Here is a 576,716-nt window from a genome sequence, read left to right as displayed (position 1 = left end):
CCAACATTCCAAAGTGCCAACCATCCATTAACCACGGCAGGGGTATACCCGGATACCCCTGCCCCACCAGGTTCTGAGTCACCTCCAGGACTCGAAACCTCTCAACCACCGATGACCACAATCTGTTTATTCCACCTCACGTTCATCCAGGGGAGCCTATTTCCTCTCCTTCGGCTCCCCGTCCCGCCGCTGTGAAAGAAACGGGTTAAATAGACACATAACAAACAAAGGGAGGGTGGGTGGGACAAACTCAACCAGGTAGAAAGTTAGAATGACTCACCTAAAATGGCTGCTCATTTAAATAGCCAATCCTACTTACCCATAATCCAACCCTTGCTTACTTCCTCCTAAGCCCGCCTCCTAACCCCTGTCAAGGCCTTTTTCCGCTTAGCTGCGCTCTAGCTACATGGGGCTACATGACAGGTGTATAGTCGCCATTTGGGCAGTCGGAATCCAGGACAAACCACCCCCATAACCTAACCCAATAACACACGGACACTAAGTATTATGGGGAAATTTGTCCACAGCTTTATTAACCAATAATTATAATAATAATAATAATTATAATAATAATAATAATAACAATAATAAATTAACATATTAAACATGGGTCATTGCCCCCCATACTCCGCCCCCTCGCATCCTGTTCCTTCGGCTACCATACAAAAGGCAATGACCCCCATATAATAACACCTATACATATTTATAACATATTTATAACATACACCAACATTCCAAAGTGCCAACCATCCATTAACCACGGCAGGGGTATACCCGGATACCCCTGCCCCACCAGGTTCTGAGTCACCTCCAGGACTCGAAACCTCTCAACCACCGATGACCACAATCTGTTTATTCCACCTCACGTTCATCCAGGGGAGCCTATTTCCTCTCCTTCGGCTCCCCGTCCCGCCACAAGCTCAGACCTTGACCCCTTAAGCTGTCTGAGCTCCGCCACCCCGAAGAAACAGAGCCATCCTGATACCATCCTGCCAACCCAAGTTGAGCAGGTCCAAACCCACCTCCGAGAGGTGAACACCATCCGAGCGGTAGTATCCTGGCAACCCTTCCTCCAGCTCAAGGTGCCTTACCACCACACCTCCTACCTTCCGCACAAAGCTTGCCATCAAGCTATTCACCTTCTTCCTGCACCTATCCATAGCTAACGGATCCCGAGCGTGCCGCCACCGGCGCCTCGGGACAATCTCCGACCAAACCAACATGACCCCCGGAAGCAGGCCCCTCAACTTATTGATGTCCTGCTTCATCCACTTCTCCAGCCGGCGTTGCGGCGTAAGGCCCAGGTCATTACCCCCAATATGCAGGACCAGTAAGTCTGGCGTGTATCCCGCCGCCAGCATCCCAAACAGTTTACCACAAACATCCCCCCAGCAGAAACCCCGATACCCAAACCAGCGAACTGCCAACTGGCCTCTCGGAAAACCCAGCTGCTGGCCTTGCGCTCGAGCTGCGGCCCTCCTCTCGGCCCAGAAGACAAACGAATGGCCCACGATCCATGCCTCACGCCCTGGGGGGAAAAACAAATGATGAGGGAAGTCCGACAGAGACCGCCACCCCAGCCCAAATAACACAGTGAACCATTTTAGTACAGCCAGTTACCAGTCTCTTATTCCCAAAACACATTTTTTTTTTTTTTTTTTTGCATAAAACGGTCCCCAATCTCATTACTCCAACAGACCCAATCTGACATAGGAACGGAATCTTACCGATTCCCACCTCCAGATCCGTTTCACCACCTCGTCCCCCAATCCCAACCGAGCCGCCTCCGTGGCAGCCCCAATACGGAACGAGTGCGTTCCAAATCGTTCAGCCCGAAGCCCTAACTTGCCCAAGCCCAACCGAAAAACTTTCGTGAACTGAAACCGAGAGAGGGAGGATCCGTCGGCATGCACCAACAAGGAACCCCCCATCGCCGGCCTCCACGCCAGGTACTCTGCCGTAGCAGCCAACGGGCACAAAGCCGAGCCCGGCAAGGCCCCCAGTGCCACGTCCCGGCCCACGCCACGGACGTCCGTTTTGGATCTGCCGAGGTGCACCACCACCTTCCCATCCAAGACACGAGCCCCCGAAAATTGCAGGCCCCCTTGCACCCTCTTATTAGCGCTCACCAGTTCCCCAATTCGGAATGCCCCAAAAAACGCCAAAATAAACGCCACCTTGAACAGCGAAGCCTCGAACCCATCAAAACAGATTTCAGGCAACAAAGCCACCAAATCCCCCAGTAGTCGAACCGACACCGGGCGCCTGGTATCCGGCGACCTGCGTCCCTTGCGATAGCCCTTCAGGGCCTGCCTGATAATGAAAGTCTTAGTAAAGTCCTCCTTCCCATGCCATCTGAACCAAAACGCCATCGCCGCCATGGACCTGTCCACCATGGCAGGCGACGCCCCTTTTGCCAGCAACTGACAGGTGTACCACAGGAAAGCATCCCGCAGAGCCTCCCCGCTGTCCATGGCCAGCCCGTCCAGCGACCGCTCCCACAAGCCCCAAACCTTACTGTACGAGGCCCAAGTGGCCGGCGCCAGGGAAGCCTTCACAAGTCCTCCAAGCAGGATGTTCCCAGCTGCCAAATCTCGTCCGGGCAAGCCTGCCCGTCCTTCGAAGCCCCCGGCGCCACCAGCCAGAATCGGGACCACTGAAAACGAGACAGAGCATCAGCCACCTCATTCAAATAACCGGGAACATGCCGCGCGCGAAAAACAACATTCCGAGACATACACAGCAATACCAGTCGCCTAAGCAGCCTAACCACCGGCCTTGATGCCGCAGATTGACGATTCACCGCGTGAACCACCGCCATGTTATCCGAGAAAAAGACCACTTTCCGATCACGCAGCCTGTCGCCCCATAGTGCCATCGCAACCACTAACGGGAACAACTCAAGGAAAGCCAAGTTGCGCATAAGAGGGCTCGAACCCCAAGAGTCCGGCCACCTCTCCGCACACCAGCAGCCACCAAAATATGCCCCAAAACCTACACTGCCCGATGCATCCGTGAAAAGCTCAAGCTCGGCCGATGACTGGCCCTCCTGCCTGAACAACACCGTCCCATTAAAATCCCGCAAGAAGGCATCCCAAATGCCCAAGTCCGCTTTCATGGCCGCCGACACCCGGATGAAATGGTGCGGGGACCGAACCCCCGCAGTAGCGGCCGACAAGCTGCGACTGAAGACCCTTCCCATCGGAATGACCCGACACGCAAAATTGAGCAGCCCAATCAAAGACTGGAGCTGCCGCAGAGTAACCTTGCGCGCCCCCGCTACAACAGCCACCGCCCCTCGAAGCCTGTCCAGCTTATCTCGGGGCAGCCGACATTCGCCCAACCCAGAGTCAATCTCCAGACCCAGGAAACTCAGACACGTGGTCGGGCCTTCAGTTTTATCCGCCGCCAGCGGAACCCCGAAGTGGCCCGCCACCCACTCAACCGTCCGCAGCAGGCGCAGGCAATCCAAGGAATCAGCCGGCCCCACGCACAGAAAATCATCCAGATAATGCACAATAAAACGATTCCCCGCTTCCACCCGTACCACCCATTCGAGAAAAGTGCTAAATTTCTCAAAATAGGAGCACGAAATGGAACAACCCATGGGCAGGCACAAGTCCACGAAGTAGTTCCCTTCGAAGAAACACCCCAGCAGGTGATGACAGTCCCGGTGGACCGGCAGCAGCCGAAACGCGGCCTCAATGTCCACCTTCGCCATCAGAGCCCCACGCCCTGCCCGCCGGACCAGATCGACCGCCCGGTCGAAAGATGCATAAGACACCGAGCACAAGTCCTTATGAATACCGTCATTCACCGATTCCCCTTTCGGGTACGAGAGGGGGTGAATGAGTCTAAATTTACCCGGCTCCTTCTTGGGAACCACCCCAAGTGGAGAAATCCGCAGGCCTTCCAGCGGAGGCACTGCGAACGGGCCCGCCATGCGGCCCAGCCCGACTTCCTTGCCCAGCTTCTCCCTAACCACGTCCGGGAAGTCAGCCACAGACTTCAGGTTGCGCAGCCTCCCCGATCCCCCCTCCCGCTCCTGGAACGGAATGAAAAACCCCTTCGCAAAACCCGCCAGGAGCACAGCGGCATCCGCCTTGTTATCGTAGCGGCTTAGCCATGGCTCCATCGCGCTTAGCCTCACTGGGGTTAAGCCCAGGGGAAGCGGATGCACCCCCTCCCCCGGTCGCGACAGCAGCACCGGCGCCACCGGACTTCCCCTTCTTGAAGCAGCGGTTGAGCCCATGAGCGCCTCCACAGCCGGAGCACTCATGCTTGAAGCGACAGGTGGTCCCCCACTTGCATTGGCCCTCATTATAGAGCCAACATAAGCCCTTTGGTAAGGCGGCCGACGAGGCGGACTGCCCCCTAGCGCCGGCCGAGCTCTGAAAGGGCTGCGCCTTTTGCGCCATCATTAACTTCATCCAGAGCGGCAGGTCCATTTGGTCCCACCGCATCCCCGGGTTAGCCGCCAGCCGCTGCCTAAACTGCTCGTCATACCGCCACCACGCCAACCCCCCGTAAGTCCGGTACGCTTCCCAAATGCCATCCAAATAACAAAACAGAGAGGAGCATAACCCCGGCGATTTCTCGCCGAGCACGCTAGCCAGCACACAAAAAGCCCTCAGCCAATTCCCAAAGGATTTCGGAATCTTGCGATACCGCTTCCTCTTCTCCTCCTCCTCCTTCTTCTCGTCCTTCTTATCCTCCTCCTTGAGGTCTATAAAGTCCTCCAATGGGAGGAGGGAGAAGATCTCACAGAATTCCCCTTTCCATATCTTATCCTTCACTTCCTGCTTCAAATGAACCCCCAACGGGCCCGCAAACGACACATACGCGTGCTGTCTAGCCGCGTCGGGAATACCCCCGGTCAACTCAGCCCGCTCGCTCCCAGTCTCCCCTACGTCCTGCGGCACCACCATGTCCCCGCCCGAACTAGGCCCTGTGGAGTTCCCAACCCGAGAGCCCGTAGCCACAGCACCCGGAGCCCACACCTGACCAATGCCGCTAGTGACACCCCCCGCCCCCAATGAGTGGAGTAGTGCCTGAAGTGTGGTAATTAAAGCACTAGAGTGTATTGACCCACTGGACTCACCGGCCAAGCCCCCCGACACCGGGACGGTGGGGGCTGCAGTGCAGATCGCCCGACATCCAGGAAGAGGAACTTCCGCTGCTGTCTCGCCGACCGGGGAGCCCACCCGGTGCCCAGCCTGCGAGGAGGCGGAACGGCTCCGAGATCTAGGACAAGGAGAAGAAGTCCTGCGTAGGGTGTAACGGACATCAATACCCCTCCCGTCACGACCCCGGGAGCGCCTGCTCTGTACCGAAGCCTCCCGCTGACCTCTACCACCACGTGGCACCCTGGAACCCCTGGGGCTACGACTCCTCCCGTCTCTACTATTAGGCCGCCCCTGCCGACCATACCTAGGGGCTGCCGCACATTCCCCTGCCGAGCTGTCCGAGGGGGAGCAGTGCCTACCCGACCTCCCCCGCGCCTCCCGGGACCCCTGCGATCTAACGGGTGATGGACTGTCGCTACCACTCCCAGAATCCGGGCCCCCCCGCCGCCCGACCACTACCGAGGATCCCGGTCCCCGACCCCCCTTGGTCCTCCGACTGACTGCCTCCGGAACCCTTTTTCCCGCGCCTACCACCACCGCCCCTTTACCCCTACCCCCCTGCTGACTAGACCCCGACAGCCCAGACCTACCCACCACCCCTACGGGGGACCCGCTCTCTGACCTGGCCACATCCCGAGACCCCCCCCCGCCCCTGGAACTCACACCTTTCGATCCCCGTTTACGCTTAGGGGACCCAGAACCCTCCCCCCTTAGGACTATGGCCTGGGCACCCCCAACTGGCCTACTCCCGCCCCTCTCCGTGGCAGAGCTCCCCCTAACGACCTTCCCGCCAAGAGGGCCCCGGCCGGAGCCCCCTGCACTTGCCTGTTGCCTCCCAGGCCGGCCATGCGGTCTCCCGGATCCAGCCTCGTCATCCTCGTTACTCTCCGATGGGGGGGAAGCCCGCCCAGACCTCCCCTCCGTGGGTCCTGCAACACCAGGGGGCCGCCCGGCCACTTCCGACCCGAAAGCAGCAGCGCCCCCGTCCGCGACATCCTTCTGCCGCCGAGTGCTCGTCCGAGGCTCCGTCCGCACGCGGGGAGGCAAGGCCTCGACCACGCGGCTCCCGGGCCTGCTGCCGGTCGCAACCGAAACCCCACTGCTTCCGGGGACAACTTCACCGGGCCCCGCGCCCGGGCTTAGCCTCCTCGGGGGCCTCCGGGCCCTGACCGGTCTCCCGCCATCACCGTCCCGATCCGCCGCCTCCGCCAGGGCAGGGCCGAGCTGTGCCCGTAGCCAGTCGACACCCTGATGCCGTGCTGCCGACCTGATCCCCTCCAGCAAACGCTCCACGTCGTCCATGGCCCTGCAGAGGAGACAAAGGAAATCCAACCAAGCAAAGTCCGCGCACACCGAGGTGAACACAAACTCAACCAGGTAGAAAGTTATAACGACTCACCTAAAATGGCTGCTCATTTAAATAGCCAATCCTACTTACCCATAATCCAACCCTTGCTTACTTCCTCCTAAGCCCGCCTCCTAACCCCTGTCAAGGCCTTTTTCCGCTTAGCTGCGCTCTAGCTACATGGGGCTACATTTCGATCCTGCCACATAGAGCGGTGGCTACATCCATGCCAAACCCTGCTGCCACCCAAGCCAATGACGGGCTGCACAGGCGACTCAAGTACACAGAACACCAGCCGCCAAGCGAGACTCCACAACAAGAGAACGGGCACTGCACTCACGTACCAAACAGCCTGCAGAGAGCGGCAGACTCCCGCGGAAAACATCTGGTTCCTGACCATGGCGGACAACAGCCAGCAGTCGACCGAGAGCGGCAAGCCCAACAAATTAAAACGGCAACAGGGGAAGACCCAGCGAGGACTGCAGAACAACACAGGGACAAACTGTGTTCTGATGCCTGCTCTGGATGCTAGCCTTTTGCCACACAAACACAGCAGAGCAGGTGTCGGATAAGAGCGGGACTACCCCTTTCTGAGAGGCCCTAGGCCCACAATGGTGTCGACTCCTTCCTGCTGAGGCAGCTCGGACACTCCAATCCACCAGGGTGATAAAAGTTTGAATCCTGTCCCCCTGCACTACTCAATAGGCACGGCACTACTCAATAGAATACATACCTGATGTTTTACATGTGCGATTTACTATGCATGTCCCATAACAATCTAGCAACAAGATTTAGGAGTAGTGAGCAACTTTCCTGTCTGAATATATCTACCTGCCTATAATCTTAGAGCATACCTAATTCTTGGACATGCCAGTTTAACCTGCTCCATACACTATGTCATTAACCTGCGACCAACCTATAGGTTTAGAAAGTTTCGCAAATATTCTTATTACCATATAGTTAAATCTACTTACTCTAGACATGTGAACCCAGCCTGATTGTATTACAATATAAAAATGTGCCGACATTTCCATGCCATGAATGTACAAATACTGCTTTTATGTCTCTCAATAATGCTGTAATGCTGTTGTGGCATTGTCAATGCTTTGTTAACCGCTGCACAAAGAAAAATAAAGAATAAAAAAAAAAACAATAAAAGAAACAGCCCTCTTTGTGCAGGTGATTACCCTGCGCATTTTACACCATTATACATTTATACAGACCGTAGGATGGTTGGTGAAGTAGCTCATTTGGTTAATGCACTAACTCTAAAGAGTTATGTACAAAGCTACGGTGTGCAACCTGGGGAGGCACCTGAAAGGAGGGGTACTGCCAGGGGCACCTACCACTTCCCAGTAATTCTTAAAGTAGTACTGCACCAGGGAATGCTTTTCCACACAATCAGGAGGATGGAATTGCTGTGTGTCAGTGACAATGTGGCAGGATTGCGAGAACACCATGGCAGGATCACAATATGCCCTCTCTCCTCTTACGCATCGCCCAGAGAGAACTACAAGGGAAGGAAGACACAACACGGGAGATAGCAAAGATACAACATGGGGTATAGGAGAGATACAACGTGGTGGATGGGAGAGAGACACAACACGGGGATGGGAGAGAGACACAACATGGGGTATAGGAGAGATACAACGTGGTGGATGGGAGAGATACAACATGGGGATGGGAGAGATACAATGTGGTGGATGGGAGAGATACAACATGGGGAATGGGAGAGAGATCCAACACAGGGGATGGGAGAGATCCAACAGAGGGGATGGTAGAGATACAACATGGGGTATAGGAGAGATACAACATAGGGGATGTGAGAGAGATACAACACGGGGGATAGGAGGGAGATACAACATGGGGGATTGGAGAGATATACAACATGGGGGATTGGAGAGATATACAACATGGGGGATTGGAGAGATATACAACATGGGGGATTGGAGAGAGATACAACACGGGGATTGGAGAGAGATACAACACGGGGGATTGGAGAGAGAAACAACACGGGGGATTGGAGATATATACAACATGGGGGATTGGAGAGAGATACAACACGGGGGATTGGAGAGATATACAACATGGGGGATTGGAGAGAGATACAACACGGGGGATTGGAGAGAGAAACAACATGGGGATGGGAGAGAGATACAACACGGGGATAGGAGGGAGATACAACATGGGGGATTGGAGAGAGATACAACATGGGTGATTGGAGAGAGATACAACATGGGGGACGGGAGAGAGATACAACACAAGGGATAGGAGGTAGATACAACATGGGGGATTGGAGAGAGATACAACATGGGGGACGGGAGAGAGATACAACACAAGGGATAGGAGGTAGATACAACATGGGGGATGGGAGAGGCTGCCAATGGACAAACCCAACCTGGGCCTAGTGAATTCGCTAACTGTAAATACTAACTTCTATAACCTCGGGACAATGCTCCTATTACTCAGCATTATTGTTTCCAACATGGTACAGGTGGTTCATTGGATAATAATGATTGATATATCAAGATATGTTTGCAAAGAAGAGAAAAAACATATTCTTACTTGTAAACACTTTTAGGGCTATTCACCAATGTCCAAATCTAATCTGGTCAAAAAATCACTACTTTTATTAATCATGAAATCTAGCAAGACATCTTCTGAAAGGATATGATGTTCTCCAGATTACAGCACCTTTATAAAACCAAATAATGGAAATCTTTAACCAAATAATAGAACTCTGTAACCATAACAATGGAAATCTGTAACCAAATAATGGAACCCTGAAATATGTGTCCATCAAGTTAAGCCTTCCTCACATTTGTTTTTTGCTGTTGATCTAAAATAAGGCAAAAAAAAAAAAAAACCCAGTTTGGGTTTAAATTTGTTACCCTTTCTTCATAGCTGATATGTTCCATTCCTTTTATTAATTTTGTAGCCCATCTCTGCGCTTTTTCTAGTGCCATAATATCCTTCTTTAGAACAGGTGCCCAAAGTTGCACAGTATATTCAATATGTGGTCTTACCAGTGATTTATCAAGAGGCAAAACTATATTCTCATCCCGAGAATGAATGCCCTTTTTTATGAATGACAATATTTTACTGGCCTTGGCCATGGCTGATTGACATTGCACATTGTTGCATAATTTATTGTCTATAACAATTTCCACATCCTTCTCATGTGTTGTTATCCCTAATTCATTAACATTTAGGGTGTAAGTTGCTTGTGCATTCTTTATGCCGAAGTTAATACATTTGCATTTTTCTACATTAAATTTCATCTGCCATTTTAGTGGCCAGTCCCCCAGTCTATCTAAATCCCTCTGCAGCAAAGTTATATCTTGCTCACATTGTATTTTACCAGCCACAGATGTTAAATTCACAGGTCTATAATTTCCAGGCAAGGATTTTGAACCATTTTTAAATATAGGAACCACATCTGCCTTCCTTCAATCCTCTGGTTCAATTCCTAAAAGAAAAGAATCTTGGAAGATTAAAAACAGAGGTTCACTTATTTTCACACGTAGTCCCTTAAGTACTCATGGATAAATACAGTCAGGCCCTGGAGCTTTGTTTATATTAACTTACTTTAGTTGCTGCAACACCTTGTCTTGAGTCATCCAATTACAATTTTCTACAAGTTTTTTGCAGCAATAATTGCAGATTATGCTAGCTTTAATGTACCTATAATCTTAATTTTATTAATGACAGGAGGCGAGTATTTGCTTAAGTCTCTCTTTACTAGAACTCCACAACAGCACAGAAAAAACAACCAATCAGGAAAAAGTTAGGTACTATAAAACTCCCCTCCCCATGCATCATTTCCTCTTTTAAGCTGCGACAAAACAGAACAAAAGGCAGAAAATATAATGGAGAAGAAACGAAGTCCTAGATACAACGAATACAACAATGTCCACCATCCGAGAAGAACTGCCAAACCAGATAGCATGATGGACTGCACACTGAAACGAGAGAAAAAACTGAATTGAACTGGTTGGTTAGCCCATGAAATGTACACTGAACAAACATGTAGGTACCCAATGTAGCAACCAAAAATACCCTAATATGTAGATTCCAAACCTACTTATGAAAAAATAGACATAAGAACAGGTGATAGGTAGCAGAGACAACAAGCAGAGTTGCATACGTACCTGATGAACCCAAACTATTAAAATTAAACAAGGGAGGGATAAGAATGGGCGGGAAATACTCGCCTCCTGTCATTAATAAAATTAAGATTATAGGTACACTAAAGCTAGCATAATCTACAATTTTATAACATGACAGGAGGCTTTGCTGTTTTAACGCTCAGCCAACAAATCCAACGCTGTTTGTTTCGCTGGTACCTATTCCGGGAGATGACTAGAGTAATCCCCAATGGACCTTTCAACTGCGAGAATTAACAGTAGACGGATCAATGAAGATGCCAGCTGTCGATGTACCCCAAAATACGGGAAAAACTTAATCAGCTGTTAGATCCCCTGTACGTGGGGTTGCGACCTGTTCCCTAGCAGATGTCCATGAACTGCAAAGCTGACCTATTAGTCATTTTCCTGTAGGTGTAAAATACCGAAGGTCATCCGTGGATTTAGAATTGCGCGAAAAACTGCCACCAGGTCTCGACCTTTGATGTGGAAGGTGGTTTCTTCAATTGTGACAGAATCACCAGGTGATGTGGCCTTGTAGGCAATGCGTCTGAGTCTACCACCAATTCCGTAACCGAACCGAATAGGGCCTTATCGTTCCCTCATAACCTACCCGGTGAGTGGACTTGTCCGAGAATGAGTCTATTATGCAGGCAAGAGTTTTTCCAGTACCCCAAATGGACTGCGTAACCCGCAACTGTGGTAGAACAAGGTATTCCCAAGGGACGTCAAATCAGAGTCCCAACACTGAGCTTGTGTAGCGAAATGGTGATCGACTTCTCTGGGGACTGTGAATCCTGGATATCCCCCAAAGAGGGAAACAAAACTAGAGGTTGAGAGTTCCATCCAAATATATCCTCGTCGAGGAGTGATAAGTTGTCCAGATCAAGGGTAATAGGGTCCTGCATGGATAAAGAAGAGTCCTCACATACTGTATGTGGCGAAACCGACCTCGCCACGTGTCCTTGGAGGGGGCTGATTGCCCGCCTCTTGCCTTTGGACTATGGACCAGACTTTATGGGAATGTGATACCCCAGATAGCCATACCATGGAGCCTATTCATATAATGAAAGACTATGGGAAAGACTTTAGCTCCATGGCAATTGTACTGTGTGAGTAGGATCTGCGCGCTATTCGGTAGTTTTGTGCGTGCAGATCCCAGCTATCTGGGGATAGGTGAAATGTCTGTGTGTTATGTGTAAATGTGACTTTATGTATTTTTTTTATTTTTTTATTTTTTTTTTTGAATTCTTTATTTTTGTTGCGCAGGTGGTTACAGAAATATTGACGGACGCCACAACAGCGTATATGTATAAATCAACAAGTTAAAACAGTGGCAGCGCTACATGCGCAATTTAGATTTTTAGGTACAGGCTTATCTATACGCCATATATGCGTTCCTAGATGCGAATCCATGCTTAGTAATGGCGTGAGTGTATATATAATTTATAACATAACTGGTTAGAACTATATTAAGCATAAACATTCTATATGTCTAAATCAACGTCAGTTATACTTTAGCTGCTCGTCTAAAGATAAGGCATAGGGATTAGAAAAGAAAAATATATAATAAAAAATGCAGGCATAGAACGATAAACGATATATATGACAAAGACCTTATGAAGTGGTTGTTAGCCTCGAAACAAGGTCAATAGGCCTGATGAAGTTTCATGCGGCTTACACATTGTATATGCATTTCGTGTCGTTATTCTAGGAAGGTAGTACAATGCAAATCATGCTAGATTAAATGCTTGATGGGAAGCAGTGTGAGAGAAACCAGGGCTTAAACATATTAACACTTTTTATGGCATAAGCTGATGATAGAGTCCTTGTAAACCGTGCCTATCTGTAGGGGAGAAAGTCCTTGACAATCCAGGGTGAGGCACGACATCCGTGTGGGTAAAAGTTACTGGCATCCCGGTGGAGTGGAGAGGTATGCAGCAGGTTGGCAGAGGCCAATGGGCTGAGAGTTTGTGTTACCGCACATAGAACTTTCCCTGGTCTCAGACGTTATGGTGGCTTGTGGTCAACCGACGCCCGTTCTGTGGATCCAGTGGGGTCGTGTGAGTGTCGTTCGGGCTGGGAGGGGTGAGCCCATTGCGTATATAGTCCCGATGCCCATGTTGATTCTGGGTGCGCCCTTTGAGGAGTGAGTCCCTGGAGCCTCCCGGCTAGTGTGAGTGGTGTTGAGTTTGTTAGTTTCTTCTCGCCGGGTCTTTTCTGAGGCCCGCATAGGTTGTGCACCGTTCCTGTTGTTCACATCTCCGTGAGCGTGAGCTTGGGAGGAGGTGAGATCCGCCTGATGGACGGAGGTTTGGAGTGTCGCCGGGCGGTAAGCGGGTCGGGCTGGTTGGGCGATCTCCCTTTGATATGTGTGGGAGCGATGATTGGTGCCCGGGGGGTGTAGCAATGTTTTCCGCCATCTGGGTCTGCAGTATCGCCTCCGTCGGGGGGCCGCTCTGAAGGCTTTGGACGGGAGCCAGCATATTTGGCGCCGTGTTGTTGGGCGGATCCATGCCGCTGCTTTTTTCATCGCTGCTTTAAAGGTCCGGCCGTTGGCATGGAGGTTTGCCCAGAGGCTTGCCCCGAGTCGGGCAAAGAACTCTAAAGTATGTGTGGGTGGTTTGATGTGGGGTGTCTCAGTTGTGGGCTGCATCTGTGCCGCCATCTTGGTTGGGCCTTGGCACTTGTGCTTGGTCGCAGGCTTTGTCGCTTGTTTGGGGGTAATCGTCCCCAACGAGGACCGGGATAACCCCCGCCGGTCCAGAGGGGGGGGTAGCAGGGCAGTGTGTGGTTCCCGTTTGCGTGCGGGACCCATGCCGGGGGGTCGGCCGTCTCCCCCATGCTTCAGGCTCCGCTCCGCTTTAGGCCGCATGGCCGGTTCAGACTCTCGTGATGTGATTCGACGCAGGACTGGCATCGTTCTGTTCCATGCAAGGTTCTGTACCATATTCCATGCACCTTATTCTGCTGGCTTCTGTAGTTTAGGCAATATCAGTATTTTTGCTTCTGCTGGTGCTGGAGCTTTCAGAGAGCACGTCCAGCCATCTTGGCTGTCAGGCCCCGCCGTGACTTTATGTATTTTAAAGTGTTTTATGTTGTTTTGCAACCATGTGGTTAATGGAGTCTGCCTTTAGTCCTGGGTAATTGGATTACTTCTCCAATTAACTCCAGGGCAGAAGGGAGGAAACCAGGGTGCATTGTGGGGATGTTTTTCTGCCAGCCAGAAAGGAACAAAAGATACTTTTAGTAACTTTTGAACCCCTGGTCGGATTCATGCCATTTTTTAATATGTTGTTCCCCTGAATGGATTGATTGTGGATATGTATTTTTATGTGAATGTGATGTATGGTTTTAAAGTTATGAAAGTTGTGTAAAAGCATATTTTACACTGTATGCATAATGGGATTATGTGTCACACTAAGGGGAGGGGATGTGTGGGAGGTAACATCTATGTCATTGGTTCTTTTATGCCTCCCCCTGGGTGTGGCCTGTATGTGTGAGTTGGAAATAAAAGCCAGGCTGGATGAGCCAGTCGAGAGTTCCTGTTTTACCCTCAAAGTGATGTGTCGTCTCATTATTGGGGGAAGGATTTATTGCATGCTGTTCCAGTTGACTGCTAGGAGTACAAGCCTATTCGTATGGTTCCTATTCAATGGTCTACAGCATTCATACGCTTGGGAGAATTTAAAGGTTTCTCGGATTCGGTGATTGTGGTGTCTGCCAGAGTGCTTGGAGTCCTCAGGAAGCACTAGGAGCATCCATTAACGGAGGTACCCGGTCGGGGTGCCAGGCGATCCGTTACATTGGTGGCAAGCGGTGGGATGGCGTCCTAGTGCGAGGTAAAGCAGCTCAGAGACACTGTTTGGATTTACAAATTGAGGGCAACGCTAGCACTCGTGCAGCGCCCCTGGGAGCAGACTAGTATGGAAGGTTCTGGCTCTGGAGATGATTGGCTGGCCGAGGTGAGGCAGCGAGTGGCCGAGTATGGGGATGATATACCCATGGAGACACGCCGGGTGATCTGGAACCAGGTCATGGCCGAGCGAAACACAAGGCTGGACCGAGAATTCCGGTTGGCGAAAGAGAGGAAGTATGCTCAGCAGCAGGAGCATTACAGCAGCCGAGTAGAGGCTGCATCCGAGGAGGTTAGCCATCTTTCCCTGAGGCGGCGGGAGGAACCCGAAGTGGGGGTCCTCATAGACTGGTCCTGTGAGGAACCACAACAGGCAGGTAGAGATGGGACCAAGGTCTCTCCACCGGGATGCTGGGCAGCCGAACCAGATCCCCAGCAGCAGCCAGAGTTGCCAGGTGGGGAAGCAGGTGGCCCTTACTCACAAATGTTGACGGGCCTCACGGATTGGTCCTGGGAAGACCCACAGATGGCAGGTGGAGATGGGACTGCGGTCTCTCTACAGGGATGCTGGGCAGTCGGCCAAGATCCCCAGCGGCAGTGTGCGTTACAGGGAGCTGAAGGTGCCGTTCTTGCTCCCCAGCGGCAGTCTACGGTGCAGGGAGAGGAGCCTGTTATCCCCTCTCCCCAGCGGCTGAAGGTGTGTAAGGGAGAGGAGTTTGTTATTCCCTCTCCCCAGCGGCAGCGCAGCTCACCAAGGAGAGACAGTAAGCCCCTCCCCAGCGCAGATGGGACCGTGGTCTCTGCGCCCTGCCTACAGGGAGTACATAGGGTCAGCCCTGCTCCCCAGCGGCTGAAAGTGTGTAAGGGAGAGGAGTTGGTTACCCCCTCTCCCCAGCGGCAGCTTAGCACACCAAGGGGAGACAGTAAGCCCCACACCAGCGCAGATGGGACCGTGGTCTCTGCGCCCAAGTTACAGGGAGCTGAAGGAGCCGTCCTCCCTCCCCAGCGGCAGTGTGATTTGTTGGGAATTGGGAGCCCGGTCTCCATTCCCCAGCGGCAGAGTATCCAGCAGGGAATAGAGAGCCCAGCCCCCTTTCCCCCACAGCAGGACTCTGTGCTGGGAGGAGAGACAGTCGGTCTCCCTCCGCAGAGACGGGAAGTATGCATGGGAGAGGAGATTGTTACCACCTCTCCCCAGCGGCGGATCATTAATGTACAGGGAATAGAGAGCCCAGTCTCCATTCCCCAGCGGCAGAGTGTTCTAATGGGAGAGGAGCTGGTTACCACCTCTCCCCAGCGGCAGCTTAATGTACCAGGGGGAGACTGTAAGCCCCACACCTGTGCAGATGGGACCGTGGTCTCTGCACTTCCAGCACAGGGGGTAGGGACGGTCGGTCCTGCCCCCCCACAACAGGGCTGTTTAGCCAAAGGGGAGACAGTCTGTCTCCAGCAGCAGAGCTGTGTAACTAAAGGGGAGACAGTCGGTCTCCAGCAGCAGAGCTGTGTAACTCAAGGGGAGACAGTCGGTCTCCAGCAGCAGAGCGGTGTAACTCAAGGGGAGACAGTCGGTCTCCAGCAGCAGAGCAGTGTATTTAAAGGGGAGACAGTCGGTCTCCAGCAACCAGGCTCCAACCAGACTACTCCCGTGGTAGTGCTGGCAACAGGACAGAGTACCGCTGGTCTCTGCCCCCTCAGCAACCTACCAAGGCAGCCTACCAGTCCCCCACACAGCCGTGGTGAGGCACCTGAACCTGGACAAGATTCTCCCTCACCCAGGTGTAGTAACTGTTTATTGTGGGTGGGCTGCTCTGCTGTTTCTGTCTTGTGGGTGGGCTGCTGGACTAACAAGGGCACTGACCGGCAGGAGGTGAAGTACCCTGTTAGTCTGGGGGGTAAAGGGGAGAAGTGTGGCGAAACCGACCTCGCCACGTGTCCTTGGAGGGGGCTGATTGTGCGTGCAGATCCCAGCTATCTGGGGATAGGTGAAATGTCTGTGTGTTATGTGTAAATGTGACTTTATGTATTTTAAAGTGTTTTATGTTGTTTTGCAACCATGTGGTTAATGGAGTCTGCCTTTAGTCCTGGGTAATTGGATTACTTCTCCAATTAACTCCAGGGCAGAAGGGAGGAAACCAGGGTGCATTGTGGGGATGTTTTTCTGCCAGCCAGAAAGGAACAAAAGATACTTTTAGTAACTTTTGAACCCCTGGTCGGATTCATGCCATTTTTTAATATGTTGTTCCCCTGAATGGATTGATTGTGGATATGTATTTTTATGTGAATGTGATGTATGGTTTTAAAGTTATGAAAGTTGTGTAAAAGTATATTTTACACTGTATGCATAATGGGATTATGTGTCACACTAAGGGGAGGGGATGTGTGGGAGGTAACATCTATGTCATTGGTTCTTTTATGCCTCCCCCTGGGTGTGGCCTGTATGTGTGAGTTGGAAATAAAAGCCAGGCTGGATGAGCCAGTCGAGAGTTCCTGTTTTACCCTCAAAGTGATGTGTCATCTCATTATTGGGGGAAGGATTTATTGCATGCTGTTCCAGTTGACTGCTAGGAGTACAAGCCTATTCGTATGGTTCCTATTCAATGGTCTACAGCATTCATACGCTTGGGAGAATTTAAAGGTTTCTCGGATTCGGTGATTGTGGTGTCTGACTGAGTGCTTGGAGTCCTCAGGAAGCACTAGGAGCATCCATTAACGGAGGTACCCGGTCGGGGTGCCAGGCGATCCGTTACACTGTATTCGCGTAGTGGACCACAAATGCTTTGAAAGCAATTCAAAGTGTAGGCATGCTGGCAAACAAAAAATGAGTCGGTCCTGGTGAGCGGGTCCGGAGCAGGACATCCGTCCGTGAGACTGGCAACTGATTAGGGAGAGAGTGAATAATCGAATTAATCGTTTGTACGATCCTGTTCCATGCCCGGCCTGTCAAAATTCATGGAGGAACTCATGGTCTGCACGCCACATTCAAGATAGGGTATAATATAGTGAGGCCTTTAGGTCCCTGTATGCCTCACTGTCCGGGCATGCAAGAATAGACCCTAGGCCAAGGGACCCAGGAATGTGATAACCTCCCTTCTTAGCCTGGAGTCCCGCAAACTCATAGCATTCTCCAATATGCCGGTAAGACGTAAAGTCCCTTCACTAACGACAGATGACTCCAGAGAACAGACATAGCGAAAAAACTAGGGCCTAGGTTCAACCTACCGAAGCCGGGGCAGTCTAGTTTGAGAGCGTCGGCAGTCATATCCAAGCCTGCTACAGATCCTGAGCAGTACTCCAGCGGTAGGTTGTGTTCTGACTTTGTGACGACTGTGTGGAACTTGGGCTCTATGGGGGAACCCTGTGAGTCGCCAAGTATGTCTTCTTGACAGCAGTTGAATTGGCGGTCCAGCGGAAACCCAAAATCAAGACGGTTCCCGTGAGGAATAAGTGTACAGAAGGAGGGCCCCCCATATCCGAATCATGTTCCCCAGATATGTTCTCAGAGGAGTAGAGGTAAACCTGTCCTCTATCCCACGATTGTTAACGACCAGGGAACTCAAAACTGACCGAGGACTCTGGTCTTTCCATGCGAACCATGCGTACGGTGTACCTGCAGACCGGGTTGTGGGCCTTCCCCAGTCTTGTTACCCGGGAAAGGCAGTGCACGTTTGTTCTATGAAGGCCTCAGCATCTCATGTCCCTTGATCTGGGAAAAGACCATCTGAGTAGCTTGTTCGCAATGACCTGTATAACCTAAGCAGAGTGCAATTGCTTGTCAGATATAGAGCAGATTATGCCAAAACCTGTCTCTTATAATACCTGAAGCTCCTCCTTTAGTCGTACAAACTCCAAAGGTAAGTGAAATAGGAATGGTATAGGGTCACCACCAAGATAGTTAGTCCAAATAGCCCCTACATTGCCCCATAAGGCCTCAGGGGAATGTGTAAATCAGGTGGGGGATCTCCCCCAGTAATACCTCAGTGAGTCTCTCCAATGCGGGCTACAGCGGTACGGATCCAGTAGATCCATTATAGGGTATGAAATAGAGGAATCCAGTCTAAACGTGTATATGATGTACGATCAGGTAGCCCTCTATAACGAAACCAGTAGCACGGTCGTTATATCGAATGGAGGGTTTCTCTTCCCTTACCCAGTCATTATGAAGCATCATCTCCCATGCATACCGGTGAGGTACTATAACCCCTGTTACAAGAGTTGAAGCATCAGAGGTAAACCCGGAATGTGGTACGTACCTCCATATTTACTCATCGGTGTTCTGTACTGGCACAAGCCTGTGTGATGAAGAAGGGGGAGGCACAGTAGTGCGTTGAGAGAACCGCACTCTCTAATAAGTGTATGAGAGAACCGCACTCTCTAATAAAGTAATCGAACTCTGTGTGAGCATCAGGCTGATAGCATGAGCGGGCCGTACCTGTTAATAACAAAGGTAGCGTCTGAATCCGCGTCCGGCTCCTTCTATGAGAGTGGGCCAGACTCAGAACATGTCCTCTGCATCCCTATCAGCATCGGACTGAGGCTGAGGGAGGGTCGCGCCCTCCAATAACGAATCAGTGTCCGTTTCAATATATGAGAGGGGTTCGCTCTCTACTCGTGCAAATAATATCAGTCTCGGGCCGAGGCGATGGAGGGCCGCACCCTCTTACAATCCAAACTAGAGTCCATATCAGGCTCAGGCTGACTGAAAGCGGGGGTTCACCCCTTAATAATATCAGCGTAGGACTGAGGTCCTAAAGGAGGTCCCTCCCTGTCAGGGTACCTGAGGTCTCTACCTCTAAAAGAGGTAGAGACTTAGTAGTTTATCCGTCCAAACGAGCTGTTTCCTTCGTTCCTCGCGGTTCATCCAGTCACTTAAACACCGACCGCGAGGAATCCACGTCCTTTTCTAGCGGTACGCTCAATACGTGACGTCATGACGCTATCACGAGCGACCTGCCACTCAAGTGTCCGATATCCAATCGGTACTTGTCAGAGGCGTGTCTACCATCCGGAGCCAGGGTATTTAAGCTTACTTCTCACTTCAGCTCATTGCCCTGTCGTGGTTCTAGCTTGTCTAGTCACTCAGTGCTCTGGTATTCTAGTTTGCTCTATTGGTTTTGACTCGGCTTGTTGTACTACCCTGCTTATCTCTGTTATCCCTTGACCCGGCTTGTCTCTCGCTTATCTGTCTTCTCGTTCCCTCGACCTCGGCTTGTCTCTGACTATTCTCTATTACTCTCGGTACGTTAGTCCGGCCATTCTAAGGCCCGGTATACGTACCTTTCCACTCTTTGTACTCTGCGTGTTGGATCCCTGTCCCGATCCTGACATTACGACAGGGCCAATGGATCCTGCAGGTACAAACAGTCAGCTTGGTTCTTCTGATCCCAGGTTTGACGCCATGGAGCATAGGATGGATCAGATGGCTCTAGCACTACAGGCACTTTTGTCTCGTGCTAGTAACCCACCTGAGGAGACACGTACTCCTTCTATTTCTCCTGCAGTCTCAGGTCTAGAGGTAGCCACTGTAGGTGCTTCTTCCCGTATTACCCCACCAGTACGTTATGGCGGGTCACCGGAGAAGTGTCGTGGCTTTCTGAACCAGATTAGCATCCATTTCGAATTACAACCCCGCTCTTATCCTACAGATAGAGCGAAGGTGGGATTTGTTATTACTTTACTCATTGAGAAAGCTCTGAGATGGGCCAATCCTTTATGGGAGAATGATAATCCACTAGTCTATAATTATAATGCCTTTGTAGCTGCGTTTAGAAGAACTTTTGACCCTCCTGGTAGAAAGGTCAATGCAGCTAGATTACTGTTGCGCCTTAGACAGGACGATCGAACACTAGTGGATTATGCACTAGAGTTCAGGTCCTTGGCGGCAGAAGTTAAGTGGAACGAACAGGCTTATATAGATGTGTTTCTGAATGGGTTATCAGATGTAATTCTTGACGAGGTTGCTACTAGAGAACTCCCTGAGAATTTGGAGGATTTAATTTCCTTTATATCTCGTATTGATGAACGCCTAAGAGAGAGGCAGAACACTCGAGATAGGACCCGTAGACCCTCCTTTAAACTAGCGCCTACCTTTCAAAATTCTGAGTTCGAGGACTTACGTATTTCTGAACCTATGCAGATAGGCAGTACTCATCTCACAGAGAGGGAGAGACAGTACAGAAGAAGGGAGGGTTTATGTATGTATTGTGGAGTCAGAGGTCATTTACGCCTAAATTGTCCTAATCGTTCGGGAAACGCTCGCACCTAAGTTTCTCTAGAGGACAGGCCTTGGGTGTTTCTACTTTGTCCTCTATTCACAACTACAAAGAGTTCAGGCTTCTGTTACCCGTTTCTTTAAAATGGGAAAAGGGAGTAGTCAAGACTATGGCACTAATCGATTCTGGAGCTGCTGAGAGCTTTATAGATCAGGGTTTTGCTGCCAAGCATGCTATTCCATCCCAGTTAAAAGAGACACCACTGGCTGTTGAGGCCATCGATGGTAGACCGTTACTTGAGCCTGTCATTTTCCGTGAGACCATACCGATTAACTTAACTGCTGGCATCCTACATAGAGAGGACATATCCTTACTGCTCATTTCTTCTCCGTCTATTCCCATAGTCCTGGGGTACTCCTGGTTGAGGAGACATAACCCTATTATTAATTGGGAGTCAGGGGAGATAGTTTCATGGGGACAGAATTGTCAAGAGAAATGCTTGCGGAAGGTCTCACCTCTCTGCTTAACCAACACCTCGACTAACTCTGACAATCCTACAGAGACACAAATTCCGTCTCAGTATCTAGATTTAAAGGCAGTGTTTGACAAAAAGAAAGCCGATACCTTACCCCCACACAGGTCCTTTGATTGCAAAATTAACCTACTCCCTGGTACCATGCCGCCCAGAGGTCATGTATACCCGTTATCTACGAAAGAGAACTCAGTTCTAGAGGAGTATATTCACGAAAATTTAGACAAGGGATTCATTAGGAGGTCCTCCTCTCCTGCCGGGGCTGGATTTTTTTTTGTTAAAAAGAAGGATGGTTCTTTAAGACCTTGTATTGATTATCGAGGCCTAAATAAGATAACCATTAAAAATGCCTACCCGATTCCCTTGATCACCGAACTCTTCGATCGTTTGAAGGGCTCTACAATTTTCACCAAATTGGATCTCAGAGGGGCATATAACTTGGTGAGAATCCAGCAGGGACATGAGTGGATGACGGCATTCAATACTCGATATGGCCACTATGAATATACAGTCATGCCTTTTGGGTTATGCAATGCACCAGCTGTATTCCAGGATCTGATAAATGAGGTTCTTAGGGAATTTCAGCAAGATTGCGTCATTGTATACCTAGATGATATACTCATACATTCTAGTGAGATTGAGACTCATCACAAGCAAGTCAGGAGGGTTTTGCACAAGCTTCTTCAACATGGCTTGTACTGCAAGTTGGAGAAATGTAGCTTTGATCAAACCCAGGTAACCTTTCTCGGCTATGTGATCTCGGGGGAGGGATTTAAGATGGATCCGGATAAGCTCCAGTCCATTCTAGAGTGGCCTTTACCCAAAGGTCTTAAAGCCATACAGAGATTTATTGGTTTTTCTAATTATTATAGGCGCTTTATTAAGGGTTATTCTTCAATTATCGCACCTATCACCAATATGACCAAACAGGGGGCTGATACTAAGAATTGGACTACTGAAGCCCTTCTTGCGTTCAAAACTCTCAAGGAGCTTTTCGCTTCCGCTCCAATTTTAGTTCACCCCGACACTTCCCTGCCTTTTCTACTTGAGGTAGACGCATCAGAGACTGGTTTAGGTGCTGTCCTATCTCAAAGGTTGGGTGTTGATAAACCATTACATCCATGTGGATTTTTCTCTAAAAAATTGTCTGGTACAGAGAGCAGATATGACATTGGTGACAGAGAATTACTAGCGGTTATCAAGGCTTTGAAAGAGTGGAGACATTTATTGGAAGGTACATTACATCCTGTTACCATTCTAACGGACCACAAAAATTTGTCTTATATCGGAGAGGCCAAGCGTTTGTCCTCCAGGCAGGCTCGTTGGTCGTTATTTCTTACCCATTTCAATTACGTTCTGACTTACAGACCTGGGTCAAAAAATTCTAAAGCCGATGCGCTATCTCGCCAATATGAGCCGTCTGCTTCAGTTGAACCACTTTTGTCCTCCATTGTACCCAAAGGCAATATTATTGCTAATACCAGTCTCAAGATCCATTCTCCGCTACTTGACCAGATCTTGAAGTCACAACATCTGGCACCCGGAAACACTCCTGAGGGAAGAAACTTTGTCCCTCCTGAACTCCAACTGGAACTCTTACAATGTTTTCACGAAAGTAAAGTAGCTGGACATCCTGGTATTCGCAAGACATACTCTCTGATATCCAAAGATTTCTGGTGGCCTTCACTACGAAAAGATATTGAGGAGTTCGTCGCAGCTTGTGAGACTTGTGCCAAGACTAAGCAACCTCATACATCCCCTTGTGGCCTGTTACACCCCTTGGACATTCCTGAGAAACCTTGGTCCTGTTTGTCCATAGACTTTATCGTAGATTTACCTGCTTCCAAGAGACAGACTGTTATTCTCACGGTGGTGGATAGATTTACAAAGATGGCCCATTTCGTGCCATTACCTAAACTTCCGACTTCTCCTGAATTGGCAGAGATTTTTGCGAGAGAAGTTTTTCGCCTACATGGGATTCCTTCGGAGATTGTTTCTGATAGAGGTTCTCAATTTATCTCACGTTTCTGGAGATCCTTTTGTTCTCAAATGGGAATCAAATTGAACTTCTCCTCTGCCTATCACCCTCAGTCTAACGGAGCTGCTGAACGCACCAATCAAAAGATCGAGCAGTATCTACGTTGCTTTGTTTCCGAACACCAGGACGATTGGGTCGGTTTGATCCCTTGGGCGGAGTTCGCACACAATAACCTTGTTTGTGATTCAACTCGCTCTAGCCCTTTCTTCATGAACTATGGCTTTCATCCTTCAATTTTTCCTTCGGTTTCCTCTTCTCAGGGGATACTGTCGGTTGATGATCATGTCGCCAACCTGAAGAAATTATGGGATCAGACTCGGCAAATTCTGTTACATAATTCCTCGTTGTTCAAGAGACACGCTGACAAGCATAGAAGAGCGGCTCCGGTCTTCGTTCCTGGGGATAGGGTGTGGCTGAGCACTAAGAATATTCGCCTAAAAGTTCCATCTATGAAATTTGCTCCTCGCTACATAGGTCCTTACAGGGTTCTCACTCGTATCAACCCGGTTGCGTATCGCCTTGCTCTGCCACCTGCCTTACGCATTCCTAACTCTTTTCATGTCTCCTTGTTGAAACCTCTTATTTGCAACAAATTCTCCTCTAAGGTTTCCTCACCTCGTCCTGTTCAGGTGGAGGGTCGGGAGGAGTACGAGGTCAGCTCCATCATTGATTCCAGAATTTCAAGGGGAAAATTGCAATATCTGGTCAACTGGAGGGGATATGGTCCTGAGGAGAGGAGTTGGGTACCTCAAGAGGACGTTCATGCTTCTCGCCTTCGCAGAGCATTTCACCTCCGCTTTCCATCTCGTCCCGGTTCCTTCCGCCCGGTGGGCGTATCTGAGAGGGGGGGTACTGTCAGGGTACCTGAGGTCTCTACCTCTAAAAGAGGTAGAGACTTAGTAGTTTATCCGTCCAAACGAGCTGTTTCCTTCGTTCCTCGCGGTTCATCCAGTCACTTAAACACCGACCGCGAGGAATCCACGTCCTTTTCTAGCGGTACGCTCAATACGTGACATCATGACGCTATCACGAGCGACCTGCCACTCAAGTGTCCGATATCCAATCGGTACTTGTCAGAGGCGTGTCTACCATCCGGAGCCAGGGTATTTAAGCTTACTTCTCACTTCAGCTCATTGCCCTGTCGTGGTTCTAGCTTGTCTAGTCACTCAGTGCTCTGGTATTCTAGTTTGCTCTATTGGTTTTGACTCGGCTTGTTGTACTACCCTGCTTATCTCTGTTATCCCTTGACCCGGCTTGTCTCTCGCTTATCTGTCTTCTCGTTCCCTCGACCTCGGCTTGTCTCTGACTATTCTCTATTACTCTCGGTACGTTAGTCCGGCCATTCTAAGGCCCGGTATACGTACCTTTCCACTCTTTGTACTCTGCGTGTTGGATCCCTGTCCCGATCCTGACACTCCCTAACCACGAGATCTCTCTCTGAACCACTCACCTGAGAGGAGGATTCAAACTGGGAACAAACCAAACCGATGGTAGCCGGGGAGTCTTCAACCATGGGCAGTGCCCATCTTTTAATAAACAGAAAAAGTGGTAGAGAAAGGAAACTCTGGAAAAACTGATGAAATCTACCAACTGACCGCCCGGATCCCACGCGCGTGCGGGATCTGGGATGACCGTCGGTAGCCTGAAGAAAAGCTGGAGACGTTCTCCGCGATCCACAAGAGCCTGGGAGGTCGGAAGAGGTCAAGTCAGGCCTCTCGATGTCCCTGGCGGAAGGAAACGGAAGATATGAAAGAAAGAAAAGCGACAGAACTAAAGTAGCGTTCAGATAGAGTAAAAATATGTACCTCAGAAGGATGGAAATATAATAGACAGGAAAGGAAAATATAGGGAAAAACCAGTAGGAATAGCCAAGAACTAGCGTGACCTAGATAAAACCACCTAGATATAAGGACATAGGACTAGCAGTACGGGATTAGGAGTAAAATGGCAAGGAAATCCTGTCTTCTCACCTGGGTGTCTGAGCACTGGACACTGTATGTGTTTCCTCACGAAACTCACCCTGGAGATACGCCTCTGTCTGGCAGGTGAAACCGCGGCTGTCCGCTCTGGGCGTTTCGCGGGGTCTTTCCCTTCAGACACAAGGTTCAGGGCTTTCACCCTTCCCATAACACTAGGTGTACGTGTCTGGTCTCTTTCTGGCGAGTCAGTGCTTTCAGGACTTAGAATGCTCTGTTTAGTAAATAACCCCGACAGAGTAGGTTCCTGTGAAGGCAAGGGAAAACTTTGAAGAAACATTGTCATACATACCATTCAATTTTATCAACAATTCCTGTACATATTGTTCTTGTATTAGCTGTAAATCTCCAGACATTATAACAAGCGGTTCCCTGGCCCAGGGTGTGGGAAAAGGTCATCCCATCAAAATCTCAAATGGAGATAATTTAGTCACCTTGTGGGGATTCACTCTTATCTCAGCTAAAATAGCTGGTAAATATCTAGTCCAGTTTACCCATGTTCCTGGGTAAATTCTGGGCATTTCCTTAATAGTCCTATTCATCCTTTCAACTACCCCTGTACTCTGTGGTTGATAAGGTATATGAAACTTCCAGGTATCTTGCAAGAATTTAGCAAGTTCCTGGGCAACCCCACTGGCAAAAGCCAGGCCATTATCAGAGCCAATCTGCAGAGGGCAGCCATACCTGGGAATAATTTCAGTAACAATAATCTTCACTACAGTCCTAGCATCTTCCCTAGATGTCACAAAGGCCTCATGCCATCTACTAAACTGATCAACTATGACCAGTAAGTATTGCTGTTTCTTACCAATTTTGGATACATGAGTAAAATCAATCTGTAAGTGTGTAAAAGGAGCAGCTGGAGGGGGCAAATGTTCGTGCTGTGATTTGTGTGGAATATTAGGATGTGTTCTCATACATGGTTCACACTATCTTACAAAAGACTGTACATGCCGCCTGAGATTCCTAATATAAAATGAATTTTATAACAGGACAGGAGGCTTCATATATTGCATAATCTTTCTTTACTAAAACTCCAGCAGCACAGGTTTAACAATAAAGTTTAGTGAAAAAAACATTGCCATAGGGTATAAAAGGCCCTTCCTCTTGCATCATTTCCTCTTTCTTTGCTGCTCCAGTCAGACAGGTCAGAGTATTTTATTCTCTGCTATTGAATTTACATTTACTCTGTCAGAGCTTCTTTTCTCTGCTCATTCTTACTATGGAATTTACATTTACTCTGTCAGAGTGTCCTTTCTCTGCTCATTCTTACTATGGAATTTACATTTACACTGTCAGAGCTTCCTTTCTCTGCTCATTCTTACTATGGAATTTACATTTACACTGTCAGAGCTTCCTTTCTCTGCTCATTCTTACTATGGAATTTACATTTACACTGTCAGAGCTTCCTTTCTCTGCTTATTCTTACTATGGAACTTACATTTACTCTGTCAGAGTGTCCTTTCTTTGCTCATTCTTACTATGGAATTTACATTTACTGTCAGAGCTTCCTTTCTCTGCCCATTCTTACTATGGAATTTACATTTACTCTGTCAGAGTGTCCTTTCTTTGCTCATTCTTACTATGGAATTTACATTTACTGTCAGAGCTTCCTTTCTCTGCTCATTCTTACTATGGAATTTACATTTACTGTCAGAGCTTCCTTTCTCTGCTCATTCTTACTATGGAATTTACATTTACTGTCAGAGCTTCCTTTCTCTGCTCATTCTTACTATGGAATTTACATTTACTCTGTCAGAGCTTCTTTTCTCTGCTCATTCTTACTATGGAATTTACATTTACTGTCAGAGCTTCCTTTCTCTGCTCATTCTTACTATGGAATTTACATTTACTGTCAGAGCTTCCTTTCTCTGCTCATTCTTACTATGGAATTTACATTTACTGTCAGAGCTTCCTTTCTCTGCCCATTCTTACTATGGAATTTACATTTACTCTGTCAGAGCTTCTTTTCTCTGCTCATTCTTACTATGGAATTTACATTTACACTGTCAGAGTGTCCTTTCTCTGCTCATACTTACTATGGAATTTACATTTACTCTGTCAGAGTGTCCTTTCTCTGCTCATTCTTACTATGGAATTTACATTTACTCTGTCAGAGCTTCCTTTCTCTGCTCATTCTTACTATGGAATTTACATTTACACTGTCAGAGCTTCCTTTCTCTGCTCATTCTTACTATGGAATTTACATTTACACTGTCAGAGCTTCCTTTCTCTGCTCATACTTACTATGGAATTTACATTTACTCTGTCAGAGCTTCCTTTCTCTGCTCATTCTTACTATGGAATTTACATTTACACTGTCAGAGCTTCCTTTCTCTGCTCATACTTACTATGGAATTTACATTTACTCTGTCAGAGCTTCCTTTCTCTGCTCATTCTTACTATGGAATTTACATTTACACTGTCAGAGCTTCCTTTCTCTGCTCATACTTACTATGGAATTTACATTTACACTGTCAGAGCTTCCTTTCTCTGCTCATTCTTACTATGGAATTTACATTTACACTGTCAGAGCTTCCTTTCTCTGCTCATTCTTACTATGGAATTTACATTTACACTGTCAGAGCTTCCTTTCTCTGCTCATACTTACTATGGAATTTACATTTACTCTGTCAGAGCTTCCTTTCTCTGCTCATTCTTACTATGGAATTTACATTTACACTGTCAGAGCTTCCTTTCTCTGCTCATACTTACTATGGAATTTACATTTACACTGTCAGAGCTTCCTTTCTCTGCTCATTCTTACTATGGAATTTACATTTATTCTGTCAGAGCTTCCTTTCTCTGCTCATTCTTACTATTGAATTTATATTTATTCTGTCAGAGCTTCCTTTCTCTGCTCATTCTTACTATTGAATTTACATTTACTCTGTCAGAGTTTCCTTTCTCTGCCCATTCTTACTGTTGAATTTACATTTACTCTGTCAGAGCTTCCTTTCTCTGCTTATTCTTACTATGGAACTTACATTTACTCTGTCAGAGCTTCCTTTCTCTGCTCATACTTACTATGGAATTTACATTTACACTGTCAGAGCTTCCTTTCTCTGCTCATTCTTACTGTTGAATTTACATTTACTCTGTCAGAGCTTCCTTTCTCTGCTTATTCTTACTATGGAACTTACATTTACTCTGTCAGAGCTTCCTTTCTCTGCTCATACTTACTATGGAATTTACATTTACTCTGTCAGAGCTTCCTTTCTCTGCTTATTCTTACTATGGAACTTACATTTACTCTGTCAGAGCTTCCTTTCTCTGCTCATACTTACTATGGAATTTACATTTACTCTGTCAGGGCTTCCTTTCTCTGCTCATACTTACTATGGAATTTACATTTACTCTGTCAGAGCTTCCTTTCTCTGCCCATTCTTACTATGAAATTTACATTTACACTGTCAGAGCTTCCTTTCTCTGCTCATTCTTACTATGGAATTTACATTTACCCTGTCAGAGTTTCCTTTCTCTGCCCATTCTTACTATGGAATTTACATTTACTCTGTCAGAGCTTCCTTACTCTGCTCATTCTTACTATTGAATTTACATTTACACTGTCAGAGTGTCCTTTCTCTGCTCATTCTTACTATGGAATTTACATTTACACTGTCAGAGCTTCCTTTCTCTGCTCATTCTTACTATGGAATTTACATTTACTCTGTCAGAGCTTCCTTTCTCTGCCCATTCTTACTATGGAATTTACATTTACTCTGTCAGAGCTGCATTTCTCTGCTCATTCTTACTATGGAATTTACATTTACTCTGTCAGAGCTTCCTTTCTCTGCCCATTCTTACTATGGAATTTACATTTACACTGTCAGAGCTTCCTTTCTCTGCTCATTCTTACTATGGAATTTACATTTACTCTGTCAGAGCTTCCTTTCTCTGCTCATTCTTACTATGGAATTTACATTTACAGTCAGAGGTTCCTTTCTCTGCTCATACTTACTATTGAATTTACATTTACTGTCAGAGCTTCCTTACTCTGCTCATTCTTACTATTGAATTTACATTTACTCTGTCAGAGTGTCCTTTCTCTGCTCATTCTTACTATGGAATCTACATTTACACTGTCAGAGCTTCCTTTCTCTGCTCATTCTTACTATGGAATTTACATTTACACTGTCAGAGCTTCCTTTCTCTGCTCATTCTTACTATGGAATTTACATTTACACTGTCAGAGCTTCCTTTCTCTGCTCATTCTTACTATGGAATTTACATTTACTCTGTCAGAGCTTCCTTTCTCTGCTCATTCTTACTATGGAATTTACATTTACTGTCAGAGCTTCCTTTCTCTGCTCATACTTACTATTGAATTTACATTTACTCTGTCAGAGCTTCCTTTCTCTGCTCATTCTTACTATGGAATTTACATTTACACTGTCAGAGCTTCCTTTCTCTGCTCATACTTACTATTGAATTTACATTTACTCTGTCAGAGTGTCCTTTCTCTGCTCATTCTTACTATGGAATTTACATTTACTCTGTCAGAGTGTCCTTTCTCTGCTCATTCTTACTATGGAATTTACATTTACTCTGTCAGAGCTTCCTTTCTCTGCTCATTCTTACTATGGAATTTACATTTACTGTCAGAGCTTCCTTTCTCTGCTCATACTTACTATTGAATTTACATTTACTCTGTCAGAGCTTCCTTTCTCTGCTCATTCTTACTATGGAATTTACATTTACACTGTCAGAGCTTCCTTTCTCTGCTCATACTTACTATTGAATTTACATTTACTCTGTCAGAGCTTCCTTTCTCTGCTCATTCTTACTATGGAATTTACATTTACTGTCAGAATCTTGTATTCTCTGCCCATTCTTACTATGGTTTTACATTCACACTGTGTTTGCTGGATTGTCTCTGTATTTGATTATCACTATTTATTTTCTTAAATTTTTCCCTTTCTCCCCTATATCCCCACCTGTACTACCTTTGCTTCCCTCTCACTATCTCCCTGTCATTCATTTCGCGATCGCCGCAAGTTACCACGATTAGGGTCAGCGGGAGGGGGAGTGTGGGAATCCGCGTTACCGGCATTAAGATTTGCACGCGATCGGCGGCCATTTTGGGTATCGCAGACCGCGAGATCCAGGGCGGCCAGCCACCTTCCCAGACCGTGATTCACACGGTCTGGAATGCTCTCATTTCTCCTACAGGGTTTTTCAATGCCTGTCAGGAGCTGTGATATACATAGCACCATGTGTATATGTGTGTGTGTGTGTGTGTGTATATATATATATGTATGTATGTATGTATGTATATATATGTGTATGTATATGTATATGTATATGTGTGTGTATGTATGTATGTATATGTATATATATATGTGTGTGTATATATATGTGTGTGTGTATGTGTATATATAGATGTTTCACAATATATTTCATGCATTAGGTTAGCTCAATGGGCTAATACACTGTCCATATCTTATGGTTCACAGGTTCTATCCCCACTGAAGTAGATAAAATAGGAATCGCCTATTTGGGTAACCAGAGAATGTGTTCACGAATTTATATCTTGTGATCTATTAATTTCTGTGTATTTTTCGTATCCACGCTGGCGGGCCGCAACTGCTAGCCGCGCTGTCATTTTGGCGCGAACGGCGGCCATCTTAGATCTTGCACCTGCGAGACCCACGACTGCCATTTGCGCCCCTAGCGGTTATGACTCACACGTTGGATATGTATAGTTAAGTATTTCCATTAAACAATAATTTACTGTGGAACATTGCTGATAACAAACTGCACTGTACATTAACCATTACACTGCTGCAGAATGTCTATACAGAGGTGACCCCTCTCAGTTGGGGGTGAACCCCACTCACGCTCCTGCCAATACCATAACAGGAGTGACCCCCTATGCTGGGTGACCCCCAAGCGGAGCCATACAGCAATCGGTGCAGGATTTATTCAGGGGTGACCCCCCTTTCAGATGGGGTGACCCCCCACAGGCTCAAAGAGACACAGTGCACGCAGGTTCAACATCCTGCCATACACTAACAAGATTGTTACAAATCGCTATTTGTAACTGGCCCTTTAAATGAGAAATTGCCCTGCTTCCCTGGATTGTGGAGAAGCATGTTTGCCAGCCTCCTGCCTCATGACTATGGCCCCTGGAAGATTGTGCCCCTGAAAACTTATTAACATTTATTGGGTGTGTATGGCCCTTTAAGAACCGTCTGGGGACATATTGTGACTTTGCTGATCAATGCCCCTTTAAGACTATGTCCCCAGACCGGTAAAATAACTTGTTCCTGGCTTTCCCCCACTTGGTTCAGTAAATAGGGCTTACTGAACCAAGTACCACACAGGCGGACCACCCAGAAGTTTAAGTGTGCAGCAATTTACCTCCCAGGCTGTGAGGTTACTGCCGGTCAATTGCACGTGGCGGCGGCCATCTTGGTTTCCTCGAATGCGGTCAGCGGTGTATGCTAAAGATTCTGTGGAACTGAAATCGGCTACACATTTTGCCGAACACCGCTGACCCTTACCTTCTCCCATACGGAACTTGCAGCTCCAGAGACTAAGTCCCGTTCGAAATGGGACTTAGTCGTTTTTTCGCATGAAATTGACCGACCGCACAGCCCAAATCTATGGAACTGTTTTGGGCAGGAAATTGTGCTTGCGGTCGGTCATAAAGGACTTCCAGCTAACTTTTGATCCACTGGAGGGATTTGGCTGATTTTTGGAAGGGTGTATGTTTGATGTATGCTGAGTCTGAATATGTAACTTTTATTGAAATTGAATGTATGGTTTAAAAGTTAGTGTGTGTGTAGAAACTGTATTTTTATTGTATGTAATAATTGGTTTAACTGTTTATCTGAGGGGAGGGAATGTGTGGGCTGCACCAGATGTGTGATTGGTGATTTTATGCCTCCCCCTGGGAGTGTCCTATTTGCATGTAACCTCAATAAAAGCCAGGCTGGGTGTTCCAGACCTCAGACCTCTTCTGACCCTCAATACGTAGCCTTGTCTCGTTATTGGAGGGAACTGCTATATCACACTGGGGATTGCTATGCGCTGCATATTCCCTGAGCTCTTAATCACTTAGCTCTTTTAAGAGCTTGTTCCTGTTACGCTCTCCTGGAGAAGAGGTCTTCCCCACACGGTCCTGGAGGACAGAAGCCGATCCAGGGTGGAAGGAAGACGGCACGGCTCCAGTTAAGCTACGGCGGTTGTGGAGCCTGCGGTGGTTGTGGTGTCGTCTGCAGTGCTTGGAGTCCTCTGAGAGCGCTAGGAGCATCCATCAACGGAGAGTACTCGGTCGGAGTACACGGAGCTCCGTTACAGTGGTGGCAGCGGTGGGATGGCGTCCTAGTGCGAGGAGAAGCAGCTCAGAGACACAGGTATCGTATGAGAGTTATTGAGGGCAACGCTAGCCACTGCGCAGCATCCCTACCTACAGCAGCATGGAGCAAGCAAGACCCTGGAAAGCAGCCAGTGCATGGCAAATCCGCCTGGCACAGCACTGGGAGGGCGCTGATTTCATGAAGGTAGTAAAGAGGCGGCTGGCCTTGTATGGCCCAAACCCTTTAAATGAGTTGGTCCGTGACGTGATACGCCAGTTGAATGCGGAGAACCAAGCGGCACGGGATTTTGAGTACCAATTGTGGAGTTTGGGGGTATGGACACCCCGGCTCCAGCGAGAAAGTGAGTGTCAGGGAGCCGAAGGTGCCGTCCTTCCCCCCCAGCAGCAGTGTGTCCTACAGAGAGCAGAGACAGTTGGTCCCTCTCTACAGCAACAGGACAATGGTAAGGGAGTGGAGACAGGCGGTCTCCCTCTCCAGCGGCAGTGTGTACCCCAGGGGGCCGAAGGTGCCGTCCTTCCCCCCCAGCAGCAGTGTGTCCTACAGAGAGCAGAGACAGTTGGTCCCTCTCTACAGCAACAGGACAATGGTAAGGGAGTGGAGACAGGCGGCGGTCTCCCTCTCCAGCGGCAGTGTGTACCCCAGGGGGCCGAAGGTGCGGACCTTCCCCCCCAGCAGCAGTGTGTCCTACAGAGAGCAGAGACAGTTGGTCCCTCTCTACAGCAACAGGACAATGTTACGGGAGTGGAGACAGGCGGTCTCCCTCTCCAGCGGCAGCCTGTGTTTCCGGGAAAGGAGCACAGCACCCCCTCTCCCCAGCGGCAGCTTACCCTAACAAGGGGAGACACCAATCCCCCAGACGGCGCAGATGGGACCGTGGTCTCTGTGCCTGACCTACAGGGATGCTGGACAGCCTTTCCAGATCCCCAACTACCCTCACCGGGACACCCAGAGGAGGGGGTAAGTACAAATTCCCCTCCCCAGGTAACTCCTAGCGTGGCACCAGAGTTAACAGAGGCAATATTAACCCCTACTGACGTCCATGTTCCCTTGGCTACTGAGCCGGACTATGTCCCAAGCATCCCAGCAGACGAGCCGGCAGCTGGGCAGAGTGCAGTCGGCCTCTGCCCTACCTTTGTCCCTGGTCCAGAGCCGGATGTCCCGCAGGCTACCCCAGCCGAAGAGCTGGCAGCTGGGCAGAGTGCAGTCGGCCTCTGCCCTACCTTTGTCCCTGGTCCAGAGCCTGATGTCCTGCAGGCTACCCCAGCAGAAGAGCTGGCAGCTGGGCAGAGTGCAGTCGGCCTCTGCCCTACCTTTTTCCCTGGTCCAGAGCCTGATGTCCTGCAGGCTACCCCAGCAGAAGAGCTGGCAGCTGGGCAGAGTGCAGTCGGCCTCTGCCCTACCTTTGTCCCTGGTCCAGAGCCTGATGTCCTGCAGGCTACCCCAGCAGAAGAGCTGGCATCTGGGCAGAGTGCAGTTGGCCTCTGCCCTTCAAGTACCCTCGGCATGTGGCCTCATTACCACAGCCAAATACCCAGGTGCAGTGACTGTGTGTTGTGGGTGGGCTGTTCCTGTACTTTGATGTTGTGGGGGGGCTACTCGGACATCTGTTTATTGTGGGTTGGTGGATCGACTAACGGAGGCACTGACCGACAGAAGGTCAGGTGCCTGGTTAGTCTTCCCCCCAAAGGGGAGATGTGTTACAAATCGCTATTTGTAACTGGCCCTTTAAATGAGAAATTGCCCTGCTTCCCTGGATTGTGGAGAAGCATGTTTGCCAGCCTCCTGCCTCATGACTATGGCCCCTGGAAGATTGTGCCCCTGAAAACTTATTAACATTTATTGGGTGTGTATGGCCCTTTAAGAACCGTCTGGGGACATATTGTGACTTTGCTGAACAATGCCCCTTTAAGACTATGTCCCCAGACCGGTAAAATAACTTGTTCCTGGCTTTCCCCCACTTGGTTCAGTAAATAGGGCTTACTGAACCAAGTACCACACAGGCGGACCACCCAGAAGTTTAAGTGTGCAGGCAATTTACCTCCCAGGCTGTGAGGTTACTGCCGGTCAATTGCACGTGGCGGCGGCCATCTTGGTTTCCTCGAATGCGGTCAGCGGTGTATGCTAAAGATTCTGTGGAACTGAAATCGGCTACACATTTTGCCGAACACCGCTGACCCTTACCTTCTCCCATACGGAACTTGCAGCTCCAGAGACTAAGTCCCGTTCGAAATGGGACTTAGTCGTGATACCGGAGAAACTGACGGAAGCCAAGCACAGAGAGATGGACACAGGTTTCTTCAGGAAGGAAGAGATTCTTTATTGGATCACCGATCGGGACTCAGAGGGACTAACGTCACCAAAATACAGCAAGTTCTGAGCCCCGGACAATAGTGCAGGCTCCTTACATAGGCACATAACTCCTCCCATATTAAGCTCCACCCACACATTCTCTTAACCAATCAATACAAATAAGAATTAACTTCCTGTTTGACCGCATGGCTTGTCCAGCACAATGGAGGAGGGGGAATACTACATCCTGTATTCTTGCACATGCTCCGTACACTACTGATCGTATCTTGCCTCGTGCAACCAACTGATCGATACGTCAGCATATGCACGTACACATGCCACGTGGTAATCTCGGCCTACTAAATTTATTTTTACCGAGATTCCACCACATTCCCCCCTTTGATGCCTCTTGATATTTTACAATTACTTGAGGCATCACTTAACCTTGGTTTGCTTACACCGCAAGTTACCTTGAACCAGACCAGACTTATCTTATGATGTGAATCTTTTAACACTCATCTTCCTGCATTGGTTCTCCCTGATCTAAAGCCTTATACTTATAAATCGCCATTATCTGTGCAGCAGCCTTCCTCTCTGCTATATTTCCTATCAGGCTTTGCACAGACCTAACTACTAAGGGTATAAGACACGGCAGGACTAGACACAACATTAAAATCAGTAGGACTCCACCTACCACTGCCTTAAGCCCTCCAAACCACTCATACCAGCTACCAAACCAACTACTTGGATTATACCCTTTCCATACCTGAGTAGGCACATGCGCTAGTTTAACCATATGGCTAGTAAGCTCAGCTATTGCTTGCCCTTCGTCATCTATTTGAAGACAGCAATTGCTCAGGTTAAACTTCCCACATATACCTCCCTCTACTGCCAAAAGGTAATCCAAGGCTAATCTATTTTGGTAGACTGCTGTCCTCATCCTGGTGTTATGCTTCGCTAGAAGATTGAGCGCTTGTGATGTTTCGTTAGTGATAATCTCAACCACCGCCTGTAATCTTATAATTCGGTTGAGCATATAAATAGGGGTTCTGTAACCAAAGGTACCATCCTCAGCCCACGTGGCTGGCCCATAATAATCTATGATACGCTGGGGAGGCCATTCATTATCTTCCCAGGTGCCTATCTCTATGGGTCCCCTTTTCTTCCTATGATTCACATCATACACTTTAACCCCTTAAGGACAGAGCTTCAGAAGCTTGTCTTTCACTTAATGACAACGGCATTTTTTGCATTTTTTGCTATTAGCGTTCAACTGCAATTTGCATTTTACTAATTTATTGCACCGACACATATTATATAACGTTTTTTAAAGGACAGAAAGGGCTTTAATTTGATGTAACACATATATATATAAATGCTTATTTATTATAAAAAAAATACAGAAATATGCAAAAAAAATAATTTTTGTGTGTTTTTTTTACAGTTTTTGCAATAATAATGTGTACATAATTAGTGCAGGTTAAGGAAAGTAATTAAAAATAAATTCATTTAGTTGTTCTGAATTACAGAATATATAATGTGTCTGGGATTTTAAGTTTTTTTTGGTAGTTACAGGTCACAAAGCACAAGGAGTAAAATAAACTTTTTATGTGGAGCGATTTTAGAATTTGGTATGTTTGTCTTGTAAGCCTAATAGCCATAAAAGAAAACAAAATTGCCACACAAAAGTATATATTTATATAAAGTAGACACCACAGGCTATTTACCTAAGGTTGTTTTGACACTTTCTACGTAGCCATTTTACCGCCAACCTCTGCTAAGTATTGGAGTAAAATTGTGTTTTTTGGTGGTTTTCGCACACAAACTTATAACAAAGAACTTCTCATGTGTATTTTGTAAAGTTGGTGTGTGCTATTCCTGTACAAAGTTTTATTATGTGTTCATTTTCTTCTGCTGAGTACAACGGTACCCCCATTGTATGTCTTTGGCCCTATTTTGTGAAGCTACAGTGCCATACAGGAGACCTGTCCTTTTCAGTATTCACAGTAGAATTTTGAGAGACGGATTTAATGAGCCTATGCTTCCATTTGGGGTATTATAGTAGTTTGACTGTTCAAAAAAAACCCACAAAGGCCTACCATTTGTAAAAGTAGACACTCCAGGGTATCTCATAAGGTGCATATTGTGCCTTAACATGCCCCCATTTTTTTACCATTACATGCCAAAGTATGTGGTAAAAAATAATTTTGTGCATATTTTACATACGGATTGCATTTTTGCTGGGCATTTTGTATATTTCATGTGTGCCACTAAGTTCAAACCCCCCAAATTATGCTCAGCTAAGTCTTCCGAGTAAAAGGACACCCCCATTGTATGTCTATGGCACTATTTCGTGAAGCTACAGTGCCATACAGGAGACCTGTCCTTTTCAGTATTCACAGTAGAATTTTGAGAGACGGATTTAATGAGCCTATGCTTCCATTTGGGGTATTATAACAGTTTGACTGTTCAAAACACCCCACAAAGGCCTACCATTTGTAAAAGAAGACACTCCAGGGTATCTCATAAGGTGCATATTGTGCCTTAACATGCCCCCATTTTTTTACCATTACATGCCAAAGTATGTGGTAAAAAATAATTTTGTGCATTTTTTACATACGGATTGCATTTTTGCTGGGCATTTTGTATATTTCATGTGTGCCACTAAGTTCAAACCCCCCAAATTATGCTCAGCTAAGTCTTCTGAGTAAAAGGACACCCCCATTGTATGTCTATGGCACTATTTTGTGAAGCTACAGTGCCATATAGGAGACCAAGCCATATCAGTTTTGACCGAACTTTGAATTTTGACGCCGGGCCTATGTGCAATTTCCAAGCATCTTTGCAGGTTTTAAATTCAAACTACCCCACAAAGGCCTACCATTTCTTAAAGTAGACACCCCAGGGTATTTCAAAAGGCATATTTTGAACCTTAGCGTGGGATCATTTTTCCGCTAGCGTGTACAAGGTGTAGCGGTTATAAGCGTTTTTTTCTGCCTTTTTGACACACAAAGTGAGTTTGCACAGTATATTTTGCAAACCTTATGTGTACTACCACTGTATAATACTTCATATGTTGCTCAGCTATGTCTGCTGAGTACAAAAATACCCCCGTATGTACCTTTGCCAGGTATATGTGGACATCGGAGGGGCACATTTGGGACACAGCCATTCCATTTTTTTTCAAATTTTGAATTTTTACGCTGTGCCCATGTCCCATTTTAGAGTATTTTACCAGGCTATATAATCCAAATACCCCATAAAGCCATACCATTTCTTAAAGAAGACATCACAGGGTATTTCAAAAGGCATATTTTGAACCTTAGCGTGGGATCATTTTTCCGCTAGCTTGTACCAGGTGTAGTGGTAATAAGCGTTTTTTCTGCCTTTTTGGCACACAAAGTGAGTTTGCACAGTATATTTTGCAAACCTTATGTGTACTACCACTGTATAATACTTCATATGTTGCTCAGCTATGTCTGCTGAGTACAAAAATACCCCCGTATGTACCTTTGCCAGGTATATGTGGACATCGGAGGGGCACATTTGGGACACAGCCATTCCATTTTTTTTCAAATTTTGAATTTTTACGCTGTGCCCAAATCCCATTTTAGAGTATTTTACCAGGCTATATAAACCAAATACCCCATAAAGCCATACCATTTCTTAAAGAAGACATCCCAGGGTATTTCAAAAGGCATATTTTGAACCTTAGCGTGGGATCATTTTTCCGCTAGCTTGTACCAGGTGTAGTGGTAATGAGCGTTATTAAATGTCTTTTTTTACTTTTTAAACCTTTTTTTACTTTTTAAAACTATTTTTTAAACTTTTGTTTTGATTATTCATTTTTTTAAAGTTTCCTAAACTTTCGTAAAACTTTTTTTTACAGATTTAACATTTTTCTAAGCTTTTTTTTTTACGTTAACCCCTAACTAGCAGTAAGCAGCACTAACAGTAAATTCCCCATTTTCCCATAACTCCCACCCACCCCAGCTAGCAAAATATTTAATTATACAATATTTAAATTAGTTAATTAAATACATTTAACCCCTGAGGGTTAAAAAATAAATAAAAGTTAATCGTCAGGGGTTAAAAAAAAAAAATTAGAACAGTATAATACTGTGATCTGTATTTTGATCACTGTAGGCAGTGATCGACTGGCAGGGAAGGGGTTAATTTTTATTTGGACTGGGTAAAGGGTTTATTTTTTTAAATCTTTTCTCCAAATACTTTCCCGGTTCAGTCTTTAACCACTCCTCTTCTTGAGCTGTATAAACTGGAGTCCATTGGGACAGTGGAGTTGGTATAAGAGCAGCTATATGCCCCACATACTCCTGTCTTCCTGATTCAGCAGCACGCTTAGCTGCACTATCTGCCATCCGATTTCCCTTGGTTACATCACCATCTCCTCTCAGATGCGCTCGACAATGTATGATACCGACTTCTTTCGGCTCCCACACTGCTTCCAATAGTTGTAGGATTTCAGCTGCGTATTTGATTTCTTTGCCTTCTGAATTCAGTAGTCCTCTTTCTTTATACAAAGCTCCGTGGGCATGAGTGGTTAAAAACGCATACTTAGAGTCCGTATAGATATTCACTCTTAAACCTTCAGCCAATTGTAACGCTCGTGTTAGTGCTATTAATTCTGCCTTTTGTGCTGATGTTCCTTTCGCCAGTGGCCGAGCTTCTATCACCTTGTCTATTGTTGTTACTGCATATCCTGCATAGCGGATCCCTTCTTTCACGTAACTACTGCCGTCGGTATAATATTGAACATCAGGGTTCTGGATGGGAAAATCACGAAGATCTGGTCTACTTGAGAATACTTCATCCATTACTTCCAAACAATCATGTTGACTTTCAGTAGGTTGTGGCAAAAGGGTAGCTGGATTTAAGGTGTTTACAGTCTCTAAATGCACTCTTGGGTTTTCACACAACATTGCTTGATACTTAGTCATACGGCTGTTGCTAAACCAATGATTTCCTTTGTAATCCAACAACGTCTGTACTGCATGTGGGACTCGTACATAAAGTTCTTGACCCAGAGTGAGTTTATCGGCTTCAGCTACTAGCAGGGCGGCTGCAGCTACGGCTCTTAGACAAGGTGGAAGTCCGCTGGCCACTGCATCCAATTGCTTAGACATATAGGCAACAGGTCTTTGCCATGATCCCAAGTACTGTGTCAATACTCCCACAGCCATTCTTCTTTGCTCGTGTACATATAAGTAGAATGGTCGTGTGTGATCAGGTAGACCTAATGCTGGGGCACTCATCAAAGCCTTCTTCACATCTTCAAATGCCGTTTGCTGTTCTTGGGTCCATAAGAAGGGGTCGTGCTCTGTACCTTTGATAGCTGCGTACAGAGGTTTTGCCAGTATCGCATAGCTGGGAATCCATATCCTACAGAAGCCTGCTGCCCCCAAGAATTCTCGCACTTGTCTTCTATTCTTGGGTATTGGTATTTGGCAGACAGCTTCTTTTCTCTCTGGCCCCATAATTCTTTGACCTTCAGAGATATGGAATCCCAGATATTTGACAGTTGGCAAACACAACTGAGCCTTCTTTCTAGACACCTTGTATCCTGCCTTCCAGAGAATGTGTAGTAGATCGTGCGTTGCTTGCTGACAGATTTCTTTTGTAACTGCTGCTATCAACAAGTCATCTACATATTGTAACAATACACACTCTCCTGGGATGGACTCGAAATCCAGTAAATCTTGACTTAGGGCTGAACCAAATAGGGTAGGTGAATTTTTAAACCCTTGGGGCAGTCTTGTCCAAGTCATCTGGCGTTTTGAGCCGGTTACAGCGTTCTCCCATTGGAAAGCGAAAATACATTGACTTTCTGCGGCTATTCGGAGGCAAAAGAAGGCATCTTTGAGATCTAAGACTGTGAAGTAAGTAGCCCCGCCCGGAATTAAAGCAAGCAGGTTATATGGATTGGGTACAACTGGATGTATACTAACAACCGCATCATTGACTGCTCTCAAGTCCTGCACAGGTCGATACTCATCTGTACCGGGCTTTTGAACAGGCAGCAATGGGGTGTTCCAGGGGGAAGTACAGAATTTTAGGATACCATACCGTATGAACTTATCCAGATAGGATTGGATGTTCTTCTTAGCCTTCTGCGGGATGTGGTATTGTCTTAGGCTCACTGGATAAACCCCAAGTTTTAGTTCAATTTTTATAGGTGGAATATTGCGGGCCAGTCCTGGTGGGTTGTTCTCTGCCCAAACTCCTGGTATGTTAAATAATGTCTCATCACTCCTAGGGTTTTGGCTAGTCAACGCTGTATAAAGTCACCACTCTTCTTCCTTTGGTACGGATAATGTCATGATACCTGAAGGTCCATTAAACTTTAAAGATGTTGTTCCATTTGGTAGGAACGTAATCTGCGCTTGTAATTTTGATAGCATATCACGTCCCAGCAATTGGACTGGACATTCAGGCATATAAAGGAATTGATGTTTTATTACGTGGCCTCCCAATGTACAGAGTCGACTTTTAAGAACCGGTTTTTCAGCACTTCTTCCAGTTGCTCCTATCACAGTAATAGTCCTTCCAGATGGAGGAGCAACTAGATTAGTCACCACTGAATGTTCAGCACCAGTGTCGATCATGAACGCACTCCTTTTCCCCCCTATTGATACATCGACCATAGGCTCCGCTCGACCAAGGGGGATGGAGCCCGGTCGGTATCAATAGTCCTCCATGACCGTGTCAGCCAATCCTACGAAGTCCCTACCTTCTCTATCGCGGGACCTTTGCGCTGCTGGAATATACCTGTCTTCCCTAACACTTCCTCTGTTCCCATTACTCCCTCTATAACCATTACTCCCTCCGGGGCCTCCTCTACCTCTCGCTCTGCCTCTAAAGTTTCCGTAGCCTGCCCTGGGTAGGTCTTTCTCGTACTGCTCTCTTTGCGGACATTCGTTCCTCCAATGCCCTTCTTCCTTGCAATACGCGCACTGATTCCTACTCAAAGGCTCCCTACTCCATCTACTATCGCCTCTATCTGGGCCCCGTCTATCTACGCCTGCGATCGCTACCGCTAGCATATCAGCCTTTTTACGCATCTTGCGCTCTTCCTCCTTCTTGCTTTCTGTTTCCCTATTCATATAAACCTTATTCGCTACCTCCATTAGTTGGGTGATTGACATACCTGCAAACCCTTCTAACTTTTGTAGCTTGCGCTTAATATCTCCGTAAGCTTGGCTGACAAAGGCGGAGTTCACCATTCGGGAATTATCTGCGTCTTCCGGATTAAAGGGGGTATACAAGCGGTATGCCTCCAATAATCGGTCATAAAAGACACTGGGCGCTTCATCGCTTTTCTGAATCACCTCAACTATCTTCGACATGTTAATAGCTTTCTTTCCTCCGGCTTTCATGCCAGCAATTATAGCGTCTCTATAGGCTCTGAGTTGAACCATGTCAGCACCATTTACATTCCAATCGGGATCGGTGTTGGGATAATGTGTTGCGGCCCATGCTGATGGATTGGCTTGGTTTAAAGTACGGGCTTTATCCTCTAGTGCTTTAATGGCTGCTTGATTTATTCTTGTCCTTTCCTCATTGTTAAACAAAGTCATTAATAACTGCTGGCAATCAGCCCATGTCGGGTTATGTGTCTGTACTATTGAGGTGAACAGATCAGTCATAGCTTGTGGTTTCTCAGTATACGAGGAATTGTGGGTCTTCCAGTTTAAAAGATCGGTTGTCGTGAATGGGACGTATACAAAGACTGGGTCAGCATGTGCCATTTGGCCTGTGGCCTCAATATAGGCTGGCCCAGGATTCAGACGAAGAGGCATGTCTTAATTGTTGGACACCGGTCAACTGTCGGGTCTGTATGGGGCTACGTGGAGGGGCGTCAGTCATAGGTTCCAGTCGGGGAGAAATAGGGTATGGGGATGTGGGAGCTTGGTTTTGGGAAAAGGTTGTAAATAGAACACTTCGAGTCGAGCTAGATGAAGCTTGACCGGAAGTCTGAAGTGGCGCCAAATCAGGATATTCGTTTTTAATGGGGGTTGGTTCTGATTCCGGAAGGGGAGATTTAGTACGAGGGGGGGTGGATCCTGTACTGGAGGAGGAAGCGGAAGTGGATGGGGGTAATGAGGGGAGGGTTGCAGGACTTCCTGCGTTTGCGTCACTTCCTCTTAACGGAAAGTAAGGGGGCGGCAAAGGGATCTCGGACTCAGGGGGCGTGTCCAAAATGGGCCTAACACCAGTCCTAGTGGACGAACAAGTCCTAGCTACCATGAGGCGACACTGCTCCTCGTGGCATGTCCGGAGCCATTTTGGCGAGTCATTTACGGCCTGTCTCCAACAATCAACATAAGGAAACTGGCCGTAAAGTTCAGGCCTACCTGATACAGCCACGTGTAAGCGCTGTACCAGAGTTGGATCCAAACTGCCACGTGGCGGCCATGCCGCAACCAAAGTAGGCCACTCCCTAGTACACAAAGTGACCAAACGTACAGGAGACATTTTAACCCCAAAATCACAAGTTTTGAATCCCTTTTTAAAATTCTTCACCATACAACCTAAGGGATCCGGAATCGTTGACTGCGACGCACCCATACTTAACAATGGAACGTCGTCGACAACGAATACTATACACGCGTACTATTCAACAGTCACACCCGTTTCCTCTGGCAACAGCACCACGTGGTACGGTTACCAAGTGAAACGTACACAATAACAATAAACACTCAGGGAATTTTCCGTACACACACAGCTGCTACACCAGTCACTATATAATCAATATTATGCCCTTTGGCGTAACTATACAGTCACCCACGCTATAATTCTCTATATACGAATTACCCGTCTATAACACACCCCAGTAACATCGTCTTTTACAAATAGCGGTTACAGTACGGTTAGCATAGGTCAAAGCACAAGTTAAGGTCACAATACAATTATTAGTGGTTATGGTGTTAAACATGCAATAGACGACAATGATTAGTACTTATATACAGTGTCAGTAAATATACAGGGTTATGGTACCGTGCACTATAATACAGCAACACACTATTAACACTCTCGCTAGACGGCTGAGCTCGCGCTATCTAACAAGATATACACTTTACTAAACAATCGTTAACACATTTACAATTCCCAACTAAACTATTGGCCAGTACCTTGATGGACTACCTAAAACTATATACACCCGTTTTGGTTAGCCACACTGCCCAATCACCACATATAGCGAGCTAGAGAACCGAATTTACACAGGCGCCTCTTAGTCGCACTATCAAAAGTCTAGTGGGTTCCAAATTTACACGCCTTCCCACTTAGCCCAGATAGGTTGAGAGCTAGCGAACCGAATTTACACAGGCGCCGCTTAGTCTCCCGGTCCCTCCGACCTAGCGAACGTAATATACACCCTAGACAAGACACCGGTGTCCGGCTAGGGCTATTTACACCAGGACCCCGCCTGACTAACAAAATCAAACGGTCTGACTAAAGAGCGTTCGATCGAGCGGTGCGCCTTCGCTCCTTCCCTCCGACAGAGGGGGCAGATACACAGATTCAAAACCCCTTTGGGCCTACCGCACAATCGGTATACCCCTAGTGGGTCCTGCCGTCTAAAACAGCAGTTGTCTTACCTCCTCGTTCCTGAACCTGAGTTCACACTCATCGACGGGGACACCCCAGCACTTCTCACGTAGAGGCCGATGATCTCCTGGACAACAGACCAGTGGCGCCGAGACGAAGGGAGGTCCACGCAGAAGTTCAGGGGTGCAGCCGTAGAGAACGTGGGCAAAGATAGACCGTCTCACGCCTCTGCCTCTCAGCTACCGTTGAACGATGAGCTTCCCGGCCAATGCACCAAATGATACCGGAGAAACTGACGGAAGCCAAGCACAGAGAGATGGACACAGGTTTCTTCAGGAAGGAAGAGATTCTTTATTGGATCACCGATCGGGACTCAGAGGGACTAACGTCACCAAAATACAGCAAGTTCTGAGCCCCGGACAATAGTGCAGGCTCCTTATATAGGCACATAACTCCTCCCATATTAAGCTCCACCCGCACATTCTCTTAACCAATCAATACAAATAAGAATTAACTTCCTGTTTGACCGCATGGCTTGTCCAGCACAATGGAGGAGGGGGAATACTACATCCTGTATTCTTGCACATGCTCCGTACACTACTGATCGTATCTTGCCTCGTGCAACCAACTGATCGATACGTCAGCATATGCACGTACACATGCCACGTGGTAATCTCGGCCTACTAAATTTATTTTTACCGAGATTCCACCACAGTCGTTTTTTCGCATGAAATTGACCGACCGCACAGCCCAAATCTATGGAACTGTTTTGGGCAGGAAATTGTGCTTGCGGTCGGTCATAAAGGACTTCCAGCTAACTTTTGATCCACTGGAGGGATTTGGCTGATTTTTGGAAGGGTGTATGTTTGATGTATGCTGAGTCTGAATATGCAACTTTTTACTGAAATTGAATGTATGGTTTTAAAGTTACAGTGTGTGTGTAAAAACTGTATTTTTATTGTATGTAATAATTGGTTTAACTGTTTATCTGAGGGGAGGGAATGTGTGGGCTGCACCAGATGTGTGATTGGTGATTTTATGCCTCCCCCTGGGAGTGTCCTATTTGCATGTAACCTCAATAAAAGCCAGGCTGGGTGTTCCAGACCTCAGACCTCTTCTGACCCTCAATACGTAGCCTTGTCTCGTTATTGGAGGGAACTGCTATATCACACTGGGGATTGCTATGCGCTGCATATTCCCCTGAGCTCTTAATCACTTAGCTCTTTTAAGAGCTTGTTCCTGTTACGCTCTCCTGGAGAAGAAGTCTTCCCCACACGGTCCTGGAGGACAGAAGCCGATCCAGGGTGGAAGGAAGACGGCGCGGCTCCAGTTAAGCTACGGCGGTTGTGGAGCCTGCGGTGGTTGTGGTGTCGTCTGCAGTGCTTGGAGTCCTCTGAGAGCGCTAGGAGCATCCATCAACGGAGAGTACTCGGTCGGAGTACACGGAGCTCCGTTACAAAGATGACTCTATGCAGTGAATATCGGACACCCACACTACGACTGGGGTGATCCACGCACCTCCTTACCAAGGAGTGAGGAAATTGCAAATGTACAGGCTCCACAATTCATATATTGTTTGGTGAACCCCAAACCAAACATGCCCTCCACCCTTGACGGGTGCGGCCCACTTATACGACTGCTCATCCCGGTCGCACAGAGGGTGACCCCCTCTTCAGGCCACTCGACCCCTTGCGACCTGAGGGTCTCGGGTCAGATAACACTGGGTGACCCCCAGTCATTAGTGGAAGCCGACTGTACTACTACTCACGTACTTCAGTACCTGACATTCTCCTGTCTTTCACAGAGAGGAATACTCCACTACTTCATGTTGAGTGACTCACCACAATCACCACCATCTGACTTCCAGTCAATGATAAATTCGGCGGTGGCTGCCTCAGTGGAGAAGGCTATTGCCACTGGTGCAGACCCGAAAACAGACACCGACACCGCAACGGCCACTGAAACGGAAGACACTGACTTCCTTAGAGAAGTCCCCAGAATAAAACTATCCAAACTTTATTTTCTGTGCACTTTATTATTGGGGCGACCCCCCTTACTACTGGGGTGACCCCCACACTCAAAGGTGTGCATTCACCAATGGATTACTGTGCACTTTTTTATTGGGGTGACCCCTTTATAGGAGGCGACCCCCACGGGCTCAAGTGTCACAGTGCAAGCAGGCTCATCCCCTGCTATACAATTAAGAGTCACAGTACAAGCAGGCTCATCCCCTGCTATATCATTAAGAGTCACAGTGCAAGCAGGCTCATCCCCTGCTATATCATTAAGAGTCACAGTGCAAGCAGGCTCATCCCCTGCTATATCATAAAGAGTCACAGTGCAAGCAGGCTCATCCCCTGCTATATCATTAAGAGTCGCAGTGCACGCAGGCTCACCCCCTGCTATATCATATGTATATATGACTCTATGCATGGTACCCACAATACGACTAGGGTGATCCACATACTCCTCACTGAGGAAGGGGGAAAATTTTGCAGTAATCAGGCTCCAACACTCGTCTGCGGACTTCTGTGCACTTTATTATTGGGATGAACCCCTTTACTACTGGGGTTATTCCCCCACTCGCAGATGCGCATTCCACATGGAACTATGGCCGGAGGTGCTCTAGGTTTCCTAACACATTTACGCATGTACCTAGTCCATATATATAGATATATATACTCAATAGACGGAAAGGTCAACAGACCTCTCACTCAAGACTTTCAGCCTAGGTTAATTGCAGTGGCAACCTCAATGCAGATAACAATCCCCAATAGGCTGGGTCAGGGTCTTGCAGAGACTGTGAACCATGGTACCCCATATACAAAGGACAAGTGCAAGTATTCCATCACGGACAGTAAAAAACGGGTCGCAAGAGTATTCTGAGAACGGACAGCAGCTGAAATAGCCTGTCCTTCGGTGGGTCCCCGCTCAGAACTCAAGCTGGTTTTAGCTCATCTTGTGCCATTACAGAGAGAACATATCTGAAGCATATCAGACTGGTCCCACCCATACGGGCAGTCCAGATCCGAAATGCCAGCAAGTTCTCTCTGCACGAGAGATACAGCAACCCCAGACGATCGTTTCAGCCTTGTTAGGCATCATCAGTGAGGCATAGCTGATATCTCTCTAGGCACCGTGAGCAAGGGGTCCACGTCTGGATTACCCTTTAAACTTATGGAGAGTAAAAAACGGGTCGCAAGAGTATTCTGAGAACGGACAGCAGCTGAAATAGCCTGTCCTTCGGTGGGTCCCCGCTCAGAACTCAAGCTGGTTTTAGCTCATCTTGTGCCATTACAGAGAGAACATATCTGAAGCATATCAGACTGGTCCCACCCATACGGGCAGTCCAGATCCGAAATGCCAGCAAGTTCTCTCTGCACGAGAGATACAGCAACCCCAGACGATCGTTTCAGCCTTGTTAGGCATCATCAGTGAGGCATAGCTGATATCTCTCTAGGCACCGTGAGCAAGGGGTCCACGTCTGGATTACCCTTTAAACTTATGGAGAGTAAAAAACGGGTCGCAAGAGTATTCTGAGAATGGACAGCAGCTGAAATAGCCTGTCCTTCGGTGGGTCCCCGCTCAGAACTCAAGCTGGTTTTAGCTCATCTTGTGCCATTACAGAGAGAACATATCTGAAGCATATCAGACTGGTCCCACCCATACGGGCAGTCCAGATCCAAAATGCCAGCAAGTTCTCTCTGCACGAGAGATACAGCAACCCCAGACGATCGTTTCAGCCTTGTTAGGCATCATCAGTGAGGCATAGCTGATATCTCTCTAGGTACCGTGAGCAAGGGGTCCACGTCTGGATTACCCTTTAAACTTATGGAGAGTAAAAAACGGGTCGCAAGAGTATTCTGAGAACGGACAGCAGCTGAAATAGCCTGTCCTTCGGTGGGTCCCCGCTCAGAACTCAAGCTGGTTTTAGCTCATCTTGTGCCATTACAGAGAGAACATATCTGAAGCATATCAGACTGGTCCCACCCATCACGGACCCTCCAAATAATGACATCAAGCCTGGGAACAGAACCTCGATGTGCCGGAAAGTTATCCAAACAACATATTAAGGAAATCTCCGGAGACTCCACGGATTTGACCGCTGCACGGTCAGTCAACACACAGAGATCGATGAAATGGGGGTTGCCAGGCCTTCATCCACGATCCATACAATTGTAGCCACAAAACCGAGGACAAGGAGACTGTGTGTTCAACTCCGGGTCTCACGCCCTCAATCACTTCACCCCAACAACGGAATATTACTGAGAAACAGCTATACTCTTACATTTCTCCGGTTTCAACGCTCACATGGTGTAACCATGGGCAGCGGTCTACCTTGTTATGAAATAAGGAAGCTACCTCTACTCGAGTAGGGAGGCTAGATTACTCCGGATGGCCGAAGGATAGGACATAGGATTCCTCTATACTCCTGGGCTGAACGACCCAGTAGGGTAACTTAGCTCCATGAACTAATGCTTTATCTGGATACCTGGTCGACCATTGGGGGTCGAAGTCCACATCTTCCAGTACCACCCCTCTACGGGTACTGGAGGACCACAAATCTCACATATGAGGAAACTTACTTATTTCCAAGAAGCGCTGGGCATTCGCTCCAGACGTCACTGATTAACTCGGGGATAATTTTATGCTCACAGTAGTCGGGAGACTACCATTCTGGCACCATCCTACAGCTTCCCCACACCTAGGTGGGTTCAACCATTAGGATTGGACGGACACATACCCGTCCAGGATAGTCACACCAGGGACCCATTTGTCCATTTTGTTTTTTCATCGACGGGACCAAACAAATCAATTCACATGTCTATCATTAAGGTACGACCCATGGTACCCAAGAAACTTTTATAACCGGTCATGGCGCCCTTTGCCACAAGGGAATCCACTACCTCACCTATCTAGACTACAAGACGTTACTTACTACACACGTAATTGACAATCAGTCTCTAGGGCTGGAAGGCTCGCTGCACATACCCCTACCAGAGAACCATGATCTGGAGAAGAGACGGCCGGCGTCGAGATTACCGACAACCTACAGCTAGCCTGGGACAGATCCGATAGTTGTAGTCTCCTACATTTGGACAATATCTTGGCAACCGACTTCACAAAACACCTGGACGGAGTCTGGTATCGGACTCTAATAATATCGGAGGACATTTACCATTTCTAAATTACACGCAAGGTTACCCTATGACCAGGGTTCCCTCAGAAGATTACCTATATCATGAACTGGGTTTCGTGACAACAACTGACAACGGGACTCATTGGTCACCATCGCATTACGGAGATCTGGGTGACACGCACCTCGCCACTACAGCAGAATCGAAGGTGTTCCCGATCCTATTGACTCCATTCTGGACTATCCACTGCTCTTCCACTGTCTCCCATTTTACGGACAACCCACAAGATACCATCGGAGACTTTGGCGGCTCATGTTCCACGACAGGACTTTTCGTATGCTGCGAGGCGTCATACGCTCCAGAACCAGTATCGGAATACACTCGGTTATGGGTCTTAGTTGTGGTTCTCTCTATTCCTACGGGTTTGTCCTATGGATTTGGACACTCACTCCAACTAACCCTCGAGGAATCTCACAATCGAGACAGCCTCTCTCTCTCCCTTTGTATACTATACCTTTCACACCAGTTATGGCCACCACCTTACCGAGTGGGCACGTTAACCATTGCTCATATGGTTGCGGTGATCGATTGGTTATCGGTCATTCGGGTCATGGATGCGTCTTAGACATTCACGACACATCTTCCTTCGCCGATGTTCATTGGCCGGGTCACGAGAAGAGAATTTCAGGGTGTTCTACTTCCTCGGACTCTTCACACGTCCTGTGTTGTTCCATAGCGTTAAAAATGCTAAATATGAAGCCTCCTGTCCTGTTATAAAATTGTAGATTATGTTAGCGCAGTGTACCTATAATCTTAATTTTATTAAGGACAGGAGGCGAGTATTTTCCCACCCTGCTTTTTCCCTCCCTAATTATCATTCTTTGTGTTGTACTTCTATAAAAGATTTGAATTCAGGGGGTGTGGTTATCTCTTTATTACGTGGTTTATTTCATATCACATCTTGAAATTACGACTGCTATCTGTTATGATTTCCTAATACATACAATTTGACTATATTAATGTCTCTATCATAGCTACCTATTTCGGTTAAAATATTCTTGTCTCATCTGATAAATTCCTTTTACGTAAAGTGCTACGGAATAAACTGGCGTTTTATAAACAGTAATATTGATAATGCTAATAATAATAATAATAATGAGGACAAACAGTTCATTTCCAAATCCCTTTCACGTCTTTTGTTTCTTTTCAGTTTGATTCTTCTTCATGGATCAATACATGGGATCGTCTTCACACACTACGACAATCTTCCAGTCGGGATTTGGATCATTTACAGTCTGATTCTTCGTCGTTATCATTATTTATTGTAATAGCAGGATATGTTTATGATTATCTCGCACCAAAGAAAGAGGAAATGATGCAAGAGGAGGGGCCTTTTATACCCTATGGCAATGTTTTTTTCACTAAACTTTATTGTTAAACCTGTGCTGCTGGAGTTTTAGTAAAGAAAGATTATGCAAAATACTCGCCTCCTGTCCTTAATAAAATTAAGATTATAGGTACACTGCGCTAGCATAATCTACAATTCATGAGGAATTGGGTGGTGCTTGCTATGCTTTTGTGACCGGGACCATGTGTCTGACTAATGAAAATGAAGCAGCTGGCTTCAAGTATGCCTATTCTCCCCTCCACCTTGTTTAATCTAAAAGACAGATTCTGGGTATTAAGAAAAAGAATCTCATAACCACTTAAGCGCTAGGCTGTCATGTGTTGTGTGGTGAGATTTTTTATAAGCTGAGTGACCTGGTGACTGGTATGGAGTACTGTAGGATGCCCTAGTGTGATAGTAGTAGCAGTTTCAACAACCATTGCACATGCTATCAATGCTCTGAAACACGCCGGCATACCCTGTACCGGAGCTGGAACTACTTTGGAAAAGAATGCTATGTGACGCATACCGCCTCCGTGCTCTTGTGCACAGACCGCGGCCATGGTTTTACAATTGTCCCAAGCATACAAATGAAATGGTTTATGTAACGGAGCTCCGTGTACTCCGACTGAGTACCCTCCGTTGATGGATGCTCCTAGCGCTCTCAGAGGACTCCAAGCACTGCAGACGACACCACAACCACCGCACACTCCACAACCGCCGTAGCTTAACTGGAGCCGCACCGTCTTCCTTCCACCCTGGAATGAACCTCCAGCATTCAGGACCATGTGGGGAAGACCTCTCCTCCAGGAGAGCGTATCCGGAACAAGCTCTTAAAAGAGTTAAGTGATTAAGCTCAGGGGAATATCCAGAGCATAGCAATCCCCAGTGTGATACAGCAATTCCCTCCAATAACGAGACAAGGCTAAGTTTTGAAGGGTCAAGAAGAACTGAGGACTGGGACACCCAGCCTGCTTTTTATTACAAAAAGGTACACACAGGACACTCCCAGGGGGAGGTTGAAATTAACCAATCACATACATGGTACCACCCCCACGTCTCCTCCCCTCAGATAAACATATAACATAATTATAGCATACAGTAAAAAATTTCACACATACACTGTAGCTTTAAAACTATACATTCAATCTCCATAAAAATTACATCTTTGAACTCAGCACACTTCAAACATAAACACTTCCAAAAATCAGCCAAATCCCCCCAGTGGATCAAAAGTTAGCTGGAGGTCCCTTTATGACCGACCGCAAGCACAATTTCCTGCCCAAAACAGTTCCATAGATTTGGGCTGTGCGGTCGGTCAATTTCATGCCGAAAAACGACTAAGTCCCATTTCGAACGGAGTCTCTGGAGCTGAAAAACGAAGTGTAGGAGAAGGTAAGGGTCAGTGGTGTTCGGCAAAATGTGTAGCCGATTTCAGTTCCACAGAATCTTTAGCATACACCGCTGACCGCATTCGAATGAACAAAGATGGCCGCCGCCACTTGCAATTAACCTGCAGTAACCTCACAGCCTGGGAGGTAAATTGCCTGCACACTTTAACTTCTGGGTGGTCCGCCTGTGTGGTACTTGGTTCAGTAAGCCCTATTTACTGAACCAAGTGGGAGAGAGCCAGGGGCAAGTTATTTTACAGGTCTGGGGACATAGTCTTAAAGGGGTATTGTTCAGCAAAGTCACAATATGTCCCCAGACGGTTCTTAAAGGGCCATACACACCCAATAAAAGTTAATAAGTTTTCAGGGGCACAATCTTCCAGGGGCCATAGTCATGAGGGAGGAGGCTGGCAAATAGGCTTCTCCACAATCCAGGGAAGCAGGGCAATTTTCCATTTAAAGGGCCAGTTACAAATAGCGATTTGTAACAGTTTACAATACACAGGTAGTCCTAAAGCCGGGGCTTGCACAGTAACAACTTTAAGGGCAATATATATGCAGCTAGCATGTCTGGTGACCAGCAGACATTTTCAGGACTGTCAGAACGTACAGCCTCCCTTAGGATTGAGTCATAATGGGAGCATTCAGGGATCCACTGGCGGCAGTAATTAATCATGCCGAGGAAGGTGAGCAACTCCTTCCGAGTAGTGGGTGTAGGAATCCTCTGAATGACCTCAATACATTTTGGACTCAATTGTCTGGAGCCTGAAGCCAGAACAAAACCTAAGTAATCAACCTTTGATTTACACAATTGCATTTTGTGTTTAACAACCTTGTGACCCACAGTTGCTGACAGCATCCACAGTGCTTGCCTCATAGCTAGGGCTACATAACAACAAATCATCAACATTTTGCAAAAAGACGGAACCATGACCGGGGGTCCATGTGTTTTAGAGTATGTTGGAGTACCAACGAATAAACAGCTGGGGAATCCACATAGCCTTGGGTAAGCGTGTCCAGGTAAACTGACAGCCTTCAAAAGTAAAAACCATAAGTAGCTGTGTCTCTTGATCAATAGGTGTAACGGATCGCCTGGCACCCCGACTTGGTACCTCCGTTAATGGATGCTCCTAGTGCTTCCTGAGGACTCCAAGCACTCTGGCAGACACCACAATCACCGAATCCGAGAAACCTTTTAAATTCTCCCAAGCATATGAATGCTGTAGACCGTTGAATAGGAACCATACGAATAGGCTTGTACTCCTAGCAGTCAACTGGAACAGCATGCAATCAATCCATCCCCCAATAATGAGACGACACTTCACTTTGAGGGTAAAACAGGAACTCTGGACTGGCTCATCCAGCCTGGCTTTTATTACACTTGTACACTTACAGGCCACACCCAGGGGGAGGCATAAAATAACCAATCACATACATGGTACAACCCACACATCCCCTCCCCTCAGATAACCAGTTAACATAATTATACAGCCAGGAAAACTACAGTTTTTATACATGTGCTATAACTTTAAAACCATACATCTAATATTCATAACAATTACATATTTAGAATCAGCACACTTTACATAAACCCTTCCAAAAATCAGCCAAATCCCTCCAGTGGATCAAAAGTTAGCTGGAGGTCCCTTTATGACCGACCGCAAGCACATTTTCCTGCCCAAAACAGTTCCATAGATTTGGGCTGTGCGGTCGGTCAATTTCATGTCGAAAAACCATTTCGAACGGGACTTAGTCTCTGGAGCTGCAAGTTCAGTATGGAAGAAGGTAAGGGTCAGCGGTGTTCGGCAAAATGTGTAGCCGATTTCAGTTCCACAGAATCTTTAACATACACCGCTGACCGCGTTCGAATGAACAAAGATGGCCGCCGCCACGTGTAATTAACCTGCAGTAACCTCACAGCCTGGGAGGTAAATTGCCTGCACACTTTAGCTTCTGGGTGGTCCGCCTGTGTGGTACTTGGTTCAGTAAGCCCTATTTACTGAACCAAGTGGGAGAGAGCCAGGGGCAAGTTATTTTACCGGTCTGGGGACATAGTCTTAAAGGGACATTGTTCACCAAAGTTACAAGATGTCCCCAGATGGTTCTTAAAGGGCCATAGACACCAAATAAAAGTCCATACGTTTTCAGGGGCCATAGTCTTACAGGGTATTGTTACCCAAAGTCTCAATATGTCCCCAGACAGTTCTTAAAGGGCCAGCAGCAGTACAATAAAATACCATTCACTGTGCTTAAAGGGCCAGCAGTCGCACAATAGAATACAATATGCCCCAAATAATCCAGGGGCCATAGTCAGCAGGTAGGAGGCGGGCAAACAGGCTTCTCCAGGGCCCAGTGGCGAGGTTGGTTTCGCCACAATAGGTATAGACAAAAAAAAATGCATTACTTAAATCAATGACAGTGAAGCAAGTGGCATCATGTGGAATGGCTGTAATGAGGGATGTCACATCAGGGACAATGGGTGCAATGGGCACAATTACACTATTCAGGGCTATAAAGTCCTGAACTAAGCGATATACTGGCCAGTGGTGTTGGGAGTGGGCCTGGTGCTGTTCTTGTCTACCGGGCATATTTTGAGAATTGTGGGGTTGTTGGGGTGGCTGGGGTTTCCTGGGGTGTGGACACTCATTCCTCCAGTGGCCATGCTGGCCACAGTTGAAACAAGTGATCCTGTCTATTCCTCCTTGGTTACCCCTGCCACTATAACCCTGATTTCCCTGTCTCCATCCCCTTGCCCCTCTTTGACCACCCCTTCCACGGGCTCTATGTGCTCCATCCCATCCTCTCTCTCAGCCTGTGTAGGTGGACAGTGTTGCAATCCCTGAGCATAATAAGCAACCTTACTTCCTGTAACGGATCACCTGGTACCCCGACTGGGTACCTCCGTTAATGGATGCTCCTAGTGCTTCCTGAGGACTCCAAGCACACTGGCAGACACCACAATCACCGAATCCAAGAAACCTTTTAAATTCTCCCAAGCATATGAATGCTGTAGACCATTGAATAGGAACCATACGAATAGGCTTGTACTCCTAGCAGTCAACTGGAACAGCATGCAATAAATCCTTCCCCCCAATAATGAGACGACACATCACTTTGAGGGTAAAACAGGAACTCTGGACTGGCTCATCCAGCCTGGCTTTTATTTCCATCTCACACATACAGGCCACACCCAGGGGGAGGCATAAAATATCCAATAGCATAGATGTTACCTCCCACACATCTCCTCCCCTCAGATAACATTAAACCCAATTATCCGGTACACTTTTCCAGCCAAGTTCTGGATGTACCCCAAAAACAGGGGGTACACCTTTAAATCCAGCATCGCTGGATAGCCCTTATTCAGGGGGGAAACATATCCAAAATTCAAGTCATTCGGATGAACAGTTCGGCAGATATGGGTTTCCAAAGATTTGACCGACCGCATGGGTAAAGTATCCGAAAACAGTTCCATGCATTTTGGCCCTGCGGTCGGTCACAAACAAGGGAATGAAAACAGACGAATTGCCTGTGTTATAGAGCCTAGAGAGGGTTTGAATGAATTCGCTTGTTTGTGGGGTTCTTTCTACCGAACGGCGGGTCATTCGGTAGTTTCTATACGAATTCCTGGAAGTATGGAGGTCTCAGCGGTGTTTGCCTAGTCAAGTGTCCGATTTTAGTTCCAGACACTCGACGGCAAAACACCGCTGTTCGGTAGTTTAAGATGGTAGCCGCCACGTGTTTGTTTCCCGAATGGCGGCCACCCAGAGGACAAAGAATATATTACAATGATTGCCAATTACCCGTTTGCAACATTGTTGCAAACTGTAATTGGAGGCACACTTAGTCCTGAGTGGTCTGGTTGTTTGGTAGTTTCACTCAATATAATGAATGGAGTGATTCTACCGAACAATCAGATGAATGCTGCATACATATCACCCAGGTTAAACTTAACACATGAATACATATACAATATTACAGGCAGCACACTAGAATATGCTTCACAGTCTTAAAGGGACAGTAGTCCCAAAAGTCCCAATGTGTCCATAGATGCTGTTAAAAGGGCCAGTAGCAGCAATATACAGTACAATATGCCCAAATATAAATCTTTAACTGTACCAATTTTCCAGGGGCCATAGTCAGCAGGTAAGAGGCAGGCAGCCACGCCCCTCCAATGCCCAGTGGCGAGGTAGGTTCCGCCACATTTCTCCCCTTTCCCATTTAGACTATCCAGACTCCAGACCTCTAGTCGGTCTGGGGCTCTGATAGTCGGCTGGCCTTTCTCACAGGGGGTAGTTGTCCAGATGGCCCCCTGCCACTTGTGTCCAGTTGTAGGTCCAAGGCTTGGGGAAAAAGTACCCAGAGTGTCCTCTCCTCTGGTTGAACAAAGCTGTGGTTGGGGAAAAACGACTGTCTCCCCTTCCGATATTTTGTCTGGCTGTTGAGGACCAGGACCGACTGTCCCTATCCCCAGTGGTGTAGGTGCAGAGACTACGGTCCCATCTGCATGGTTGTGGGGCTTACTGTCTCCCCTTGGTGAGCTGTGCTGCCGCTGGGGAGAGGGAATGACAAACTCCTCTCCCTGAACTGTAGACTGCCGCTGGGGAGCAAGGACGGCTCCTTCAGCTCCCTGTAACTTGGGCACAGAGACCACGGTCCCATCTGTGCTGGTGAGGGGCTTACTGTCTCCCCTTGGTGAGCTGTGCTGCTGCTGGGGAGAGGAAACAACAAACCCCTCTCCCTGAACCGTAGACTGCCGCTGGGGAGCAAGGACATCTCCTTCAGCTCCCTGTAGCTTGGGCACAGAGACCACGGTCCCATCTGTGCTGGTGTGGGGCTTACTGTCTCCCCTTGGTGTGTTAGGCTGCCGCTGGGGAGCAAGGATGGCACCTTCAGCCCCCTGTAATACACACTGCCGCTGGGTATCTGGGCCAACTGCCCAGCCTCCCTGTAGGGCCGGCAGAGAGACCACGGTCCCATCTCCACCTGCCATCTGTGGGTCTTCCCAGGACCAGTCGATAAGGTCCCCCATTTCTGGGGCTGGTTGGGCAGTAGGAGGTACTAAATGCAGGTCTCCTACTGGCGGGCTTAGTTGTTGGGGAGGGGGAACAAAACTCACCGCTCCCAATGGTGTACAGTACAGAAGCCCCATCAGGTTAGAGACAGGCGGTGTCACTGGATCATATAAGTCCGCATAATTCTGTTCGATCTCCCACTGCTCTGGTGGTACTTGTGGGGTATATGGTAACTGACTGGCGCTGAACAGGTGTTGGTAATCCTGCTCCAGCTCCCATTCCTGGACAGCCAGTTCAGTCAAGTCTGGCCTTAGGTCCTCGGCCATAGGGAGATTCAGCACGGCTTCTCTGTAGTCAAATATGTCCCAAAGCCGTGACTCTGCCGCACTCCCAAATTCTGGTTCTGCAAATGTCCCCCATAATAAGCCAGGGCCATTATAATCCTCGCCCTCGGGTTTGCCAAATTTGGCCATTCCAGGCACCCGCTGAACCGCGTACCAACGTAGCGCTTGGTATGCGTCCTCGAGACCCAGTTCTCTCCATGCCAGTGAATCCAGTTGCATCACCCATTCCTCCTGAGCCTCTTCTCCCAGCATAGGTATCCGTAGGGCCACTCTACCTTGTAACCGCTGCTCCTTGCTGGGAAGACGCTCCCCTCGCCAACGCTGGACACCCTCTAGGGTTTCTTCCCACATCTCTTGTCGTGCGCTCTCACTGCAGTCCAACCTGGTTGCCTCTACTATTGGCTTTACCAGTGGTGCTAAGAGGTTCTGTAACCTCCGGTTAAACTCCTCTTCCACCTGGAGCACTGTCCAGGGACTTGCTGGTTCTATGCCACTCCATATTAATTCCTGTGTCTCCAGGGTGTTGTTCCTCTCACACCAGGACGCCATCCCACCGCTGCCACCAATGTAACTGATCACCTGGTACCCCGCCGTGGTACCTCCGTTAATCGATGCTTCTAGCGCTTCCTGAGGACTCCAAGCACTCTGGCAGACACCACAATCACCAAATCCAAGAAACCTTTTAAATTCTCCCAAGCATATGAATGCTGTAGACCATTGAATAGGAACCATACGAATAGGCTTGTACTCCTAGCAGTCAACTGGAACAGCATGCAATAAATCCTTCCCCCCAATAATGAGACGACACATCACTTTGAGGGTAAAACAGGAACTCTGGACTGGCTCATCCAGCCTGGCTTTTATTTCCATCTCACACATACAGGCCACACCCAGGGGGAGGCATAAAATATCCAATAGCATAGATGTTACCTCCCACACATCTCCTCCCCTCAGATAACATTAAACCCAATTATCCGGTACACTTTTCCAGCCAAGTTCTGGATGTACCCCAAAAACAGGGGGTACACCTTTAAATCCAGCATCGCTGGATAGCCCTTATTCAGGGGGGAAACATATCCAAAATTCAAGTCATTCGGATGAACAGTTCGGCAGATATGGGTTTCCAAAGATTTGACCGACCGCATGGGTAAAGTATCCGAAAACAGTTCCATGCATTTTGGCCCTGCGGTCGGTCACAAACAAGGGAATGAAAACAGACGAATTGCCTGTGTTATAGAGCCTAGAGAGGGTTTGAATGAATTCCCTTGTTTGTGGGGTTCTTTCTACCGAACGGCGGGTCATTCGGTAGTTTCTATACGAATTCCTGGAAGTATGGAGGTCTCAGCGGTGTTTGCCTAGTCAAGTGTCCGATTTTAGTTCCAGACACTCGACGGCAAAACACCGCTGTTCGGTAGTTTAAGATGGTAGCCGCCACGTGTTTGTTTCCCGAATGGCGGCCACCCAGAGGACAAAGAATATATTACAATGATTGCCAATTACCCGTTTGCAACATTGTTGCAAACTGTAATTGGAGGCACACTTATTCCTGGGTGGTCTGGTTGTTTGGTAGTTTCACTCAATATAATGAATGGAGTGATTCTACCGAACAATTAGATGAATGCTGCATACATATCACCCAGGTTAAACTTAACACATGAATACATATACAATATTACAGGCAGCACACTAGAACATGCTTTACAGTCTTAAAGGGACAGTAGTCCCAAAAGTCCCAATGTGTCCATAGATGCTGTTAAAAGGGCCAGTAGCAGCAATATACAGTACAATATGCCCAAATATAAATCTTTAACTGTACCAATTTTCCAGGGGCCATAGTCAGCAGGTAAGAGGCAGGCAGCCACACCCCTCCAATGCCCAGTGGCGAGGTAGGTTCCGCCACACTTCCTAAATCTTTTCTTAAGTCAAAACAACCTGCATTTTCCTTTTCTATAACCTTGGTAAGAAAATATTAGCCACCCAAATTGGCCCAGTCTGAAATCAATTGTTTCACAAGCAAAGAATACTGTGGCAACATATTACCAAGGCATGACTGTATTTTAAGGAGATCCGTATCATCTCCAGACATCAAACCTGTCTCATCCTTCAAACACTTGTAAAATCTCTTTACAAAAATCATATTACCAATCTCTTCCTTTGCACCTTGTTTATATGCCAAAGCAGTGAATATAGACTGCTTATTCTTCAATAATCTCAACATTTCAGCTTCCACCTTGTTCCACATTTTAGCACATCTTACTGAAGTACTAAGCTCATAAACACCAATTCATTTCAAACCATATAACTCATACTCAGAATCCAATGTAATATTGATACCGGAGAAACTGACGGAAGCCAAGCACAGAGAGATGGACACAGGTTTCTTCAGGAAGGAAGAGATTCTTTATTGGATCACCGATCGGGACTCAGAGGGACTAATGTCACCAAAATACAGCAAGTTCTGAGCCCCGGACAATAGTGCAGGCTCCTTATATAGGCACATAACTCCTCCCATATTAAGCTCCACCCGCACATTCTCTTGACCAATCAATACAAATAAGAATTAACTTCCTGCTTGACCGCATGGCTTGTCCAGCACAATGGAGGAGGGGAATACTACATCCTGTATTCTTGCACATGCTCCGTACACTACTGATCGTATCTTGCCTCGTGCAACCAACTGATCGATACGTCAGCATATGCACGTACACATGCCACGTGGTAATCTCGGCCTACTAAATTTATTTTTACCGAGATTCCACCACATTCCCCCCTTTGATGCCTCTTGATATTTCACAATTACTTGAGGCATCACTTAACCTTAGTTTGCATACACCGCAAGTTACCTTGAACCAGACCAGACTTATCTTATGATGTGAATCTTCAACACTCATCTTCCTGCATTGGTTCTCCCTGATCTAGAGCCTTATATTTATAAATTGCCATTATCTGTGCAGCAGCCTTCCTCTCTGCTATATTTTCTATCAGGCTTTGCACAGACCTAACTACTAAGGGTATAAGACACGGCAGGAGTAGACACAACATTAAAATCAGTAGGACTCCACCTACCATTGCCTTAAGCCCTCCAAACCACTCATACCAACTACCGAACCAACTGCTTGGATTATACCCTTTCCATACCTGAGTAGGCACATGCGCTAGTTTAACCATATGGCTAGTAAGCTCAGCTATTGCTTGCCCTTCGTCATCTATTTGAAGACAGCAATTGCTCAGGTTAAACTTCCCACATACACCTCCCTCTACTGCCAAAAGGTAATCCAGAGCTAATCTATTTTGGTATACTGCTGTCCTCATCCTGGTATTATGCTTCGCTAGAAGATTGAGCGCTTGTGATGTCTCGTTAGTAATAATCTCAACCACCGCCTGTAATCGTATAATACGGTTGAGCATATAAATAGGGGTTCTATAACCAAAGGTACCATCTTCTGCCCACGTGGCTGGCCCATAATAATCTATAATACGCTGAGGAGGCAATTCATTATCTTCCCAGGCGCCTATCTCTATGGGTCCCCTTTTCTTCCTATGATTCACATCATACACTTTAACACCTAAAGTCTCACCTGTTTCAATAGGTAACAAGAAGAAGGATGGTTTGAGCATACCCAACACACATGCCCCTTCCCAGTCCTGTGGCAACTCCGAATAGGCTTTCTTACCACAGATCCAGTACAAATTTGCTGGGGCTCTCCAGGTAGATGTGATGGATAGATCAAACCACACATCCTTTAAATTGGCGTATCTAGCAAACGGGTTAGATGGTTCTGAGACATTTGAAGCCGACCACCAAGTTGTATTCTTTGTATCATCATCATAAGCTTTTTGCCCTAGACAAGTTAATTCTCCTACAGAAGTATTATACATCATTCCTTTCCTTGCTATGCAAACATAACCTATGATGGAGGTCTTTAATCTCCACTCAGATTTACCTCTAACACTCATATGATAATCGGCTTGTGTAAATATTAATTGGTCAACTGCCTCAGAACCGGACTTTGCTTCCCAAGGCCATTGGTCTCCCATGTTAGTACCTCCACACACATAGCAGTTGGTAACATTAAGACTACCGGCAATACTTTCGGCTAAATCAATAAACAGGTTTTTAGCATTATGGGGGATCTTATTATCTATGCTCATCTCTTCATAAAAGGAATGGTATACTTGATGAGTCTGGGAGGATACCGTATCAGTCTCTATCCCTATAAACAATACTGTCCCAGGATCTAAACCCGTCCCATATATTTGAAACCCAAATAAATTACCATATTTATCTAAGAACTTGTCGGGGTTATTTATAAGTATATGGACTGGATTGCATTCCATAGACTTACAATATGGGCTGGTAGGCAACTTAGTCACAATCATGTCCTTGTCTACTGTCTGTCCCCAAGTTGCCCACCCCACACAAGACCAATATGGGCAAAAGTTATAATCTCTATTTGGGCATCTAGGACTCACATATTTATTTTTACTACTGGGACAAATATATTTATCGTTAGACCCATACGTCCTCTCCCATCTAAGATCCCCACATACATTCCACGGCTTTCTACCACTTGATATCGCCTTACACGCATCAAATAGCAGAACACCCGAAGAATGTACGGATTCTAACACCGTCTTATTAATTAGGGTCCCCTGAGGATCTCCATTCCTGAGAGTCAACCAAATTGTACGGGGTTGATACTCTGGACTGAAGCACTTAGGTTCTCCTACTCCTAAATGGCACACACTATAGTCTATATTTAAGTATCTACATCTTGATACATCTCCTTTACACTCATATTGCGAATGCCAAATTAGGGTCTGGGATATATGGTTACCTGTTCTTGTAGTCTTAATGCATACCTCACAGCTAGGAGTGTCGGTACCTCTACCTTCCTGAATATAAAAATACACATATAAAAACATTATCATAAACACATCTTTCGTCGTCATCCTCAGTCTTCGTCCGTGCGAAGGCACCTCAGCTTCCAGGATGTAAGGGCTGCAGGGAATGGAGTTCTGCTCGTCTTCACAGGGGTCCCTTCGAGACTTTTCCTGGCTTATATACTATACGTCGGTGAGCGGACAGGCTTTATTATGGCCCTCTCACTCACTTACCAAATCTCTGAAACAATAAAATTTGTAATCCACAAGGTTCCTCGTCACTCCGACTGAGTCGTGCGCTTTAACCGGATCTTGCAGGGATTCTCTGGATCTGCTGTAACTTGCCAAGAATCGACTGCTGCTGGTTTAACCCTGGAGTGATGTATCCACGGAGTCACTTCGGCTACTTTTATCGCTGTAGGGGTAGACAAAAGAACAACATAAGGACCTCTCCACTTGGGCCCTAACGGTACATTATTCCACTCTTTAATCCACACTTGGTCTCCTGGGTGGTAACTATGAACTGGGGGATAAATATTCACAGGTAATCTATCTTGTACCCATTTCTGTACCTCCTCCATAGTCTTACCCAACTCTACAACCTGCTGCCGGGTAATTCCTTCTCCCAACTGACTCAAATCCCCCCTTAAGTTACCAAGTACGGGAGGTGGTCGCCCATACATGATTTCAAAAGGAGAGAGGCCCATCCTTCTGGTAGGCGTACTGCGGATTCGCAATAGAGCTATGGGCAAGAGAACGTTCCACTTAAGTTGGGTTTCCTGACACATTTTAGCCAACTGATTCTTAATAGTTCTATTCATTCTCTCTACCTTACCAGAACTCTGGGGTCTATATGCCGTATGAAGCCTCCACTTTATACCAAGCATATGAGTCAGTTATTGTAGGCACTGATGAACAAAAGCTGGACCATTGTCTGATCCTATAGAGCAGGGTAGTCCATATCGGGGTATTATTTCTCGTAGCAGGAATCTCACAACTTCTTCTGCTTTCTCTGTACGAGTAGGACATGCTTCTACCCAGCCTGAATAGGTACACACAACCACCAGCAGGTAGCGATGTCCACCTGATTTAGGCATCACTGTATAGTCAATTTGTAAATCGGACATGGGGAGTCCCCCCATAAACTGGACTCCTGGTGGTTTTACTGGTCCTTGCCTTGCATTATTCTTAGCACACGTTACACATCTTCGTACAATGGCCTGAGTCAAGTTGGACAATCTTGGTATGTAGAAATGTTTTCTGAGAGATTCTTCTGTGCTGTCTCTCCCAGAATGTGTCCCGTTGTGATAGTTTTGGACAATTTCTACCGCTAGTGATGCTGGAATGACTATTCTTCCATCTTCTAACTGATACCATTTGTTCTCCAAATACTTTCCAGGTTCAGTCTTTAACCACTCCTCTTCTTGAGCTGTATAAACTGGAGTCCATTGAGACAGTGGAGTTGGTATAAGAGCAGCTATATGCCCCACATACTCCTGTCTTCCCGATTCAGCGGCACGCTTAGCTGCACTATCTGCCATCCGATTTCCTTTGGTTACATCACCATCTCCTCTCAGATGCGCTCGACAATGTATAATACCGACTTCTCTCGGCTCCCACACTGCTTCCAATAGTTGTAGGATTTCAGCTGCATACTTGATTTCTTTGCCTTCTGAATTCAATAGTCCTCTTTCTTTATACAAAGCTCCGTGGGCATGAGTGGTTAAAAAACGCATACTTGGAGTCCGTGTAGATGTTCACTCTTCAGCCAATTGTAACGCTCGTGTCAGTGCTATTAATTCTGCCTTTTGTGCTGATGTTCCTTTTGCCAGTGGCCGAGCTTCTATCACCTTGTCTATTGTTGTTACTGCATATCCTGCATAGCGGATCCCTTCTTTCACATAACTACTGCCGTCGGTGTAATATTGAACATCGGGGTTCTGGATGGGAAAATCACGAAGATCGGGTCTACTTGAAAATACTTCATCCATTACTTCCAAACAATCATGTTGACTTTCAGTAGGTTGTGGCAAAAGGGTAGCTGGATTTAAGGTGTTTACAGTCTCTAAATGCACTCTTGGGTTTTCACACAACATTGCTTGATACTTGGTCATACGGCTATTACTAAACCAATGATTTCCTTTGTAATCCAACAACGTCTGTACTGCATGTGGGACTCGTACATAAAGTTCTTGACCTAGAGTGAGTTTATCGGCTTCAGCTACTAGCAGGGCGGCTGCAGCTACGGCTCTTAGACAAGGTGGAAGTCCGCTGGCCACTGCATCCAGTTGCTTAGACATGTTGGCAACAGGTCTTTGCCATGATTCCAAGTACTGTGTCAATACTCCCACAGCCATTCTTCTTTGCTCATGTACATACAGGTAGAATGGTCGTGTGTGATCAGGTAGACCTAATGCTGGGGCACTCATCAAAGCCTTCTTCACATCTTCAAATGCCGTTTGCTGTTCTTGAGTCCATAAGAAGGGGTCGTGCTCTGTACCTTTGATAGCTGCATACAGAGGTTTTGCCAGTATCGCGTAGCTGGGAATCCATATCCTACAGAAGCCTGCTGCCCCCAAGAATTCTCGCACTTGTCTTCTATTCTTGGGTATCGGTATTTGGCACACAGCTTCTTTTCTCTCTGGCCCCATAATTCTTTGACCTTCAGAGATATGGAATCCCAGATATTTGACAGTTGGCAAACACAACTGAGCCTTCTTTCTAGACACCTTGTATCCTGCCTTCCAGAGAATGTGTAGTAGATCATGCGTTGCCTGCTGACATATTTCCTTTGTAACTGCTGCTATCAACAAGTCATCTACATATTGTAACAATGCACACTCTCCTGGGATGGACTCGAAATCCAATAAATCTTGACTTAGAGCTGAACCAAATAGGGTAGGTGAATTTTTAAACCCTTGGGGCAGTCTTGTCCAGGTCATTTGGCGTTTTGAGCCCGTTACAGCGTTTTCCCATTGGAAAGCGAAGATACATTGACTTTCTGCGGCAATTCGGAGAGAAAAGAAGGCATCTTTGAGGTCTAAGACTGTAAAGTAAGTAGCCCCGCCCGGAATTAAAGCAAGCAGGTTATATGGATTGGGTACAACTGGATGTATACTAACAACCGCATCATTGACTGCTCTCAAGTCCTGCACAGGTCGATACTCATCTGTACCGGGCTTTTGAACAGGCAGCAATGGGGTGTTCCAGGGGGAAGTACAGAATTTTAGGATACCATACCGTATGAACTTATCCAGATAAGATTGGATGTTCTTCTTAGCCTTCTGCGGGATGTGATATTGTCTTAGGCTCACTGGATAAACCCCAAGTTTTAGTTCGATTTTAATAGGTGGAATATTGCGGGCCAGTCCTGGTGGGTTGTTCTCTGCCCAAACTCCTGGTATGTTGAATAAGGACTCATCACTCCTAGGGTTTTGGCTAGTCAACGCTGTATAAAGTCGCCACTCTTCTTCCTTTGGTACGGATAATGTCATAATACCTGAAGGTCCATTAAACTTTAAGGATATTGTTCCATTTGGAACGTAATCTGCGCTTGTAACTTAGATAGCATATCACGTCCCAGCAATTGGACTGGACATTCAGGCATATAAAGGAATTGATGTTTTACTACGTGGCCTCCCAATGTACAGAGTCGACTTTTAAGAACCGGTTTTTCAGCACTTCTTCCAGTTGCTCCTATTACAGTAATAGTTCTTCCAGATGGAGGAGCAACTAGGTCAGTCACCACCGAATGTTCAGCACCAGTGTCGATCATGAACGCACTCCTTTTTCCCCCTATTGATACATCGACCATAGGCTCTGCTCGACCAAGGGGGATGGAGCCCGGTCGGTATCAATAGTCCTCCATAACCGTGTCAGCCAATCCTACAAAGTCCCTACCTTCTCTATCGCGGGACCTTTGCGCTGCTGGAAAATACCTATCTTCCCTAACACTTCCTCTGTTCCCATTGCTCCCTCTATTACCATTACTCCCTCCGGGGCCTCCTCTACCTCTCGCTCTGCCTCTAAAGTTTCCGTAACCTGCCCTGGATTGGTCTCTCTCGTACTGCTCTCTTTGCGGACACTCGTTCCTCCAATGCCCTTCTTCCTTGCAATACGCGCACTGATTCCTACTCAAAGGCTCCCTATTCCATCTACTATCGCCTCTATCTGGGCCGCGTCTATCTACGCCTGCGATCGCTACCGCTAGCATATCAGCCTTTTTACGCATCTTGCGCTCTTCCTCTTTCTTACTTTCTGTTTCCCTATTCATATACACTTTATTCGCTACCTCCATTAGTTGGGTGATAGACATACCTGCAAACCCTTCTAACTTCTGTAGCTTGCGCTTAATATCTCCGTAAGCTTGGCTGACAAAGGCGGAGTTCACCATTCGGGAATTATCTGCGTCTTCCGGATTAAAGGGGGTATACAAGCGGTATGCCTCCAATAATCGGTCATAAAAGACACTGGGCGCTTCATCACTTTTCTGAATCACCTCAACTGTCTTCGACATATTAATGGCTTTCTTCCCTCCGGCTTTCATGCCAGCAATTATAGCGTCTCTATAGGCTCTGAGTTGAACCATATCTGCGCCATTTACATTCCAGTCGGGATCGGTATTAGGGTAATGTGTTGCGGCCCATGCTGCTGGATTGGCTTGATTCAAAGCACGGGATCTATCCTCTAGCGCTTTAATGGCCGCTTGATTAATCCTTGTCCTTTCCTCATTATTAAACAAAGTCATTAATAACTGCTGGCAATCAGCCCATGTCGGATTATGTGTCTGAACTATCGAGGTGAACAGATCGGTCATAGCTTGTGGTTTCTCAGTGTACGAGGAATTGTGGGTCTTCCAATTCAAGAGATCGGTAGTCGTGAATGGGACATATACGAAGACTGGGTCAGCATGTGCCATTTGACCTGCGGCATCGATATAGGCTGACCCAGGATTCAGACGAAGAGGCATCTGATAATGTTTTAATTGTTGGGTACCGGTCAGTTGTCGGGTTAGTATGGGGCTACGTGGAGGGGCGTCAGTTAGAGGTTCCGGTCGGGGGGTAATAAAGCATGAGGATGTGGGAGCTTGGTTTTGGGAAAAGTTAGTAAATAGAACACTTCGAGCCGAGCTAGAAGAAGCTTGACCGGAAGTCTGAAGTGGCGCCAAATCAGGATATTCAGATCTAATGGGGGTTGGTTCTGGTTCCGGAAGGGGAGATTTAGTACGAGAGGGGGTGGATTCTGTACTGGAGGAGGAAGCGGAAGTGGATGGGGGCAATGGGGGAAGGGGTGCAGGACTTCCTGCATTCGCGTCACTTCCTCTTAAAGGAAAGTAAGGGGGCGGCAAAGGGATCTCGGACTCAGGGGGCGTGTCCAAAATGGGCCTAACACCAGTCCTAGTGGACAAACAAGTCCTAGCCACCATGAGGCGACATTGCTCCTCGTGGCATGTCTGAATCCATTTTGGCGAGTCATTTACGGCCTGTCTCCAACAATCAATATATGGAAACTGCCCGTAAAGTTCAGGCCTACCCGACACAGCCACGTGTACGCGCTGTATCAGGGTTGGATCCAAACTACCACGTGGCGGCCATGCCGCAACCAAAGTAGGCCACTCCCTTCCACTCCCTTTTACCCCATAGCTCCAGTACAGCCCCTATTCCCTTACTACAGTCCTTACCCCCACTACAGCCCCTCTCCCCCAAATTGCTGCCCATATCCCCCACACTACAGCCCCTGTTCCCACTTGCAGCCATCAACCTACTTCAGTCCCTAACCCCCTACTACAGCCCCAATTCCCCACTACATTTCCTAAGCCCCCAATTACAGCCCCTAACTCTCAACTACAGCCCCTGTCCCCCTACTACAGCCCTTAACTCCTTAATTAGAGCCCCTATTACCCCACTAAAACTCACTACCACCTCCCCCCCCCCCCCCCCTCCCACCCAAGATTAGGTTCTGGATCTGCCCCTGCTCTGTATACCTGTCTGCATGTCTCTGTATGACTGTCTGTCTGTGTCTGTATGTCTCTATATGACTGTGTCCGTGTGTTTCTGAATGTCCCTGTATGCCTGTATGTCGCTGTATGACTGTATCCATATGTCTCTGTATGCCTTGTTCTGTATATCTTTGTGTGAATGTCTGTGTATATATGTCTCTGTATGCATTGTTCGTTATGTCTCTGTATGCCTGCATCTTCATGTCTCTGTATGTCTGTGTTTGTATAACTGTGTTTTTATTTATCTATATGCCAGTGTCTGCATGTCTGTGTGTGTGTGTGTGTCTGTATGACTGTATGTCTGTGTACCTGTATGTGTTGATTGTATGACTGTGTGCCTGTATGGCTGTGTTTGTTTGATTGTGTGCCTGCATATTTCTGTGACTATGTGCCTGTATGTGTGTGTGTAGCTATATATCTATGTCTATATGGCTTGGGAGGGAAAAGTTACACAATGGAGCCTGAGGGGAAGAGGGACACACAAAAAACAGGCTGAGGGGAGAGACCCACAGAAAAGGTCTGTGGGAAAGAAAGACACACAAAGGGGCTGGGGGGGGGGAAAGGAGATACACATGGGGGTTGTAAGAGACATACAAGGGGGTGTAAGACACACTAAAGGGGGGTACAATACACTACATGGGGATTTCAAAAGGCTGGATATGAGACACCGCTAAAGATACATCTTATTTGTGTGTGGGGGGGCGGCAAAATTCATCTTCGCCTGTGTAGCCAAAAATCCTTGCACCGGCCCTGCATGACAGATATTTTAAGCCAACATACCTGGCCCTGGTTCAACTGGTATGGGAGACCAGTCAACACTGATATTCTATCAGGTTATGTAGGGAGACTCATTGTATTGGCTATGGTTTAGCCCCACTCCAGAGATAGACCATGGGTACAATACCCCTCAGGTGGTCTGATGATCTTTAATTATGAGGAGAATTCTCACAGATCTGTATGTACATGTGCATACCTTTGCACAGTTTAAGGAGGATGTCGGTCAGTATATCTTGATTTTATGGACACTATTACCACTGGAACAACTTCGGCTTATGTCCAATACAACTGGAATACCACTATTTGCCTGCTGGGCATTTGGGAACTGCCAGTCCCGGTGCAGGTTATTCACACGGCATTACGCTGTCTAAAAGGGTTGATGTCTGGGGACCCTAGGTCACAGGGTGCTCTGTGGATCTACAATTTTTTGGGGACCTCTGCCCAAGCTCAGAGGTCCCCATTACTGATTCAAGACCCATGGTAAAGCGCTGCGGAATTGGATGGCGCTATATATAAATAACATATATTCATATAATAATGATATGCAACCCAGGATTGGCCTGCTATGTCTGTGCCCCATTGATTGGTCTGCTATGTCTGTGCCCCATTGATTGGCCTGCTATGTCTGTGCCCATAAGAACGGCCTGCTATGTCTGTGCCCATAAGAACGGCCTGCTATGTCTGTGCCCATGAGAACGGCCTGCTATGTCTGTGCCCATGAGAACGGCCTGCTATGTCTGTGCCCATAAGAACGGCCTGCTATGTCTGTGCCCATAAGAACGGCCTGCTATGTCTGTGCCCATAAGAACGGCCTGCTATGTCTGTGCCCATAAGAACGGCCTGCTATGTCTGTGCCCATAAGAACGGCCTGCTATGTCTGTGCCCATAAGAACGGCCTGCTATGTCTGTGCCCATAAGAACGGCCTGCTATGTCTGTGCCCATAAGAACGGCCTGCTGTGTCTGTGCCCATAAGAACGGCCTGCTGTGTCTGTGCCCATAAGAACGGCCTGCTATGTCTGTGCCCATAAGAACGGCCTGCTGTGTCGGTGCCCCATTTATGGGCCTCCTATATCAGTGCCTATTTGTATGGCCTACTATGTCGGTGCCTATTTGCTTGGCCAACTATTCTGTGTCCATTAGTTTGGCCTGCTGAGCCTGCTCTATTGGTGCCGAACCCCTTTTGGCCGCAGGCCTGGGGGAATATCACTGAAGAGAAGCCAGTGCCCACCAGTGACATGGAAATAGGCAGGTGTCCGGACAAGCACCATTGCCATACTATCCAAGAGGACACCTGTATACGGCCATCTGGATATGGTAGGTAGGGTGAAGGCCCTAAACCTCAGACCTGAAGGGCAAGTTTTCTTATGAAGACCCCGGACACACATCCGCGGTTTGCGCCAGACCGGCGACGGCACATCTCCAAGGAGAACTTTGCACAGGCAAGGACCGGTACTCAGACACCTACAGGAGAACGCGGTGTTTTCCTTGTCTTTATCAACTAACTCCGTATCTGCCTCCCGGTATCCATATAGCTATCGGTAGTTATTCCTGCGTAAGGTTAGCTCCTGGCCCTGTTCAGTGGGGCTTACTTGTCTTGCCTTCCGGCCTGCTATTTGCCTTCTAGCTGAGATAGAATTTGCGTTTTTACTCGTATCTACGTTATTGTTGTCTTTTTCGTTTTCGTGACTTCCTTTTTCCTTTCGCTCGGGTCGTCGAGAGGCCTGACTTGACCTTCTCCGACCTCCCGGGTGCTCGTGGATTGCGGAGAACGTCTCCAGCCTTCCTCAGACTACCAACGGTCCGCCTGGACCCCGCGCGCGCGCACAGGATCCGGACGGTCAGTTGATAGTTTTTCCATCGTTTTCCCGTAGATTACCCTCAGCCTTATACTGTTACTCGTATTTGGTGTACCCTATAGTTGGTCACCCTGAGTCTCTAGGGACTCTAGCTTGGATCACAGGAGGGTGCGGCCCTCCATCACTTCGATCCGAGAATATTTTATCTTCTGGAACAGAGAGCGAACCCCTCTCAGATACGGAACCGGACACTGATTTGTTATTAGAGGGCGCAGCCCTCCCTCAACCTCAGCCAGAGACTGAGCTGGATACAGGGGTCATGTTTGGAGGAAACATTCTCATAGAGATGAACGGTCACGGATGCAGACTCTACTGTTTGGTTATTTACGGGTGCGGCCCGCTCAGGCTATCAGCCGGACGTTAGCACGATATTTGATCACATTAGTAGAGAGCGCGGCTCTCTCATACACTCGACGCTCTACGGTGCCATCCATTTGTTCATCACACAGACTTGTACCTGTGCAAGACATCGATGACTACATGGAGGGGCGTCCCTCCTGCATTCAAGTAGATCTGACGTCCGTGCTACTGATTTCGATATAGAGGACTGCCTGGTCATGCAAGATATCCATATTTAGACTGGATCCCTCTAGTCTATCTCCTGTAATGAAGGGATATTCTCACAGAGGTATACCGAGGGGTGACTCCCACTCATTCATACACATTCCTGGAGATGGTACGGCTATCGGATGGGACTCAGGTATTATGTGAGTGCAGGTTTGGGTATATTCTGCACCATAAAAAGCAGAGGATTGCTTTCTGTTTTTGGATATCCAGACCATTGTGAACAACTGCTCAGACAGTTTCTCCCATATTTAGGTGGCAGGAGATACGGGGACCTTCATGGAGCAAACGGGCTCTGCCTTGCTCGGGTAACAGGATTAAGGAGGGCCTATTACCCGCTCTGAAGGTAAAAACCGTACGTAGGGTTCACATGGTAAGACCGGAAACCCCGGTTTGTCTTGACCTCCCCGGTCATCAGATCTTGGGATAAGATGGCAGGACTGCCCCGTCTCCTCGAAACGCATACCTGGTGATCAGGGTTCGGAGATGGAGGACCCTCCGTCTATACTCTAGTTATTTCTCACGGGAGCCGTTTTTGTTGGATTCGCGCTACCCTACTTTTCAACTATCGTCGAGGGGACCTACGAGACCTTATGGTGGTACCTGGTATTCCCCGACTCCTACACAGACATCTTTCACTCTTGGACGGGGGCATTTCTGGATGGAAATCTGCGTTCCTGTTTGCACTTCCCATTCCTTTGAAGATTTCTGGGATTCCCTATTCCCAGAATAGTCGACCACCGTTCCTCCACTCAAGTTCAGTTCGGAACCCTGAATGGACGTCCTTTGGAGCCTTTTTTCTACGGCGTCCGAAGTTTACACAGTCCGTTTGGAATATTGGAATCACTTAGTATACGGCTGGTTTGGCCTGCATTATGAATTTATGCTTGGATGAGACATCCCACCGGGTAGGACAGGAAGGTACGAAAGATCCTCCTCGGTTTCTATTGCGATTTTGGTGGTGGTCTTCGGTGCATTCCTTGAGATTGGAGATCTCCCTGCAAGGCCGCATCGCCGAATGGCCCTGGCACGATCGGAGGAGCCGCCTTACGGGTCATGAGTTGAGACTTGGTGTCAGTTTTCTTCTCGCGACCCTAAGTCCTAGATCGGATTTCGAAGTTATACAACTACAGGAATGTGGCTAATAGGTCAGCTTACCAGCTCATGGACCGACTTCTAGGAAACAGGTTGCTACACCACGTACAATGGATTTACCGATGGAGGGTGCTTTTTTCCGTATTTGAGATACTTCGTCGGTTGGCATCTTCTTTGACCCGTCGGCTGTCATTTATCGTATTTGGAATGTCCAATTAGGATTACTCTGATATTTCCTGGAATAAATACCAGCGACACAAACAGCGTTGGATTGGTGAACTGAGCGTTGAAACAGCAAATACGAAGCCTCCTGTCATGTTATAAAATTGAAGATTATGCTAGCTTTAGTGTACCTATAATCTTAATTTTATTAATGACAGGAGGCGAGTATTTCCCACCCATTCTTGTCCCTCCCTTGTTTAATGTTATAGTTTAGATTATCAGGTACGTATGCAACTCTGTTTGTTGTCTCTGCTACCTGTCGCTTGTTCCTTATGTCTGTGTTTTTTTCCATAAGTAGGGTTGGGATATTTACATATTAGGTTAATTTGGTTGCTACATTGGGTACCTACATGTTTATTCAGAGTACATTTCATTGGATAATCAGCCTGTTCGATTCTGTTTTTCTCTCGTTTCAGTTTACAGTCCATCAACACTATCTAGTTTGACGATTACTCTTGGATGGTGGACATCGTTATATTCATCGTATCTAGGACTTTGTTTCTTCCCCATGATGTTCTCTGCCTTTTATTCTGTTTTGTCGCAGCTTGAAAGAGGAAATGATGCATGGGGAGGGGAGTTTTATAGTACCTAACTTTTTTCTGATTGGTTGTTTTCTGTGCTGCTGTGGAGTTCTAGTAAAGAGAGATTTAAGCAAATACTCGCCTCCTGTCATTAATAAAATTAAGATTATAGGTACACTAAAGCTAGCATAATCTACAATCACCATTTACACAGAATAAACAGTTAACAGCTGTATTCAGAACATATTATTGGAAGGTATACCAATTTTAGTTTAGATTTATTTTAGGGATTCTTATGTATACATTTTCTTAATTAACTTCATTACTTTACTCTACTATAGTATTGTATATAAAGAAAGGATCCATTTATATAGCGCGCTCATAACTCAACTATTTGTATAAAACTTCCATTAACTAATCTGAGATGCTTCTGCATCAACTTAAATCTTATAGAAATTGAACAAACATCTGGACCAGATTACACAGACATGGTTTCACCAGAATCTTTCAGAACTCTCAGAGACTTACATTTTTTTTTATTCTATACCATGTTTAAAAGGCATGGCAAACCTTAGACCGGTCAGTTTCCAAGAGCCTTAGTACAACAGGTAGAAACCTTTGTCCATGATCTCTGATTCAGGCTATATACCACAATTTAAAATAACACATAATGTGAGACATAGAAGACATAAAACCTATGCAGTAGTTATTACACTGGATCATTTAAAAGGAATCTGTTGCAATTAAAAGGTTAGTTTACAGCGCAAAATAAAGCATGTGTTGGACCGCTGAAAATGTAAATGTTGCTCTGTTATTTTCAAACATAAATCATGTTTACAGTATGGATCCTTTGCAACAAACACACAGGGCAGGGAAGATGTGCTGATTGGTGTTCTATACAATTAATCCCAAATGGGAATTAACTTTCAAATACTAATGAAGTGCCTTTGTTGTCTCAGTATAAAACTACTGAGCTCATCATTTAAACAATGTAACTCATTTACACTTATCCCACTCTCATAGAAAGTGTAGTGGGCTTATGGTATTTAAAGCAACAATCATACCAGGCACACAGATCCCATGTGAAATAACTTACAATAAAACAGAAAAAATAAAGCAAAAAGATTTAAGTAGGTCAAACAGGTACAACCTGTGAGTCAGTTCTTTTCTAATATACAGTACTGCTATCTTGCAGAAAGATAAGTCCTGCGCTCACTCCCATCACTACTGGGCGGCAGCAAGGACTACAGTACACATCGGCCCCAATATATAGTAAAAACCAAAGAAAAACAAGTTACCTGCGTTCTCTCCTTAATCCCTATGTATTTTTAAAACCTCCATTTGTTTAAAAGTACTGCTATCTTATACATACATATATACATATACACACACATATATACATACATACATATATACATACATGTACACATATTGGTCACTCAGGACCTGAACTCACATTTCCCATACTGCTGACTCAGAGTGGGGACACTACTAACTTACCAAAGTGTGTCCCCAATATAGAGAAACAGAGAACACTTAAGACAAACAAAGGTGACCGGGAGAAAGAGAAGTTTGGGTTATACTTATAGATCTATAAACCGTGCTCCTCAGAACACCTATAGTCTTAATAAACCGGAGACCTCTTATGGTCTCAAAAACCTGTATCTACCTGAGATACCCTGTATCTATCTTAGATACTAACCTGGGTTACCAAAACCCTATATATTTAGACCAAATGTCTAATAAACCGGAGACCTCTTATGGTCTCAAAACCTGTATCTACCTGAGATATCCTGTATCTTAGATACTGTGGCGAAACCGACCTCGCCACGTGTCCTTGGAGGGGGCTGATTGCCCGCCTCTTGCCTTTGGACTATGGACCAGACTTTATGGGAATGTGATACCCCAGATAGCCATACCATGGAGCCTATTCATATAATGAAAGACTATGGGAAAGACTTTGGCTCCATGGCAATTGTAATGTGTGAGTAGGATCTGCGCGCTATTGGGAAGTTTTGTGCGTGCAGATCCCAGCTATCTGGGGATAGGTGAAATGTCTGTGTGTTATGTGTAAATGTGACTTTATGTATTTTAAAGTGTTTTATGTCGTTTTGCGACCATGTGGTTAATGGAGTCTGCCTTTAGTCCTGGGTAATTGGATTACTTCTTCAATTAACTCCAGGGCAGAAGGGAGGAAACCAGGGTGCATTGTGGGGATGTTTTTCTGCCAGCCAGAAAGGAACAAAAGATACTTTTAGTAACTTTTGAACCCCTGGTCGGATTCATGCCATTTTTTAATATGTTGTTCCCCTGAATGGATTGATTGTGGATATGTATTTTTATGTGAATGTGATGTATGGTTTTAAAGTTATGAAAGTTGTGTAAAAGTATATTTTACACTGTATGCATAATGGGATTATGTGTCACACTAAGGGGAGGGGATGTGTGGGAGGTAACATCTATGTAATTGGTTCTTTTATGCCTCCCCCTGGGTGTGGCCTGTATGTGTGAGTTGGAAATAAAAGCCAGGCTGGATGAGCCAGTCCAGAGTTCCTGTTTTACCCTCAAAGTGATGTGTCGTCTCATTATTGGGGGAAGGATTTATTGCATGCTGTTCCAGTTGACTGCTAGGAGTACAAGCCTATTCGTATGGTTCCTATTCAATGGTCTACAGCATTCATATGCTTGGGAGAATTTAAAGGTTTCTCGGATTCGGTGATTGTGGTGTCTGCCAGAGTGCTTGGAGTCCTCAGGAAGCACTAGGAGCATCCATTAACGGAGGTACCAAGTCGGGGTGCCAGGCGATCCGTTACCTTGGTGGCAGCGGTGGGATGGCGTCCTAGTGTGAGGTAAAGCAGCTCAGAGACACTGTTTGGATTTACCAATTGAGGGCAACGCTAGCAGTCGTGCAGCGCCCCTGGGAGCAGACAAGTATGGAAGGTTCTGGCTCTGGAGATGATTGGCTGGCCGAGGTGAGGCAGCGAGTGGCCGAGTATGGGGATGATATACCCATGGAGACACGCCGGGTGATCTGGAACCAGGTCATGGCTGAGCGAAACACAAGGCTGGACCGAGAATTCCGGTTGGCAAAAGAGAGGAAGTATGCTCAGCAGCAGGAGCGGTACAGCAGCCGAGTAGAGGCTGCATCCGAGGAGGTTAGCCGTCTTTCCCTGAGGCGGCGGGAGGAACCCGAAGTGGAGGTCCTCATAGACTGGTCCTGTGAGGAACCACAACAGGCAGGTAGAGATGGGACCAAGGTCTCTCCACCGGGCCCTTACTCACAAATGTTGCGGGGCCTCACGGATTGGTCCTGGGAAGACCCACAGATGGCAGGTGGAGATGGGACTGCGGTCTCTCTACCGGCCCTACAGGGATGCTGGGCAGTCGGCCCAGATCCCCAGCGGCAGTGTGCGTTACAGGGAGCTGAAGGTGCCGTTCTTGCTCCCCAGCGGCAGTCTACGGTGCAGGGAGAGGTGCCTGTTATCCCCTCTCCCCAGCGGCTGAAGGCGAGTAAGGGAGAGGAGTTTGTTACCCCCTCTCCCCAGCGGCAGCTTAGCACACCAAGGGGAGACAGTAAGCCCCACACCAGCGCAGATGGGACCGTGGTATCTGCGCCCAAGTTACAGGGAGCTGAAGGGGCCGTCCTCCCTCCCCAGCGGCAGTGTGATTTGTTGGGGATTGGGAGCCCAGTCTCCATTCCCCAGCGGCAGAGTATCCAGCAGGGAATGGAGAGCCCAGACCCCTTTTCCACACAGCAGGACTCTGTGCTGGGAGGAGAGACAGTCGGTCTCCCTCCGCAGAGACGGGAAGTATGTATGGGAGAGGAGATTGTTACCACCTCTCCCCATCGGCGGATCATTAATGTACAGGGAATAGAGAGCCCAGTCTCCATTCCCCAGCGGCAGAGTGTTCTAATGGGAGAGGAGCTGGTTACCACCTCTCCCCAGCGGCAGCTTAATGTACCAGGGGGAGACTGTAAGCCCCACACCTGTGCAGATGGGACCGTGGTCTCTGCACTTCCAGCACAGGGGGTAGGGACGGTCGGTCCTGCCCCCCCACAACAGGGCTGTTTAGCCAAAGGGGAGACAGTCTGTCTCCAGCAGCAGAGCTGTGTAACTAAAGGAGAGACAGTCGGTCTCCAGCAGCAGAGCTGTGTAACTCAAGGGGAGACAGTCGGTCTCCAGCAGCAGAGCGGTGTATTTAAAGGGGAGACAGTCGGTCTCCAGCAACCAGGCTCCAACCAGACTACTCCCGTGGTAGTGCTGGCAACAGGACAGAGTACCGCTGGTCTCTGCCCCCTCCGCAACCTACCAATGCAGCTTACCAGTCCCCCACACAGCCGTGGTGAGGCACCTGAACCTGGACAAGATTCTCCCTCACCCAGGTGTAGTAACTGTTTATTGTGGGTGGGCTGCTCTGCTGTTTCTGTCTTGTGGGTGGGCTGCTGGACTAACAAGGGCACTGACCGGCAGGAGGTCAAGTACCCTGTTAGTCTGGGGGGTAAAGGGGAGAAGTGTGGCGAAACCGACCTCGCCACGTGTCCTTGGAGGGGGCTGATTGCCCGCCTCTTGCCTTTGGACTATGGACCAGACTTTATGGGAATGTGATACCCCAGATAGCCATACCATGGAGCCTATTCATATAATGAAAGACTATGGGAAAGACTTTAGCTCCATGGCAATTGTACTGTGTGAGTAGGATCTGCGCGCTATTCGGTAGTTTTGTGCGTGCAGATCCCAGCTATCTGGGGATAGGTGAAATGTCTGTGTGTTATGTGTAAATGTGACTTTATGTATTTTAAAGTGTTTTATGTCGTTTTGCAACCATGTGGTTAATGGAGTCTGCCTTTAGTCCTGGGTAATTGGATTACTTCTCCAATTAACTCCAGGGCAGAAGGGAGGAAACCAGGGTGCATTGTGGGGATGTTTTTCTGCCAGCCAGAAAGGAACAAAAGATACTTTTAGTAACTTTTGAACCCCTGGTCGGATTCATGCCATTTTTTAATATGTTGTTCCCCTGAATGGATTGATTGTGGATATGTATTTTTATGTGAATGTGATGTATGGTTTTAAAGTTATGAAAGTTGTGTAAAAGTATATTTTACACTGTATGCATAATGGGATTATGTGTCACACTAAGGGGAGGGGATGTGTGGGAGGTAACATCTATGTAATTGGTTCTTTTATGCCTCCCCCTGGGTGTGGCCTGTATGTGTGAGTTGGAAATAAAAGCCAGGCTGGATGAGCCAGTCCAGAGTTCCTGTTTTACCCTCAAAGTGATGTGTCGTCTCATTATTGGGGGAAGGATTTATTGCATGCTGTTCCAGTTGACTGCTAGGAGTACAAGCCTATTCGTATGGTTCCTATTCAATGGTCTACAGCATTCATATGCTTGGGAGAATTTAAAGGTTTCTCGGATTCGGTGATTGTGGTGTCTGCCAGAGTGCTTGGAGTCCTCAGGAAGCACTAGGAGCATCCATTAACGGAGGTACCAAGTCGGGGTGCCAGGCGATCCGTTACAGATACTAACCTGGGTTACCAAAACCCTATATATTTAGACCAAATGTCTAATAAACCAGAGACCTCTTATAGTCTCAATATAAACCGGAGACCTCTCATGTTCTCAATATAAACCAGAGACCTCTCATGGTCTCAATATAAACCGGAGACCTCTCATGGTCTCAATATAAACCGGAGACCTCTCATTGTCTCAATATAAACCGGAGACCTCTCATGGTCTCAATATAAACCGGAGACCTCTCATGGTCTCAATATAAACCGGAGACCTCTCATGGTCTCAATATAACTAGAGTCCTTACACCTTTCCTATCTACTGGATACAGGCTTACTGAACCAAAGGGGGGTCATAGACAATCAGCGTCAAATAAGACACAATAAGGGTACTCACCGCAATGGTTTTGCTGATCCATCCCACTTCTTGACACAAAGCTGAAAGGGTTAATGCTGTAATGGACTCAACTCCCCTCGGTTCTCGATCCCTCGGTCACCATATTCAACGTTGATGGAGAATCATTGTCAGCCTTAAAGACACGGACAACAGGATGTTTTTACAAGATTTCTCGAATGAGTATATTTCAGAGGTGACTTTTATACATTTTCTTACATAAGAGTGATTTATCGTTTCCTTGTAATTAATAGTACATACTAGTCTGACAATAGAAAGATAAGCATTTGAATAAAGTCTGGGCAAGAACATCCTGAAATCGGACTGGGCAAGACATCCTGAGATTGAGCAATGTTGCACATCCTCTAGAAGGAAGACCCTATTGTATAAGGCTGCCACAGTCAGCATAATTAGCAATGTCGTACATTATTTTAAAGCATACAAAGCAAAAAGAGTTTTAACTGTTTCATATCCTTTCAGTCAGCAATAATGATTATAAACCTTATCTAAGCATAAAATACATATGAACAAGAAAAGTTAACTATTTCATTTTCTTACAGTGAGTTTTATTGCTGTGGAGCTCTGTGATACTCTCATACACACTGCACATTGTACACAGTGAGTTTTATTGCTGTGGAGCTCTGTGATACATATAAATGCACAGTAAATTGCATACAATGTATCCTGTGACAATCCCGTTTGTTTTATCTGGAATTATCTCGTACCCACTGTGTTTGTGTGAAAGGAAATACTTTCATTAGTCCCTGGCATTATCTTATAGTTAGGATAGCCTTATGCCTATCCCACGCATGCTTAAACTCCTTTACTGTGTTAACCTCTACCACTTCAGCTGGAAGGCTATTCCATGCATCCACTACCCTCTCAGTAAAGTAATACTTCCTGATATTATTTTTAAACCTTTGTCCCTCTAATTTAAGACTGTCCTCTGGTTGTGGTAGTTTTTCTTCTTTTAAATATAGTCTCCTCCTTTACTGTGTTGATTCCCTTTATGTATTTAAATGTTTCTATCATATCCCCCCTGTCTCGTCTTTCCTCCAAGCTATACATGTTAAGCCTTTAACCTTTCCTGGTAAGTTTTATCCTGCAATCCATGAACCAGTTTAGTAGCCCTTCTTTGAACTCTCTCTAAGGTATCAATATCCTTCTGAAGATATGGTCTCCAGTACTGTGTACAATACTCCAAGTGAGGTCTCACCAGTGTTCTGTACAATGGCATGAGCACTTCCCTCTTTCTACTGCTAATACCTCTCCCTATACAGCCAAGCATTCTGCTAGCATTTCCTGCTGCTCTATTACATTGTCTGCCTACCTTTAAGTCCTCAGAAATAATCACCCCTAAATCCCTTTCCTCAGATGTTGAGGTTAGGACTCTATCAAATATTCTGTACTCTGCCCTTGGGTTTTTACGTCCAAGATGCATTATCTTGCACTTATCCACATTAAATGTCAGTTGCCACAACTCTGACCATTTTTCTAGTTTACCTAAATCATTTGCCATTTGGCTTATCCCTCCTGGAACATCAACCCTGTTACATATCTTAGTATCATCCGCAAAAAGACACACCTTACCATCAAGACCTTCTGCAATATCACTAATAAAAATATTAAAGAGAATGGGTCCAAGTACAGATCCCTGAGGTACCCCACTGGTGACAAGCCCAAGCTTCGAATATACTCCATTGACTACAACCCTCTGTTGCCTGTCACTCAGCCACTGCCTTACCCATTCAACAATATTGGAATCCAAACTCAAAGATTGCAGTTTATTGATAAGCCTTCTATGTGCAACAGTGTCAAAAGCCTTACTGAAATCTAGGTAAGCAATGTCTACTGCACCACCCTGATCTATAATTTTAGTTACCCAATCAAAAAAATCAATAAGATTAGTTTGGCATGATCTCCCTGAAGTAAATCCATGTTGTCTCTGATCTTGAAATCCATGTGTTTTTAGATGTTCAACAATCCTATCCTTTAACATGGTTTCCATCACTTTCCCCACTACTGAAGTAAGGCTTACTGGCCTATAGTTGCCCGACTCCTCCTTATTACCTTTCTTGTGAATGGGCACAACATTCGCTAACTTCCAATCTTCTGGGACTACTCCTGTTAACAATGATTGGTTAAATAAATCTGTTAATGGTTAATTTAATCTCAATGAAATGGTTATAGTGCCTGGAGTCTCCTGGCACTGACCCTCCGTTCAGTGTTAAACCATATTGAGGACCCTGGCTTCCCATAGCTCCGCCCCCACTGGTGGTGTGGCAAACCCAGAGGTTACACACTTCCTTTTAGCCATAGCAATTCATGCCAGCAATGGGCACTCTGATAGGCTTAAAACAGTCAGCTGGAACTCTCAGCCAATCACAGCTGCCAATCCTGCCATTGCTGTTCAGGCTAATTCTTCCCCATTAGTACAAGCAGTACAGCAGGGATGGGCTGGGGACTCTCATTTAGCATTAAAACATAAAAACAGTTTAACTCTGAATGGAAGGACAGTGCCAGGGGACACCAGACACTATAACCACTAGGTTCTGCACTGTCTATACTGAAATATGGAATAAATGCATGTTTCCCTTCATGATGTATTGGGAGTTTGCTGTCACTTATCTTTCCTCTTTATACCAAACGGAACCAGGTGTCAGACTGACGTGTAGTGTAAACCAGATGTTGATTGGGTTTTCTCGTTTCCACCATGTGAGATGTTAAAACGTAGCGTAGCCACTAATTAAGAGTCACTAACAGTAAAAGATTAATAGAAACAGCTGCCAGTAAGGAACGTTACACAAAGTCACGTTAAATCTGACAAACTCCAAACAAGCCCAGTATGCATTACTGGAGTAGATGCTATCAGGCTAATTCTGTGCTTATCGGAATTATCTGGATATCTCTGTCGCTATATACAGGATCTGAGCTACATTCAATGCTCCAGGTTTGGTCGGGAAATTCTCAGATATTTCAGCAGAAATTTCCTTCAAAGTAAATCACGTCAGAAGCTATTATGGATAATAGCGCAAATACTGACCTTATCCAGGCAGATAGCTAATGCGTCAATAATTCGGACACCTTTAATAAATAATATCAATGATTATTATTATTTCCTTATCATCAGTCCAAACCCAGAAACTATCTGTGAATTGTCTTTATGTTATTGCCTGTATTTGTGACTATTCGTGTGTTTTTCCTGCTCCCTGTTCTGGGAAGCTCACACGAACGGAACTCATTCGTCTCCTGAACGGAGACCACCCTAATATCTCATTTAGAATGTTGATTTAGAACGTTCACACCTCGACCTGCTGTCAAAACCACAAGGGAAGCCTTGGTGCGTGTTTATATCACTGGCTGCCATCCAGGGGGAGCATCTGTGAACTGCTTCCCTCCTTCTTCGTGTCCCGAACAGACCCTGTTTGTTTCCTGAATGAGCACCGCCCAGGGTCTATTTGAATGTTTACACCAATCAATTAGTACGTTCCCCAAGTTGCAACATATGTGCGAAACCGCAAGGGAATTAATTCATGAGTGCTTCCCCGGGTGGCCGCTGTTCGTATAAACGAGGGCCGACCAGTGGGAACATTCATATCCCGAAAGGAGACTGTAACGGACCGTTTTGCACACAAGAGGTTAAAAACCGTTTAGGCGATATTCCCCTTTTAGATGCACAGGCAGCTACTGCAAACTACACGAATCCTCCAACTCCCAAACAGGAAACACACGAACACTGGAAACAGCCGAACAGGAAAAGCATACAATCAGCTTACACTCCTGGCAAACAGCATACAATCCAATTCCCCCCAATAACGAGACGACACTTCGTTTTGAGGATCAGGCAGAATCTGATTTACTGAGGGTACCTGCCCAACTTTTATGCAGGTCTTCCACCTGGTGGACACTTCCCTAGGGGACCAGATGGAAGACTGGGAAACATATTGGACATTGACCAATCACAAGCTTACAATCCCACAATGCATCACAATCCCTCCTCTCTGTCCTGGAGATAATTGGGAAGTAATCCAATTATCGCCAAGGACAGTGGCAAAACTCCATTAACCACATGGCAGACAAAGGACAATAAAAAACATTAAAATATCCAATGTTACACTTACTACACAAAACATATACATTCCCCAGATAGTTTAGATCTGAGCGCACATCACTACCGAATGGCGCTCAGATAACATACATACAGTTCAATCGCCATGGAACCAAAGTATTTCCCATAGTCTTTCGTTACACGAATAGGCTCCATGGCATGGCTATCTGGGTCTGCTGTTCATATGGTTAAACTACCGAATGAACAGGCATTCGGTTACACTAACGAATGCAGAGGTAAGGAGGCTGGCGGCTCAGCGGTGTTCACGCAAATACGTGTCCATTTCCAGTTCCATAGTTTGGGCGCTGAACACTGCTGGCTGTTCGGCAGTTAAAATGGCCGCTGCCACATGTTCGGCAAACGAAGAAAGGCCACCCAGCGTTTGTCAATTAAGCTGCAGTTAACCGCAGCTTCTGGGCGGTCAATTGACGGCACACTCCAGTTCCCAGGTGATCGATAGTTCGGTACTTTGTTTGGTAGATTGAATCTACCAAACACCCCAGCAGAAAGGCACGAATAAGTCTTTCTGCAGGGAAAATAAAAGGTTTTAAATGCCGGGCCATAGACTAAAGGGAGCAGGCGAGCAACCAGGCTCCTCCAGTGGATAGTGGCGAGGCTGGTTCCGCCACATTTCTCCCCTTTACCAACCAGACTAACAGGGTATCTGACCTCCTGTCGGTCAGTGCCCTGGTTAGTCCAGCAACCCACCCACAAAACAGAATCTGCAGTATAACCCACCCACAAGAATTGGTTACTACACCTGGGGTAGTGGGTCGCTTGTGCATGTCCAGGAGCTCCACTTTGGCTCTGGGGGGTACTAGCACCAGTGGGTTGCTGAGTGGGCAGAGACCAGCGGTACTCTGCCCTGTTGCCAGTGCTACCACGGGAGTAGCCTGGTTGGAGCCCAGTTGAGGGGATGACGTAGTAGGCTGTGACTGTTAGTGTCTCAGTGACTGTTAGTGTGACTATTAGTGTGACTGTTAGTGTCTCAGTGAGTGTTAGTGTCCGAATCACTGTTAGTGAGTGACTGTTAGTGTCTCAGTGAGTGTTAGTGTCCGAGTGACTGTTAGTGAATGACTGTTAGTGTCTCAGTGAGTGTTAGTGTGTGACTGTTAGTGTCTCTGTGAGTGTTAGTGTCCGAATGACTTTTAGTGAGTGACTGTTAGTGTCTCTGTGAGTGTTGGTGTACGAGTGACTGTTAGTGTGTGACTGTTAGTGTCTCAGTGAGTGTTAGTGTCCGAGTGACTGTTAGTGTCTCAGTGAGTGTTAGTGTGTGACTATTAGTGTCTCAGTGAGTGTTAGTGTACGAGTGACTGTTAGTGTGTGACTGTTAGTGTCTCTGTGAGTGTTATTGAACGAGTGACTCTTAGTGTGTGACTGTTACTGTCTAAGTGAGTGTTGGTGTACGAGTGACTGTTAGTGAGTGACTGTTAGTGTCTTAGTGAGTGTTAGTGTGTGACTGTTAGTGTCTCAGTTAGTGTTAGTGTCTCAGTGACTGTTAGTGTGTGACTGTTAGTGTCTCAGTGAGTGTTAGTGTCCGAATCACTGTTAGTGAGTGACTGTTAGTGTCTCAGTGAGTGTTAGTGTCCGAGTGACTGTTAGTGAATGACTGTTAGTGTCTCAGTGAGTGTTAGTGTGTGACTGTTAGTGTCTCTGTGAGTGTTAGTGTCCGAATGACTGTTAGTGAGTGACTGTTAGTGTCTCTGTGAGTGTTGGTGTACGAGTGACTGTTAGTGTGTGACTGTTAGTGTCTCAGTGAGTGTTAGTGTCCGAGTGACTGTTAGTGTCTCAGTGAGTGTTAGTGTGTGACTATTAGTGTCTCAGTGAGTGTTAGTGTACGAGTGACTGTTAGTGTGAGACTGTTAGTGTCTCTGTGTGTTATTGAACAAGTGACTCTTAGTGTGTGACTGTTACTGTCTAAGTGAGTGTTGGTGTACGAGTGACTGTTAGTGAGTGACTGTTAGTGTCTTAGTGAGTGTTAGTGTGTGACTGTTAGTGTCTCAGTTAGTGTTAGTGTCTCAGTGACTGTTAGTGTGTGATTGTTAGTGTCTCTGTGAGTGTTAGTGTACGAGTGACTGCTAGTGTGTGACTGTTAGTGTCTTAGTGAGTGTTAGTGTGTGACTGTTAGTGTCTCAGTTAGTGTTAGTGTCTCAGTGACTGTTAGTGTGTGACTGTTAGTGTCTCAGTGAGTGTTAGTGTTCAAGTGACTATTGAAATCTGCACTTTTCGAAATACTTGAAAAAACAACAGCCTCCTGACACATGAAGCACTACAGTAAGCTGTATGTTCCTCTAAATAATTCACATACTTTGGTATGAATTATATGTTTTTGTATAAACTTTTAAAATGTTGAAAAATATATAAATAATTTAATAATTTGAATTGTTTTGATTATATATATATATATTTGATGTTTTAATATTCTGAACAAATTATTTTAAAAGTTTATCTAAAAATATAAAATCGAGGCATTCCTTCCAACGATCGCATTTTACCCGTAATATCTACATATTAGGCGGCCCAGCTGTCTCTTCTGGCCTTAATAAGACGTTAGTTTTGGGACATGAAAAGCTTGGATTTATTGACTAAACCCAGAATCATATTGAATGATAAATTAAATGGGAAGTTTAAGATGGCAGCTATTTTAACATTGCAGTTTGGTTTTAATTTCACTACAAGTTCTTGTATTTTGAAACCACCCTGAGATCTGCAGCTCCGTCTGAACTCAGACTGTAAACAGAGACATTTATGGTTGTGCGTAAATGGCAAATGCATTGCTGATAGCTTTGTGTGTCCGTGACAATAGATTCGGCTGTAGAAAGGGATTCGAGGAAGGTGTGAGATAGCGGTTAGTGTAGCACAAGGTTAGCCCAGGTGCACACACAGCTTTACATCGTACAAACAGCTTCCTGTCAATCAGTAACAGACATTCCTGGCCTGGAGCTGGCTCTGTGTGTGCCCTGCGCTATGCATGGCACAGACCTCCCGACAAAGAGGGACATTTTAAAGGAAAAACATGTACACACATGTATTCCAGTCACTATAGCTGTGAAAACACAGTTTGGGCCCCCGGCCCCCCTTTAACCAACATAAAAGGGGAGTTTACTCCGCTTTATTCCCGTGGCCATGCAAGTCTTCCGCGGCTAGCTCCACTCCTACTCTGTCTCATTGGCTGAGATCAACAAAATTGATTCCCATAGAAAATCCTTGGGAGGCAATTGAGCATGCGCAACAAAACGCTGTGCTGCGTCAGTCAGCATCTCCTCATAGAGATTAATTCAATCAATGTATCTCTATGAGGAAAGTTAAGTGTCTGCATGCAGAGGGAGGAGACACTGAATGTCAGTCACACTGTGCAGCACTGCCCCAGGAAGCACCTCTAGCAGCCATATAAGGAGTTTTCTCTGTAAATGCTGTAAGGGCCGCCATCAGGGGGTGACAACCATAATGGGGTCCATCGGGTGGCCCACGCACTTAGGGCCACCCGATGGGCCCTATATCCGCAGGGGCCCGGTCAACGCTGTGGCTGTGGTATAGCGCGACCGGGCCCCTTTAAAAAATAAATAAAAATGCAGCCGCAGCGCAAGTGCTGCTGGGAGGAAGTGGTCCCAGCTCACTCTGCACGGGAGGAGCGTGCGCCCGACAATGAAGAGGGAGAGCCAGCCGACTCCCAGTCCCATCAGCCCCAGCCACCCTCCTGCAAAGAAAAGGTAAGAAATAGGAGGGTGGCTGAAAAATGAGCTCTGTGTGTCTGTCTGTATGTCTGTCTGTATGCATGTCTGTATGTCTGTCAGTATGTATGTATGTCTGTCTGTATGCATGTCTGTATGTCTGTCAGTATGTATGTATGTCTGTCTGTATGCATGTCTGTATGTCTATGTGCATGTCTGTATGTCTGTCTGTATGTCTGTATGTCTGTCTGTATGTCTATGTATGTGTCTGTATGCATGTCTGTATGTCTATGTCTGTCTGTATGCATGTCTGTATGTATGTCTATGTCTGTCTGTATGTCTATGTCTGTCTGTATGTCTTTGTCTGTCTGTATGTCTTTGTCTGTCTGGCTGTATGTCTGTCTGTAGGTCTATGTCTGTCTGTATGCATGTCTGTCTGTCTATGTCTGTCTGTTTCTCTTTCTATGTATGTATGTCTGTCTGTATGTCTATGTATGTGTATGTATGTATATGTATGTCTGTATGTATGTCTATGTATGTATGCATGCATGTATGTCTGTATGCATGTCTGTCTGGATGTATGTATGCATGTATGAATGTATGTCTGTATGCATGTATGTCTGAATGTATGTATGTCATTATGTGTGTATGAATGTCAGTGTATGTATGTCTGCATGTCATTATGAATGTGTGTATGTATGGATGTCAGTGTCTGTATGAATGTATGCCAGTATGAATGTATGTCTGTATGTCATTATGAATGTATGTCTGTGTGTGTATGTATGTGTGTATAGATGTCAGTGTCTGTTATGCCAGTATGAATGTATGTCTGTCTGTCTGTATGTCATTATTAATGTGTCTGTGTCTGTACCATCACAATTACATGTACATTACAATTACATGTACATTACCAGTGACTGACTGCATGTACACCACCACCATCACAACCGCATGTATACTGCCAGCACCATGATTGCATTACCACTACTACCAGACTGACTGCACGTACACTACCATCAACACAACCACGTGTACAAGACCAACAATATGACCGTAACCTCACAAATTTCCCTGTTGCTCATCCGGCAGATAGAAATACTAAACACGGCTTAGGAAAGCCACATTAATAATAAGAAAGCAATTTCCTCTGCCCACCACATGGCCTCTAGCCTTGTGTTGTGTTTCTGGGATACTAACAGACCAGGTCATCCACTGCTGACTAATGCCTTCTACACAGGTCAAGTACTCATTGCCCCTGTGTAAAAATAGGTGTAAGTGATGAGCCCCCTCTAGTGGAAAACAGCAGAGTGACAGCCCACGTCCCTTGGTTTGCTTCAGACCCCGATGTCAGACACGGATTAATATTATTTAATTACAAGGGACAGGGCCCACACATCTTATAATTCCATTTCTCATAGTAATCGTTTGACTCCTGGGGATAGATTTATTACACGTTACAAAATATGGAATCAAATCCTTTCATGACCAATTCCGTATGGAATCGAGAGTCCCATCCCATGAGTACCTAAATGGAGGTCCTGATGGTCTTCTTTTTTAAATTTAACTTCTTTATTTGTTTTTCCATACAAAAGACATATCCAGGGCAGCTTCCCTACACTGAACACAATGAATACAACCCTACAACACTTACAACAACACCTTTGGGGAATGCTGGGGGGGTCTCCTACCATTGTTCTTCCTACCAACAATAGTTTTGATACGAAAATTTTGTTCAAGTATTACTCTCCATTATTTATATAATGCATCTTGGACGTAAAAACCCAAGGGCAGAGTACAGAATATTTGATAGAGTCCTAACCTCAACATCTGAGGAAAGGGATTTAGGGGTGATTATTTCTGATGACTTAAAGGTAGGCAGACAATGTAATAGAGCAGCAGGAAATGCTAGCAGAATGCTGGGTTGTATAGGGAGAGGTATTAGCAGTAGAAAGAGGGAAGTGCTCATGCCATTGTACAGAACACTGGTGAGACCTCACTTGGAGTACTGTACACAGTACTGGAGACCGTATCTTCAGAAGGATATTGATACCTTAGAGAGAGTTCAGAGAAGGGCTACTAAACTGGTTCATGGATTGCAGGATAAAACTTACCAGGAAAGGTTAAAGGATCTTAACATGTATAGCTTGGAGGAAAGACGAGACAGGGGGGATATGATAGAAACATTTAAATACATAAAGGGTATCAACACAGTAAAGGAGGAGACTATATTTAAAAGAAGAAAAACTACCACAACAAGAGGACAGTCTTAAATTAGAGGGACAAAGGTTTAAAAATAATATCAGGAAGTATTACTTTACTGAGAGGGTAGTGGATGCATGGAATAGCCTTCCAGCTGAAGTGGTAGAGGTTAACACAGTAAAGGAGTTTAACCCCTTAAGGACCAAACTTCTGGAATAAAAGGGAATCATGACATGTCACACATGTCATGTGTCCTTAAGGGGTTAAGCATGCGTGGGATAGGCATAAGGCTATCCTAACTATAAGATAAGGCCAGAGACTAATGAAAGTATTTAGAAAATTGGGCAGACAAGACGGGCCGAATGGTTCTTATCTGCCGTCACATTCTATGTTTCTATGTTTCTATTTCAAGCCAATGCTTGCCTAACTACTGATTTTTTTGATATGGCTTAGAAATTAGAGATTCCATCCTTAGTTAGTATAGGACTTGTATTTTAAAGGGTTCAAATATAAAATGCGCCGAGCTCTTCCAATTTCGTGCAACAATTAGTTTGGCTGCAGCCATATAATGTACATATATATATATATATTGTAACGGCACCCTGGGTATAGAAGGATGTTCCCTTCCCCAACACAAGATCAGCTACCGAACACTCCTAAGCGCCGAACAGGAAAACACATGAATAATCCCCCCCCCCAAGTACGAGACGAGGCTCTGTATTGAGGGTCAAGCAGGAATCTGTTTAATGTGGGCTACATGCCCAGCTTTTATGCAGGTCTTCCACCCAGGGACACTCCCATAGGGACCTGGTGGAAGACTGTGAAAATCTCTTAAAGTGACCAATCAGAATGAATGCATACATAAACACTCCCACATGAATATTACAGAACCCTCCTCTCCATCCTGGAGGTAATTGAGTTAAGTGCTAGAAGTAACTCAATTACCTCTTAGGATAGAACATAACCACCATTTTATAATGACAATAAAAACACATAAAAATATACAATTCCCAAACTACCAAACAGAATCCCCACATTCAACATATGCCCAGATAGCCTAGATCTGAGCGCACAAGATCACCGAATAGCGCTCAGATCCCATACACACAGTTCAATTGACATGGAGCTAAATTCTTTCACATAGTATATTCGTCATACGAATGGGCTCCAAGGGATGGCTACCTGGGGTGGCTCTGTTCATATAGTCAATGTACCGAACGGCACGGCGTTCGTATGAACGGATGAAAAGCGGTGTTCGTATGAAAATAGTGTCCGTTTTCAGTTCCATAGATTTGTCGACGAACACCGCTGGGCGTTCGCATGTCCAAGATGGCCGCCGCCACTTGTTCGTTCATACGAACGACGACCACCCAGCCGACCATTCGACAGTAGAGGTGTCTGCGGTTAACCACAACGTTCTAATGAGGCCAAGACGTTAACAAGCAGCACACTCCCTTGCTGGGTGGCCTGCCATTCGATAGTTTTTTCTTAAAAAATGGAATTAAGCATAGGGGCCGTACGGACAGGGCAATAACTGAACAAACAGATGAACCAAGGTGAAACAAAAGTAATCCGAAGACAGAGAGATCTGTCACACACATATATATATATATATACAACTCTTTAAACTGTAGATTTTGAATATTGAGCTGTAGTAATACGTTTTCTGTAGCTCTGGGGATTCGTTTCCCTATTAACCTTTCTAGCCCACAGAAAACCATTGACCACAGCTCTTTCACCAACTCACAATCCCAAGAGCCATAGTGTTTATTGCATCTCCAGCAGATCGGGGAACTGGAATGATACATTTTAACCATCTTAGATGGTACCATATACCACCTGTTCAGTACCTTGTATACTACTTCTCTGATATTTAAACAGTGTATATTTTTAATTGTTTAAGATAGCACCCGACACCACTCCTCACTTGAAATTTTGAGTTTAAGGTCTTTCTCCCATTTTTGGACTATCAGATTATTAGTAGGAGCTTCTATTTTAACAAACCTCTTCTGGCTTTAGAAGCTACTATTAATACCGCCTCATTATTTAGCATTGCACTTAAAATTTCTACGCTTTCTGAAGAGTTATAAAGAACATTTTGTTTTATAAAATTTTTAATCTTAAAGTAGTTGTATTATTATTTTGACGATAGTTGAAACCCTTGAGCAATTGTTTCGAATGGTTTAATGTTGCCATTTAAAAATAATTGGTTAATTTGCTTTATGCCCTTTCGAGTCCACTCTTCAATATGTAAATCCATCACAAATAATGGAATATTAGATCAGTTGAAGCTTCTCGGTACTTTATTTCCTAGCCCACTCATGCGTTTTCATTTTATCCCATTCGTACAACACTGAATCCAAACAGGCGTTAGAGGCGCCAGCTATTTTAATCATCCTTTTTCCCCAGCCACACCAAATGGCTCACATCTTCTACCCCACTCATTTCCGTTTCTAATAAATGCCATCCCTCTTCTTTAGTACTGTGTAGTTGTGTCCTATACAAATGGAAAACAATATTTAAAAGATGTGTAATATACATTAAGAAAGCCTATCCCACCATCACAACTTTTCTGCATCAACTGTTTTTTGTTAATTCTGGGCCTTTTCTTTTTCCAAATAAAATTAAATCTCTTTTTAAAAAATCATCCAGATCAGATCAGGGGTTCAGGAAATTTCTGGAAGTCTCTTGTTGGCCGACCGCACGCATGGTTTCATGCCCAAAATAGTTCCAGAGAATCAGGCTGTGCGGCCAGTCTATTTCCAATAGTCTAAATACTGTTTGAATAGCCGAACGTAGCCATTTGTGAAAGCAGTCAGTATATGTCCCTTGTTCGTGGACTTCGACTCACCGAACACTGTTCGACTCCCATTCAAATAGCCGAAGTACCATGGAAGAGGTTCAGCGGTGTTCGTGCCGTCACGTGTCTGATTTGAGTTCCATGAACTCGACGACCAAACACCACTCATGGTACTCGCTGCTTAAGATGGCCGCCGCCACGTGTTCGAATGTCAAATGGCGGCCACTTCAACTCACTTTGACTGTTCGTGAGTTTGAAGTGGTACTTTGAACCACTTCGGGAGTTTGAAGGGCTACTGTACCAGTCCAAAAGGGGCACAAACAGTATCTTTAACCCAAAGTTCACCACAGGGGCCATAGTCACAGGGCAGGAGGCTGGCAAACAGGCTCCTCCAAAAACCAGTGGTGAGGTCACTTTCGCCACAATTATGCCTAAGTATGGTAAGGTATTTCTAGTCCATTTGAATTTGTAACACTCTTCCAAATGGGATCTGCTGCTTCTATCTATATTGATGGTTGTGGCGGCCTCCCTGATGAGAAGAAGAGTTTCACGGAAAGAGTTGTTCTTCTCCCCCTTGTGGGAGGGATGCTGTAAAAGAGCTAGTGATTAGTGATTAAGCACTCCATGCAGAATAGAGAGAGAGTGCTTAATCTCCCACAAACATGAGACAAGGCTCTATACTGTGAGATGACTGAGTTTAATGGAGCCACACATGGCCTTTTATGGTAATCCCCATGAAAGGGGCACTCCCCGTTTGACCTGAGAGTAGACTACAGTAGAGACAATTATACAGTGGCATTGGCTCTCAGGTCCAGGACACTCCCATACACAAACAATGCAATCCCTCCTCTGTGCTTGGGAGATAATTGAATCAGGTATGGTATTCACATAATCCAATTATCTCTAAGCACAGAAAAAAAATATACTTTTACACAGTACCCTGAAAGTACCCCCAAAACCCATGGAAATCCCACTAAAGTTATATCTCCTGATAGCCCTGATCTAGGGGTTCAACATATCCAAAGATCATCCATCGGTTCAGGGGTTCAGGATTTCCATGGAAGTCACATTTTGACTGACCGCATATGTGGCTCCTGCTCAAAAGAGTTCCACAAAATCAGGCTGTGCGGTCGATCTATTTTGGAAACACAAAAAATAGTCAAAATACCGAACGTAGCGGTTTGTGATTAGGTTCAATTTATATACCTTGTTCGGGAGCTTGCTCCCACTGAACCCCGCCTTTCCCATACGAACGGGAACACAGACAATAGTCATCGTAATTGTTAATACTTGGTGGATGTATCTGGTTCAGGAGTTTATTTCTACCGAACGCTGTTTTTTTTCACAAATCCAGGCGAACGTAGGAAGGCATGGAAGTCCCAGTGGTTTTTGCGCCATCGAGTGTGCGATTATAGTTCCATGCACTCGACAACCTAACACTGCTGTATGTGTTCGCAACTAAAGATGGCCGCCGCCACATGTTTATATGTCGAACGGCGACCACCCAGCCGATCACCAATTAGGTTGTGGTTGCATGTGTATCAGGGAGGTTAATAGGCTGCACACTTCACTTGCGGGTGGTCGGACTGTTCGTTAGTTTGTTCAGTAGGTGAATAAAATACAGAATAAACGAAAGGGAAGGCAATGTCTCGAACTCAAAGGGGAATGAAATGAAGGGGTTTTCAGTCCAGGGACATGGTGATCTGTCACAGTGCTCCCCCCTCGTGGAACACTCCGGCAGATGCGGTTTGACCTTTTTCAGGTCAACTTAAAGATGTCCCGATCCAGGTTAGGTGCTGAGTTCCGTTTGCCGGGATAACCTGTTGGAGTTACCGTTCTGCTCCACTGTAGTAAGCGGCCATTGTCTCCTGCGACCCGGTTAAGGCACACCGACGTGTTGTTGTCTGTTATCAAGGTAAATTCCCGTCCGTACAGGTAAGGGGTGAGTTTTTTCAATGCCCACACCAAGGCTAAACATTCTTTTTCTACTGTCGCGTAGCTCACCTCCCGGGGTAACAGCTTTCGACTGAGGTACGCAACAGGGTTCTCTCCTTCATCTTCCTCTCGATCTGATTTAAGACTGCCCCCAGTCCAAACATCGAAGCATCTGTGTGTACAATATAGAGTTTGTTAGGAACTGGGGCAGCCAAGACAGGAGCATTACTTAGGGCTTGTTTTAGTGACTGAAAAGCGACCTCATATGCTGGAGACCACATGACCTGCCTAGGTACGTTTTTCTTTGTCAGGTCAGTCAAGGGCTTGGCAGTGGCACTGTAGTCGGGTATGAAATGTTTGTAATACCCAGCAGTTCCCAGAAAAGCCAATACCTGGGTCTTAGTACGGGGTGTTGGCCAGTGAGTGATGGCTTCAATTTTAGCGGGTTCTGGTCGCTGCTTTCCACACCCAACCTGGTGTCCCAAATACTGGACTTCGGCCATGCCAACATGGCACTTGTCTGGCTTCAAGGTCAGGCCAGCGGCCCGAATCTAATTCAGAACCGTCCCTACGTGTTCCAAGTGTTCTTCCCAGGACTCACTGTAGATAGCAATGTCATCCAGGTACGCACAGGCGAAGTCCTGGAAGCCATTGAGGAGTCTATCCACCATGCGCCTGAAGGTAGCCGGGCGTTCTTCATCCCGAATGGCATGACTTAAAACTGGTACAAGCCAAACAAGGTGATGAAGGCTGACTTGGGGATAGCTTACTCAGCCAGGGGTATCTGCCAGTAGCCTTTCCACAGGTCTATAGTGGCCAGATAGCTTCCCCTGGCGATGCGATCTTACAGTTCATCTGTTCTGGGTATCGGGTACAAGTCTGTAACAGTTCGATCGTTTAGTTGCCGGTAGTGCACGTAGAACCTGGTGGTCCCATCTTTCTTAGGTACGAGGACTACCGGGGAGGCCCATGGACTGTCAGAGGGTTCGATGATGCCTAATTGTCAAAAGCATGTATCTCCTTCCACATTCCTTTCTGGACTGCTTCAGGGATACGGTAGGGAGGTATGTCTATTGATTTTATTCCATTTATCCTTCATTGTCCACATGTTAATGCTATGGTCTGACCAGGAGTCATCCAGAATATTTATATCTTCTAAGTTTTCCAGAGAAGCAAGGTTGCACCAAATCATATCAATTCACGAGTATGACAAATGTACTCTAGAAATTTTTTTTAAAATCAGACATCACAGGATATGAAGTTCTCCACAAATCAAAATAATCAAACTTATCCATATTACTACTCAATGATTTGGCCAGTTTAACTAATCTATAATTTGCCGGTTCTTCCTTAGATAATGTTTTATTTATTTTTTGGTTCGACACACAGTTAAAGTCCCCTGCTATTAAACAGATCCCTGTTTTCAATAATTCCACCGGTTGCAGAATTTTTCCAGAAGACAGGAGAGTTGTTTGGTAGATAGATGTTAATCAGTGGGTATTTAATCTCATTAAGCTTACAAATAAGAATTAAAAATCTACCCTCCGGGTCTTTAGCTCGATATAATATGTCCACTTTTAATGATTGGTTAAATATTATAGCTACAACTCGTTTCTTTTTATCTTTAACTGAAGCTTGAAATAGGATGGGAAATCTAATGCCTCCCCAACTGACTTTATCAACTTCCCTCCAATGTGTTTCTGTAAGAAACCCACCTCCACTTTGTTTTTAAGCATATAATTAAATAATAGAGATTTCTTATGGGGAGAGTTTAGGCAATGAACATTCATCAACATCATTTTAACCATTATCCTCTATGAGATAAGCCCTCCACATCCCCAAAGGTGTGTACATAATTACTAACATAACGAATACATAACATGTAAAACATACAAAACTTGGCCGCCTGATCGAATCAACCATTTTGGCCTGGATCGACCTCACTCTCAGGGAGAAGGAGGAGCCACAGTATCCCAAAACAAAAAGAAACAAACTAAAATAAGTAATTTTTTTCGTCGTCCCCCCAATCCTACTTGGAGTGGGTGAACTTCCATCCTTTCCTCGTTTTTTGTACCTATAAATTAGACACTCGGAGAGGCATGAGGTAAGGTATTGTGAGACTCCAACTCCCCTTCCTATGATACAACAACATTTGATACTAGACCGCACAGCTTATCCTATTATTGCCTCTCGCAGAAAAAAAACGAAAACAAATATATATATTAGCGTTTTTGTTATAATTTCCCCATATCCTCTCACCCTATTCAATCTGTGCAGTTTTAGTTATTTCGTTATTTATTTGATTTTGTTTTAAATTGTTTCTTTATTTTACACCTCCTCCCTCATTTTACTGTGTGCTCCTTGCTCACGCCCTACCTGGGGCTTTTTTCTAACATGCTTCTACTTATACCAAATATCAAACAGCACTCTTAATAACAGAGAAAACCACCATCATTTCTACTATCTTCTTTATATGAATCCCGCCTGAGGTTATTAACTTGTTACCTCACTCCCCTTGCAATCTGTGCAAATTTCATTATATATGTGAATTATTTATATTATATTTAAATTTACAAAGTGTGTTATTACAGTCCTATCGAGTGCTATCAACGTATATACCTCTAGTTACATTTCTTAATTATCCAAATTCTTACTGCTTCCACAGCCTTTAGCTAAATACTTATGGAACATATCAGCTATGAAGAAAGGTTAACAAATTTAAACCTATTTAGTTTAGAAAAATGTAGCCTTAGAGGGGATATGATAACATTATACAAATATATTCGGGGTCAGTACAAACCATTGTGTGGAAACACGAGGTCGTGCGTTTAGACTGGAAGAAAGAAGATTTCGTCTAAGGCAAAGGAAAGTATTTTTTGCTGTAAGAACAATAAGGATGTGGAATTCTCTGCCTGAAGAAGTGGTTTTATCAGAGTCCATATAGATGTTCAAACAGCTACTAGATGCATACTTGCAAAAACAGAATATTCAAGGATATAATCTTTCAATGTAGGGTAATAACTGCTTGATCCAAGGATAAATCTGACTGCCATTCTGGGGTCAAGAAGGATTTTTTTCCTAGTTTGTTGCAAAATTGGAAGTGCTTCAAACTGGGTTTTTTGCCTTCTTTTGGATCAACAGCAAAAAACAAATGTGAGGAAGGCTGAACTTGATGGATGCAAGTTTCTTTTCAGCTATGTAACTATGTAACTTCTTGCTTACCCGCGTATTACGTGTACCCCTGTTATCTAACGTGTCCTTATTTATACCATCTGTCCAAAAAACAATATTATTTGACTTTACTTCTTATCATTTAACTCAAAAAATATATATTTTTAAAAAATTACAAAAAAGAAATAAATAGATATATATATATATATATACAATAAACAATACACAAGATCCAGCGCACTCTCCTATCCACTAAACAGCAACTTCAATGTTGACAGATTGAAGTTGCTGTTTAGTGGATAGGAGAGTGCGCTGGATCTTGTGTATTGTTTATTGTATAATATGGCCCCCAGCAGCACCCCATTTAAGCATGTTTAGGTGAGTGCAACCATCCCCCCATGTTTCCTATATATATATATATTTGTGTACGGGATTATGGAAGGGGCGCACATTAAACTGTGTGTAGTTTTTGAGGTGTGCCGAAACCGACGTGAGGTTAGGCCTGCAAAAGAGGGCCCACCCAGATATAATGATATATAAAGAGGGTGTGGTGGGAGGGAATTTCCGAAATCGTCGAAGACAGGTGAGTAAGGGGGTTTGCTGGGTTTAAATAGGCATAAAAATCCCTCCCACAACTTCAGGCATACGCCTTCTATTTGTGTACGGTATTATGGAAGGGGCGCACATTAAACTGTGTGTAGTTTTAATATATAAGAGTCGGTTGAGGTGTGCCGAAACCGACGTGAGGTTAGGCCTGCAAAAGAGGGCCAAAAAGTATGTGACATTTATTAAACATAACAAAACATTTAGACATATTATAGAAAGCGAGCCTGATTTCTTCTCTGCATTTGGAATGTACCGGTTGTATGCCGAGGACTTCCAGCGACCAGGGCTCGAGTCCTGCAGGAACGCGTGGGAACGGCGTTCCTGCACTTTTTTTTTACAGCGGGAACGCCGTTCCCGTTGCTCCTGCAGGAACCCCCGTGTTCCCCCTGTCCCTGGGGTCCAGTGGGGCTAAAGCCCGGCGGGCGGCTGTGGTGGCTGATACACGCGGCGAGGGAGCTGCTGGTCTGTCTCCTCTGCTCCCTCGCGCGCTGTCTACGGAAGCCGGAATATGACGTCATATTCCGGCTCCCGGCATTAATAGACAGCCCGCGAGGGAGCAGAGGAGACAGACCAGCAGCTCCCTCGCCGCGTGTATCAGCCACCACAGCCGCCCGCCGGGCTTTAGCCCCACTGGACCCCAGGGACAAGTCCATGCCAGCTCTCCAGGTAGGGAGGCTGGGTGGACATTTAAGCATTTTGTAAAAAATGTATGTTTGTGAGTGTGAGTCTGGGAGTGTATGTGTGTGTGTGTCTGGGAGTGTGAGTTTATGTGTGTGTGTCTGTCAGTGTGTTTGTTTGTCTGTGAGTGTGTGTGTGGAAGTGTGTGTGTGTGTGTGTGTCTAGAAGTGTGTGTGTGTGTGTGTGTTTGTCTGTGAGTGTCTGGAAGTGTGAGTGTGTGTATGTGTCTTTTTCTGTGAGTGTATGTATCTTTCTCTGGGAGTGTGTGTGTGTGTCTGTGAGTGTGAGCTTATGTGTGTGTGTGGCTGTTAGTGTGTTTGTCTGTGAGTGTGTGTCTGGAAGTGTGTGTGTTTGTGTGTGTGTGTGTGTCTGGGAGTGTGAGTTTATGTGTGTGTGTCTGTTAGTGTGTTTGTTTGTCAGTGAGTTTGTGTGTGTGTGTCTGTGAGTGTGTGTGTCTAGAAGTGTGTGTGTGTGTGTGTTTGTCTGTGAGTGTCTAAAAAAGTGTGAGTGTGTGTATGTGTCTGTCTGTGAGTGTATGTATCTTTCTCTGGGAGTGTGTGTGTCTGTGAGTGTGAGCTTATGTGTGCGTGTGGCTGTTAGAGTGTTTGTCTGTGAGTGTGTGTGTCTGGAAGTCTGTGTGTCTGTGAGTGTCTGGAAGTGTGTGTGTCTATAAGTGTGTGTGTGTGTTTGTCTGTGAGTGTCTGGAAGTGTGAGTGTGTGTATGTGTCTTTGTCTGTGAGTGTATGTATCTTTCTCTGGGAGTGTGTGTGTCTGTGAGTGTGAGCTTATGTGTGTGTGTGGCTGTTAGTGTGTTTGTCTGTGAGTGTGTGTGTGTGTCTGGAAGTGTGTGTGTTTGTGTGTGTGTGTCTGTTAGTGTGTTTGTTTGTCTGTTAGTGTGTTTGTCTTTGAGTGTGTGTGTCTAGAAGTGTGTGTGTTTGTCTGTGAGTGTCTAAAAAAGTGTGAGTGTGTGTATGTGTCTGTCTGTGAGTGTATGTATCTTTCTCTGGGAGTGTGTGTGTCTGTGAGTGTGAGCTTATGTGTGTGTTTGTCTGTGAGTGTGTGTGTCTGGAAGTGTGTGTGTCTGGAAGTGTTTGTCTGTGAGTGTCTGGAAGTGTGTGTGTGTCTGTGAGTGTGTGTATGTGTCTTTGTCTGTGAGTGTGTGTTTGTCTGTGTGTCTGTGAGTGTGTGTGTGTATTTGTCTGTGAGTGTATTTGTGTGTGAGCCTGTCAGAGTGTGTGCGCATGAATGTCATCAGTATGTGTGTGTGCGTGCGAGCGTGCGTGCGTTTATCCATACACGTGTATCTTTGGGGGGGGGGATCTCGGGTGAGTTCCCACACTTTTCCCCCCAGGACTTGACCCCTGCCAGCGACCCATCTTCTCTACAAGATGAGTTGGAACTTGACAACTTGAGGCTGCTGTGGCGGCCCTAATACGGAATGAATGTCCTGAGAAGGAATTTGGATTGAGGCCAAGACTAATAAACAAGGAGCGAATGCATGGCATGAATTGTTTGAGGGATGTGGCAAAAATTGTACGAGCAACCATTATAATCGGGACGCACTTATTATCTTGAACCACATACAATTCTTACACATATCGTAAGCTTCACAGAGTACGTTTGCTTAGCATTAGTAGACAAATCTTACCTGCGTAGACTCTAACTCCAGGCATGATCGATACCTTTTTTGACCTGCAGAGGAAAACCGGAGTGCGTGTTCTTTTATCTCAACCGTAACGTTTAAGCAAGGTCCGACTTCGGAAGTGGCTAGGGCGGAGGATACTGCAGGGGACTTGAGACGACAGGGTTAGCGTGTATCAAAGAAAGTACGTTACCTGGAGCTAGTTCTTGCAGCATGCTGTGAGGAGGAAAGAAACTTAATATGTTTAAATTATGCAAAACTCAGATGCCCATTGAAATTCTCGTGTAGTAGAGCTGCTTAGCGAATGGGTACCAATAGGCGAAGATAATGTCACGGTAATATACCCCAACACGCAGGAATAGTTCACAGTCAAGAGACAAGAAACAGTGTTCGTCTTACCGGACCTTAGAATGGCCGGACTAGGACGAGAGAAAGACAGAGTCAGAACAAGCCGAGGTCAAGGGAACTGAGAGACAGCGTAACGTAGAACAAGCCGAGGACTGGTACACAGAGGACAAAACAGCGGATAAGCAAGCAAGGATAAAGAGAGAGCGGAGTCAGGAACAAAGCCAAGGTCAAGCACAAAAAAACCAACTGAACGATACAAGCACTAAAGGGAACTGGACAGAAACCACGATAGGGCAAGGAGCAAGGGGAAACAGGTGAGTATAAAAACCCTAAGGTTCACTTTGATTGGCTCCTGTCATATCCACGCCCCCAAAACGTGAGTGAATGGGGAATGTGGCCTGACAGGGGCCAATGGGAGACTGATTCTAATTTAGTCTCCCACTGTCCCTTTAAGAGCGCGCCCGAGACGCGCGGCGCTCTCTTAGTGTCGGGCGGGACATGTGACCGCTTCTCGCGGTCACTGCCCGCCTGACTGATCCCATCGTTGGCTGAGCCGCGCGCGGCGAGAAGGGAGGACCCCGGCCGGCCCCTGGAGAGGGTAAGTACCGCTACAGTACCCCCCCTGAAGACACGCCCACCGGGCGGGGAGGAGCAGGCCTGGCAGGAAAACGAGCGTGGAAAGAACGCACAAGGCGAGGAGCGTGAACAGCGTCAGCGGAAATCCAACTGCGTTCTTCAGGCCCATAGCCCCTCCAATGTACCAGATATTGGAGGCGACCCCGAAGCAAGCGAGAGTCAATTACAGCCGCCACTTCAAACTCCTCATGGCCCTCCACCGAAACCGGAGGAGGAGGGGGAACATGCCGAGTAAAACGGTTGCACAGGAGGGGTTTTAACAAGGAGGTATGAAACACGTTAGGAATGCGTAGATTTTTTGGAAGATCCAATGCATACGAGACAGGATTAACCACATGCAAGATACGAAAAGGACCAATAAAACGAGGGGCCAACTTCATAGAAGGCACACGAAGACGAATATTGCGAGTAGAAAGCCAAACCCGGTCTCCCACCGCATAGGATGGAGCCGCCCTGCGATGCTTGTCAGCGTGAACCTTCTGGCGAGCAGCTGAGGCCACCAAAGAACACTGAACCTGCTCCCAAGTATTACGTAGACTAGCCAAATGTTCGTCCAGAGCTGGCATGCCCTGTAAGGAGAATGCAGCTGGAAGAACCACGGGATGCCGGCCATAAACAACGTAAAAAGGGCTGTTACCGGAGGATTCATGAGCAGCATTATTACGAGCAAACTCAGCCCAAGGAAGCAGGTCAGCCCAATTGTTCTGATGGTGGGACACGAAACAGCGAAGATACTGCTCCAGAGATTGGTTGGCACGTTCAGCAGCTCCATTGGACTGGGGGTGGTAGGCTGAAGAAAACGAGAGGGAGATACCCATCTCTGCACAAAACGCTCTCCAGAATCTGGAAATAAACTGGCTACCCCTATCGGACACGATCGAAGTGGGAATACCATGCAACCGAAACACCTCCCCGGCAAAGATAGAGGCAAGTTCCTTGGATGATGGCAATTTGACAAGAGACACAAAATGAGCCATTTTAGAAAAACGATCCACAATCATCAGGATGACCGTTTTACCATTAGAGGGAGGTAATTCAACAATAAAATCCATGGATATATTGGACCATGGCCTCTCGGGTATGGGCAACGGATGCAACAACCCACAAGGAACTCTGTGGGAGGACTTCATACTGGCACAAGTGCTACAGGCATTAACGTAATCGGTGACGTCCTTGCGCAAGGAAGCCCACCAGAAATATCTAGAAACTGCTGAGACTGTCTAGAAATACCAGGGTGTCCAGCAGTTCTAGTGTCATGATATAATGACAAGATGTCTCGTCTCTCTGGTATATCAACGAATAGCTTATCAGCAGGCCTCTCCTCAGGAGCCAAGTTTTGTTTAGCCTGAATAGTCTGTAAGAGAGAAGACGAGATAGAAAGAACAGTGGTCGCTATTATTCTGTCAGGCGGAATGACAGGGGTAACATCGACCTCGAGTTTGTCAGTAGTCTCGAATTGTCTGGACAGAGCGTCAGCTTTAGTATTACGATCACCCGGTCTGTAAGTGATTATGTAATTAAAACGAGACAAAAACAGAGACCACCTGGCCTGCCTAGAAGACAATCTTTTTGCTTCACTAAGGTATGAGAGGTTTTTGTGATCCGTTAAAATGAGGATAGGATCCCTGGTACCCTCTAGCAGATGTCTCCATTCCTTGAGCGCCAAAATGATAGCAAGGAGTTCACGATTGCCTACATCATAATTCCTCTCTGCTTTGGACATCTGTCTGGAAAAGAAGCCACAAGGGTGTAACGGCTTTTCAGGTGAATCTCTTTGAGACAAGATAGCACCTACCCCTATCTCAGAAGCATCAACCTCAAGAATAAAGGGCAGTGAAGGGACAGGATGCTGTAAAACAGGAGCAGAGGCAAATGTAGCTTTCAAGAATTCAAAGGCCTCGAGTGCTTCTGGTTTCCAGACATGAGTATTACCATCCTTCTTGGTCATTCTGGTTATAGGCGCTACAATGGCAGAAAACCCTTTAATAAAACGCCTATAATAATTAGAGAACCCCAGAAAACGCTGAATGGCTTTCAAACCCTGGGGCAGAGGCCATTCCATAATGGCAGACAGTTTCTTGGGATCCATACGAAACCCCTTGGCAGAGATTATATAACCCAAGAATTGGACTTCAGATTGATCAAATGAACATTTTTCGAGTTTGCAATAGAGACCGTTAACCAGAAGAGTTCTCAACACTAATTTAACATGCATGTGATGAGTCTGTAAATCATTAGAATAAATTAATATGTCGTCCAAGTATACTATAACGAATGTATGTATAAATTGACGTAGGACATCATTAATAAATTCTTGAAAAACTGCTGGGGCGTTACAAAGACCAAAGGGCATCACAGTGTACTCGTAGTGGCCACTCCTGGTATTGAAAGCAGTCTTCCACTCGTGATCCTTTTTGATACGTATGAGGTTGTAAGCACCCCTAAGGTCCAATTTAGTAAAAACTGTGGCCTGTTTAAGCCTATCAAAAAGTTCTGTGATCAAAGGTATGGGGTACGCATTTTTGACGGTGATTTTATTTAGGCCCCTATAGTCAATACAAGGCCTTAATTCGCCATCTTTCTTAGACACAAAGAAGAACCCAGCCCCTGCCGGGGAAGAGGATCTTCTTATAAATCCCTTCTCTAGAGATTCCTTGATATATTCCTCCATAACCAGATTCTCCTGAGGAGATAAAGGATATATTCTCCCTTTGGGAGGCATCGTACCAGGTAATAAATTAATTGCACAATCGTAAGGCCTGTGAGGTGGCAATCTTTCAGCCTCCCTTTTATCAAAAACAGATTTAAGAGACAGGTACTGAGAAGGTATGACCGTAGGCACGGGAGGAATATGAGTAGAATTCAAAGGGGTGACTTTAACAATACAAGACTCTTGGCAAGAATCACTCCAAGAAACTATTTGTCCTGACTCCCAATCAATGGTGGGATTATGAGTACGTAACCAAGGATACCCTAACACGAGGTGAGAGGAAGGAGAAGTAATGATCTGAAACCGAATGGTCTCAGAGTGTAACACCCCTGTAGACATATGTAGGGGAACAGTCTCATGTGTGATAATAGGAGAGCATAATGGTCTACCATCTATGGCCTCAACGGCCAAGGGTGTCTCCTTCTCTCTGGTGGGTATGTTATTCTCCTTGACAAAACTGGAATCAATAAAGTTTTCGGCCGCTCCGGAATCAACCAGGGCTAGTATATTCCCTGCTATGCAGTTACTATCAAGGTGCAGGGAAACAGGAAGAAGTAACTTATTAAGAGGCAATTGTGAGGACTGTGATGTCACACCCAAGGCCAGTCCTCTATACGGTCTTAGGTGCGATAGTTTCCCGGACGTACGGGACATTCTTGTCTCATATGACCCCTCCTACCACAATAAAGACAAAGTCCCTCCTTTCTCCTATAAAGCTTTTCAGCGTCGGTAAGTTTAGCAACCCCTAACTGCATAGGTTCCTCCTCAGAACCTTTAGATCCCTCGGGAGTCTCAGCTCTAGGGGAGTTAAAGGGAACAAAATGTCTATTTCTGGACCTGGTATATAACCTGTCACGGATCCTGTTATCTATATCGATAAGATAGTCAATCAGGTCCTCCAGGGGTACAGGGAGGTCCTTAGCTGCTACCTCATCTAAGATAGTATCAGACAGACCTTCCATAAAGGCAGTAGTAAGGCCATTATTAGTCCAATCTACCTGTGAGGCAAGGGTCCGGAACTGAATAGCATAATCGGCTACAGATTTAGATCCTTGCTTTATTCTCATTAATGCCCGGGCGGCATTTTTTGACCTTTTAGTCGTGTCAAATGTTCTACGGAACGCTGTGAGGAAGCTATTAAAGTCGTGTACCATAGGCCCATTAGCCTCCCAAATAGGATTTGCCCATTCTAGTGCCTTATCCGTAAGCTGGTGCATAAGAAAACCCACCTTAGATCTGTCAGTGGGAAATGAACGTGGGTACATTTCGAAGTGGAATTCCACTTGATTAAGGAATCCCCTACATGTCTTAGCGTCCCCTCCATACCTAGGTGGCGGGGTTAGATGTGCAGAAGCATTAGACATATTAGCTGTGTCCGGTATAGGGTTTACAGGAGGAGTAGGTACAGGTACCGGAACAGATCTGGATAACAGTGTCTGGATGGCTTGAGCCATTTGATCCATACGGTGATCCTGTTCTGCGAATCTAGCCTCATGAGTGGCCATCTGTTGACCTAAACCTGCGGGGTCCATGGCCCTATCGTAATGTCACGGTAATATACCCCAACACGCAGGAATAGTTCACAGTCAAGAGACAAGAAACAGTGTTCGTCTTACCGGACCTTAGAATGGCCGGACTAGGACGAGAGAAAGACAGAGTCAGAACAAGCCGAGGTCAAGGGAACTGAGAGACAGCGTAACGTAGAACAAGCCGAGGACTGGTACACAGAGGACAAAACAGCAAGCAAGGATAAAGAGAGAGCGGAGTCAGGAACAAAGCCAAGGTCAAGCACAAAAAAACCAACTGAACGGAACTAAAGGGAACTGGACAGAAACCACGATAGGGCAAGGAGCAAGGGGAAACAGGTGAGTATAAAAACCCTAAGGTTCACTTTGATTGGCTCCTGTCATATCCACGCCCCCAAAACGTGAGTGAATGGGGAATGTGGCCTGACAGGGGCCAATGGGAGACTGATTCTAATTTAGTCTCCCACTGTCCCTTTAAGAGCGCGCCCGAGACGCGCGGCGCTCTCTTAGTGTCGGGCGGGACATGTGACCGCTTCTCGCGGTCACTGCCCGCCTGACTGATCCCATCGTTGGCTGAGCCGCGCGCGGCGAGAAGGGAGGACCCCGGCCGGCCCCTGGAGAGGGTAAGTACCGCTACAGATAAGGACTATCCCGTAAGAGTTGAGGCCGTGCCATAAGCCCTGTGTTTGAGAGAGCCCTACCCATGACTTGGGCCATGTGGACTTGAACTAACTACGCGCAGCAGGGTGTTAATCCCTTGTGAACGAGCGGTTACCTGCCGTACACGTGTGATTACTTGTATTACAACACAGCGAAAAAGGACTGTAACAGGCACCTGATGAAACCAACTGTGGAGATGTGAACCGAAGAATAGAATGCAAAGCCGTGACTCACCGTAGGGAAATGTTTGCACGAGAGAGGAACCTGCAAAGAAGCTTTGACTAAATTTGAAGGCGATATGCGTTTGTATAGCAAGTACCCTATAGCAGTCACTTGGCAGGCATGAGATCGTAAAGAATGTACTATAGGATGCAGAAGATGTTACAACTTAAATCAAAACAACCAGCATGACCGTAAGTAACTCCTGATGGACTTCTTAAACTTACATGAAGTGAAACGTGAACAACGTCAAAATGCGTGACGAATGAATTGAATGTGCATGGAGGACCTTGTGAAAGTCAAGCGTGCAGACAAGTCCCAAATTCAGTAGATGAAGGATTTAAAAGGCATTCGTTTGGCCGAAAAGGAGGCAGAGTGATGCCTTTATGTTCGATATGAAAACCAGTGGGAGTTCTGTACACCCGGTCTAATCAGACTGCTAAAAGTTAACCTGCATTGCTTGTATAAGTGACGCTGACGTGAAAATGAAGTGATAGTATGAGTCGATAAACGGTAATTTAGAACTCAATGTGCGAAAATGCCCCCAAAAAGCTGCGAAGTAAATAAATAGTATATCCGTAATACATGAGTCCGGAAGCAGTCACTGTATGTACGTCAGTGTCTGGAGGACCTGACGATGGTCCAATACAAGGCCTAACCTGTATAACATGCAATGCGAAAGGCAACGTGAGACCCCACATACATACTTAGCTGAATATATGTAAGAAATGCCTGAAACAAGTTGATTGGAGGGACCGCCGGATTCTACTAGCTTGGCCTGGGCCTGTAGTGTACGCGGCATGTGAGGATCACCAGCGAGTGACAGGTCGGGGTAATATACAAATTGGTATCCTTGAACTGTTATGTCTCAGTAACCAGCAAACCCGCGGCCCGGAAGAGATTACGTATTGAAAGCACAGGATTAGTCTAGTATGATAGTCCTGACATACTGTTCGCACTATTCTAAGAGTATGTAACTCACAACAAAACCAAAGCGGGAAATAAAGTGCCAGGAATACCCGCGTCGGTTATAGGATCCAAAACATAATGATTACGCGTGACGGGTCTGTAGTGTGCCGTCCCCCCAGCGTACTAGGGGTGCGAGTGTGAGTGTGAGTGAGCGTGCTGGCTGACTAGCTATGCCGCGATGCGGCGAAACGATTACTCTAGGTTGGTGACAGGTGAGGCCCTGCTATTTGCCAAGCGGCTTGAGAGGCTCTATCTATGCATTGGTGCGAGGGGGCAGTGTGGCCACTGAACGGTGTGGCGGGGTGTCGGCCTCTCGGTGAAAGTTAAACATAAGATAGAATGGGAGTGACGGATGAGGCCCTCTCTATGCCACAATGCGAGGCGACTAGCTATGATTTGGCCCGAGGGGCGTAGTACCTCCAAGTATGAGGATGGGTGTTGGCCTCGCGGGACCACTAACCTAAGGCAAAGAAGCCAGGGGGAATAATAACTAGTGGACACCTAGGAACCTGACAGCCAGCCGTTGCTAACTAAGAGGGAAGGTTAGTTAGTGAGAGAGGACATACCATTGAACGAAACGTGGGTGGCAATGAGTTAGGATCGTACAGCTTGACCGAAACTGGAGCGCCCTGTGAGCGTGTCAGAGTCCAGACGGTCGGGACGTTTAAACTAGAATGCGTGTATGATTGTAGGTATGGCCCTCGGGGCTCGTGGTGCCATGTCGTGGCCTTGTTGTGCAATGTAATACGAGTTCATTCATCTATATATATATATATACCCATACTTTTTTTTTTTTTGCGGAGCTCGTTCATGGTACCGTTAAAACGCGTACCCGCCTGTGCTGAGGCTTGTTCACCAGAACTGCAGTACCAACCTAAATGCACTCGTCTAGTAACATATGTGCCCGCCTGCGCAGGTGTACAAGGCAAGGTAATCAGACAATGATAGGACTTAATGCAACGCTGAATATGTTAGGATCAATAAATAGGTAAGTAATGTGCGGCATAATTGACGAGTATGCCAAGCTGCGTGTCTACAAGTGCGTGCCGATGAATGTAAGGTGTGCATGACAGTCAGAGCATCTGCGATTATACTGAGGACGACCAATAACAATGACGACCTTGAGCTACCCATTTATTTTTAAGACATCTGACATACATACCTACTCAAATTCACTTTTATTATTCTCCAAACGTATTTGGACCTTGAGAGCATGGTGACTTATTCCCTATCTAAAATGTATAATGCTTGACAGGATTAATCATTTTCCAACTTCATTATAAATTATTTTAGAAATATTACCAGCACTGTAAGGGTTAATACATTTCCTGTGAAATGACAGTAAACGGGTTGATAAACTGAATTCGACAAATTACCTGCAGCCCTGTTGGCTAGGTAATGTGGTTTAATGACCTTGAAGGCTCATCCTACGCACCATCATAACTTTGCAACTTATTTTTCTTGAGGCCTCACATTCATTTCTGCTACCTGTACTGCTGACATTCTTTCCTGCAGCTGAGTTACAAATATTCTCCACCGTAAATCTAGAATTAGTGATGTGCTCAGAGTAACATTAGGCTGTTCTCGGGTCCGAAAGTGGATTAGAGCTGCTGTGAATTGTAAGAATCATATATATATATTTGTGATAACCAGAAATAAAACACATTTTCGTAAAAGCATCTTGACAGTAAGTGAACAGCTATAAAACTCTGCTAATTAGAAGAGCGCTGTATAACTGCTCAAGTTAAATGAATGCATTAACGTATCCTGCTGTTGGATAATTAAAACTTAATAGACGATGAATTGGGGGGGGGGGATCGAAAACAGTGAGAGAGAGAGAGACATTGAAGCAAAACGGGCAAGTGAATGACTGTCTTAAATTAAAAGAAACGGCCACCCCAAACCCTACACAAATACCCCTAGCAGCAAATTAACCGCAGGAGTGAAGTCGGAGCAGCAGTACACGCTCGGACATTCCCGCTAACAGCTGCAGGATTAGGTGAAATGAGTTGCATATGAAGTCGTGTCAGGGACCCAGACTAGGCAGCTCTCATACACAGGCTCCCCTGGGAGCCCAGTGATCCACACTCGTCTTCCGCTGCACTTGGGACACTGACTACTGACCCAAACGTGTATTCAGAGCAGCCTCTGGATCCGTTACCAGTAACTGTAACCAATGCCCAGCTCGTGTGATAAAATGTATACCGCTACAAACTTCAACGTGCATAGCTTGCTAGGTTACATGCAAAATACGGCCGGGAATTAATTAAAATGCGGCACAGAGAGTAGAACGTTCAACGTTCTCCAGGGAGTACGAATTTATTCGCAAAAAAAACGTCAACTAGCAGAGTTTAACCTGGAAACAGTTAGCAGCCGAGTCCGTGAGAACTGACGAATGATGAACTATTGCGAGAGGTATTTCCCCTATTATGGCAAATGAACCATACCGTCGAATGATGTGCAGAAAACGAATACTTACAGGTAGGACGAAAACTGACGGAAGGTTACCGTTTGAGTGAAAATACTCACGAAACCGGCGGGCAGTGTACAAGCGTCGCGGCAGACTGACGTCAGAGGTCTGCAAAGCGGAAATGAAGGCGGGAATTTCCGAAATCGTCGAAGACAGGTGAGTAAGGGGGTTTGCTGGGTTTAAATAGGCATAAAAATCCCTCCCACAACTTCAGGCATACGCCTTCTATATATATTATATAATTGACCAGTTAGATGGTTCTTCAACCGTTTAACCCTATCTTTTTTGATATTCCTTCCAGTTGGCAGGCGTCTCAGTAGTGTCAAACTTTTCCATCCTATCCATCCAGTATACTCTGAGTGAAGTGGGAAAACCCCAGATATATTTCATGTTTCTTTGTCTCAGAATGTTCAGATGCAAACTGAAGCTTTTTCGCCACGCTCTCGTATGAAATGATAGATCTGGGAATATAAGGACATTTTTAAATTTATCCTCCAATGCGGGTTTGCTTCTCAGTGAGGCCATAATTCTGAACTTAGTGTGGTGGGAATGGAATTTGACAATGACATCTCAAGGAAGAGAGTGCTGCCAAATCCATGGAACTGAAATCGGCTACACATTTCAACGAACAACGCTGACCCTTACCTTCTCCTCCACTCAGTTTTCAGCCTCAGCGTCTAAGTTCCTTTCGGCGATTTCAACACACAATGAGACTAAGCTATTTGCACGAACGGGGCTTAGTCATTTTTTCAGTATAAAATTGACCGACTGCACAACCCAAATCTATGGAACTGTTTTGGGCAGGAAAATGTGCTTGTGGTCGGTCACAAAGGACTAACTTTTTATCTACTGGAGGGATTTGTATGATTTTTGAGAGTGTTCATATTTGAAGTATTCTGAGTAAGAATGTGTGATTTATGGAGATTGGATGTATAGTTTTAAAGTTACAGTACATGTGTAAAAAGTATATTTTTCCTGCCTGTGATAATAGAAACAAAGAAACATAGAATGTGACGGCAGATAAGAACCATTCGGCCCATCTAGTCTGCCCAATTTTCTAAATACTTTCATTAGCCCCTGGCCTTATCTTATAGTTAGGATAGCCTTATGCCTATCCCACGCATGCTTAAACTCCTTTACTGTGTTAACCTCTACCACTTCAGCTGGAAGGCTATTCCATGCATCCACTACCCTCTCAGTAAAGTAATACTTCCTGATATTATTTTTAAACCTTTGTCCCTCTAATTTAAGACTATGTCCTCTTGTTACATTAACCTATTGTGTACAGTAATTATATCACAGGCAGAGGAGAGGATTTTGTGGGAATGAATGGGAGTGTTTAACTGTATGTTACGTGTTTTATAGGTTGTTTTACAAAACCCTGTGTGCCGTACTGTTTGTGTAAAACCTGCATAAAAGAGAGCCCTTTGTGGCTGATTAAAAGAGAACTACTTGACCCTCTAACTTGCAGCCTCGACTCATGTTTGTAGGGGACAGCTATAATCACTACAGGGATTGCTATGCTCTTCATACTCCCTTAGCTACTGAGCTCTTGTTCCAGATCCTGCTTCGCTCTACAGAACCTGGAACCTGGAGCCTGGTCATATCTCACTCCCTGTGTAATGGTCGGCCATCGTTCAATGTCTTTTGGATTCTGTATGCCTGCTCCCAGTTCCCTGTTACCATAACTTTCCCCGTCTTATTTCATCTCGTTATCTGTCCTGTATTCATACAATCTGCCCTTCTAGTATTGTATCCTAGTATTGCCCTTCTAGTATTGTATCCTTGCCCTACGTTTCGTCCTGTTATGGTGGCTGTATTGTAGCCTCATTGTCCATTGCGCAGGATGTCGTTGGCGATGTGAGGCGTGTGAGGCGACACAGTGTGAACCAACAGCTGATCAGACACATTGAGCGATGGTTAATTAAAGCCTATAGATCTGGTCTAACCTATACACAGCCCGCACTCTAATTAATAGGCAGTTTCTGTGGGTCATTGTAAGTTGAGCAGTTCCACAGAGATCCGGACGGTGTGAATCAGTCATTGTCTGCCTACAGTTGTACGTGTGAAATCTCATTCACCTTGTTGTACAGCCAGAGGATGTATGCCAGCAGGGCTCATTTACTAATCATTTTATCACTCGGCTAAGTTCTGAGGGAGGGGGAGATGAAATGGATTATTTCCATATTATCCAGGAAGCGCAGCCCAGCACACTCAGTGCATTTAATGTGAAATAAGCATTGTATAATAAGCTGTGGATATGAAATGGTAGTTATTACTCACTGACCTCGCTCTGTCACCTACACCTGGGACAGGTAAACACTCGGTTTAATAATCAGACCTTCCCTGGGGGATCTTCATCACTGACATTACTGACTGTAATGGGAACTGGTATTTCAATACGTTCTCTGAATGCAGGAAAAACTAATTATTTTCTCAATGAGAAATAAAATGTGTACGTTTTAAAGCTGGAAATGAGTACGGTAATTTATCTGATGGATCGGGTAATGAATCTGATGGATCGGTTAATGGATCTGATGGATCGGTTAATGGATCTGATGGATCGGTTAATGGATCTGATGGATCGGGTAATGGATCTGATGGATCGGGTAATGGATCTGATGGATCTGGTAGTGAATCTGATGGATCTAGTAAATTATCTGATGGATCTGTTAATGAATCTGATGGATCGGGTAATTAATCTGATGGATCTGATAATGATTCTGATGGATCTGGCAATTAATCTGATGGATCTGGTAATGATTCTGATAGATCCGGTAATGGATATGATGGATCTGGTAATGGATCTGATGGATCTGGTAATGGATCTGATGGATCTGGTAGTGAATCTGATGGATCTAGTAAATAATCTGATGCATCTGTTAATGAATCTGATGGATCGGGTAATGGATCTGATGGATCTGGTAGTGAATCTGATGGATCTAGTAAATAATCTGATGGATCGGGTAATGGATCTGATGGATCTGGTAGTGAATCTGATGGATCTAGTAAATTATCTGATGGATCTGTTAATGAATCTGATGGATCGGGTAATGAATCTGATGGATCTGATAATGATTCTGATGGATCTGGCAATTAATCTGATGGATCTGGTAATGATTCTGATAGATCCGGTAATGGATATGATGGATCTGGTAATGGATCTGATGGATCTGGTAATGGATCTGATGGATCTGGTAGTGAATCTGATGGATCTAGTAAATAATCTGATGGATCTGTTAATGAATCTGATGGATCGGGTAATGGATCTGATGGATCTGGTAGTGAATCTGATGGATCTAGTAAATAATCTGATGGATCGGGTAATGGATCTGATGGATCTGGTAGTGAATCTGATGGATCTAGTAAATTATCTGATGGATCTGTTAATGAATCTGATGGATCGGGTAATGAATCTGATGGATCTGATAATGATTCTGATGGATCTGGCAATTAATCTGATGGATCTGGTAATGATTCTGATAGATCCGGTAATGGATATGATGGATCTGGTAATGGATCTGGTAATGGATCTGATGGATCTGGTAGTGAATCTGATGGATCTAGTAAATAATCTGATGGATCTGTTAATGAATCTGATGGATCGGGTAATGGATCTGATGGATCTGGTAGTGAATCTGATGGATCTAGTAAATAATCTGATGGATCGGGTAATGAATCTGATGGATCTGATAATGATTCTGATGGATCTGGCAATTAATCTGATGGATCTGGTAATGATTCTGATAGATCCGGTAATGGATCTGATGGATCTGGCAATTAATCTGATGGATCTGGTAATTGATCTGATGGATCCGGTAATGAATCTGATTGAGCTGGTAATGGATCTGATGGATCTGGTAATGAATCTGATGGATCTGTTAATTCATCTGATGGATCCGGTAATGAATCTGATATTACATTTGATAATGGATCATACAATGAACTTGGTAATGAATACATTTGATCATAGATCAGGTAATAGATCTGGAAGTGGGAATAGTAAGAGATCTGGTGGAGCAGTAATGGATGAGGTAGTGGAGCAATAATAAACATGGTAGTAGAGCAATAATAGACATGGTAGTAGAGCAATAATAGATGAGGTAGCGGAACAGTAATATATGAGGTAGCGGAGCAGTAATGGGTGAGGTAGCGGAGCAGTAATAGACTTGGTAGTAGAGCAGTAATAGATGAGGTAGTGGAGCAGTAATGGATGAGGTAGTAGAGCAGTAATAGATGAGGTAGCAGAGCAGTAATGGATTAGGTAGTGGAGCAGTAATATATGAGGTAGCGGAGCAGTAATAGATGAGGTAGCGGAGCAGTAATGGATGAGGTAGTGGAGCAGTAATAGATGAGGTAGTGGAGCAGTAATAGATGAGGTAGCGGAGGAGTAATAGATGAGGTAGCAGAGCAGTAATGGATGAGGTAGTGGAGCAGTAATATATGAGGTAGCGGAGCAGTAATAGATGAGGTAGCGGAGCAGTAATGGATGAGGTAGTAGAGCAGTAATGGATGAGGTAGTGGATCAGTAGTAGATGAGGTAGCGGAGCAGTAATGGATGAGGTAGTGGAGCAGTAGTAGATGAGGTAGCGGAGCAGTAATGGATGAGGTAGTGGAGCAGTAATGGATGAGGTAGTAGAGCAGTAATAGATGAGGTAGTGGAGCAGTAATAGATGAGGTAGCGGAGGAGTAATAGATGAGGTAGCAGAGCAGTAATGGATGAGGTAGTGGAGCAGTAATATATGAGGTAGCGGAGCAGTAATGGATGAGGTAGTAGAGCAGTAATGGATGAGGTAGTGGAGCAGTAGTAGATGAGGTAGCGGAGCAGTAATGGATGAGGTAGTGGAGCAGTAGTAGATGAGGTAGCGGAGCAGTAATGGATGAGGTAGTGGAGCAGTAATGGATGAGGTAGTAGAGCAGTAATAGATGAGGTAGTGGAGCAGTAATAGATGAGGTAGCGGAGGAGTAATAGATGAGGTAGCGGAGCAGTAATGGATGAGGTAGTGGAGCAGTAATGGATGAGGTAGTGGAGCAGTAATATATGAGGTAGCGGAGCAGTAATAGATGAGGTAGCGGAGCAGTAATGGATGAGGTAGTGGAGCAGTAATGGATGAGGTAGTAGAGCAGTAATGGATGAGGTAGTGGAGCAGTAGTAGATGAGGTAGCGGAGCAGTAATAGATGAGGTAGTGGAGCAGTAGTAGATGAGGTAGCGGAGCAGTAATAGATGAGGTAGCAGAGCAGTAATGGATGAGGTAGTGGAGCAGTAATAGATGAGGTAGCGGAGCAGTAATGGTTGAGGTAGCAGAGCAGTAATGGATGAGGTAGTGGAGCAGTAATAGATGAGGTAGCGGAGGAGTAAAAGATGAGGTAGTGGAGCAGTAATAGATGAGGTAGCGGAGGTGTAAAAGATAAGGTAGTGGAGCAGTAATAGATGAGGTAGCGGAGCAGTAATGGTTGAGGTAGCAGAGCAGTAATGGATGAGGTAGTGGAGCAGTAATAGATGAGGTAGCGGAGGAGTAAAAGATGAGGTAGTGGAGCAGTAATAGATGAGGTAGCGGAGGAGTAAAAGATAAGGTAGTGGAGCAGTAATAGATGAGGTAGCGGAGCAGTAATGGTTGAGGTAGCAGAGCAGTAATGGATGAGGTAGTGGAGCAGTAATATATGAGGTAGTGGAGCAGCCACTGTAAGCACCAATCTCCCGAACTGCAAACTACACAAATCCTGGAAACAGCTGAACAGGAAAAACCATACGAAAGGTTTACACTCCTAGCAGTCAGCATACAATCCAATTCCCCCAATAACGAGACGACACTTCGTTTTGAGGGTTAAGCAGAATCTGACTGCCCTGGCACATGCAGTCTATTTTATTCCCAATCCACAACCACAGTACAGCCCACAGGGTATTACAGAACAACCAATCAATCCGTACAATACACACAGACACTCCCACACAAAATCCTCCCCTCTGCCTGTGATATGATTACTGAACACAATGGGTAATCTCATTATCACAGGCAGAGGAATACAGTTTTTACACAATATTTATAACTTCTAAAATATACATGTCACAAACATAAAACATACATTTTCATAAGCAGCATACTCCAAATACAAACATATGTCAAAATCATCCAAATTGGTCTATTGGTTCAAAATATAGATCGAAGTCCTTTGTGACCAAACGAAGCATGGCTTTTCTGCCCAAAACCAGTTCCACAGCGTCTTCTATCCTGGAGATAATTGGGAAGTAATTATAGTGATTATAGTAATTGTGATAATGGTGATGTAATACTGGTCACTATAGATGTGATAATTGTGATGTAATACTTGTCACTAGTGATTTGATACTGATGATGAGATACTGGCCAATAGTGATGTAATACTGGTGATGTGATACTGGTCACTAGTGATGTGATACTGGTCACTAGTGATGTGATACTGGTCATTAGTGATGTGATACTGGCGATGTGATACTTGTCACTAGGGATGTGATACTGGTGACGTGTTACTGGTCACTAGTGATGTGATAATGGTGATGTGATACTTGTCACTAGTGATTTGATATTGGTCACTAGTGATGTGATACTGGTAACTAATGATGTGATACTGGTCATTAGTGATGTGATACTTGTCACTAGGGCTGTGATACTGGTGACATGTTACTGGTCACTAGTGATGTGATAATGGTGATGTGATACTGATCACTAATGTGATAGTGATCACTAGTAATGTGGTACTGGTCACTAGTGATGTGAAAATAGTGATGTGATACTGGTCACTAGGGATGTGATACTGATCACTAATGATGTGATACTGGTCATTAGTGATGTGATACTGGTCACTGGTGATCTGATACTGGTGATGTGATACTGGTCACTAGGGATGTGATACTGATCACTAATGATGTGATACTGGTCATTAGTGATGTGATACTGGTCACTGGTGATGTGATACTTGTCACTTGGGATGTGATACTGGTGACGTGTTACTGGTCACTAGTGATGTGATAATGGTGATGTAATACTGGTCACTAGTGAGGTTAACTGGTGATGTGATACTGGTCACTAGTGATGTGATAATTGTGATTTGATACTTGTCACTAGTGATTTGATACTGATGATGAGATACTGGTGATGTGATACTAGTCACAAGTAATGTGATACTGGTCACTAATGATGTGATACTTGCCACTAGGGATGTGATACTGCTGACGTGTTACTGGTCACTAGTGATGTGATAATGGTGATGTGATACTTGTCACTAGTGATTTGATACTGGTCACTAGTGATGTGATACTGGTAACTAGTGATGATATAATAGTGATGTGATACTGTTCACTAGTGATGTGATACTGGTCATTAGTGATGTGATACTGGTGACGTGTTACTGGTCACTAGTGATGTGATAATGGTGATGTGATACTGATCTCTAATGATGTGATAATGGTCACTAGTGATGTGATACTGGTCACTAGTAATGTGGTACTGGTCACTGGTGATGTGAAAATAGTGATGTGATACTGGTCACTGGTGATGTGATACTGGTCACTATTGATGTGATAATAGTGATGTGATACTGGTCAATAGTGATATGATACTGGTCACTAGTAATGTGATACTGGTCACTAGTGATGTGATACTGGTCACTAGTAATGTGGTACTGGTCACTGGTGATGTGAAAATAGTGATGTGATACTGGTCACTGGTGATGTGATACTGGTCACTATTGATGTGATAATAGTGATGTGATACTGGTCACTAGTGATATGATACTGGTCACTAGTAATGTGATACTGGTCACTAGTGATATGATACTGGTCACTAGTAATGTGATACTGATCATTAGGGATGCGATACTAATCACTAGTGATGTGGTACTGGTCACTATGGATGTGATACTGGTCACTAGTGATGTGATACTGGTCACTAGGGCTGTGATACTGATCACTAATGATGTGATACTGGTCACTAGTGATGTGATACTGGTCACAAGTGATGTGGTACTGGTCACTAGTGATGTGATACTGGTCACAAGTGATGTGGTACTGGTCACAAGTGATGTGATACTGGTCACTAGTGATGTGATACTGGTCACAAGTGATGTGGTACTGGTCACTAGTGATGCAGGGTGGTCTTAAAGGGTGAGGTAAGTTGGTGAATTTGTGCACAGCTTTCCAGGTGGTCTGAAAGGTGGCCAATCAAGGTGTTCCACTGCACGACTGCTTGGCTGACCTTTGTGGGGGGTTTTCTCTGGATTCACATGAGCAATGCATCAAAGAAAAGAAATGGCTGGACATGGGTTCTAAATATAGACGTTTCCTTCATATCCAATTTGGATATTTACTAAAACATTTTGTGGGTAAATTGTGTGAATGTGTGAGTTCTGAAACTTCTGATTAAAAGGTTTATACGTACCGAATCTGCAATTTGTGGAGGCACAGCTGGACACATATGGATCAGGCATCCAGGGGTTGTGGGGTGAAGCCTCAATCAATGCTGATGGGATGTCTGTTGGTGCAGTACTGCAGGAATTGGTGGTACTCTAACCCTCTTCTAAGTACCTATTGTACAGCGCTATGGAATTTGCTGGCGCTATATAAATAATAAAATAATAATAATAATAAGTAAGAATGTAATGTCCTGCACGGCTCAGAGGAAGGGACTCAATGTGTAGTTTCAGTTGTCCACCAGTAGAGGGTGCTATGGGTCTAGTCCCCATACACACAGGCAGTGATTCATTATATTATTACACTAAAATACCACTCAAGGTCAAACATTGTATTTAAATCCCAGAAACCTCCTTAATAAGCATCAAACCCAGACCTGAGCTCAGACACGTACTGCGTTCTCCTCCCTGATCTGAGTGTAATGTGCAGAAGTAACTGAAACAATACGCCTTCCAGACAGCCCTGCAACAGGCATAGATCATAACCACCCTGTATTAACTCCCAGACAGCCCTGCAACAGGCATAGATCATAACCACCCTGTATTAACTCCCCAGACAGCCCTGCAACAGGCATAGATAATAACCACCCTGTATTAACTCCACAGACAGCCCTGCAACAGGCATAGATAATAACCACCCTGTATTAACTCCCCAGACAGCCCTGCAAACGGCATAGATCATAACCACCCTGTATTAACTCCCCAGACAGCCCTGCAAACGGCATAGATCATAACCACCCTGTATTAACTCCCCAGACAGCCCTGCAGTCTGCATAGATCATAACCACTCCTGTATTAACTCCCAGACAGCCCTGCGACCGGCATAGATCATAACCACTCCTGTATTAACTCCCAGACAGCCCTGCGACCGGCATAGATCATAACCACTCCTGTATTAACTCCCCAGACAGCCCTGCAACAGGCATAGATAATAACCACCCTGTATTAACTCCCCAGACAGCCCTGCAACAGGCATAGATAATAACCACTCCTGTATTAACTCCCCAGACAGCCCTGCAACAGGCATAGATAATAACCACCCTGTATTAACTCCCCAGACAGCCCTGCAACAGGCATAGATAATAACCACCCTATATTAACTCCCCAGACAGCCCTGCAACAGGCATAGATAATAACTACCCTGTATTAACTCCCAGACAGCCCTGCAACAGGCATAGATAATAACCACCCTGTATTAACTCCCCAGACAGCCCTGCAACAGGCATAGATAATAACCACTCTGTATTAACTCCCCAGACAGCCCGGGGACCGGCATAGATAATAACCACCCTGTATTAACTCACATACAGCCCTGCAACAGGCATAGATAATAACCACTCTGTATTAACTCCCCAGACAGCCCTAAAACAGGCATAGATAATAACCACCCTGTATTAACTCCCCAGACAGCCCTGCAACAGGCATAGATAATAACCACTCCTGTATTAACTCCAGGACAGCCCTGCAACATGCATAGATAATAACTACCCTGTATTAACTCCCAGACAGCCCTGCAACCGGCATAGATAATAACCACCCTGTATTAACTCCCAGACAGCCCTGCAACCGGCATAGATCATAGCCACTCCTGTATTAACTCCCCAGACAGCCCTGCAACAGGCATAGATAATAACCACCCTGTATTAACTCCACAGACAGCCCTGCAACAGGCATAGATAATAACCACCCTGTATTAACTCCACAGACAGCCCTGCAACAGGCATAGATAATAACCACTCTGTATTAACTCCACAGACAGCCCTGCAACCGGCATAGATAATAACCACTCCTGTATTAACTCCAGGACAGCCCTGCAACATGCATAGATAATAACTACCCTGTATTAACTCCACAGACAGCCCTGCAACAGGCATAGATTATAACCACCCTGTATTAACTCCACAGACAGCCCTGACAGCCCTGCAACCGGCATAGATAATAACCACCCTGTATTAACTCCCCAGACAGCCCTGCAACCGGAATAGATTATAACCACCCTGTATTAACTCCCCAGACAGCCCTGCAACAGGCATAGATAATAACCACTCCTGTATTAACTCCAGGACAGCCCTGCAACATGCATAGATAATAACTACCCTGTATTAACTCCACAGACAGCCCTGCAACAGGCATAGATTATAACCACCCTGTATTAACTCCCCAGACAGCCCTGCAACAGGCATAGATAATAACCACTCTGTATTAACTCCACAGACAGCCCTGCAACAGGCATAGATAATAACCACCCTGTATTAACTCCACAGACAGCCCTGCAACAGGCATAGATAATAACCACCCTGTATTAACTCCCCAGACAGCCCTGCAACAGGCATAGATAATAACCACTCTGTATTAACTCCACAGACAGCCCTGCAACCGGCATAGATAATAACCACCCTGTATTAACTCCCCCGACAGCCCTGCAACCGGCATAGATAATAACCACTCCTGTATTAACTCCCCAGACAGCCCTGCAACAGGCATAGATAATAACCACCCTGTATTAACTCCACAGACAGCCCTGCAACAGGCATAGATAATAACCACCCTGTATTAACTCCACAGACAGCCCTGCAACAGGCATAGATAATAACCACTCTGTATTAACTCCACAGACAGCCCTGCAACCGGCATAGATAATAACCACTCCTGTATTAACTCCAGGACAGCCCTGCAACATGCATAGATAATAACTACCCTGTATTAACTCCACAGACAGCCCTGCAACAGGCATAGATTATAACCACCCTGTATTAACTCCACAGACAGCCCTGACAGCCCTGCAACCGGCATAGATAATAACCACCCTGTATTAACTCCCCAGACAGCCCTGCAACCGGAATAGATTATAACCACCCTGTATTAACTCCCCAGACAGCCCTGCAACAGGCATAGATAATAACCACTCCTGTATTAACTCCAGGACAGCCCTGCAACATGCATAGATAATAACTACCCTGTATTAACTCCACAGACAGCCCTGCAACAGGCATAGATTATAACCACCCTGTATTAACTCCCCAGACAGCCCTGCAACAGGCATAGATAATAACCACTCTGTATTAACTCCACAGACAGCCCTGCAACAGGCATAGATAATAACCACCCTGTATTAACTCCACAGACAGCCCTGCAACAGGCATAGATAATAACCACCCTGTATTAACTCCCCAGACAGCCCTGCAACAGGCATAGATAATAACCACTCTGTATTAACTCCACAGACAGCCCTGCAACCGGCATAGATAATAACCACCCTGTATTAACTCCCCCGACAGCCCTGCAACCGGCATAGATAATAACCACTCCTGTATTAACTCCCCAGACAGCCCTGCAACAGGCATAAATAATAACCACCCTGTATTAACTCCCCAGACAGCCCTAAAACAGGCATAGATAATAACCACCCTGTATTAACTCCCCAGACAGCCCTGCAACAGGCATAGATAATAACCACTCCTGTATTAACTCCAGGACAGCCCTGCAACATGCATAGATAATAACTACCCTGTATTAACTCCCAGACAGCCCTGCAACCGGCATAGATCATAGCCACTCCTGTATTAACTCCCCAGACAGCCCTGCAACAGGCATAGATAATAACCACCCTGTATTAACTCCACAGACAGCCCTGCAACAGGCATAGATAATAACTACCCTGTATTAACTCCACAGACAGCCCTGCAACAGGCATAGATAATAACCACCCTGTATTAACTCCCCAGACAGCCCTCCAACAGGCACAGACAGCCCTGCAACAGGCATAGATTATAACCACCCTGTATTAACTCCCAGACAGCCCTGCAACCGGCATAGATCATAGCCACTCCTGTATTAACTCCCCAGACAGCCCTGCAACAGGCATAGATAATAACCACCCTGTATTAACTCCACAGACAGCCCTGCAACAGGCATAGATAATAACCACCCTGTATTAACTCCCCAGACAGCCCTAAAACAGGCATAGATAATAACCACCCTGTATTAACTCCCCAGACAGCCCTGCAACAGGCATAGATAATAACCACTCCTGTATTAACTCCAGGACAGCCCTGCAACATGCATAGATAATAACTACCCTGTATTAACTCCCAGACAGCCCTGCAACCGGCATAGATCATAGCCACTCTTGTATTAACTCCCCAGACAGCCCTGCAACAGGCATAGATAATAACCACCCTGTATTAACTCCACAGACAGCCCTGCAACAGGCATAGATAATAACCACCCTGTATTAACTCCCCAGACAGCCCTCCAACAGGCACAGACAGCCCTGCAACAGGCATAGATTATAACCACCCTGTATTAACTCCCAGACAGCCCTGCAACCGGCATAGATCATAGCCACTCCTGTATTAACTCCCCAGACAGCCCTGCAACAGGCATAGATAATAACCACCCTGTATTAACTCCACAGACAGCCCTGCAACAGGCATAGATAATAACCACCCTGTATTAACTCCCCAGACAGCCCTAAAACAGGCATAGATAATAACCACCCTGTATAAACTCCCCAGACAGCCCTGCAACAGGCATAGATAATAACCACTCCTGTATTAACTCCAGGACAGCCCTGCAACATGCATAGATAATAACTACCCTGTATTAACTCCCAGACAGCCCTGCAACCGGCATAGATCATAGCCACTCCTGTATTAACTCCCCAGACAGCCCTGCAACAGGCATAGATAATAACCACCCTGTATTAACTCCACAGACAGCCCTGCAACAGGCATAGATAATAACCACCCTGTATTAACTCCACAGACAGCCCTGCAACAGGCATAGATAATAACCACCCTGTATTAACTCCCCAGACAGCCCTCCAACAGGCACAGACAGCCCTGCAACAGGCATAGATTATAACCACCCTGTATTAACTCCCAGACAGCCCTGCAACCGGCATAGATCATAGCCACTCCTGTATTAACTCCCCAGACAGCCCTGCAACAGGCATAGATAATAACCACCCTGTATTAACTCCACAGACAGCCCTGCAACAGGCATAGATAATAACCACCCTGTATTAACTCCACAGACAGCCCTGCAACAGGCATAGATAATAACCACCCTGTATTAACTCCCCAGACAGCCCTGCAACAGGCATAGATAATAACCACTCTGTATTAACTCCACAGACAGCCCTGCAACCGGCATAGATAATAACCACTCCTGTATTAACTCCAGGACAGCCCTGCAACATGCATAGATAATAACTACCCTGTATTAACTCCACAGACAGCCCTGCAACAGGCATAGATTATAACCACCCTGTATTAACTCCACAGACAGCCCTGACAGCCCTGCAACCGGCATAGATAATAACCACCCTGTATTAACTCCCCAGACAGCCCTGCAACCGGAATAGATTATAACCACCCTGTATTAACTCCCCAGACAGCCCTGCAACAGGCATAGATAATAACCACTCCTGTATTAACTCCAGGACAGCCCTGCAACATGCATAGATAATAACTACCCTGTATTAACTCCACAGACAGCCCTGCAACAGGCATAGATTATAACCACCCTGTATTAACTCCCCAGACAGCCCTGCAACAGGCATAGATAATGACCACTCTGTATTAACTCCACAGACAGCCCTGCAACAGGCATAGATAATAACCACCCTGTATTAACTCCACAGACAGCCCTGCAACAGGCATAGATAATAACCACCCTGTATTAACTCCACAGACAGCCCTGCAACAGGCATAGATAATAACCACCCTGTATTAACTCCCCAGACAGCCCTGCAACAGGCATAGATTATAACCACCCTGTATTAACTCCACAGACAGCCCTGACAGCCCTGCAACCGGCATAGATAATAACCACCCTGTATTAACTCCCCAGACAGCCCTGCAACCGGAATAGATTATAACCACCCTGTATTAACTCCCCAGACAGCCCTGCAACAGGCATAGATAATAACCACTCCTGTATTAACTCCAGGACAGCCCTGCAACATGCATAGATAATAACTACCCTGTATTAACTCCACAGACAGCCCTGCAACAGGCATAGATTATAACCACCCTGTATTAACTCCCCAGACAGCCCTGCAACAGGCATAGATAATGACCACTCTGTATTAACTCCACAGACAGCCCTGCAACAGGCATAGATAATAACCACCCTGTATTAACTCCACAGACAGCCCTGCAACAGGCATAGATAATAACCACCCTGTATTAACTCCACAGACAGCCCTGCAACAGGCATAGATAATAACCACCCTGTATTAACTCCCCAGACAGCCCTGCAACAGGCATAGATAATAACCACTCTGTATTAACTCCACAGACAGCCCTGCAACCGGCATAGATAATAACCACCCTGTATTAACTCCCCCGACAGCCCTGCAACCGGCATAGATAATAACCACTCCTGTATTAACTCCCCAGACAGCCCTGCAACAGGCATAGATAATAACCACCCTGTATTAACTCCCCAGACAGCCCTGCAACAGGCATAGATAATAACCACTCTGTATTAACTCCCCAGACAGCCCGGGGACCGGCATAGATAATAACCACCCTGTATTAACTCCCCAGACAGCTCTGCAACAGGCATAGATAATAACCACCCTGTATTAACTCCACAGACAGCCCTGCAACAGGCATAGATTATAACCACCCTGTATTAACTCCCCAGACAGCCCTGCAACAGGCATAGATTATAACCACCCTGTATTAACTCCCAGACAGCCCTGCAACCGGCATAGATCATAGCCACTCCTGTATTAACTCCCCAGACAGCCCTGCAACAGGCATAGATAATAACCACTCCTGTATTAACTCCCCCGACAGCCCTGCAACCGGCATAGATAATAACCACTCCTGTATTAACTCCCCAGACAGCCCTGCAACAGGCATAGATAATAACCACCCTGTATTAACTCCCCAGACAGCCCTGCAACAGGCATAGATAATAACCACTCTGTATTAACTCCACAGACAGCCCTGCAACCGGCATAGATAATAACCACCCTGTATTAACTCCACAGACAGCCCTGCAACAGGCATAGATTATAACCACCCTGTATTAACTCCCCAGACAGCCCTGCAACAGGCATAGATTATAACCACCCTGTATTAACTCCCAGACAGCCCTGCAACCGGCATAGATCATAGCCACTCCTGTATTAACTCCCCAGACAGCCCTGCAACAGGCATAGATAATAACCACTCCTGTATTAACTCCCCCGACAGCCCTGCAACCGGCATAGATAATAACCACTCCTGTATTAACTCCCCAGACAGCCCTGCAACAGGCATAGATAATAACCACCCTGTATTAACTCCCCAGACAGCCCTGCAACAGGCATAGATAATAACCACTCTGTATTAACTCCCCAGACAGCCCGGGGACCGGCATAGATAATAACCACCCTGTATTAACTCCCCAGACAGCCCTGCAACAGGCATAGATAATAACCACCCTGTATTAACTCCCCAGACAGCCCTGCAACAGGCATAGATAATAACCACCCTATATTAACTCCCAGACAGCCCTGCAACCAGCATAGATCATAACCACTCCTGTATTAACTCCCCAGACAGCCCTGCAACAGGCATAGATTATAACCACCCTGTATTAACGCCCCAGACAGCCCTGCAACAGGCATAGATAATAACCACCCTGTATTAACTCCCCAGACAGCCCTGCAACCGGCATAGATAATAACCACTCCTGTATTAACTCCCCAGACAGCCCTGCAAACGGCATAGATAATAACCACCCTGTATTAACTCCCCAGACAGCCCTGCAACAGGCATAGATAATAACCACTCTGTATTAACTCCACAGACAGCCCTGCAACCGGCATAGATAATAACCACCCTGTATTAACTCCACAGACAGCCCTGCAACAGGCATAGATTATAACCACCCTGTATTAACTCCCCAGACAGCCCTGCAACAGGCATAGATTATAACCACCCTGTATTAACTCCCAGACAGCCCTGCAACCGGCATAGATCATAGCCACTCCTGTATTAACTCCCCAGACAGCCCTGCAACAGGCATAGATAATAACCACTCCTGTATTAACTCCCCCGACAGCCCTGCAACCGGCATAGATAATAACCACTCCTGTATTAACTCCCCAGACAGCCCTGCAACAGGCATAGATAATAACCACCCTGTATTAACTCCCCAGACAGCCCTGCAACAGGCATAGATAATAACCACTCTGTATTAACTCCCCAGACAGCCCGGGGACCGGCATAGATAATAACCACCCTGTATTAACTCCCCAGACAGCCCTGCAACAGGCATAGATAATAACCACCCTGTATTAACTCCCCAGACAGCCCTGCAACAGGCATAGATAATAACCACCCTATATTAACTCCCAGACAGCCCTGCAACCAGCATAGATCATAACCACTCCTGTATTAACTCCCCAGACAGCCCTGCAACAGGCATAGATTATAACCACCCTGTATTAACGCCCCAGACAGCCCTGCAACAGGCATAGATAATAACCACCCTGTATTAACTCCCCAGACAGCCCTGCAACCGGCATAGATAATAACCACTCCTGTATTAACTCCCCAGACAGCCCTGCAAACGGCATAGATAATAACCACCCTGTATTAACTCCCCAGACAGCCCTGCAACAGGCATAGATAATAACCACCCTGTATTAACGCCCCAGACAGCCCGGGGACCGGCATAGATAATAACCACCCTGTATTAACTCCCCAGACAGCCCGGGGACCGGCATAGATAATAACCACCCTGTATTAACTCCCCAGACAGCCCTGCAACAGGCATAGATAATAACCACTCTGTATTAACTCCACAGACAACCCTGCAACAGGCATAGATCATAACCACTCCTGTATTAACTCCCCAGACAGCCCTGCAACAGGCATAGATAATAACCACCTTGTATTAACTCCCCAGACAGCCCTGCAACAGGCATAGATTATAACCACCCTGTATTAACTCCCCAGACAGCCCTGCAACAGGCATAGATCATAACCACTCCTGTATTAACTCCCCAGACAGCCCTGCAACAGGCATAGATAATAACCACCCTGTATTAACTCCCCAGACAGCCCTACAACAGGCATAGATTATAACCACCCTGTATTTACTCCCCAGACAGCCCTGCAACAGGCATAGATAATAACCACCTGTATTAACTCCCCAGACAGCCCTGCAACCGGCATAGATCATAACCACCCTGTATTAACTCCCCAGACAGCCCTGCAACCGGCATAGCTTATAACCACCCTGTATTAACTCCCCAGACAGCCCTGCAACCGGCATAGCTTATAACCACCCTCTATTAACTCCCCAGGCAGCCCTGCAACAGGCATAGATAATAACCACCCTGTATTAACTCCCCAGACAGCCCTGCAACCGGAATAGATTATAACCACCCTGTATTATTATTATTATGAGGAATTTGTTACAAATCCCAACACCTGACTCATCACCGAGTTGGGGGAGAAAGGCAGGTGTTTCCTGAGAGCTGGTTTATATTCCCAGCCATTCACGGCTACTGTAACCCTGGAACTATCACAAAACATCCCACAGAAACACGTTCTACAATTAACAATTGGATCTGGGTGGGGATCCCAGACCGAGATCAATAGGGACATTGTTTATTTCCAAAATAGGGGAAGTAAATGGAATTTATCTCAAACCAAATCCGTGCAAGTGTGATCCTTAATAATAGCTGATTCACCCGCAGCATCAACTAGACCAGAGGAAACCTGTCGTAATCTGTACAATACTCACTACAAACAGGTCTATCGATGGAATAACGATATTAATCTGTACAATACTCACTACAAACAGGTCTATCGATGGAATAACGATATTAATCTGTACAATACTCGCTACAAACAGGTTTATCGATGGAGTAACGATATTAATCTGTACAATACTCACTACAAACAGGTCTATCGATAGAATAACGATATTAATCTGTACAATACTCACTACAAACAGGTCTATCGATGAAATAACGATATTGATCTGTACAATACTATCTTCAAACAGGTCTATCGATGGAATAACGATATTAATCTGTTCAATACTCACTACAAACAGGTCTATCGATGGAATAACGATATTAATCTGTACAATACTCGCTACAAACAGGTTTATCGATGGAATAACGATATTAATCTATACAATACTCACTACAAACAGGTCTATCGATGGAATAACGATATTAATCTGTACAATACTCGCTACAAACAGGTCTATCGATGGAATAACGATATTAATCTGTACAATACTCACTATCACTACAAACAGGTCTATCGATGGAATAACGATATTAATCTGTACAATACTCACTACAAACAGGTTTATCGATGGAATAACGATATTAATCTGTACAATACTCGCTACAAACAGGTTTATCGATGGAATAACGATATTAATCTATACAATACTCACTACAAACAGGTCTATCGATGGAATAACGATATTAATCTGTACAATACTCGCTACAAACAGGTTTATCGATGGAGTAACGATATTAATCTGTACAATACTCACTACAAACAGGTCTATCGATAGAATAACGATATTAATCTGTACAATACTCACTACAAACAGGTCTATCGATGAAATAACGATATTGATCTGTACAATACTATCTTCAAACAGGTCTATCGATGGAATAACGATATTAATCTGTTCAATACTCACTACAAACAGGTCTATCGATGGAATAACGATATTAATCTGTACAATACTCGCTACAAACAGGTTTATCGATGGAATAACGATATTAATCTATACAATACTCACTACAAACAGGTCTATCGATGGAATAACGATATTAATCTGTACAATACTCGCTACAAACAGGTCTATCGATGGAATAACGATATTAATCTGTACAATACTCACTATCACTACAAACAGGTCTATCGATGGAATAACGATATTAATCTGTACAATACTCACTACAAACAGGTTTATCGATGGAATAACGATATTAATCTGTACAATACTCGCTACAAACAGGTCTATCGATAGAATAACGATATATTAATCTGTACAATACTCACTACAAACAGGTCTATCGATGGAATAACGATATTAATCTGTACAATACTCGCTATAAACAGGTTTATCGATGGAATAACGATATTAATCTGTACAATACTCACTACAAACAGGTCTATCGATGGAATAACGATATTAATTTGTACAATACTCACTATCACTACAAACAGGTCTATCGATGGAATAACTATATTAATCTGTTCAATACTCACTACAAACAGGTCTATCGATGGAATAACGATATTAATCTGTACAATACTCACTACAAACAGGTCTATCGATGGAATAACGATATTAATCTGTACAATACTCACTATCACTACAAACAGGTCTTTCGATGGAATAACGATATTAATCTGTACAATACTCACTACAAAAAGGTCTATCGATAGAATAACGATATTAATCTGTACAATACTCGCTACAAACAGGTCTATCGATGGAATAACGATATTAATCTGTACAATACTCGCTACAAACAGGTCTATCGATAGAATAACGATATATTAATCTGTACAATACTCACTACAAACAGGTCTATCGATGGAATAACGATATTAATCTGTACAATACTCGCTATAAAAAGGTTTATCGATGGAATAACGATATTAATCTGTACAATACTCACTACAAACAGGTCTATCGATGGAATAACGATATTAATCTGTACAATACTCACTACAAACAGGTCTATCGATGGAATAACGATATTAATCTGTACAATACTCACTACAAACAGGTCTATCGATGGAATAACGATATTAATCTGTACAATAATCGCTACAAACAGGTTTATCGATGGAATAACGATATTAATCTGTACAATACTATCTACAAACAGGTCTATCGATGGAATAACGATATTAATCTGTACAATACTCACTACAAACAGGTCTATCGATAGAATAACGATATTAATCTGTACAATACTATCTACAAACAGGTCTATCGATGGAATAACGATATTAATCTGTACAATACTCGCTACAAACAGGTTTATCGATGGAATAACGATATTAATCTGTACAATACTCGCTACAAACAGGTCTATCGATGGAATAACGATATTAATCTGTACAATACTCGCTACAAACAGGTCTATCGATAGAATAACGATATTAATCTGTACAATACTCACTACAAACAGGTCTATCGATGGAATAACAATATTAATCTGTACAATACTCACTACAAACAGGTCTATCGATGGAATAACAATATTAATCTGTACAATACTCACTACAAAAAGGTTTATCGATAGAATAACGATATTAATCTGTACAATACTCACTACAAACAGGTCTATCGATGGAATAACGATATTAATCTGTACAATACTCACTACAAACAGGTCTATCGATGGAATAACGATATTAATCTGTACAATACTCGCTACAAACAGGTCTATCGATGGAATAACGATATTAATCTGTACAATACTCACTACAAACAGGTCTATCGATAGAATAACGATATTAATCTGTACTATACTCACTACAAACAGGATTATCGATGGAATAACGATATTAATCTGTACAATACTCGCTACAAACAGGTCTATCGATGGAATAACGATATTAATCTGTACAATACTCACTACAAACAGGTCTATCGATGGAATAACGATATTAATCTGTACAATACTCACTACAAACAGGTCTATCGATAGAATAACGATATTAATCTGTACTATACTCACTACAAACAGGATTATCGATGGAATAACGATATTAATCTGTACAATACTCGCTACAAACAGGTCTATCGATGGAATAACGATATTAATCTGTACAATACTTACTACAAACAGGTCTATCGATGGAATAACGATATCAATCTGTACAATACTCACTACAAACAGGTTTATCGATGGAATAACGATATTAATCTGTACAATACTCGCTACAAACAGGTCTATCGATGGAATAACGATATTAATCTGTACAATACTCACTACAAACAGGTCTATCGATGGAATAACGATATTAATCTGTACAATACTATCTACAAACAGGTCTATCGATGGAATAACGATATTAATCTGTACAATACTCACTACAAACAGGTCTATCGATGGAATAACGATATTAATCTATACAATACTCGCTACAAACAGGTCTATCGATGGAATAACAATATTAATCTGTACAATACTCGATATAAACAGGTTTATCGATAGAATAACTATATTAATCTGTACAATACTCGCTACAAACAGGTCTATCGATGGAATAACGATATTAATCTGTACAATACTATCTACAAACAGGTCTATCGATGGAATAACGATATTAATCTGTACAATACTCACTACAAACAGGTCTATCGATAGAATAACGATATTAATCTGTACAATACTCACTACAAACAGGTCTATCGATGGAATAACGATATTAATCTGTACAATACTCGCTACAAACAGGTCTATCGATGGAATAACGATATTAATCTGTACAATACTCGCTACAAACAGGTCTATCGATAGAATAACTATATTAATCTGTACAATACTCACTACAAACAGGTCTATCGATAGAATAACGATATTAATCTGTACAATACTCGCTACAAACAGGTTTATCGATGGAATATCGATATTAATCTGTACAATACTCGCTACAAATAGGTTTATCGATGGAATAACGATATTAATCTGTACAACACTCACTACAAACAGGTTTATCGATGGAATAACTATATTAATCTGTACAATACGCGCTACAAACAGGTCTATCGATGGAATAACGATATTAATCTGTACAATACTCACTACAAACAGGTTTATCGATGGAATAACGATATTAATCTGTACAATACTCACTACAAACAGGTCTATTGATGGAATAACGATATTAATCTGTACAATACTCGCTATGAACAGGTTTATCGATGGAATAACAATATTAATCTGTACAATACTCACTACAAACAGGTCTATCGATGGAATAACGATATTAATCTGTACAATACTCGCTACAAACAGGTCTATCGATAGAATAACTATATTAATCTGTACAATACGCGCTACAAACAGGTCTATCGATGGAATAACGATATTAATCTGTACAATACTCACTACAAACAGGTTTATCGATGGAATAACGATATTAATCTGTACAATACTCACTACAAACAGGTCTATCGATGGAATAACGATATTAATCTGTACAATACTCGCTACAAACAGGTTTATCGATGGAGTAACGATATTAATCTGTACAATACTCGCTACAAACAGGTCTATCGATAGAATAACAATATTAATCTGTACAATACTCACTACAAACAGGTCTATCGATGGAATAACGATATTAATCTGTACAATACTCACTACAAACAGGTCTATCGATGGAATAACAATATTAATCTGTACAATACTCGATTCAAACAGGTCTATCGATGGAATAACAATATTAATCTGTACAATACTCGCTACAAACAGGTTTATTGATGGAATAACAATATTAATCTGTACAATACTCACTACAAACAGGTCTATCGTTAGAATAACGATATTAATCCGTACAATACTCGCTACAAACAGGTTTATCGATGGAATAACGATATTAATCTGTACAATACTCGCTACAAATAGGTTTATCGATGGAATAACGATATTAATCTGTACAACACTCACTACAAACAAGTTTATCGATGGAATAACTATATTAATCTGTACAATACGCGCTACAAACAGGTCTATCGATGGAATAACTATATTAATCTGTACAATACTCACTACAAACAGGTTTATCGATGGAATAACGATATTAATCTGTACAATACTCACTACAAACAGGTCTATTGATGGAATAACGATATTAATCTGTACAATACTCGCTATGAACAGGTTTATCGATGGAATAACAATATTAATCTGTACAATACTCACTACAAACAGGTCTATCGATGGAATAACGATATTAATCTGTACAATACTCACTACAAACAGGTCTATCGATGGAATAACGATATTAATCTGTACAATACTCGCTACAAACAGGTTTATCGATGGAGTAACGATATTAATCTGTACAATACTCGCTACAAACAGGTCTATCGATAGAATAACTATATTAATTTGTACAATACGCGCTACAAACAGGTCTATCGATGGAATAACGATATTAATCTGTACAATACTCACTACAAACAGGTCTATCGATGGAATAACGATATTAATCTGTACAATACTCACTACAAACAGGTCTATCGATGGAATAACGATAATAATCTGTACAATACTCGCTACAAACAGGTTTATCGATGGAGTAACGATATTAATCTGTACAATACTCGCTACAAACAGGTCTATCGATAGAATAACAATATTAATCTGTACAATACTCACTACAAACAGGTCTATCGATGGAATAACGATATTAATCTGTACAATACTCACTACAAACAGGTCTATCGATGGAATAACAATATTAATCTGTACAATACTCGATTCAAACAGGTCTATCGATGGAATAACAATATTAATCTGTACAATACTCGCTACAAACAGGTTTATCGATGGAATAACAATATTAATCTGTACAATACTCACTACAAACAGGTCTATCGATAGAATAACGATATTAATCTGTACAATACTCGCTACAAACAGGTTTATCGATGGAATATCGATATTAATCTGTACAATACTCGCTACAAATAGGTTTATCGATGGAATAACGATATTAATCTGTACAACACTCACTACAAACAGGTTTATCGATGGAATAACTATATTAATCTGTACAATACGCGCTACAAACAGGTCTATCGATGGAATAACGATATTAATCTGTACAATACTCACTACAAACAGGTTTATCGATGGAATAACGATATTAATCTGTACAATACTCACTACAAACAGGTCTATTGATGGAATAACGATATTAATCTGTACAATACTCGCTATGAACAGGTTTATCGATGGAATAACAATATTAATCTGTACAATACTCACTACAAACAGGTCTATCGATGGAATAACGATATTAATCTGTACAATACTCCGTTTTCGGCATGAAAACTTTGCGGTTCCTGGTAGGTTCTCCAGCGGCACTTAGCTGTGATTCTATGGAACTTTTTCCGCTATGGGACCATGCCTGCGTTTGGTCAAATAAATTACTTTCAGGAAATTCCTGAACCCCTGAACTGATGTGGGGGAATTTTGGATATGTTGGTCACCCAGATCAGGGCTATCAGGGGATGTAACATGTGGGGTTTTGTGTATTCTTAGGGTACTTTTGGGGTGTTTTTTCTGTACTTACAGATAATTGGATTGGAATTAGTACAGTTACTGATTAAATTATCTCCCAGGCAGAGGGGAGGGATTGTGTGCTATGTATGGGAGTGTCGTGCCTTGTATCCTTATTGTTATTGGTCTGTGAAGTTGCAAATCAGTCCCCCAGAAGGTCCCTGTGGGCGTACCCCTTGCATGGGGATTGTCATATAAGGCCAAGTGTGGCTCCCATTAAGCTGAGATTCATTTACCCCTTCATGGAATCTTGGCTCATGTTTGGGGGATTGGAGAACTACATTCACTCTGGGGATTGCTATATCACAATACTCCCCTGAGTATAATCACTAGCTCTTTTAAGAGCTGTTCCTGCTAGGCTCTCTGGACTAGGAGAGGTCTACCCACTGGAAGCTGGATCCTGGTCTTGGGTCCAGGGTGGATGGAGGACAGCGTGATCCCAACCAAGCTGCGGCGGTTTGTGGGGTTTACGGTGGTTATGGTGTTCCTGTACGGTGCTTATGGTACTCGCAAGTACTAGGAAGCAGCGATTTATGGAGGTACTTGGTCGGGGTGCCAAGCAGTCCGTCAAAACAGGTCTATCGATGGAATAACGATATTAATCTGTACAATATGCACTACAAACAGGTTTATCGATGGAATAACGATATTAATCTGTACAATACTCGCTACAAACAGGTTTATCGATGGAATAACGATATTAATCTGTACAATACTCGCTACAAACAGGTTTATCAATAGAATAACGATATTAATCTGTACAATACTCACTACAAACAGGTCTATCGATGGAATAACGATATTAATATGTACAATACGCTCTACAAACAGGTTTATCGATGGAATAACGATATTAATCTGTACAATACGCGCTACAATCAGGTTTATCGATGGAATAACGATATTAATCTGTACAATACTCGCTACAAACAGGTTTATCAATAGAATAACGATATTAATCTGTACAATACTCACTACAAACAGGTCTATCGATGGAATAACGATATTAATATGTACAATACGCGCTACAAACAGGTTTATCGATGGAATAACGATATTAATCTGTACAATACAACTACAAACAGGTCTATCGATGGAATAACGATATTAATCTGTACAATACTCACTACAAACAGGTCTATCGATGGAATAACGATATTAATCTGTACAATACAACTACAAACAGGTCTATCGATGGAATAACGATATTAATCTGTACAAAACTCACTACAAACAGAGCGGCGGGTGGGGGCCCTATTAATAATGGGGGGGACCTATTGTCCTCCCCCCCCCGGCCCCCACCCCTGAGCAGCGGGTGGGGGCCCTAAATCAGAATAAGGGGGGGATCTAATGACCTCCCCCATGGCCCCCACCCCTGAGCGGTGGGTGGTGGCCCTAAATTATAATAAGGGGGGGACCTAATGTCCTCCCCCCTGGCCCACACCCCTGAGCAGCGGGTGGGGGCCCTAAAGTAAAATGATGGGGGGGGACACCTATTGTCCTCCCCCCCGTGGCCCCCACCCCAGAGCGGTGGTTGGGGGCCCTAAATACTAATAAGGGGGGTGGACCTAATGTAATGTAATGGGTGGGGGCCCTAAATAAAATAATTCCCTCCCCCCAGGTGACTAGGGGTTCTCAAACCCCTAGTCACCCCCCTCCTTAAAAAAACTAACCCCTACCTACCTCCCTCATCCTAAAAATAATGAGGGGGGGGAAACAAACTTACCATTTGATGTTTTCTTTTTTCTAAAATCTTCTTTTTTCAGCCCCAAAAAAGGCTAAATAAAAAGCCATAATAACCGGCGCACTTTAAAAAAAAAAAAAAAAGAGAGCGCAAAAATAAAAAATCCATCTTCACCCATGGATGGCTCCGCACAGACTGAGCTCTGCAGGGCGGGGGAAGGCTTATAAAGCCTTGCCCCGCCCTGCAATTAGGCTCAGAGCACTCTGATTGGTGGGTTTAAGCCATCCAATCAGAGTGCTCTGACAGGTAAATAAAGAGACTGACAGGCAAGTCTATACATTTACCTGTCACAGCACTCTGGTTTGTTGGCTTGAAATCCACCAATCAGAGTGCTCTGTGTCATTTTACACAGCGTGGGAAAGTTCTTTGGAATTTGCCCACGCTGTGTAATTTGACTCATAACACTCTGATTGGTTATTTAATCCACCAGAGTGTTATGAGTCAAATTACACAGCGTGGGAAAATTCCAAAGAACTTCCCCACGCTGTGTAAAATGACACAGAGCACTCTGATTGGTGGATTTCAAGCCAACCAATCAGAGTGCTGTGACAGGTAAATATAGAGACTTACCTGTATCGTTATTCCATCGATAAACCTGTTTGTAGCGAGTATTGTACAGATTAATATCCTTATTCCATCGATAGACCTGTTTGTAGTGAGTATTATACAGATTAATATCGTTATTCCATCGATAGACCTGTTTGTAGTGAGTATTGGAAGTAGAGAAGGGGAGAGTGTCAGTCTCCCCTAATGAGGGCGCTAATCACTAAAGTAAAAGCAAAATTGAAAGTGTAAAAAATACAAATTTATTATACAATAAATGTAAAAAATCATAAAAATCGAGCAGTGCAATTCCAAGACCAATTTGTTAAACACCAACTGCTGGCACACAAGAAAAAGGATGATGGAACGTTTCCAAATAGCCCTAGGTCGCGACTCTGAGGGCTAGGTATACTTGCGGCTTTCTAGTGGTAGAATGAACGGTCTCTGGACTGCTTTGAAGTAAAAAGGTACAGGCTCAACGCGTTTCGTCCCGCGTCTTTCGGGACTTCCTCAGGAGCTGCGGACAGGTAAATATAGAGACTTACCTGTATCGTTATTCCATCGATAAACCTGTTTGTAGTGAGTATTGTACAGATTAATATCGTTATTCTATTGATAAACCTGTTTGTAGCGAGTATTGTACAGATTAATATCCTTATTCCATCGATAGACCTGTTTGTAGTGAGTATTATACAGATTAATATCGTTATTCCATCGATAGACCTGTTTGTAGTGAGTATTGTACAGATTAATATCGTTATTCTATTGATAAACCTGTTTGTAGCAAGTATTGTACAGATTAATATCGTTATTCCATCGATAGACCTGTTTGTAGTTGTATTGTACAGATTAATATCGTTATTCCATCGATAGACCTGTTTGTAGTGAGTATTGTACAGATTAATATCGTTATTCTATTGATAAACCTGTTTGTAGCAAGTATTGTACAGATTAATATCGTTATTCCATTGATAGACCTGTTTGTAGCGAGTATTGTACAGATTAATATCGTTATTCTATTGATAAACCTGTTTGTTGCAAGTATTGTACAGATTAATATCGTTATTCCATCGATAGACCTGTTTGTAGCGAGTATTGTACAGATTAATATCGTTATTCCATCGATAGACCTGTTTGTAGTGAGTATTGTACAGATTAATATATCGTTATTCTATCGATAGACCTGTTTGTAGTGAGTATTATACAGATTAATATCGTTATTCCATCGATAGACCTGTTTGTAGTGAGTATTGTACAGATTAATATCGTTATTCTATTGATAAACCTGTTTGTAGCAAGTATTGTACAGATTAATATCGTTATTCCATCGACAGACCTGTTTGTAGCGAGTATTGTACAGATTAATATCGTTATTCCATCGATAGACCTGTTTGTAGTGAGTATTGTACAGATTAATATATCGTTATTCTATCGATAGACCTGTTTGTAGTGAGTATTGTACAGATTAATATCGTTATTCCATCGATAGACCTGTTTGTAGTGAGTATTGTACAGATTAATATCGTTATTCTATTGATAAACCTGTTTGTAGCAAGTATTGTACAGATTAATATCGTTATTCCATCGATAGACCTGTTTGTAGCGAGTATTGTACAGATTAATATCGTTATTCTATTGATAAACCTGTTTGTAGCAAGCATTGTACAGATTAATATCGTTATTCCATCGATAGACCTGTTTGTAGCGAGTATTGTACAGATTAATATCGTTATTCCATCGATAGACCTGTTTGTAGTGAGTATTGTACAGATTAATATATCGTTATTCTATCGATAGACCTGTTTGTAGTGAGTATTGTACAGATTAATATCGTTATTGCATCGATAGACCTGTTTGTAGCGAGTATTGTACAGATTAATATCGTTATTCCATTGATAGACCTGTTTGTAGTGATAGTGAGTATTGTACAGATTAAAATATCTCAAATCGAATACGCGACAGCACAAACACCGCTGAACTTTACCTTCTCCAGACTTCGACGCTTCGACTGGAGTCGAACACCGTTCGACAATTCGAACGGCACTTTAACATTGACGGGTTGCACGAACGGTTGTCGTTCGTCTATTTGAACTAAATTTAACATGGTAAATAGACCGGCCGTGCAGCCTAATTCTAAGTTTTATGTTACGAGAAATGTGTAAATAGTGTATTTTTTTCGCTTGGAGATAATTGAGTTGATACAGTAATTAACTCAATTATCCCAAGCAGAGGGGAGGAATTTACAGTAATGAATGGGAGTGTTTAACTTTGTGACTGAATATTATTGGCTGTTAAATGTACATTTCGGTGCCCAACAAGGTCCACATGGACGGTAACCATGTGGGAAAACTTGTATAAAAGAGACAATAAAGCCTCAGTTCATTCAGTTCTTACTTTACCCTCAATCTAGAGTCTTGTCTCTTATTGGGGGAAACTGCTATACAGCTATAACGCTAGCTCTTTTAAGAGCTTCTCAACTTGGATGACTGCTGAATGCTGAGAATACCCCTCACCATCGGGAGAAGGACACCCTCTAGCAGTGGAAACCCCTCTACTCATCGGGGTAACCGCTACAAAATTGTTGTTAAGATGTACTTGTATTATCTTGCACTTATCCACATTTAATGTGGATAAGTGCAATGTAACGGAATGCAGTGTAACAGCATACGATATCCGTCGGTACATCCAGGAAATCCACAGTCAGAATAGAAAGCAAGGCAATATTCCCAATCCTCCCAATAACCGGACGAAACACAGTTTGGGAGTCAACTAACTCGGTTTATTCACAAGCAGCATATTTATACAGTTCCCCATGCAAGGGGTTTCCAGACAGTAATTCCAGGGGATTTCTCCCAACATGCACTGTGACTTTCCCAACAGGCCTTGCTGCAGGAGAAAGATACTCCCACTAAAATGGACGATTAAGTGGATTATCTCCTCGTGCAGCAAAACCGACAATTGACATTAAAATACAGAATTCACACAATATTCGGTACTTTGCAATAATTGAACGTTCGGTAGATAGCTGGGGTCGGAGCGCACACTTTGTGAGAATACCGCTCTGATCCCAGCTGAATTGACCGAACGCCGCACATAATACAGTAAAACATTAAAGTGGGTTTAAAAGTACCGAATAAGTACGGGACATATAATGTACCGAACGCGGGACTCCCGAACGCTCTGGAAGTCCAGCGGTGTTCAAATCATCGAGTAGCCGTTTTCAGTTCCAGGCTCTCGACGACCGAACACCGCTGCAGAGACAAAGGATGCAAGATGGCCGACCGCCGCATGGTCGGTAGTCGAACGACGGCCACCTAGGAGAGCCCTTAATTACCGATTGCAACAATGTTGCAATCGGTTAATTGGTGCCACACGACCTGGGAATGTGTGGTCTACCTGGGGAGTCCACATTCGTACGGCGAACGGCCAGGATAGCCGTGTTTCGTCGTATGAATGCTTTGTGTGCTGGCAGCATACGGCTGCCAGCATGCGAACGGCCATAGGACAATACATACACATTTAACGTTACACATTATATCTTCAGCCTACGGACAACCTGTACTGAATGTAGTTCAGAAGTGGCTAGTTTTGCCACAATGCTCCCCCAGAACCAAGCCGGCATACACAGTCTGATCCCAACGGATCGGCTTGGGGATGTCCGGGAGAGTACTCACAGATCACTTCTCGAGTTCAGTCTGTCTGGATAACCCGTCAGCGTTACCGTTTTGTTTTCCTGGCCGGTAATGGATAGTAAAGTCAAAGGGCTGCAGCGCCAAGCTCCAGCGCAGCAGCCTGGCATTGTCTCCAGACACACGGTTTAGCCACACTAACGGGTTGTGATCTGTGAGTAAGGAAAAAGGTTGTCCGTACAAATATGGCTGTAACTTTTTAAGGGCCCACACCACGGCCAGGCATTCTTTCTCGATGGCGGCGTAGCTCACTTCACGAGGCAGCAATTTGCGGCTTAAATAGGCTACGGGGTGTTCTCCGCCATCGGCTCCCACTTGGCTCAGTACTGCCCCCAATCCAAACATTGAAGCGTCTGTGTGAACAAGAAATCTTTTAGTTGGATCAGGAGCAGTTAACACAGGAGCATTAGTTAGAGCTGTCTTGAGTTGTTGGAATGCCTGCTCACACTCTGGGGCCCAGACAACCAGTCGGGGAAGGTTCTTTTTCGTCAGGTCGGTTAGGGGTTTGGCCAGGGTGCTATAGTCAGGGACAAATTTTCTGTAATAGCCGGCTGTCCCTAAGAACGCCAGCACCTGGGTCTTAGTCCTGGGGGTAGGCCACTTGGCTACGGCCTCAATCTTGGCTGGCTCGGGTCTCTGCTGCCCACACCCTACACGGTGGCCCAGATACTGCACCTCGGCCATACCTATGTGGCACTTGCTAGGTTTTAGCGTTAACCCAGCCTCCCCAATGCGATCTAGGATCGCCCCTATGTGGTGTATGTGGTCTTCCCAGGTCTGACTAAAAATGGCTATATCATCTAGATAGGCACAGGCATACTCCTGAAAACCGTCCAGTAGCCGATCTACCATCCGCTGAAAGGTAGCCGGAGCGTTTTTCATTCCGAAAGGCATGACCTTGAACTGGTACAGGCCAAACGGAGTGACAAACGCCGACTTGGGGATGGCATCATCGGCTAGGGGAATTTGCCAGTATCCCTTACACAAGTCAATGGTAGTGAGATACTGGCCCCGTGCCATCTTATCTAACAGCTCGTCTATCCGGGGCATCGGGTAGGCATCAGACACCGTTTTGTCATTTAGCCTCCGGTAGTCAACACAGAATCGGGTGGTGCCATCCTTTTTAGGTACCAGGACTACCGGCGATGCCCAGGGGCTATCGGAGGGTTCGATAACCCCTAGCTGCAACATTTCGTCTAGTTCGGCTTTCATATGGGTACGGACGGATTCTGGAACCCGATATGGAGCCTGGCGCATAGGTAGCTGCCCCGGGGTCTCCACTCGGTGGGTGGCTAGCGGAGTGTATCCAGGTAAATTGGAGAAGGTAGTCCCCTTTGCTACAATCAGCGCCTGTACCTGGGCACGCTCCTGGGGGCTTAGCCGCTCCCCCAGCTGAACTCCCCGGGAGGGCTCTATCTGTTCCTCGGGTTCTAGTAGGTCGTGTAAGGGTAAATTTTCCTGATCCTCTAAGGAGGAGGCACAGATTGCCGTCACATCCTCTATCCTCTCATGGTAGGGCTTGAGCATGTTCACGTGGAGCATGCGTCTCTTCCCTACCCCTGAGCAGGGGCCGATCACATAGGTAGTGTCGCATCGCTGCTCCACTACCTGGTATGGGCCTTGCCAGATGGCCTGCAGCTTATCTGTGCGGACGGGTTTTAAGATCAAAACCTTCTGTCCCACCTGAAAGCTGCGGTCCCTGGCTCCTCTATCGTACCAGCGTCGCTGGCGTTGCTGAGCCGCCTGGAGGTTGGTGTGTACAGCCTGAGTCAGCGCCTCCAGACGGTCCCTGAACTCCAGGACGTATGATACGATAGGGGTTTCGTTAGTGGTACTCTCTCCCTCCCAGTGTTCCCTAATCAAGTTCAAGGGTCCTCGCACCCTCCTCCCAAACAGTAGTTCAAACGGGGAGAATCCTGTCGACTCCTGGGGGACCTCTCTATAGGCAAAGAGTAGGTGAGGCAGAAACCTCTCCCAGTCCTTGTGGGTTTCCCCGAACGTCCGAAGCATCTGCTTCAGCGTCCCGTTGAACCGCTCACATAGTCCATTGGACTGGGGGTGGTAGGCGGAATTAACTATTGGCTTAATGCCACACACCTTCCACATATGTTGGGTAACTTCGGCCGTAAATTGGGTACCTCGGTCCGAGATTATCTCTTGGGGAAAACCTACTCGGGAAAATACCTTCATTAATGCTTCGGCTACGGTCTCAGCGTGAATATTAGAGAGGGCCACGGCTTCGGGGTATCTGGTGGCGTAGTCCACTACAGTTAGGATATATCTTTTGCCAGAGGGACTGGGTTTTGGCAGGGGACCTACGATATCCACTGCTACTCGGCTGAAGGGTTCTGCTATGATGGGCAGGGGGCATAGCCTGGCTTTGTGGCGATCCCCTCGTTTACCTACCCGCTGGCAGACGTCGCAGGAGGTGCAATATTGGCGCACATCCTGAGAGATCCCGGGCCAGAAGAAGGCATGGGTCAAACGGTATCGGGTACGGGTCATCCCTAGGTGTCCTGACAAGGGGATGTCATGAGAAATTCGCAGCAGCTCCTGTCTATACTTCTGGGGTACCACTAGCTGTTTATTAGTTAAGGTGACAGACCCCCCCACATCTTTTGCCGTGACACGGTATAGCAACTCCCTCTCCCAGATGAACCGCTCCCCCTCTAACCCTGCTTGGTCGGTTTGTGCCCGGTCCCTATATACTTGGAGAGTGGGATCGGTCTGGACTTCGGTCGCAAAGGTAGTCGGGGTATCCCAGGACATGGGGGTCAGTTGGGGAACATGGTCTCTTACCTGAGCCTCAGAGTGCGTCGGTGTAGCCGTGGTGCGAGCCTGTTGCCGGGTGGTTACGGGAAGGGCCTCCTGGTACGGAGTCTGGGGAATAAAAGCGGAAGTCATTTGGCCCAAGTCATTCCCCAGTACAACATCGGCAGGTAAATTCTGCATCAGCCCCACTTCTACGGTCCCCTCTCCCACACCCCAATCCAAATGAACTTTGGCAGTAGGTAGCCGGTATACTGCTCCCCCGGCCACCCGTACTGCCACGGAGCCGCCAGTGTGGGTTGCGCCTGGTACCAAATGTGGTGCAACCAAAGTTAAAGTGGCTCCCGAATCCCGGAGCCCTTGCACCTCCTTCCCCTCCAGGGTCACTAGCTGCCGATGATGCTGTCGGTTGTCGGTGGCTCGGACTGACATTACTTCGTGCAGCACCCCTAGAGGCTCCTCAATTTGAGCGCTCAGCACGTCTTGGGTGGCGGGTGCTACCTGATAATGGTGCGCAGCAGCCCTGGGTGCCAAATTTTGTCGCACCTGATTCCAAGCTTGTCGGCTCCGGTTTTGGGTGCACTCTCGAGAAATGTGCCCCCACTGCTTGCAGGTGTGACACTGAATGTTAGCCCGGCCGTTGTATCGGGAGGGGGTTGGCGGAGTATTCAGTGCCGGCCTGTGCAGGGGTGCGGTGGGGCCGGTAGGGGTAAAATTATTGGGTGGCCCGGTAATCCGAGGGAGAGTCTTATTTTGGGCACCGTGATGCCTCCTGGCATCAAAATGCTGATCCGCCAATTTAGTGGCTTCGGGTAGGGTGAGTGGTTTTCGGTCTCTCACCCATTCTTGTGCTTCTGGGGACAAACCATTAAAAAACTGTTCCAGCAGCATTAACTGCCTCAACTCCTCCATGTTAGTAGCGTTGCTGGCCTGTATCCAGCCTAGTGAGGCTTGGTCCAGCTTGTGTGCCCATTCTGCATGAGAATCTTTCTCAGGCTTGCGCAAGCCCCGGAATTTCCGCCGGTATGCCTCTGGGGTAATAGCATACCTCTCCAAGATCGCCCTCTTTACTTTAGGGTAATCCTTACTGTCCTCTCGGGGTACAGCCCGGTAGGCTTCAGCTGCCCTACCCGATAATTTGCCTGCCAGCAGCGGCACCCATACTGCGGGTTCCAAATCGTGCAAATCGCACAGCCGCTCAAAGTCCTGCAAATACCCATCGATTTCGTCCTTTTCTTCACAAAACGCTTTAAATGCGTGATGTGGGACTTTGGGCTTTACCTGTCCGTAGGTGGAGGCAGTAACAGACTCTGCCCTAGGCGGTGTCGCTGGTGTGCTGGTCGCCATCAGATAATCCTGTACATCCGATACCATCACGGTCAGTATTTCCAGCGGTACTGGTTGCGGTAAAAACTCCAACCTGGTTCGTAGCTCTTTTTGGAATGGGGTCTCTTCCTTGGCTGGTGGGGGTGTAGCGCTGCGGGCTCTGTCTCCCTCCATCAGTTCAGCGATCAGCACAGCCTTAGATTTGTTGCTGGCTATCTTACCCCTGGCTTCCAGTAGTTCTTTTAAAGTTTGTCGTTTTAGTATGGTATAATCAATCTCCATACGAATTGCCCTTGCTTTCCTTGTTCGGTCGTTCCAGTTTCCACGAACGCTGCTTTTTCGGCTGTAAGGTTCGGATCCCGTCGCTTGCCACCAATTGTAACGGAATGCAGTGTAACAGCATACGATATCCGTCGGTACATCCAGGAAATCCACAGTCAGAATAGAAAGCAAGGCAATATTCCCAATCCTCCCAATAACCGGACGAAACACAGTTTGGGAGTCAACTAACTCGGTTTATTCACAAGCAGCATATTTATACAGTACCCCATGCAAGGGGTTTCCAGACAGTAATTCCAGGGGATTTCTCCCAACATGCACTGTGACTTTCCCAACAGGCCTTGCTGCACGAGAAAGATACTCCCACTAAAATGGACGATTAAGTGGATTATCTCCTCGTGCAGCAAAACCGACAATTGACATTAAAATACAGAATTCACACAATAATCGGTACTTTGCAATAATTGAACGTTCGGTAGATAGCTGGGGTCGGAGCGCACACTTTGTGAGAATACCGCTCTGATCCCAGCTGAATTGACCGAACGCCGCACATAATACAGTAAAACATTAAAGTGGGTTTAAAAGTACCGAATAAGTACGGGACATATAATGTACCGAACGCGGGACTCCCGAACGCTCTGGAAGTCCAGCGGTGTTCAAATCATCGAGTAGCCGTTTTCAGTTCCAGGCTCTCGACGACCGAACACCGCTGCAGAGACAAAGGATCCAAGATGGCCGACCGCCGCATGGTCGGTAGTCGAACGACGGCCACCTAGGAGAGCCCTTAATTACCGATTGCAACAATGTTGCAATCGGTTAATTGGTGCCACACGACCTGGGAATGTGTGGTCTACCTGGGGAGTCCACATTCGTACGGCGAACGGCCAGGATAGCCGTGTTTCGTCGTATGAATGCTTTGTGTGCTGGCAACATACGGCTGCCAGCGTGCGAACGGCCATAGGACAATACATACACATTTAACGTTACACATTATATCTTCAGCCTACGGACAACCTGTACTGAATGTAGTTCAGAAGTGGCTAGTTTTGCCACATGCAAGATAATGCATCTTGGACGTAAAAACCCAAGGGCAGAGTACAGAATATTTGATAGAGTCCTAACCACAACATCTGAGGAAAGGGATTTAGGGGTGATTATTTCTGATGACTTAAAGGTTGGCAGACAATGTAATAGAGCAGCAGGAAATGCTAGCAGAATGCTTGGTTGTATAGGGAGAGGCATTAGCAGTAGAAAGAGGGAAGTGCTCATACCATTGTACAGCACATGGTGAGACCTCACTTGGAGTATTGTACGCAGTACTGGAGACCGTATCTTCAGAAGGATATTGATACCTTAGAGAGAGTTCAGAGAAGGGCTACTAAACTGGTTCATGGATTGCAGGATAACACTTACCAGGAAAGGTTAAAGGATCTTAACATGTATAGCTTGGAGGAAAGACGAGACAGGGGGGATATGATAGAAACATTTAAATACATAAAGGGTGTGGCGAAACCGACCTCGCCACGTGTCCTTGGAGGGGTCTGCTTGCCCGCCTCTTGCCTTTGGACAATGGACCAGACCTTATGTGAATGTGTTAACCCAGATAGTTATGCCATGGAGCCCATTCGTGTAGTTAAAGACTTCGGCTCCGTGGCGAGTGAACTGTGTGAGTAGGATCTGCGCGCTATTCGGTAGTTTTGTGCGCGCAGATCCCAGCTATCTGGGGATAGGTGAAATGTCTGCGTGTTATGTGTAAAAGGTAAATTTATGTATTTTAAAGTGTTTTACTGTCTTTGTGCTCCCATGTGCTCAATGGAGTCTGTCTCTGTGCTGGGAGATAATTGGATTACTTCTCCAGCACAGAGAAGGCTCTGTAAAAACTGGTCTGAGCTGGAAAGCTAGGGGATTTAAAAGATACTTTACTAACGTTTGAACCCCTGTTCTGATCCATGCCATTTTTTAATATGTTGTTCCCCTGAATGGATTGATTGTGGATATGTAATTTTATGTGAATGTGATGTATGGTTTTGAAGTTATAGATATTGTGTAAAAGTTATGTTTTAAACTGTATAATAAGTTGATTATCTCTCAGGCTAAGGGGAGGGGATGTGTGGGTTGTACCATATCTCGGATTGGTTATTTTATGCCTCCCCCTGGGTGTGGCCTGTATGTGTGAGATGGAAATAAAAGCCAGGCTGGATGAGCCAGTCCAGAGTTCCTGTTTAACCCTCAAAGTGAAGTGTCGTCTCATTATTGGGGGAGGATTTATTGTATGCTGTTCCAGTTTGACTGCTGGGATTAAAAACCTATTCGTATGGTTCCTATTCAACTGTCTACAGCATTCAGAGGCTTGAGAAGATTCATATGCTTCTCCGATACGGTGATTGTGGTGTCTGCCAGAGTGCTTGGAGTCCTCAGGAAGCGCTAGGAGCATCCTTTAACGGAGGTACTCAGTCGGGGTGCCAGGCAATCCGTTACATTGGTGGCAAGCGGTGGGATGGCGTCCTAGTGCGAGGTAAAGCAGCTCGGAGACACAGTGCGTTTGGATTTACAAATTGAGGGCGACGCTGGTGTGCATACAGCGTCCCTGTCTGCACAAAGATTTGGGAAAATGGGGTTCGTGGACCCCTGGGCGCTCACACCTGAGGAAGAGAGTGAATTGGAATGGAGAGATAATGCCCGGAGAGACTTATGGTACGATGCCCTGGAGGAAGTCCAGTATCAACGGCAGCAGCGCCTTCCTGGTGTCGCATACCGGTTGGAGGAACAAATGGCCTGGCGGATGCCGCTTCTGGGAGACCAACCTGGAGGGCAGCGGGTAAGACAACTCGAGTACCTCGTGGAAAGGGAACTGAGCCTGGACACCTCATACCGGGCACTGTGGTGGTGCACTGTCCAGCCAGAGACGTGGAGGGCAGAGGGCATCCAGCCAGAGGGGGAGAACTACGCTAGCCCTGGCCTGTTGTGGAAAGCCGTAGCGGAAGACGTCGACTTCGGCAGTCCAGCAGAGTCACGGTACTGGGCTATCTTTCATTACCGAGGTGAGATGATACAGGGCCCGAGATCTATTGGACTGGGAGAAGACCTCCGCCGTTTCGCTGCCATGGAACGAGAGCTGGAGATGGACTGTGTAGAACTATTAAATTCCTGCCAGCCGCAGAGCAGGGACGCAGACTGGGAAAACTGGGTGGCAGACCCAGACCTGCTAGCCTACAGCTGGGAAAACGTGGCCGAGGTACCCCCTGCTTCACTACCAGCTGCAGAAGTTGGGGACCTCATAGACTGGTCCTGGAGAGACCCACAGATGGCAGGTGGAGATGGGACCGAGATCTCTCTACCGGCCCTACAGGGATGCTGGGCAGTCGGCCCAGATCCCCAGCGGCAGTGTGCGTTACAGGGAGCTGAAGGTGTCGTTCTTGCTCCCCAGCGGCAGTCTACGGTGCAGGGAGAGGAGCCTGTTATCCCCTCTCCCCAGCGGCTGAAAGTGTGTAAGGGAGAGGAGTTTGTTACCCCCTCTCCCCAGCGGCAGCTTAGCACACCAAGGGGAGACAGTAAGCCCCACACCAGCGCAGATGGGACCGTGGTCTCTGCTCCCAAGTTACAGGGAGCTGAAGGGGCCGTCCTCCCTCCCCAGCGGCAGTGTGATTTGTTGGGAATTGGGAGCCCAGTCTCCATTCCCCAGTGGCAGAGTATCCAGCAGGGAAGGGAGAGCCCAGCCCCCTTTTCCCCCTCAGCAGGACTCTGTGCTGGGAGGAGAGACAGTCGGTCTCCCTCCGCAGAGACGGGAAGTATGTATGGGAGAGGGAATTGTTACCACCTTTCCCCAGCGGCGGATCATTAATGTACAGGGAATAGAGAGCCCAGTCTCCATTCCCCAGCGGCAGAGTGTTCTAATGGGAGAGGAGCTGGTTACCACCTCTCCCCAGCGGCAGCTTAATGTACCAGGGGGAGACTGTAAGCCCCACACCTGTGCAGATGGGACAGTGGTCTCTGCACTTCCAGCACAGGGGGTAGGGACGGTCGGTCCTGCCCCCCCACGACAGGGCTGTTTAGCCAAAGGGGAGACAGTCTGTCTCCAGCAGCAGAGCGGTGTACCCAGAGGGGAGACGGTCGGTCTCCCCCTCCCACAACCAGGCTCCAATCAGGCTACTTCAGTGGTAGCGCTGGCACCAGGGCAGAGTACTGCTGGTCTCTGCCCACTCAGCAACCCACCAAAGCAGACTACCAGTCCCCCACACAGCCGTGGTGAGGCACCTGGACCTGGACAAAGTTCTCCTCTACCCAGGTGTAGTAACCAGTTATTGTGGGTGGGAGGTACTGCTGTTTGTGCTTCATGGATGGGTTGCTGGACTAACCAGGGCACTGACCGGCAGGAGGTCAGATACCCTGTTAGTCTGGGGGGTAAAGGGGAGAAGTGTGGTGAAACCGACCTCGCCACGTGTCCTTGGTGGGGGCTGCTTGCCCGCCTCTTGCCTTTGGACTATGGACCAGTCCTTATGTGAATGTGTTAACCCAGATAGTTATGCCATGGAGCCCATTCGTGTAGTTAAAGACTTCGGCTCCGTGGCGAGTGAACTGTGTGAGTAGGATCTGCGCGCTATTCGGTAGTTTTGTGCGCGCAGATCCCAGCTATCTGGGGATAGGTGAAATGTCTGCGTGTTATGTGTAAAAGGTAAATTTATGTATTTTAAAGTGTTTTACTGTCTTTGTGCTCCCATGTGCTCAATGGAGTCTGTCTCTGTGCTGGGAGATAATTGGATTACTTCTCCAGCACAGAGAAGGCTCTGTAAAAACCGGTCTGAGCTGGAAAGCTAGGGGTTTTAAAATATACTTTACTAACTTTTGATCCCCTGGTCTGATCCATGCCATTTTTTAATATGTTGTTCCCCTGAATGGATTGATTGTGGATATGTATTTTTATGTGAATGTGATGTATGGTTTTGAAGTTGTAGATATTGTGTAAAAGTTATGTTTTAAACTGTATAATAAGTGGATTATCTCTCAGGCTAAGGGGAGGGGATGTGTGGGTTGTACCATATCTCGGATTGGTTATTTTATGCCTCCCCCTGGGTGTGGCCTGTATGTGTGAGATGGAAATAAAAGCCAGGCTGGATGAGCCAGTCCAGAGTTCCTGTTTAACCCTCAAAGTGAAGTGTCGTCTCATTATTGGGGGAGGATTTATTGTATGCTGTTCCAGTTTGACTGCTAGGATTGAAAACCTATTCGTATGGTTCCTATTCAACTGTCTACAGCATTCAGAGGCTTGAGAAGATTTATATGCCTCTCCGATACGGTGATTGTGGTGTCTGCCAGAGTGCTTGGAGTCCTCAGGAAGCGCTAGGAGCATCCTTTAACGGAGGTACTCAGTCGGGGTGCCAGGCGATCCGTTACAAAGGGAATCAACACAGTAAAGGAGGAGACTATATTTAAAAGAAGAAAAACTACCACAACAAGAGGACATAGTCTTAAATTAGAGGGGCAAAGGTTTAAAAATAATACCAGGAAGTATTACTTTACTGAGAGGGTAGTGGATGCATGGAATAGCCTTCCAGCTGAAGTGGTAGAGGTTAACACAGTAAAGGAGTTTAAGCATGCGTGGGATAGGCATAAGGCTATCCTAACTATAAGATAAGGCCAGGGACTAATGAAAGTATTTAGAAAATTGGGCAGACTAGATGGGCCGAATGGTTCTTATCTGCCGTCACATAAGATGTTATTAGAGATACATTATAAAGTATATTATTAAATTAAAGTGGCAGAATATACCCATTAAAACGTTAAGCTTCCTGGAATACTATATGTGTTAAGTGTGTGTCCTCTCATTTCATTATAAAAAAAGTGCAGATTTCAAAATTGAGGATTTCCCTTATTCCTTCATGTTAAAAAGTTTTCCCGAAGGGGCGTCATTAATATCGGCTCTGTATTTTCACTTCAGACAATGAGGGCAAAGCAATATAAAATAAAATACATTTAATATATGGAATTTCTGCATGGAGATTTTGAATCTAATTGCCTCCTGGGAGCTTCTGATAAATTCTCTCCGAAAACCAGCAGTAATCTCTGTAGAGGACTACACACCTTAACCCATTAAACACTGTATGTCCCAGCATACAATCCATAGACAGACTATTTCAGGGCGTATGACTGATGTAGCCCCATTTTACATAAGTCTGTCCACCTCCGGCCCTCTGGCTCCCTTTAAAAGAACACAATAGTGTTAGGAATACAAGCGTGTATTTCTAATGTTTTATTGCCATGTGTCTCTAGTTATATAGTCGCCCATGTGTGCATGCGCGATGGCTATGGAGTATCCTGCTAATATCACTGCAGCCATCACTGGTGACGACTGGGAGATTGACACTTAAAGGGACACTCCAGGCACCCAGACCACTTCTGCCCATTGGAGTGGTCTGGGTGCCAATTATCTTGCAGGGTTAACTCCACCTCTAGTGGCTGTCTACTAGACAGCCACTAGAGGGCACTTCCTCCTTCATAGCACAGGAAACCTGTGCTAGAGCGTCGCTGGACGTCCTCACGCTGTGTAAGGACCTCCAGCGTCGCTCATTTCCCCATAGGAAAGCATTGAAATTATTTTTCAATGCTTTCCTATGGGGAGACTTAATGCGCATGCGCGGCATTGCCACGCATGCGCATTAGGTCTCCTCGGCCGGTGGGCGGGATCAGTCTCGCCCACCAGCCGACGCAATACAGAGGAGGAGCGGCGCGAAAGAGGAGACAGCATCGAGGGACATCGCCGCTGCCTCAGGTAAGTGACTGAAGGGGTTTTCACCCCTTCAGTAATCGGGGATTGGGGGGTGGGAGGGAGAGGGACCCTCCAGTGCCAGGAAAACAGAGCGTTTTCCTGCCACTGGAGTTTCCCTTTGTGACAGATCCATCTGTATAGACCTATATTGCTGGTTCGTCAGACCATTAAGCTAAGTGGTCACTGGTCTGAGAGACAACGGAGCCACTATGACCCTGCTCCCAAAAAACCTTGTCTCGGAACACTAACACACTGGAAATACTGTGGCAGTGAGGGTAGCAGGAGGCCCCATGTTCCGTCTACCTGTTGCCCGGGTTCATTTGGATTGGGGAGTGGGCTCTGGACATGTGAATGTGGGGGTTATGAAAGACTTGCCTGCTGATGTTTTGCTCAGGAATGACCTGGCCCCTTTGGTTTCTGCCTATGCCTTAATGGGACCTGCTGATGTCAACCCAGTGATTACCCGGGCTCAGACCCGTGCTGCTGGAACCAGCCCACCTGCTGCTGAGACCCAGGTAAGACCCGATTCCCTGACTGATACCCTAGGACAGACCTTTGCTAGCTGGGATTCCCCAGAAGAGTTTGGGAGGGAAACCCAGACAGATCCGACCCTCCAGAAGTATAGAGACAGAGCAGATACTGGAGAGGAAGGCATAGATGGGGAGCGGTATGAGTGGGTGGGGGACAGGTTATATAGGATCCCTAAACCGTCCCAGAAAAGTGTTGCCTATCCGCCGAATCGACAGCTGGTGGTGCCCGCAAAATACCGGCAGGAGATTCTGCGGATAGGGCATGATGTTCCGTTAGCTGGACATCTAGGGTCCCGCCGCACAGCCTATAGGATCATGCAGAACTTCTTTTGGCCAAGTTTTAATCAGGCTGTGCGGATATATTGTAGTACGTGTGACACTTGTCAACGGGTAGGAAAGCGGGGGGACCACCCAAGAGCTAGGCTTATGTCTATGCCTATCATTGGGGAGCCCTTTGCCCGCATAGCCGTTGACATTGTGGGTCCACTGGCCAGGGCTAGTCCATCCGGTAAGAAATATATTCTTACTGTTGTGGACTATGCCACTCGCTATCCAGAGGCAGTAGCGCTGTCTAATATAGAGGCAGAGACAGTTGCTGATGCCCTGGTTAGGATTTTTACCAGGGTCGGGTTCCCTAAGGAGATTCTCTCTGACCAGGGAACCCAATTTATCGCTGTGCTCACCCAGCAGCTGTGGAGGGTATGAGGCATTAAACCGATACTTAGTTCCCCATACCATCCACAGACTAACGGTCTTTGCGAGCGATTTAATGGCACCCTCAAACAGATGTTGAGGACCTTTTCTGACACCTGCAGAGACTGGGAGCGATTCCTGCCTCATCTGTTGTTTTCTTACAGAGAGGTGCCCCAGGAATCTACTGGGTTCTCCCCCTTTGAGTTGCTTTATGGGAGAAGGGTCCGCGGACCCCTAGATCTCATTAGAGGCCACTGGGAGGGGGAGACAGAGCAAGAAGGGACCCCCATAGTACCGTATGTCCTGGAACTCCAGGACCGCATGGATAAACTGTGGCCCAGGGGAGACAGAGGAGATGGTTCGAACGGGGCGCCCGGCAGCGGGTCTTCCAGGTGGGGCAGAAAGTGTTAGTGCTCAAACCTGTGAAGGCAAACAAGATGCAAGCATCTTGGCAGGGCCCGTATAAAGTGTTAGCTCAGGTGTGTGATACTACCTACCTTATAGCCAGCTGTTCAGATGAAAGGATCCAGCGATCCTTTCATGTGAACATGCTAAAGGAGTATCAGGAGAGACCCGAGAATGTAGCTGCAGTATGTGCCCCGGCTGCAGATGACCCGGAGAACTTACCCCTTCCCGATTTGCTAGAGAGGGACTCCCAGACTGACCTTACTAGCCTTGTACAGCAAGGGGACAGGTTGAGTCCCACAGAGAAGGGACAGGCCAGACAGCTTCTGTGGGAGAAGCAGGCGACGTTCTCCCAAGAGCCCGGCTACACTACCCTAGCTGTACATAAGGTAGAGACCCCTGGACAGAACCCCCTGCGACAACCCCCTTACCGTATCCCTGAAGCAGTCCGAGAAGGAATGCGGAAGGAGATACAGGAGATGACCCAGCTTGGGGTCATCGGACACTCCGATAGCCCTTGGGCTTCACCTGTAGTCCTAGTGCCTAAGAAAGATGGGACCACCCGGTTCTGTGTGGACTACAGGAGGCTCAACGAGCGGACCACCACTGACGCCTACCTGATGCCCCGGGTAGACGAACTACTAGACCGCATTGCCAGGGGACGATATCTGACCACCATAGACCTGTGTAAGGGCTACTGGCAGATCCCCCTGGCCGAGGACGCTATCCCCAAGTCGGCCTTCGTCACCCCATTTGGCTTGTACCAATTTAACCCCTTAAGGACACATGACATGTGTGACATGTCATGATTCCCTTTTATTCCAGAAGTTTGGTCCTTAAGGGGTTAAGGTCATGCCATTTGGGATGAAGAATGCCCCGGCTACCTTCCAGCGTATGGTGGATAGACTCCTCGATGGATTCCAGGAATTTGCTTGTGCATACCTGGATGACATTGCGATTTACAGTGGGTCCTGGGAGGAACACCTGGTGCATGTAGGGGTAGTGCTGGACAAAATTCGGGCCGCTGGCCTGACATTGAAGCCAGAGAAGTGCCATCTAGGCATGGCTGAAGTGCAATACTTGGGTCACAGAGTGGGGTGTGGGAGCCAGAGACCAGAGCCAGCTAAGATAGAGGCAGTAGCTAACTGGCCCACACCTATCACTAAGACCCAAGTGTTAGCCTTCCTAGGGACAGCAGGGTATTACAGACGCTTTGTCCCCGACTACAGCTCTATCGCTAAGCCCCATACTGACCTGACTAAGAAAAATCTCCCTAAGCAGGTCCTGTGGTCTCCAGCTTGTGAAGCTGCATTTCAAGCCCTTAAACAGGCTCACCCTTTAAAGATGACGCTAGCTCTGCCCGGTGTCTAGAAGTGTCGGATGTAGGAAATATATTGAGACAAAGTATCCCTACTTTGTCTCAGAATATTTTTTTGCTGGGATTGAAATATCAGTGAAGTAAAGATTTTGCCTTTATAAAATACTCATTTTGCCGGGGGTGACAGTGCCCGTTTAATATTGGTATTTTTAGATGGGAGGTAGGTTGTAATATTGATAATTGTAGGAAGATTATAAATTGTATTGCCACAAGTGCCTGTGCCGTACACTGATTTCAGCACGTAGTAAGACCGGATTAGAGGTCCAGCTGCGAGCTATTCTATGGGTGATGTGCCCCCACTCCATCCCTTGTTCCTTCTCCTAGTGTGGCTTCTTCCTGCTGCCGAGGCTGGCAAATTCCAAGCGGGTGTTTTACTTCCAACTGGTGACGTGGAAGTGACCATTGCCAACAATGTGATGTGAAGCCATCTTATTAACTCTTTCTATTTACACTGTAATAGTGGTAATCGACCTTTTAAATGAAGACTGCAGCACAATATAAGTTCATTAACACTATAGTCTAGTGTAATGCCAGTATCCTAAATCATTAACCCTTTGTCAACACCCTGTAATAAACAGATACCAAATCCCTTGTCTGTGTGTCTTTGGGAGGAACACAAGGGGCGGTCAGTCGCTCACCCCCCCCCCCCCCCCCCACGTGCAGCGTGAGGTCCCAGTCTGCTGTGCGAGACGAGCGCTGTGTTAAACTGTTTTTAATTGGTTCTGAATGCCTCATCCTGAATTTTGCCCAGACATTTGCTCTATACATACTGCAGTCCGTGAGGTCATTCTAACAGACCACCAAAAAAAAATCATTAGCAAGTTCGGCTTATTTTATTTTGTATATTGTTGTGGTCTTTAAAAGGCAAACAAATTGGTGCGGAGTTTACCTGCCTAGATAAATGGGGAGGGTAATTTGTCAGTTTGGTCATACTGGCTATTTAAGGCAGGTTGAGTGGTTAGACTGAATGTTCAATGCTGTGTTAATCTTTGTTTGTTTGATTACATTGTTAGAATGGCGTCTGTAAAGGGGTGGGATATAATAAACAGCAAGTGAACAGCCAGTGCTGAATTGCATGTGTTGGAAGCAGGGAAAATGGGCCAAGTGATAAGATCTGAGTGGCTTTGACAATGGCCAACTAGTGATGGCTAGAGACTGGGTCTGAGCATCTCCAAAATGGCAAGTATGGTGGGGTGTTCCTAGTGTGTAGTGGTTAGTACCTACCAAAAGTGGTGCAAGGAGGGACAAACAGTTAACTCGTATCAAGGCTACTGAAGCTCAAATTGCTGAAAAACTTGATATCTGTCCATGATAAAATCATTTGAAAATTGTATCCAAAAGTATTAAATCAAGGACTATGGAGATCCCCCTTTGAAGGTCTACTTTTGCAAATGCCATGTATTTATGTGACCGTTTGAATTGGTCAAATTACCAAAATGAGACATAGTTTCAGGGGAAAATATCCAATTTGACCTGTAACATCCTAAGCGTTAGATTTGAGCGATATTGCCGAATTCGGGACAGGCAGCTGAGCAATTTCAATATTAAAGTTAACTTTAATTTGATCCCTCTGATCCAGGTCTGAATTGATTTTCTATGCACTTTAGCAAAGACTGTCTTCTACATTAGCGAACCGGGGACCTTATCATTCTGTAATTAGTGGACCCCTCGGGACAATGCGATTCTTGCACAATTTATTTTATGAATGCTTGTCTGGTATTTTATGTCATGTTGTATTACATTCTGCACTTTCAGTGCTTTAGTATTTAGTTTTTTTTCCTCTGCATTTCCCTATAAACATCATCTGAGAGCGTCTTATTCCCAGAATTGTGCTATTTTCTCTTGTACGTTTCCCTGTGAATATATATTACATTTGGTGTAAATATATTATTTCGTTTTTGTTAAGAGGGGAGGGATTGTGTATACTGTATGGGTATTGTGTCTCACTGTATGACGCTGTTTTTATTGGTTTGTTCACTTTGTGTCCCTGTGCCCAACATGGTCCACCTGGGTGTCGCCCTTGTTGGGAAACTTGCATAAAAGGCCAGTCTGGCCACCATTAAAACAGACTTACTTCACCCTCAATCTAGAGTCCTGTCTCTTATTGGGGGAAACTGCTATACAGCTATCACACTAGCTCTTGTAAGAGCTTCTCTGGTTGGAGGGCTACTTGGATTGCTGTAATACCCCTCACACTCGGGAGAAGGGCGCCCTCTGGCGGTGGAAACATCTCTACTCATCGGGGGAACCACTACAATCAAATTTTCACTTTAGTATTTGTAAAATGCCAAATATGCAAATGTTCTTAAAGGGACACTATAACACCAGAACAACTTCGGCTTATTGTATAGGATACAGCTTATTGTATTTATTCTGGTGGCTATAACAATTCCCTTCAGGCTTTTTGCTGTAAACACTGTATTTTCAGAGACAATGCAGTGTTGACATTACAGCCTAGTGATACCTCCACTGTCCACTCCTCAGGTGGCTGTTAGAGGTGCTTCCTGGGGCAGTGCTGCACAGTGTGACTGACATTCAGTGTCTCCACCATCTGCATGCAGACACTGAACTTTCCTCAGAGATGCATTGATTCAATGTATCTGTCTGAGGAGATGCTGATTGGCCCGGGCTATGTTTGGCTTGTGCTGGCTCTGCCCCTGATCTGCCTCCCTCAGCCAATCCTATGGACAGCCGGCATTGTGATTGGCTCACAGAATCATTCAGATGATGTCTGCCAAGCAGGCAGATCATGGGCACAGCCAGCAACTAAAGGTAAGATTGTACTATATTTAGGAGGGCAAGAGGGTGGGGGCAGGGGGGATAGATGTTGGTTTTAACACTATAGGGTCAGGAATACATGGTTTTGTTCCGGACCCTATAGTATTCCTTTAAGTAATAATAATAGAATATTAATTTACTATTATTATTATTATTATTGTTGTAATTTATTTATAGTGTGCATTTAAATGGTATTATGTTATTAACTTTTTATGATCATAACAATTAGTTTTTGGAGATTAGCGTCCTGCTAGTGAGTTTTTTAGTGAATATGGTTGAAATTAGGTGCTTGACAAATAATAATATGAATGATCACTGTGCGTATAGACAATGGCGAATATATGCACAAAACAGACAAAATTGGCCAAGGCCCAATACTTCTTTGAAAATCTGAACAATAACATCTCAAACCCTCGAAACTTTTGGAAAGTCATAAATAAACGCCAAACTCCCCAATCCACTCCCAACCCCTCACTGTCAAAGTGGATAACCAAACCCTGCAACTTCCCTTAGATGTAGCAAATGCCTTTAACAATTATTTTGTCAGATGCTCTACTGCCCTGATTGCCAAGCTAATAAATGGCACACATCCTGAAACTACAAATGTGGATCAGGTACCACTAAATTTGCAAAGTCCCAATATAGACAAGTTAATTTTTAGACTTGTACCTATTAGTGTCATTGAAAAACATCTTAATAATCTAAAAATGAAAAACCAGTCTGGGTCTGATCAAATCCCAGCAATGCTGTTGAAGCTCAGTGCGCCGGCAATTGCTAAACCCGTCGCAACTCTAATTAACGAATCCTTGGTGTCTGGATACATACCCAAACTTTGGAAGACTGCAAGAGTAGTGCCTATCCATAAAAGTGGTGACACTACTTTGGTTTCTAACTATCGCCCAATATCATTGCTCCCGGTATTGTCAAAAATCTTAGAAAAATGTGTCCATAAGCAACTATGTGAGTACTACCAACAATCAAACTATCTGACCCCTGATCAATCAGGCTTTCCCCAGAATCACTCCACTACAACTGCCCTCTTAAAAGTTTGAATGACATCCAAACTGGCATGGAACAAGGAGACCTAACTGGAGCTATTTTCCTTGATTTTGCTAAGGCCTTTGACACAGTAGACCACGACATTCTACTGCACAAACTCGAAAACTCAGGTATTGGTGATCATTTGCTAAACTGGTTTTGATCGTATGTATCGGATCGCTCGCAATATGTGTCCATTTCTGACAGCGACTCCCTCCCTCTCCAAGTCACATGTGGTGTTCCCCAAGGTTCCATTCTCGGCCCCCTACTATTTACATTATTTATAAATGATCTGCCTAATGTCTGCAAATCCTCAAATGTACACATGTACGCAGATGACACGGTAATCTATACAAGCAATTCCGATCTACCGCAGCTTGAGGCTGTGCTCCAAGACCAGTTTACAGATGTAGAAAAGTGGATCGCAAAACACAAACTCTTCCTGAACACTGACAAAACTGTCACAATGATCATTGGAACAGCACCTAAATTACACAAATTACACAATTCCCACCTATCCATCAAAACAAATTCAAATAGCACACTGACCACAGTCCACTATTTCAAATACTTGGGTATGATGTTAGACCCCAATCTATCTTTTGGCCTGCACATAGAAAAGCTTGCATCTAAACTTTATCCAAAACTAGGTGCCCTGTACAGAAACAAATCCTGCCTAAGCCCTAAAGGAAAAGATTGTACAGCAAATGCTGATGCCAATCATTGATTATGGTGATGTTGTAGTATATGTGTAACGGATCGCCTGGCACCCCGACTTGGTACCTCCGTTAATGGATGCTCCTAGTGCTTCCTGAGGACTCCAAGCACTCTGGCAGACACCACAATCACCGAATCCGAGAAACCTTTTAAATTCTCCCAAGCATATGAATGCTGTAGACCATTGAATAGGAACCATACGAATAGGCTTGTACTCCTAGCAGTCAACTGGAACAGCATGCAATAAATCCTTCCCCCAATAATGAGACGACACATCACTTTGAGGGTAAAACAGGAACTCTGGACTGGCTCATCCAGCCTGGCTTTTATTACAATAATCCACATACAGGCCACACCCAGGGGGAGGCATAAAATAACCAATCACATACATGGTTCAGCCCACACATCCCCTCCCCTCAGATAACATTAAACCCAATTATCCGGTACACTTTTCCAGCCAAGTTTTGGATGTACCCCAAAAACAGGGGGTACACCTTTAAATCCAGTATTGCTGGATAGCCCTTATTCAGGGGGACAACATTTCCAAAATTCAAGTCATTCGGATGAATGGTTCGGGAGATATGAGGTTCCAAAGATTTGACCGACCGCATGGGTAAAGTATCCGAAAACAGTTCCATGCATTTTGGCCCTGCGGTCGGTCACAAACAAGTGAATGAAACAGACGAATTACTGGTGTTATAGAGACTAAGGGGGATTCGCATGAATCCCCTAGTTCGTGAGTTTCTTTCTACCGAACGGCGGGCCGTTCAGTAGTTTCCCCACAAAATCCTGGAAGTCTGGAGGTCTCAGCGGTGTTTTCCTAGTCGAGTGTCCGATTTTAGTTCCAGACGCTTGACGGCAAAACACCGCTGTTCGGTAGTTTAAGATGGCCGCCGCCACGTGTTCGGCTCCCGAATGGCGGCCACCCAGAGGACACAGACCACACTGCACTGATTGCCAATTACCCGTTTGCAACATTGTTGCAAACGGTAATTGGAGGCACACTCATTCCTGGGTGGTCTGGTTGTTCGGTAGTTTCACTCAATATACTGAATGGAGTGATTCTACCGAACAATCAGATGAATGCTGCATACAAATCACCCAGGATAAACTTAACACATATATAAATACATATATAATATTACAGGCAGTACACTCGAATATGCTTCACAGTCTTAAAGGGACAGTAGTCCCAAAAGTCCCAATGTGTCCATAGATGCTGTTAAAAGGGCCAGTAGCAGCAATATACAGTATAACAAGCCCAAATATAAATCTTTAAATGTACCAGTTTTCCAGGGGCCATAGTCAGCGGGTAAGAGGCAGGCAGCCAGGCCCCTCCAATGTCCAGTGGCGAGGTGGGTTCCGCCACAATATGCATCTGCATCGCAATCCCACATTAATAAACTCAACACATTGTATAACTCGTTCTGCCGATTTGTGCTACAATGTAATTACAGGACCCACCATTGTGACATGCTAATGTGGTGGAATCTCGGTAAAAATAAATTTAGCAGGCCGAGATTACCACGTGGCATGTGTACGTGCATATGCTGACGTATCGGTCGTTTGGTTGCACGTGGCAAAGATACGATCAGTAGTGTACGGAGCATGTGCAAGAATACCGGATATAGTATTCTCCTCCTCCATTGTGCTGGACAAGCCATGCGGTCAAGCAGGAAGTTAGTTCTTGTTTGTTTTGATTGGTTAAGAGAATGTGCGGGTGGAGCTTATTATGGGAGGAGTTATGTGCCTATATAAGGAGCCTGCACTATTGTCCGGGGCTCAGAACTTGTTGTATTTTGGTGACATTAGTCCCTCTGAGTCCCGATCGGTGAACCGAATAAAGAATTTCTTCCTTCCTGAAGAAACCTGTGTCCATCTCTCTGTGCTTGGCTTCCGTCAGTTTCTCCGGTATCATTTGGTGCATTGGCCGGGAAACTCATCGTTCAATGGTAGCTGAGAGGCAGAGGCGTGAGACGGTCTATCTTTGCCCACGTTCTCTACGGCTGCACCCCTGAACTTCTGCGTGGACCTCCCTTCGTCTCGGCGCCACTGGTCTGTTGTCCAGGAGATCATCGGCCTCTACGTAGTAAGTACTGGGGTGTCCCCGTCGATGAGTGTGAACTCAGGTTCAGGAACGAGGAGGTAAGACGACCGCAGTTTTAGAGGGCGGACCCACTAGGGGTTATACCGATTGTGCGGTAGGCCCGTAAGGGGTTTGAATTGTGTATGGAATCTGCCCCCTCCAGTGGAGGGAAGGAGCGAAGGCGCACCGCTCAATTGAACGCTCTTTAGTAAGACCGTTTAATTTGGTATGGAGTCAGGCGGGGTTCTGGTGTAAATAGCCCTAGCCGGACACCGGTGTCTTGGCTAAGTGGGAAGGCGTGTAAATTTGGAACCCACTAGATTTTTGATAGAGTAATTAGACTAAAAGGGTGTTGTTGTAAATTCCGCCCTCTAGTTCGCTATATGTGGTGCTTGGGCAGTGTGGCTAACCAAAACGGATGTAGATAGTTTTAGGTAGTCCATCAAGGTACTGGCCAATAGATTAGTTGAGAATTGTATATGTGTTAAAGATTGTTTAGTAGCGTGTATATCTTGCTAGATAGCGTGAGCTCTGCCGTCTAGCGAGAGTGTTAATAGTGTGTAACTGTATGATAGCGCATGGTACCATAACCCTGTATAATTACTAACACTGTATATAAGTACTAATAATTGTCGTCTATATTGCATGTCTAACACCATAACCACTATTAATTGTACTGTGACCTTAAATTGTACTTTGACCTATGCTAACCGTACTGTAACTGCTGTTTGTAAAGACGATGTTACTGGGGTATGTTATAGACGGGTAATTCAAATATAGGGAATTATAGCGTGGGTGACTGTATAGTTTCGCCAAAGGGCATAGTATCTATTATTTAGTGACTGGTGTAACAGCTGTGTGTGTATGGGAATTCCTTGAGTGTTTTTGTCGAGTGCGTTTCACTTAGTAACTGTACCACGTGGTGCTGTTGCCGAGGGAACGGGTGTGACCGTTGATAGAGTGCGTGTATAGTATTCGTTGGAAACTACGCTCCATTGTTAAGTATGGGCGCGTCGGACTCGATGATTTTGGATCCCTTAGGATGCATGTTAAAGAATTTTAAAAAGGGATTTACAAAATGTGATTTTGGGGTGAAAATGTCTCCAGCACGCCTGATTACATTATGTACTAGGGAATGGCCTACTTTGGTTGCCGCATGGCCGCCACGTGGCAGTTTGGATCCTAATCTGGTACAGCGTGTACACGTGGCTGTATCAGGTAGGCCTGAACTTTACGGACAGTTTCCATACATTGATTGTTGGAGGCAGGCCGTAAACGACTCGCCAAGATGGATCCGAATATGACACGAGGAGCAATGTCACCTCATGGTGGCCAGGACTCGTTTGTCCACTAGGGCCATGATTATGCCCATTTTGGACACGCCCCCTGAGTCCGAGATCCCTATGCCGCCCCCTTACTCCTCCTCCACAGGAAGACGAAGGGGAGGTGATACAGGAAGCACTACACCCCTTTCCCCGTTGTCCCCATCTACTTCCTCCTCTAGTTCAGAGTCCATCCCCCTTGTTACTAAACCTCCCCTTCCGGTACCAACCCCCGTTAACCCCACATATCCTGATTTGGCGCCATATCAAGCTTCCGGTCAGGCTCCCCCTAGCCCGGCCCGGAATATTTTATTCACCGATCTTCCCCATAATAAAGCTTCCCCATCCCCATGCCTTACTACCCCTCGACTGGAACCCCTAACCAACGCACCTCAACGAAGCCCCATACTAACCCGACAACTGACCGGTACTCTCAAGCCCCGACATTATCAAATGCCACTTCGTTTGGCTCCCGGTTCAGCACACCTTAATGATGAAGGCCAACTAATATACGCTGACCCAGTCTTTGTATACGTCCCCTTTACGACTACCGATCTCTTGTTTTGGAAAACCCATAATTCCTCGTACACCGACAAACCTCAAGCCATGACCGACCTGTTCACCTCAATAGTCCAGACGCATAATCCTACTTGGGCTGATTGCCAGCAATTACTAATGACATTATTTAATAACGAGGAGAGGACTAGGATAAACCAAGCGCCCATTAAAGCGCTGGAAGAAGAAGCCCGTTCATTAAATCAAGCTAATCCAGCAGCATGGGCCGCAGCAAATTATCCGAACACTGATCCCGACTGGAATATTAATGGCGCAGATATGATTCATTTAAAAGCCTATAGAGACGCTATAATTGCTGGCATGAAAGCCGGAGGAAAGAAAGCTATAAATATGTCTAAGACGGCTGAGGTGTTACAGAAAAATGATGAATCGCCCAGTGTCTTTTATGACCGATTATTGGAGGCATACCGCTTGTATACCCCCTTTAATCCGGAAACCCCTGAGAATTCCCGAATGGTTAACTCTGCCTTTGTCAGCCAAACCTACGGAGATATTAAGCGCAAGCTACAAAAGTTAGAAGGGTTTGTAGGGATGTCCATAACCCAACTAATGGAGGTAGCTAATAAAGTTTATATGAACAGGGAATCGGAGACTAAGAAAAAGGAAGAGCGCAAGATGCGTAAAAAGGCGGATATGCTAGCGGTAGCGATCGCAGGCGTAGACAGACGGGGACCGGATAGAGGCGATAGTAAGTGGAATAGGGAACCCCTGAGTAGGAATCAGTGTGCATACTGTAGAGAAGAAGGGCATTGGAGAAGTGAGTGTCCACAAAGGGAACAGTATGAGAGAGACCGACCCACGGCAGGATATGGAAATTATAGAGGCAGAGCGAGAGGTAGAGGAGGTCCCGGAGGGAGTAATGGTAATAGAGGAAGTGTTAGGGAAGATAGATATTATCCCGCAGCGCAGAGATCCCGCGATAGAGAAGATAGGGACTTTGTAGGATTGGCTGACACGGTCATGGAGGACTATTGATACCGACCGGGCTCCATCCCCCTTGGCCGAGCGGAGCCTATGGTCGAAGTATCAATAGGGGGAAAAAGGAGTGCATTCATGATTGATACTGGTGCTGAACATTCGGTGGTGACTGACCTAGTTGCTCCTCCATCTGGAAGAACCATCACCGTAATAGGAGCAACTGGAAGGAGTGCTGCAAAACCGGTTCTTAAAAGTCGACTCTGTACATTGGGAGGCCACATAGTGAAACATCAATTCCTTTATATGCCTGAATGTCCAGTCCAATTGCTGGGACGTGATTTGCTGTCAAAACTACAAGCGCAGATAACGTTCCTATCAAATGGAACAACATCTTTAAAGTTTAATGGACCTTCAGGTATTATGACACTATCAGTACCAAAGGAAGAAGAGTGGCGACTTTATACAGCATTGACTAGCCAAAACCCTAAGAGTGATGAATCCTTATTCAATATACCAGGAGTTTGGGCAGAGAACAACCCACCAGGACTTGCTCGCAATATTCCACCCATTCGAATTGAACTAAAACTTGGGGTTTATCCAGTGAGCCTACGGCAATATCATATCCCACAGAAGGCTAAGAAGAATATCCAATCGTATCTGGATAAGTTCATACGGTATGGTATCCTAAAATTCTGTACTTCCCCCTGGAACACCCCATTGCTGCCTGTTCAAAAGCCCGGTACAGATGAGTATCGCCCTGTGCAGGACTTGAGAGCAGTCAATGATGCGGTCGTAAGTATACACCCAGTTGTGCCCAATCCGTATAACCTGCTTGCTTTAATTCCGGGTGGGGCTACCTACTTTACAGTCTTAGATCTCAAAGATGCCTTCTTTTGCCTCCGAATTGCTGCAGAAAGCCAGTGTATCTTTGCATTCCAATGGGAAAATGCTGTAACGGGCTCGAAATGCCAGATGACTTGGACAAGAATGCCCCAAGGGTTTAAAAATGCACCTACCCTATTTGGTTCAGCTTTAAGTCAAGACTTACTGGATTTCAAGTCCATCCCAGGAGAGTGTGTATTATTACAGTATGTAGATGATTTGTTAATAGCCGCAGTTACAAAAGAAATATGTCAGCAAGCAACACATGATCTACTACACATTCTCTGGAAGGCAGGATACAAGGTGTCCAGGAAGAAGGCTCAGTTGTGTCAGCCAACTGTCAAATATCTGGGATTCCATATCTCTGAAGGTCAAAGAATAATGGGGCCAGAGAGAAAAGAAGCTGTATGCCAAATACCAATACCCAAGAATAGAAGACAAGTGTGAGAGTTCTTGGGGGCAGCAGGCTTCTGTAGGATATGGATTCCCAGTTATGCGATATTGGCGAAACCTCTGTATGCAGCTATCAAGGGTACAGAACACGATCCCTTCCTATGGACCCCAGAACAGCAAAAGGCATTTGAAGATGTGAAGAAGGCTTTGATGAGTGCCCCAGCATTAGGTCTACCTGATCACACACGACCATTCTACTTATATGTACACGAGCAAAGAAGAATGGCTGTGGGAGTATTAACACAGTACTTGGGATCATGGCAAAGACCTGTTGCCTATATGTCTAAACAACTGGATGCAGTGGCCAGTGGTCTTCCACCTTGTCTAAGAGCCGTAGCTGCAGCTGCCCTGCTGGTAGCTGAAGCCGATAAACTCACTCTGGGTCAAGAACTCTATGTGCGAGTCCCGCACGCAGTACAGACATTGCTAGATTACAAAGGCAATCATTGGTTCAGTAACAGCCGCATGACCAAGTATCAAGCAATGTTGTGTGAAAACCCAAGAGTGCATTTAGAGACTGTCAATACCTTAAATCCAGCTACCCTTTTGCCGCAACCTACTGAAAGTCAACACGATTGTTTGGAAGTGATGGATGAAGTATTTTCAAGTAGACCAGATCTTCGTGATTTCCCCATCCAGAACCCTGATGTCCAATACTATACGGACGGCAGTAGTTATGTGAAAGAAGGGATTCGCTATGCAGGATATGCAGTAACAACGATAGACAAGGTGATAGAAGCTCGGCCACTGTCAAAAGGAACATCGGCACAGAATGCAGAATTGATAGCACTAACACGAGCATTACAATTGGCTGAAGGTTTAAGAGTGAACATCTATACGGACTCCAAGTATGCGTTTTTAACCACTCATGCCCACGGAGCTTTGTATAAAGAAAGAGGACTATTGAATTCAGAGGGTAAAGAAATCAAGTACGCAGCTGAAATACTACAACTACTGGAAGCAGTATGGGAACCAAAAGAAGTTGGGATTATACATTGTCGAGCGCATCTGAGAGGAGATGGTGATGTAACCAAAGGAAATCGGATGGCAGATAATGCAGCTAAGCGTGCCCATGGGCGTAGGAACCGGGGGGGATGGGGGGGATGCATCCCCCCCAGCAAATCATGCGGGGGGGACAGGTAATGGGGAAATCCCCCCCAGCTCCGCCGGTCCCCCTTTTGCTGCAGCCGCCCGAGCGCTCTGCCCGGGCTCGTGCGTCCATGAGGGCGCACCGCCCGGGCGCAGCCAGAGGAGAGGGGCTGACAGGAGGGAAGCGCTCAGCGCTCCCTCCTGTCACTCCCTCAATGTAGCGTGGCCGAGCGCGGTATAGTCCGCCGGTACAGGGAGCATCTGTCTCCTGTACCCGGCCGGACTAAAAGGAAGTGAACACTGAGTGTGCACTTCCTGATAGTCCGCCGGGTACAGGAAACAAAAGCTCCCTGTACCCGCGGACAGTACAGAGCTCGGCCACGCTACAACACAGGTAGGGGAGGGGGGAAGAAAGAAACAGGGAGGGAGGGGGGTGATAAAGAAACAGGGAGGGAGGGGAGAGGATAAAGAAACAGGGAGGGAGGGGGGGAGAAAGAAACAGGGAGGGAGGGGGGAAGAAAGAAAAAGGGAGGGGGGATAAAGAAACAGGGAGGGAGGGGGGGATAAAGAAACAGGGAGGGGGGGTAAAGAAACAGGGAGGGGGGGGGGGAAGAAAAACAGGGAGGGGGGAAGAAAGAAACAGGGAGGGGTGGATAAAGAAACAGGGATGGGGGATAAAGAAACAGGGAGGGAGGGGGGGATAAAGGAACAGGGAGGGAGGGGGGGATAAAGAAACAGGGAGGGGGGATAAAGAAACAGGGAGGGGGGATAAAGAAACAGGGAGGAGGGGGTAAAGAAACAGGGAGGGGGGGTAAAGAAACAGGGAGGGAGGGTCGGATAAAGAAACAGGGAGGGAGGGGGGGATAAAGAAACAAGGAGGGGGGGATAAAGAAACGGAGGAGGGGGTAAAGAAACAGGGAGGGGGGATAAAGAAACAGGGAGGGAGGGTCGGATAAAGAAACAGGGAGGGAGGGGGGATAAAGAAACAGGGAGGGGGGATAAAGAAACAGGGAGGAGGGGGTAAAGAAACAGGGAGGGAGGGGGGGATAAAGAAACAGGGAAGGAGGGGGGGTAAAGAAACAGGGAGGGAGGGGGGAAGAAAGAAACAGGGAGGGGGATAAAGAAACAGGGAGGGAGGGGGGTATAAAGAAACAAGGAGGGAGGGGAGATAAAGAAACAGGGAGGGAGGGGGGATAAAGAAACAGGGAGGGAGGGGGGAAGAAAGAAACAGGGAGGGGGGATAAAGAAACAGGGAGGGGGGATAAAGAAACAGGGAGGGAGGGAGGGGGGATAAAGAAACAGGGAGGGAGGGGGGATAAAGAAACAGGGAGGGAGGGGGAAGAAAGAAACAGGGAGGGGGGATAAAGAAACAGGGAGGGGGGAAAAAGAAACAGGGAGGGAGGGGGGGAGAAAGAAACAGGGAGGGAGGGGGAATAAAGAAACAGGGAGGGAGGGGAGATAAAGAAACAGGGAGGGAGGGGGGATAAAGAAACAGGGAGGGAGGGGGAAGAAAGAAACAGGGAGGGGGGATAAAGAAACAGGGAGGGGGGATAAAGAAACAGGGAGGGAGGGAGGGGGGATAAAGAAACAGGGAGGGAGGGGGGATAAAGAAACAGGGAGGAAGGGGGGGAGAAAGAAACAGGGAGGGGGGATAAAGAAACAGGGAGGGGGGATAAAGAAACAGGGAGGGGGGATAAAGAAACAGGGAGGGAGGAGGGGGATAAAGAAACGGAGGGAGGGGGGGAAGAAAGAAACAGGGAGGAGGGGGGATAAAGAAACAGGGGGGATAAAGAAACAGGGAGGGAGGGGGGATAAAGAAACAGGGAGGGGGATAAAGAAACAGGGAGGGAGGGGGGATAAAGAAACAGGGAGGGGGGATAAAGAAACAGGGAGGGAGGGGGGATAAAGAAACAGGGAGGGAGGGGGGATAAAGAAACAGGGAGGGAGGGGGGGATAAAGAAATCCACAGTCAGAATAGAAAGCACGGCAATATTCCCAATCCTCCCAATAACCGGGCGAAACACAGTTTGGGAGTCAACTAACTCGGTTTATTCACAGGCAGCATATTTATACAGTTCCCCATGCAAGGGGTTTCCATACAGTAATTCCAGGGGATTTCTCCCAACATGCACTGTGACTTTCCCAACAGGCATTGCTGCACGAGAAGGATACTCCCACTAAAATGGACGATTAAGTGGATTATCCCCTCGTGCAGCAAAACCGACAATTGACATTAAAATCTATAATTCACACAATATTCGGTACTTCGGAATAACTGAACGTTCGGTAGATAGCTGGGGTCGGAGCGCACACTTTGTGAGAATACCGCTCCGATCCCAGCTGAATTGACCGAACGCCGCACATAATACAGTTAAACATTAAAGTGGGTTTAAAAGTACCGAATAAGTACGGGACACATAATGTACCGAACGCGGAACTCCCGAACGCTCTAGAAGTCCAGCGGTGTTCGGATCATTGAGTAGCCGTTTTCAGTTCCAGGCTCTCGACGACCGAACACCGCTGCAGAGACAAAGGATCCAAGATGGCCGACCGCCGCATGGTCGGTAGTCGAACGACGGCCACCTAGGAGAGCCCTTAATTACCGATTGCAACAATGTTGCAACCGGTTAATTGGTGCCACACGACCTGTGAATGTGTGGTCTACCTGGGGAGTCCACATTCGTACGGCGAACGGCCAGGATAGCCGTGTTTCGTCGTATGAATGCTTTGTATGCTGGCAGCATACGGCTGCCAGCATGCGAACGGCCATAGGACAATACATATACATTTAACGTTACACAGTATATCTTCAGCCTACGGACAACCTGTACTGAATGTAGTTCAGAAGTGGCTAGGTTTGCCACAATGCTCCCCCAGAACCAAGCCGGCATACACAGTCTGATCCCAACGGATCGGCTTGGGGATGTCCGGGAGAGTACTCACAGATCACTTCTCGAGTTCAGTCTGTCTGGATAACCCGTCAGCGTTACCGTTTTGTTTTCCTGGCCGGTAATGGATAGTAAAGTCAAAGGGCTGCAGCGCCAAGCTCCAGCGCAGCAGCCTGGCATTGTCTCCAGACACACGGTTTAGCCACACTAACGGGTTGTGATCTGTGAGTAAGGAAAAAGGTTGTCCGTACAAATATGGCTGTAACTTTTTAAGGGCCCACACCACGGCCAGGCATTCTTTCTCGATGGCGGCGTAGCTCACTTCACGAGGCAGCAACTTGCGGCTTAAATAGGCTACGGGGTGTTCTCCGCCATCGGCTCCCACTTGGCTCAGTACTGCCCCCAATCCAAACATTGAAGCGTCTGTGTGAACAAGAAATCTTTTAGTTGGATCAGGAGCAGTTAACACAGGAGCATTAGTGAGAGCTGTCTTGAGTCGTTGGAATGCCTGCTCACACTCTGGGGCCCAGACAACCAGTCGGGGAAGGTTCTTTTTCGTCAGGTCGGTTAGGGGTTTGGCCAGGGTGCTATAGTCGGGAACAAACTTTCGGTAATAGCCGGCCGTCCCTAAGAACGCCAGCACCTGGGTCTTAGTCCTGGGGGTAGGCCACTTGGCTACGGCCTCAATCTTGGCTGGCTCGGGCCTCTGCTGCCCACACCCTACACGGTGGCCCAGATACTGCACCTCGGCCATACCTATGTGGCACTTGCTAGGTTTTAGCGTTAACCCAGCTTCCCCAATGCGATCTAGGATCGCCCCTATGTGGTGTAGGTGGTCTTCCCAGGTCTGGCTAAAGATGGCTATATCATCCAGATAGGCACAGGCATACTCTTGAAAACCGTCCAGTAGCCGATCTACCATCCGCTGAAAGGTAGCCGGAGCGTTTTTCATCCCGAAAGGCATGACCTTGAACTGGTACAGGCCAAACGGAGTGACAAACGCCGACTTGGGAATGGCATCATCGGCTAGTGGGATCTGCCAGTACCCCTTACACAAATCAATGGTAGTGAGATACTGGCCCCGTGCCATCTTATCTAACAGCTCGTCTATTCGGGGCATCGGGTAGGCATCAGACACCGTTTTGTCATTTAGCCTCCGGTAGTCAACACAGAATCGGGTGGTGCCATCCTTTTTAGGTACCAGGAATACCGGCGATGCCCAGGGGCTATCGGAGGGTTCGATAACCCCTAGCTGCAACATTTCGTCTAGTTCGGCTTTCATATGGGTACGGACGGATTCCGGAACCCTATATGAAGCCTGACGCATAGGTAGCTGTCCCGGGGTCTCCACTCGGTGGGTGGCTAGCGGAGTGTATCCAGGTAAATTGGAGAAGGTAGTCCCCTTGGCTACAATCAGCTCCTGTACCTGGGCACGCTCCTGGGGGCTTAGCCGCTCCCCCAGCTGAACTCCCCGGGAGGGCTCTATCTGTTCCTCGGGTTCTAGTAGGTCGGGTAAGGGTAAGTTTTCCTGATCCTCTAAGGAGGAGGCACAGATTGCCGTCACATCCTCAATCCTCTCATGGTAGGGCTTGAGCATGTTCACGTGGAGCATGCGTCTCTTCCCTACCCCTGAGCAGGGGCCGATCACATAGGTAGTGTCGCATCGCTGCTCCACTACCTGATATGGGCCTTGCCAGATGGCCTGCAGCTTATCTGTGCGGACGGGCTTTAAGATCAAAACCTTCTGTCCCACCTGAAAGCTGCGGTCCCTGGCTCCTCTATCGTACCAGCGTCGCTGGCGTTGCTGGGCCGCCTGGAGGTTGGTGTGTACGGCCTGAGTTAGCGCCTCCAGACGGTCCCTGAACTCCAGGACGTATGATATGATAGGGGTTTCGTTAGTGGTACTCTCCCCCTCCCAGTGTTCCCTAATCAAGTTCAAGGGTCCCCGCACCCTCCTCCCAAATAGTAGTTCAAACGGGGAGAATCCTGTCGACTCCTGGGGAACCTCTCTATAGGCAAAGAGTAGGTGAGGCAGAAACCTCTCCCAGTCTTCGTGGGTTTCCCCGAACGTCCGAAGCATCTGCTTCAGCGTCCCGTTGAACCTCTCACATAGCCCATTGGACTGGGGGTGGTAGGCGGAATTAACTATTGGCTTAATGCCACACACCTTCCACATATGTTGGGTAACTTCGGCCGTAAATTGGGTCCCTCGGTCTGAGATTATCTCTTGGGGAAACCCTACTCGGGAAAATACCTTCATTAATGCTTCCGCTACGGTCTCAGCGTGGATATTAGAGAGGGCCACAGCTTCGGGGTACCTGGTGGCGTAGTCCACTATAGTTAGGATATATCTTTTGCCAGAGGGACTGGGTTTTGGCAGGGGCCCTACGATATCCACCGCTACTCGGCTGAAGGGTTCTGCTATGATGGGTAGGGGACATAGCCTGGCCTTGTGGCGATCCCCTCGTTTACCTACACGCTGGCAGACGTCGCAGGAGGTGCAATACTGGCGCACATCCTGAGAGATCCCGGGCCATGAGAAGGCATGTGTCAAACGGTATCGGGTACGGGTCATCCCTAGGTGTCCTGACAAGGGGATGTCATGAGCAATTCTCAGCAGCTCCTGTCTATACTTCTGGGGTACCACTAGCTGTTTATTAGTTAAGGTGACAGACCCCCCCACATCTTTTGCCGTGACACGGTATAGCAACTCTTTCTCCCAGATGAACCGCTCCCCCTCTAACCCTGCTTGGTCTGTTTGTGCCCGGTCCCTATATACTTGGAGAGTGGGATCGGTCTGGACTTCGGTCGCAAAGGTAGTCGGGGTATCCCAGGACATGGTGGTCAGTTGGGGAACATGGTCTCTTACCTGAGCCTCAGAGTGTATCGGTGTAGCCGTGGTGCGAGCCTGTTGCCGGGTGGTTACGGGGAGGGCCTCCTGGTACGGAGCCTGGGGGATAAAAGCGGAAGTCATTCCCCAGTACAACATCGGCAGGTAAATTCTGCATCAGCCCCACTTCTACGGTCCCCTCTCCCATACCCCAATCCAAATGAACTTTGGCAGTAGGTAGCCGGTATACTGCTCCCCCAGCCACCCGTACTGCCACGGAGCCGCCAGTGTGGGTTGCGCCTGGTACCAAATGTGGGGCAACCAAAGTTAAAGTGGCTCCCGAATCCCGGAGCCCTTGTACCTCCTTCCCCTCCAGGGTTACTAACTGCCGATGATGTTGTCGGTTGTCGGTGGCTCGGACTGACATTACTTCGTGCAGCACCACTAGAGGCTCCTCAATTTGAGCGCTCAGCAATTCTTGGGTGGCGGGTGCTACCTGGTAATGGTGTGCAGCAGCCCTGGGTGCCAAATTTTGTCGCACCTGATTCCAAGCTTGTCGGCTCCGGTTTTGGGTGCACTCTCGAGAAATGTGTCCCCACTGCTTGCAGGTGTGACACTGAATGTTAGCCCGGCCGTTGTATCGGGAGGGGGGTGGTGGAGTATTCAGTGCCGGCCTGTGCAGGGGTGCGGTGGGGCCGGTAGGGATAAAATTATTGGGGGGCCCTGTAATCCGAGGGAGAGTCTTATTTTGGGCACCGTGATGCCTCCTGGCATCAAAATGCTGATCCGCCAATTTAGCGGCTTCGGGTAGGGTGAGTGGTTTACGGTCTCTCACCCATTCTTGTGCTTCTGGGGACACACCATTAAAAAACTGTTCCAGCAGCATTAACTGCCTCAACTCCTCCATGTTAGTAGCGTTGCTGGCCTGTATCCAGCCTAGTGACGCTTGGTCCAGCTTGTGCGCCCATTCTGCATGAGAATCTTTCTCAGGCTTGCGCAAGCCCCGGAATTTCCGCCGGTATGCCTCTGGGGTAATAGCATACCTCTCCAAGATCGCCCTCTTTACTTTAGGGTAATCCTTGCTGTCCTCTCGGGGTACAGCACGGTAGGCTTCAGCCGCCCTACCCGATAATTTGCCTGCCAGCAGCGGCACCCATGTTGCGGGTTCCAAATCGTGCAAATCGCACAGCCGCTCAAAGTCCTGCAAATACCCATCGATTTCGTCCTTTTCTTCACAAAACGCTTTAAATGCGTGATGTGGGACTTTGGGCTTTACCTGTCCGTAGGTGGAGGCAGTAACAGACTCTGCCCTAGGCGGTGTCGCTGGTGTGCTGGTTGCCATCAGATAATCCTGTACATCCGATACCATCACGGTCAATATTTCCAGCGGTACTGGTTGCGGTAGGAACGCCAACCTGGTTCGTAGCTCTTTTTGGAATGGGGTCTCTTCCATGGCTGGTGGGGGTGTAGCGCTGCGGGCTCTGTCTCCCTCCATCAGTTCCGCGATCAGCACAGCCTTAGATTTGTTGCTGGCTATCTTACCCCTGGCTTCCAGTAGCTCTTTTAAAGTCTGTCGTTTTAGTATGGTATAATCAATCTCCATACGAATTGCCCTTGCTTTCCTTGTTCGGTAGTTCCAGTTTACACGAACGCTGCTTTTTCGGCTGTAAGGTTCGGATCCCGTCGCTTGCCACCAATTGTAACGGAATGCAGTGTAATAGCATACGATATCCGTTGGTATATCCAGGAAATCCACAGTCAGAATAGAAAGCACGGCAATATTCCCAATCCTCCCAATAACCGGACGAAACACAGTTTGGGAGTCAACTAACTCGGTTTATTCACAGGCAGCATATTTATACAGTTCCCCATGCAAGGGGTTTCCATACAGTAATTCCAGGGGATTTCTCCCAACATGCACTGTGACTCTCCCAACAGGCATTGCTGCACGAGAAGGATACTCCCACTAAAATGGACGATTAAGTGGATTATCCCCTCGTGCAGCAAAACCGACAATTGACATTAAAATCTATAATTCACACAATATTCGGTACTTCGGAATAACTGAACGTTCGGTAGATAGCTGGGGTCGGAGCGCACACTTTGTGAGAATACCGCTCCGATCCCAGCTGAATTGACCGAACGCCGCACATAATACAGTTAAACATTAAAGTGGGTTTAAAAGTACCGAATAAGTACGGGACACATAATGTACCGAACGCGGAACTCCCGAACGCTCTAGAAGTCCAGCGGTGTTCGGATCATTGAGTAGCCGTTTTCAGTTCCAGGCTCTCGACGACCGAACACCGCTGCAGAGACAAAGGATCCAAGATGGCCGACCGCCGCATGGTCGGTAGTCGAACGACGGCCACCTAGGAGAGCCCTTAATTACCGATTGCAACAATGTTGCAACCGGTTAATTGGTGCCACACGACCTGTGAATGTGTGGTCTACCTGGGGAGTCCACATTCGTACGGCGAACGGCCAGGATAGCCGTGTTTCGTCGTATGAATGCTTTGTATGCTGGCAGCATACGGCTGCCAGCATGCGAACGGCCATAGGACAATACATATACATTTAACGTTACACAGTATATCTTCAGCCTACGGACAACCTGTACTGAATGTAGTTCAGAAGTGGCTAGGTTTGCCACAGGAGGGAGGGGGGATAAAGAAACAGGGAGGGAGGGGGGGAAGAAACAGGGAGGGGGTGGGGAAAGAAACAGGGAGGGGGGAAAGAAACAGGGAGGGGGGGAAAGAAACAGGGAGGGGGGAGAGAGGGGGAGAAAGAGTGACAAGGGAGGGGGAGAGAGAGTGACGAGGGAGAGAGATTGACATCCATCACACACTCACATAATCATGCCACCCTTACACACACAGAAACACACAATTCATCCTTACACACACTCAATGCACCCTGTACACACACTCAATGCACCCCTTACAGACGCACACACTGCATCCCGTACATACACAGAATCACACCTTGCAGCCCTTACACATACAAACACAGATTCACACAATGCATTCCTTACACACATATCAGGACATCCCCTACACACTCCACCCCCTGTGAACAAACTCATTGGTGGAACGTGAAGGTGGACCCTGGGACCCAGACCTTGAGCTGTGTAAAGGGCTCCCCAAAAATGGAGCTGCTTCCCGTTCTCACAGAACATTGATTTTTGGGACCAGTTACAAACAGCCTCCAGAGAGCCTGTTCTACACCAGACCAGTGGAGCCAGACTGCAGCTAGAGCCCATCATCATCCTCATCTGGTTGTAAGTAGGCAATCTAGCATATTATTCGTGGCACTAATCTCTAATTTACCTCACATTAAAGAAACACTATAGTCCCCAGAAGCACTGCAGCTTAATGTAGTGGTTCTGGTGTCTTTAGCCTGGCCCTGCAGGCCTTTTAATGTAAACATTAAAACTCCAGCACTGGCGTTAGTTAACATGGCAGAAAAATAATTGGAAGGGTTTAGGGGGTGTAGCGGAATGCAGTAAGCCTGTCCTGCAAAATGCCTGTGTGACTGTGTTCGTATAATTTTTCCCTATGTTGAAATTGCTGTTCGCCTGTTTATTATGTGAATTATATGTTATTCGGTAGTTTCCATCCGTACTATATACTTATGGAAACTACCGAACGGAGGGGCCACCCCGGAGAGAAGTGTGCCAGCAATTAAGGTTCACATTCTTTCCAAACCGCAAGTTAACCGGCTCATTAACATTGTATCTGGGTGGCCGCCATTCGGCATGCGTACACGTGGCGGCGGCCATCTTACGCATGAAAATCCCAGCGGTGTTTGGTCGTCGAGTGTCTGGAACTCAAATCGGACACTCAGACAATCAAACACCGCTGAGACCTCCAGAGCTCCGTAACTGCCGAACGGAGAGACATAACGAATCCCCATTCGGTAGTAATAAAGTACCGAATGAGGGAATCACTATCTAGGTGAATGCAAATGTGGATGGCAATTGTAAATGTCTATTTTAACTACCGAACGGAGACCGACCGCAGGGCCCATTCTCATGGAACCCTTTTCGGATACCAACCCGTGTGCGGTCGGTCAAACTTCACTTGCCTGTAACTGCCGAACCCCTGGTCCGATCTGGGTGAATTTTGGATATTATATTCACCCAGATCAGGGCTACCCAGCGGTACCCTGATATTAAAGATATATGATGGTTTAGGGGTACATCCAAGTTTGGGGTAAACTACTGTACAACTTAAGGGGATTATGACTCACTCTGAGGGGAGGAGATGTGTGGGAGGTAACAAGAATGGTATTGGTTACTGTCCTAATTACTGTAGTTCCCTCCCTTGCATGGGAGCAGGCTTTATAAGAAACCTTGGAATAAACGATTGTCAGTTCTACTCCTGAAACTGTGTGTCGTCCAGTTATTGGGAGTGCTGTGGGGATACTGCTGTACCGTTTTACCTGCTGGAAACTCTGCTGTGGATTTACTAATGACTTGTTCCTGAGCCTTCCTTGGATCTAAAGTGGAGAATAGCTGCGAGAAAACAGCTCTCCGCTACATTGGTTGGCAGCGCTGGGATCCAGACTCACAGAGGAACAAGGATTAATGGAGATTGACCTTTCTACGCTAAAAAGAACCACCTTGAAAGACCTTCTGGAAGCAAAAGGTGTCTCTGCCAGCAGCAAATCCAAAGCAACGCTTATCACCGAAGTAATGGCAGAATACAGAGCAGAGGAGGTCCAGGCCACGGAACAAAGACCTGAAACAGAACAGGAGGAGTTCCAAAGGCAATTACAATACAGACTGGCCTTCTATGGGGAAAACCCACCCACAGAGATCATCTCTAAAACCATGACAGAGGTGCAGGAATTTGTAAAGAGAAACAGGAGACCACAAACACCAGAAAGAGGCACCGCAGGAGCTATAACACAAGAGGGTAAGCCCAAAATTCCCTACCAAGCTTTTAAAACGTATGTGGAAGCAGAGGAGGATATAGATGCCTTCCTACAGGACTTTGAGAGACTATGTACACTGCATAACATACCAAGGGAAGAATGGGTACCCATATTAGCGGGACGGCTGTCAGGAAGGGCAGCGGAAGCCTACCGCACTGTACCAGATGTGGAAATTAGGAACTATAACCGGGTGAAAGAGATTATCTTGGCCCGGTATGCAATAACACCAGAGGCATACCGGAGACGTTTCAGGGAATTGAAAAAGGTGGACAAAGATTCACATGCGGAGTGGGCTTGCCGACTAGAAAGGGCAGCCCTTGGGTGGATGCAGTCGAGTAAAGCGAGGTCCATGGAGGACTTATTACAAATGCTGCTGTTGGAGCAGTTTTATGAGGGGATATCCTCAGAACTGCAGGAATGGGTGAGGGACCGTAACCCCACCACCCTCACCGAGGCTGCCAAAAAGGCAGATGACTTTATGGATGCTCGCAGACAAACCAAGACAGTGGGTAACAAACCGGCCATGCGGCCACTGGGGGTAAATTCATTTTCTCCTAACCCTCAACCCCCACCAAGATCCCTTCCTCCACCAGCACCAGCAGCAGCGCAGCCGATATACCGCACACCTGCTTCTGTGCAATGCCACCGATGCCAGAGGTGGGGACATTACCAACGAGATTGTCCGCAGTCCAGGGAACGCAACACCTGGATCCGACCAGGGCCCCCACCACCACCACCGAGAGCAGCAGCACATCATTACCAGGATGAGGTACCACTTCCCTACAGCTCTGCCGTTCCAGTCACGACTGTGGAACAGTGGGAAGTGCTGCATGAGGCCAACCCCTTACAGGCACAGGCGGATAACCGCCAGCACCATAGGCAAACCGTATATCTGGAAGGGAAGCCTATGCAGGGGCTCAGAGACTCAGGAGCCACCATCACCCTGGTGCAAAGCCATTTGGTTCCAGATAAGGCCAAACTTAATAAGACTGTGGCTGTCAGGGTTGCAGGGGGAGCCGTGTATCGGCTAGACACAGCCAGGGTACATTTGCATTGGGGTGCGGGGTACGGGAATGTGGAAGTGGGACTAATGCCGCAATTACCTGCTGAGGTGGTCCTGGGGAATGACCTGGGCAAACTCACCTCCGCATTTGAACCACAACCTACTGAAGAAGCACACCCAGTAGTCACCAGGCAACAGGCCCGCACCCAACAAAACAACGCACTGCCGGAGGTCCAGGTAAGAGATTCCTCCCCTTCCTTAGACTGTATCCCTTGGGCCCCTCCTGACGAGTTTGTAGCCGAGGTAGTCACTGACCCCACCTTACAGGTATACCGAGACAAGGTCACCTCTATCCAACCGGGGGCGGAGGGGGAAAGATTTGTATGGGACCGACAGTTATTATACCGGGAATCAAGTAAACAGATAGATGGGTCAGACCCCATTACCACAAGACAGCTGGTGGTACCTCAGAGGTACCGAACCGAATTACTCCGGATAGCGCACGATATTCCGCTATCCGGACATTTGGGGGTCAGCCGTACCAGATATCGATTGACCCAGAGTTTCTTTTGGCCAGGGATTAGCCAGGAGGTACGCAGGTACTGTAGTACCTGCGACACGTGCCAGAGGGTGGGAAAGAGGGGGGATAAGCATAAGGCGAAGCTGCACCCCCTACCCATAATTGAGGAACCCTTTCATAGGGTTGCCGTAGATATTGTAGGTCCCTTCCGGAAACCCAGCCCCTCGGGCAAACGATACATCCTGACTGTAGTGGACTATGCCACGCGCTACCCCGAGGCGGTAGCTTTAACTAATATACATGCAGAGACGGTGGCTGAGGCGCTGATGCAGGTTTTCTCCCGGATGGGGCTACCCAGGGAGATCATCTCGGATCAGGGCACTCAGTTCACGGCAGAGGTTACCCAACAACTCTGGAAGTTCTGTAAAATTAAGCCTATAATTAGTGCTCCGTACCACCCCCAGACTAATGGGCTCTGCGAACGGTTCAATGGCACCTTAAAGCAGATGCTCCGAACCTTCGCAGAGACTCACCGAGACTGGGAAAAATTCCTGCCGCACTTACTGTTTGCTTACAGGGAAGTGCCGCAGGAATCTACAGGATTTTCCCCTTTTGAGCTGCTATTCGGGAGGAGAGTAAGGGGACCCCTAGACTTGATTAGAGAACACTGGGAAGGAGACCGTAGCGTGGACGGTACCCCTATTGTACCATATGTGTTGGCCCTTCGAGATCGCCTGGAAGCACTCACCAAGACGGTAAAGGAAAACCTACAGGCAGCTCAGACGCGGCAGCGCACCTGGTACGATAGAGGCGCCAGGGACCGCAGCTTTCAGGTCGGACAGAAAGTTTTAATTTTAAAACCTGTTCGACACGATAAGCTACAGGCCGCCTGGCAAGGCCCTTATAGAGTGGTAGAACAACGATGTGACACCACGTATATAATTGGCCACTGCGCAGGGAATGGGGGGCGACGCATGATCCATGTGAACATGCTGAAACCTTACCAGGAACGTTCAGAGGAGGTGACAGCGATCTGCGCCCCCACCTCTGAAGAGAGCGACAGCCTACCCCTCCCCGATCTGTTAGAAGACGGACAGCTGGCTGGGGATTTAGGAGCAGTTGTATTGGGGGATCGGTTGAGCCCACAGGAGCGTATCGAGGTACAACAGCTACTGCAGGAAAAGCAGGAAACCTTTTCTAATGTACCTGGATACACCCCTCTGGCTACCCACCGAGTAGACACCCCAGGTCAACTCCCCATGCGCCAGACCCCGTACCGCATCCCTGAAGCGGTCCGGGAGAATATGCGCAAAGAAATTGAGGAGATGATACAATTAGGAGTGATTGAGCCCTCAGATAGTCCCTGGGCATCTCCAGTGGTCCTCGTACCAAAGCGGGACGGCACGACCCGCTTTTGCGTGGACTACAGGAGACTGAATGAGAAGACCGTATCCGACGCATACCCGATGCCTAGGATCGATGAGTTACTAGACCGGATGGCCAGGGGGCAATACCTTACCACGATTGATTTGTGCAAAGGGTATTGGCAGATTCCCCTGGCCCCGGACGCCATCCCCAAGTCCGCCTTTGTCACCCCATTCGGCCTGTACCAATTTAAGGTCATGCCGTTTGGGATGAAAAACGCGCCGGCTACCTTCCAGCGGATGGTGGACCGTCTCCTAGATGGGTTCCAAGACTATACCTGCGCATATCTCGATGATATTGCCATATTTAGCGATACCTGGCAGGAACACTTGGCCCATATAGGAGCGGTCCAAGACAGGATCAGGGAGGCGGGTTTGACCCTAAAACCAGCTAAATGTAGTATCGGGATGGCCGAGGTACAGTACCTGGGCCACCGAGTGGGCTGTGGTAAGCAGAAGCCGGAACCCGCCAAAGTAGAGGCAGTATCCCAGTGGCCTACCCCGACAACTAAAACCCAGGTGTTAGCCTTTTTAGGGACAGCAGGGTATTATCGGAAGTTTGTCCCCAATTATAGTGCCCTGGCCAAACCCCTCACTGACCTGACCCGTAAAAACCTTCCCCGCCAAGTAACCTGGACCCCGGAGTGTGAGCAGGCATTCCAAAACTTGAAAGACGCACTTGTTAATGCCCCTGTCTTGGCCGCTCCCAATCCAACTAAACGTTTTCTTGTTCACACAGACGCTTCTATGTTTGGATTGGGGGCAGTATTAAGCCAAGTCGGGGCCGATGGCGGAGAACATCCCGTGGCTTACATCAGTCGCAAACTTTTACCCCGGGAAGTAAGCTACGCCGCCATCGAGAAGGAATGCCTGGCTGTGGTGTGGGCCTTGAAGAAATTGCAACCCTATTTGTATGGACAGGCTTTTTCGCTGCTCACGGATCACAACCCGTTAGTCTGGCTGAACCGGGTGGCTGGGGACAATGCCAGGCTGCTGCGCTGGAGTTTGGCGCTACAGCCTTTTGACTTTAACATTCAATACCGCCCGGGTAAGCAAAACGGAAACGCCGACGGGTTGTCGCGACAAACTGATCTGGAGAAATGATCCGTGAGCACCCCGGTCATCCCCAAGCCGATCCGTGTGGGATCAGACTGTGTATGCCGGCTTGTGGGCAAGGGGGAGCAGTGTAGCGGAATGCAGTAAGCCTGTCCTGCAAAATGCCTGTGTGACTGTGTTCGTATAATTTTTCCCTATGTTGAAATTGCTGTTCGCCTGTTTATTATGTGAATTACATGTTATTCGGTAGTTTCCATCCGTACTATATACTTATGGAAACTACCGAACGGAGGGGCCACCCCGGAGAGAAGTGTGCCAGCAATTAAGGTTCACATTCTTTCCAAACCGCAAGTTAACCGGCTCATTAACATTGTATCTGGGTGGCCGCCATTCGGCATGCGTACACGTGGCGGCGGCCATCTTACGCATGAAAATCCCAGCGGTGTTTGGTCGTCGAGTGTCTGGAACTCAAATCGGACACTCAGACAATCAAACACCGCTGAGACCTCCAGAGCTCCGTAACTGCCGAACGGAGAGACATAACGAATCCCCATTCGGTAGTAATAAAGTACCGAATGAGGGAATCACTATCTAGGTGAATGCAAATGTGGATGGCAATTGTAAATGTCTATTTTAACTACCGAACGGAGACCGACCGCAGGGCCCATTCTCATGGAACCCTTTTCGGATACCAACCCGTGTGCGGTCGGTCAAACTTCACTTGCCTGTAACTGCCGAACCCCTGGTCCGATCTGGGTGAATTTTGGATATTATATTCACCCAGATCAGGGCTACCCAGCGGTACCCTGATATTAAAGATATATGATGGTTTAGGGGTACATCCAAGTTTGGGGTAAACTACTGTACAACTTAAGGGGATTATGACTCACTCTGAGGGGAGGAGATGTGTGGGAGGTAACAAGAATGGTATTGGTTACTGTCCTAATTACTGTAGTTCCCTCCCTTGCATGGGAGCAGGCTTTATAAGAAACCTTGGAATAAACGATTGTCAGTTCTACTCCTGAAACTGTGTGTCGTCCAGTTATTGGGAGTGCTGTGGGGATACTGCTGTACCGTTTTACCTGCTGGAAACTCTGCTGTGGATTTACTAATGACTTGTTCCTGAGCCTTCCTTGGATCTAAAGTGGAGAATAGCTGCGAGAAAACAGCTCTCCGCTACAGGGGGGCTACTAATAAGGATAGGGGGAGAGGGGTAGGTAGAAAAATAATTGGAAGGGTTTAGGGGGGCTACTAATATGGATGGGAGGAGGGGGGAGGTAGAAAAATTATTGGAAGGGGTTAGGGGAGTACTAATATGAATGGAAGAGGTAGGGTGGGTTCTAATTTGCATGGAAGGGGTTAGGGGGTACTAATATGCATGGAAGTGGTTAGGGGGTACTAATATGCATGGAAGGGGTAGGGGGTTAATATGCGTGGAAGGGGTAGGTGGGGTTCTTTTGTGCATGGAAGGGGTATGGGTGGTTCTAATATTCATGGGAAGGGTAGGGGTGGTTCTAATCAGGAGGATCCCGGCGCTGTATCTGGGTAAGTAAAACCCCTTCCTTGTAGTGACCCTTTAATGTTATTATTTAATCATTTATATAGCGACTGCAAATTCCGTAGCGCTGTACAATGGGATAAACAACTCCTAGTTTACGGAATAAGAATATACCCGGCGAGTAAAAATGCTATCCCCCCCAGATCTTTTTGGGGTTCCTACGCCCATGAGCGTGCCGCTGAATCAGGAAGACAGGAATATGTGGAACATATAGCTGCTCTTATACCGACTCCACTGTCTCAATGGACTCCAGTTTATACAGCTCAAGAAGAAGAGTGGTTAAAGACTGAAGCTGGGAAGTACCTGGAGAACAAATGGTATCAGTTAGAAGATGGGAGAATAGTTATTCCAGCATCACTAGCGGTAGAAATTGTCCAGAACTATCACAATGGGACACATTCTGGAAGAGATAGTATGGAAGAATCTCTCAGAAAACATTTCTACATACCAAGATTGTCCAACTTAACTCAAGCCATTGTACGAAGATGTGTAATATGTGCTAAAAATAATGCAAGGCAAGGACCAGTAAAACCACCAGGAGTTCAGTATATGGGGGGACTCCCTATGTCCGATCTACAAATTGACTATACAGTTATGCCTAAATCCGGTGGACATCGCTACCTACTAGTGGTTGTGTGCACCTATTCAGGCTGGGTAGAAGCATGTCCTACTCGTACAGAGAAAGCAGGAGAAGTTGTGCGATTCCTGCTACGAGAAATAATACCCCGATATGGACTACCATGCTCTATAGGATCGGTCCAGCCTTTGTTCACCAGTGCCTACAACAACTGACTCATATGCTTGGTATTAAGTGGAGGCTTCATACAGCATATAGACCTCAGAGTTCTGGTAAAGTAGAAAGAATGAATAGAACTATTAAGAATCAGTTGGCAAAGATGTGTCAGGAAACCCAACTTAAGTGGAATGTTCTTTTGCCTATAGCTCTGTTACGTATTCGAAGTACACCTACCAGAAGGATGGGTCTCTCACCTTTTGAAATCATGTATGGGCGTCCACCTCCTGTACTTGGTAACTTAAGGGGGGATTTGAGTCAGTTGGGAGAAGGAATTACCCGGCAGCAGGTTGTAGAGTTGGGTAAGACTATGGAGGAGGTACAGAAATGGGTACAAGATAGATTACCTGTGAATATTTATCCCCCTGTTCATAGTTACCATCCAGGAGATCAAGTGTGGATTAAAGAGTGGAATAATATACCGTTAGGGCCTAAGTGGAGGGGTCCTTATGTTGTTCTTTTGTCTACCCCTACAGCAATAAAAGTGGCTGAAGTGACTCCGTGGATTCATCACTCCAGGATTAAACCAGCAGCAGTAGATTCTTGGCAAGCTACACCAGATCCAGAGAATCCCTGCAAGATCCGGTTAAAGCGCACGATTCAGTCGGAGTGACGAGGAAACATTTTGGATTACAATTATTGTTTTTTTTAGAGATTGGTAAGTCAGTGTTTTGACGGCCATAATAACGCCTGACCACTCACCAACGTATTAAAAGCCAGGGTGTCTCGAAGGGACCCCTGTGAAGACGAGCAGAACTCCATTCCCTGCAGCCCTTACATCCTGGAAGCTGAGGTGCCATCGCACGGACGAAAACTGAGGATGCAGCCGACAAAAGAAGTGTTATTGATAATGTTTATTTATGTGTCTTTTTATATTCAGGAAGGTAGAGGTACCGACACTCCTAGCTGTGAGGGTTGCATTAAGACTACTATAACAGGTAATCATATTTCCCAGACCCTAATTTGGCATTCACAATATGAGTGTAAGGGATATGTGTCTAGGTGTAGATACCTAGGTATAGAATATAGTGTATGCCATTTAGGAGTAGGAGAACCTAAGTGCTTCAATCCGGAGTATCAACCCCGTACAATTTGGTTGACCCTCAGGAAAGGAGATCCACAGGGGACCCTAATAAATAAAACTGTGTTAGAAACCGTACACTCTTCGGGTATTCTGCTATTTGATGCATGTAAAGCGATATCAAGTGGTAGAAAGCCGTGGAATGTATGTGGGGATCTTAAATGGGAGAGGACGTATGGGTCTAACGATAAATATATTTGTCCCAGTAGTAAAAACAAGTACGTAAGTCCAAGATGCCCAGATAAGGAATATAATTATTGCCCATATTGGTCTTGTGTGGGGTGGGCAACTTGGGGACAGACAGCAGACAAGGATATGATTGTTACTAAGTTGCCTACCAAACCATATTGTAAGTCTATGGAATGTAACCCAGTCCATATACTTATTAATAATCCTGAACAATTTTTAGATAGGTTTGGTAACTTATTTGGGTTCCAGATATATGGGACGGGTTTAGATCCTGGGACAATATTGTTTATAGGGATAGAGACCGATACTGTAGCATCCCAAACTCATCAGGTTTTCCATTCTTTTTATGAAGAGATGAGCATAGATAATAAGATCCCCCATAATCAGGGCTCGAGTCCTGCAGGAACGCATGGGAACGGCGTTCCTGCACTTTTTTTAGAGCAGGAAAGCCGTTCCCGTTTGTGGTCCTGCAGGCACTCAGGGGGCGGCAAAAAATGCCGCCCCCAAATGCCCCTGTGTTCCCCCTGTCATGGGGGGCCCAAGAGGTGGCCTAATGGCCACCTGTAGGACTCCCCCGGCCGGCTCTCGTCTCGCTGTCAGACGCGGCGAGGGAGCTGTGTCCTCTCTGCTCCCTCTCGCCGCGCCGTTTGCTGATGCTGGGAGCCGGAATATGACGTCATTTCCGGCTCCCGGCATCAGCAGACAGCCCGCGCGGCGACAGGGAGCAGAGAGGACACAGCTCCCTCGCCGCGTCTGATAGAGAGAGACAAGAGCCGGCCGCACTGAAGCCCCACTGGACCCCAGGGACAGGTCCACGCCAGCTCTCCAGGTAGGGAGGCTGGGTGGACATTTTTAAGTTTAAAAAAATATGCAATAATTCTTGTGTATATGTGTGTGTCTGGGAGTGTAAGTGTGTGTGTGTGTGTGTGTGTGTGTCTGGGAGCGTGTGGGGTTTGTTGATGGATTTACTTGCTTATTAATTTTGTATCACTGACTAATTATTGGAAAGTCTATTTAATAATGTTGAATAGTCTGCTAAGTGCTAAAATCACCATAGCAGCTGTGTTGTGCTGTAAAATGTGATATGAATCTCTAATCAGGTCAATCATTTTAAAGAAACAAAATGCAGCATTTAAGCGTTAAATATAAATATAAATAAATATAAATATAAAAAAATATATATAAAAAAATATATAAATATATCAAGTAAAATGTATAACCGTTATTACTGGAGAATATTGTATTTTTTTTTTGTAACTCAGAAATTGACTAAATGTATCGCAATGATACAAATTAAATTTTTTTATTTCTTGTGTATACATTTACAGCAGGAGTCAACATTTCATACTAGACAGATCTGAAAGGCAAGTCTGGAGGTTTCTGCTTGCCTAGGGTGAACTTTCACTCCCGAGTTGCTAGTGAAAGAGAGGACATTTTGAGCTCTGCTTACCGGGTTATTTACTGAAGTGTGTGTGTGTCTGTGAGTGTATGTGTGTGTGTGTGTGTCTGTGAGTATGTGTGTGAGTGTATGTATGTGTATTTGTGTGTCTATGAGTGTATGTGTGTGTTGGTGTCTGGGAGTGTGTGTGTCTGGGAGTGTGTGTGTCTGTGAGAGTATGGGTGTCTATCTGTGAATTTGTGTGTGTGTGTGTCTTTGTGTGTCTGTGAGTGTACGTGTGTGTCTGTAAGTGTATGTGTGCACCTGAGTGTGTGTGTACGTGTTTATATATGCATACAAGTTTTTTGTTTTTTTTTGGTGGTGGGGTGGGGGTGGAACTCGAGTGAGTTCCCACACTTTATTCCCCAGGACTTGACCCCTGCCCATAATGCTAAAAACATGTTCATTGATTTAGCTGAGAGTATTGCTGGTAGTCTTAATGTAACCAACTGCTATGTGTGTGGAGGTACTAACATGGGAGACCAATGGCCTTGGGAAGCAAAGGAGGTAATGTCCGGTTCTGAGGCAGTTGAACAAATAATATCTTCACAAGCCGATTATCAGATGAGTGTTAGAGGTAAATCTGAGTGGAGATTAAAAACCTCCATCATAGGTTATGTTTGCATAGCAAGGAAAGGAATAATGTTTAATACTTCTGTGGGAGAATTAACTTGTCTAGGGCAAAAAGCTTATGATGATAATACAAAGAATACAACCTGGTGGTCGGCTTCAAATGTCTCAGAACCACCCAACCCATTTGCAAGATATGCCAATTTAAAGGACGTATGGTTTGACTTATCCATCACATCTAGTTGGAGAACCCCAGCAAATTTGTACTGGATCTGTGGTAAGAAGGCCTATTCGGAGTTACCACAGAACTGGGAAGGGGCATGTGTGTTAGGTATGCTCAAACCATCCTTCTTCTTGTTGCCTATTGAAACAGGTGAGACTTTGGGAGTTAAAGTGTATGATGTGAATCATAGGAAGAAAAGAGGACCCATAGAGATAGGCGCCTGGGAAGATGATGAATGGCCTCCCCAGCGTATTATAGACTATTATGGGCCAGCCACTTGGGCAGAGGATGGTACTTTCGGGTATAGAACCCCAATATATATGCTCAACCGCATAATAAGGTTACAGGCGGTGGTTGAGATAATTACTAATGAGACCTCACAAGCGCTCAGTCTTCTAGCGAAGCATAATACCAGGATGAGGACAGCAGTTTACCAAAATAGATTGGCCTTGGATTACCTATTGGCAGTAGAGGGAGGTGTATGTGGAAGTTTAACCTGAGCAATTGCTGTCTTCAAATAGATGACGAAGGGCAAGCAATAGCTGAGCTTACTAGCCATATGGTTAAACTAGCGCATGTGCCTACTCAGGTATGGAAAGGGTATAATCCAAGTAGTTGGTTTGGTAACTGGTATGAGCAGTTTGGAGGGCTTAAGGCATTGGTAGGCGGAGTCATACTGATTTTAATGCTGATTTTCTGTGCAGAGCGTTATAGAAAATATAGCAGAGAGAAAGGCTGCTGCGCAGATAATGGCCATGTATAAATATGAGGCTCTAGATCTGGGAGAACCAATGCAGGAAGAGGAATGTTGAGGGATTCACATCATCGAAAAGTCTGGTCTGGTTCATAGCAACCTGAGGTATATGCAAACCAAGGTTAAGTGATGCCTCAGTAATTGTGAAATATCAGAGGCATCAAAGGGTGGAATGTGGTGGAATCTCGGTAAAAATAAATTTAGTAGGCCAAGATTACCACGTGGCATGTGTACGTGCATATGCTGACGTATCGGTCGGTTGGTTGCACGTGGCAAAGATACGATCAGTAGTGTACGGATCATGTGCAAGAATACCGGATATAGTATTCCCCTCCTCCATTGTGCTGGACAAGCCATGCGGTCAAGCAGGAAGTTAGTTCTTGTTTTGATTGGTTAAGAGAATGTGCGGGTGGAGCTTATTATGGGAGGAGTTATGTGCCTATATAAGGAGCCTGCACTATTGTCCGGGGCTCAGAACTTGTTGTATTTTGGTGACATTAGTCCCTCTGAGTCCCGATCGGTGAACCGAATAAAGAATCTCTTCCTTCCTGAAGAAACCTGTGTCCATCTCTCTGTGCTTGGCTTCCGTCAGTTTCTCCGGTATCACTAAAAGAACTAAACTGGCTGTCGCTGGAATCCAGACGCACTCTTCATCTTTCCAGCCTTGTGTTTAAGAGCTTTTCTGGGAAACTCCCACCCTACCTGAACACAATGCTTTCCCCGGCTGTTCCCACTTCCTATAACCTCCGATCCAGTACCAGCACTTTATTTAGTCTACCTCAATACAAAAAGAAAGCGGCCCGATCCTCCTTCTCCTACAGAGCGCCGCAATTATGGAACGACCTCCCGCACACTTTAAAATCTTCCCCAAGCCTAGAGTCCTTTAAGAGATCCCTCTCTACATACCTCAAAACAGAATGCACCTGTGATGGTTGATTATATATTTCCTACCTGTTCTATGTTACATTCTGTATATATTGTGTAATAATATTGTTTTTGTATTTTATTGTACCCTAATATACCAATGCAATGATTTGTGGACCCAGGACATACTTGAAACGAGAGAAATCTCAATGTATCTTTACCAGGAAAGGTACATTCACCTTACTCAGTTTTCCAATACAAATAATAGGCTTACTATCACCCAATTTAATGGTACTCTTCTTACCTACCTCCAAGGGTTGAACAGATCCTATTGATGATCCATTAGCTAACTGAATATCTACCATATATATGCTAATTCTGTCATCTTGACCAAACTCCAACCAAATTTACCTTCAGTTATCATGATTTGCATATTTACCTGGAATTTGGTCATTTCGACTGAATGTAGCAAATCTGGTGAATTCTTGATTTTAGTGAAAAATCCCATTACGTTCACTTTAAGAACATATTTCAGAAAACTCACGGCGATCATTTGTCCAGGATCCAACCTTGCACTGAATCGAGATAGAAGCTATCAGTAGGCGTGAATATCAGCTCTTATCAAATGAATACTTCAAATAAACACAGACAAGCACTAGGAAGCAGTGGATCTTTTAAACTTTGAATTTCTCATCCAGGACTGGCTAACAATAAACCACTGATACAATCACCGGCTCACCTTTAACCACATCTGGAGTGAGTTGTCATTACTGCATGGAGTCAGGGTGAAAAAACTGGAATATCGAGAGGAGACAAAAGGTTAAATCAGTTCTTCCCCTTTCCCCTATAGATACAGAATGGTGTTTCTACAGTGCGTCATTATATGTCGGAATATGTCATTATTGGGGGTTATTAAATAAACCAAAGCCAGTGAAAATGTCTGTATTCCGACCGCGATGTCACTTCTCATAGTTAGTTAAACCAAATGCGGTTGGAATTCAGTCGGTCCAACCAAATCTGCAGCAATTACTCGGACACATTTGGTGCGTTCCCATCTGATCCCTTTATAGAGTACAGGATTAGGAATATTCCCAAAGTACCGATATTAAACTGAACAGAGACTGAACACGATCGTTGGATGCACGTTCACAAATCATCGTTTACTTGCTTTTTTCAAATGTTTATTAATTGGTTTTTTTTTTTTGCAAATCGTGTTTTAACATTTTTATTAGTTGGGTTGGGAATAATTGATTTTAATTTGGCCTTCTTAGAGGCTGAAGAAAAGGAGAATTAGAAGAAAGAAGATGTCTGATGATAAGTATTATTTTTTATTTTACCAGAATTCGTTTAATTGACTATCCTAACTATTTTAGGGTGAGGAGGATAGGTAGAGTTACCTGATTCAAATGGAGGATAGCCACTACCCTACCCCCCACCCTCTCATCCCCGATGAGGCAATATTCAACATTTTGGGAGTGGACATATTACTATTAGAGCCCCAATCTGCCACACATGAGTGGGGACTGAGGGAGACTAGGTCCCTCTTCCTGGAATATAATTATTAGAGCCCCCACTCGCTTCCCACTCGTCAAGGCTTGAGCATGGGACTACAGGCCCCCAACCTTATTTAACAATTTAAAGCCCAGACCAAACGCAAATGGGTGGGTGCTGGGGTGGGGGCACTAGATCCACCTTTATATTATAATAGCTCTCACCTGTGACCTATAGGTGGGGGCTGGGAGGGATACTATGTTACCCAGTATAAATTTATGAATTAGGAGGACTAAGGAGACCAAATCCCGTGGTTCCTTTCTAGTGAAAGTTTTTAAAGTTTAGTAGATATATCTCCACCTGCTGCATTCCAGGTATGAATTCTTCCATCTAGTAATATACTGATTTTTATGACCACCATAGACTTTTTAATTAATTAATCAATTATTATTCGTTTATTTTTATGTTAACAAACCCTCGCGATGCAAAGGGTTTTTAACTATTTGCCCGCAGCCTTCTAGCACCAAAAAATAATTTGGATTTTTACAAATCTGGTTTGAAACATATATTTCCGGATATGAGTATTTAGCCCAAACTCAGGCCCGTTTGATGTTTGAATTGCAAAACCTGGCCATTGTTGAATAACGATGAAAGGCCCAGTCTGAGTGGCCCTGTTTGCAGTCAAATGGATTTGCCATTTTTCGATATGAGGCCATTGGGACTTTGGTGAGTAACCGTGTTTGGACATTACATGTCCCTATATGTCACAATGTTATGTCCAAACATTATCATTATTAGTTATACAGCTCCAACATACTCCACATTGATGGAGAACATTCATCCAGGTACAAATTGACAAACAAGCCGAGACAAGTTGTGAAAGACCATCAATGATAGTGAAACACTAGATGGCATATTATAATTTATTACCTGTTATTAGTATCCTGCTCCTGTTAGACATTTTACCCTGCAGGGGGAGCCATCCCACCCCAGCAGCCTCCGCAGAAAGCTGTTTTATAATTGGAAATGGTTCTGGTAATTCAAGATAATAAAACATCTGTGGGAGTAGACATCCCCCTCATTGTTCCCTGGCATGATTCAGAGCGGGGCGGTTGTCAGCTATGCTACAGAGCTCCGAGCGGTTTCATAACAGGCATAGATGCCCTGCTCCCACATCCCAGGCCTCTATCTCTGGTTACCTGCTCCTATTCCCAAGCGTAATTAAACATTCACGCTCCTATTCCCAAGCGGCATTAAACATTCACGCAGCACGCAAGGCAATGATTTCTGCTCTGCGCAAGGGCAATACACTGTGAACACACACAATCTGATTCCATATCAGAGCCTAATATAAATATTTAATTGTCATGCTGGTAATGTTAGCTTAGATTTCATACTGTGTACCTGTAATGCTGTACTGTCCCTTTAAAGGTATTTGCTGGGAACTCAAAGAAAGCAGAAGTGTTGAGAACAAAGAGGGAAGCTTGGTCAATGCGTGCAGTAATCCTGGGTGTAATTAGTTTACACTCTCTGTATCTTCCTAACGGACTTATTGATCGTTGTAAAACCAAGAGTTACAGCCCTTGAACTTGGCACCGTCTGTAATCTCCCTGGAATTGCAGAACACAGCACTGCGGGACGCTCTGCACGTACCGCACATCCCCGATTGCCAATCATGTAGCTCATAACCAAGCACGGTGTTAGAATGAGCTCAGCACCGACAGATAAGAAAGAGAAAGTTACCTGAGTAGGAATTAAAGGGGTACTGTCACAATAAACGTATCTTTTCACAATCGCTTCCTCTTTTCCTCTTTCCGACTCTGCCTTTCTTTTGTAATTTTTTTTATCTATTTCTAAGTAAAAACATAAGACAAAGTAGAAACTTTTTTAGACACTGGGCAGAGCTACCGACGTCTAGAAGTGTCAGTCCTTCAGCCATCACCAGTGATGGCTACAGGGAATTGGCTTTATCTATAGCTGTAGTCTTTGCAAACTCTTCCTCAGCTTGATTTGTCAGTATCCCAGATGGTTACCACCAAAAAAATATATAACTGCTTTTTGTGGAACACAAAAAGAGCACAAGTCCTGGGAAGATGTTATATTCAGTAAAATGGTATGCTGGGCTGGCCACATGGGAAAGGTTCATTTCCATGCTCTCTCACACACTACCTTCGTATCCTGACCCTTTGCTAATGGGGAAATATATCATCTCTAAGATCCCTCCATGTTACGATGTGCAGAGGGTGGGGATTGTCGGGACCTTGGGTGGTATCAGCATTCGCAATGATTTCATATTGTACTTTTACTAACAGTCAGAAGAACCAGACTCTACCCCTTCATCGTACAATGAAATTTTCACCAGGATTTACTTTGTCAGCTGGAGTAAAAGTTTAACCAGTTAATGTACAAGGCAGGTGTGTCAGAAACGCCTCTGCCACATGTTCTTGGAGGGGCCTGCTTGCCAGCCTCCTGACAAAAGACTATGGACCCTTTAAAACCTATGTGAACAGACTTGGTTCTTGGGATTTTATATTTGGTTCAGGAACCGAACAGGCGCACAAACCAGTGACCACCCGGGTGCTTGTTAAGCCTAACTGACAGTTTGTAACACTTTCCACCGCAGTGTTCTAAGTGTTCGTCTGGGTGGCCGCTGTTCGCATGAACGAACACAAGGTGGAGGTCATCTTGTTCCTGCAAATGCAGGCAGCGGTGTTTGGTCGTCGAGTTCATGGAACTGGTTTTGGAAAAGAAAATCCCGAACACTGCTAGACTTCCAGAATCGCCTGCGTTCGGTTCTACACAACTTAGAAGGGCACTGTATCGGTGAAACGTTCCCACAAACAAGGTGAACAAGCTCCAGGGTAAGAACACTTACTATGTTCGGTAGTTTGTTCAGTTTTTAAACTACAAAACTGGCCCAACCGCAGCCCTGACTCTCTAGAACTGTTTTGGGCATGGGACCATGCGTGCGGTCGGTCACATTACGACTTCCAGGAAATTCCTGAACCCCTGAACCGATCTGGGTGATTTTTGGATATGTTGGTCACCCAGTTCGGGGCTATCAGGGGATGTAACTTTTGTGGGGGGTTTTGTTTGTTTAAAGATATTTTGGGGGTTTGATGATTTCTGTGTCTGGAGATAAGTGAGTTTAATACAGTGCTGACTCAATTATCTCCCAGGCACAGGGGAGGGATTGACCTATTTTGTATGGGAGTGTCCTGGACCTGAGAGCCAATGTAATCGTTTGTATGTTTTTACTGTAGTCTACTCTCAGGTCCAGGCATATAAGGCCAGTTGTGGCTGCCAATAAAGAGTTCCAGTTTACCCTCAACACAGAGCCTCGTCTCGTGCTTGTAGGGGAAAGCTATACCAGCTATAATCCATGCTCTTGGGATTGTTCTTTGGATTGCTATAATCACTAGCTCTTGTAAGAGCTACACAGTATACCTGCTATACTCTCTTGGAGGAGAGGTCTTCTTACTGCAAGCTGGATCCAGGAGACTGGTCCAGGGTGAGAGGGGACGGCGAGACCCCACTCAAGCTGCAGCGGCTAAGGGCCACGGTGCTCATGGTGTCTGGTGTGGTGCTTATGGTACTTGGCGACAGCTAGGAAGCAGCGATTGGCAGAGGTACACAGTCGGGGTGCCAGGTGGTCCGTCACAGCAGGAATGAGAAGATTATGTTGATCGTTGCACAGGATCTCATCAGCTGTGTAATTGGTTATAAGGATTTACCCACCGTTAGAATTAGCCAACCTCAAATCACCAGATGGCAAACCTATCCTGACTGGGTATTTGTCACCTCAGACCCTTTATACTCAAGGTCCCTTCTCACAATTGACTCTGATCTTGGCTAGGCCTTGGTCCTTTTCTGTTTAGAGTCCTTCCTCACACTAGTTTTGGGTCTTCTTGGATTTGTCATGTCCTGAAATACATTCCTGAATATAGTGTCATTACTTACAATTTTTTTTCAACCTAAAGCCAATTTGTTAGGTCTGTTTTTTCTCTCTCCTTTGATCTTACATTTTAACCCCTTTAGTGAACAATCTTTTGTCTCATAGTCCTCCACCAAACTAAGTGGCCAATGTTTAATTGTAAAACCAAGAATCATTAAAAGCCTCGGACCCTGCGCTCTGTCTGCAGGGATCAGTATCTACCTTTCCCTTTCAATTCCTGACCTCATGACATAGCTAGTTATAGCAGCCCCGATATCAGTTACATCACAGCCAATAGCAGATAAGGTGACCTGGATACATACATATTGTAAGTAAATGTATATACAGTGAGGCAGGGACAAGTGGATAATATTGCATAATATTCACTAAATCCAACTCTGTGACTACACTGTGACAATAACTGTGTCGCACTGGGTTTAGAGGGTGATGGAAGCATAGGATCCTTCAGAATAATGAGCATTTTAAGAAAATACCAGTAATAAAACCACATTATTTAACCAGGTACCGTTGTATCCCATCATGGTGATGTTGACATTACACAACTGAATTATATTTATTTTATTGACCTTGGCTGCAAGATGGTTGGAAGAAGAGGGGGGTCTCATGGAGGCTGTCATTGAGAGGGGGACCCAGATTGTCACATGATTGGAAGTGACTGCATGCTGGTGGTATTTTTTTGTATTTACATCTCCTTGCTAAGTTTGTGAGTTTTTAACCTTTTATGTTTAATAAATTGTTTTCGATATTATTTAATAGGGGTCTATCCCTTTTCTATCCCTCTTATACTGCACAGAAGTACGAGATATACATCTGATTGAATGGAGTGGAGCTATTCAAATCCAGAGCCAGGGATGATAGGGCTCTGGTACATGTGAGTTCTCTCCCAGACACATTATTATATCTCGATCTTAGTGTTACCAGATATTTTCTATTATTTATTACAGATTTTATATTTGCAGACACTGTACTCACTGCAGTCTTTAGAGCGCTGCTTGTATTATCTTCTACAGTGCGTCACGTTCTGTTAGATGGCTGCTAGGCTGACTTTCCACTGACACGAATCTAACCTGCTGTTTGATCTGTGCTTAAAATAGTAAAGTCGGAGCACTAACCACTGAGCTATCTCAGCTGGAGTTACAGCAATTTAGAATTTTAGAACACTATAGTGTTAAGAATACAAACATGTTGTGACAGACCACCTGACACCCCGACTGGGTACCTCCACCAATCGATGTTTCCTAGCTGATGCTGAGGACCATAAGCACCGCACCAGACACCATATGTACTGTAGACCCCACGAACCCCCGCAGCTTGGTTGGGGTCTCGCCGTCTCTTCCCACCCTGGACCAAACTCCTGGATCCAGAGATTCAGTGGGAAGGCCTCTCCTCCAAGAGAGTATAACTGTGAAACTCTTATAAATGCTAGTGGGATAGCGGTATTGCGGATCCCTACAATTATGAGACAAGGCTACGTGTTGAGAGTTAAACAGGAATCAATTTCTGTGATACTCTCATACACTGTACATTACTGTGAGTTTTATTGCTGTGGAGCTCTGTGATACTCTCATACACACTGTACATTACTGTGAGTTTTATTATTGTGGAGCTCTGTGATACTCTCATACACTGTGCATTACTGTGAGTTTTATTATTGTGGAGCTCTGTGATACGCTCATACACTGTGCATTACTGTGAGTTTTATTGCTGTGGAGCTCTGTGATACACTCATACACACAGTACATTACTGTGAATTTTATTATTGTGGAGCTCTGTGATTCACTCACACACACTGCCCATTACTGTGAGTTTTATTATTGTGGAGCTCTGAGATTCACTCATACACACTGCCCATTACTGTGAGTATTATTGCTGTGGAGCTCTGTTATACACTCATACACACTGTACATTACTGTGAGTATTATTGCTGTGGAGCTCTGTGATACTCTCATACACACTGTACATTACTGTGAGTTGTATTGCTGTGAAGCTCTGTGATTCACTCATACACACTGCCCATTACTGTGAGTATTATTGCTGTGGAGCTCTGTGATACTCTCATACACACTGTACATTACTGTGAGTTTTATTGCTGTGAAGCTCTGTGATTCATTCATACACACTGCCCATTACTGTGAGTATTATTGCGGTGGAGCTCTGTGATTCACTCATACACACTGCCCATTACTGTGAGTATTATTGCTGTGGAGCTCTGTGATACTCCCATACACACTACCCATTACTGTGAGTATTATTGTTGTGGAGCTCTGTGATACTCTCATACACACTGCCTATTACTGTGAGTTTTATTGCTGTGGAGCTCTGTGATACTCTCATAAACACTGCCCATTACTGTGAGTTTTATTGCTGTAGAGCTCTGTGATACTCTCATACACACTGCCCATTACTGTGAGTATTATTGCTGTGGAGCTCTGTTATACACTCATACACGCTGTACATTACTGTGAGTTTTATTGCTGTGGAGCTCTGTGATACTCTCATACACACTGTACATTACTGTGAGTATTATTGCTGTGGAGCTCTGTGATACTCTCATACACACTACCCATTACTGTGAGTATTATTGTTGTGGAGCTCTGTGATACTCTCATACACACTGCCCATTACTGTGAGTATTATTGCTGTGGAGCTCTGTGATACTCTCATACACACTGCCCATTGCTGTGAGTATTATTGCTGTGGAGCTCTGTGATACTCTCATACACACTGCCCATTACTGTGAGTTTTATTGATGTGAAGCTCTGTGATTCACTCATACACAGTGCCCATTACTGTGAGTATTATTGCTGTGGAGCTCTGTGATACTCTCATACACACTGCCCATTACTGTGAGTATTATTGCTGTGGAGCTCTGTGATACTCTCATACACACTGCGCATTACTGTGAGTTGTATTGCTGTGGAGCTCTGTGATACCCTCATACACTGTACATTACTGTGAGTTTTATTGCTGTGGAGCTCTGTGATACACTCATACACACTGCCCATTACTGTGAGTATTATTGCTGTGGAGCTCTGTGATACTCTCATACACACTGCCCATTACTGTGAGTATTATTGCTGTGGAGCTCTGTGATTCTCTCTTATACACACTGCCCATTACTGTGAGTATTATTGCTGTGGAGCTCTGTGATTCACTCATACACACTGCCCATTACTGTGAGTATTATTGCTGTGGAGCTCTGTTATACACTCATACACACTGTACATTACTGTGAGTTGTATTGCTGTGAAGCTCTGTGATTCACTCATACACACTGCCCATTACTGTGAGTTTTATTGCTGTGGAGCTCTGTGATACTCTCATACACACTGTACATTACTGTGAGTTTTATTGCTGTGAAGCTCTGTGATTCACTCATACACACTGCCCATTACTGTGAGTATTATTGCTGTGGAGCTCTGTGATACTCTCATACACACTGCCCATTACTGTGAGTATTATTGCTGTGGAGCTCTGTGATACTCTCATACACACTACCCATTACTGTGAGTATTATTGTTGTGGAGCTCTGTGATACTCTCATACACACTGCCCATTACTGTGAGTATTATTGCTGTGGAGCTCTGTGATACTCTCATACACACTGCCCATTACTGTGAGTATTATTGCTGTGGAGCTCTGTGATACTCTCATACACACTGCCCATTACTGTGAGTTTTATTGATGTGAAGCTCTGTGATTCACTCATACACAGTGCCCATTACTGTGAGTATTATTGCTGTGGAGCTCTGTGATACTCTCATACACACTGCCCATTACTATGAGTATTATTGCTGTGGAGCTCTGTGATACTCTCATACACACTGCCCATTACTGTGAGTTTTATTGATGTGAAGCTCTGTGATTCACTCATACACAGTGCCCATTACTGTGAGTATTATTGCTGTGGAGCTCTGTGATACTCTCATACACACTGCCCATTACTGTGAGTATTATTGCTGTGGAGCTCTGTGATACTCTCATACACACTGCGCATTACTGTGAGTTGTATTGCTGTGGAGCTCTGTGATACCCTCATACACTGTACATTACTGTGAGTTTTATTGCTGCGGAGCTCTGTGATACACTCATACACACTGCCCATTACTGTGAGTATTATTACTGTGGAGCTCTGTGATACTCTCATACACACTGCCCATTACTGTGAGTATTATTGCTGTGGAGCTCTGTGATACTCTCATACACACTGCCCATTACTGTGAGTTTTATTGCTGTGAAGCTCTGTGATTCACTCATACACAGTGCCCATTACTGTGAGTATTATTGCTGTGGAGCTCTGTGATACTCTCATACACACTGCCCATTACTGTGAGTATTATTGCTGTGCAGCTCTGTGATACTCTCATACACACTGTGCATTACTGTGAGTTGTATTGCTGTGGAGCTCTGTGATACCCTCATACACTGTACATTACTGTGAGTTTTATTGCTGTGGAGCTCTGTGATACACTCATACACACTGCCCATTACTGTGAGTATTATTGCTGTGAAGCTCTGTGATTCACTCATACACACTGCCCATTACTGTGAGTATTATTGCTGTGGAGCTCTGTGATACTCTCATACACACTGCGCATTACTGTGAGTTTTATTGCTGTGGAGCTCTGTGATACCCTCATACACTGTACATTACTGTGAGTTTTATTGCTGTGGAGCTCTGTGATACACTCATACATACTGCCCATTACTGTGAGTATTATTGCTATGGGGCTCTGTGATACACTCATACATACTGCCCATTACTGTGTGTATTATTGCTGTGGAGCTCTGTGATACACTCAGACACACTGCCCATTACTGTGAGTTTTATTGCTGTGGAGCTCTGTGATACACTCATACACACTGCCCATTACTGTGAGTATTATTGCTGTGGAGCTCTGTGATACTCTCATACACACTGTGCATTACTGTGAGTTGTATTGCTGTGGAGCTCTGTGATACTCTCATACACACTGTGCATTACTGTGAGTTTTATTGCTGTGGATCTCTGTGATACACTCATACACACTGCCCATTACTGTGAGTTTTATTGCTGTGGAGCTCTGTGATACTCTCATACACACTGCCCATTACTGTGAGTTTTATTGCTGTGGAGCTCTGTGATACTCTCATACACACTGTACATTACTGAGAGTTTTATTGCTGTGAAGCTCTGTGATTCACTCATACACACTACCCATTACTGTGAGTAGTATTGCTGTGGAGCTCTGTGATACACTCATACACACTGCCCATTACTGTGAGTTTTATTGCTGTGGAGATCTGTGATACTCTCATACACACTGTGCATTACTGTGAGTTGTATTGCTGTGGAGCTCTGTGATACTCTCATACACACTGCGCATTACTGTGAGTTTTATTGCTGTGGAGCTCTGTGATACTCTCATAGACACTGTCCATTACTGTGAGTATTATTGATGTGGAGCTCTGTGATACTCTCATACAAACTGTACATTACTGTGAGTATTATTGCTGTGGAGCTCTGTGATACACTCATACACACTGCCCTTTACTGTGAGTATTATTGCTGTGGAGCTCTGTGATACTCTCATACACACTGCCCATTACTGTGAGTTTTATTGCTGTGAAGCTCTGTGATTCACTCATACACAGTGCACATTACTGTGAATATTATTGCTGTGGAGCTCTGTGATACTCTCATACACACTGTACATTACTGCGAGTTTTATTGCTGTGGAGCTCTGTGATACTCTCATACACACTGCGCATTACTGTGAGTTTTATTGCTGTGGAGCTCTGTGATACACTCATACACACTGCCCATTACTGTGAGTATTATTGCTGTGGAGCTCTGTGATACTCTCATTCACACTGTACATTACTGCGAGTTTTATTGCTGTGGAGCTCTGTGATACTCTCATTCACACTGTACATTACTGCGAGTTGTATTGCTGTGGAGCTCTGTGATACTCTCATTCACACTGTACATTACTGCGAGTTTTATTGCTGTGGAGCTCTGTGATACTCTCATTCACACTGTACATTACTGCGAGTTTTATTGCTGTGGAGCTCTGTGATACTCTCATACACACTGCGCATTACTGTGAGTTTTATTGCTGTGGAGCTCTGTGATACTCTCATACACACTGTACATTACTGTGAGTTTTATTGCTGTGGAGCTCTGTGATACTCTCATTCACACTTATGTAGCCCCATGTAGCTAGAGCGCAGCTAAGCGGAAAAAGGCCTTGACAGGGGTTAGGAGGCGGGCTTAGGAGGAAGTAAGCAAGGGTTGGATTATGGGTAAGTAGGATTGGCTATTTAAATGAGCAGCCATTTTAGGTGAGTCATTCTAACTTTCTACCCGGTTGAGTTTGTCCCACCCACCCTCCCTTTGTTTGTTATGTGTTTATTTAACCCGTTTCTTTCACAGCGGCGGGACGGGGAGCCGAAGGAGAGGAAATAGGCTCCCCTGGATGAACGTGAGGTGGAATAACAGATTGTGGTCATCGGTGGTTGAGAGGTTTCGAGTCCTGGAGGTGACTCAGAACCTGGTGTGGCAGGGGTATCCGGGTATACCCCTGCCGTGGTTAATGGTTGGTTGGCACTTTGGAATGTTGGTGTATGTTATAAATATGTTATAAATATGTATAGGTGTTATTATATGGGGGTCATTGCCTTTTGTATGGTAGCCGAAGGAACAGGATGCGAGGGGGCGGAGTATGGGGGGCAATGACCCATGTTGAATATGTTAATTTATTATTATTATTATTATTATTATTATTATTATTATTATAATTATTGGTTAATAAAGCTGTGGACAAATTTCCCCATAATACTTAGTGTCCGTGTGTTATTGGGTTAGGTTATGGGGGTGGTTTGTCCTGGATTCCGACTGCCCAAATGGCGACTATACACCTGTCAAGGTCATCACAGTTTCTCTACTCAATGAATCGCTATGAGATCTGACAGTGCCCCTTGTTTATTCTCTGGGTCCTCCCTGATCGCACTGATTCTCCATTGACATTACTGCGGTTAAGGAATTACTTGTTTGGTAACACAGTCGGGGTGACATGGCTGCAATGTCTATAATCAGCTCGCTACCAGCTCAGAGAGAATCTAATCATTATTGTTCTTCTCACACGTACGAGAGATTCCTAACAGGAAATCTGTGACAAATCCGTGGGAACTGTACAGCTTACAAAACAAACTCCATTTACTTCCAAAGAAATTCTTTTTTCTTTAATAAATCAGACATTTTTGCAAACAGGAGCTTTGTGATAGGATCGGATAAGCTTGAAGTACGAGAGATTTATAAAACACGCTCCAATTCCCGACCAAAACAACTTCTGTTTTAACTAGAGATATTAAAGAACATTGTCACATAGAAATTATAGACATCAGCAAAAAAAAACATGGGATTTGCTCTATGCTTTGTACAACCAAACTGACAGTTATGTGTATAGATTTACAGCCCTGGGCTGTAGGCATCAAAGAACCCGCGTGCCAGGAGACCAGTTTGTAGGACGTATTAATCTGCTCAGTTCTCTGCCAGTTGTCTGTGATATCTTGATCTGGTGTTGGGGACCTTCATAGGTGTCGGACTCCATATTTATGTTAATAAATCCTTCAGAATGTGCGGGGACATTATCCATACCCATATCTCTAGTGTTACATGATATCCATTGCATTACCTGTATGGTTTTATATATTTATTGTAACGTGTGGAAAGTACTGGCACTGCATTTTTAATATTGTGTGTTCATGAAATACACTCGTATGTATTTGTGATTTTTTTTTTTGTACCAAACACTGATTGAGATTAAAGCCATTGCACAGGCACTTTAAAGGGAGACACTTTGTATTTAGTATGATACTACGGAATCTGTTGGCGCTATATAAATCGTAATAATAATATTCTTTGTATGAAGCGTTACACGATTATTACTTTTTGATATCATTATCCAAGTCTACCATAAAGAGAAGACTTGACAAGAGCAAATACAGAGGGTTCATCTCAAGGTGTAAACCATTCAAAATCCTCAAGAATGTAAAGGCCAGAAAAAGTCCAAGAAAAACAGCCCAGTTCTGGAACAGCAGTCTTTGGACAGATGAAACAAAGATCACCCTGTACCAGAAAGATGGGAGGAGCAAAGTATGGCTTGGAACGGCTCATGATCCGAAGCATACCACATTATCTGTAAAACACGGTGGAGGCAGTGTGATGGCATGGGCAAGTGTGGCTTCCAACGGCACTGGGCCTCTAGTATTTATTGATGATCTGACAGAAGACAGAAGCAGCCGGATGAATTCTGAAGTGAATAGGGATATATTGTCTGCTCGGATTCAGCCAAATTCAGCGAACTTAACAGGACGGCGCTTTACTTTACAGATGGACAATGACCCAAAACACACTGCGAAAGCAACCCAGGAGTTTTTTTTTTTTATTTCACAATTTTTATTCTGCGCATTCTGAAAACATAGCATGTCTCAATACAGGAGGCTACCTACACGCTATCGAACATACATTTGCACATAGTTTATAGTGCTCCACGCAGGAAGCATGTGTTGAGCGGTGTATACAATCTCGATACATATTTACCTGTCTTACATGGAAATGCATACGTTTTAAATTTGTTTCAATTATTTTACAAAGAAAGAACATTTAGTGTGTGACAAATCCATCTGTACAGACTAAGATTGCTGGTTCGTCTGTTTGCCTTTATTTCGTTTGATTTCCTGTCCGTATGCCCCTGTTCGTGTGTTTCTCTAAATACCGATTGAAACGACCGAAAGGACGGCCACCCAGGAGAGGAGTGTGCTGCTGGTTAACCTCTTGGCCCCAATTAGAACGTTGTGGTTAACCGCAGACACCTCTCCATTCCATCTGTATGGGTGGTCGTCGTTCGTATGCCGACCACGAGGCGGCGGCCATTTTGGAAAACGAGAAGGATCAGCGGTGTTCGGCGAGGATTCTATGGAACTAAAAGCGGACACTTTATCTACCGAACACCGCTGAAAACTACCGCCCGCCTTCTATTTCGTCAAGGCATACGAACACCGGTCCGTTCGGGAGTTTGTAACGTACGTATGGACTTCGCCCAGATAGCCGTCCCTTGGAGTCAATCGTATACCGAAAGACTTGTGAGAGACTTTGACTCCATGGCGATTGAACTGTGTACATTGGATCTGAGCGCTATTCGGTAGAAATGTGCACTCAGATCCAGGCTATCTGGGGATACGTTACACGAAACACATACATTCGGTATTTTCACATTTATGTATTTTAATGTATTTTTATTACTGTATTCAAAATGGCGATTTGCCTCTATCCCTGGAGATAATTAGGTTTCTTCCCAATTATCTCCAGGATAGAGAGGAGGGATTTATGTGTGTAATGGGGAGGACTTACACCTAAGCCACTGCGATTTGGCTACTGTCCAATAAATGTCCCAGTCTTCCATCTGGTCCCCAGGGGAGTGTCCACCAGATGGGAGACCTGCATAAATACCGGGCAGGTAGCCCCCATTAAACAGAATCCTGTTTGACCCTCAAGACGGAGCTTGGTCTCGTTTGTGGGGGGAATTATTACTTGGAAAGCGCATTTTGTTTATTTTAGCCGTGAAAGGAGTTCGGCTGATTTTATGGTCGGGAGTTACCGCGTTCCCTTATACTCCGTTCGGGAGGTTGGCGGTCGGCCGTGCAGAACCTGCATTTCTGGAAAAGGCGATTATTGACTAAACGGCGGCTTCATCTAATTTGGTGGTGAGTGTCGTAACATAGTGGAATACAGTCTTGGAGTTTGTGGGAGGTGGCAGAAGTGGAAATAGGCAGGAGGGGAACCGACTTTGTGCAGGTGTGCATATTCTCCACCGGGCCTGATCACATTCTATTTCTGGTGTTTAGTTTTTTTTCCATCCAGGCAGTGTCCGCTTCCGGACACAATAGAGAACAAGGAGCCTACGGAGGCCCTCCATTTGTTTGTTGAGGGGTGGACACTTTGGTCTCTAGCAATGTATGTGTTCCATAAGTCACTGACTGTATGGGTCATTTTATTGATCCCATACTGGAGGGAGAGCATGAGTTCATACAATCAGTTAAAGTGTACTTGGTCACACAAGTGTTGAAGGGGTGGGGGGATAGTTTTCTTCCAGTGCCTGGCTATTAGCAGGTTTTCAGATATCATAACATGATAGAGTATGGTATGGTCTACTTTTGTCAGTTATTTTGGGAAGATGAATAAAAGGTATATCTCTGGAGTGTCTAGATTGGGACACATGAGAATCTCAGACACCAGGGAACGAGAAGACAAAGCCAAGATCAAAACCCAGGAATCAATAAACCAAATGCGCTCTTGGATAACCAAATAAGTGGAAACCATGACAGAGCAAGGAAGAAATAAAGAAATGAGCTAATATAGCCCTTCCCATTCATCCATTGGTGGACTAGGGTCACCTGACACCAGAACGTCTTTGTGTGGCCGCACCCGCACGTCTGCGTGACCTCTAACCCTGCCGGAGGCAGTGGCCGGCGTCCATCGGAATACCACAGTCGCTGGGGATGGACGCGCCGGCAGGATCTGGCCGTAAACCACCGCAACTTAGGTAAGTCTAGTTTATTTTCGAAGTGGCCGCACCAATCGAGTTGCAGTCACGTGGTGTCGCGGACCGGGAGCTGTGACAGACTCATTTTGTTGATTCTTTCTGGCACTAAGTACCATCTGTATAATATTTTGCATTGGAGTTCAATATGTGACGTGCAAAAGCTTAAACCTTTGTGAGGTAAGAAGGCTCTTTCCTATAGCCTATAGATCTATTTGGTTTGAGTGCGTATGAGCTCAAAGTTAGAAAGACGTGTAGCCGATGTGGAGGATAGCAAGGTGTGCATCTCCCTAGGTAAATATGATTTAATTGAAGGTACGAGAATATGGCTTTTATTATATAGGCTGAATTGCGTTTGTAGGTCAGGAAAGGGTAAATAAAGTTGGAATAAGTAGGTTATGCCTTCTTTTGCCCATATTTCATTATTAGAGATGGGTATAAAGTAGCTTAATGTTATCAGTGGTGTCGCCAGTGGTAAAGGGGGAGACCATAGTCACCTGGTTTTTCGTTAGGTCCCAAATGTGGAGCAAGTGCTTGGTAGTTGTTAAAAGTTGGGGTGTGTGGGTGCTCAATTGTTTAGGTGCCCATATGAGTGTGTGCAGGTCTTTTGGGAATGTCCAATATGACTCAATGTCTACCCATTGTAGTGGGTGAGTTGAGGTGTTTGGTTGAGCAATATTGTGTACGTAGGCTGCTCTGTAATAGGCAAGTTAAGAACTCCCAAACCACTATTCCCCATCTCCCGCTGAAGAAGCTGTGTTGCTATCCATATTTTTCCTTCATCCCATATAAATTTAAGGAGTAGGTGTTGTATGCTCTTCAGGTATTATTTGGGTAAGGGTATTGGCAATGTTCTGAAGAGGTACTACAATTTGTGTAGGAGTCTTTATTGCTGCTATCCTTTCCAACCAGGAGAGATACTTCTCCTTCCACGATTTGAGTATAGCATAGTTCTCCTTGAAGAGAAGGGTGAGGTTTTTTTGTGTGAGTTTTAGGCCTAGGAAGGACAGGTGGTTAGTGTGCCAGTCAAGAGGGAAGGCCTCTCTGAGCCTGCCTCTGAGGTGTTTATCTAGATCTATGCTTAGGACTTGGGTCTTAGCGATATTTAATCTACAGTATCAGTGAGTACCATATTCGGTAATTACTGCATCAAGTTTGGTAATGATATGAGTGGCAGGATGGACTGGTTCTTATGTTAGCTACCAGAGGCTCTAATGCCAATACATAAAGTAGAGGAGACAGGGGACAGCCTTGTCTGGAGCCGTTTGTGATGGGGAAGTGTTCTGACAGAACGTTCCTCACTCTGGCCAAAAGGCAGGAGTCTCAGGCCTGCACTGCTTTTTAAACATAAGTGGGATTGGTATTTATCCAGTGCGGAGTTTAGGAATGGCCAGTTGAGTCGGTTGAACGCCTTTTCGGCATCTAGCAAGATCGAAAGGCTCCCTGATTTATCCCAGTATAGGCTATGCATGGGGTCAATAACTTTGCGGTTGTTGTGAGATCTCTGTCTACCGAGGGTGAACCCCGCCAGGCAGGGGAGGGCTGGCAGCCTTAGGCCTGGGGGGCAAAACCAGTCAAGTGGCCCATTGCGCCACCAAATCAGTTCACCATCCATGCCCACCTTTTCCTGGTTTTATAACGGATATTGATGTTATGCTAATCAGTAGCTCTTTGCCATACCCACTCCTTCACGGCTCTGACTTTCAATGTTGTCAGAGCACAGGCTGAGAATCTCTGAGCCTGTGCTCTGACTCACTAACTGAGCGCTGGAACCACGAGGGAGAGGATATGATCTGACTGCACCTACTGCTGGTGCGCACCAGTGGACCACCAGCGAATCGTTTAAATTAAATATGCTGGTGTACCCAACTTGTGAGCTGTGTTGGCCGCCGGGTGCCTCTGTTGTCATGGCACCCTGCGTGACCGCACAGCTTGCCCACCCCAACGGCTGGCCCTGCTGACACACACTGACGTTACTACTAAGACATCCCTCAATATTAATACAGACATCAGAGTAAACACCAATAAACTGTGGAAACAGAGCTGATCCCCCCAAATTTATAAAGGTTTGCTTAGAGGATTTATTGTAAGATTAAATCATGCCTCCTCCTCTCTCTCCCCCATGCGCTGCTCTGTAGGCTGGGAGGAAGTGAAGAGTAATCACAGTCTCCCAGCACAACGCCACGTGTGGCTGCATGGGGAACAGCTGTTTAATGTAATGCTTGCAGGACGGCCAGCTGCCGCAGAACCTCTTTGTTTCCGTCTCTGCAAAGGGCTCCAGGCACTGCTTGTTGTGAGTGTGAGCCACTGTAAATTAGGGGCAAAGGGCACTTGCACTGCAGTCAAGACGGGTCTGGGCAGGAGGAGAGTGCAGTGCAATCAGTGCACTCCCCTCCTGTGGGTCACCAGTAGACTGGTGCACCTGCCCAGGATCAGAGCCGGTGCAAGGATTTTTGCCGCCCTAGACAAAATATAAATTTGCCGCCCCCCCATGTGCCATCACAATGCCCCACCCATATGATCTGCCATATGAACTAACGCCAGTGCTGCACACAGTGTGTGTTTACATTAAAAAGCCTGCAGGGACCAGCTATAGACACCACAACCACTTCATTAAGCTATAGTGTCCCTTTAATGTGAGGTAAATTATAGATTAGTGTCACTAATAATATACTAGATTGCCTACTTACAATTAGATGAGGATGATGATGAGCTGCAGTTTGGCTCCACTGGTCTGGTGTAGAACAGGATCTCTGGAGGCTGTTTGCAACTGTGGTCACAAAATTCAATGTTCTGGGAGAATTAGAAGCAGCTCCATGTTTTGGGGGCCTCTTACACAGCTCAAGGTCTGGGCCCCAGGGCCTGATGGTGAGTATGCCCATAAGGCCCACTCATAAGTCCACTTATATGTTCCACCCACCCATGAGTTCGCTCACAGGGAGTGGAGTGTGTAGGGGATGTGTTATGAGTTATTGTAGAGGATCTAATATGTGTGCTTATGGTATGTAGTTTATCGGGATACCAGTTTGTGCAGGTGATGCAGTGTGTTTGTGTGTAGTGGAAGCAGTGTGTATTTGTGTATAAGGGATGTATTATGTGTTTCTGGTTGTGTGTAAGGGATGCATTGTGTGAATCTGTGTTTGTATGCATAAGGGATGCAAGGTGTGTGTCTGTATGTGTGTGCATTGAGTGTAAGAGATGCATTGTGTTTCTGTGTGTATGTAAGAAAAGCAGTGTGTGTGTGTGTGTTTGCATTGTCTGTTTCTGTGTATGTGTGCAAAGGATGCATTGTCTTTGTGTGGGGGTTGCATTGTGTGTGTGTGTGTAATGGATGCATTGTGTGTTTCTCTGTGTGTAAGGGAAGCATGTTGTGTTTCTGTGTATGTATAGGGATGCATTGTGTGTTTCTGTGTATGTATAGGGATGCATTGTGTGTGTGTGTGTGTGCGCATAGTGTGAAAGAGCTCCCTGTCTTGCCCCCTGTCCTATAGAGCTGTCCCTTCTGTCCCTTAGAGCTTCTTAACTCTCCTACTTCTTCTTACTCCCCCTACTTCTTCTTACTCCCCCTTCTTCTTCTTACTCCCCCTTCTTCTTCTTACACCCCCCCCTTCTTACCCCCCTTCTTCTTCTTATCCCCCCTCCTTCTTATTCCCCCTCTCCCTCTTCTTACTCCCCCTCCCCTTCCCTCCTCTTTTTCTTATCTCCCCTCCTTCTTACTCCCCCCTCTTCTTACTCCCCTTCCCCCTCTTCTTACTCCCCCTCTTCTTCTTACTTCCCCTTCTTCTTCTTATCCCCCTCTTTTTCTTATCTCCCCTCCTTCGTACTCCCCCCTCTTCTTACTCACCCCTTCTTTTTCTTATCCCCCCTCCCCCTCCTCTTATTCCCCCTCCCCCTCTTCTTCCCCCCTTTTTCTTATCTCCCCTCCTTCTTACTGCCCCCTCTTCTTACTCCCCCCTCCCCCTCTCCCTACTCCCCCCTCCCCCTCTCCCTACTCCCCCTCCCTCTCTTCTTCTTACTCCCCCCTCCCTCTCTTCTTACCCCCCTCCCCTCTTACTCCCCCCTCCCTCTCTTCTTACCCCCCCTCCCCTCTAACTCCCCCTCCCCTCTAACTCCCCCTCCCCTCTTACTCTCCCCCTCCCCTCTTCTTATCCCCTCCTCCCCTCTTCTTATCCCCCCCTCTCCCCTCTTCTTATCCCCACCCCTCTCCCCTCTTCTTATCCCCACCCCTCTCCCCTCTTCTTATCCCCACCCCTCTCCCCTCTTCTTATCCCCCCTCTCCCCTCTTCTTATCCCCCTCTCCCCTCTTCTTATCCCCCTCTCCCCTCTTCATATCCCCCTCTCCCCTCTTCTTATCCCCCTCTCCCCTCTTCTTATCCCCCTCTCCCCTCTTCTTATCCACCCTCTCCCCTCTTCTTATTCCCCCCTTCTCCCCTCTTCTTATTCCCCCCTTCTCCCCTCTTCTTATCCCCCCTCTCCTTATTCCCCCCTCTCCCCTCTTCTTATCCCCCCCTCTCCCCTCTTCTTATCCCCCCCTCTCCCTTCTTCTTATCCCCCCCCCTTTCCCTTCTTCTTATCCCCCCCCCTTTCCCCTCTTCTTATCCCCCCCTTTCCCCTCTTCTTATCCCCCCCCTTCTTATCCCCCCTCTCCCGTCTCCTTATTCCCCCCACCCTCTCCCCTCTCCTTATTCCCCCCACCCTCTCCCCTCTTCTTATTCCCCCCACCCTCTCCCCTCTTCTTATTCCCCCCCTCCCTTCTTCTTACCCCCTCCCCTGTAGGTGGCCGAGCTGCTTTCCTGTCCGCGGTCCCGGCCGGAGTGATGGGAAAGTGCACACTGAGTGTGCACTTCCTGTCAGTCCGGCCGGTTACAGGAAACAGAAACACCGCGCGGAACAGGAGTTTCTGTTTCCTGTAACCGGCCGGACTGACAGGAAGTGCACACTCAGTGTGCACTTTCCTATCACTCCGGCCGGGACCGCGGACCGGAGACCAGCTCGGCCACCTACAGGAGAGGGGAGGGAGGGGAGAAGCTGCTGCAGCCGTCTGAGCGCTCTTTACAGAGCGCTCGGCGGCTGCAGCATTTAAAGGGCCGGCCCACCGCGGCCGGTCCTAAAATAATTTCGGGCGGCCTGGGGGGCAATTGCCTCCCTGCCCCCCGGCCCAGCCCGCCCCTGCCGCCAGGACAGTGTGTGTTAAAGAAGGGAGCCTTGTGTTAAACTTGGTGGTTAGTATTTTTGTGAATATCTTCGTGTTTGTGTTAAGTAATGAGATAGGCCAGTGTGGCAAAACTAGCCACTTAAAACTATATTTGCGGGGGCGGGGCTGGACCGCCGAGCTGGACGGTCGCAAGCAGGAGCAGCTCCTGCAATAACTCTATGATTCAACTCTTAAAACATGATTTCCACCTTAAAGAAGACCAACAGCGAGAGCACCCAAAGCAAGGGGACTGTTGGACCCAGGGAGAGGCTGGCTCATCGAGCTACAGTCCCCTGGGGGAGAGACTCTAGTCGCCCAAACTGAGGCCTTCTCCGGCGGTACGTGGGGCAGACGGCCGCTGCCCCACTATCCTGTGCCACAGACCCCAATCAGAGGCTCAATCCTGAGCGGACCCGTCCCTGTTCCCCCCCTCTGGGCCGGGGGGGTGATCCCGGTCCTAACCCTGCTGCCCCCACCGCTACCGCAACTCTGAATCCCCCCAGCATCATTGTTCTGCAACATAGACCTGGGGTCTCCCAATGAATGGCGGAAGTCGTGCACCCAACAGCCTACTCCAGAGAGGACATTAATCTTCCCGCCTCACGAGACACAAGCTTACCAAAGCTATAGCAGGGGAGGCTGAGGCACACATACCGGTCCCCCTCGGAGACGCTGGCAAGCAGACCAATCGCGGACCCTTCGCTCCTGGCTGCCCTCACCCCTCAAGTGCTCACACTGCAGACGGGCCGGAGAGACGAGGCGCAAAAATGCTCAGCTGGAAAGTGTTAGGATCGCTCGCATCAGACCGGCCAGCGGTGTTCGACCTCACACAGCCCAGAAACTAACCAACCGAAGGGAAGTATGAAACAGACACTCAGCAGGCTACCTCATTGAAGCAGCCCGATGCTTAAGCTTTCATATGGCATACACAGCCCACAGACCTCTTTACCACAACTGAACCATGATCTACCCCAAAGGGACATAGGCTGTAAGGGACCTGAGACTCATGCACCTGCACACCCCAGCCCAGACGCATACACGCTGCCTTGTGTGACTTTATGTTTTGTTAAGTTTCTGCTCCTATTTTAAGCCAACTCCTCTAGCTCCTCGGTTGAAATACTTCTGAGAACACGGGGGCATGATCTCCCCAATAGTTATCTAATTCAGTGATGGGGGGCCTTACTTAAAACCTGCAGTTTCTCTGTCGCTTTGCCACAATTCAGTTTAGAGAATAACCCTATTGGATTCCTAGCCTTTGCTATAGTACAGATTTCTCTCCGAACTGGTTTTGTGCGTTAAACAATACAAATTTACCAATGTATAATACACTCTTATATTACATGGGGTTTTATTAGCAGTTTATTAGCATGTTTACCTAACGTAATGATACCGGAGAAACTGACGGAGCCAAGCACAGAGAGATGGACACAGGTTTCTTCAGGGAGGAAGAGATTCTTTATTCGATTCACCGAACGGGACTCAGAGGGACTAGTGTCACCAAAATACAACAAGTTCTGAGCCCCGGACAATAGTGTAGGCTCCTTATATAGGCATGCAACTCCACCCATAATAAGCTCCACCCACACATACTCTTACACAATCAATCGAACAAGAGCTAACTTCCTGTTTGACCACATGGCTTGCCCAGCACAATGGAGGAGGGGAATACTACATCCTGTATTCTCGCACATGCTCCGTACACTACTGACTGTATCTTTGCCACGTGCAACCAACCGACCGATACACCAGTATATGCACGTACACATACCACGTGGTAATCTCGGCCTACTAAATTTATTTTTACCGAGATTCCACCACATTCCCCCCTTTGATGCTTCTGATATTTTCACAATTACAGAGGCATCACTTAACCATAGTTTGCATATACCTCAAGTTGCCATGAACCAGACCAGACTTTGCGACTCCCTAAAGACATGAATCCCTCAACATTCCTCTTCCTGTTCTAGTTCTCCCTGATTTAGAGCCTCATATCTATATATGGCCATTATCTGTGCAGCAGCCTTTCTCTCTGCTATATTTTCTATAATGCCCTGCACAGACCTAACTACCAAAGGAACAAGACATGGTAGGAGAAGACACAGCATTAAGATTAGCATGACTCCACCTACCAATGCCTTAAGTCCTCCAAACTGCTCATACCAATTACCAAACCAACTACTTGGATTATACCCTTTCCATACCTGAGTAGGCACATGCGCTAGTTTAACCATATGGCTAGTAAGCTCAGCTATTGCTTGCCCTTCATCATCTATTTGAAGACAGCAATTGCTTAGGTTAAACTTCCCACATACACCTCCCTTTACTGCCAATAGGTAATCCAAAGCTAATCTATTTTGGTAAACGGCTGTCCTCATCCTAGTATTATGCTTCGCTAGGAGATTGAGCGCTTGTGATGTCTCATTGGTAATTATCTCAACCACTGCCTGTAACCTTATAATACGGTTGAGCTTATATATTGGGGTTCTATATCCAAAAGTACCATCCTCTGCCCATGTAGCTGGCCCATAATAATCTATAATACGCTGGGGAGGCCATTCATTATCTTCCCAGGTACCTATCTCTAGGGGCCCCCTTTTCTTCCTATGATTCCCATCATATACTTTAACTCCCAAAGTCTCTCCTGTTTCAATAGGCAACAAGAAGAAGGATGGTTTGAGCATACCTAACACACATGCCCCTTCCCAGTCCTGTGGTAACTCCGAATAGGCTTTCTTACCACAGATCCAGTACAAATTTGCCGGGGCTTTCCAACTAGATGTGATAGATAGATCAAACCACACGTCCTTTAAATTGGTATAACTTGCAAACGGGTTAGGTGGTTCTGAGACATTTGAAGCCGACCACCAGGTTGTATTCTTTGTATTATCATCATAAGCTTTTTGGCCTAGACAAGTCAGTTCTCCTACAGATGTATTAAACATTATTCCTTTCCTTGCTATGCAAACATAACCTATGATGGAGGTCTTTAATCGCCACTCAGATTTACCTCTAACACTCATTTGATAATCGGCTTGAGAAGATATTATTTGTTCAACTGTCTCAGAAACAGAATACATTACCTCCTTTGCTTCCCAGGGCCATTGGTCTCTCATATTAGTACCTCCACACACATAGCAGTTGGTCACATTAAGACTACCAGCAATACTTTCAGCTAGATCAATAAACAGGTTTTTAGCATTATGGGGGATCTTATTTTCTACACTCATCTCTTCATAAAAAGAATGGAAAACCTGATGAGTTTGGGATGCTACGGTATCGTTCTCTATCCCTATAAATAATATTGTCCCAGGATCCAAACCCGTCACATATATCTGGAACCCAAATAAGTTTCCGAACCTATCTATAAATTGTTCAGGATTGTTAATAAGTATATGGACTGGGTTACACTCCATAGACTTACAATATGGTTTGGTAGGCAACTTAGTAACAATCATATCCTTATCTACTGTCTGTCCCCAAGTTGCCCACCCTACATGTTAAGACACCTTTTGTCTTAATAAGTAAGTCACTGTTTAGTCTACCTTCCCCTCTCACCGTATCAAGTCCTTGTTCGTATTCTGTATAATCCACGAACCATAACCAGGGGAAGTAGTAATCTCTCGAGTAACGATATCCACCAAACGGCATAAGTTCCCAATAATAGTCCTTGAGCGTAAATAAGAATCCCCCCAATAACGAGACTGAAGCTCCGTGTTGAGGGTCAAAACAAGATCTGAGGACTGGAACATCCAGCCTGCTTTTTATTAGGAAAAGGCACACACAGGGCACTCCCAGGGGGAGGATGAAAATAACCAATTATACACAGGGTAACACCCCCACCTCTCCTCCCCTCAGATAATCACATAACACAATTAAACTGTACAATAATTCACCCCAGTTATGGATGTACCCCAAAACCAGGGGGTACACCCTTGAGTCCAGCACCGAAAGGTCTTGGTTAGGGGAACACTCTGTCCAAATCTTAGCCCATTCGGTTAAGGGGTTCGGGAGTTATGGACGATTGAAGTTTTGACCGACTGCACGGATCTTCTAGCCGAAAAGAGTTCCACAAGTTTCGGCCCTGCAGTCGGTCTCCGTTCGCCGGTTAAAATCACACGAAATCCTTATCATCCACAACTGTCTCCGAGTTCGCTGGATTCCCCATAGCTGATTACAAGTAACTACCGAATAGCTCGTCGTTCGGTTGTTCCAACACGAACTTCTGGGTGTATGGAGGTCTCAGCGGTGTTCGCCTGTTTAGGTATCCGTTTTTAGTTCCACGCGTTCACAGGCAAACACCGCTGTTCGTACACAAGATGGCCGCGAACACGTGCAACAGTCCCAAAATGGCGGCCACCCATATGTTAGACAGGGAGTTCGTGCGAAACGAGGCGGACGGCTGGAAAACAGGCTGGAACGGTAAAACATACTTTATAACATCCCAAATCAGTCCTTTAGACGGATGGCCTAAGATAGCCGAATCCACAAGAGTACTAGACAGACGGATGGTTCCGTCACACGGCTCCCCCCTTGTGGAACACTCCGGCAGACCCGGCTTGACCCTGTGGCGGGTCAACTTGGGGATGTCCGGACTTACGAGGTGGTGGATATGTCGGTCTGTCGTGATAAGCCATCCGCATTTCCGTTCAGCTTACCGGGTCTGTAGCTAATAGTGAAATTGTACGGTTGTAATGCCAAGCTCCATCTCAGCAGTCTCCCATTGTCGCCTGAGACCCGGTTAAGCCAAACGAGGGGGTTATGGTCTGTTACAAGGGAGAATTCTTGCCCATACAAGTAGGGACTTAACTTTTTCAATGCCCAGACTAGGGCTAAACATTCTTTTTCAACTGCCGCATAACTCACTTCTCGGGGTAGTAATTTTCGGCTGAGGTATGCGACAGGATGCTCTCCTCCATCTTCCCCAACTTGGCTTAACACAGCCCCCAGTCCATACATGGAAGCATCTGTGTGAACGAGAAAGCGTTTGTTAGGGACTGGGGCAGCCAAGATAGGGGCATTCACGAGAGCTTGCTTCAGTGCCTGGAACGCAGCTTCACAAGCCGGGGACCACAGGACCTGCTTAGGCAAATTCTTTTTCGTCAGATCTGTCAGGGGCTTAGCAATAGAGCTGTAGTCAGGAACGAAACGTCGGTAGTACCCCGCTGTCCCTAAGAAGGCCAATACCTGGGTCTTAGTAGTGGGTGTGGGCCAGTTAGCCACCGCTTCTACTTTGGCGGGCTCTGGTCTCTGGTTCCCACATCCCACTCGGTGACCCAGGTACTGTACCTCGGCCATACCTACATGGCACTTTTCTGGCTTCAATGTCAGGCCAGCGGCCCGGATCTTATCCAGCACTACCCCTATGTGTACCAGGTGTTCCTCCCAGGACCCACTATAGATCGCTATGTCATCCAAGTATGCACAGGCAAATTCTTGGAAGCCATCCAGGAGTCTATCCACCATCCGTTGGAAAGTAGCCGGGGCATTCTTCATCCCAAAAGGCATGACCCTAAATTGGTACAGGCCGAATGGGGTGACGAAGGCCGACTTGGGGATAGCATCCTCGGCCAGGGGAATCTGCCAGTAGCCCTTACATAGGTCTATGGTGGTCAGATAACGTCCCCTGGCAATACGATCCAATAATTCGTCTACCCGGGGCATCGGGTAGGCGTCAGTGGTAGTCCGCTCGTTGAGTCGCCTGTAGTCCACACAGAACCGGGTGGTCCCATCTTTCTTCGGTACTAGGACTACAGGCGAAGCCCAAGGGCTGTCAGAGGGTTCGATGACCCCAAGCTGGGTCATCTCCTGTATCTCCTTCCGCATTCCATCTCGGACTGCTTCAGGGATACGGTAGGGCGGCTGTCGTAAGGGTGTCTGTCCGGGGGTCTCTACCTTGTGTATAGCGAGGTGGGTGTAACCTGGCTCCTGGGAAAAAGTTGCTTGCTTCTCCCATAACAACTGTTTCGCTTGGATCTTTTCTGTGGGGTTTAACCTGTCTCCTAACTGTACGAGGGAGGTGAGGTCAGTCTGGGGGTCCCTTTCTAATAGATCAGGGAGAGACAAATTCTCCGGGTCATCTGCAGCTGGGGCACATACAGCTGCAATGTTCTCAGGTCGTTCTTGATACTCTTTCAGCATGTTCACATGAAAGGATCTCTGGACCCTTTCGTCGGAACAGCTGGCTATCAAATAGGTAGTATCGCAGATCTGCGCCACTATCCTGTACGGGCCTTGCCAAGAGGCTTGCATCTTGTTGGCCTTCACAGGTTTGAGCACTAATACTTTTTGCCCCACCTGGAAGGCTCGCTGTCGGGCACCCTGATCGTACCACCTCTTCTGTTTCCCCTGGGCCGCCTGGAGATTCTCCCTTACCATCAGGGACAGTTTCTCCATGCGGTCCCGAAGTTCCAGAACATATGGTACTATGGGGGTCCCTTCTTGCTCGGTCTCCCCTTTCCAGTGTCCCCGGATGAGATCTAGGGGTCCGCGGACCCGTCTCCCATACAGTAACTCAAAAGGGGAGAACCCAGTAGATTCCTGGGGCACCTCCCGGTATGAAAACAGAAGGTGCGGCAAGAATCTCTCCCAGTCCCTGCAAGTGTCCGTAAAGGTCCTCAGCATCTGCTTGAGGGTACCGTTAAAACGCTCGCAGAGACCGTTAGTCTGTGGATGGTAAGGCGAGCTAAGCAAGGGTTTAATGCCACATACTTTCCACAGCTGCTGGGTGAGCACCGCAGTAAATTGGGTTCCCTGGTCGGAGAGGATCTCTTTAGGGAACCCAACCCGGGTAAAAATCCTCACCAGGGCATCAGCAACTGTCTCTGCCTCTATGTTCGACAGCGCTACTGCCTCTGGATAGCGAGTGGCATAGTCCACTACAGTAAGAATATACTTCTTGCCTGATGGACTAGCCCTGGCCAGTGGACCCACAATGTCAACAGCTATGCGGGAAAAGGGCTCCCCTATAATAGGCATCGCTGATAGTTTAGCCTTAGGGTGGTCCCCCCGTTTTCCTACCCGTTGACATGTGTCACAAGTACTGCAATATATCCGTACAGCCTGGTTGAAGTTGGGCCAAAAGAAATTCTGGGAGATCCTATAGGCTGTGCGACGTGACCCTAGATGTCCTGCTAAAGGGACATCGTGCCCTATCCGCAGAAGCTCCTGCCGGTATTTCGCGGGTACCACCAGCTGGTGGTTCTGCGGAGGGGCTATCTTTTTCTGGGAAGGTTTCGGGATTCTGTATAGCCTGTCCCCCACCCACTTATACCGCTCTCCGTCTATCCCTTCTTCTCCAGCGTCTGCTCTGTCCCTGTACTTTTGTAAGGTAGGATCTGCCCGGGTTTCCCTCCCAAACTCCTCTGGGGAATCCCAACGTAAGGGGGTCTGAGCTAAGGTGTCAGTCGGGGAAAAGGGTCTTACCTGGGCCTCCTCGGCAGGTGGGCTGGTTCCAGAGGCACGGGTCTGAGAGCGAGTAGTCACTGGGTTAACGTCCAAGGGACCCATTGGAGCATAGGCCGAAACCAAAGGGGCCAAATCATTACCAAGAAGCACATCAGCGGGCAAGTCTTTCATAACCCCAACATCCACGTGTCTAGCGCCCACTCCCCAGTCCAGGTGAACACGGGCAACAGGTAACCGGAATACGGCTCCCCCTGCTACCCTCACGGCTACTGTGTCTCCGGTGTGCTGGTGTTCTGAGACCAAGTTCTTTTGGAGCAGTGTCATGGTGGCTCCTGTGTCTCTAAGTCCATTTACCACTCGGCCATTTAGTTTCATAGTCTGCCGGTGTTGCTGGCGATTGTCCTGATGGGCGGCTTGCACCGGGTCGGCTTCGTGCAAGATACCCCAGAATTCCTGCAGTGAGCAGCAGGCTGTGGTGGTCGCTGATTCGGGTTGGCTGCTCTCCTCCAGGACTGAGCTTGGTTAGCTTGGTTCAGCGGACACTCCGGGCGCTTGTGTCCCAACTGTTTGCACAGAAAGCACCGGATGGGTTGGGAATAATCCCGGGCATTAAATTTGGATGGCTGTACATAATTATTGGACGGTGGTACTACTGGGCTGCGATGCACTGGGGGTTGGTAGGTTGTTGAAATCGGAGGGGCTGCTGTTCGGTATTCCACTCTGGTCGGAACTTTAACCACGGTACTGTCCAGTTTGCGAGCATCAGTATATTCGTCTGCCAACCGGGCCGCCTCGGGTAGGGTAGAGGGTTTTCTATCTCTGACCCACTCCCGAACCCCGGTAGGCAATTTCTCGAAACAGTGTTCCAGTAAGAATACCTGTAGTACCTCTTCCCCCGATACTGCTTGGCATCCTGCCATCCAGTGGGTTGCAGTACGGTGAACTCTGCAGGCCCATTCCACATACGAATCGCCACTTTGTTTGTTGGTTTCCCTGAAGCGCCGTCTGTAAACTTCTGGGGTCACCGCATACCTTGCTAGAAGCGCATCCTTCACTGCCCGGTAGCTGGTGATCTCCTCCTCTGGGATGGCCCGAAATGCATCACTAGCCCGGCCGGATAATTTCCCAGAGAGGATGGTGACCCATTGGTCTGTGGGTACCTGATGGAGGGCACACTGCCTCTCAAAATCGGCCAGAAACCCATCGATCTCTCCTTCATTTTCAATAAAGTTTTTGAATGCAGCAAATGGTACCTTTTTCCTTCCGGAATCGTTATTGGGTACCTCTGCTGCTGCAGCTCCCCTTCCTTGGAGCGCTTGGTGTGCTGCTACTGCAGCTTGCACACGTTCCACAATGTCTGCTGAGGGGTTGGGGCCAAAGTGTGCCAGCCTTATTTGCACTGCCCGGTTAAATTGTATCTCCTCGGGTGTTAAATCCAAACTGCTGGGCACATTAGCGTTCTCCGTTCCCTGTGTTGCATCCATTTCCCTTAGCAAAGCAATAATTTCTCGTTTCTTTAAATTGCTTGCTGATCGACCTCGGCGTTCTATTATGTCCTTAAGAGTAGCACGTCTTAACTGTTCATACTGCATTTCTTTCCTTCTGTGTTGTGGGATTCATCCCGTCGCTTGCCACCAATTGTTAAGACACCTTTTGTCTTAATAAGTAAGTCACTGTTTAGTCTACCTTCCCCTCTCACCGTATCAAGTCCTTGTTCGTATTCTGTATAATCCACGAACCATAACCAGGGGAAGTAGTAATCTCTCGAGTAACGATATCCACCAAACGGCATAAGTTCCCAATAATAGTCCTTGAGCGTAAATAAGAATCCCCCCAATAACGAGACTGAAGCTCCGTGTTGAGGGTCAAAACAAGATCTGAGGACTGGAACATCCAGCCTGCTTTTTATTAGGAAAAGGCACACACAGGGCACTCCCAGGGGGAGGATGAAAATAACCAATTATACACAGGGTAACACCCCCACCTCTCCTCCCCTCAGATAATCACATAACACAATTAAACTGTACAATAATTCACCCCAGTTATGGATGTACCCCAAAACCAGGGGGTACACCCTTGAGTCCAGCACCGCTGAAAGGTCTTGGTTAGGGGAACACTCTGTCCAAATCTTAGCCCATTCGGTTAAGGGGTTCGGGAGTTATGGACGATTGAAGTTTTGACCGACTGCACGGATCTTCTAGCCGAAAAGAGTTCCACAAGTTTCGGCCCTGCAGTCGGTCTCCGTTCGCCGGTTAAAATCACACAAAATCCTTATCATCCACAACTGTCTCCGAGTTCGCTGGATTCCCCATAGCTGATTACAAGTAACTACCGAATAGCTCGTCGTTCGGTTGTTCCAACACGAACTTCTGGGTGTATGGAGGTCTCAGCGGTGTTCGCCTGTTTAGGTATCCGTTTTTAGTTCCACGCGTTCACAGGCAAACACCGCTGTTCGTACACAAGATGGCCGCGAACACGTGCAACAGTCCCAAAATGGCGGCCACCCATATGTTAGACATGGAGTTCGTGCGAAACGAGGCGAACGGCTGGAAAACAGGCTGGAACGGTAAAACATACTTTATAACATCCCAAATCAGTCCTTTAGACGGATGGCCTAAGATAGCCGAATCCACAAGAGTACTAGACAGACGGATGGTTCCGTCACACTACACAAGACCAATATGGACAATAATTATAATCCCTATCCAGGCATTTTGGATTTACATACTTGTTTTTACTACTGGGACAAATATACTTATCATTGGACCAGTACGTTCTTTCCCATTTAAGATCCCCGCATACATTCCACGCTAGGAAAACGCTAGGAGCATCCATTAACGGAGGTACCCGGTCGGGGTGCCAGGCGATCCGTTAAATAAAGGGAAGTATGAAACAGACACTCAGCAGGCTACCTCATTGAAGCAGCCCGATGCTTAAGCTTTCATATGGCATACACAGCCCACAGACCTCTTTACCACAACTGAACCATGATCTACCCCAAAGGGACACAGGCTGTAAGGGACCTGAGACTCACGCACCTGCACACCCCAGCCCAGACGCATACACGCTGCCTTGTGTGACTTTATGTTTTGTTAAGTTTCTGCTCCTATTTTAAGCCAACTCCTCTAGCTCCTCGGTTGAAATACTTCTGAGAACACGGGGGCATGATCTCCCCAATAGTTATCTAATTCAGTGATGGGGGGCCTTACTTAAAACCTGCAGTTTCTCTGTCGCTTTGCCACAATTCAGTTTAGAGAATAACCCTATTGGATTCCTAGCCTTTGCTATAGTACAGATTTCTCTCCGAACTGGTTTTGTGCGTTAAACAATACAAATTTACCAATGTATAATACACTCTTATATTACATGGGGTTTTATTAGCAGTTTATTAGCATGTTTACCTAACGTAATGATACCGGAGAAACTGACGGAGCCAAGCACAGAGAGATGGACACAGGTTTCTTCAGGGAGGAAGAGATTCTTTATTCGATTCACCGAACGGGACTCAGAGGGACTAGTGTCACCAAAATACAACAAGTTCTGAGCCCCGGACAATAGTGTAGGCTCCTTATATAGGCATGTAACTCCACCCATAATAAGCTCCACCCACACATACTCTTACACAATCAATCGAACAAGAGCTAACTTCCTGTTTGACCACATGGCTTGCCCAGCACAATGGAGGAGGGGAATACTACATCCTGTATTCTCGCACATGCTCCGTACACTACTGACTGTATCTTTGCCACGTGCAACCAACCGACCGATACACCAGTATATGCACGTACACATACCACGTGGTAATCTCGGCCTACTAAATTTATTTTTACCGAGATTCCACCACATTCCCCCCTTTGATGCTTCTGATATTTTCACAATTACAGAGGCATCACTTAACCATAGTTTGCATATACCTCAAGTTGCCATGAACCAGACCAGACTTTGCGACTCCCTAAAGACATGAATCCCTCAACATTCCTCTTCCTGTTCTAGTTCTCCCTGATTTAGAGCCTCATATCTATATATGGCCATTATCTGTGCAGCAGCCTTTCTCTCTGCTATATTTTCTATAATGCCCTGCACAGACCTAACTACCAAAGGAACAAGACATGGTAGGAGAAGACACAGCATTAAGATTAGCATGACTCCACCTACCAATGCCTTAAGTCCTCCAAACTGCTCATACCAATTACCAAACCAACTACTTGGATTATACCCTTTCCATACCTGAGTAGGCACATGCGCTAGTTTAACCATATGGCTAGTAAGCTCAGCTATTGCTTGCCCTTCATCATCTATTTGAAGACAGCAATTGCTTAGGTTAAACTTCCCACATACACCTCCCTTTACTGCCAATAGGTAATCCAAAGCTAATCTATTTTGGTAAACGGCTGTCCTCATCCTAGTATTATGCTTCGCTAGGAGATTGAGCGCTTGTGATGTCTCATTGGTAATTATCTCAACCACTGCCTGTAACCTTATAATACGGTTGAGCATATATATTGGGGTTCTATATCCAAAAGTACCATCCTCTGCCCATGTAGCTGGCCCATAATAATCTATAATACGCTGGGGAGGCCATTCATTATCTTCCCAGGTACCTATCTCTAGGGGCCCCCTTTTCTTCCTATGATTCCCATCATATACTTTAACTCCCAAAGTCTCTCCTGTTTCAATAGGCAACAAGAAGAAGGATGGTTTGAGCATACCTAACACACATGCCCCTTCCCAGTCCTGTGGTAACTCCGAATAGGCTTTCTTACCACAGATCCAGTACAAATTTGCCGGGGCTTTCCAGCTAGATGTGATAGATAGATCAAACCACACGTCCTTTAAATTGGTATAACTTGCAAACGGGTTAGGTGGTTCTGAGACATTTGAAGCCGACCACCAGGTTGTATTCTTTGTATTATCATCATAAGCTTTTTGGCCTAGACAAGTCAGTTCTCCTACAGATGTATTAAACATTATTCCTTTCCTTGCTATGCAAACATAACCTATGATGGAGGTCTTTAATCGCCACTCAGATTTACCTCTAACACTCATTTGATAATCGGCTTGAGAAGATATTATTTGTTCAACTGTCTCAGAAACAGAATACATTACCTCCTTTGCTTCCCAGGGCCATTGGTCTCTCATATTAGTACCTCCACACACATAGCAGTTGGTCACATTAAGACTACCAGCAATACTTTCAGCTAGATCAATAAACAGGTTTTTAGCATTATGGGGGATCTTATTTTCTACACTCATCTCTTCATAAAAAGAATGGAAAACCTGATGAGTTTGGGATGCTACGGTATCGTTCTCTATCCCTATAAATAATATTGTCCCAGGATCCAAACCCGTCACATATATCTGGAACCCAAATAAGTTTCCGAACCTATCTATAAATTGTTCAGGATTGTTAATAAGTATATGGACTGGGTTACACTCCATAGACTTACAATATGGTTTGGTAGGCAACTTAGTAACAATCATATCCTTATCTACTGTCTGTCCCCAAGTTGCCCACCCTACACAAGACCAATATGGACAATAATTATAATCCCTATCCAGGCATTTTGGATTTACATACTTGTTTTTACTACTGGGACAAATATACTTATCATTGGACCAGTACGTTCTTTCCCATTTAAGATCCCCGCATACATTCCACGCTAGGAAAACGCTAGGAGCATCCATTAACGGAGGTACCCGGTCGGGGTGCCAGGCGATCCGTTAAATTGGTGGCAAGCGGTGGGATGGCGTCCTAGTGCGAGGTAAAGCAGCTCAGAGACACTGTTTGGATTTACAAATTGAGGGCAACGCTAGCACTCGTGCAGCGCCCCTGGGAGCAGACAAGTATGGAAGGTTCTGGCTCTGGAGATGATTGGCTGGCCGAGGTGAGGCAGCGAGTGGCCGAGTATGGGGATGATATACCCATGGAGACACGCTGGGTGATCTGGAACCAGGTCATGGCCGAGCGAAACACAAGGCTGGGCCGAGAATTCCGGCTGGCGAAAGAGAGGAAATATGCTCAGCAGCAGGAGCGTTACAGCAGCCGAGTAGAGGCTGCATCCGAGGAGGTTAGCCGTCTGTCCCTGAGGCGGCTGGAGGAACCCGAAGTGGGGGTCCTCATAGACTGGTCCTGTGAGGAACCACAACAGGCAGGTAGAGATGGGACCAAGGTCTCTCCACCGGGCCCACCGGGATGCTGGGCAGCCGGCCCAGATCCCCAGCAGCAGCCACAGTTGCCAGGTGGGGAAGCAGGTGGCCCTTACTCACAAATGTTGAGGGGCCTCACGGATTGGTCCTGGGAAGGTGGAGATGGGATTGCAGTCTCTCTACCGGCCCTACAGGGATCCTGGGCAGTCGGCCCAGATCCCCAGCGGCAGTGTGCGTTACAGGGAGCTGAAGGTGTCATCCTTCCTCCCCAGCAGCAGTCTACAGTTCAGGGAGAGGAACTTGTTACCCCCTCTCCCCAGCGGCAGTCTACAGATCAGGGAGAGGAGCTGGTTACCCCCTCTCCCCAGCAGAAGCATAACCCACCAAGGGGAGACACTAAGCCCCTCACCAGCGCAGATGAGACCGTGGTCTCTGCACCCAAGCTACAGGGAGTACGGAGGGTCAACCCTGCTCCCCAGCGGCAGAATATTTTACCGGGAGGGGAGAGTCTCGTTCCCCCTCCCCAGCGGCAGCCTAGCCCACCAAGGGGAGACACTAAGCCCCTCACCAGCGCAGATGGGACCGTGGTCTCTGTGCCCAAGCTACAGGGAGTACGGAGGGTCAGCCCTGCTCCCCAGCGGCAGAATATTTTACCGGGAGGGGAGAGTCGCGTTCCCCCTCCCCAGCGGCAGCCTAAACCACCAAGGGGAGACACTAAGCCCCTCACCAGCGCAGATGGGACCGTGGTCTGTGCGCCCAAGCTACAGGGAGTACGGACGGTCAGTCCTGCTCCCCAGTGGCCGAATCTTTTACCGGGAGGGAAGGGTCTCATTCCCCCTCCCCAGCGGCAGCCTAGCCCGCCAAGGGGAGATAGTAAACCCCACAACAGTGCAGATGGGACTGTAGTCTCTGCACTGGCAGCACAAGGGGTAAGGACGGTTGGTCCTGTCCCCCAGCCACAGAGCTGTGTATCCAGAGGGGAGACAGTCGGTCTCCCCCTCCCACAACCAGGCTCCAACCAGGCTACTTCCGGGGTAGCGCTGGCACCAGGGCAGAGTACCCCTAGTCTCTGTCCACTCAGCAACCCACCAAGGCAGCCTACCAGTCCCCCACACAGCCGTGGTGAGGCATCTGGACCTGAACTAGTTTCTCCTTCATCTAGGTGCAGTAACTATTTATTGTGGGTGGGCTGTACTGCTGTTTGTGCTTCGTGGGTGGGTTGCTGGACTAACCAGGGCACTGACCGGCAGGAGGTCAGATACCCTGTTAGTCTAGTTGATAAAGGGGAGAAATGTAGCGGACTGGACCCTGCACCAGAGTCTGCCCCAGTTTCCTGGAGGGGACTGCTTGCTCGCCTCCTGCCCTGTGATTATGGTCCCTGGGAGATATGGCCCTTCAAGTACAATATTTGGGCAAAATGGATTATGTATGACCTTACTGGCCCTTTAAGAACCATCTGGGGACATACTGTGGAGTTACTGGGTGACCACCATTTCATGTATCAGAGGCACATGGTGAGAACAATGGATGAAGCACATGGTGAGAACAATGGATGGCGGCCATTTTAACTCACAGACATTGTTGTGACTTCTCTACACGGTGCCATCTGGCCGGTATTTGGTGCACAAAGACATCGTGCAGTAGTTTTAAACTATACAACAGGGGACACATTATACAGTAATTATTTTTTATATAATCTGTATATGTTCTGCGGAATCTGCATTAAACTGTATCTTCCAAACTACTGAATGGATCTGGGTGAATTTTGGATATGTGGTTCACCCAGATCCCCTGGTTCTGAGTATATACTTTATATTGGGTTATTGCATGTTTTGGGGTCCCTGTGATATTTTTTATAAAACTGTATTCCTCTGCCTGTGATAATGAGATTACCCATTGTGTTCAGTAATCCCATTACAGGCAGATGGGAGGATTTTGTGTGGGAGTGTCTGTGTGTATTGTACCGATTGATTGGTTGTTTTGTCCCTCCCTGTGGGCAGACCTGTATTCTCAACAACTGTAATAAAAACCAGGCTGGGAGTGCCAGCCTCAGTTCCTGTTTTTACCCTCAAAGTGATGTCGTCTCATTATTGGGGGAGGATTTATTGCATGCTGTTCCAGTTGACTGCTAGGAGTGCAAGCCTATTCGTATGGTTCCTATTCAACGGTCTACAGCATTCCTATGCTTGAGAAGATTCATATGCTGCTTCAGTTCGGTGATTGTGGTGTCTGCCAGAGTGCTTGGAATCCTCAGGAAACGCTAGGAGCATCCATTAACGGAGGTACCCGGTCGGGGTGCCAGGCGATCCATTACAATTAGGTTTCTTCCCAATTATCTCCAGGATAGAGAGGAAGGATTTATGGGTAAAATGGGTAGGGCTTACACTTAAGCCACTGCGATTGGCTACTGTTCTATATGTGTTACAGTCTTCCACAAGGTCCCCTAAGGGAGTGTCCACCTTGTGGGAGACCTGCATAAATACCGGGCAGGTAGCCCCCATTAAAGCAGATTCCTGTTTGACCCTCAAGACGGAGCTTGGTCTCGTTTGTGGGGGAATTATTACTGGGAAAGCGCTTTTCGTTATTTCTAGCTGTGAAAGGAGTTCGGCTGATTTTATGGTTGGGAGTTGCCGCGTTCACGCGTCCTCCGTTCGGGAGTTTGACGGTCGGCTGTACAGAACCTGCGTTTCTGGAGAAGGGGATTATTTACTAAACGGCGGCTTCATCTATCTGGCGGTGAGTGTCGTAACAGTACTTTTTGTGGGGTTCCTATGTATGGTTGTGGGACTTTTGGGGTACAGGATATCTTTGGGATTTTTTGTGCTTGAGAGATAATTAAATTGGAGGAGTTTACACAGGCAATTATCTCTCAGGCACAAAGGATCCTGGGATCGAAACCCTTGCGTTTTCTGCCTGTGAAACCCCTTGCATGGGAGATGGCATAAATGCTGTGTATTACATAGTTACATAGCTGAAAAGAGACTTGGGTCCATCAAGTTCAGCCTTCCTCACATTTGTTGTTGTCTGTAGGCTGTATTGTGTGCTGTGTATATTCTGCTGTGTGCATACTGTACTATGGTGGTTCGCATGCTGGCAGCCGTAAGCTACCAGCATGCAGAACACTTCGTTTGGCTCCCCTGATAGACCACACACTTAGAGGCGTGTGGCGCTTGTTAACCGATTGCAACAATGTTGCAATCGGTAATTAGAGGCTCTCCTAGGTGGCCGTCGTTCGACTACCGACCATGCGGCGGTCGGCCATCTTGGATTCGCCATTCTTCAGCGGTGTTTGGTCGTCGAGCGCCTGGATCCGAAAACGGCTACTCGACGATACGAACACCGCTGCCCTTCCAGGCCGTTCGGGAGCCCGGTGTTCGGTAGGAACGTTCCCCTAAGTACAATCGACAGATTGAGGGGAACTTCCATATATAACTTTATTTGGTGCGGCGTTCGGTTATTTCAGCTGGGAGCTGAGCGGTATTCTCTCAAAAGATGCGCTCAGATCCCAGCTATCTACCGAACGTTCGGTCAAGTCAAAATACCGAATAAAACGCAAAAACTATATTTTAATGTAAATTGTCGGTTTTGCTGCACGAGGAGATAATCCACTTAATCGTCCATTTTAGTGGGAGTATCCCTCTCGTGCAGCAAGGCCTGTTGGGAGAATTATATTGCATGCTGGGATAAAACCCCTGGAACCCCTGTAAGAAAACCCCTTGCATGGGGAACTGTATAAATATGCAGCTTGTGAATAAAGCCAGTTAGTTGACTCCCAAACTGTATTTCGTCCGGTTATTGGGAGGATTGGGGATATTGCCTTGCTTTCTAACGCTGACTGTGGATTTACCGGGGATACCAGCGGAGATCGTGGTCTATAATACTGCATTCCGCTACACTGATTATTGCTAATAACAAAGTTCTTGTCAATGAATTCCTGAATATTATCCCGTAATAGCCCTTCAAATATTTTCCCAGTTACTGAAGTTAAGCTCACAGGTCTATAATTTCCAGGCAAGGATTTTGAACCCTTTTTAAATATAGGAACATCATCCTCCGGTACAACACCTGAAACAAAAGAATCTTGAAAAATTAAATACAGAGATTCACTTATTTCCCCACTTAGCTCCTTAAGTACTCGTGGGTGAATACCGTCAGGCCCCGGAGCTTTATTTACATACATTTTCTTTAATAGCTGTTGTGGTGAAACCAACCTCGCCACTGTGAACTGGAGAAGCCTGGTTGCTCGCCTGCTCCCTTTGGACTATGGCCCTGCAGGTTAAACCGTTTATTTTCCCTGCAGAAAGGCTTATTCGTGTGATCTGAGTGCCATTCATCTAATAATGTGCGCTCAGATCAAAGCTATCTGGGGATATGTAGAAATGTGTGTTTTATGTACTAAATGTATCAGTATGTAATTTTATGTCTTTTACTGTCTTTTTGTCTGCCATGTGGGTAATGGAGTTTTGCCTCTGTCCTGGGAGATAATTAGATTCCTTCCCCAATTATCTCCAGGCCAGAGGGGAGGGATTGTGAAGCATTGTGGGAGGTAACTCATGTGTGATTGGTGTATTGTGTAATTGTTGTAAATCCCTCCCTTGCATGGGAGAAGCCTTTATAGCCTGTTGTGTGAATAAATCAGTGTTGTTGCTGTTTAACCCTGAAGCTGAAGTGTTGTCTCATTCTTGGGGGGAATTTGACTGTATGCCGATTGCCAGGAGTGTAAGTATTGCTTTTCCTGTTCGGGTGCTTCCAGGGTTCGTGTGTCTGCTGTTCGAGAGTTGGTGAATACGTGCAGTTTGGAGTTCGGGAGGTTGGTGATTACAGTAGCTGCTGGTCTATCTGAAAGGGAATTATCGCCTAAACGTTTTTTATCCCCTTCTGAGCGAAACTGTCCGTTACAATTGGTGGCAAGCCACTATCACATACAGAAAGCTGCTAACACATACAGACAGACACTATCACATACAGAAAGCTGCTGACAGATACAGACAGCCACTATCACATACAAAACACTGCCAGCGCATACAGAAAGCCGCTATCCCATTAAGCCAGCAGATATCACATTGAGCCAGCCACTATCACATTGAGCCAACCAATATCACGTACAGACAGGCGCTACCACATAATGCACTTCGGCGTAAAGAATACACAAGCAATGTATACCCTTAATGGAAGCGAATTAGGGATAACAACACACGAAAAGGACTTGGGAATTGTTATAGACAACAAACTATGCAACAATGTGCAATGTCAATCAGCAGTGGCCAAGGCCAGTAAGGTATTGTCATGCATGAAAAAGGACATTCATTCTCCGGACGAGAATATAATTTTGCCTCTTTATAAATCACTGGTAAGACGACATATTGAATATACTGTGCAATTTTGGGCACCTGTTCTAAAGAAGGATATTATGGCACTAGAAAAAGTGCAGAGGTGGGCTACAAAATTAATAAAAGGAATGGAACATATCAGCTATGAAGAAAGGTTAACAAATTTAAACCTATTTAGTTTAGAAAAACATCACCTGAGAGGGGATATGATAACATTATACAAATATATCCGGGGCCAATACAAACCATTGCGTGGCAATCTATTCACAAACCGGACTTTACATAGGACACGAGGCCATGCGTTTAGACTGGAAGAAAGAAGATTTCGTCTAAGGCAAAGGAAAGGCTTTTTACTGTAAGAACAATCAGGATGTGGAATTCTCTGCCTGAAGAAGTGGTTTTATCAGAGTCTATACAGATGTTCAAACAGCTACTAGATGCATACTTGAAAAAACAGAATATTCAAGGATATAATCTTTCAATGTAGGGTAATAACTGCTTGATCCAAGGATAAAGCTTGTTGCAAAATTGTTTTGCCTTCTTTTGGATCAACAGCAAAAAACAAATGTGAGGAAGGCTGAACTTGATGGACCCAAGTCTCTTTTCAGCTATGTAACTATGTAACTATGTAACTGTGATTCCCACCAAGCATTCTACTCATCTCCAACCCATCACTTACAGCCACTCACCATGATCCCACCTACCATATCTGCCCATGCAGCTGAAAAGGTGAGGGTCTGAGGGACAGGTAATAAAACCAAAATTTGTGCAAATAAAATGCAATCAATAACACACTCTAGCAGAGAGAACAAAGTCTACTCCATTGCTTGTTTCACCATGGGGGAGCAGAAGACGAGGGGACAAGGCCTGATGCATTCTGTGTTGTGTTTTACCTCAAGCTTTAGAATGGAATAATAAGCAGAAAAGACATTAATCTCTGTGAATGAGAGAATATTGTTAACGTTTTTTTTTGTCACAAAGTGGTTTTATTGCATCGCATATTTGGAGGAGAAGAACCTTATCTTATCAAGCCTTGGAGATATCTAACCGGAGGACACAAGGCTGTAGATGGAGTTAATTAATATTAATATGAAGCCAGTTTTCAATGTCCTGATATCAGTGAGATACCTTATATAACTGATTTATCATTTCCATTTATTGGTAAACTAGAAAAAATACCTGTCACAGTCTTTCCTAGTACCTGTAGGATGCAATAAGGGGGGCGGGGAATAATTTAAACCTGTTGGAATAAGCAGATTGTGAATAGCTCAATACCTGTCGAGATATAAACATGGACATGGGGGGAGAGAGTGGGAGGATTATTCAAGGTCCTTGGGTTGACCACTCGTGGGTTGAAGACAATTTAATTTAACTGGCTCCTTGGTAACAGTAAAGGTTTCTAGATACATGTCCCAGCCAGCTGGCTCTGTAAATGTTTATCACCCCCAGGAACCTCGGCAGGCGGATCACTAGACTAAGCTCTGCTCTCCTTCCATCTCACAGCAGACATTTCTAACCAAATCTTTCCAATGCAAAAGGTCACGTTGACAGGTGGGCAGGAGCCCGCATGGCTCAATGAGATTTTCTGTTTAGAAGAACCTTCTACAAAATGTAACACTAAGATTTCCTCACTGTCCAACCTTCGACTAGCGTCAAGTCTGTAAATGTATCCCATTTACCAGGAAAAGGTTTTAAATTCTCAGAAGAGAAGCAAATATAGGTCTTTGTCACACACTGGTCACATCTTCCCTTTTCCAGAATAATCATTTATAAAAATAAATATAACAATGATGTGAGAAGACTGGAATATTTCTAATTCTTTCCATTAAAATACACAAGGCCGGATGTCAGGAAATATTTGACCTTTTTTTGTTCTAGTATGGAGTTTTTTCTGATAGAGATGAACCCTGAGCTTCTCCACAAAAGAATTTTGAAAACTTCATTCAAATATGGAACCCACTGCTGACTCTTTAATTGAAAAAAATTAATTAGACACAGCTCCCACTGTCACTACCTGCCGGGAGGAGAAATGTGTACTAGTGTTAAATCTACACAGAAAAAATGGAATTGGGGGCACACTCAGCATATGTATAGCCCCACATTCATGCAATATACAGATTAAGTTACAGCGCACATAAAAATACAGCTTTAAATTTTACACGGCTACTTAAATCACCTATCTCAGCGAACAAATATGGGGATTCAATTCCACTATACGGCCATATAGTGTTAAACCCACCATTCCGTCACAGTACCCCATTACCCAATAGATGTAAGAGCACACGGATTGGCCAGGAGTGGGTTAAACAGTCTGGTCTTAATCCATTTCCCTAAATGAGCTCACACCCATCAGTCGCTCAATGTCCTTCTGAGCACACAGCGATGTCAGCTGTCACCACCTGGCACCTGAACAGCCCAACAAGTCACTTACCCAGCCCGCTGTGGGTATTTATAATCTGTTTGTCAGAGGGTTACTGTGCGCAACTTTCTATTTACAGAGGAAGGTATTTTGTATGGAGCAGGGTGTCTGGCTCTGAAACGCGTTAACCTATCCTAGACAAAGGTGCAGCTTCCAAAAGGTTCCATAAACATTAACCCTTTACAGACCAAGGCGCTGCTCTTACATATTTAACCCTTTAATAAGCAACAATTGGCATTTTAATAGGTGAAGTGAGAATTTCAGATATGTTAATCCTTCTAAACATTTAACCCTTTAATAAATAAAAATGAATCCTCAAATGAGCAAGGAGCCTTGCAAAATATTAACCCTTCAAAAAGAAACATTGATCTTTAGTGAGGAAGGTGAGGATTTGAAAACATTAACCCTTTAATGTTTAATTATTTGCCGTTTGATGAGGAAAGTTATGCTCTCGAACATTTTACTCTGTAATTAGCAGGTTATCGTAAACATGTTAACACTTTCATGAACGTCCAATGACAACATATTAACCTTCTAATAAGCATCTCTTGAATTATTCCTGTGCGGTGTCCTCCTCGAAGGAAGCCTGGGTCACGACATTCCTGAGCTTTTTCTACAGCCAGAATTTTATTGGGTTATCCAAACTATCTCCTCCCAGGCTGCCCTTCTGGCCTAATAAAGGGTCCCAAAAACATGATCGGCGGTTCGTAGTGCTGTGGGCAAATCACTTTAAAAGGAAACTCTGTGTTATGAGGCTAGTGAAGTTATTTTGCACAGGGATAGTGATGTTATTTTGCACGGGGCTAGTGATGTTATTTTGCACATGGATAGTGATGTTATTTTGCACGGGGCTAGTGATGTTATTTTGCACTGAGCTAGTGATGTTATTTTGCACATGGATAGTGATGTTATTTTGCACGGGGCTGGTGATGTTATTTTGCACTGAGCTAGTGATGTTATTTTGCACGGGGCTAATGGTGTTATTTTGCACAAGGCTAGTGATGTTATTTTGCACTGAGCTAGTGATGTTATTTTGCACGGGGCTAGTGATGTTATTTTGCACTGAGCTAGTGATGTTATTTTGCACATGGATAGTGATGTTATTTTGCACGGGGCTAGTGATGTTATTTTGCTCGAGGCTAGTGAAGTTATTTTGCACATGGATAGTGATGTTATTTTGCACGGGGCTAGTGATGTTATTTTGCACATTTCAATACTTTCGCATCGGCTTGCGTGGGCAATATTTGTTGGAATATACTATGGTATCTGGTTTATTTAGTTGGGTGGCCTATTACTGGTGTGATATCCCCAATGGGAGAGTTTCTCCTGCTTGGGAAGGGGTATGCCTCTCTTCAGTAAGTCAATGTCGATGCTCCCGTAGCATCATTAGGTTGGGGGTGCCCGCATTAGGTTACGTAGCGGGCTGGTCTGCTCTTGACACTGGTAACGCGGGTTTTGTGCATGCTTCCCATGCCCTGTGAGCTTCTTTAACGCTCACGCGGTTTCCGAATTGTGTTGTTGTCATTAGCTCAAATGCCCAATTTTGGTCCACTTGCTTTATCAGATTGTCTAGTGTGGGGGGTGTTGTTTTTTTCCATAGCCTGGAGATCACTAAGTTGGCCGAGATGATAGTGTGGTATATTATGGTTCTAGTGTGTTTTGGTATGCCCCTTGGTAGCATGAACAGAATGCACACTCGTGGATTGTCTAGCTTTGGGGTAGGTAGCACTTTTTGTAGTAAATGTGCCACCTCTTTCCAAAAGGTGCCGAGTTTATCACATGACGACCAGATGTGTAGCATTGTGCCCACTTCTCTTTCGCATCTCCAGCAGATGTTGCTGGTATTGGGCCATATCTTGTGTAGTTTGTCTGGTACTAGGTACCATCTGTACAGCAATTTCCATTGGAGTTCCAGGTGGGTAGAGCATGCTGTGAGTCCCCGGTGGACAGAGTGTGCTCTCTCCCATTCGTCGTCAGGGATTGTCTGTCCCAGTTCGCCGTGCCATACACGTTTAATCTGTTCTAGTGTGTGTGCTTGCGTTGGGATTAGCTCCTGGTAGCCCCAGGGCATTGTCTTTTTTAGTGGTGTGGATCCGGGCCCGGCTGGGATTGGTTTTGTCGGCGGCGGAGCAAGATGACGGCAGCGGTCAGCCTGCAAGGGTCAGGAGGCCCCCACGTTGGCTGAGCCCGGCCGCAAGACCTTGTATTCGAGGACAGTGCGTGCACGAGGTGGCCAGAGCAGGCCGCGAACTGGACGCAGGCATGGTGGCCGCATGGTTGTGGCCCCGCCTCCCAGCGCGAGGATAGGTATGTTATTTCACACAGGTCTAGTAATGCTGTTTTGCACAAGGATAGGGATGTTATCCCGCACGGGGCTAGTGATGTTATTTTGCACAGGTCTAGTGATCTTTTGCATAGGTCTACTGATGTTATTTTGCATGAGGATAGAGATAAGGCCCTGGGGAGATAGCGCAGCTAAGCGGACAAGGGCACATGTAGGAGTGTGGGGATAGATGCATGGGATTGGTTGGGAAGAGTCTGTGGGTGTGATTATGTTCTGTGTAAGACAGTGTGGGGGAGGTCTTACCTCAGTGCCACTTGGGATTCGGGCCAGCAAACAGCTTCCCTCCCGCCCACCCTATACTATATTTTGTCACAGCTAGCCGGGGGTATGTCCTTGCCAATTGAGTTTGAGGTTACGTTTAAGTAGATGGAATGAGATGAACAAGTTTTTTAAGGTCTCAAACCTCCCCTGCTCTAAAGGTTTAACTTTAGGTTGCCTGAGGTCTCGTGCCCATCGAGCGTGGATAAGGTCGGCTGATGGCAGGCATTGGAAGGATTTTTTATGACGAGGGGGGAGGTGAGAGGGAGTGGTGATTAGGAACCACTCCATGTTTTTATTGGCAAGGACGGTTGGGTCACTGTATAACACTATGGGTGGAGTTATATATGTATATATGTTAATTTATGCTTATTTATGTCTAATGTTTTGGTTACAGAAAAGAAGAGATTCAATAAATAAAGTTATGGATGTGTTATGCAGTAATTTAGTTGTGATAATAAATGCTGTGGCCTGTTTCATCCATACTAAGTGGTCTGTCGTTATTGGGGGGTTTAATGGGGTTAGAATTTGTTCTAGGCTGCATCGCGAGTCCCCACTACGTACATACATTATTTTGCACAGGTCTAGTGATTTTATTTTGCACGGGGATAGGGATGTAATTTTCTATGGTGCTGGTGATGTTATTTTTCATGGGGCTGGTGACGTTATTTTGCACGGGGCTGGTGACGTTATTTTGCACGGGGCTGATGATGTATTTTTGCACGGGGCTGGTGACGTTATTTTGCACGGGGCTGATGATGTATTTTTGCACGGAGCTGGTGACGTTATTATGCACAGGACTGGAGATGTTATTTTGCACGGGGCTGGTGACGTTATTTTGCGCAGGGCAGGTGATGCTATTTTGCACGGGGCTGGTGATGTTATTTTGCACGGGGCTGGTGATGTTATTTTGCACAGGGCTGGTGATGTTATTTTGCACAGGGCTGATGATTTTTTTTTGCACGGGGCTGGTGACGTTATTTTGCACAGGGCTGGTGATGTTATTTTGCACAGGGCTGGTGATGTTATTTTTCATGGTGCTGGTGATGTTATTTTGCACAGGGCTGGTGACGTTATTTTGCACAGGGCTGGTGATGTTATTTTGCACGGGGCTGATGTATTTTTGCACGGGGATGGTGACGTTATTTTGCACAGGGCTGGTGACATTATTTTGCACAGGGCTGGTGACGTTATTTTGCACAGGGCTGGTGATGTTATTTTGCACGGAGCTGGTGATGTTATTTTTCATGGTGCTGGTGATGTTATTTTGCACGGGGCTGGTGACGTTATTTTGCACAGGGCTGATGATGTATTTTTGCACGGGGCTGGTGACGTTATTTTGCACGGGGCTGATGATGTATTTTTGCACGGGGCTGGTGACGTTATTTTGCACAGGGCTGGTGACGTTATTTTGCACGGGGCTGGTGACGTTATTTTGCACAGGGCTGGTGATGTTATTTTGCACGGGGCTGGTGATGTTATTTTGCACGGGGCTGGTGATGTTATTTTGCACAGGGCTGATGATTTTTTTTTGCACGGGGCTGGTGACGTTATTTTGCACAGGGCTGGTGATGTTATTTTGCACGGGGCTGGTGATGTTATTTTTCATGGTGCTGGTGATGTTATTTTGCACAGGGCTGGTGACGTTATTTTGCACAGGGCTGGTGATGTTATTTTGCACGGGGCTGATGATGTATTTTTGCACGGGGATGGTGACGTTATTTTGCACAGGGCTGGTGACATTATTTTGCACAGGGCTGGTGACGTTATTTTGCACAGGGCTGGTGATGTTATTTTGCACAGGGCTGGTGATGTTATTTTGCACGGGGCTGGTGATGTTATTTTTCATGGTGCTGGTGATGTTATTTTGCACGGGGCTGGTGACGTTATTTTGCACAGGGCTGGTGATGTATTTTTGCACGGGCTGGTGATGTTATTTTGCACGGGGCTGATGATGTATTTTTGCACAGGGCTGGTGATGTTATTTTGCACAGGGTTGGTGATGATGCTGTAGCATTGTGACCACGCTCTGTCCTCCTGACATGCCTCTCATACATTCTACATTTATTTATTCTATGCGACCGATCCCCAATCCGTCTGACCCACTCTGATCCCTGTGGCATGCTGTGCATCACAGAACACGAGGCTCCGGCCCTGTTATTGGAAAGACTCATTGTTCTGGATAGTTGGGATACCGGGCCCCGGAGACGTGAAGAAAGTGAGTGCACGGCAGCTGCTGAGTGTGACTGGCAGGGCAATCACTTGACACTTAAAGCAGAATAGAGCGAGCTGAGTGACGTGATGTCTCTTCTTAGGAACACATTCTTCATATCATGCTGTCACCTGTTAGTGGACTTGGAGGCTCCACTTTGTCCCTCTGCATTCTTAATCCAACCCTTTCCTTAAAAGAAGAGACACAGAGCAGGCACCCAAACACAGGGTAACCCATCGTCTGCCTAACAGATGATTATGGGAAATGTAATGCAATCACTCCTACGCCACAGCTGACATCGTGGTTGTCAATGAGGGCAATTAATATGTAAAAATGTCATATAATAAAGGCGCTTTTTCCATTTTTGCAACAAACTAGGAAAAAATTCCTTCTCGACCCAGAATGTCAGTCAGATCTCTCCTTGTACCAAGAAGCTATTACCCCACTTGTAATCCGTTTATTTTCAGTCTGAGATACTGACATAATGCCGTTATTCACTAAACAATGATTAGCAAAGTGGAAACCTCTAGGTTTAAACAGATGTGACGAGCTGAGCAGGAAATGCCCCCTTTTTAGTGAATAAACCCTTATAAGATACGAACTAGTAGGCAAGGGTCAGAATTTGGCACAGATAGTGTGCAGGCCGTGGCCCACTCAAAACGAGATCCTAGACTTTTCAGCTGGACCCTTATGGAAATTATTCTGTTGGTCAGGGTATGAAAAGTGCTGCGGGCAGGCTGTGTATGGAATCAATTAATTAACCATGACCTGCTGTATTTATTGATTTACCTGGTTTACCTCTGGGATCATGTAAACCTCACTCTCTGCCGGGAAGTTATTCTAGACCCTGATTCACATAACTAGTAGCAGCCGTAGAGTTAGCAAACATGTACGGTATGTACGTAGTGGGCACTGGATGAGATACCTTCCTGAAACCAACCATAACTCCCCCAATAAAGATACTAATCCTTTATCCAAAGTGGCACTGAGGTCAGCTTGACTTGTCACCACCCCTTCCTCACATACAACACACCCACACAGACATGACAGCCAATCACAGCTCATCCATTTCCACACTCATACATGTGCGCTTGTCCGCTAAGCTGTGCACTCTCCCTTGGGCCTGGAAGCCGGTGAACGCAATATGATGGGGGACAAAAGGGGCACAGACTGGGAGTGACTCCTGGATACAACTTCAAATTATCTTTGATGTCGCGGGAGGGGCTGGAATGAATAATACATTTGGATCTCAAACCCCCAAATCAGGAAATAATATGGAGAAAGTGACAGTACCTGTCTAGATATTAAAACATTACCAAAATATGAAAGAAATCTGTGAATTACAGTTTATATAAAGTAGAGGAGGTCATGCAGCTTTAAGGCCAATGGCACGGTCAGTTAGGGCCACCTGTCGGGTATTGTCGCTGTACTGGACCCCTGTGATATCGGCTGGAAGGGAGTGACACACAGCCGGTAACCTCCTCTTCCCAGCTACATACAGAGTGCGCCGTCCGGGAGGAAGTGGCCGCCATTCGAAAACCGAACACGTGGCGGCGACCATTTTAACTCATTAGAACGCGGTCAGCGGTGTGTGCAGCCAAATCTATGGAACTGTTTTCGGCTACCCAATTGCACGAACACCGCTGACCCGTACCTTCTACTCTACCTTGACACTGCGGCTGGAGACTAAGTCCCGTTTAAAGATTCGAACGCTCATTCAAATGGGACTTAGTCATTTTCTCAGTGTAAAATAGACGTACCGCACAGCCCAAATCCCTGGAACTGTTTTGGGCATGAAAATGTGCTGGCGGTCGGTCATAAAGGGACCTCAACCTAACTTTTTAACCCCTGGACGGATTCATGTGATTTTTACATATGTTGCTCCCCAAGTTATGCTGATCACAGAAATATATTTCTAGTTTTATTCGTATGTGATGTAAAATCAGGGAGTTATAAAAATGTATAACAAGCAGGGCCGCCATCAGGGGGTGACAACCGTGACGGTTGTCACGGGCCCGGCGGTCCTGGGGGGCCCGGACTGCTTTGGCAGTCCAGGGTCCCACAATAACTCTCTGCACATATATAAAGCGATGATCGCTATATATATGTGCAGCCGCGGGCCCCCCGGCTCCCTACACTTGCAGAGGGGCCCAGCGGACTGCAAGTGTACTTACAAGCTCTTCCCTCTCTGTAACTCCCGCGAGACGTGCGGCCGTTAGAGCGTTGCCATGGCAACGCTCCGCGCGCCACGCACGCCGCTCTCGCGGGAGTTACAGAGAGGGAAGAGCTTGTAAGTACACTTGCAGTCCGCTGGGCCCCCTCTGCAAGTGTAGGGAGCCGGGGGGCCCACAATGCCACCGGACCACCAGGGATCTTGGAATCTACCCCCTCGCTGGACCAGGTAAGAACCAGGGAGGGAGGAATATCTTTTTGGAATGCCCCATTTACACTACACTAACACACACACTGCATACACACATTACACTAACACACACACACACACTGCATACACACATTACACTAACACACACACACACACACTGCATACACACATTACACTAACACACACACACACACTGCATACACACATTACACTAACACACACACACACACACTGCATACACACATTACACTAACACACACACACACACTGCATACACACATTACACTAACACACACACACACACTGCATACACACATTACACTAACACACACACACACTGCATACACACATTACACTAACACACACACACACACTGCATACACACATTACACTAACACACACACACACTGCATACACACATTACACTAACACACACACACTGCATACACACATTACACTAACACACACACTGCATACACACATTACACTAACACGCACACACTGCATACACACATTACACTAACACGCACACACTGCATACACACATTACACTAACACACACACACTGCATACACACATTACACTAACACACACACTGCATACACACATTACACTAACACGCACACACTGCATACACACATTACACTAACACGCACACACTGCATACACACATTACACTAACACACACACACTGCATACACACATTACACTAACACACACACACTGCATACACATTACACTAACACACACACTGCATTCACACATTACACTAACACACACACTGCATTCACATATTACACTAACACACACACTCTGCATTCACTACACTAACACACTCTGCATTCACTACACTAACACACACACACACTCTGCATCCACTACACTAACACACACACACTCTGCATCCACTACACTAACACACACTCTGCATCCACTACACTAACACACACACACTGCATTCACTACACTAACACACACTCTGCATTCACTACACTAACACACACTCTGCATTCACTACACTAACACACACACACACACTGCATTCACTACACTGACACACACACTCTGAGTTCACTACACTGACACACACACTCTGAGTTCACTACACTGACACACACACTCTGCGTTCACTACACTGACACACACACTCTCTGCATACACTACACTGACACACACTGCATTCATTACACTAACACACACTCTGCATTCACTACACTAACACACACACTATACTAACACACACTGTGTATTCACTACACTAACACACACTCTGCATCCACTACACTAACACACACTCTGCATTCACTTCACTAACACACACACACTCTGCATACACTACACTAACACACACACACACACACTCACTCTGTATTCACTACACTAACACACACTCTGCATCCACTACACTAACACACACTCTGCATTCACTACACTAACACACACACACACACACACACACACTCTGCATCCACTACACTAACACACACTCTGCATCCACTACACTAACACACACACACTCTGCATCCACTACACTGACACACACTCTGCATTCATTACACTGACACACACTCTGCATCCACTACACTGACACACACTCTGCATTAACTATACACACAGCACTACACAAACATCCTGTATTCACAGTACACACACTACATCCACCACACATTCAAACACTCTGCATTCACTATACAGAGACACTGTGTCTAATACACACACTACATGCACTACAGACACCTCATCCACTAAACACATTGCATCTAGTACACACAAACACTACATCCACTACACAAACACACACTACATCCACTACTCAAACACACTCTGCGTTCACTATACACACTGCATCCGCTTCACAAACACACACTCTGTATTCACTGCACAAACAGTATCTAATACACACAATCACTACATCCATTACACACATTCTAATTCACTTCCACTATACACACCACATTCAGTCCTGCATCATTTGCAGCGGACTAGGTAGGAGTCCTGTGAGCGGGCCGAGCAGGCCGAGCGGGTGGGGGAGGGGGGGCTGGGGGGGCCCAGACCGTGTGCTTTGTTAGGGGCCCCAAAATTTCTGGTGGCGGCCCTGATAACAAGTATGATTTTTCAGCTTGGAGATAATTGAGTAGATACAGTAAGAAACTCAATTATCTCCCAAGCAGAGGGGAGGAGATGTATGGGAGTGTTTGTACTGTATACTACGTGTTTATTGGTTGTTCTGTAAAACCCTGTGGGTGGTCCTGTATGTGTTAAACCTGCATAAAAGAAGACCCTTTGGTGCCAAGTAAACAGAGTTCTACTTCACCCTCAATCTAGAGTCCTGTCTATTATTGGGGGAATTGCTATATCACTACAAGGGATTGCTATGCTCTGCATGCTCCCTTGGATAATCACTTCTAAGCTCTTTTAAGAGCTTGTTCCTGCTTCACTCTCTTGGAGGAGAGGTTCACCCACTGGAACCTGGAGCCTTGTCGTAGGTCCAGGGTGGGTAGGAGACGACGAGACCCCAACCAAGCTGCGGCGGTTCGTGGGGTCTGCGGTGGTTGTGGAGTCTGCGGAGTGCTTGGAGCCCTCTGTAAGTGCTAGGAGCATCCTTCAACTGAGGTACCCAGTCGGGGTGCGAGGTGATCCGTTACATTCAAACACACAAACACAGCAGCTCACAAATAAAACCCTGCAAGGACGGCCAAATCGTAGATCCCCATCTGCCATAGCATGGTTGGAGTTGTACGACAAATGGGGATCTACTTTTTGGACACTCTTGCACTAGAAGGGTCCCTAAACTCTTTCATGCGCTAGGACCCTCTGTACATTAGTTCTGCCTCTGAACCAGTCACATAGTTACCTCCACGAGTTCCATGCTTAAAGAAACAGAGCACTGAAAGGGATATTAACTACAGTGAGAATTCAAAGTGAATTTCAGATTTAATGCCAAAGTAAGCCGACTTAAAGCATTTTTAAGATTTGTCTATGTAATGGACCGTTTCACTTACAAGAGGATAAAACCCAGTTTAGGCGATAATCCCCTTTCCAGATGCACAGGCAGCTACTGCAAACACCATTCTCCCGACTGGAACCACACGAACACTGGAACAGCTGAACAAGAAAAGCAGACATCGGCTTACACTCTTGGCAGTCAGCATACAATCCCATTCCCCCAAAGACCGAGACGACACATCGCTTTGAGGGTTAAGCAAGAACTCTAGACTGGGACACCCAGTCTGGCTTTTATTTCCAACTCACACATACAGGCCAAACCCAGGGGGAGGCATAAAAGAACCAATGACATAGATGTTACCTCCCACACATCCCCTCCCCTTAGTGTGACACATAATCCCATTATGCATACAGTTCAAAATATACTTTTACACAACTTTCATAACTTTAAAACCATACATCACATTCACATAAAAATACATATCCACAATCAATCCATTCAGGGGAACAACATATAAAAAAATGGCATGAATCCGAACAGGGGTTTAAAAGTTACTAAAAGTATCTTTTGGGCCCTGGCTTGCAGCATGACACAATCTGGCTCAAACAGAAGTAAAACATCCCCCACAATGCATCCCGGCTTCCTCCCTTCTGCCCTGGAGATAATTGGAGAAGTAATCCAATTATCTAGGACTAGAGTCAGACTCCATTAACCACATGGTTGCAAAAAGACAGTAAAAGACATAAAATTACATACTGATACATTTAACACATAAAACACACATTTCTACATATCCCCAGTTTAACTGAACACATAAATACCTACATAATATTTAAGACAGTATTACTGTGATATGTTACAAAGTCTTAAAGGGACATTAGTCCCAAAAGTCCCAATATGTCCATCGCTGATTTTAAAGGGCCAGTAGCAGCAATATAAATTATTACATGCCCAAATATAGTGTTTATAGAGCAATATGTCCATGGGCCGTAGTCGCAGGGCAGGAGGCTAGCAGCCAGGCCTCTCCAGTTCACAGTGGCGAAGCTGGTTTCGCCACATTTCTCCCCTTTGCCAATTAGACTAACAGGGTACCTGACTTTCTGCCGGTCAGTGCCCTGGTTAGTCCAGCAACCCACCCACGAAACAGAAATAACAGAGCAGCCCACCCCCACTAACCGGTTACTACATCTGGGTGAGGAAGAATTTTGTCCAAGTTCTGGTGTTTCACCACTGCTGGGTGGGAGACGGGTAGGCTGCCTTGGTGGGTTGCTGAGAGGGCAGAGACCAGCGGTACTCTGTCCTGTTGCCAGCACTACCACGGGAGTAGTCTGGTGGGCGCCTGGTTGCTGGAGACTGGCTGTCTCCCCTTTAGGTGCACAGCTCGACTGCCGGAGGGGGAGACCGACTGTCTCCCCTTTGGATCCATCACACTGAGGCTGGGGAACAGGACCGACCGTCCCTATCCCTTGTGCTGTAAGTGCAGAGACTACGGTCCCATCTGCACAGTTGTGGGGCTTAACATCTCCCCTTGGTGGGTTAGGTTGCCGTGGGAGAGAGGGTGTAACAAGCTCCTCTCTCTGGATGGCAAACTGCCGCTGGGGAGAAAGGAAGGCACCTTCTGCTCCCTGGGGTACACACTGCCGCTGGAGAGGAAGGACGACACCATCAGCTCCCTGGGGTACACACTGCCGCTGGGGAGGAAGGACTGCACCTTCTGCTCCCTGAGACACACACTGCCGCTGGGGAGGGAGGACACTGCTCTCCTCTCCCTTTACTTCGCACTGCCTTCCTGGCATATCACTTTGCTGCTGGGGGGCAGGAACAACAACCTCTGCCCCCTGTAACTCAGCCTGCCGCTGGGGAGGAAGGACGACACCTTCATCTCCCTGGGGTACACACTGCCGCTGGGGAGGAAGGACTGCACCTTCTGCTCCCTGAGGTACACCCTGCCGCTGGGGAGGAAGGACGACACCTTCATCTCCCTGGGGTACACACTGCCGCTGGGGAGGATGGACGACACCATCATCTCCTGGAGACACACACTGCCGCTGGGGAGGGAGGACGCTGCTCTCCTCTCCCTTCACTTCACACTGCCTTCCTGGCACATCACTTTGCTGCTGGGGAGGAAGGACTGCACCTTCTGCTCCCTGGGTTACACACTGCCGCTGGGGAGGAAGGACGACACCTTCATCTCCCTGGGTTACCCACTGTCGCTGGGGAGGAAGGACGACACCTTCATCTCCCTGGGGTACACACTGCCGCTGGGGAGGATGGACGACACCATCATCTCCCTGGGGTTGCTCACAGGACCAGTCTAGGAGCTCTGCTACCTCGGGTACTGCTGGTTGCTGTTGGGCGGGAGGACCGGTTGTCTCTTCCCAGGCCTCATTGATGAGTCGCAGGTAATCCCCCTCCAGGTTCCATTCCTGGGTAACTAAATATCGTAGGTCTGCCTCGAGGTCAATAGCGCCAAAGAGACCCAGCATGTTCTCTCGGATGCCGTACAGGTCCCAAAAACGATAGTCGGTATCTTCCCCAAAGTCCTCGTCACCACTATTATCCCAAAATAGACCGGGGCCAGTGTAATCTCCGCCTTCTGGGAACTCATACTCTGCCATCCTGGGGACACACTGAGCCGCGTACCACTGTAGCGCCTGGTACGCGTCGTCGAGCGTCAGTTCTGCGTATACTAGAATCTCGAGTCTAGTCACCCACTTTTCTGTGGTCTGTTTTCTCAGGAGGAACATCCGCTCTGCCATTCTCGCCAGGATTCGCTGCCTTCTGTTGCGGCGCTGATCCCCCCGTGAATACTGTACTTCTATTATGGCTATGTCCCACAATTCGGCTCTGGCCCTCTGTCTGTACATCAACAGGTGTTCCTCTGGGACTACTGCAGACCCCAGGCGTACGTAACTGTACACTTTATCCTGAAGCTTCTCCTCCATTTTCTGAGTTCCTTTGTAGATAGGGTCGCTGTACGGATACTAGCGTTGCCCTCAATTTGTAATCCAGAAATAGTGTTGTCTGTAGCTGTCCCTCTGGTTGTAGGAACGATCCCGCCGCTTGCCACCAATTGTAACGGACCGTTTCACTTACAAGAGGATAAAACCCAGTTTAGGCGATAATCCCCTTTCCAGATGCACAGGCAGCTACTGCAAACACCATTCTCCCGACTGGAACCACACGAACACTGGAACAGCTGAACAAGAAAAGCAGACATCGGCTTACACTCTTGGCAGTCAGCATACAATCCCATTCCCCCAAAGACCGAGACGACACATCGCTTTGAGGGTTAAGCAAGAACTCTAGACTGGGACACCCAGTCTGGCTTTTATTTCCAACTCACACATACAGGCCAAACCCAGGGGGAGGCATAAAAGAACCAATGACATAGATGTTACCTCCCACACATCCCCTCCCCTTAGTGTGACACATAATCCCATTATGCATACAGTTCAAAATATACTTTTACACAACTTTCATAACTTTAAAACCATACATCACATTCACATAAAAATACATATCCACAATCAATCCATTCAGGGGAACAACATATAAAAAAATGGCATGAATCCGAACAGGGGTTTAAAAGTTACTAAAAGTATCTTTTGGGCCCTGGCTTGCAGCATGACACAATCTGGCTCAAACAGAAGTAAAACATCCCCCACAATGCATCCCGGCTTCCTCCCTTCTGCCCTGGAGATAATTGGAGAAGTAATCCAATTATCTAGGACTAGAGTCAGACTCCATTAACCACATGGTTGCAAAAAGACAGTAAAAGACATAAAATTACATACTGATACATTTAACACATAAAACACACATTTCTACATATCCCCAGTTTAACTGAACACATAAATACCTACATAATATTTAAGACAGTATTACTGTGATATGTTACAAAGTCTTAAAGGGACATTAGTCCCAAAAGTCCCAATATGTCCATCGCTGATTTTAAAGGGCCAGTAGCAGCAATATAAATTATTACATGCCCAAATATAGTGTTTATAGAGCAATATGTCCATGGGCCGTAGTCGCAGGGCAGGAGGCTAGCAGCCAGGCCTCTCCAGTTCACAGTGGCGAAGCTGGTTTCGCCACAGTCTATTTTCCCTCTAAATTTGCAATTCACTGTGAATACTTTAGTAAGTAGTCCTGACATCACACACAGAGAGCTATGAGGTTACATCACACACAGAGAGCTATGAGATTACATCACACAGAGAGAGCTGAGGTGACATCACACAGAGAGCTATGAGGTGACATCACACATAGAGAGCTGAGGTGACATCACACACAGAGAGCTATGAGGTTACATCACACATAGAGAGCTATGAGGTGACATCACACACAGAGAGTTGAGGTGACATCACACACACAGAGCTGTGAGGTGACCTGACACACAGAGAGCTGTGCGGTGACATCACACAGAGAGCTAGGACCTGACATCACACACAGAGAGCTAGGACGTGACATCACACACAGAGAGCTAGGATGTGACATCACACACAGAGAGCTATGAGGCGACATAACATACAGAGAGTTAGGACATCACACACAGAGAGCTAGGACATCACACACAGAGAGCTATGAGGTGACATCACACACAGAGAGCTATGAGGTGACATAACACACAGAGAGCTATGAGGTTACATCAGACACAGAGAGCTATAAGATGACATCACACAGAGCTGAGGTGACATCACACACAGAGAGCTATGAGGGGACATCACACACAGAGAGCTATGAGGTGACATAACACACAGAGAGCTATGAGGTGACATAACACACAGAGAGCTATGCGGTTACATCAGACACAGAGAGCTATGAGATGACATCACACAGAGCTGAGGTGACATCACACACAGAGAGCTATGAGGTGACATCACACACAGAGAGCTATGAGGTGACATAACACACAGAGAGCTATGAGGTTACATCAGACACAGAGAGCTATGAGATGACATCACACACAGAGCTGAGGTGACATCACACACAGAGAGGTAGGACGTGACATCACACACAGAGAGCTATGGGGTGACATCATACACAGAGAGCTATGAGGTGACATCACTCACAGAGAGCTATGAGGTGACATCACACACAGAGAGCTATGAGGTGACATCACACACAGAGAGCTAGGACATCACACAGAGAGAGCTATGAGGTGACATCACACAGAGAACTATGAGGTAACATCACACACAGGGAGCTATGAGGTGACATCACACACAGAGAGCTAGGACATCACACACAGAGAGCTATGAGGTTACATCAGACACAGAGAGCTATGAGATGAAATTAAACACAGAGCTGTGGTGACATCACACACACTGAGGTAGGATGTGACATCATACACAGAGAGCTATGGGGTGACATCACACACAGAGCGCTATGAGGTGACATCACACACAGAGAGCTAGGACATCACACACAGAGAGCTATGAGGTTACATCAGACACAGAGAGCTATGAGATGACATTACACACAGAGCTGAGGTGACATCACACACAGAGAGGTAGGATGTGACATCACACACAGAGAGCTATGGGGTGACATCATACACAGAGAACTATGAGGTGACATCACACATATAGAGCTAGGACATCACACACAGAGAGCTATGAGGTTACATCAGACACAGAGAGCTATGAGATGACATCACACACAGAGTTGAGGTGACATCACACACAGAGAGGTAGGATGTGACATCACACACAGAGAGCTATGGGGTGACATCACACATAGAGAGCTAGGACATCACACACAGAGAGCTATGAGATGACATCACACACAGAGCTATGAGGTGACATCATACACAGAGCTGAGGTGACATCACACAGAGAGAGCTAGGACATCACACAGAGAGAGCTATTGGGTGACATCATACACTGAGAACTATGAGGTGACATAACACACAGAGAGCTATGAGGTGACATCAAACATAGAGAGCTAGGGCATCACACACAGAGCGCTATGAGATGACATCACACACAGAGCTGAGGTGACATCACACACAGAGAGCTAGGACGTGACATCACACCGAGAGAGCTATTGGGTGACATCACACATAGAGAGCTAGGGCATCACACACAGAGCGCTATGAGATGACATCACACACAGAGCTGAGGTGACATCACACACAGAGAGCTATGAGGTGACATCACACATAGAGAGCTAGGGCATCACACACAGAGCGCTATGAGATGACATCACACACAGAGCTGAGGTGACATCACACACAGAGAGCTAGGACGTGACATCACACAGAGAGAGCTATTGGGTGGCATCATACACAGAGAACTATGAGGTGACATCACACACAGAGAGCTATGAGGTGACATAACACATAGAGAGCTAGGACATCACACACAGAGAGCTATGAGATGACATCACACACAGAGCTATGAGGTGACATCATACACAGAGAGCTAGGACATCACACAGAGAGAGCTAGGACATAACACACAGAGAGCTACGAGGTGACATCACACACAGAGCTATGAGGTGACATCATACACAGAGAGCTAGGACATCACACAGAGAGAGCTAGGACATAACACACAGAGAGCTATGAGGTGACATCACACACAGAGAGCTATGAGGTGACATCACACACAGAAAGCTATGGTGCTTGGAGTGTTACTTTATTATTTTACTCCTTTTTTCCAGTATAACTTAGTGGAAAGGGGCCTTGCCAGGGATAGGAGACGGGCATAGGAGGAAGCTATGGAGGGATTGGTACGTTAGAAGGTTAGGGGCTGAGCTATATAAATAGGCAGCAATCCTAGAAAATCACTTTTAACGTGCCTGCCTGGCAGAGTTTGTCTCTCCCCCCACTCCCTCGGGTAAGTTGGTGGTATGTTGTCCTGTTCTGTCACAGCGGCGGGATAGTGAGCTGAAGGTTAGGCCCTGGGGAGATAGCGCAGCTAAGCGGACAAGGGCACATGTAGGAGTGTGGGGATAGATGCATGGGATTGGCTGGGAAAGAGTGTGTGGGTGGGATTATGTTCTGTGTAAGACAGTGTGGGGGAGGTCTTACCTCAGTGCCACTTGGGATTCGGGCCAGAAAACAGCTTCCTGTCCTCCTGCTCCTGTTTGCCTGGGCCTGCAGGTTTACACAGCTTGAGGGATGGAGGTTGAGGCTTTCTGGCTTCCCTCAGAGCTGCTGCAGCATGGATGGTGGCTGGCAACTCATGACTCAGGTGCTCTCCTCTCTTGGATCCTCTCCCCAGGTATGGCTGCCGGTGTGGGTGCTCCCCCCCCCACCACCCCCGCGGCCTGGGTCCCTCTGGGGCCTTCCCTGTGGCCCCTGCTCCCCTCTCCCCTGTGTGGCTGCTGGTGTGGGTGCTCCCCCCCGCGGCCTGTCTCCATCTGGGGCCTTTTCCTGTGGCCCCTGCTTTCCTCTCCCCTAGGGGTGGCTGCCTGACTCCTCTCCCCTAGGGGTGGCTGCCTGACTCCTCTCCCCTGGAGGTGGCTGCCTGACTCCTCTCCCCTGGGGGTGGCTGCCTGCTTTCCTCTCCCCTGGGGGTGGCTGCCTGCTTTCCTCTCCCCTGGGGGTGGCTGCCTGCTTTCCTCTTCCCTGGGGGTAGCTGCCTGACTCCTCTCCCCTGGGGGTGGCTGCCGTGGGTCCCCCCCCCCCCGTGACCTGTCTTCATCTGGGTCCTCCCCTGTGGCCCCTGCTCCTAGGGGCCAAGTTGGAGCCGGCATTCCCTTGGGTCTGTATGGGGTTTCCTTTTGGGCCACCGTTAACGGTGGCTTGTGCAATCAGGCCCCCTAAGTTCCTTCCACTGACTTCCACCTATTGCCGCTTCAGCGGGTTTGGGGGTTTTGGGGGCCATTTTGGGTTTTCCATGGTGCTGACTCTTGCCCAAGTAAGCTGGCAAGCATCAGGGCTCTTGCAGACTCTGGCTGTCTTGGAGCTTCCCATTCGGGTTGCATGGTAGGCGTGGGGTACCCAGCTCGCGGACAGGTGAGACAATCGTGCAGTGGTGCAGGCTGTCTATATCATGTGACAGTCCCCTTTACCCCGGGGATACTCTGGTTGCGGCGCCTCACTCGGCGGTATTTAATGCTGGAAGTGTCTGGTCAGGCGGGGTTTTCCCGGGGGTTCACAAGGTAATGGCATGTGCTCTATCTGGTTCACTGTAGGACGAACTTCGGGCGGGGGCTCCGCGGGGCCACATTATAAGGCGGTGGAGTCATGGTCGCTTGGTCTAGCGGCTGATGAAGCTGGTCCATGGGTCGCTCTCTGAGGCGGTGTGGGGCCCGCTACAGTAAAGTGGGAGCGATTGGGCTGGATGAGTGCATTTCCTTGGCGGCTTCCCGTTCATGTTACGGTCATCTGCAGGTGGGCAGAGGTTTTGGTGGATCGAGTAACCATCAGAATGAACTTCCCTCAGGCTTTCGCCGCTCGACGGCTGTTTTATTTGGGAAAGGTGAGTTGGTAGCGGTTGACTGATTCATCAATAGAATCTGTTCCATCTGCCCCTGGGTTATTCCTGCGTCCATGTCGTTGGGGTGCTCCACTGGGGTTTTTATTCCTGGGTAAGGATTGTGGAGAGTTCAGGGGGCATACAGACGCTGCCAGGCTTGGCGTGCTTGCGCCACTGGTTTAAAGGGCTTGAATGGTGGGGGTCAGGGTGGTAGGTTCCTTGGGTTCACCCTGCCGGTCTCCGAATGGATTTCTCTCCGCGGTTATGGTCACCCCCCCACCCCCCTCACGGAATAGTAATTTAGGCCAGAAGGCGGGGTCGAGTGGTTGGATCTTACACCTTCGGGAGCGGAGGTTTGGTGGTCTGGCACCAGACACATGAGGACGGTGTGGTTCCTCCTCGTACTGGGTCAGCTGTCCTGCTTCATAGGGGTACCGGGGTTTTTGTCATCTCTGGGTGGAATGACATGGTTTCGGTGACGGTTTGGGATTTGGGTGCTCTTCAATCTGGACATGTTACGCATTCTGTTTCTTCCCAGAGGTTCTCAGGGGCTAGGCTAAGGCTATCGCCCGTTCCTGTTAGCAGTGCGCTCAGCACTGTGAGTGCCCTGGTGCGCTGCCATCGAAATTCGGACGAGATGGGTTTCTAGGTTTGTCTTGGGGGCTTGGGGGATTCCAGTTCGCCTTAGGGTTTGGCCTGATGTGGCCTAGTTATCTCGAGGGGATGGGTGCGCTTGCTGGAGGTCGGACTAGGCCTATGTTAATCTAGCGCTGCAAGAAGTGGTGGAACAGGCCATGGCTGGTTGTGGTGGGGTCCCCCGCTGATTTTAGGTGTAAAACAGCGGGGTTGTGGCGGGGGTATGTCCTTGCCAATTGAGTTTGAGGGGTTACGTTTAAGTATATGGAATGAGATAAACAAGTTTTTAAGGTCTCAACCTCCCCTGCTTCAAACGGTTAACATTAGGTTGCCTGAGGTGTCGTGCCAATCGAGCGTGGATAAGGTCGGCTGATGGCGGGAATTGGAAAGATATGATTTTTATGACGAGGGGGAGGTGAGATGAAGTGTTGATTAGGAACCACTGGATGTTTATTGGCAAGGACGGTTGGGTCACTGTATAACACTATGTGTGGAGTTATATATGTATATATGTTAATTTATGCTTATTTATGTCTAACGTTTTGGTTACAGAAAAAGAAGAGATTTAATAAATAAAGTTATGGATGTGTTATGCAGTAATTTAGTTTGTGATAATAAATGCTGTGGCCTGGTTCATCCATACTAAGTGGTCTGTCATTATTGGGGGGTTGAATGGGGTTAGTTTTTGTTCTAGGCTGCATCGCGATTCCCCACTACGTACATACAAGGAAAATAGGCTCTTCTTTGTGATGTTTTTTTTTTGTGGAAATGGTTAATATGGTTGTTGGTAAGTTTGGTAGGTTTCGAGCTTGTCGGTATCTCAGAACCTGGTGGGGTAGGGGTATCCGGGTATACCTCTACCATGTTTACTTAAAACTTTGGCACTTTAATTTATGTACATGTTGAAATACTGTTATATGTTATGTGTTTATATATGGGTCATTGCCTTTTATATCTAACAGTGGGGGGTACGGATGTGGTATGGCGGGGTTGGGTCATTGCCTTTTATATCTAACTGTGGGGGTTACGGATGTGGTATGGCGGGGTTGGGTCATTGCCTTTTATATCTAACAGTGGGGGGTACGGATGTGGTATGGTGGGGTTGGGTCATTGCCTTTTATATCTCACTGTGGGGGATACAGAGGTGGTATGTCGGGGTTGGGTCATTGCCTTTTATATCTCACTGTGGGGGGTACGGATGTGGTATGGCGCGGTTGGGTCATTGACTTTCATATCTAACTGTGGGGGATACAGATGTGGTATGGCAGGGTTGGGTCATTTCCTTTTATATCTAACTGTGGGGGGTACGGATGTGGTATGGCGGGGTTGGGTCATTGCCTTTTATATCTAACTGTGGGGGGTACGGATGTGGTATGGCGGGGCTGGGTCATTTCCTTTTATATCTTACTGTGGGGGATACAGATGTGGTATTGCGGGGTTGGGTCATTGTCTTTTATATCTAACTGTGGGGGATACAGATGTGGTATGGTGGGCTTGGGGCAATGACTTTTTCAATGCTAATTTAATTTATTACAAATACTATTATTAATAAAAGCTGTGGACAATTTTGACCCATATATCTTAGTGTCTGTGTCTTATTGTGTTAGGTATGTGGGGGTTTTCATTCCGCCTGCCCATATAGCGACTATGCACCTGTCAGGTAACAGACTTTTTTTTAAAAAAATTCTAAATCGCCCATTTTGCCTTAATTTAGCAACCTGCTTTTCAGTTTACTAAAATTCAAATACTAAAATGTTTAGTGAAAAACTATGTGTATACACAGATAACCAGATAACCAGATTGTGACGGATTTACGGCAAAGTTTTAAATGGAGCAAATCATTCTTCATCTCCCAGAGTCCCCGGCTTCCTCACTACCAGCAGAGTCTGTAGGTCACTCTGTGACCACGGATAAGAGAGCAGGATATAAAGTTCTTCTCGAACATCCTTCGACATACACGGCATCCCCTGTGTGGCTTGCCTGGGATGGTACTAATTAGGCATTGCTCACAAAGTACAATCTAGAGTTACAAATCTCTGAACAGTGGGATATGAGGTGCAGGTGACCACACAGTGCTACATGTGCCTTCATATGTCGGCCTCAATCTGTATTTTGATCTCATTCACAGCGTTACTGCAGAAGGACGAACGTGTGACACCACGAATAGAAGGATACACAGCGTAACTTGTGACAGCCCGAGAAATCAGACCTCGTCATTATAGCAAGGCATCAATACATCCTGTTATATAATGTCAGCAAATAGCTGAAACCTCACATATTTCATAGGGCTTATTTATTAAACTGTGATTCTGGTGAAATAAAAATCGGGTTTACCAACTTCAGACCATTACTGCTGTGTTGGAGAAATTCACCAATTTAACTATATTCCCAATGTGTTTATTTTAAAAGGAAGAGGAAGAAGTGTGACCCCTAAGAATGAATTGCTGGAGAATAGGGGGCTGTTGGGGAAAGGGGTGTGAGGAAGGATGAGAAGGACAATAAGAAGGTAACATGAGGAGAGAGAGAATTCATGTGTATAAGTTTGGAGAAGTTCAGATGATTTTCCGTAGCCGTTTTTCTTGTTGGATATTAGTATATTAATCTTGGTAAATGCACTGATTGCTCGTTTTACTCTTACCTCTAATTGACAGACTTGGCTCAAGTAATTGTTTCCAGAGTGGCCCAGGAGAGAAAGAGCTTTGCAAGCCCTAATACAGTGTCAGGATTAGCTGATTAACAGACTACCGGCCATGCTTGAGGTCAGTGAAGATACAACCAGCACCAACTTAATGAGGTGTAGATGGTATTGGCTGGGTTACAGGAAGGGCACATCAATATTCACAATGTTGCAGTTCACCTCACTTTGTTTCCACCTCGCTATGAGTGAGAACCTTGTTCAGTTTCCAGCTCACTAGCTGTGAGAACCTCACTCTGTGTCCAGCTCGCTATCAGTGAGAACCTTGCTTGGTTTCCAGATCGCTAGTGTTACAAACTGCTATTTGTAACTGGCCCTTTAAATGGAAAATTGCCCTGCTTCCCTGGATTGTGGAGAAGCCTATTTGCCAGCCTCCTTCCTTATGGAGACAACCGGTCTTTCTCCCCAGCCGCAGCATGTTCCACAGGGAGCGGAGAGCATCAACCTCCCTTCCCAACGGCTGCAGGAGTATCAGGAGGAGGAGGTAAGCCCCTGGGAGATATTGCCCTTTAAGGGACTGAATTGGGGCTTATGGACTTCTACCATAATGTACTGACCCTTTAAGAACTACTTTTGGGCAGGTGGATGGTATTATACTGTCCCTAGCTCTTTAAATACTTTGGGGAAGGATTGGTACTTTTGTATATGACACTTCGGACACAGTCGAAGCTGTCGAAGCTGTCGAAGCTGTCGAAGTGCCGAAGTTACCGAAGTTACCGAAGTTGTCGAAGTCGTCGAGGTGGCCGGCATCGGACAAAGGACCACGTGGCGGCGGCCATTTTAACTTCGAACACCGCCAACCCTTAACATCAACTCCACTTCGACACTTCGAATACCGGCCACACTTCGAATGGGACTTAGCCGTTTTTATGCTAGAAATTGACCGACCGCACAGCCCAAATCTATGGAACTGTTTTGGGCAGGAAATTGTGCTTGCGGTCGGTCATAAAGGGACCTCCAGCTAACTTTTGATCCACTGGAGGGATTTGCCTGATTTTTGGAAGTGTTTATGTTTGATGTATGCTGAGTCTGAATATGTAACCTTTATGGAAATTGAATGTATGGTTTTAAAGTTACAGTGTGTGTGTGAAAACTGTATTTTTATTGTATGTAATAATTGGTTTAACTGTTTATCTGAGGGGAGGGGATATGTGGGTTGCACCAGATGTGTGATTGGTGATTTTATGCCTCCCCCTGGGAGTGTCCTGTTTGCATGTAACCTCAATAAAAACCAGGCTGGGTGTTCCAGCACCTCAGACCTATTCTGACCCTCTAACTTGCAGCCTTGACTCATGTTTGTAGGGGACAGCTATAATCACTACAGGGATTGCTATGCTCTTCATACTCCCTTAGCTACTGAGCTCTTGTAAGAGCTCTTGTTCCTGATCCTGCTTCGCTCGACAGAAGGAAGAGGTTCGCCTATTGGAACCTGGAGCCTGGTCGTAGGTCCAGGGCGCAGAGCAGACGGCGAGATACCAGCCCAGCAGCGGTGGTTCGTGGAGTCTGCAGTGCTTATGGTGGCTACAGTGCTGATGGTCCTTTGGTGAGCGCTAGGAGCATCCTTTTCTACGGTCCAACTTCCAGCCAGCCTGGAGGCAACCGTAACATTTGGTGGCAGCGGTGGGATGGCGTCCTAGCGCAAGGAGCAGCACCCCAACAGCACTGGTATCGTATGAGAGTTATTGAGGGCAACGCTAGCCACTGCGCAGCGTCCCTACCTACAGCAGCATGGGGCTGACAAGACACTGGTCAGAACCATGTGAAGAGCACCTCAACCTGATCCGTCGCTATGAGGGCGCTGATTTCGTTCCAGAGGTAAAGAGGCGGCTAATCCGATATGGTCCAGACCCTGCGCAGGAGGTAGTCAGTCGAATCATCCGGGAATTGGATACTGAGAACGAAGCGGCACGAGCCTTTGAGCGCCAACTGTGGAGTTTGGGGGTATGGACACCTGGTCCCCAGCGAGAAAGTGAGTTACAGGGAGCGGAGAGCAGCGACCTCCCTCCCCAGCGGCATCCTGAGTTACAGGGAGAGGAGAGCAGCGACCTCCCTCCCCAGCGGCAGTGCACCGTGCAGAGGGAAGAGACAACCGGTCTCCTTCCCCATCCCCAACCAGAGATACCCGAAGCAGCAGGCCTCATAGACTGGTCCTGGGAGGACCCCCAGCAGGCAGGTGGAGATGGGACCGCAGTCTCTCTACCGGCCCTACAGGGATGCTGGGCAGGCGGCCCAGATCCCCAACCCCAGGGTGAGTTACAGGGAGCGGAGAGCAACGACCTCCCTCCCCAGCGGCAGCCTGAGTTACAGGGAGAGGAGAGCAGCGACCTCCCTCCCCAGTGGCAGTATACCGTGCAGAGGGAAGAGACAACCGGTCTCCTTCCCCAACCCCAACCAGAGATACCCGAGGCAGCAGGCCTCATAGACTGGTCCTGGGAGGACCCCCAGCAGGCAGGTGGAAATGGGACCGCAGTCTCTCTACCGGCCCTACAGGGATGCTGGGTAGACGGCCCAGATCCCCAGCGACAGACCCAGCTACAGGGAGGGGAGAGCATCGACCTCCCTCCCCAGCCGGAGTGTGCCTTCCAGGGAGAGGAGACAACCGGTCTTTCTCCCCAGCCGCAGCATGTTCCACAGGGAGCGGAGAGCATCAACCTCCCTTCCCAACGGCTGCAGGAGTATCAGGAGGAGGAGGTAAGCCAATCTCCCCCTCCCCAGCTAACTCCTAACTTGGGCCCAGGGTTAACAGCGGAGATGTTAACCCCCACTGACCCCCATGTTCCCTTTGCCACCGGGCAGGACTATGCCCCAATTCCCCCAGCAGAAGCGCTGGCACCAGGGCAGAGTGCCGCTAGCCTCTGCCCCCCAAGTACCACCAGCTATTTGCCCAGCTGCACCAGGAAGGCCAAGGATGCTACACTTTCATCCTACAACCTGGAACCTACAGGCCAGTACTACTTATTGTGGGGGGGCTACTTTGTTGCTAATGTTTATTTGTGGGTGGGCTGCGAGACTAATTTAGGCACTGACCGACAGAAGGTCAGGTGCCTGGTTAGTCTCCCTCCAAAAGGGGAGATATGTTACAAACTGCTATTTGTAACTGGCCCTTTAAATGGAAAAATTGCCCTACTTCCCTGGATTGTGGAGAAGCCTATTTGCCAGCCTCCTTCCTTATGACTATGGCCCCTGGGAGATATTGCCCTTTAAGGGACTGAATTGGGGCTTATGGACTTCTACTATAATGTACTGACCCTTTAAGAACTACTTTTGGGCAGGTGGATTGTATTATACTGTCCCTAGCTCTTTAAATACTTTGGGGAAGGATTGGTACTTTTGTATATGACACTTCGGACACAGTCGAAGCTGTCGAAGCTGTCGAAGTGCCGAAGTTACTGAAGTTGTCGAAGTCGTCGAAGTGGCCGGCATCGGACAAAGGACCACGTGGCGGCGGCCATTTTAACTTCGAACACCGCCAACCCTTAACATCAACTCCACTTCGACACTTCGAATACCGGCCACACTTCGAATGGGACTTAGCCGTTTTTATGCTAGAAATTGACCGACCGCACAGCCCAAATCTATGGAACTGTTTTGGGCAGGAAATTGTGCTTGCGGTCGGTCATAAAGGGACCTCCAGCTAACTTTTGATCCACTGGAGGGATTTGCCTGATTTTTGGAAGTGTTTATGTTTGATGTATGCTGAGTCTGAATATGTAACCTTTATGGAAATTGAATGTATGGTTTTAAAGTTACAGTGTGTGTGTGAAAACTGTATTTTTATTGTATGTAATAATTGGTTTAACTGTTTATCTGAGGGGAGGGGATATGTGGGTTGCACCAGATGTGTGATTGGTGATTTTATGCCTCCCCCTGGGAGTGTCCTGTTTGCATGTAACCTCAATAAAAACCAGGCTGGGTGTTCCAGCACCTCAGACCTATTCTGACCCTCTAACTTGCAGCCTTGACTCATGTTTGTAGGGGACAGCTATAATCACTACAGGGATTGCTATGCTCTTCATACTCCCTTAGCTACTGAGCTCTTGTAAGAGCTCTTGTTCCTGATCCTGCTTCGCTCGACAGAAGGAAGAGGTTCGCCTATTGGAACCTGGAGCCTGGTCGTAGGTCCAGGGTGCAGAGCAGACGGCGAGATACCAGCCCAGCAGCGGTGGTTCGTGGAGTCTGCAGTGCTTATGGTGGCTACAGTGCTGATGGTCCTTTGGTGAGCGCTAGGAGCATCCTTTTCTACGGTCCAACTTCCAGCCAGCCTGGAGGCAACCGTAACAGCTAGCTATTAGAACCTCGCTCTGTTTCCAGCTCTCTATCAGTGAGAACCTCACTCTGTGTCCAGCTCGCTATCAGTGAGAACCTTGTTCTGTTTCCAGCTCACTATCAGTAAGAACCTCTCTCTGTGTCCAACTTGCTATCAGTGAGAACTGCACTCTGTGTCAAGCTCGCTATCAGTGAGAACCTCATTCTGTGTCCAGCTCACTATCAGTGGGAACCTCGCTCTCTGTCCGGCTTGCTAGCAGTGAGAACCTCACTCTGTTTCTAGTTTGCTAGTGGTGAGAACCTCTCTCTGTTTCCATCTCACCAGTGGTGAGAACTTTGCTCTGTTTCCACCCTGCTAGTGATGAGAACATTGCTCTGTTTCTAGCACGCTAGCTGTATAAACCTCGTTCTGTTTCCAGCTTGCTAGCAGTGAGAACCTTGCTCTGTTTCCAGTTTGCTAGTGGTGAGAACCTCGCTCTGTTTCCAGCTTGCTAGTGGTGAGAACCTCGCTCTGTTTCCAGCTTGCTAGTGGTGAGAACCTTGTTCTGTTCCAGCTTGCTAGCAGTGAGACCCTCGCTCTGTTCCAGCTTGCTAGCAGTGAGAACCTCGCTCTGTTCCAGCTTGCTAGCTGTGAGAACCTCGCTCTGTTTCCAGCTTGCTAGTGGTGAGAACATCGCTCTGTTTCCAGTTTGCTAGTGGTGAGAACCTCGCTCTGTTTCCAGTTTGCTAGTGGTGAGAACCTTGCTCTGTTTCTAGCTTGCTATCAGTGAGAAACTCGCTCTATTTTCAGCTGATCCCTGATAGCCCCGATCTGGGTGAACAACATATCCAAAAATCACCCAGATCGGTGCAGGGGTTCGGGATTACCATGGAGGTCTTATTTTAATGGACCGCACACAAAATTACTGTCTGAAAAGAGTTCCAGGAAATCAGGCTGTGTGGTCGGTCTACTTCGGGGATTCGAAGTAGAGTATAAAATAGCGAACATATAGCTTCGGGAGTAGGCTGCGGTTTTGTGGTTAACCTCGGCCTAATTGCCCATTGAGGGGGTGATCGCTGGTCGTATGAGAGTGTCAAACCAAGTACCGAACCAACCGTCGAACGATCGACCACCCTACCTGAGGAGTGTGCCCCTGGTTAACCACCCAGAAGCTGCAGTTTTGTGGTTAACTGCAGCCTAATTGCCCATCAACGGGGTGGTCGTCGTTCGTATGTACGAACACGTGGCAGCAGCCATCTTTGACTGTCAAACGTCCAGCGGGACCTGGTCGTCAAACGCTTGCTACTCTTTTCAGTTATCATTTCATGCGAACCCCGCTGGGATTTCTCAAGCCCCGTCCGTTCGTACATAAAATACCGAAGAGCGTGCCGTTTAAAACTATGTAGAGTGTATCGACTCCTTGCAGGACACTATGGCCGAGGGCTCCTGGACTAATAACTGCCGAACAGCCCTAAGGACAATCTTTATCCCCGTGGCATTCCCATACCATTCGTGAGATCTGAGCGCTTTTCGTATATTTTGCGCGCTCAGATCCCAGCTGTCTGGGGATAGGTTGAATGTGACAAGTAAAAGACATGGTGTAAAATTTATATATTCTTATTCAGTTTTCTTGTATGTATAAAAGTTAGAATATTGCATGTACCTGGAGATAATTGAGTTACTGTAAGAGTTGGAACTAATTATCTCCAGGCTAGAGGGGAGGATTTGAAAGAATGCACTTTGTCCTTATTGGTTGTTGCTCTTTGTCACCCTGTGTACCATCAGGTCCAGAGGGGTGTTCCTCCGGCCTGAAAATGTGTATTTAAAAAGTGCATTGCCGATCAATAAACCAGTCTTCTTACCCTCCACTACTAGCTCCACCTTTAGCTAGCTGGATGTCTTCACACTTACAGGATTATCACTGGATGCTGTTTGGAATTTCGCTATTACTCTCCAGGATTGGGAACCAGGACATCTAAGCTGTCCAACCCTCAGCCAGCCTGGGGTTAACCGTAACAGTATGTGTTTAGTGGTGTTCGCGTCGTCGAGTGTCCAATTTGAGTTCCATACACTCGACGACCAAACACTGCTCATTGTGCTCACGGTTTAAGATGGCCGCCACGACGTGTTTGAATGCCAGCCTACCGCTTCGAACCGCTTCGAGAGTTCGAAGTGTAACCATACAAGTCCAAAAGGCACAAACAGTGTCTTTAACCACAGATTATTACAGGGACCATAGTCATAGGGCAGGAGACTGGCTCCTCCAAAAGCACGTGACGTGGCTCAGTTCGTCACAAGCAGTATTGCTGATTAGTCCACATTAGCATTTTGTTAAATAATGATACATAATGAAACTTTAAAAGAATAATTTTGTCTTCACAGGTTTTCTTGGTTCAGATTTTCCTAAAAACCTGAGCATAAGATTTATGCAAACACAATACAGATCAGACTAGAACTCATCTCTCTAGAAAATGCCCACCGGACCTCCTCCTACCAGCCTCCCACAAATAAACATGTTTGGAGAAATAAAGCCACAGTTATTTATTGAGGCATAAATAGTCACAGGATAAACGCATTTAGACGGGCATTTCAGGTGTTCTACACCCACAGACTTGCTGTGGCTCCCATTGCCGGAATATAAATAATAATTATCCAACCTCCAGCAAGACCAGGTTGCTAACAAAGCCTGATATCATCTAATTTCACCAACCTTATCCAGAAACGGACAAAGGCTTTTTTCTCTTTGCTGTAGAACATCCTAAACTTATCTGTGACAAAGCATGAACCTTCACAGCCGTTATTTTATAACTTTTATACAATAATGGGAAAGATACCTGACGCAAACCGCACATTATCCATCTGGAGAGTGATGTCTCGCCCACGTCTTAGTTACTGTTTATCCATGCCTAGTAACATAACGCCATTAATGGTAATAACCTCTTGCTGACATGATTACTGGGATGGTGATATCCAGAATAATTTGCCCAGAGCGGTATTATGAGGGTTCAGCAAATAGTGCAGTGGATGGAGCTGTCCGTGTGATGTAATGCTGAGATGTCTCACTTTTGCCCAAGTATGTGGTGTGAGTTGTGGTCTTTAATTGGGGCAGGTGAAACCCACAAATATATTAGAGGATGTAGAAGGGTTTCCCAGGCATCTAATTATTTCAAGTAAAATGCTATGAGGCGTACAGGCATATATCATTTGGATTTCAGTATTATATGATTTGTCCAAGTGCAGGGACCTTGGCCAGAATGCCCCGGTTGTATCAACAGGAGAAATGGAGATGGTTTCAGTTGACTAGTTTCAGTAGATTTGTGTCCAGGACAACGCTTCAGGTCTCTTTTCGAAACTGGACGCTTAAAGGTTCATTTATTTAATTTAACCTATATGGTTCTTAAGTAAAGTTAAGTACATACATTTACAAACACAATAGATCTGTGTTCCATCAAAGTGAGGAAACAAACACATTTTCCATAATGTCATTTTATATAAAATATAAACAGGATGTTTTAAAGACTTGTGCAATGATTAAAAATATAATTTGTCTGAATTTTTGTTTTTTGGGGGGCAATTTGGGTATGTTCAGTATGACATTTTGGTTTCAGCCATGTGATCATTTCAGGGAAAAGGATCCAGATGGACCAAATATGGCTGTCTTCTAACCATCAATCATCCTTTTCCCCCCATCATTCATCTTTTTTTATTTTTCTTTTTTGCCACCATGGATGGAACTCTGAATCACAAAAGAAACAAAATGGCTCATTCATCCCTTGTTTTGGGAATTTAGAATTACGATCGCCCAAAATTTTGTTGAATTGTAATTTGTTTGCAACCAAGTGCACAAGTCTAATGAGCTCTATCTTTTCACAATGGCTTTATTTTCACTACTCTACCATAACACCAAGACTAGTAGGTTGTTTAAGTCAGAGACAGACTAGGGTTTGGGTCTCAAGAAAAGAGTCTGGTTCCTGTCTGGACACACTGTATTTATCTGTTTAGAGCTGTCTGGGATTCTCTTTCTAAAGTAGGCTGCTTTCTGGGAAAATGAATCCCAGTCTGTAGGTCACATTAACACTCCTCTCTGGGCTCCACTTTTTGAGGCTGATTCATTGACCTCTCTCTTCACTCAGGGGCAGGCCAATGGTCCTCTTTCTAGCTCCTCACTCTGGGGAGACTGATTGTTCTCTCTCTAGCACTGACCGGGCTCCTCACTCTGGGGAGACTGATTGTTCTCTCTCTAGCACTGACCGTGCTCCTCACTCTGGGGAGACTGATTGTTTTCTCTGTAGCACTGACCAGGCTTCTCACTCTGGGGAGACTGATTGTTCTCTTTCTAGCACTGACTGGGCTCCTCACTCTGGGGAGACTGATTGTTCTCTCTCTAGCACTGACCGGGCTCCTCACTCTGGGGAGACTGATTGTTCTCTCTCTAGCACTGACCGGGCTCCTCACTCTGGGGAGACTGATTGTTCTCTCTAGCACTGACCAGGCTTCTCACTCTGGGGAGACTGATTGTTCTCTCTCTAGCACTGACCGGGCTCCTCACTCTGGGGAGACTGATTGTTCTCTCTCTAGCACTGACCGGGCTCCTCACTCTGGGGAGACTGATTGTTCTCTCTGTAGACTAGGTTGTACTCGGGTTCATGCTTGGTTATTCTCTCTGGTTTAGAGTGGACCCTACCTCAGTGGATTTATGAATGTTTGTCCACCTGCTGACATTGACTCTGCTGCATCAAATCCTAACCATGTTTACTCCTCCAGACACTCAAGTCAGATCATAGTACACTCGCCAATTTTGATACAACCACATCTTCTCCACTTTGTTCCCAGCTGGGCACTCACGCTATATTGAAAGGTTGCTCATTGGAGTGACGTGGCTGTGCTAACAAGCACCATTGTCACCAGATCACGCTTGCATCATTCTGGCCAAATGACGTGATCTGAGATGTTGACGCCTTTTATCTATAATTGTTGGCATTCTGAAAAAAACTGAAACAATTCTAGCACAAGGAGCCTGGTCCTATGTAAACACCTCTCGCCTTTGGTGGTCTCACAGCCTATAATGCTATTGGTTGTCCTTTTGTTACTGTGTAGCAGGCTTTGCATTGTGTATCCTACTCTGCACATTGTTTATGTCCCATTCCTGTCTAAGCGTTAAGCATGGTCACGCTGAGGTCCGGTAATATGCCGGTCTCTCCTTTCCTAATGTGCCTTTGGTGAGATGCTGACTCTCGCTGAGGATCCTTCCGTATCCTGACAATGGAGTGGTGACAGCATCTTGTTGTTCTGTGTTTGGGAATTTCCATCCTGCACCTTCAGCCAACTGTCTGTCTATTTTAATTTGATTTAAATAACTTTTTCCTGCTGTCCTGGCAGCCGTTTAATCAAGAAAACCTGGTAATACGAGTGAGTGGGGAATCGTGTTCTATTTTCATTTGTTAATATGTTACTGAACCGGGCCCGGCGCATGGCTCCCCGTGTTCTGCAATATGTTTAACTGACATGGTGGGTCTGGCAAACCACATCACCAGATCAGGAAAAGCTTGACGATCTGCATAAAGGACAATGTAATCATGATTGCTGGTAGTAGAAGGTATTGACACAGTTCACATTGACCCGGCTGGCTGGGATTGCTGGTAGTAGAAGGTATTGACACAGTTCACATTGACCCAGCTGGCTGGGATTGCTGGTAGTAGGAGGTATGGACACAGTTCACATTGACCCGGCTGGCTGGGATTGCTGGTAGTAGAAGGTATTGACACAGTTCACATTGACCCAGCTGGCTGGGATTGCTGGTAGTAGGAGGTATGGACACAGTTCACATTGACCCGGCTGGCTGGGATTGCTGGTACTAGAAGGTATTGACACAGTTCACATTGACCCGGCTGGCTGGGATTGCTGGTAGTAGAAGGTATGGACACAGTTCACATTGACCCGGATGGCTGGGATTGCTGGTAGTAGAAGGTATTGACACAGTTCACATTGACCTGGCTGGCTGGGATTGCTGGTAGTAGAAGGTATTGACACAGTTCACATTGGGCTGGCTGGGATTGCTGGTAGTAGGAGGTATTGACACAGTTCACATTGACCTGGCTGGCTGGGATTGCTGGTAGTAGAAGGTATTGACACAGTTCACATTGACCCGGCTGGCTGGGATTGCTGGTAGTAGAAGGTATTGACACAGTTCACATTGACCTGGCTGGCTGGGATTGCTGGTAGTAGAAGGTATTGACACAGTTCACATTGACCTGGCTGGCTGGGATTGCTGGTAGTAGAAGGTATTGACACAGTTCACATTGACCCGGCTGGCTGGGATTGCTGGTAGTAGAAGGAATGGACACAGTTCACATTGACCCGGCTGGCTGGGATTGCTGGTAGTAGGAGGTATTGACACAGTTCACATTGACCTGGCTGGCTGGGATTGCTGGTAGTAGAAGGTATTGACACAGTTCACATTGACCCGGCTGGCTGGGATTGCTGGTAGTAGGAGGTATTGACACGGTTCACATTGGGCTGGCTGGCTGGGATTGCTGGTAGTAGAAGGTATTGACACAGTTCACATTGACCCGGCTGGCTGGGATTGCTGGTAGTAGAAGGTATGGACACAGTTCACATTGACCCGGCTGGCTGGGATTGCTGGTAGTAGAAGGTATGGACACAGTTCACATTGACCCGGCTGGCTGGGATTGCTGGTAGTAGAAGGTATGGACACAGTTCACATTGACCCGGCTGGCTGGGATTGCTGGTAGTAGGAGGTATTGACACAGTTCACATTGACCCAGCTGGCTGGGATTGCTGGTAGTAGGAGGTATGGACACAGTTCACATTGACCCGGCTGGCTGGGATTGCTGGTAGTAGGAGGTATTGACACAGTTCACATTGACCCGGCTGGCTGGGATTGCTGGTAGTAGAAGGTATGGACACAGTTCACATTGACCCGGATGGCTGGGATTGCTGGTAGTAGAAGGTATGGACACAGTTCACATTGACCTGGCTGGCTGGGATTGCTGGTAGTAGAAGGTATTGACACAGTTCACATTGACCCGGCTGGCTGGGATTGCTGGTAGTAGAAGGTATTGACACAGTTCACATTGGGCTGGCTGGGATTGCTGGTAGTAGAAGGTATTAACACAGTTCACATTGACCCGGCTGGCTGGGATTGCTGGTAGTAGAAGGTATTGACACAGTTCACATTGACCCGGCTGGCTGGGATTGCTGGTAGTAGGAGGTATTGACACAGTTCACATTGACCTGGCTGGCTGGGATTGCTGGTAGTAGGAGGTATTGACACAGTTCACATTGACCCGGCTGGCTGGGATTGCTGGTAGTAGGAGGTATTGACACGGTTCACATTGACCCGGCTGGCTGGGATTGCTGGTAGTAGGAGGTATTGACATAGTTCACATTGACCCGGCTGGCTGGGATTGCTGGTAGTAGAAGGTATTGACATAGTTCACATTGACCTGGCTGGCTGGGATTGCTGGTAGTAGAAGGTATTGACACAGTTCACATTGACCTGGCTGGCTGGGATTGCTGGTAGTAGAAGGTATTGACATAGTTCACATTGACCCGGCTGGCTGGGATTGCTGGTAGTAGAAGGTATTGACATAGTTCACATTGATCTGGCTGGCTGGGATTGCTGGTAGTAGAAGGTATTGACACAGTTCACATTGACCCGGCTGGCTGGGATTGCTGGTAGTAGAAGGTATTGACATAGTTCACATTGACCCGGCTGGCTGGGATTGCTGGTAGTAGAAGGTATGGACACAGTTCACATTGACCCGGCTGGCTGGGATTGCTGGTAGTAGAAGGTATGGACACAGTTCACATTGACCTGGCTGGCTGGGATTGCTGGTACTAGAAGGTATTGACACAGTTCACATTGACCTGGCTGGCTGGGATTGCTGGTAGTAGAAGGTATGGACACAGTTCACATTGACCTGGCTGGCTGGGATTGCTGGTAGTAGAAGGTATGGACACAGTTCACATTGACCCGGCTGGCTGGGATTGCTGGTAGTAGAAGGTATGGACACAGTTCACATTGACCCGGCTGGCTGGGATTGCTGGTAGTAGAAGGTATTGACACAGTTCACATTGACCCAGCTGGCTGGGATTGCTGGTAGTAGGAGGTATGGACACAGTTCACATTGACCCGGCTGGCTGGGATTGCTGGTACTAGAAGGTATTGACACAGTTCACATTGACCCGGCTGGCTGGGATTGCTGGTAGTAGAAGGTATGGACACAGTTCACATTGACCCGGATGGCTGGGATTGCTGGTAGTAGAAGGTATTGACACAGTTCACATTGACCTGGCTGGCTGGGATTGCTGGTAGTAGAAGGTATTGACACAGTTCACATTGGGCTGGCTGGGATTGCTGGTAGTAGGAGGTATTGACACAGTTCACATTGACCTGGCTGGCTGGGATTGCTGGTAGTAGAAGGTATTGACACAGTTCACATTGACCCGGCTGGCTGGGATTGCTGGTAGTAGAAGGTATTGACACAGTTCACATTGACCTGGCTGGCTGGGATTGCTGGTAGTAGAAGGTATTGACACAGTTCACATTGACCTGGCTGGCTGGGATTGCTGGTAGTAGAAGGTATGGACACAGTTCACATTGACCCGGCTGGCTGGGATTGCTGGTAGTAGAAGGAATGGACACAGTTCACATTGACCCGGCTGGCTGGGATTGCTGGTAGTAGGAGGTATTGACACAGTTCACATTGACCTGGCTGGCTGGGATTGCTGGTAGTAGAAGGTATTGACACAGTTCACATTGACCCGGCTGGCTGGGATTGCTGGTAGTAGGAGGTATTGACACGGTTCACATTGGGCTGGCTGGCTGGGATTGCTGGTAGTAGAAGGTATTGACACAGTTCACATTGACCCGGCTGGCTGGGATTGCTGGTAGTAGAAGGTATGGACACAGTTCACATTGACCCGGCTGGCTGGGATTGCTGGTAGTAGAAGGTATGGACACAGTTCACATTGACCCGGCTGGCTGGGATTGCTGGTAGTAGAAGGTATGGACACAGTTCACATTGACCCGGCTGGCTGGGATTGCTGGTAGTAGGAGGTATTGACACAGTTCACATTGACCCAGCTGGCTGGGATTGCTGGTAGTAGGAGGTATGGACACAGTTCACATTGACCCGGCTGGCTGGGATTGCTGGTAGTAGGAGGTATTGACACAGTTCACATTGACCCGGCTGGCTGGGATTGCTGGTAGTAGAAGGTATGGACACAGTTCACATTGACCCGGATGGCTGGGATTGCTGGTAGTAGAAGGTATGGACACAGTTCACATTGACCTGGCTGGCTGGGATTGCTGGTAGTAGAAGGTATTGACACAGTTCACATTGACCCGGCTGGCTGGGATTGCTGGTAGTAGAAGGTATTGACACAGTTCACATTGGGCTGGCTGGGATTGCTGGTAGTAGAAGGTATTAACACAGTTCACATTGACCCGGCTGGCTGGGATTGCTGGTAGTAGAAGGTATTGACACAGTTCACATTGACCCGGCTGGCTGGGATTGCTGGTAGTAGGAGGTATTGACACAGTTCACATTGACCTGGCTGGCTGGGATTGCTGGTAGTAGGAGGTATTGACACAGTTCACATTGACCCGGCTGGCTGGGATTGCTGGTAGTAGGAGGTATTGACACGGTTCACATTGACCCGGCTGGCTGGGATTGCTGGTAGTAGGAGGTATTGACATAGTTCACATTGACCCGGCTGGCTGGGATTGCTGGTAGTAGAAGGTATTGACATAGTTCACATTGACCTGGCTGGCTGGGATTGCTGGTAGTAGAAGGTATTGACACAGTTCACATTGACCTGGCTGGCTGGGATTGCTGGTAGTAGACGGTATTGACATAGTTCACATTGACCCGGCTGGCTGGGATTGCTGGTAGTAGAAGGTATTGACATAGTTCACATTGACCTGGCTGGCTGGGATTGCTGGTAGTAGAAGGTATTGACACAGTTCACATTGACCCGGCTGGCTGGGATTGCTGGTAGTAGAAGGTATTGACATAGTTCACATTGACCCGGCTGGCTGGGATTGCTGGTAGTAGAAGGTATGGACACAGTTCACATTGACCCGGCTGGCTGGGATTGCTGGTAGTAGAAGGTATGGACACAGTTCACATTGACCTGGCTGGCTGGGATTGCTGGTACTAGAAGGTATTGACACAGTTCACATTGACCTGGCTGGCTGGGATTGCTGGTAGTAGAAGGTATGGACACAGTTCACATTGACCTGGCTGGCTGGGATTGCTGGTAGTAGAAGGTATGGACACAGGTCACATTGACCCGGCTGGCTGGGATTGCTGGTAGTAGAAGGTATTGACACAGTTCACATTGACCCGGCTGGCTGGGATTGCTGGTAGTAGAAGGTATTGACATAGTTCACATTGACCCGGCTGGCTGGGATTGCTGGTAGTAGAAGGTATGGACACAGTTCACATTGACCCGGCTGGCTGGGATTGCTGGTAGTAGAAGGTATGGACACAGTTCACATTGACCTGGCTGGCTGGGATTGCTGGTACTAGAAGGTATTGACACAGTTCACATTGACCTGGCTGGCTGGGATTGCTGGTAGTAGAAGGTATGGACACAGTTCACATTGACCTGGCTGGCTGGGATTGCTGGTAGTAGAAGGTATGGACACAGTTCACATTGACCCGGCTGGCTGGGATTGCTGGTAGTAGAAGGTATTGACACAGTTCACATTGACCCGGCTGGCTGGGATTGCTGGTAGTAGAAGGTATGGACACAGTTCACATTGACCCGGCTGGCTGGGATTGCTGGTAGTAGAAGGTATTGACATAGTTCACATTGACCCGGCTGGCTGGGATTGCTGGTAGTAGAAGGTATGGACACAGTTCACATTGACCCGGCTGGCTGGGATTGCTGGTAGTAGAAGGTATGGACACAGTTCACATTGACCTGGCTGGCTGGGATTGCTGGTACTAGAAGGTATTGACACAGTTCACATTGACCTGGCTGGCTGGGATTGCTGGTAGTAGAAGGTATGGACACAGTTCACATTGACCTGGCTGGCTGGGATTGCTGGTAGTAGAAGGTATGGACACAGTTCACATTGACCCGGCTGGCTGGGATTGCTGGTAGTAGAAGGTATTGACACAGTTCACATTGACCCGGCTGGCTGGGATTGCTGGTAGTAGAAGGTATGGACACAGTTCACATTGACCCGGCTGGCTGGGATTGCTGGTAGTAGAAGGTATGGACACAGTTCACATTGACCCGGCTGGCTGGGATTGCTGGTAGTAGAAGGTATTTACACAGTTCACATTGACCCGGCTGGCTGGGATTGCTGGTAGTAGGAGGTATTAACACAGTTCACATTGACCCGGCTGGCTGGGATTGCTGGTAGTAGAAGGTATGGACACAGTTCACATTGACCCGGCTGGCTGGGATTGCTGGTACTAGAAGGTATGGACACAGTTCACATTGACCCGGCTGGCTGGGATTGCTGGTAGTAGAAGGTATGGACACAGTTCACATTGACCCGGCTGGCTGGGATTGCTGGTAGTAGAAGGTATTGACATAGTTCACATTGACCCGGCTGGCTGGGATTGCTGGTAGTAGAAGGTATTAACACAGTTCACATTGACCCGGCTGGCTGGGATTGCTGGTAGTAGAAGGTATGGACACAGTTCACATTGACCCGGCTGGCTGGGATTGCTGGTAGTAGAAGGTATTGACACAGTTCACATTGACCCGGCTGGCTGGGATTGCTGGTAGTAGAAGGTATGGACACAGTTCACATTGACCCGGCTGGCTGGGATTGCTGGTAGTAGAAGGTATGGACACAGTTCACATTGACCCGGCTGGCTGGGATTGCTGGTAGTAGAAGGTATTGACATAGTTCACATTGACCCGGCTGGCTGGGATTGCTGGTAGTAGAAGGTATTAACACAGTTCACATTGACCCGGCTGGCTGGGATTGCTGGTAGTAGAAGGTATGGACACAGTTCACATTGACCCGGCTGGCTGGGATTGCTGGTAGTAGAAGGTATTGACACAGTTCACATTGACCCGGCTGGCTGGGATTGCTGGTAGTAGAAGGTATGGACACAGTTCACATTGACCCGGCTGGCTGGGATTGCTGGTAGTAGAAGGTATGGACACAGTTCACATTGACCCGGCTGGCTGGGATTGCTGGTACTAGAAGGTATTGACACAGTTCACATTGACCCGGCTGGCTGGGATTGCTGGTAGTAGAAGGTATTGACACAGTTCACATTGACCCGGCTGGCTGGGATTGCTGGTACTAGAAGGGATTGACACAGTTCACATTGACCTGGCTGGCTGGGATTGCTGGTAGTAGAAGGTATTGACACAGTTCACATTGACCCGGCTGGCTGGGATTGCTGGTAGTAGAAGGTATTGACACAGTTCACATTGACCTGGCTGGCTGGGATTGCTGGTAGTAGAAGGTATGGACACAGTTCACATTGACCCGGCTGGCTGGGATTGCTGGTAGTAGAAGGTATGGACACAGTTCACATTGACCCAGCTGGCTGGGATTGCTGGTAGTAGAAGGTATTAACACAGTTCACATTGACCCGGCTGGCTGGGATTGCTGGTAGTAGAAGGTATGGACACAGTTCACATTGACCCGGCTGGCTGGGATTGCTGGTAGTAGAAGGTATGGACACAGTTCACATTGACCCGGCTGGCTGGGATTGCTGGTAGTAGAAGGTATGGACACAGTTCACATTGACCCGGCTGGCTGGGATTGCTGGTAGTAGGAGGTATTGACACAGTTCACATTGACCCAGCTGGCTGGGATTGCTGGTAGTAGGAGGTATGGACACAGTTCACATTGACCCGGCTGGCTGGGATTGCTGGTAGTAGGAGGTATTGACACAGTTCACATTGACCCGGCTGGCTGGGATTGCTGGTAGTAGAAGGTATGGACACAGTTCACATTGACCCGGATGGCTGGGATTGCTGGTAGTAGAAGGTATGGACACAGTTCACATTGACCTGGCTGGCTGGGATTGCTGGTAGTAGAAGGTATTGACACAGTTCACATTGACCCGGCTGGCTGGGATTGCTGGTAGTAGAAGGTATTGACACAGTTCACATTGGGCTGGCTGGGATTGCTGGTAGTAGAAGGTATTAACACAGTTCACATTGACCCGGCTGGCTGGGATTGCTGGTAGTAGAAGGTATTGACACAGTTCACATTGACCCGGCTGGCTGGGATTGCTGGTAGTAGGAGGTATTGACACAGTTCACATTGACCTGGCTGGCTGGGATTGCTGGTAGTAGGAGGTATTGACACAGTTCACATTGACCCGGCTGGCTGGGATTGCTGGTAGTAGGAGGTATTGACACGGTTCACATTGACCCGGCTGGCTGGGATTGCTGGTAGTAGGAGGTATTGACATAGTTCACATTGACCCGGCTGGCTGGGATTGCTGGTAGTAGAAGGTATTGACATAGTTCACATTGACCTGGCTGGCTGGGATTGCTGGTAGTAGAAGGTATTGACACAGTTCACATTGACCTGGCTGGCTGGGATTGCTGGTAGTAGACGGTATTGACATAGTTCACATTGACCCGGCTGGCTGGGATTGCTGGTAGTAGAAGGTATTGACATAGTTCACATTGACCTGGCTGGCTGGGATTGCTGGTAGTAGAAGGTATTGACACAGTTCACATTGACCCGGCTGGCTGGGATTGCTGGTAGTAGAAGGTATTGACATAGTTCACATTGACCCGGCTGGCTGGGATTGCTGGTAGTAGAAGGTATGGACACAGTTCACATTGACCCGGCTGGCTGGGATTGCTGGTAGTAGAAGGTATGGACACAGTTCACATTGACCTGGCTGGCTGGGATTGCTGGTACTAGAAGGTATTGACACAGTTCACATTGACCTGGCTGGCTGGGATTGCTGGTAGTAGAAGGTATGGACACAGTTCACATTGACCTGGCTGGCTGGGATTGCTGGTAGTAGAAGGTATGGACACAGGTCACATTGACCCGGCTGGCTGGGATTGCTGGTAGTAGAAGGTATTGACACAGTTCACATTGACCCGGCTGGCTGGGATTGCTGGTAGTAGAAGGTATTGACATAGTTCACATTGACCCGGCTGGCTGGGATTGCTGGTAGTAGAAGGTATGGACACAGTTCACATTGACCCGGCTGGCTGGGATTGCTGGTAGTAGAAGGTATGGACACAGTTCACATTGACCTGGCTGGCTGGGATTGCTGGTACTAGAAGGTATTGACACAGTTCACATTGACCTGGCTGGCTGGGATTGCTGGTAGTAGAAGGTATGGACACAGTTCACATTGACCTGGCTGGCTGGGATTGCTGGTAGTAGAAGGTATGGACACAGTTCACATTGACCCGGCTGGCTGGGATTGCTGGTAGTAGAAGGTATTAACACAGTTCACATTGACCCGGCTGGCTGGGATTGCTGGTAGTAGAAGGTATGGACACAGTTCACATTGACCCGGCTGGCTGGGATTGCTGGTAGTAGAAGGTATGGACATAGTTCACATTGACCCGGCTGGCTGGGATTGCTGGTAGTAGAAGGTATGGACACAGTTCACATTGACCCGGCTGGCTGGGATTGCTGGTAGTAGAAGGTATGGACACAGTTCACATTGACCTGGCTGGCTGGGATTGCTGGTACTAGAAGGTATTGACACAGTTCACATTGACCTGGCTGGCTGGGATTGCTGGTAGTAGAAGGTATGGACACAGTTCACATTGACCTGGCTGGCTGGGATTGCTGGTAGTAGAAGGTATGGACACAGTTCACATTGACCCGGCTGGCTGGGATTGCTGGTAGTAGAAGGTATTGACACAGTTCACATTGACCCGGCTGGCTGGGATTGCTGGTAGTAGAAGGTATGGACACAGTTCACATTGACCCGGCTGGCTGGGATTGCTGGTAGTAGAAGGTATGGACACAGTTCACATTGACCCGGCTGGCTGGGATTGCTGGTAGTAGAAGGTATTTACACAGTTCACATTGACCCGGCTGGCTGGGATTGCTGGTAGTAGGAGGTATTAACACAGTTCACATTGACCCGGCTGGCTGGGATTGCTGGTAGTAGAAGGTATGGACACAGTTCACATTGACCCGGCTGGCTGGGATTGCTGGTACTAGAAGGTATGGACACAGTTCACATTGACCCGGCTGGCTGGGATTGCTGGTAGTAGAAGGTATGGACACAGTTCACATTGACCCGGCTGGCTGGGATTGCTGGTAGTAGAAGGTATTGACATAGTTCACATTGACCCGGCTGGCTGGGATTGCTGGTAGTAGAAGGTATTAACACAGTTCACATTGACCCGGCTGGCTGGGATTGCTGGTAGTAGAAGGTATGGACACAGTTCACATTGACCCGGCTGGCTGGGATTGCTGGTAGTAGAAGGTATTGACACAGTTCACATTGACCCGGCTGGCTGGGATTGCTGGTAGTAGAAGGTATGGACACAGTTCACATTGACCCGGCTGGCTGGGATTGCTGGTAGTAGAAGGTATGGACACAGTTCACATTGACCCGGCTGGCTGGGATTGCTGGTACTAGAAGGTATTGACACAGTTCACATTGACCCGGCTGGCTGGGATTGCTGGTAGTAGAAGGTATTGACACAGTTCACATTGACCCGGCTGGCTGGGATTGCTGGTACTAGAAGGGATTGACACAGTTCACATTGACCTGGCTGGCTGGGATTGCTGGTAGTAGAAGGTATTGACACAGTTCACATTGACCCGGCTGGCTGGGATTGCTGGTAGTAGAAGGTATTGACACAGTTCACATTGACCTGGCTGGCTGGGATTGCTGGTAGTAGAAGGTATTGACACAGTTCACATTGACCCGGCTGGCTGGGATTGCTGGTACTAGAAGGTATTGACACAGTTCACATTGACCCGGCTGGCTGGGATTGCTGGTAGTAGGAGGTATTGACACAGTTCACATTGACCCGGCTGGCTGGGATTGCTGGTAGTAGAAGGTATTGACACAGTTCACATTGACCCGGCTGGCTGGGATTGCTGGTAGTAGGAGGTATTGACACAGTTCACATTGACCCGTCTGGCTGGGATTGCTGGTACTAGAAGGTATTGACACAGTTCACATTGACCCGGCTGGCTGGGATTGCTGGTAGTAGAAGGTATGGACACAGTTCACATTGACCCGGCTGGCTGGGATTGCTGGTAGTAGAAGGTATGGACACAGTTCACATTGACCCAGCTGGCTGGGATTGCTGGTAGTAGAAGGTATTAACACAGTTCACATTGACCCGGCTGGCTGGGATTGCTGGTAGTAGGAGGTATTGACACAGTTCACATTGACCCGGCTGGCTGGGATTGCTGGTACTAGAAGGTATGGACACAGTTCACATTGACCCGGCTGACTGGGATTGCTGGTACTAGAAGGTATGGACACAGTTCACATTGACCCGGCTGGCTGGGATTGCTGGTAGTAGAAGGTATTGGCACAGTTCACATTGACCCGGCTGGCTGGGATTGCTGGTAGTAGAAGGTATGGACACAGTTCACATTGACCAGGCTGGCTGGGATTGCTGGTAGTAGAAGGTATGGACACAGTTCACATTGACCCGGCTGGCTGGGATTGCTGGTAGTAGAAGGTATGGACACAGTTCACATTGACCCGGCTGGCTGGGATTGCTGGTAGTAGAAGGTATGGACACAGTTCACATTGACCCGGCTGGCTGGGATTGCTGGTAGTAGAAGGTATTAACACAGTTCACATTGGGCTGGCTGGCTGGGATTGCTGGTAGTAGAAGGTATGGACACAGTTCACATTGACCCGGCTGGCTGGGATTGCTGGTAGTAGAAGGTATTGACACAGTTCACATTGACCCGGCTGGCTGGGATTGCTGGTAGTAGAAGGTATGGACACAGTTCACATTGACCCGGCTGGCTGGGATTGCTGGTAGTAGAAGGTATTGACACAGTTCACATTGACCCGGCTGGCTGGGATTGCTGGTACTAGAAGGTATTGACACAGTTCACATTGACCCGGCTGGCTGGGATTGCTGGTAGTAGAAGGTATGGACACAGTTCACATTGACCCGGCTGGCTGGGATTGCTGGTAGTAGAAGGTATGGACACAGTTCACATTGACCCGGCTGGCTGGGATTGCTGGTAGTAGAAGGTATGGACACAGTTCACATTGACCCGGCTGGCTGGGATTGCTGGTAGTAGAAGGTATGGACACAGTTCACATTGACCCGGCTGGCTGGGATTGCTGGTAGTAGAAGGTATGGACACAGGTCACATTGACCCGGCTGGCTGGGATTGCTGGTAGTAGGAGGTATTGACACAGTTCACATTGACCCGGCTGGCTGGGATTGCTGGTACTAGAAGGTATTGACACAGTTCACATTGACCGGACTGGCTGGGATTGCTGGTAGTAGAAGGTATGGACACAGTTCACATTGACCCGGCTGGCTGGGATTGCTGGTAGTAGGAGGTATTGACACAGTTCACATTGACCCGGCTGGCTGGGATTGCTGGTAGTAGAAGGTATTGACACAGTTCACATTGTGCTGGCTGGGATTGCTGGTAGTAGAAGGTATTGACACAGTTCACATTGACCCGGCTGGCTGGGATTGCTGGTAGTAGAAGGTATGGACACAGTTCACATTGACCTGGCTGGCTGGGATTGCTGGTAGTAGAAGGTATTGACACAGTTCACATTGACCCGGCTGGCTGGGATTGCTGGTACTAGAAGGTATTGACACAGTTCACATTGACCCGGCTGGCTGGGATTGCTGGTAGTAGGAGGTATTGACACAGTTCACATTGACCCGGTTGGCTGGGATTGCTGGTAGTAGAAGGTATTGACACAGTTCACATTGACCCGGCTGGCTGGGATTGCTGGTAGTAGAAGGTATTGACACAGTTCACATTGACCCGACTGGCTGGGATTGCTGGTAGTAGAAGGTATTAACACAGTTCACATTGACCCGGCTGGCTGGGATTGCTGGTAGTAGAAGGTATGGACACAGTTCACATTGACCCGGCTGGCTGGGATTGCTGGTAGTAGGAGGTATGGACACAGTTCACATTGACCTGGCTGGCTGGGATTGCTGGTAGTAGAAGGTATGGACACAGTTCACATTGACCCGGCTCGCTGGGATTGCTGGTAGTAGAAGGTATGGACACAGTTCACATTGACCCGGCTGGCTGGGATTGCTGGTAGTAGAAGGTATGGACACAGTTCACATTGACCCGGCTGGCTGGGATTGCTGGTAGTAGAAGGTATTGCCACAGTTCACATTGACCGGACTGGCTGGGATTGCTGGTAGTAGAAGGTATGGACACAGTTCACATTGACCCGGCTGGCTGGGATTGCTGGTAGTAGAAGGTATGGACACAGTTCACATTGACCCGCCTGGCTGGGATTGCTGGTAGTAGAAGGTATGGACACAGTTCACATTGACCCGGCTGGCTGGGATTGCTGGTAGTAGAAGGTATGGACACAGTTCACATTGACCCGGCTGGCTGGGATTGCTGGTAGTAGAAGGTATGGACACAGTTCACATTGACCCGGCTGGCTGGGATTGCTGGTAGTAGGAGGTATTGACACAGTTCACATTGACCCGGCTGGCTGGGATTGCTGGTAGTAGAAGGTATGGACACAGTTCACATTGACCGGACTGGCTGGGATTGCTGGTAGTAGAAGGTATGGACACAGTTCACATTGACCCGGCTGGCTGGGATTGCTGGTAGTAGGAGGTATTGACACAGTTCACATTGACCCGGCTGGCTGGGATTGCTGGTAGTAGAAGGTATTGACACAGTTCACATTGGGCTGGCTGGGATTGCTGGTACTAGAAGGTATTGACACACTTCACATTGACCCGGCTAGCTGGGATTGCTGGTAGTAGAAGGTATGGACACAGTTCACATTGACCCGGCTGGCTGGGATTGCTGGTAGTAGAAGGTATTGACACAGTTCACATTGACCGGACTGGCTGGGATTGCTGGTAGTAGAAGGTATGGACACAGTTCACATTGACCCGGCTGGCTGGGATTGCTGGTAGTAGAAGGTATGGACACAGTTCACATTGACCCGGCTGGCTGGGATTGCTGGTACTAGAAGGTATTGACACAGTTCACATTGACCCGGCTGGCTGGGATTGCTGGTAGTAGAAGGTATTGACACAGTTCACATTGACCCGGCTGGCTGGGATTGCTGGTACTAGAAGGGATTGACACAGTTCACATTGACCTGGCTGGCTGGGATTGCTGGTAGTAGAAGGTATTGACACAGTTCACATTGACCCGGCTGGCTGGGATTGCTGGTACTAGAAGGCATTGACACAGTTCACATTGACCCGGCTGGCTGGGATTGCTGGTAGTAGGAGGTATTGACACAGTTCACATTGACCCGGCTGGCTGGGATTGCTGGTACTAGAAGGTATTGACACAGTTCACATTGACCCGGCTGGCTGGGATTGCTGGTAGTAGAAGGTATGGACACAGTTCACATTGACCCGGCTGGCTGGGATTGCTGGTAGTAGAAGGTATGGACACAGTTCACATTGACCCAGCTGGCTGGGATTGCTGGTAGTAGAAGGTATTAACACAGTTCACATTGACCCGGCTGGCTGGGATTGCTGGTAGTAGGAGGTATTGACACAGTTCACATTGACCCGGCTGGCTGGGATTGCTGGTACTAGAAGGTATGGACACAGTTCACATTGACCCGGCTGACTGGGATTGCTGGTACTAGAAGGTATGGACACAGTTCACATTGACCCGGCTGGCTGGGATTGCTGGTAGTAGAAGGTATTGGCACAGTTCACATTGACCCGGCTGGCTGGGATTGCTGGTAGTAGAAGGTATGGACACAGTTCACATTGACCAGGCTGGCTGGGATTGCTGGTAGTAGAAGGTATGGACACAGTTCACATTGACCCGGCTGGCTGGGATTGCTGGTAGTAGAAGGTATGGACACAGTTCACATTGACCCGGCTGGCTGGGATTGCTGGTAGTAGAAGGTATGGACACAGTTCACATTGACCCGGCTGGCTGGGATTGCTGGTAGTAGAAGGTATTAACACAGTTCACATTGGGCTGGCTGGCTGGGATTGCTGGTAGTAGAAGGTATGGACACAGTTCACATTGACCCGGCTGGCTGGGATTGCTGGTAGTAGAAGGTATTGACACAGTTCACATTGACCCGGCTGGCTGGGATTGCTGGTAGTAGAAGGTATGGACACAGTTCACATTGACCCGGCTGGCTGGGATTGCTGGTAGTAGAAGGTATTGACACAGTTCACATTGACCCGGCTGGCTGGGATTGCTGGTACTAGAAGGTATTGACACAGTTCACATTGACCCGGCTGGCTGGGATTGCTGGTAGTAGAAGGTATGGACACAGTTCACATTGACCCGGCTGGCTGGGATTGCTGGTAGTAGAAGGTATGGACACAGTTCACATTGACCCGGCTGGCTGGGATTGCTGGTAGTAGAAGGTATGGACACAGTTCACATTGACCCGGCTGGCTGGGATTGCTGGTAGTAGAAGGTATGGACACAGTTCACATTGACCCGGCTGGCTGGGATTGCTGGTAGTAGAAGGTATGGACACAGTTCACATTGACCCGGCTGGCTGGGATTGCTGGTAGTAGGAGGTATTGACACAGTTCACATTGACCCGGCTGGCTGGGATTGCTGGTACTAGAAGGTATTGACACAGTTCACATTGACCGGACTGGCTGGGATTGCTGGTAGTAGAAGGTATGGACACAGTTCACATTGACCCGGCTGGCTGGGATTGCTGGTAGTAGGAGGTATTGACACAGTTCACATTGACCCGGCTGGCTGGGATTGCTGGTAGTAGAAGGTATTGACACAGTTCACATTGTGCTGGCTGGGATTGCTGGTAGTAGAAGGTATTGACACAGTTCACATTGACCCGGCTGGCTGGGATTGCTGGTAGTAGAAGGTATGGACACAGTTCACATTGACCTGGCTGGCTGGGATTGCTGGTAGTAGAAGGTATTGACACAGTTCACATTGACCCGGCTGGCTGGGATTGCTGGTACTAGAAGGTATTGACACAGTTCACATTGACCCGGCTGGCTGGGATTGCTGGTAGTAGGAGGTATTGACACAGTTCACATTGACCCGGTTGGCTGGGATTGCTGGTAGTAGAAGGTATTGACACAGTTCACATTGACCCGGCTGGCTGGGATTGCTGGTAGTAGAAGGTATTGACACAGTTCACATTGACCCGACTGGCTGGGATTGCTGGTAGTAGAAGGTATTAACACAGTTCACATTGACCCGGCTGGCTGGGATTGCTGGTAGTAGAAGGTATGGACACAGTTCACATTGACCCGGCTGGCTGGGATTGCTGGTAGTAGGAGGTATGGACACAGTTCACATTGACCTGGCTGGCTGGGATTGCTGGTAGTAGAAGGTATGGACACAGTTCACATTGACCCGGCTGGCTGGGATTGCTGGTAGTAGAAGGTATGGACACAGTTCACATTGACCCGGCTGGCTGGGATTGCTGGTAGTAGAAGGTATGGACACAGTTCACATTGACCCGGCTGGCTGGGATTGCTGGTAGTAGAAGGTATTGCCACAGTTCACATTGACCGGACTGGCTGGGATTGCTGGTAGTAGAAGGTATGGACACAGTTCACATTGACCCGGCTGGCTGGGATTGCTGGTAGTAGAAGGTATGGACACAGTTCACATTGACCCGCCTGGCTGGGATTGCTGGTAGTAGAAGGTATGGACACAGTTCACATTGACCCAGCTGGCTGGGATTGCTGGTAGTAGAAGGTATGGACACAGTTCACATTGACCCGGCTGGCTGGGATTGCTGGTAGTAGAAGGTATGGACACAGTTCACATTGACCCGGCTGGCTGGGATTGCTGGTAGTAGGAGGTATTGACACAGTTCACATTGACCCGGCTGGCTGGGATTGCTGGTAGTAGAAGGTATGGACACAGTTCACATTGACCGGACTGGCTGGGATTGCTGGTAGTAGAAGGTATGGACACAGTTCACATTGACCCGGCTGGCTGGGATTGCTGGTAGTAGGAGGTATTGACACAGTTCACATTGACCCGGCTGGCTGGGATTGCTGGTAGTAGAAGGTATTGACACAGTTCACATTGGGCTGGCTGGGATTGCTGGTACTAGAAGGTATTGACACACTTCACATTGACCCGGCTGGCTGGGATTGCTGGTAGTAGAAGGTATGGACACAGTTCACATTGACCCGGCTGGCTGGGATTGCTGGTAGTAGGAGGTATTGACACAGTTCACATTGACCCGGCTGGCTGGGATTGCTGGTACTAGAAGGTATGGACACAGTTCACATTGACCCGGCTGACTGGGATTGCTGGTACTAGAAGGTATGGACACAGTTCACATTGACCCGGCTGGCTGGGATTGCTGGTAGTAGAAGGTATTGGCACAGTTCACATTGACCCGGCTGGCTGGGATTGCTGGTAGTAGAAGGTATGGACACAGTTCACATTGACCAGGCTGGCTGGGATTGCTGGTAGTAGAAGGTATGGACACAGTTCACATTGACCCGGCTGGCTGGGATTGCTGGTAGTAGAAGGTATGGACACAGTTCACATTGACCCGGCTGGCTGGGATTGCTGGTAGTAGAAGGTATGGACACAGTTCACATTGACCCGGCTGGCTGGGATTGCTGGTAGTAGAAGGTATTAACACAGTTCACATTGGGCTGGCTGGCTGGGATTGCTGGTAGTAGAAGGTATGGACACAGTTCACATTGACCCGGCTGGCTGGGATTGCTGGTAGTAGAAGGTATTGACACAGTTCACATTGACCCGGCTGGCTGGGATTGCTGGTAGTAGAAGGTATGGACACAGTTCACATTGACCCGGCTGGCTGGGATTGCTGGTAGTAGAAGGTATTGACACAGTTCACATTGACCCGGCTGGCTGGGATTGCTGGTACTAGAAGGTATTGACACAGTTCACATTGACCCGGCTGGCTGGGATTGCTGGTAGTAGAAGGTATGGACACAGTTCACATTGACCCGGCTGGCTGGGATTGCTGGTAGTAGAAGGTATGGACACAGTTCACATTGACCCGGCTGGCTGGGATTGCTGGTAGTAGAAGGTATGGACACAGTTCACATTGACCCGGCTGGCTGGGATTGCTGGTAGTAGAAGGTATGGACACAGTTCACATTGACCCGGCTGGCTGGGATTGCTGGTAGTAGAAGGTATGGACACAGTTCACATTGACCCGGCTGGCTGGGATTGCTGGTAGTAGGAGGTATTGACACAGTTCACATTGACCCGGCTGGCTGGGATTGCTGGTACTAGAAGGTATTGACACAGTTCACATTGACCGGACTGGCTGGGATTGCTGGTAGTAGAAGGTATGGACACAGTTCACATTGACCCGGCTGGCTGGGATTGCTGGTAGTAGGAGGTATTGACACAGTTCACATTGACCCGGCTGGCTGGGATTGCTGGTAGTAGAAGGTATTGACACAGTTCACATTGTGCTGGCTGGGATTGCTGGTAGTAGAAGGTATTGACACAGTTCACATTGACCCGGCTGGCTGGGATTGCTGGTAGTAGAAGGTATGGACACAGTTCACATTGACCTGGCTGGCTGGGATTGCTGGTAGTAGAAGGTATTGACACAGTTCACATTGACCCGGCTGGCTGGGATTGCTGGTACTAGAAGGTATTGACACAGTTCACATTGACCCGGCTGGCTGGGATTGCTGGTAGTAGGAGGTATTGACACAGTTCACATTGACCCGGTTGGCTGGGATTGCTGGTAGTAGAAGGTATTGACACAGTTCACATTGACCCGGCTGGCTGGGATTGCTGGTAGTAGAAGGTATTGACACAGTTCACATTGACCCGACTGGCTGGGATTGCTGGTAGTAGAAGGTATTAACACAGTTCACATTGACCCGGCTGGCTGGGATTGCTGGTAGTAGAAGGTATGGACACAGTTCACATTGACCCGGCTGGCTGGGATTGCTGGTAGTAGGAGGTATTGACACAGTTCACATTGACCCGGCTGGCTGGGATTGCTGGTACTAGAAGGTATTGACACAGTTCACATTGACCGGACTGGCTGGGATTGCTGGTAGTAGAAGGTATGGACACAGTTCACATTGACCCGGCTGGCTGGGATTGCTGGTAGTAGGAGGTATTGACACAGTTCACATTGACCCGGCTGGCTGGGATTGCTGGTAGTAGAAGGTATTGACACAGTTCACATTGTGCTGGCTGGGATTGCTGGTAGTAGAAGGTATTGACACAGTTCACATTGACCCGGCTGGCTGGGATTGCTGGTAGTAGAAGGTATGGACACAGTTCACATTGACCTGGCTGGCTGGGATTGCTGGTAGTAGAAGGTATTGACACAGTTCACATTGACCCGGCTGGCTGGGATTGCTGGTACTAGAAGGTATTGACACAGTTCACATTGACCCGGCTGGCTGGGATTGCTGGTAGTAGGAGGTATTGACACAGTTCACATTGACCCGGTTGGCTGGGATTGCTGGTAGTAGAAGGTATTGACACAGTTCACATTGACCCGGCTGGCTGGGATTGCTGGTAGTAGAAGGTATTGACACAGTTCACATTGACCCGACTGGCTGGGATTGCTGGTAGTAGAAGGTATTAACACAGTTCACATTGACCCGGCTGGCTGGGATTGCTGGTAGTAGGAGGTATGGACACAGTTCACATTGACCTGGCTGGCTGGGATTGCTGGTAGTAGAAGGTATGGACACAGTTCACATTGACCCGGCTGGCTGGGATTGCTGGTAGTAGAAGGTATGGACACAGTTCACATTGACCCGGCTGGCTGGGATTGCTGGTAGTAGAAGGTATGGACACAGTTCACATTGACCCGGCTGGCTGGGATTGCTGGTAGTAGAAGGTATTGCCACAGTTCACATTGACCGGACTGGCTGGGATTGCTGGTAGTAGAAGGTATGGACACAGTTCACATTGGCCCGGCTGGCTGGGATTGCTGGTAGTAGAAGGTATGGACACAGTTCACATTGACCCGCCTGGCTGGGATTGCTGGTAGTAGAAGGTATGGACACAGTTCACATTGACCCGGCTGGCTGGGATTGCTGGTAGTAGAAGGTATGGACACAGTTCACATTGACCCGGCTGGCTGGGATTGCTGGTAGTAGAAGGTATGGACACAGTTCACATTGACCCGGCTGGCTGGGATTGCTGGTAGTAGGAGGTATTGACACAGTTCACATTGACCCGGCTGGCTGGGATTGCTGGTAGTAGAAGGTATGGACACAGTTCACATTGACCGGACTGGCTGGGATTGCTGGTAGTAGAAGGTATGGACACAGTTCACATTGACCCGGCTGGCTGGGATTGCTGGTAGTAGGAGGTATTGACACAGTTCACATTGACCCGGCTGGCTGGGATTGCTGGTAGTAGAAGGTATTGACACAGTTCACATTGGGCTGGCTGGGATTGCTGGTACTAGAAGGTATTGACACACTTCACATTGACCCGGCTGGCTGGGATTGCTGGTAGTAGAAGGTATGGACACAGTTCACATTGACCCGGCTGGCTGGGATTGCTGGTAGTAGAAGGTATTGACACAGTTCACATTGACCGGACTGGCTGGGATTGCTGGTAGTAGAAGGTATGGACACAGTTCACATTGACCCGGCTGGCTGGGATTGCTGGTAGTAGAAGGTATGGACACAGTTCACATTGACCCGGCTGGCTGGGATTGCTGGTACTAGAAGGTATTGACACAGTTCACATTGACCCGGCTGGCTGGGATTGCTGGTAGTAGAAGGTACGGACACAGTTCACATTGACCCGCCTGGCTGGGATTGCTGTTAGTAGAAGGTATGGACACAGTTCACATTGACCCGGCTGGCTGGGATTGCTGGTAGTAGAAGGTATGGACACAGTTCACATTGACCCGGCTGGCTGGGATTGCTGGTAGTAGAAGGTATGGACACAGTTCACATTGACCCGGCTGGCTGGGATTGCTGGTAGTAGGAGGTATTGACACAGTTCACATTGACCCGGCTGGCTGGGATTGCTGGTAGTAGAAGGTATGGACACAGTTCACATTGACCGGACTGGCTGGGATTGCTGGTAGTAGAAGGTATGGACACAGTTCACATTGACCCGGCTGGCTGGGATTGCTGGTAGTAGGAGGTATTGACACAGTTCACATTGACCCGGCTGGCTGGGATTGCTGGTAGTAGAAGGTATTGACACAGTTCACATTGGGCTGGCTGGGATTGCTGGTACTAGAAGGTATTGACACACTTCACATTGACCCGGCTGGCTGGGATTGCTGGTAGTAGAAGGTATGGACACAGTTCACATTGACCCGGCTGGCTGGGATTGCTGGTAGTAGAAGGTATTGACACAGTTCACATTGACCGGACTGGCTGGGATTGCTGGTAGTAGAAGGTATGGACACAGTTCACATTGACCCGGCTGGCTGGGATTGCTGGTAGTAGAAGGTATGGACACAGTTCACATTGACCCGGCTGGCTGGGATTGCTGGTACTAGAAGGTATTGACACAGTTCACATTGACCCGGCTGGCTGGGATTGCTGGTAGTAGAAGGTACGGACACAGTTCACATTGACCCAGCTGGCTGGGATTGCTGTTAGTAGAAGGTATGGACACAGTTCACATTGACCCGGCTGGCTGGGATTGCTGGTAGTAGCAGGTATTGACACAGTTCACATTGGGCTGGCTGGGATTGCTGGTAGTAGGAGGTATTGACACAGTTCACATTGACCCGGCTGGCTGGGATGGCTGGTAGTAGAAGGTATTAACACAGTTCACATTGGGCTGGCTGGGATTGCTGGTAGTAGGAGGTATTGACACAGTTCACATTGACCCGGCTGGCTGGGATTGCTGGTAGTAGCAGGTATTGACACAGTTCACATTGGGCTGGCTGGGATTGCTGGTAGTAGGAGGTATTGACACAGTTCACATTGACCCGGCTGGCTGGGATTGCTGGTAGTAGAAGGTATTAACACAGTTCACATTGGGCTGGCTGGGATTGCTGGTAGTAGGAGGTATTGACACAGTTCACATTGACCCGGCTGGCTGGGATTGCTGGTAGTAGAAGGTATGGACACAGTTCACATTGAGCCGGCTGGCTGGGATTGCTGGTAGTAGAAGGTATGGACACAGTTCACATTGACCCGGCTGGCTGGGATTGCTGGTAGTAGCAGGTATTGACACAGTTCACATTGACCCGGCTGGCTGGGATTGCTGGTAGTAGAAGGCATTGACACAGTTCACATTGGGCTGGCTGGGATTGCTGGTAGTAGGAGGTATTGACACAGTTCACATTGAGCCGGCTGGCTGGGATTGCTGGTAGTAGAAGGTATGGACACAGTTCACATTGACCCGGCTGGCTGGGATTGCTGGTAGTAGAAGGTATTGACACAGTTCACATTGGGCTGGCCGGGATTGCTGGTAGTAGGAGGTATGGACACAGTTCACATTGAGCCGGCTGGCTGGGATTGCTGGTAGTAGAAGGTATGGACACAGTTCACATTGACCCGGCTGGCTGGGATTGCTTGTAGTAGAAGGTATGGACACAGTTCACATTGACCTGGCTGGCTGGGATTGCTGGTAGTAAAAGGTATTAAAACAGTTCACATTAACCCGGCTGGCTGGGATTGCTGGTAGTAGAAGGCATTGACACAGTTCACATTGGGCTGGCTGGGATTGCTGGTAGTAGAAGGTATGGACACAGTTCACATTGACCCGGCTGGCTGGGATTGCTGGTAGTAGAAGGTATTGACACAGTTCACATTGACCTGGCTGGCTGGGATTGCTGGTAGTAGAAGGTATTGCCACAGTTCACATTGACCGGACTGGCTGGGATTGCTGGTAGTAGAAGGTATGGACACAGTTCACATTGACCCGGCTGGCTGGGATTGCTGGTAGTAGGAGGTATTGACACAGTTCACATTGACCTGGCTGGCTGGGATTGCTGGTAGTAAAAGGTATTAAAACAGTTCACATTGACCCGGCTGGCTGGGATTGCTGGTAGTAGAAGGCATTGACACAGTTCACATTGGGCTGGCTGGGATTGCTGGTAGTAGAAGGTATTGACACAGTTCACATTGACCCGGCTGGCTGGGATTGCTGGTAGTAGAAGGTATTGACACAGTTCACATTGACCCGACTGGCTGGGATTGCTGGTAGTAGAAGGTATTAACACAGTTCACATTGACCCGGCTGGCTGGGATTGCTGGTAGTAGAAGGTATGGACACAGTTCACATTGACCCGGCTGGCTGGGATTGCTGGTAGTAGGAGGTATGGACACAGTTCACATTGACCTGGCTGGCTGGGATTGCTGGTAGTAGAAGGTATTGACACAGTTCACATTGACCGGACTGGCTGGGATTGCTGGTAGTAGAAGGTATGGACACAGTTCACATTGACCCGGCTGGCTGGGATTGCTGGTAGTAGGAGGTATTGACACAGTTCACATTGACCCGGCTGGCTGGGATTGCTGGTAGTAGAAGGTATTAACACAGTTCACATTGACCCGGCTGGCTGGGATTGCTGGTAGTAGAAGGTATGGACACAGTTCACATTGACCCGGCTGGCTGGGATTGCTGGTAGTAGAAGGTATTGACACAGTTCACATTGACCCGGCTGGCTGGGATTGCTGGTAGTAGGAGGTATTGACACAGTTCACATTGACCCGGCTGGCTGGGATTGCTGGTAGTAGAAGGTATTAACACAGTTCACATTGACCCGGCTGGCTGGGATTGCTGGTAGTAGAAGGTATGGACACAGTTCACATTGACCCGGCTGGCTGGGATTGCTGGTAGTAGAAGGTATTGACACAGTTCACATTGACCCGGCTGGCTGGGATTGCTGGTAGTAGAAGGTATTAACACAGTTCACATTGACCAGGCTGGCTGGGATTGCTGGTAGTAGAAGGTATGGACACAGTTCACATTGACCCGGATGGCTGGGATTGCTGGTAGTAGAAGGTATGGACACAGTTCACATTGACCCGGCTGGCTGGGATTGCTGGTAGTAGGAGGTATTGACACGGTTCACATTGGGCTGGCTGTCTGGGATTGCTGGTAGTAGGAGGTATTGACACAGTTCACATTGACCCGGCTGGCTGGGATTGCTGGTAGTAGAAGGTATGGACACAGTTCACATTGACCCGGCTGGCTGGGATTGCTGGTAGTAGAAGGTATTAAAACAGTTCACATTGACCCGGCTGGCTGCGATTGCTGGTAGTAGAAGGCATTGACACAGTTCACATTGGGCTGGCTGGGATTGCTGGTAGTAGAAGGTATGGACACAGTTCACATTGACCCGGCTGGCTGGGATTGCTGGTAGTAGGAGGTATTGACACAGTTCACATTGACCCGGCTGGCTGGGATTGCTGGTAGTAGGAGGTATTGACACAGTTCACATTGACCCGGCTGGCTGGGATTGCTGGTAGTAGAAGGTATTGACACAGTTCACATTGGGCTGGCTGGGATTGCTGGTAGTAGAAGGTATTGACACAGTTCACATTGACCCGGCTGGCTGGGATTGCTGGTAGTAGAAGGTATTGACACAGTTCACATTGACCCGTCTGGCTGGGATTGCTGGTAGTAGAAGGTATGGACACAGTTCACATTGACCCGGCTGGCTGGGATTGCTGGTAGTAGAAGGTATGGACACAGTAAACATTGACCCGGCTGGCTGGGATTGCTGGTAGTAGAAGGTATTAACACAGTTCACATTGAGCCGGCTGGCTGGGATTGCTGGTAGTAGAAGGTATTGACACAGTTCACATTGACCCGGCTGGCTGGGATTGCTGGTAGTAGAAGGTATTAACACAGTTCACATTGACCCGGCTGGCTGGGATTGCTGGTAGTAGAAGGTATTGACACAGTTCACATTGACCCGGCTGGCTGGGATTGCTGGTAGTAGAAGGTATTAACACAGTTCACATTGACCCGGCTGGCTGGGATTGCTGGTAGTAGAAGGTATGGACACAGTTCACATTGACCCGGCTGGCTGGGATTGCTGGTAGTAGAAGGTATTAACACAGTTCACATTGACCCGGCTGGCTGGGATTGCTGGTAGTAGAAGGTATTAACACAGTTCACATTGACCCGGCTGGCTGGGATTGCTGGTAGTAGAAGGTATGGACACAGTTCACATTGACCCGGCTGGCTGGGATTGCTGGTAGTAGAAGGTATGGACACAGTTCACATTGACCCGGCTGGCTGGGATTGCTAGTAGTAGAAGGTATGGACACAGTTCACATTGACCTGGCTGGCTGGGATTGCTAGTAGTAGAAGGCATTGACACAGTTCACATTGACCCGGCTGGCTGGGATTGCTGGTAGTAGAAGGTATTGGCACAGTTCACATTGGCCACGCTTTCTCAGATTGCTGGGGGTAGAAGTGATTAACAAAGGTTCAGGGTGACCAGGCTGGCTGGGATTAGAAATTGCAAGCCCTGGACCTTCTAGTGTATTTTGCACATCCTGCTGATATCCTCCGATTCTGGTTACTTTGATACCCTTTTTCATCTCATTAACTGCCATAACGTCCGTGAGCAAACCCAGGGACTCACCATCCCGAGCGGCTATAATAATCCACAGGTTTTACTTCCTGTGTCACAAGAGAAATCTCAGTGTAACCTTCCTGGTAAAATATTCTATAAATTATACATTTTATTTGTTATACGATGTCTTACTTCCTGTTTATTTATGTTATCACTAGTAGCTCTATGTTTCCTATCGCTAGGTTATTGCCAGTAGCTATATGTTTCCTATCGCTAGGTTATTGCTAGTAGCTCTATGTTTCCTATCGCTAGGTTATTGCCAGTAGCTATATGTTTCCTATCGCTAGGTTATTGCCAGTAGCTCTATGTTTCCTATCGCTAGGTTATTGCCAGTAGCTCTATATTTCCTATCGCTAGGTTATTGCCAGTAGCTATATGTTTCCTATCGCTAGGTTATTGCTAGTAGCTCTATGTTTCCTATTGCTAGGTTATTGCTAGTAGCTCTATGTTTCCTATCGCTAGGTTATTGCTAGTAGCTCTATGTTTCCTATCGCTAGGTTATTGCTGGTAGCTCTATGTTTCCTATCGCTAGGTTATTGCCAGTAGCTCTATGTTTCCTATCGCTAGGTTATTACTAGTAGCTATAGGTTTCCTATCGCTAGGTTATTGCCAGTAGCTATATGTTTCCTATCGCTAGGTTATTGCTAGTAGCTATATGTTTCCTATCGCTAGGTTATTGCTAGTAGCTATATGTTTCCTATTGCTAGGTTATTACTAGTAGCTCTATGTTTCCTATTGCTAGGTTATTGCTAGTAGCTCTATGTTTCCTATCGCTAGGTTATTGCCAGTAGCTATATGTTTCCTATCGCTAGGTTATTGCCAGTAGCTCTATGTTTCCTATCGCTAGGTTATTGCTAGTAGCTATATGTTTCCTATCGCTAGGTTATTGCTAGTAGCTATATGTTTCCTATCGCTAGGTTATTGCTGGTAGCTTTGTTTCCTATCGCTAGGTTATTGCTAGTAGCTCTATGTTTCCTATCGCTAGGTTATTGCTAGTAGCTCTATGTTTCCTATCGCTAGGTTATTGCTAGTAGCTATATGTTTCCTATCGCTAGGTTATTACTAGTAGCTCTATGTTTCCTATCGCTAGGTTATTGCCAGTAGCTATATGTTTCCTATCGCTAGGTTATTGCCAGTAGCTCTATGTTTCCTATCGCTAGGTTATTGCTAGTAGCTATATGTTTCCTATCGCTAGGTTATTGCTAGTAGCTATATGTTTCCTATCGCTAGGTTATTGCTGGTAGCTCTATGTTTCCTATCGCTAGGTTATTGCTAGTAGCTATATGTTTCCTATCGCTAGGTTATTGCTAGTAGCTATATGTTTCCTATCGCTAGGTTATTGCCAGTAGCTATATGTTTCCTATCGCTACGTTATTGCTAATAGCTCTATGTTTCCTATCGCTAGGTTATTGCTAGTAGCTATATGTTTCCTATCGCTAGGTTATTGCTGGTAGCTCTATGTTTCCTATCGCTAGGTTATTACTAGTAGCTATATGTTTCCTATCGCTAGGTTATTGCTGGTAGCTCTATGTTTCCTATCGCTAGGTTATTACTAGTAGCTATATGTTTCCTATCGCTAGGTTATTACTAGGAGCTCTATGTTTCCTATCGTTAGGTTATTGCCAGTAGCTCTATGTTTCCTATCGCTAGGTTATTGCCAGTAGCTATATGTTTCCTATCGCTATTTTATTGCCAGTAGCTATATGTTTCCTATCGCTAGGTTATTGCTAGTAGCTATATGTTTCCTATCGCTAGGTTATTACTAGTAGCTATATGTTTCCTATCGCTAGGTTATTACTAGTAGCTATATGTTTCCTATCGCTAGGTTATTGCTGGTAGCTCTATGTTTCCTATCGCTAGGTTATTGCCAGTAGCTATATGTTTCCTATTGCTAGGTTATTGCTTGTAGCTCTATGTTTCCTATCGCTAGGTTATTGCCAGTAGCTATTTGTTTCCTATCGCTAGGTTATTGCTAGTAGCTCTATGTTTCCTATTGCTAGGTTATTGCTAGTAGCTATATGTTTCCTATCGCTAGGTTATTGCTAGTAGCTATATGTTTCCTATCGCTAGGTTATTGCTAGTAGCTATTTGTTTCCTATCGCTAGGTTATTGCCAGTAGCTATATGTTTCCTATCGCTAGGTTATTGCCAGTAGCTCTATGTTTCCTATCGCTAGGTTATTGCCAGTAGCTATATGTTTCCTATCGCTAGGTTATTGCCAGTAGCTCTATGTTTCCTATCGCTAGGTTATTGCCAGTAGCTCTATGTTTCCTATCGCTAGGTTATTGCCAGTAGCTCTATGTTTCCTATCGCTAGGTTATTGCCAGTAGCTCTATGTTTCCTATCGCTAGGTTATTGCCAGTAGCTATATGTTTCCTATCGCTAGGTTATTGCTAGTAGCTATATGTTTCCTATCGCTAGGTTATTGCTAGTAGCTCTATGTTTCCTATCGCTAGGTTATTGCCAGTAGCTCTATGTTTCCTATCGCTAGGTTATTGCCAGTAGCTCTATGTTTCCTATCGCTAGGTTATTGCCAGTAGCTATATGTTTCCTATCGCTAGGTTATTGCCAGTAGCTCTATGTTTCCTATCGCTAGGTTATTGCCAGTAGCTCTATGTTTCCTATCGCTAGGTTATTGCCAGTAGCTCTATGTTTCCTATCGCTAGGTTATTGCTGGTAGCTATATGTTTCCTATCGCTAGGTTATTGCCCGTAGCTATATGTTTCCTATCGCTAGGTTATTGCTAGTAGCTCTATGTTTCCTATCGCTAGGTTATTGCCAGTAGCTATATGTTTCCTATCGCTAGGTTATTGTCAGTAGCTCTATGTTTCCTATCGCTAGGTTATTGCCAGTAGCTATATGTTTCCTATCGCTAGGTTATTACTAGTAGCTATATGTTTCCTATCGCTAGGTTATTGCTAGTAGCTCTATGTTTCCTATCGCTAGGTTATTGCTGGTAGCTCTATGTTTCCTATCGCTAGGTTATTACTAGTAGCTCTATGTTTCCTATCGCTAGGTTATTGCTAGTAGCTCTATGTTTCCTATCGCTAGGTTATTGCCAGTAGCTCTATGTTTCCTATCGCTAGGTTATTGCTAGTAGCTCTATGTTTCCTATTGCTAGGTTATTGCCAGTAGCTCTATGTTTCCTATCTCTAGGTTATTGCTGGTAGCTATATGTTTCCTATCGCTAGGTTATTGCCAGTAGCTATATGTTTCCTATCGCTAGGTTATTGCTAGTAGCTCTATGTTTCCTATCGCTAGGTTATTGCCAGTAGCTATATGTTTCCTATCGCTAGGTTATTGCCAGTAGCTCTATGTTTCCTAACGCTAGGTTATTGCTGGTAGCTCTATGTTTCCTATCGCTAGGTTATTGCTAGTAGCTATATGTTTCCTATCGCTAGGTTATTGCTAGTAGCTATATGTTTCCTATTGCTAGGTTATTGCTAGTAGCTCTATGTTTCCTATCGCTAGGTTATTACTAGTAGCTATATGTTTCCTATCGCTAGGTTATTGCCAGTAGCTATATGTTTCCTATCGCTAGGTTATTGCTGGTAGCTATATGTTTCCTATCGCTAGGTTATTACTAGTAGCTATATGTTTCCTATCGCTAGGTTATTACTAGTAGCTATATGTTTCCTATCGCTAGGTTATTACTAGTAGCTATATGTTTCCTATCGCTAGGTTATTGCTAGTAGCTATATGTTTCCTATCGCTAGGTTATTACTAGTAGCTCTATGTTTCCTATCGCTACGTTATTGCTAGTAGCTATATGTTTCCTATCGCTAGGTTATTGCTAGTAGCTATATGTTTCCTATCGCTAGGTTATTGCCAGTAGCTCTATGTTTCCTATCGCTAGGTTATTGCTGGTAGCTATATGTTTCCTATCGCTAGGTTATTGCTAGTAGCTATATGTTTCCTATCGCTAGGTTATTGCCAGTAGCTCTATGTTTCCTATCGCTAGGTTATTGCTGGTAGCTATATGTTTCCTATCGCTAGGTTATTACTAGTAGCTATATGTTTCCTATTGCTAGGTTATTACTAGTAGCTCTATGTTTCCTATTGCTAGGTTATTACTAGTAGCTCTATGTTTCCTATCGCTACGTTATTGCTAGTAGCTATATTTTTCCTATCGCTAGGTTATTGCTAGTAGCTATATGTTTCCTATCGCTAGGTTATTGCTAGTAGCTCTATGTTTCCTATCGCTAGGTTATTGCCAGTAGCTATATGTTTCCTATCGCTAGGTTATTGCCAGTAGCTCTATGTTTCCTATTGCTAGGTTATTGCCAGTAGCTATATGTTTCCTATCGCTAGGTTATTGCCAGTAGCTCTATGTTTCCTATCGCTACGTTATTGCTAGTAGCTATATGTTTCCTATCGCTAGGTTATTGCTAGTAGCTATATGTTTCCTATCGCTAGGTTATTGCCAGTAGCTATATGTTTCCTATCGCTAGGTTATTGCTAGTAGCTCTATGTTTCCTATCGCTAGGTTATTGCTAGTAGCTCTATGTTTCCTATCGCTAGGTTATTGCTAGTAGCTCTATGTTTCCTATCGCTAGGTTATTGCCAGTAGCTATATGTTTCCTATTGCTAGGTTATTGCTGGTAGCTATATGTTTCCTATTGCTAGGTTATTGCTAGTAGCTCTATGTTTCCTATCGCTAGGTTATTGCTAGTAGCTATATGTTTCCTATCGCTAGGTTATTGTCAGTAGCTATATGTTTCCTATCGCTAGGTTATTGCTAGTAGCTATATGTTTCCTATCGCTAGTGTGGCGAAACCAACTTCGCCACTGTGAACTGGAGAAGCCTGGTTGCTAGCCTCCTGCCCTGCGACTACGGCCCATGGACATATTGCTCTATAAACACTATATTTGGGCATGTAATAATTTATATTGCTGCTACTGGCCCTTTAAAATCAGCGATGGACATATTGGGACTTTTGGGACTAATGTCCCTTTAAGACTTTGTAACATATCACAGTAATACTGTCTTAAATATTATGTAGGTATTTATGTGTTCAGTTAAACTGGGGATATGTAGAAATGTGTGTTTTATGTGTTAAATGTATCAGTATGTAATTTTATGTCTTTTACTGTCTTTTTGCAACCATGTGGTTAATGGAGTCTGACTCTAGTCCTAGATAATTGGATTACTTCTCCAATTATCTCCAGGGCAGAAGGGAGGAAGCCGGGATGCATTGTGGGGGATGTTTTACTTCTGTTTGAGCCAGATTGTGCCATGCTGCAAGCCAGGGCCCAAAAGATACTTTTAGTAACTTTTGAACCCCTGTTCGGATTCATGCCATTTTTTAATGTTGTTCCCCTGAATGGATTGATTGTGGATATGTATTTTTATGTGAATGTGATGTATGGTTTTAAAGTTATGAAAGTTGTGTAAAAGTATATTTTACTCTGTATGCATAATGGGATTATGTCTCACACTAAGGGGAGGGGATGTGTGGGAGGTAACATCTATGTCATTGGTTCTTTTATGCCTCCCCCTGGGTGTGGCCTGTATGTGTGAGTTGGAAATAAAAGCCAGGCTGGATGAGCCAGTCCGGAGTTCCTGTTTAACCCTCAAAATGAAGTGTCGTCTCGTTCTTGGGGGGAATTGGATTGTAAGCTGACTGCCAGGAGTGTAAGCGGATTGTATGCTTTTCTTGTTCAGCTGTTCCAGTTTGGAGTGTTATTTCGTATCCAGATCGGGAGTTTGGTGTTCTGCAGTAGCTGTGCCTGTCTCTAGGAAAGGGGATTATCGCCTAAACGGATTTTTCCCCTTTTATGCTGAAACGGTCCGTTACAGCTAGGTTATTGCCAGTAGCTATATGTTTCCTATTGCTAGGTTATTGCTAGTAGCTCTATGTTTCCTATCGCTAGGTTATTACTAGTAGCTATATGTTTCCTATCGCTAGGTTATTGCCAGTAGCTATATGTTTCCTATTGCTAGGTTATTGCTAGTAGCTTTATGTTTCATATCGCTAGGTTATTACTAGTAGCTATATGTTTCCTATCGCTAGGTTATTGCTGGTAGCTCTATGTTTCCTATCGCTAGGTTATTGCTGGTAGCTATATGTTTCCTATCGCTAGGTTATTGCCAGTAGCTATATGTTTCCTATCGCTAGGTTATTGCCAGTAGCTATATGTTTCCTATCGCTAGGTTATTGCTAGTAGCTCTATGTTTCCTATTGCTAGGTTATTGCTAGTAGCTATATGTTTCCTATCGCTAGGTTATTGCTGGTAGCTATATGTTTCCTATCGCTAGGTTATTGCCAGTAGCTATATGTTTCCTATCGCTAGGTTATTACTAGTAGCTATATGTTTCCTATCGCTAGGTTATTGCCAGTAGCTATATGTTTCCTATCGCTAGGTTATTACTAGTAGCTATATGTTTCCTATCGCTAGGTTATTGCCAGTAGCTATATGTTTCCTATCGCTAGGTTATTGCCAGTAGCTATATGTTTCCTATCGCTAGGTTATTACTAGTAGCTATATGTTTCCTATCGCTAGGTTATTGCCAGTAGCTCTATGTTTCCTATCGCTAGGTTATTGCTAGTAGCTATATGTTTCCTATCGCTAGGTTATTGCTAGTAGCTATATGTTTCCTATCGCTAGGTTATTGCCAGTAGCTCTATGTTTCCTATCGCTAGGTTATTGCCAGTAGCTATATGTTTCCTATCGCTAGGTTATTGCTGGTAGCTATATGTTTCCTATTGCTAGTAGCTATATGTTTCCTATTGCTAGGTTATTGCTAGTAGCTATATGTTTCCTATTGCTAGGTTATTACTAGTAGCTATATGTTTCCTATCGCTAGGTTATTGCTAGTAGCTCTATGTTTCCTATCGCTAGGTTATTGCTAGTAGCTCTATGTTTCCTATTGCTAGGTTATTGCTAGTAGCTATATGTTTCCTATCGCTAGGTTATTGCCAGTAGCTATATGTTTCCTATCGCTAGGTTATTGCCAGTAGCTATATGTTTCCTATCGCTAGGTTATTGCTAGTAGCTATATGTTTCATATCGCTAGGTTATTGCTAGTAGCTATATGTTCCTATCGCTAGGTTATTACTAGTAGCTATATGTTTCCTATCGCTAGGTTATTGCTAGTAGCTATATGTTTCCTATCGCTAGGTTATTGCTAGTAGCTCTATGTTTCCTATCGCTAGGTTATTGCTAATAGCTCTATGTTTCCTATCGCTAGGTTATTGCTAGTAGCTATATGTTTCCTATCGCTAGGTTATTGCTAGTAGCTCTATGTTTCCTATCGCTAGGTTATTGCCAGTAGCTATATGTTTCCTATCGCTAGGTTATTGCTAGTAGCTATATGTTTCCTATCGCTAGGTTATTGCTAGTAGCTATATGTTTCCTATCGCTAGGTTATTGCTGGTAGTTCTATGTTTCCTATCGCTAGGTTATTACTAGTAGCTCTATGTTTCCTATCGCTAGGTTATTGCCAGTAGCTCTATGTTTCCTATCGCTAGGTTATTGCTAGTAGCTATATGTTTCCTATCGCTAGGTTATTGCTAGTAGCTATATGTTTCCTATCGCTAGGTTATTGCTAGTAGCTATATGTTTCCTATCGCTAGGTTATTGCTAGTAGCTCTATGTTTCCTATCGCTAGGTTATTGCCAGTAGCTATATGTTTCCTATCGCTAGGTTATTGCTAGTAGCTATATGTTTCCTATCGCTAGGTTATTGCTAGTAGCTATATGTTTCCTATTGCTAGGTTATTACTAGTAGCTATATGTTTCCTATCGCTAGGTTATTGCTAGTAGCTATATGTTTTCAATCGCTAGGTTATTGCTAGTAGCTATATGTTTTCAATCGCTAGGTTATTGCTAGTAGCTATATGTTTCCTATTGCTAGGTTATTGCCAGTAGCTCTATGTTTCCTTATCGCTAGGTTATTGCCAGTAGCTCTATGTTTCCTATTGCTAGGTTATTGCCAGTAGCTATATGTTTCCTATCGCTAGGTTATTGCTAGTAGCTATATGTTTCCTATCGCTAGGTTATTGCCAGTAGCTCTATGTTTCCTATCGCTAGGTTATTGCCAGTAGCTATATGTTTCCTATTGCTAGGTTATTGCTGGTAGCTCTATGTTTCCTATCGCTAGGTTATTACTAGTAGCTATATGTTTCCTATCGCTAGGTTATTGCCAGTAGCTATATGTTTCCTATCGCTAGGTTATTGCCAGTAGCTATATGTTTCCTATCGCTAGGTTATTACTAGTAGCTATATGTTTCCTATCGCTAGGTTATTGCCAGTAGCTCTATGTTTCCTATCGCTAGGTTATTGCTAGTAGCTATATGTTTCCTATCGCTAGGTTATTGCTAGTAGCTATATGTTTCCTATCGCTAGGTTATTGCCAGTAGCTCTATGTTTCCTATCGCTAGGTTATTGCCAGTAGCTATATGTTTCCTATCGCTAGGTTATTGCTGGTAGCTATATGTTTCCTATTGCTAGTAGCTATATGTTTCCTATTGCTAGGTTATTGCTAGTAGCTATATGTTTCCTATTGCTAGGTTATTACTAGTAGCTATATGTTTCCTATCGCTAGGTTATTGCTAGTAGCTCTATGTTTCCTATCGCTAGGTTATTGCTAGTAGCTCTATGTTTCCTATTGCTAGGTTATTGCTAGTAGCTATATGTTTCCTATCGCTAGGTTATTGCCAGTAGCTATATGTTTCCTATCGCTAGGTTATTGCCAGTAGCTATATGTTTCCTATCGCTAGGTTATTGCTAGTAGCTATATGTTTCATATCGCTAGGTTATTGCTAGTAGCTATATGTTCCTATCGCTAGGTTATTACTAGTAGCTATATGTTTCCTATCGCTAGGTTATTGCTAGTAGCTATATGTTTCCTATCGCTAGGTTATTGCTAGTAGCTCTATGTTTCCTATCGCTAGGTTATTGCTAATAGCTCTATGTTTCCTATCGCTAGGTTATTGCTAGTAGCTATATGTTTCCTATCGCTAGGTTATTGCTAGTAGCTCTATGTTTCCTATCGCTAGGTTATTGCCAGTAGCTATATGTTTCCTATCGCTAGGTTATTGCTAGTAGCTATATGTTTCCTATCGCTAGGTTATTGCTAGTAGCTATATGTTTCCTATCGCTAGGTTATTGCTGGTAGTTCTATGTTTCCTATCGCTAGGTTATTACTAGTAGCTCTATGTTTCCTATCGCTAGGTTATTGCCAGTAGCTCTATGTTTCCTATCGCTAGGTTATTGCTAGTAGCTATATGTTTCCTATCGCTAGGTTATTGCTAGTAGCTATATGTTTCCTATCGCTAGGTTATTGCTAGTAGCTATATGTTTCCTATCGCTAGGTTATTGCTAGTAGCTCTATGTTTCCTATCGCTAGGTTATTGCCAGTAGCTATATGTTTCCTATCGCTAGGTTATTGCTAGTAGCTATATGTTTCCTATCGCTAGGTTATTGCTAGTAGCTATATGTTTCCTATTGCTAGGTTATTACTAGTAGCTATATGTTTCCTATCGCTAGGTTATTGCTAGTAGCTATATGTTTTCAATCGCTAGGTTATTGCTAGTAGCTATATGTTTTCAATCGCTAGGTTATTGCTAGTAGCTATATGTTTCCTATTGCTAGGTTATTGCCAGTAGCTCTATGTTTCCTTATCGCTAGGTTATTGCCAGTAGCTCTATGTTTCCTATTGCTAGGTTATTGCCAGTAGCTATATGTTTCCTATCGCTAGGTTATTGCTAGTAGCTATATGTTTCCTATCGCTAGGTTATTGCCAGTAGCTCTATGTTTCCTATCGCTAGGTTATTGCCAGTAGCTATATGTTTCCTATTGCTAGGTTATTGCTGGTAGCTCTATGTTTCCTATCGCTAGTAGCTCTCTCCTTAATCCCTATGTATATTTAGACAAATGGAGGTCATCTAGTTACTCCAATGGCCATTGGAGGGAATGCCCGTCTGCCAACGTCAAGGCAGACCCCTCTAAGCGAGTCCTACACTGACACTTCAGCCTGCTTCCTTGAGCTTCTGGCAAAGATATCTCCACTGAGACAGAGAGGGGTACTTCTTATATACACCGCTATATACTTACATATTAGCCCTTAATAGGGAACACATGGGATGGGCGGCTGCATTGTAACAATGCTGTGTGATACAAAAAGTGAATACAAATACAAAAAAAATAAGTCCTGCGCTCACTCCCATCACTCCTGGGCGGCAGCAACGACCAAAGTCCACATCAGCCCCAATATATAGTTAAAAACCAAAGAATCGATGGGCCCTTGGGCTGGTGAGGGAGATCTCTGATCTCCTCACTGGCCCGCAAGTGCCAACGGCCAGAAACCAGGGCCGCCTCTCCATGGACTGGCAGGGTAGATCAAAGGATATCCCCTGTCGGCCTGGGCACGCTGGGAAGCACATTGGGGGCCCCCAGCGTGCCCATGGGGAAAGACTGCCTTGCGGCCTTCACCTTAATGCTGTAATAACATTATTTAGCATGAAAATATATATGACCGACAGGCAACATAATGGCAATCAGCGTGCATGGATCTGCTTGGTGTACATATGCACTGATTTAACACCTCTGTTATGGCAGTAATGTCCCCCATATGTCACAGACACGACCCCAAATACAAGGCATATCAGGAACACACTCCATAACACAGATCCTTACACATTATGGGAAAAAACAAGGATGGCAGGACAAAGGTCCCAGTCTGAGACTGTCACAGGGTCCAAGACAATTGGGAGGTGTTGCGAAAATAACTTCGCCACTGGGTTTTGGAGAGGACTAATGGCCAGCCTTTTGCCCAAAGATTATGGACCCTGCAAAAAGACATGTTTAAAAAGTAACTTCCATTGGAAAATGTGCCTCTTCCCCTCCCCCTTTTTCTCCAGCAGGGCATTGTCCCAGGTTGTCCTCCATCTCTCATCAGCCCTTGCTACTGTTTAACCCTATGGCGATCCAACTGTATTCGTGAGATCTGAGCGCTTTTCGGACATATTGAGCGCTCAGATCCAAGCTATCTGGGGATATGTTGGAAATATAGGTTAAACATTGTATTATAAGAGTTATGTATTTTTTATGTGTTTTTTTTGTAACAGTTTTTGACTTAGAGATATTTCCTGTTACTGGAGATAATTAAGTTACCACAGCCACTTAAGCCAATTATCTCCAGGATAGAGGAGAACATAGGCTGCACAGCCTAAATCTGTGGAACTATTTTGTGCATGAAAGCCATGCTTGCGGTCGGTCAAATGTGACTTCCAGGAATTTCCTGAACCCCTGCTCTGATCTGGGTGATTTTTGGATATGTTGTTCACCCAGATCAGGGCTATCCAGGGATGTATAATTTATGGGGATATGTTTGTGTTTTGGGGTGTTTTCTGTATTTTGTGAAAAATGTGTGTTTTCTGCCTGTGGTAATTGAGTTACTCCATTGTGTTTGTTAATTGTATCACAGGCAGAGGGGAGGGTTTGTGTACATTATCTGGGAGTGTCTATCTGTACAAACCTGTTTTGATTGGCTTTGTAACTTTGTATCCTGTGTTCCACAAGGTACATGCGGGTGGTAACCTTATGGGAAAAACCTGTAAATAAGAGACAATAAACCCTCAGACTGCTGAGTTCCTGTTTTACCCTCAACATAGAGCCTTGTCTCATGTGTGCAGGAAAAGGCTGCATCTACACTGGGGATTGCTATACTCTGTATACTCCCCTGGCTATAATCACTAAGCTCTTTTAAGAGCTTGTTCCTGCTTCGCTCTCTGAAGGAAGAGAGATTCACTCACTGGAGCCTTGTCATAGGTCAGGGTGGGTAGAAGATGGCGAGACCCCAACCAAGCTGTGGCGGTTCGTGGGGTCTGCAGTGCTTATGGTGTCGAGTGGAGTGCTTGGAGCCCTTGGGAAGCACTAGGAGCATCCATCAATGGAGGTACCCAGTCTGGGTGCCAGGTGATCCGTTACAGGTGGTATGGTGGTATTAGTGTTCTCTGTCTATAAAATTCTTTATTTAGGGTCTTCATCAAGCCTACTCGGCTATTAATCAGGCAATGATATATAAGCGCTCCGGGGTGGATAACTTCCCATATACTAGCATTACCAAAAGGAACATATGTTATAATGATTATTTTTTAAACTGCAAAGTCATTTTCTATAAAAAAAACACTACATTTTTTCATGCTCTATTTAGAAATGTTAGGTTTTTTGTAAGAGACGGGTTAGACTCTAACCAAACTTTATTTATTTTAATCCAGTTATAACTTGCAGAGCCTTTCCCTGTGCTATAAAAACATCACTATTCTTCTAAAGAAAAACGCATTTATTTGGAAATACCGGCGTCTATTTAAATAGTGTAAACATTGCGCAAGACTATGGGCTCTAAATAACATTATATAAGTGTGTAAGCGCTTAGTGAATAACCCCTGAAATAATAATCTGGGGTTGCACTGTTTTTGTGTTTTATTCCTTTTTATCAATAGTTCAAAATATAACTTCAACTTTCACAATGGTAAATGATATATTCAGGAAGCTGGGTGGTCAGCACCCACAATACAATGTATCTATTTGTTTAAACACTTTTGTATCCAATAAACTTTTCAAATTCTGTGCACCTTAAAAGATACAGAAAAAGGATATAGTGCAATACTGTACATTTTTATTAACCCTAAATCCCGACTGTTTTATGTATTTCCATGCTAAATAATGTTATTACAGCATTAAGGTGAAGGCCGCAGGGCCTTCTTTCCCCATAGGCACACTGGGCAGTTGCCCCAGGACCCGACAGGCATGGGGGCCCCCACTGCGCTTCCCAGCGTGCCCAGGCCGACAGGGAAGATCCTTTGATAAAGCAGGGGAGATCTGTAGCGGAATGGACATTTGCAAGCTACTTTTTATCCCATATATTGGCTGTCCGTATCTTCCCCCTGTTACTTTATGTATTTTGCCCTGGTTATTTCGTGTGTTTTGCCGGTTATTTTGTGTGGTTCTTCTTTGGCTGTTTGGGAGACTTCATACGGACGGAATCCTTTGTCTCCCGAACAAGGACCACCCCTGTACCCCATTAGAACATTAATACCAACCACTTAAGTGCGAAACCGCAAGGGAAACAATCAATGAGTGCTTCTCCTGGGTGGCCGCCATTTCGTATAACCGAACACAGGGCTGGGAGAATGGCGGCCATCTTGTCTCCCGAACTAGGGCAGCAGTACTTGGTCGTCGAGTGCCTGGAACTATTTTCGGCTTGGCACTCGTGCGAACACCGGTAAACTATCGAACGCTGCCCGTTCCTGTCCCGACCACCTACACGAACGGCATTCGGAAGATATAAACTACCGAACAGGGGGAGCATTCGTTCCCTGAAAGCGAGAGATTCCCTTGCATGGTTTTCACACGGGAGCCCCACGAACGGAGACCGGCCAAGACACACATTTCCCTGGAACTATTTTGGGCTAGTGTCTCGTGTCTGGCTGGTCAAAACATCCACACAATGCCGTTCCTGTTCTACTGAACCGATCTGAGTGATTCTTGGATATGTTGGCCACTCAGATCGGAGTTATGGGTTCCCATGTATGGTTGAGGGACTTTTGAGCTACGGGATATTTTGTGAATTTTTTGTGCCAGAGAGGTAATTAAATTGGAGGAGTTTACTCAGGCGATTATCTCTCAAGCACAAGGGATCTTGGTATTGAAAACCCTGCATTTTATGTATGTGAAACCCCTTGCATGGGCCTGGGCATAAAAGCTGTGTCAATAAAATTCAGTTATACCCCCAGAGCTGAGTGTCGTCCAGTTGCTGGGGATGTGGTGGGAGATTCTTGGATTACTTTGCTGTACCTGACTGTTCAATTGGATTGTTTTACTTGTTCCTGAGTATAGTTTGGAGTACCCAGCGGAGGAGAGTCTCTGCTAGGACTAGGGCTCCGCTACAAGATCCTTTCATAAACAGCAAAATACGGCTTAGCAGTGATCATGGTACTTTTACCACTCCGTCGGTGCAGCCAATCACAACAGTTTTCTGAGTGCAAGCCGCCAGGGGTAAGTTCCAAGCCGGAGGGACGCCAAAACGAAACACCGCTGAATAATCTGTGTGTGCAGGCCACTACCGACCTACGCGTTTCACCCGTGCATTGCAGGCTTTTTCAAGATAGAGAGGCAGCACTTTTATATCACTTATGTTCCATTCACAAATCGAGCCTTCTTAAAGTCATATTGTCTTTATTCCTGCTATAGCAGGACTTTTCAGTATCTTACAAAGTAAAATGGGATCTTAAAGGAGTATATAAATATATATTCCTTTATCTTATTATACATATGATTTATGGGTATACGTATGAATTAAAATGCTATATAGTGCTGAATAAAAACATTATACAATCGATATAAGTATGAAATAAATATCACATCTGTAACGAATGCTGGTATTTCAGATACCCATTCATCCGTTTCCTCCTGAACTGCTAGAGGCTGAGTGATTATGGCTCGCAGTTCGGGTGTTGATTCAAACGTTCTCCCGAAGAAATACAGAATCCAAGTAAAATCACCAATCAAATCAGACGGATACCCAAACATCAGCCTAGACTAGTAGGGTATAACAGGAATGAATTTATTCAGGCCAACTGGCCGGTACAACAGGAATGAATTTATTCAGGCCAACTGGTTGGTTTATATGCAGTTACAAATGTACGGGGTTTACATTAACATATTCCAGGGGCATAACTCACTGGACCTGAGAGGGGACAATGATAAAACACATTCTGCAGTTGCATTGGCTCTCAGGTCCAGGACACTCCTACATAAAATAATATAATCCTTCCCCTTTGCCTGGGAGATAGTTGAGTCAAGAACTATACTAAACTCAATTATCTCCAAACAAAAAAACAACAACACATTTTCACAAAACGAAAGTACTCCAAACCCTATAGAAATCTCACAAAAGTCATAACCCCTGATAGCCCTGATCTAGGGGACCAACAAATTCAAAAATCACCCAGATCGGTTCAGGAGTTCCATGGGAGTCTTAATTTGACCAACTGCACACAAGGATCCTGCCCAGACAGAGTTCCTTAAAAATTAGGCTGTGCGGTCAGTCTCTTTCGGGAAGTCTAAAACAGGTAGCCTTTGTTCCCCTAGTTCGTGGGAACAAATCTACCGAATAGCGTTCTCTTGGCTGTTCGGTGAAAAGTAGCGTTCTCGAAATTGACCGGCGTTCGGGAAGTAGAGTGTCCGATGTTAGTTTCCGACACTCGACGACCAAGTCCTGCTGCCCTATTTCGTGCGACAAGTTGGCTGCCGTTTTCTCCCGCACGTGGCGTTCGGCTATACAAACGGCGGCCACACAGAGAGAGCATTTAATCTGTGGTCTTCTTTGTAGTTAATGAGCCACAGGGTGGTCGGTGTTCGGTAGTTTTATCTACCGAACGAAGAAAACTCTAAATTACCAAACACAAAAAGTCGTTTCTTCACATCATTCATGTAGATTACAATAATTTTGCAATCAACATTACATACATCTAAAAGGAGATCAGTGTAAATAAAAATAAAAATATTTAGCGTTAATAGATATGACGGTAGTCACCATCACCTGGACCTGCAGACAGACTACTTATGTAGGTTTCTTATGTTTTAGTCACCCTGTACCCATTATAGGTGCAGGGTGTGTGTAATATCGTGTTTATATTGTGTGTGTGTGTGTGTACTGTTAAATGTATTGCCTGCTCTCCTGTACTGCTCAGGATTGCTACCAGCAAGGTGGGTTTGGCTATGGAGCCTGTGTAGTGCCCTCTGTTGGTAGCAACAGTAATATGCACTACTTGAATAGCAAGGCTGATTCATTAGCTTATTTGGGTAGATTTGCGTATTGCTAATTCTGGAGGCAGGAGAGATATTTTCTGTTTAAATATTGTCTTCCCCACCCCATAATAAGTTGTTTTATGTCTGCTATGATTTGACTGTTTGTATTTTTTTTTTGAGTTGTCACAGCAATCTTTATGTAATAATCATATGGGCTAGTCACGAGAAAAATACAGTTTTGGATGTCAGTTCCTTTTGAAACTTGTGTCCTGAGTAGACATGTAGGGATCCCAGTGACAGAGTCTTCAAACTTGTTTGCTGGTTGTAGGATCCCTCTAGCCCTGGGATAAAGCAAGAGAGCTGGACCTGAGAGCAGCAAGTGTCTTTTAAAATACAAGAGCTATAACATTGCAGGCGGATGTGAATAGCTGCCTGGAAGAAGGGCTGCAGCAGAAGAGGCAGAGGGGATTATACCTGTCTGGAAGGAGAGCTACAGCCTGGCTGTGTGGAAAAGCTCTAGAAGGACCCCAGTCAAACTTCGGCGACTGGGGCTGAAGTGTTCCAGGGTCCCTGCAAGGGACTAGGAAGCAGACTGGGCGGAGTTACTTGGTCGGCATACAGGAGCTCCGTCACAATAGAGCTATATAAAACCATATAAAAAACATAAGACGTTTACCATTTAAATGACGGCTTCCAATAATAGAGAATTAGAAGATGAAAAATAAATAATACATTTCCCCATATGGATTCATTATCTAAGTTTGATTCCATTTGAATATAATTTTCTACAGAGTATTAGTTGTAACAGAGCTCCCGGTACCCCGGCTGGGTACCTCCACCAAGGGGACAAGCCGCAGGACTTCTGCCCACAGTCGCCGTGGCTTGACTGGGGCCCTGGAACCGCTCCTTCCTGGAGCTGAATGTGGAATTAGGTCTAGTCCTTACAAGGACTTTCCCCGTTAAATCCCCTGCAAGCTGGAACAGCAGACACGGGAGTAAATCTTCTTTCCCTCCAATAACAGGACGACACATAGTTTTGGAGTGTAAGCTGGAATAGCATTTTAATGGAGACACACTGGCCTTTTATGCAAGTTTCCCAACAAGGGTGACACCCAGGTGGACCTTGTTAGGCACTGGGGCACAAAGTTCCAAACCAATAGCAACACATTTACAATGTAAGGCACTCCCACACAAGGTAAACAATCCCTCCCCTCTGCTTGGGAGATAATTGAGTTAATTTCTGTATCAACTAAATTATCTCCAAGCAGGAAAAACACACATTTCTAAAAAGTCCCACAAAACAACATATGCCCTTATAGCCCTGATCTGGGTGAACAACATATCCAAAAATCACCCACCTGAGCAGGGGTTCAGAAATTCCATGGAAGTCCTTTATTTGACCGACCGCAAGCATGGCCCCATGCCCAAAACAGTTCCAGATCAGGATTTGCGGTAGGTCTAGTTCAGTAGTTTGAAAACAGAGTCAATAGTCTTACCCTGGAGCTTGTTCCCTTCATCCAGACAAATGATCCCACCGAACAGTGCACTTCTAACTGGTATAAAATTATTTTCCACATGGTCCATAGTCTGTGGGCAGGCAGGAGGCTGGCAAGAAGGCTCCTCCAGGAGCTTGTGGCAAAATCAGGTAAAAAAGGGAGTTTGGGGGGGCGTGGTTTGCAGCCGAGCAAGCTGGACGTGTCCGGATAGAGCTCCGCTGAGCCACGGTGCCAACAGCTCATATTAGCAGAGATACACCCGCAAAACCTACGAATATCGGTGGGTTACCTGAGATGGATAAACGGGCCCCGAGAAAGCAGCCCAAAAAGTCTTCGGAGCCAGGCACTACGGTGACGGAACTGTTCGCGGCCTCCCCCGCCATGCGTTTAGCTTCTCAAGATGGCAGACGGGACGGCCGGGGGACGCCTCACTCACCTTCCAGCCCAGGGAGCAGAGTCTCTTTGGCGGCTCCGGAGACCGATACGGGCCAAATACTGGCAAAGCTGGCAGAAGTTAAGACCTATCTAGCCACGGAGATCATTCGGAATACAGCCGAGGTCAAAATGGAGATCCAGGCCTTGGGCGTCAGGACGGCTGCCCTGGAACAGCGGGTGGAGTCTGCTGTTGTGGCCCACAATGAAGCTGCAGCACAAATTAACCTCCTGACGTCCCGACTGTCCCACGCCGAGTCCGCTATTGATGACCTTGGCAACCGATCGCGGAGAAACAACATCCGTCTCCGCGGTCTACCGGAGCAGGAGGGGGAAGGGTCGCTCGCTGAAGTGGTGGTAAACATCTTTAGACCACTTCTCCCTGACATACCGGAACATCTCTGGCACGTTGAGCGAGCCCACAGGGCGCTGCGAGCCCGGCGAATGGATTACAGGCGGCCGAGAGATGTGATCATCAGGTTCCTCTCATTCCAAACGAAAGAGGCTATTATGAAGCATGGTAGGAACAATAAAATTATTTATAAGGGGACTGAACTGGCCGTTTACCAGGACTTAATGCCGGCTACGCTGCAGAAGCGGCGTGAGTGGCGCCCAGTTACAGAACTGCTACAGCAACACAACCTCAAATATGCTTGGGGCCACCCTTTTCGATTGCTGGCGTTTAAGGATGGCCGCACCAAGATCTTGCTCGCTGATGGTGACCCGGTACCTTTCTTGCAGGAATTGGGCATTCCGGTTCCCGGAGGATCTGGCGGTGCAGGCGGCCCCGGCGGGAACCTTGGATCCTCTACCTCGCGACTGGTTCACGGCGGGAGAGTGATGGCGTCGGCTTGTCTGACGATATGCCGCTTCGGATGTCTGAGGCTCCGGGCTATCAGGTTTACGGGGGCGCTCCTGTTGTTTGGGTTTGGTGGCCCCGGGGGTTCCCCCTTTTTTTTTTTTTTGTTTTTTTTTTTTCTCTCTCCGTTCCCCTCCCCCTCCCTGCATGGCCCTGGACCGCCCTGGACACGGATGTTAGGGCTCGGGTCAGAATAGCGGGGGCCGATTTGCTGCCTTTCAGTCTGGGGAACGGAACCAGGCAGGGCTGCCCTTTGTCGCCCTTGCTGTTTGCCCTCTCTTTGGAACCCCTTTTGCAGGCTATCAGGGAGACCACGGATTTTAAGGGGGTTATGGTTGGAGGGCAGGAGTACGTCGTGTCGGGTTTCGCGGATGATATATTGCTAACCCTGACTGACCCGTTGGAATCCATGGAAGCACTGACGCTTCTGCTGGACGAGTATAGCGGGATAGCCGGTTATAAGGTAAACACGGCCAAATCGAGCGTGCTTCCGGTAAGGCTAAGCGACGCGGAAACGGACATTATAGGACGAACTTATAAAATACGTATAGCTAGGGATTATATTACGTAGCTGGGGGTCCGATATACGGTGGACCCTGCTCAGCTGTTCCAACAAAACTACGCCCCCATGCTGCGAACACTGATAGACGATATGGAGAAATGGGTGGATAAGCCAATCTCATGGATTGGCAGAATACATTCAGTGAAGATGAATGTTCTCCCTCACATCTTGTTCCTGTTTCAGGCGCTCCCGGTCCGACTGACTAGAGCGGATTTGGGAGCGCTTCAGAAGGCTGTAGGTAAATTTATTTGGCAGAATAGGAACCATAGAGTCTTGCGTAATGTACTTTATAGGGCGAAAGCGAGGGGAGGTTTGGTGCTGCCTAACTTTTATTTTTATTATATGGCAGCCCAGCTGACCCAGATAGCTATGTGGCACTCCCCAGTGGGGGAAAGGCGATGGGTTGATTTGGAATCTACTCTTATGGGCTCAGATTTGCCGCAATTCTACATGTGGGTCCCTCGGGACCACAGACCAATGACTAACGTTGCGTGCCCGGCTATCAACAACTCCATAAAATTGTGGGGTGCAGCAGCTTCAAAGTACGGCTTGTCCCCCCAAGTGTCTCCCTTGGCTCCTTATTTGAGGAATACGGCGTTCCTCCCCTGGATGGAGGCAAGGGACTTTAAAGGTTTAGAGAGTACTGGGGTACAGAGATTTTACCAACTGTATGAAGGCGGTTTGTTTGTAACATTCGAGGGATTGAAATCCCGAACCCCTTTACGTCCATCTGACTTTTTTCGTTTCCTCCAACTGTGGGATTTTGCTCAGACCCCAGAGGTGAAAACGGCTGCATTGACCCCGCTCACGTTTTTCGAGCGGATGTGCATGACAGAACAATTCCCGAAAGGTCTGATTACTATTTTGTATGCGCATTTCAGCACGACTACAAGTGGGGGGATCTTACTTATACTGCCCACGACTACGAGTGGGGGGATCTTACTTATACTTCCCAATTGGAGGCGGACTTGAACGAGGAGCTGGAAGGGGTCGAGTGGCAGGAGATTTGGGAGGCAGCGGCGACCTCGTCAATGTGTGTCTCCATGCAGGAGCAGGCTTGTAAGACCATGTTCAGATGGTACACCACTCCGGTAAAGCTTTGCAGGATGAATAGGGTCCCCACTGATCTGTATTGGAGAGGTTGTGGCCAGAAGGGGACTTATTATCATATGTGGTGGGACTGCCCGGAGGCACAGAAATATTGGAAATTGATCGCGGACCTACTACGGGACGTTTTCAATAGAGAGGTCCGATTGGACCCCTGGGTCTTCCTCCTGGCCAGATCCATGGATGACTGGACTAGGACTGAACAGAAATGAATACTTAAGGTGAACTTGGCTGCTCGGAGGGCCTTGGCGCAGGTCTGGCTGCAGAGGGGGACTCCTTCGATAGATCTAGTTATCCAAAAGATTAGGGATAACTTCCTGATGGACAAACTGACAGCGCAGGTCAGGGGTACTTTGTCTAAATTTGAGAAGGTATGGGGCCCGTGGATAGAGAGTGGTGTTGGCGGCTAGGGGCGGGGGGGGGAAGGGAAGGGAGGATTTTCCCCCGGCCTCCTGTGCCTCCCGCTGGCCGGATTGCTCCGGCCCTTGAATAGCCCACCCTACACTCCTGCGAAGAGTCGACTGAAACAGGCAGACTGACCCTGCGCGATGGCCCTCCATGTCACTGTTGTGCTATTGCTAATTATTAGGGTTCCAGTCTGGGTCCGAGCTGCACAGCTCTGTCAAGGTCGTGGCGATTGGTTCCATGTCCCACCCCTTCCTGTCCCTTTCTTTCCCTTCCTTCCCCTTCCTTCCCCTCCCCTTTCTCACGTCTCCCTCTCTCCCCTCTCTCTTTCTTTCTTGGAGGCTTTGTATGCCTCCATATTTCTTCACCTCACTTTCCTCCCAGATCTGACCGGTAGTGACGTCTCAATATCACTGAGTAGGTGGGCACAGCTTTGCATGTGTAGAGTCGCGGGCGGTACTAGCGAGACGCTGGGGGTTTTGACGGCTCTGCGAGAGATTAAGGCTACCTTGAACACTCTGTTCCCGCCTATACTTTATATGGATCGCTACATGTAGATGCAGTGTGAGAGGATGCCAGACTTCTTGGCTGGTCAGATCTCGGCTATTTCCATTTTATTTAATCTCTTATATCTAAAAACCTGGCGGGACACCTACAGAGCATGGAATGTGGCAGTTTGTACACGATAGACATATGCGATTGTAAAATAATTTTGCATACTATGCTCATCTTCCTCAATAGTGCAATCTTGACTGTATGTTATGCTATATGTGTCTTACTGTATTACAATGTTCGTATTTTTTCCGGTGTGCTACCTTAGTCTTCAATCATTTAAAAAGTGCCTTAAAACCTCTTTCTTTAAGAAAGCTCATGGCCTCCCAGAGTACCCTCTACCTTACATACCTGTCTCTTGCCCTCTCCTAAAGGCAGCACTCTATTCTCTCCTCCAGCTCTGCTTCACTTCACCTTGTTTGATTGCTACTTCCTGTCCTGTTGGGTTTTATGCACCACCTCCTATAGACTGTAAGCTCGTTTGAGCAGGGCCCTCTTCAACCTATTGTTCCTGTAAGTTTTTGTAATTGTCTTATTTATTGTTAAATCTCCCCCTTTGATAATACTGTAAAGCGCTACGGAATATGCTGGCGCTATATTAATACCAGTAATAATAATAATACCTTTAACGCTCTTCTTTGCCTTGCTGTGGCAACCCCACAAACTAATCTTTCAGCTGATAGCTTTGCATGTTACTTTACTGGCAAGATTAAACAGTTAAGGAATGAGTTCTCCCCCCTTCATTCCTCTCAATCTCAACCTCTATCTCACTTGGATCCAGGGCCGGCGCGTCCATAAGGCGGCACAGGCGGCCGCCTTAGGGCGCACCGGCTCTGGGGGCGCCAGATTTCAGTGACCGGCAGGAGGGTAGCGCTCCCTCCTGCCAGGTCACCTTCTGGACCCCCGGCGGGCGGCAGTGTTCTAATGAGAGGCGGCGAGGGAGCTCTAACCTGTCTGCTCTGCTCCCTCGCGCGCCGTTTGCTGATTCTGCGGGAGCCGGAATATGACGTCATATTTCGGCTCCCAGCATCAGTAGACAGCCCGCGAGGGAGCAGGGCAGACAGGTTAGAGCTCCCTCGTCGCCTCTCATTAGAACGCTGCCGCCCGCCGCACTGAAGCCCCACTGGACCCCAGGGACAGATCCACGCCAGCTCTCCAGGTAGGGAGGCTGAGTGGCTATTATTAATAATTTGTGTGTGTCTGAAAGTGTATGTGTGAGTGTTTGTGTGTGAGTGTGTGTCGGTGTTTGTCTGTGAGTGTCTGTGTATGTGTTTGTGAGTGTTTGTGGCTGTGTATGTGTTTGTCTGTGAGTGTGTGTATGTGTGAGTGTGTGTCTGTGTGTGTATGTGTTTGCCTGTGAGTGTGTGTGTCTTTGTATGTGTGTGTATGTATATGTGTATGTGTTTGTCTGTGAGTGTGCATGTGTCTGTGTATGTGTTTGTCTGTGAGTGTGTGTGTCTTTGTATGTGTGAGTGTGTGTGTGTGTATGTGTATGTGTGTGTATGTGTTTGTCTGTGAGTGTGTGTCTGTAAGTGTGTGTGTGTTTATGCATTTGTGAGTATGTGTGTGTCTGTGAATGATTGTATGAATGTGTGTGTCTGTCAGTGTATGAGTGTGTTTTGTCAGTGTGAGTGTGTCTACCAGTGTGTGTTTGTGAGTGTCTGTCAAATCAGTGAGAGTATGTTTGTGATTGAGTGTGTGTCTGTCAATGAATGAGTGTGTGTCAGATCAGTGAGTCTGTGTCTGTCAGTGACGTCTGTGTGTTTGTCATTGAGTGTGTGTGGCTGTTAGTGTGTATACACCACTGAGTGTAGCGTGGCGGAGCGGAGCGCAGTACAGGAGCTTCTGTTTCCTGTACCCGGCCAGACTGACAGGAAGTGCTCACTGAGAGAGCACTTCCTGTCAGTCCAGCCAGGTACAGAAAACTGAAGCTCCTGTAGTGGATCTGCTCCGCAACGCTACAAGACAGGTAGGGGAGTGTGGGGATGCACCAAGAGGGACAGAGAGGGGAGGGGAGAGAAACACCAAGGGACAGGGAAAAGAGGGGGGAGGGGAGAGGAACACTAATGGACAGGGAAGAGGGAGGGGCTGGTTAGGAGGCACATAGGTGAAGATGTTAATTTTAGAGGAGGGGGGGGCGGAAAAATGCATCTTCACCTATGTACCCAAAAATCATTGCACCGGCCCTGCTTGGACCGTACCATCCCTATCCTCCAAGCCTACTCTCCAGCTATTGAACAGGAGGTGGCTGCACGTCTCCTTTCCTCTCATGCTACCACATGTCCGCTTGATCCCATCCCGTCTCACCACATCAGATCTCACGCCCCTTGATTTGTGTCATTCTTAACGCACATCTTCAACTGCTCTCTTTCTCCTGGTGTTTCCTCAAAGCTTCTGGACAGACTTGTCTTTACCTGTCTGACTTGCTTCCTCAATTCCAACTCTCCTCGACCCTCTTCAGTCTGAATTCCACCTCCCCCACTCCACGGAGACTGCTCTGATTAAAGTTACAAATGATCTGATTGCGGCTAAATCCAAAGGCCACTACCCCATACAAATTTTTCTAGACCTCTCTGCTGCCTTTGAGATTGTTGATCATGGCTTCCTTCTCCAAACTTTACAATCTCTTGGTCTCTGTGACACAGCCCTCTCATAGTTCTCCTCCTATCTCTCCCAATGTTCATTTAGTGTCTCCTTTTCCAATGACAGCTCCTCCCCTCATCCTATCTCAGTTGGAGTTTCTCACGGTTTGGTTCTTAGTCCACTTTTGTTCTCTCACTATAATGCCACTCTTGGGGCAAATTAATGCTGTTAAACAGCCAAACAGGAAAAACCATTGTAACGGATCGCCTGGCACCCCGACTGGGTACCTCCGTTAATGGATGCTCCTAGCGTTTCCTGAGGACTCCAAGCACTCCATCCCCTCCCCTTAGTGTGACACATAATCCCATTATGCATACAGTTTAAAATATACTTTTTACACAACTTTCATAACTCTAAAACCATACATCACATTCACATAAAAATACATATCCACAATCAATCCATTCATATTAAAAAATGGCATGAATCCGACCAGGGGTTCAAAAGTTACTAAAAGTATCTTTTGTCCCTTACTAGCCGCATGGCAAACCGGTTTAGACAGGTTTTACATAGGCCTCTATCCTGGAGACAAAGAGGAAAGTAATCCAATTATCCAGGGCTAGAAGCAGACTCCATTAACCACATGGTTACAGAAAGACATAAAACACTTTAAAATACAGAAAGTTACTTTTTATCCATAACACACAGACATTTCACATATCCCCAGATAGCTGGGATCTGAGCGCACAAAACTACCGAATAGCGCGCAGATCCTATTCACACAGTACAATTGCCATGGAGCTAAAGTCTTTCCCATAGTCTTTCATTATATGAATAGGCTCCATGGTATAGCTATCTGGGGTATCACCGCTCACACAGGGCCATAATCACTGGGCAGGAGGCTAGCAACCAGGCTTCTCCAGTTCACAGTGGTGAGGTTGGTTTCGCAACACTTCTCCCCTTTACCAACTAGACTAACAGGGTACCTGACCTCTTGCCGGCCAGTGCCCTTGTTAGTCCAGCAGCCCACCCACAAGACAGAAACAGCAGTACAGCCCACCCACAATAAATGGTTACTACACCTGGGTAAGGGAGAATCTTGTCCATGTCCAGGTGCCTTACCACGGCTGTGTGGGGGACTGGTAGGCTGCCTTGGTGGGTTGCTGAGGGGGCAGAGACCAGCGGTACTCTGTCCTGGTGCCAGCACTACCACGGGAGTAGTCTGGTTGGAGCCTGGTTGCTGGAGACGGGCTGTCTCTCCTTTAGGTACACCGCTCTGTGGCTGGGGGACAGGACCGACCGTCCCTACCCCTTGGGCTGTAAGTGCAGAGACTACGGTCCCATCTGCACAGTTGTGGGGCTTAACATCTCCCCTTGGTGGGTTAGGCTGCTGCTGGAGAGAGGGTGTAACAAGCTCCTCTCTCTGGACAGTAAACTGCCGCTGGGGAGAGGGGTTAGCCGGCTCCTCTCCCGGACACGCTCTCTGCTGGTGGAGAGGGACACCGACCGTCTCCCCTTTGGATACTCTAAGCTGTCGCTGGGGAGAGGGGGTAACAGGCTCCTCTCCTGATAGAACACTCTGCCGCTGGGGAAAGGAGACTGAGCTCTCTATTCCCTGCACAGTAATAATCTGCCGCTGGGGAGAGTTGGTAACAATCTTCTCTCCCATACATACTTCCAGTCTCTGCGGAGGGAGACCGACTGTCTCTCCTCCCAACACAGAGTCCTGCTGTTGGGGAAAGGGGGCTGGGCTCTCCATTCCCTGCTGGATACTCTGCCGCTGGGGAATGTACCTGGGCTCCCAATTCCCAACAAATCACACTGCCGCTGGGGAGGGGGGACGGCCCCTTCAGCTTCCTGTAACTTGGGCGCAGAGACCACGGTCCCATCGGCGCTGGTGTGGGGCTTACTGTCTCCCCTTGGTGTGCTAAACTGCCGCAGGGGAGAGGGGGTAACAAACTCCTCTCCCTTACACACCTTCAGCCGCTGGGGAGAGGGGATAACAGGCTCCTCTCCCTGCACCGTAGACTGCCGCTGGGGAGCAGGGCTGACCCTCTGTACTCCCTGTAGGCAGGGCGCAGAGACCACGGTCCCATCTGCGCTGGTGAGGGGCTTACTGTCTCCCCTTGGTGAGCTGTGCTGCCGCTGGGGAGAGGGAATAACAAACTCCTCTCCCTTACACACCTTCAGCCGCTGGGGAGAGGGGATAACAGGCTCCTCTCCCTGCACCGTAGACTGCCGCTGGGGAGCAGGGCTGACCCTCTGTACTCCCTGTAGGCAGGGCGCAGAGACCACGGTCCCATCTGCGCTGGTGAGGGGCTTACTGTCTCCCCTTGGTGAGCTGTGCTGCCGCTGGGGAGAGGGGATAACAGGCTCCTCTCCCTGAACCGTAGACTGCCGCTGGGGAGGAAGGACGACACCTTCAGCTCCCTTTTTGTCTGCTAGGTACTGCAGATATGCTTCCGCTGCTTTCCTTGTGCTCTGTATGTATTTCTCCTCCGGGGGTTTTGGTCCATAGAAAGCCAGCAGCATTTTCATCATAGCGTCAAACTCCTCTTGACTGTAACTGGGCGCCATGCTTGCTCTGCTGAAGTTGCTTCTTTTGTAGATAGGGGCGCTGTACGGGTACTAGCGTTGCCCTCCCTTTGTAATCCAAACGAACTGTGTCTCCGAGCTGCTTTACCTCACACTAGGACGCCATCCCACCGCTGCCACCAATGTAACGGATCGCCTGGCACCCCGACTGGGTACCTCCGTTAATGGATGCTCCTAGCGTTTCCTGAGGACTCCAAGCACTCTGGCAGACACCACAATCACCGAACCGATGCAGCATATGAATCTTCTCAAGCATAGGAATGCTGTAGACCGTTGAATAGGAACCATACGAATAGGCTTACACTCCTAGCAGTCAACTGGAACAGCATGCAATAAATCCTTCCCCCAATAATGAGACGACACTTCACTTTGAGGGTAAAACAGGAACTCTGGACTGGCTCATCCAGCCTGGCTTTTATTTCCATCTCACACATACAGGCCACACCCAGGGGGAGGCATAAAATGACCAATAGTATCACGGGTGCAACCCACACATCCCCTCCCCTTAGTGTGACACATAATCCCATTATGCATACAGTTTAAAATATACTTTTTACACAACTTTCATAACTCTAAAACCATACATCACATTCACATAAAAATACATATACACAATCAATCCATTCAGGGGAACAACATATTACAAAAAAAATTGAATCCGACCAGGGGTTCAAAAGTTACTAAAAGTATCTTTTGTCCCTTACTAGCCGCATGGCAAACCGGTTTAGACAGGTTTTACATAGGCCTCTATCCTGGAGACAAAGAGGAAAGTAATCCAATTGTCCAGGGCTAGAAGCAGACTCCATTAACCACATGGTAACAGAAAGACATAAAACACTTTAAAATACAGAAAGTTACTTTTTATCCATAACACACAGACATTTCACATATCCCCAGATAGCTGGGATCTGAGCGCACAAAACTACCGAATAGCGCGCAGATCCTATTCACACAGTACAATTGCCATGGAGCTAAAGTCTTTCCCATAGTCTTTCATTATATGAATAGGCTCCATGGTATAGCTATCTGGGGTATCACCGCTCACACAGGGCCATAATCACTGGGCAGGAGGCTAGCAACCAGGCTTCTCCAGTTCACAGTGGCGAGGTTGGTTTCGCCACAACCATACGAACAGCTTACACTCCTGGCAGTCGCACTGTAACAGCATGCAATCCAATTCCCTTCGTTTGAGGATCAAGCAGAACTGATTTGCTGGGGCTACCTGTCCTGCTTTTATGCAGGTCTCCCACCTGGTGGACACTCCCCTGGGGGACCAGATGGAAGACTGGGAAACATATTGGAAATTGACCAATCACAAACTTACAATCCCGCAATGCATCACAATCCCGCCTCTCTGTCCATTATCTCCAAGGACAGAGGCAAAACTCCATTAACCACATGGCAGACAAAGGACAATAAAATACATTAAAATACATACTGTTACATTTATCACATAGAACATACACATTCTACCTATCCCCAGATAGCTTAGATCTGAGCGTACATTATTACCGGATGGCGCTCAGATCACATACATACAGTTCAATCGCCATGGAGCCAAAGTCTTTCATACAGTCTTTCACTATACGGCTGGGCTCCATGGCAAAGCTATCTGGGGTAGCATGGGTTAAACAGTAAAGTACCGAATGGACTGTTGTTCGGATAATTGACTGCAGGTAGGAGAAGGGAGGTCGGCGGCTCAGCGGTGTTCGTGACTTTAACAGTCTGCAGAAAGGCACGAACCAGCCTTTCTGCAGGGAAAAAGAACAGTGTTAAACATGGGGCCATAGTCCAGCAGCAGGAGGTGGGCGACCAGGCTCCTCCAGTGGCCAGTGGCGAGGTTGGTTCCGCCATACAAATGTATATATTTTTTAAGAAAATTTAAAAAAACCTTTATATCCCCACCTTCTTACCTTTGGCTGGGAGGATCTTTTCAAGCCCTGGTGGTCCAGTGGTGGCGCATACAGTCCAGCCTGCAGCTCTTCTGACTGCAGGCTGACTTCTCTCTTCACTCTCTCTTCCCCTGAGCACAGTACATGGTAATGCGCACCACCGCTCCCAACTGCCTGCTCGTAGGAGGAGCGTTCTGTCTCCCAGGTCCTAGCTCTCTGCTTGCGACAAACTGGCTTTTGGCCATTGAGGGAGATCTTTGTTCTCCCCAACGGCCCATGAAGACAGATAGCAGGGCCTGCTCTGCAAAGGGTTGGCAGGGGCATCGTGGCTGGGCCCATATGGGGAAAGACAGCCCTGTAGCCAGGACATCATATTAAGGACCAAACTAAAGGAGTCCAGGTACTCAGCTTGTCATATATAATGGCTGTGTAAGAAAGCATGTCACCAGGCTCATAAGGCAACGTTTTGCTCACAAACTGTGACCTTAATCATGGCTTGTTTGTGACAGAAACTTTGCCTTGTGAGCCTGGGGATATGCATCATTAACAGCCATCTCATTAGTTGAGTGCCTGGACCCCTTACTTTGATATACGCCAACCCCAGGACCCAGAGCACCACATCCATGTTTGCTATTACTGTGACTTAAGGACATTTCCAATGAGAGGAGTGCAGTCCCCTCCATGTGTGGTTTGTGTGATCATATTATAAACCACCATACCAGTGAGGGAAGATATATGGAGGGCAGGAAATATAAACTGACAAGCCACTTGGATAGAATGCTAAAAATACAGAAGTAACAATCACTGTCTACAAATTAAATATTTCTTCTCTCAGAGTTTCCATGAGCCATGACAATAATAAAACCACAATCAATCACACATGCACACACACACGTCTTTGCTGCCACTCTATCCACCAGCAGTGAAAGGATTAATATCACAGAAGGCCTCTGTCATTGTGTTTAGTGGTGGCTTGTCTCCAAACTGGGACTGGTCCTCAAGTTACAGTAGAGATGCTACGTGCCTGTGATCGCGTCTCTTCTAGGATCAAACCAACAAGATGGCCATTGTGTGGCAAACTGTGTGACACTGACACTTGTCTCCTTCCGCTAAGGACAAAATGTATACGCAGAAAAGAGACAGGACAAAGACCACTTCTTAACACGCAGAGCCTTTTTTGGAAGCACAGACCCCTGAGGCCTGTTACTGAAAGTAATGCCACAATCCATGATATTGTAGTGAAAATTGAAACTGATGCAGCTTCACGAGGGTAGACAGTAGAAGAAAGACTCTTTAAAACAGTTTGTCCACAGATTTTGTAGACTACAACTCCCCTAACTCTCAGACCAGCGTTGAAGGGGCAAAGGTTTCCTATAAATTAACTTCTTATACTCTAAATGTATTAAGTGGAGTCCAACAGCTGTACGAGACGCGCTATCGTTTTCTAGTTGTTATTGACTGTCTTTGGAACAGTGACAGCCATTTTGAGTAACTGGCACAGTGACAGCCATTTTGAATAACTGGCACAGTGACAGCCATTTTGAGTAACTGGCACAGTGACAGCCATTTTGAATAACTGGCACAGTGACAGCCATTTTGGATGCAAATTCAAATTTCAGCATGTCATTAGTTTGCAGTTTGCATGACTTAGTTAACATGATGTTAGGTAGCATAATGTTAGTTAACATGACGTTAGTTAACATGATTTAACTTGCATGACATCAGTTTACATGATGTTAGTTAACATGACGCTAGTTAACATGATGTTACTTTGCATGACGTTAGTTAACATGACGACTTTGCATGACATTCGTTAACGTATAATTAGTTAACATGACGTTAGTTAACATGACGACTTTGCATGACTTTCGTTAACATATAATTAGTTAACATGACGTTAGTTAACATGACGACTTTGCATGACATTCGTTAACATAAAATTAGTTAACATGACGACTTTGCATGACATTCGTTAACAAAATTAGTTAACATGATGTTAGTTAACATGATGACTTTGCATGACATTCGTTAACGTATAATTAGTTAACATGACGTTAGTTAACATGAAGACTTTGCATGACATTCGTTAACATAAAATTAGTTAACATGATGTTAGTTAACATGACGACTTTGCATGACATTAGTAAACCTGATGTTAGTTAACATGACGTTAGTTAACATATAATTAGTTAACATGACGTTAGTTAACATGGCCATCGATGTGCGGTTCTGTTTTTCTGACTGTAATGAAGCGATGTGTACTAGCTGAGTACAATACTGGGGGTGCCAGGATGCCAATGTGGGCCATTTACAGGTTTTATACCCCAGCGTTGCACTTTGCTAAGTCACTGTGGCTTGGTTTCTACCAGGTGAAACATTGTTTGCTTTCTGTGCAGTTAGTGCACTTATAAATCATGTTTATTATTGTAGTCTGCAAAAGTAGCAAAGTGTAAGAACAAATTATTAAAGTGACAGACTGTAAAAAGCAGAATTTATAGGATGCCCTTGGGAGGGAAGGACAGATAATGCAATAAAATAGAAGTTGCAGGGATACAATACACAAACAGATAAATCACACAGAAAATACTGAGATTCTGCCATGATACCCACTATGGGTAGTAATAAGCTTGTTATTATCGAGAAGGAAGCCTCTCCCTAGCAAGGTTGGCAACCTTTGGCACTCCAGATGCAGTGGACTACATCTCCCTTAACACTCTTAGAGCTATAATCCTGGCAAAGCATCATGGGAGTTGTAGTCCACAACATCTGGAGTGCCAAAGGTTGCATATCCCTGGTATAGTGACTTCTAATACAGCTCATTCCAGCCTGTTATTTATATCTTGTAGTTTCAGCCTTTCTTTAAATGCATGTTTTCATTGGGTATATATCTACTAAACAGTGATTTATTTTTTATGTTTAGGTAGTGGAGTGACCCATTGAGGGGTCCATATCAATGTATGCAAATGAATAACATACATAAATTGATAGAACTATCAAACCCAGTGGATCAGACCGTGGCTCCATGGGTCGGTTTGTAGTGGAACTGGCCAACTGGCCATAACAACAATATATATATAGCACATTTCTCCAAACAGGACTCAAAGCGTTTTAGTCATATTTACTTATTTATTGTAGATTTAGAAGTGTTGGTCTAGAAAGACATTTGTGAAAAGTTAGGTCTTGAGGTTTTTTGACAGTGACGAGGGAAGCAGTCTCTTTCACTCTATTGGGGAGAGTTCCACAAAGATGGAGCAGTGTGGGTAAAATCTTGTTTGTGGTAAATACATGGCACATGATGGCCAAAGAGTGAGTGTTGGGACACGGGGCATGCAGTTCTATATCGTCATGTTGTGCTTTGTATGATAGGAGGTCATTTTTGAATGATGTGTGCCGTTTTATTGAACATTGGTGAAAGAAATGAAGAAAGGGTGCCATGTGGCAAATTATTGCCAGGTTGCAGCTATGCTGCGGCATTTTGTACCAGCTTGTGGCAATGGTGAGAGAGAAGGACGATTTGAACCAACGTAGGATGGTACCATCCAATCCACATACATCCTGCCAGCGGATTAATTACATTTTATATGACAGTATAACAAGCAGCCGAGAGATCACAGATGATTCATTTCGAGCACGCACTTCCTTTGCTTTTTGGAGGTCACTAAGTACACTCTGGCCTATAGAGTAGAATTGTTACATAACCTCCCTGGGTCAGGTTGATGTTGGTGAGTCAGGCAACAAATGAAGGTGATGAACCCAGCAGTTTAGAACATCGAGAATGTTATGGTATCCGATCACAACACTTTGCTAAGTCACTGCGGTTTGGTTTCCCACCAGAATCTCTAAGTGGTTGGGACAATGTTCCTGCCTGCACGAGATGTAGAATCCCAGATTATTAACTGAGTAAACACAGCTTTTCCCCTGGACTGCCCGAGGCGCCTGAACATTTTCTGAAAGCTTAACGGCAGGAAAAGCTCTGTATGATGAGCCAGTGCACGTGGTACCTGAACATGCGGCATGATCCCAGTGCTGCCAAACTCTGTATTAGAAGCATTGGTTACTCACATTGTAAACGTTTTATCAAAACATCTTTTCGATCGGTGGGATCAGGGCACAACACATCTGCTGTATGTTAAATCACTGCAATGGATTGCGATATATATCTCTCTCTCGTTAATAGAACAAGCCCCACATCCATCAGTAATTAACATATCTGTGTGTTTTATTCTCTGCGATGCTCAGTATCTTCATCACATTTCATCAGAATATCCCAGACACTAATTAATTACTCACTGCTCTTACTGCTCTCATCCCTATATTAGTTTGATAGTTGTTTAAAACCACGTGAGAGAAAGGCCGAAAGAGCCACAAATAGTGCCACGTGTCTGTATGACTGGTTTGTACCCTGCACTCACATTTAACTGAGCATCATTGCTGGTTCAGAATTAATGCTGCGGTGTCTCGCGCATCCTTTCCCTACTCTCAGTGACAAAGAGAAAGGTCTGAATATTCAGGAGAAAGAATAATATTGAAAGACAGAGGAGGTAAAGGGCCCAAATCTTTCACTTTTCCTCTGATTCTCCAAATTGTTATTTTGCTTTCATATCCAGATACCTAAAGTTTTAAATTCTACATTTTATGTGATCTGATTTGTTTAAGAATTTTATATAAATATCTTTCCCATTTAAAAAAATATATATTTTCTTTATTTTCTTTTTTTTTTTTTTTCCCTCTTTCTTTTTTTATGAGAACTTACGGGTATATGCATTTTTGAAAAAAAAAAGAAAAAAATGTTTATATTGTGTAATAAAGATGATATTTTAAATTTACAATAATCTGAATTGAATAGAGATTTGTATATTAACCAGTTGTGTGCTGATTGTACTGTTTAGACTGGAATCATTTTGGGATACATTGCACAGTTTAGTCAGGCTGTCTACCTGTGGAACACAGAATGTGCCAGTACTAAGCGAGCTCTGTGCGTTTAATGCCGCTCTCCCAGCAGGTCCGGACGTGTCACTAGCTCAGGGAATCGGATACAGCTGGGAAATCTAAATTTAAAAAAAAAATCTATTAGTTTTTTGGAGACTCCCCACTCGGCCAGGATTTGTCCTAGCGTTACCTCGACGCGTGTTTGCCAGATGCGCAGGATTAGAGGGATACGATGTGAGCGATCAGAACTTGCCCTGTTATTTACTTTTCTGGGAAGGGGCTTGGGAGCCATGTTTTCTTACCTTGAATAAGCACAATGCTGGCGTTATGTAACGTACAGGGAGGTGAGAGACACATCCTGTCTGATTACCTGTAATCACTCCCACCACAAAAATACTTATCAGTCCAGCCTGCTCCTCGGACTCCTTACATCAGATGATGTCACAAAGCTAAAGTCATTTATAGTTCAAAGTTAGAGATGGGATTATTGATTTCAAATTCACCTAATCAAACACCTGGGAATCCTTTAAATGAGTCAGTCATGAGACACGGCAATTATTAACCCTTTATAACCCGAGCCCAGAGAGTAAGAGCACCCTGCCAGTGCTAACAGGGCCCCGGCATTGAGAACGCCAGAGGAGCTGGACTAAAAGCATAGCTGACGAAGATAATTTTTCCAGATTAGCTACTCTGACCTTAAATTGACTTTAATTTCTCCCGTTAGTAAATAACTCTGTGTATGTGCTAACAGGACCCTATCGTGGTGTGTACACCCAGAGCGAGTGTGAACCCCCTGTTATTTAATATCGTGACGCTGTCGGCAATACGTGCACTGTTTTTATGGCTGCCGGAGAGAAATCGATGAAGTAATTAAAAAAGCTGGTTTAGGACACCCCTCCCACTTCAATATTTGAATTCTCTGCTCCATGTTGAAGGCAGCTCTCATCCTGCTCAGCCCACCTGCATGTAAAAAGGATCAGTCACCTGATTAATGTCCCCGGTTTCTGTACCCTGCTGATTGCTACCTGTCTACAGGAAACAGAATCCACACACCTGTCAGTCACACCCTCACCTGTGCTACCTTCTGTGAGTCACCTAACGTAACCCATTGCAAACATTGGGAGAGGGGACGAGGGGGCTCTGCCACCAGACACGTAGGGGGTGAAAGGGCATGTTATCTGGAAGGTGTGGGAAGAAGAGTGAGAGAAAGGAAATCAGAAATGAATCACCAGATTTCTACAATTGTATCAAAGTGCAACTTCATTTAGAAATCATTTAATTACAATCCGAATTTACCATACTATAAAAGTCACTTTCCATTTTCTCTATCACACCGGTATTTCTTAACCAGATTATAAATTAAAATTTCTAAAATTCTCAATGAAGAGGTGACAGAGGGAGATCCCACCCATTGTTACAGAGACATCAGTGTGCAGAAGGCGGATCCCCAAACTGGGTACTGCGCTCATTTACAACCGTTTACTCTCTGTGCCAAAACAGCAGAGTTCAGACACAGTATAACCCTCCCAGCAAACACGGAATCTTATAGATACATGAAAATGCAATGTCCAGCACCGTGCAGCAGTGAGCCACACTGCTAATACCACACTGCTAATACTACAAATACCACAATACTAATACCATGCTGCTAATACTACTAATACCACACTACTAATATTACTAATACCACGCTGCTAATACCACAAATACCACAATACTAATACCACGCTGCTAATACCACGAATGCCCCAATACTAATACTGTAGCGGAGCTCCAATATTCAGCATAAATATCTCCGCTGTCTAATCCTTGTAGCTGAGGAAGCAATCCAATATACAAGACAAAATCCCCCCAGTAACTGGACAATACACAGTTCTGGGAGTCAATTGATCTTTATTCATCCACAGCTGGCTTTTTTTTTTTTTTTTTAAATTCTTTATTTTTTCGTGCAAGAGTTAATATTACAAGCTTTCATGCTTTGCCACAACAGCAGTAGCATGTACCAAATTAAACAAGATTTTACATTTGTGGCACAGGATATAGTTGCACATTTTTTAAGATAGTCAAGAAGAAATACACGTTAGGGACTTACAATGCCACAACAGCTAGGGTAAGCATTTTTGATAACATGGTAGTACATAAGTGAGTTAGGCATTAGAGGTTACTGCACATTTTTACAGATTAATGTTGCTTGTCAAGGGATTTCTTGTATTCAGCTTAACAGGAAATGTAAAGTATGAGGTTAGACAGAGCTTGGTAGCATACATTTAGCATTAGAGATTGAAGCAGAGTATGCACCGGTAAATACTGTGAGGTATATTACAAGAGTAGTATACATGTGAGGTATGCCACCCTGAGTAAGTATAGTAGCAGTTGCTAGTGTGAAAACATTTGGGGCAACTGGCCCAGTCAGCAGATAGATTACACATAAATCAGCAGAATTGTGAGTCTTAGCGTACAATTAGTGGAGGAAGGGATGATTTTTCCTGGCTGTGTGTGGTGTGAGTGTGAGTTAGATGAACCTCTGTGCACTCAGCCTATGCCCGTCATGGGCAAGGTACAATACCAGGCAATGGGATGGGTTAGGAGGCGTAGTGGCCCAGCCAAAATCAAAGCAGTGTCCATGGTATATGGTTTCTTCTTCGATGTCCCCTGCTCTCCTCTCCCTGCTTTATCCTGCTTGATATTCCAGCTTTCGGCTCTGTATGACGTCCAGGCTTCGCAGGTTATCTCAGAGAGAGCTCCGGGAATACGGGTAAGTGGCTTAATTTCGCTGATTTGCCCGGAGCTCTCTGAAAAAGCGTCCAGCCGCCATCACAGTCAGGCCCCGCCCCTCCACAGCTGGCTTTTATACGATTCCTATTGGGAATAGCTGGGATCTGAGCGCCCACTTTGCCAAAATGTCACTCAGATCCGTTCAGTGGTTTAGGAACGCCGTTCGAGTTAAGTTTTGACCGACTGGCCACGAGGTGAAGCCCCCAAAACAGTTCCAGAGAAATTTAGGCTTCGACCGGTCTTCTTTCGGGAGTTCTCGCACGAATGCTGGCAAAGGCTAGCATACGAACGTTTCCCCTGTTTGGTAGTTTACGTCTCCCGAACGCCATTCTCCTACTGGTTTGGGAAGTTGAATGGGCAGCAGTATCAGTTTACCGGGTGTTCGCGGAGTAGAGTAGCTGAAATTAGTTCTAGGTCCTCGACGACCATGTACAGCTGCCCACGTTCAAGAGACAAAATGGCCACCGTTTTGTTTGTACACGTTTTCTGGGAAGCTCCCACCCTACCTGAACGCAATGCTTTCCCCGGCTGTTCCCACTTCCTACAACCTCCGATCCAGTACCAACACTTTACTTAGTCTACCTCAATATAAAAAGAAAGCAGCCCGATCCTCCTTCTCCTACAGAGCACCGCATTTGTGGAACGACCTCCCGCACAAATTAAAATCTTCCCTAAGCTTAAAGTCCTTTAAGAGATCCTTCTCTACATACCTCAAAACAGAATGTACCTGTCATGGTTGATTATATATTTCCTACCTGTTCTATGTTAAATGTTGTATATATTGTATATTTTGTATTTTATTGTACACTAACTGTAACAATGCAATGATTTGTGGACCCAGGACATACTTGAAAACGAGAGAAATCTCAATGTATCTTTCCTGGTAAAATATTTTATAAATAAAAATAAATAAATAAATAATACGAACGGCGTCCACACAGGGGAAACACTTTCTTTAACAAGCAATTTGAAGTTAACAGCTAATAACACACTACTACTATTACTAATACCACGCTGCCACTACCACGAATGCCACAATACTAATACCTTGCTGCTAATACCACAAATGCCACACTGCTAATACCACAAATGCCATACTGTTAATATCACACTACTAATGCCACAAATGCTACACTGTTAATACCTGAAATACCACACTGCTAATATTACACTACTAATACCACACTGCTAATAGCATGCTACTAATACCACACTGCTAATACCTCGTATACCACACTGCTAATATTACACTACTAATACCACACTGCTAATAGCACGCTACTAATACCACACTGCTAATACCTCGTATACCACACTGCTAATATTACACTACTAATACCACACTGCTAATAGCACGCTACTAATACCACACTGCTAATACCTCGTATACCACACTGCTAATATTACACTACTAATACCACACTGCTAATAGCACGCTACTAATACCACACTGCTAATACCTCGTATACCACACTGCTAATATTACACTACTAATAACACACTGCTAATAGCACGCTACTAATACCACACTGCTAATACCTCGTATACCACACTGCTAATATTACACTACTAATAACACAATGCTAATAGAACGCTACTAATACCACACTGCTAATACCTCGTATACCACACTGCTAATATTACACTACTAATAACACACTGCTAATAGCACGCTACTAATACCACACTGCTAATACCTCGTATACCACACTGCTAATATTACACTACTAATAACACACTGCTAATAGCACGCTACTAATACCACACTGCTAATACCTCGTATATCACACTGCTAATATTACACTACTAATACCACACTGCTAATAGCACGCTACTAATACCACACTGCTAATACCTCGTATACCACACTGCTAATATTACACTACTAATACCACACTGCTAATAGCACGCTACTAATACCACACTGTTAATACCTGAAATACCACACTGCTAATATTACACTACTAATAACACACTGCTAATAGCATGCTACTAATACCACACTGCTAATACCTCGTATACCACACTGCTAATATTACACTACTAATACCACACTGCTAATAGCACGCTACTAATACCACACTGCTAATACCTCGTATACCACACTGCTAATATTACACTACTAATAACACACTGCTAATAGCACGCTACTAATACCACACTGCTAATACCTCGTATACCACACTGCTAATATTACACTACTAATAACACAATGCTAATAGAACGCTACTAATACCACACTGCTAATACCTCGTATACCACACTGCTAATATTACACTACTAATAACACACTGCTAATAGCACGCTACTAATACCACACTGCTAATACCTCGTATACCACACTGCTAATATTACACTACTAATAACACACTGCTAATAGCACGCTACTAATACCACACTGCTAATACCTCGTATACCACACTGCTAATATTACACTACTAATACCACACTGCTAATAGCATGCTACTAATACCACACTGCTAATACCTCGTATACCACACTGCTAATATTACACTACTAATACCACACTGCTAATAGCATGCTACTAATACCACACTGCTAATACCTCGTATACCACACTGCTAATATTACACTACTAATACCACACTGCTAATAGCACGCTACTAATACCACACTGCTAATACCTCGTATACCACACTGCTAATATTACACTACTAATAACACACTGCTAATAGCACGCTACTAATACCACACTGCTAATACCTTGTATACCACACTGCTAATATTACACTACTAATAACACACTGCTAATAGCACGCTACTAATACCACACTGCTAATACCTCGTATACCACACTGCTAATATTACACTACTAATAACACACTGCTAATAGCACGCTACTAATACCACACTGCTAATACCTCGTATACCACACTGCTAATATTACACTACTAATAACACACTGCTAATAGCACGCTACTAATACCACACTGCTAATACCTCGTATACCACACTGCTAATATTACACTACTAATAACACACTGCTAATAGCACGCTACTAATACCACACTGCTAATACCTCGTATACCACACTGCTAATATTACACTACTAATACCACACTGCTAATAGCACGCTACTAATACCACACTGCTAATACCACAAATGCCACACTGCTTATACCACCCGGAAGCAGAATGTCCCTGTGTCTGGCATGGATAGAATAATGATGTAAAACGTGTCACTGTTACCAGCAGCAAGCCGCGTGTTCATTATGTTCTCTTTAATGTAGATGACAGTGTTTGGTCCCCACCCTCTTAGTACATGTAACTTGCCTGTTAGTAAATCTCTGAGTCACTTTCAAGAGATAAACGTACAGTGTAAGCAAGGGGTGCGAGGCGAGTGGGATTCTCTCAGGGTTAATCAATAAAGGGAATTTTAAATATAAGGCCAAAATAGCTAAACTGGAAAAATTCTTCAGGTCGGCTAATCTGGTCTTAAATCTTAAATTCACTTTTAATTTTCCCTTTAGTAAATACCGTAACTGTCTCAGAGTACGAGTACGTGCTGAGCTGGGTGTATTATCCCATTCTCCCTTTAGTAAATACAGTGTCTGTCTCAGAGTACGAGTACGTGCTGAGCTGAGTGTATCATCCCATTCTCCCTTTAGTAAATACTGTGTCTGTCTCAGAGTACGAGTACGTGTTGAGCTGGGTGTATTATCCCATTCTCCCTTTAGTAAATACGGTGTCTGTCTCAGAGTACGAGTACGAGCTGAGCTGGGTGTATGATCCCATTCTCCCTTTAGTAAATACGGTGTCTGTCTCAGAGTATGAGTACGAGCTGAGCTGGGTGTATTATCCCATTTTTTAATTGTAAGACCGAAGGAGTGATCTATCTACTAAGCTGTTCATGTGGTATGAAATACGTTGGGAAAACCTTTCGTCCATTTAAATTTCGAATTAGGGAGCATGTGAATTCCGTGAGAAGACCTCTTGAAACACCTATCTCACGTCACTTAAGGCTGCATCATGCTAGTTCTTCCAATCATATAAGATTCATGGGGATTGAACACATTCCACAGACACAACGCAAAGGAGACTGGGATAGGAGATTAAAACAACGTGAATCCTATTGGATTTACAAGTTACAAACCCTGTCTCCTGGGGGACTTAATGAAGGCTTTTCCTTCTCAGCCTTCTTATAACTCAATGTTTAGCTCTAGGAAGACATTTTTTCCTTACTAGGGATACTAAATATTTGTATATACTATTATTATCACGTGACGATTCACAATATATATATATTTCCCCCCCCCCCCCCTTTTCTTTAACCAATTTCCTTTTCCTTTCTCCCTTTCTCTGCTGCTCATGGATTCAATACCTTTTCCAATATGACCCGGTGTTTAGGTATATATTTATCCTTAAGGCCTACATTAATAATGATTGGCAAGGATCTTACTTCTGGTAGATTATGTTTGTTACCCTGCACGAATCCTTATGGTGCCCTAGGTTGGTTTATATCCTGTGTCACCTTATAGCTGTGTAATGCTAGTTTCCCTTAGGGGGAACCTAATGCTACAAAGAAGTGAGGCACTCATTATTCACTTTACTAAATACATATAATGAACTTACAGTATTTTCAATAATTTTCAGCTTTATAAGCTGAGTAAAATACCAATAAGTGACCTTTTGATATATCCTTATAACTAACAGATCCTTACTGGTTGATGGTGTGTGATGCAGTGTCTAGGGGATGCAGGGCTTTTCATGCTTTATGTTTTATGGTTTACCTTTTAACTTTGATGGGTACCAGTGCATTTAGAGAGCCTGCAGTATTTGTAACTGCAAATGAATGGGCTCTTGATACATTCATACTTCACTTATAATTGATCTTTATGTCAGATTTTGTCCCACCATGGGTAAATCGCTATATCCTGATAGCGGTGTGTGAATAAAATGCCCTGCGATCAATAGGAATAGCCGATGGTTTGTTTACACCGGCTATTCCCGCCCCCTGTCCCGGTATTCAATCCGGAGTGGAGGAGTGCTAAGACACCGCCCCCTGACCAATAGGGTTAGCCAATGGTTTGTTTACATTGGCTAACGCCGCCCCCTGTCCCGGCATCAAATCCGGAGTGGAGGAGGGCTAAGACATCGCCCCCTGACCAATAGGGACAGCTGATGCCAGTGTTTACACCGGCTACCCCTACCCCCTGTCTTTGTAATGACAGGCACTGTATCCAGATCGGAGGAGAGCAACTGCCGGCACAGTTTAGTTTTCGGTAGCTCTATCATAGATACGTTCTGGACAGTTGGTCATCGGATTGAGGTACCTACAATTATTCATTTAACCAGGGTTTATCCTCATAACACGGCCTCTCCCCCTTCCATTCACCTGGTATCAGCTCCACGCCCCCTGATAGGGGAATGAGCAATCATAAGGGAAGGTGGATCGTTGAGTGACATGACCGGAGGACAACCCTTAATCATACACAGCAGTGTTGGATTTTTGGTAATCAAGGAGGGGTATATATTTTCTGGGCTTTCCAGACCACATTGAATGCTCCTGACGACGGCGTGCTGACACGCCGAAACGCGCGTCGAGCAATTTTATTTATTTATTTATTTTGCACTTTACTCACTAGGTAGCACTATGTACGTATTTTAGTTAGTAAGTTAAGTGTGTGATAACTTTCTAGTAGAGGAAGGGACAGGGGCTCCTGTAGGCACTAGTGGAGATTCCACTGTGCCGAGGTACTTCAGGGTCAGACTGGTTTTTCAGTTTATAGCTATTTCTCTGGGGATTTCTTTGCAAGGAGGGAGGAGGGGGGACTTGCTCCATCCTCTTGTTTATGGGGATTTCTTCTTCTCTCTCTCTGTTTACCCAGATAGCCTTCTTTTCACTGTAAGTAGACTGACATCCTCCTTAGTACCTCTATAGCCTCATTTGCAGTCTAATTCACTGTCCAAATAGCAGCCTTTTCTGGGCCGCCCACTTCCTCTCTTTTGGTATATACATCTTTTTATTTTAATTGATTTTCTCCTTAGTATTATTAAAGGTAGGGCTTCCTTTTTTACTATTATCCTCCTCATTGGACCTCTGTCCATTCTCCTTTTTTTCTTGTATTATCCCATTCTCCCTTTAGTAAATACTGTGTCTGTCTCAGAGTATGAGTATATGGAACTCTGGAACTCTCTGCCCCTCTCCGTTAGACTCTCACCCAATCTCAGTTCCTTAAAAAAAAATAATCTGGTTAAATAAGATAAGTTAATTTATCTGGTTTAATAAAAAAACAAGAATCTCTAAAAAAAAAATATTATATGGAATATGTGGGTTTTCCCAACATGATGTTGTATAGTAGGATATGTGCATTGACACATATACATGCTATTCACTCACACTCTTCCAGATTTGAAGAATGGTTTATGATTGAGGAAAAGATATTGGATAACAAGAATTATAACAATATTTTATGGATAAATAATGCAGTTGTAAAAAAAATCATGGATAATTCCAAAGGGAACTTAGTCATCCAAAATGTTATCTGCTTTCAGTCCAAATTGAAGATTAGCATTGGTTTAAGGGATAAAATAATAAAACAAACCCTTATAGAAATAATTAAGATGAAGTGGTATTACAACAAAAATCTAAAGTTGGCAGATTTTTTAGAGGGTCCCCAATTTAAAACATGTGAACATTTAATAACTGAGTATGAAATACCAACTAATAATTGTGACGGATGCCTCCTTCATGGATTGCACCCCGTAAGCTTTTACCGTTTATTTTTGCTGTGCCTTGCTTACAGACACTGTTTGTGCCTCTTGGACTTACAACCAGAACAATTCGAACTCTCAAAGCCATTCAAAGTGGCATTCTAACACGTGGCCGCAGCCATTTTGTTTAGTCAAACGCATCCAGCGTTGTTTGGTCGTCGACTGCATGGAACTCAAATCGGACACTCGACGTCACGAACACCGCTAAACTTTTACCTTCCATGGTTCATCAAGAAGTGTTCAATCAAAAACAATTGGATTACTTCCTCCCCGGTGATTGCTTGGCATCCCTTAATCCAGTGGGAAGCAATACGATGTAAACGGCATGCCCATTCCGTGTGTGAATCCCCCACTTTCTTTTTGGATTCCCGAAAGCGGCAGCGATATGCCTCTGGGGTAACAGCATAAAGGGTGAGGAGGGCTTCTTTGACCAATGGTACTGGTGGACATCCACATTAGGAATGGCTCGGAAGGCTTCAGAGGCTTTCCCCGACATTTTGCCAGATAAGATGGTGACCCATTGCTCTGTGGGTACGTGACGCAAGGCACACTGTCTCTCAAAATCTGCTAGGTAACCGTCAATTTCTCCATCAGTCTCTACAAAGGCCTTAAAGGCTGCAAATGGGACCTTTCTCTGGTCCGCTGCTGGGGTAGGGATATTGGCCACTGGTATGGCAGGTTGCTGTGCTCTTACCAGTTGCAGCTGGTACTCCCTCCTTTCCAGAGCTTCAGCCTCCACTGTGCGGAACATTTGGTCTATCTGTTCGTCTGACGGTTCGGCCCGTACATTGCCAACCGTGTCCGAAAGATTTGTAGAGTTTCGTCTTCCTCTATGTGAGGGACATTTAGATCGCCCATTTCTGTTGAACGGTCCAGTTCATTGAACTCCAGCAGATCGGCGATTAACTCTTTCCGTGGTCGGTTACTTGCAATGCGTCCCTGGCTCTCCAGCAAGTTGGTCTTTTCAGCTTTGCATACTGGCTGTCCATCCGGTCAGCACTTGCTCTGGGGATAAAAGGACCATCCCACTGCTGCCACCAATGTAACGGCCCCCCTTGAGTATCAAAGGACCTCCCTTTCTCATAGAAGATGCTGTGCTGCAGTATTCTCCAGATGTCATCTCAGCCGATCAAACCTCCAAATAGGTAGTAGAGCTCTTACAAGAGCTAGTGATTAGTTGTGAAGCAGGTTCCCTACAAGCACAAGACAAGGCTAAGTGTTGAGGGTTAAGTAGAACTGATTTTTAATGGGGCCACACTGGCCTTTTATGCAACGTTTCCCAACAAGGGTGACACCCAGGTGGACCTTGTTGGGCACAGGGACACAAAGTGAACAGCCAATAAACATAGAGTCAGACAGAGACACATACATTACACACATTCCCTCCCCTCTGCTTGGGAGATAATTGAGTTAAATATGGTATCAACTCAATTATCGCCAAATGAAAAAGAGGGGCAATTTTATGCATTTCTAGAAACACTCCAAAATCACATTAGAACCCCATAAAACATACATCTCCTGATAACCCCCATCTGGGGGACCAACATATTTAAAAATCATCCAAAACGGTTCTGGGGTTCGAAAGTTAGGTAGAAGTCCCATTCTGCCCGGCCGCACACTAGGCTCCTGCCCAGAATAGTTACATGAATTCAGCTGGTGCGGCCGGTCTCTTTCATGCAGGGTAAAATTTCGAACAACAGTTCAAATACTCGTCCGTGCGTACGATGGCCGTGTGCCGCTTCATTCGTACGTTGCTCCTACCGAATGCTGCCTCCTTTGGATGAATTAATACGAATCTAAGTGGTCCTGGAAGCCTCAGCAGTGTTCGGGCCATCGAGTGTCCGAAAATAGTTCCAGACACTTGATGACCAAACCCCGCTGGAAGCGTTTGACAAAACAAGATGGCCGCCGCCACGTGTTCGTGTATACGAATCGATGGCTATCCAGTGAACCATTTAGAACGTTAGAATTGCGGTTTGTAATGGTGTCAAATAAGAATTGACTGCACACGACTGTCTTGGGTGGTCGAAAGGTTTGGTAAAACGTTCGGTATACGTACTAGCTGGGTAAAGTTTGTTCGGTTCAATCCGTATTCTGTTTAAGGTGAATGGTAGTGTAAGTAAAAGTTCAGGATAGCAACAAAATTATAAATCCAACTAACAGGGCATCTGTTACAGTTGGTCACCCAGATCAGGGTTATCAGGGGATGTAATAATTGTGCAGATTTTATGTGTTTTTTCTGCCTGGGGATAATTGAGTTAATACAGTATCTGACTTAATTATCTCCCAGGCATAGAGGAGGGATTGTATGCTTGTAATGGGAGTGTCATACGTTTGAACATCATTGTCATTGGTTTATGTCTTTATCTTGTCTGTTCCCCACAAGGTCCACGTGCGAGTATCCCATGGGGAATTGTATAAAAGGCCAGTGTGGCACCATTAAAATCATTATTTGCTTACCCTCATCATAGAGTCTCATCTCATGATTGTAGGGAACAGCTATACCCGCTATAATCACCCAGCTCTTGTAAGAGCTATACTATCCTGGGAAATCGGAAAGCATCACTCTGAACAGGGGGAAAAGAACGACTCAGATGGCGAAACCCAGGGGTCAAGTCCTGGGGAAAAAAGTGTGGGAACTCACCCAAGATTCCCGCCCCTCCCCCTTAAAAAAATTTTTTTACACTCCTATGCATATAGTGCAGTGTGTGTATAATTAATGTAGTGTGTTTATAGTGAATGCAGAGTATGAATAATAAATGCAGTGTGTTTGTAGTGAGTGCTGTGTGTAATAAATGTAGTGTGTTTGTAGTGAGTGCAGAGTGTGTATAATGAATGTAGTGTTTGTGTTGTGAGTGCAGTGTGTATAATGAATGCAGTGTGTTTGTAGTGAGTGCAGTGTGTATAATGAATGCAGTGTGTTTGTAGTGAGTGCAGATTGTGTATAATGAATGCAGTGTGTTTGTAGTGCGTGCAGATTGTGTATAATAAATGTAGTGTGTTTGTAGTGAGTGCAGAGTGTGTATAATGAATGTAGTGTATTTGTAGTGAGTGCAGTGTGTTTGTAGTGCGTGCAGATTGTGTATAATGAATGTAGTGTGTTTGTAGTGAGTGCAGAGTGTGTATAATGAATGTAGTGTATTTGTAGTGAGTGCAGTGTGTTTGTAGTGAGTGCATAATGTGTATAATGAATGTAGTGTGTGTAGTAAGTGCACTGTGTATAATGAATGTAGTGTGTTTGCAGTGAGTGCAAAGTGTGTATAGTGAATGTAGTGTGTGTGTGTGTAGTGAGTGCAGTGTGTATAGTGAATGTAGTGTGTTTGTAGTGAGTGCAGAGTGTGTATAAGGAATGCAGAGTGTGTATAGTGAATCTAGTGTGTTTGTAATGAGTGCAGAGTGTGTATAATGAATGTAGTGTGTTTGTAATTAGTGCAGATTGTGTATAATGAATGCAGTGTGTGTGTGTGCTGAATGCAGTGTGTGTGTGCTGGATGATGTGTGTGTGTGTGCTGGATGATGTGTGTGTGTGTGTGTGTGCTGGATGATGTGTGTGTGTGTGCTGGATGATGTGTGTGTGTGTGCGCTGGATGATGTGTGTGCGCTGGATGATGTGTGGGTGTGTGTGTGTGTGTGCTGGATGATGTGTGTGTGTGTGTGCTGATGATGATGTGTGTGTGTGCGCTGGATGATGTGTGTGTGTGTGCGCGCTGGATGATGTGTGTGTGCGTGTGTGCGCGCTGGATGATGTGTGTGTGTGTGTGCGCGCTGGATGATGTGTGTGTGTGTGTGTGTGTGTGTGCTGGATGATGTGTGTGTGTGTGTGTGCTGGATGATGTGTGTGTGTGTGTGTGTGCTGGATGATGTGTGTGTGTGTGTGTGTGCTGGATGATGTGTGTGTGTGTGTGTGTGTGCTGGATGATGTGTGTGTGTGTGTGCTGGATGATGTGTGTGTGTGTGTGTGCTGGATGATGTGTGTGTGTGCTGGATGATGTGTGTGTGTGTGTGTGTGTGTGTGCTGGATGATATGTGTGTGTGTGTGTGTGTGTGTGCTGGATGATATGTGTGTGTTTGTGTGTGTGTGTGCTGGATGATGTGTGTGTGTGTGTGTGTGCTGGATGATGTGTGTGTGTGTGTGTGCTGGATGATGTGTGTGTGTGCTGGATGATGTGTGTGTGTGTGTGTGTGTGTGTGCTGGATGATATGTGTGTGTTTGTGTGTGTGTGTGCTGGATGATGTGTGTGTGTGTGTGCAGGATGATAGGGAGGGGAGCATTTTTTTTTTAAACTTTATGTGTGTATTTTTTTAGTTTATTCCCCCCTCCCTGCTTCTTACCTTGTCAGGGAGATCGCCTGGTGGTCCGGTGGGGGAGCCAGCCGCTGCACACAGGTCCCATCACACGCTGTGTTTCCTCTCCAGCTCTAACTCTCGCGAGACTCGCCTGTGCGGAGCGTTGCCATGGTAACCCGTGGCAACGCTCTCACAGCTGCGGGTCTCGCGAGAGTTAGAGCTGGAGAGGAAACACAGCGTGTGATGGGACCTGTGTGCAGGTAGCAGGGCAGGTCCTGCAGGACTGGGAACGGGAACGGCGTTCCTGCTTTGGAAAAAGTGCAGGAACGCCGTTCCCATGCGTTCCTGCAGGACTCGAGCCCTGGCGAAACCCCCCATCCTCTTGGGGTAGCCGCCACAATGATTACTATCATTTGACTCGTATAGAGCCTTATTTCACTGGGCACCTACTAACCACTTTAACACCAAATGCTATGAAAGATTTAGAGAATATCTTTGCTGTCCTTTCAAACAAAAATATTTTTTAAAAAGCCCACTTTTTTCTAAAAACCTTGAAAAAAGTAATTAAACCTAGAGCACTTACGGTTTGGTCTAAAGACCTAGGAAAGGAGATAGATTTAATTACACGGGGAAACAGCTTCCTCTCCTGCAACTGTGTCATCGAGTAAACTAACCCTTCACTGTAAACTATGGCAGTAACCTACCTTTCCCATTCCATGAAAAACAACCTACCTTTCCCATTCCATGAAATACAACCTACCTCCTTAACCCATCCATGAAATACAACCTACATCCTTAACCAATCCATGAAATACAACTTAATTTTACCAATCCATGAAATACAACGTACCTTAACCAGTCCATGAAATACAACCTACCTTAACCAGTCCATGAAATACAATCTACCTTAACCAGTCCATGAAATACAATCTACCTTAACCAGTCCATGAAATACAACCTACCTTAACCAGTCCATGAAATACAACCTACCTTAACCAGTCCATGAAATACAATCTACCTTAACCAGTCCATGAAATACAACCTACCTTAACCAGTCCATGAAATACAACCTACCTTAACCAGTCCATGAAATACAACATACCTTAACCAGTTCATGAAATACAACCCACCTTATCCAGTCCATGAAATACAACCTACCTTTACCAATGCATGAAATACAACCTAACTTAACCAGTCCATGAAATACAACCTACCTTTACAATCCATGAAATACAACCTACCTTAACCAGTCCATGAAATACAACCTACCTTAACCAGTCCATGAAATACAATCTACCTTAACCAGTCCATGAAATACAACCTACCTTAACCAGTCCATGAAATACAATCTACCTTAACCAGTCCATGAGATACAACCTACCTTTAGCAATCCATGAAATACAACCTACCTTTACCAATGCATGAAATACAACCTACCTTAACCAGTCCATGAAATACAACCTACCTTAACCAATCCATGAAATACAACCTACCTTAACCAATCCATGAAATACAACCTACCTTAACCAATCTATGAAATACAACGTACCTTAACCAGTCCATGAAATACAACCTACCTTAACCAGTCCATGAAATACAACGTACCTTAACCAATCCATGAAATACAACGTACCTTAACCAGTCCATGAAATACAACCTACCTTAACCAATCCATGAAATACAACCTACCTTAACCAGTCCATGAAATACAACATACCTTAACCAATCTATGAAATACAACGTACCTTAACCAGTCCATGAAATACAACCTACCTTAACCAATCCATGAAATACAACCTACCTTAACCAGTCCATGAAATACAACCTACCTTAACCAGTCCATGAAATACAACGTACCTTAACCAGTCCATGAAATACAACCTACCTTAACCAATCCATGAAATACAACCTACCTTAACCAGTCCATAAAATACAACTTACCTTAACCAATCCATGAAATACAACCTACCATAAACAGTCCATGAAATACAACCTACCTTAACCAATCCATGAAATACAACCTACCTTAACCAATCCATGAAATACAACCTACCTTAACTAATCCATGAAATGCAACCTTTCCTTACCTCTTGTGTCGCTATACCCCACTCCCTCTAGCATGTCAGCTCATCAAGCAGGGCCCTCAACCCCTCGTTCCTGTGCGTCCAACTCGTCTTTCAAATACTTGTCTGTCAGTCTATTGTACACCGCTATGGAATTTGTTGGTGCTTTATAAATAATAATACTAAGAGGAGCAGAAAGGCCTTCCTTACAATCCATCTCAGCAGCCAACTGATAACCTTTTTCAACTTTTGGTAACTTGCAGCAGTTATAAGAGCAATCGCAGTTTACATTTTACAGACCTTTTCTCTGCTAATATTAGCACTGAACATTTTTGTCTTGAAATTGGGTTCAAGATCCGATTTCATTGATAATCTCACAAAGTTGAGCTCAATCTGCTGATATCACAAGGTCAAAGACAAAAAACAAACAAACAATTGTTCCTTCGAGGGGCTTTTAAAACATCCTAGATTGAACATCAGACACGCAGTAGCACTTACAACGCTATTATGTGACAGGTATACCATTAACTCGTTACGTCCCATATGGACATTGCAGTGTGTGTTTCTCTAAAATACCTCTAAATCGACGTATCAGATATTGTGTGAATACACAATATGTTATAGACATACACATTATGTTATAGATGTTGCTGCTTATATTATAGTTGCAGCACATATTTGTCCTTTAATTAATGTAATTGATTAACAAGGAAGCTTTAGTTAAGGATCTTTGAGATTCTGAATTCCCTGTTAAAATGTTACTGTGTTCTAATCAACTGGGTTGGACTTGTGGTTATTGACAAGTCAGTATTTAACATAAAGTGTGCGACCCATTTTCTACCAACCAATAATGGCGCATAGAAATGCTGGGATTGTGAACACACAAATATGGTTAACAGCTCATCGGTAGCCGTTATACTGTCCATAAAAAGTGGGGGGTCATTTCCTTAACTTGACATTCAGAAACCCAGATTGCTCACATATTACTGGTCTGACTGTCTTCAGGTGTCAGAGGAGATTGTTTGGAGCAAAAAATGTCCCAGTGCAAAGTCACTGGTGGACCTAATGTCTTCTGGATCATGCTACTTGCCTCTGCTGGCCCGCTTCCCATGGACAGCTTGTTGGTGACTTTGTTGGCTTCGAAGTAGGTGTAATGTTTGCACTGAGCAGACAGCAATGTGGAAATGAAATAAATGATCGTTATAAACACGATAATTGTCTGGACAGTGAGCAATATGTTACACATAATCTGTCCAACGCAATCTGTCCTTATCTTCTCTGTGATTTGACTCATCATTTCATTACTCGCTCTGCTGAACGTGCTTTGATGTGAATTCTGTTATTCTTTCACACACTTGGCTGGTTATGTATGAAGCTAAAATATGCTTTCCTTTACATCCTTTTGCAAATAAGAGCCATTTAAAAAAAAACAAAAAACTGATTCATAATCACTACAAAGCGTTGAGCGCAGAGCAAGCACCCAGATGAGGCATCACCCAACCCAGAAACACTTTCATTGAACATATTTGATGTTTTCCTTCAATAGTCATTTGAAAGGAGATGGCATGATTAGCATACAAATGTTGATAGAAATGCAATATGATGGGTCATTGAACTGAAACTGCTATTTTATGACACAATGCAATGAATGTATTTTACATTAATGTCTTTCATCTGACATGATAAAAGCACTACCTGGTTCTCACATTGATGGAGAGACTGGTGTGGGATACTGTGCAGACACCAAGGACCAGTTTGGGACAATGCTGTGCCTGTTGTTTTAAAATGACATTAAAACTAGTCTTGGTGGCTGGAGTAGGTCCAGATGAACTTGTATTTCTTAGGATGATACTTTGTTTTGATTGTGTGACGGATCACCCGGTCCCTGGATTGTAATCCCTTTGTTTCATTCCCCTATGGGTTCGGGACATTGCATTCTACTTCATTTTATTTTTATTTAATTCCCCTACCGAACAAACTACCGAACGACTAGACCACCCGTCCTCTTTCAACCTCTGTCACCTCATTAACACTTCTAAAATTGCAAGCGTTCTAAGTGGTCAGCTGAGTGTTTGGTCGTTGAATGCATGGAACCAAAATCGGACACTCTACACCGCGAACACCGCTAGAAAATCCCTTCCATCGAAGTTCGGCTAAACGTATGGGAATTGAAAGGCGTTCGGTGGGAGCAAGCTCCCGAACAAGAGACATAGACTGAATCTACCCACGAACCACTATGTTCGGTATTTTGACTATATTGAGTATTCCCGAAAGAGACTGACCGCACAGCCTGATTTCATGGAACTCTTTTGGGCAGAACCCTTGTTAGCCGTCAGTCAAAATAAAACCTCCATGGAAATCCTGAACCAATCTGGGTGATTTTTGGATATGTTGGTCAACCAGATCGGGGCTATGTAACTTTTGTGGGGTTTCCATGGGTTATGGGGGTACTTTTTGGTTACTGCTAAAATGTGTGTTCTCTGTGCCTGGAGATAATTGAGTTAATACAGTTCCTGACTTAATTATCTCCCAGTCATAGGGGAGGGATTATCTTGTTTTATGTGGGAGTGTCCTGGACCTGAGAGCCAATGTAATTGTGTGTATGTTTTTATTGTAGTCTACTCTCAGGTTCAGAGGGGAGTGCCCCTTGCATGGGGACTTGCATATAAGGCCAGTTGTGGCTACCAATAAACCAGTTGTCCCACAGCATAGAGCCTCGTCTCATGTTTGTGGGAGAAAGTTATACAGCTGTCTCCTTTCTGCTTGGAGTGCTAAATCACTAGCTCTTGTAACAGCTGTTCCTGCACTGCATTACAGCATCCCTCCCACTAGGGGGAAAAGAACATCTCTGGCGGCAGAACTCTTTCCACCGGGGTGGCCACCACAGATTGCACTGAGCAACACTATTGCATCCTAAAGTACCACTTCATCTGCTTTCTAATCTTTGTCACTACTGCAACAACCAGCCAAGCCACAAATGATCACATCCTTCCTGTGCAATCGTGCTTCACGAGCTATGAAGGTCCAGACATGCATGGAAGGGAAGGAATGAATGAAAGAGATATAAAACTCCAACAGCCTGGCACTGTGATGACACCATCAATCGATAATGAGAGTTTGGGATACAGTTATATGCAAAAATGCTGCAGAGGGGTTAACAAATGAATTACCCTGAATCCTTCCCGCAGGAGTTCTCAAGCCTGCGGCACTAAGGATGGGCCAGGAGGGCGTGCGTGTGAGTTGGTACTTGTCCGGCTAAAAGTATGTTTGGCTTGGGATATTGCCGGAGGGATTTGGCAGTGCCGTCTCTCTTTTCACAGGCACACAAAGCAAACAAATGCATTAATAGAAAGGCAAGCGGTCTTGTATACTGCTAGGCTGGCCCTGGTGATTGCCAGCCTTTTAAACCTGATATATCATTATAAAACATCAACACAAGATACAAGGTACTGTAAAAAGGAAACAAGCTTTCTGTCAATTCTCAATTCAATATAATGTGATATTACACAACAAATAGTCATAAAAAGGAACACTCCAAGCACAATAACCACTACAGTCCCCAAAGTAACTAATCATACTGTTTGCTAATGATTTAACAAATTACCTGGGGTCCACCGAGCGCTGGTCTTCTTCTCCACTGAAAGCCAGAAGATCCTGCACAGAGCTTCTGTTAGCTCTACTGTACTAAGACTTGCCACGCAAAGCCAACTCATTTAGGGCACTAGAGCCTCAAACATTAACTGATGAACAACACAATAGAAAGAGCCTGAATTGGAAAGGCTAATTTAAAAGATGTCATCTTCCATAACTAGTCAAGCGAATCTCTGCACGTTAAGCATTCGTTATATGTAATATCATTGACATTGGTTTATTAATAAAAAAGTTATTGACTCCTCAAATCCTACTCTGATATGTGGTCCAGCCTGTATTTTCTCATGGTCATGGTTCCAATTTGCTATAGCAGATGGTGATGATTTTGTCTTAAACTTATACGGTGACCTCTGGCATTTTGACAGCAAGTTATTGTCTGCTTGTTCCATCAGATTTGTCCACATATTGATTGGAACTGAGGAGATATTGAACATCAAACACGTTTTTTAAAAACATTGTCATTTTTATATAATTATGCCATTCGGTGGCTAGTACGTTAAATTCCCCTTGTATTTAAGCAAAATATTTAAATATATTCCTGTCTATCAAATTGGAAATCCTTCCCACTACCTTATTAATCCAAATCCCCAAGTCTATTTCCTCTATTAAGCTAACCAATATATTAAGCGGCAAAACCGGAATTATCTTCTCCTTCAGACCAATCTTGTTTCCTAAATGAAAACCAAGATTGATATGTGCTTATTTACCAAACAATAAGAGCTCTTAATAGTTTGTACATCTTCCCCTCTAACTGACCACAAACTCACTCTAAGAGCTTTTTTATAGAGGAAATCGCTCCATACAATTTTTTTTTATTAATTATTTATGCAGAAGCCAATAAGTATGCCAGTGCAGCTTCGTGGAGGATAGGGATCCCAGAGCCTCCATCGTCTCTTTAAACCATTACATCACAATTTATTCTGGGTTTCTTGCCTGACCATATACATTTTGCAAAAGAGATTTGCATGAGGCCAATGCAGCTCTGGGGATCTTCAGCAGAATCATTCTTAAAGTATAAATTAGTTTTGTTATAATTTAAGATTTAATTGAGTTAATTTTTCTTACAACATTTCAAAGATGTTTTCATAATTTTAGATTTCTTGCCTTAATCAAGGGTAACAAATTATGTTCCATCCATTTCTCTGGAATTTTTAAAACTTTACTATCCAAGTAAGGGAAAGATTTTGTAACCCGGTTTAACTTATATTTATTTTTATTGTATCATGAACGCTATAATTCTCAGTGACCTTCATAATCTCCTCTATTTAATGAATGGGATTTTTAATGGTCAAAAGGATGTTGTCTACATATCATTTATTTTTCTGACTTTCTTTTTATTGCCAGAGATTCAATAAAGAACACATATAGTAATGGGGGATAATGGACATCCCTGTCGTGTACCATTTGTGATATTTTTACACATTTCATACCCAAGCCAATGATTCTACCTTGGGGACATTTATTTAAGGCTATACTTTCCCCAAGTATCCTCCCTGAAAAAACAAAAACCTCAGATTAATCCTTCAGAAAAGCAAAGCCCCTGTCAAAGGCATTCTCTGCACCCAATGACGGGGTCATCATGGGGATAGTCTGTTTTCTAGCCTGTTCAAATATATAAGTTGTCAGGGTATTTATATCGGCAGACATTTGTGCTATGATAGAAATACAAAGTGTATATTCTGAAGTCATTGCTAAACAGACCATCCTCCGGCATCCTGATTCAAGAGACACCAGGGTTCATCTTAACAGAAAAGAGGATCCTTACCCGACGTGTGTTCATCAGCTTGGACCCCAAGATTCCCATCGAGAAGGCGTACAACATTTCATCGATGCAGCTTCCTGAGTTACAGACTTGGTACCAGATGCACCTCCAAAGAGCACAGGACCGTGTGCGAAACATCTTGGAGCAAGCCCGGAAACCATTTGTATCCAGTTCTATTTCGATGAGTAACCGACCCAAAAGGTTCCTCACCGCTATAATTGTTGCATTAGTTTGTGCCACTGTTGGTGCAGTTGTCGCAACTGGAATGTCTGCAGCCAACTCTAATACTGTCCAAAAGCTGGATATGGAAATCTATGCGCTAAAGCAACACATTAACGATATTCATCAGGTGATAGAACAGCAAAGAACACTTCTCCAAGACGTGTTAACTATTGTGGAAGACACAGTTGTTACAACAAATTGCATTCGGAGTTAATTGCCAAATCCACTGAGTTGCACCAAAGTCATGACTTATTTAAGCGTGAACTTTTATTTCTGCATGACCCAATATTGTTCCACACACTTGCTTTTCTCGACGAAGTGCAAACTGGAATAATCGAATTGGCAGGGGGACGCATACCTCTGTATTTTGTATCCAAGGATATTGTTCATGCGATGCTTGCCAATGTGGATGGAGAAACAATTGAGCCTATGCAATTAAATCTGGCCTTTGAGATGGGGAGCGCTATACCTCTCTTAATTGATCCAGAACGTATGGAGATTTGCTTTTTATTGGCCATACCATATGTAACTCCCAAAAACATTTTTCAAATGAAAACAATTTATAACGTTGGTACATGGAAGGAAAATATCCATGTAAAAGTCCAAACCCCAGACGTTTTGGCTTTTCAACCGTGGATACCAGAGTGGTATTCAATACCCATTTTGAATGACTGTGAGAAATTCAAAGACAATAATTTCCAATGTGATGGAAAACCTTTTGTGTACGATTCTACCAATGCTTTGTGCGGAATCGAGTACCTTAAACATGGCTCGGAAACATGTCAAGTGACTATGTCAAAAACCGACAGTAATGCGTTAGTACATGCTATCTTAGTAAAAGATAAATGGTTGGTAAGCACGTGTCTTAAAAACATGAGTGTTTTTCGCAGGGACCAGGTGACTAATAAAGTAATTGCCTTACCAGCACCTGTATCACTGATCACGGTACCCCACGACTCTCGTATCACCATCGGTGACGTTACGCTATACCCAGTGTACACTGACGTCCTCGAAAGTGCTATTGAGATGGTGGATCCCTTCCAGAATCTAGATATCCCTCTAGATCCTAATCTAAAGTTCTTGCTGGACCATAAGCCCAACCACACTATCCAAATGTCAATCAAGAAAGATAACATTTCTGTGGACACATTTAAATACTCTGAGTTAGATACTGACCTTATTGATCGTGTTGACTGGTTCATCCATGTTAAGATTGTTATTGGGTGTGTTATGATAATGATGATATTATGGTTGATTGTACTAAGCATAAAGTTCAAAACACTTACAGGTACAAAAATATACAAAGATGTTCATCCCACGCATGAGCCTATGTTAGAAATGATGTGATTGCACAATATGTCTTGTGACTTCCATAGTGCCTACTCATAAGCTAAATTACTTGGCTATGATATCCACTAAAGGGGGGTTATGTCAGGGTATTTATATCGGCAGACATTTGTGCTATGATAGAAATACAAAGTGTATATTCTGAAGTCATTGCTAAACAGACCAGACTCCATTTTGTTATTCTCAAGTTAACAAAGACACAACATTTCTTTCCTTTCTCTATTGCTGACCGCTTAGCCAGAGCTGAATGGAATGTGTATATAACCAAACCAAATAGATAAGACATTGAGAACGGGGGATGGACAGACTGTATAAATTCTATTCCCAGACTTAGGTGACAGAGGAGATTAAATAATTAAATTTTACTTTCGATATTGTACAACGTCCCATTATAGTTTAAGGTGAAACTTAGTTCACAAACTATCAATTTTAGGAATTATAACAGAAAATGGAGACGCATAGTCTGGATAAGTCTGAAGAAATTCTCTTGATCTGACAGAAGATTTGAGTTACGGCCATCATAAAGATAACGTAAATGACGTCAAAAATAGCCACCAGGAAAAGTTAGCCCTTTCCTGGATAGGTATGTGTAGTGGAACAAGGCTGCCCTCTTGAGTTCAAATACTAAAATGATTACCTAGAAGGCAACCACACCCCACATTTGTGATTGGCTATCACTTAGAGGAATTTTCCCTTTAAAAAGTTAAGACAAGGGAAGAGAGGAAGATTCAGAAAGATTCAAAGATTGAAGAGAGAGACATTACGACACTCTGGGGATTCAGAGAGATCCAGGCAGAATCGGGCGACCAGAGTAACCAAGAAACTCTCACACTCCATGCAGAGAAAGAGATCTATGACATTTAGCTACCTGAGGATATCTGATGAGAAAATATCTACTTCACTGGTAAATATACAGACATTTAATTAATTAATTAAAATTAATTAAAATTAATAGCATGATATATGACTGGATAAATCATGTTTGATTTCATATTTAGAAATCTTAATTATTAAAGAATATATATATGGTTATAGCATCCCATCTGCAGCTGGGATTAATATAGCCATTAATGTATTTGTGTGATTAATATCACGTTAGCATATCATGACCATTTATCCAGCTGTATTGATTGGCTCTAAAATAAGATAAAATATCTGTTTAGACAAATTAATTAAAATATCAGCTTATAGAACATAGTAGATTTTCTCATTGGATGCAAGGAAATGTTTAAAGGTTGATGACTGGTTAAATGTTATTTATTTAAATTACATAGGAGTAGATCTTAACTACTTAGGAGGTTTAGCCAGCATTGAAAGGGTTATTTCTAAACTGCCAGCTGAAAGTTTCTTTACGATCTGATCTGCACGCTGAAACTTCACATTCTTTGTCTCTGTGAAAGGGTCGTAAATCTTGACACCTAATGCTTTAGACTTAAACTACGTCTTAGTCATTAGGAAATGTTTTAAATTACCATATTGTATTACATATTCATGTTATACTGAAAATTCCATTGATTATTATCATGCATGTTACTTATATTATTATCATTTGAATATAAAAATAAATATCTATTTTTTTTAACAAATTTGTAATTTTAATTACCGGTATATGGTTATACATTTCACTTATAACGATAAACGTTCTTAGGGATCTGAGAATTGAAACTCGTGGGCAATTCTCATCTGTTTACTATTATTATCCCATAAATATCCCCACAAAGTAATGTTTCTTATATGGTTTGTAGAGGATCTATTTGGAGCAAACCCCACTTGATCTCTGTCCAATGTCCAATCACTTTCTTCATTCTTTCTTGCAGGAATCCCAAATACATATTAACATCTACATATGAAAGTGATCTGGGACGATAGCTATGAACTCTTTCTGGATTCTTGCCAATTTTTATAACCGGAACAATGTTACCCCTAATTATTCCTCAGCAATCTTTGCAAAACCATTATGAGTTTTTACTAAATAGGAGGATATATCATATTTATAATCGAACCCGTCTGGGCCTTGAGCTTTGCCATTTCTGGATTTTTGGATTTTGGATTGTCTATCCTTGTGTTTATTTCCTCCAAGGAAAATTAAGGAGATTTTTGGAAAGATCCTATTTTTAAATAACTCTTTTGGATTTTTTTTAGTTAAAGGTCAATTATACGGCTGGTAACAATAGTCATTAGAAGATTTACTGGCCTTTTCTGTGAACAGGTAAACTTTCTCCGTACATGATTTTTGAGATACTATTTATTTTATTCTTATTTTCCAGTTTATTACAGAGCAATCTATTAGCTCTACCTTTATAATACTGCATGGTTTGTATCTCTCTGTTGATTTACTGGCTTTATTTATTTATTTATTGATCGTTAATTAATTTTGTTTTTTAACTTTAGATAAGGTCTCTGTGGGAGATAATTTGTTACGTCTAGTCAATTCATATAGCTATATTTACTGATTTGAAAGTTTCTTATCTCTTATTCCAATATTGATCAATAACCCCTGTGTTACTGCCTTATAGGCACGCCAGACTACAGAAGGTGAGATTTTTCCTCTCAAATATTTCCTCTTAATAATATTCTGTCATATTTCAAATATGATCTCTATTTTCTGGTCTCACAAAAATATATTTATTTAAAGGAACACTTTATGGTCAGGAACACAAGCTTCCTTAGCCCCCTTAGAAGGGGTTAAAACTTACCTTTTTTCCAGCACCGCGTGGGTCCCCCCGGTGCTGGCCCCACTTCCTATCCACCCCCTTGGTGACATCATCAGAATTTACGATTTTTAGCCAATCCAATGCTTTCTCATTAGTTAAGCATTGGATTGGCTTAATTGGTCAAGGAGTCGGGATGGGGCGGGGCCAAACACCGCTTTGGGCAATCTGCACCTCCTCATAGAGATGCATTGAATCAATACATCTCTATGAGGAAAATTCAACGCTGAAAGGGAGGAGTGGCCACTAGAGGTGTCCCTAGGCTGTAATGTAAACACTGCATGTTCTCTAAAATAAACCGTGTTTACTGCAAAAGGCCTGAAGGAAAGGATTCTACTCGCCAGAACAAATACATTAAGTTGTAGTTGTTCTGGTGACTATAGTGTCCCTTCAATCTGGCCTTGGATTATCAATATTATAAGTCATTCCATGTTTCCAATTGTGGCGGAATGTACCATTCCTTTCGACTATTTCTCTTTGCATACGTTCAGGAGTTATTGTACACGAACCCACTTTATTCGACTCCCGAATGAGGACCACCCCGTACCGCATTAGAACCTTAACACCAGTTAACTTAAGTGTGAAACCGCAAAGGAAATAACTAATGAATGCTTCTCCTGGGTGGCTGCCATTTCGTGTAATCGAACGCACGTGGTCGACAAAAAGATGTCGTTGAGTGCCTGGCACTCTTTTCGGCTATGCACTCGCACAAACCTCATCAAAGATTGTACCGCTGCCTGTCCCACTTCCCGACCAGCTATTCGAACAACGTTCGGGAGATAGAAACCACCGACTGGGGGGAGCAATCTCTTCCTAAAACCAAGGGAATATCTTGTATGGTGTTCACACAGGAACACTCGAACGGCCGTTGCACTCATTTCCCTGGAACTATATTGGGTTTTTACCTCATGGCCGGCCAGTCAGAAGTTTACCCCGGTGGCGATTCTATTCTACCAAATGTATCTGAGCACTATTTGGCCACGCTATTTGGGTTCTCAGATCAGGGCTATCCGGGGATAGTTTTATAAATACTATGTATGTTTCCTTGTAACTGAGAGATAATCAAGTTATAGTTAGACTTAATTATCTTGCAGACACAGGGATGCCAGAGAGTGGCTTGCTATGTTTCTGTATTTTGACCCCCTGTTTGGGGTCTGTGTATAAATTGAAAGTGTTTGGCCTGAATAAACCAGGTGACTCCCAGAACAACGTCTTGTCTAGTTACTGGGGGGATACGAGCTTAATCACACAACGGTTCCAGTCTGGCTGAGAGGAGAACTAGCGGTGGTAAGCAGTCGGGTTACTCAGAGTCCGTTACACCAATATGATAGCGTTATGATCTGACCGTGTAATTTCATTTATCCTAAAATAAGATTAATACAAGACTAGGTAGCATGTCACTTCGAAAAAACAAGTATAGTAAATTCAGGTGAATGAAAAATACACCAGATATCAAGCAGTGAATGGTTTTGCATCGGGGATCTAACTCTGTGGGCTTATCTAATTAGACCCATGGCTCTTATCTCTTCCGTCATTGCCTTTTTATCTCGTTATGGCTCGAGCTACAAGTTTAAATCACCCATCCGCAATAGAACTCCTTGTTTGACTTTTTAGATTTTCAAGGTTTGTATAATAAATGAAAGAGGGGAATGATTACAGGTATAAACATTGACTAATGACTGCCGTTTGTTGTTGATCTCACAAATTATAACAAAATATTTTCCATCTACGTCTTTCTCCATAAAATTAATTTTAAAAATAATATTTTGGAAGCCAGTAAGGACCCCTGTTGTTTTTTGTTGTTCTGATGATACAGAGAGAACAGTGGTAGAAACATTGGATTTGAGCTTAATGTTATCTATCAGTCTCCAATGGGTCTCCTGTAAATTACAGATTTCAATTCTTCGTTTCTTTAGATAGTCGAACTGAATTGGTCTCTTAAACAGAGTATTAAATCTCTGAATGTTAATGGTAGTAAAACTAACCATCTTCCTGAAACAATGCTATCTTTTTGCAATTATCCCCTCGTGCCTCTATACATGACAATAATCACTAAAAACAATTCTCCAATGAGTGCAGATATACTTTCGTGAATAACACACCCAATTTAATTCACAGGAATAATCACCCTCCCTCCCCATCAAAATGGTAACAAGAGCTGAAATTTGGTGTTGAAGATCAGGAAAAAAAATGAAAAGAAAATACAAAAATACTGTAAGTGCAATCATGTTACAGTGAACAATACCATGCGACCTATTACGTGTTAAAACACCATCCTGCTTGACATGTATTCATAAAATGTACATTATATCACATTTCAGCATGCAGAAGGGTAGATGTCTTCCCACTTTCTCTACCACAACTCTAAAAACGTGTTGAAACACCATGCTGCGGGAAAAAAACCCCAGACAAAAACCTCCTAATCTATCAATTGGACTAAAATGTCATAATAAAAAAAGAAAAAGGAAACACGGAAAATGCCTCCGTCCTGTTTCCTCAAAGTTGTGGAAAAAATATATATACTGCACCCAGTCATCAAATAATTCTGTGCAAATACTCAAACTAATAACAAACACAGTTAGTGTGTAACCACCCGGCTCTGTGCGAGAAACAAAATGCCTCCAATCTAGCAATTGTGCTGATACATCATAATATATATTTTAAAAAAAAGAAGAAAAACAAAAAAACACTTCCCACCTATTTCTTCAAATTTCTGAAAAAATGCAGAGCAGGCAGTCATCAGATAGTTCTGTGCAAGGAAAGTACTCAAGCTAATAACAAACACAATTACTGTGCGACGACACAGCTCTGTGTGAAGAAAAAAACAAACAAACAAAAATACATCACAAATCGTGAATTCACAACAACCACTATAAACTTTATCCAACCTCTGAGTTTGTCTGCCGAGTCACATATAATTGTACTGCATTCATAGGAGATAATGATTTTAACCGTAAATCTATCTTTATACTTGATGCCATTTATTTTCAAGATCTTCATTAAATCTGCATAAAGACGTCTCTCAGACCTATATGGAATGAAAGGTCTGGAAAAATCTTTATTTGGTCAAAAGGTGGCTTAAAAGATGAGTCACATCCAGCTTTAATGATTTGTTCCTTAAACTTGGTAGACACACAGCAGATGATCACGTCTCGTGGCTTTGATGTATGTACACCTAATGGTTTGATAGTCCTGTGCCATCTCTTTATATCCAGCTGTGTTGACGCCAAAAAAAATTATAAATTCAATCATAAAGGCTTCTAGTTTGTCCTGAATAATGGATTATCTCTGAGGCTCCGTTTATTTCTTCTAGATCTGTCCTCAAGTTTTCCTGCTCTCCTTTCCTGATCTTCTTTTTATCTGTCTCGTCATATTTTTGTATGGTTATGTCTAAATTTGACAGCCAGTCTTCCTTCTCTTGGACTTTATTCCTCAACTTGTTTCTAATCTCCTTCATAATATTTTTAACTTCCAGTTTACATTTTTCCGGTTGAGAATCCAATGCTTTCTCTAGACAGTTCTTGGTTATTCTTTGTTATTATAGTTCTTGAGTATTCGATTACGTCCCATTATTCACTAATAAAGGACTTTTAATTGTTTGTTAAACTCTAGACCAGGAACAGACCCTTTCTCCCCTTCCCTTCTCCTCTCTCTTCTAGTACATTTCTATTTTGGGTTACCCCCTTCTCTGTTCCTCGATTTTGTTATATGGATTTTGTCCATCTTTGTAAAGTTATTGAGTATTCGATCATCTCTTTCTGGTGAAATCTGGGACATTTTTACAATAAGATCTGCCGTATTGGAGGGCATTCCACTCATATATGACTTATCCGGATCCAATCTACTCATTTGAGGGGAGAGAAAAGTTAAGCCTTTTTTTAGATATTTTTTCTTGTTTCTTGTCTCTTTCGTGGGGATTTTTTGTGTTGTGATTCTTCTTCTAACGTGTTGAGATTATCTGATTCTATAAAAGTCCCAGTTTGTAAAGATAGGCCACTTATCTGAGTCGCGGAGTGCTGGTTGTAGTATTAAACATAATCTTGTAAGAAGCATGATTAGTGGGTCTCTCCACCACCATGTGGATATGTGAAACCTGTGACCATCATGTAACAACTTCAGGCCGAGCCGGTATTAAAACATCGATCAAACTGCAAGATGGCGTGGCTGCTGGTGGTTGCATTTCGCGCCTCGGGTAGTTCTCCTCCAGCTTGCATCATCCCATGATCTTGTGCACGTACTCAGTTTGTAATGCTGTGAGTGTACGCGTTACATCATTGATCCCCGACCCCTTTACCCAAATCATGGCTCAAGCTGCCCCAGTTAAACTATTGAGAAACAGTTAAATCCAGTCAGGATCAGGAATTTCATGTTTATTAGTTTCTGCCAAAACAGTAAATTCTTCTCATTGAAAACCTTGTGTCGATCAAGCTGTAACAGTGTGAATATTGAGAAAATGAAATCTGCGATTTTTTAAACAAGGGCTGTCAATTTTCCAGAACTTCTTTGCTTGTGTTATCCCAACGATTTGCAGGAACATATAAGGAAACCGCTGGAAATATATTGAGTTAACATTTAAAATTTTATTTCAAAATAAGTTAAAATAGATCTTCTAAAATAAAGCCACCTGATGTCCTGTCAAACCCTTTGTGAATTCATATTTAGACAGGTTCTATCAGTCTGTACACTGGGGATGTGATTCATCTTTCCTTATGTTTCGGCCACTTACCCGCTAGGCGACCATGTTCTAAAACTCACAGCCAAGTCTGTCACAATGAACAATATGTTTTGGGCAAGAGTTAGTTTTAATTAGCCGTTCCCATATTAAGCGGGCTTATGTCTTTCACAGTAAATGTGTAGACAGCGATTCTAGGGCAGCTAAAAGCAGAGCAATCACCTTGGAGTCCTGATTGCTCCGTCTTAGTAATGCTCTGTAGTCCAGCTGACTCATTGTCATATTACTTTGTCCATAATTAAAGGCTCTGACTGTGTTTGAGATACGTACTCGCAGCTCAGTGGGGCTTGATAAAATATCTGGGATCGTTCTGAAGGAGAAACAAGTCCTTGAGCAATTAATTAACCACATTTAAACATCTTTATTCTAAATGTCTGTTTGATGGTTTTCTGGGTTATGAATGAATCCATGTGATGGGGCGACATCTCTCAGAACACCATTACCTAGTGTCATGGCAGCTTTCGGCTGAGTCCATCACCAGTAGGTGGCAATCATGCTCTTTGTTAAAATAAAAATTAGGCAGAAAATGTTTAAAATCCCATCAATCATAAGATCATGGATTTTATGTATTGCATGTCAGTCACGTGATACATGTATGCTTGCGTGTGTGCGTGTGTGCGTGTGTGTGTATTCTAAATTAATTTGGAAATGTTAAACAGTAGCTAAAAGGAAGTGTACATTCTTCATGAAATATCCCAGGATTGCCCCACTCAGTTAAACTACAGCTTCTATCACTGTCAGACAGCCAGTAAATAGCAGCCAGTATGTTGGAAAATCTTTGTACTATAAGGAAGGATTCTGCCGGGAGAATTCACACAATCCCTGACTATGGTGGAGATGTACTAAGGAGAGAGATTTCTTTCTAAGCGCTAAACTTTCTCCAGACCTTCACTATGGGGACTATCCAGTCATAACAGAACCTGCGGACTGCACTGGGTTGAGTACTGGTAGGAAATGTGCGTTTTCTGTTGGTAAATTAGTGGAAAGTACAGTCACAATTTTATTTTAATGTAGGCTCTTAGTGCTAAGGCATTGGTATGGCCATACAGGGTAGGCCAAAATGCAGGATTTGACCGGTTAATAACTTGTTCGAATTTTGTGCCACCCTGTATAAACTACAAACATTGCGGTCACAGTGGTTCTCTGACATTTGTCTGAGAAGTTGGACAACCTTGTGACACTATTCCAGAATAAGCAATTAGCTGGTCTTCTGGTAAAACTACAAAATGCTGATATATTACAAGCCGATTCCTTAATGTGTGAAAACAGAAATTTGCCGGCTTTGTTGGAATAAGTAAGAAGGAATTTTAATCCACGGATGACTTTTCAGGAGCGGAGCTGGCTCGATGGTTAGAATCTGTACTGGAATTGTGTGGTCTCGTTTCTTGGTTCTCATGTAAGAAACAATGTGAACAGCATGGGATTTATGGTGTGAAAGAAAAGGCAATAATGAAAGCGTTGAGGCATTTGTTTTGGAGGATGAGGTGAGCTACTTTGCCTAGAAACCTGTAAAATGATACGCTGGGCTTACTCTACGAGAAGGTGGCAAAAGGCCGAGATTTATCTGTACAGACATTGGATCCTGTGCAGAATGAGCTCTCAGGTATTTAGTTTAAAGTATGTATTTTTATTCTTTATTCAGCCTTTTAGAGAGGTTGCAATGATCCTTGAAGATATCCGTGCAAAACGTGTGATCGATTGTTGTAATCTATGTATGCAGGGCCTAGTCAGGGAAGAGATTGACCAACGTCCCGGGTGACGGTGGTGGATCTTTGGAGAATGCAGTGATGGAGATCACCAGATGTCACCAGCTGTCATCGGCTGCATCGTGTTAGCACCATAAGCCCTGGATATTCGCTCCAACCATGCACAAGCCACCACAGCTGTACAGCCAGCTCACAGACACAGTAAAATCCTATATATGAGACAAATGTAAAATAGTTACCCTCAAAAAACTTTGTATGAATCACTGGTATGAAAAGTGTTTTTTGCATCTGATCTCCTCCATATCCCCCAGCATGCATCTGATCTCCTTCATATCTCCCAGCGTGCATCCAATCTCCGCCATATCTCCCAGCATGCATCTGATCTCCTTCATATCCCCCAGCATGCATCTGATCTCCTCCATATCCCCCAGCATGCATCTGATCTCCTTCATATCTCCCAGCGTGCATCCAATCTCCGCCATATCTCCCAGCATGCATCTGATCTCCTTCATATCTCCCAGCGTGCATCCAATCTCCGCCATATCCCCGAGCATGCATCTGATCTCCGCCATATCTCCCAGCATGCATCTGATCTCCTCCATATCCCCCAGCATGCATCCGATCTCCTCCATATCTCCCAGCATGCATCTGATCTCCTTCATATCTCCCAGCGTGCATCCAATCTCTGCCATATCTCCCAGCATGCATCCGATCTCCACCATATTTCCCAGCATGCATCTGATCTCCTTCATATCTCCCAGCGTGCATCCAATCTCCGCCATATCAACCAGCATGCATCTGATCTCTGCCATATCCCCCAGCATGCATCCGATCTCCACCATATTTCCCAGCATGCATCTGATCTCCTTCATATCTCCCAGCGTGCATCCAATCTCCGCCATATCTCCCAGCATGCATCTGATCTCCTCCATATCCCCCAGCATGCATCTGATCTCCTTCATATCTCCCAGCGTGCATCCAATCTCCGCCATATCTCCCAGCATGCATCTGATCTCTGCCATATCCCCCAGCATGCATCTGATCTCCTCCATATCTTCCAACATGCATCTGATCTGTGAATGATGGGAAATGTCACTGACTGAGTGTTATGTTTAGCTATTACTAGAATAGTAATCACACTGTATTAATGTTTCAATGACTTGAGATCTGACCTGATTGGTGACAATGATTTTTTTAAATTTATTTTATATATATTAAATTTTTTATAGTTTATTTGTAAATATACAATGTGTGTTTCTGGGTTATTATGATACAATGTGTGTTTCTGGGTTATTATGATACAATGTGTGTTTCTGGGTTATTATGATTCAATGTGTGAGTAGGGGGTATGTCAGCTATTGTAATTCTTTGCATTCAAACAGCCGGCTCCTGGTTACACTGTCAATGTGTTCTCTCCCCTTCTCCTCCATACAGGGAAAATGTGATGATTTTATGAACCTGGGATTGGTGGAGAGGGCTGTCAGTCAAGGCACACCCCCTGGTGAAGGCCCGCCCATGTAATGCTAAAAGCTGCCTTGTAACATGTTAGGACTGTTACATCATCGCATTGTGTTTCCACCACGCTGGGGGTTGGCAGGGGGGGGGGGAGCAGTGGGAATAATCTGACTCCATGACAAGTGCGTCACCAACAGTGAAATGTGCATTAACCCTCTCTGTGCCAGCTCGGGAATGTCATTTTATTGTTAAGGGGGATTTGCAGAGTCACAATGGTATGATGCAGCTCGATAGCAGAACCTGCCCCAGGGTAATCTACATCATTTTATTAATTAAATCTGGGAATTTGTTTTCACCAGATAAATACATTTCAAGCAAATCAGAGCCGTCACTTTAAATTCCCCAGCTTTCAACCAAACAGAAGAAACTAGGACAGACAGACATACAGACAGACAGACGGCCTGCTCCAGTCATTGTGTAGATGTTCTGTGAGCTGTATTCTCTGAGCAGAGAAATTCCTCCATTGAAATCTATGGGAATCCTGACAATAATAGCATTGTAACCCAGAGAATCCAGCCCTGATCTCCCTATTAATAGTAAGAAGCCTTCTCCCAAACTGTCCCCTGGTTTAAACCAAGGTAAATATTAGGCATACCTCTGTTAATACTACCCCTCTCCCCCAGGTGTATTGTCCAGAAGGGATTGTGTTTGAGACTGGGGTCCAGTCAACTGCTTCATATCTCCCAGGATACTGGTGAATTCCTGTGAGGAAGAGCTGAAGGGGTGGTAGTTAAGAACCGGTAGGAGCTTGTGGCCACAACCTGGGTATGTATTCACCCCCTCTACATACTGGAGCAGGTTACTGGGGATGCATGCATTGTCCCCTCTGCCTAGTATGCACAGAGCCGTCTACTCACTGAAGCAGGAGGCAGATATTGACCCCTCAGCCTGTCCGCCTTCTCCCAGGCAAGTATTGTCCCCTCTTCCTCTCCTGTCCTCCTTCTCTCAGGCAAGTATCGACCTCTCTGTCTGTGCTCCTTTTCCAGGCAGGTGGCCTGTGATCCTTCTCCCAGGCAGGTATTGCCACTCTGTCTGTCCTCCTTCTCCCAGGCAGGTATTGCCACTCTGTCTGTCCTCCTTCTCCCAGGCAGGTATTGCCACTCTGTCTGTCCTGCTTCTCCCAGGCAGGTATTGCCACTCTGTCTGTCCTGCTTCTCCCAGGCAGGTATTGACTTCTCTGTCTGTCCTCCTTTTCCCAGGTAGGTATTGTACCCTCTTCCTGTCCTTCTCCCAGTCAGATATCGACCCCTCAGCCTCTCCTCCTTCACCCAGGCAGGTATCATAGAGACCTTGATTTCTCCAGACATATAATCTAAATAAGGGCTAACCTTTGGTTACTTGTCCTTAAGCGTGTGGTGAAAACTATTTAAGTATAAACATACATAACATAAACAAATAACATAATAGTGCATCAAATATATAATACAAATACAACTTTATTTTCTATGAAAAACCCCAGATAAACTGAGGTAACTGCTTAATTGTTTGCAGTTTCCTAATTTGCATATTGAAGTTCTACAAATCAATGTATTTTGGTTTTGACCAATAGAGGGCACTGCAGAGTCATCACAGTACTCGATACCAATATCAAGCATTGGGAATCTGCACAATGCCTTTCATGTGCTGACATATGCAGAGGACCCCCCTCCCCCCAATAACAATGACCTCCCCATGTCAGTCTGTCATCCCCAACCTGTGATCCTTTTAGTGTAGATCCCCTCAGTTAACGTTTGAGTTCATTTTCATCCTTCCTCTTACTGTACACACCTCACATTTATTTTAATTTATCATGACACCTTTTCGAGTGTGTTTTCTGTATAAAGGAAGTGTTTGAATTTGTCAGATTATTGTGTTATTGCGGTCGACAGTGGCCCATTGTTAACTTAAATTAGAGCTTTGGTTTTGCCATAGAAAAAATGAACACTTACATGATGGCACATTACCTGTGGCAGTGGAAAGGCCTGAGTGTAGATAATGAAAAACACCATAAATATCCTGCATTTACAAACCATATACTCAGAGTCTGAACTTAATAACTTTATTATATCTTCTATGATATTAAGATTGATAGGCTAACATGTGGGAGGAGCCCTGGAGAAATGTCCCTGCACACATTATGGGATTGGAACTTCATGTAATATTTAATGGGCAATTATTGGTAAAGGACACTAACTATCCCCTGGGGCTTAATTGTGGCACTGTGAATAGCTATTTGAGATAATTGTTAGAGCCAGTTGGGGTAATTAGAAGAGTCAGGTGGGGTAATAAGTAGAGCCATTTGGGGTGATAAGTAGAGCAATTTGGGGTAATAGGTAGAGCCAGGTGGGGTAATACGTAGAGCCAGGTGGGGTAATAAGTAGAGCCAGGTGGGGTAATAAGTAGAGCCTGTTGGGGTAATAAGTAGAGCCATTTGGGGTAATAAGAAGAGCCTGTTGGGGTAATAAGTAGAGCCATTTGGGGTAATAAGTAGAGCAATTTGGGGTAATAAGTAGAGCCAGGTAGGGTAATACGTAGAGCCAGGTGGGGTAATAAGTAGAGCCAGATGGGGTAATAGGTAGAGCCAGGTGGGGTAATACGTAGAGCCAGGTGGGGTAATAAGTAGAGCCAGGTGGGGTAATACAAAGAGCCAGGTGGGGTAATACGTAGAGCCAGGTGGGGTAATACAAAGAGCCAGGTGGGGTAATACGTAGAGCCAGGTGGGGTAATACAAAGAGCCAGGTGGGGTAATACGTAGAGCCAGGTGGGGTAATAAGTAGAGCCAGATGGGGTAATAAGTGGAGCCAGTTGGGGAAATAAATAGAGCCAGGTAGGGTGTGGCGAAAGTAACCTCGCCACTTGTACTTGGAGGGGCCTGCTTGCCAGCCTCCTGCCCACAGACTATGGGCCCTGCAGGGAAACCTGTAAAAGACTACCGAACTTGACCGACTCTTAGCACTGATTTCCCTGGAACTGTTTTGGGCATAGGACCATGTGCACGGTCGGTCAAAACTATGACTTTCATGGGCCGATCTGGGTGATTTTTGGATATGTTGTTCACCCAGATCGGGGCTATCAGGGGGTTTTATGTGTTTTTAAGGTACTTTTTGGGGTTTCATAAAATGTTATTTTTTTCTGTGCTTGGAGATAAATGGGTTAGATTAGCACAGTTCCTGATTCAATTATCTCCCAAGCACAGAGTAGGGATTCTATTGTTTGTGTATGGGAGTGTCTCACTGTATGACTCGGTTTTTATTGGTTTATTCACTTTGTATCTATCCTGGAGATTGCTATATCACTATACTCCCCAGGAATTATAATTACTAGATACGATTGGTGGAGAGTGATGCCACCTGGCTTTGATAATCAATTTGTTGTGGCTGTGAGTGCTGGTTTTCCTCTTGGATGTTACATAGTTAAATAATTGAAAAGAGACCATCAAGTTCAGCCTTCCTCACATTTGTTTTTTTGCTGTTGATCCAAAAGAAGGCAAAAATGAATGTATTAATTTCTACATGTGCTCAGCCTTACTATCAAACTGATCATTCAGAACTGTGGTTAACAGTAACTCAAAAAGGTAACATTATATCTTTGTCTTTCACTTCCCATTGGCTGAGGATAATGAGCAGACTTGCACCGTCCTGCTCTACATCAGATACACGTTAACTGCATCTTAAAGAATTAAATGTTCTGTGCTCAGGAAGTGTCTAGGCAACTAGTGATAGGCAACTGTCGGCATTCCAGATGTTGTGGACTACATCCCCCATAATGCTCTTGCACACATAATGCTGGCAAAGCATCATGGGAGGTGTAGTCCAAAACATCTGCAGTGCCAAAGGTTGCCTATGCCTGGTCTGCAATATCATAAGACACCGGTCATCTCTGGTGGGGAAAGCAGACATTAATTTATAGCAGAAAACAGCACAAGACTGAAATAAACAGAGAATTTACAGATAAATATAAGGAACCTGGGCCTCAATTTAATAGTTTTTGATATGGTTTTCAAATGATCACAATCTGTAAGAAAAAACTCTACCATTGATTTATCTATTTATCTACACAATTCCCATAGACGTTAATAGTGACTTCTACAGATAAATCATCTGACAGGTTGTGGTTATCAAAAAATAAGTAAAGGGGGCCTTGTTTGGACAGTTGAGTGACAGTATGTACTTTGTGTTAGTGCATCGACCTTTCTGCGCCTGTTTATACAGCTCCCAGAGTGCTCCTTCATTGGAAACACAATGATTAGTAATATCAGATACTGTAAGAATGATCTGTATTGTACAATATGTTCGAGGTGCGGACCTCTGGGAGCTGAGACAATGATAATTCCTTTACAAAACTTCATTTAAAAGCTCACTGGAGGAGACAGAGCTCTCGCCTCATTTCTCTTTTACAATAGATTAATTACGTGTTATCGCTGATTTCCCATAGCAAGAGCCAAGCACTGGGCAGGTTTTGACCCACTTACATTACAAACAGTTGTCTGAGTAGCTTTACATCCACACGTCCGAAGCAATCTGAATTTCAAAGGCTGAACCTGATGGTATCCTGTTTTACTGTGTACCGGTAATTAAAAAGGATCAGTGAAATTGAACCCAGAATTCACATCATTTTATGATGTAGACAAACAGATGATATCCATGAAATGCTACTTTGGGATTTATTTATTAAATTATAACTTGGTGCGGGAGGCTCAGACAGACAGGCTATATTTCAGTTTTGGACATTTTAATTGGCCACTCACTATAAAAGTGAAATTCGGTAAACTGAAAAAAAAAAAAAAAAACATCAAACACCATAATAAATTGGTCAAGTTGTTAATTGATTATTGTCTTAATCAGTTATATTGGCTGAAATTGTGAAATTATTAGTTAAAAGCTTAATTTGCTTTTGGAATAATATGGTCCGTGGATCCAGACACATAATGGGGTGACGTGGGCTGATTATCACTGACATGCACTGGTATGGGCTAACTCCGAAGTAGGGGCACTGAGTAGCAAATGGCAATTAGGTTCCCAGTGGGTAGGTGACTGTGCTTTGCCTCTAGATAGATTACGTCTCACTTAGAGATCCTGAATTTATACAAGTCTGCACTCCAAGCATTATAGCTACTAGGGCTAATCATAGCAGTTAGGGTACAATCCCTCTGGTTTATATCAAACCCTTTAAAGGGGCACTGTAGGCACCCAGACCACTTCAGCTCATTGCCCTAAGTGCTTCAATGTTAAACAGCTCCAGAGAAACTCAATGTTTACGTTGCGGCACTAAGTCTGCCTCCAGTGGCTGTCTCTCCATAGGAAACCAGAATTTTCCCCATATGAAAGCATTGATTCAATGCTTTCCTATGAGGAAGTCTAATGCACGTGTGGCAGTTACAGTTACATTAGTGCCCGCTCGTCGCTGGACATCGGAGGAGACGGAGCCCCGACCCTGTGCTGAAGGGACATCGGCACTGAGAGCAGGTAAGTAAATAAAGGGTTTATAAGTATTCACTGTCTGGGGGGCACTTATAGTATCCCTTTAAAGTAATGTCTCTACAGTCCCCCCATGTATCTCTTCAATCCCCCCATGTATCTATTGTCATGTTCCTCAAACCATTCCTGAACAATTTTTGCACTGTGGCAGGGTGCAGTATCCTGCTGAAAGAGACCACTGCCATTAGGAAAACTATTGCCACAAAGGGGTGTACGTGGTCTGTAACAATCTCTAGGTAGGTGGTACGTGTCAAAATAACATCCACATGAATGCCAGGATTTAAGATCTTCCAGCAGAACATTGCCCAGAGCATAACACTGCTTCCGCCGGCCTGCCTTCTTCCCATAGTGCACCCTGCTGCCATCTCTACCACAGGAAACAATGTACACACACCCAGTCATCCAACTTATCTAAAAGAAAATGTGATTCATCAGACCAAGCAACCTATTGCTCAGTAGTCCAGTTCTGACCATAACGTCCCCATTCAAGGTGCATTCGGTGGTGGACAAGGGTCATAGGCGCTCTGACTGGTCGCAGCAAACTGCGATGCACTGTGTGGAAATCTATTCACAAACCAGACTTTACATAGGACAAGAGGTCATGCGTTTAGACTGCAAGAAAGAAGATTTCGTCTAAGGCAAAGGAAAGGTTTTTTTTTTACAGTAGATGCAATAAGGATTTGGAATTATCTGCCTGAAGAGGTGGTTTTATCAGAGTCCATACAGATATTCAAACAGCTACTAGATGCATACTTGCAAAAACAGAATATTCAAGGATATAATCTTTCAATGTAGGGTAATAGCTGCTTGATCCAAGGATAAATCTGACTGCCATTCTGGGGTCAAGAAGGAATTTATTTCCTAGCTTGTTGCAAAATTGTGCTTCAAACTGTTTTTTTTTTGCCTTCTTTTGGATCAACCGCAAAAAACAAATGTGAGGAAGGCTGAACTTTTCAGCTATGTAACTATGTGTGTCCTGACATCTTTCTATCATGGCCAGCATTTAATATACAATCTTTTCGCTTGCCCATTTTTCCTGCTTCCAACACATGAAATTCCAGAACTGACTGTTCACTTGCTGCCTTCAATAACAAGTAATAACAAGTATTGGCAAATAAAAGGGGTGTAGAGAGCCCAGCTCAATTGAGCTTACAGGTAATCATTACCCAGTGGACCAAGATTTCAGACAGCAACTAATGGGACAAAAGCTAGTGACTTTCGACAATTAAATCACTGCCCAGCTTGTTCTGTAATCTTGGTACCCGATGACTGGGCTTAACCATAGTGTTTGATAGAAATAAGGAACCTGGTAATACCCACAATGTGTAATAAGGCACAATAATGTGTGTCTACGTAATTAAAGAGTACAGTAGTGATATGGACAGGGTTGTGGTAGGTGACTCCAGTTGATGTAGATGTAGATGTCCCATACCAGCTGGTCAGCAACTGAGGGCAACGGAGATGTCAGACCCAATCCTCCCTTTCTTCATGACAGTGATAGTGGGCCAGGCAGCTCTGGTGGGGCAGCCGGTGAGTGATTAGTAGATAAGGGAGAATGCTTGGCGAGGAGTTATCAGAGAATGTGATGGGTTTGGTAACATATTACCTGCTCGCTCACATACTTTATCGGTGACATAAGGAGGTAACGCTTGGCATTTCCCAATTCTGCACCTTCCCGTGTTCAGACACCACTCTTATCACATTAAGCAAACAGGCTCTGCAATGAAATGTGTGGGAATATATCTGCAGTATGTCAGGATCCAGAACATTGTGCGCTTCAAAAATAAGTGAAGTCACATACTTTATTGATCAAAATTTCAAATGAATGATTTGGAGAATGGACATAAGTGACTAAATATGTCTTCCATATAACACTCTGTGAAAGGAGATGGTTCAAACCGCAACTTTAGATACTAAGAGTGAGACGTGAATGTGTCACCATCAACAGCAATGAACTAAACGAATTCAGAAGAAACTAAAATATATTTATAAAAAAACAAAACTATCGTATAGAGCAGTAATTCCCAAACTTTTTAGCTTCAAGGCGCCCTAAATATCTCAATATTTTTTCAAAGGCACCCCAAGTTAAATTTTCTATGTTGTATATCCGTACAGCGCTGCAGCATTTACTGGCGCTATAGTGTAATGTTGGTGTTTGAAGGTGTGCTTGTATATCATTTTTATGTTTTAATACATGGGTGTGTTTGGATGTAATGTTTGTGTTTGATTGCAGGGGTGTGTCTGAATTTAGTGTTCACTTTCATATGCGAATGTACATCTGTGTGAAGTATTTGTGTTTGAGTAAAGGGGTGTGTTTGTATATCATTTTGGAGTTTGAATGCAGGGGTATGTTTGTATGTAATATTTGTGATAGATTGCAGGAGTGTGTTTGTATGTTTTGCTGATGTATGAATGCTTGGATGTATGCACATACATACACACATACATACTTACACAGATATACATGCACATTAACACACAGATACATATATATACACCGATACATACACACAAATTTATATAGACACTGACACATACACACACCCTGACACACACAAACATTGATACATGCACACACCATGATACAGATACACACTGACAGAAAAACACACACCCTGACACACAGATGAATGCGCACACCAGCACACGCACTAACATATACACACACACACACAGATGCACACCCTGTCACACACAGATGCACACCCTGACACACACACACTCACACACACACTCATACTCACACATACACACATGTGATTTTTTTTTTATATCTCCAGCCACCCTCCTGTTAGCTTACCTTGTGTGTGTAGAAGGATGGCTTGGAGTCCTGGTCCTGCTCTTGGAGTGCTCCTCTTCCCCTTGGTGCGGCTGCCTCCTCTCCCTCTTGTGTTGTTTAACTGTATGAAGTGACGGGCTGTCACTTCCTCCTTGCCGGCCGACACTACAGGTGCCCGGTCGAGGTCTTAAAGGACCGTGGCACCCGACCAGGCTCCTGTTCAGCAGTTATGTTTCCCGGTGCTATAATCATTATACTATTGCAGCACCCTGGCACACAGTTTGGGAACCACTGGTAGAGAGCTATAAATTCTGTATTAAACTCATAGAATTACAGTAATAGCAAGTAAGAGCAAACTGTGCTTAGACTGTCTGCGAGCAAGGACATTAGCAAAGCCATCTATGATAAATGTACAATGTGCCAGAAACGAGATGATATAATATGGCCACAACATGCTCAGCTGTCCAACGCAGTGAATTATCCTTCACAATAACATGATACGCCATCTTGCTATTGAACCCAGATATCTCAGTAGTTCTGGTAATATAGCCATATCCAGTCAAATTTAATGATGCACCAAGAAATGCAATATGGAGCAATATCTCCGCACGTCTTCCACCATGGACAATACATATATGTGTGTGTGTGTGTGTATATTATATTATGGAGAACCACCCGTCCCAATTAGCAAATAAAAGTGAACAGCAACAGCAAACAATGTCCCAAATAAACTTTATTTTTATTTAACAATAGATAATGATATCTAATATCTAATAATATACAACACTCAGTTTAACAATGTGACAAGATATCCAGGATATTTACCTTATAACATCGCACTCAGTCATATCACATTCAACCATATCGCACTCAGCCTTACCGCACACAGCCATATCGCACTCAGCCATACCGCACACAGCCATACCGCACTCAGCCATATCGCACTCAGCCATACCGCACACAGCCATATCGCACTCAGCCATATCGCACTCAGCCATACCGCACTCAGCCATACCGCACACAGCCATACCGCACACAGCCATACCGCACTCAGCCATACCGCACACAGCCATATCGCACTCAGCCATACCGCACTCAGCCATACCGCACTCAGCCATACCGCACACAGCCATACCGCACTCAGCCATACCGCACTCAGCCATACCGCACACAGCCATACCGCACTCAGCCATACCGCACACAGCCATACCGCACACAGCCATACCGCACTCAGCCATACCGCACTCAGCCATACCGCACACAGCCATACCGCACTCAGCCATACCGCACTCAGCCATACCGCACTCAGCCATACCGCACTCAGCCATACCGCACACAGCCATACCGCACACAGCCATACCGCACTCAGCCATACCGCACACAGCCATATCGCACTCAGCCATACCGCACACAGCCATACTGCACTCAGCCATACCGCACACAGCCATACCGCACACAGCCATACCGCACTCAGCCATATCGCACTCAGCCATACCGCACTCAGCCATACCGCACACAGCCATACCGCACTCAGCCATACCGCACACAGCCATACCGCACACAGCCATACCGCACTCAGCCATACCGCACACAGCCATATCGCACTCAGCCATACCGCACTCAGCCATACCGCACTCAGCCATACCGCACTCAGCCATATCGCACTCAGCCATACCGCACTCAGCCATACTGCACTCAGCCATATCGCACTCAGCCATATCGCACTCAGCCATACCGCACTCAGCCATACCGCACACAGCCATATCGCACTCAGCCATACCGCACACAGCCATACCGCACTCAGCCATACCGCACTCAGCCATATCGCACTCAGCCATACCGCACTCAGCCATACCGCACTCAGCCATATCGCACTCAGCCATATCGCACTCAGCCATACTGCACTCAGCCATATCGCACTCAGCCATACCGCACACAGCCATACCGCACTCAGCCATATCGCACTCAGCCATATCGCACTCAGCCATACTGCACTCAGCCATATCGCACTCAGCCATACCGCACACAGCCATACTGCACTCAGCCATATCGCACTCAGCCATATCGCACTCAGCCATACCGCACTCAGCCATACCGCACACAGCCATATCGCACTCAGCCATACCGCACACAGCCATACCGCACTCAGCCATACCGCACTCAGCCATATCGCACTCAGCCATACCGCACTCAGCCATACCGCACTCAGCCATATCGCACTCAGCCATATCGCACTCAGCCATACTGCACTCAGCCATATCGCACTCAGCCATACCGCACACAGCCATACCGCACTCAGCCATACCGCACACAGCCATACCGCACACAGCCATACCGCACTCAGCCATACCGCACACAGCCATATCGCACTCAGCCATATCGCACTCAGCCATACTGCACTCAGCCATATCGCACTCAGCCATACCGCACTCAGCCATACCGCACTCAGCCATATCGCACTCAGCCATATCGCACTCAGCCATACTGCACTCAGCCATATCGCACTCAGCCATACCGCACACAGCCATACTGCACTCAGCCATACCGCACACAGCCATACCGCACTCAGCCATACCGCACTCAGCCATACCGCACTCAGCCATACCGCACTCAGCCATAACGCACACAGCCATATCGCACTCAGCCATACCGCACACAGCCATACCGCACTCAGCCATACTGCACTCAGCTATATCGCACTCAGCCATACCGCACTCAGCCATACTGCACTCAGCTATATCGCACTCAGCCATATCGCACTCAGCCATATCGCACTCAGCCATACCGCACTCAGCCATACCGCACTCAGCCATAACGCACACAGCCATATCGCACTCAGCCATACCGCACACAGCCATACCGCACTCAGCCATACTGCACTCAGCTATATCGCACTCAGCCATATCGCACTCAGCCATACCGCACACAGCCATACCGCACTCAGCCATACCGCACTCAGCTATATCGCACTCAGCCATATCGCACTCAGCCATACTGCACTCAGCCATATCGCACTCAGCCATATCGCACTCAGCCATATTGCACTCAGCCATACCGCACTCAGCCATACTGCACTCAGCCATATCGCACTCAGCCATATCGCACTCAGCCATACCGCACTCAGCCATACCGCACACAGCCATATCGCACTCAGCCATACCGCACACAGCCATACCGCACTCAGCCATACCGCACTCAGCCATATCGCACTCAGCCATACCGCACTCAGCCATACCGCACTCAGCCATATCGCACTCAGCCATATCGCACTCAGCCATACTGCACTCAGCCATATCGCACTCAGCCATACCGCACACAGCCATACCGCACTCAGCCATACCGCACACAGCCATACCGCACACAGCCATACCGCACTCAGCCATACCGCACACAGCCATATCGCACTCAGCCATATCGCACTCAGCCATACTGCACTCAGCCATATCGCACTCAGCCATACCGCACTCAGCCATATCGCACTCAGCCATATCGCACTCAGCCATACTGCACTCAGCCATATCGCACTCAGCCATACCGCACACAGCCATACTGCACTCAGCCATACCGCACACAGCCATACCGCACTCAGCCATACCGCACTCAGCCATACCGCACTCAGCCATACCGCACTCAGCCATACCGCACTCAGCCATAACGCACACAGCCATATCGCACTCAGCCATACCGCACACAGCCATACCGCACTCAGCCATACTGCACTCAGCTATATCGCACTCAGCCATACCGCACTCAGCCATACTGCACTCAGCTATATCGCACTCAGCCATATCGCACTCAGCCATATCGCACTCAGCCATACCGCACTCAGCCATACCGCACTCAGCCATAACGCACACAGCCATATCGCACTCAGCCATACCGCACACAGCCATACCGCACTCAGCCATACTGCACTCAGCTATATCGCACTCAGCCATATCGCACTCAGCCGTACCGCACACAGCCATACCGCACTCAGCCATACCGCACTCAGCTATATCGCACTCAGCCATATCGCACTCAGCCATACTGCACTCAGCCATATCGCACTCAGCCATATCGCACTCAGCCATACCGCACTCAGCCATACCGCACTCAGCCATATCGCACTCAGCCATACTGCACTCAGCCATATCGCACTCAGCCATATCGCACTCAGCCATACCGCACTCAGCCATACCGCACTCAGCCATACCGCACACAGCCATACCGCACTCAGCCATACCGCACACAGCCATACCGCACTCAGCCATACCGCACTCAGCCATACCGCACTCAGCCATACCGCACTCAGCCATACCGCACTCAGCCATAACGCACACAGCCATATCGCACTCAGCCATACCGCACACAGCCATACCGCACTCAGCCATACTGCACTCAGCTATATCGCACTCAGCCATACCGCACTCAGCCATACTGCACTCAGCTATATCGCACTCAGCCATATCGCACTCAGCCATATCGCACTCAGCCATACCGCACTCAGCCATACCGCACTCAGCCATAACGCACACAGCCATATCGCACTCAGCCATACCGCACACAGCCATACCGCACTCAGCCATACTGCACTCAGCTATATCGCACTCAGCCATATCGCACTCAGCCATACTGCACACAGCCATACCGCACTCAGCCATACCGCACTCAGCTATATCGCACTCAGCCATATCGCACTCAGCCATACTGCACTCAGCCATATCGCACTCAGCCATATCGCACTCAGCCATACCGCACTCAGCCATACCGCACTCAGCCATATCGCACTCAGCCATATCGCACTCAGCCATATCGCACTCAGCCATACCGCACTCAGCCATACCGCACTCAGCCATACCGCACACAGCCATACCGCACACAGCCATACCGCACACAGCCATACCGCACTCAGCTATATCGCACACAGCCATACCGCACTCAGCCATACCGCACTCAGCCATACCGCACACAGCCATACCGCACACAGCCATACCGCACACAGCCATACCGCACTCAGCTATATCGCACTCAGCCATATCGCACTCAGCTTGCCCATACAACTAGATACTCTGTGAAATCATATACTGCGGCCCATCCAAATTGATACTCCTTGCATTAGAGGCAGTGATGGCCTGCACCTGGGAGGGAGTCGTGTCAATCTGTAACCTGGTCTCAGGGTTATTTACTAACGAGGGAATTGTTGGGAATTCAAAGTAAATTTTACATTAAAGTTCAAAGTAGTCCAAACAGGAAGCTTAGCAAACCTGGGCCTTGATATAATATTTTTAGATAAACTTTTAGAATGATTTAAGACTAGGAAAAATATGCGTTTGGCACGGCTACTGTGGCCTTAAATTTGAAATTCATTTTGAAACCACTTTGAATTCTCACTTTAGTAAATAACACTTTTAGAGTTATATTAGAAATATAATTTAGGTTTACTCTGCTCGGCTCCTAAACGATGCAAAGTCCATACATAGATCTTTTGGTATTGATTTTCTACACCTCCCAATGGAACCACTGATTCCTAGAACTTCCATGCACAAGGGCATCTTACTCAACGTGAAAGGACCTCACTAGTGGCACCTTGGAATCGGGGACCTCGCTAAGCCAATAATTAGTATGTAACGGCAGGTCTGCATGGGGTTAACAAACCCATTTCCTTTCCTCAGGCATGGGAAGTATGCAAAGATTTGATCTGAAGTGAGCTTTTCAAAGACAGTGGCCTCGATGTACGAGATAAGAGACACGCGATGGAGCGTCAAGATATGAGCTGTTAATCTGAGCACGGGATACTGTGTATTATTTACTGCTTGAGGAATGTGGAGAGGGTGACGGGACTGTTCACTAAGTGGCAATCACGTAATGAGTCAAGGATCTTGTTTTACGAAAACGCAGACTAATATTCCAGAGAATATTGCAGAGAACAAGGTGGGGGCTCAATACATCGGTTGCGCAGCACCAGTCTGTCCATTCCATCAGGAGCATAAAGCTATTTAAATCAATTGGTAGCACCATTTTCTAGATATTCAGAAGTATTGTCTAGGTGGAAACAGATTACAGGACCTTTTAGCTACATAATGACTTATATGTGCATCTCCCATTAGCTCACCTGCTGGATTTACAGATACTCCTGGTTCTTTGCGGCTGTGTGATGGGAAATTAATCCATGAATTAATCCATCTTCTAGGCAACCAATTAAAAAAGAAGAACCCAATGAAGGCTGCCTGTTCCCACGCCTCATGGGGGGCTGCTGTCTATTTATACTGAGTGCTTGGCTCATACTAATGGTACAAATTTCTCTGAGCCTCCCCTAATATCCAGGGCATGTCTTACAGTTAACGTATTTCTCAGTTTATAATTTTTGCATATATTTTAATTTATTATGTGCAATGATTAATAAAACTCGTCAATCTCTAACCTGGAGTCTCGTTTTTATATAAATAATAATAATTGTTATTCTTTTAATATCAACGTATTCAGCCCATCATTTTTTGCTATTAACATTAACACAAGAAGAAATGCAAAAAGATATAACACATTAATGTCTTTAACCTATTAAGGACCGTCAAAGCTATTATAACAATGTGTCCTGCACTCATCATTTTCTGAAACGGAAAGCTCTACTGATTTAATGGCTGCAGACTGTGTGGACCAGCCACAGATAAAAAAAGCAGGACATTCTTGGTGGTATCAGCTCTCTAGAGAACAGACCCAGAACACAGCAACATGTAGCATCCAGTCCATTAACGATTAAACTCAATAAATGGACTTTATAACGAACAATCTAACCGGATCATTTGGATTTTGTCCTTCAATAAACGGAGGATTTGCTAGAGATTCAGCCCTTTGAGTTCAGTAACATTACCGTGTAATTGGTTAAATGTCCTATTACAAAGAATACAATGGATGCAAAACATGCTTTGTCTTTCTCGTCTTCTGTAAAGTAGCATTTTAGGGATATTTCAAAGCACATCTAATATAGTGACCTAGATTTGTCAAGCACCCGCAAATAGCTCTTCAAAATCTCCAGAATTAGCCAGTTTTACAAACGCCAACAAGAATGGAGAGATACACCGAGACACCAAAATAAATGGCTTTCTTCTCGTACGATGACCATTATCCACAATGTAGAAAAAAAGAATTACTTCCAGGGAAGACTGAAACTAAGAGAAATTTCCTTCATAATGAGAACATGTTTTTATCTCCCATTTGATCAAATCGCTGAAAGGTATTTCAAATTGTAAAGTAAAGTAAATTCAGTGAAGAAACCCCCCTGGATTAAACCTGTCTAAGCTTGTTATGAAAGTCTTGGCTGAGCTGGTTATTGTGGCTGATACAGAATTGATAACATATTTTCAGAAACAGTTATTTCAGACGCTTCAGGGTACATTTACTGCTGTTTTTTTAATTTAAAGTAGGATAAGAATAATGCATAAAATATGCAAATAACGCATTCAATATACAAGTAACACACTAAATGTGCAGTCCATCTGCTAACGTGAGAAGTATGTATACTGTCCGCTGTCCAGATCCGATATCAATAGTGCCCATCGCTATTATTACTTTCAGCAGTGAACGTACGCTAATCACACCCAAAGCTTTGACATTTACGCGTCAACGCAACATGGCTTCACTGAACTACGAGTCCAGAACCTGAACATAACTTTTCACAAACAACTCTATTATCTGTTACATGTGTCTTCAAGGTAAGCATACCTGTATTGTCTAATTCAACAACCTTTCTGTAAGCCATCTAAAGGGTCGTATGTCCTCAGATACGTTGTGTATGGTCGTTGCCCTTGGACGTCTTTCGCATATTGGATGAAAAAAATTACAATCGATGAAATAAATAAATCCTTTACAATAACAAAAACACAAATTTAAAAAAAATATTCAAAAATATACACACCATGTATTTAAGACATATAATAGACAAAGTTCTCATTAAAAGAAAACTAGAAGTATCATAACCACTGCAGCCTGCTCTGTCAGTTATGGTGCCATCAGTGCCCTGGCGCTGTCTCACGTAAAGTAGTCAGACTATTTTAGTTTGGTGTGACAACTTGTGGGATGCCGGTGCCTTCGTCCTCGGACCCAGCTTCTGGTCTTCTTCTGAGAGAGTATCTGGATTGCTCTACAGAGCTATGTGGGACCACGCTCATTGGCCAAGAACATCAGCTCAGTGCAGAAAAACCAGGAACAAACCCAGGACTGGGTTTAAAAAAGACAACCAATAGTGCTCTCTGTATAAAATAGTGTGGCAATAAAATAAACAAAATGGTACTCACAAGGATGGAGCAGGCTAACTGCTCCCTGATGATAGCGTAGGTGGAATAATCCCCACCTAGGATTACTTGGAGTCCAGGAGTAGAAAATGCCAGGTAGATATTCAAAGTATAAAGTGTATAAAGATAATTGGCATGATAAAAAGTGACCCAAAAAATCTTTAATTGGTAAAATACACAATATAAATGTCCATAAACGCGTTTCGCCTATAATGGCTTTACCAATATTTATTTTATTTCCACACTATTTTATACAGAGAACACTATTGGTTGTCTTTTTTATTCTCTTTGAGTGACATCTACCCTTGAAGAAAGGAAGCTGCACCATGTCCTATAAGCGGGGATCAAACCGCTGTACACTTTCCATACTAGCTAGCTATAGCTCTACTAAATGTGAGTGCGATATTATCCTTTCTGTATCATCTGTTATACTCTAATGAACATATTACACTATTTGGTCATCTGTTTTATCTTTTAATATAATTGTATCTACCTGGGGAAAGACAGCGAGGACATTGTTCCTGATCCACCATTATACAGACTATCCTACCTAAGGAAGACCTATTCAGCTAAGACTTATTTTTTCTATTTGGACCTTTGCTTTTATTTGGACTACTTTTATTTATTGGTCTTATCTGGCGCAGATTTTACTTTTTTCTTTTCTTCATTCTATGCTGTCTGCCTTGTCCTCAGTCAGTGAACCCATTCTTTATTCTATGCTTTCTGCCTTGCCCTCAGTCTGTGAATCCCTCCTTCATTCTATGCTGCCTGCCTTTCCCTCAGTCTGTGAATCCATCCTTCATTCTATGCTGTCTGCCTTGTCCTCAGTCTGTGAACCTGTCCTTCATTCTATGCAGCCTGCCTTGCCCTCAGTCTGTGTGGACCCATCCTTCATTCTATACTGCCTGCCTTGTCTTCGGTCTGTGAACCCATCCTTCATTCTATGCTGCCTGCCTTTTCCTCAGTCCTGAATCCCTCCTTCATTCTATGCTGTCTGCCTTGTGAACCCGTCCTTCATTCTATGCTGTCTGCCTTGTGAACCCGTCCTTCATTCTATGCAGCCTTGCCCTCAGTCTGTGTGGACCCATCCTTCATTCTATACTGCCTGCCTTGTCTTCGGTCTGTGAACCCGTCCTTCATTCTATGCAGCCTTGCCCTCGGTCTGTGAACCTGTCCTTCATTCCATGCAGCCTTGCCCTTGATCTGTGAACCTGTCCATTCTATGCTGTCTGCCTTGTCCTCGGTTTGTGAACCTGTCCTTCATTCTATGCTGTCTGCCTTGCCCTCGGTCTGTGAACCTGTCCTTCATTCTATGCTGCCTACCTTGTTCTCAATCTTTTAACCTGTTCTTCTTTCTATGGTGTCTGCATTGAACCCGTTCTTCATTCCATGCTGCCTGACTTGACCTCAGTCGAACCTCAAGCAGCAAGGCGGACATAAACAAGTGATTATTCTCAGTTCTCTGCTCTGTTTATCACAAATACTATGGAATGAAGTCCAGTCACAGCCTGTATCCTCCATATAGTGCTGTCCTGGTCACAGCTGTGACAATAACAAAGAACATAAAATAACAGGAATATAAGTGGGGATGGTGAGCTAGACAATCTGAGGCGAAAGTGTCTCCGTATCTTTGGGTACATAATGAGATGAGGTCTTTAGAACCCAAACCATGATACAACACCCTTCACATTAAACATATGTTTACATTTCTTGTATCTGTCTTTTCTGTCACTTACTAATATTCCACCTAGGGACAGCCATTCTGTCTGCAGTTTGCTCTTATCTATATAATGTAATACATTGTTTTCATTTACCTTTACCTCCGGTACTGGTTCTGTAATAACACAACATATTGGAATATTTATTTATCAAATATTTTACCAGGAAGAATACATTGAGATTTCTCTCGTTCACGAGTATGCCAGGGCCCAGAAACATTGCATTGTTACAATAGGGTACAATATAATATGACAATTACAAAATAATATTAAAAACAGTTATATATATTTAACACAGAACAGGTAAGAAATTTAATCAGTCATAATTACAGGTGCATTCTGTATTGAGATATGTTGACATCCCAAAGTGTTCTTATTTCTGGTACAGTGTCTGCTGGCCCAGATCCTATCCCAATCAATAAAACAACCTTTCACACAGCCTTGGTTGCTATGGATTGCACTCAGACACAAACCTGTGCCAACACTTAGAAGTGGTACCTGACCTCAGTCTTAAACCTGTTTAGATGGAAGTAACCTGGAAAATGTAATCATTCCTTAAATACCTCTTCACATCTTTCTGAGGTCCTGCACTTCACTTGACGCCTGTCTGTCGGCCAGTCTGGCATTTTGGAACCCTCCCATCTCCACTTGAAACCATGTTTTAGCTCCTTGGGCCCTGATGAGATCTGTTTGTAGACTCTTCTTAAACCATCAAGGAGGCTGTGAGCCCGGTTTCATGGAGCAAGCTGGCAATGAAAACCACTTGACATACCTTAGTGTTGTAATGTTGGCTGCATGAAGAAAGAGGTTGAGAGAGTTTATTCAAATATGATTTGGGATTCCAGAGACTGACCGAACAAAATATTTTCTTGGACTGCTTGGACTTGGATATGACTGCTTCTTGGAAAGGTATATATGATAGGTTTCTAGATAGGTGACAATGACACCTCAAGAGTGACCCTTGCATTCGGAAATGGTATGATTAAACAAGACAAGACTCCTTAGAAATTGGAGTCAAATCCGTAGGTAGAGATAGATATATACGTATAAATGGGTATAGATAGGTATAGATAGATAGAGATAGTGATAGATACATAGAGATGGGTATAGATAGGTATAGATACATATAGATAGGTAGAGATACGAATAGATGGGTATAGATAGGTATATATATGTATAGAGAGGTATAGATACATATAGATGGGTAGAGATGGGTATAGATACATATAGATGGGTATAGATATATAGATGGGTATAGATATGTATAGATAGGTATAGATACATATAGATAGGTATAGATACATATAGATAAGTAGAGATACGAATATATGGGTAGAGATGGGTATAGATACATATAGATGGGTAGAGATACGAATAGATGGGTAGAGATACGAATAGATGGGTAGAGATGGGTATAGATACGAATAGATGGGTATAGATAGGTAGAGATACGTAAAAATAGGAGAAGAAGAAATACATAATTGCTTTACATAATGTTTAGTTTTTTTCTCAATTAACTTTTTCTTCTGCTATATACTAACAGAACATAAGTAAATTATGAAAATAAAAACAGTTAAAGCAAGTTTCATCTACTTAAAGCATGAATACACAAATCATTCCTGAAATACAAATCACTAAAAAAAACTGTATATATAACATATATATATATAACCGTATATAATATATAACAGTATATATTAAAATAAACTAGCAATACAATATATATTTGTATATAATTGTGATTAGGCGTGCATGTATGTGCGTATGTGAGTGTGTATTTAAGTGGTAATAATCTGTGAATACCTGAGAGCTCGGGGCCCCTTTTTCCTTCAATGTCCCTATCTATCCCTGAACAACATGGAGAATTCTAGTCCAGGTTCTGCTCTTATATCCACAATGAAAACACTGATGTATCGGATCCCCTGGTTCCCAGTTTGTTTCATTTTACATCTAGATTGTAAATTCCCACAGGAAAAGAGCCCTCAATTCTTCCTGTATTTGTCTATTGCCTCAGATTAGTGATGTCCCGAACGGTTCGCTGGCGAATAGTTCCTGGCGAACATAGCTTGTTCGCGTTCGCCATGGATGGCGAACATATGCGATGTTCGGTCCGCCCCCTATTCGTCATTGAGTAAATTTTGACCCTGTACCTCACAGTCAGCAGACACATTCCAGCCAATCAGCAACAGACCCTCCCTCCCAGACCCTCCCACCTCCTGGACAGCATCCATTTTAGATTCATTCTGAAGCTGCATTCTTAGTGAGAGGAGGGACAGTGTGCTGCTGCTGATTTAATAGGGAAATCGATAGCTAGGCTAGTGTATTCAGTGTCCACTACAGTCCTGAATGACTCATCTGATCTCTGCTGTAAGGACAGCACCCCAAAAAGCCCTTTTTAGGGCTAGAACATCAGTCTGCTTTTTTTTTTTTCCTGTGTAATCTAATTGCAGTTGCCTGCCTGCCAGCGTGTGTATCAGGCTCACAGCGTATACTGTGCCCATTTGCCCAGTGCCACCACTCATATCTGGTGTCACAATAGCTTGCATTTAAAAAAAAACAAAAAAAAAAACTTTTTTGACTGTAACCACGTGTGCGTTTCAGGGCCTGCCAGGGCACAGTGTCACACCAGTGCAACTCATATCTGGTGTAACAGTAGTGTACATTTAAAAAAAAAAAATAGAAATTTGACTGTGAAATAATAGCAGTCAGTTTCCTTTACACGTGTGCGTTTCAGGGCCTGCCAGGGCACAGTGTCACACCAGTGCAACTCATATCTGGTGTAACAGTAGTGTACATTTAAAAAAAAACAACTTTTTTGACTGTGAAATAATAGCAGTCAGTTTCCTTCACACGTGTGCGTTTCAGGGCCTGCCAGGGCACAGTGTCACACCAGTGCAACTCATATCTGGTGTAACAGTAGTGTACATTTAAAAAAACTAAAAACTTTTTGGACTGTGAAATAATAGCAGTCAGTTTCCTTCACGCGTGTGCGTTTCAGGGTCTGCCCGGGCACAGTGTTACACCAGTGCAATTCATATCTGGTGTAACAGTAGTGTACATTTAAAAAAAACCTAGAAATTTGACTGTGAAATAATAGCAGTCAGTTTCCTTCACACGTGTGCGTTTCTGGGCCTGCCAGGGCACATTGTCACACCAGTGCAACTCATATCTGGTGTAACAGTAGTGTACATTTAAAAAAACAACACTTTTTTGACTGTGAAATAATAGCAGTCAGTTTCCTTCACGCGTGTGCGTTTCAGGGCCTGCCAGGGCACAGTGTCACACCAGTGCAACTCATATCTGGTGTAACAGTAGTGTACATTTAAAAAAAACAACACTTTTTTGAATGTGAAATAATAGCAGTCAGTTTCCTTCACGCGTGTGCGTTTCAGGGCCTGCCAGGGCACAGTGTCACACCAGTGCAACTCATATCTGGTGTCACAGTAGTGTACATTTAAAAAAAAAAAAAAACACCTTTTTGACTGTGAAATAATAGCAGTCAGTTTCCTTCACACGTGTGCGTTTCAGGGCCTGCCAGGGCACAGTGTCACACCAGTGAAACTCATATCTGGTGTAACAGTAGTGTACATGTTAAAAAAAAACCACCTTTTTGACTGTGAAATAATAGCAGTCAGTTTCCTTCACGCGTGTGCGTTTCAGGGCCTGCCAGGGCACAGTATCACACCAGTGCAACTCATATCTGGTGTAACAGTAGTGCACATTTAAAAAAAAAATACAATTTTGACTGTAATAGATTGAATAGCAGTTAGTTGTCTGCAAGCGTGTGTGTCAGGCCTACAGCGTCGACTCTGCCAACTTCTGCCGGTGCACAGTGCCACTCATATCTGTTTTCACAGTAGCTTGCACGCATAGTACAAATAATCGAAAAAAAAATGACAGGCAGAGGCAGGCCACCCCACAGGGGCCGTCGTTGTCGTGGTGCTGTGATTCCCTTTGGCCCTAGAATAATGCCCAGTGTTCAGAGGCCACGTACCCTGAACTCGAAAAGTTCTGAGGACATAGTTGACTGGCTAACACAGGACACCCAATCTTCTACAGCTTCCGCTCGGAACCTTGATGCACCATCCTCCTCCTTCGGGCACCTCTCAAGTTACCACTCGCCCGCCTGCCGCCACCACCAACACTAGCACCACAGCCACTTCACTTGATATGTCAGAGGAGTTATTTACACATCAGTTGGTAGAAATGAGTGATGCGCAAGCATTATTGCCAGAGGATGTAGATAACAGGGATATGTCTCAGTCAGGCAGCATTACACACATGGACGTACGGTGTGATGAGGATGTTGTACCCGCTGCTGCTTCCTTTGCTGAGTTGTCAGATACAAGTGAAGCGGTTGATGATGACGATGCATCCGTGGATGTCACGTGGGTGCCCGCTAGAAGAGAAGAAGAACAGGGGGAAAGTTCAAATGGGGAGACAGAGAGGAGGAGGAGACGAGTTGGAAGCAGGGGGAGGTCATCGCAAGGAGCTAGTGGCACAGTCAGACAGCATGCATCGGCACCCGGGGTCAGCCAGACAGCACGCCAATCAACGCATGCTGTTGCCACCACCAGAATGCCGTCATTGCAGAGCTCAGCAGTGTGGCATTTTTTTTGTGAGTCTGCTTCTGACAACAGCGATGCCATTTGCAACCTGTGCCAAAAGAAACTGAGTCGTGGGAAGTCCAACACCTTTGCGAAGGCACATGATCGCACATCACAAACGCCTATGGGATCAACACATGAGTCAAGCAGCACACAATCTCAAAGCCGCCATCCTCCTCCTGGTCCAGAATCTTCAGCCACGTCAACCACTGCTGTCCTCCTTGGCCCCTCTCAAACATCTGCCCCTCTGTCTCTCGCCTTGAGCAGTTCCTGCCAATGGAAGGAAGAAGCCAATGTCACAAACTCACCCCCTTGCCCAGCGTCTGACAGCTGGCTTGTCTGAACTCTTAGCCCACCAGCTTTTACCATACAAGCTGGTGCAGTCTGAGGCGTTCCAAAAATTTGTAGCTATTGGGACACCGCAGTGGAAGGTACCCGGACGAAATTTCTTTGCACAAAAGGCAATCCCCAACCTGTACTCGATTGTGCAAAAGGAAGTAATGGCACACAGTGTTGGGGCAAGGGTCCATCTGATCACTGATACCTGGTCTGCAAAGCATGGTCAGGGCAGGTATATCACCTACACTGCGCATTGGGTAAACCTGCTGACGGCTGCCAAGCATGGAATGCGTGGCTCTGCAGAGGAGTTGGTGACACCGCCATGACTATCAGGCAGGCCTGCTGCCACCTCCTCTACTCCATCCTCTTCCATAACCTCCTCGGCTGAGTCCTCTTCTGCTGCTGCGTCTTGCTCCACATCAACGGCACTCCCGCAGCTCCCCAGGTACTATTCCACATCCCGGATACGGCAGTGTCACGCTGTCTTGGGGTTGACTTGCCTGAAAGCAGAGAGTCACACCGGACCAGCACTCCTGTCCGCCCTGAACGCACAGGTGGATCAGTGGCTGATTCCGCACCAACTGGAGATCAGCAAAGTGGTTTGTGACAACGGAAGAAATTTGTTGGCGGCATTGAATTTGGGCAAGTTGACACATGTGCCGTGCATGGCACATGTGTATAATCTGATCGTACAACGCTTTGTGCATAAGTACCCAGGCTTACAGGACGACCTGAAGCAGGCCAGGAAGGTGTGTGGCCATTTCAGGCGTTCCTACACGGACATGGCGCACTTTTCAGATATCCAGCGGCGAAACAACATGCCAGTGAGGCGCTTGATTTGTGACAGCCCGACACGTTGGAATTCAACACTCCTAATGTTCAACCGCCTGCTCCAACAAGAAAAAGCCGTTAACGAGTATTTGTATGACCGGGGTGCTAGGACAGCCTCCGCGGAGCTGGGAATTTTTTTGCCACATTACTGGACGCTCATGCGCAATGCCTGTAGGCTCATGCGTCCTTTTGAGGAGGTGACAAACCTAGTCAGTCGCACCAAAGGCACCATCAGCGACATCATACCATTTGTTTTCTTCCTGGAGTGTGCCCTGTGAAGAGTGCTGGATCAGGCCTTAGATGAGCGTGAAGAGAAAGAGTTGTGGTCACCATCACCACCAGAAACAGCCTTATCAGCATTGCTTGCTGGACCTGCGGCAACGCTGGAAGAGGATTGTGAGGAAGAGGAGTCAGAGGAGGAATGTGGCTTTGAGGAGGAGGAGGAAGACCAACCACAACAGGCATCCCAGGGTACACGTTGTCACCTATCTGGTACCCGTGGTGTTGTACGTGGCTGGGGGGAAGAACATACCTTCAGTGAGATCACTGAGGACGAGGAACGGGACATGAGTAGCTCAGCATCCAACCTTGTGCAAATGGGGTCTTTCATGCTGCCGTGCCTGTTGAGGGACCCTCGTATAAAAAGGCTGAAGGAGAACGACCTGTACTGGGTGTCCACGCTACTAAACCCCCGTTATAAGCAGAAAGTGCCTGAAATGTTACCGAATTACCGCAAGTCGGAAAGGATGCAGCAGTTCCAAAATATATTAAAAAGTATGCTTTACACAGCGGATAAGGGTGATGTCACAGCTCAATGGGAATCTAACAGGGGAAGAGGTGAAAGTAATCCTCCTCCTCCCACGACCACGCCGGCAAGGACAGGACGCTTTATAGACGTGTTGTTGATGCAGGACATGCAGAGCTTTTTAAGTCCTACGCATCGCCACAGCCCTTCGGGGTCCACCCTCAGAGAACGACACGACCAACAGGTAGCAGACTACCTCGCCTTAACTGCAGATATCAACACTCTGAGGAGCGATGAACCCCTTGACTACTGGGTGTGCAGGCTTGACCTGTGGCCTGAGCTATCCCAATTTGCGATAGAACTTCTGGCCTGCCCCGCTTCAAGTGTCCTGTCAGAAAGGACCTTCAGTGCAGCAGGAGGTATTGTCACTGAGAAGAGAAGTCGCCTAGGTCAAAAAAGTCTAGATTACCTCACCTTTATTAAGATGAATGAGGGATGGATCCCGAAGGGACTGACAGTGTGCGAGAGATTCGACTAAAAAAGGCCTGATGAGGGGGACTACTTAACACACCACTCCTCTCTGGTGGTACATTAGATTACACGCGCAGTGCCCCAAATTTGAAGTAGGAGGACCAACCAAGCATCTTTTTCCATCTCCCGGTTCCTAAAATCGATGCCATATACACGTCCCCTGATAGGGGACGTAACAGGGATTAAACTGATAAGAATAGTACTACTTAACACACCACTCCTATCTGGTGGCACATTAGATTGCACGCGCAGTGCCCCAAATTTGAAGTAGGAGGACCGACCAAGCATCTTTTTCCATCTCCCGGTTCCTAAAATCGATGCCATATACACGTCCCCTGATAGGGGACGTAACAGGGATTAAACTGATAGGAATAGTACTACTTAACACACCTTATAATAATGCAGAGAGAGGCAACGCAGAGAGAGGAGTCTGAAGAAGAGGAGTCAGAGGAGGAAGGTGGCTTTGAGGAGGTGGAAGACCAAAAACAGCAGGCGTCCCAGGGGGCTTGTTGTCACCTTTCGGGGACCCTTGGTGTTTTACGTGGCTGGGTGGAGGAAGAGACCTTCAATGACATCAGTGAGGACAAGGAACGGGACATGGCTAGCTTGGTATCCAACCTTGTGCAAATGGGGAGTTTGCGGTTGTGCAAATGGACTGTTTGCGGTTGTTTGCGGTGCGTTAAACGGGGAGTTTGGTCTGTCACTGTGAAGCGGGCGTAACCCTTACACTACCCGATCGATACAACATCATACCTGATGTTTTATATACGTTATTCCAAACAATTTAGGAATGTTAGGTGATTTATGCCCTTTATGGATTAAAACCAGACTCTGCATCAACTATGTAATTTTCCATGGGAGTTTTGCCATGGATCCCCCTCCGGCATCCCCCTTGAAACAACTTTTCCATCACTGTTGTGGCCAGAAAGAGTCCCTGTGGGTTTTAAAATGTGCCTGCTTATTGAAGTCTATGTCGGTTCGCCCGTTCGAGAATATTTGCGGAAGTTCGCGTTCGCCGTTTGCGAACGGAAAATTTTATGTTCGCGACATCACTACCTCAGGTGTATTGTACTATTGTTATTTTGCTTGTACCAATTGTATCCATGTACAGTGCTACAGAATGTGTTGGCGCTATATAAATAAAGTATAATAATGCTTTTACCAGGATCCAAAACTTGTCATCAATTTACACAAACTTCCAGTTCTGTTCTAGAATCAGAATTAATCCACAGCAAACATATAAGTGACAACAGCTGGCTGGGATTGGCCAGACTAGCACAGAATAGAAGGAGACGGGTAGTATTTTGAAGTATCCACCCGGAAAAAGTGTGCATAGAATGAACCCAAAGTAACCTAGGATTAAAGTATTGCCAACCCAGCTTCTACCACGGACACAACAGAGCCAGTTTTTGGTTAATCTAATTATCTCCCAGGCACTAGAGTTACAAAAATATTAACAAAAATCATAAAAATACACATAACATATATTTGAACCCCAACAATCATTATATCCCAAAATAGCCTGGATCTGAGCACCCAACATATCCAAATAGCGCTCAGCTCCCACCAACACAGCCGAATCTCCACGGGTGTAAAATTTTGCCCAACCGCACATGTGATGTCTGCCCAAATTAGTTCCAGAGAAATAGTGGTAGCAGTCGGTCACTTTCGGGAGTTCAGAAATGAAAGAAATGTCAAACAGTTTCCCTGGCTCATAGGTAGCGAATGTTCGCCTTGTTCGTGCAAACAATCCTACCAATCAGCGCTCTCCGGTTTTGTGGGGAAAAGAAGCAGGCATCGACTCAAGATCACGGAGGTCCACACGAGGATGTATCCAACTTTAAGTTCCAGACGCTCTACAACCAAGTGCCACTGCCTGCGTTCGTGTAAAAAGATGTCCGCTGTTTCCCACAGCACGTGTTGTTTGGTTATACGAACAGAAGCCACACGGAAAGAACTTGAGTTTGTGGTTAGTTTGCAGTTAATGAGACATGGGGGTGGTCGGTGTTCCGTAGGTTGCAGCTCCCAAACTGGGGAAAAGTGAATGGGGTTCGGGGAACATAAAATATGAAACATAGAAGGGAAATGTCTTGAATACAGAGAAAATAGTGAGTTTGTCACATGGATCTTTATTTGTTCATGGAAGTATCACAGACAACGTTAAACATTGGATTCCATGCAGAGTGCGTTAAATGAGATTTGTGTTAATAATGGTTTTATTTCCAGGTTAATCACATTTACCCGTACTGTTTACGTATCGATCCACAGCTCATTGCTTACTGTTAAATACAATTAACAAATGTTACATTCAATTCCCAGCTTCCACCTTGTTAATTTGAATTCAATAAATCCAGTTAGAAGCGGCACAGATTTTGTCACATACAATTTAATCAGCTTGTTTTCCCTGGGATCTAGACTAAGTTCTTTAAGGAGAAAACACTGGTATGGTAAAATGATCTCCCCCAGCCGTAGCCACCCAGAGAGCTACCACAGCACATTTTTGTTTAGAAAGTTTCTCCACACTAAAGTCCTCCTTGTTTAAAATTTCCCCAAATTAGTTTTTTTTAACATTCTAATATAACTGTTTTTGCTATTGCTGTTCTATTTTGCTGTGTGGGCTTTACTTCCTGTTGGCTAGCTCATTGGCCACAACAACCCTTTAAGGTATTTTAGCGGACTCATTGTGGTAATAATATAACTCCATTCGGGGCAGGAACACAGGAGACTGCCACCATAAAAATGATATAAACCTTTTATTATCTTCGTAAAAGTTTTTTTTTTTTTATTCTTTATTTTTGCTGTACATGAGATAACAGAAGCATGCTTGCAATGACCCGACAGCAGTTACAGGCAATTTGAAAACAAGCATAAGTTAACATTTGAATGGCATTCAGAGAAAAGCACAATATTATAAAATGTATAAGACAAGCCAAATACAGGCTAACTATGTATGACTATTGTGGTGGGTCACGTTGGGATCATCCAGCTTGAGACAGTAGACATATAGTGATTCTTAAGTGTGTAAGAGTAATTAGAGGCATTCAGTGCCTCCTCCTTTCCTCCAGTGCAGCCCAAAAGTGGTTAAAGATCGCTTCTAGTTGGTCTCCGATGTTGTGAGACCCAGTGAGGTCCGCATTATGTGGCGCTCGACCTTGTAACTCCTTGATGCATGCGTCCACCATCTTGTTCAGCCACTAGGCCCCCTCTGTGCAGACTTATTTGGAGACCAGTATGGCTTGGAAAATGCAGATAAGGGATGGTAGCAGTGGGCTGTGTGGACCGGGATGACCCCCACCACTCCTGGGGGGGGAACGGGATTCAGCCGCGATATAGCTCGCCAGTCCCGCTGTAAAGGTCGCCCAGCACTCCCAGCTGGGACCATGCTAGGCCTCAGTCGCTCCGGACCTGTGATCTGCCTCAGTATGAATCAAGATTGCACCAGCTTGTGCCCACTGCGTTCTCAGTGTTCCCCGGTATGGAGGGAAGTCTGTTTGTAACGGATCACCTGGCACCCCGACTGGGTACCTCTGTTGAAGGATGCTCCTATCACTTCCTGAGGGCTCCAAGCACTCCACCAGAGACCATAACTACCGCAGACCCCGCGAACCGCCGCAGCTTGGTTGGGGTCTCACCATCTTCTACCCACCCTGGACCTATGACCAGGTTCCAGTGGGTGAGCCTCTCTTTCCCCTGAGAGTGAAGCAGGACAGAAACAGGAACAAGCTCTTACAAAAGCTTAGTGGTTATTTAAGGGAGTATGAAGAGCATAGCAATCCCTTGTAGCAGATTCCCCCAATAAGAGACAGAACTCTCAATTGAGGGTGAAGTAGAACTGAAGGTTTAATGATAGTGCTGCTTCTTTTATACACATTTCCCCACAAGGTTACCACCCACGTGGACCATGTGGAACACAGGACACAAAGTTACAACAGCCAATCAACACTGTACAGTACAGTCAGACACTCCCAACTAATGCACACAAACCCTCCCCCCTGCCTGTGATACAATTACCAAACACAATAGACTAAAGTTTTATGGAAGTCACATTTGACCGACCGCAAGCATGGCTATCATGCCCAAAACAGTTCCACAGATTTAGGCTGTGCAGCCTGTCTATGTTCTCCTCTATCCTGGAGATAATTGGCTTAAGTGGCTGTGGTAACTTAATTATCTCCAGTAAAAGAAAATATCTCTAAGTCAAAAACTGTTACAAAAACCACATAAAAATACATAACTCTTATAATACAATGTTTAACCTATATGTCCAACATATCCCCAGATAGCTTGGATCTGAGCGCTCAATATGTCTGAGAAGCGCTCAGATCTCACAGATACAGTTGAATCGCCATGTGGTTAAACATTAGCTAGGGCTGATGAGAGATTGAGGAGGGACAAAGCAGCCTTTTTCAACTGGTCTGGCAGTGTCCCTGGGACAACGCCCTGCTGGAGAAACAATAGGACAGGAAAAAGGGGGAGGGGAAGAGGCAAATTTTTCCATGGATTTAAAGGGGCAGAAAGAGTGTATTAAAACCCCATAAGCCCAAATAGGGGTTTTTAAACTGCAATACCCCCAGGGGCCATAGTCACAGGGCAGGAGGTGGGCAAGCAGGCCCCTCCAAAAACTCATGGCAAACTCCCTTAAAAAGGGGAGTTTGTCACACTGTTGCAGGTCAGTATCGGTCAGTTAGCCAGTTTTAGAGCGAAGTATGCGGGGAGCCCCAGTTCCATGCGACCGTTCAGCTAGACGGCCAAGCCCCGTCCCCCGTAAAAGTTTCTTTTTTTAATCCCATTATTCAGCCTGTTTGTGAATATTGACCAATTCGGGACACACTGCAAACTTTGCAGTAAGTAAAGTAATCTAAATCTCTCTAGCAGTCTTCAGGACAGAGAAACATGTTTTTATTTCCTGTCACAAAGATCAAACACAGTGCTGGTGGGGATCACAAGCCTTGCTTTCCTATTGTCTCGAGGCATGGTTCTGCTCCATCTCAGGTTTGGATTCAGCCCATTTTGTGAGGAAGTTAAGGAAAAGAACAAGCACATACAATAGGAGGAAGCACCCCTGTCATGGGATCCAGAACCCCAAGTCTTCCATTGGGATCCAGACACAATTGATTTAGCTAATTTTCCTATTACTAGAGGCATGTGTAGGGCTATAGGACATAGAAAGGGCAGATCAAATGATCTCAGGGGTCCAAACTATCCCTCCGGTTTTGTTTTCTATTTATTGAATTACGGTATCTCAGAACCTGTATTACTGATCAAAATTACCCAAAATGAAAGAACTTTGAAGCAGACACATGTGCTGTATGCTTCAACCTGTTCACCAGTTACAATAACAAGCACAGGCATATAGAAATAGTTTATCCACATTCAGGTATTTGGTAAGAAGAGCCATTATAGATCTAGCTCATATGATACAGTAATACATCTTAAAGAGAAGTACTCTGTTTGAGCCATCACGTTACAAATTCTCATGCTATATAAATGAACGTGACATCCTTGTAGAGAATAAATCAAATGACAAACGTAATGACAGAGATTGTCCCTCGCTTGCTGTGCATCTCCGCTGCATTGCGATATAGAGTAGGAAGACACGGTTTGGGCCCTGGAGGATTGGGAACGGAGAATCTGTCTTCATTTATAGGTCATTACACCCTACAATCCCATCTGGAGCAGGTAGATCAAGCTTGGAGTGTGATGAGCTCCCGAGGCAGCAAGAGGATAGAAGGCCCGAGGAGATGGCCGTGATGAATCTATCTTCATTTATCAGACAGGGAGAAGACGTTTATGGAACCCAGCAGGCCGTAATAACCCATCTGGACCATGTAGAACAAGATGAGCTGTGCAGGTCACTGCAACACAATCAATCATTGCAGAAGGACACCTTGAGACGTCTTCAGGAACTTAATGAAATAAGTTTGGAAAAAACAGTAACATTTTGTCATTGATAACAAGCTTTCTGCTGTTCCACATGCTCTCAGCTCACCCATTTTACAAGTATTATATAATTCCTGGTCAGTAAATCTCTCCCTTCACAACATTCTGTAATATCGCTATTTCCTGGTTCACCGCGCTCTCCCATCGCCCTCCAGCCTTCCATTGTCTGCTTTCTGATACCGGCCTTTCTAACTTGTCTGACGTGGACGCCCCTTTTTGAAAAACAATAATTGGCTGAGTGAGCTGAGGCTAAGTTATAGAAGGATTTTCTTATTGCAAACCAGAATTGGAAAGCCAACAAAGAACTTCAGGTTCACATTAGGGGAGACACAGCAGAGAGTAATGAGTATGAATAAACTCTGGATCATTTTGCATCATTTTCACTAGAAACCACAAATATTGTTTGCACCATAACTACTCTAATTACCACAAACTGTAATAATACAATAAGCTGTAGTAATAAAATACGTTGTCATAGTACAGTGAGCTGTAATAATACAATAAGCTGTATTACAATGAGCTGTAATAATACAGTGAGCTGTAATAATACAATAAGCTGTCATAATACAATGAGCTGTAATAATACAATGAAACATAGAAACATAGAATGTGACGGCAGATAAGAACCATTCGGCCCATCTAGTCTGCCCAGTTTTCTAAATACTTTCATTAGTCCCTGTCCTTATCTAATGGTTAGGATAGCCTTATGCCTATCCCACGCATGCTTAAACTCCCTCACTGTGTTAACCTCTACCACTTTAGCTGTAAATATACACTGAAATATAATGATACACTCACTCTCACTTTCTCACTCTTACTCTCACACTCACTCTCTCACTCGCTTACTCTCACACTCACTTTCTCCCTCACTCTTACTCCATCTCCCTCACTCTCTCTCACTCACTCTTACTAACGCTCATTTCAAAATGTTTCTGCAAATTTGAGCAGGAATTGAATTGACCGCTGAATTTAAGATGAAATGAATGAATTGTGTCAGTAAACACTGTGAACTGTATCTCTATGTATTTAGCCGTGATAACAGATACATTGTTACATGTATACCTGGAATACCATTGAGTCGCAATGAATAATGTCTCTGTAATTACAGTAAAATAACTTGATGGAGTCTTGTATTGAGGTCTTACTTGCGCTATTAGGTCACATTGCCCCTGGTATCTCAGCTGGGGGTCTGAGCTATTCCAGCAATGCAGCCATTAACAGAGCTCGTAGGCCTGGGGGCCAATTAATACAGATAAACCAGGATTTACGTGGGAATCCATGCATAGTTATTGTGAGGAAAGGATTGTGTTGTTTTTCTGCAGACAGGCAAGAGCTGAGCCACGCACGTTATACAGCGTTAGCCGAAACCAGTGACAGGTGTTAAAGTTTAAAGAAAGTGGGGTGCTAGGTCCTACCGCCAGCCATGCACGTTATACAGCGTTAGCCGAAACCAGTGACAGGTGTTAAAGTTTAAAGAAAGTGGGGTACTAGGTCCTACCGCCAGCCATGCACGTTATACAGCGTTAGCCGAAACCAGTGACAGGTGTTAAAGTTTAAAGAAAGTGGGGTACTAGGTCCTACCGCCAGCCATGCACATTATACAGTGTTAGCCGAAACCAGTGACAGGTGTTAAAGTTTAAAGAAAGTGGGGTACTAGGTCCTACCGCCAGCCAAGCACATTATACAGTGTTAGCCAAAACCAGTGACAGGTGTTAAAGTTTAAAGAAAGTGGGGTGCTAGGTCCTACCTCCAGCCACGTACATTATACAGTGTTAGCCGAAACCAGTGACAGGTGGCGAAGTTTAAAGAAAGAGGGGTACTAAGTCCTATCCCCAGCCACGCACGTTATACAGCGTTAGCCGGAACCAATGATAGGTAGCGAAGTTTAAAGAAAGTGGGGTACTAAGTCCTATCCCCAGCCACGCACATTATACAGTGTTAGCCGAAACCAGTGACAGGTGTTAAAGTTTAAAGAAAGTGGGGTGCTAGGTCCTACCTCCAGCCACGTACATTATACAGTGTTAGCCGAAACCAGTGACAGGTGTTAAAATTTAAAGAAAGTGGGGTGCTAGGTCCTACCGCCAGCCATGCACATGATACAGTGTTAGCCGAAACCAGTGACAGGTGTTAAAATTTAAAGAAAGTGGGGTGCTAGGTCCTACCGCCAGCCATGCACATTATACAGTGTTAGCCAAAACCAGTGACAGGTGTTAAAGTTTAAAGAAAGTGGGGTACTAGGTCCTACCGCCAGCCACGCACATTATACAGTGTTAGCCGAAACCAGTGACAGGTGTTAAAGTTTAAAGAAAGTGGGGTGCTAGGTCCTACCGCCAGCCAAGCACATTATACAGCGTTAGCCGAAACCAGTGACAGGTGTTAAAGTTTAAAGAAAGTGGGGTACTAGGTCCTATCCCCAGCCACGCACATTATACAGTGTTAGCCGAAACCAGTGACAGGTGGCGAAGTTTAAAGAAAGTGGGGTACTAAGTCCTATCCCCAGCCACACACGTTATACAGCGTTAGCTGGAACCAATGATAGGTAGCGAAGTTTAAAGATGTATTCAAGTGACCCGATGCCTGAAAATCAAGTCATAATTAGTTACTAAACTTATCTCGCATCTCCTGCTCAATAGGGGGGTGAATAACAATTTATGGCAGAATTGACAGAAGTAACATGTTTTCTTACACATCCTTCTCATTAGTGCTTCACATGCCATTGGACTGGATTGTTCTATCCTCCTCTGATGTCATCTGACAGGGGAGCTAGTTCGGGGAGCGCATTACGTCCTACCTGCAATGGGGGGATTGTACTGATGCTGGATGTCCTCTGACAGAGTGTGAGGATGTCCATCATAGGTTAGGCCACCTAAAGTCCATTAGGAACCAGGAAGTGCCTTTAGTGGTTGTCTGATTGACAGCAGCTAGAGGCAGTCTTAGTCCTGCAATGTAACCATTGATCTTTGTATGATTCTAGAGCACAGGGAAATGGACCCTCACCAACTGTCCAGACCTCGATGGTCGCTGAGTCTTAATGGTTGTGGCTAGTCCTGTACATCGCATGTGAAAAATATGTCACGAACTTCAGAAAAAATAAAAAAATTCTGCTGATTTGACTTCACAATGTACAGGTTTAGTTATCTTTAACTGCCACGTTATTTTTACATAACTGGCGCCATTTACGATTGAATTCTGTTTACACACAAACTGAATATAGCACACATTAATTTTATATCCAAACACGGCTAGCATGTGGAATGCTATAGAACGTGGTGTCTGAGAGTCAGCGATAAAGATTTATTGCCCTGTGAATAGGGTTCTGTGAACAACATGGATTTTCTGACAGTGAATTGTATGGAATTTATCAAGAATACAGGACGCGCCTTCCGGTACATTGTAGAAAAATAGATTTTGTGACTTAATTATCTACTTGGCTGTATTAGCTACCTGGATGTGAATAGCGCGGATATCACTTAATAAATATAATAGAGTTCTTTTTGCTAAATATCTCTCTGACTACAATGTAAAATTGACAAATGACAAGCCACGGGGTTCAGGGAACAGCTAAAGGTTATCAGTCTGTCTGCAGCAAATCCTGCTCCGCACAGTTTGATTCTCTTAAAAGGGAAACAACGTCCACTCAATCTATAGGTCGTGGAGCACAAACCATGACTGGAGCTTTAATATCCATGATTAGCATATATCCGTTGAATGGAAATCTCGAAATACCCTTCTAATAGGAAAGATCAAATTGACAGGTTATTTACAGCAAAAGCAGGGGCTTCCAAGGTACAATTTAAGTGTGTTTTTGTACATTTATATATTTAAAGCACTACATTTGGGGTCTACTCTTTAGAGTACTGCTTTCTTCTAGACTTGTCCCCAACACACAAGAAAGAGGATACCCACAAAATGTGGGTCCAAAAAGCCTTAGAGTGGCCAGACTTAACATGTAAAAAGATACAATCAAAGTCATGACTGGTGCATGGTCGGATTTTGGCCTCTAGGGAGAAACAACTGCCCCACCCCCACAAATCAAGACACAGACACCGGGTGTATGGGTAAAATAATTGCAGAGCTTTTAGTAAAGCAACTTAGTGCATAACTTGTTTGGGTCATTGTCACACACCCGACACCCCTTTAAACAATCTATATAAACCCCGCCACCACCACCACCATACAACACAATGACCCACACGTATTATACTGACAGCCAAATAACACCATAAACATGACACCATAAAGTGAAATTAACAATTAATGTGCCCGCCTCCTGTACACCAACCTTAAAACCAAATAAACTGATTTTTAACCCATTAAGTCTTCAGTCTCTAAGCAGAATCAATCAAGAGCTGTTGTACCTACTCCCAAGTACTATGCAAACCAGCCATATGCTCCTCCACAGCTGGTATTTCCTGTGAGGAGAACGCAGTCGTGAGAACAACAGGATGCCGGCCAAAGACAATGTAGAAAGAGCTAGCTCCTGAGTATACATTAGTCACATTATTTGGAGCAAACTCTGCCCAAGAAAGCAGGTGAACCCAATCATCCTGGTGATGAAAATGTTGTAATGAATGTACTGCTCTAGAGACTGGTTAGCAGCTCCATTAGTCTGAGGATGGTAGGCAAAGGAAAAGGACAACTCAATACCCATCTCAGAGCAGAAAAACCTTCCAGAGGCAGGAAATTAATTGATTACCTCTTTCTGATACAATTTGTTCCGGTATACCATGGAGACGGAATACCTCTCTGGAGAAAATCCTGGTCATCTTAGAAAACCTGTCTATGACCAGAAGTATAAAAGTGTGTCCACTAGAAGGTCTACAATAAAGTCGATAGACAAATTAAACCAGAATTTCATGGGTATGGGTAAAGGTTGAAGCAGACCACAAGGTAACCTGTAAACAAATTTGCAGCACAAATATCACAAGCTTGTACATATTCCTTTATGTCCCCCTTTAGGGAAGACCATCAGAAGTCACAAGAAACAATGTTAGTGGTCTTGGTTATACCGGAATGCCCTGCGAGCTTGTTCTTATGACATGATGACATAACCTCCTTTCTGGCCCCATGGATAATAAACAACTTATTGTTAGATTTGTACTGAGGGATTCAGATCGAGAAGACATGATGCAATTAAAAAGCAAAGAGGATATGGAAAGAACTGTTGTAGCTGCAATTTAAACTGCATGGACAAAGTAAGTAATTATGAGATTGAACCTGGACAAGAAAAACAACCTTCTCACCTGCCTTGAGTTAAGCCTTTTAGCCTCTCCAAGGTACAAGAGGTTCTTATGATCAGTTAATACCATGATGGGATCTTGGGAACCTTATACAGATATATCCATTCTTTTAGGCTACAATTATGGCCAAAAGTTCTCTATTGCCAATATCATAATATCTCAGCCAATCTCAGCCATGGTGTCGTAACGGCAGTGCAGAGACTGAAACTGCAAGGGAGAAAAGGTAAGTACAACTGCTTTTTAACATATTGCAAGTGTGGCTGGGAACCTAAACTTTTAACAGGGCACTATAGCGTTAGGAATACACATTTATATCCCGAACCCTAAAATGTTCCTTTAAGTAAAACTTTAGCTAATTGTAAGTTGAATAGATAACTCTAATCTACTTGAATGGATTATATCTTCTAAATTAATTTGGATCTAATCAACAAGCCTACATTTGGGGTTCTCTTTGATTCCCCAGCAATTCTTACTATAGTAAATAACCCTGTAGGTTTTCTTGTGCCTGTTGGGCTGTTCAAGATATTTAGTAAAATGTCACATTATATCTGATATAGGAATATAACCACGAGTATTTGCCAATGTGGGAGATTGATGATTTATATTAGTTTCATTATGTGTAATCATTAATTAATGAAAGGTTTAATGATGTGGGGATGTTTGCTTAGCTTGCTCGTTATGAGTTGTTAAGTTTCCTTACAGAATGCTAATTCTGAAGTTGCATCACGCAGGACTGTGTACTGCCAGAATAATTAGCTCTCATTATAAAGGGCAATCGATCCTAATTGGTAATTACATCTGGCAGAAATCCTGGGCTGTGAAATGCTCGCCCCTTGCTGCAGCAGCTTATTTATAGCTCCGAGCATGAGTCGATGCCTTTCCGTAGGGTCAGAATGCAGAAGTCACCTCTTTCTACTCCTGATATTAATAGGCACCATGAGCTCCAGCCATGTGCTGGGCTTAATTTCGATCCTTTTTACAGTCACCAGCAAGTGTCACTGTCCCTACACGCTGGGGACACGATGAGCTGAGGGTCACGTACCCTTTCTATACACCTGATAGCTATATACATGGCAAAGTAGAACGATCAGCATGTCCAGGCTCGAATCATCTTCCACGTTGCACACACCCCAGTCACTGCTTCTGCTTTACACCCCCATCCTACCATGCACCAACCCTTAGCCTTCCCAGACACACCATCATGGGATTAAGGATCTTCTCTGAACTAAACTGTCTGTATCTTCAAAACTAGGGCAGAGTGAGGAAACTCCTCATCATCCCATGCCTTATGTCTGGCAGAGCATTATGGGTGTTTTAGGTTCATGGCAGCTGGGGAACTACCAGATTTGGGCACGATGAGAAATGTAAATTCTGCCGAATGATTTTTTCCAAAGATAGAACATTTTTCGGGACTCCCGAAATGTAATCGGATGTCAGTTCCTATTGGCGAGATGTTGATTCAGAAACTGGATCAGGTGAATGAATCAAAATCAATGTACTGCAAAATATGTACATAATATAAATATAATATAAACATTATGTACATATTTTGCAATACACTAATAGGAACATTTGGTTCACAGAACAAGCGAGAAAAAGTGATATATAGAGGGATTAAGAGTAGGAGCATATATCTAGATTTATATATTTATCATATATTTAATATATAAATATAGATTTTTTTTCCCTTTATCGGTCACTTCCCATTTGATCTGTGAATAAAATCGACATTCGGGATCTGTCCTCTAACCATCGACTTTTCATTCCATAAATATCTCTGCTTTTGGTGCCATGGTTGAGATTTGGAATTTAGACTTAATCCCCAACATGCGTGGTTCGTTTACTCTGCAATTAGGTTACATTTCTGCTTGGAAATCGGGTATTCGGACGAATTGCAGCTCGGTCCTAAACAAATCTCCAGTCTATTCTAGGATCTGCCTTTTTCGTTTCCTGGTAATGCTAATGGTAAATGTCAACCTGTATCCTATGAGAGAGACTGTTTGCCAGAAAACATTGGGTTAAACCTTACAACTGTTAGTAAAAACTGGCAATGAGTGTTGAATTGTGATGCGTGACCTGATAATGTCACCGTTTACTCAAGGAGATTTAGATCATTATTATATCTAATTTTATTGGAACATATGGAGAGTTTGTCTGAAATCACAGGCAGTTAGCAGGACTCGGCTCATTTAGCTGGTGCAGCCCTTGGGTTTTAAGAATGAATCGCGTTTCACATTTAGTCTGCAGCTGATAAAGATATGGGAGGTAGGATGGCGGGGGTTCCACGATGCCCACTAGACTGCTATGACTACACTCAGTAAAAGTGATAGACATCTAATACTGTCCCATGTTTCATTATCACAGACAAATATTGCTATATGTTGTCATATTAACGGAATGTTCATTCTTACAAACACATTTATTACCTGCTTAACAGGCTATTATTATATTCCCCTTTAATATAAAGTATATTCAGACTATTTTATATACCGTATATACTCGAGTATAAGCCGAGTTTTTCAGCACATTTTTTTTGCTGAAAAACCCCAACTCGGCTTATACTCGAGTCAATAGTCTGTATTATGGCAATTTGCATTGCCATAATACAGACAGGGGCTGTGGGGGCTGCAGAGAGCATTACTTACCTTTCCTGCAGCTCCTGTCAGCTCCCTCCTCCTCCGCGCTGTCCGTTCAGCACCTCGGTCAGCTCCCAGTGTAAATCTCGCGAGAGCCGCGGCTCTCGCGAGACTTACAGTGGGAGCTGACAGAAGAGCTGACCGGACGGCGCGGAGGAGGAGAGAGCTGACAGGAGCTGCAGGAAAGGTAAGTTACAGCTCTGCCAGCCCCCCTCTCCCCCCCCACTGAACTACCAATGCCACTGGACCACCAGGGAAGGAGAGCCCCCCTCCCTGCCATGTAGCAAGCAGGGAGGGGGGACAAAAAAATATATTATAATAATAAAATAAAAAAATTATAATTAAAAAAATAACAATCTAACAAAAAATAAAAATAATAATTAATAAAATAAATAAATAATATAACCAAAAAAAAGATTAAAATAATAAAATAACAATAATCAAAATGCCCACCCCCAACACATACACAAACACACACTGCATCACACACACTCACACTGCATTCATACACACTCCTACGCACGCACTGCACTCCTACGCACGCACTGCACTTCTACGCACGCACTGCACTCCTACGCACGCACTGCACTCATACGCACACACACTGCATTCATGCGCACACACTGCACTCATACGCACACACTGCACTCATACGCGCACACTGCATTCATTAGATACACACACTGTAAATAAATATTCTATTAATATACGTTAATTTTTTTATGATCTAATTTTATTTAGAAATTTACCAGTAGCTGCTGCATTTCCCACCCTAGTCTTATACTCGAGTCAATACGTTTTCCCAGTTTTTGGGGGTAAAATTAGGGGCCTCGGCTTATATTCGGGTCGGCTTATACTCGAGTATATACGGTATATGATATCTGTATATTATAACATATCCTTTAATCTTTATAATATAAGACATATCTTACTGTGCGTATAATATAATATAAATTATACCATGTGTGTAATAACACACATATATATATATATATATATATACAAAGTCAGGAGGGCTGCACTCACCTAAACATGCATATATTATAGGGTGCTACTGGGACCAAAATACAAAAAATACACAAACCAGTGCACTCGCTTATTAACTAAATAGTGATTTCAAATCCTAAATAGTACTATGTAAAAACACCTCACCTAGGTGCAGAGAGTCCCAGTAAGGAAGCATTTCCCAAGTAAGTGGATTAATCTCATAAGAGCAAGCATTAGGCTGCTAGAGTAGGACCTGCCAAGAATGGGGTACTTTGATGCAGTTGGCAGGCTTATGCAATGTATGATCATATAATGTAACCAAACCCCCATTATTTTTTACCTAGGTGAGGTGTTTTTACATAGTACTATTTAGGATTTGAAATCACTATTTAGTTAATAAGCGAGTGCACTGGTTTGTGTATTTTTTTTTAAAATATATATATATATATATATATATATATATAGATATCTATCTATCTATATATATTTATATATATATATATATATATATATATATATATATATATATATATATATATATATATCTTTCAATGTCTGTATATAATATTCTGGAAGTATAATTTAATGTTTTATATATATATATTTCTGTAATATAATGTATTCATGCATGCCATTAATATTATGTATAGCCTATCTTTCTAATATAAATTAAATCCTTCCAGACTATAATATAATATATCTCATGCTCCATCATGTTCGTACATAGCACAAAACAGAGAGCAGTGTTCTGGGCTTGGAACGCATTGCCCCCCCTGCTCTCTCCATGGTGCTGATGATAAATAATGCTTCCAATGCAAATATTAACCTAAACTCATTGCATTGGACAGGGAAAAAATATTCTACATACCATGACTATGGAGAGGCACTCCAATGTGTCTTGTTCATCTGAGGTACTTCTAGTGTATTCTGTTAACTGTGTGCTACAGGAAACATAGAAAGGTCTCTTCTGTAGTCACAACCACTCAACTTTGACTATCTGTTACGGATATTACAATCTCATATCCAATATTTATCAAAGCATTAATGAGTGATAATGAGTCATTATTTATGTCAACACAATCACAATCCTACCATTCAGTTTCTGAAACACGTTTACCATCATCAAAATGGTGAAAGTTGGTCCCATATTTTGTTAAACACTCAAGTTTCAGTGATCACAATCCTGCCAAGCAGGAGTTTGCAACTCTATAATCCATGGAAGGCCTTCAATCCAAGCAATACAGTAATACATGGAATGCCTTCATTACAAACACAACATCCACAAATGGAAGACCTTCAGTCCAAGGAAGAACTCAATAAACAGAAGGCCCTTAATACAATTAAGTATTCTCTTGTGCCCCGTTTTTTGCCCTTAATACAAGTACAACCTGCACAAATGGAAAACCTTCAATCCAAGTAAGAACTCAATAAATGTAATACCTTAAATTCACGCGAGATCTCAATAAGTGGAAGGCCCTCAATCCAAGCAAGACATCAATAAATTGAAGGCTTTTAATCCAAGTAAGAACACAATAAATGGAAGGCCATCAATCCAAGTAAGAACTCAATAAATGGAATACATTCAATTCAAGCAACATCTCAACAAATGTAATACCTTCAATCCAAGTAAGAACTGAATAAATGGAAGGCTTTTATTCCAAGTAAGAACTGAATAAATGGAAGGCCTGCAATCCAAGCAATACCTCAATAAATGGAAGGCCTGCAATCCAAGCAATACATCAATAAATGGAAGGTCTTTAATCCAAGCAATACCTCAATAAATGGAAGGCCTGCAATCCAAGCAAGATCTCAATAAATGGAAGGTCTTTAATCCAAGCAAGACCTGAATAAATGGAAGGCCTGCAATCCAAGCAAGATCTCAATAAATGGAAGACCTGCAATCCAAGTAAGACCTCAATAAATGGAAGGCCTTTAATCTAAGCAAGACCTGAATAAATGGAAGGTCTTTAATGCAAGCAATACCTCAATAAATGGAAGGCCTGCAATCCAAGCAATACCTCAATAAATGGAAGGTCTTTAATCCAAGCAATACCTCAATAAATGGAAGGCCTGCAATCCAAGCAAGACCTGAATAAATGGAAGGCCTTTAATCTAAGCAAGACCTGAATAAATGGAAGGCCTGCAATCCAAGCAAGACCTCAATAAATGGAAGGCCTGCAATCCAAGCAATACATCAATAAATGGAAGGCCTTTAATCTAAGCAAGACCTGAATAAATGGAAGGCCTGCAATCCAAGAATACATCAATAAATGGAAGGCCTGCAATTCAAGCGCTACCTCAATAAATGGAAGGCCTTTGATCCAAGCGCTACCTGTCAGGGTACCTGAGGTCTCTACCTCCGAGAGAGGTAGAGACTTAGTCGTTCATCCTTCCGGACGGCCTGATTTCCCTCTTCCTCGCGGTCCATCCGGTCATGCAAAGCCGGCCGCGAGGGAGTGACTCCCTTTTATAGCATGACGCCCGGAGGTCGACGTCAGGACGTCAACCCGGAACGACCTGTCACTCAATTGGTTCAGGACCAATCAGGACTTGTCGGAGGTGTGTCTACTTATCTGAACAGGGCATTTAACAGTGCTTCTTTCATTAGCTCATTGCCCTGTCGTGGTTCTAGCTTGTTCAAGTCACTCAGTGCTCGTGTTTTCTAGTTTCCCTTTTGGTTTTGACCCGGCTTGTTTGCTCATTTCTGCTTATCTCTGTTACCCTTGATTCGGCTTGTCTATCGCTTACCTGTCTTCTGTTACCCTCGACCTCGGCTTGTCTTTGACTATTCTCTACTGTACTACTTACGTTAGTCCGGCCATTCTAAGGTCCGGTATACGTATCTGGCTACTGTTTGTACTCTGCGTGTTGGATCCCTGTCCCGATCCTGACATTACCTCAATAAATGGAAGGCCTGTAATCCAAGCAATAGATCAATAAATGGAAGGCCTTTAATCTAAGCAAGACCTGAATAAATGGAAGGCCCTCAATCCAAGCAAGACCTACATGTTTCAGCTCTCGGTGTGGTGTGCTAGGGATGAACCCACACAGGTGTAGCTATTTTTTTTATAATGATATAAGCACAATTTGACTTTTTATTTTGTCTGTTCTTTGACAAATGCCATGAGGTTTCTTACAAGCACATACATAAGCAGTACAATTATCTCTTTGTATTTACCTAGTTCGGTTGAATACTGTATGTAAGAAACATTGACTTACTGTTTGTATGCTAATATTTAATATGCGGGTTTCAAAGTGAATTCAAAGTAAAACATTTTTAATACATATATCTTTTTTATATTTTTTCATTTGTTATATTTTGCATTTTCATTTTTTGTTTTTCATTTTTTTCTGTATTGGATCTACCACCATGCACTCAGGATTGGGACAGATCATTGACACTTTAAGGATACTTCAGGAACTCTGTGGCACAGATTACTGACATCTCTGTGCCCTCTATTTATCCTAGTTGTTTGCTTAACCTTTTTCTATTTTGCTATAAAATTGAGTGCGGTATCTGTGATGAAGTGCCCTTTGCCACTTGGTCCTGGAGAGGCCTGCTAGCCAGCCTCTTAAAAATGCAGAAAAGTGTGCAGCGCATGTGAAGAATTCCCACAAATATATTTCAATGGTGCATACACCTTAGGTGGGTGTGTAAATCAATACGAATAAGGATAAATACCCCAATGTCAACGGATGTCAGTAGATATTAACCCTGTACACAAAAGACAGGAAACTCATAGCATAATACTGTAATGGTGAACAAATCTGATGTAATAGTCTATATAGTCCAACTCACATATAATAGAGCCTGTTAACGAGGGAACTGGCTCAGGTAATATCGCTTTAAGAGATGTTCTTAGATGGATTCCAAAAGGATGGAGCTTGGTCCTCAATATATCAGAGGAACAGCATAGGCAAACACCAATTAGAAGTATAAAAGCAGTAACATTTATTCAAAAAAGTATAAAATCTTACATTCAAAATTCTGTGATGCCATTAAAAGAGCACAACGCGTTTCAACGATAGTATTCGTCTTCCTCAGGTGCAATGATAAAAACAAGCTCCATACACATTTAAAAAAGAATTTTGGCGCGGAAAACGGGTACTTGGAACCCGCCCCTTTCTCCTGTAAACCAATTAGCTTGATCGTCCAATCCAAACTTTAATAATGCCGTAATCATATCTCATGACTTCTGGGTTCATGCGTTCCACCACTGGTACTTCCGGGTTTGCATGCGTTTCACCTGTAGTAATGGTGCGTTCCACCACTCTTGCTTCTTCATTCGCATGCGTTTCACCTCTACAGTCAATACGGCCTATGTTCATTACGAACTGCCTATAGCGGTTTTTAATGTCCCTTATTGTTCATATGGCAGTCCTTACATAAAAGTAATCAGGGTGGCTCAGGAGAAAAAGAGAAGTGCAAATAAAAACATAAATAAGTAAATACAACAACAAACAAAGGAATTTTTCATAATAAAAATGGGGTCTTCTGATAATACAAAAAAATATATATAAAAACCTCTAAAAAATATCATATATAATTATACATCTCAAAATCAATATTTAAGACGTTAGGAGAGAGGGCTTCTAATTCAAAGATCCATTTCATCTCGGTTTTATTTAAGATTCTTAAATGGTCACCCCCTCTCCACGGCTTTTGTATCCTCTGTATCCTCATAAAGTGCAGACTCCTTGTTTCACCATTGTGAATTAGGTTAATATGTGCTGATACAGAGTGATTGAGAACTCCCCTCTGTACATTCCAAACATGTTCACAAATTCTAACTTTTAAGGGTCTGGTAGTACGTCCTACGTATTGCAATCCGCATATACATGTTAATAAGTAAATAACGTTCAAATAGAAAAGAAGAATGAGGCGGGATCACCCCCTACCCAAAATAAATAATCCCCCTCAAAACGCCACCCCTACAGATATGTCTAGTGTCATACAAGAAAATAATAAATCAACTTTAATGAAAAATACTAATACTCTTAAAAATAAATAATAAAACTAGAGACTAGGAACTCATGAGTAACATACCGTAGGCTCCTGATAAACTGCAAGAATGTATAGCTGTAGCAGCATGTGTCAAATAGCATATAAATGTAGCAATCTTGCTCCGTACAAAATGACTAATAAAGACACATGTTGCAAAAATGTGCTAAACTCTGCAGATTATCACTGTGGCCAAAAAGGCAGTATACTGGGCTAGAAATGAAATCGAAAGGACAGAGAGAAAGAATAACTCCCAAGGGGGTCCAAGCCAAAAAGACCGGATAACTCCACCTAAAGTGAACTTATATATAAATCTCAATGTCCCTATTTAACCTGGAGATCGGCCGATCAAGGTCTCAAAATAGCACAGAACTTACTGCCAAAAAAAAAAAAAAAGTTACACTAGAAACTAGTAAAATCAACAATGATAAACATCGGAACAAGCCCGACGCGCGTTTCGGCGGGCTAAACCGCCTTTCTCAAGGGCCACACAAATCAAAGCCAATGTTTCCCCTCACCGGTTGAATATCTCGTGTGCGCCTCCCATCCGTGAGTAGGAACCGTGATTGGTCCACAATAGCCAATGAGATCCCTCCTTCTCATGGGGTGGGGGTGAAGTCAGTGCGCATGTCACAGCCGGAATACCGGTGCATGCGCAGAATACTAATCACAGTCCCCCTCTATCCGCACAGCAATGCGCATGTGCACGTCCATCCCTACTTGGACATGCGTATTAGCTGCATACGTCGATGGTCCTACGTGCACATGCTCATTGCTGTGCGGATAGAGGGGGACTGTGATTAGTATTCTGCGCATGCGCAGGGATAAAACTATTAGTTAAAACATTTTTAAGATTACTGGCGCCTCTGTACGCTACTCGTGGTATTTCTCCTACAAATGTAAGGAGATCTTCATTTTGTCTGAGGATATGCCAGGAATTTTATGAAACATATTACTTTGGGAATTCAAATCACAAATAAAATAAACTTGTTTTTATCCTTATTCGTATTGATTTACACACCCACCTAAGGTGTATGCACCATTGAAATATATTTGTGGGAATTCTTCACATGCGCTGCACACTTTTCTGCATTTGTGTCTTTGTTTCCATGGGAACACTAGTGTGTTCTAGCAGCAATTTTTTAGCGCCACAAATTGTACCTCTCTTTTTGGTCGTCTTCTAGCCAGCCTCCTGCCCTGTGACTATGGCCCTGGGTTGTATGGCCCTTTAAGACTCTTTTTGTGCTTATGGACTTTCATTGAACTGGTGCTGGCCCTTTAAGCACATTTTTGGGACATAGTGAAAATTGGAACAATGCCCCTGTGAAACAATGCCAAACTGTGAAAATAACTTGTACATGGCCTTTTCCCTTATGGTTTGGTAAATGGGGCTTACCGAACCATTTACTGCACAGGCGGACCACACAGAAGTGGAAGTGTGCAGTCAATTTACCTCCCAGGCTGGTGGTTAACCGCAATGTTAATTGCCGACCGCATCTTTATTAGTCGAACGCGGTCGGCGGTGTGTGCAGCCAAATCCATGGAACTGGAATCGGCTAAACATTTGCACGAACACCGCTGACCCTTACCTTCTCCTCCACTCAGTTTTCAGCCGCAGCGTCTATGTTCCGTTCGGCGATTTGAACACACAATGAGACTAAGCTATTTTAACGAATGGTACCACGTTCGTGCATGTGAATAGGACTCATTTTTCTGAGTGAAATGGACCGACCGCACAGCCCAAATCTGTGGAACTGTTTTGGACAGGAAAACTGACTTTTTAACCCCTGGAGGGAATTGCCTGAATTTTGGATATGTTTATATTTGAAGTATGCTGAGTAATAATATGTGTGTATATGTTTTTATCGAGATTGGATGTATAGTTTTAAAGTTATAGTAAATGTGTAAAAAAGGTTTGCCCCCAGCTACGCCAACCTCTTCATGGCCCATTGGGAACATATCCATGTAGAGGCGGGAGGTAGATGAGGGTCGAACTTGGTGCTATACAAAAGATATATAGATGACCTCATAATGATTTGGAGGGGCGGAGCGGAATCCCTACAAAGTTTTATAAACACTCTTAATTCTAACTGGGGGATATGCCTGACCTCAGAATACAGTAACAAGGAGATTCATTTCGTAGATCTCACAATATATATAGAAAATAAAGAAATTAAAATGAAAACATACTTCAAAGCAGTGGATGTAAACAGCTACATTCATAACAGCAGCTGTCATTACAGTCCCTGCTTAAATAATGTATCCAGAAGTCAATTAATCAGAATGAAGAGAAATTGTACTGATGAAACTACTTTTCTTACACAAAGTCAAAAAATAATTGTTGATTTTAAGGACAGAGGTTATAAAGAGGAAATTCTAAAAAAAAAACTGTTGAAAAGTGTGGATAAGATGGAGAGATCTCAGATTTTACAATATAAGGAAAAAAAGAAAATAAATGTTGCATCCAATATTCCTTTCATTTGTCAATATTCAGGAGGTCATAATCAAAAAGTACGTAACATTATAAATAAATACTGGCCGATACTCAGGGAGGCTCTGGTTTTAAATGAAAATTTAATAAATAGACCTATGATGGTACATAAAGGTGTCCCAAATCTTGGTAGAATTTTAGTAAGTAACACTTTAGATAACCCTAAACCTAAAAAGAATAATTATTTAAACCAACGGGAAGGTTTTTTTTTAAGTGTGGACAATGCGGTGCGTGCAGTAACACAGGAAGCAAGAAACAACATATAAAGGAATTTACGGTCAATGATGTTATATATAAGATTAAAGAAGGAATGACCTGTAACTCCAATAATATTATATATATGCTCACCTGTCCATGTGGACTACACTACATAGGACGTAAAACAAGATCTTGACGAGTACGGATATGTGAGCATATATATAACATTAAGAGGAAATACGCACTGCATCAGGTTTCACTACATTTTAGGGACCACCATGAAGCGGATCCAACCAAATTAAGTTTTTTAGGAATCCAGCAGGTCTATAAGGGATGGAGAGGTGGAGATTTTAATGAGAAGATAGGACGGGTCGAGATGAAATGGATCTTCAACTTAAACACTATGATCCCACACGGCCTGAATAATGATTTTGAAATTTGTCATTTTTTACGATAAATAAATCTTACATTTTTTAAAAAAAAATTTATTTTTTATTTTTTATTGAATCAATCATTTTTATTTCCAGTTAATATTTTAGATTTTCAATCAATTAACTTTTATCATGAATTTATATATAGTACCTTTGCATTTGAAAACTCCACCACTCCCTCCAATATATGTGTTGCACTTTATACCCCTTCTTTTTTCAACTACTTGACATACTGGGCATGTCCCATTAGATATGTTTTTATACGTATACCATCAAATTATACTCTTTTCCTAAATTTAGTTTTTTGTGTTTTTATATTTTTTGAGCAGATTTTAGGAATTCATCATACACTTCAACATGGGGTATTCCTATATATAAATGTATCCCTGTCTTTGTGATTAGTATTTATTGTTATGTTTTTGTGAGTAGTATTTATTGTTAAGTCTTTAGTGACACAATAACCATGAAAAGCTGTATGTATGAGAGTATTTTTATCTATATACTTCTTTACAAACATATGCACTGTTTAAATGTATCCTTATATGAATAGTAGGAAGGTGTATAATACATCTTCATTGATACTTAAGACTATATATCAAGATTAAAGGACCACTTACAATTCTTATATCTTATGTAGTTAATTAAATTTATTTTATAATACACACACTTAAATATGTCAATCGATTATTAGATATGAAAAAGTCAAGAATAGTGGACACAGTCCCTTTAATTTGGAAAAAAAGATACTATGCAAATCTTTTTAGTACATTAGGATAAAATAGTCTTATTTTTCAATCTTTAACAACAAGGGAACAAACTAATTATACATACAGATTAAAATTTATATTGCATTTTGCACTCTCGCTCCTTTTTTACAAACCATTTTTTAATACTATGTAGTCATTTTTGATCTCTTCCCTGTTTATATATTTGTATTTGTATTGTATGTATTACATGTAAAGCTCCTATGCAAGTTCTTTAGAAGAGATAAAAATGTTTTAATATTATATGCTCAATATTATAAGCGTTTACTTGCACGGCGCTAAACTGGTTGAATTTTATGTAAATTAGAAAAAAATTTGGGCAGCCTATCAGAGTAGGGTATCTGCCTTTATATGCCCACAACCGACATGGAGTCGGCAGCACGTCTTGAGGAAGCCGTCATACGGCGAAACGCGTCAACGTCACACAAGGGGGAGGAGCTTGCGGAAGTTGGAATCCATGGTGGCAAACAACATCATTGAACACACAGCACCATCTCCACTGTCTGCAGCAGTTCGAGAGGTCCAGCCTGACCGGAAGAGTTCCCAGCAGCCCACCCACTGACTTATAAATAAGCTGAGCTTGTGAGTAACGGCATATGCCGGTTTGATTCACCACCCCATCTAGTAAGAGGCAGAGATTTACACTGCTCTTCTTTTCTGTCTCTACTACTGCATCCTTTTAATGCAGTTTATGTCGAATTTTTAATGCACTTTATGATTCATATAAATCTGCTTGTGGTCCTCGGCGCAAGCTAGGAAGCGTCCATCAACGGAAGGTACTCGGTCGGAGTACGGGGAGTTCCGTTACAGTATCATTTTGGTATTCTCTACTTTTTCATTGTGGGTCTTGAGAGGTGACCCAGATACCTGCACCTAAGGTGTGATTGAGTGGAAGTAGTATTTGATTTTTTGATAGTTAGTGACAGTCAAGGGAATAATGCCAGAGGGCGGAGGAGGGAAGAAAAGTCCAAATAATATTTACGAAACCCAAATAAAACCCCAGTAGTCATGAAGAAATAGATGAGTGGTGACACAGAAAGTAGAAAAAAGTCTGAATAATCAATTTTAAAACAGTGAAATCTAAAAGAATAAGGTGGAACAAATTACTCTGACCTGTGCACTTGGCTGGAGCAGCAAAGAAAGAGGAAGGGCGTGGGCTTACAGGGGCTTTTCTGTAACATCCTCCCTTTTTTGAATGGTTGTTTATGAGTTATGCTGCTGGAGATTTTCAGTAAAGAGTTATGCAAATATGAAGCCTCCTGTCATGTGATAAAATTATCGACATTTACATATTACACTGAAAAATAAAAAAAATACAATAACCTCCAGTCAGTCAGGAACTCAAACAGATACTAAAATAACAATATTTATTAAACAAAAGTATAAAGCACTATTTTTTTTTTTTTATTTTTTTATATGAATCTGGACAGACATTAGTGTAGTTAGGTGGCAGTTTGGACAGGGATTATGGTAGTTAGACGTTAGTCTGGAGACAGATTAGGGTAGTTAGGTGGCAGTTTGGACAGGGATTATGGTAGTTAGACGTTAGTCTGGAGAAGGATTAGGGAAGTTAGGCAGCAATCTGGACAGACATTACGGAAGTTAGAAGGCAGCCTGCACAGGGATTAGGGTAGTTAGATGTTAGTCTTGAGATGGATTAGGGTAGTTAGGTGGTGGTCTGGACAGGGATTAGGGTAGTTAGACGTTAGTCTTGAGATGGATTAGGGTAGTTAGGTGGTGGTCTGGACAGGAATTAGGTAAATTAAGCCAGTTTTACTGTTATCCAAACACAGAACAGAAGACTTGCGGCCGACATTAATAAATTGCAACATTTTGGCAGATCCAGGGCTTTTGGGGCTCCACTTGGGGCCTGGACCAGCCCTCCCCCGATGACACCCCTGCTGAAATGTACCGTGTACGGTCTCACTTTTATGAAATATTTATTAATCTCTGTTCTTGGGTTAAAGGGAGATTTTTTCAGTTTGGCCACAAATTCAAGTGTGTTCAGTGTTTTCCTGCATAAGAAAAATGCACTTGTTCTCTGCTGTTTAATAGAGAAGTAGCAGTTTTGCAATATCGGATTATTTAAAGAGTTTCTAGTGTGATTTTTCTCATATGTCATTCTGGATGTCAAGAGAATAAAAAAAACGTGTTTGGATTGGGACTTTACTTGTGGTCCTTGGGTCAATCTGCACTAAAATGTTAGGGTGGCGTGAAAATCTATTTTATAGCTTGATTTGTGTATTATATGAGAGAGAGCACAAAGCCCACAAAACAGACATTTACATAGACTGGGTTTATAATATACAGTATCTCACAAAATTAAGTACACCCCTCACATTCTTGTAAATATTTTATTATATCTTTTCATGTGACAACACTAAAGAAATGACACTCTGCTACAATGTAAAGTAGTAAGTGTACAGCCTGTATAACAGTGTACCAGAGCTTCACAGGTTGCCACTGGAGTCCTCTTCCACTCCTCCATGAGGACATCACGGAGCTGGTGGATGTTAGAGACCTTGCGCTCCCCCACCTTCCATTTGAGGATGTCCCACAGATGCTCAATAGGGCTTAGGTCTGGAAACATGCTTGGCCAGTCCATCACCTTTACCTTCAGCTTCTTTATCAAGGCAGTGGTTGTCTTGGAGGTGTGTTTGGGGTTGTTATCATGTTGGAATACTGCCCTGCGGGCAAGTCTCCAAAGGGAAGGGATCAGGCTCTGCTTCAGTATGTCACAGTACATGTGTTCATGGTTCCTTCAATGAACTGTAGCTCCCCAGTGCCGGCAGCACTCATGCAGGCCCAGACCATGACACTCCCACCACCATGCTTGACTGTAGGCAATACATACTTGTCTTTGTACTCCTCACCTAGTTGCCGCCACACACGTTTACACCATCTGAACCAAATAATTTTATCTTGGTCTCATCGGACCACAGGACATGGTTCCAGTAATCCATGACAAAGACAACCTCTGGATATGACGCTGAGCAGGTGCACACAACTTCTTTGGTTGACCATGGCGAGCCCTGTTCTGAGTGGACCTGTTCTGTGAAACCGCTGTATGGTCTTGCCCACCAGGCTGCAGCTAAGTTTCAGGGTCTTGGCAATCTTCTTATAGCCTAGGCCATCTTTATGTATAGCAACAATTCTTTTTTTCAGATCCTCAGATAGTTCTTTGCCATGAGGTGCCATGTTGACTTTCTAGTGACCAGTATGAGAGAGTGTGAGAGTGTTAACACCAAATTCAACACACCTGCTCCCCATTCACACATGAGCCATTGTAACACTAACAAGTTACATGACACCAGGGAGGGAAAATGGCTAATTGTGCCCAATTTGGACATTTCCACTTAGGGGTGTACTCACTTTTGCTGCCAACAGTTTAGACATTAATGGCTGTGTGTTGAGTTATTTTGAGGGGACAGCACATTTACACCGTTATACCGGCTGACATTTACTACTTTACATTGTAGCAGAGTGTTATTTCTTCAGTGTTGTCACATGAAAAGATATAATACAATATTTACATATATACAGGGAGTGCAGAATTATTAGGCAAGTTGTATTTTTGAGGATTAATTTTATTATTGAACAACAACCATGTTCTCAATGAACCCAAAAAACTCATTAATATCAAAGCTGAATATTTTTGGAAGTAGTTTTTAGTTTGTTTTTAGTTATAGCTATTTTAGGGGGATATCTGTGTGTGCAGGTGACTATTACTGTGCATAATTATTAGGCAACTTAACAAAAAACAAATATATACCCATTTCAATTATTTATTTTTACCAGTGAAACCAATATAACATCTCAACATTCACAAATATACATTTCTGACATTCAAAAACATAACAAAAACAAATCAGTGACCAATATAGCCACCTTTCTTTGCAAGGACACTCAAAAGCCTGCCATCCATGGATTCTGTCAGTGTTTTGATCTGTTCACCATCAACATTGCGTGCAGCAGCAACCACAGCCTCCCAGACACTGTTCAGAGAGGTGTACTGTTTTCCCTCCTTGTAAATCTCACATTTGATTATGGACCACAGGTTCTCAATGGGGTTCAGATCAGGTGAACAAGGAGGCCATGTCATTAGATTTTCTTCTTTTATACCCTTTCTTGCCAGCCACGCTGTGGAGTACTTGGACGCGTGTGATGGAGCATTGTCCTGCATGAAAATCATGTTTTTCTTGAAGGATGCAGACTTCTTCCTGTACCACTGCTTGAAGAAGGTGTCTTCCAGAAACTGGGAGTTGAGCTTGACTCCATCCTCAACCCGAAAAGGCCCCACAAGCTCATCTTTGATGATACCAGCCCAAACCAGTACTCCACCTCCACCTTGCTGGCGTCTGAGTCGGACTGGAGCTCTCTGCCCTTTACCAATCCATCCATCTGGCCCATCAAGACTCACTCTCATTTCATCAGTCCATAAAACCTTAGAAAAATCAGTCTTGAGATATTTCTTGGCCCAGTCTTGACGTTTCAGCTTGTGTGTCTTGTTCAGTGGTGGTCGTCTTTCAGCCTTTCTTACCTTGGCCATGTCTCTGAGTATTGCACACCTTGTGCTTTTGGGCACTCCAGTGATGTTGTAGCTCTGAAATATGGCCAAACTGGTGGCAAGTGGCATCTTGGCAGCTGCACGCTTGACTTTTCTCAGTTCATGGGCAGTTATTTTGCGCCTTGGTTTCTCCACACGCTTCTTGCGACCCTGTTGACTATTTTGAATGAAACGATTGATTGTTCGATGATCACGCTTCAGAAGCTTTGCAATTTTAAGAGTGCTGCATCCCTCTGCAAGATATCTCACTATTTTTTACTTTTCTGAGCCTGTCAAGTCCTTCTTTTGACCCATTTTGCCAAAGGAAAGGAAGTTGCCTAATAATTATGCACACCTGATATAGGGTGTTGATGTCATTAGACCACACCCCTTCTCATTACAGAGATGCACATCACCTAATATGCTTAATTGGTAGTAGGCTTTCGAGCCTATACAGCTTGGAGTAAGACAACATGCATAAAGAGGATGATGTGGTCAAAATACTCATTTGCCTAATAATTCTGCACACAGTGTATATATATATATAATTTTATTTTTTCTACTGGTCACGTCTCTCCAAATATAAAAAAAAAAATATTTTAATAACCTTACAAATGCCGAAAGGAAGGCAATTAAAGAACTTCAAAAAGATAAAGATATTGTTATAAAACCAGCCGATAAAGGTGGCGGAGTAGTTATTCAGTCCAGGAAAATGTATATAGATGAAGACCATAGGCAACTAAACTCCCTACTGGGATTGTCTCTAAAACAAGTCGCTGAGGAGCCAACTTGTAAGGAGGCCACACTAGATGTAGTATTAACAAATGGAAATTTGGTATCAGATATTACTGTAGGTGAAAGTTTAAGATCCAGTGATCATCAGTCAGTGTGGTTTTATATAATTACAGTGACTGAGTCACACCACACAAAAACAAAAGTTTTAGACTTTAGAAAAACAGACTTTTCTAAAATTAGAACATGTGTAAAGGAGTCATTATCAGACTGGAGCAATTTAAATGGAGTCCAAGAGAAATGGGATTATTTAAAAGTTGCACTACTGAAGGCTACTGATTAGGCTTGTCAGTAAAAGCAAAAAATTCAAGAAACCACTGTGGTACTCCACATATGTGGCCAAAATAGTAAAAAACTAAAAAGTTTGCATTTAGTAATTATAAAAAAAAACAGAGTGGGGAAGACAGAATGATCTATAAGATTAGGCAGAAAGAGGCTAAGCAAGTTATAAGAGCTTCCAAATCACACACAGAAGAGAAAATAGCACAGTCAGTAAAAAAGGGGGACAAAACTTTTTTTAGATACATAAATGAGAAAAGAAAAGTAAAACAAGGATTAGTTAGATTAAAAACAAAAGAAGGAAGGTATGTAGAAGAGGATAAAGGTTTAGCTGACTGCCTCAATTAATATTTTTGTTCGGTATTTACAGATGAAAATGAAGGAAAGGGACCTCAGTTAAGAAAAAGGATAAATGAGAATGGGACCTGATGGAATACACCCTCTATATACAATTAGATCAACTAGAATATATAAATAAGAACAATCCCTCTATAGATACTACTAATAAACTTGTGACTATTAAGGATGACATTAATGACTTATTGATTCAGAAAGCAAATTTTTCATTAGAAAAATTACGAAGATCATGGTACTATAGGGGGAATAGAGCGGATAAATTACTTTCGAATAGGTTAAAGAAGGATTCTATCAAGATGAGGGTACCTAAGATCATACAAGAAGATAAGGTTCTCTTAGATCCATCAAAAATAGGTCAAGCTTTCCAATCATTCTATACTAAATTATACAACCTCCCGGACAGACAATCTCCAGTTAATCTTTTAGAATATCTGGAGAATTTAAATCTGCCAAAAATATCGAATTGCCAACTGCAAAAACTGAATGAACCTATAAATTTAGAAGAGGTCAATCGAGCCATAGATAGATTGAAAAGTTCTAAGTCTCCAGGCCCGGATGGCTTCACTAATAAATTTTATAAATCTATGAAGGAAAACTTGGCAAATATTCTAAGGGACATTTTTAATGAGTTTATGATAAATGGTAAGATCCCGCCGGAGATGCTAAGGGCTAATATAATTCCTATTCTTAAACATCAAATATCTTCAGAGTTAATAAATAACTACAGACCTATCTCCCTATTGAATGAAGATCTAAAACTTTATTCTTCAATAATGGCAAGTAGACTAAACGGGATTATGATGGATATAATCCATAGGGACCAAGTGGGTTTTATTTCTAAACGCTCTTCGGTATATAATGTTAGACGTCTGATAGATGTAGTGGATTGGGCCCAGTCGAGGAAATGTTCCCTCCTGATCCTGTCTTTAGACGCCGAGAAAGCGTTTGACAGGATCAGGTGGGATTTCCTCGACGCGGTCCTACAATCCTTTGGCCTCTTAGGGAATATAAGAAAAGCAATAATGGCCTTATACTCAACTCCCTCTGCAAAAGTTATGGGAGCTGGATTTAGCTCAGACTTTTTCTTGTTGAAAAACGGGACAAGACAGGGCTGCCCGCTTTCACCTCTTCTCTACCTAATGACAATAGAATCCCTAGCAGTAGCAATAAGGAAAATGATGCAATAAAGGGCCTTAATTTTAAAAAAGACTGCATCAAACTAACAATGTATGCTGACGATATCGTATTAACCCTAGCAGATCCTCTAAACTCTTCTATAGCTTTCTTTAATGCCTTAGATGAATACTCATTATACTCAGGTTATAAACTTAATGTTAATAAGTCGACTGCGCTATTAATGAATACCCCTCAGGATTTGAGGGCTACGCTTAGGCAGAGATTCGAATTTAATTGGGAAGAGCTATCCTTCAACTATTTGGGAATTGAAATTCCAATTGATGTTAATATAATTATGGAACTAAACTATTTACCTCTCCTTAGATTTACTGCAAGGAAATTGAAAAAATGGAAGAATTTAGAGATCTCATGGTGGGGCCGTATCAATGTAATCAAATCTTATATCATCCCAAAATGGGTTTATCTATTTAGAATGGTGGCTTTACCGTGCCCAGATAGTTGGTTAACCTTAGCTCAATCCCTTTTGAATAAATTTATTTGGTTACATAAGCCACCAAGAATATCCCCAAAACGTTTATCTTTAAAAGTGAAAATGGGGGGCCTGGGGGTGCCCAATTTAAAAGACTTCCAGAAAGCCGCGATTTTTACAAATGCAGTCATCACTCAATTAAACGATAGTAAGAATGAGATATGGTACAAGTTAGAACAAGATCTCACTCCCACTGAGGGACCTCCGTTTGAGTTGTCTCTGCTCTTTTGGCCCTTAAAATTGGGGATCGATCATAAAGTAAACCCAACATCATCTAGTGTTATTTTAAATAATATTTTAAGAGGGTGGAAAAAAACTAAAAACTCCCTACGTCTGTACAATAAGCTAATCCCTTCCCTTCCCTTAAAGAATATATCACACTATATGTTCAACTTTAATTTAAAAAGCTGGATTGAGAAGGGGGTACATCAATTTCAAGACTTAATGGATAGAAATGGATGGATGGACTTCCAAACCCTAAAACAAAGATATAAAATAGATAATAAGGAGATTTTTAACTATCTCAGGCTAAACGGCTTTTGCCGGCTTTTGTCTAATGCAAAATGATCTAGATAAACCTTTAGAAGCTATAATTAAGTCTTGGCAAAGAGATTTGGATATTCAGATCACTTGTAATCAATGGAGAGAAGCTTTAAATCTGGTCTATAAATATATCCATTGTCTCAACCTGGTAGAATGCCAATTTAAAATCGTAAATAGATGGTATATGGTTCCTACCAAAATCAAAAAGTTTAATATTTCAGGTGACTCCATTTGCTGGAGATGTAATATGGAGTGCGGGAACTATCTACATATATGGTGGGACTGTGGGTATATACAGAAGTTTTGGAAAATGATTCTATCTAAGATAAAATTCATTACCGCCATTGAACTACCGTTGGTACCACAGATATGCCTTTTACAATTGGATATTTCCCAGGTTAGTTACAACTCACTCCCGGTTATCTTGCATATACTCTTGGCGGCGAAACTTTCTATTGCAAGGTACTGGAAAATGGCGCTGGTGCCATCCTGGCCAATAGTTAAGGAACAAATTAAATACCAATTGAAAATGGAAGCTGGGTTAATTAGAAAATATCAAGATCGCTATAACTCCTGGTTAGCGAGGTTAGATGACTGTCGCTGACTTACAGATAAATGTTCTGAATTATTTGGGCCTAAGCTGAGACTGATATTTATATTAAGTGGGACCATATATGACCAATTGTTGTTTTGTCTTGTTGCGTTTTTTTTTTTTTTTTCGTTTTTTTTTTTTTCTGGTTGCATGTCGTTGTCTGTGAGTCTGTTTTCTGTGGGATCTCTAGACAACATAGGGATCTGCTAAGTGTAAATATGTTATTTCAACCCTTGTACTTAAAAGAAATGTTATCGATATTTTCAACTCACTGTATAACGATATGTATGTGTATGTGCTGTTTTTTATTCTTATTCTGAGAAATCTCTGTTTTGTAAAGGAAAAAAAAGGAAAAATAAAGGAGAGAAAATAGCAGTCAGTAAAAAAGGGGGACAAAACTTTTTTTAGATACATAAATGAGAAAAGAAAAGTAAAACAAGGATTAGTTAGATTAAAAACAAAAGAAGGAAGGTATGTAGAAGAGGATAAAGGTTTAGCTGACTGCCTCAATGAATATTTTTGTTCGGTATTTACAGATGAAAATGAAGGAAAGGGACCTCAGTTAAGAAAAAGGATAAATGAGAATGGGACCTGATGGAATACACCCAAACTATTAAAAGAGCTTAGTGGTGTACTAGCAAAACCATTAACAGATTTATTTAACCAATCATTGATAACAGGAGTAGTCCCAGAAGATTGGAAGTTGGCGAATGTTGTGCCCATTCACAAGAAAGGTAATAGGGAGGAGTCGGGCAACTATAGGCCAGTAAGCCTTACTTCAGTAGTGGGGAAAGTGATGGAAACCATGTTAAAGGATAGGATTGTTGAACATCTAAAAACACATGGATTTCAAGATCAGAGACAACATGGATTTACTTCAGGGAGATCATGCCAAACTAATCTTATTGATTTTTTTGATTGGGTAACTAAAATTATAGATCAGGGTGGTGCAGTAGACATTGCTTACCTAGATTTCAGTAAGGCTTTTGATACTGTTGCACATAGAAGGCTTATCAATAAACTGCAATATTTAAGTTTGGATTCCAATATTGTTGAATGGGTAAGGCAGTGGTGAGTGACAGGCAAAAGAGGGTTGTAGTCAATGGAGTATATTCGAAGCTTGGGCTTGTCACCAGTGGGGTACCTCAGGGATCTGTACTTGGACCCATTCTCTTTAATATTTTTATTAGTGATATTGCAGAAGGTCTTGATGGTAAGGTATGTCTTTTTGCTGATGATACTAAGATATGTAACAGGGTTGATGTTCCAGGAGGGATAAGCCAAATGGCTAATGATTTAGGTAAACTAGAAAAATGGTCAGAGTTGTGGCAACTGACATTTAATGTGCATAAGTGCAAGATAATGCATCTTGGACGTAAAAACCCAAGGGCAGAGTACAGAATATTTGATAGAGTCCTAACCTCAACATCTGAGGAAAGGGATTTAGGGGTGATTATTTCTGATGACTTAAAGGTAGGCAGACAATGTAATAGAGCAGCAGGAAATGCTAGCAGAATGCTTGGTTGTATAGGGAGAGGTATTAGCAGTAGAAAGAGGGAAGTGCTCATGCCATTGTACAGAACACTGGTGAGACCTCACTTGGAGTATTGTACTCAGTACTGGAGACCGTATCATCAGAAGGATATTGATACCTTAGAGAGAGTTCAGAGAAGGGCTACTAAACTGGTTCATGGATTGCAGGATAAAACTTACCAGGAAAGGTTAAAGGATCTTAACATGTATAGCTTGGAGGAAAGACGAGACAGGGGGGATATGATAGAAACATTTAAATACATAAAGGGAATCAACACAGTAAAGGAGAAGACTATATTTAAAAGAAGAAAAACTACCACAACAAGAGGACATAGTCTTAAATTAGAGGGACAAAGGTTTAAAAATAATATCAGGAAGTATTACTTTACTGAGAGGGTAGTGGATGCATGGAATAGCCTTCCAGCTGAAGTGGTAGACGTTAACACAGTAAAGGAGTTTAAGCATGCGTGGGATAGGCATAAGGCTATCCTAACTATAAGATAAGGCCAGGGACTAATGAAAGTATTTAGAAAATTGGACAGACTAGATGGGCCGAATGGTTCTTATCTGCCGTCACATTCTATGTTTCTATGTTTCTAATTGAAAGATACAAACGTATATGAAAAACTTTTATCTGATCCCACAAAAAATATACAAACCATTTTATCTATTTTTTTTAAATAAAGGTTTAAACCTAAATATTTTAAACAAACACAAATTTTACTTTTTAAATAAAGAATTTCCGATTACTCCTGTAATTTATTCCCTCCCCAAAATTCATAAAAATGAACAACATCCTCCAGGTAGACCAATTGTCTCTGGGATAGGTTCCCTTTTGTGTAACCTTTCCCAATATATTGATACCCTTCTCCAGCCTTCTGTTAAACTTACTTAAAAGGCTCTATGTCACTTTTAAAATTTTAAAATAATTTTACTTGGAAATCCAATTTTATACTAGTTACCTGTGACGTTCAGTCTCTTAATACTATCATCCCTCATGACATAGGATGTCAGGCTATAAAATACATTTTAACCCTAGAAGCTAAAATTCCTGCCACCCAAATCGATTTTATAATAGAAGGCATAAATATTATTTTAAAAAATAATAATTTTTGCTTTTTAGATTCATTTTATTTGCAAAAGAGGGGTATTGCTATGGGGACTAGGTTTGCCCCTAGGTATGCCAATTTATTTACGGCAGACTGGTAAACACAAGCAATTTGGGGTAATCATGCATGGCGGGCAAACCTAGTCTAATACTTTAGATACATAGACGACCTTTTTTTTTATCTGGGAGGGAACAGAAGATAATCTTATTGCTTTTATTAACCATTTAAATATTAACAATAGGGGTATTATTCTTACACATGAATACAGAAAGGAATCCATAAATCTTTTAGACCGTAATATTTTTATTAAAGAAGGACAACTTCAAACGAAAACATTTTTTAAAAAGGTGTGAGTAAATACGGCTATAGACAAATCTAGTTGCCATTATAAGCCTTGGCTTGAGAGGGCCCAAAGAGTCAATTCTTGCGTCTTCGCAGGAATTGCTCAGAAATGACAGATTTTAATGAACAAGCAGAGTTTTTAAAAAACAAATTTATGGAAAAAAATATTTAGAATCAGATTTAAATAATACAATTAATATAGTAAAACAAAAAGAGCGTAAAGATCTCTTGATTTACAAAAATAAAGAAAACAATGAACCAATATCCCTCCCTGTTATTTTTAATTTTAACAATAAAAGCAGTAATGTTAAAAAAATAATAAGAAAGCATTGGCATATACTCAAACATGATGAGATACTCAATCCAATTATACCTACACGTCCAAATATTGTTTTTAGAGGAGCACCCAATTTTAAATCTATTTTTTTTTTTTTTTTTGTCAATCTTTCTTTTATTAAGGCACGGATGAAGGGTACAAAATAAAGAAAGGGAAATGCAAAGATTTTCACAGCATAGGGTCGATATAACAATATCACCGTTAAATACATTTCCGCATTATTTTCAATGCCTCATTTTTATCTTTTAAGAGTCGCTTAACGTACATTTATCTAAACATAAAACATGAGTAAGTGTTCATACTTATGTAACAAGAGGAGAGCAGGCTATCAAACCTTGTTGATTGGTCTATAACGGAGTTCCAGTTATACTTGTGACACTCAAGTAGCCATATCTAAGATTCATCAGAGTGTTATATTGGCATAATATCTCAATGTATGGCTATTGCCGACTGAAGCATTACCACACGTAAGTAGGCTTAAAGTAATGGTAAGGCTTAGAGTAGTGGTAACACTGGCGCTTTTGTTACGGAATGGGCCAGTTGTAAGGTTAGGCACATATTAACTGTAGGCATAAATCATAACTGTATTCAATTTACTAGCTAGAGTGAGTGAAAAAAAAAAGAAAAACAAAAACATTGCTAGATTAACTGTGATCATACACGTAAAGCAGAACATACTTTTCAATCTGAGCAGTAATATATAGCTCCTCATTTGCAGTGCCCGCCAGGTAGTACGGATAATCAGAGCTTCATAGCAGGCATGAATAGGCTTGAATGACACAAGCTTACTAAGTACGGCTGCGGGTATGCACCGTTATTGAGGATACAGCCTTATTATAGTGGTGCAGGCATGGAAAACTCAATGTCGGCTTAAGTTATGTAAAATGAAATAAATGACAGATGAAACTTAGGCTAGCAAGAACTTATGACTTTCAGCTGGTGTCAGGGAGAAATAAACAGCATAAATGAAATAAACAGTTTAACCTTGCAGTACTAGCTATGCAGGTCGGACATTATTATGCTTTTGAGCATGCTTAACCTAAAAAGTGTCAGTGTCGCCAGTGTTACAGGCTAGGTCGTCTGATCACATAGGTTACCAGGTTTAAGCGATCAAGTCCAATGAAGCTGGTTGCCGTCTTCTAGGAAGCAATGTCCCGGGGTGGGCAGCCATTAGGGGTTGTTAAATGGTATCCGCACGGACAGTACATGCTGTGCCCCAAGGTGTTTTCGGTCGTGGGCGACGAGAAGTGGGGCTGCGGGCCGACGGGCCATCTGTCAGCCGATGCCCCTGCTGGGGAGGCTGGCATCTTGCGCTGATCGAGGATTGAGCACCCCAGCCCCAGGCCGGTATGAAGGCCAGCACCTGTGGGCCACAGACACGGGATCTCTTAGTGGAGGCCGGGTCTTCCCTCTGTTGGGCGCCTTGGAGAGCTCGGATGTTTCGCCATCGCCTGCGACGGTTGGGCTTCCGGCGGTGTGGCTGGTGCCGTGGAGGTGTTCTCCGGGGGGCCTTCGGCCCAGGAAAGAGTGCTGTGTGGTCAGGCTTTTGTTTTTGCCTCTGCGACTTCACCATGGATGCTGGGTAAGTAATTGTTAAAGATTGCAGCGCTTTCGGGTGGCCCCTGGCTTGAGAGTGGTTAGGTATCACTTTCTTCCCATATACTGGGGCCCCTTGCTGGTCGGCAGTGGGTCGAGCTTCTGGGTTGAGAGGCCTCCGAGGTTTGTCCCGTCGGCATCGGGCTTTGGTGATTACCTGCCTGGTTGGGAGTCCCTCTAGGTCAGTGTCATGCGAGTTCCCTTGTGTGGACCGGGAAGCGTCTCTCATTCTCCTCTCCAGCCTAAGCCAGAAGGCCTCAAAGATGGCGGTGATTCTGTCGTCTGAGGTTTGCTGCGCCTCTGCCGGGGGCCCACGTGGGTGGTCCGCCATGTCAGGTTCAGTCAGCTTAATTTGTAGTTGTTGCCGTAGAGCAGGTGAACGGCCTCCCGGGACCGGGATAACCCCCGCCGGTCCATAGGGGGGAGGACGTGGGCCCGTAGTCAGCCTTCCAGCCTCGTGTGGCAGCGGGAGAGCGGCCGTCTCTCCCGCGCCTGTCGGCTTCGTTGGACGAACGGAGTAATCTCTCCGGTAGCTCTGCATGATGGGAGTCGTTAGAAGCCCCTTTGCGCCACTGCTATCTCGGTAGCTTAATACTTCGAGTATAGGTAGTTTTGGGGCTGATATATCAAAATCTATGCCTCTGGTAGCAGGAGCTGTTCCGATTAGCGTCCGCTCTGCTTGGCGGTCAGGCCCCGCCCCCCTTAAATCTATTTTAACTACTAATTTTACAAAGAAATCTCCTACCAAAAATCCTTTTTTCTTTCCCCAGTCGAAAGGTTCTTACAAATGCAAACAATGTATGGAGTGTAAAACTACAGATTCATCTGCTCCATCTAAAGTCACCCAATTCATGTCCAATAGGACCAAAAAAGTGTATAATATATATGATTTTATCTGTTGCAATACTAAAAATGTTATTTATCTGCTTGAGTGCCCATGTGGCCTCCAATACGTGGGGATCAGGGCCGGCCTTAGGGGTGTGCGAGCTGTGCGGCCGCACAGGGCGCCATGGTGCAGGGGGCGCCCTGCGGCCACATAGCTCACACGGCATGTCTGTTAGCCGCAATGCTAACAAGGCATTTGCCTTGCGGCTAACAGACATGCCGGGCGGTCGGGCGGCGCTGGCGGGCGGCTGGCGAGGGAGCACTTCCTCTGAGCTGTATGCTCAGCTCCCTCGCGCGCCGCAGAGTGAGACTGGGAGCCGGAATATGACGTCATATTCCGGCTCCCAGCCTCACTCTGCGGCGCGCGAGGGAGCTGAGCAAACAGCTCAGAGGAAGTGCTCCCTCGCCAGCCGCCCGCCAGCGCCGCCCGCCCAGCCCAGCAGCCACTGGACCACCAGGGAGGTAGAGACCCCCCCCAGCATTCCCAAAGGTAAGGAGGCTGGGGGGGGGGGGGGTCTAAATAAATGTTAAAACATGTGTTAATGTGGGTGAGTGTGTGTGTGTGTGTGTTAGTGTGTCTGTTAGTGTGTGTGTGTGTTAGTGTGTGTCTGTTAGTGTGTGTATGTTAGTGTGTGTCTGTGTATGTTAGTGTGTGTCTGTGTATGTTAGTGTGTGTCTGTGTCTGTTAGTGTGTGTCTGTGAGTGTGTTTGTCTGTTAGTGAGTGTGTGTGTCTGACTGTGTGTGGCTGTCTGCCTGTGTGTGTGTGACTGTTTGCCTATGTTTGTGTGTGTGTGTGTGTGACTGTCTGCGCGTGTGTGTGTGTGACTGTCTGCGTGTGCGTGTGACTGTCTGCCAGTGTGTGTGTGTGTGTGTGGCTGTCTGACAGTGTGTGTTTGACTGTTTGTTTGTGTGTGTGTGTGTGACTGTGTGTGTGTGTGTGGCTGTTTGCCTCTGTGTGTTTGGCTGTCTGCCTGTGTGTGTGTGTGGCTGTCTGCCTGTGTGTGTGTGTGTTTGTGTGTGACTGCCTATGTGTGACTGTCTGGGCAGACTAGATGGGCCGAATGGTTCTTATCTGCCGTCACATTCTATGTCTGTTTGTGTGTTTGGGTGTGGCTGTCTGTGTATGACTGCCTGAGTGTGTTTGTGTGTGTGTGTGTGTGTATGGCTGTCTGCCTTCCTCTGTGTGTGTGTGTGTGTGACAGGGTGTGTGGGAAGGGGTAAGGAGTGGGGGAGGGGGGGGTGCTGTGAAGATTTTTTGCACAGGGCGCCCAAATGCCTAAGGCCGGCCCTGGTGGGGATGACCACAAGGTGCTTAAAGATAAGACTGAGCGAACATTGCAGAAATGTCAAAATAGGATATCTAAATCATACAGTATCCAACCATTTTATTATGCACAATAAAGATCCACACTTGCTTAAATGCACTGGTATAAAAAAATGTTCTACCTCTTGGCGTGGAGGAGATATAAAAAAGTTACTTGGAAAAACTGAAATGGAATGGGTGTATAATCTTCAGACTCTTATACCCCATGGTCTTAATGCAGACTTTGATCTACATAACTTTCTATAACAATGAGAGACTATGTCTGTACTTTTATATTATCATGTTTTTATTTAGTGTAATAACCTTTTATGTTTTCTATTGTTTTTGAATGAGTGGCATTATTTACATATGTTTATTTATTTCTCATTCTGTTTTATTCATATAGTTTTAATCTACCTTCTTTTATATTATTTACATATATAACATATATAACGAGTTATTTCGGAGCATTATCCTGCTGTACAGTTTCTTTCTTGTTTACTGCCATATTGATATGATTTGATGTATTATAACACTTATTATTCACACTGCCCTTTTCAATATGGCCCCTTTTTACGTGTCTCGCCCTTCCTAAGATGGCCGCGCTCTATTTCCAGCCATATACCGAACCCCCCTTCCCATTGTTTGCACGGCCGCCATTCACGGCTATTAAAAACTACATTTCCCATGCGGCTGTGCGGCTAAACTTCTGATACCCGGAAGTGCCGCAAGTCACGTGGGTGACTTTAATCGTTTTAATTTATATCTTCCCACCCTCGTTTTAGATCCACATACATTAGAAACATGTCATGGTATCATATATTATTTTTCTATTAAGTTATTTATGTATTTTTAGCTTGCCAAATTCGTTTTCAATCTGATTGGCTGGACTATTTTGGCGCCAATATTTCAATCACTTGTGTTCTTATATAACACTAACTTGCCAGGTATTGTATGTTATTCCATTTGAAAAAGTCTGTTGACGAAACACGTTATGGAAATTTAATATTGTGTATTTTTATATTAAAAGTATTTTGGTCATTTGTTTGGGCCAATTATCTTTTTTATATACACATAATTTTTTATTTTACCCTGGCTTTTTATTATTTTATCTATTTTTTATTTTTATTGGTTTTATAACCCCTTGGAAGTTTCCTGCATCCAAAGAAATCCTAGGTGGGGATCAATCCACCCATGCTGATATCACAGAGCAGTCGGTCTGCTCCTCATTTGTAAGTACGTTTTTATTAATTTATATTGACAGTGTCATACAGTGAGCACTATTGGCTGTTTCTTTCTTTCTGAGAATTGGACACCAGTGACGGAGAGGTACCCACTACATATCCCATAAGCGGGGATTGTACCGCTGTACGCGCTTTACCCTAGAGCTGGATATAAGCTCTTGTAAATGTGAGTTTTCTACCATTATTTTTTTTTCAATATCTTAATTTTTATTAATAGTTTCATAGAAGTCAAAGTATAGGGGGTACAGAGAATAAAAGGGAGAGGGGGATAAACACATTTTGTAGAGCTATATCAGGCATCTTGACATTGCAGGTCATACATTCAGTACAATAGTGCATTGGATATACAACATGGGTTGGGTGTATATTGTGAGTTAGACATTTGCTATGAGGTGCACTGGGATTGATTAACATCAACAAATGATGATTTATATTATCATGTAGTAGCCTGTTACAACAAGGTATTATTCATTGGCCAATTGAGTGATCGGTAGTCAGATTTCTGATGCTATGCAAATAAAACCCTATGTTGTGGCTGGTTTGGTCACCTTTTTTTTTTCAATGTCTTGTTTTTATTAGCCTTTGTTGTTTGTCATATGTAAAGTAACGGGGTACAGAAGGGAAGAAGGTAAGGGGGAAACATTTCAACGACATTGACAATTGACATCGATTTGTTTAGCTGGCATAAGGTTGATGGTACAATGCACATAAACCTTTTGAGTACAGGGGACAGCAGCTGCTATCCCAATGGGTTACTTCTTACGGTGTCATCTGGGGTGGGATTACGGGGATCCCTAACGGGATGTCGGTTGGGGGTCCTAGACTGGTGGCATTGCTCGACTCATTTGCTATGTTCGGACTGTTTAACCAGCTATGCCAGAAATGTGTGTGTTTGCCCTCTTGTCCTTTAAGTCTGTATGCTAGTCTTTCAAACTCACAGGTTATGTGAACCTTATCCCTCACCTCCTGGATATTTGGGGAAGACATTTTTTTCCATCTACCGGCTATGCTGGACTTAGCGGCCATGAGTAGGTGGCAGATAACCACCTTGTGTTGCGAGGACAGCAGCCCAGCATGTATGTTGCGGTCACCGGCCCGCCGAGCCTCACGGTCGTGCCCGACCGGCACGACCGCTCCAACTACACGAGCTTACCTGCTCGTCGGCGAGCCGGGAACCGCGCGTGTAGTTCTTCCGGGCATCACGCCCGAATCCAATATGGCGCCGACCACGTGGTCGCGTCTATGGATAGCCCCGCCCCCGAGAATTATACTAACGTGTGCGTTGACGTCGCACGTTCTGGGGTCAGAGGTCGCCCTCTGACCAATCATAGCTTAGAGAGGGGTATTTAAACCCCTAATTCACCCTAGTACTTTGCCATGTCGTGGTTTCAGTTCCCTGGTTTCCTGAAAGTGCTATTTTCGTGTTTCTGATTTCCTGGTATCCTGATCCTTGGCGTTTCCCTGGTTATTCTGATCTCTGGTTTCCCTGACTTGGCTTGTTTTATCGGTATTGAGTATTTTCTGGCTTCCTTGACCTCGGCTTTCCCTTTGACCATTCTCTGTCTCTAGCGTATTAGTCCGGCCATTCTAAGGTCCGGTTTACGCTCTGTCCTGTTATTTTTCCTTTTCTGACTTATGTATATGTTTACATAGTTTCTGCGTGCTGGACCACATTACTAGTCGTGACATTACGACATGGCCATGGATCCTGCAGAACTATGCAAACATATGATCGCCTGTGAAAATAGGGTGGAGGATATGGACCACAGGTTAGACCAATTTGCTCAGGCATTTCAGACCTTGCTCCAGAGGACTGCCTATTTAGAGGTCCCTCCTGTACCACCTGTGGTTCCGCCACCTGTAGTGGTTCCCGTACCACATAAACCACCGTCCATAACTTTGTCACCGCCCCCTCGTTATGGAGGTGATTCTAAGGAATTTAGAGGTTTTTTAAACCAAATAGAATACCACTTTGAGGCCTCCCCAGGTTCCTTCCCAACAGATAGATCTAAAATAGGCTATCTGATGAACCAATTAACTGGAAAAGCCTTGACTTGGGCTAACCCCTTATGGGAAAGTGGTGACGCAATAGCCCGTGATTACAGTACCTTTCTTACGGCCTTTAAGGCTACATTTGAACCTAAAGGCAGGGAGAAGAACGCTGCCAAAGCCCTTATGAGAATCAGGCAAGGCAGTCGTTCTGTAGCCGATTATGCAATAGAGTTCAGGACATTAGCGTCTGAGGTTGATTGGACCAATAGCGGTCTGGTGGCTGCTTTCTCTGAAGGTTTAGCTGAGAATATACAAGATGAAACTGCAGCTAGAGACCTTCCGGTTAGTCTTAATGAGTTTATTGCCTACATGATAAACATTGATAACCGGCTCAGAGAGAGAGAGAAAAACAAACAACGTAATAGACGTTCTAATTTGTCCATAGCTCCTCGTTTCTCTAACCCAGTGGTGAGTAGCCAAACGCCTCTTCCAGAACCTGAACCCATGCAATTGGGTAGTGCTAAACTCACTGAGGCAGAGAGACAACACAGACGTAACGAGGGGTTATGTATGTATTGTGGCAAGAAGGGACATCTAAGATCGTCATGCCCGGTTCGGCCGGAAAACTTGCACACCTAAGGCACGTACGGGGACCGACCTTAGGTGTGATGTATATGTCCCCTAAATTGACTAAGAACCGTTTCCTGGTCAAAGTAACCTTATCTTTCGAGAACACTACTGTTCAGTGTGAGGCTATGATTGACTCTGGGGCAGCGGAGAATTTCCTAGACAAAGAGTTCTCTGCTAAACATCTCCTGCCCTTAAGACATAAAGAGAAACCTATAGCAGTCAAGGCCATTGATGGAAGGCCTCTTACCCAGCCTTTCATCACACACGAAACTCTGCCAATCACTGTTTCAGTGGGTATTCTCCACTCTGAAGAAATTACCTTTCAAATCATATCTTCACCTACAGTTCCGATAATACTCGGTTTCCCTTGGCTCCTGAAACACAATCCACGTTTGGATTGGATTGAAGGAGAGATTGTGAGTTGGGGTGAGAGATGCAAAGGTGTTTGCTTTAAGCAAATCCCACAACCTATTGGCACCATTAATGTTCCTGTTACACCTCCCTTGACCACACAAATTCCACAGCAGTATATGGATTTGAAAGAGGTATTTAACAAGGTCCAGTCAGAAGGGTTACCTCCTCATAGACCTTATGACTGTACTATAAACGTATTACCAGGGACTATGCCTCCCAAGGGAGGAGTCTATGCCTTGTCCCCCCAGGAAAATCTTTGTTTGGAGGAATATATTAAGGATGCTCTCAGAAAGGGTCATATCCGTAGGTCCTCCTCACCAGCCGGGGCTGGATTCTTCTTTGTCTCTAAAAAAGAAGGAGACCTACGCCCTTGTATTGATTATAGGGGTTTGAATAGGATTACCATAAAAAATGCCTACCCTATTCCCCTTATATCAGAGCTATTCGACAGATTAAAGGGAGCTCGAGTCTTTACCAAGCTCGATCTCCGAAGTGCCTACAATCTAGTCAGAATTAAGGACGGTCACGAATGGAAGACCGCATTTAACACCAGAATGGGACATTACGAATACCTGGTTATGCCGTTTGGATTATGTAACGCTCCAGCGGTATTCCAGGATTTTATCAACGATGTCCTAAGAGAGTACCTTCACATGTTCGTTCTAGTGTATTTGGACGACATTCTCATCTATTCCCCAGACCTAGAGACACATCACGAACATGTGAGAATTGTACTGAAAACCCTGTTACAGAACGGCCTTTACTGTAAACTGGAGAAATGCCAGTTTGACCAAACGGAGATACAATTCCTTGGATACGTTATATCTCCGTCTGGTTTCCAGATGGATCCTCGTAAACTGGAGGCAGTCTTACAGTGGCCATTACCCAAGGGCCTTAAAGCTACTCAACGCTTTATAGGTTTTGCGAATTACTACCGCAAATTCATAAGGGGATTTTCCTCCGTGATTTCCCCTATAACCAATTTAACAAAAAAAGGAGCAAATTGTATATCTTGGCCCAAAGAAGCAAGAGAGGCATTTGAACGATTAAAATCTTTATTTTCCTCAGCACCTGTCCTGACCCATCCTGATCCATCCAAACCATTTATCCTAGAGGTGGATGCATCAGAGACAGGAGTTGGAGCCATTCTGTCTCAAAGAGAGAGTCCTGATACGCCTTTACATCCCTGTGGATTTTTGCTCTCGCAAACTCACACCTGCAGAGAGGAATTACGACATAGGGAATAGGGAACTTTTGGCCATTGTACTTGCCCTTAAGGAATGGAGGCATCTCTTGGAAGGTTCCAAAGAGCCACTTTTGATCTTTACTGATCATAAGAATTTGGCTTATATTGGGGACGCTAAGAGACTGTCCTCTCGTCAGGCTAGGTGGTCATTGTTCCTCTCCCGATTCAATTTCGTAATTACATACAGACCTGGTACTAAAAACACCAAGGCAGATGCACTTTCTCGGCAGTTTGAGACAGATGAAGTTCCGGAACAGGTGATATATCCTATTGTACCTCCTGAATGCCTCATTGCCACTACAGTTTCCGAAGTGTCTTCTCCACTCTTCTGTGCCATAATAGCAGATCAAACTCAGGCACCTGTGGGAAAACCTCCGGACAAACTGTATGTGTCACCTCAGTTTCAAAAGAAGGTACTAGATTTGTTCCATGACAGCCTCACAGCGGGCCATCCTGGAGTCCATAAAACTCTCTCTGCCATCTCCAGGAGATTTTGGTGGCCTGCTCTTAGAAACGATGTCAAAGATTATGTTGGGGCATGTCAAATATGTGCTGTTTCTAAAGTTCCTCCCAGGTCACCTCCTGGACTATTACAACCACTGCCCATACCTAGTGCTCCATGGACCCACTTGGCCATGGATTTCATTGTGGATCTACCCAGTTCAAACGGGTTTAATACAGTCCTTATGGTCATTGATAGATTCACGAAGATGGCACATTTCGTCCCACTTAAAAAATTACCATCTGCTCAAGATCTAGTTCAAATATTCTTGAGAGAGATCTTTCGGTTGCACGGTGTACCCAAAAGCATAGTATCTGACAGAGGTACCCAGTTTGTTTCTAGGTTTTGGCGTTCCTTTTGCAAATAATTGGGCGTCGAACTCTCCTTTTCGTCAGCATATCACCCTCAAACAAATGGAGCAGCAGAGAGGGCGAATCAGTCTTTAGAAGCCTATTTACGTTGCTTTATAAATGCCAATCAATCTAACTGGTACGAGCTCTTACCCATGGCTGAGTTCGCCAGAAACAACGCCACTCATGAATCTTCTAATCACAGTCCATTCTTTGTTAATCAGGGTTATCACCCCACTGTTTTTCCTTCTGCATTCTCAGACACAGAAATCCCCGCTTTGAACACCCGTTTAGATTCGATTCGTGATACTTGGGATTCCGTCCATTCAACTCTGCAAAAAGCCTCATTACGAGCGAAGGTCCAAGCTGACAAGAAACGGGGCGCTAATCCTGTCTATATTCCAGGTGACAGGGTGTGGCTCTCCACAAGACATATCAAGCTTAAGGTCCCGTCCATGAAATTTGCCCCTCGGTACATTGGTCCCTTTCGAGTTACCCAACGTATTAATCCAGTGACCTATACTTTGGCACTACCGGCTCATATGAGAATAGCGAATACTTTCCATGTGTCTCTGCTCAAGCCCCTTACTTGCAATCGCTACACTAGGGTATCCACTCCTCCTCCGCCCTTGGTAGTGGGTGATCAAGAGGAATACGAAGTCCGTTCTATCATGGACTCCAAATTATCCAGAGGTGTCTTGTCCTATCTCGTTGACTGGAAGGGTTATGGTCCCGAGGAACGTTGTTGGGTTCCTGCTGACCGGGTCCATGCGCCCCGTCTTATCCGGTCATTTCACAACCGCTTTCCTCTTAAGCCGGGTCCTTCCCGCTCGGTGCGCGGTCTTCGAGTGGGGGGTACTGTTGCGGTCACCGGGCCGCCGAGCCTCACGGTCGTGCCCGACCGGCACGACCGCCCCGACTACACGAGCTTACCTGCTCGTCGGCGAGCCGGGAACCGCGCGTGTAGTTCTTCCGGGCATCACGCCCGAATCCAATATGGCGCCGACCACGTGGTCGCGTCTATGGATAGCCCCGCCCCCGAGAATTATACTAACGTGTGCGTGACGTCACGACGTCAACGCACACGCACGTTCTGGGGTCAGAGGTCGCCCTCTGACCAATCATAGCTTAGAGAGGGGTATTTAAACCCCTAATTCACCCTAGTACTTTGCCATGTCGTGGTTTCAGTTCCCTGGTTTCCTGAAAGTGCTATTTTCGTGTTTCTGATTTCCTGGTATCCTGATCCTTGGCGTTTCCCTGGTTATTCTGATCTCTGGTTTCCCTGACTTGGCTTGTTTTATCGGTATTGAGTATTTTCTGGCTTCCTTGACCTCAGCTTTCCCTTTGACCATTCTCTGTCTCTAGCGTATTAGTCCGGCCATTCTAAGGTCCGGTTTACGCTCTGTCCTGTTATTTTTCCTTTTCTGACTTATGTATATGTTTACATAGTTTCTGCGTGCTGGACCACATTACTAGTCGTGACAATGTATGTGTAGTAGGCAACATTCAGGGTGATTGGGGATGTCAACCGCAGTGACATCTAGGATCAGTTTCCTTACTTGCTGCCAGTAGCGCTCTAACCCGGTGCTTTCCCAAAATATATGCAGTAATGTGCCCTCCTCGCCCCCGCATCTCCAGCAAGACCGTGTTGCTGAGTGATACATCTGGGCTATTCGTGTGGAAACTAGATACCACCTCATCAAAAGTTTGCAGTATGCCTCCCAATGAGCTAAATTATGAGAGGATGAGCGCGTAGTTTGCAATGACTTCAGCCACATAGGAAGTGGGAATGAGGTGTGCAGGTCAGTTTCCCATAGTAGCATGTAGGGGTGTTTTTTGGAGCTGTCAGCATTGTTGATTGCATTGTAGCAAAGGGATAACGGTTTCTGTGTATGACTAGGGGAGAGACACTGCTTGCCGAAGACTGTCAGTTGGTCGACATTGCAGTGTTGTAACTTCATCGAAGTTAGGATATGTTTAATTCGTAAATAAGAGAATATTTCTTTGGTGGGAAGTGCGTATTCTGTGATTAGCTCAGGGAAGAGTTTTATGCCCTGTGGTGTGATCAGGTCTCCTATGGAGGTGATCCCACTCGCTATCCACGCCTTTAATGGTAGATCGCTAGTGAGATCGAGTAGACGGGTAAGAGGGGCATAAAAAATGGTGGGTGAGCATGTCCCATCAGGGCCCCTGCCCACCTTTTCCAGCTAGTAAGCATGAAGTTGGTGTTGGGGAGACCGGGCGGGGAGGACCTTCTTGGCACGTTTGAGGACCACAGGTTTCGGCTTATTGTGTCTGGGTTAATGCAGGCCTCTTCCAGGGGTAGCCCCACTGGTGACTTTGGGCGTGTCAGGACTTCTAGACCTTGTGCTAATACTGATGCTTTGTAGTAGGTTTTTATGTCTGGGGCTCCTAGTCCCCCCTTTGTCGGTGGGAGCCATGTGAGTCTGCGTGTGATTCTGGGAGGTTTTTTCTTCCAAATATACAAGTTGAACATGGATTGGAACTTTTTGAGTAGGGTATCTGGTAGGGCAATAGGTAGGGTGCGGATCAGGTATAGGACATGCAGGAGGGCCATCATCTTGACTGTCTGAACCTGTCCCAACCATGAAATTTCTAGGGGCTGCCACTTCTCCAATTGTAACTGCAGTTTGTGCATTAGGGGTTGGTGATTTTCCCTTGTTAGTTTGGAATAAGAAGCGGTCAAATTGACCCCCAGGTACTTTAGTGATGAATTCCTCCAGTTAAAGGGGTATCTGTCCTTCAGTGGTTGTACTATCGTGTCAGGTAGGTTGATTGGGAGCACCTGTGTTTTGTTGACATTGTTCTTATAATAGGATACCTGGCCGTATTGTGTTAGTAAAGTTATCAGAGCCGAGATTGATTTGTCTAGGTGTGTGAGGAATAATATGACATCATCCGCGAATAGTGCTAATTTTTGCGTGCCAGCCGGTGTATTTAGACCCAGTATTCCTGTATGGTTTTTGATGCGGTGAATCAATGGTTCTAGGCAAAGAATGAAAAGTAGAGGTGACAGTGGGCACCCCTGCCTTGTTCCATTGCTAATTTCGAAAGGTTCAGATAGGAACCCTGTATTAAATATTTTGGCAGTAGGAGCTTGGTACAGTGCAATGATTCCCCCCAAAAATGAGTGCGAGAACCCCATTTTCAGCAGGGTAGCTTTTAGGTAGTCCCAATTTAGACGGTCGAACGCCTTTTCGGCGTTGAGCCCCAGGAGCACGCCTTGTTGGAGTGTAGAGTTCGCCCAGCTGACCCAATTCATGCAGTGTCTGGTATTATCTCCCGGCTGGCTCCCCGGGACAAACCCGGCAAGTTCGGCCGAGACCAAGTGCGTGAGAAGTGGTTTTATACGGGATGCTAGGAGTTTGGCATACAGCTTGACATCAGCATTAAGCAGCGAGATTGGCCTTAAATTTTCACACTTTGAGGGTGGTTTGCCCGGTTTGGGGAGCGTTACTACATGGGCTTCTAGCATTTCTCTCGGCATAATCCCAGTTACTTTGATGGTGTTAAACAAATTAGTGAGGAAAGGGGTCAGGATTCGCACTAGTTTCAGATAGTAGTAATTTGAAAATCCGTCTGGCCCAGGGGCCTTATATTTCGGAAGGGATAGTATAGCCTTAGACACTTCTTCTTCTGTAAACGGGCTGTCTAGCGATTCTTTTTGTGTTTGGGAGAGATGCGGAAGTTCTACATTGTCAAGAAATTGTTTTATGGAGTCATGTGATGGTTGGGGCGTCAAGGGATCGTCTTTCAGGTTGTATAACTTTGTGTAATAGGCGGCTAGTTTGTTTACTATATCTGTGGGGTTATAGATTTTTATATTTCGTGGCGATTCTATATACGGGATTTTCGACTGAAGTCTTTGGGCCTTCAGTCTACTAGCTAGCAGCTTGCCTGATTTATTGCCCTGTGTGTAGTATGTCAGCCGTAAGGCCCTCATTCTTCTCTCTACGACCTGTAGCGAGAGTACGTTCAGGTCTTTCTGCGTGCGAGTGATGAGTTTTGTTAGTTTAGTGGATGGGTTTGCCTTATTTTGCTCTTCAAGAACTGTGAGTTCATGGGTTAGGTGGGCCGTTTCTTCGTTGTGTTTCCTCTTTTTGCGGGAGCCCAATTGTATCAATACCCCCCTAATTACCATCTTGTGTGCAGCCCATTGGGATTGTATGGTAACGTCTTCCGTCGCGTTCTACCATTATTTTTTACGTCCACATTTGAGCTATACATATTGCACTATTGGTTGTCCCTCTCTTTTATCTTCTATAAAAGTGGAACCACTACAATATCAGAAGACCCCATCATTGCACTAAAGACCATTCGTAAGGACATAAAAGTCAGACTTTCTTTTTATTTGGACTTTGCTTACTTTTATCTTATATTATTTATTGTGGCGCAGCCTTTTCTATTATTGTTTTTATTTGTCTTGTTTTAAAGGGTTTGAGGGATTCCCCTTTAAGGGTTGCTGCCTGTAAGTTAACCATCGCTGTCTCATTATCTTATCATTTCTACCAACGTCTCTCCTAATGTATGAATAAAATTGAAATTTAGTGGCTGTCCCTGAACTATAAATCATCTTTTTCCCATCAATCATCTCTTTCATTTTTTGGTGCCAAGCTTGGAACTCTAAATCATGAAACAGATTAAATGATTCTCTTATTCCCTTGTTCCATTTGTTTTGTGATCCTGTTGGAGATTCAGAATTCAAAGGAACAGACGACTTACCAAGCCCACTATTTAGACGAGTCGCAATTTGTTTGACATCAATGCAATGAAAGCAAGTCTACTGTCTGGCTGTATGGTGTGCTTGTTATCGTAGTGAGGTTCTCCTGTTCTTTTTCCAGGTCAACCAACTATGTTTAGGTAATATCAATATGTTGTCATTCTGAGACTTCCATCTCTTATAGCAGCAAATTTGAAGAAACAAAACAGAGGCCACATCCGTACCTCCTGCCATAGTATGAAAGATATTTAAACATGACAAGATAACACTGAGTTTGTTCTGCTGTCATATTGATAGTTTAGGTCCATCAGATCTCCACGCATGGCACACATACCACACACATACCACAAATGCTGCTCTCACATACTTCATGGTGGGCCTGTTTCACATTCCACATGGCTGATATATCAGATGTTCTCATGAGCTAAACTTCGTTACATGTTATTCAGAAGCATCTGCCTGCTCTATAATTACCCCCAGACTCTCTCAGGAGGGCTTCATTTGGGTATTTAGATAAATGACTAAGAAAGTATTAATATCAGCATTTTATGCTGCACAAATCGCATGGAGATTGCAGTCCATAACCGCATACCACTATATCATACAGATTATACACAGAAACATGTGATGCTCACATTCCAAGATACTGCTACATTTTCATCAACTGCCACTGGTGGGACATTCCAAGATACTGCTCAATTTGTGTCATCTGCAACTGGTGCAACATTTCAAGATACTGTTCCATTTTACATTATGCTCCATTGGTGGGACAATCCAAGATATTGCTCTATTTTACATAATCTGCCACTGATGGCACATTTCAAGATACTGCTTCATTTTCATAATCTGACATTAGTAGGACATTCCAAGATACTGTTCCATTTTACATTATGTTCCATTGGTGGGACAATCCAAGCTATTGCTCCATTTTCATAATGTGCCATTGGAGGGACATTCCATGATACTGCTCCATTTTACATCATCTGCCATTGATGGGACATTCCAAGATACTGCTCCGTTTTACATCATCTGCCATTGGTGGGACATTCCAAGATACTGCTCCGTTTTACATCATCTGCCATTGGTGGGACATTCCAAGATACTGCTCCATTTTCATCATCTACCATTTGTGGGATATTCCAGGATACTGGTCCTTATTACATCATCTGCCATTGGCGGGACATCTCAAGAAACTGCTCCATTTTTCAACATCTGCCGTTGGTGGGACATTCCAAAATACTGCTCAATTTTACATAATCTGTCATTGGTGGGACATTCCAAAAACCTGCTCATTTTTACATCATCTGCCATTGGTGGGACATCTCAAAATACTGCTCCATTTTCATAATCTGCCATTTGTGGAACATTCCCAGATACTGCTCCTTTTTACATTATTTGCCATTGGTGGGACATTCCCAGAAACTGCTCCTTCTTACATTATTTGCCATTGGTGGGACATTCCAAGATACTGCTCCATTTTTACCATCTGCCATTTGTGGGACATTCCAGGATACTGCTCCTTTTTACAACATCTGCCATTGGTGGGACATGCGAAGATGGAATATGATGGTTCTACTAATGGCTGACAGAGTTTATCAACGCCTGGATTTGATCAAGAATTAAGGACCACTATTAATTTCCCATCAATTAAATACTTGTTCGAGTAATTAAAGGGACTTCACTTCCCTAATACAAATAATTAAACATATAAAAAATAACTAAACATCACTGTTTAACAGATACACGCCAAATTAAAACATTATTTTTTTTAATTATGTATTTTTTAATTGGAGTTATATCTAAAAACACCATGTAAAAGCTGCAGATCTCTTATCTGCAACCGTTGCACGCCCTCCTCTTCTAACTCCACCCAGACTTTCTGTTACTATCCAATCACAGACTTCCCAATGCAGCTCAATGAGAAGTAATTGCAAGGCAGGTGCTCTGGGCAATTGCTACCTCATGAGTTTATCTCCACTTTTCTAAACAAGCCGGGAAGTAACAGGACCCGGTGTCTGATTGACAGCCAAGGAGGTATAACAAGGTTTATTTATAAAAGCCTCCATTTCTGTTCAAATCTGCACTTTTTCTAAACTGAAAAAAGAGGTTACACTTTTCACAAAGTGCTTTAGATGGAGTGTTCCTTGAAACATAGTCACCAAAACTACACAAGTTTATTGCAGCAGTTTTGGTGTATACATTATGCCCCTGCAGTCTCACTGCTCAATTCTCTGTCATTTCAAAGTTGTAAATGTAACTTGAAATGCATACATGAGGCTTCTGCAGGGTCTAGCAAGCTATTAACAGAGCAGGAGATAAGAAATTCTAAATTAAACAGAATGTGCAATAAAGAAAGTGTAAATAGACGATTTACAGGACATGTTTAGGAAGGCTGTGCAAGTCACATGCAGGGAGGTGTGACTAGGGTTCACAATCAAAGTAATTTAACTCTTAAATGGCAAAGATTTGAGCAGTGAAACTACAGGGACATGATCTATACACTAAACAGCTTAATTAAGCTAAAGTTGTTTTGGTGACTATAGATGAAAGATGGTCAGTAGCACTGGGGGTTTCACCTGATCATTTTTGAAAACATGAGAGAAAAGAGTCACACGGATATTTTATGAGAGATACTTTGTTTTAAAAAAAATGGGGAGACATTATGGATAAAAATAACAAACTAGTAATAAACTATTTAACTATGAATGTTAATGGTACTTATAAAATATATGGACACCACGAACAAGCACACAATTAGAGATGTCGCGAACATAAAATTTTCAGTTCGTGAACGCGAATTTCCGCAAATGTTCGCGAACGGGCGAACCGCCATAGACTTCAATAGACAGGCGAATTTTAAAACCCACAGGGACTCTTTCTGGCCACAATAGTGATGGAAAAGTTGTTTTAAGGGGACTAACACCTGGACTGTGGCATGCCGGAGGGGGATCCATGGCAAAACTCCCATGGAAAATTACATAGTTGATGCAGAGTCTGGTTTTAATCCATAAAGGGCATAAATCACCTAACATTCCTAAATTGTTTGGAATAACGTGCTTTAAAACATCAGGTATGATGTTGTATCGATCAGGTAGTGTAAGGGTTACGCCCGCTTCACAGTGACAGACCAAACTCCCCGTTTAACACACCACAAACAACCGCAAACAGTCCATTTGCACAACCGCAAACTCCCCATTTGCACAATGTTGGATACCAAGCTAGCCATGTCCCGTTCCTTGTCCTCACTGATGTCATTCAAGGTCTCTTCCTCCACCCAGCCACGTACAACACCAAGGGTCCCCGGAAGGTGACAACAAGCCCCCTGGGACGCCTGCTGTGTTTGCCTCTCTCTGCGTTATTATAAGGTGTGTTAAGTAGTACTATTCCTATCAGTTTAATCCCTGTTACATCCCCTATCAGGGGATGTGTATATGGCATCGATTTTAGGAACTGGGAGATGGAAAAAGATGCTTGGTCGGTCCTCCTACTTCAAATTTGGGGCACTGCGCGTGCAATCTAATGTGCCACCAGATAGGAGTGGTGTGTTAAGTAGTACTATTCTTATCAGTTTAATCCCTGTTACGTCCCCTATCAGGGGACGTGTACATGGCATCGATTTTAGGAACCGGGAGATGGAAAAAGATGCTTGGTTGGTCCTCCTACTTCAAATTTGGGGCACTGCGCGTGTAATCTAATGTGCCAACAGATAGGAGTGGTGTGTTAAGTAGTCCCCCTCATCAGGCCTTTTTTAGTCGAATGTATCGCCCACTGTCAGTCCCTTTGGGATCCATCCCTCATTCATCTTAATAAAGGTGAGGTAATCTAGACTTTTTTGACCTAGGCGACTTCTCTTCTCAGTGACAATACCTCCTGCTGCACTGAAGGTCCTTTCTGACAGGACACTTGAAGCGGGGCAGGCCAGAAGTTCTATCACAAATTGGGATAGCTCAGGCCACAGGTCAAGCCTGCACACCCAGTAGTCAAGGGGTTCATCGCTCCTCAGAGTGTCGATATCTGCAGTTAAGGCGAGGTAGTCTGCTACCTGTCGGTCGAGTCGTTTTCTGAGGGTGGACCCCGAAGGGCTGTGGCGATGCGTAGGACTTAAAAACCTCTGCATGTCCTCCATCAACAATACGTCTGTAAAGCGTCCTGTCCTTGCCGGCGTGGTCGTGGGAGGAGGAGGATTACTTTCACCTCTTCCCCTGTTAGATTCCTGTTGTGCTGTGACATCACCCTTATACGCTGTGTAAAGCATACTTTTTAATTTATTTTGGAACTGCTGCATCCTTTCCGACTTGCAGTAATTCGGTAACATTTCAGGCACTTTCTGCTTACACCGGGGGTCTAGTAGCGTGGACACCCAGTACAGGTCATTCTCCTTCAGCCTTTTTATGCGAGGGTCCCTCAACAGGCACGACAGCATGAAAGACCCCGTTTGCACAAGGTTGGATGCCGAGCTACTCATGTCCTGTTCCTCGTCCTCAGTGATCTCACTGAAGGTATGTTCTTCCCCCCAGCCACGTACAACACCACGGGTACCAGATAGGTGACAACGAGCACCCTGGGATGCCTGTTGTGGTTGGTCTTCCTCCTCCTTCTCAAAGCCACATTCTTCCTCTGACTCCTCTTCCTCACAATCCTCTTCCAGCGTTACCGCAGGTCCAGCAAGCGATGCTGATAAGGCTGTTTCTGGTGGTGATGGTGACCACAACTCTTCCTCTTCACGCTCATCTACAGCCTAATCCAGCATTCTTCACAGGGCACGCTCCAGGAAGAAATCAAATGGTATGATGTCGCTGATGGTGCCTTCGGTGCGACTGACTAGGTTTGTCACCTCCTCAAAAGGACGCATGAGCCTACAGGCATTGCACATGAGCGTCCAGTAACGTGGCAAAAAAATTCCCAGCTCCGCAGAGGCTGTCCTAGCACCCTGGTCATACAAATAGTCATTAACGGCTTTTTCTTGTTGGAGTGGGCGGTCGAACATTAGTGTTGAATTCCAACGTGTCGGGCTGTCGCAAATCAAGCGCCTCACTGGCATGTTGTTTCGCCGCTGGATATCTGAAAAGTGCGCCATGGCCGTATAGGAAGGCCTGAAATGGCCACACACCTTCCTGGCCTGCTTCAGGACGTCCTGTAAGCCTGGGTACTTATGCACAAAGCTTTGTACGATCAGATTACACACATGTGCCATGCACGGCACATGTGTCAACTTGCCCAAATTCAATACCGCCAACAAATTTCTTCCGTTGTCACAAACTACTTTGCCGATCTCCAGTTGGTGCTGAGTCAGCCACTGATCCACCTGTGCGTTCAGGGCGGACAGGAGTGCTGGTCCGGTGTGACTCTCTGCTTTCAGGCAAGTCAACCCCAAGACTGCCCTATCCGGGATGTGGAATAGTACCTGGGGAGCTGGGGGGTTGCCGTTGATGACGCAGCAGCAGAAGAGGACTCAGCCGAGGAGGTAATGGAAGAGGATGGAGTAGGAGGAGTAGAGGAGGTGGCAGCAGGCCTGCCTGCAAGTCGTGGCGGTGTCACCAACTCCTCTGCAGAGCCACGCATTCCATGCTTGGCAACCGTCAGCAGGTTTACCCAATGCGCAGTGTAGGTGATATACCTGCCCTGACCATACTTTGCAGACCAGGTATCAGTGGTCAGATGGACCCTTGCCCCAACACTGTGTGCCAGACATGCCATTACTTCCTTTTGCACAATCGAGTACAGGTTGGGGATTGCCTTTTGTGCAAAGAAATTTCTGCCGGGTACCTTCCACTGCGGTGTCCAAATAGCTACAAATTTTTGGAACGCCTCAGACTCCACCAGCTTGTATGGTAAAAGCTGGCGGGCTAAGAGTTCAGACAAGCCAGCTGTCAGATGCCGGGCAAGGGGGTGACTTTGTGACATTGGCTTCTTACGCTCAAACATGTCCTTGGCAGACACCTGACTGTGGGCAGATGAGCAGGAACTGCTCAAGGCGAGAGACGGAGTGGCGGATGGTTGAGAAGGGGCAAGGAGGACAGCAGTGGTTGACGTGGCTGAAGATGCTGGACCAGGAGGAGGATGGCGGCTTTGAGTTTGTGTGCTGCTTGTACTCATGTGTTGATCCCATAGGCGTTTGTGATGTGCGATCATGTGCCTTCGCAAAGCAGTTGTACCTAGGTGGGTGTTGGACTTCCCACGACTCAGTTTCTTTTGGCACAGGTTTCAAATGGCATTGCTGTTGTCAGAGGCAGACAGACAAAAAAAATGCCACACTGCTGAGCTCTGCAATGACGGCATTCTGGTGGTGGCAACAGCATGCGTTGATTGGCGTGCTGTCTGGCTGACCCCGGGTGCCGATGCATGCTGTCTGACTGTGCCACTAGCTCCTTGCGACGACCTCCCCCTGCTTCCAACTCGTCTCCTCCTCCTCTCTGTCTCCCCATCTGAACTTTCCCCCTGTTCTTCTTCTCTTCTAACGGGCACCCACGTGACATCCACGGAGGCATCGTCATCATCAACCGCTTCACTTATATCTGACAACTCAGCAAAAGAAGCAGCAGCGGGTACAACATCATCATCATCACACCGTACGTCCATGTGTGTAATGCTGCCTGACTGAGACATATCCCTGTTATCTACATCCTCTGGCAATAATGGTTGCGCATCACTCATTTCTTCCAACTGATGTGTAAATAACTCCTCTGACAGATCAAGTGAAGCGGCTGTGGTGCTAGTGTTGGTGGTGGCGGCAGGCGGGCGAGTGGTAACTTGAGAGGTGCCCGAAGCTAAGCTGGAGGAGGATGGTGCGTCAAGGTTCCGAGCGGAAGCTGTAGAAGATTGGGTGTCCTGTGTTAGCCAGTCAACTATGTCCTCAGAACTTTTCGAGTTCAGGGTACGTGGCCTCTGAACACTGGGCATTATTCTAGGGCCAAAGGGAATCACAGCACCACGACCACGACGGCCCCTGCGGGGTGGCCTGCCTCTGCCTGTCATTTTTTTTTGGATTAGTGGTACTATGCGTGCAAGCTACTGTGACAACAGATATGAGTGGCACTGTGCACTGGCAGAAGTTGTCAGAGTAGACGCTGTAGGCCTGACACACACGCTTGCAGACAACTAACTGCTATTCAATCTATTACAGTCAAAAAATTTTTTTTTAAATGTACACTACTGTTACACCAGATATGAGTTGCACTGGTGTGACACTGTGCCCTGGCAGGCCCTGAAACGCACACGTGTGAAGGAAACTGACTGCTATTATTTCACAGTCAAATTTGTAGTTTTTTTTAAATGTACACTACTGTTACACCAGATATGAGTTGCAATGGTGTGACACTGTGCCATGGCAGGCCCGGAAATGCACATGTGTGAAGAAAACTGACTGCTATTATTTCACAGTCAAAAAGGTGTTTTTTTTTTTTAAATGTACACTACTGTTACACCAGATATGAGTTGCACTGGTGTGACACTGTGCCCTGGCAGGCCCTGAAACGCACACGTGTGAAGGAAACTGACTGCTATTATTTCACAGTCAAAAAGTGTTGTTTTTTTTAAATGTACACTACTGTTACACCAGATATGAGTTGCACTGGTTTGACACTGTGCCCTGGCAGGCCCGGAAACGCACACGTGTGAAGTAAACTGACTGCTATTATTTCACAGTCAAAAAAGTGTTGTTTTTTTAAATGTACACTACTGTTACACCAGATATGAGTTGCACTGGTGTGACACTGTGCCCTGGCAGGCCCTGAAACGCACACGTGTGAAGGAAACTGACTGCTATTATTTCACAGTCAAAAAGTGTTGTTTTTTTTAAATGTACACTACTGTTACACCAGATATGAGTTGCACTGGTGTGACACTGTGCCCTGGCAGGCCCTGAAACGCACACGTGTGGTGGCACTGGGCAAGTGGGCACAGTATACGCTGTGAGTCTGACACACATGCTGGCAGGCAGGCAACTGCAATTAGATTACACAGGAAAAAAAAAAAAAGCAGACTGATGTTCTAGCCCTAAAAAGGGCTTTTTGGGGTGCTGTCCTTACAGCAGAGATCAGATGAGTCCTTCAGGACTGTAGTGGACACTGAATACACTAGCCTAGCTATCAATTTCCCTATTAAATCAGCAGCAGCTACACTGTCCCTCCTCTCACTATGAATGCAACTTCCGAATGAATCTAAAATGGATGCTGTCCAGGAGGTGAGAGGGTCTGGGAGGGAGGGTCTGCTGCTGATTGGCTGGAATGTGTCTGCTGACTGTGAGGTACAGGGTCAAAGTTTACTCAATGATGACGAATAGGGGGTGGACCGAACATCGCATATGTTCGCCCGTCGCGGCGACTCGAACAAGCTATGTTCGCCGGGAACTATTCGCCATCAAACTATTCGGGACATCTCTACACACAATCTGTATTCATCTAAACAAAACAAAAAAATGGAAATACACCATCACAAACTAAACAAATACATTGAACTCTGACCAGAATCCCAGCACTGTCACCCTGCACCCATTAACTTCATAATTCTTTGTGGGGTTTAAATATTTATTCAGAATTCTGTTTACACGACATTCAGTGAGTTTTTCAGATATTCAGACATTGAGTGTTACAAAACATTTCCACATAGCAGAGTTTTTCGTTTTCTGGTTTAATGTTGAATCGGGTGGATTTCTGATTATTATTATTTATAGTATAAGGCCATACACTATATAATGTAATATAAAAAAGTCATACTGTTACAGTATATAATATGTGTTACAGAGCTCCCTGTACCCCTGGCTGGGTACCTCCACCAAGGACCGCTTCCTAGCTGGAACAGGGGACAAACCGCATCGCTTCTGCCCACAGTAGCCGTGGCTTGACTGAGGTCCTGGAACCGCTCCCTCCTGAAGCCGAATGGGGAACTCACTAGCAACCCCCAGGCACTGGATGACACTCAGTCCTGGAAGCTCTAGTCCTAACAAGGACTTTCCCCATTGAATCCGCTACACTGGAACAGTGATAAGTGATTAGCTAATTCCCCTCCCAGTAACCAGACGACACATAGTTCTAGGAGTACAAGCTGGCCAGATGTCCTGCTTTTATACAATTTCAGACACAGTTAAGCACACCCCTGACACTCCCACACACACACAGGATAATCCCTCTCCTGGACTTGAGAGGGGACTGTGGCGAAATTAACATCGCCACTTGTGCCTGGAAAGGACTACTTGCCAGCCTCTTGCCATGTGATTATGGTCCCTGGGAGGTTTGGCCCTTTAAATACAAGATTTGGGCATAATGGATTTGTGTTGTGCTGCTGCTGGCCCTTTAAGAACCATCTGGGGATATACTGTGACTTTTGGGAACAATGCCCCTTTAATACTATGGCCCTTGGAAGATATTGCCTGTTAAACACTATTTTAGTAGATTGGATTTTAAAAGACTTGCTGCCCCTTTAAATTTTATTGGAGCAGTTCTGCAGCTTTAAAATGGCACTTCGGATGCAGCCGAAGTGCCGAAGTAGTCGAAGTGGCCGCCATTCGACAAACGAACACGTGGCCGCCATCTTTGTTCATTCGAACGAGGTCAGCGGTATGTGTAGCCAAATCCATGGAACTGAAATCGGCTACACATTTCAACGAACACCGCTGTCCCTTACCTTCTCCTACACTCCGTTTTCAGCTGCAGAGACTAAGTCCCGTTTGGCAGTTTGAACTCACTGCTATACTAAGCTAAATTCACGAACGGCCCCGTTCGTGCATTCGAATGGGACTTAGTCAGTAATTTTTCTATGGAACTGTTTTGGGCAGGAAAATGGGCTTGCGGTCGGTCATAAAGGACTCCCAGCTAACTTTTTATGTACTGGAGGGATTTGTATGATTTTTGGTTATGTTTATATTTAAAGTGTGCTGATTCTGAATATGTATGTTTTCTGTGAATATGATGCATATTTTAAAGTTACAGTATATTTATAAAAAGTGTATTTTTCCTGCCTGTGATAAATTACATTAACCCATTGTGTTCAGTAATTATATCACAGGCAGAGGGGAGGGATTTTATGTTTGTGCTGGGTGTGTTTTACAGTTTTCCTGTACTGTGTCCCACCCTGTGGGATGTCTCCTTGCATAGGGACTTGCATAAAAGCCAGTGTGTGGTCATTAAAAACAGATCATCTTGTACCTTCATGAAGGTTTGGCTCATGTTTGGGGGATTGGAGAACTACACTCTGGGGATTGCTATAATCACTATACTCCCCAGGGTATGATCACTAAGCTCTGCTAAGAGCTTGTTCCTGTTCCTGCTCTCTGGGGAAAGAGAGGTTCACCCACTGGAAGCTGGACCCTGGCCTTGGGTCCAGGGTGGGTGGAGACGGTGAGACCCCGGCGCAGCTGCATCGCTGGAAGTGGGGTCTGCAGTGCTGATGGTGTCGGTTGGAGTGCTTGGAGTCCTCAGCGAGCACTAGGAGCATCGATTGGCGGAGTGCCAGCGGTCCGTCACAGGGACTAATTACAAACTCCTCCTCTGTGCCTGAGAGATAATTGAGTCAGGAACTGAACTAACAATTATCTCCAGGCACAGAAACACAATATTACAAAACCCCCAAAACACCTTTAAAACACAAAAAAAAACCCTGATCTGGGTGACCAACGTATCCAAAAATCACCCAGATCGGTTCAGGGGTTCCGAATTTTCATAATTTGACCGATCGTGCACATGGTCCAACGCCCAAAACAGTTCCATGAAATCATGGCTAGCCGTCGGTCTAGTTTATAGTTTAAAAACGAACAAACTACTGAATATAGTCAATAGTCTTACCCTGGAGCTTGCTCACCTTGTTTGTGGGAATGTTTCAACCGAACAGTGCCCTTCTAAGTGGTGTAGAACCGAACGCAGGCGATGATGGAAGTACAGCGGTGTTTGGGAGTTTCTGTGTCCAATTTCAGTTCCATGAACTTGACGACCAAACACCGCTGCCTGTGTTCATGCGAACAAGATGGCCACCACCTCGTGGTCATTCATGCAAACAGCGCCCACCCAGATGAACACTACGGTGGAACGTGTTACAAACTGTTAATTAGGCTTAACAAGCTCCCGGGTGGTCCATGGTTCGTGTGCCTGTTTGGTTCGCAAACAGAATAGAGAAAGGGCACGAACTAAGCCAGTTAATCAGTCTTCTTTTACAGGTTTCCCTGCAGTGCCCATAGTCTGTGGGCAGGAGGCTGGCAAGCAGGCTCCTCCAGGAGCTCGTAGCAAACTCACGTGGGAAGGGGAGTTTGTCAGATTAAGCCCATATGTTACACTATATAATGTAATATAAGGTCATACAGTTACACTATATAATATAAGGTCATACAGTTACACTTTCTAATGTAATATAAGGTCATACTGTTACAGTATATAATATAAGGCCATATAGTTACACCAGGGGCGGACTGAGAACCCTCAGGGCCCCCGGGCAAAATAAATCAAGGGCCCCCTTACAGGCCCCACCCATACTCCGCAGCAAGCGCCACCCATGTCCCGCCTCCATGCACCGCCTCCAGCCACACCCTACACAATCTTTAGACACAAGGAACAAAAGTGCAATAATCCCTTCAAGGCCCCAGTAGAGACTACAATTGAGGGCTAATGGGCCATGGAGGGGGGTCTTTCTAGCAGAGGCTATCTCAGTGTCCTTTAGAGAGTGTGTTAGAAAGAATCCCCTCCAGGCCCTATTAGAGACTACAATGGAGTCTAATAGGCTTGGAAGGGGGTCTTTCTAACAGAGGCCATCTCAGTGTCCCTGCTGGAAACAGTCGCCTCCAGGCCCCAGTAGAGACTACAATTGAGGGCTAATGGGCCATGGAGGGGGGTCTCTCCAACACTCTGGTTCCTATTCACAATATAGCAACACAACATAGCTGATACCTAGGCCAAGTTGGCTCCTCTTACCTTAATTACTGTTGCTGGCTGGCAGTCTGTGGGCTTGCTGGAAGGCTGTGGGCTTACTGGCTGCGGCTGGCAGGCTGTGGGCTTGCTGGCAGGCTGTGGGCTTACTGGCTACTGCCGGCAGGCTGTGGGCTTGCTGGCTGCGGCTGGCAGGCTGTGGGCTTGCTGGAAGGCTGTGGGCTTACTGGCTGCGGCTGGCAGGCTGTGGGCTTGCTGGCAGGCTGTGGGCTTGCTGGCTACTGCCGGCAGGCTGTGGGCTTGCTGGCTGCGGCTGGCAGGCTGTGGGCTTGCTGGCTGCGGCTGGCAGGCTGTGGCTTGCTGGCTGTGGCTTGCTGGCTGGCAGGCTGGCAGGCTGTGGCTTGCTGGCTGCGGTTGGCAGGCTGTGGGTTTGCTGGCTTTAAGCCTAACAGGTGGCCTGTAGGCTGGCTGGCTGTCTACTGGCCAGCCTGTGGTCTGGCTGGCCTGTGGGTTGGCTGGCTTGCTGACTACTGGGGCACTCGTAGATTATTCAAAGAAATAATCCATGCACAATAACCACTACTACTCTGTGTAGTCGTTATGGTGCCAGGAGGGCCGGGCCCCCCTCCCAGAGTAAGTAGTCAAACCGTTTAAGAACAGTTTGACAACTTACCTGGGGTCTGCTGGGATATGAGGCTGTAGTAGGGTATAGGAGCAGTGGTGCAATGTGTAAGGGGTGCAGTGTGTGTGAAAGGTTCAGTGTGTGTGAGGGGGTGTAGTGTGTGAATGTGTAGGGTGTGTGGGGCAATGTGTGTACGAGGGGGCTGTGTATGTGTGTGGCAATGTTAGTATGGGGGGCTGTGTGTGTATGGGTGGGCAGTGTATGTGTGTGTGTGTGAGGCAATGTGTGTAAATGTGTATGGTGTGTGTGGGGGCAGTGTGTGTGTATGGGGGGCAGTGTGTGAATGTGTATGGTGTGTGGGGGCAGTGTGTTTATGGGGCTAAAGTTCACTCTCACCACTGCGACCACCAGGAATCCCTGGTGGTCACAGTGTTGAGAGTGAACTCTAGCCCGTAGCTCCAGGGCTAGAGTTTACTCTCGCAAGAGCCGTAACGTTGCCGTGGTAACCGCGGCAACGATCTGTGCTCGCGCAAGAAGGACCCAGAGGAGCTGCAGGCTGAGCTCCCGGGTCCTCTCTTCCTCCCTCCCCTGCCGGCTGCCCGCACGGTGCCTGCGGACAGGGGAGGGGGCAATTGCCCTCCTCTTACTCCCCCCTCCCCCTCTTCTTACCCCCTTCTTACTCCCACTCTCTTCTTACCCCCCTTCTTACTCTCCCCCTCTTCTTACTCCCCCTTCTTACTCTCCCCCTCTTCTTACTCCCCCCTCCCCCTCTTCTTACTCCCACATCTTCTTACCCCCTCCCCCCTCTTCTTACCCCCCTCCCCCCTCTTCTTACTCCCCCTTCCTCTTTTTACTCCCCCCCTCCCCTCTTCTTACCCCCTTTACTCCCCCCTCTCTTCTTACTCTCCCCTCTTCTTACCCACCTCCCCCCTCTTCTTACTCTCCCCTCCCCCTCTTCTTACTCCCCCCTTCCTCTTTTACTCCCCCCTCCCCCTCTTCTTACCCCCTTCTTACCCCCCCCTCCCTTCTTACCCCCTCTCTCTCTTCTTACCCCCCTCCCTCCTCTTACCCCCTCCCTCTCTCTTCTTACCCCCTCCCTCTCTCTTCTTACCCCCCTCCCTCTCTCTTCTTACCCCCCTCCCTCTCTCTTCTTACCCCCCTCCCTCTCTCTTCTTACCCCCCTCCCTCTCTCTTCTTACCCCCCTCCCTCTCTCTTCTTACCCCCTCTCTTCTTACCCCCCTCCCTCTCTCTTTTTACCCCCCTACTCCCCTCTCTCTTTTTACCCCCTCTCTCTTTTAACCCCCCCTCCCTCTTTTAACCCCCCCTCCCTCTCTCTTTTAACCCATCTCTTTTAACAACCCCCTCTCTCTTTTAACCCCCCTCCCTTTTAACCCCCCCTCCCTCTCTCTTTTAAACCCCCCTCTCTCTTTTAACCCCCTCTCTATTTTTAACCCCCCCTCTCTATTTTTAACCCCCCCTCTCTCTTTTAACCCCCCCCTCTCTCTTTTAACCCCCCTCTCTCTTTTAACTCCCCCCCTCCCTCCCTCTCTCTTTTTACCCCCTCCCCGTAGCGTGGCCGAGCTGCTCTGCGTCCGCGGTGCCGGCCGGAGTGATAGGAAGGTGCACACACACTGAGTGTGCACCTTCCTGTCAGTCCGGCCGGGTACAGGAAACAGAAACTCCTGTTCCACGCGGAACAGGAGTTTCTGTTTCCTGTACCCGGCCGGACTGACAGGAAGGTGCACACTCAGTGTGTGTGCACTTTCCTATCACTCCGGCCGGCACCGCGGACGCAGAGCAGCTCGGCCACGCTACGGGGAGGGGAGGTGAGAAGCTGCAGCCGCCTGAGCGCTCTTAAGAGAGCGCTCAGGCGGCTGCAGCATTTAAAGGGGCGGCCGGGCCCCCTGATGGCGGGCCCCCCTCCCGGCCGGGCCCTCGGACCATGCCCGAAGTGCCCGACCGGTCAGTCCGCCCCTGAGTTACACTATAATATAGTATAAGGTCATACAGTTACAGTATATAATATAAGGTCATACAGTTACAGTATATCATACAATATAAGGGTATACAGTTACAGTATATAATATAATATAAAGTCATACACTTACAGTATAGAATACAATATAAGGTCATACAGTTACAGTATATTACATAGTTACATAGTTACATAGCTGAAAAGAGACTTGCGTCCATCAAGTTCAGCCTTCCTCACATTTGTTTTTTGCTGTTGATCCAAAAGAAGGCAAAAAAAAAAAACAGTTTGAAGCACAATTTTGCAACAAGCTAGGGAAAAAATTCCTTCTTGACCCCAGAATGGCAGTCAGATTTATCCGTGGATCAAGCAGTTATTATCCTACATTGAAAGATTATATCCTTGAATATTCTGTTTTTGCAAGTATGCATCTAGTAGCTGTTTGAACATCTGTATGGATAAAACCACCTCTTCAGGCAGAGAATTCCACATCCTGATTGTTCTTACAGTAAAAAAAACCTTTCCTTTGCCTTAGACGAAATCTTCTTTCTTCCAGTCTAAATGCATGGCCTCGTGTCCTATGTAAAGTCCGGTTTGTGAATAGATTTCCACACAATGGTTTGGATTGGCTCTGAATATATTTGTATAATGTTATCATATCCCCTCTCAGATAATATAAGTCCATACAGTTACAGTATATCATATAAGGTCATACAGTTACAGTATGTCATTTAATATAAGGCCATAGAGTTACAGTATATAATATAAGGCCATACAGTTACAGGATATTATAAGGCCATACAGTTGCAGTATATTATATAATATAAGGTCATACAGTTACAGTATATAAGGCCATACAGTTACAGTATATAAGGCCATACAGTTACAGTATATAATATAATGTCATACAGTTACAGTATATCATATAAGGCCATACAGTTACAGTATGTCATATAATATAAGGTCATACAGTTACAGTATATAATATAATATAAGGTCATACAGTTACAATATAGAATATAAGGTCATACAGTTACAGTATATAATATAAGGTCACACAGTTATAGTAAATGTAAGATTCCTGTACAGGCCAGTTGTTGCGATCAGTAACTTGTGTTTCCCTGGCTTCCTTATCTGCTTTTTCCTTTAAGTATTTACCTGCCCCACCCTCTACCTTGTTTGTACAGTCTGTGTTCAGGTTATCTCAGGTAAGCCATGTAGTTTTGCGTTTTGCTTTAAGTCAGGTGTTCCCGTTGTTATATATGATTTTAGCGTAGGTTTGCACATGGTCACATGATGATCGGTCTATCATCTCATGGCCGTCAGAAAAGTCGAAACCATATAGACCGCTGTCAACATCTTGATTTTAGACCTGATTCTCCGTATTAAAGGAGAACAGTCACCTCAAACTACCTTTTAATATAATAATCCTTTTGTCAAAGTTTGTAAGGAAATCCATTCTTTGTCAAATGAAGTTAATGTAAAAAAATATATAACAAACTCATCCCTCCCTTTAGTCTATGAAATGATCCTTCAGCCATATCCATACACCGTGGGTCAGACAGTGTCTGAATGTGACAGTTATTGGGTCAGACTGTGTATGAATGTTACAGTTATTGATTCAGACAGTGTATGAATGTTACAGTTATTGGGTCAGACAGTGTATGAATGTTACAGTTATTGGGTCAGACGGTGTCTGAATGTTACAGTTATTGGGTCAGACTGTGTATGAATGTGACAGTTATTGGGTCAGACTGTGTATGAATGTTACAGTTATTGGGTCAGACTGTGTCTGAATGTGACAGTTATTGGGTCAGACTGTGAATGAATGTGACAGTTATTGGGTCAGACTGTGATTGAATGTGACAGTTATTGGGTCAGATAGTGTATGGATGTGACAGTTATTGGGTCAGACGGTGTGTGAATGTGACAGTTATTGGGTCAGACTGTGATTGAATGTGACAGTTATTGGGTCAGATAGTGTATGGATGTGACAGTTATTGGGTCAGACGGTGTGTGAATGTGACAGTTATTGAGTCAGACAGTGTATGAATGTGACAGTTATTGGGTCAGACGGTGTATGAATGTGGCAGTTATTGGGTCAGACTGTGAATGAATGTGGCAGTTATTGGGTCTGATGATGTAACTGCGCTGTGACTAACTGTCAGTTATCAATCACTGTCTGAACCAAGATGTATGTATATGGTGGAAGGATACAGTCATAGACTAAAAGGTAGGGATTTTTTTTCTCATTTTTTAAATTATATTTTATTTAACCTATTTCCTTTCTAAGCTTGATGAAAGTATATAAAAAAATAGTATTCTGGTAAAAGTTGTCCTTTAATGTCCCCAGCGAGACTCATTCCACGAGATATCTGAGTTTACCGGAATATGACCTTCTATCATGTGTCCCACGTCTCACCCAGCATCAGGGCCGTCTTTAATGTGGGTCAGCTTACCCGGGCCCAGGTACTCTCCTGGGGAGCTCAAAGCAGCTGCCCCATGGGCCCCCTGTGCACGTGGATGTGACAGTTATTGAGTAAGACAGTGTATGAATGTGACAGTTATTGGGTTAGACAGTGTATGAATGTGACAGTTATTGGGTCAGACAGTGTATGAATGTGACAGTTATTTAGTAAGACAGTGTATGAATGTGACAGTTACCAAACAACCTTTACCAAATACATCCGTCTTTGTACGGCCCAAACGAATCACCACCCTATCGGTCCTTAATTCGATGTCCGAGTGTTGAACCCCCTCAACACCCAGCCGAGAGGTACTCACCAGTTCACCAAGCCGAAAGACCTGGAAGAACGCCCACGAGAAGGCAACCGAGAATAACCCCACCTCGAAAGGAGATGAACACACTGCCCGCAGCACACCCACTCTCCTAAAGCCTCGTAAGGCTTGACAAATGAGAAAATGTTTTGTAACGTCCTCCCAACCATTCAGCTTGAACAGAAACGCCAATGCCGCCAAATTCCTGTCGATCACACATGGAGACAAATGCTGTAAACAAACGTCATAGGAACCCCAGTAAAGTATCTAAGCGTCCCTTTCTTGACTGGGACACCCCTGTGTGACCTAATGCCTTGTCCCAGGCATCCCAAACCTTTACATAAGTAGCCCCAAGTGCCAGGCGCCAAAGAATTCCTTATGAATCCTCCATCTCCTCCGGACAGGCCTGTCCTTCCTTTTGCACCTCCCAAGCCACCATCCAAAACCTTTTCCCACTGTGAATGAGGAAGAGAATCAGCCACCACATTTAACAAACCAGGTTTGTGACGCGCCCGAAAAATATTAAAAGACATACAAAACAATACAAATGGCCGTAATAAGCGTACCCCCGGAACCTAAGATGCGGATAAGCGGTTATCCGCATGAACCACCGACATATTGTCCATAAAAAAGATAACTTTCTTGTCCCACAACATCTCCCCCACAACGCCAAAGCCACCACTAATGGGAGCAACTCAAGAAACGCCAAATTACGGATACGAGGACTTGCTTTCCAAGCCCTAGGCCACTGAGCAGCACACCACCTACCCGCCAGATATGCCTCAAAACCTATGCTCCCCGAAGCATCCATGGACAACTCAATATCTTCCGAAGAAGCTGCCGCTTCACGAAAGAAGACCCGTCCGTTGAAATCATATAAAAACGATTCCCAGACCCACAAATCTGCCTTCATGTCCCCCGAGACCCTGACAAAGTGATGTGGAGACCAGACCCCACATGTTGCCCTTGCCAAAAAACAGCTGAAATCTCTCCCCATGGGAATTACCCTACACCCAAAATTCAGACTGCCTATCAAAGACTGCAGCTCTCTCAACGTAACCTTTCTGGACCTTCTAACATGCACCACAAGCTCCTGAAGTGCAGTCAACGTATCCCTAGGCAGCCGACATTCCTTTGCCACCGAACAAATCTCCAAATCAAGAAAACTGAAACGAGTGGTAGGGCCTTGTCGACTGCCAGGGGTACCCCAAACGTATGAGCCACCCATTCAGACAGCAAGGTATGGCCACAACGGTCCGACACGGCAGTGCCCACACACAAGAAGCCATTGAGATAATGCACTAAAGAACCCCCATCCAATTCCTCCTTCACCACCCACTACAAAAAAGAAGTAAACTTTTTGAAGAAGCAACATGAAATGGAGCCGCCCATAGGCAAGCAAAGGTCCACAAAATAAGCCCCATCGAACATGCAACCTAACAGATGGTGACAATCCGGATGGATAGGCAGTAATCAAAAAGCCGACTCCCTGTCAGCCGTCGCCATCAAAACCCCGTGTTGTGCCTTCTGAACCAACTCAACTGCCTGGTCAAATGATACGTAGGAGACAGAACATAGGGCCGCATCAATGTCATCATTCACAGAAGAACCTTTTGGATATGACAAATGATGGATCAGGCGGAATTTACCCAGTTATTTCTTAGGCACAAAGGTGAAATCCATAAGTCTGCCAACGGGGGTTTGAGAACGGCCCACCAACCTACCCAGCTGAACCTCTTTAGCCTTTATCTCGAACCACCTCTGGATGCTCCGCGACCGACTTCAAGTTGCCACAAAATCGACCAGAAACTTTTTCCTTGAAAGGAATACAAAACCCTTTTGAAAACTCTTCAATAACAATGACTGTGCGTCACCCTGGTTACCGTTACAGCTTAGCCAAGGCAACATTGCGCCGACCTTCACCAAGGTGGCTCGAAGTGGATGGCGCCACCGCACCCCGGCTCCGCTGGTAGATGCAGCCATCATCATCTGAGCCATCATCAGTTTCATCCATAGAGGTATGTCCATCTGGTCCCACCGCATGCCGGGATTAGCTGACAACCTTTGACGGAACTGCTTGTCTTACTTCCACCATGCAAAGCCCCCATAAGTGCAATAAGTTTCCCAGATCCCATCCAAATAGCAGAAAAACTGCGAACACCGCATGGGAAATTAATGTCACAGTTATTGGATCAGGGGAAATTTCTCCCTTAAAGCCAAAATGCAGAATGCCCAAAGCCAATTCCCAAAAGACTTGTGTATCTTCCGATACCTCCATCTCTTTTCCTCCTCCTCTTTCTTGGCATCCTTCTTATCTTCCTCCTACAGATCAAGATGTTCATCCAAAGGAAGGAGCGAGAATATCAAGGAATTCGCCCCGCCATATCTTTTCCTTCACTTCTGTTTTTAGATGACAACCCAAAGGCCTAGCGAATGACACGTGTACATTCTGCCTGGCTACTTTAGGGATCTCACCTATAAACTCTGCACGCTTGCTGACCATCGCCGATGACCTGAGTGAAGTCACCGTAGTCACACCGTGTACACTGCCCGCCTCAGCCACAGGAACCATCGTTGCCACCCCACTCCCGCCTGTCGGTGGACCCCACACCCAACTAAAATGCTGCTCCTGTGTATCCCCAACAGCCCAAGTGTTAAGAAAGGACCTCAAGCTATCCAAGAGATTCCCAGAGTGTAGTGCAGAAGAAGACTCACTGCCAAAACCCCCTGCCTTAGAAGACCGTGGGGCTGCTGTCCTTCCACCCACCTCGAGAGGTTCAGGAGTAGCGTCATAACTTCTGCATCCACCTCCCGGGTCCTGCCTCAGAACCATAGAAGAAGGAGTTGCTGACCTGTGGGAAGAAGACAACCTGGATAGTCTGCTTATAGGAGCCCCAACCCGCCCATGCTTCCCACGTTCCCGACCACATTCCCTGTCCTCACAACATTTGCCCGCATGGCCAGATTGGCCGTACGGGGTAAGCCTATCCTTCTGATAACTCCTGTAAGGTGACCTGTAAGCCCTGCATCGGCTCCCTGCCCTATCCTCGGAAGAAGTTGAACGCCCCCCTGCTGTAATGCCTTACAGAAGGGCTCCTGTCTCTGCTGCGCCGATGCTCCCTCACCGCCACACGAACACCCGCAAGGAATAGCCGGGATAAATACTCCCATCGTAGCTCTGCCCCACCCAGCTTGCTAGCTGTCACTCAACTTCCCTAGCTGCGCTGATCCATGGGCTACAGTCGTACCAAGATAGTAAACCAATGCTGCTTAGAGGCGGCTTAATGCACGGACTAACATTTCATCATGTATTAGTTCATGGCTGTAATTATTTCCGCTAAAAACGAATGGCATCATTTAAAATACAGCTGCAAAGAACATTTATTTGGGGAAATGTTTTTTCAGTGAGGAATTGAATGAGATATTACGTTTCGTAGAGAATCTGCAGCCTTCCGTTGAAGAGCAGAACACGAAATATGAACTGCCGAGTTAGTGCTCTCTGAGGTCACGATGCTCACTTAACCCTGGATTTGTGTGTTGTTGTTTAAACATCTTAGTGCTGGTGGGTGTTTGAGCACACAACCTGATCTGTGTCCCCCAGAGCACATACCGTGTGCCGGGCAGGCAGTGACCTCATGTTTTACAATCAGAGGCCGCGTGTGCCAAGTAAATTCTGTGTGTTGCCTGTCATTGTGCCAGGGGACAGAATAGTGCAAAAGGTGACATAAAGGCAGCTGTGAGGGACACTGCTCTCATTCCAAAATGTAAAGCAGCATTTCCCGACAATCAGCTCTCGGCTTACATCATGCCGACAAATTAATTTTTAGAATTTACACTCAATGGATTCCTGCCGAGTGCGTACGAAGTGCTCACAGCTAACAGGGAAGATTTCTGTATTATGTACCAGCTCGGGAAACTAGACCAAAAAATTAAATTGGAGCTTTAATTCATCTTCATTTCATGCCTTATTGAAAGAGAATTCAAAGTACCAGAAAAACCATTAGCTGGAGTTTTGGTCCTGTTTTTGCAATCTTACCACTTTTCTATGTGTGAGTTTGTCGGTACAGAGTGTTAACCACGACCACAAAGACAATTCCACGTGCAAGTGATATGCCAGAGCACGACACCAATAATTATCACGTTTAATCACTGTGTGTGACGACAAGTAATTAGACTACAGTGCGTCTTGTGAACATTTGATTGGACAATGCTCAGCACTAATAAGGAACTTTGTGCCGGGCAGAGGCCAGTTCTGCAGCAAATTAAATAAACTGAAAAAGGAGAACAGCAGATATAAGCCAACTACTGATACTACAAGCTGAGCACACAATCCGTTATAAATATATCAAATTATACCGGGCATACAGATAGTGATTCTATTCTATTCTATTGCAAACAGGAAATAGTCTGAAACACGGTGGAATACAGATGATAGTTATATGTCATTTAACTATTTGATGCTACAGGCCCTCAAGTTAAATCCAGTGAACAGATTGATTGAAGCAGATGCAAAGCTACGTTTCGGCCCACAACAGGGCCTTCGTCAAGCTTGCCAAAAAAAAATATGGAAAATGTTCAGTGAAAAAACTAAAATTAGTAAAATTCAGAGACAACGGTGCTTAGCCTCGAATGAAGCAATTGGATAAATCCAAATAATAATTATTATAGTAGTAAAATAATTATAGTAGTAATAACAATAATTGTAATAATTATTATCATGGAAGAAATGATTGAGGGGTCCCTGGTGCACACTGATTGCGCACCCAATGCAGGGTTAATGAATAACGATTGGTGACATCCTGGACCAATATGAAGCTCGGAAGGATAGGGGTGTGTGTGGGCATGACGGGGTATTAGTGAAGCGGTTTGCAATGCTTGTGTCTGGAAATCAGTGTGCCTGAATAACAGTCAGCCAATCAGAGCGCTGCCGCATATAATGTGACCTTGACACCAGTTAATAAACCTGTGATAACAGGGCTAGGGCACAAAATCAGGACTGTGCTCTGAATTCAGGACTGCCGGTCACTATAGGGTAATGAGATGATGATTTGTAATAACGAGAAGATTGCTCAGTGCTGTATATATATATATATATACTTTCACTTCATGTAAACATTTTAGTTTGGTTATAAAATGTAATCTAAATGTTATATTATACATTGAATTCCAGTTTATTGAATAGCTGGGATTTAAGTTTGAAGGGTTATATTGTAGCTGGCTGTGTGATTGACAGGTGTATATATTTCTGTCTACTTAGCGTATTCCATTCTTCCTGGAGGAAATGATTTGTTTACTGTGTCACGGGTGGGAACGACACTCTTCTTTTTCATAACTGTCTGAGGGTCCTCGTACCCTGACTATTGCCAGCGGATGACAAGGGTTCCCACTGCTCTGGGCTACGTGGGTGGTCTGACTCCACAATGCTGGAGGCTCTGCTACTTAGGAGTTAGATCAAGTTTCGGGGAAGAGACAGCCATTCAATCTGACAAGATGGTCACCTGGGTTATTTATATTATCTGCTCCCTGGGTTAACCCCATAATGAACACCAAATTGTTTTAAGAGTTCCTTGCTGGAGGAGAGTCTATTAATGACGGCTGACATCGTTTAGAGCCCACTGTCGTCCAGTGATAGATACAGAAATTGATGACATTACCTAGTGTCTGCTAGGTAACAGGTATGTTCCTACAGAGACTCCGTCAGGGGTAGGTGAGCCTACAGTCAGGATAGAGGGATTGGGTCAGGGATTTGTTTAGGACTAGAGAGGGGATACGATTACTGTAAAAGAGATTTTAGCTTTAGGGTGACTGGGATTTGGGGTTTAAGGGTAGTGTGATTTAGGGTTAGAGAGAAGAGTTAATGTTAGAAGTGGTTATGGTAAACAGGGCCTAGAGTTAGAGAAAGGTTAACGTTAGAAGTGGTTATGGTAAACAGGGCCTAGGGTTAGAGAAAGGTTAACGTTAGAAGTGATTATGGTAAACAGGACCTAGGGCTAGAGAAAGGTTAACGTTAGAAGTGGTTATGGTAAACAGGGCCTAGGGTTAGAGAAAGGTTAACGTTAGAAGTGGTTATGGTAAACAGGACCTAGAGTTAGAGAAAGGTTAACGTTAGAAGTGATTATGGTAAACCGGGCCTAGAGTTAGAGAAAGGTTAACGTTAGAAGTGGTTATGGTAAACAGGGCCTAGAGTTAGAGAAAGGTTAACGTTAGAAGTGGTTATGGTAAACAGGGCCTAGAGTTAGAGAAAGGTTAACGTTAGAAGTGATTATGGTAAATCGGGCCTAGAGTTAGAGAAAGGTTAACGTTAGAAGTGGTTATGGTAAACCGGGCCTAGAGTTAGAGAAAGGTTAACGTTAGAAGTGGTTATGGTAAACAGGGCCTAGAGTTAGAGAAAGGTTAACGTTAGAAGTGATTATGGGAAACAGGGCCTAGAGTTAGAGAAAGGTTAACGTTAGAAGTGATTATGGTAAACAGGGCCTAGAGTTAGAGAAAGGTTAACGTTAGAAGTGATTATGGTAAACAGGGCCTAGGGTTAGAGAAAGGTTAACGTTAGAAGTGATTATGGTAAACAGGGCCTAGAGTTAGAGAAAGGTTAACGTTAGAAGTGGTTATGGTAAACAGGGCCTAGAGTTAGAGAAAGGTTAACGTTAGAAGTGATTATGGTAAACAGGACCTAGAGTTAGAGAAAGGTTAACGTTAGAAGTGATTATGGTAAACAGGGCCTAGAGTTAGAGAAAGGTTAACGTTAGAAGTGGTTATGGTAAACAGGGCCTAGGGTTAGAGAAAGGTTAACGTTAGAAGTGATTATGGTAAACAGGGCCTAGAGTTAGAGAAAGGTTAACGTTAGAAGTGGTTATGGTAAACAGGGCCTAGAGTTAGAGAAAGGTTAACGTTAGAAGTGATTATGGTAAACAGGACCTAGAGTTAGAGAAAGGTTAACGTTAGAAGTGATTATGGTAAACAGGGCCTAGGGTTAGAGAAAGGTTAACGTTAGAAGTGGTTATGGTAAACAGGGCCTAGAGTTAGAGAAAGGTTAACGTTAGAAGTGGTTATGGTAAACAGGGCCTAGAGTTAGAGAAAGGTTAACGTTAGAAGTGATTATGGTAAACAGGGCCTAGAGTTAGAGAAAGGTTAACGTTAGAAGTGGTTATGGTAAACAGGGCCTAGGGTTAGAGAAAGGTTAACGTTAGAAGTGGTTATGGTAAACAGGGCCTAGAGTTAGAGAAAGGTTAACGTTAGAAGTGATTATGGTAAACAGGGCCTAGAGTTAGAGAAAGGTTAACGTTAGAAGTGATTATGGTAAACCGGGCCTAGAGTTAGAGAAAGGTTAACGTTAGAAGTGGTTATGGTAAACAGGGCCTAGGGTTAGAGAAAGGTTAACGTTAGAAGTGGTTATGGTAAACAGGGCCTAGAGTTAGAGAAAGGTTAACGTTAGAAGTGGTTATGGTAAACAGGACCTAGAGTTAGAGAAAGGTTAACGTTAGAAGTGGTTATGGTAAACAGGGCCTAGGGTTAGAGAAAGGTTAACGTTAGAAGTGATTATGGTAAACAGGACCTAGGGCTAGAGAAAGGTTAACGTTAGAAGTGGTTATGGTAAACAGGGCCTAGGGTTAGAGAAAGGTTAACGTTAGAAGTGATTATGGTAAACAGGGCCTAGGGTTAGAGAAAGGTTAACGTTAGAAGTGGTTATGGTAAACAGGACCTAGGGCTAGAGAAAGGTTAACGTTAGAAGTGGTTATGGTAAACAGGGCCTAGGGCTAGAGAAAGGTTAACGTTAGAAGTGGTTATGGTAAACAGGGCCTAGGGTTAGAGAAAGGTTAACGTTAGAAGTGATTATGGTAAACAGGACCTAGGGCTAGAGAAAGGTTAACGTTAGAAGTGGTTATGGTAAACAGGGCCTAGGGCTAGAGAAAGGTTAACGTTAGAAGTGGTTATGGTAAACAGGACCTAGGGCTAGAGAAAGGTTAACGTTAGAAGTGGTTATGGTAAACAGGGCCTAGGGTTAGAGAAAGGTTAACGTTAGAAGTGGTTATGGTAAACAGGACCTAGAGTTAGAGAAAGGTTAACGTTAGAAGTGATTATGGTAAACCGGGCCTAGAGTTAGAGAAAGGTTAACGTTAGAAGTGGTTATGGTAAACAGGGCCTAGAGTTAGAGAAAGGTTAACGTTAGAAGTGGTTATGGTAAACAGGACCTAGAGTTAGAGAAAGGTTAACGTTAGAAGTGGTTATGGTAAACAGGGCCTAGAGTTAGAGAAAGGTTAACGTTAGAAGTGATTATGGTAAACAGGACCTAGAGTTAGAGAAAGGTTAACGTTAGAAGTGGTTATGGTAAACAGGGCCTAGAGTTAGAGAAAGGTTAACGTTAGAAGTGATTATGGTAAACAGGGCCTAGGGTTAGAGAAAGGTTAACGTTAGAAGTGATTATGGTAAACAGGGCCTAGAGTTAGAGAAGGTTAACGTTAGAAGTGGTTATGGTAAACAGGGCCTAGGGTTAGAGAAAGGTTAACGTTAGAAGTGATTATGGTAAACAGGGCCTAGAGTTAGAGAAAGGTTAACGTTAGAAGTGGTTATGGTAAACAGGACCTAGAGTTAGAGAAAGGTTAACGTTAGAAGTGGTTATGGTAAACAGGGCCTATAGTTAGAGAAAGGTTAACGTTAGAAGTGGTTATGGTAAACAGGGCCTAGAGTTAGAGAAGGTTAACGTTAGAAGTGGTTATGGTAAACAGGGCCTATAGTTAGAGAAAGGTTAACGTTAGAAGTGGTTATGGTAAACAGGGCCTAGGGTTAGAGAAAGGTTAACGTTAGAAGTGATTATGGTAAACCGGGCCTAGAGTTAGAGAAAGGTTAACGTTAGAAGTGGTTATGGTAAACAGGGCCTATAGTTAGAGAAAGGTTAACGTTAGAAGTGGTTATGGTAAACAGGGCCTAGGGTTAGAGAAAGGTTAACGTTAGAAGTGATTATGGTAAACCGGGCCTAGAGTTAGAGAAAGGTTAACGTTAGAAGTGATTATGGTAAACAGGACCTAGAGTTAGAGAAAGGTTAACGTTAGAAGTGGTTATGGTAAACAGGGCCTAGAGTTAGAGAAAGGTTAACGTTAGAAGTGATTATGGTAAACAGGGCCTAGGGTTAGAGAAAGGTTAACGTTAGAAGTGATTATGGTAAACCGGGCCTAGGGTTAGAGAAAGGTTAACGTTAGAAGTGATTATGGTAAACAGGACCTAGAGTTAGAGAAAGGTTAACGTTAGAAGTGATTATGGTAAACCGGGCCTATAGTTAGAGAAAGGTTAACGTTAGAAGTGATTATGGTAAACCGGGCCTAGAGTTAGAGAAAGGTTAACGTTAGAAGTGGTTATGGTAAACAGGGCCTAGAGTTAGAGAAAGGTTAACGTTAGAAGTGGTTATGGTAAACAGGACCTAGAGTTAGAGAAAGGTTAACGTTAGAAGTGGTTATGGTAAACAGGGCCTAGGGTTAGAGAAAGGTTAACGTTAGAAGTGGTTATGGTAAACAGGGCCTAGGGTTAGAGAAAGGTTAACGTTAGAAGTGGTTATGGTAAACAGGGCCTAGGGTTAGAGAAAGGTTAACGTTAGAAGTGGTTATGGTAAACAGGACCTAGAGTTAGAGAAAGGTTAACGTTAGAAGTGATTATGGTAAACCGGGCCTAGAGTTAGAGAAAGGTTAACGTTAGAAGTGATTATGGTAAACAGGACCTAGAGTTAGAGAAAGGTTAACGTTAGAAGTGATTATGGTAAACAGGACCTAGAGTTAGAGAAAGGTTAACGTTAGAAGTGATTATGGTAAACCGGGCCTAGGGTTAGAGAAAGGTTAACGTTAGAAGTGATTATGGTAAACAAGACCTAGAGTTAGAGAAAGGTTAACGTTAGAAGTGATTATGGTAAACAGGACCTAGAGTTAGAGAAAGGTTAACGTTAGAAGTGATTATGGTAAACCGGGCCTAGGGTTAGAGAAAGGTTAACGTTAGAAGTGGTTATGGTAAACAGGGCCTAGAGTTAGAGAAAGGTTAACGTTAGAAGTGGTTATGGTAAACAGGACCTAGAGTTAGAGAAAGGTTAACGTTAGAAGTGATTATGGTAAACCGGGCCTAGAGTTAGAGAAAGGTTAACGTTAGAAGTGGTTATGGTAAACAGGGCCTAGAGTTAGAGAAAGGTTAACGTTAGAAGTGGTTATGGTAAACAGGGCCTAGGGTTAGAGAAAGGTTAACGTTAGAAGTGATTATGGTAAACAGGGCCTAGGGTTAGAGAAAGGTTAACGTTAGAAGTGATTATGGTAAACCGGGCCTAGGGTTAGAGAAAGGTTAACGTTAGAAGTGGTTATGGTAAACAGGGCCTAGAGTTAGAGAAAGGTTAACGTTAGAAGTGGTTATGGTAAACAGGGCCTAGGGTTAGAGAAAGGTTAACGTTAGAAGTGGTTATGGTAAACAGGGCCTAGAGTTAGAGAAAGGTTAACGTTAGAAGTGATTATGGTAAACAGGGCCTAGGGTTAGAGAAAGGTTAACGTTAGAAGTGGTTATGGTAAACAGGGCCTAGGGTTAGAGAAAGGTTAACGTTAGAAGTGGTTATGGTAAACAGGGCCTAGGGTTAGAGAAAGGTTAACGTTAGAAGTGGTTATGGTAAACAGGGCCTAGGGTTAGAGAAAGGTTAACGTTAGAAGTGGTTATGGTAAACAGGGCCTAGAGTTAGAGAAAGGTTAACGTTAGAAGTGGTTATGGTAAACAGGGCCTATAGTTAGAGAAAGGTTAACGTTAGAAGTGATTATGGTAAACAGGACCTAGAGTTAGAGAAAGGTTAACGTTAGAAGTGATTATGGTAAACCGGGCCTATAGTTAGAGAAAGGTTAACGTTAGAAGTGATTATGGTAAACAGGACCTAGAGTTAGAGAAAGGTTAACGTTAGAAGTGGTTATGGTAAACAGGGCCTAGGGTTAGAGAAAGGTTAACGTTAGAAGTGGTTATGGTAAACAGGGCCTAGGGTTAGAGAAAGGTTAACGTTAGAAGTGGTTATGGTAAACAGGGCCTAGGGTTAGAGAAAGGTTAACGTTAGAAGTGGTTATGGTAAACAGGGCCTAGAGTTAGAGAAAGGTTAACGTTAGAAGTGGTTATGGTAAACAGGGCCTAGAGTTAGAGAAAGGTTAACGTTAGAAGTGATTATGGTAAACAGGGCCTAGAGTTAGAGAAAGGTTAACGTTAGAAGTGGTTATGGTAAACAGGGCCTAGGGTTAGAGAAAGGTTAACGTTAGAAGTGGTTATGGTAAACAGGGCCTAGGGTTAGAGAAAGGTTAACGTTAGAAGTGATTATGGTAAACAGGGCCTAGGGTTAGAGAAAGGTTAACGTTAGAAGTGGTTATGGTAAACAGGGCCTAGGGTTAGAGAAAGGTTAACGTTAGAAGTGGTTATGGTAAACAGGGCCTAGGGTTAGAGAAAGGTTAACGTTAGAAGTGATTATGGTAAACAGGGCCTAGGGTTAGAGAAAGGTTAACGTTAGAAGTGGTTATGGTAAACAGGGCCTAGGGTTAGAGAAAGGTTAACGTTAGAAGTGGTTATGGTAAACATGGCCTAGAGTTAGAGAAAGGTTAACGTTAGAAGTGGTTATGGTAAACAGGGCCTATAGTTAGAGAAAGGTTAACGTTAGAAGTGATTATGGTAAACAGGGCCTAGGGTTAGAGAAAGGTTAACGTTAGAAGTGGTTATGGTAAACAGGGCCTAGGGTTAGAGAAAGGTTAACGTTAGAAGTGGTTATGGTAAACAGGGCCTAGGGTTAGAGAAAGGTTAACGTTAGAAGTGGTTATGGTAAACAGGGCCTAGGGTTAGAGAAAGGTTAACGTTAGAAGTGGTTATGGTAAACAGGGCCTAGGGTTAGAGAAAGGTTAACGTTAGAAGTGATTATGGTAAACCGGGCCTAGAGTTAGAGAAAGGTTAACGTTAGAAGTGGTTATGGTAAACAGGGCCTAGAGTTAGAGAAAGGTTAACGTTAGAAGTGGTTATGGTAAACAGGACCTAGAGTTAGAGAAAGGTTAACGTTAGAAGTGGTTATGGTAAACAGGGCCTAGAGTTAGAGAAGGTTAACGTTAGAAGTGGTTATGGTAAACAGGGCCTAGAGTTAGAGAAAGGTTAACGTTAGAAGTGGTTATGGTAAACAGGACCTAGGGTTAGAGAAAGGTTAACGTTAGAAGTGGTTATGGTAAACAGGGCCTAGGGTTAGAGAAAGGTTAACGTTAGAAGTGGTTATGGTAAACAGGGCCTAGAGTTAGAGAAGGTTAACGTTAGAAGTGATTATGGTAAACAGGGCCTAGAGTTAGAGAAAGGTTAACGTTAGAAGTGGTTATGGTAAACAGGGCCTAGAGTTAGAGAAAGGTTAACGTTAGAAGTGGTTATGGTAAACAGGACCTAGAGTTAGAGAAAGGTTAACGTTAGAAGTGGTTATGGTAAACAGGGCCTAGAGTTAGAGAAGGTTAACGTTAGAAGTGGTTATGGTAAACAGGGCCTAGAGTTAGAGAAAGGTTAACGTTAGAAGTGGTTATGGTAAACAGGACCTAGGGTTAGAGAAAGGTTAACGTTAGAAGTGGTTATGGTAAACAGGGCCTAGGGTTAGAGAAAGGTTAACGTTAGAAGTGGTTATGGTAAACAGGGCCTAGAGTTAGAGAAAGGTTAACGTTAGAAGTGATTATGGTAAACAGGGCCTAGGGTTAGAGAAAGGTTAACGTTAGAAGTGGTTATGGTAAACAGGGCCTAGAGTTAGAGAAAGGTTAACGTTAGAAGTGGTTACGCTAAACAGGGCCTAGAGTTAGAGAAGGGTTAACGTTAGAAGTGATTATGGTAAACAGGGCCTAGAGTTAGAGAAAGGTTAACGTTAGAAGTGGTTATGGTAAACAGGGCCTAGGGTTAGAGAAAGGTTAACATTAGAAGTGGTTATGGTAAACAGGGCCTAGAGTTAGAGAAAGGTTAACGTTAGAAGTGGTTATGGTAAACAGGGCCTAGAGTTAGAGAAAGGTTAACGTTAGAAGTGGTTATGGTAAACAGGACCTAGGGTTAGAGAAAGGTTAACGTTAGAAGTGGTTATGGTAAACAGGGCCTAGGGTTAGAGAAAGGTTAACGTTAGAAGTGATTATGGTAAACAGGGCCTAGGGTTAGAGAAAGGTTAACGTTAGAAGTGGTTATGGTAAACAGGGCCTAGAGTTAGAGAAAGGTTAACGTTAGAAGTGGTTATGGTAAACAGGGCCTAGAGTTAGAGAAAGGTTAACGTTAGAAGTGGTTATGGTAAACAGGGCCTAGAGTTAGAGAAAGGTTAACGTTAGAAGTGATTATGGTAAACAGGACCTAGGGCTAGAGAAAGGTTAACGTTAGAAGTGGTTATGGTAAACAGGGCCTAGAGTTAGAGAAGGTTAACGTTAGAAGTGGTTATGGTAAACAGGGCCTAGAGTTAGAGAAAGGTTAACGTTAGAAGTGGTTATGGTAAACAGGGCCTAGGGTTAGAGAAAGGTTAACGTTAGAAGTGGTTATGGTAAACAGGGCCTAGAGTTAGAGAAGGTTAACGTTAGAAGTGATTATGGTAAACAGGGCCTAGGGTTAGAGAAAGGTTAACGTTAGAAGTGGTTATGGTAAACAGGACCTAGAGTTAGAGAAAGGTTAACGTTAGAAGTGGTTATGGTAAACAGGGCCTAGAGTTAGAGAAGGTTAACGTTAGAAGTGATTATGGTAAACAGGGCCTAGAGTTAGAGAAAGGTTAACGTTAGAAGTGGTTATGGTAAACAGGGCCTAGAGTTAGAGAAGGTTAACGTTAGAAGTGATTATGGTAAACAGGGCCTAGGGTTAGAGAAAGGTTAACGTTAGAAGTGGTTATGGTAAACAGGACCTAGAGTTAGAGAAAGGTTAACGTTAGAAGTGGTTATGGTAAACAGGGCCTAGAGTTAGAGAAAGGTTAACGTTAGAAGTGGTTATGGTAAACAGGGCCTAGGGTTAGAGAAAGGTTAACGTTAGAAGTGGTTATGGTAAACAGGGCCTAGAGTTAGAGAAAGGTTAACGTTAGAAGTGGTTATGGTAAACAGGGCCTAGAGTTAGAGAAAGGTTAACGTTAGAAGTGATTATGGTAAACCGGGCCTAGAGTTAGAGAAAGGTTAACGTTAGAAGTGGTTATGGTAAACAGGGCCTAGAGTTACAGAAAGGTTAACGTTAGAAGTGGTTATGGTAAACAGGGCCTAGGGTTAGAGAAAGGTTAACGTTAGAAGTGGTTATGGTAAACAGGGCCTAGAGTTAGAGAAAGGTTAACGTTAGAAGTGGTTATGGTAAACAGGGCCTAGAGTTAGAGAAAGGTTAACGTTAGAAGTGGTTATGGTAAACAGGGCCTAGGGCTAGAGAAGGTTAACGTTAGAAGTGATTATGGTAAACAGGGCCTAGAGTTAGAGAAAGGTTAACGTTAGAAGTGGTTATGGTAAACAGGGCCTAGAGTTAGAGAAAGGTTAACGTTAGAAGTGATTATGGTAAACAGGGCCTAGAGTTAGAGAAAGGTTAACGTTAGAAGTGGTTATGGTAAACAGGGCCTAGAGTTAGAGAAAGGTTAACGTTAGAAGTGGTTATGGTAAACAGGGCCTAGAGTTAGAGAAAGGTTAACGTTAGAAGTGGTTATGGTAAACAGGGCCTAGGGCTAGAGAAGGTTAACGTTAGAAGTGATTATGGTAAACAGGGCCTAGAGTTAGAGAAAGGTTAACGTTAGAAGTGGTTATGGTAAACAGGACCTAGAGTTAGAGAAAGGTTAACGTTAGAAGTGGTTATGGTAAACAGGGCCTAGAGTTAGAGAAAGGTTAACGTTAGAAGTGGTTATGGTAAACAGGGCCTAGAGTTAGAGAAAGGTTAACGTTAGAAGTGATTATGGTAAACAGGGCCTAGAGTTAGAGAAAGGTTAACGTTAGAAGTGGTTATGGTAAACAGGGCCTAGGGTTAGAGAAAGGTTAACATTAGAAGTGGTTATGGTAAACAGGGCCTAGAGTTAGAGAAAGGTTAACGTTAGAAGTGGTTATGGTAAACAGGACCTAGGGTTAGAGAAAGGTTAACGTTAGAAGTGGTTATGGTAAACAGGGCCTAGGGTTAGAGAAAGGTTAACGTTAGAAGTGATTATGGTAAACAGGGCCTAGAGTTAGAGAAAGGTTAACGTTAGAAGTGGTTATGGTAAACAGGGCCTAGAGTTAGAGAAAGGTTAACGTTAGAAGTGGTTATGGTAAACAGGACCTAGGGTTAGAGAAAGGTTAACGTTAGAAGTGGTTATGGTAAACAGGGCCTAGGGTTAGAGAAAGGTTAACGTTAGAAGTGATTATGGTAAACAGGGCCTAGGGTTAGAGAAAGGTTAACGTTAGAAGTGGTTATGGTAAACAGGGCCTAGAGTTAGAGAAAGGTTAACGTTAGAAGTGGTTATGGTAAACAGGACCTAGAGTTAGAGAAAGGTTAACGTTAGAAGTGGTTATGGTAAACAGGGCCTAGGGTTAGAGAAAGGTTAACGTTAGAAGTGATTATGGTAAACAGGGCCTAGGGTTAGAGAAAGGTTAACGTTAGAAGTGATTATGGTAAACAGGACCTAGGGTTAGAGAAAGGTTAACGTTAGAAGTGGTTATGGTAAACAGGGCCTAGAGTTAGAGAAAGGTTAACGTTAGAAGTGGTTATGGTAAACAAGGGCCTAGAGTTAGAGAAAGGTTAACGTTAGAAGTGTTATGGTAAACAGGGCCTAGAGTTAGAGAAAGGTTAACGTTAGAAGTGGTTATGGTAAACAGGGCCTAGGGTTAGAGAAAGGTTAACGTTAGAAGTGATTATGGTAAACAGGGCCTAGGGCTAGAGAAAGGTTAACGTTAGAAGTGGTTATGGTAAACAGGGCCTAGAGTTAGAGAAGGTTAACGTTAGAAGTGATTATGGTAAACAGGGCCTAGAGTTAGAGAAAGGTTAACGTTAGAAGTGGTTATGGTAAACAGGGCCTAGGGTTAGAGAAAGGTTAACGTTAGAAGTGGTTATGGTAAACAGGACCTAGAGTTAGAGAAAGGTTAACGTTAGAAGTGGTTATGGTAAACAGGGCCTAGGGTTAGAGAAAGGTTAACGTTAGAAGTGTTATGGTAAATATGGTAAACAGGGCCTAGAGTTAGAGAAAGGTTAACGTTAGAAGTGATTATGGTAAACAGGGCCTAGAGTTGGAGAAAGGTTAACGTTAGAAGTGGTTATGGTAAACAGGGCCTAGAGTTAGAGAAAGGTTAACGTTAGAAGTGATTATGGTAAACAGGGCCTAGGGTTAGAGAAAGGTTAACGTTAGAAGTGATTATGGTAAACAGGACCTAGAGTTACAGAAAGGTTAACGTTAGAAGTGGTTATGGTAAACAGGGCCTAGAGTTAGAGAAAGGTTAACGTTAGAAGTGGTTATGGTAAACAGGGCCTAGAGTTAGAGAAAGGTTAACGTTAGAAGTGGTTATGGTAAACAGGGCCTAGAGTTAGAGAAAGGTTAACGTTAGAAGTGGTTATGGTAAACAGGGCCTAGAGTTAGAGAAAGGTTAACGTTAGAAGTGGTTATGGTAAACAGGGCCTAGAGTTAGAGAAAGGTTAACGTTAGAAGTGGTTATGGTAAACAGGGCCTAGAGTTAGAGAAAGGTTAACGTTAGAAGTGGTTATGGTAAACAGGGCCTAGAGTTAGAGAAAGGTTAACGTTAGAAGTGGTTATGGTAAACAGGGCCTAGGGTTAGAGAAAGGTTAACGTTAGAAGTGATTATGGTAAACAGGGCCTAGAGTTACAGAAAGGTTAACGTTAGAAGTGGTTATGGTAAACAGGGCCTAGAGTTAGAGAAAGGTTAACGTTAGAAGTGGTTATGGTAAACAGGGCCTAGAGTTAGAGAAAGGTTAACGTTAGAAGTGGTTATGGTAAACAGGGCCTAGAGTTAGAGAAAGGTTAACGTTAGAAGTGGTTATGGTAAACAGGGCCTAGAGTTAGAGAAAGGTTAACGTTAGAAGTGGTTATGGTAAACAGGGCCTAGAGTTAGAGAAAGGTTAACGTTAGAAGTGGTTATGGTAAACAGGGCCTAGAGTTAGAGAAAGGTTAACGTTAGAAGTGGTTATGGTAAACAGGGCCTAGGGTTAGAGAAAGGTTAACGTTAGAAGTGGTTATGGTAAACAGGGCCTAGAGTTAGAGAAAGGTTAACGTTAGAAGTGGTTATGGTAAACAGGGCCTAGAGTTAGAGAAAGGTTAACGTTAGAAGTGATTATGGTAAACAGGGCCTAGAGTTAGAGAAAGGTTAACGTTAGAAGTGGTTATGGTAAACAGGGCCTAGAGTTAGAGAAAGGTTAACGTTAGAAGTGGTTATGGTAAACAGGGCCTAGGGTTAGAGAAAGGTTAACGTTAGAAGTGGTTATGGTAAACAGGGCCTAGAGTTAGAGAAAGGTGAACGTTAGAAGTGGTTATGGTAAACAGGGCCTAGAGTTAGAGAAAGGTTAACGTTAGAAGTGGTTATGGTAAACAGGGCCTAGGGTTAGAGAAAGGTTAACGTTAGAAGTGGTTATGGTAAACAGGGCCTAGAGTTAGAGAAAGGTTAACGTTAGAAGTGGTTATGGTAAACTGGGCCTAGAGTTAGAGAAAGGTTAACGTTAGAAGTGGTTATGGTAAACAGGGCCTAGGGTTAGAGAAAGGTTAACGTTAGAAGTGGTTATGGTAAACCGGACCTAGGGTTAGAGAAAGGTTAACGTTAGAAGTGGTTATGGTAAACAGGGCCTAGAGTTAGAGAAAGGTTAACGTTAGAAGTGGTTATGGTAAAAGGGGCCTAGAGTTAGAGAAAGGTTAACGTTAGAAGTGGTTATGGTAAACCGGACCTAGGGTTAGAGAAAGGTTAACGTTAGAAGTGGTTATGGTAAACAGGGCCTAGAGTTAGAGAAAGGTTAACGTTAGAAGTGGTTATGGTAAACAGGGCCTAGAATTAGAGAAAGGTTAACGTTATAAGTGGTTATGGTAAACAGGGCCTAGAGTTAGAGAAAGGTTAACGTTAGAAGTGGTTATGGTAAACAGGACCTAGAGTTAGAGAAAGGTTAACGTTAGAAGTGGTTATGGTAAACAGGGCCTAGAGTTAGAGAAAGGTTAACGTTAGAAGTGGTTATGGTAAACAGGGCCTAGGGTTAGAGAAAGGTTAACGTTAGAAGAGGTTATGGTAAACAGGGCCTAGAGTTAGAGAAAGGTTAACATTAGAAGTGATTATGGTAAACAGGGCCTAGAGTTAGAGAAAGGTTAACGTTAGAAGTGGTTATGGTAAACAGGGCCTAGGGTTAGAGAAAGGTTAACGTTAGAAGTGGTTATGGTAAACCGGGCCTAGGGTTAGAGAAAGGTTAACGTTAGAAGTGGTTATGGTAAACAGGGCCTAGGGTTAGAGAAAGGTTAACGTTAGAAGTGGTTATGGTAAACAGGGCCTAGGGTTAGAGAAAGGTTAACGTTAGAAGTGGTTATGGTAAACAGGGCCTAGAGTTAGAGAAAGGTTAACATTAGAAGTGATTATGGTAAACAGGGCCTAGGGTTAGAGAAAGGTTAACGTTAGAAGTGGTTATGGTAAACAGGGCCTAGGGTTAGAGAAAGGTTAACGTTAGAAGTGGTTATGGTAAACAGGGCCTAGGGTTAGAGAAAGGTTAACGTTAGAAGTGGTTATGGTAAACAGGGCCTAGGGTTAGAGAAAGGTTAACGTTAGAAGTGGTTATGGTAAACCGGGCCTAGGGTTAGAGAAAGGTTAACGTTAGAAGTGGTTATGGTAAACAGGGCCTAGGGTTAGAGAAAGGTTAACGTTAGAAGTGGTTATGGTAAACAGGGCCTAGGGTTAGAGAAAGGTTAACGTTAGAAGTGGTTATGGTAAACCGGGCCTAGGGTTAGAGAAAGGTTAACGTTAGAAGTGGTTATGGTAAACAGGGCCTAGAGTTAGAGAAAGGTTAACGTTAGAAGTGGTTATGGTAAACAGGGCCTAGAGTTAGAGAAAGGTTAACGTTAGAAGTGGTTATGGTAAACAGGACCTAGGGTTAGAGAAAGGTTAACGTTAGAAGTGATTATGGTAAACAGGGCCTAGAGTTAGAGAAAGGTTAACGTTAGAAGTGGTTATGGTAAACAGGACCTAGGGTTAGAGAAAGGTTAACGTTAGAAGTGATTATGGTAAACAGGGCCTAGAGTTAGAGAAAGGTTAACGTTAGAAGTGGTTATGGTAAACCGGGCCTAGGGTTAGAGAAAGGTTAACGTTAGAAGTGGTTATGGTAAACAGGGCCTAGGGTTAGAGAAAGGTTAACGTTAGAAGTGGTTATGGTAAACAGGGCCTAGAGTTAGAGAAAGGTTAACGTTAGAAGTGATTATGGTAAACAGGGCCTAGAGTTAGAGAAAGGTTAACGTTAGAAGTGGTTATGGTAAACAGGGCCTAGGGTTAGAGAAAGGTTAACGTTAGAAGTGGTTATGGTAAACAGGGCCTAGAGTTAGAGAAAGGTTAACGTTAGAAGTGGTTATGGTAAACAGGACCTAGGGTTAGAGAAAGGTTAACGTTAGAAGTGGTTATGGTAAACAGGGCCTAGGGTTAGAGAAAGGTTAACGTTAGAAGTGGTTATGGTAAACAGGGCCTAGGGTTAGAGAAAGGTTAACGTTAGAAGTGGTTATGGTAAACAGGGCCTAGAGTTAGAGAAAGGTTAACGTTAGAAGTGGTTATGGTAAACAGGGCCTAGGGTTAGAGAAAGGTTAACGTTAGAAGTGGTTATGGTAAACAGGGCCTAGAGTTAGAGAAAGGTTAACGTTAGAAGTGGTTATGGTAAACAGGGCCTAGGGTTAGAGAAAGGTTAACGTTAGAAGTGGTTATGGTAAACAGGACCTAGAGTTAGAGAAAGGTTAACGTTAGAAGTGGTTATGGTAAACAGGGCCTAGAGTTAGAGAAAGGTTAACGTTAGAAGTGGTTATGGTAAACAGGGCCTAGGGTTAGAGAAAGGTTAACGTTAGAAGTGGTTATGGTAAACAGGGCCTAGAGTTAGAGAAAGGTTAACGTTAGAAGTGGTTATGGTAAACAGGGCCTAGGGTTAGAGAAAGGTTAACGTTAGAAGTGGTTATGGTAAACAGGGCCTAGGGTTAGAGAAAGGTTAACATTAGAAGTGATTATGGTAAACAGGGCCTAGAGTTAGAGAAAGGTTAACGTTAGAAGTGGTTATGGTAAACAGGGCCTAGGGTTAGAGAAAGGTTAACGTTAGAAGTGGTTATGGTAAACCGGGCCTAGGGTTAGAGAAAGGTTAACGTTAGAAGTGGTTATGGTAAACAGGGCCTAGAGTTAGAGAAAGGTTAACGTTAGAAGTGGTTATGGTAAACAGGACCTAGGGCTAGAGAAAGGTTAACGTTAGAAGTGGTTATGGTAAACAGGGCCTAGAGTTAGAGAAGGTTAACGTTAGAAGTGGTTATGGTAAACAGGGCCTAGAGTTAGAGAAAGGTTAACGTTAGAAGTGGTTATGGTAAACAGGGCCTAGGGTTAGAGAAAGGTTAACGTTAGAAGTGGTTATGGTAAACAGGGCCTAGAGTTAGAGAAAGGTTAACGTTAGAAGTGATTATGGTAAACAGGGCCTAGAGTTAGAGAAAGGTTAACGTTAGAAGTGGTTATGGTAAACAGGGCCTAGGGTTAGAGAAAGGTTAACGTTAGAAGTGGTTATGGTAAACCGGGCCTAGGGTTAGAGAAAGGTTAACGTTAGAAGTGGTTATGGTAAACAGGGCCTAGGGTTAGAGAAAGGTTAACGTTAGAAGTGGTTATGGTAAACAGGGCCTAGAGTTAGAGAAAGGTTAACGTTAGAAGTGATTATGGTAAACAGGGCCTAGAGTTAGAGAAAGGTTAACGTTAGAAGTGGTTATGGTAAACAGGGCCTAGGGTTAGAGAAAGGTTAACGTTAGAAGTGGTTATGGTAAACAGGGCCTAGAGTTAGAGAAAGGTTAACGTTAGAAGTGGTTATGGTAAACAGGACCTAGAGTTAGAGAAAGGTTAACGTTAGAAGTGGTTATGGTAAACAGGGCCTAGGGTTAGAGAAAGGTTAACGTTAGAAGTGGTTATGGTAAACAGGGCCTAGGGTTAGAGAAAGGTTAACGTTAGAAGTGGTTATGGTAAACAGGGCCTAGGGTTAGAGAAAGGTTAACGTTAGAAGTGGTTATGGTAAACAGGGCCTAGAGTTAGAGAAAGGTTAACGTTAGAAGTGGTTATGGTAAACAGGGCCTAGGGTTAGAGAAAGGTTAACGTTAGAAGTGATTATGGTAAACAGGACCTAGAGTTAGAGAAAGGTTAACGTTAGAAGTGGTTATGGTAAACAGGGCCTAGAGTTAGAGAAAGGTTAACGTTAGAAGTGGTTATGGTAAACAGGGCCTAGAGTTAGAGAAAGGTTAACGTTAGAAGTGGTTATGGTAAACAGGGCCTAGGGTTAGAGAAAGGTTAACGTTAGAAGTGGTTATGGTAAACAGGACCTAGAGTTAGAGAAAGGTTAACGTTAGAAGTGGTTATGGTAAACAGGGCCTAGAGTTAGAGAAAGGTTAACGTTAGAAGTGGTTATGGTAAACAGGGCCTAGGGTTAGAGAAAGGTTAACGTTAGAAGTGGTTATGGTAAACAGGGCCTAGAGTTAGAGAAAGGTTAACGTTAGAAGTGGTTATGGTAAACAGGGCCTAGAGTTAGAGAAAGGTGAACGTTAGAAGTGGTTATGGTAAACAGGGCCTAGGGTTAGAGAAAGGTTAACGTTAGAAGTGGTTATGGTAAACAGGGCCTAGGGTTAGAGAAAGGTTAACGTTAGAAGTGGTTATGGTAAACAGGGCCTAGAGTTAGAGAAAGGTTAACGTTAGAAGTGATTATGGTAAACAGGGCCTAGAGTTAGAGAAGGTTAACGTTAGAAGTGGTTATGGTAAACAGGGCCTAGAGTTAGAGAAAGGTTAACGTTAGAAGTGGTTATGGTAAACAGGACCTAGAGTTAGAGAAAGGTTAACGTTAGAAGTGATTATGGTAAACAGGGCCTAGGGTTAGAGAAAGGTTAACGTTAGAAGTGGTTATGGTAAACAGGACCTAGAGTTAGAGAAAGGTTAACGTTAGAAGTGGTTATGGTAAACAGGGCCTAGAGTTAGAGAAAGGTTAACGTTAGAAGTGATTATGGTAAACAGGGCCTAGAGTTAGAGAAAGGTTAACGTTAGAAGTGGTTATGGTAAACAGGGCCTAGAGTTAGAGAAAGGTTAACGTTAGAAGTGATTATGGTAAACAGGGCCTACAGTTAGAGAAAGGTTAACGTTAGAAGTGGTTATGGTAAACAGGGCCTAGAGTTAGAGAAAGGTTAACGTTAGAAGTGATTATGGTAAACCGGGCCTAGGGTTAGAGAAAGGTTAACGTTAGAAGTGATTATGGTAAACCGGGCCTAGGGTTAGAGAAAGGTTAACGTTAGAAGTGGTTATGGTAAACAGGGCCTAGAGTTAGAGAAGGTTAACGTTAGAAGTGGTTATGGTAAACAGGGCCTAGAGTTAGAGAAAGGTTAACGTTAGAAGTGATTATGGTAAACAGGGCCTAGGGTTAGAGAAAGGTTAACGTTAGAAGTGGTTATGGTAAACAGGGCCTAGAGTTAGAGAAGGTTAACGTTAGAAGTGGTTATGGTAAACAGGGCCTAGAGTTAGAGAAGGTTAACGTTAGAAGTGATTATGGTAAACAGGGCCTAGGGTTAGAGAAAGGTTAACGTTAGAAGTGATTATGGTAAACAGGGCCTAGGGTTAGAGAAAGGTTAACGTTAGAAGTGGTTATGGTAAACAGGGCCTAGAGTTAGAGAAGGTTAACGTTAGAAGTGGTTATGGTAAACAGGGCCTAGAGTTAGAGAAAGGTTAACGTTAGAAGTGATTATGGTAAACAGGGCCTAGAGTTAGAGAAAGGTTAACGTTAGAAGTGATTATGGTAAACAGGGCCTAGGGTTAGAGAAAGGTTAACGTTAGAAGTGGTTATGGTAAACAGGGCCTAGAGTTAGAGAAGGTTAACGTTAGAAGTGGTTATGGTAAACAGGGCCTAGAGTTAGAGAAGGTTAACGTTAGAAGTGATTATGGTAAACAGGGCCTAGGGTTAGAGAAAGGTTAACGTTAGAAGTGGTTATGGTAAACAGGGCCTAGGGTTAGAGAAAGGTTAACGTTAGAAGTGGTTATGGTAAACAGGGCCTAGAGTTAGAGAAAGGTTAACGTTAGAAGTGGTTATGGTAAACAGGGCCTAGAGTTAGAGAAAGGTTAACGTTAGAAGTGGTTATGGTAAACAGGGCCTATAGTTAGAGAAAGGTTAACGTTAGAAGTGATTATGGTAAACAGGGCCTAGAGTTAGAGAAAGGTTAACGTTAGAAGTGATTATGGTAAACAGGGCCTAGGGTTAGAGAAAGGTTAACGTTAGAAGTGATTATGGTAAACAGGACCTAGGGTTAGAGAAAGGTTAACGTTAGAAGTGGTTATGGTAAACAGGGCCTGGAGTTAGAGAAAGGTTAACGTTAGAAGTGGTTATGGTAAACAGGGCCTAGGGTTAGAGAAAGGTTAACGTTAGAAGTGGTTATGGTAAACAGGGCCTAGAGTTAGAGAAAGGTTAACGTTAGAAGTGATTATGGTAAACAGGGCCTAGAGTTAGAGAAAGGTTAACGTTAGAAGTGATTATGGTAAACAGGGCCTAGAGTTAGAGAAAGGTTAACGTTAGAAGTGGTTATGGTAAACAGGGCCTAGAGTTAGAGAAAGGTTAACGTTAGAAGTGGTTATGGTAAACAGGGCCTAGAATTAGAGAAAGGTTAACGTTATAAGTGGTTATGGTAAACAGGGCCTAGAGTTAGAGAAAGGTTAACGTTAGAAGTGGTTATGGTAAACAGGGCCTAGAGTTAGAGAAAGGTTAACGTTAGAAGTGGTTATGGTAAACAGGGCCTAGGGTTAGAGAAAGGTGAACGTTAGAAGTGGTTATGGTAAACAGGGCCTAGAGTTAGAGAAAGGTTAACGTTAGAAGTGGTTATGGTAAACCGGGCCTAGAGTTAGAGAAAGGTTAACGTTAGAAGTGATTATGGGAAACAGGGCCTAGGGTTAGAGAAAGGTTAACGTTAGAAGTGGTTATGGTAAACAGGGCCTAGGGTTAGAGAAAGGTTAACGTTAGAAGTGATTATGGTAAACAGGGCCTAGAGTTGGAGAAAGGTTAACGTTAGAAGTGGTTATGGTAAACAGGGCCTAGAGTTAGAGAAAGGTTAACGTTAGAAGTGGTTATGGTAAACCGGGCCTAGAGTTAGAGAAAGGTTAACGTTAGAAGTGGTTATGGTAAACAGGGCCTAGGGTTAGAGAAAGGTTAACGTTAGAAGTGGTTATGGTAAACAGGACCTAGAGTTAGAGAAAGGTTAACGTTAGAAGTGGTTATGGTAAACAGGACCTAGAGTTAGAGAAAGGTTAACGTTAGAAGTGGTTATGGTAAACAGGGCCTAGAATTAGAGAAAGGTTAACGTTAGAAGTGGTTATGGTAAACAGGACCTAGAGTTAGAGAAAGGTTAACGTTAGAAGTGGTTATGGTAAACAGGGCCTAGGGTTAGAGAAAGGTTAACGTTAGAAGTGATTATGGTAAACAGGGCCTAGAGTTAGAGAAAGGTTAACGTTAGAAGTGGTTATGGTAAACAGGGCCTAGAGTTAGAGAAGGTTAACGTTAGAAGTGGTTATGGTAAACAGGGCCTAGGGTTAGAGAAAGGTTAACGTTAGAAGTGATTATGGTAAACAGGGCCTAGAGTTAGAGAAAGGTTAACGTTAGAAGTGGTTATGGTAAACAGGGCCTAGGGTTAGAGAAAGGTGAACGTTAGAAGTGGTTATGGTAAACAGGACCTAGGGCTAGAGAAGGTTAACGTTAGAAGTGATTATGGTAAACAGGGCCTAGAGTTAGAGAAAGGTTAACGTTAGAAGTGGTTATGGTAAACAGGGCCTAGAGTAAGAGAAAGGTTAACGTTAGAAGTGGTTATGGTAAACAGGGCCTAGGGTTAGAGAAAGGTTAACGTTAGAAGTGGTTATGGTAAACAGGGCCTAGAGTAAGAGAAAGGTTAACGTTAGAAGTGGTTATGGTAAACAGGGCCTAGAGTTAGAGAAAGGTTAACGTTAGAAGTGGTTATGGTAAACAGGGCCTAGAGTAAGAGAAAGGTTAACGTTAGAAGTGGTTATGGTAAACAGGGCCTAGAGTTAGAGAAAGGTTAACGTTAGAAGTGGTTATGGTAAACAGGACCTAGGGTTAGAGAAAGGTTAACGTTAGAAGTGATTATGGTAAACAGGGCCTAGAGTTAGAGAAAGGTTAACGTTAGAAGTGGTTATGGTAAACAGGGCCTAGGGTTAGAGAAAGGTTAACGTTAGAAGTGGTTATGGTAAACAGGGCCTAGAGTTAGAGAAAGGTTAACGTTAGAAGTGGTTATGGTAAACAGGGCCTAGAGTTAGAGAAAGGTTAACGTTAGAAGTGGTTATGGTAAACCGGGCCTAGGGTTAGAGAAAGGTTAACGTTAGAAGTGGTTATGGTAAACAGGACCTAGAGTTAGAGAAAGGTTAACGTTAGAAGTGATTATGGTAAACAGGGCCTAGGGTTAGAGAAAGGTTAACGTTAGAAGTGGTTATGGTAAACAGGACCTAGAGTTAGAGAAAGGTTAACGTTAGAAGTGGTTATGGGAAACAGGGCCTAGAGTTAGAGAAAGGTTAACGTTAGAAGTGATTATGGTAAACAGGGCCTAGAGTTAGAGAAAGGTTAACGTTAGAAGTGGTTATGGTAAACAGGGCCTAGGGTTAGAGAAAGGTTAACGTTAGAAGTGCTTATGGTAAACAGGGCCTAGAGTTAGAAAAAGGTTAACGTTAGAAGTGGTTATGGTAAACAGGGCCTAGGGTTAGAGAAAGGTTAACGTTAGAAGTGGTTATGGTAAACAGGGCCTCGAGTTAGAGAAAGGTTAACGTTAGAAGTGGTTATGGTAAACAGGGCCTAGAGTTAGAGAAAGGTTAACGTTAGAAGTGGTTATGGTAAACAGGGCCTAGGGTTAGAGAAAGGTTAACGTTAGAAGTGGTTATGGTAAACAGGGCCTAGGGTTAGAGAAAGGTTAACGTTAGAAGTGATTATGGTAAACAGGGCCTAGAGTTAGAGAAAGGTTAACGTTAGAAGTGGTTATGGTAAACAGGGCCTAGAGTTGGAGAAAGGTTAACGTTAGAAGTGGTTATGGTAAACAGGGCCTAGGGTTAGAGAAAGGTTAACGTTAGAAGTGATTATGGTAAACAGGGCCTAGGGTTAGAGAAAGGTTAACGTTAGAAGTGGTTATGGTAAACAGGGCCTAGGGTTAGAGAAAGGTTAACGTTAGAAGTGGTTATGGTAAACAGGGCCTAGGGTTAGAGAAAGGTTAACGTTAGAAGTGGTTATGGTAAACAGGGCCTAGAGTTAGAGAAGGTTAACGTTAGAAGTGGTTATGGTAAACAGGGCCTAGAGTTAGAGAAAGGTTAACGTTAGAAGTGGTTATGGTAAACAGGGCCTAGAGTTAGAGAAAGGTTAACGTTAGAAGTGGTTATGGTAAACAGGGCCTAGAGTTAGAGAACGGTTAACGTTAGAAGTGGTTATGGTAAACAGGGCCTAGGGTTAGAGAAAGGTTAACGTTAGAAGTGATTATGGTAAACAGGGCCTAGAGTTAGAGAAAGGTTAACGTTAGAAGTGGTTATGGTAAACAGGGCCTAGAGTTGGAGAAAGGTTAACGTTAGAAGTGGTTATGGTAAACAGGACCTAGAGTTAGAGAAAGGTTAACGTTAGAAGTGGTTATGGTAAACAGGGCCTAGAGTTAGAGAACGGTTAACGTTAGAAGTGGTTATGGTAAACAGGGCCTAGAGTTGGAGAAAGGTTAACGTTAGAAGTGGTTATGGTAAACAGGGCCTAGAGTTGGAGAAAGGTTAACGTTAGAAGTGGTTATGGTAAACAGGGCCTAGAGTTAGAGAAAGGTTAACGTTAGAAGTGGTTATGGTAAACAGGGCCTAGAGTTAGAGAACGGTTAACGTTAGAAGTGGTTATGGTAAACAGGGCCTAGAGTTGGAGAAAGGTTAACGTTAGAAGTGGTTATGGTAAACAGGGCCTAGAGTTAGAGAAAGGTTAACGTTAGAAGTGATTATGGTAAACAGGGCCTAGGGTTAGAGAAAGGTTAACGTTAGAAGTGATTATGGTAAACCGGGCCTAGGGTTAGAGAAAGGTTAACGTTAGAAGTGATTATGGTAAACAGGGCCTAGAGTTAGAGAAGGTTAACGTTAGAAGTGGTTATGGTAAACAGGGCCTAGGGTTAGAGAAAGGTTAACGTTAGAAGTGGTTATGGTAAACAGGGCCTAGAGTTAGAGAAAGGTTAACGTTAGAAGTGATTATGGTAAACAGGGCCTAGAGTTAGAGAAAGGTTAACGTTAGAAGTGGTTATGGTAAACAGGGCCTAGAGTTAGAGAAAGGTTAACGTTAGAAGTGATTATGGTAAACAGGGCCTAGAGTTGGAGAAAGGTTAACGTTAGAAGTGGTTATGGTAAACAGGGCCTAGAGTTGGAGAAAGGTTAACGTTAGAAGTGGTTATGGTAAACAGGGCCTAGAGTTAGAGAAAGGTTAACGTTAGAAGTGATTATGGTAAACAGGGCCTAGAGTTAGAGAAAGGTTAACGTTAGAAGTGGTTATGGTAAACAGGGCCTAGAGTTGGAGAAAGGTTAACGTTAGAAGTGGTTATGGTAAACAGGGCCTAGAGTTAGAGAAGGTTAACGTTAGAAGTGGTTATGGTAAACAGGGCCTAGGGTTAGAGAAAGGTTAACGTTAGAAGTGGTTATGGTAAACAGGGCCTAGAGTTAGAGAAAGGTTAACGTTAGAAGTGGTTATGGTAAACAGGGCCTAGGGTTAGAGAAAGGTTAACGTTAGAAGTGGTTATGGTAAACAGGGCCTAGAGTTAGAGAACGGTTAACGTTAGAAGTGGTTATGGTAAACAGGGCCTAGAGTTGGAGAAAGGTTAACGTTAGAAGTGGTTATGGTAAACAGGGCCTAGAGTTAGAGAAGGTTAACGTTAGAAGTGGTTATGGTAAACAGGGCCTAGAGTTAGAGAAAGGTTAACGTTAGAAGTGGTTATGGTAAACTGGGCCTAGAGTTAGAGAAAGGTTAACGTTAGAAGTGGTTATGGTAAACAGGGCCTAGAGTTAGAGAAAGGTTAACGTTAGAAGTGGTTATGGTAAACAGGGCCTAGAGTTAGAGAAAGGTTAACGTTAGAAGTGATTATGGTAAACAGGGCCTAGAGTTGGAGAAAGGTTAACGTTAGAAGTGGTTATGGTAAACAGGGCCTAGGGTTAGAGAAAGGTTAACGTTAGAAGTGGTTATGGTAAATCGGGCCTAGAGTTAGAGAAAGGTTAACGTTAGAAGTGATTATGGTAAACAGGGCCTAGGGTTAGAGAAAGGTTAACGTTAGAAGTGATTATGGTAAACAGGGCCTAGAGTTGGAGAAAGGTTAACGTTAGAAGTGGTTATGGTAAACAGGGCCTAGGGTTAGAGAAAGGTTAACGTTAGAAGTGGTTATGGTAAACAGGGCCTAGAGTTAGAGAAAGGTTAACGTTAGAAGTGATTATGGTAAACAGGGCCTAGAGTTGGAGAAAGGTTAACGTTAGAAGTGGTTATGGTAAACAGGGCCTAGGGTTAGAGAAAGGTTAACGTTAGAAGTGGTTATGGTAAATCGGGCCTAGAGTTAGAGAAAGGTTAACGTTAGAAGTGATTATGGTAAACAGGGCCTAGGGTTAGAGAAAGGTTAACGTTAGAAGTGATTATGGTAAACAGGGCCTAGAGTTGGAGAAAGGTTAACGTTAGAAGTGGTTATGGTAAACAGGGCCTAGGGTTAGAGAAAGGTTAACGTTAGAAGTGGTTATGGTAAACAGGGCCTAGAGTTAGAGAAAGGTTAACGTTAGAAGTGATTATGGTAAACAGGGCCTAGGGTTAGAGAAAGGTTAACGTTAGAAGTGATTATGGTAAACAGGGCCTAGAGTTGGAGAAAGGTTAACGTTAGAAGTGATTATGGTAAACAGGGCCTAGGGTTAGAGAAAGGTTAACGTTAGAAGTGATTATGGTAAACAGGGCCTATAGTTAGAGAAAGGTTAACGTTAGAAGTGGTTATGGTAAACAGGGCCTATAGTTAGAGAAAGGTTAACGTTAGAAGTGGTTATGGTAAACAGGACCTAGGGTTAGAGAAAGGTTAACGTTAGAAGTGGTTATGGTAAACAGGGCCTAGGGTTAGAGAAAGGTTAACGTTAGAAGTGATTATGGTAAACAGGGCCTAGAGTTGGAGAAAGGTTAACGTTAGAAGTGGTTATGGTAAACAGGGCCTATAGTTAGAGAAAGGTTAACGTTAGAAGTGATTATGGTAAACAGGGCCTAGAGTTAGAGAAAGGTTAACGTTAGAAGTGGTTATGGTAAACAGGACCTAGGGTTAGAGAAAGGTTAACGTTAGAAGTGATTATGGTAAACAGGGCCTAGAGTTGGAGAAAGGTTAACGTTAGAAGTGGTTATGGTAAACAGGGCCTATAGTTAGAGAAAGGTTAACGTTAGAAGTGATTATGGTAAACAGGGCCTAGAGTTAGAGAAAGGTTAACGTTAGAAGTGATTATGGTAAACAGGGCCTAGAGTTAGAGAAAGGTTAACGTTAGAAGTGGTTATGGTAAACAGGACCTAGGGTTAGAGAAAGGTTAACGTTAGAAGTGGTTATGGTAAACAGGGCCTAGAGTTAGAGAAAGGTTAACGTTAGAAGTGATTATGGTAAACAGGGCCTAGGGTTAGAGAAAGGTTAACGTTAGAAGTGATTATGGTAAACAGGGCCTAGAGTTGGAGAAAGGTTAACGTTAGAAGTGGTTATGGTAAACAGGGCCTATAGTTAGAGAAAGGTTAACGTTAGAAGTGATTATGGTAAACAGGGCCTAGAGTTAGAGAAAGGTTAACGTTAGAAGTGGTTATGGTAAACAGGGCCTAGAGTTAGAGAAAGGTTAACGTTAGAAGTGGTTATGGTAAACAGGACCTAGGGTTAGAGAAAGGTTAACGTTAGAAGTGGTTATGGTAAACAGGACCTAGAGTTAGAGAAAGGTTAACGTTAGAAGTGATTATGGTAAACAGGGCCTAGGGTTAGAGAAAGGTTAACGTTAGAAGTGATTATGGTAAACAGGGCCTAGAGTTGGAGAAAGGTTAACGTTAGAAGTGGTTATGGTAAACAGGGCCTATAGTTAGAGAAAGGTTAACGTTAGAAGTGATTATGGTAAACAGGGCCTAGAGTTAGAGAAAGGTTAACGTTAGAAGTGATTATGGTAAACAGGGCCTAGAGTTAGAGAAAGGTTAACGTTAGAAGTGATTATGGTAAACAGGGCCTAGGGTTACAGAAAGGTTAACGTTAGAAGTGGTTATGGTAAACAGGGCCTAGAGTTAGAGAAAGGTTAACGTTAGAAGTGATTATGGTAAACAGGGCCTAGAGTTAGAGAAAGGTTAACGTTAGAAGTGGTTATGGTAAATCGGGCCTAGAGTTAGAGAAAGGTTAACGTTAGAAGTGATTATGGTAAACAGGGCCTAGAGTTAGAGAAAGGTTAACGTTAGAAGTGGTTATGGAACACTTAGGGTTAGGGTTAGAGAAGGATTAATAAAATATGTAGTTATGGCAAAGTGGGTTTTGGGTTAGAGAAGAGTTAAAGTTTAAAGTGGTTATGGTTAATGTTAGAAGTGGTTATGGTAAAGGGGGTTCTGGGTTATAGAAGTGGTTATGGTAAATGGGTTTTGCGTTTTAGTAAATATGGCGTATAGAGTATTTGGAGCTGTAGTGTGGCTAACCTCCGTACTGCCATGGCATTGTGTGAGTGAGTTACTGGAATGTCACATCCATTCTGCTCCCTGTCTGATCGCTCTCGCACGGACTGTGAATGTCTCTCTTCCATCTCTCCCACCTGCCCACAGGTATCAGTGATCGCTCACTCCTAATAATCAATAGAAACAGGTTAAAAAAGCAGTATGGCTGGATTTATATTATAACCAGGCACCAATTAATGCTATATATTCTGTGATATTATAGAGAGAATGATACTGAGTGCTAAGCACTAGAGAAAAGCACAATGGAAACAAATGGTTTGGAATCGGTCATTTTCAAATCTCTGATGGAAAATATTGATTCAAAAATCTAGTTAATTTCCTATAACTGTATGTCCATTATTCCCTAATATTGTAAAGCGCTGCAGAATTAGTTGGCGCTATATTAATACTAATAATAATACCAATAATAATAATAACAACAATAATAATAATAATAATAACAACAATAATACCAATAATAATAATAATACCAATAATAATAATATTAATACCAATAATAATAATAATAATAATAATACCAATAATAATAATAATAATAATAATAACAACAATAATAATAATAACAACAATAATACCAATAATAATAATAATACCAATAATAATAATATTAATACCAATAATAATAATAATAATAATAATAATAATAATAATAATAATAATAATAATAATAATAATAACAACAATAATACCAATAATAATAATAATAATAATACCAATAATAATACCAATAATAATATTAATACCAATAATAATAATAATAATAATACCAATAATAATAATAATAACAACAATAATAATAATAATAATAACAACAATAATACCAATAATAATAATAATAATAATACCAATAATAATAATAATAATAATAATAATAATAATAATAATATTAATAATAATAATACCAATAATAATAATAATAATAATACCAATAATAATAATAATACCAATAATAATAATAATAATATTAATACCAATAATAATAATAATAATAATAATAATAATAATAATAATAATAATAATAATAATACTACTACTACTACTACTAATAATAATAATAATACTAATAATAATAATAATAATACCAATAATAATAATAACAATAATAATAATACAGAGCCTGAATAGAGATGGCAATCACAAAGTACAAAGTACACAGTCAGGAAATGATCGTCCAAACTGCCTGGAGAGGAGAGTTAAGAGAATCCCTGTGACTGCGCTAGTGACATTATCATATAACCCTGAGGATGTCCCTTTAAAACGGTTTACTGGTGTCATTTTAAACCTTTCACTTTCGGAGTCACCAAAAGAACAGATTTGCTTAACGTTGGAAGTTCCCCAATCTGTACCCCTTGCATTTTGAGTAACTGAAGGGTATAAAAAATACATGGTTGGCCCCCATCCCCTGACCGTGCACTGGGGCAGACAGAGATGAAGGCAGATTACCCATTTTGTGACCAGGGTGGCTCGCCCAGGGCCTGGGTTCATACAGTGGGCCCCCATCTAGGCCTGGAGCTTTGGCTTTGAGTGGGGTCTGCTCGAGTCAAAGGTTCTCTCTGCACGGCCCTAAACTTTCTCGCTTCATTGAGGGAGCATTGTGGTCTGGCAGTTTTTAGTACGTCCTTTTGGTTCCCCGGCGCTTCTCATGACTCGAAGCGCCACCACTGACATTGATTGACAAAAACTAATCTGCTAATAGAGCGTAAAAAGCTTAGTAAATGCCCGCTTCCTGTAACTGTAATAGGGCACAGATTATTTTTCAATCCTTATCTTATGACCAACAAGCCAGCGGGTTTGAAAGCCAACCAATCAGAGCACTTGTGACAATTCATCTCTGAGATTTGCACGGGAATATTCCGTCACTAGTCTCTTGACTTGCCTGTCAGAACGCTCTGGGTGGCTGCTTGCAAGCCAATCACAGCACTCTAACAACATTTTGCCGGGTGAAGATTGTTTTTTTTTCTTGCATTTTTTCCGTCATTGTTCACTTTTTTTTCTCTTATCTAAAAGTAGCCTTCGGTTATTATAGGAATTTATTTTGCCCCTTTCAGTGCCGAAGAATAAAAGAAGACTTCTAAAGGCAAGTATGAATTTTACCGATATCCGATTTTATATTGTCACATTAGCAAACTGTTGAACTACAGAAAGCGTGTGATTGCCAATTCTCTTTAAACCAGGACATCACATGAAATTAGAGACAGTAACGTGCTTTCAAGCCATACTTGATGTCACTGTTCTAATAAAAGGATATGATATTTCATTAGCAAAGTCAGCAGAGACACATTCCCACCTGGGCGAGAATGTGTTAACAAGGAAAACTCTCGAGCTGCTGAGTTATTTAGAGCACGGAGTGTGTACTTATGGTTACGAAATGCTCAACCCTCCAGAGTCTTTCCCACAAGACACACAGAGTTATTTACTAAACAGAGAATTCACGGTGAATGCCAAGTAGCCAAACTGGAAGCAAAGCTGATTGAGAGAATTTCCAGTTCTAAAATTTCGACCTGAAATTTCAAATTGACTGAATTCTCTCTGTAGTAAATAGCCGTGCCAGATCTGGCATTAGTTCGGTGTATGTTACTAACCCATTCACATTAAGGCTGGGTTTACTTGGCTCACAAAGTAGCGCATGTTTGCTGCGTTTAGAGAAATTATTTTTTTCAATGATTTATTTTGTAGATTTATATCCTGAATGGATCTTTCTGCTTATGGCGAATCACATATATTATCCGAGCATGCCTTATAAACCGTATTTTGTTAAATACATGTATCGCTCCTTAATGCTTTGCAAAGGTCACAAAGAGTTTAAAGAGTTCGATAGAAACCCCTCCCGGCCCCCAGACAATCAGTTGAAAGATAAAACAAGCTGATCATTTTTGTAAAATACGTCCTAGCTGTGATTTGTATTTATATACCCTGAGGTCACACACAGTACTCAGTCTGGGTGTGTTGGTATTAATTGAGAAAAGGAAAATTTATAGAAAATTTACTTAACACACATACAGGAGAGTCAGAACGTCTGATATTTAGACATGTCTGCGGCTGCCATTGATTTGCCCCTGGTTTGAAATTGAGAAGTCACGGGGTGGGACCAGAGGCGGCTCTCTAATTAGGCGATTTAGGTGGCCGTCTAAGGCCTTGCCCTGGCTGGAGCCTCGTGGCCACATAAATCACCTTAGGGCAGACTTACGTGTTGGGTCCTTGGACCATGACCGAGGACCCGACATCAGGTGGGTTGCCCTGTGTGCCGCCATGTGCGAGGTCCCTCCAGTCTGCCCTGAAAGTCAGCCTTCAGTCGGCAGCTCCGCCGGGTGTAAGCTACAGACGTAAGTGTCTCGCGATCCCCAATCAATCAGAGCATTGCCGGGGGTTACCACGGCAACAGTCTGACTTCTGGATATCACGAGATTCCTATCACATGGTCTGCAGCTTTGCACTCGGCAGAGCTGCAGACCGGATAGGAAGCCCACCGGACCATCAGGGAGCCAGGACACTGGACCACCAGAAAAAAAAAAGTTATTTATAACACCCCTCCCTCAGTCAGCCCCCTGTAACTCCCTCACTCTGTCTCTGTGACCCCTCACTCTGTCCCCTGTCACCCCCTCTTTCCCTCACTCTGCCCCCGTCACCTCCTCCTTCCCTCACTCTGCCTCTGTGACCCCCTCACTCTTTCCCCTGTCACCCTTTCACTCTGTCCCCTGTCACCCCCTCCTTCCCTCACTCTGTCCCCTGTCACCCCCTCCTTCACTCACTCTGCCCCCTGTTACCCCCTCACTCTGTTCCCTGTCACCCCATTTCACACTCTGTCATCCCCTTCATCCACAAACCCTGTCACCCCCTTCACACACCCTGTCACTACACTCCCACACACCGGCGGGCGGCAATTTCCAGCGGTGTTCGGTAGATAAAGTGTCCATTTTTAGTTCCATAAGATTTGCACCGAACACCGCTGATCTTCCTCGTGTCCCAAAATGGCCGCCGCCTCGTGGTCGGCATACGAACGACGACCACCCGTACGAATGGAATGGAGAGGTGGCTGCGGTTAACCACAACGTTCTAATTGGGGCCAAGAGGTTAACCAGCAGCACACTCCTCTCATGGGTGGCCGTCTGTTCGGTAGTTTCAATCGGTATTCCAGAATCACACGAACAGGGGCATATGGACAGGAAATCCAGCGAAAATAAAGGCAAACAGACGAACCAGCAATACTAGTCTATACAGATGGATCTGTCACACAGCTCCCCCCGTGTGGGACACTCCGGCAGACCCGGCTTGACCCTTTGGTGGGTCAACTTGGGGATGACCGGGCTAGGAGGTGGTAAGAACGTCGGTTTGCCGAGACAATCCATCTGCATTCCTGTTCTGCTTACCGGGTCGGTAGCTGATGGTGAAGTTATATGGTTGTAGTGCTAAACTCCACCGCAGCAGTCTACCATTGTCTCCTGAGACCCGGTTAAGCCAGACAAGGGGATTGTGGTCCGTCACAAGGGAAAATTCCTGTCCATACAAATAAGGGCTTAACCCCTTAAGGACACATGACATGTGTGACATGTCATGATTCCCTTTTATTCCAGAAGTTTGGTCCTTAAGGGGTTAACTTTTTCAATGCCCAGACCAGGGCCAAGCATTCCTTCTCCACTGCCGTATAACTCACTTCTCGGGGTAACAGCTTTCTACTGAGATATGCGACAGGGTGCTCTCCTCCATCTTCCCCGACCTGGCTCAGCACAGCCCCCAGTCCATACATGGAAGCATCTGTGTGGACGAGAAAATGTTTGTTAGGGACTGGGGCAGCCAGGACAGGGGCATTCACAAGAGCTTGTTTAAGTGCTTGAAACACAGCTTCACAAGCTGGAGACCACAGGACCTGCTTAGGGAGATTTTTCTTTGTCAGGTCAGTCAGGGGTTTAGCAATAGTGCTGTAGTCGGGGACAAAGCGTCTATAGTACCCTGCTGTCCCTAGAAAGGCTAACACCTGAGTCTTAGTGATAGGTGTGGGCCAGTTGGCTACTGCCTCTATCTTGGCTGGCTCCGGTCTCTGGCTCCCACACCCCACTCTGTGACCCAGGTATTGCACTTCAGCCATGCCTAAATGGCACTTTTCTGGCTTCAATGTCAGGCCAGCGGCCCGAATTTTGTCCAGTACTACCCCTACATGCACCAGGTGTTCCTCCCAGGACCCACTGTAAATCGCAATGTCATCCAGGTATGCACAAGCAAATTCCTGGAATCCATCGAGAAGTCTATCCACCATACGCTGGAAGATAGCCGGGGCATTCTTCATCCCAAATGGCATGACCTTAAATTGGTACAAGCCAAAGGGGGTGATGAAGGCCGACTTGGGGATAGCATCCTCGGCCAGGGGAATCTGCCAGTAGCCTTTACACAGGTCTATGGTGGTCAGATAGCGTCCCCTGGCAATGCGATCTAATAATTTGCATCGGGTAGGCGTCAGTGGTGGTCTGCTCGTTGAGCCGCCTGTAGTCCACACAGAACCGGGTGGTCCCATCTTTCTTAGGCACCAGGACTACAGGTGAAGCCCAAGGGCTATCGGAGTGTTCGATGACCCCAAGCTGGGTCATCTCCTGTATCTCCTTCCGCATTCCTTCTTGGAGTGCTTCAGGGATACGGTAAGGGGGCTGTCGCAGAGGGTTCTGTCCAGGGGTCTCTACCTTATCTACAGCTAGGGTAGTGTAGCCGGGCTCTTGGGAGAATGTCGCCTGCTTCTCCCACAGAAGCTGTCTTGCCTGTCCCTTCTCTGTGGGGCTCAACCTGTCCCCTAGCTGTACAAGGCTAGTAAGGTCAGTCTGGGAGTCCCTCTCTAACAAATCGGGTAAGGGTAAACTCTCTGTATCGTCTGCAGCAGGGGCACATACTACAGCGACATCCTCTGGTCTCTCCTGATACTCCTTTAGCATCTTCACAAGAAAGGATCGCTGGATCCTTTCATCTGAACAGCTGGCTATAAGATAGGTAGTATCGCACACCTGACCTTATACGGGCCCTGCCAAGATGCTTGCATCTTGTTCGCCTTCACAGGTTTGAGCACTAACACTTTCTGCCCCACCTGGAAGACCCGCTGTCGGGCACCCCGATCGTACCATCTCCTCTGTCTCCCCTGGGCCACCTGGAGGTTCTCTCTTACCATCAGAGACAGCTTCTCCATGCGGTCCCGGAGTTCCAGGACATATGGTACGATGGGGGTCCCTTCCTGCTCTGTCTCCCCTTCCCAGTGGCCTCTAATGAGATCTAGGGGTCCGCGGACCCTTCTCCCATTCAGCAACTCAAAGGGGGAGAACCCAGTAGATTCCTGGGGCACCTCTCTGTAGGAAAACAACAAATGAGGCAGGAATCGCTCCCAGTCTCTGCAAGTGTCAGAAAAGGTCCTTAACATCTGTTTGAGTGTCACACGTACTACAATATATCCGCACAGCCTGATTAAAATTTGGCCAAAAGAAATTCTGCGTGATCCTATAGGCTGTGCGCGCGGGACCCTAGATGTCCAGCTAATGGAACATCATGCCCTATCCGCAGAATCTCCTGCCGGTATTTCGCGGGCACCACCAGCTGTCGATTCGGCGGAGGGGCAATAGTTTTCTGGGAAGGCTTAGGGATCCTATACAACCTGTCCCCCACCAACTCATACCGCTCCCCATCTACTCCTTCCTCTCCAGTATCTGCCCTGTCTCTGTACTTCTGGAGAGTCGGATCTGCCTCGGTTTCCCTCCCAAACTCCTCTGGGGAATCCCAGCTAACAAAGGTCTGATCTAGGGTACCAGTCGGGGAATCGGGTCTTACCTGGGTCTCAGCAGCAGGTGGGCTGGTTCCAGCAGCACGGGTCTGAGCACTGGTAGTCACTGGGTTGACATCAGCAGGTCCCATTGGAGCATAAGCGGAAACCAAAGGGGCCAGATCATTCCCGAGCAAAACATCGGCAGGTAAGTCTTTCATGACCCCCACATTCACATGTCCAGAGCCCACTCCCCAATCCAAATGAACCCGGGCAACAGGTAGACGGAACACGGCGCCTCCTGCTACCCTTACTGCCACAGTATTTCCAGTGTGTTGGTGTTCCGAAACAAGGTTCTTTTGGAGCAAGGTCATAGTCGCTCCGGTGTCTCTCAGACCAGTGACCACTTTGCCATTCAGTTTAACGGTCTGCCTGTGCTGTTGACGGTTATCCTGCTGGGCTGCTTGTACTGGATCCACCTCATGTAGTATACCCCAAAATTCCTCCTGCTCAAGACAGTGAGCGGAAGGCTGGGGTGGCTGCTGATTTCCGCCGGCTGGTCTTCTCCACAACTGGGCTGGGCTGGAATTGTTCAATGGGCACTCCGGTCTCTTGTGCCCCAACTGTTGCACCCATAGCACCGGATAGGCTGTGAGTAATCCCGGGCGTTGAATCGGGCTGGCTGAACATAATTGTTCGCTGGTGGCATTGTGGGGGTGCGTTGCGCTGGGGGGTGATACACAGTAGTGGTTGGAGGTGCTGCCGGTTTGTACTCCACTCGGGTAGGGACCTGGGTTGCTGTCTGGTCCAGCTTCCGTGCATCTGTGTACTCATCAGCCAGACGAGCAGCTTCGGGTAAGGTAGCGGGTTTGCGGTCCCTAACCCACTCTCTGACTCCTGCAGGTAAATGATCAAAGCAGTGCTCCAACAAAAACACTTGCAGCACCTCTTTACCGTTTGGCACCCTGCCATCCAGTGGGCTGCTGTGCGGTGTACTCTGCATGCCCACTCCACATAGGAATCGCCAGCTTGTTTGTTGGTGTCCCGGAATCGCCACCGGTACGCCTCGGGGGTTACAGCGTATCTGGCCAAAAGGGCATCTTTTACTGCCTGGTAGCTGGTGATTTCCTCCTCTGGGATGGCCCGAAACGCCTCACTGGCCCGGCCGGATAACTTCCCAGAGAGGGTGGTGACCCATTCCTCTGCGGGTACCTGGTGTAAGGCACACTGCCTTTCAAAATCAGCCAGAAAAACCCATCAATCTCTCCCTCTGTTTCCACAAAATTTCTAAATGCAGCAAAGGGTACCTTTCTCCTTCCAATATTGTTATGGGGTACCTCTGCTGCTGCAGCTCCTCTTCCCTGGAGCGCCTGTTGTGCTGCTACTGCTGCTTGCACTTGTACTACAATATCTGCTGCAGGGTTGGGGCCAAAGTGTGCCAGCCTTATCTGGACTGCCCGGTTAAATTGTACCTCCTCGGGTGTTAAATCCAGTATGCCAGGCACATTAGCTCTCTCCATTACAATAATTTGGAAATAATCTCTCTTTTCTTGAGATTACTCGCTGATCGTCCTCTACGTTCCAATATATCTTTAAGGGTAGCACGCCTTAATTCTTCACACTGCATTTCCAACCTGGGATGTGTAGCTGGCCTTCTGGGCGGTGGGATTCATCCCGTCGCTTGCCACCAATTGTTACGACACTCACCGCCAGGTAGATGAAGCCGCCGTTTAGTAAATAATCCCCTTCTCCAGAAATGCAGATTTAATCCAGCCGATACGAATGCGGCAACTCCCGATCAGCAAACCAGTCGAACTCCTTCCACAGCTAGAAATAACGAAAGCGCTGTCCCAATAATAATTCCCCCACAAACGAGACCAAGCTCCGTCTTGAGGGTCAAACAGGAATGTGTTTAATGGGGGCTACCTGCCCGGTATTTATGCAGGTCTCCACAAGGTGGACACTCCCCTAGGGGACCTTGTGGAAGACTGTAAAACATATTGGACAGTAGCCAATCGCAGTGGCTTCAACATAAGCCCTTCCCATCTTACCCATAAATCCTTCTTCTCTATCCCGGAGATAATTGGGAAGAAACCTAATTATCTCCCAGGATAGAGACAATCGCCATTTTAAAATACAATAAGAAAAATACAGTAAAATACATAAATGCAGAAATACCGAATAAATATGGTTTGTGTAACGTATCCCCAGCCTGGATCTGAGTGCATATTTCTACCGAATAGCGTTCAGATCCGATGTACCTAGTTCAATCGCCATGGAGTCAAAGTCTTTCACAAGTCCTTCGGTATACGAATGACTCCATGGGACGGCTATCTGGGTAGTCCATACGAATGTTACAAACTCCCGAACTGACCGGTGTTTGTACGCTTCGACAAAATAGGCGGGCGGGCGGCAGCTTCCAGCGGTGTTCGGTAGATAAAGTGTCCGTTTTTAGTTCCATAGGATTTGCACCGAACACCGCTGATCTTCCTCGTGTCCCAAAATGGCCGCCGCCGTACGAACGACGACCATCCGTACGAATGGAATGGAGAGGTGTCTGCGGTTAACCACAACGTTCTAATTGAGGCCAAGAGGTTAACCAGCAGCACACTCCTCTCCTGGGTTGCCGTCTGTTCGGTAGTTTCAATCGGTATTCCAGAATCACACGAACAGGGGCATACGGACAGGAAATCCAGTGAAAATAAAGGCAAACAGACGAAACAAGCAATACTAGTCTATACAGATGGATCTGTCACACTGTGTCACTATACCCCACTCCCTCTAACATGTAAGTTCACTGAGCAGGCCCTCAATCCCTCTGTTACTGTGTCACTATACCCCACTCCCTCTAGCATGTAAACTCACTGAGCAGGCCCTCAATCCCTCTGTTACTGTGTCAAGTATACCCCACTCCCTCTATCATGTAAACTCACTGAGCAGACCCTCAATCCCTCTGTTACTGTGTCACTATACCCCACTCCCTCTAACATGTAAACTCACTGAGCAGGCCCTCAATCTCTCTGTTTATATATCACTATACCCCACTCTCTCTAACATGTAAACTCACTGAGCAAGCACACAATCCCTCTGTTACTGTGTCACTATACCCCACTCCCTCTAGCATGTAAACTCACTGAGCAGGGCCCTCAACCTCTCTGTTACTGTGTCACTATACCCCACACCCTCTAGCATGTAAACTCACTGAGCAGGGCCCTCAATCCCTCTGTTACTGTCAGTATACCCCACTCCCTCTAACATGTAAACTCACTGAGCAGGGCCCTCAATCCCTCTGTTACTGTGTCACTATAGCCCACACCCTCTAACATGTAAACTCATTGAGCAGGCCCTCAATCCCTCTGTTACTGTCACTATACCCCACTCCCTCTAACATGTAAACTCACTGAGCAGGGCCCTCAATCCCTCTGTTACTGTGTCACTATACCCCACTCCCTCTAACATGTAAACTCACTGAGCAGAACCTCAATCCCTCTGTTACTGTGTCACTATACCTCACTCCCTCTAACATGTAAACTCACTGAGCAGGGCCCTCAATCCCTCTGTTACTGTCACTATACCCCACTCACTCTAACATGTAAACTCACTGAGCAGGGCCCTCAATCCCTCTGTTATTGTGTTACTATACCCCACTCCCTCTAGCATGTAAACTCACTGAGCAGGGCCTCAATCCCTCTGTTACTGTGTCACTATACCCCACTCCCTCTAACATGTAAACTCACTGTAGCGGATTGGTACCGGGCTTTCCTACAACATGTATGGGAATAATTGTATTTGGTCATATTGCTAGTTTAATGTGTGTGAACATGCATAGAAATCATTGTATCCGGGTATATTGGCAGTTGAATGTGTGTAAAGTACTGTATTCCTCTGGTTGTTCGGTAGAATCATTCGAATGAAACAAGGGAATGAAACTACCGAACAGCCAGACCACCCTGTGTAAAGTGTGCCTTCAATTACCGTTTGCAACAATGTTGCAAACGGGTAATTACCTATTCATGTAGTGTGGTCTTTGTCCTCTGGGTGGCCGCCATTCGGGATACGAACACGTGGCGGCGGCCATCTTAAACTGCCGAACAGCGGTGTTTTGCCGTCGAGTGTCTGGAACTAAAATCGGACACTTGACTAGGCAAACACCGCTGAGACCTCCATACTTCCAGAAATTCGTATAGAAACTACCGAATGACCCGCCGTTCGGTAGAAAGAACCCCACAAACAAGGGAATTCATTCAAACCCTCTCCAGGCTCTATAACACAGGCAATTCGTCTGTTTTCATTCCCTTGTTTGTGACCGACCGCAGGGCCAAAATGCATGGAACTGTTTTCGGATACTTTACCCCTGCGGTCGGTCAATACTTTAAAGTCCCATAACTCCCGAACGCTTTATCCGAATGGGCTGATTTTAAAATATGTTGTTCCTCCAGACTAGGGCTATCTGGAGATATTGGATTTGTGGATGTACCCCAAGTATTTAGGCTACATCCAAAACTTGGGTAAAACTATGTACATGATAAGGGGATTATGATGCTAGAGGAGGGGAGGAGATGTGTGGGAGGTTACTGTTCACAGATTGGATAATGTCTTAAGTGATAGAACCTCCTCCCTTGCATGGGAGAGGGCTTTATAAGGAACTGTGGAATAAAGCTTGTCAGTACTACTCCTGAAACTGTGTGTCGTCCAGTTATTGGGATTGCGATGGGGATATTGCTGTATTACTCTACCTGCTAGAAACCTTGCCTGTGGACTTATCATCACCTTGTTCCTGAGCCTCACTGGGATCTCTAGTGGAGAATAGCTGTGCAAGATCGGCTCTCTGCTACATTGGTTGGCAGCGCTGGGATCCAAACTCACAGAGGAACAAGCGTAAATGGAGTACGGATGGAGATTGATTTTTCTGCGCTAAAACGCTCCACGCTAAAGGACCTCCTAGAGGCAAGGGGTATACAAGCCAGCAATAAGAAGAAAGCAGTACTTGTTACAGAACTCATGGCAGAGTACAGAATGGAGGGCGATTCAGTTCCGGCACAGAGGGAGCCGGGAGGAACACCACAAGGATCGGAATTCCAGAGGCAGGTTCAGTTCAGGCTATCCCTTTATGGGGAAAACCCCCCAGCAGAAATTATTACCAGGACAGTGTCCGAGGTACAAGAATTCATCCTAAGGACACAGGCGACAACAGTTCCAGAACAAAGCTCTGCAAGTAGTGTGCCACAGGAAGGTAAGCCTAAAATACCGTACCAGGCTTTTAAAACATATGTGGAGGCAGAAGAAGATATAGACGCTTTCCTGCAAGACTTTGAGAGACTGTGTGCACTGCATAAAATTAACACATCGGACTGGGTACCTATTTTGGCCGGAAGGTTAACCGGGAGGGCAGCAGAGGCATATCGGACTGTACCTAATGACGAAATAAGGAATTACAGTAAAGTAAAAGAAATTATACTCGCCAGGTATGCTATAACACCCGAGGCATACCGGCGGAGATTCCGGGATTTAAAGAAAGCAGAGAAGGACTCGCACGCAGAGTGGGCATGCCGATTACAGAGGGCAGCACTCGGGTGGGTGCAAGCTAGCAAGGCACGTTCTATGGAGGATGTAATACAGATGTTGCTGATGGAGCAGTTCTATGAGGGAGTAACCAGTGAGGTCCAGGAATGGGTAAGGGACAGAAACCCTACTTCCCTCACCGAGGCTGCTAGAAAAGCGGATGACTACCTGGATGCACGCAGGCAACAAAAACCTGCAGCTCCAAAAGCAACCTTTAAAACATTCGGGGGAACCACCTACACCCCAGCTCCACCGAGACCACTACCACCACCACCACCACCCGCTGCACAGCCCCGGTTCCGACAACCCACCACTGGCCCCTGTCATCACTGCTAGAAGTGGGGACATTATAAAAGGGAATGCCCACAGCTGCGAGACCGTTCCACCTGGATTCGTCCAGGCCCACCTCCACCCCGGGCGGCCGCAGCCCACCACTACCAGGACCTAGTTGCCACCCCGTATGGTTCCGCAGTCCCCATTACCACTGTGGAACAATGGGAGGTACTGCACGAGGCAGATCCTGTCCAGGCCAATGTGGACAATCTATGGCACCATCGACAGACCGTATATCTGAATGGTACAGCAGTCCGGGGGTTACGAGATTCGGGAGCCACCATCACTTTGGTACAGAGCCACCTGATTTCAGATCAGGCAAAACTTAACAAAACTGTTGCCGTCCGGGTAGCTGGGGGAGCAGTGTACCGGCTACCTACAGCAAGGGTACATTTACATTGGGGAGCGGGGGCAGGGGAAGTGGAGGTGGGGTTGATGCCGCATTTACCGGCGGAGGTTTTATTGGGGAACGATCTGGGGAGGCTCACTTCTGCTTTTGAGCCCCAGTTGCCCACCACAGGGGAGGTCAACCCTGTAGTCACCCGACAACAGGCCCGCACCCAGGACCACAACACACTGTCGGAGGTCCAGGTAAGCAACCCTACCCCCCCTCTAGAATGTGTCCCCTGGGCTCCACCTAATGAATTTGTAGCTGAAGTTGCAACAGACCCCACGCTTCAGGTGTATAGGGACAAGGTTGTCACGGGTCCCCCCGGGGCGGAGGGAGAGAGATTTATCTGGGTTACTGTGTCACTATACCCCACTCCTTCTAACATGTAAGCTCACTGAGCAGGGCCTCAATCCCTCTGTTACTGTGTCACTATAACCCACTCCCTCTAACATATAAACTCACTGAGCAGGGCCCTCAATCCCTCTGTTACTGTGTCACTATACCCCACTCCCTCTAACATGTAAACTCACTGAGCAGGGCCCTCAATCCCTCTGTTACTGTGTCACTATACCCCACTCCCTCTAACATGTAAACTCACTGAGCAGGCCCTCAATCCCTCTGTTACTGTGTCACTATACCCCACTCCCTCTAACTTGTAAGCTCACTGAGCAGGGCCCTAAATCCATGTGTTACTGTGTAACTAAACCCCACTCCCTCTAACATGTAAACTCACTGAGCAGGCCCTCAATTCCTCTGTTACTGTATCACTATACCCCACTCCCTCTAACATGTAAACTCATTGAGCAGGCCCTCAATCCATCTGTTACTGTGTCACTATACCCCACTACCTCTAACATGTAAACTCACTGAGCAGCGCCCTCAACCGCTCTGTTACTGTTTCACTATACCCCACTCCCTCTAACATGTAAACTCACTGAGCAGGGCCCTCAACCCCTCTGTTACTGTGTCATTATACCTCACTCCCTCTAACATGTAAACTCACTGAGCAGGGCCCTCAATCCCTCTGTAACTGTGTCAATATACCCCACTCCCTCTAACATGTAAACTCACTGAGCAGGGCTCTCAATCCCTCTGTTACTGTGTCACTATAACCCACTCTCTCTAGCATGTAAACTCACTGAACATGGCCCTCAATCCCTCTGTTACTGTGTCACTATACCCCACTCCCTCTAACATGTAAACTCACTGAGCAGGGCCCTCAATCCCTCTGTTACTGTGTCACTATACCCCACTCCCTCTAGCATGTAAACTCACTGAGCAGGGCCCTCAATCCCTCTGTTACTGTGTCACTATACCCCACTCCCTCTAACATGTAAACTCACTGAGCAGGGCCATCAATCCCTCTGTTAATGTGTCACTATACCCCACTCCCTCTAACATGTAAGCTCACTGAGCAGGCCATCAATCCCTCTGTTACTGTCACTACACCCCACTCCTTCTAGCATGTAAACTCACTGAGCAGGGCCCTCAATCCCTCTGTTACTGTGTCACTATACCCCACTCCCTCTAACATGTAAACTCACTGAGCAGGGCCCTCAATCCCTCTGTTACTGTGTCACTATACCCCAATCCCTCTAACATGTAAACTCTCTGAGCTGGGCCCTCAATCCCTCTGTTACTGTTTCACTATACCCCACTCCCTCTAGCATGTAAACTCACTGAGCAGGGCCCTCAATCCCTCTGTTATTATGTCACTATACCCACTCCCTCTAGCATGTAAACTCACTGAGCAGGCCCTCAATCCCTCTGTTACTGTGTCACTATACCCCACTCCCTCTAGCATGTAAAATCAGTGAGCGGGCCCTCAATCCCTCTGTTACTGTGTCACTATACCTCACTCCCTCTAATATGTAAACTCACTGAGCAGGCCCTCAATCCCTCTATTACTGTGTCACTATAACCCACTCCCTCTAACTTGTAAGCTCACTGAGCAGGCCCTCAATCCCTCTGTTACTGTCACTATACCCCACTCCCTCTAACATGTAAGCTCACTGAGCAGGGCCCTCAATCTCTCTGTTACTGTGTCACTATACCCCACTCCATCTAACATGTAAACTCAGGGAGCAGGCCCTCAATCCCTCTGTTACTGTGTCACTATACCCCAATCCCTCTAACATGTAAACTCTCTGAGCTGGGCCCTCAATCCCTCTGTTACTGTTTCACTATACCCCACTCCCTCTAGCATGTAAACTCACTGAGCAGGGCCCTCAATCCCTCTGTTATTATGTCACTATACCCACTCCCTCTAGCATGTAAACTCACTGAGCAGGCCCTCAATCCCTCTGTTACTGTGTCACTATACCCCACTCCCTCTAGCATGTAAAATCAGTGAGCGGGCCCTCAATCCCTCTGTTACTGTGTCACTATACCTCACTCCCTCTAATATGTAAACTCACTGAGCAGGCCCTCAATCCCTCTATTACTGTGTCACTATAACCCACTCCCTCTAACTTGTAAACTCACTGAGCAGGCCCTCAATCCCTCTGTTACTGTCACTATACCCCACTCCCTCTAACATGTAAGCTCACTGAGCAGGGCCCTCAATCTCTCTGTTACTGTGTCACTATACCCCACTCCATCTAACATGTAAACTCACTGAGCAGGCCCTCAATCCCTCTGTTACTGTGTCACTATACCCCACCCCCTCTAACTTGTAAGCTCACTGAGCAGGGCCTCAATCCCTCTGTTAATGTGTCACTATACCCCACTCCCTCTAACATGTAAGCTCACTGAGCAGGCCATCAATCCCTCTGTTACTGTCACTACACCCCACTCCTTCTAGCATGTAAACTCACTGAGCAGGGCCCTCAATCCCTCTTTTACTGTGTCACTATACCCCACTCCCTCTAACATGTAAACTCACTGATCAGGGCCCTCAATCCCTCTGTTACTGTGTCACTATACCCCACTCCCTCTAACATGTAAACTCACTGAGCAGGGCCCTCAATCCCTCTGTTACTGTGTCACTATACCCCAATCCCTCTAACATGTAAACTCTCTGAGCTGGGCCCTCAATCCCTCTGTTACTGTTTCACTATACCCCACTCCCTCTAGCATGTAAACTCACTGAGCAGGGCCCTCAATCCCTCTGTTATTATGTCACTATACCCACTCCCTCTAGCATGTAAACTCACTGAGCAGGCCCTCAATCCCTCTGTTACTGTGTCACTATACCCCACTCCCTCTAGCATGTAAAATCAGTGAGCGGGCCCTCAATCCCTCTGTTACTGTGTCACTATACCTCACTCCCTCTAATATGTAAACTCACTGAGCAGGCCCTCAATCCCTCTATTACTGTGTCACTATAACCCACTCCCTCTAACATGTAAGCTCACTGAGCAGGCCCTCAATCCCTCTGTTACTGTCACTATACCCCACTCCCTCTAACATGTAAGCTCACTGAGCAGGGCCCTCAATCCCTCTGTTACTGTGTCACTATACCCCACCCCCTCTAACTTGTAAGCTCACTGAGCAGGGCCCTCAATCCATCTGTTACTGTGTCACTATACCCCACTCCCTCTAACATGTAAACTCACTGAGCAGGGCTCTCAATCCCTCTGTTACTGTCACTATACCCCACTCCCTCTAACATGTAAACTCATTGAGCAGGCCCTCAATCCATCTGTTACTGTGTCACTATACCCCTCTACCTCTAACATGTAAACTCACTGAGCAGCGCCCTCAACCCTCTGTTACTGTGTCACTATACCCCACTGCCTCTAACATGTAAACTCACTGAGCAGGGCCCTCAATCCCTCTGTTACTGTGTCACTATACCCCACTCCCTCTAACATGTAAGCTCACTGAGCAGGGCCTCAATCCCTCTGTTACTGTCACTATACCCCACTCCCTCTAGCATGTACGCTCACTAAGCAGGGCCCTCAATCCCTCTGTTACTGTGTCACTATACCTCATTCCCTCTAGCATGTAAGCTCACTGAACAGGCCCTCAATCCAGCTGTTACTGTGTCACTATACCCCTCTACCTCTAACATGTAAACTCACTGAGCAGCGCCCTCAACCCCTCTGTTACTGTGTCACTATACCCCACTCCCTCTAACATGTAAACTCACTGAGCAGGCCCTCAATCCCTCTGTTACTGTGTCACTATACCCCACTCCCTCTAACATGTAAGCTCACTGAGCAGGGCCTCAATCGCTCTGTTACTGTGTCACTATAACCCACTCCCTCTAACATATAAACTCACTGAGCAGGGCCCTCAATCCCTCTGTTACTGTGTCACTATACCCCACTCCCTCTAACATGTAAGCTCACTGAGCAGGGCCTCAATCCCTCTGTTACTGTCACTATACCCCACTCCCTCTAGCATGTACGCTCACTAAGCAGGGCCCTCAATCCCTCTGTTACTGTGTCACTATACCTCATTCCCTCTAGCATGTAAGCTCACTGAGCAGGGCCCTCAATCCCTCTGTTACTGTCACTATACCCCACTCCCTCTAACATGTAAACTCACTGAGCAGGGCCCTCAATCCCTCTGTTACTGTGTCACTATACCTCATTCCCTGTAGCATGTAAGCTCACTGAGCAGGGCCCTCAATCCCTCTGTTACTGTCACTATACCCCACTCCCTCTAGCATGTAAACTCACTGAGCAGGGCCCTCAATCCCTCTGTTACTGTGTCACTATACCCCACTCCCTCTAACATGTAAACTCACTGAGCAGGGCCCTCAATCCCTCTGTTACTGTGTCACTATACCCCACTCCCTCTAACATGTAACCTCACTAAGCAGGGCCTCAATCCCTCTGTTACTGTCACTATACCCCACTCCCTCTAACATGTACGCTCACTAAGCAGGGCCCTCAATCCCTCTGTTACTGTGTCACTATACCTCATTCCCTCTAGCATGTAAGCTCACTGAGCAGGGCCCTCAATCCCTCTGTTACTGTCACTATACCCCACTCCCTCTAACATGTAAACTCACTGAGCAGGGCCCGCAATCCCTCTGTTACTGTGTCACTATACCTCATTCCCTCTAGCATGTAAGCTCACTGAGCAGGGCCCTCAATCCCTCTGTTACTGTCACTATACCCCACTCCCTCTAGCATGTAAACTCCCTGAGCAGGGCCCTCAATCCCTCTGTTACTGTGTCACTATACCCCACTCCCTCTAACATGTAAACTCACTGAGCAGGCCCTCAATTCCTCTGTTACTGTATCACTATACCCCACTCCCTCTAACATGTAAACTCATTGAGCAGGCCCTCAATCCATCTGTTACTGTGTCACTATACCCCACTACCTCTAACATGTAATTTCACTGAGCAGCGCCCTCAACCGCTCTGTTACTGTTTCACTATACCCCACTCCATCTAACATGTAAACTCACTGAGCAGGGCCCTCAACCCCTCTGTTACTGTGTCATTATACCTCACTCCCTCTAACATGTAAACTCACTGAGCAGGGCCCTCAATCCCTCTGTAACTGTGTCAATATACCCCACTCCCTCTAACATGTAAACTCACTGAGCAGGGATCTCAATCCCTCTGTTACTGTGTCACTATAACCCACTCTCTCTAGCATGTAAACTCACTGAACATGGCCCTCAATCCCTCTGTTACTGTGTCACTATACCCCACTCCCTCTAACATGTAAACTCACTGAGCAGGGCCCTCAATCCCTCTGTTACTGTGTCACTATACCCCACTCCCTCTAGCATGTAAACTCACTGAGCAGGGCCCTCAATCCCTCTGTTACTGTGTCACTATACCCCACTCCCTCTAACATGTAAACTCACTGAGCAGGGCCATCAATCCCTCTGTTAATGTGTCACTATACCCCACTCCCTCTAACATGTAAGCTCACTGAGCAGGCCATCAACCCCTCTGTTACTGTCACTACACCCCACTCCTTCTAGCATGTAAACTCACTGAGCAGGGCCCTCAATCCCTCTGTTACTGTGTCACTATACCCCACTCCCTCTAACATGTATACTCACTGATCAGGGCCCTCAATCCCTCTGTTACTGTGTCACTATACCCCACTCCCTCTAACATGTAAACTCACTGAGCAGGGCCCTCAATCCCTCTTTTACTGTGTCACTATACCCCAATCCCTCTAACATGTAAACTCTCTGAGCTGGGCCCTCAATCCCTCTGTTACTGTTTCACTATACCCCACTCCTTCTAGCATGTAAACTCACTGAGCAGGCACCTCAATCCCTCTGTTATTATGTCACTATACCCACTCCCTCTAGCATGTAAACTCACTGAGCAGGCCCTCAATCCCTCTGTTACTGTGTCACTATACCCCACTCCCTCTAGCATGTAAAATCAGTGAGCGGGCCCTCAATCCCTCTGTTACTGTGTCACTATACCTCACTCCCTCTAATATGTAAACTCACTGAGCAGGCCCTCAATCCCTCTATTACTGTGTCACTATAACGCACTCCCTCTAACTTGTAAGCTCACTGAGCAGGCCCTCAATCCCTCTGTTACTGTCACTATACCCCACTCCCTCTAACATGTAAGCTCACTGAGCAGGGCCCTCAATCTCTCTGTTACTGTGTCACTATACCCCACTCCATCTAACATGTAAACTCACTGAGCAGGCCCTCAATCCCTCTGTTACTGTGTCACTATACCCCACCCCCTCTAACTTGTAAGCTCACTGAGCAGGGCCCTCAATCCATCTGTTACCTTGTCACTATACCCCACTCCCTCTAACATGTAAACTCACTGGGCAGGCCCTCAATCCCTCTGTTACTGTGCCACTATACCCCACTCCCTCTAACATGTAAACTCACTGAGCAGGGCTCTCAATCCCTCTGTTACTGTCACTATACCCCACTCCCTCTAACATGTAAACTCATTGAGCAGGCCCTCAATCCATCTGTTACTGTGTCACTATACCCCTCTACCTCTAACATGTAAACTCACTGAGCAGCGCCCTCAACCCCTCTGTTACTGTGTCACTATACCCCACTCCCTCTAACATGTAAACTCACTGAGCAGGGCCCTCAATCCCTCTGTTACTGTGTCACTATACCCCACTCCCTCTAACATGTAAGCTCACTGAGCAGGGCCTCAATCCCTCTGTTACTGTCACTATACCCCACTCCCTCTAGCATGTACGCTCACTAAGCAGGGCACTCAATCCCTCTGTTACTGTGTCACTATACCTCATTCCCTCTAGCATGTAAGCTCACTGAACAGGCCCTCAATCCAGCTGTTACTGTGTCACTATACCCCTCTACCTCTAACATGTAAACTCACTGAGCAGCGCCCTCAACCCCTCTGTTACTGTGTCACTATACCCCACTCCCTCTAACATGTAAACTCACTGAGCAGGCCCTCAATCCCTCTGTTACTGTGTCACTATACCCCACTCCCTCTAACATGTAAGCTCACTGAGCAGGGCCTCAATCCCTCTGTTACTGTGTCACTATAACCCACTCCCTCTAACATATAAACTCACTGAGCAGGGCCCTCAATCCCTCTGTTACTGTTTTTAATTCTTTATTTTTGCAGTGCATATTGTGGTAACAGTCAGGCACGTGGTACCCCAAAGGCAATCCGCATGCATATTTCTAAAACAAAGAGTGACAACATGGAAAGCATTAGGGTATGGTAGTACAATGCACTATTTTTATATTTATGAACAGGCTTAGATCATGCTATTTAGTCGTATTATAGATTATAAGATAGCTTTACAATAGTGGTAACAAGCGCTGCCAACGTTGGGTATTACTAGTAGTCAACGCTACCGACAACAGGTATCCGAAGGTCTATGTAAATTAGCGGTTACACAACATCACTGTTTATAGTTTAGGTATGCATGTTTACTAAGACAGTCTGCGAGGCATTACTGGTAATGGTAAAGTGTAGCTGGAACCCCACCTGGCAAGGTTACTGCCCCTTCCCCACTCACTGACAGTAAGGGAGTAACAGTAGGTGAAATTAAATGAGCGGTGCCCGACCGGCTAGTTATGTTAGCGTAATTGCGATGTGGGGAAGGTAACTTAGCTTTAGTGCACTTCCTCTGAGAAAACCAACCAAGTACTCTGAACTGACAGGTTATACGTGTCATTTAGTGCATGTGTGTGCAAACGAGCCGTTAGGGTCGAAGAACGATTATTAGTGTAGCCCTATGCCATGTTGCTAGTATTAGAAAATGATGAGGGCTTAAAAGTGGCGGTTAGGTATACATGCTAAGCCAGACTAGCGAGTCTCCAGTGTGGGGCGCGGTGTTGCGCTAAACGCCAACCTAGTGGACTGAAAAGCCTGATCATATTGTATATCATGCTAAATTAACAAGCTTGTGAGACAGGCCTACAAGAGTCCACAATATCGCACATGAATTAGGTACTGGTACTGACAGTGTGGTACTCAGAGAAGCTGCACTTTTTTGGTACATTATAACAAGCTAGTAACAATTTTATGATCGAGAAAATATAAACTTAAGTCCATGTAAGCTGGATCATAGCAGGTGATCGCCAGGTTAAACCGGGTCTGCCAGCGCCATCACTGGGACTTGCCTGCAAGCCGTCCGGGTCTTCATATCCCTGCATTCAATGCCCAGTCTATGGGGAGGTCGTCGATCGCTCTGCAATGGGCATGTTTCATGCAGATATGCACCTTTCTTAAGAGTAGGAGGCTGCACTGCGTCTGGGTGTCTTGTGGTGCACCTGCACGATGATCCGCCATCTTGTGGGGTTAGGACTTTGGGCACATGTGGAAGCCAGAAATGCCGAGTGGTCAAAAGGGATCCATTTGTGGTCAGTGACAGCTAATGCCTCTGCGCCAGCTTGCCTGTCGTTGAACCGCACCGCCTGAACAGTCTCCTCAGTGGGGGCCTCCCGTCAGTCAGCTTTGACCGTTCCAGCTCGTACCTGTTGCCGGCGGGTGACGGCCATTTTGGGAAATACCGCTGGTGAGTTTTCTGCAGCAGGGTGGTTGTTTCGGCCCCGCGTGTCGGAACATGACAGGAGTTGCTGCTTGTGCGGGCAGACCGGGATGACCCCCCCGGTCCAGAGGGGGGGGGGGACGCCGGACACCGGCTGGAGACCCGGGAGAGCGGCCGTCTCGTCCCGGCTCAAGCTCCTCACGCCTCGGGCCTTCATCGGGTTACGGAGGGCAGCTTGTGGGGTATCCCCTCGAACCCCAGGTTCTGGGGATCAGGGTGGTAGTTGGTGCGGGTGGCTATTAAGATTTGTGCCCCCAGTTTGCTCCGTTTTCGGGCCTCAAAGCGGGAGCTCAGACAAAACGTGTCTGATCCCGTCGGCGGTCCGGCCCCGCCCCCTCCCTCTGTTACTGTGTCACTATACCCCACTCCCTCTAACATGTAAGCTCACTGAGCAGGGCCTCAATCCCTCTGTTACTGTCACTATACCCCACTCCCTCTAGCATGTACGCTCACTAAGCAGGGCCCTCAATCCCTCTGTTACTGTGTCACTATACCTCATTCCCTCTAGCATGTAAGCTCACTGAGCAGGGCCCTAAATCCCTCTGTTACTGTCACTATACCCCACTCCCTCTAACATGTAAACTCACTGAGCAGGGCCCTCAATCCCTCTGTTACTGTGTCACTATACCTCATTCCCTCTAGCATGTAAGCTCACTGAGCAGGGCCCTCAATCCCTCTGTTACTGTCACTATACCCCACTCCCTCTAGCATGTAAACTCACTGAGCAGGGCCCTCAATCCCTCTGTTACTGTGTCACTATACCCCACTCCCTCTAACATGTAAACTCACTGAGCAGGGCCCTCAATCCCTCTGTTACTGTGTCACTATACCCCACTCCCTCTAACATGTAAACTCACTGAGCAGGCCCTCAATCCCTCTGTTACTGTGTCACTATACCCCACTCCCTCTAACATGTAAACTCACTGAGCAGGCCCTCAATCCCTCTGTTACTGTGTCTCTATACCCCACTCCCTCTAACATGTAAACTCACTGAGCAGGGCCCTCAATCCCTCTGTTACTGTGTCACTATACCCCACTCCCTCTAACATGTAACCTCGCTGAGCAGAGCCCTCAATCCCTCTGTTACTGTGTCACTATATCCCACTCCCTCTAACATGTAAACTCACTGAGCAGGCCCTCAATCCCTCTGTTACTGTGTCACTATACCCCACTCCCTCTAACATGTAACCTCACTAAGCAGGGCCTCAATCCCTCTGTTACTGTCACTATACCCCACTCCCTCTAGCATGTACGCTCACTAAGCAGGGCCCTCAATCCCTCTGTTACTGTGTCACTATACCTCATTCCCTCTAGCATGTAAGCTCACTGAGCAGGGCCCTCAATCCCTCTGTTACTGTCACTATACCCCACTCCCTCTAACATGTAAACTCACTGAGCAGGGCCCTCAATCCCTCTGTTACTGTGTCACTATACCTCATTCCCTCTAGCATGTAAGCTCACTGAGCAGGGCCCTCAATCCCTCTGTTACTGTCACTATACCCCACTCCCTCTAGCATGTAAACTCCCTGAGCAGGGCCCTCAATCCCTCTGTTACTGTGTCACTATACCCCACTCCCTCTAACATGTAAACTCACTGAGCAGGGCCCTCAATCCCTCTGTTACTGTGCCACTATACCCCACTCCCTCTAACATTTAATCTCACTGAGCAGGCCCTCAATCCCTCTGTTACTGTGTCACTATACCCCACTCCCTCTAACATGTAAACTCACTGAGCAGGCCCTCAATCCCTCTGTTACTGTGTCTCTATACCCCACTCCCTCTAACATGTAAACTCACTGAGCAGGGCCCTCAATCCCTCTGTTACTGTGTCACTATACCCCGCTCCCTCTAACATGTAACCTAACTGAGCAGAGCCCTCAATCCCTCTGTTACTGTGTCACTATATCCCACTCCCTCTAACATGTAAACTCACTGAGCAGGCCCTCAATCCCTCTGTTACTGTGTCACTATACCCCACTCCCTCTAACATGTAAACTCACTGAGCAGGCCCTCAATCCCTCTGTTACTGTGTCACTATACCCCACTCCCTCTAACATGTAAACTCACTGAGCAGGGCCCTCAATCCCTCTGTTACTGTCACTATACCCCACTCCCTCTAACATGTAAGCTCACTGAGCAGGACCCTCAATTCCTCTGTTACTGTGTCACTATACCCCACTCCCTCTAACATGTAAGCTCATTGAGCAGAGCCCTCAATCCCTCTGTTACTGTGTCACTATACCCCACTCCCTCTAACATGTAAACTCACTGAGCAGGGCCCTCAATCCCTCTGTTACTGTGTCACTATACCCCACTCCCTCTAACATGTAAGCTCACTGAGCAGGGCCCTCAATCCCTCTGTTACTGTGTCACTATACCCCACTCCCTCTAACATGTAAACTCACTGAGCAGGGCCCTCAATCCCTCTGTTACTGTGTCACTATACCCCACTCCCTCTAACATGTTAGCTCATTGAGCAGAGCCCTCAATCCCTTTGTTACTGTGTCACTATACTCCACTCCCTCTAGCATGTAAACTCACTGAGCAGGGCCCTCAATCCCTCTGTTACTGTGTCACTATACCCCATTCCCTCTAACATGTAAACTCATTGAGCAGGGCCCTCAATCCCTCTGTTACTGTGTCACTATACCCCACTCCCTCTAACATGTAAACTCACTGAGCAGGGCCCTCAATCCCTCTGTTACTGTGTCACTATACCCCACTCCCTCTAACATGTAAACTCACTGAGCAGGGCCCTCAATCCCTCTGTTACTGTGTCACTATACCCCACTCCCTTTAACATGTAAGCTCACTGAGCAGGGCCCTCAATCCCTCTGTTACTGTGTCACTATACCCCACTCCCTCTAACATGTAAACTCACTGAGCAGGGCCCTCAATCCCTCTGTTACTGTGTCACTATACCCCACTCCCTCTAACATGTTAGCTCATTGAGCAGAGCCCTCAATCCCTTTGTTACTGTGTCACTATACTCCACTCCCTCTAGCATGTAAACTCACTGAGCAGGGCCCTCAACCCCTCTGTTACTGTGTCACTATACCCCACTCCCTCTAACATGTAAACTCACGGAGCAGGCCCTCAATCCCTCTGTTACTGTGTCACTATACCCCACTCCCTCTAACATGTAAACTCACTGAGCAGGGCCCTCAATCCCTCTGTTACTGTGTCACTATACCCCACTCCCTCTAACATGTAAACTCACTGAGCAGGGCCCTCAATCCCTCTGTTACTGTGTCACTATACCCCACTCCCTCTAGCATGTAAGGTCACTGAGCAGGGCCCTCAATCCCTCTGTTACTGTGTCACTATACCCCACTCCCTCTAACATGTAAACTCACTGAGCAGGGCCCTCAATCCCTCTGTTACTGTGTCACTATACCCCACTCCCTCTAACATGTAAACTCACTGAGCAGGGCCTCAGTCCCTCTGTTACTGTGTCACTATACCCCACTCCCTCTAACATGTAAACTCACTGAGCAGGGCCCTCAATCCCTCTGTTACTGTGTCACTATACCCCACTCCCTCTAACATGTAAGGTCACTGAGCAGGCCCTCAATCCCTCTGTTACTGTGTCATTATACCCCACTCCCTCTAACATGTAAGCTCACTGAGCAGGGCCCTCAATCCCTCTGTTACTGTGTCACTATACCCCACTCCCTCTAACATGGTAAATATCATAGTAATAGTATAGAAATGGAAGTCACTTTTGTTGCCAACGGTTTAGACATTAATGGCTGTGTGTTGAGTTATTTTGAGGGGACAGCAATTTTACCCTGTTATACAGGCTGTACACTTACTACTTTACATTGCAGCAGAGTGTCATTTCTTCAGTGTTGTCACATGAAAAGGTGTAATACAATTACTTTTGTGAGATACTGTATCTGTATGTATCTGCGTGTGTTTATGTATATCTGTGTGTTTTTTATGTGTGTGTGTGTGTGCATGTGTTTATATCTGTGTATGTTTTTATATCTGTATGTGTGTGTGTGTGTGTTTATATCTGTGTGTGTGTGTGTGTTTATATATGGGTGTGTGTGTTTATATCTGTGTATGTGTTTATATCTGTATGTGTGTGTGTTTATATCTGTGTGTGTGTTTATATCTGTTTGTGTGTGTGTGTTTATATCTGTGTGTGTGCATGTTTATATCTGTGTGTGTTTATATGTGTGTCTGTGTGTGTGCGTGTTTATATCTGTGTTTGTTTGTTGTGTGTGTCTGTGTGTGTGTGTGTGCATGTTTATATCTGTGTATGTTGTGTGTGTGTGTGTGTGTGAGCCTGAATGGTAAGACTTGCTGTAGATTACAGGTCACACAGAATCCCATGTTGTGTTATGTGCAGGCTGTGAGAATGAAACCGATGAGAGTGCAGTTTGGACACAGTGACAGCAGGCACGCTGCCTACGTGAGCTTCTAAGTTTGGGCTAGAGGAGACCTTGGCATTCAGCGTCCCCCACCCCCAGGTCCCCCACCCCTTGTGACTGAAGAAGTTCAAGGTTGTGTCTTGATAACTTCAGATACTGTAATCACAATTTGTAAAATAACAGCACAAGCTTGCAGCCAATGGGGACACAGAATGAGAGTCTCTTATAGAGAGAGACATATAGAGTGTCTCTTATATAGAGAGAGACTTCTAGAGAGTGTCTCTTAGAGAGAGAGAGAGAGAGAGAGAGAGTCGAGACATATAGAGAGAATGTGTCTTATAGAGAGAGTGCTTTTTATAGAGAGAGAGAGACATATAGAGAGAGTGTCTCTTATATAAAGAGAGAGACTTATAGAGAGAGTGTGTCTTATATAGAGAGAGACTTCTAGAGAGTGTCTCTTAGAGAGAGAGAGAGAGTCGAGACATATAGAGAGAATGTGTCTTATAGAGAGAGTGCTTTTTTATAGAGAGAGAGACTTATAGAGATAGTGTCTCTTATATAGAGAGAGAGACGTATAGAGAGAGTGCCTTATATGGAGAGAGACATATAGAGAGAGTGTGTCTTATATAGAGAGAAACTTATAGAGAGTGTGTATTATAGAGAGAGAGTCGAGACATATAGAAAGAGTGTATTATTTTATTAGATTTATAGAGAGTCTCTTATAGAGAGAGAGACTTATAAAGAGTGTCTCTTATAGAGAGAGACGTATAGAGAGTGCCTTATATAGAGAGACTTATAGAGAGTGTCTCTTATAGAGAGACACGTAAGGAGAGAGTGCCTTATATAGAGAGACTTATAGAGAGTGTCTCTTATAGAGAGAGTGCCTTATATAGAGAGACTTATAGAGAGTGTCTCTTACAGAGAGACTCGAGACATATAGAATTATTTTTATAGAGAGAGACTTACAGAGAGTGTCTCTTATAGAGACAGAGAGTCGAGACTTATAGAGAGAGTGCCTTTTATAAAGAGAGAGTATCTTATGAAGAGAGAGAGACAGACAGAGAGAGACGTATAAAGAGACTGCCTTATATAGAGAGATTGAGAGACTAAGAAAGAAAGAGGTTTATTCACTAAACTCTGAATTTTAGCGAATGTAAAACCTGATGGTGAAATTAAGGCTAAGATAGGCGAGATGGGGGCTGTGACTAAAACTGAGTTGGAGAATTTCTCAGATAGTTTACTCTATTTTATCATTGAGGTTCTGATTATAAATCAGAGTTTAGTGATTGTGTTATATAGAGAAGCCCTAACCCCATTCTATAAACTAAAAAACCAGGATCGCAGCCAGTGTGGGGGGGGGGCTGGGACGGGACCGACACAATGGGAATGGGGCAACAGAGAGGCAGGGGGAACGTGTGTGTCTTATAGAGAGGCAGAGGGAACGTGTGTCTTATAGAGAGACAGAGGGAACGTGTGTATTATAGAGAGGCAGAGGGAACATGTGTGTATTATAGAGAGGCAGAGGGAACGTGTGTCTTATAGAGAGGCAGAGGGAACGTGTGTATTATAGAGAGGCAGAGGGAACATGTGTGTATTATAGAGAGGCAGAGGGAACGTGTGTCTTATAGAGAGGCCGAGGGAACGTGTGTATTATAGAGAGGCAGAGGGAACATGTGTGTATTATAGAGAGGCAGAGGGAACATGTGTGTATTATAGAGAGGCAGAGGGAACATGTGTATTATAGAGAGGCAGAGGGAACGTGTGTATTATAGAGAGGCAGAGGGAACATGTGTGTATTATAGAGAGGCAGAGGGAACCTCCTTTATTTTGTTCCTCCAAAATAAAGCCCCCGAGTGATTAGTGATACCCAATACCTTTTATCAACCCCCATCCCTAAATGTTTCACAACCTACCTTTCATTAAATCTGAAATATCTATTTTAAAATAATGCAATACTTACCAATCACAGTTTTGTTTTTTATAATGTGACGTGCTATATTGTGGAGCAGCGAGTAGGGTGGGTGCTGATGGTACACAACCCAGAATTACATTTGGTCTAAGTGCGGTCACGTCGGCGCTACTCCAGTCCGCAGGGAGCGGAAGAAAGTAGGCCAAGGCTCCCGCTCCTCGATTCCCTCCCTCCCTCTCGCCGTCCCAAACCAATTTATCTCATAATAGGAGCGGCTTATTTGTCTTCAAACATTTCATCTCTGCCTCTCAAAGGGACAGGAGAGCCCAAATAACATATAACATATGAGCCTTTGCTCTCACTTGGTCGATACACATGCAGTATACATTAGGACGTTCTATATTGTATAACAGTCAGGAAGGTGGGGGGTCCGAGGGCTCACAATTTAGGGGCATCAGCCAAGTTAGGAGGCTTATAGTGGGCTTTACGACAGCAGGGTTGTTTACTTGAGATAGTGATAGTCCGCTCCAGCAGAGCATGATGACTTAAACTGTACACCCTAGTAAGCCCTTTCCCGTCCCCCATCGGTCGTGTCACCAGGCCCCGGGGCGCGTCCTCCCGCCCGGCCTCCTCCTGTGAGGAAGGCGGGCAGGCCGAGACGCCCAGGACCCGACTCACCATCTCCGATGTGCAGCGAGCCTGCCGGCAATACATTAGGGGAGAGTGTCTCTAGTGAAGGAGTCCATGAGGGCTTGGAGGTTTAGGTGGCCTTGTCAGTGCTTTGAGCCATCAGGCTCAGAGTAGTTGCGGGTTTTCTCCCAGGGTCAGCGTCCGATTTAACGTTTGGAGGGTGATTTCATCCACTCCAGACGAAGCCTTCTTGCTTGTGCGTTGTCAGCTTCAGTGCTGTCTGTCATGTTGATGCCCCAAGCTGTTAGTTTCTTGTGCCCGTCTTCTGGTGTCAAGATCGCTTTAAAGTTACCATCTTTATACGCCAGTAATTTAGTGGGGAATCCCCATCTGTATCTTATGCCATTTGTGCGGAGAGCTTCGGTAACTGGTGCAAAATCTTTTCGTCGCCGAAGCGTGGTTGCTGAGAGGTCAGCGAACAGTTGAACAGTGGGGAAGTCGTCATGCGGCTTATTTTTGTTTCTGCTTTCGCGGAGTATGTGTTCCTTAATGTGGAAATAGTGGATGCGAATGAGTACATCTCTTGGCGTGGTTTCAGGTAGGTGGCGCGGGCGCGGGATCCGGTGTGCTCGGTCTATCAAGAGCATGTCAGATGGAACCTCAGGGCCATATGCTCGAAGCAGCCCTCTGACATAAGCTGGTAGCTCCGCTTGTGTGACAGATTCTGGCACTCCCCTCAGCCGGAGGTTGTTCCTTCTCGATCTGTCTTCTAAGTCTGCCAGTTTTTGTTCAAGGAGCATAATTTTATCTGCCATAGTTTCGGCATGGTCAGCCAAATCGTTGTGGGCCGTCGCGATGTCATCCATTTTAGATTCCACGTGTGCCGTTCTGCGGCCTAGCTCCTGGACATCCTTTCGGAGGGAATCCATGGAGTGTTGCCAGGCAGTGATGAGTTTGTGCGAAAGGTCGTCCATCGCTTTTGTGAGGTGGCCTGGGGTGAGCATATCTTCTTTGCTCAAAGTTGTCGGCGAGAGATCACCTGTTTCTGCTTCTCCTCCGCCATCTTGGGTTGCCGTCCGGCAATCTTTCCCGAGTTGGTCAGGTTTTTGGCCGAAGAAATTTAGTTTTTCTGCTTTAGATGTCGATCTCTTTGCTTTAGGTTGTGACATCTTGTTGTTTTAATCTTTGTTCCCTTTCTGTGTGCTAGGATGGTGCTGGATTGTTATCCCAGATGCCGGAGCTCAAGGATTAAGCATCCATCTTGTCCGGCGGTTAGCCACGCCCACAGTTTTGTTTTTTAAATCTTCTCACTTTGAACCCAAAAAAAGGCAAAATAAAAAATGTGATACAATTGTTTAAAAAAAAAGAGAGTCTTTAAAAAAGTGTGCTGTAAATATAAAAACACTGGCACAAAAATATAAAATCTATGAGAGGTTACTGAGGGCTCTGCATCGACTGAGCAAGTAAGGCGGGAACGTCTGGTTATACAGGTTATAGGTTATATATAGGTGTATATAGGTTATAGTACAGACTTCTAGTGATGTTGCGAACATAAAATTTTCAGTTCGCGAACGGGCGAACCTGGCGAACCGCCATAGAATTCAATAGGCAGACAGGAATTTAAAACCCACAGGGACTCTTTCTGGCCACAATAGTGATGGAAAAGTTGTTTCAAGGGGACTAACACCTGAACTGTGGCATGCCGGAGGGGGATCCATGGCAAAACTCCCATGGAAAATTACATAGTTGATGCAGAGTCTGGTTTTAATCCATAAAGGGCATAAATCACCTAACATTCCTAAATTGTTTGGAATAACGTGCTTTAAAACATCAGGTATGATGTTGTATCGATCAGGTAGTGTAAGGGTTACGCCCGCTTCAGAGTGACAGACCAAACTCCCGCAAACAACCGCAAACAGTCCATTTGCACAACCGCAAACTCCCCATTTGCACAAGGTTGGATACCAAGCTAGCCATGTCCCGTTCCTTGTCCTCACTGATGTAATTGAAGGTCTCTTCCTCCACCCAGCCACGTACAACACCAAGGGTCCCCGAAAGGTGACAACAAGCCCCCTGTATTTTTTTTTAAATGTACACTACTGTTACACCAGATATGAGTTGCACTGGTGTGACACTGTGCCCTGGCAGGCCCTGAAACGCACACGTGTGAAGGAAACTGACTGCTATTATATTACAGTCAAAAAAGTTTTTTTTTTTTTTTAATGCAAGCTATGAGTGGTGGCACTGGGACCACCTTAAAAATATTGGATATCGCTAAAAATCATGATCACTATATACTTTCTCTACAAACCTCTAAAACGAACCAAACTACTCATCCATCCGCTATACCACTTTATCCCACCAAGAACTAGTGCCCAGTTAAAATACTTGACTCTTACTTACCCACACTCAGTCATGCCACCAGGGCCGGCCTTAGGGGTGTGCGAGCTGTGCGGCCGCACAGGGCGCCATGGAGCAGGGGGCGCCGTGCGGCCGCACAGCCGTTTTAAAAAAAAAAAAAAAAAAAAAAAAATATTTTTTTTTTTTAAATTTGCAGCGGGGGCGGAGCTTACCGTGCGGCGGGGGCGGAGCTAAAAGCGCCGGAAAACTGCTGCAGGGGAAGCAGGAAGGAGTCCCTGCTTCCCCACCAAACAGTCACCAGGAGCTGCACTGCCTCCACAATGAACTCCACAGGTAACTGTGTGATTGTCAGGTGAGTGTGACTCTCTGCCTATGTGTATGACTGTCTGCCTCTGTGTGTGTGTGTGTTACTGTCTGTGTGTGTGTGTTACTGTCTGTGTGTGTGTGTGTGAGACTGTCTGCCTCTGTGTGTGTGTGTGTATGACTGTCTGCCTCTGTGTGTGTGTGTATGACTGTCTGCCTCTGTGTGTCTGTGTGTATGACTGTCTGCCTCTGTGTGTGTGTCTGTGTGTATGACTGTCTGCCTCTGTGTGTGTGACTGTGTATGACTGCCTCTGTGTGTATGACTGTCTGCCTCTGTGTGTATGACTGTCTGCCTCTGTGTGTATGACTGTCTGCCTCTGTGTGTATGACTGTCTGCCTCTGTGTGTATGTGTGTATGACTGTCTGCCTGTGTGTGTGTGTGTGTGTATGACTGTCTGCGTGTGTGTGTGTGTGTGTGTGTGTGTATGACTGTCTGCCTCTGTGTGTCTGACTGTGTGTGTGTCTGTGTGTATTACTGTCTGCCTCTGTGTGTGTCTGTGTGTATTACTGTCTGTGTGTGTCTGTGTGTATGACTGACTGTCTGCCTGTGTGTGTCTGTGTGTATGACTGTCTGCCTTTGTGTGTCTGTGTGTGTGTGTGTATATGACTGTCTGCCTGTGTGTGTGTGTGTATGACTGTCTGCTTGTGTGTGTGTGTATGACTGTCTGCTTGTGTGTGTGTGGATGTCTTCCTGTGTGTGTATGGCCGTCTGACTCTGTGTGTGTGTGTGTCACATACAACCAATGCACGCAAATACTGACTCTGTGTGTGTGTGTGTCACATACAACCAATACACGCATATACACGCAAAACACGCATAACACACACTGTTATACCCATTACAAATATCACACATAGCATACATATCACACACAGTCATCACACGTACTATTACATACACAGACAACACAAACATAACAGCATACATGGATGACGGGGGGGGGGGGGGGCGCTGTGAAGATTTTTCGCACAGGGCGTCTAAATGCCTAAGGCCGGCCCTGCATGCCACACACATTTCACCACTACTCTCACTGAATCCCTCTGACTACGGCTAAATTCATCTTCTACATCAGAACACTACTCCTAAGATTGGGTTGTATCCATGTCTCGGGTCTTTCATTTAGAATAGGGGCAGCTTCGGTCTCCTTCAACACTGACACTCCAGTGCATATTATTAAAAGATTGGGCAGATGGAAATCCTCAGTCTACAACCGATATATTCCTCATCCCGAGAAAGAAATGAGGAAAGCTTTTAAAGGTTTGGCTTTGTAAATTTGATGCAATAAGTGTGTTTTTCTTTAATACCTTTTCACCCTCTTTGCATGAACCCGATTTACATATATTACTAATATGTTTCTGAACATATATATTATATTATTCACTCACTCACTCACTCACTCACTCACTCTCTGGGTCGGCCTAAGACATCATGCTGCCTAGGTCCAACGATAAATGACTATGGGGGATAATGTATAATACACATAGGTTACTGGCTATGGGGGGATAATGTATAATAAACACAGGTTACTGGCTATGGGGGGGATAATGTATAATAAACACAGGTTACTGGCTATGGGGGGGATAATGTATAATAAACACAGGTTACTGGCTATGGGGGGATAATGTATAATAAACACAGGTTACTGGCTATGGGGGAGATAATGTATAATAAACACAGGTTACTGGCTATGGGAGGATAATGCATAATAAACACAGGTTACTGGCTATGGGGGGATAATGTATAATAAACACAGGTTACTGGCTATGGGGGGATAATGTATAATAAACACAGGTTACTGGCTATGGGGGGATAATGTATAATAAACACAGGTTACTGGCTATGGGGGATAATGTATAATAAACACAGGTTACTGGCTATGGGGGATAATGTATAATAAACACAGGTTACTGGCTATGGGGAGGATAATGTATAATAAACACAGGTTACTGGCTATGGGGGGATAATGTATAATAAACACAGGTTACTGGCTATGGGGGATAATGTATAATAAACACAGGTTACTGGCTATGGGGAGGATAATGTATAATAAACACAGGTTACTGGCTATGGGGGGATAATGTATAATAAACACAGGTTACTGGCTATGGGGGATAATGTATAATAAACACAGGTTACTGGCTATGGGGGGGATAATGTATAATAAACACAGGTTACTGGCTATGGGAGGATAATGTATAATAAACACAGGTTACTGGCTATGGGGGGATAATGTATAATAAACACAGGTTACTGGCTATGGGGGGATAATGTATAATAAACACAGGTTACTGGCTATGGGGGGATAATGTATAATAAACACAGGTTACTGGCTATGGGGAGGATAATGTATAATAAACACAGGTTGCTGGCTATGGGGGATAATGTATAATAAGCACAGGTTACTGGCTATGGCAGGGATAATGTATAATAAACACAGGTTACTGGCTATGGGGGATAATGTATAATAAACACAGGTTACTGGCTATGGGAGGATAATGTATAATAATCACAGGTTACTGGCTATGGGAGGATAATGTATAATAAACACCGGTTACTGGCTATGGGGGGGATAATGTATAATAAACACAGGTTACTGGCTATGGGGGGATAATGTATAATAAACACAGGTTACTGGCTATGGGGGATAATGTATAATAAACACAGGTTACTGGTTGTGGGGGGATAATGTATAATAAGCACAGGTTACTGACTATGGGGGGGATAATGTATAATAAACACAGGTTACTGGCTATGGGAGGATAATGTATAATAAACACAGGTTACTGGCTATGGGAGGATAATGTATAATAAACACAGGTTACTGGCTATGGGAGGATAATGTATAATAAACACAGGTTACTGGCTATGGGAGGGATAATGTATAATAAACACAGGTTACTGGCTATGGGAGGGATAATGTATAATAAACACAGGTTACTGGCTATGGGAGGGATAATGTATAATAAACACAGGTTACTGGCTATGGGAGGGATAATGTATAATAAACACAGGTTACTGGCTATGGGAGGGATAATGTATAATAAACACAGGTTACTGGCTATGGGGGGATAATGTATTGTGGTGGAATCTCGGTAAAAATAAATTTAGTAGGCCGAGATTACCACGTGGCATGTGTACGTGCATATGCTGACGTATCGATCAGTTGGTTGCACGAGGCAAGATACGATCAGTAGTGTACGGAGCATGTGCAAGAATACAGGATATAGTATTCCCCTCCTCCATTGTGCTGGACAAGCCATGCGGTCAAACAGGAAGTTAATTCTTATTTGTGTTGATTGGTTAAGAGAATGTGCGGGTGGAGCTTAATATGGGAGGAGTTATATGCCTATATAAGGAGCCTGCACTATTGTCCGGGGCTCAGAACTTGTGGTATTTTGGTGACGCTAGTCCCTCTGAGTCCCGATCGGTGATCCAATAAAGAATCTCTTCCTTCCTGAAGAAACCTGTGTCCATCTCTCTGTGCTTGGCTTCCGTCAGTTTCTCCGGTATCATTTGGTGCATTGGCCGGGAAACTCATCGTTCAACGGTAGCTGAGAGGCAGAGGCGTGAGACGGTCTATCTTTGCCCACGTTCTCTACGGCTGCACCCCTGAACTTCTGCGTGGACCTCCCTTCATCTCGGCGCCACTGGTCTGTTGTCCAGGAGATCATCGGCCTCTACGTGAGAAGTGCTGGGGTGTCCCCGTCGATGAGTGTGAACTCAGGTTCAGGAACGAGGAGGTAAGACAACTGCTGTTTTAGACGGCAGGACCCACTAGGGGTATACCGATTGTGCGGTAGGCCCAAAGGGGTTTTGAATCTGTGTATCTGCCCCCTCTGTCGGAGGGAAGGAGCGAAGGCGCACCGCTCGATCGAACGCTCTTTAGTCAGACCGTTTGATTTGGTTAGTCAGGCGGGGTCCTGGTGTAAATAGCCCTAGCCGGACACCGGTGTCTTGTCTAGACTAGCGTTCTAGGGTGTATATTACGTTCGCTAGGTCGGAGGGACCGGGAGACTAAGCGGCGCCTGTGTAAATTCGGTTCGCTAGTTCTCATCCTATCTGGGCTAAGTGGGAAGGCGTGTAAATTTGGAACCCACTAGACTTTTGATAGTGCGACTAAGAGGCGCCTGTGTAAATTCGGTTCTCTAGCTCGCTATATATGTGGTGATTGGGCAGTGTGGCTAACCAAAACGGGTGTATATAGTTTTAGGTAGTCCATTCAAGGTACTGGCCAATAGTTTAGTTGGGAATTGTAAATGTGTTAACGATTGTTTAGTAAAGTGTATATCTTGTTAGATAGCGCGAGCTCAGCCGTCTAGCGAGAGTGTTAATAGTGTGTTGCTGTATTATAGTGCACGGTACCATAACCCTGTATATTTACTGACACTGTATATAAGTACTAATCATTGTTGTCCATTGCATGTTTAACACCATAACCACTAATAATTGTATTGTGACCTTAACTTGTGCTTTGACCTATGCCCTATGCTAACCGTACTGTAACCGCTATTTGTAAAAGACGATGTTACTGGGGTGTGTTATAGACGGGTAATTCGTATATAGAGAATTATAGCGTGGGTGACTGTATAGTTACGCCAAAGGGCATAATATTGATTATATAGTGACTGGTGTAACAGCTGTGTGTGTACGGGAATTCCCTGAGTGTTTATTGTTATTGTGTACGTTTCACTTGGTAACCGTACCACGTGGTGCTGTTGCCAGAGGAAACGGGTGTGACTGTTGAATAGTACGCGTGTATAGTATTCGTTGTCGACGACGTTCCATTGTTAAGTATGGGTGCGTCGCAGTCAACGATTCCGGATCCCTTAGGTTGTATGGTGAAGAATTTTAAAAAGGGATTCAAAACTTGTGATTTTGGGGTTAAAATGTCTCCTGTACGTTTGGTCACTTTGTGTACTAGGGAGTGGCCTACTTTGGTTGCGGCATGGCCGCCACGTGGCAGTTTGGATCTAACTCTGGTACAGCGCTTACATGTGGCTGTATCAGGTAGGCCTGAACTCTACGGCCAGTTTCCTTATATTGACTGTTGGAGACAGGCCGTAAATGACTCGCCAAAATGGCTCCAGACATGCCACGAGGAGCAGTGTCGCCTCATGGTAGCTAGGACTTGTTCGTCCACTAGGACTGGTGTTAGGCCCATTCTGGACACGCCCCCTGAGTCCGAGATCCCTTTGCCGCCCCCTTACTTTCCGTTAAGAAGAAGTGACGCAAACGCAGGAAGTCCTGCAGCCCTCCCCTCATTACCCCCATCCACTTCCGCTTCCTCCTCCAGTACAGGATCCACCCCCCCTCGTACTAAATCTCCCCTTCCGGAACCAGAACCCACCCCCATTAGAAACGAATATCCTGATTTGGCGCCACTTCAGACTTCCGGTCAAGCTTCATCTAGCTCGGCCCGAAGTGTTTTATTTACGACCTTTTCTCAAAACCAACCTCCCACATCCCCATACCCTATCTCTCCCCGACCGGAACCCATGACTGACGCCTCTCTACGTAGCCCCATCCAAACCCGACAGTTGACTGGTGCCCAACAATTAAAGCACTATCAGATGCCTCTTCGCCTGAATCCCGGGTCAGCTTATATCGATGCCGCAGGTCAAATGGCACACGCTGACCCAGTCTTCGTATATGTCCCATTTACCACAACCGATCTTTTAAACTGGAAGACCCATAATTCCTCGTATACTGAGAAACCACAAGCTATGACTGATCTGTTCACCTCAATAGTACAGACGCATAATCCGACATGGGCTGATTGCCAGCAGTTACTAATGACTTTATTTAACAATGAGGAAAGGACAAGATGAAACGCACTACTCAGTCGGAGTAACGAGGAATTATTGTGGATTACAAATTTTATTGTTACAGGTGTGAGTGAGAAGGCCATAATAAAGCCTGTCCGCTTACCAACACATAGTGTATAAGCCAGGAAAGTCTCGAAGGGACACCTGTGAAGACGAGCAGAACTCCATTCCCTGCAGCCCTCACATCCTGGAAGCTGAGGTTCCATCGCACGGACGAAGACTGAGGATGACGGCGAAAGATGTGCTTTTGATTGTGTTTATTTATATGTGTTTTTATATTCAGGAAGGTAGAGGTACCGACACTCCTAGCTGTGAGGTATGCATTAAGACTACGAGAACAGGTAACCATATTTCCCAAACCCTAATTTGGCATTCACAATACGAATGTAAAGGAGAGGTATCAAGATGTAGATACCTAAATATAGACTATAGTGTGTGCCATTTAGGAGTAGGAGAACCTAAGTGCTTCAGTCCAGAGTATCAACCTCGTACAATTTGGTTGACTCTCAGGAATGGAGATCCTCAGGGGACCCTAATTAATAAGACGGTGTTAGAATCCGTATATTCTTCGGGTGTTCTGCTATTTGATGCATGTAAGGCGATATCAAGTGGTAGAAAACCGTGGAATGTATGTGGGGATCTTAGATGGGAGAGGACGTATGGGTCTAATGATAAATATATTTGTCCCAGTAGTAAAAATAAGTATGTAAGTCCTAGATGCCCAAATAAAGACTATAACTTTTGCCCATATTGGTCTTGTGTGGGGTGGGCGACTTGGGGACAGACAGTAGATAAAGACATGATAGTGACTAAGTTGCCGACTAGCCCTTATTGTAAGTCTATGGAATGCAACCCAGTCCATATACTTATTAATAACCCCGACAAGTTCCTAGATAAGTATGGAAATTTATTTGGGTTTCAGATATACGGGACGGGTTTAGATCCTGGGACATTATTGTTTATAGGAATAGAGACTGATACGGTATCCTCCCAGACTCATCAAGTATACCATTCCTTTTATGAAGAGATGAGTATAGATAATAAGATCCCCCATAACGCTAAAAACCTGTTCATTGACCTAGCTGAAAGTATTGCCGGTAGTCTTAATGTTACCAACTGCTATGTGTGTGGAGGTACTAACATGGGAGACCAATGGCCTTGGGAAGCAAAGGAGGTAATGTCCGGTTCTGAGGCAGTTGACCAACTAATATCTACACAAGCCGATTATCATTTGAGTGTTAGAGGTAAATCTGAGTGGAGATTAAAGACCTCCATCATAGGTTATGTTTGCATAGCAAGGAAAGGAATAATGTATAATACTTCTGTAGGAGAATTAACTTGTCTAGGGCAAAAAGCTTATGATGATGATACTAAAAATACAACTTGGTGGTCGGCTTCAAATGTCTCAGAACCATCTAACCCGTTTGCTAGATATGCCAGTTTAAAGGATGTGTGGTTTGATTTATCCATCACATCTACCTGGAGAGCCCCAGCAAATTTGTACTGGATCTGTGGTAAGAAAGCCTATTCGGAGTTGCCACAGGACTGGGAAGGGGCATGTGTGTTGGGTATGCTCAAACCATCCTTCTTCTTGTTACCTATTGAAACAGGTGAGACTTTAGGTGTTAAAGTGTATGATGTGAATCATAGGAAGAAAAGGGGACCCTTAGAGATAGGCACCTGGGAAGATAATGAATGGCCTCCCCAGCGTATCATAGATTATTATGGGCCAGCCACGTGGGCAGAAGATGGTACCTTTGGTTATAGAACCCCTATTTATATGCTCAACCGCATTATAAGATTACAGGCGGTGGTTGAGATTATCACTAATGAAACATCACAAGCGCTCAATCTCCTAGTGAAACATAATACCAGGATGAGGACAGCAGTATACCAGAATAGATTAGCCTTGGATTACCTTTTGGCAGTAGAGGGAGGTGTATGTGGGAAGTTTAACCTAAGCAATTGCTGTCTTCAAATAGATGACGAAGGGCAAGCAATAGCTGAGCTTACTAGCCATATGGTTAAACTAGCGCATGTGCCTACTCAGGTATGGAAAGGGTACAATCCAAGTAGTTGGTTTGGTAGCTGGTATGAGTGGTTTGGAGGGCTTAAGGCAGTGGTAGGTGGAGTCCTACTGATTTTACTGTTGTGTCTACTCCTACCGTGTCTTATACCCTTAGTAGTTAGGTCTGTGCAAAGCCTGATAGGAAGTATAGCAGAGAGGAAGGCTGCTGCACAGATAATGGCGATATATAAGTATAAGGCTCTAGATCAAGGAGAACCAATGCAGGAAGATGAGTGTTAAAAGATTCACATCATAAGATAAGTCTGGTCTGATTCAAGGTAACTTGCGGTGTAAGCAAAACTAAGGTTATGTGATGCCTCAAGTAATTGTAAAATATCAAGAGGCATCAAAGGGGGGAATGTGGTGGAATCTCGGTAAAAATAAATTTAGTAGGCCGAGATTACCACGTGGCATGTGTACGTGCATATGCTGACGTATCGATCAGTTGGTTGCACGAGGCAAGATACGATCAGTAGTGTACGGAGCATGTGCAAGAATACAGGATATAGTATTCCCCTCCTCCATTGTGCTGGACAAGCCATGCGGTCAAACAGGAAGTTAATTCTTATTTGTGTTGATTGGTTAAGAGAATGTGCGGGTGGAGCTTAATATGGGAGGAGTTATATGCCTATATAAGGAGCCTGCACTATTGTCCGGGGCTCAGAACTTGTGGTATTTTGGTGACGCTAGTCCCTCTGAGTCCCGATCGGTGAATCTCTTCCTTCCTGAAGAAACCTGTGTCCATCTCTCTGTGCTTGGCTTCCGTCAGTTTCTCCGGTATCATTATAATAAACACAGGTTACTGGCTATGGGAGGAATAATGTATAATAAACACAGGTTACTGGCTATGGGAGGATAATGTATAATAAACACAGGTTACTGGCTATGGGGGGGGGGGGTAATGTATAATAAACACAGGTTACTGGCTATGGGGGGGGGTAATGTATAATAAACACAGGTTACTGGCTATGGGGGGGATAATGTATAATAAACACAGGTTACTGGCTATGGGAGCATAATGTATAGTAAACACAGGTTACTGGCTATGGGAGGATAATGTATAATAAACACAGGTTACTGGCTATGGGGGGGGGATAATGTATAATAAACACAGGTTACTGGCTATGGGGGGGATAATGTATAATAAACACAGGTTACTGGCTATGGGGGGATAATGTATAATAAACACAGGTTACTGGCTATGGGAGCATAATGTATAGTAAACACAGGTTACTGGCTATGGGAGGATAATGTATAATAAACACAGGTTACTGGCTATGGGGGATAATGTATAATAAACACAGGTTACTGGCTATGGGAGCATAATGTATAGTAAACACAGGTTACTGGCTATGGGAGGATAATGTATAGTAAACACAGGTTACTGGCTATGGGAGGATAATGTATAATAAACACAGGTTACTGGCTATGGAGGGATAATGTATAATAAACACAGGTTACTGGCTATGGGAGCATAATGTATAATAGACACAGGTTACTGGCTATGGGAGCATAATGTATAGTAAACACAGGTTACTGGCTATGGAGGGATAATGTATAATAAACACAGGTTACTGGCTATAGGGAGGATAATGTATAATAAACACAGGTTACTGGCTATGGGGGGATAATGTATAATAAACACAGGTTACTGGCTATGGGGGATAATGTATAATAAACACAGGTTACTGGCTATGGGGGATAATGTATAATAAACACAGGTTACTGGCTATGGGGGAGGATAATGTATAATAAACACAGGTTACTGGCTATGGGGGTTAATGTATAATAAACACAGGTTACTGGTTATGGGGGAGGATAATGTATAATAAACACAGGTTACTGGCTATGGGGGATAATGTATAATAAACACAGGTTACTGGCTATGGGAGGATAATGTATAATAAACACAGGTTACTGGCTATGGGGGGATAATGTATAATAAACACAGGTTACTGGCTATGGGGGGGATAATGTATAATAAACACAGGTTACTGGCTATGGGAGGGATAATGTATAATAAACACAGGTTACTGGCTATGGGGGGATAATGTATAATAAACACAGGTTACTGGCTATGGGGGATAATGTATAACAAACACAGGTTACTGGCTATGGAGGATAATGTATAAAAAACACAAACACAAAAAAAAAAATGAATGCAGCTTCAGAATTAATCTAAATTGTATGCTGTCTAGGAGGTGGGAGGGTCTGGGAGGGAGGGTCTGCTGCTGATTGGCTGGAATGTGTCTGCTGATTGTGAGGTACAGGGTCAAAGTTTACTCAATGATGACGAATAGGGGGTGGACCGAACATCGCATATGTTCGCCGTCCGTGGCGAACGCGAACACGCTATGTTCGCCAGGAACTATTCGCCAGCGAACCGTTCGGGACATCACTACAGACTTCCCATGGTTTGAATGTCATAACTGCTGACAACTTCCTTCTCTTCTTGTTACCACTGCCCATTGCTTAATAAAATAGACTACACCATTCTTAGATGGATAGGGCAAGGGCCAGAACTTTATTTATAACAATACCAGCAAAATATTCTTACCAACTCTCAGCTACTGTATTATAAACCAGTAGACAGATAACCCAACCATTTTCCAAGAGTCTTCTCTGACCTGCTTCCCATCTTCGACTAACAAGCAGGATGGACCTCCCAAGCCCAGCAGCAATTTCCTCACCACGCTGGCGGGGCTGAACCGCAAACTGTGACTAAACAAATAAAGGAAAGAAACATTGACAAAAACAATAAGCAAAGACAACAGTAAACTCGTCAAACAAGGGGCAGGTGGTTGGGAACTTTTCTTGCCAGGCTCCCTCAGCAGTACCTAGGCTTTGTCTTACTCTTTTCTCAAGATCTCCCAGCCCAAGTAAGGTAACCAACATTGTATTTTAGTCAGCATGACCACCACAGTGGCAGCACTCTTCTGTGGGTCCGGGGAAAGGCCTTCACCAGTCTTAGATTGGCTAGTTTAGAGACTTGAAGAGCTGAATGTAAGCACTGTAATTAGGCCATAAACCTCTCCTGCAAAAAGTGAGTGAGAAGTGGTGTGATGGAGCTTCCTGTACCCCGGTTGGGTACCTCCTTCGACGGATGTTCCTAGTGCTTCCAGAGGACTCCAAGCACTCCACCAGACACCATAAGCACTGCAGACCCCACGACCTCGCCGTCTCCTACCCACCCTGGGCCTACGACAAGGCTCCAGGTTCCAGTGGGTGAACCGCACTTCCTCCAGAGAGTCAGCAGGAATAGCTCTTACAAGAGCTCAGGGAATCCAAGGGAGTATAGTGATTATAGCAATCTTTTTTAGTGGTATAGCAATTCCCCCCAATAAGTGACAAGACTCTAGATTGAGGGTGAAGTAGAACTGAAAGTATAATGGAGCATACTGGTATTTTATACAAGTCTCCCAACAAGGTTGACACCCAGGTGGGCCTTGTTGGGCACAGGACACAAAACATGCAAGCCAATAAAAACAGTGTAACAATGAACGACATTCCCACACACAGCACACAATCCCTCCCCTCTGCCTGTGATATAATTAAGACAGATAATGCATTAACTTAATTCTCCCCAGGCAGAAAAAAAACACATTTATATAAAATCCAATAAGTACCCCAAAACACAACATATCTCCATAACACATCCCCTGATAGCCCCGATCTGGGTGAACAACATATCCAACAATCACCCAGATCAGATCAGGGGTTCAGAAATTCTATGGAAGTCAAAGTTTTGCCCACGCAAACACAGGATTTCATGCTCAAAACAATTCAATAGAGGGGTGACTAATATGACATATGAATGTCACTGTGTTGTATCAGATCCTATGTACTGTAACCCTGAACTCCCCACCCTACCCTTTTTTTTTCTGTATCCCCACCCTTTCTATTTTATGTTTGAAAAACAATAAACTCAATTAATAAAAAAAAAACAATTCAATAGAATCTGGGCTAAGTGTCGCTGGAGGACTGACCGCATGTCGAATGGCGGCCACTTCGACTGTTTGGGAGTTTGAAGAAACAATGTTTTACGTCCCAATAGGCACAATTTTATAACATGACAGGAGGCTTCGTATTTGCTTAAGTCTCTCTTTACTAGAACTCCACAGCAGCACAGAAAAACAACCAATCAGAAAAAAAGTTAGGTACTATAAAACTCCCCTCCCCATGCATCATTTCCCCTTTCTTTGCTGCTCCGCATCAGTACAGGTCAGAGTACCTCTGCCTCCTGCTTATAGTGGGTGGCTTTGGGTCTTATTATGCTTTCTTTAGGTTATCATTATATCTATCTTATGTGTTTTTGTATTTTGTCATTTTCATTATATTGATATCATATTTTATTTATTATATATATTGCATGCATATATTTTTCGCTATGTTTTTAGTTATAGCCTTTCTCCTTTTTTATGTTTTCTTTGCAGATTATTCATAGTATTTTTCGTTGTTTTATTTATTGATTTTGCTTCAGGTCTTCCCCCCTTTCCTACTCATTCCCCCTGTGTCTTTGGGGATGTTTTTTCCCGGAGATGTGGTGTTTTTTGGGGGGGTCCCTCTGCGGTTTACTTCCCCCCTCCCTCCACCCTCTCCCTGGCGCCATTTTATTAGTTTCCCTCCCTTCTGGGGCTGCGGGCGCTCCGCTCGGGATGTCAGGAGACTAGCCGCTTGGCTACCTCCTCTGACTCCCTGAACTCTGGTGTGAGCCAGCCGGCGCCCGGGGTTTTTCTCGCGGTCAGACGCGAGTACCCCGCGACCGGTCCGCTCACACACGTATTCCGGGTTCCTCTCAGCCACGTGCATCCGACCGGCTAGAGAAGGGGCACCTGCTCGCGGCCCCTCCTCCCTCCACGGTCGGAGCTTGGCGTTTTGCTGCCCTGCTGGGATCCCCCGGCGGATCTCAGCAGGTCTACCTGTTTTCTACACATGACTATATTTTCATACAGTGTATATCTGGCTGTGAGCCTTATGGTTTTTTATATCACTTTTCTTTGCATATGAGGCTTATGTGTTCTATGACAGTTGTTTATTTTATTGCTAGGTGTTTTACTGTGTGTGTGTATGTCACTGTTTTTCTGTCAGTGTATGTCACTGTTTTCTGTCAGTATATGTCACTGTTTTCTGTGTGTATTTCACTGTTTACTGTCAGTGTATGCCACTGTTTACTGTCGGTGTATGTCACTTTTTTCTGTCAGTGTAGGTCACTTTTTTTCTATCAGTGTATGTCACTGTCTGCTGAGAGTGTATGTCACTGTCCGCTGAGAGTGTATGTCTCCGTCTGCTGAGAGTGTATGCCTCCGTCTGCTGAGAGTGTATGTCTCCGTCTGCTGAGAGTGTACGTCTCCATCTGCTGAGAGTGTACGTCACTGTTTACTGAGAGTGTACGTCACTGTTTACTGAGAGTGTGCGTCACTGTTTTCTGAGAGTGTGCGTCACTGTTTACTTAGAGTGTGCGTCACTGTTTACTGAGAGTGTGCGTCACTGTTTACTGAGAGTGTGCGTCACTGTTTACTGAGAGTGTACGTCGCAGTTTGCCGAGAGTGTACGTCACAGTTTGCCGAGAGTGTACGTCGCAGTTTGCCGACAGTGTACGTCGCAGTTTGCTGACAGTGTACGTCGCGGTTTGCTGACAGTGTACGTCGCGGTTTGCTGAGAGCGTACGCCGCAGTTTGCTGACGGTGTGTATCACGGATTTCTGCGTGTTTTACTGTTGGCGTATATTGCAGATTGCAGTGTGTCTTACCGACAGTGTCTGTCACGGTTTCCTGCGAGTTACAGGTATTAGGATCTAGGATTCATGTGCTTCATAGTATATTTTTCGGGTCCAGCCATGGGGTCTCAGAGGAGATTTTCTGGTACGAATTCACCGTCCATGGCATAGATATAAGGTTACCAGACCTGGATCTGGCTCACACTGGCTTGGGAAGACCAGTCTGCACTGCTACTTTATATATTTTTAGAGATGAGGATGGTATCTATATTAATGATGAAACATCAACAGATCTGTGTGAGCAGGTGCATTCCGCTTCACAGTAAGGAGCGTATCGCTCAATGCATCTTACTTTCATGGACTTGGTAATCACTCACACAACTTCCGCTTATACCCAATGCAGCTGGGATACCGCTATTTGCCGTCTGGGCATTTAGGGACTGCCCGGCCCGGTTCAAGTTATTCACACGGCACTACGCTGTCTAAATGGGTTGATGTCTGGGGGCCTATGTCAGAGTGCTCTGAAGATCTGCAATTTTTTGGGGAACTCTACCCCAGCTTAGAGGTCCCCATTACTCATGCAAGGCTCATGGTAAAGCGCAGCGGAATTGGATGGCGCTATATAAATAACACATAATCATATGATATAATATACAACCCAGGATTGGCCTGCTATGTCTGTGCCCATAAGAACGGCCTGCTATGTCTGTGCCCATAAGATTGGCCTGCTATGTCTGTGCCCATAAGATTGGCCTGCTATGTCTGTGCCCATAAGATTGGCCTGCTATGTCTGTGCCCATAAGATTGGCCTGCTATGTCTGTGCCCATAAGATTGGCCTGCTATGTCTGTGCCCATAAGATTGGCCTGCTATGTCTGTGCCCATAAGATTGGCCTGCTATGTCTGTGCCCGTAAGATTGGCCTGCTATGTCTGTGCCCATAAGAACGGCCTGCTATGTCTGTGCCCATAAGAACAGCCTACTATGTCTGTGTCCATGAGAAAAGCCTACTTGTCTGTGCCCATTATAACGGCCTGCTATGTCTGTGCCCCATATATTGGCCTGCTATGTCTGTGCCCCATATATTGGCCTGCTATGTCTGTGCCCCATATATTGGCCTGCTATGTCTGTGTCCCATGGAATAGCCTGCTAGGTTGGTGCCTACTTGAATGGCCTGCTAGGTCTGACTTTTTGCTTGGCTAACCTTTCTTTGGCCTGCTGGGCCTGTGCCCTATTGGCGGACCCGCACTATTGGTACCGAACCCCCTTTGGCCTGGGGTAATATCACTGAGGTTAACCCAGTGCCCACCAGTGATATGGAGATAGGCAGGTGTCCAGACAAACACCTTTGCCGTAGTGTTCTAGAGGACACCAGTATCCGGCCATCTGATTATGGTGGGAAGGGTGAAGGCCCTAAACCTCATGCCTGAAGGGCAATGTTTCTTATGTGGACCCGGACACATCCACGGTTTACTCCAAACCGGCGAAGGCACATCTCCAAGGAGAATTTTCGCACAAGCTAGGACCGGTACCCAGACTCCTACAGGAGAAAATTGATTTTCCTTGTCTTTACAAGCTACTCCGTAACTGCCTTCCGGAATCCTTATAGGTTCGGTAGTTTTTTTCCTGCGTTAGGTTAGCTCCTGGCCCTGTCCAGTGGGGCTTACTTTTCTTACCTTCCGGCCTGCTGTTTGCCTTCTATCTGAGATAGAATTGGTGTATTTTCTCTTATCTACGTTAGTCGTTGCGTTTTTTGTTTTTTCAGGACTTCTTTTCCTTTTCGCTCGGGTCGTCGTGAGGCCTGACTTGGCCTCCTCCGACCTCCCGGGCACTCGTGGATAGCGGAGAACGTCTCCAGCTTTCCTCAGGCTACCAACGGTCTACCTGGACCCCGCGCGCGCGCGCACGGGATCCGGATAGTCGGTTGATAGTTTTCCATAGTTGTTTCCGAAGATTGCCCTCAGCCTTATGCTGACATTAATTATTGGTGCGCCCTAAAGTTTGGTCACCCTGAATCTCTTGGGACTCTAATTGGCACCACGGGATGGTGCGGCCCTCCGTCACCTCAATCCGAGGATATTTACTTTCAGGAACAGAGGGCGATCCCTCTCGTACAGAACCGGATACTGATTGTTATTAGAGGGCGCAACCCCTCGCTCGTTCTCAACCATATACTGGGCTGGATTCAGAGGACAGGTTGGGAGGACCCACTCGCATAAGGAGAACCGGTCACGGATGTAGACTCTGCTGTTGGTTACTGACGGGTGCGGCCCGCTCAGGCTAGCAGCCGGACGCTCTCGCGGTATGCGATCACGGTAGTACCGGCCATTTGTTCATCACACAGGCTTGTACTTGTGCAAGACTTCGATGACTACCTAGAGGGGCGTCCCTCCTGCATTCAATTAGAGCTGACATCCACGCTACTGACTTTGTTCTAGAGGCCTGCTTGGTCATGCAAGAATTACATGTTTAGACTAGATCCCTGGATCCTGACCGCTGTAAAACGCGCTAGAAATACTCAGAGGTTTAATGGGAGGAGTCTCCCACTTATTTGCACACATCCCTGGAGATGGTACGACTAACGGATGGCCCTCCGGTACTAGGTGTGTGCAGATTTTTTGGCATATTCTGCACCATGTAATACAGAGATTGCTTTCTGTTTTTGCATATTTTTTCTCCCATGTCAAGATGTCAGGAGAGGTGGAGACCTTCATGGAGCAAACGGGCACTGCCTTGCTCAGCTACCAAGATTATGGGAGGCCTATTTCCCGGTCTGGAGGTAAATCAGTACGTATGGATCACAGGGTGAGACCGGAAACCCCGGTTGTCTTGAGTCCCCCGGTCTTTATGATCTTGGGATAAGACGGCTGGACTGCCCCGTCTCCTCGGAGGAGGACCCTCCGTCTATGCTCTATTTACCCCTCACGAGAGCCATTTTGTTGGATTCGCGCTAACCTACTTTTCTACGACCGTCAAGGAGTCCTACGAGGCTTCATGGAGGTTCCTGGGGTGCCCCGACTCCTACACAGACATCTTTCACTCTTGGACGGGGGCATTTCTGGATGGAAATCTGCGTTCCAGTTTGCTTTTCCCATTCCTTTGAAGTTTTTCTGGGATTCACTATTCCCAGAGTAGTCGTCCACCGTTTCCTCCACACAAGTTCAATTCGGAACCCTGAATGGACGTCCTTTGGAGTCTCTTCTCTACTGCGTCCGAGGTTTACACAGTCCATTTGGAATATTGGTATCACTTAGAGTAGGGCTGGTTTGGCCACACTCTTGCCTGCATTATGGTTTTATCCTCGGATGAGACATCCCACCGGGTAGGACAGGAAGGAACGGAAGATCTTCCTCAGTTTTTCTGTTGCGATTTTGGTGGGGGACTAAGGCGCATTCCTCGAGATTGGAGATCTACCTGCAAGGCCGCATCGCCGAAGGACCCTGGCACGATCGGAGGAGCCGCCTTACGAGTCGTGAGTCCGAGCTTGACCTTCAAGATTTTACAACTACAGGAATAGGGCTAATAAATCAGCTTGCCAGCTCATGGACCGACTGCTAGGAAACAGGTCGCTAGACCGCGTACAATGGATTTACCAGCGGATGGTGCTTTTTTCTGTATTGGAGATGCTTCATCGACTGGCATCTCTTTGATCCGTCTGCTGTCGTTTATTGTTCTTGGAATGTCCGATTAGGTTTATTCTGAAATTTCCTGGAATAGATACCAGCGACACAAACAGCGTTGGATTGGTGAATTGAGCGTTGAAACAGCAAATACGAAGCCTCCTGTCATGTTATAAAATTGTAGATTATGCTAGCTTTAGTGTACCTATAATCTTAATTTTATTAATGACAGGAGGCGAGTATTTCCCACCCATTCTGGTCCCTCCCTTGTTTAATGTTTTAGTCTAGATTATCAGGTACGTATGCAACTCTGTTTGTTGTCTCTACTACCTGTCGCTTGTTTCTTATGTCTGTTTTCATAGTAGGGCTGGGATATCTACATATTAGTGTAATTTTGGTTGCTACATTGGGTGCACACATGTTTATTCAGAGTACATTTCATTGGCTAATCAACCTGTTCGATTCTGTTTTTCTCTCGTTTCAGTTTACGGTCCATCAACGTTATCTGGTTTGACAGTCTTTCTCGGAAGGTGGACATCGTTGTATCTAGGACTTCGTTTCTTCCCCATGATGTTTTTCTGCCTTTTGTTCTGTTTTGTCGCAGCTTGAAAGAGGAAATGATGCATGGGGAGGGGAGTTTTATAGTACCTAACTTTTTTTCTGATTGGTTGTTTTTCTGTGCTGCTGTGGAGTTCTAGTAAAGAGAGACTTAAGCAAATACTCGCCTCCTGTCATTAATAAAATTAAGATTATAGGTACACTAAAGCTAGCATAATCTACAATTAGGGTCTCTCAGCCAAAATAAATTAAAGGGGCCATAGTCACAGGGTAAAAGGCTGGCAAGTAGTCCTCTCTAAAGCCCGGTGGCGAAGTGGCTTTCGTCACAAGTGGGTCATGCTACGGCCATATTAAATGAATTTACTGCTGTGTTGGTGCCTTTAAGCCAAAATCCTACAGTTCAGCTATTTGTCCATTTTGGCTCTTTTGGGTTAAAATTATAAATTCATTTTGAGTTCACTTAGAATTTTCTCCAGTTCACACTTGTAAACCGTTATTAACAGTATGTATTAAACATTAAGGAATACAAACTACCGACACATTTCCAGCCTTGTCGTTATTTTCTTGGGATCTACCGTTACTCTACTACATTTTCTGAACTCTCAGAACTCCAAGCTGCACAGTTCTCGGTGACTTTATGGACCTACTATCATCACTGCCCTCGGCTAACCCCAGGGGGTTGTTCATCAGGCAATAAGATTTATTGCATTTATAAATATATTAAGCCTTAACGTTAGGGAGTCCGAGTGTGTGTGTTCACCTGTTGGCTCCAATGGAAGGAGGAGGGAATGGTGATGGTCTGGACTGCAGGCTCATTTATTAATACATTTAATCTTTTATGATTAGTGTAGACAGTTCAGCGCTCCAGCCTGTGTGAGTCTCTTGAATGTACTCCTAGTGATTTATGCTGGAAAATAATGGAGAGCCATTATTAGACGGATTTTGTGCCTTACACGGACATTATGAACTAATTTTTTGCATACGACTAGTTGGAATAAATATTGATTTATGGGTGCTCGAATGGTATGATTACCCAGATGTTCTAGAATTACAGCTTCAGGGATGCCTTGTCATTCTACGGGCTGAGAGGATCAATCTACCTTCTGGATATTAAAAAGAGATTTACCTTTACTACCCATGATTTGCTGGCGATATATATCCACGAATACCCAACATGTACTTCTGTCCTGAGAAAAGATGTGGTAAATGTTACTGAATCATTATGAATGCAGGAATCCCCCAAAGAGTTAAAGGGTGTCACTTTTCTAACCATTTGCCATGAATATTTGAACATTTCTCTGTGAGACGCCATTTTCTGAATTTAAACGATTTTTGACATGGAAAAGGTGCTTTGCTGTTTTGAAAGTACTTTTACTCATACAATAACCTTCTGCAGCCTGTGGCACATCGTAATATATCATTCACTCTGTGTTTCTTTGGACAGATTGCCATCGTTTTGTACCGGTCACAGTTACGATCATCGTACTGAGGAATTCTATTATCTACCGGCAACCTTTACTCCAAAATCTTGCATTGTGTGCTGGAGGGGAGAGTGTGGCTAAAAATGAGCATTCCTGGGTTTAGAATGACTGAAAACAGACATGAAGTCAATGTCCTCTGCTGTCCATTGGTCTCGAGACCTCAACCACCAGAACATTTGAGGTTTTAGTGTTAAAAATAAAACAATAAATCTGCTGGAATTTCAGAATTACTCATGAGACGAGGAGAAAAACATACATTTTGGAGAAATGTATCAGCTTTCTGATAGGAGGTGGTTGAAGACATTTGTGACCCAGCAAATTTGGACTACAATTCCCAGATTAAGAGAAAGGTAGTCCATTCACTGGCCCTGAAATGCTAATGGGACTGTATCCATTGTCCTCCAAGGAAAAGACATAACGATAAAATGCAAAAATTAAATAAAGGATTCCTGAACAACTCTAACCAGCAGAATTTATTATGCAATATTATCAGCATCATTCTGCATGGGCTTATGGGTAATGGTCACTGCAAGCTAACTGATTCCTGTGGAACTCTCTTCCCTTTTCTGTTAGACGCTCACCCAGTCTCCACTCCTTTGAAAAATCATTAAAAACACAATTTTAAACTGTTAATGGCTCCCAACTAAATCCTCTCCTGCAACTGTCATTTAATACTTCACTTAGCTTTTGTGTCACTATACCCCACTCCCTCTAGCATGTAAACTCACTGAGCAGGGCCCTCAATCCCTCTGTTACTGTGTCACTATACCCCACTCCCTCTAGCATGTAAACTCACTGAGCAGGGCCCTCAATCCCTCTGTTACTGTGTCACTATACCCCACTCCCTCTAACATGTAAACTCACTGGGCAGGGCCCTCAATCCCTCTGTCACTGTGTCACTATACCCCACTCCCTCTAACATGTAAACTCACTGAGCAGGGCCTCAATCCCTCTGTTACTGTGTCACTATACCCCACTCCCTCTAACATGTAAACTCACTGAGCAGGGCCTCAATTCCTCTGTTACTGTGTCACTATACCCCACTCCCTCTAACATGTAAGCTCATTGAGCAGGGCCCTCAATCCCTCTGTTACTGTGTCACTATACCCCACTCCCTCTAACATGTAAACTCACTGAGCAGGGCCCTCAATCCCTCTGTTACTGTCACTATACCCCACTCCCTCTAACATGTAAGCTCACTGAGCAGGACCCTCAATCCCTCTGTTACTGTGTCACTATACCCCACTCCCTCTAACATGTAAACTCACTGAGCAGGGCCCTCAATCCCTCTGTTACTGTGTCACTATACCCCACTCCCTCTAACATGTAAACTCACTGAGCAGGGCCCTCAATCCCTCTGTTACTGTGTCACTATACCCCGCTCCCTCTAGCATGTAAGTTCACTGAGCAGGGCCCTCAATCCCTCTGTTACTGTGTCACTATACCCAACTCCCTCTAGCATGTAAACTCACTGAGCAGGGCCTTCAATCCTTCTGTTACTGTGTCACTATACCCCACTCCCTCTAACATGTAAGGTCACTGAGCAGGACCCTCAATCCCTCTGTTACTGTCACTATACCCCACCCCCCCTAACATGTAAACTCACTGAGCAGGCCCTCAATCCCTCTGTTACTGTGTCACTATACCCCGCTCCCTCTAGCATGTAAGCTCACTGAGCAGGGCCCTCAATCCCTCTGTTACTGTGTCACTATACCCCGCTCCCTCTAGCATGTAAGTTCACTGAGCAGGGCCCTCAATCCCTCTGTTACTGTGTCACTATACCCAACTCCCTCTAGCATGTAAACTCACTGAGCAGGGCCTTCAATCCTTCTGTTACAGTGTCACTATACCCCACTCCCTCTAACATGTAAGGTCACTGAGCAGGACCCTCAATCCCTCTGTTACTGTCACTATACCCCACTCCCCCTAACATGTAAACTCACTGAGCAGGCCCTCAATCCCTCTGTTACTGTGTCACTATACCCCGCTCCCTCTAGCATGTAAGCTCACTGAGCAGGGCCCTCAATCCCTCTGTTACTGTGTCACTATACCCCGCTCCCTCTAGCATGTAAGTTCACTGAGCAGGGCCCTCAATCCTTCTGTTACAGTGTCACTATACACCGCTCCCTCTAACATGTAAGGTCACTGAGCAGGCCCTCAATCCCTCTGTTACTGTCACTATACCCCACTCCCCCTAACATGTAAACTCACTGAGAATGGCCTCAGTCCCTCTGTTACTGTGTCACTATACCCCACTCCCTCTAACATGTAAGGTCACTGAGCAGGACCCTCAATCCCTCTGTTACTGTCACTATACCCCACTCCCCCTAACATGTAAACTCACTGAGCATGGCCTCAATCCCTCTGTTACTGTGTCACTATACCCCACTCCCTCTAACATGTAAACTCACTGAGCAGGCCCTCAATCCCTCTGTTACTGTGTCACTATACCCCGCTCCCTCTAGCATGTAAGCTCACCGAGCAGGGCCCTCAATCCCTCTGTTACTGTCACTATACCCCGCTCCCTCTAGCATGTAAGCTCACTGAGCAGGGCCCTCAATCCCTCTGTTACTGTGTCACTATACCCCACTCCCTCTAACATGTAAGGTCACTGAGCAGGACCCTCAATCCCTCTGTTACTGTGTCACTATACCCCACTCCCTCTAGCATGTAAACTCACTGAGCAGGGCCCTCAATCCCTCTGTTACTGTGTCACTATACCCCACTCCCTCTAACATGTAAACTCACTGGGCAGGGCCCTCAATCCCTCTGTCACTGTGTCACTATACCCCACTCCCTCTAACATGTAAACTCACTGAGCAGGGCCTCAATCCCTCTGTTACTGTGTCACTATACCCCACTCCCTCTAACATGTAAACTCACTGAGCAGGGCCTCAATTCCTCTGTTACTGTGTCACTATACCCCACTCCCTCTAACATGTAAGCTCATTGAGCAGGGCCCTCAATCCCTCTGTTACTGTGTCACTATACCCCACTCCCTCTAACATGTAAACTCACTGAGCAGGGCCCTCAATCCCTCTGTTACTGTCACTATACCCCACTCCCTCTAACATGTAAGCTCACTGAGCAGGACCCTCAATCCCTCTGTTACTGTGTCACTATACCCCACTCCCTCTAACATGTAAACTCACTGAGCAGGGCCCTCAATCCCTCTGTTACTGTGTCACTATACCCCACTCCCTCTAACATGTAAACTCACTGAGCAGGGCCCTCAATCCCTCTGTTACTGTGTCACTATACCCCGCTCCCTCTAGCATGTAAGTTCACTGAGCAGGGCCCTCAATCCCTCTGTTACTGTGTCACTATACCCAACTCCCTCTAGCATGTAAACTCACTGAGCAGGGCCTTCAATCCTTCTGTTACTGTGTCACTATACCCCACTCCCTCTAACATGTAAGGTCACTGAGCAGGACCCTCAATCCCTCTGTTACTGTCACTATACCCCACCCCCCCTAACATGTAAACTCACTGAGCAGGCCCTCAATCCCTCTGTTACTGTGTCACTATACCCCGCTCCCTCTAGCATGTAAGCTCACTGAGCAGGGCCCTCAATCCCTCTGTTACTGTGTCACTATACCCCGCTCCCTCTAGCATGTAAGTTCACTGAGCAGGGCCCTCAATCCCTCTGTTACTGTGTCACTATACCCAACTCCCTCTAGCATGTAAACTCACTGAGCAGGGCCTTCAATCCTTCTGTTACAGTGTCACTATACCCCACTCCCTCTAACATGTAAGGTCACTGAGCAGGACCCTCAATCCCTCTGTTACTGTCACTATACCCCACTCCCCCTAACATGTAAACTCACTGAGCAGGCCCTCAATCCCTCTGTTACTGTGTCACTATACCCCGCTCCCTCTAGCATGTAAGCTCACTGAGCAGGGCCCTCAATCCCTCTGTTACTGTGTCACTATACCCCGCTCCCTCTAGCATGTAAGTTCACTGAGCAGGGCCCTCAATCCTTCTGTTACAGTGTCACTATACACCGCTCCCTCTAACATGTAAGGTCACTGAGCAGGCCCTCAATCCCTCTGTTACTGTCACTATACCCCACTCCCCCTAACATGTAAACTCACTGAGAATGGCCTCAGTCCCTCTGTTACTGTGTCACTATACCCCACTCCCTCTAACATGTAAGGTCACTGAGCAGGACCCTCAATCCCTCTGTTACTGTCACTATACCCCACTCCCCCTAACATGTAAACTCACTGAGCATGGCCTCAATCCCTCTGTTACTGTGTCACTATACCCCACTCCCTCTAACATGTAAACTCACTGAGCAGGCCCTCAATCCCTCTGTTACTGTGTCACTATACCCCGCTCCCTCTAGCATGTAAGCTCACCGAGCAGGGCCCTCAATCCCTCTGTTACTGTCACTATACCCCGCTCCCTCTAGCATGTAAGCTCACTGAGCAGGGCCCTCAATCCCTCTGTTACTGTGTCACTATACCCCACTCCCTCTAACATGTAAGGTCACTGAGCAGGACCCTCAATCCCTCTGTTACTGTGTCACTATACCCCACTCCCTCTAACATGTAAACTCACTGAGCAGGGCCTCAATCCCTCTGTTACTGTGTCACTATACCCCACTCCCTCTAACATGTAAGCTCACTGAGCAGGCCCTCAATCCCTCTGTTACTGTGTCACTATACCCCGCTCCCTCTAGCATGTAAGCTCACCGAGCAGGGCCCTCAATCCCTCTGTTACTGTCACTATACCCCGCTCCCTCTAGCATGTAAGCTCACTGAGCAGGGCCTCAATCCCTCTGTTACTGTGTCACTATACCCCACTCCCTCTAACATGTAAACTCACCCAGCAGGGCCTCAATCCCTCTGTTACTGTGTCACTATACCCCACTCCCTCTAACATGTAAACTCACCCAGCAGGGCCTCAATCCCTCTGTTACTGTGTCACTATACCCCACTCCCTCCAACATGTAAGCTCACTGAGCAGGGTCCTCAATCCCTCTGTTACTGTGTCACTATACCCCACTCCCTCTAACATGTAAGCTCGCTGAGCAGGGCCTCAATCCCTCTGTTACTGTGTCACTATACCCCACTCCCTCTAACATGTAAACTCACTGAGCAGGCCCTCAATCCCTCTGTTACTGTGTCACTATACCCCACTCCCTCTAACATGTAAGCTCACTGAGCAGGGCCCTCAATCCCTCTGTCACTATACCCCACTCCCTCTAACATGTAAGCTCACTAACATGTTGTTAGTCCACCAGTTGTAGAGTGCTACAGAATTTGCTGGCGCTATATAAATGCAATAATAATAATTACAGTCACAGTATGGCACATGCTGTACAATGGTACCTCATGGGCAGGGCCGGCCTTAGGGGTGTGCGAGCTGTGCGGCCGCACAGGGCGCCATGGTGCAGGGGGCGCCCTGCGGCCGCATAGCTCACACGGCATGTCTGTTAGCCGCAATGCTAACAAGACATTTGCCATGGGCGGCATTTTCCAGGGGGCGGCAAAAAAAGCTGCCCCCAAATGCCCAAGGCAAATGTCTTGTTAGCCTTGCGGCTAACAGACATGCCTGGCTGCTGGGCGGTCGGGCGGTCGGGCGGCGCTGGCGGGCGGCTGGCGAGGGAGCACTTCCTCTGAGCTGTATGCTCAGCTCCCTCGCGCGCCGCAGAGTGAGGCTGGGAGCCGGAATATGACATCATATTCCGGCTCCCAGCCTCACTCTGCAGCGCGCGAGGGAGCTGAGCATACAGCTCAGAGGAAGTGCTCCCTCGCCAGCCGCCCGCCAGCGCCGCCCGCCCAGCCCAGCAGCCACTGGACCACCAGGGAGGAAGAGACCCCCCCCCAGCATTCCCAAAGGTAAGGAGGCTGGGGGGGTCTAAATAAATGTTAAAAAAATTGTTAATGTGGGTGTGTGTGTGTATGTTAGTGTGTGTGTATGTTAGTGTGTGTGTATGTTAGTGTGTGTCTGTGTGTGTGTGTGTATTTTAGTGTATGTTAGTGTGTGTGTGTATGTTAGTGTGTGTCTGTGTCTGTTAGTGTGTGTGTATGTTAGTGTGTGTCTGTGTGTATGTTAGTGTGTGTCTGTTAGTGTGTGTGTGTATGTTAGTGTGTGTCGGTGTCTGTTAGTGTGTGTCTGTTAGTGTGTGTGTGTGTGTGTATGTTAGTGTGTGTCTGTGTATGTTAGTGTGTGTCTGTTAGTGTGTGTGTGTGTATGTTAGTGTGTGTCTGTGTCTGTTAGTCTGTGTCTGTTAGTGTGTGTCTGTGTCTGTTAGTGTGTGTCTGTGAGTGTGTTTGTCTGTTAGTGAGTGTGTGTGTCTGACTGTGTGTGTGTGTGTGTGGCTGTCTGCCTGTGTGTGTCTGTTTGCCTGTGTGTGTGTGTGTGACTGTCTGCGTGTGTGTGTGACTGTCTGCGCGTGTGTGTGTGTGACTGTCTGCGTGTGTGTGTGACAGGGTGTGTGGGAAGGGGTAAGGAGTGGGGGAGGGGGGGACGGGAAGGGGGGGCGCTGTGAAGATTTTTTGCACAGGGCGCCCAAATGCCTAAGGCCGGCCCTGCTCATGGGTACCTGATATAATATTGCAAAGCAGATTACATGATTGTAGCGGAGCGCTGGTTTAACACAGACTTTCTCCGCTGGTATTCCAAGAGTTGCTCAGGATCAAGTAAATTATCTTAGGAAGAACAGCAGAAGTAGTAAATAAAATAATCCACGAATATCCCATCACCTTTCCCAATAATTGGACGACACACAGTATCAGGAGAAGAACTGATTTTTAATGACACATACTTTGCTTTTATGCAATTCTCCCCTGCAAGGGAGACACCCACAGAAAATTAGACATTTTCTAGTCACTAACTGGTTACATCTCACACATCCCCTCCCCTTAGCCTGAGAGATAACTCAATGATCTCTACATTTTAAACATACAATTGTACCCGTTTTATAGATGTACCCCAAGACTATGACTTACACCCATAAATTACATATCCCCTGATAGCCCTGATCTGGGTGAGCAACATACTCAAAAATCACCCAGATCGGTTCAGGGGTTCGGGAATTTCTTGGAGGTCTTCGTTTTACCGACCGCACACGCAGGGCCGGACTGGCCCACCGGGATACCGGGAAATTTCCCGGTGGGCCGCGGCACCTGGAGGGCTGGATAGAGAGAGGGAGCCCTGCTGTCTATATTTTAATAAAATCGCGGCCGCATGTCGGTGCCGCCGGGTGGCCGGTCCGGCGACACACTCTGAGGTGATTACTCACCTTGCGGCCGGCAGCCCCATCTCCTGTGCTGAGAGCTATGCTGCTGTCAGTATCAGTGAGTGAGCCGGGCGGCCGCCTAAACAATCCAGCAGCACACTCACTGATACTGACAGCAGCATAGGAGGACTGAGGGAGGGGGCGGAGCTAACTACCAAGCTCCCTCGCGGTTCACATAATTCCCAGCACAGGGATTACTCCATGATGTGTAGATGCTGGGAATTATGGGAACCGGGAGGGAGCTTGGTAGTTAGCTCTGCCCCCTCCCTCAGTCCTCCTGTAGCAGCAGGTACAGAGAAAAATAGGGGAAGGGGACAAAAAGAGGGGAAGGGGGGACAAATAGAGGCGTAATAGAAACACAGGGGAAGGGGGGACACAGAGACCGAGGGGTAATAGAGAGACGGGATGGGGGGGATAAAGAGAGGGGTAATAGAGAGACACCAGGGAAGGGGGGCAAAGAGACAGAGGGGTAATACAGAGACAGGGGATGGGGGGGCAAAGAAATGGGGTAATAAAGAGACACCAGGGAAGGGGGGCAAAGAGACAGAGGGGTGATAGAGAGACAGGGAATGGGGGGGGACAAAGAGAGGGGTAATAGAGAGACACCAGGGAAGGGGGGAACAAAGAGACAGAGGGGTAATAGAGAGACAGGGGATGGGGGGATAAAGAGAGGGGTAATAGAGAGACACCAGGGAAGGGGGGTACAAAGAGACAGAGGGGTAATAGAGAAAAATAGGGGTTGGGGGGGACAAAGAGATGGGTAATAGAGAGACACAGGAGAAGGGGGGACACAGAGACAGGTGGGGTAATAGAGAGACACCAGGGAAGGGGGACAAAGAGACAGATGGGTAATAGAGAGACACAGGGGATGGGGGTACAAAGAGACAGAGGGGTAAGAGAGAGACACAGGGAGGAGATGGGGAAGAGAGACTCAGGGAGGAGAGGGGGAAGAGAGACAAGGAGGAGAGGGAAGAAATAGACACAGAAGGTTTGTTGGCTGGGGCTAAGAACAACACAAAAGGGGCTAGGGAAAGAGAAATACAGAGGCTGGAGAAGGGTAAAAAGAAACACCCAGGGACTGGGATGAAGTAAAAAATGCACAAGGGTCGCTGTAAGAGAAAAAAAGGAGACAATTGGAGACAAGATACACTAAACAAGGTAAAGGTAATAGACGTAAATTGATGTGATCCTGACAGTAATACACACATATATATATATATAATGAGCACGTATTGGCCCACTCTTGTTGCTAGTTGCATACTCATGCACCATAACCTATTTAAAGTGAAGAGCGCACCCATAGAACTTAAAAATAAACAAGCTAACTTCATTTTTGTTCAGCATTTCAGTACCATTACTAAAATGTCCTTAATAGGCCAAAGTAGTTGTACTGAAACATTGATTACATGCAAATGTACGTCTACTTAAAATAAAGGCACTCTTTTGTTTATTTTGAATTCCTATATGCGTTCTTTCGTTGGAGTAAGAGTTTTCAATTTCAAGTTATTTTTTCACCCTCTATATCAGCACACTATGCTGGCGTGACGCATTATTGGACTGGTATAGAATTTATTTCCAGGGCTGCTTTTAGTTTCCAGTCCGGCCCTGCGCACACGAGGTAGTAGCCGAGAAAAGTTCAATGGGTTTTGGCCTTGCGGTCGGTCTCCGTTCGTGCGTTGAAAATCCCCAAATTAGTCATTACAATGGGCTCTGCCTGGGATTGTCTGATTCCCCTAGTTCGTGTACATCTTTTCACCGAACGCCGACCCGTTCTTATGTTTTCTCACAAACGGGTGGAAGTATGAAGGTCTCTGCGGTGTTCGCGTGGTCGAGTGTCCGATTTGGGTTCCAGACACTCGACGACCAAACACCGTTGGTGCGTTCGTATGGCAAGCTGACGAATAGCACCCACCCAGGGAATACATAGTGTGTTTGTGTGGTTATCAATCAGGAAAGTGTCAAGAGCGATGGGGAGGTCAATTAGAGCCACGTTCCTCTCCGGGGTTGCCTGGTTGTTCGATAATTTGTTCGTTTGTCGAATGGAGGTATTTAACAGGTTTACAATTGGGTCTCTACCGAACAACCAGACGAATGCTTCAGCAGCCAACTTGTTACTTCTTTTCTCAAAAGTAACGAACTGTTGGAAATTAAACAAAATATTGCAACCATCAAAGTTATGGACAGCCAAAATTAAGGACAGTGGTTAGTAGCCAAACACAATCCGCTACAATGATGGATGATCTCAAAGATAATACTGGCAAAATCACCACATTTTGACATACCTTGTGAACTAAAGTAAGATGTTCTTTCATTGGAAGATAAAGATTTTACTTCCAAATCTAGTTCTGGATAAAATGGGTTGGAGGGTAAATACTGAATCATTATAATTAGACACCAGATTTGGAGATTTGTTTTGTTACAAACTGCAATTTATCTGAATATGGGCCGATAGGGTGGTTGGTGGAACTCCTGCATGAGGAGCCAAAATGTAGCCATGGCTTGTTTATGAGGACAGCTGACAAAATTTGCCGGTAGAATTGCAGTTAGTCATGCTATTAGTTAGAGATATTTGTTTGCCGGTTCCCACCACGGTGAGTGCAAGATTGTTACATTTCGTAGCGTGAAGATCTTTCTTTATTTTTCAGCTGTTGGCGTCTTCCTGCCTCATCGACCTGATGGATTCTCCGCACGCATAATTAGCATTGACTCACTATCACTCCCAGATGTGGTTTACGGTGACCACAAACTGCAGATTCATTGCCTCGGTGTTAACCCTTACAGCCCCAGCTGTGATATAATTAATGTTTGCATGATTTTAAATATTCTCATTAAAAAAAATGTTATAATTTTTAATTAGAAGTGTTGCTCTGTAACTGGCTTTATATGTTTAGATTTTTAATTAAAACTTTAAAAACGACATTAAACGTACTTTTAAAACATTACCTGGACCATCTCCTGTTAAGTCATCAGAATTGATACTTTCATCCAATGAGATAATTGTCACAGAGAAGCATTCAGATAGAATATATGGATTGATTATTACCCAGTATACTATCAGTGAGATTTGCCATCTTTCTCCAGTGTTCCCAATCTCCCATGTCGTGTTATACACCGTATTGTGACCTGTTGAAACATTAATATTCCATTGCACAGTTCTCCTGCCGTAAGACCATTTATACATTATACCCTGGTAGATATTACCATAAATCATCTTATATTAATTGCAGTAGCACATATATCTTACAAATCCTTCCACTAAAGTGGTTCTGTAAGCCTTCTCGTGAAATTTGCCACCCTTTTCACAGAGTCCAACGTGGACACAGAGTCCTATCATAGTTTGTTTGTGAAAGCTTTTTCTAAATCATGAAATAAAAATCACTATTATAGAGGATTTTAGAGTTAACATAAACAGGCATTGCGTGGGCAGTGATTGTCGATACAGTGACACCGGACAAGTTTTATAAATCACACAGAGCTGCTACTTGGAGAGAGAACTGGTGGAAAGATAGAATCCCAAGGGTTTCTGTTCTTTTCCGAGTGTAATAAAAGCACCAGTTCATATTTAAGAGTTTAAAGAGTTTACGCCAAGCATTATGACCTTAAAGCGATCTGAAGTGATCATGGTGTCTGGAGTCTGCAGACACAGCTTTTCACTTTGAAAAGCTGCACATATGACCTCTCTTTAACCTCTCTGCTGCCGGGAGTGTAACTCCTTATTGCGGCGTCATCAATCAGTCCGCAACTAGAGTTCTAATGTCAGTTCTGTACTACTTTCATTGCACAGAATGTCAGTCATTGGCTGAGAGTGGCCAGCTGAAGCTCTCAGTCAATGAATGTTAACGGCTCTGCAGTAGCTGGAAGTGTGTCATTGGGCCACCAGGGAGTATCAGAGCCCGATGGGGACCCGGGTAAGGGGACAAACCATTTCTTAATAGTTTTCACCATTATCGGGGGCAAGATCCAGGGTTTTCCTGGCATCATAACTAGTTATAATGATTGGAGCAACCCTTTAATCAATTTGCACTGTATAAATCACTTCCCATGCATGAGCTACGCTATTTAGTAGAGTGCTAGCTCACAGGTCAGAACTAAAGGGTTGTGTGTTTTGTATTGATATACTAACCTAAATAGTCACTAGCCCAAAATTTCGATTTCATGTCACCAAAACGTGAAAAAGTCAGAATATTACAAGGTCTGTCCATCAAGCTGTACTTTAGGCCTGATTACTTTAGAACATGTGTTGTGATCTGGCCATCGGTTCTCCCGAATTCACAATTTAATAAATATACACCGTGTAAGTAAACATGTTAATTGTGTGCGAAGACACAATCTTTACAGATACACTGAGGTCATTATCACAGAGAGTCAGCAAGCAAAGCTGTAATCACATAACCATCTCGGAGGCAGAGACACAGGAAAGGTATGAAGTTGTTTTCAATAATTAAATGTCTGTCTTAACCCAGACACCCACAGATTGGAGAACACAATGAATCAGCATATCATATCTCTCACTGCGGGGACATTGCCGTCACGTTACCAGCCTGTAATAACATGCAATGGGACACTTACTGTTACTGGTTATGGAAGCAGACGGCTGTGGGAGTTAGGCTTTTGGTGATGGGAGTTAGAGTTTAGGATAATGAAAGTAAATATTAGAGTTCAACTTGAATGAAAAATAAATAAATAGATTAAACAAACATCTTTCATCTGGACTGACTAAACCCAGATCCAGGTTCTCCTAAACATTTATTAAACGCAGAAACATAGTAACACAAACAGTAAATTATACTCTTTATATATATATATAGTGTCACTCTTCCCCAAACACTTAGGGGCTTGAGTTCAAATTAAAACTCATTGACCTCTACTCTAAAGGTCTACCCTAGGCCGAAAATTCCACCTCTGTACACAAACCGCACCAACTGTGCGAACCGCGCTGTCATTTCAAACAACCAGAAACAAGAACTTGCTATGTTTCCAGGTATTTAATGCATTCGTGCCTAGACACACAACATAAAACATGGAGGTCCAGCATAGCACCTCTGCTAAGCACCCCTCCTGACTGTCACTGCAGGGGACCAGCCTCATAGACTGGAGGAGCAGCCTTGTAGACTGGAGGACAAGTCTCGTAGCCTGGAGGACGAACCTCATAGCCAGGAGGAGCAGCCTCATAGCCTGGAGGACAAGTCTTGTAGCCTGGAGAAGTAGCCTCATAGATTGCACGACAAGCCTTGTAGCCTGAATGACAAGTCTCGTAGCCTGGAGGATTAGCCTCATAGACTGGATGACTAGCCTCGTAGCCTGGAAGGCCAGTCTCATAAATTGGATGACATGCCTTGTAACATGGAGGGATAGCCTCGAAGTCTGGAGGGATAGTGTCGTACCCATCAGAACCAGCCTCGTAGCCTGGAGGACGAGTCTCTTAGCCTGGAGGGCCAGGCATTGAATAGGTTAATCCAGTTCATTGACGACACTCCTCTATGTGAAATCTATAACTTCGTGAAGGTGCGTCACTGCTGAAGATGGCATTGATTTTTCCGTTTCATGATTTTATTAAGATATGTGAAAATCAACAAAGAACCAAGAAAACCTCAATCTTCTGAGTCATTAATCAATGTTTATTCTGAAAAATTCGAGAAAAATAACTTCCTGCTCTCTCTCTATACTGCAACCAGCACTACTGAGTGGTAAATAGCCAATCAATCAGCAGGTTTATGTAACGTGAGTGTTACCAGTGTAATAGAGGACTACAGATAATTCTAAAAATCATTTACAAAATAACAAGAACATTGCAACGTTATGGTAACAGTTTAGCTATAACATAGAACAGATAAAAGCCTTGCTCTCTGGGTGAAATGGTAGATTCTCAGAGTGAATGAGCAGATTCAGAGAGTTAATGAGCAGATTCGGAGAGTGAACAAGCAGATTCAGAGAGTGAACAAGCAGATTCAGAGAGTTTTCTTTTTTTTTTTTTTAAATACAATAAATTAAAGAAAAAAACCATCACCAAATTTTGGAGCAGATAATTTAGAGCACATAATCATATATTAAGATCCACATCTATTTTATATTCTGTTTGATTTATCCCTTAGTAAGGCCAACAAATACTTCACAAATATAATAAACTATCTAGCTAGAAGAGTGTCCGAATAAGCCCTTGTATTTTTTTAACCAATCTTTGTACCATTGTTGCTTCTTCGACATAAAAGTCGAATTGTTGATCAGCGCATATTCCATTGACATTTGGAACATGATCTGGTCAATCAATAGTCGCTTGTCAAACGGCTTTGATGATTTCCAATGTCGCGCAATAATAATTTTAACAGCGACTAGGCAATGAATGGCAAAACAAACATCCTTCTGGGAATTGAAAGTCAGGTTTAGATGTAAGAGGGCCGCAGCGGCATTTTCCTCAATTCTATTTGTCGTCATGGCAGTAAAGATATTAAACGCCCATATCCACAAATATTTAACCGCAGGACAGGTCCACCATATATGTGTATAAGTACCTGGCTGACTTCCACATCTCCAACACGTTGGATCAGTAGAATCATATATTCTGGCCAGTCTGGCTGGAGTATAGTACCATCTATATAAAACTTTAAAATGGCACTCAGACAGGTTAAGGCAGTGTATGTATTTATTTACCATAGTTAGAGAGGAGTTCCACTCCTCTACAGAAATCTGCAAATCCAATTCTAGTTCCCACCTTTTAATCAATCTGTGAGGGGATTCTTTAAGCAGCTCCAACAAGGACGCTGCCACAGACGAAATCTTTCTGATGGCTTGGCTTCGAAAAATAAATTCCAATTTCTTTGCAAATATATCAGATGAATTAATAACATTTTTGTGGATGAAATTTTTTAAGCGAAGATAAGTAAAGATTTCTCCACCTGGAATTTGGCAAGTATCTATAATGCTTTGGAAAGGTACGATCTTATCTCCCTGCATTATGTCTGCAATCCTCAGTTTGTCAACATTATTCCAGTGCTTTAACGAGAAATCTTCTATCATTAATTCCAATATATCAAGCGTACATGTTTTCAGTATGGAATTATTTATGTTTAGTTTTTCCTTAATGTTTAGCCATTCTCCCAGCATCTGGGATAATATCAACGAGCTAGTTAAGGGAGAGTTTTTAAGGGAAGTCTTTGTAGTTGTCCACAAAGAATGTTGTAATTTGTCCAAATGAGCCACTTTGGATTCTATAATATACCAAGGCTCAGAAACCTGTTTAGGATCCTGGAGAAGATAAATATGCCTAATAATATTCGCTTGGTAACTATATACAATGCTAGGGAAATTTAGACCGCCATTGCTCAACTTTTTAGTTAGGATCTTTTGAGTAATTCTGGGTTTTTTATAGTTCCAGATAAAATTGTTAAAACTAGATTGGATCATTGCCAACCAGGGTACAGGGACTGTAAGTGGTATCATGGAGAACAAGTATAACCATTTAGGTAAAATGTATGAGTTTATAATGTTGATTTTGCCCTGCCATGAAGTTTCTAAATTTCTCCATTTTTTAAGTTTAAGATTCATGTTGCGAATGCAAATCAAAATATTCCTCTCCATTATTCCAGCTGGGTTAGCAGTTATGACTAGTCCCAAATAATTTATTTCTGAATCTGTCCATATAAATTTGTAAGTGTCGGCTAGGGTTGTGACTTGTTCACTGCTCATATTCATGAACATTACTGTGGATTTATTAATATTTAATTTAAAATTTGAGATAATGGAATATCTGTCAATTTCAGACATTAAGGATTTCAGAGACGACTCTGGAGAGGAGAGCGTAAGTAACGCATCGTCCGCATAAAGAGATATTTTGACATCCAGAGTATCCATTTGAACACCTCTAATTCGTGGATTGTTCCTGATATTAATAGCCAAAGGCTCAATGGACAAAATATACAACAAGGGAGAGAGTGGACACCCTTGTCGCGTACCATTTTTAAGAGCAAACCACCCTGCAGTAATGTTGGGGCCCACAGTGCGTGCAGAAGGAGCAGAGTACAAAGCCATAATGGCATTGTGTATCCAACCTGTAAGCCCGAAAGCAGTAAGAACTTCAGCTAAGTAACCCCACCCGACCCTGTCAAATGCTTTTTCGGCATCTAAAGACAGGGCCAGGAGGGGCAACTGGTCTCTATTGGCCAAATCTACAATATCTATTATTCTCCTAGTGTTACTGGATGCTAACCTACCCGGTACAAACCCAATCTGGTCCGGATGGATCAGGGTCGTAATTATAGACTTGATTCTCTCCGCGATTATAGCCGCGTATAGCTTCATGTCTACATTAATTAACGCTATAGGTCTGTAATTGCTGGGATCGGTACTACTTTTATTTTGTTTTAGTATAGGAATGATATTTGCTTGTAGTAGTTCGGTTGGAAAAGACTCGTTTATGGCTATTTGATTGAACATATCCGTTAGAGGTTTAATCAATAGAGACTGCATATGTTTATAATATAAATTTGTAAAACCATCCGGACCCGGGGTTTTATTTATGGGTAATCTATTTATTTGGAACTGAACTTCGTCCTCCGAAATGGTTTTATTTAAATTTAATAAATCCTGATACGTAACTTTTGGTATTTGCGTGTCAAGTAAATACTTTTTAATATCATTAACCTTAGGGGACAGTTTTAAATTATACAAATCCTCATAGAATTGGTTAAATCTTTCCCCTATTGAAGAAGGGGTCGAATAAACCTTTTGACCGTCTGTCAATTGTTCGACTCTATTTTTTGCGTTGGAATTTTGTAGTCGTTTAGACAGATTTTTATTTGCTCTGTTCCCCGTATAGTAATTATTTAGTTTTAATTTATGAATATTTGTTATAATTTTCTGTTCAACCTTTAGATTTATTTGTTTTTGTAACCCTTTTAACTTTGTGTTTATTTCTGCAGAGGGATTCTGTTTATTAAGTTTCGATAAATTATAAAACTCAATATACAGATCACTTAAGGTCTTTCCAGTATTGATCTTCATAATGTGGGCTAATTTAATTAAATATCCGCGCATAACTGATTTATGTGTACACCAATTGTTTGCTGGAGATGTATCGGAGGAGCTGTTCTCCTGCCAAAAATATTTTAATAATTGGGTTAGTTCCTCCTTGCTCTTTGGATCATTAATAAGAGCATCATTCAGTCTCCAAGTATTTCGGACTGGGGGAGATTTATTTCCGAGCTCCATTAATATAAAACTATGATCTGACCAAATACTGTCTTTAATTTCACTTGTGTTGCATAAAGAAATCGAATTTGCATCCAATAGACAGAAATCAATCCTAGAATATGATCCATGTACACAAGATTGATGAGAGTAATCTTTGTCGGTTGGATGCAATATTCTCCATATATCATGCAGATTGTATTGTTTGCAGATAGTATGAAGTTTTTTAGCCTGCTTAATAGTTCTTTTATCAGTTAGAGTGCCCAATGTATACAACTTATCCATTTTAGGGTCACTGACACAGTTAAAGTCCCCAGCTATAATTAGATGGCCTTTTTGCACTTTATCAACTTGGCTCATTATAGACAAAAATGTAGCCATAGGATCTACATTCGGCAGATACACGTTGACTAAAGTATAGACCGTATTATCAATGGCACAGACAATAATTATAAATCTAGCTTCTGTATCCAGTTCAATATACTTAATTTCAACATTGAGATTACTATTAAAGATAACTGCAACCCCTCTTTTTTTATTATTCGTTAATGAAGCATGAACAATGGTGGGAAACTTGTCCCCTCCCCATTTCTGGGTACAATCCTTTAACCAATGAGTTTCTTGTATAAATGCCAGTTGTATATTATGTACCACTAACGAGGCATACAATCTTCTCCTCTTTCTATTTGTATTTAAGCCTTGTACATTTAACGACATAAACTTAATCATATTTTTCATGTGGAGTTTTCAAAAGTATTTGTTGTGCTTGGACCCCACGTCTAAAGTCAAAGAATTGGACAGCTACCATCATCAAGAGTTTCTCCAAAATATCATATGCTCCAAAATAAAAACAGAAAAAACAAATCAAATACAAAGATATACCACCCATAATAAAACAAAATTGGATCAAAATTGATCCAATAGCCACAGACAACATAAAACAAATATAGAAGAACCTAGTTCCCTAGTTCTTCCCGTTTCCTCCTTGTCCCTCTTTTCTCTCTTACACTGTGAATTTCAGATGGTACTAGAAATTGACAGAAACGATGTAGTATCACTACACCAAGAGGGGCAACCTCCCAGAGAAGACTAACAACAGCCTCTTAGAGTCTTACGTCCACTATTTCCATTTAAGTCGGGGAAAGCAGGGTACCCTTAAACTAGTCCCGCCTAACGTATTCTGTGTGTTTTAATGTCAATACAGTTAACCAGACAGGGTCATTATATAAATGCAAAGAGGGGAAAAATTTGATATGCCTATCAATTATCTGTATAAAGAGAAAGAGATAAGGGTATGATTGGGTCTGGTATGATTTCCAACAACAAGGGCATCGGCCATAGGAGATAAAGTTTACCCGTAGCATTTATCGGGTTCTACTGTGGGGCTAGTTAATTCAGATAAGCCTCCTATGACCAACGCTTATCCAGAGTCGACTTATCCCTTCACAATATATATCACCATTAGGTAATCGTGCCATGATTTCTCAACTTCATATTCTAATCGGCTGCTTACCCGTCTACCCCCACATCTTAATAGAGTAAGATAACAATGGGTATAAATTACATGCTTCAAAAAAAAAAAAATATCTTATTTTACCTTAATTCATGTATCCCCACCAGCATTGCCATTTTAAAGACTAGAATTATCATACAAATATAATACCATTGTGCCCATGCAGATTATTTGTGCACATTTATATGAGTGTGCATAGCAGATTTCTATCTAATCTGTCCCCGCGAACATCCTTCCATATTTATTTCCAAATAGTGATAAATTTAAACTTTGACAAATTAAGATTCTTTTCCCTTTACCCATTTTCATATTTACACAGAGTGTTGTCTTGTGGTAGTAAAACAAAATTCAATGACTATAACAATTGTTTGTATTATATAATACCGTGTCTAAATATATTTAGGCCATAGCAGTTTAATTTGCAAATGGCTTATAGAGTTACTAATGTATATCAACTTGACTATACCAATATACCGTGACTTCTTAAGTTTATCTGTGAGTTTACAATTTCTAATGTGAATCTGCATTAGCAGAGTAATTATTAATCTGCACATACAGACAAATAATGAAAAAATAGATAGTGAATCTATATTGAATCATACATTTAAATCATACTTTTCTTCTAATCTAGTGAATCGTCTTAAACACGTAGAATCCCAATCACCTTATCATCCCCCCTGTTTATAGCTATTGAGTAACCATGGCTAATTGTGATAGCTTTATAGTCTGGTCCCCTATGGGGCCGTCAGCCTAGACGTTCTAATAATAGTGAGTATAGGTAAGTAAACGTATCATACAGATACAGATACAGATACAGATTCAGAGAGTTAATGAGCAGATTCAGAGAGTGGATGAACAGATTCGGAGAGTGAATGAACAGATTCAGAGAGTGAATGAGCAGATTCAGAGAGTGAATGAGCAGATTAGGAGAGTGCATGAACAGATTTGGAGAGTGAATAAACAGATTCGGAGAGTGAATGAACAAATTCAGAGAGTGAATGAGCAGATTCAGAGAGTGGATTAACAGATTCAGAGAGTGAATGAGCAGATTCAAAGAGTTCATTAGCAGATTTGGAGAGTGGATTAACAGATTCAGAGAGTGAATGAGCAGATTCAAAGAGTTCATGAGCAGATTCGGAGAGTGAATGAAAAGATTCAGAGAGTTAATTAGCAGATTCAGAGAGTGGATTAACAGATTCAGAGAGTGAATGAGCAGATTCAAAGAGTTCATGAGCAGATTCGGAGAGTGAATTAACAGATTCGAAGAGTGAATGAACATATTCAGAGAGTGAATGAACAGATTCAGAGAGTGAATGAGCAGATTCAGAGAGTTAATAAGCAGATTTGGAGAGTGAATGAACAGATTCAGAGAGTGAACAAGCAGATTCAGAGAGTTAATGAGCAGATTCAGAGAGTGGATGAACAGATTCGGAGAGTGAATGAAAAGATTCAGAGAGTGAATGAGCAGATTCAAGGAGTGAATGAGCAGATTAGGAGAGTGAATGAACAGATTCAGAGAGTGAATAAACAGATTCGGAGAGTGAATGAACAGATTCAGAGAGTGAATGAGCAGATTCAGAGAGTGGATTAACAGATTCAGAGAGTGAATGAGCAGATTCAAAGAGTTCATGAGCAGATTCGGAGAGTGGATTAACAGATTCATAGAGTGAATGAGCAGATTCAAAGACTTCATGAGCAGATTCGGAGAGTGAATGAACAGATTCAGAGAGTTAATGAGCAGATTCAGAGAGTGGATTAACAGATTCAGAGAGTGAATGAGCAGATTCAAAGAGTTCATAAGCAGATTCGGAGAGTGAATGAACAGATTCGGAGAGTGAAAGAACAGATACAGAGAGTTAATGAGCAAATTTGGAGAGTGAATGAACAGATTCGGAGAGTGAATGAACAGATTCAGAGAGTGAACAAGCAGATTCAGAGAGTTAATGAGCAGATTCAGAGAGTGGATGAACAGATTCAGAGAGTGAATGACCAGATTCAGAGAGTGAATGAGCAGATTAGGAGAGTGAATGAACAGATTCGGAGAGTGAAAAAACAGATTCGGAGAGTGAATAAACAGATTCAGAGAGTTAATGAGCAGATTCAGAGAGTGGATTAACAGATTCAGAGAGTGAATGAGCAGATTCAAAGAGTTCATGAGCAGGTTCAGAGAGTGAATGAACAGATTCAGAGAGTTAATGAGCAGATTCAGAGAGTGGATTAACAGATTCAAAGAGTGAATGAGCAGATTCAAAGAGTTCATGAGCAGATTCGGAGAGTGAATGAACAGATTCAGAGAGTGAAAGAACAGATACAGAGAGTTAATGAGCAAATTTGGAGAGTGAATGAACAGATTCGGAGAGTTAATGAACAGATTCAAAGAGTGAATGAACAGATTCAGAGAGTGAACGAGCAGATTCAGAGAGTGGATGAACAGATTCGGAGAGTGAATGAACAGATTCAGAGAGTGAATGAACAGATTCAGAGAGTGAACAAGCAGATTCAGAGAGTTAATGAGCAGATTCGGTGAGTGAATGAACAGATTCAGAGAGTAAACAAGCAGATTCAGAGAGTTAATGAGCAGATTAAGAGAGTGAATGAGCAGTTTCGGAGCATACATGAGCAGATTCTCAGGTGAATAGGCAGTTTCGCAGGGGAATGGTTATCTCTGGTAAATGGGCAGATTCTCAGGTGAATGGGCAGTATCGCAGGAGAATGGTTATCTCTGGTGAATGGGCAGTATCGCAGGTGAATTGTTATCTCTGGTGAATGGGCAGTATCGCAGGTGAATGGTTATCTCTGGTGAATGGGCAGTATCGCAGGAGAATGGTTATCTCTGGTGAATGGGCAGTATCGCAGGAGAATGGTTATCTCTGGTAAATGGGCAGTATCGCAGGTGAATGGTTATCTCTGGTGAATGGGCAGTATCGCAGGAGAATGGTTATCTCTGGTGAATGGGCAGTATCGCAGGTGAATTGTTATCTCTGGTGAATGGGCAGTATCGCAGGTGAATGGTTATCTGTGGTGAATGGGCAGTATCTCAGGTGAATGGTTATCTCTGGTAAATGGGCAGTATCACAGGTGAATGGTTATCTCTGGTGAATGGGCAGTATCACAGGTGAATGGTTATCTCTGGTAAATGGGCAGTATCTCAGGTGAATGGTTATCTCTGGTGAATGGGCAGTATCTCAGGTGAATGGTTATCTCTGGTAAATGGGCAGTATCGCAGGTGAATGGTTATCTCTGGTGAATGGGCAGTATCGCAGGTGAATGGTTATCTCTGGTGAATGGGCAGTATCGCAGGTGAATTGTTATCTCTGGTGAATGGGCAGTATCTCAGGAGAATGGTTATCTCTGGTGAATGGGCAGTATCGCAGGTGAATGGTTATCTCTGGTGAATGGGCAGTATCGCAGGTGAATTGTTATCTCTGGTGAATGGGCAGTATCTCAGGAGAATGGTTATCTCTGGTGAATGGGCAGTATCGCAGGTGAATGGTTATCTCTGGTAAATGGGCAGTATCGCATGTGAATGGTTATCTCTGGTGAATGGGCAGTATCGCAGGTGAATGGTTATCTCTGGTAAATGGGCAGTATCTCAGGTGAATGGTTATCTCTGGTAAATGGGCAGTATCTCGGGTGAATTGTTATCTCTGGTGAATGGGCAGTATCGCAGGAGAATGGTTATCTCTGGTAAATGGGCAGTATCGCAGGTGAATGGTTATCTCTGGTGAATGGGCAGTATCGCAGGTGAATGGTTATCTCTGGTGAATGGGCGGTATCGCAGGTGAATTGTTATCTCTGGTGAATGGGCAGTATCTCAGGTGAATGGTTATCTCTGGTAAATGGGCAGTATCTCGGGTGAATTGTTATCTCTGGTGAATGGGCAGTATCGCAGGAGAATGGTTATCTCTGGTAAATGGGCAGTATCGCAGGTGAATGGTTATCTCTGGTGAATGGGCAGTATCGCAGGTGAATGGTTATCTCTGGTAAATGGGCAGTAACGCATGTGAATGGTTATCTCTGGTGAATGGGCAGTATCGCAGGAGAATGGTTATCTCTGGTAAATGGGCAGTAACGCATGTGAATGGTTATCTCTGGTGAATGGGCAGTATCGCAGGAGAATGGTTATGTCTGGTGAATGGGCAGTATCGCAGGAGAATGGTTATCTCTGGTGAATGGGCAGTATCGCAGGAGAATGGTTATCTCTGGTGAATGGGCAGTATCACAGGTGAATGGTTATCTCTGGTGAATGTGCAGTATCGCAGGTGAATTGTTATCTCTGGTAAATGGGCAGTATCTCAGGTGAATGGTTATCTCTGGTAAATGGGCAGTATCTCAGGTGAATTTTTATCTCTGGTGAATGGGCAGTATCGCAGGAGAATGGTTATCTCTGGTGAATGGGCAGTATCGCAGGAGAATGGTTATCTCTGGTGAATGGGCAGTATCGCAGGTGAATTGTTATCTCTGGTGAATGGGCAGTATCTCAGGTGAATGTTATCTCTGGTGAATGGGCAGTATCGCATGTGAATGGTTATCTCTGGTGAATGGGCAGTATCGCAGGTGAATGGTTATCTCTGGTGAATGGGCAGTATCTCAGGTGAATGGTTATCTCTGGTAAATGGGCAGTATCTCAGGTGAATTGTTATCTCTGGTGAATGGGCAGTATCGCAGGAGAATGGTTATCTCTGGTGAATGGGCAGTATCTCAGGTGAATGGTTATCTCTGATGAATGGGCAGTATCGCAGGTGAATGGTTATGTCTGGTGAATGGGCAGTATCGCAGGAGAATGGTTATCTCTGGTGAATGGGCAGTATCGCAGGAGAATGGTTATCTCTGGTGAATGGGCAGTATCGCAGGTGAATTGTTATCTCTGGTGAATGGGCAGTATCGCAGGTGAATGGTTATCTCTGGTAAATGGGCAGTATCTCAGGTGAATGGTTATCTCTGGTGAATGGGCAGTATCTCAGGTGAATGGTTATCTCTGGTGAATGGGCAGTATCTCAGGTGAATGGTTATCTCTGGTGAATGGGCAGTATCGCAGGTGAATTGTTATCTCTGGTGAATGGGCAGTATCGCAGGTGAATGGTTATCTCTGGTGAATGGGCAGTATCGCAGGAGAATGGTTATCTCTGGTGAATGGGCAGTATCGCAGGAGAATGGTTATCTCTGGTAAATGGGCAGTATCGCAGGTGAATTGTTATCTCTGGTGAATGGGCAGTATCGCAGGTGAATGGTTATCTCTGGTAAATGGGCAGTATCTCAGGTGAATTGTTATCTCTGGTGAATGGGCAGTATCGCAGGAGAATGGTTATCTCTGGTGAATGGGCAGTATCTCAGGTGAATGGTTATTTCTGGTGAATGGGCAGTATCTCAGGAGAATGGTTATCTCTGGTGAATGGGCGGTATCGCAGGTGAATGGTTATCTCTGGTGAATGGGCAGTATCGCAGGTGAATGGTTATCTCTGGTAAATGGACAGTATCGCATGTGAATGGTTATCTCTGGTGAATGGGTAGTATCGCAGGTAAATGGTTATCTCTGGTGAATGGGCAGTATCTCAGGTGAATGGTTATCTCTGGTAAATGGGCAGTATCGCAGGCGAATGGTTACCTCTGGTGAATGGGCAGTATCGCAGGTGAATGTTATCTCTGGTGAATGGGCAGTATCTCAGGTGAATATTTTATCTCTGGTAAATGGGCAGTATCTCAGGTGAATTGTTATCTCTGGTGAATGGGCAGTATCGCAGGTGAATGGTTATCTCTGGTGAATGGGCAGTATCGCAGGTGAATGGTTATCTCTGGTGAATGGGCAGTATCGCTGGAGAATGGTTATCTCTGGTGAATGGGCAGTATCGCATGTGAATGGTTATCTCTGGTGAATGGGCAGTATCGCAGGTGAATGTTATCTCTGGTGAATGGGCAGTATCGCAGGAGAATGGTTATCTCAGGTGAATGGGCAGTATCGCAGGAGAATGGTTATCTCTGGTGAATGGGCAGTATCTCTGGAGAATGGTTATCTCTGGTGAATGGGCAGTATCGCAGGAGAATGGTTATCTCTGGTGAATGGGCAGTATCACAGGTGAATGGTTATCTCTGGTGAATGGGCAGTATCGCAGGTGAATTGTTATCTCTGGTGAATGGGCAGTATCGCAGGTGAATGGTTATCTCTGGTGAATGGGCAGTATCGCAGGAGAATGGTTATCTCTGGTGAATGGGCAGTATCGCAGGAGAATGGTTATCTCTGGTAAATGGGCAGGTTCTATGGTGAATACCAATCGAACGTTACCCCCTTTCACGGAGGGATGTGTGTAACAAAAAGTGCTAAAATGTGAATAAAAATGGTTAAAAGCAGCTCTATGAGTGGGCAGATTCTCTGGTGAATGGGCAGATTCTCTGGTGAATGTGCAGATACTGTGGTGAATGGGCAGTATCTCTGGTGAATGGGCAGATACTGTGGTGAATGGGCAGTATCTCTGGTGAATGGGCAGATTCTCTGGTGAATGGGCAGTATCTCTGGTGAATGGGCAGATACTGAGGTGAATGGGCAGATACTGTGGTGAATGGACAGATAGTGTGGTAAATGGGCAGATTCTCTGGTGAATGGGGAGATTCTCTGGTGAATGGGCAGTATCTCTGGTGAATGGGCAGTATCTCTGGTGAATGGGCAGATTCTCTGGTGAATGGGCAGATATTGTGGTGAATGGGCAGATTCTCTGGTGAATGGGCAGATTCTCTGGTGAATGCGCAGATACTGTGGTGAATGGGCAGTATATCTGGTGAATGGGCAGTATCTCTGGTGAATGGGCAGATACTGTGGTGAACGTGCAGTATCTCTGGTGAATGGGCACATACTGTGGTGAATGGGCAGATACTGTGGTGAATGGGCAGATACTGTGGTGAATGGGCAGATTCTCTGGTGAATGGGCAGTATCTCTGGTGAATGGGCAGATACTGTGGTGAATGGGCAGATTCTCTGGTGAATGGGCAGTATCTCTGGTGAATGGGCAGATACTGTGGTGAATGGGCAGATACTGTGGTGAATGGGGAGATTATCTGGTGAATGGGCAGATACTGTGGTGAATGGGCAGATTCTCTGGTGAATGGGCAGATACTGTGGTGAATGGGCAGATACTGTGGTGAATGCAGATTCTCTGGTGAATGTGCAGATACTGTGGTGAATGGGCAGATACTGTGGTGAATGGGCAGTATCTCTGGTGAATGGGCAGATTCTCTGGTGAATGGGCAGATACTGTGGTGAATGGGCAGTATCTCTGGTGAATGGGCAGATACTGTGGTGAATGGGCAGTATCTCTGGTGAATGGGCAGATACTGTGGTGAATGGGCAGTATCTCTGGTGAATGGGCAGATTCTCTGGTGAATGGGCAGTATCTCTGGTGAATGGGCAGATACTGAGGTGAATGGGCAGATACTGTGGTGAATGGACAGATAGTGTGGTAAATGGGCAGATTCTCTGGTGAATGGGGAGATTCTCTGGTGAATGGGCAGTATCTCTGGTGAATGGGCAGTATCTCTGGTGAATGGGCAGATTCTCTGGTGAATGGGCAGATATTGTGGTGAATGGGCAGATTCTCTGGTGAATGGGCAGATTCTCTGGTGAATGCGCAGATACTGTGGTGAATGGGCAGTATCTCTGGTGAATGGGCAGTATCTCTGGTGAATGGGCAGATACTGTGGTGAACGTGCAGTATCTCTGGTGAATGGGCACATACTGTGGTGAATGGGCAGATACTGTGGTGAATGGGCAGATACTGTGGTGAATGGGCAGATTCTCTGGTGAATGGGCAGTATCTCTGGTGAATGGGCAGATACTGTGGTGAATGGGCAGATTCTCTGGTGAATGGGCAGTATCTCTGGTGAATGGGCAGATACTGTGGTGAATGGGCAGATACTGTGGTGAATGGGGAGATTATCTGGTGAATGGGCAGATACTGTGGTGAATGGGCAGATTCTCTGGTGAATGGGCAGATACTGTGGTGAATGGGCAGATACTGTGGTGAATGCAGATTCTCTGGTGAATGTGCAGATACTGTGGTGAATGGGCAGATACTGTGGTGAATGGGCAGATACTGTGGTGAATGGGCAGATTCTCTGGTGAATGGGCAGATACTGTGGTGAATGGGCAGTATCTCTGGTGAATGGGCAGATTCTCTGGTGAATGGGCAGATACTGTGGTGAATGGGCAGTATCTCTGGTGAATGGGCAGATTCTCTGGTGAATGGGCAGATACTGTGGTGAATGGGCAGATTCTCTGGTGAATGGGCAGGTTTTCACCTCTTGTTATATTGTGAATGTCAATTACTTGTGGTCAAATATCCCCATTATATAACAGTAAAGAGCTGTAGAATATGTTGGCACTAATTAAATGCTAATAATAATAATAAATGAATTTGGGTGAAATATTTCTTCTTTGAGTTAGTTGTTTGTGTGATTTAATGATCGTGGCTCGGCGGCTGTTGGGTTTTAGATGGCATTCAGTTGCAGGCCGCTGATCCCTAACACTTCGGAAGTTTCTATGACAACGTGTCCTTCCATTAATAAGCTAAACATGCTGTCCCCGCCGCTGCTTATGATGTAATCGCCAGATGTTATTATTTTATGCTTTAAATAATCATTTGTTGATTTTTCCCATCACATCCAGTATGTTCATAATGTCTGGAAGTTGTTTAATTTAAACCAGAGCTCCCCCAAGCTCCCCCAAGCTCCCCCCTCTGTGTATAAACTGACTCTGACACTCCAACTGGCGTGGTACACATTACCCATAATGCACAGCACTCTATGGTTTCTGAGTCTGTTGTCTTGCGAGGAGCCATCACAACCCGGTGGCAGCATGTCTATATGACAAAAGGCAAAAGTCCCCCAAATAATAATACTGTCATAGACGCTGTACTGGATAGAGATGTTTTCAAAGTATCTATTGTATAAATAACGCATGCATCTACCATTATATGTTGTGAAGCCCTTTGTAATGAGGCTATGTCATCATATTAGGGAATAACATGGCTGAATAAACCATCTTGTCTTTCACAACTTTCTGTAAAATAGACGGTTCTACCAGTGTCACCAAGCCTATAGTGACAGCGGAGTCATATATTGAAGTTGCCCAGGGATGGTATGTGACATGGTCAGGATTCAGGAAACTATCAATACGTCTAAAAACAGCTGATGAGACAAGGTGAGACACTAGCTAGTGTGATCAGGTGAGACACCTGCCAATGTGACCAGGTGGGACACCAGCTGCTGTGCCAGGTTAGACACCAGCTGCTGTGACCAGGTTAGACACCAACTGCTGTGACCAGGTGAGACACCAGCTGCTGTGACCAGGTTAGACACCAGCTGCTGTGACCAGGTGAGACACCAGCTCCTGTGACCAGGTGAAACACCAGCTCCTGTGACCAGTTTAGACACCAGCTGCTGTGACCAGGTGAGACACCAACTGCTGGGACCAGGTTAGAAACCAGCTGCTGTGACCAGGTGAGACACCAGCTGCTGTGACCAGGTTAGACACCAACTGCTGTGACCAGGTTAGACACCAGCTGTTGTGACTAGGTGAGACACGAGCTGCTGTGACCAGGTGAGACAAGAACTGCTGTGACCAGGTGAGACACCAGCTGCTGTGACCAGGTTAGACACCAACTGCTGTGACCAGTTTAGACACCAGCTGCTGTGACCAGTTTAGACACCAACTGCTGTGACCAGGTGAGACACCAGCTGCTGTGACCAGGTGAGACACCTGCCGATGTTACCAGGTGAGACACCAGCTGCTGTGACCAGGTTAGACACCAACTGCTGTGACCAGTTTAGACACCAACTGCTGTGACCAGGTGAGACACCAGCTGCTGTGACCAGGTGAGACACCTGCCGATGTTACCAGGTGAGACACCTGCCGATGTGACCAGGTGAGACACCTGCCGATGTGACCAGGTGAGACACCAGCAGCTGTGACCAAGTGACACACCAGGTGCTGTAACCAGGTGAGACACCAGCTGCTGTGACCAGGTTAGACACCAACTGCTGTGACCAGTTTAGACACCAGCTGCTGTGACCAGTTTAGACACCAACTGCTGTGACCAGGTGAGACACCAGCTGCTGTGACCAGGTGAGACACCTGCCGATGTTACCAGGTGAGACACCTGCCGATGTGACCAGGTGAGACACCTGCCGATGTGACCAGGTGAGACACCAGCAGCTGTGACCAAGTGACACACCAGGTGCTGTGACCAGGTGAGACACCTGCCGATGTGACCAGGTGAGACACCAGCTGCTGTGACCAAGTGAGACACCAGGTGCTGTAACCAGGTGAGACACCAGCTGCTGTGACCAGGTGAGACACCAGCAGCTGTGACCAGGTGAGACACCAGCTGCTGTGACCAGGTTAGACACCTGCTGCTGTGACCAGGTGAGACACCAGCTGCTGTGACCAGGTGAGACCCCTGCCGATGTGACCAGGTGAGACACCAGCCGCTGTGACCAAGTGAGACCAGCTGAGACACCAGATGACATGACCATGTGAAATTATATGGCCAGGTAAATTATGCGACCAAGAAACAGTTTTACCGATTGGATCAGGTGAAAACAGCTAGATAAAGCACCTACCGATGCCACATTAGGAAATAGCTGAATTAAACAAGTCAATTACAAAGAGTTTTGCCAAAACACTGACATTTGCGTTGGCTGCTGTTTCCATTGATGCTTTATAAGTCCATACATGTTAAAAGTCTAAATCAAATGGATCATATTAAGGTCAATTAGCAATGTGTAATAAATTAAGTCAATTAGCGATGAGTATTAAAAGTATCTGACAATTAGCGTGAAATGTGGGTACTCTGAAAAGAATATTGAATTTGTGAAGGAGCTATTTTCCTGTGAGATAGACATCATCCATTGATTTGCATAGTCCATACTTTGTAATAATAATCACCCATATTTTGGACTGTGTATGTGTGGTCAATGGTACTGCTGATCGTGGATATTATCTGATCCTATGTAATGAGTGGAAATAAGCTACTGTCACGGTTCTCCCCATGCCATCCAGATTTGATCTTGGGTACTTCGGTATCCTGTGCCTGCTTTCCTGCCTCTCAGCTACTGCTGAACTTATTCTATTAGTGTGGTTCTAGCCCGGCTTACCTTGCCTTGTCTACAGCAGTAGTGATCCTGCTGTGCCAATGTGATGGTTGGATATTGATCCTGCTGTGCCAGTGTGGTGGTTGGAAGTTGGGTCATTGATCCTAGTAGTGATCCTTCCGTGCCAGTGTGGTGGATGGAGATTGGGTCATTGATCCTAGTAGGGATCCTGCTATGCCAGTGTGGTGGTTGGAGATTGGGTCATTGATCCTAGTAGTGATCCTTCTGTGCCAGTGTGGTGGTTGGAAGTTGGGTCATTGATTCTAGTAGTGATCCTTCTGTGCCAGTGTGGTGGATGAAGATTGGGTCATTGATCCTAGTGTGAGACTGGTGAGATGGTCAGGTTACTGCTGTGCAGATTGTAAAAGTTTAAAAGTTCTCACTTATTGGTGTTTCACAAAAGTCTGAATGGCCCCATACCAAATGGGGCAATACCTCTGGATGCATACAGAGCCATTCGAACGGCAAAATCCAGATGTGGTTCATGCTATTTAACTACTGATTGCTATAGTAAATGAGAATTGCCATTACGATCCGAATTTGGTAATTTTCACTTGATTTTGTACATCAGGAAAAAATCTGTTTAGTAAATAACTCAATTAATATTTATTTTTAATACAAATATAGTAATATACTTAAGATAACTCACAAACTGATATTGTGTAACCATGAGGCTAGGCAATATTTTAGCTGTTTTTTGCATTGCAGTACACTAATAATAGGCACATTTTTACTCCATATAATTTGTCCAAATCGGAAATCCCAAAACGATTGCATAGTGAAATTTTACCAAAATGAAATGACACATGGACAAAACTCCATCGATTTATTTTTTTTGGGAGGGGGGGACAAATTAATTCAGACAAACTGATTTTGATATGTTTTTGCTTTGTACAAGTCTAAAATACAAATAATATTTACAGACGGATGTGGCGGATCCCCTGGCACTCCGACTGGGTGCCTCCGCTAGTCACTGCTTCCTAGTTCTCACTGAAGACTCCTAAGCACACCACCAGACACCATAACCACCGTAAACCCCACAGCCAGCGTTACAGCTTGGTTGGGGTGTCGCTGTTCTCCACTCACCCTAGACCCAAGACCAGGATCCAGCTTCCAGTGGGTAGACCTCTCCCAATCCAGAGAGTAAAACAGAATGCTCTTACAAGAGCAAGTGTTGTAATCCAAGGGAGTATAGTGGTATAGCAATCCCCAGAGTGAATATAGCTGTCCCCTCCACACATGAGACAAGGCTCTATGTTGAGGGTGAAGAGGAACTGTTTAATGGCAGCCACAACTGGCCTTATATGAAGATCCCCATGCAAGGGGTTTTCCATAGCGTATTCCAGGGGCATTCCCCACTGGACCTTAGAGGGGACTGTGACAAAGCACCCACTGTAATTACATTGGCTCTCAGGTACAGGAAACTCCCACACAAAACAGGATAATTCCTCCCCTGTGCCTGAGAGCAATTGAGTCAGGAACTGTACTAAACTCCATTATCTCCAGGCACAGAAAACATATATTTTACAATAACCCGAAAGTACCCCCCAAAGCACATGGAAACCCCACAAAAGGCATATCCCCTGATAGCCCCGATCTCGGGGACCAACATATACAAAAATCACCCAGATCGGTTAAGCGGTCCGGGATTTCCATGGAAGTCATAGTTTGATCGACCGCACATGAGGCTCCTGCCCAAAAGAGTTCCATGAAATCAGGCTGTGCGGTCAGTCTCTTTCGGGAGTACAAAATAAGTACCGAATGTAGCGGTTAATGGGTACACTCAGTCTATGTCCCTCCTTAGGGAGCTTGCTCCCACCAAATGCCATTCAATTCTCACACGTTTTACCATACTTCGGTGGAAGTTCTACCGGTGTTCGTGACTTTGAGTGTCCGATTTGAGTTCCATGTACTCGACAGCCAAACACCGCTCTATGAGTTTGCAGCTAAAGATGGCCGCCCCACGTGTTTGCACATACGAACGACGGCCACGCAGCTAACCACTTAGAGTGTTGCAGTTAACGAGGTCAAGAGGGTCAAATGGCAACACACGACACCCCCGGGTGGTCCAAGTTTTCAAGGCTTAGTTCAGTATACGAACCTATTGCTCCTAATCCATTCAGTAAGCCCCATATACTGAACCATATAAGCACAAAGGCACAAACAGATCCTGTTGAACGTGCAGGGGCCAAGGTCTATTGCAGGGGCCATAGTCCTGAGGTAGGAGGCTGGTAAGCAGAACACGGGGACACGTGGTAGAGGCATTTCTGCCACAACGCATTTTCAGGAAAGTGTGATTTTATTGATATGGACTGTGACGAAGTGCCCTTCGCCACTTGTGCCTGGAGAGGACTAATTGTCAGCCTCTTGCCTTGTAACTCACACACACACACACTGCACCCCTGACACTCACAGCACCCTCACACACACACACATACACACACACACACTGCACCCTTGACACTCACAGCTAGGCATGTGCATGGGGAAAAATTTCGGTTCGGTTTGGCATTCCGAAATTCGGGACTTCGGCACTTCGGAACTTCGACACTTCGGAAATTCAGTAATTTCGGAACTTCGGGACCTCGGCACTTCGCCACTTCGGCACTTCGGGACTTCTCTTGCAGCCACTTGGTAGATAACTCCCTAATTCCCATGGTATTAGGGTGTTATCTACCAAAAGACTGAAATACCTAAATTGGTCTTTCAGCCAAATTTACTAATTGTGACGAGAGCAATCTCGCCACATTGCATTGGAAAAGCCTGGTTGCCCGTCTGCTGCCTTTGGACTATGGCCCTGGGATATTGGGCCCTTTAAAAACCGTATTCGGCCCTAACAGAGTGCATGTCACTCATTCTGGCCCTTTACATACAGTGGGGTCATTAGGTACTTGCCCTGTGTGAGCTTTGATACCCCAGATAGCTATGCCATGGAGCCCATTCATATAATGAAAGACTATGGGAAAGACTTTAGCTCCATGGCAATTGAACTGTATGTGAGTGGTCTGAGCACCATTCAATAATGTGCACTCAGACCTAAGCTATCTGGGGATATGTTGCATGTCTTTATTTCATGTAGTAAATGTAACCTTGTGTATTTTATTGTATTTTATATCTTTTTGCAACCATGTGCTCAATGGAGTCTGCCTCTATCCCTGGATATAATTTGATTATTTTCCCATTGTCTCCAGGAAAGAGGGCTCTGTAAAACCGGTCTGAGACAGATAGCCATGTGCCAGCCAGGGCCCAAAAGATATTTTACTAACTTTTGAACCCCTGGTCTGATTCATGCCATTTTTTAATATGTTGTTCCTCTGAATGGATTGATTGTGAATATGTAATTTTGAATTGGATGTATTGTTTTAGAGTTATGAAAGTTGGGTAAAAAGTATGTTTTAACTGTATGTATAATTGAGTTTCCTCTCAGGATAAGGGGAGGGAATCTGTGGGATGTAACTGTGATGTGATTGGTTGTTTTATACCTCCCTGTGGGCGGTCTTGTATTTGCAAAGACTGTAATAAAAACCAGGCTGGGTGTGCCAGCACCTGAGACCACTGCTTGACCCTCAACACGGAGCCTTGTCTCGTTCTTGTGGGGATTCACTGTATGCTGTTGGAGACTGATTGCCAGGAGTGTAAGCTGATGTATGCTTTTCCTGTTCGTCTGCTAGCAGCTATTCGTGAGGTTCCAGTTTGGAGTGCTATTTTGTATCCAGTTCGGGAGTTTGGTGTTCTGCAGTAGCTGTGCCTGTCTCTCAGAAAGGGGCATATCGCCTAAAAGATTTTAACCCCTTGTCTGCTGAAACGGTCCGTTACACTAATACTAAGTATAAATTACTTAGTATTAGTAAATTGTGTCCCTACTCCCTGTACCGCATGTAGGGGCATATCTATTATACAGTGAACAACCAGTGGCTGCTCACTGTTAAAAAAATAAATTAAAAAAGGGACCTATTGTCCTCCCCACCGGCTCCCAATCCTGAGCGATGGTTGGGGGCCCTAAAGTAAAATAATGGGGGGGGAACCTATTGTCCTCCCCCCGGTCCCCACCCATGAGCGGCGGGTGGGGGCCCTAAAGTAAAATAATGGGGGGGACCTATTGTCATCCCCCCCGGCCCCCACCCATGAGCGGCGGGTGGGGGCCCTAAAGTAAAATAATGGGGGGGGGGACCTATTGTCCTCCCCACTGGCTCCCAACCCTGAGTGGCTGGTGGGGGCCCTAAAGTAAAATAATGGGGGACCCTATTGTCCTCCCGCCCACCCCCCACCCATGAGCGGCGGGTGGGGGCCCTAAAGTAAAATAATGGGGGGGACCTATTGTCCCCCCCGGCCCCCACCCCTGAGAGGTGGGTGGGGGCCCTAAATTAGAGTAATTTGACTCATAACCAAGTAACCAATCAGAGAGTTATGAGTCAAATTACACAGCATGGGAAAATTCCAAAGAACTTTCCCACACTGTGTAAAATGACACAGAGCACTCTGATTGGTGGATTTCAAACCAACCAATCAGAGTGCTGTGACAGGTAAATGTAAAGACTTACCTGCCAGTCTCTTCATTTACCTGTCAGAGCACCCTGATTGGATGGCTTAAACCCACCAATCAGAGTGCTCTGAGCCTAATTGCAGGGCGGGGAAGGCTTTATAAGGTTAATTTTATAGGGGTTAATTTTTGGAGGGAGGGGGGTGACTAGGGGTTTGGGGACCCCTAGTCACTCGGGGGCGGGGGGCTATTTTTTTTTATTTAGGGCCCCCATCTGCCGCTCAGGGGTGGGTGCCAGGGTGGAGGACATTAGGTCCCCTCCTAATTAGTATTTTAGGGCCCCCACCCACCGCTCAGGGGTGGGGGCCAGGGGGGAGGACATTAGGTCCCCCCCCTAATTAAAATTTAGGGCCCCCACCCACTGCTCAGGGGTGGGGGCCAGGGGGAGGACATGAGGTCACCCCCCAATTAGTATTTAGGGCCCCCACCCACCGCTCAGGGGTGTGGGACAAGGGGGAGGACATTAGGTCCCCCCAATTAGTATTTAGGGCCCCCACCCACCGCTCAGGGGTGGGGGCCAGGGGGGAGGACATCAGGTTCCCCCCTTAATTAGTATTTAGGGCCCCCACCACTCAGGGGTGGGGGCCAGGGGGAGGACATTAGTCCCCCCTAATTAATATTTAGGGCCAGATGTGGGGGCCAGGGGGGAGGACATTAGGCACCCCCTAATCGGTACTTAGGGCCCCCACCCACTGCTCAGGGGTGGGGGCCAGGGGGGAGGACATTGGGTCCCCCCCTTATTCTGATTTATAGCCCCCACTCGCCGCTCAGGGGTGGGGGCCGGAGGGGAGGACAATAGGTCCCCCCCCAATACTTCACTTTAGGGCCCCCACCCACCGCTCATGGGTGGGGGCCAGGTGGAGGACAATAGATTCCCCCCCTTATTTTACTTTAGGGCCCCCACCCGCCGTTCAGGGGTGGGGGCCGGGGGGGGGCAATAGGTCCCCCCTTCAGGTTAGGAGGGGGAGGGGGGACGTGTTTTTTTTTTGTTTGTTTGTTTTTATACAGTGAGTAGCCACAGGCGGTATAGCAAGTAGGGGCATAATTTACTAAGTAATTAGGGAGTTATCTACTTATTCATTCCTGTCATTACATTGACTGGGCAAGTAACTTACATTTTATATGAATGTGTGTTACTTGATTGTTGTAAGTGTTGCAAATGCTGACAGCTGAATCCTGGCTATGTTTGCATACTTATTATTTAAAATTGTATACAGTGTAACATTCTTCTTCTTTTACTGGGTAAGTATATTAGTACTTAGGCAATACTGTGCTTCGGAACTTCGGCAATTCAGCACTTCGGCAACTTCGGAACTTCAGCACTTCGACACTTCGGAAATTCGGTAATTTCAGAACTTCGGAACCTCGGTAATTCGGAACTTCGGCACTTCGGCTATTCGGACATTCGGAAGTACCCGAATGTCCGACTTTCCCGAAATTCGTCCAAATACATATTCGTCCCGAAACGAAATACACATGTCTACTCACAGCACACACACACACACACACTGCACCCCTGACACTCACAGCACCCTCTCACGCACACACACACACACACTGCACCCCTGACACTCACAGCACACACATACACACACACACACACTGCACCCCTGACACTCACAGCACACACACACTGCACCCATGACACTCACAGCACACGCACACACACACACTGCACCCCGACACTCACAGCACCCTCACTCACACACAAACACCCCTTATACACACAGCGCCCTCACACACACACACTGCACAAAATGCTTTCCTAGCATTTTTTTTTCTCCTGGTATCCCATCTATGGAGACACCAGAAACAAATTTCAAGCAAACACAGTGCAAGCATGTTATTAAATTTGCTTGCGCTGTGCAGAACTAATACAGGGTCTTTTTCTCATGCTAGAGCTCTTCAGCAGAGCTCTGCGCATGGTCTACCCTGGAAGAGCATTGAACCAACATGTTCACTTTGTGATGGGGCGTGCATGCCATTGGTGATGACAAAACACACCCTATCTGACCCTGCCCCCTTTTTAGTGGGCCGCTGTAATTAAAAAATGCCCGGGCCGAATTCTCTTCCCAGTCCGGCCCTGATGTATACAGTAAAACCCCCCCAAAAAAGTTACCGGTGCTCTTTCCCACATTGAACAAATGGAGGCTATTTAGTTACTCGAATGGCTATTAGAGAAGATGCCAACCTGCTACGTCAAGACAAACCTCTTAGGTGGGTCCTACACTAACCATTCACCTTGTTCTGCGAGCTTCTGGCAAAGATATCTCTCAGGTAACTTTTTTTTCTTTGGTTTTTACCGTATGTATTGGGGCTGATGTGTACTATGTTTGAGCGCAGGACTTGTTTTTTATGTATGTGTATATGTTTATATCTATGTATGTACCAGTATGTGTATGTATGTATGTACCTGTATGTATATATGTTCATATCTATGTATGTATTTGTGTGTATGTATTTATGTTTATATCTATGTACGTATTTGTGTGTATGTATTTATGTTTATATCAATGTGTGTGTGTGTGTGGTCCAAATTCTGCATTCCATCTCCTTCCTTATAACAGAACTTGAAATTCATTTCAACATATTTGTCTGAATAAATGACTTTTAAGTCAATAAAGTGATAAGAGGGGGTGAATGCCGAGCGATCAGAGATGAAATGAGCTTTGGAAACACTTGTTGCTGATAAGATCGTTATCGTCCTGTTATCAGATGGTGAGATAACTCTGCCGTGTACTCCAGGTGATCGCCACTGATGGGTTCAGGTAACTCAGAATCTGCTTCTCATACCATTCATGCCTGTTTTTCAGCCAAGATATATTGTTGACAGAAGCAGCTCCAACATTCGTAATGTCTCCGGACACCTTGCAATGCAATTCTTACAGCGATACGGCCAAAGCCGACATGGAGCTGTGTCTCCAAATAAAAAGTGAGTGAGCGTGTATGTCTAGAGGTAGTCATGTGTGTGTGTGTATCTGTGTGTCTGTGTGTGTGAAATACACTAAAATATACATTACGTTATATTGTGCGATACATCAGATGTTGCTAAATAGTAATTCAATCTAATTTTCCAGCAGTCTATCCCACACCTGGACATGTTTAATAGTTTGATGGCACTACTTTATGATCATGAAGTGTAAGCTCTCCTGCGAACGTGAAGGCAAACTTCTTGGGGTCGTTTTATTCTAACAGCTCACCTTGCTGCTTTCGTCTAAAAAAACTAAACTATTGGGTACACATGGGGCTGGCGGGGGAACTGAAATACAGAAGCAGATAAAAAGGTAGAAATTAAAATGCTCAAACACTGTCCCATTTAGTCTGTTTTTTGGAGGGTGCACATTTTAAATAAAACATGGGGATGACTTTCTCCCTATTTTGTCACTTAAAAGATGCCGCTGGTTTTATCAGGAATTTACTTGTTTAAAAAGCTGTGCTCCGGTAATGGAGGGTGGAAGCAAATCTAATCTAATTATTGCCGGTTTACAAACAAGGACATGAATTTGAAATCATAGGAACAGCCTGTGCCCATGGTCTCGGGTCAGTAGGAGTCATACGGTCCACACATCCCGTTAGCAACCCTTAATATATAGGATAATTCCATGAGCTGAGGGTTCTAGAACAATATTGTTTTTTTCACTTATTAAGTATGTTTGAATTTTCCATAGTAAATTTTATTTTTATGGAGAAATATCGTGGGAACAGGTAGAATAGTGGTGTTGCAGCAAGCCGTGGACATGGGACACTTTATTGTAACAACATGTCCACTTAAAACAATGTATCAAGGATCTCATTAGAACAACTAGTCTATCGTCATGGAAACACAACAAAGCACGTATATGTATCATCACCTTTCACCTGGTGTCCGGGCTGTTTACATCACATTTAGATAGATATGGACTTATGACTTTGCTCTATATGTTCCAGGGTGTGTTATGAACATCTAACACATGGATATACTGCACTTACGCTGGTATTGCACAGTTAAAGATGTCACCATATTAATCCACCACTTTTCAAGCTTAATGTTGTACAATTCAGGATATACTTGGATTTGAGGAATATATATTCCCATATGATCTCTTGATAAATATTAAAATTCTCCATGAAAAATTTTAATTTGTGATAAATGACATAAGTAATGTTACTGGAGGTTCCACGCACGTCTCTTTATAGAAGATGATGCTGATATGACGGTGACAATGGCGATACTCTCTCTATGATTATGATTACAGCTGCTGGTAGTATTTTTGCTGAAGTTTTGTTTTTAGTCTGCATAATCTGACCTCAGCGGCTGAGTGCCTGCTCCCCTTCTCTGCCCAACAGGTCAAAAGCACCAGGAATGTGCTGATACTGACTTATCTTTCCATCATCCTGCTAATTACCACAGTTACAATCCTGCCCACATGCTTAGCAGAGATACCTGCATTACACCAACTAATTATCTGCTCTCATTATCCCCAGCTCCTGGTAATTGACAGAAGTAGTATTATACACGGAGAGGAACACACAGAGCATCGTGTCCCAGTCCTTCATCCATTATCCCCAGCTCCTGGTAATTCACAGAACTAGTATTATACACGGAGAGGAACACACAGAGCATCGTGTCCCAGTCCTTCATCCATTATCCCCAGCTCCTGGTAATTCACAGAACTAGTATTATACACGGAGAGGAACACACAGAGCATCGTGTCCCAGTCCTTCATCCATTATCCCCAGCCCTGGTAATTCACAGAACTAGTATTATACACGGAGAGGAACACACAGAGCATCGTGTCCCAGTCCTTCATCCATTATCCCCAGCCCTGGTAATTCACAGAACTAGTATTATACACGGAGAGGAACACACAGAGCATTGTGTCCCAGTCCTTCATCCATTATCCCCAGCCCTGGTAATTCACAGAACTAGTATTATACACGGAGAGGAACACACAGAGCATTGTGTCCCAGTCCTTCATCCATTATCCCCAGCCCTGGTAATTCACAGAACTAGTATTATACACGGAGAGGAACACACAGAGCATCGTGTCCCAGTCCTTCATCCATTATCCCCAGCTCCTGTTAATTCACAGAACTAGTATTATACACGGAGAGGAACACACAGAGCATCGTGTCCCAGTCCTTCATCCATTATCCCCAGCTCCTTGTAATTCAAAGAACTAGTATTATACACAGAGAGGAACACACAGAGCATCGTGTCCCAGTCCTTCATCCATTATCCCCAGCTCCTGGTAATTCACAGAACTAGTATTATACACGGAGAGGAACACACAGAGCATCGTGTCCCAGTCCTTCATCCATTATCCCCAGCTCCTGGTAATTCACAGACTAGTATTATACACAGAGAGGAACAAACAGAGCATCGTGTCCCAGTCCTTCATCCATTATCCCCAGCTCTTGGTAATTCACAGACTAGTATTATACACGGAGAGGAACACACAGAGCATCGTGTCCCAGTCCTTCATCCATTATCCCCAGCTCCTGGTAATTCACAGAACTAGTATTATACACGGAGAGGAACACACAGAGCATCGTGTCCCAGTCCTTCATCCATTATCCCCAGCTCCTGGTAATTCACAGAACTAGTATTATACACAGAGAGGAACACACAGAGCATCGTGTCCCAGTCCTTCATCCATTATCCCCAGCCCTGGTAATTCACAGAACTAGTATTATACACGGAGAGGAACACACAGAGCATCGTGTCCCAGTCCTTCATCCATTATCCCCAGCTCCTGGTAATTCACAGAACTAGTATTATACACGGAGAGGAACACACAGAGCATCGTGTCCCAGTCCTTCATTCATTATCCCCAGCCCTGGTAATTCACAGAACTAGTATTATACACGGAGAGGAACACACAGAGCATCGTGTCCCAGTCCTTCATCCATTATCCCCAGCCCTGGTAATTCACAGAACTAGTATTATACACGGAGAGGAACACACAGAGCATGGTGTCCCAGTCCTTCATCCATTATCCCCAGCCCTGGTAATTCACAGAACTAGTATTATACACGGAGAGGAACACACAGAGCATCGTGTCCCAGTCCTTCATCCATTATCCCCAGCTCCTGTTAATTCACAGAACTAGTATTATACACGGAGAGGAACACACAGAGCATCGTGTCCCAGTCCTTCATCCATTATCCCCAGCTCCTTGTAATTCACAGAACTAGTATTATACACGGAGAGGAACACACAGAGCATCGTGTCCCAGTCCTTCATCCATTATCCCCAGCTCCTGGTAATTCACAGACTAGTATTATACACGGAGAGGAACAAACAGAGCATCGTGTCCCAGTCCTTCATCCATTATCCCCAGCTCCTGGTAATTCACAGACTAGTATTATACACGGAGAGGAACAAACAGAGCATCGTGTCCCAGTCCTTCATCCATTATCCCCAGCTCTTGGTAATTCACAGACTAGTATTATACACGGAGAGGAACACACAGAGCATCGTGTCCCAGTCCTTCATCCATTATCCCCAGCCCTGGTAATTCACAAAACTAGTATTATACACGGAGAGGAACACACAGAGCATTGTGTCCCAGTCCTTCATCCATTATCCCCAGCCCTGGTAATTCACAGAACTAGTATTATACACGGAGAGGAACACACAGAGCATCGTGTCCCAGTCCTTCATCCATTATCCCCAGCTCCTGTTAATTCACAGAACTAGTATTATACACGGAGAGGAACACACAGAGCATCGTGTCCCAGTCCTTCATCCATTATCCCCAGCTCCTTGTAATTCACAGAACTAGTATTATACACGGAGAGGAACACACAGAGCATCGTGTCCCAGTCCTTCATCCATTATCCCCAGCTCCTGGTAATTCACAGAACTAGTATTATACACGGAGAGGAACACACAGACCATCGTGTCCCAGTCCTTCATCCATTATCCCCAGCTCCTGGTAATTCACAGACTAGTATTATACACGGAGAGGAACAAACAGAGCATCGTGTCCCAGTCCTTCATCCATTATCCCCAGCTCCTGGTAATTCACAGACTAGTATTATACACGGAGAGGAACAAACAGAGCATCGTGTCCCAGTCCTTCATCCATTATCCCCAGCTCTTGGTAATTCACAGACTAGTATTATACACGGAGAGGAACACACAGAGCATCGTGTCCCAGTCCTTCATCCATTATCCCCAGCTCCTGGTAATTCACAGAACTAGTATTATACACGGAGAGGAACACACAGAGCATCGTGTCCCAGTCCTTCATCCATTATCCCCAGCTGCTGGTAATTCACAGAACTAGTATTATACACGGAGAGGAACACACAGAGCATCGTGTCCCAGTCCTTCATCCATTATCCCCAGCCCTGGTAATTCACATAACTAGTATTATACACGGAGAGGAACACACAGAGCATCGTGTCCCAGTCCTTCATCCATTATCCCCAGCCCTGGTAATTCACAGAACTAGTATTATACACGGAGAGGAACACACAGAGCATCGTGTCCCAGTCCTTCATCCATTATCCCCAGCCCTGGTAATTCACAGAACTAGTATTATACACGGAGAGGAACACACAGAGCATCGTGTCCCAGTCCTTCATCCATTATCCCCAGCTCCTGTTAATTCACAGAACTAGTATTATACACGGAGAGGAACACACAGAGCATCGTGTCCCAGTCCTTCATCCATTATCCCCAGCTCCTTGTAATTCACAGAACTAGTATTATACTGTAACGGACCGTTTCAGCATACAAGGGGAAAAATGCGTTTAGGCGATAATCCCCTTTTCCATAGACAGGCACAGCTACTGCAGAACATCAGAACTCACGAGCTGGATACGAAATAACACTCCGAACTGGAACAGCTGAACAAGAAAAGCATACAATCGGCTTACACTCTTGGCAGTCAGCTTACAATCCAATCCCCCCCAAGAACGAGACGACACTTCATTTTGAGGGTTAAGCAGGAACTCTAGACTGGGACACCCAGTCTGGCTTTTATTTCCAACTCACACATACAGGCCACACCCAGGGGGAGGCATAAAAGAACCAATGACATAGATGTTACCTCCCACACATCCCCTCCCCTTAGTGTGACACATAATCCCATTATGCATACAGAGTAAAATATACTTTTACACAACTTTCATAACTTTAAAACCATACATCACATTCACATAAAAATACATATCCACAATCAATCCATTCAGGGGAACAACATATTAAAAAATGGCATGAATCAGACCAGGGGTTCAACAGTTAGTAAAACTATCTTTTATTCCCCCTGGCTCAAACAGTAAAAGTAAAACATCCCCACAATGCATCCTGGCTTCCTCCCTTCTGCCCTGGAGATAATTGGAGAAGAAATCTAATTATCCAGGACTAGAGGCAGACTCCATTAACCACATGGTTGCAAAACAACATAAAACTCTTTAAAATACATAAAGTCACATTTTATACATTAAACACAGACATTTAACATATCCCCAGATAGCTCAGGTCTGCGTGCACATTATTAGGTGAATGGCACACAGACCACACAAATACAGTTTAATTGCCATGGAGCCAAAGTCTTTCCCATAGTCTTTCATTATATGAATAGGCTCCATGGCATAGCTATCTGGGGGGTATCACTGCTCACACAGGGCAAGTACCGAATGGCCCCACTGTATTTAAAGGGCCAGAATGAGTGACATGCACTCTGTTAGGGCCGAATACTGTTTGTAAAGGGCCCAATCTCCCAGGGCCATAGTCCAAAGGCAGGAGGCTAGCAGCCAGGCCTCTCCAGTTCACAGTGGCGAAGCTGGTTTCGCCACATTTCTCCCCTTTGCCAATTAGACTAACAGGGTACCTGACTTTCTGCCGGTCAGTGCCCTGGTTAGTCCAGCAACCCACCCACGAAACAGAAATAACAGAGCAGCCCACCCACACTAACCGGTTACTACATCTGGGTGAGGAAGGATTTTGTCCAAGTTCTGGTGTTTCACCACTGCTGGGTGGGAGACGGGTAGGCTGCCTTGGTGGGTTGCTGAGGGGGCAGAGACCAGCGGTACTCTGTCCTGTTGCCAGCACTACCACGGGAGTAGTCTGGTGGGCGCCTGGTTGCTGGAGACTGGCTGTCTCCCCTTTAGGTGCACAGCTCGACTGCCGGAGGGGGAGACTGACTGTCTCCCCTTTGGATCCATCACACTGAGGCTGGGGAACAGGACCGACCGTCCCTATCCCTTGTGCTGTAAGTGCAGAGACTACGGTCCCATCTGCACAGTTGTGGGGCTTAACATCTCCCCTCGGTGGGTTAGGTTGCCGTGGGAGAGAGGGTGTAACAAGCTCCTCTCTCTGGATGGCAAACTGCCGCTGGGGAGGGAGGACACTGCTCTCCTCTCCCTTTACTTCACACTGCCTTCCTGGCACATCACTTTGCTGCTGGGGGGCAGGAACAACAACCTCTGCCCCCTGTAACTCAGCCTGCCGCTGGGGAGGAAGGACGACACCTTCATCTCCCTGGGGTACACACTGCCGCTGGGGAGGGAGGACGCTGCTCTCCTCTCCCTTCACTTCACACTGCCTTCCTGGCACATCACTTTGCTGCTGGGGGGCAGGAACAACAACCTCTGCCCCCTGTAACTCAGCCTGCCGCTGGGGAGGAAGGACGACACCTTCATCTCCCTGGGACTTACTCTGTCGCTGGGGATCTGGGCCTGCTGCCCACCATCCCGTTGGGCCCGGTGGAGAGACCTCGGTCCCATCTCCACCTGCCTGTTGTGGTTCCTCACAGGACCAATCTTGTTGGATCCTCTGCGTCCTTAGCAGCATGAGGTACGCCTGTACATCGTCGTAGACCCGGGATGCCATCTGCACCGCTCGGGCTGGTGAGAATAGAGCCATCCTGCTCCTGTATTCCCTGATAAACTCGGATTCCTCCTTCTCCCTTGGAGGTGCTGCAGCAGCTGCGACTCTGTCTCCTTCCATTTTCTTATTTCCTTTGTAGCTAGGGTCGCTGTACGGATACTAGCGTTGCCCTCAATTTGTAATCCAGAAATGGTGTTGTCTGTAGCTGTCCCTCTGGTTGTAGGAACGATCCCGCCGCTTGCCACCAATTGTAACGGACCGTTTCAGCATACAAGGGGAAAAATGCGTTTAGGCGATAATCCCCTTTTCCATAGACAGGCACAGCTACTGCAGAACATCAGAACTCACGAGCTGGATACGAAATAACACTCCGAACTGGAACAGCTGAACAAGAAAAGCATACAATCGGCTTACACTCTTGGCAGTCAGCTTACAATCCAATCCCCCCCAAGAACGAGACGACACTTCATTTTGAGGGTTAAGCAGGAACTCTAGACTGGGACACCCAGTCTGGCTTTTATTTCCAACTCACACATACAGGCCACACCCAGGGGGAGGCATAAAAGAACCAATGACATAGATGTTACCTCCCACACATCCCCTCCCCTTAGTGTGACACATAATCCCATTATGCATACAGAGTAAAATATACTTTTACACAACTTTCATAACTTTAAAACCATACATCACATTCACATAAAAATACATATCCACAATCAATCCATTCAGGGGAACAACATATTAAAAAATGGCATGAATCAGACCAGGGGTTCAACAGTTAGTAAAACTATCTTTTATTCCCCCTGGCTCAAACAGTAAAAGTAAAACATCCCCACAATGCATCCTGGCTTCCTCCCTTCTGCCCTGGAGATAATTGGAGAAGAAATCTAATTATCCAGGACTAGAGGCAGACTCCATTAACCACATGGTTGCAAAACAACATAAAACTCTTTAAAATACATAAAGTCACATTTTATACATTAAACACAGACATTTAACATATCCCCAGATAGCTCAGGTCTGCGTGCACATTATTAGGTGAATGGCACACAGACCACACAAATACAGTTTAATTGCCATGGAGCCAAAGTCTTTCCCATAGTCTTTCATTATATGAATAGGCTCCATGGCATAGCTATCTGGGGGGTATCACTGCTCACACAGGGCAAGTACCGAATGGCCCCACTGTATTTAAAGGGCCAGAATGAGTGACATGCACTCTGTTAGGGCCGAATACTGTTTGTAAAGGGCCCAATCTCCCAGGGCCATAGTCCAAAGGCAGGAGGCTAGCAGCCAGGCCTCTCCAGTTCACAGTGGCGAAGCTGGTTTCGCCACATATACACGGAGAGGAACTGTCAGGATCGGGTCAGGGATCCAACACGCAAAGTACAAACAGGTACAGGGTACGTATACCGGACCTTAGAATGGCCGGACTAACGTACAGAGAGTATAGAGAATGGTCAGAGACAAGCCGAGGTCGAGGGAACGAGAGGACAGGTAAGCGAGTAACAAGCCGGGTCAAGGAATAACAGAGGTAAACAGAGTAAGTCAAACAAGCCGGGTCGTAACCAAAAGGATAACTGAAAAACACCAGAGCACTGTGTGACTAGACAGGCTAGAACCACGACAGGGCAATGAGCAACAGGGCGAAGTATGTTTAAATACCCTGGCTAGAGAGGATAGACACGCCTCCGACGAGTCCTGATTGGTCTCCAACGGATTGAGTGACCGGTCGTTCCGGATTGGCGTCATGACGTCGGTCTCCGGGCACCATGCTACATAAGGAAGTAACTCCCTCGCGGCCGGCGTCTATGTGAACGGGTCGACCGCGAGGAACAGGAGAAACATGGCGTCCGGACGGATAAACGTCTAAGTCTCTACCTCTCTCGGAGGTAGAGACCTCAGGTACCCTGACAGGAACACACAGAGCATCATGTCCCAGTCCTTCATCCATTATCCCCAGCTCCTGGTAATTCACAGAACTAGTATTATACACGGAGAGGAACACACAGAGCATCGTGTCCCAGTCCTTCATCCATTATCCCCAGCTCCTTGTAATTCACAGAACTAGTATTATACACGGAGAGGAACTGTCAGGATCGGGTCAGGGATCCAACACGCAAAGTACAAACAGGTACAGGGTACGTATACCGGACCTTAGAATGGCCGGACTAACGTACAGAGAGTATAGAGAATGGTCAGAGACAAGCCGAGGTCGAGGGAACGAGAGGACAGGTAAGCGAGTAACAAGCCGGGTCAAGGAATAACAGAGGTAAACAGAGTAAGTCAAACAAGCCGGGTCGTAACCAAAAGGATAACTGAAAAACACCAGAGCACTGTGTGACTAGACAGGCTAGAACCACGACAGGGCAATGAGCAACAGGGCGAAGTATGTTTAAATACCCTGGCTAGAGAGGATAGACACGCCTCCGACGAGTCCTGATTGGTCTCCAACGGATTGAGTGACAGGTCGTTCCGGATTGGCATCATGACGTCGGTCTCCGGGCACCATGCTACATAAGGAAGTAACTCCCTCGCGGCCGGCGTCTATGTGAACGGGTCGACCGCGAGGAACAGGAGAAACATGGCGTCCGGACGGATAAACGTCTAAGTCTCTACCTCTCTCGGAGGTAGAGACCTCAGGTACCCTGACAGGAACACACAGAGCATCATGTCCCAGTCCTTCATCCATTATCCCCAGCTCCTGGTAATTCACAGAACTAGTATTATACACGGAGAGGAACACACAGAGCATTGTGTCCCAGTCCTTCATCCATTATCCCCAGCTCTTGGTAATTCACAGACTAGTATTATACACGGAGAGGAACACACAGAGCATCGTGTCCCAGTCCTTCATCCATTATCCCCAGCTCCTGGTAATTCACAGAACTAGTATTATACACGGAGAGGAACACACAGAGCATCATGTCCCAGTCCTTCATCCATTATCCCCAGCTCCTGGTAATTCACAGAACTAGTATTATACACGGAGAGGAACACACAGAGCATCGTGTCCCAGTCCTTCATCCATTATCCCCAGCTCCTGGTAATTCACAGAACTAGTATTATACACGGAGAGGAACACACAGAGCATCGTGTCCCAGTCCTTCATCCATTATCCCCAGCTCCTGGTAATTCACAGAACTAGTATTATACACGGAGAGGAACACACAGAGCATCGTGTCCCAGTCCTTCATCCATTATCCCCAGCCCTGGTAATTCACAGAACTAGTATTATACACGGAGAGGAACACACAGAGCATCGTGTCCCAGTCCTTCATCCATTATCCCCAGCCCTGGTAATTCACAGAACTAGTATTATACACGGAGAGGAACACACAGAGCATCGTGTCCCAGTCCTTCATTCATTATCCCCAGCTCCTGGTAATTCACAGAACTAGTATTATAAACGGAGAGGAACACACAGAGCATCGTGTCCCAGTCCTTCATCCATTATCCCCAGCTCCTGGTAATTCACAGACTAGTATTATACACAGAGAGGAACACACAGAGCATCGTGTCCCAGTCCTTCATCCATTATCCCCAGCTCCTGGTAATTCACAGACTAGTATTATACACGGAGAGGAACACACAGAGCATCGTGTCCCAGTCCTTCATCCTCCGATTGTCTGTATTGCTCCTTTATGCCAAAATCCAGAGTAATTTATCTGAA

This window comes from Pelobates fuscus, chromosome 2 (assembly GCF_036172605.1).
Source record: "Pelobates fuscus isolate aPelFus1 chromosome 2, aPelFus1.pri, whole genome shotgun sequence".
Lineage (NCBI taxonomy): Eukaryota > Metazoa > Chordata > Amphibia > Anura > Pelobatidae > Pelobates > Pelobates fuscus.
This window is presented reverse-complemented; position numbering follows the sequence as displayed.